General features: G+C 34.2%; 19 protein-coding genes and 2 long non-coding RNA genes across 39 annotated transcripts; 8 read left to right on the forward strand and 13 right to left on the reverse strand.

The window, feature by feature from the left end:
* The first annotated feature begins 434 nt into the window (after positions 1–434).
* LOC139992576 (protein FAM117B) lies at positions 435–8,617 on the forward strand. The gene is made up of 9 exons (XM_072013527.1): positions 435–1,668; positions 2,588–2,748; positions 2,898–2,995; positions 3,137–3,276; positions 3,358–3,524; positions 3,616–3,745; positions 4,093–4,173; positions 5,145–5,280; positions 5,550–8,617. The coding sequence occupies exons 1-9, from the start codon at positions 1,428–1,430 to the stop codon at positions 5,728–5,730; spliced, it is 1,335 nt and encodes a 444-aa protein (XP_071869628.1). The 5' UTR covers positions 435–1,427; the 3' UTR covers positions 5,731–8,617.
* An 827-nt stretch (positions 8,618–9,444) lies between these two features.
* On the reverse strand, positions 9,445–15,915 carry LOC139992533 (sorting nexin-29). 2 transcript variants are annotated; one of them, XM_072013450.1, is made up of 12 exons: positions 15,397–15,915; positions 14,558–14,820; positions 13,962–14,263; positions 13,759–13,884; positions 13,437–13,584; positions 13,238–13,367; positions 12,912–13,153; positions 12,617–12,832; positions 12,387–12,543; positions 12,177–12,317; positions 11,926–12,065; positions 9,445–11,800 (listed from the first exon to the last, which is right to left on the reverse strand). In XM_072013450.1, exons 1-12 carry the CDS (start codon positions 15,397–15,399, stop codon positions 11,716–11,718), a joined length of 1,953 nt encoding a protein of 650 aa, XP_071869551.1. In that variant the 5' UTR covers positions 15,400–15,915; the 3' UTR covers positions 9,445–11,715. The 2 variants fall into 2 exon arrangements, with proteins under 2 accessions (XP_071869551.1, XP_071869550.1); XM_072013449.1 differs by having other exon boundaries at positions 13,437–13,686; positions 15,397–15,913.
* Positions 15,916–16,630: 715 nt separating this feature from the next.
* Positions 16,631–271,617, reverse strand: LOC139992527 (pikachurin). Of its 2 annotated transcripts, none has more exons than XM_072013437.1 (15): positions 271,461–271,617; positions 269,720–269,888; positions 204,399–204,515; positions 166,280–166,524; positions 162,645–162,927; positions 88,964–89,165; positions 77,588–77,732; positions 54,995–55,181; positions 41,732–41,871; positions 34,349–34,572; positions 27,894–28,143; positions 24,395–24,678; positions 23,583–23,828; positions 23,359–23,462; positions 16,631–22,065 (listed from the first exon to the last, which is right to left on the reverse strand). In XM_072013437.1, exons 2-15 carry the CDS (start codon positions 269,832–269,834, stop codon positions 21,917–21,919), a joined length of 2,691 nt encoding a protein of 896 aa, XP_071869538.1. In that variant the 5' UTR covers positions 269,835–269,888; positions 271,461–271,617; the 3' UTR covers positions 16,631–21,916. The 2 variants fall into 2 exon arrangements, with proteins under 2 accessions (XP_071869538.1, XP_071869537.1); XM_072013436.1 differs by having other exon boundaries at positions 269,720–269,964; positions 271,461–271,613.
* Positions 262,784–263,732, reverse strand: LOC139992582 (uncharacterized). The gene is made up of 3 exons (XR_011801152.1): positions 263,571–263,732; positions 263,049–263,180; positions 262,784–262,970 (listed from the first exon to the last, which is right to left on the reverse strand). It is a non-coding gene; the product is annotated as an uncharacterized lncRNA (long non-coding RNA).
* A 1,583-nt stretch (positions 271,618–273,200) lies between the features above and the next one.
* On the reverse strand, positions 273,201–296,055 carry LOC139992536 (putative ferric-chelate reductase 1 homolog). 2 transcript variants are annotated; one of them, XM_072013455.1, is made up of 13 exons: positions 295,475–296,055; positions 292,813–293,039; positions 286,622–286,944; positions 285,565–285,656; positions 281,400–281,559; positions 278,203–278,400; positions 277,848–277,943; positions 277,240–277,396; positions 276,397–276,623; positions 275,327–275,567; positions 275,117–275,229; positions 274,316–274,429; positions 273,201–274,229 (listed from the first exon to the last, which is right to left on the reverse strand). In XM_072013455.1, the coding sequence occupies exons 3-13, from the start codon at positions 286,940–286,942 to the stop codon at positions 274,089–274,091; spliced, it is 1,860 nt and encodes a 619-aa protein (XP_071869556.1). In that variant the 5' UTR covers positions 286,943–286,944; positions 292,813–293,039; positions 295,475–296,055; the 3' UTR covers positions 273,201–274,088. The 2 variants fall into 2 exon arrangements, with proteins under 2 accessions (XP_071869556.1, XP_071869555.1); XM_072013454.1 differs by lacking the exon at positions 292,813–293,039 and having other exon boundaries at positions 295,475–296,054.
* A 1,859-nt stretch (positions 296,056–297,914) lies between these two features.
* LOC139992116 (ADP-ribosylarginine hydrolase CG3568) lies at positions 297,915–304,977 on the forward strand. Of its 5 annotated transcripts, XM_072012677.1 has the most exons (12): positions 298,933–299,611; positions 300,503–300,767; positions 300,998–301,254; positions 301,800–302,072; positions 302,407–302,670; positions 302,814–302,983; positions 303,094–303,165; positions 303,584–303,870; positions 303,992–304,153; positions 304,224–304,334; positions 304,492–304,676; positions 304,774–304,977. In XM_072012677.1, the coding sequence occupies exons 4-11, from the start codon at positions 301,812–301,814 to the stop codon at positions 304,674–304,676; spliced, it is 1,512 nt and encodes a 503-aa protein (XP_071868778.1). In that variant the 5' UTR covers positions 298,933–299,611; positions 300,503–300,767; positions 300,998–301,254; positions 301,800–301,811; the 3' UTR covers positions 304,774–304,977. The 5 variants fall into 5 exon arrangements, with proteins under 5 accessions (XP_071868781.1, XP_071868780.1, XP_071868778.1 ...); XM_072012679.1 differs by lacking the exon at positions 300,998–301,254 and having other exon boundaries at positions 298,931–299,611; XM_072012678.1 differs by lacking the exon at positions 300,503–300,767.
* Positions 304,691–308,071, forward strand: LOC139992318 (uncharacterized). Its single transcript, XM_072013056.1, has 5 exons — positions 304,691–304,699; positions 304,774–305,285; positions 305,682–305,983; positions 306,386–306,642; positions 306,713–308,071. Exons 1-5 carry the CDS (start codon positions 304,691–304,693, stop codon positions 307,415–307,417), a joined length of 1,785 nt encoding a protein of 594 aa, XP_071869157.1. The 3' UTR covers positions 307,418–308,071.
* Hlh3b (Helix loop helix protein 3B) lies at positions 307,618–311,695 on the reverse strand. 4 transcript variants are annotated; one of them, XM_072012691.1, is made up of 4 exons: positions 311,572–311,695; positions 310,307–310,534; positions 309,501–309,712; positions 307,618–309,116 (listed from the first exon to the last, which is right to left on the reverse strand). In XM_072012691.1, exons 2-4 carry the CDS (start codon positions 310,529–310,531, stop codon positions 308,396–308,398), a joined length of 1,158 nt encoding a protein of 385 aa, XP_071868792.1. In that variant the 5' UTR covers positions 310,532–310,534; positions 311,572–311,695; the 3' UTR covers positions 307,618–308,395. The 4 variants fall into 4 exon arrangements, with proteins under 4 accessions (XP_071868792.1, XP_071868790.1, XP_071868791.1 ...); XM_072012689.1 differs by lacking the exon at positions 311,572–311,695 and adding an exon at positions 311,362–311,549; XM_072012690.1 differs by lacking the exon at positions 311,572–311,695 and adding an exon at positions 311,265–311,549.
* Positions 311,696–316,794: 5,099 nt separating this feature from the next.
* LOC139992115 (uncharacterized) lies at positions 316,795–324,167 on the reverse strand. Its single transcript, XM_072012675.1, has 7 exons — positions 324,020–324,167; positions 321,407–321,624; positions 321,114–321,295; positions 320,873–321,020; positions 320,018–320,797; positions 318,677–318,906; positions 316,795–317,703 (listed from the first exon to the last, which is right to left on the reverse strand). Exons 1-7 carry the CDS (start codon positions 324,051–324,053, stop codon positions 317,376–317,378), a joined length of 1,920 nt encoding a protein of 639 aa, XP_071868776.1. The 5' UTR covers positions 324,054–324,167; the 3' UTR covers positions 316,795–317,375.
* Positions 324,168–324,214: 47 nt separating this feature from the next.
* Positions 324,215–327,263, reverse strand: LOC139992117 (spliceosome-associated protein CWC27 homolog). The gene is made up of 7 exons (XM_072012681.1): positions 326,976–327,263; positions 326,587–326,796; positions 326,305–326,505; positions 326,094–326,233; positions 325,779–326,033; positions 325,511–325,666; positions 324,215–325,431 (listed from the first exon to the last, which is right to left on the reverse strand). Exons 1-7 carry the CDS (start codon positions 327,015–327,017, stop codon positions 324,909–324,911), a joined length of 1,527 nt encoding a protein of 508 aa, XP_071868782.1. The 5' UTR covers positions 327,018–327,263; the 3' UTR covers positions 324,215–324,908.
* A 358-nt stretch (positions 327,264–327,621) lies between these two features.
* LOC139992111 (dynein axonemal heavy chain 7) lies at positions 327,622–339,518 on the forward strand. Of its 2 annotated transcripts, none has more exons than XM_072012657.1 (2): positions 327,622–334,569; positions 334,690–339,518. In XM_072012657.1, the coding sequence occupies exons 1-2, from the start codon at positions 327,825–327,827 to the stop codon at positions 339,468–339,470; spliced, it is 11,526 nt and encodes a 3,841-aa protein (XP_071868758.1). In that variant the 5' UTR covers positions 327,622–327,824; the 3' UTR covers positions 339,471–339,518. The 2 variants fall into 2 exon arrangements, with proteins under 2 accessions (XP_071868758.1, XP_071868759.1); XM_072012658.1 differs by having other exon boundaries at positions 327,623–336,965; positions 337,542–339,518.
* A 147-nt stretch (positions 339,519–339,665) lies between these two features.
* LOC139992122 (NSFL1 cofactor p47) lies at positions 339,666–341,996 on the forward strand. Its single transcript, XM_072012692.1, has 5 exons — positions 339,666–339,958; positions 340,421–340,847; positions 340,924–341,212; positions 341,291–341,494; positions 341,576–341,996. The coding sequence occupies exons 1-5, from the start codon at positions 339,857–339,859 to the stop codon at positions 341,703–341,705; spliced, it is 1,152 nt and encodes a 383-aa protein (XP_071868793.1). The 5' UTR covers positions 339,666–339,856; the 3' UTR covers positions 341,706–341,996.
* A 154-nt stretch (positions 341,997–342,150) lies between these two features.
* Positions 342,151–344,119, reverse strand: LOC139992119 (uncharacterized). Its single transcript, XM_072012685.1, has 2 exons — positions 343,893–344,119; positions 342,151–343,820 (listed from the first exon to the last, which is right to left on the reverse strand). The coding sequence occupies exon 2, from the start codon at positions 343,713–343,715 to the stop codon at positions 342,405–342,407; it is 1,311 nt and encodes a 436-aa protein (XP_071868786.1). The 5' UTR covers positions 343,716–343,820; positions 343,893–344,119; the 3' UTR covers positions 342,151–342,404.
* A 149-nt stretch (positions 344,120–344,268) lies between these two features.
* Positions 344,269–347,915, reverse strand: Cpsf2 (cleavage and polyadenylation specificity factor subunit 2). 2 transcript variants are annotated; one of them, XM_072012673.1, is made up of 11 exons: positions 347,789–347,915; positions 347,047–347,247; positions 346,807–346,966; positions 346,361–346,712; positions 345,976–346,286; positions 345,642–345,901; positions 345,379–345,564; positions 344,937–345,306; positions 344,680–344,874; positions 344,479–344,616; positions 344,269–344,402 (listed from the first exon to the last, which is right to left on the reverse strand). In XM_072012673.1, exons 2-11 carry the CDS (start codon positions 347,193–347,195, stop codon positions 344,310–344,312), a joined length of 2,214 nt encoding a protein of 737 aa, XP_071868774.1. In that variant the 5' UTR covers positions 347,196–347,247; positions 347,789–347,915; the 3' UTR covers positions 344,269–344,309. The 2 variants fall into 2 exon arrangements, with proteins under 2 accessions (XP_071868774.1, XP_071868773.1); XM_072012672.1 differs by lacking the exon at positions 347,789–347,915 and adding an exon at positions 347,404–347,547.
* A 224-nt stretch (positions 347,916–348,139) lies between these two features.
* On the forward strand, positions 348,140–351,613 carry Atg14 (autophagy related protein 14). 2 transcript variants are annotated; one of them, XM_072012682.1, is made up of 9 exons: positions 348,140–348,339; positions 348,585–348,690; positions 348,783–348,864; positions 348,932–349,169; positions 349,345–349,526; positions 349,578–349,749; positions 349,896–350,072; positions 350,146–350,275; positions 350,363–351,613. In XM_072012682.1, exons 1-9 carry the CDS (start codon positions 348,140–348,142, stop codon positions 350,525–350,527), a joined length of 1,452 nt encoding a protein of 483 aa, XP_071868783.1. In that variant the 3' UTR covers positions 350,528–351,613. The 2 variants fall into 2 exon arrangements, with proteins under 2 accessions (XP_071868783.1, XP_071868785.1); XM_072012684.1 differs by having other exon boundaries at positions 349,593–349,749.
* Positions 351,614–352,488: 875 nt separating this feature from the next.
* LOC139992123 (protein phosphatase 1B) lies at positions 352,489–362,883 on the reverse strand. 4 transcript variants are annotated; one of them, XM_072012697.1, is made up of 6 exons: positions 362,715–362,882; positions 361,208–362,133; positions 360,585–360,702; positions 358,337–358,448; positions 358,035–358,089; positions 352,489–352,866 (listed from the first exon to the last, which is right to left on the reverse strand). In XM_072012697.1, the coding sequence occupies exons 2-6, from the start codon at positions 362,018–362,020 to the stop codon at positions 352,849–352,851; spliced, it is 1,116 nt and encodes a 371-aa protein (XP_071868798.1). In that variant the 5' UTR covers positions 362,021–362,133; positions 362,715–362,882; the 3' UTR covers positions 352,489–352,848. The 4 variants fall into 4 exon arrangements, with proteins under 4 accessions (XP_071868798.1, XP_071868795.1, XP_071868796.1 ...); XM_072012694.1 differs by lacking the exon at positions 352,489–352,866 and having other exon boundaries at positions 355,043–358,089; positions 362,715–362,883; XM_072012695.1 differs by lacking the exon at positions 352,489–352,866 and having other exon boundaries at positions 355,043–358,089; positions 362,688–362,883.
* A 1,323-nt stretch (positions 362,884–364,206) lies between these two features.
* Positions 364,207–366,226, reverse strand: Trprs (Tryptophanyl-tRNA synthetase). The gene is made up of 3 exons (XM_072012686.1): positions 365,784–366,226; positions 364,634–365,571; positions 364,207–364,531 (listed from the first exon to the last, which is right to left on the reverse strand). The coding sequence occupies exons 1-3, from the start codon at positions 365,908–365,910 to the stop codon at positions 364,364–364,366; spliced, it is 1,233 nt and encodes a 410-aa protein (XP_071868787.1). The 5' UTR covers positions 365,911–366,226; the 3' UTR covers positions 364,207–364,363.
* LOC139992124 (uncharacterized) lies at positions 365,940–371,966 on the forward strand. Its single transcript, XR_011801022.1, has 3 exons — positions 365,940–366,070; positions 366,858–371,628; positions 371,704–371,966. It is a non-coding gene; the product is annotated as an uncharacterized lncRNA (long non-coding RNA).
* Positions 369,207–479,102, reverse strand: LOC139992113 (uncharacterized). Of its 3 annotated transcripts, XM_072012669.1 has the most exons (7): positions 478,835–479,102; positions 431,913–431,958; positions 380,344–380,616; positions 378,981–379,431; positions 377,446–377,747; positions 374,910–375,165; positions 369,207–372,001 (listed from the first exon to the last, which is right to left on the reverse strand). In XM_072012669.1, the coding sequence occupies exons 4-7, from the start codon at positions 379,239–379,241 to the stop codon at positions 369,635–369,637; spliced, it is 3,186 nt and encodes a 1,061-aa protein (XP_071868770.1). In that variant the 5' UTR covers positions 379,242–379,431; positions 380,344–380,616; positions 431,913–431,958; positions 478,835–479,102; the 3' UTR covers positions 369,207–369,634. The 3 variants fall into 3 exon arrangements, with proteins under 3 accessions (XP_071868770.1, XP_071868771.1, XP_071868772.1); XM_072012670.1 differs by lacking the exon at positions 431,913–431,958; XM_072012671.1 differs by lacking the exons at positions 380,344–380,616; positions 431,913–431,958; positions 478,835–479,102 and having other exon boundaries at positions 378,981–379,671.
* On the forward strand, positions 411,315–415,556 carry LOC139992125 (uncharacterized). Its single transcript, XM_072012698.1, has 3 exons — positions 411,315–411,777; positions 413,300–413,972; positions 414,504–415,556. The coding sequence occupies exons 1-3, from the start codon at positions 411,543–411,545 to the stop codon at positions 414,934–414,936; spliced, it is 1,341 nt and encodes a 446-aa protein (XP_071868799.1). The 5' UTR covers positions 411,315–411,542; the 3' UTR covers positions 414,937–415,556.
* A 5,688-nt stretch (positions 479,103–484,790) lies between the features above and the next one.
* Positions 484,791–489,411, reverse strand: LOC139992160 (uncharacterized). The gene is made up of 4 exons (XM_072012761.1): positions 489,165–489,411; positions 487,663–487,956; positions 486,070–486,430; positions 484,791–485,353 (listed from the first exon to the last, which is right to left on the reverse strand). The coding sequence occupies exons 1-4, from the start codon at positions 489,211–489,213 to the stop codon at positions 485,110–485,112; spliced, it is 948 nt and encodes a 315-aa protein (XP_071868862.1). The 5' UTR covers positions 489,214–489,411; the 3' UTR covers positions 484,791–485,109.
* Positions 489,412–505,406: the final 15,995 nt, after the last annotated feature.

The following is a 505,406-nucleotide window of genomic DNA, read 5'->3' on the forward strand; positions in this document are numbered from 1 at the left end:
ATGTTTAAAAGTTTTGGATATTATTTAATCTAGTCATATGTTATCAATAGTAACACTTAAAAAAACAATGTAATGAAACTGCATAGTATAATGTATAATATATTGTAAATAAATATACGAGCTTAATTCATAAGAAATATAATTTTTTAAACCCAACTGTTATAAATGAAGAATAATTTTAATATCTTCTATCTCACTAATTTTGATAAAAAATTGTATAGAAAGTACAGAATCATTCAACAGGAAAAGTATCTCGTTTGCCCTCGAAAATTTTGTACAAAAGACATTATAAAAGTAACTGAAATAAGATTTCTGTAGCCAAAGATATCATAAAAATTTGGTATTATCAATAACATTGAAATCAAGCTCGCGCGTAAATATCAGTTCGATAGTAACGAATTGAAACGATTATATCTCGAGATTTCTCCTAGCGAGAGTATCGAATGAACGTAGCGTGCACGCGCCGTAGCTGAAAAACGTAAGCTTGGATACTACGCCTGTGCTAGTACGTGCTCCGTACACGAAAGTTATTCACACACGCTATTCATCGGCTTGTGCTCCTCCATTACGTACATAACGTGAAACGTAAAACGCTACATACTAGTCTGTACGTGTGTCGTGCAGGTGTATATAAGCAGAGTTGCGCACGTCGTACATGAACACCAAAACATCATTTTGATTCAGAGGTGATTTCTTGGTAAAATAGGCGAATATAAAACGATTAGTGTCTATTTCTTGGTGGATTGGTAGGGTAATCGACGTTAGTTAAAAGACAAGTGATTCGTGGATATCGAGAACAACCGGTAAATAAGATTTTGGACGAGAGATCAAAGCAATCGAGGAAAGGGCGAATTTGAGTGCCACTGCACAAGCGCGAATAAGACAGAGAGACTCAAAGAAGGTTAGAGTGAGATAGCGATAGGACGCTAGGTACGGTGCTACGGTGGTAGTGAATGGAACGCGGCCCCCACGGGTGAGCGTAGTACGACGCTCCACGGGCTAGCGTTGCACCAATGACCAGCCGGGACGGGCGATCACGTGACGTGCGTGCCGAGGCAGCAGCAGAACATTGCAAATGACAAGACGCGTAGGGCATTGTCGTCGCGCCGCCGCTACCACCGCTCCTGTCGTAGTTGCTAGTGAATTCGTCGCGCCATTGTCGTCGTTGCTGCTACTATCGTTGATGAGATCTCGCCCGCCACCGATTAGCCGAAGATTGTAAAACGATCCTGAAAATCTGTCTTCGGTATTGTCGGCACTACCGCTGCTGTCGCCGCGTGTGCGCGACAAAGTCGCGGGTGCTCGGAGGCCTCGTGCCCTGAATGGTGCCCGCGGCGCCCCGTCCTTAGCAGAACATATTCGAAATACAGTGTACCACCAGATATACCAGCATCGACGGCCTGAGTGCCAGCTGCCTATATGACAAAATGTCGGGATCACAGCGAATGCGAAAGTCCTCGCCATGCTCGACATCAAAGCAAGGTCCAATGCGCGCGACTCTACCCGTAAGCTCGCTGCTACGACAAGGCCGGCAAGGCAGCAGTCTCAGGAAGAGCAACAGCAACAGTCCCACTGTATCGCCAACAAACGCGAGTGCGTGGCGGGCCCGCATCTCGCCGGAGACTTCTTCCTCGGGACAACGAAGCCCCGGTTCCCTCTCTTACAAAGGTATTTACGCTCACTGCTCCACATCCTCACGTACTTACTATACACTGTTATCTCTCGCTACACTTTGTTGTGTCTGTCATTTTATGTTTTCCATACCCTCCCAACTATATATTCCCCCTCAATTAAACCAATACTTTTTATTTCTTGTTTCCTTTTATTTCAATGTTACAACACGGCCGATTATAAATGTTTATTGTGTCATTGTACCATGCATCAATTTTTCATCGATCGTCTATTTGCAAGTGTATCGTTCTGTTTTTCTTGATTGCAACAATTTTTAATGTTATTTTTACGAGATTCGGTACAATTTGTTCGTGTCAAGTACGTGTCATACGTACAATCGGTTGTAAATATTGTAATTGTGACGAAGAAATTTAAACGTTTTCTAAATTACACATTCGTTAATTATAATTTAGCACATTTAATTTTATATTGATTTACAGTTATAAAACAATGTAATATATTTGTAAATGTAAATTGTGCATTATGATTTTAATTGTGTCTAATGAGTAATGATATGTATCGATGGACTGAGCAATGATGAATGTTTTGTTATATATATACAAATATGGTATATTAAGTTATATGTACAATACAGTCATTAACATGTGATAACGATTAAAAAGCAAATTAATCTTCCTTTTTTTTTATCATAGATTTATAATTCTTCAAATTGATCGATTCGGTAACCGAATACATAGCTTTAGATCGGTTCCACAATAAACAGTTAAAAAACTCATTCCTCCTTTACCCTATTATTGCATTATTTAAATTTTGCTTTTATTTTTGTTTATTTTATCCAGCAACCGAATACACTATTGATAGTCCGGTTCTGGTTTGTGTTTACACAACAGTGATATACCTTTGATTTCTTCTAACTGCAAAAGTTATGATTATCTAACATCTTTTTTATAAACAGCAAAATCAAAAACATTAAGTGGAAGATGCAGCGAAAGTTTAAGTGGAAACCAAAATATTCGAAGGACAGCATCACTAGATACAATTTATTTGAAAGGACAATGGCCTCGTGATTCGTATTACATTCATTCTAGTCTTCTATTGGTTGATAAATCTACACAGGTAAAGTTTATTGTATTTTAAGTATGTGTATTTGTATGTTTGATTGTTTTAGTTTTATAAATATTTTACAATATATTGTACAATGTAATAACATTCTGTGTGTTTCATGCCAGCATAATTTACAAACTAATAAAATTATGTTTTTATAGACAGAAGAATGGTCCAATGAACCAAGAAAATTACACACCCGTCATCCTACAGAACAAACTACTACAGATGAGAAACTAGAAAAGTATTTCAGGCATCGGTATGTATAGAAATTATTCTATTTTTATCTTCTAAATAATAATGACAAATTTTAGAACAATGATAAGTTTTAAATGTCATATTGTAATTTGCATACAACATACTACTATGACATTTACCTATGTGTTCTAACATAACATAGGTTGCAACGTTCAGGTAAGGAAGGTACCAGCAGTAGAGAACGAACAGCAGCATTTGGACTTATAATGCCAGGTGGACCACCACCAGCTTTTCCTGCAGATCACACAGTTTTACCCAGTATTGCTTCACAAACGTCTATACGTAAGTTCATTTAAGAATAAATTTCCACATAAAAAATCTCTTTGTTTCTAGAATTGATTGACATTTTATTATTATATCTAGACAATCAATTTGGTTTGAGTACAAAGGCAAGTCCTATGAATATCCCTGTGAAACCAATGAGGCCTCCAATGCGTTCTTCTATTGAAGGATTAAATCAGGAAATTGAAGGATTGGTTCTCAAATCTGCAGCTAACCCTAGTGACCCTGATCATCCAGTGGAAGATAAAGCACGTGTTTATTTATATTTATGATGATGTATAAACATAATTCCTTATGACAATATATAACTTATTTACAATAATTTAATTATTCTTGTAGTATGCACGGTATCGTGAACAAATTACACCGGAAGGTCATCGTGCGCCATTAGCAGACCTACTGAGGGCTACTCGTAGTGTGAACACACAAACGCCAGCTACTGACCTTCCCTCCAGTTCTTATTCTTCAGGTAAGTTTATGTTTTGTTTTATATTATTTAATAGTGTTTAGATATATGAAGTAGTTGTCAATGTTTTTAGAAAATATATATGAATTTTATAAGTTTTATGTTGAAAATTATGGGAACCTAATCCGAACGTTAACTTTAACACCACCAGATTAATAATTATATGCGATGTTTGTTATTAGTATTCATAATACTAGTAGTGTTTTTTCGTAATTTAAAAGATATAAAAAGAATTACATGTTTTTGTTTTTTAAATGAGAGTATATACATATATGTATGTGTGAAGTATTTCTGGTTACTGGTAACACTATAAATAACAGACTAACTATGGTGTGTGCCTGTTGAGACAGGCCCTCCATCTAGGAATTCTGAGTCTCCGCTGATTCCTGGTCTTATGGATGCGTCCCGTCCGCCTAGCGATCTCTTACAAGGTTGGCGCATATTTGCGGAAACATTCTTTTTATTTTTCATGAAATCCCTTTTAATCAAATATGTTTGTTCTTTTTTCTTTTTTTTCTTTTCTTTTTTTTTGAATGCCCTTGTTCAAATAGTTACTGACATTTTATACGTCTATCTATACATTTTTTACTATTTCGTAAATATGTATACATATACATATATATGTACACACAATATTTTAAGTCTGAAGTATATGCATGAGTTATATATATTTTATAGGATGCCAAAATCAGTTACCATTAATATTACACCTGGAATTATTTTCTGATTTTACACAATTAATTAATGTTTTGTACTGATCAAAAATTTGATGTGTTTTCATAGAATAATAATGCCAAATTAAATGTTCACAATACATTATGACATTATATGGTAAACGAATCTATCTTTAATAAAATATATTTCTTATTATTGCATTGATGCTTGCATGTAGTATTTTGTTTTATATAGGATTATATATATATTTTTTAAATTAATATTTTTTTAACTGTTCTTGTTTAAAAATAATTATTAAAGCACTATGATATCATTTGAAATATGTTATTGCATGAAAATTGATCATATATGTAATTTTTAGATTTATTAAGTTATGTATTAATTTTGTAGCGATTATGTTTAATACATAATTTCCACACAGAGACTATTGTATCTTAAATCTTAACATTATATATACACAAGTATCATATAAAATATCTATACAACTTTCGCAAATCTATCTAGATATGTCACTGTTAATAAAATGGAATGAAGTTTAGTTTTAGTGTATAAAGCTATTACACATTTTTTATTTTTTATATGAATGGATTTATAAATATATGAATTATATAATTTAGTTATTAAGAGCATGGATTAAAGATATTTACTTTTCAATTGATATATACAATATTGTTTGCTTACTATTTTTATATGGTTATTAATTCTGATGTTCTAATTTGTCTTTAAGGTGGAAGTCGTGGCTCAACCCCCGAACAAGATAGAGAAGGGCGTCTTGGCACCTCTCCTCACATTAATAGGTTCCTTGCAAGAGAACCACCCGATGGCTGTGAGAAAGTCAATCTCAAATTTGTAGAGGATGCCAGGTAATTGTCATGCACGTTTTTTTTTTAAATTAGGATAATTTGTAGAAAATCTATAATATATATATATATTTATAGAAAATAATTAATTTGTAACTCCTATCATATATTATGTCTTACATCAAATTAAATATGTATAATATTCGTATTGCCCGTAAAAAAAACTTAAGTTCACTAAGGTTGAAGTTCAGTTAGTTGAAATTAACATCCCTTCTCTATTTAAGGATATTAATATATTAGCATTATTGAAACAATTATATTTGTATGTATAGGCGACCCATGATAGACTTGAGCAAACTAGACTATTGCCCAAAGCCGTGTGTAGCATTCCAGTTAAAACCTAGCTTGGGATCAGCGTTCCTGCCATTACAACAGCCAGCCAGTCCAACAATGGTTGCCAGTGCATCACCCTCTTCGCATACAACACCAACTACACCTCCTCCAAACCCATAGTCCTGCTCTTTACCTTACAGAATAATGTTCACAAACCCAATTGGTATATATATATTTTTTTTGAATGACCTCATGGGTAGAAAGTGGTTTACTTTGATATGAAAGCATATACCAACAAAGAAAAGTTACCGAAAAAGCAGCCTGTTTTCAGTGCGACCCAACGTTCGGGCATCGTGAATGTGTAATTAAAAAGTTATAATTGCATTGATACAAAATATTGAAAGCATCTGAGCTCCGTTAATGTTTCAAACCATAATAAATACGAGGAACAATAATTTGTGATAACTAAAAAAACGACATTTAGGAATGAACATTGTGTTCTACAGGGAGAAAGACTAATAAAAATTGTGTATTCTAAATTTAGTGCTAAAATGTGCTAAACAACTTTAGTTTTGTATACAGGGATAAATATTCAAATGTCAGAGTATTAAATTTGATTGTTGGAAAAAGCAAAATTATACAGATACAAAATGGGTACATGTGCCTGGATATGTACATCGGTACCCCTTTATAAATTTTTCATTAGATCTTTCACTGAAATTATTCAATTGCATACTGGAACGAAACACTTGTTAGAATTGTGTATTGTTTTGTATTATTACCTATATGCTGAAAATATTGAAATTATTATTATCTGAGGAGCTCGAAAATAGTGTGTCCCTATGGTACATTATTTTTTAGAATTATATTCTCTTAGAATTATTCACGTACATTCTTTAATCCTTTTTTTTAAGGTCGCGTATGTAAGATAAAGGCGTAAATTAATTGTCATGATAGTTTATTTTGTATTACGTGTACAAATGTGCACTTTTGCATAGCTTCTTTTTATAGTAATGTCTCTTAGACGTTAAGTTTTTATTTTGAAAGTAAAACAAGCACTTTGTTCAAGTATAGTGTTCAGTGTCATAAAGCAACTTATGGAAGTTCAGTTAATTGCAAGAGTATATTCTGTTGTTTAATAACTAAATTACCATAGGGCTGCAAAATTTTTGGTTTAATTTGTGTTATGTTAGTTTACTATCTGAATATGTACAACCAATACAGCATGCAATGACAGGTTGATGGATGTATGATAGAATGAACCTAATGATATAAGGTGGAAATATAATGAATAAAAATATGGCGAGTGGTAAAATTAAACATTGATTAAAGTAACAAATAACGACATGTGCTTTAGCCAGTATGGTATCAGATGTGCATACACCTGGCTCCCTAACTTGGCACAGTATGGGTGTGCGTGTAGGGTTTTGTATAAACGTGGATCATAGTAAAGAAATTTATAATCTGCGTTCTATACAAATAACAGTATGCATGTGTTGTAATATCAGAATCCTGATTAAGCCATCCACGAATAACACTAAGGCTTATGGTATTATCGAAGTACGTATTGTATGAATATTATAAGTATTTGGAGTACTCTGAAATTTAATTATTTAAATTTGTAGTAGTATTTGTGTGTGTGTATACTTTAAATATATTTTTAATAATTAGCAGTTATTCGTTTCTCTATTAAATGTTTTTACAATAAGAATAATCAAGGGAATATCAAATATTGTTAAAAATATCTTTATATAACAAACTATTCACTCTATATAAAGAAAAAATTTTGTAAGAGTTATTCGTGTGATGGCTTAACTTATTATTTAGTATATGCAGACATAGCCACTCAAGAAGTTCAATTTATTTTTTGCTTTCTAATACAGAACGTTTTGCAAACGATTTTATAGTTATGGTCTGAGGAATAAGGATCTTAATAAAATGTAAGATCAAGAGCAGGGAAGAACAGTTTTTTAAATACAATAGTAATATACTTTCTAATATTATATTGTATCTAGCTACAACAGTGAAAAATGTTAACACATAAAGTACCTGGCACACTGGTCTATGCTCTCTTTTATCCAGCTCACTAGAAAGTTCATGCCTTAGAATGTGTGGCAAAGTGTGCTAAATAGACAGGAAGGTTAATGAGAGAGTCAGGATATATACAAGATGCACTGGCTAGTTAACAAGTATACAATACAAAACTAATCTGCTATCTACTAGCTTAAGAAGATTTTCTTTTATTTATTTTCGCTATGGACCTAAATGACATCTATCCCATTGCTGTAAGAATACATGAATGTGAACGTTAAGTTTGCAGGCGCTATAAAAAAAGGAGACAAAATTTATCGACCGCGTATTTCATCTGTTGGTATTTTCACTTAAACGGGGCAGAAGAAAAAATGTTTTAATATAAACACATTGTATTAATCATAGTGAATAAAAAGTTTCATACTTTTACTAATAAGCAGAAAAAGAAATTACTTTAGAGAGAAGCTAGCCTTATTATTTTTGACTACACTCATGAGGCTCCACTTTTTAACCTTCATGTACTTGCATAATGTGTTATCATTATTGTTAGCTTTTGTTGTCAATTTCATAAACAAAAGAATGTGTGTAAAGACTGCTAAACTAAAGATTACTTGTTATTTGGATATACCTAAATTTAAAGTTAAATAAAATTAGGCTCAAATTTCTCCGGTTACCTATGAAACAATATAGGTACTCTTTAATTCGTTAACTAAACGATCCTTATGTGACTACTGTTCGGTACATTCTCTTTACATATCTAAATCTGAGCAGGCTTCAGAATGGCAAAATGATTATGTCAATTACGAATTTATTTATCCCTAGGACTGCCCAGGACGTATCGTTGTAGTATTTCGTACAATAAAAAAGAACACAGAGATTGTTAAACATGATTGTAATTTGTAAGATGCTCAGAATTGTGTAAATTTTTTAACGCGTAAAACTTGTAAAAAGATATGTACTTCGAGAATTTTATATATTTGGTAAAGTTAAATGCAGCTTTTATTCATTGTTTTTTAAATAAATACGTAGAATATTATTTATCGTTTTTTATTGAAAGCAGAGAAATATGAAACCTTCTTTATGTAATGTTTTCTTGTAAGAGTATATTTTCGTACATACAACTTTATAAATGTTTACGAGATTATTTAGAAAATTGTTATAAATTTTATATTTTAAAAAATTAAATTATTTTACATTTTAAAATGTATAATTTTTTTTATAAAGATTCGTTATAAACATAGCTTCTTCTTTAAGCTCAGTTACACAATGTTTCTTAGTGAATGGAGTTATAAAATAAAGTTATATATTGTGTAAAGAGTATCTTACAGTGCAAGGCTATAAACATCTTATTAGTAGTTCACAACGGTACATCGAAAATTAATAATTTATACATAAGGATCTATCCACCTTCTAGTCTGTCCTAGGGCTAAATCAAAATTAGTCAGCGAAGAGAGCTAGTGAATGTAAATAATAATTTAAAGCCGTTTACGATGAAATCTTTGTACGGAACGTAGTGACTAAGGCCAACGAATTCTATACTTTTCGTGCGTCTCGCGAAAGTTCGTTGAACGAAAAAAACTTGTGGAACAATGCGAACTTTAAAAAAATATGTGTATAAAAGAAATTACCATAATACGAGCTGTCCATAGTCAACAGAGATTAGACTCCTTTTCCGAACGGCACAATGCAATTGTCAAAATCATAGTAAATATTAATTTTATATATATAATATAAAATTAATATATATATATATATATATTAATTTTACATTTTTTTAATTATATTTCGAAAATTTCGAATTTATTAATTTTATTTGAAATTTTATGTGTTTCAACATCTTGTTTTCTATTAAACACACATGCAACACATATTTTACATTTTATTATCATTTTGTTCTTTATTTGCTTGAAATGTCATTTATCTCGACAATATATTCTCTAATTTAAACGATAGATAGTCACACGCATCTCTATGAATCGTAAATTTAACGAGTACTGTTAATCATTTTTCAAATAAGTACCGCGTATCAGTATTGTAAAGTATGTTAATTTCTCGTGATCGAGATTTATTTTTTCTTTAATCTTGATAAATCTTCATGAAACGTTATATGTATAAATAAACTTATATTTTCTACGGAATAAAATACTCTTTAAGAGATAAGTTATTATACACTGTATTTTTCGTGCAGTATCAAATTTCAAAATATAAAAGCAAATTAAAGTATAAGATTTAGTGCATAAAAAAATATATATTACCTTATTTTTGAATATTTTATCATAATAATGCATTATTTATATTTGATATTGAAAGTTTTAATGATTCATATGTTTACGAATACTTTAATTGCTTTCAACAGTAATCTTTGTTTTTCCTTTCTTTTTTTATATTTCTGTTAAAGAATTGTATTTGTCCATTAAATTTAAGTATCGAATTTATATTCTTATCGAAACGTTAAGAACTTATTTAACGAATATATTCGATTATTTTTTCTCTCCCTATTGCAAGTCAGAATATTATTATAATATATGATATCGACTTGAAATGAATGTGTCTGATTTGTAATCGATTTTATAAGTAATGTAATCATGTACCATTATGTTACGAAACTTACTATGATTATGATGCTATGATTGCGATGCGCTATAAATATAGATTCCATAGATTCGTTTGAAGCGTATGTAATTGCAATTAATACATTGACTGCCATGCAACAATGTCTTACTTTTCGATACATTTCGTATCGAATTAAATGTAAGCGGCTTCGATCTTTAAAGCAGCAAATGTCGATTTATCGAGATTTGTCATTTATATTGTTGCTTGCTCGAGCTACAATATAAAGCTCTTGCCGCAACGTCATCGAATGTATTATAATATATAACAATAATATACAGGTGTATCGTTGGTTCCTCTGTAACGAAAAAATACATTATGGTTCCACAATCGGCAGTCAAGGTATTAATGATGATTATATTAATGATTCGATAAACTTTGCTATTACAAGAAACTTTTATATCTCAATATGGAAAGGTAAAAACAATTCACTGTCTGTGTCGCTCCGTATAAATACTAATTCACATTACGATTCAAATTTCATTGTTATAATGTGTATTTATTATTTGATAAGAGTCACGTTCGAGGGACAAAAAATTACGCCCGAATAGGTTCTTGGATGATTGGTTCGTTGTAAAAATTCTCTTATCTTACCTCTCCATAGTGAGACTCCTATGCAACTTGTTAAACCTGTGAATCTTATATGCGATTAGTTGTATTATTTACCAGCATAATACTGTATGTACTTGTTCCAATAACAATATGCACTTTTATTTTTATCATAAAGTATAAATGGAAAAAGTGTACCTTTTTATATTACTGTTAAGGCGCCTTACATGAATAAAATTTTTAGAAAACGAGATTAAACACGCTATTATATAATTTAATTATAAGAACAACGTATAATGCTTTATTTTACGTATTCTGTGCACTGTCCTAGCTCTTTGATCTAAATTTGTTTGTTAATTCATTAAATAATATCTTTTATATACATTTTAATGATCATATTTCTTTTTATCATATAACATATTTCAAATAATATTTTTTAATACGTTTATTAATTTTTAATCTTTTTAATTTTATTTATTCTAAAATACAAGATATATAAAAAATTTTGTATAATATATAAGAAATATATTTTTTTATCTGATTCAAAGATTAAAAATAGGATTAGAATTTCTCTTGAAATATGAATTAGAGTTTCAAATAATATTGCACATAAATTTGTGTAAAAAAATAATACATACTTTTGTGTAGAAAAAGAATTAACTTTTAATTAGTTTTACTACATATTACTTTTATACATACATCGTCTATAAACAGCATATGTGTGAATGTATATTAATTATAATTGTATACATACAGACATATGCTCGTATCTTCAATTGTCAACAATATATATATGTGTGTATATATATGTTGTCAACACACACACACACACACACACACACACACACACACACACACACACACACACACACACACACACACACACACACACACACACACACACACAAAAGTATTTTATACATTAAATTAAAAAGGCTTCATGTATGTACAAATTGTCTATAAAAACGTTAATAATTATAAACCCATGTATTGAGGGGAAGAAGAAAACGTGTTTCTTGTAGAGTTATTTTTCCTCGAATCCTCAGTATTAGGGTTATCACTAAAAAAGGTAATATTTAATAAGATCAAGATATTAAAAATACTTTTCTATAGATTTTTGAAGTTTTAGAATCGCTTGTCTATCATATTATATTAATATTAAATTAGTATTGTGAGATAAATTACCCAAAGAAAGGTATTAGGGATATAAGCGTTTGTCTACTTGGTCTAGAAGCAAATGCTGGAGAGCATTGCGCCAATCTTCCAACAATTCGTCTTAACCATTGTTGCAATTTTTGTCGTCGTTCTTCTACAAATTTAGCATCCTATATAAAAATGAATAAAAATGAACTTCGGATATTTCCTGTAATATTGTATACTATTCTTTCGTAAGATATTTTCTATAGTATATTCTTTAGTATACTTCTGTAATGTACCTTATTTCCTATTGTCTTCTTTGGCGGAAATTCAAAAGTAGTAACAATTGCATCATGTTTCTTTAATTCTCTATAAAGTGCATGAAATTGCGCATATCGTCTGTATATATTCCATTCGGTATCCCTAATACGTACGTATATCTGTAATAATTAATAAACTTAGATATATTTAACAATAATTTTATTGTAATTTATATCTATTTTAGATACCTGATAAACATGATGTATATCAGAAGACTGTCCAGTAAGGAACGCAGATGGAATCCATATATGTATGAGACATGGTGGTTCTAATGGTAAGTCGTCTTCATTTATAGGGCCACGAAGGCACTCTAATTCAGCTTGTAACAACTTAACTAATCTCTCCCTGGAAATTTTCCGAACATTAATATAAAATATAGATATCGTTACTGTCAAATATAGATATGTGATACTTTTACCTGTCATTTAATTGTAAAGTTAATCTAGCATTAAATTCCATTAATTCCGCATGCATGTCTGCAACTTGAATTAATTTTTCTTCATATTGTTGAGCTTCATAATGATAATCTAATGATGGATCTTCTTCGGAAACTGTAGTAGAATCTGAATCTCTTCTCAACATTTGTACTGCTGTTACATATTTACGTAATTGTTGTCTTAATAATTCATTTTCTCTATTAAATCATAATTATATTAAAGTATAAGTTATTTCTATGCCTTATAAGATAAGGTGAATTATATTGCGAATTTTACCTATTTAATGCTTGTATTTGTAATTCGTGTCTTTCAAGGTAATTTTGATGTTGTCTTTGTAAACGAGCAAGCTGTAATCTACTAGTCATAGCATCTTCTTTAGCTTGCTCTAACATTTCAGTCATAGCTAATAGTCTTACTCGTAACACTTCAATGTCTGCACTATCAGCATCTGTATGAATATCTAAATCTGCAAATGGTTCTGTAGCTTCTACTGCAGGTTCTGCTACTTCAGATGAATCCTAAATAACAAGAAAATATAAAGTGGATGAAAAACATTAAATTAAAAGATATAAAAATATGGAAGAGATGCATTTTATACATACTTCCAAGTAGCTTGGTAACGCTATCAACATGTCGTCTAACGTTTGATCTAAAGGAGATACAGGAACTAGCCCACCCATACTTCCGGAATTTGTAACTGATGTTAATACTTTTTCTTCTTTAAAGTTTTCACTAAAAATATTCAAAAATTTTATTATTTAAAGTGTCAATATTAAAATGTGAAATAGCAGATGCATTTACCTGTTGTCCCAGTCAGAAAATTTTTTATTGGCTATTGTAGTAACATTGTGTGTTTCTGGTTGAGATTGTGAAATTGTCGAACTAGGTGATGTAGAAGCTTTTGTTGATGTTACTGTAGGAGAATTGAGACAAGTTGGAGGTGCACTAACTGAAATGGAAGCGTCTGTACTTTCTTGTTCATCATTTTCGTTATCGAAAGAAATTATATGGGTTGGCACTTTTTTCCTTTGTCTCTGTTTTGAAGTAGGTCCTAATCGCGATATTAATTATATTCGTATAAAATTATATGTAATCTTATGCACTTGAAATGAAAAGCAATTACCTGGTATAGTAGATGATATAATGGGTTCAGATAATGAAATCTTTTGTTTTTCCATTTCTTTGCTTTTTGAATTATTATCTAATTCTTCATTATCTATCCTAATTGCAAATAAGATACTACCAAGTCCTAATAGTTAAAATGATATTTAATTATCTTATATAATTAAGTTAATATGATACAAAATTGAATTAATGTTGTTATACCTGCTGCTACATCTGGTAATACAGCACTTCGTTCCTGGTCGAGTAAAAATGCCCAGTCTTCATAAAACGAAGATAGTATCGAGGGGTCAAGTATAGCATGTAAATGACGCTCTAAAGAACGTTCGTTTAAAACAGCTCTGAGCCATGCTCTACCTCTACCATAATCAGTGTGAACTTTTTTCAGTACACTAAAACGTTCTTGTTCATGCCATGTTAATTGTTCCTTTATACATGGCCAAAAAGCCATATCTGATGTACTGCATGATTTTGTGTTACCACCAGATACTATGTCTGAGACATGCCTATAAAGATATAAATAACATAAATTAATGTACAGAATATATCTTTAGTTATTACTCATCACATAGCATTATCTTATAAACATACATCCGTGTAGTCATATTTGAGGTGATAAGAAGTATAAAAAAGAAAAAGTAGATGACTATATGCATAATATCAATATATATCAATCTTATCTTGAACAGACAAGGTAAACAAATGTCATTGTTTCTGTAGAAGTTTCCATAATATATATCTTATAAGAAATACTGATGAAATAAATGATTTATATATGCAAGTATTATTTAGTTTATTACCTTAAAGCTGAATTAATTTTTTCAATGCAATTTGTACGTAATCCATGACTAAAAATTGATTCAAATATGTGACATAACTGTGTAACACATATATCTGATTCAGTTGCTAATTCAGTACGCCCACCAAATCTAACATGACACTTTTTTGCAGCAGCTAATAAATTTTCCAATAGTTTCTGTCTCTCTGTTGCATGGTCATAACTTTGATTAGAATCAATTACATTATGTGTGCTTGGCACTATTGCTGACATCATACGTAAAGCCTAAAACATATAAGCCCAAGATATATGAAACACAGATATAAAACATAAGCACATGCATTATTATTTATTTAAAACCTAATGCTACATGAAATTATGTAAGAAATTTATTTACTATCGTAAAAAAGCGCAAAAGAAAAACATAGAAATTTTTGTTCATTAATACATTTTCTAAATTTTTAAAGATTTTGCAAAGTTAAAATACAATAACTAAAGTATTTTTTGATATTTTTGTCCTTGTATCGGATACATGATGATAACATGAATTACGTATTATATAAATTAAAGGAATAAATTTATAATAAATGTATAACTCATTTTTCATTTAAATACACGCATTCATTTAAATATACTATTTAAGTAGAATATGCTACAGATATAAGCGCAATTTCTATTGTTCATTCCAGTACACAAAAGAAAGTTTACAGGTGTTTTCAGCAAGTAGTACAATGTTTAATCGTTAATTATGTTAATTGAAAGCATGTGTCGTATCACGAGATGCTTATTAATTTGTGAAAACAATGTTGACAGTATATAATTCAAGGATAATTCGATTATGTATAAAAAATAAATACATACCATGAGTATCAATCACTAAAGATCACGTTAATTTCCTTTCAAATTGTAATTCGTTATTAAAAAGAGTTGTACAAAAAGTGTACATAAATATACAATCACTTCTAGAATTGTTATATACAGGACTTGTCAAAGAGTATATTACTACGACGTAACTATCTCATGACGATAAACAGAAGATTTAATTTTTCTAGTGAGTAATATATAAATTTATGTGGCAGGAAAACTGCAGGGGCGGAAACAGTCCCCTCATCTTTGCTCTTTTTCCTTGAACACAGCTGTGTCATGTGAATTAGGTGGTATATATAAAATAGGCATAGAAAAAGTGACTACGTTTGTCGAGCATTTTAGTATAGTACGTTGATCTCCTATACCCAGAGTATAATAGTTCTATAGTATTCTTGTCAGTTATAATCTTGACACATTTAAGAACGCTTCTGTTATTTACACAATGATTGGCATAGTAGTTGCAATTTCGTAGTTGTAATGTTTAAAAGTATATAAAATGTCATTAATTTGTTCGACGTAAAACTATAGTAGCAAATATAACGATTATTTAGTGTCCTGTATCTTGGTAATAATGAATATTATTTTAAATTGATGAGCATAGAGATTGTTTTCTTTTTAACTTGGTACCACTGATTTCTTTATGTATCCCATAGTACATATTTTAGATATGTACGAGCATTACTATCTTAGATATAAGTCATGGTCAAAGTAAGTCTGATACGTAATTAATAGGATTCTCGTCTCGATGTAAACATAATCTATGAATGATTGTAAATATAACTTGGTCAACTCTTTACAGAGTTTGCGCGATTTATAAGATGTTAGTTATGCGGTCATAGTAAGAGGTACTAAACAAGTGTATAAACAATAGTGAAACAATTACAGCGCAATAGATTGTATAATAATATATTGTCAACAATTTAGATAAGAACGTTTATAAATAATTTCAAAATTCATGATTTTTGAAATTGAATTTGCGGCTATTTTAGCGCGCTTAGATTCTGCGCAGTGTGAATTAAAGAAGGCGCTAAATTTAACATTAATTAAAAAGAGTTTTAAATGTATGTTGCACATGTAAGTAAAAAATTCATAATTATGTACTTTATTAATTGTTAATACTTGAGAAGAAAGAAATAAGTATAAAATTAACTAAATACTTAAATAATTAGTTTGATATTTTATATTTTAAGGAAAAGAGAAGGATTTTAAGAGGGAAATGAACCTCTGATTTATAAAATCTCTTTTTTATTGATGCTTCGACAACATGGGCTGAGACACACACATTTGCTCATATGAATTTATACCACTGCGTGTTCCAACATATACATACACAATTCGTTAAATTATTGCATCGCGCTGCACTAGATGTAATAAGTAAATTAACTTAGAATCGTGTGTTTCATATTGTTTGATAATTATTTAAGAAATTGTATAGAAGACTTTTACGATCCGATAATTTAAGTTAACAAGTTAAGCGATAATTTGCAAATTTTTGATAAAACTATCGCATTTTTATTTATATCTCATCTTAATAAAAAAATATTATTTTTACACCAAAGAAAAAGAAATGTTTTCATAATAAAGGCAATAATTTAGATTTTTATGATAAAATCTATTTTAGAGGAAATTTGTCTGTTTTTCTAGTAGACAAATTTAAACAATATGAATCATTATAAGTTAACCATAAAAGATATGTTTTGGCGATAATTTGTACGATTCAATAATAAGACAAAGCAACAATTTTTTCTTGAGAAAATACAACGATGGAAAAAGGTCGTAATAAATCTAAGTATACAAGTGTTACGATAGCACGATTCTAATGAAGTGTTCCTCTGTGCATAACTGCGTGATACCTTCAGATTCGATAAGCTCCTTCGCACCATTTATCATCATTGAACTTGATCTACACGAATAGTAATTTTATCCAAAGTGAGAGAGCGAGAGAATTGTTTCGTTTTTTTTCTAATTTTCGATATCAAACGTCTCGTTCGTGATGTGTGCTCGTTTTTTCTTCTTTTTCTTTTTTGTCTTTCTTTTATTTCGTTTTGTCTCTTTTTTTTTGCAGCATCGAAATATGAAAAATTCATTTTCGATCATTCTATATGCATACATACATGCATACACACACTTACATATATGTATATACATATATATTTGAGGAGATCCACATGGGTCGCAAGAATAGGTTGACAGGATAGACTCTTCTAATAGACTTTGCAGACGGACATAATAGAAATATTTAATATATAGCATCATATATTAATATAATATTTAGTAATAATATAATATCTATTATATATTAATATGTATGATATTTTTTTGTTTGTTTTTAATAATAGCGTCCTTTCTCTTCTCGCTTTGTCTGAGGTGTGATATCCAGCGATTTTTTAATTTTCCTCACATTCAAATTCAGTACACGATGTAAGTACGATTTCGCTTCAGCCTTATTCGGATACTAATCCTCATTGAATTTATCAGGCATTTTGTACGACCTGTTGATTTATACAACCATTGTCTGGTCGTTTCAAAACGTATGCGTATTCTACCATAGAAACAAATATACACGATTTTTCCGAAATGCTCCTAATCGAAGATAAAAATGAACAATTTTCATGTCCGATCTTAAATAAACAGTACCTAAAGTTTACGTAACAAATTCTTATGATCAGTTTATGCATTTCTTCGATAAATTAAACGTGGGGTAGATGTTGTATGAAGGAAAAGCAGTGAATATCATAAGAAAGCATGTTTACTTACTTCTTCTTTGATTCTTCAGAAGGATCAACGAGAATCGAAGAATTCATAGGATCGAAAGACAATGATTCATAATTTCGGTAAAGTCATTTAAGAAATTTACTAACGTTGAATATATAAATATTTCGGAGAAAACACCATAAACTTTTCTGTTTCTAGTCATCAGATTGTTTCACAAAAATCGGAACAATTTAATTTAAGATTAAACAAATCCTATTTTAAAGGTAAGTGGTAAATGCGATATATTCACTGAAAGTTCACAGTTTCGTTCGTTAGAGGCGAGTTTGGGATATCAAACGTCATGAAACAATCTGATGTATCCACCCAACGTACAATAAATAGAATCGTTTAATGTGTCACAATTTATTTAATCGATATAAGTAAAATGTTCCGAGAGATTTATTTGACGAACTAAGCGATTCCCTTAATCGCCTAATTATACTAACAAAAATCAATGTCTGACGCGCACGATGCTCGCGAATGAGGAGATCTAAAATGATGATGGTGATCGTCGATAAATAAAAGATATGCACGGCTACATGTTAATAGCGAAAAATTGCCCAGGAACCTTGTTTCAAGCGCGAATACAGGAGAAAACTGAAACGAACGATATACAAATGAAACGCGGGGAACAAGTGTAATTTTTCTACGCGCGATGGAAAAGAAGCTTATTCAGTGTCGCGAGATTTTTGTACAAAAATGCTTCGCTGTTCCAGCGAAACGATCTCCACGAACAAAGTTTATACAAGCATATTATGAAGCTTAGAGAATCGTTCAGAGATTGATACACACACATACACACATTGACGTTGTTAAAAATTGTGCTGAGAAATGATAGGATGGAAAGGAATAAAGGAGGAGCGAAGGAAGGAAGGAAGGAAAGAAGGAAGAAGGAAGAAAGGAAGGAAGGAAGGAAGGAAGGAAGGAAGCAAGAAAGGGCGTAGAAAGGAAATGAAGTAAAAATATTTCTCCGAGAGATCGGAGTTTTAAAATATTTTCATCTCGTGCGTGACTTCACATCGCTAGACTTCACTCGCGAATAATCGTTTATTATTATAGTATTATACTTGCCTACGTAACTACCATTCATCTTTGATATTCTTTTTTCCCTATTCCACTTCTTCATTTATATAATTTCAAGAAAATAACATTCGTACAAAATTGACTACAGCCGATTGCTTTTACATGATGTGTACGAGTTCGATCGTTCGAAGTTTTCAAATCATTCCCGTGCAAAACGGAGAAATTAAAGTGTATATATCCATCTATTCCCCTAACCGTTGTTCATTATTATTCTTTTTCCGTATCCGCGTTCTCGTTAAGATATGACATGTATACGTATTGACCTGACCGATAAATTCCGACCGGCTCCTTTCTTTTAACCCATTCGACATTTTTACTCATTTATCGACATTTTCAAAGTATAGCTAGAAATCATCTTATCGATATACGTACAGGTAGATCTCTAAGTGAAACGTTATTACGTGTTCACGAAGATAAAGTTTAGTTTTGCGAACTGTTACACAATCTGTCAAATCGATTTGCACGAATTCGCGTAAAACAAAGTTGCAATAAAGTTTTACTGCCTTTTTGAAACTACTATGTAGTATAACGGAACATTGAATCGGTTGATAGGAATGCTTTAGAAACCAGGCTTTAGAACTTTGTTTCATATAATCTGTAAAGTTACGTAACTATCGATGAAACAACTCTTTTTCCTGAGGTTTAGTGCCGGAAAGTGCTCGTCTCTTTCGATACGCATTTATTCTAATTTCTATTCCATTCGTGAAGTTATTCTTTTTTGAATTGTTTATGGTTCTACCCATATCGTAGTCCTCGGAATACTTTCGGCTTATTTCTTTTATCATTTTAACTCTATTGTTTCCTTTCAATTTTCCATGTCGAAGGGGTTAACATGTATATCAGATCCGTTCGTTCAGGGTCGCTTGGAAAAGTCTTATCGAATTAAGAAAATATGCGGGGACATCTTCGTAATTAAGTCGCTACTTTTTTTATACAGATATTTAACCGTTAGAACGTGCAGCTCGGTGCTTCTTAAGCGGAAACGTCGAGGAGCGTACACTGCCAGCTACGGAAGTACCTTACGAAGCATTAGTGGTTCTTGTAAAACATGAGCGCGCAGATCCTCTGCACGCACGATGCCGATCCTCTTCATCTCGCGTGCATGTCGAGCGGACGCAAAAGCAACGAGAACTTTGAAAAATTGCCGGTTATACATAGGGAAAATATTTGTACGTTCCAAAATTGCGATTCCGCCGTCATATTTATTTTTCAAAGAAATATTTCGAATGGATTAATATTCCATCCATCAATAGAATTTCAGATTTAAAATATTCATCTTAAATATGTAAGATCTTATTAATTTCGAGTAAATTAACGAAGCTTGAACAATGGAAGTATTATATTTTCGTTTTTAAGAGGAAAAATAATTTCTCCATGTACAACGTTTGATCTTCCCCAGAAATTCAATTTGCTTTTGCATCGTCGTTAAAGGTGTTAATTGCTTTTGGTCCTTCTTGTACCTTTCGTAATTGATTTAACGTTCTGTTCTGCATCTAATCCTCCCTATCGAGTGTTCGAGGCGTGCTCGCTCGAACGAGAAACAAAATGATCGCTACATATCGGTTGTCGCGTGTCGTGCGGTTACCAAAGAAAAGATATCGTGAGAAATCTTAGACGATGATCTAAGAGGTGTGGCGTGAACTGGTTGGACGTATTTAAGGTGCCTCGTTACTTCGATTCGAGCGTGTTCGATTACTTGATTGATTGAAACTGACAATGCCTCGCAATTAAAAGATTTCGCGTGGCATCCGGTCGGAGAGCTTAATAAAAATTGACGCGAAGGGGTTATGCTTCTTGTTTTTCTCTTTCTCATCTTTTTCTACGTACTTTAATCTTATTAGGCCATAAAGCCGTCTTCGTGACGCGCTCTATCAAGTTCTTAATCCGGCCGGAGACAATCGTAGTTATGACTAGACGCACATTCCTTACGTAACAACTTCCGTCCAAACGCGCGATAGGAACGACGATTCGCAGGAACTCAGATCGGGGAAATTCGACAATGTTCTTTAACATCGTTCGACTCGCGTTTTGGATCCGTGTAGTTCGCACGTGCAACACAACGCATTCAAACGCAACACCATACTAAAGGTAGGACAAGTTAGAGTTTTTTATTTATTTTTTCCTTAACATCGAATATGGGAGGTCTCGATATCTTCTCGAGATCGAGTAGCCCACGAGACACGAAGATGTGTGCAGACAGGAAGTTGTCATCGAACGGAAATATATCTTGAGGCGACTGACAGATTTCCAAATATCTTTCATTAATATTTACAGTAAGCTGTCTACTTTTTCGACGGTCTCACACGACGTAGTCTTTCTCTTTCTTTCTCTACTTTATTTTCTTCCTCTTTTTATGTGTATTTTATTTTTTGCTAACCTTTCCTTTTTTTTCTTTTTCTTTTTCTTTTCTGTTACCTTATTATTCTCTTCGGGAGAATTTCGTCGTTGATGAGTCTGTACAAAAATGATGAACCGTGTGATCGGTGTGTATAAATCGTTTTCCACGTCGAAACGTGGTTCAGCGTTCAAGGCGTCTCAAGGCGGCCGCGATTCACCTCAAACGCTGTTGCAACGACGTCGATCTCTGGCTTGGCCAGCGTTATTCATCGCATTTTCATATTCTAAGCGCTGGTCCACGCGGACCTAACCATCTAACGTCGGACGGCATGGATATCTTTCAGGGGATACACGAGTGTGTATTGGTGGCTTGTCCTGGTGACGACAGCGCCACGGAGAAGTCTGAGTCGAGGACCAAGTCGCTGATGCAACCAACAATACCCTTCGTGTATTTTCCTCCCGTTGTCCTCACGATATCCGGTGCACCACCTATCAAACATTCGCAGTTTTTATATTTTTATCATATTGTATTTTCAGTAACATTAGCGCATAAAAAGTCAAATAACTTTATTACCAATGCCAAATTAACTGGAAGAAGTAGTCCACAAAAAATTATATTATTTTATTTCGTTACATTTATGTTATATACTAATTAATTTTAAATTAATCGAAATAAATGGTTTATTTTATGTAATAAATTTCTCGAACAGAAAGAAAGACATAATTTTGTCATCCTCTCTTCGAATTCCTTTTTCTTTCGTAATTAACTAAAATAAGTTTTACAATTAATAAAAAGTAAATAAAGCGCCAATAAAATAGTGCAATAATTGGATGTTAAAGGTTTGTGAAAGTCAAGTTTTATGATATACATGAGCTATGAATTTTTCAAGTTTTGACACGAAGTTTCCATGCTCCGTTGTTAATGCGATGAAAGATGGTAAACACGGTACATTCGACGAATTAAGATGCGCTCCCATAAATTTTCTGAGAGTGGAGCAATGTATCAAGCTGTTTCTTTACGAGTTCAACAGCTTAGCGGAAGTTACCGAGAATACATAACGCGCTCCCGAGGATGACCTACTTGGTAATTTCTGTAATAACTCAAAGACAGCTAAACTCGAATGTATAAGTCGTTTCTACTGGAACTTTCGAGTAGTTAATCTTCGATACTTATGATTTTCACACGGAAATATGATTCGAACCACAAAGTGCTTCTCCTCTAACTTTCCTCTACAATATTCCACTGTTTTGCAACCGCTAAGCGTTTCACAACACGAGAAACCTCTTAACCTTTTAAATGAGATCGTTACATACTTTGAATCGAGACAACTGCAATAAAAGTGGATTTAGTTTTTAAGAATTAAAAACATAGAAGAATCTCATATTTTTTATACATATATTTAAAAAGGAATAAAAGCCTGAAAAGAATCTTCGTCACTCTAATTGTTTACAAAAATACGATATATCTTTTGCAAAATTTATCGTTTACTCAAATTTTCAAAACGTAGGAATTTCAAATTCAAAAAAGTTATCGGTTCTAAATTAATCGAAAGAATTGTTTCATTGTTCAAATCTGTTAAGTTATCTTATCGAACCAATACGTTTAAAACACATGCAACATCCAAAATATACATATAATATTCTTTGTAATATTTGATGGATAAAATAAATCTCTGTCTAAACTGTATCCCTTTAGTCAACATATTCATGAGAATATAATTTTAAACTTCTGTAGTAGGGGCACTAAGTCACAATTTATTTCCATCGAAATACTTGACTTACCGACGTAAAGACCCGTGTCAGTATTCAGCTGTCTGAGCTGTCCAGGCGATGACGCGGATACTCCGGTTCCGCTATCGACGACCAGCGACGCCCACTGTTCGTTTCTGAAGAAACATCAGTCAATTTCAGAACATTGAAACTCGATTAGGAAGTTTTCGTCGTATTAAAAACTCCGTTGATACATGGTTAACGACCAGGGAAAAGGAACTTTCTAACAGCGTTACCTGACTGCCCGGACCCGGTGCCATAGATCATCGTCCAGTCTCGTTAAGTTGTATCGTAGAACAGCCTCACCGGAGCCAAGATTATAGGCTAAAGACAGATAACCATGATCCAAGCCGAGAGCAAGAAAATCGTCGTTCTCGTCCCTTTGTTCTTGCGGATCTGCTTGGCGCCCGCTCCATAGCAACAACCCACTACTGCTACTCGCTCTGAATCTCATATTAATGTCCACCCTGTAGCTTATTATCCTGCGACAAACGGATTTCTTCGATTAAGAAGGATAGAGGAGTATTTTTTTCTCTAAACGGTAAAAGGGATCGTCTATCATGAGATTGCATGGCATCTGCTTTGAGGATTGAGCAAGAGAGATTAAAATGGAGGTCGCATTGAGTTAGGAAGCTTCTTAACACGTTGAACGCGACCGGTGGTTATTGGTGACCTACGTTACTAAATATCTTAGAACAATTTAAAATGAGATCAATTTGGACTAAAAAGCTTTCAATGCTTTAGATGATATAGATAACATCATGAAAAAGAGTACGCGAATGCAATGGCTTTATTTTAATATTATATACGTGATTTATTAAAATATTACGTAATATTTTACGAGAATGAAACATTATGGCTTAGTATTATATGTATATTTTGATCTATCGTGGCGCAGTACAGATATAAATGACAGCGAGAAAGATCGTAAGAGAAATGGTTAAGGTTTAGTTTCCATTGTCGCGACCTGTTAAATGCAAGAACGTATAAGATTAATAACATTAATATCGACTAATAGTAACTTTTAAATTTCGTAATTTTTCCATACCTTTTCATCGTGTCAGCGTCATTGTAATGAAGATAGCTCTCGCTACCGGAGAAACTAGGCACGGATCTCTCGTATCGCGTGCCACTGTTTGGTTTCACCAGAGAGCTGTCCAGAATCGTGTTGTCGTCCGGTGCAGGACACGGATGCGGCATGCCAGGTCGACAACGACACGTGAATCGGTCCCGGAGCGGACGACACTCCGCATCTCCGCAGGGCCTTGCCTCGCACGCGTGTCCACAATTCCCGACGTTTACTCCGCCCAGTGCCTCGGCGAGAATTCCAATCTGTGCAACGTAATCGCTTTGTTAATAACGATTAACACACCCGCGGCACCTTGATGCGATAAATGATCGTCTGAACATGAATAAACCGTTGTCAGGCCACTTTGTTTGCGGAATTATTGACTTATACTACTCGAGGGAAAGACGAGACTGTCTTAGATCGATCTGTTAAGTTCCGTAATATAATATTGCATGTTTACAGATTTATTTGTGGCTGATTGAAATTTAATGTTAATTTTTCGTTCGTTTTCTAGATGGAGAGAGGAAGACGAATGAAAATTGCAAATTCACATTGATTGTAATTCTAGAAGTATTTTGTCTTATTTTGTATAATCGGTATATCTTTAAAAAATTAGGGAGATTTAAAAGTTTGCTAAAAAATTGCTCAAAAGTGTATTGATATATTTAAACCAAATATTTAATTCTTTACATTATACGCCAGTGTATTTTGTCTCATTTTATTCTATCCGTTTGAATAAAAAATGTTTCGATTTAAAGATTACCATTGACAAATAACCGGCAGGTATTAGCTAAAATATTTTTTACAAACGAGTTAAATCAGTCTAGATTGGGTAATGAAATTACAACGATCAAGTATCTATTTAGGACTGCTCTTAGTTTTTCAGGATAAGCTAATTTTATCTTAGAATGTTTTTATTATTCAATGCAAAAATTACTTTGAAAAGTACAAATATTTTATAGCGTCCTGCTTATTAACTTTTCAGTTTCAAGGAATTAACAAATTCTCTCTATAAATAAGAATCGCGTTGGTTGTATAGACAGACCTATACTACTTGTTCGATTGCCTCTCCATTTATTCTACTTTGCCGACAATTTCTGGCTTGCACTATGAGAATTTCTAGTTTGTGCTACTTATCTGATCAGTTAGACCATGCCACTTCGTCGCTGAATCAGCATTGACCTGGATCTCTGGCCGGTCTGGCCAAATTCCAGTTTCTCTACTTGTCCGATATAACTGACCGTACTACTTGTTCAACAATAAGCAGCATTGACGGTATTCAATTATATTTCTTAGTTATGCCGATTGTATAACCACTTAAGCATACTTCAACCGAATAATAATGTACTCTCGTGGTTCCATTTAACAGACCGCTAATTATCGATAATTATCCGCACAGAAACGACGCTCGTGATTTGATTTCAATTAGACAAAGTTCTGAAGGAAGTAGTTGCAGTTTCGTGTTTGATTCAAATCAAACACGAAACGTTGTGGCAGCTGTATCCTTGAATTTATAAGTAGACGATAATTCTTTCGTGATAAAGGCAAACGCGAGTAGACGAATGTAATAAATGAGCAGGCTGTACCAGGTTGGATTTAGTTCTCCTAAAGTCGCCGAGGGAAAGAACGAAAACATACAATGCGTGCATTCATACAGTTTAACGCCGTACTAATATCTATGACTGGTCGTTGTGCAGGATAATTCTCTATGAATGAAATCGTTAGAGACTTTAATAAATATCCGCATCCTCGTTAACTATATTTTCTTTCATATTCTCGTTTGCTTTCTTTTCTATTTCTTGTATATTTTTTTTATCCAAAATTGTCATTTTTAGAATTAATGTTCTATTATATTCCGCGTATCATAAAATTCTTTCCTTCTTTCTTTTCCCCTTCCTTTTTATTTCTACTATATTTTATATTTTGTAGTATTTTACATGTACAAGGTGTTGTACGAGCTGTTGTAAAAACTTTGTGAAATGGATTTTATGGGTAAAGGTAAAACGAGAATGTCATTAAAAAGGTGTGTCATTAAAAATAGAGACATGAAATGTGAAGGGAAGCGATAGTGAATTTATTACCAGATAGGAAAGAAGAATGAATGAACGATGTTTGCGTACCATATAACATCAACTACACCTCGATCTACATCAGAGACCGGGCCGCGTTTCGGAACCGATGGGCTGATGATAGAAATAAAGATGCGGCCGCACTCGGCGACAGTGTATGTCGGCGAGGCGAAGTGCTCAATGAACCCTCAATATCCCCCCCCCCCTCTCAATATGAACCCACAACGATCCTTTCGCCGAATATTCGAGAACGGCTAACAAACGCGTGGATAGCGGGGATATTGAGGGATGACAAAGAAAGAAACAAATCAGTTTTTAAAGGTGGAATTATAAGAGCTTCAGTCTTAAAAAGTTGCTCCTAGAGTTCGGAAGTCAAGTATAAACCAAGTGTGAAGAAATAAATTCTGTCTTTGTATTTCTTTATTTTCGTTTTTTATCTTTTATTTTACATCTTCGATTTTTCCTTCCTTTTTTTTTTTTATTATTTTACGTGACAAGCGCATGGTTGCCGCCTGGCCGCGAGTTCCAGAAACGTCGATTTCGGTCCGTTCTTTATTTTTACAAAGAAGTCGGCCTACGTGATCATCGGCGCGAGCGGTGGCGTGATGCGAGCGCGGTGGGGGTCGTCTCCCCGAGAGGACAAGGAATTTATATAAGGGCAGTTAGTCTCATTTGAAAATTCATACTGCATACATGGAGAGCTCTCAGTCTAACGAATATCGAGAAATATCAAAAGTCGAGTCGAATTTCTGTAACGTATTAACTGCATTCATCGCTAAATAATTTGTGACGCTTTTATTATTATTTAATTTATTGTTAAAAATACAAGCTATATTAACCTGTTAACACAGTGTTAAATTCATTGAACCACCCTTGTTATCTTAATCGAAACAAGGGGAACGACTATTTCGCGGCGTCGATTATACGAATCGTAGCGAGAATTTACACCTCTCGCTGACGCGTTTTCCTCGCGACCGCGTCTCTCCGCGAACGGTCGTAACACCAAGATTGAAAATTTACAGCTTTTTCCAAAGGTGATTCCTTTGAAATTTATTCTTCACAGCGCTTCGGTCTACCGTAGAAGCATAAAACATAGCCAAAGTTGAAAACTTGCAATTTTTTTTTCAAATTTGATTTTTCGAAAATGTGGCTTCTAGGAAGAGAAACGGTTTGCAGATTCGTGTCTAACTCACGAAAGTGCAAAAATCGCCTATCGAAGGTTCGAAAATTGGACACGCGTCGAACAATGAATATCTCGCTAATCACATTTATAGAGTTCGAGTTAAATCTAAACAGTTCGCTAAATTTTCCGTGAAAGTGCAATTTTCCAAATCACAGTTAATCTCTTCTTTTTGTAGATATGTCTTTCGTAGATATTTCTGAGAACGCGTACGAGCAAAGTTTCTTACCTCGCGACGATTCAGGATGACCGTTTGAATGCATCCCACGAAGCTGGCGGTCGTTTTCATCTTCGGTGAGTACATGTCAGTGGATGGCGCGCCGCCCAAGTAAAGATTTAGTGGCAACGACAGTTGCGTGAAAGCTCCTGGCGCCAGGATTTCCTGCGGAGGGTCGTCCTCGACTTCGAGCGAGGCCAAACGTCCGGTTCTTGACACTCGCACCTCCACCCATTCACCCAGACGAACTGGATTCTCGCTCCTGCAATCGCGAGTCGTTAAATCTCTATTTTCTACGATTTATGATCTTACGAGTAAGATTATTATTTAGTTTAGAATTGTTTATCGCTTACTGATGCTGATATCTTAAGAACGGGACATGATAATTGAGGTTCTTGTCAAATAATTGACAATTTGAATAAGAATTGGAGTATCATCGATATCTTCGAAAAATTTTATTAACTTTGGGTAATTTCTTCAACGTCTTTGAAAATTCCCGTTAAATTTTTTCTAATAAAAGATTCTCTCTACTCGTGATTAAGAAATTCTCAATAGAGCAAGAGGGAGGATTTTCAGTTTTGTTACTGGGGATCGAAAGAAAAATCCGACGTTTCCCACGTCACTGTAATAAAACGTCGACGTAGACTATGGGAGAATCTCTGACGAGGGAAAAACTAGTCAGTATGGAGAGTTCCGCAGCTGTAATTCCGCTCAAACACCGTGAATGCGAATGAAGTTTGCTCACGGATAATATTTCGCTGCTCGAAGTGAGTATACTGAAAATCAGTCAGAGTGGAAAAATCTCACGTATTGAACGGTCCCACTGAGCCAAATGCTGGGTAACTTTCTTCTCGAGGAGAAAGAGTCAAATGTTGCGTGGCCACTTAATAGCCAAAAGAATCGTGTACTCGTAGATATCGAGAATTGCAGAGGGCGTGGTCGATGAGTAATATGAAAGATCGACATTAGAGTGGAATTAGATTCTTGGGTAAAACTATACTTGTTATTATATATTATTTTATATTATTATTATACTAATAATTATATTCTTCATACACACGATTAATGTTATTATATCATTAATTACATGGTACATTAGTTATATAAGTTTATTATTAAATATTTATAACATTTGTAATATTTGTAATATTTTTGTAATTATAATATGAAATACATTTCTTATTTAATTTGAGTGCGATTGGGGTGTAATGTGAAACGTTTGTACTGTATAGGATTTTTGAATAAAATCATTAAGATTTATCCATTATTGATACATTATATAATATTTTAGTCATATAAGTTTTCCAATGAATGTTATATGTTTTAATTAATTCACATGTACATTGTAAATAATACAGAGAACTTCAAAAGCAACAGCAGAAACACAATTTTTGAATAAATTGTAGTAGGATGATTTCCATTGTTATTGTATTATCGTTATTTCAAAAGACATCTTTAATACTGTAATATGTATTGAATATTCGTATTTGTTAATTAATTCGGACATAGCCGGCTAGTAATGCGAAAAGCTCATCATTATATACAAATCTCGAATAAAGGTAAATTTGAGAATGGTGCTACAACGATTTGGTTTATTATTGTATTATTGGCATTTTGAATGATTCTTTTAATTCGTGATATTCTTATTAAATATATGTATTCGTTAATTAATTCGGACATAACCGACGAATACTACGAAAAGCCTATCATTAAACGTGATTTCGGATAGATCCAAATTTGACAATAATATTACAATGATTCCCATTACCACTGCATGTCACTGGTGCATATTACACGATATTCTGATTGTACAGACTTCTATGAATTAACTTTACTTGTTAAATCAATTCAGGCGTGGCCAACGAATAAAGCGAAGGTCTCGCCATAATGTACAAAGTTCTTGGATCAAGCTAATTTCGAGAATAATATTACAATGCTTTGCATATTATTGCATTACTGCCGCTTTATACGATGCATTTAATAATATTTATATTTGCTATCGAATATTTACTCTTGATAATTAATTCGATCTACCTAAACAAGTTTGTGTATATCATTAAAAGAGAAAAATTTCGCGATATATTTATAAACATCGTCGATCGCCTGCATCTCGTATAAATATTAATAAACGATATGTCTGAACTACTTTGTACAGCAGCCTTTGAGGGTGCCCGAACACTTGTAGAAACCTTTCATGAATATATCACGTGTGTCATACGCAACAGTTTGGAATTTCATTAGCTATAACGAGACCTGACGGTTACGATTATATTGATAAAGTGTGAAACATCTGAAAACGTACATGGAGGCTGCAAGATATTTAGCGTGAGATCCATCCCTCAGAGATCACAAAAGTTTTTTAATAGTCCAATACATTGTATTCAGCATATAATCCATTACTCATTACATTAAGCATATAATAATATAATGGTCCCATCGGAAATATTAACGTTTATTAATACAATCGATATTAGAAATACTATAAGTATACTAATTATAAGATGCGGTATACCAAATAATATTTTACTTTCTTCTCTTTCTTTTATTTTTCTTGACTTTCGTCAATCAATGTACATCCACGAAGGAGAAATTCACGCGTCTATGGGAATTTTCTTTCAACTCTTACGCTATTACGAAATCTTTCGTCGCCATATGCGGGTTATCGTCATATCGGTTAATATCGAGAGCGTGGATGGATTTCGATTACAGCACTCGCAAGGGTGGAAATAATGGCGGCTCGGTGGTTGGTTGACTAGCTAACACGACGAATACGAATGAAGTTTACCTACGGATATTATTTCGTCCAGACGAACTGCCGCCAGAAGATCGACACGAAATAAAAAGGCTATTTATCGAAGAGTTTCATAAAGCAGGCAAACACGGTTTCGTTTGCCTCCGTATGTAAAATAGAACCATGTTTGATTTTCGCGAAATCAATATAAAAACATGCTCGAGCCATGGCGAGTTTAAATGAATCGGGATTAATTAACGGGAAATATTTTTGCGTCGTGCGGAATCGTGTTTCCCATCGATTTGCCACCGCCATTGCGACAAGGAACATAATCAACGTCCTGTCGTTATAAATTGTAACTTAATTGTCGAAATGCCTGTGCCAATACGGTCTACTGTGTTTGTTAACGTATTATATTATCGATTCGAAGACTCATTCGGTTGGCTATTATGCGGGAAGTGACTTTTATTAGGGTAATTCAGTTGTTGAGGAGTAATTTTTAGCTTTCCCCCGTTCGTCGTTTATTGTATACGAAAATTAAAATTTTTATTTCTTTCATTTATTGTGTCAGTCCAATAATCACCAATATCGGAGTTTCTTTTCGTATGAAGTATGAGATCATTTATATCAACCTTGATTTAAGGAAATTTACTTGATACACGTGTAGAAATCTTGGAAAATATTTTAGAAAAACAACTGCAAGCTACCACTACGCGTATATCAGGAAAAAAGATAGTATCATGAAAATACAAGGTTTTTCTACATTTAAATTCTCTAGAACCCGTTTCGATATTTAAAAAAAAATATATATATATCTTTTGAAAAAAATGAAAGAATTTCTTATCCGTTTCTGTATCGAAGAAATTATTGAAAAATGAAAAGGAATATAAAAATGGTTACCCAGGTTGGATTAAAAATTACATCTACCTACCCATAGAAATTCATATCATCGTCTCGTATGGATTGTAGATTTCGAATTCTCTTAAATTTCTTACCATTTGTTATCGAACAAATTCCGTACGCTCAAAGACTCTTCATACGTATATGCACATTATCTATTGACGCGACGAAGAAACAGCAGCAAGTTGAATCAAAGAGCGGAATATTCTAAACAATTTCCCATTCAATCCCCTGATCTCGCGCGGGGATTTTCCATGAGGTAAGGGTTAATCCTCGTAACGAAAGCAGCAAAAATGGTAAGCCAACTCGGACCTGATTAGAATATCTGATCCGCGAGAGGATGCGCTCGCGCGCACTGATTTTCCATCATGAATATTCAGAGGTTTAATTCGCGATGAGGCCGATCGACATCGATACATTGTTAGTCGGCGATAGGACGGATTAAACGATCGGTTCGGTTCTTTCGACACTGACGTCGAGCTTAGTTAATCGATCGCATCGCGCATAAACTCGTTATACAGCGTTACAAGCGACGTAATCGAAGCGTCTCGTTTCTATTCGAAACAATGCGCGAATATGGAGAAAACTATCGCGAAAAAGACGCGAGATTCTTTCCCTCTTTTACGCTTTGCAGATAAAATTGTTCTTTTGCTTTTAACCCCGCTATTTTAATCGCTTTCAGCGATTCTCGACCAAATTATATCTGCTCAACGTTGGAAAATATCTTCGCATATTAGTTCGAACAAAATAGGAAAAAGGTCTCATTGTTATGCATGACTTTTCTTTTTAACTGTACGTAAAATATTTTCTGAGGACATTACGAATCCTTTTTATGCCCTAAGATGAGAGCAAGATCGAAATATATAAAAATTCAAGGATCGTTCCAGGGTTAATCGCGAATCTTCGATCCACTTTGATTAGTTGATCTCACGGAAGATTTGAAGAAGGATAAGCGGAACCTGGGAATCGAACGTCGGAGATTTTAATTGCGTTACGGTGTTTGGATTGAAATGCTTGGAAAACTAGATAGAAGATTTGTTTCAGTAAGAAATAGTGAGAACGATAATGAGATCTGTGAAAAATGGTTTCAAGAGAATTTATCTGTATTTTATGTTACTGGAGATAGGAGAAATAGAGAAAGGAACGTCGAATAGCGTAATATCTGCTTTTTTAAATAATGGAACTGTCTTTTTCGTAAGAATCCATATTGCTCTTGAATAATATTACAGTATCTTTGTTCGATTTTTGTAATTAATCATTCTCTCGATACTCGTTAACTATACCTTTAAACACCTTTAAACACAACGAAAGAAGAAAAGTGCCATTGAATGTATGTTAACGATAGAAACGAAGATAATATAAGGATGCGAATATGTAAACATATATATTTATTAAACAATATTTCAATATTTTTTTTCCATTTCTTTAATCATTTTGTTTGATATCTACTAAGAAACTTTTATTACTGCAAATAAAGAAAAATATTATCGAACGTACGTTACCAGTTGAAAAGGTAGATCGTGCCTACAAAAACCTGAGTGTCTTTCATAGAAACGTACATATATTCTTCTTAAATAACGCTACGTGTACCTCGTTAAATTTTCTTAAATTAATTAATCTTCTCGATATCTTTGATAATACCTTTCAACTAATTTTAACATTTGCAGGGAAAAAAAATATCGAACATATGTAAATGGCAGGAAAAAAGAAGATAAGACAAAGGTCTGAATTTACTAGCTCGAAAGCCTATCAAGCTGCCTATGCAAGCCTACGTCAACCACAAATCAAGTCACTGCCTTCAACAAATTAAAACACGTTTCCCCATCCAATCAAGCGGGAACGAGGCATCCATAACTGGCCGACCCACTTCCCTTTTTTTTCACCTCGTACGCTAGTTCCCGATAAAATTACGATATCCGTTCATCCGTTGATCGTTTGTTCGATGGAGAGTCAGCATGCAAACGACTCAATTAGACACGGTTCGAATTGAAAGGAGTTACGGAGGAAATTGAAAGGAACAGGATGGTCCGAGGTAGTTTTACGCGCGTACATTTATGCTCGTCCACGTGCGCAAGTCCTTGCTAATAGATTTTCTCGTAGTAACAACAAGCTCGGCAATAATCTGTTAATCCATTAATCCGTTTAAATAACAATTTCCTTACTTGGAGATTCTGTATGTTTTTACATCTAGTTTCATTTTTGTTACAAATGAATCGACTCAAGTAAATCCGATTTGTCTTTACTATTAGTTCTTTTTCGTAATTGTAAAATCGTAAAATTGTAAAATCATAGTTTGTGATCTATAATCCGTAATTTGACAATTTATTAATATCATCGGTGGGTAATGTCAATTTGATGATAATAATTCAATAATAAATTTGTAAATTCAATAATATTATCGGTTCACAATGTCAACTTGTCAATTATAATAACTAACATTATTATTGACTAATGTAAATTTGTTAATTAGCTAAACTAATATTGTTAGTTAGTAAATTATTATGCAAGTTGGTCCAGATAATAGAATCACGAACCAGACAGTGTATCAGGATTATGAAATCCTAAATCGGCGCGAACAAGAAATTTTGATAAAAACTTACGAGGACCGTATCAAATAATAGGAGTTCACGTTCACGTAAATAGATTTAATCGACACAGGAGTTCAATTAATTTACTAAAATTTCATATTGACTAAATTTTCGTACATTTCCACCTTATACTGCTGCATCTAAAATGTCATTTGATCAAAGGAACTCCACGTAAACGAAGTTCTATTATAACGTACACTTGTGTCGGATGACGATTTCATCGTTCGTGAATGGAAGAATCGACTCACCTCAAACTGGCTGGTCCTGTTCCCAGGTCAAAGGTAAACTGAACATGCCCCGACGACAAGTACAGCGCGATGAAGTCGCCAGTGGCGTCGCTGTGGTGGCCATTGTAAAGTATAACTCCGTCTGCGGCAGTCGGTTTCAACGTGACAGCCAATTCCAGCCAGGATAGAGACGTGTCGGCCAATCCCGGGTAACGCAGATAAGAGGAGCCGTTGAACGACGGTACCTGCGCTCAGACAATTCATTCGAAACGGTTATTCCACGGACTCTCGGCCCTCTTTTACTCGGACATCCTTCCCCAGGAATCTGATCCTTTCTTGTAACAGACAGAATCGTTGATCTTGTCGTAAATGAACGAGAAAGGGGTATGAATGGTCAAGAACATGACCTCGTGACGCTTTCGTTCTACGTTTATTAGATTTAAACCGCGTTTCAGTGTTCTAATTTGTTAATGTGCAACGAGTAATATTACGTAGGCATGAAGATAATGGATAGCGAGAACGTTGAGGAAACCGGCGAGATAAAAAACATGGCAGATGTAGCGGCTCGTGAAAGTATTTGAGCAGTTGTAGAAACCTTTTACGGATATATTATGTGTGTTACATGAAATATTTAAAAATTGTATTAGAACCGCAATCAGAAGTTATCATAATTATGTCGATAATGTTTGAGACAAGTCTGAAAATGTATATAGAAGCTGCAATATATTTGATACAAATATGTATATATTTCAGAAATCATCAAAGTATTTAAAGGCTTAATTGATTGTTTGTTACATTAATAAGCCTCGATATTCGGCGAAACCATCTTTTAACGCTTATTATATATTTGTGATAGCTATTCACGCCATATATATTAATTTTTACTAAATACATGTTTGCGATAAATATTCCGTGAACTCTCTAAACTTCCTCGCACCATTACCATCTCCGCAAGAAGCCCCAAAAGACCTATCAAACACCTTCCTGAAAAAGTCACTTCCGTATTGAAGTGACTTTCAGGAACATCGCTCAGCCACGCGAGATATTAAGCGCTATCGCTTTCTCACGCAGGACCGACAGGGAAGAGAAAAGCGACGTGTAAATCGCGGCGATGTTTCATCGGCGAAGGCGAAAAATCGAGGGTGCTAGGTCACCGGTTTTCTAACGTCTTCTACCGTGTTTCGAAGTCTTCTGACAACGACGTTATTTCCCGGCGGTCCGGGCCCCGTTATTTCTCCCGTTATCTTCACCCGCGTCAATTTTCGAAATGACGTAGTTACCGAACAGAAAGATGCTCCGACCGTGTACAGCCAGTAAATTAAACGCAGTTGCCCGCCCGTTATATCTCCGCGTAAATCCCATCGGCGCTGCTGCTCGCGTTTTGTTACACGAACTCGAAGAAATGTACAGTGTACAGTGGTCTCGATGAACGCTGCTATAACGAGACCAGGGAACACGAGAGCGGCGATGTAACGTACTTCATGAAATTTACGTTCTTCGGGGAAGGAGGAGCTGGCGAAAAGAAAAATTCACCCTGTATATAAAGTGGCTGGAAAAAAATTTGCTCATACACTTATTTTTTAATGAGGCGTCTTATCGGATTTTACAGTTTTTCATTATCATTTACAATTCATTTTTATTAGTATTATCAGTTTCGCTTAATATGAAAGCGCTACTATTACGAAATGGAAGTTAATACGAGATTCGATATACTTGGACCTAGTTAGTATGTAAATGATAATAACTATATATATGTAATATAATTATATATATGATATAACTATAATAAATACAATAATGTGCAAGTAGGTATTTTTTGTAGCTACTGTATTATTGGCATCGAGAGTGGTATCGAGATGATGAATTCTTTCTCGAGCTCAATTTTGTTTGTTTTGTTGATCGTGGGGTAAACGAGCTTCTTAGAAAGCTGATTAAATCCACTTTTTGTCAATAGCTTAATTTCATTACGTAAGTAATACGATCACACTGTTCAATTGTCAAGAAATGAATAATTTATCTTCATAAATTTATTCGTTGCAAGAAGATATTGTGGAGAATAGTGAATTCTAAGATAAATTTAAAAAATAATATTTGCAACATCATCACTTTTTTCTGCTTTTTAACTTATAATGTTGATCAATGTAGCTTTTGAACAATTCGAATGACCCTTTATTTCCGGTTTCCCCCTGCTGAAATTTTTAACTGCTTTGAAAAATGATATATCTACATCATCTGGTTTTTTCTGCGTTTCTACGATTCAAGTAACAACATTGTCAGAGCCAGAAGCTTCCATATCTTTCTTAACTGAAGAAGCTACGCTTGTTAAAAATGAGCATAAAAGTGACAATAAGTGTAAGCGGAATTTTTATGATTTATGATGGTTACTACGAGTGAAACAGTGGAAAACTGCGGAATAAAATAAGTGGAATAAAAAATCGAGGCTTTTAAGAGAACACTTCCGAAATAAGATGCCAGATAAAGCGAAGCAGAATGAAAAGCGTATTCTCTTATATTCTCGAGAGAAGTTAAAATTGAACAACGAAGAAGAAAAGAGATGAAAAAACAAACAACGAATGATTTTACAGATTTAAATCAGCACCAACTTAATCTTTTAAAAATGGTATAACCCGAGTCAAATAAACCAAGCGTCTGCTCTCATAATCAATTCATTTCCATCGCTTTTCTTCCTGTTTTCACGTTTCTTCTACAACTTTCAATTTTACAGATCACTTTTGCTTCCATTAGAAATTAACCGTTTCCTATCCACTTAACTATCTTAAATTTCGAATGAACCAGAGTTGAAGTGAAATGAGTAGTCATGCATCACTAGACTGTGCATGTTTGTGCAGTAAGCGTGACTGAAAATTATAAATCGAGCAGTTAATCATCGATTAAATTGATTCAAGCGCTTGAATTAAATAATATCGCAAATTTCTTGTTCAGTTTAAACGAGTTCTGTTTAAACATCGAGATAGACAAGATAAATTCTATATTTCCCACTACGCACTTATACCATCTTACATACATTGGAACAATCATAAAAATAAACTGCCGTCACGGAAAATAAAAAACAAGTAGCTGAAAATATTTCTCGGAGATAATTGAAGAGCGTTTAATCCCTATGGAATACGTTTTCGAGCACAAGCAATGAGAAACTCGTCCAGCCAGTGGAATCATGTAAAATACGAGGAACGATTATGTAAAACGAAAGAACGTTTAAAGAGACCGTGGAAATTGCGTTGATATCGCCGATGATGTTAAATCGTGTGCAAAGTATCACGCTTAATTACATCCTGCGCGGAATGCCGTGCATCGAAGCATTGAAACAAGCGACTGGTCGATTTTCGAGCGGATTAAAACGCGACTGAACTCGAGATATTTTGTATCGAATTAACCAGTGACGTGTTTTTTGTGGACCTTTTTCGTGTTTCGTGAGATCGAAATTTTCCATAGCAAATTTTTCTTCTCCTTTCTATTGTCTCTTTTTCATTTTCTTCCTATTCTACACGGTTATCGTTTTGATGGTGTAAAGTTGGAACGAGTGTCGAGTATAATTAGCGATGGGACCTGAAACATTTCAACCCTCTTCGAATTTGTGTCGTGTATGTGGCGATAAATTCACTTCGAAGTTAATCTTATTATTAAATATTTTGTTTAATATTTTATGCGCAGACTACAGATTTGTATGCGTAGACTACGGATTTTTATGCGTTTTTGCGAAATTGAAAGATACAAAGTTGACGTATAAAAATATATAAAATGTCGAAGACAGAGTATTTATTACAATATTTGGCAGATGAAACAAATTTCTATTTAAATTCCATTTCTTTAGATACGTTCATAACAATATGAAAATGCATAAAAGCCCACAATCAATTTATGTCAATCGTATCGTTTGGACACAGTTGAATCAAAATGCTTGGAAAATATCGAATACTCATCATCGTAGACGCTAGATATTTACGCAAATTCTATGAATACGATTTTCTATGAATACGATTACAAAATAGGAATTTCAATAAAAATATTGTTTCCCTATTGAATATTAAAAAAGAGTATCGTTCTTTGGATATTTTGAATATATTATTGTATATCACGCGCATTCTGTGCATTTTCACATCTTCAAATTTTCCATAAACACAGAAAAATCCCCAGTCTACTCGTTAAGTTTTTAAAACCTATCTAAATTTTCAAGACTTTCAAAATTGTCTTGATAGATATTTGACAGTTTTTACTTTTAAATCATGCGTTCTGAGCGATTCGAATTTTTTGTCAGATACATATACACAGTCATCACCAAGTATTATATATTTGTTCTCTCGTTCGCAGATGCCACTTCGTCTATACGCACAAAACATATAAAGGATTATACGCAAGCCACATATATATATATATATATATATATATATATATATACCATGTATTGATTATAACAGTGGCGGAAACATTAAAGCGAGCCTCGTGAACGCGTGGAGCTGCATCTGATAAAATTACTATCGGCTTGTCAGTCGATATTACTTCCGGGGTACTCGAGCAGTTTCACTGCCACTACGTATGCACGGGGAAAATTGATCCTCCTTCTCCGATGTTTTGTCGCGTCTGCTTTATGGAATATCTTTTTGTCTTCTGTTTTTGATCTTCTTTTCTATTGTTCGTATGCGATCTGGTTGATGCAATCTGTATATAATAACGTTGCACCAATTGCCGAATGATCTCGTGAGAGTAATGAATTGAGGCGAGAAGGTGAGTATCGAGTGATTAATTCGCTTTTTGTTCGAGATATTGCGTTTTTACAAGACGTCGAAGCGCGTGAAGCGTGGATTATGGACGTTTATGTAAATTTATATTTTTATGAATACGGATTAGGAAGATGGCATTAAAGCAAATTATAACGGAGGCAGTCTATATTTGTACAAGAAGAAATTCAATTCTTAAACTTTAATTTCGATTCTAATTTGTAAAAGGGTAGATTATCGAGTATAAGTCATGTATAATATAAAGCTTCAGTGCTTTGCTCCAAGTAGAGTAATAAGGTAATAAACAATGTCCACAAACGTTTACGAAAAAGATCATGAGAAAAGCAAATAGTTAATATCAAATGCAAACTATCAAACCGAATGATTAAAAATACAGAGTATTCCTGCCAGAGAACGAGTTTCTTTAATAAATATTTCCAATACGAAACCTAAAAAAAGAACATAATTCCTGCTCTCACAATTTCATCTTATTTCCCCTCTATAAATCTACCGCCACAACTACCAATACCATTTAGATTCCCCGCTTCCACTCTCCGTGTATACCTTAAGCTCGTTTTAATTCGTTAAAACAAAAAAGAAGAAGATATTTCCACAAAATCGCATCGATCGCGACAAGTTATAGGGGAACGAGTTAAATCCGAAGCTCGGTTGGTAAATAAGCAGGATGAATCAGAATCAGCAAACACTCGAAATTCAAACTCACTCTCTCGATCGTTTTCTCTTTAACTCCGCGCAGGTTCAATGGAATTTTTTCGCGAAAATGTTATCAGCGGCGACTTCAAAAGCACGCGCAATTCGCGACCACAGGTTCGCGTCACGATAAAGGATTAAACGTAAAGTTTACGGAGAAATGGAAGCTTGGTCAAGATTTAATTAATCGTCCGAGTGTTTCGGGCGTATTTCAAATCATGGCAGCCATAATAGTTAATCGTTCGTGACTTCGACATTCGAAATCGATTCGCGAAAACAAGTTTCCATTGAAATTTACGACATTGTAATTTCAGCCAATGGTACTATTACACCTTCCGCGTTCGATAACTTCCGACACCGTATTAGACGCTCTTGAAGGTTGGAAGTTAATACGATTAAATAATTTCTGAATTCCGCTTTGGATCTGAATTCATTGATTTTGGAAATTTTGAAATTAAAGGAAGCTAAATTTATTATTACTGTCTCGGAAGAAAATTGTGTGAAATAAAAATAAGTAAGATTTTTAGAACCAGAGAAAGAATTGAAGATAAAGATAAACTCTGGTAGAAACGTCTTCTGTAGATTCTCAGAAATTGAAATTTCAACCTCGAAAACTATCTTCAGAACTGTCTTGGAAATTACCTTTGAGAATTATTTTTTTCCTTCGCAGTAAGTATTTTATATATCGTCTCTTGTTTTTATTATTTTTTTTTTCGAGGAAAAATTCACTTGCTATTTTTTTATTGAGCTCTTTATTTATGAAGCGAAATTTATGTCATGATACACTTGTATATTTTCGCGGATTTTCACTCAAAATTTACTGGTATGCTCTAAAATAATAGCTAGAAATAACACTGAGGTATCATAACAAAAAGGCCATAAATATTTTATTAAAAAAATATAACAAAAATGTGAAACGTGAAGAATAAAAAGCTTACGATATATATATGTACATGTACAGATATGTATTTGAAGCGAGCAATGAAAATGTGTCCTGATGTATCTCTAAGAATACACTTTAACATTTTTCTAAGAATATACCTTCGACGAGTTTGAGTTTTGTTATCGGTTTCCTAGACGTTCTGACATTAAAAATGATAGTCCACAGTAATCGAATGTGTACGAACGTTTTAGATTGAGAATCTTCGTGTCATTGTACGTGACTATTGATCTAACTCCTTTTTATAAGTATAATTTTAATGTGTTTATTTGTTGTAAACCAATTTTGAGTTTGATCTCAATACTGATTACTTTGAAGTTTGCTAAAGTCGCATATCTTTGTGCAGCAATTTCAACAATACTTAATATAACATAAAATTAATGGATGTTTTTCAAATACTTGACATTTTTTCATAACTTACATTTTTACCAATGATCATTCCTATATATATACCGATTGGCTTGATTAGTATAATAGAACGATTTATAATAGTAGCCGTCCTCTAATTATTTTTTACTTAGATAGCTAGAGAACTTTTCCATCGAATACATTTTTACTTATGTAATTCAAAATCAGCAAATCAATATACGTATACGAAGACCGCAGTTGAAAGACGTGACAAGTATATTATTATCGATTTTCTGATTTCAATATTGTTTTACAATTAAACGAATAAAGAAGAATATTAATATAATATAACTGATAATGGAAACAACCTGCTAAATTAAAAAATGCCAAGTTTTTAAAAATACTTGAGAAATGAATCATGTTTCCTAGAAGTTACAGTTATAATTACTAAGACAAACGATATTTTAATATCTTAGGATAGGATGAAAGAGACAAATGTGTAATTTCAAAATCAAATGAAATTGATACAATTGTGACAATTGCGATAACGTGATATCGATCGACGATATACCGAGTTTCGAAATTGATTGCCTTTAGAAAATAAGAAATATGACATATCATGTTCTTTTCCTATAGTTCTCGTACAATATGTACTCCGAGAAAATTTACCTGAAGATCCACTCTGGTCTCGCAAAGATCGCCGGTGTATCCGAGGGGGCAGAGACATACAGCTGTGTCGCCTCCAGTAGTCAGGCACTTACCGCCATGGGAACAGGGCACCTTGCTGCATCTGTCCGCCGTGCACTCCTCTGCAACGACAATAAATCAAACGGATCAATGGATCGAGTACGTCAACAACGTATGCAGCACAAGAAATCTTCGATAAAATCGACGTGAATAGCGGGGTTCTGTCTGTATATTACGCGGTCGGAAAATATCGACCAGTTCAATCTTTTGGCTTTTCGTGTGTACGCGTCGATAGTATCGCCGGTGTAAATATTTGACGAAAATACTCCTTTACTACTATCCTTTTCTGCCGATCGTTCGATCTCGTTCTATCTCGTTTTCTATCTATTCTGACGACGGTAGGAAACGGAAACTGGTGAGATGTCTGCGAAATTATCTTCCGCCGCGCTCGTTCGTCGACTCTATCGGAAATTTCAGACGAATGAAAGAGGAGCTTTCTTTCCCGTCTTTCTCCCCCTTTCTTTTTTCTTTTTTTGTTCTATCCGGGAGCCGGGTTGCGGCTGGGACTAAACCCGAGGACTCTTGGAAAATCGATGCTACGCTTGTCGATTTTTCGATCGACGAAACGAGGAAATATTGATGATGTTCTGCACGCTCGTGACAGGATTTCAATCGCGTTGGGTTTGTTGCATTTCGGTTTCTTAAACTCGCATGACGTAATTTAGCAATGAATATGTAAACAGCGAATAAGTTGTGGAAAGTTCTAAGAGTATTTCACACTGAGGTAAAAATAATTTGGCGAATCTTATAAATGATGATCGTATAAAATTCTCTAAAATACTTTGAAGATTAAAAAATACAATGTGTAGCAGACTTCTCTTTAATCAATCCATATGGATTTTCTAACTGTGCCATAATTATAATATACCAAATATCATTTATTGTTTGTAAAAGCTGTATACATATATACAACGCATATTGATTACGTACAAAATTGCAAATATATATTACGAATATTACAATACAATTACTATGCAATTAACGCATAATACAATTATATACATGCAAAATAATAATAATAATAATAATAATTTATTTCATTTTTCCTTCGTGGCCAAGAAATTCGACTTCGTTGCAATTTTTCTAATCATGCACTTTCTCATCCGATCTTCTCACTCGTCCTTCCATGTTTTATTTTTATGCTATCCTTAACCTAGATACCACATACTAAGAGTCTATGCTGGAAATTCTTCCTATCCTGAAACTATTATTTTCGCCAGTCGTACTACTAACTGTCTGCTTATTGCACATTTTAATCTTTGGTATTTCTTCCACCATTTCTTTCCTTACCTTTTTCCTCTCTTATTCTTTCTATCATTTCTTAACCATTCCACCACCTGCTCCAATCTTTTATCCCTTGGAATCTTTTCCAGACCTGTGTTTATTCTTTCTGCTTCTATGCAGTCTTCTACCAAACGTTCTAACGTCTTAATATTTCTTTCACAGATTTAACGTATTCTTTCCTGTTCCGCCTACCTGTTCCTTTTTTCTACGGTTCCACACCTCGTCTTAGCTACAATACTTTGGCTCCCCGCTGCTCCTTTCTCCTCTAAATAGCGCGACATCCTGACATCTTATACGTATTTTATATAATCCGTATATTTTGAATGTCTGATCCTATTATACATATATTTATATATTGAATTTTCCTGAAATTATTCTTCCAACGTTTACATCCAATACAGCGGAATAAAGTTCCGTATAAAAACAGATTTGACCAGGTGGAGATCAAAGAAATAACTACAGAAGATAACAAAAAAGTGGAACCGTAGAAGGTATAAGCGTTCCAAAGGGCCAGCGTAATCGATATCGAAATTACGATACCCAACAGGAACGATCGTTTTCAAAGCTAAAAATTTCGAAGTCGCCGTGTAATTTGCAAGTTAAAAGAGTCGAAGCTTTCTGGGAAAAGTCGGTACATATTTGATTCGTTTCCGGGTATTCGAGAAGTTGAAGCGGACGCAACGACGTGGAAAAGATTACTTTCGAAATAACTTGATTTCCTGGAAATTAAAGTTAAGTTTCTGGTTTTAAAGTAACGTTCTATGTGTTGAGTAGCTATTTCTTCGATTCGTTCCTCCTTAAGACAGCGATCAATATGAACGAATGCAAGGCTTGCCGTGTTGGAGGCGCCATTGGAAAGACACTTTCGGTTCGGTTCTTCACCTGATTCAGTTACACACGCAGCAGCATCCACGTGAACCTGGTTAAATTGGGATCGATCGAAAATTCTCCAACAGCTCCTCCGGATTACTTTTTCCTCGTCCCCGGAAAATTCCTTTTGTCTCCGCGATTTCGCTTACTAACGGGAACTAACAACTTCCGCGACTAATTTCCTTTCTCAAGTTCGCTGGTTCGAAATTGCTGGTTTCAAGTTCGAATGCACGGTTGTTCGTGACTATCGATAACGGTAGTGGATTTTATTCTAGTTCTATGTCCTTTTTTCTTCCGATATATATACACTTACTGACAAAAATCAAGAAATATAATAATCACTTGAAAATTAATGTATATTTTCTATATTCTCGGATACATTGGCTGGAATTAAAAATACCACAAAGAGGTAACAGTCCATACATGAACATGCAATCAATTTTAATGTTAGCTACCTAAAACGAACAATGAAATTTGACGGTGATAACGTAATAACGTGGAATTGTTTCTCACGTAATGATTCTGGTACGCTAATACAAATGAAAGAAACTATGGATGGATTTGAGTATTGCAATATTCTATCTCGCATGTTGTCATTTACAAACGAGAAAATGCCACAGTGGTCATTTCGACGCGATAGTGACCCGAAACGTCCCACTGAATTAATTAAGACGTTTCTTCTGGAACAAAATGTTAATATGATTAAGCGACGAAGTCAATCTCCTGACTTGAACCGAATTGAACATTTATGGGATCACGTTAGACGTTCATTGGGAGCTCAATCATCTACAAATAAAGGAGAGTTATTGCATAAAATTACAAAAATATGATGTGAAATATGGATGGCGTTTTGTGTTCGATTAGTTGAATCCATGGCGTGCAAATGCCATGTACTCATCGAATTTAAGGATTGTAAAGTTATTTAACGTCTTGTTGTTATTCAACATCTTATTAGGTTATCTTTTATTTAGCTTTTCTTAACTTTCGTCACAAATTTTTATTTTGTTCATATGATTCAATATTAATTGTAGATTTTACACGAGTATAATCGAAAGAAAACATATATTGTCATCTCATGTATAGACTGTTATTTCCTTATACTATTTTTAATTTTATTCAATGTATCTCAGAAAATAAAATATATATAGTAATTTCCAAGCGATCGTAATGTCCCTTAATTCTTCCCTTGTTTTGGTAATTTTCTGTTTTTGGTAATCTTTATTTACTTCATTAGTGCACCTCTTTTTTAGCTATCCTATACTAGTTTCTTCCTGTGATTCTATTTTTTCGAATCTTCATACTGTGCTTTCTGTTTGTTTCTCGCAGTCCCTTTTCGAATATCTATTTTGTTGTATCAAACTCTCATAACTGCCCTTTTTTAGTATTGCAATTTTTCCTTCTTCCATGTGTACTCTTTTATTGTTGTAATCTTTATTTCTTTAAGCATTTTTCTTCCTTAGAAATATTTCGGAGATTCGTACAGCTAACAGTACATTTCCTATCATTGTTTTCTGTGATGGACATTATTGCCTACAAGAATAGTTGGAACGAATACGTTTCCAGAAAAAAAGCTCACGGTAGTCAAGTAATAGTCGTCGGAATCAATTTTGGGAAAAGTGACCACTTTCGACTGATCATTTTAGGTAACGTAGGGTGAAGGACGTCGTCCATGGCAGACACTATGTTGAGAGGCAGTTGATAACGTTACTTTGAAGTCGTTGAACCATCTTCGACTCTTTGATGCTCGGTAAAAATCGAAGACGTAGAAATGGATTCGAACCCTCGTGAAAAGTGCCAGTGTGACTACTCACTGCTTCCGTGAAGCTCGGCAAGTGATTTTTAACATGGAATAACGCCTGGTTATCCTCAAGTGCTCCGTGGTATCTTCACACTCAAGTCAATTCACTACTCTTTGATAAGGTACATAAGCTCCATGTACCATGTATCTGACTATATCGCGCCAATTCCTTATGTGGTAGTATACCTTTGATTATTTATTTTTAATATTGTTTGCGATTATTATGTTATTGCGATTGTTAATAAACTGTGTGTATGAGTGCATTTTTATGCAATTTATTTTTATCATTTTTGTTATAAAAATTTCTTACTGTATACTTATAGTTTAAATATATTAAATAATTGATTGTAGATAAAATTTTGTTGTTTTAAATTATCTACTTCATTTTATTGTATTTTATTAACGAATAAACTGACTTAGCAGCATTAGCATTTAAATTGTAAATGTATATAGATAGCGACACGAAAAGGGGTAAAGATTCATATCTAGGAAAACACGAGATCGAGACAGGTTGCAACAAAATTTCTGAGTTTTATTATGAAATACCTATTTTCTTCCTACATTCCAGTCATTTATCCCTTTTCTTATTATCTCTCATGCAAAGTAGATACCATACAGGCACGGCAGTTCTTGCCATTCAGTCATCTAATCAGATATCTAGGAAGATTTGAGTTATTCTTCTTTCCCCGGCAAATCTTTTATCTTTCTGGTATAACTTTGCTTAATAATGTCTCGGAACTTTCACAGTCGTGGAATTTTCCGAAGCATGCCAGAAGAAAAAGGGGAAAAGAGAAATTGTTCGGAGAATCTTCTCAAACTTGGTGTTTCGAGATCAATGATGCGATATGGATGGAAATAATAAAAGGTATACATTCGAAAAATTGTAGGTGGAGGAAAAGTTCCTTTGTCGAGGGAACGGAGCCGAGTTGCTAGATGAATATACAACGGTACGACGTTTCGGGCGAAATTCTCCGAATAAATATCTCGCCTATATTAATTTATCTTTTGCGCAAATTTTTCAGATTCCATTTTATCAAACTATCAACGATGAAAAATCTTTTGTTAAAGAATTATCTTCTTTGAATTTTATTTTCTCATTTATACTTATTAGATGCAGAAAATTCTTTCCGTATTAAAATCGGAAGAAATTACAGCGAATTGCGATCTTCAAAGACGATTAGATTTTCGTTAATCTAATTATGAATTAATGAATATTTATTAAATTACGGATTTATAAGTTTATACTAAATTTAAATATACGCAAGATTAGATATGAATGAGTATAAACGCAAAAATGTATCAAATATAAAAGATAAAATACACGTCACAGTATCTAAGAAATAAGACATACTTTTATTCAAGTTTCACTTTTTTACAAGTATCTATAAAAATTAGAATTATTATACATTTACCCAGTTTACAAATTGTAAATTCCTAGATTTTTGTTACTAAAAATATAAGTTCCTTCAAAAGATAAATTTTTTCTAGTACGTTTCACTGTAATTTTTATTTTCGCACGCATTCCACATCAATATACTACGTCGACTTAATTTTTTCCAAATTACGACCAATTACCACTTTTCGAATTACAAACGAAGCAAAACAACATAGTGTACACAACAGACAAAGCCTGTTTTCTCGCGCTGATCCGTTTTTCAAGTGTTTTATTCGAGCGAATAAATCGAAGCTGGTTGCAGACCAGGGAAGCAAAAGTTTCAGAACGAAAAATGCGAGGTACTTCTGCCGCTTCCATCTGTTTAAAATTTCACGCGTGTTTCAGCCACTCCCATCGATAACGTATCGCGTCTACGCTCCAAACTCCTCAAGTCTACTTCATTCGTCTATACTTACTAATGCAAAGAAAATTTCGTTTCCTCAAGGATAAACGCGAGAAAAAGGAACACGTCGAGAGAGGAAAGAAAAAAATAGTATGGCGAATAGCGCGTCTGATAAATCGAGAAACTTCGATTTGCGCGATTTCTATTGCCCTGGTTCGAACAATTACGATTCTTCGCCTTCGAACAGGTTCCTGCTAAAAATCGTTTAACTCATCCATTATGGTGTAATTCGCACCAGTCATGTTTCCACTGCTTTCCTTTTACTACTGCCATTTCTCTGTTTAAATTATATTTCGCTCATATATATATCGGACGAAAAGGGTAATTCGACTAACTGCTCTCGAAACGAGTTTATTTCACGAAAACTTTTGCTTTATCGAACGCCCCTTTCACGAGTTTGTACTACACTTCTTGTATTTTACAATTTTATCATTCCTTTGGCGACGAATCTCTTTGAAATTTTTATAAATTTCCCTTCGAGAACTCGATTTTTCTAGTTTAATTGAAATGTCGTTTGTGAAGATCGTTTTACCTTCGTTTTTGTGAAATTTCTTCTTTGAGGAATTCTGTATCGTATTTATACTATGATCTTGGATTTAAATTTGCATAGAAAACGATGAATATTTTTAAATTCGTATCTGAATTTTGATATTACGTTATAATGATTTTATTAATACTATGTTGTAATTCTTATTCAAGGTTTAATGTTGTATTGAGAGCGAGAGAGCGTAACACGATACAAGGGATTTTGAATCTCTGTCCGATTGGAAGCAATGATAAACGCTATGAAAAATTGATTACGATTCAAATTGTCTTTTCATACAGTATATTTTAAGACATACTCAATAGAATATAACCCAACTATCTATAATCGCACTGAACTGTTGAAAGGTTAATGAACCCCGTTTCTCTAGAAATAGAGTCGAAATAAAGCTAACAGCTAAAAGAAGAAACTCCTGTCTTGATTAATCTTCTTCCATTATCCAATTTGATTCATTTTAAAATATACATTCCCTAAATGTTATAAGCGTATATATATTTGGTCTATTTGTAGTAATTATTTTCGTCACGTTCTTATTACATATTGATTAACAGACGATACGAAGCAATTTTTCAACCAATGATAAATTTGACCCTTCCATAAAAATCTGTAACTTAGCGATGATGATAGCAAAGGATAAAATCGTTTCAAATAACTCGTTTATAAACAACGTTAGATATAATTAAATTCTACAAAATATATTGTATACCACATCGATAGATATTATACCAAATTTATTTATTTACTAATTTGTTAGAAAATTACTTTTATTGCAAAATTTATTTACTGAATATACTAAATATTCAAACTAAATTATATCAAGTACGTACAATGTGAAATAAACAAATTTTACTATGTAACGAAAATCAAATTAAGCAAGGAGTCGCTATCTCTGACGAGCGTACGATAATTATCATCTAATTACTCTCCCGCGATGATGGACCCTCATAGCGTAGGTTAATTTCATATGTAATAAAAACGGTGGCGTGATGACAAGCCATTCGTTGTCAAAGAAATCTCGATACCACGCGAAACGATCACAGGGATAATTGATCAACACTTGATAATTAACGCTAGCCCTCGATTCACAACATGACGTCATCGTACGCTCTCTTGTCTTGGCTTTGATCATTAACTAATTAGCCGACACCGTAAATGCACACGGGAGATACCGTGCAGAATTTCGTTTAACGAATTCTCAGCCGATGTGACGGTCGCTGGTGTTGCGTTATCTAATGGCTATAAAAGGACGAAGGAATTTGGTCATTCGTACGTTCGGTGATTATCGCGTTTCAGGGCAACCTTGTATTTTTTAGCCTCCCCGAAATCGAAAGTACGATGTTTGTCTTACATTAATCTATAATTTGTGAGAAGAGAAAAATGTGTAAAGTACAATAATGGAGGATTATAGTGACTTTGGATATTCGTATGGAAAATAATAAAATCATTTCGGCAGCGTATAGTTATGTACGATATATGTACATAGGATTACAGATATCGAATATTGATACAGTTAATTCCAGAATGGAAGAACTCGATACCAAATATTGGATTTTTATTTACAAATTCAATATACAATTCAATATAGAATTCAATACTATAATTCAATATCTTAGGGGATTTAGTTAATTTCGAGACTGTGGAATTTGATATTTCAGAATCCGTCATTTGTCACATTCATCCGTTAACGTTAAATCAGTTAGGCTCGAGATTACACTGAGTTTCGCTATTCCAGATTACTCGTATCGAAGTAATTAAGCGTGGTTAATCAGTAGATTGCTGGAACTCGAACATTGTCATATTTTCTTTTCGAAAATAAATTATGATTTATCAAAATATATTTCGTAGTTTTTGAAATTCAATTAGTACCGATATTTCATTAAGTACAGAGGAAAAACTGGAACAACTGGAAGAAGATATTTCCTGGCAAATCGGGAGATCGTATACAGCGAACGTTGGAGGATTTTCTAACTAAATTCATGTGACACCTGTTGTATGTTCGCCGACATAGGAGCTAATTCGAGCAGCCGATATCGTGCGGCTTCCTACAGCCAAACAAAATGTAGCTTCGGTACGCCTAATTATGGGCCGCATTGTTTTATCGTCGCGATTATTGCTCGCTTGGAATTACGAATCACCACAAGTTAATCCGTTAAAGTAGTTTCACATTGTGGCATTTATATCGTTATTTCGCTTGGATTTATCGATACCAGATCGTATATTTTATTCTATATATTAAGTTGATCGAAAAATTTTGCTAGTCTATTTCTAAAAAAAAGCAATCAATAGATAATATTAACCATGTAAGATTTTATAAAAAACATCGATCTATAGATATGAATCTTCTTCTGAGAAACGGAAAACATATATGGAATATTGTTTGGAAATGTAAAAAGAAATTTTTGTTCCTTTATATCAACAGAATTGATCCTAAAATTTATGTTGAGCATTTTGATGAATCGTTTTAATTAAACTGGTCGTCCATCGATTTTTTAAAGCAGAAATTAATATAAAAGAAACCATAGCAATTCTTTAACGATTTCCATAATTCTTCGTTTAGCTGGTACAAATTTCACAAAATTTAATTTCAAGTTTTACTTTTGAAAAAAGCTACATTTCATACGTACCAACCAAAACGTAAATTCTTCAAAAAGGAAAGCAAGGAGAAAGGTCGTTATAATAGAAATTTCCAGTATAAAACCACCTACAATGCAGCAATTCCCAACTGATGCTCTCAAAACGTACGAAAACAAAAGGTCAAAATAGCTCCCTTTTCCGAAGGTACAAGGAAATATTTTACCAGCAAGTACTCGCGAAACGAATGGAGATGTCCGAACGATTTGCTTTGATATCATCCAAGGAATCCTCTCTCTTTGATCCGCTTTCCGGTGAAGCCGCATGTTTTAGAATTCACGAAGGACCTAAACTAGTGGACAGTCGAGCACCAAAAAATGTACCGATTCTCAGGGAATTTGATCCTTTGATGCTTTCTGTATTCTGTCCGAGAATAGAGACGTGCACGACGAAGCAGTAGTACGTATATCGTTCGTACAGAAATCCAGAATCGCTCTTAAAAGCTATCTTTGGAGAGGTTACGCTTCAAGAGATTACACGTATTTCCTTCGAACAGGTTCAATGGAGATTTGACAGCCGATAGAACGGTCTCGATCTCCGTGGTTTCAGATAAGAAAACGCAGCAACTTTAATCGACACTTCGTTCTGATCGACTGCTTTGCGTGTTAGAAGTCGTATACGCGCGTGTGGAAGGATCGGACTGTGAAAAATTGATCCTTCAGGGAGCAAATAATCGGAGAAGTTTAGTATCACGTTTTAGTGATGATTTTATGTTTTTTCTTACAGTGAAAGAGACTTTAGGAATAAACAGACTTTAAACAAATGCAGGAACTTACTACAATTAGTTTATTTAAAATGGATTATACAGGTGTTGGTTAAACAGGAAACGATGGTTGTTTAATGTGAACTAAATACAATAACGCACTATAATTAAGATAACTAAATAGATAATTTGCAACTCTCGTCACCACGGTTCCAACGCTCTCTCACACGCGGACCACACTCTCTCGACAACGCAATTCGCATTCTCTGACTTCTCGATTCACACTGGCTGTTAATTCGCCTTTCTCCCTTAGCATCCCTTTGTCTTTTCTCTTAGCCCTACCACGCACGTGTTCTGCAACCGCTCGTGGCCAGGGTCTCGCAGGCCTTTTCCGCGTGACACGGACTTGGTTTGCTACGCCGACGATACCTTGGTGCTAGCCGGGGGACGGTGGTGGAGCGAGACCGTGATTCTCACGGAAGACGCTGTGGCGTGCGCGGTGCACGCTATTCAGCGACTGGGATTGAGCGTGTCGCCGGCCAAGTCGGAGGCCCTGTGGTTCTTCGACCACCGCCGCAGGGGATCCCCTCCCGATGGTTTGTTCGTGGCCATAAATGACGAAGCGGTGCCGGTGAAGTGTCGTATGAGGTACCTGGGCCTCACCATCGACAGTCGGTGGACGTTCGGATCACATTTCGAGCTCCTGGTCCCGAGGGTGACGGCCGCAGCCAACGCCTTGTGCGGCCTTCTTCCGAATATAGGCGGAGCAGGGTCGGGAGTCCGCCGACTCTACGAGGGAGTGATCCGGCCCCGGGTCCTCTATGGGGCACCGGTGTGGGCCCGGGACCTGATGGCCAACCGTCGTAGTCGTACCCTGCTGAGGAGACTGCAGAGGACGACCGCTATCCGAATAGTCAGAGGATATCGAACAATATCCTACGAGTCGGCGACAGTGCTGGCGGCATCGCCCCCGTTTGAGCTGCGGGCCCTCGAGCTCTGTCGGGTGTATGAACACCTGAGGACACCGCCTTCGACGACGACGCTGCCGCCAGACGGCCCCTCGGCCTCGAACGTCCGGGAAGAGGCAAAGCTGGAGATCTGGGAGCGGTGGCGCTCCCAGCTGACGGAGGAGGACGCCAGGCGGCCACACCGAGCCGTTCGCGCCGTGCTTCCCAATTGGGAGGCTTGGAGAGATCAAGGCGGGGTTCCGCTCACCTTCAGGACGACACAGATGCTCACCGGACACGAGGTCTTCGGTGAGTACCTGCTGAAGATCGGGCGGGAGGTGACGTCCATCTGTCACCACTGCGGGGAAGAGGAGGACACGGCGCAGCACACGCTAGAGTTTTGTGCAGCGTGGGCGGAACCGCGGCGCGTCCTGCAGCTCGACATCGGCGAGAGGTTGGCTCCGGAAGCGGTCGTTGAGGCCATACTGCGAGGAGGTTATGCAGAGAAAGGAGCGGGCAGAAAGGGAGAGAAGAGCCGATCCCAGTAGATCGTCGCATCAACACCGTAGAGGCTCCGTACGACGCAGGGGCGCGGCGCCACCGTCGCTGCCCCGGGTGCGTCAGACTAGGGAACGTGGCGCTAGGGGGAGTGGTTCCCTTTAGCTTTTCAACTTAAGCCGGGACGCCTCCCTAGACAACAACAACGACAGGGAGATAGACGACGAAGTTGCACTCGGTAGTGATTCGCAAGAGACCCCGGGTGCACCTCTGAACGTCGGGATGACCACCGTGGGGTTTTAGTCGGTAAGAGTCCGACACTACACGGTCGTTGCTACGCAGCGCCGAGTGTCCATGAGGATTTCCCCACGATAAAAAAAAAAAAAAGGCCTTTTCCGCTTTTATTCGATTGAAATTATTCGATTGAAAAGTCGACGGTACATTGATGGGATTATCGGCACTTAGGCTTTCTCGCGACATTGTTTGTAGTTCGTCCGATATCTCCTAGGCCTTTCGTCCACGATACTACACAAATTTGGTCCAAAGCTAATTTGTTAATTTTCTTATACTTTCAAAAAAGCTGGAGAAATTCTGGGATACTTATAGATGTTTCTATCGTATCATATTAACAATATTTAAATAAAATCACCACAATTAAAGTTAACTAACTAATATTAGTTAACATTAAGTTAAATATTGGAAACTTGTACAGTGAATGGAATAAATTAGATTAAATTGTTAATTTGTTGTGGACAAATTTAGTTTAAATCTATATTTTTTAATCGTTTCAGCTTTTTGAAAACCCTGAGAAAGTTCTAGAGCATCTCTTCTACATTATACAATTGTTCATTAGCTAAAACAATTGAAACTTTTGCAGTCAAAGAGTTACGTTAAATAAATAGATGATCGATAGTAGGTTCCAGTTAAAAAACAATATTCGCTTCAACGAAAACCTTGATCTTAAAATTTGTCTTTCATTACTACAGTCATCGAGCGATATTCAATTTAAAAATTCAAACTTACTACAATATCAAACATATTATACTGTTACGTCGGCCGACTCTCTACCTGGACCAGGCGTCGCATCGCGAGCGGGATGGCAACCATATGTCTGCACATCCTTATTGCGTACTCTAAAGAACCTCAAGGACCGACCATAAATCTTAGAAAATTTGAACTAAAGACTATCAGGTCGAACAAGGATCTTTTCTATGAAAGTATTTTCTAAGATCTCTGGTTTGTGTCCGGAAAACACTTAAAAATTAGTTATTTTCACACGTGCGATGCTTCCCACCACAAACCTTCTATCGAGGGCGGCTAAGACCCCTCCTAGTCCACCAACAACCGTAATGGCCAATAGAAACAATGTCTAGTACCCCCACTTTCCTGGCCAAAAAACTGTCATCTACGAATCCGATGATCCCGTGCGTTAGACACACCCTTTCCTAGCTCTCCTCTGACACAGCATCGTCACTCTCAGGGTAGTCTATTTACGTCGTCCGAACAGTCAGTAAGTCTACCACGGTTCTACCTAACCCCAATCAATTCGTTTGCAAAGTCCAACTATCTCATCGAGAGATATCGTCAAATCGGGTCACATTTTCTGTAACGCATAAGCTGTACTCATCGTCAAATACTTGTGACGCTCATAAGATTGTATAATCCATTGTTGAATATATCTATCATATTAACCTGTTAACACAGTGTTAATTTCAATTAACCACCCCTGTTATCCTAACCGAAACACGGGGAACGACTATTTCGCGGCGTCGATTAGCCGAATCGTAGCGAGAATTTACGCCTCTCGCTGGCGCGTTTTCCTCGCGACCGCGTCTCTCCGCGAACGGTCGTAACATATACGATAGCGACATAATAAAATAAATTTCGTTTCTCTTCTTAAAATCGAGCGCAAAACATTTCTAGCTGCCTGCTCGAAAACATCCGAAAAATATTCGCCACGAAGCTAATCTCGGACACGAATATTTGCAGATTCGAAGAGCAGGTGCGTATGAAAGAACAGGTTGTTACTCGGAGAGAGTAGAAGGTTCGTTTAATTAGTAAGTTGTACTTACCAACATCGAAACCATTCGCCGCGTCTCCCTGCGGCGCAAGGGGGAAACGATAGCGGTGTTCATTGGCTTCCAGATGCCGGACGCAACCCTTAAATCCGGTCCTCACCGGAAGTCGCTCGAGGCCGGTTGTGTTTCCGGGGCCGCCGACAAACAACGGCTCGCGGAACGTAATCCTCGCAAACAAGCCCTGCAATCAAATACAGAACAGCCTGGTTCACGCAGCTGTAGAAAGCCGTTGTATAATTCGCGTTCTTCCACTAGACGATTTATCCGCGACTGCCTGGTTTGTGTGTTCGTTACGAGTTTCGAGTGCCGGCCCTCCCCCTTTCTCTTTTTCCCCTCGTGCAATTCTACTGTCGCTTTCGGCCGATTTTCGCCGACAAAATTTTTTTCCTGTTTGAGATTGGATTGGCCTCTGACGAAGACTATTTTATCGGAAATTTTATTTATTGGAAAGGATTCTGGTTTGATGGTTCGAGGATTTGTAAATGGGGGAATGCAGATATTTTTGTCAGACTACGCTGGGAGGAAGGTATCGTGTTTGGCCTTAATGTACGTATGTATGTATGTTAGTTTGTTTGTGCTTCTAACTTAACCGATTTTGACTTAATAGTTCTCAATCGATTCGCGTCCGTCACAGTAGTGTTGTACGCTATGTAGAATATTGAAAGAAACGAAATGGCGGCAGATACAAACTGTAAAAAAAGTTCATGTATCTAGATCGCTAAATTCAAGAAGGGGATGTGCCTATTTTTTTTTTATTATAGGGCCAAAAAGGATTGAACAAATATTTTAAAAATGTTACCCCATTACGTAAAACTGAAAAAATAGAAAAGTAGGATGTATGTGTTTCACTAAAAAATATGAGATGCACGTCAGATATTATTAAGTAATAGTTGCCGAATTTACAGATAAACAGATTTAAAAATGTCATAATCGGACAACCGCACTGATTAAATGTTGGTAATAACTAACACTCCTACTTGAAGTTTCGATGTTGTTGCATTCGACATAATATTAATTCGTACACTTTAAAGTATCGTCAAAATGTACAAAACACCTATTGCAAATTGTATATGGTTACAATAACGATTAAATTTCGTAAGTATTGTGGCTCCTGACTTTTTTAAACGGTACTTATCTGCAAATTCAGTAATTACACCAGTTATTTAAAATTATTTAAATGTGTACCTCACATTCTTCAGCAAAACACGTACATCTAACTTTTTCATTTTTTTTTTTTTTTTTAGTTTTTCCACTCTGTTGTTCTTTTTGGGTCTACGTGATCCGAAGTAGATGTTATGTTCCAATACATATTATTAAAAAATAGGTTGTTTCTAAATATTTGGTTTTAATATTCAATATAATTCTATTATCCTTTGTGTATGGTATTGTGTAAAATAAATACGACCGGATTTAATATTACCAAAAAATAACAATGTTATTTAACATTTGGTATCAACAGAATTTTGTTTAATTTTTCGTACACATATTTGACGATTTTGTCAACGAAAATGTATATTACATTCCCAGAGGTTTCAACTTCTAGGGATCGTATACTTGTTCTGTGGCAAGGAAATTATTTCCAGGACATGTAATTACGAAGGAATTTGGTTCGTGTTCCGTGAGACACGTGTTAATATCGATGGGGAGAAGCATTCGACTTTGTGATAATTCGGCGAGTTTCACAGTTACACTTCACACAATTAAATTCATCTTCGGTGCAGACTACATATTTCTGGTAAATCGAGCGTGTCTGATGTGGCGAACGAAATTGATTTGACACGCTTCTCGCGCACCCCAGTGTATGAAATTATTGCTCCTTATACTCGATTCTTTAAAACCTTTTGCATTTGCTCCTTATACTCGATTCTTTAAAACCTTCTGCATTTCTAAATGAAATATAGTTTCACGAAGATTAAGAAATTATGTATGGAATATAAGATTTATATTTCCACCTTTTAAAAGATACAGTTTTATTAAAACTAAGACATTTGATATAGTATATAAAATTCACTCAGTTCGTGGATATAAAAAGATTAGAATCGATTTTAGTTTCTAAAATAATTGAAATTTTAAAACAAAATTTATCTAGAACTATCAGCGCTATTTTTTTTTAAATAATTTCTTTTCCATAAAACATTCATTCTTTCGTTTTTCTTATTAAAAATCTTGATCCCTTTAATAAACAGACCTGAAAATATCATAAAAATAGTATAGAAGATTTGACAAAGTATACGGATTGGACGAACAAGTCTCTTAAAACATTCTGCATAAAAAAACACTAATTTCTAAAAATATTTTCTCTAAATAGAGAATGTCTTTTTTTCAAACTCTTGGGATTCTCCAGCTTTAATATCTCCTCAACGTCTTCAAATCTCAAACCCTGAATACACAAACTCCCCTTATTCGGGCGTCTTAACTTACCCTTGGCACTTGAAAGTCACACAATCGACCAATTCGTATTCATAAATTTCCACTTTGCGAGCTCGATTTTCGTTCAAAATGACTCTATCACGGTGTCGTAGAAAATCGACTAAAATGTACACATATTTATGAGTGACAGTGTACTGTACATACGTATCAAACACGGTGTATAAAAAGGACTGAGGGTTGACTTGTACGTACGCGCGAATCCTGGCTTGCAGCCTTCGAGTTAATGCACTTACAAAAGTCTCGAAAGTTTCAGCGTGAGCTGTACGGACCAGTTTGCCCGGGAATCATCTAGTTCCAGCTTCGTCTAAAAGGTTTCTCTGTTAGTTCGAAACTCGCGACAAAGAAACTATCGACCTGCGTTGATCGGAACGAAAAATAATTTTGATCGGACTTCTTTTCGGATGAGGAAAGTTTTCTAGTTATCCCGAGGAAATTTACAAATTAGGGCGCTTGGATTTTTGCCGAATTAGTCTAGATGCATTCTCATTTAGATATAATGTTGAATTAATTTAAAGTGTTTTAGTGTTTCTTTGTCCTTATATTTTGCTACGTTGCAGAACTTGCAGAAAAACTAAACTGTTCTATTATTAATTCGTAAATTAGAAATTACCAACGCGTATACAGATTTTACTAGAAACTCGCCGCCTATGTATTAAAACGATACCAACAATGAATTGATCAAACTTCTGTTTTAAACAAGTTTCCATTAGTTATTGCAATTAATTCACAGGCCAAACTATTTTACTTGTAAGCTAAAAAAGCTCGTTAATGGAAAATCAATAAGGATCAAACGATTTATTAAAAACTTTTATCTAATTAATCCATCTCCGTAATTTACTAAAATTCACGTGGCCTGAATTTCTGCTTTCCTCCGTTTTCAGCAACGTATCGAATTCAATTAATTATAAAATTATAAAGCAAGCAGGGATAAATTTCTTAGCGTGTTAAATCTGCGCTGATTATAGTGTCATATCTCGCTGTAAAGGGTATCGTTTAGGTTAATCCCTCTTTCTACTCGGATTCTGTATCGTGTTCTGTTAGCTTCTCGTTAAACAAAAGAGACAGATCGCATTCAACGTTACGCAAGGAATATTTCGTGTGGATGAGAAGGAAAAAGAGAATCGTTTCGCAAATGATTCCGTTTCCAATTAAAATACGCGCGCAGATCGTGCTCGACGAGTGGCGGGATTGTTTCGACGTCAAACTAAACGAATCCTTGGACTTTTCTTGGAGATTGCTCGCCGTGCAATGATAATTTGTAATTGACTTTCGAGTTTTAATTTCATTCAATTCCTGTTCTACCATGAAAACTTTTTGTTAATCAATTCCGGAACTGAACTCAACGGATCGTTTTTTCCCCATTGAAAACCAGGACTATCGTCGTTAAAAGGATAAAAGCTTTCACGACTGAATTATATTTATTTAGATATCTTGGAAATTGGAATGTCGACCTTTTAATTAACTGAAATCTCGTATCTTGACTTAGGAAAAGTGGATCGAATAAATTGCGACATGCGTGATGATGCGAGATGAGAATGAAGAGAAAGACTCTTGCGCGGGAAACATAAAATGATTCACGAAGCTCGTTATTCGTTGAATTAAATTAAATATACAAGATTAATAACAACATAAAAGACGCAGATACTTTAAAAAATGTCAAAGTATGGTAAAAGGATCTAATGAAAGCGTTAAATAATACAAAAAGGATATAAAGTACATGAAATTTACGTAGGAAGTAAAATATAAAAATTCAAAGACCAGAGTCAAAATTTCCTCCAATTTGCCTTCCAGTTTGGATCCAGCCTCTACTTCAATTTCTATAACAAGCTTTCTCCATTAAACGCGACAAAACGTAAACTAAGATCGTGACTTTCGAATTTTCTGTATTTTCAAATTTCCTGTAAAAAGGTGAAAGGGTAGAATTTATGAAACAGTTTCTATTTTTTAACAATTTCCATTCGAACGCATTTTCTAGATAACATATTCTAGCATCCGCACAGTTTCTCTCACATGTTCTTGTATAACCAAAGTGTAAATCGTATCAGAAATTTTAGTTCTAATTTTTTTTTTTAACTATTATCTACACTTGTATTAGAAACTACAATGATTCTTAAAGGACCTCGTTCGTTTCATGTTTGTAAAATGAACAAAAATTTCGTAAAATAATTCAACTATTTCACTGAAGAATACACGTATATATAAAATATATATATGTAATATATTTACTCTAAACGTAGAGGCCCTTTTTTCAAAAAGCTATTTAATCACATCGACTGGCCAAAACTAATTGTCGATAAATGTCCAAAAAGGAAATAAATTTTTCCTGGGGTATTTAGGTACTCACGAAGAAAGAGAAAAAAATCTTTTGATATGGTATATTTATGATATATTTTTCGATTGCTCGCGGAGGTTGCACTCCGCCATAACGAAAATACTAGTCGCGAGAAATCTCGCAGCTCGTGTATTGACGTGCAACGAAAGTGAAGCGGGCCACGATTAACAACGAGTCGTGAGAAATGATACATGTATCAGCCTAAATGAGATTTTACAGCAACGATGAAAGGATACGCTCTTTTAGAAATGCAAGTTAGCCCAATTTCCCTTTGATGTTGCCTCACCGAAAATCCGGTGGGTCGTGTGCGGCAAGATTCATTTTCGAAACGCGTGATTCCTCTTTGCGCCGCGGTGGCCTGTTAAAAAAGGTGCACCATGCGGCAAATCCGAAATACGCTTCTCTCGTCGCTTTTATTAACTCTGACTGTTCATTGTCGGACCAAGAATTCCGTTTTTGAAATCCGACGAATATTCTGTACGTTCTTTTCTCTTTTATACGATATGAAGTTTAATATTATATTTTGAGGCGTCAAAATTTGAAATTTTTCTAGCCAATATATCTAGCCAAATATAGATCCATATTACAGTTCTATACAGTCTATACAGTGTCGTCGATGCTAGTTTTAATTAGATAATATTAGAAATAACCTAGTATTTGTCCAGCGTAATAATCTGATATTTTGGAAACATTCAAAGCATAGTACTTGTTACGATATTTAGTACATAAAACAAATTTCTGTCTAGGTTTTGTTATTTAAATTATTTTGCGCACTGTGATTACAACCAACGTATAATTTTGTTTACTCTCAACTCCTCCGGTACCTTTGATTTCTATTTTTATCACGTGCCGTACAAAATCCTTTCCATCTTGTCTACAGGCGAATCACCATCTTAGACCGATCATTCGTACCCATCCTCATCGCGCGGAATTCTTTCATTCGAGATTTCAAGCAAGGTTCCCCACGGGGGACAGCGTACAATTTATTTCTCTTTGCTCGATCCCTGTCGCTCGACCCATTTTTCACGCGAAAATTGCGAGTGTGTTCGCGAGTTGAAACCTCGCGGGGGACAGCCACGGGGTCGTTTGAAAATGGAGAATGTGGATAATCCGTCGTTTTCAAGCGAATTCGCGAGACGACGCGATACAATCCGATTTCTCGTCGTTCGTTTCAGTTTCTTTCTGGCAAAACCGACAGGGAACAGTCGGCTATCGTTACGATGAGTCGTCAGATGTGTTTAATTTGACGTTACTTCCCAACGAAAGACTGATTTTCTACGACTCAGAAGATCTTATTGAAGGGATGTGAAAGATGGGGACAAGAAACATACTTTTTAACTAACCCCATTAATTCCACGGTGGAATACCAGATATACCAAGCTCTGTGCATTTTCCTTGCTTTTTAATGCTATCTTTCTTTCTTTAGAATTGCTTTCCTCGTCATTGAGGATTAAAGACGTCTCTTCTAGTTAGAATGAAGCGAAGGAATGGCATGTCTTGCGTACCGCGCGACCCAGTCGTTACACACTCGTCCATTTCTTCATCCACAACAACCTTTCGAAAACAGCCGTTTCTAACTTTCTAAAGATGCCATATACCTTTCCCAGTTTTTTCTCTGCCTAAACTTTCCTTAACATATTCTCCGAGCCAGTAATAATCCCCAAGTAGCCGTTATTGCCGCGTCGAAAATTAATCTTTATTATCACTGATTCCATTTGCCCGCCATAAGGTTTAATGTTTGCCGTTGAGTCCTTTGTTTTTACGATGCACTTTTTAAGTCGAGGCGTTGCTTAATTTTATTAACGGCAACGGTTAAACGTTGAGACACGCGAGATTTCAGTTTGAGGGTGATCAGTTCTCATTTTTCCTATCAGTTTTTCCAACCAATTAGCAGCAATGACCGTTGCCCTTATTTCCTCACCGAAAATTGTAATTGGCGAATCAGCCTGTTCCATGTTCTAGGTACGCCCATCTCAAGTTTTCATCTTTTCCACATGTATCACCGATACTTCACTTGCACTCAGCTCTCCGTACAAGACACGCAGTAAAACTACATTATTCCGCGTACACTTAACGTTCATCCGCACATTCAGTCTTTGAAGGTGTTCTTTGTGAAATATACAGTTATATTTAAACTTTAAAACCCTGTGTCAGATTCTGTTTAAATATCTCTATCATCGTAATCGAGATAGGGAATAGGCTGATTCGTGGTGTCTAATAATTGAGACGAGAATTTATGACTGTTGACGAGTCACATCGCAGACGCGTCTTCCCGCGAGCATAGTCGAACAGCGTGGAACGCAACGGTGAAATGGCGTTGCGTTTGTGAATTCGCTTGCAGAAAATGTTTTTGATATCTTCAATTTGATGTCTGTATTTCGAGGAAATTCTCTTTGATACTGTTTGAGGATGATATCTTTCTTTGAGATTAGATATCGATCTCTGAAAATTAGATAGTGCCGACAACGTGTATTTGGCTGTTTCAAAAATCATGTGGATCGTAGCTGATTTAGTGACCTTTGAAATATTTTCGAGAAATGCCAAATTACGAGAACGAATAACGTGAAACATGAAAATAAAGTGCACTTCGTTGAATTTCAACTGTGCTACTTTTATTCGCTGCTATATGTTTCAGATATAATACGGGTTTATCATCGAATAGATCGAAATGGATAAAACAGACATAGCGTAATGAATGAGAACAACGAAAGAGGTAGCAATCGAATAAACGTTTATGAGTTGATAAAAAAAGAACAAAGATCAACGTCACAATTGAACGAAAGGAAATATATTTTTCCGACACGTGACAAATGAAATATTAAATTACTGTTGTGATATCAAATATTTAGTCGCGGTCACGTGGAAACCACTCATCTAACGGACTCTTTTACAAGCTCGTCCCGTTTTGCTTCCTTTCGTGCCACGTCGTCATTGTCTAGTTAGAAAAAAGAAAGAAAAAAAAAGGAGGGGGGACAAATTAAAGTAGCTGCAACGAGTACTAGTTATTCCGCGACCCGTTACAAAGTAGAGAAAATTAGATACCCAAGAAACGTGTTTTGTGTTTCAAGCAGATTACGTTCATATTATTCAGTCAACAGCGAAAAATAAAGGTATCATTCGAGTCTCGAGCTTCGCCAATGGAATGCTGGAAAATATAATTATCGGGAGAGTTACTTCCACCGTTTTGTCAATTATTTTATTATAAAATAGCTTAATATGTATTAAAATGAACAACGGATCAATGTTGAATTTCAGTGAATTTTAAGCATAGATGATAATTTAATCTTCAACTTAATAGTTTTAATTAATAAAAATCACTAAATCGTTAAAACATTAGCAGAATTTTCGAAAAAGTCACAGCGGCTATAAGAAATTGCAATACGTAATTCTCAAAAGAGTTACATTAATTAATTATAAGCAATTACAATATACGATTCTTAAAAAAATTATACTATATGTAAAAGAACAGACAACCTATCGTTAGTATGAAAAATAATAATTAAAAAGTTTGAACGTTATAAAAGTAGACCAGAAAATTACCAGCAATAATTAGCAAACGACTTTAATTCCAAAAATTCCAACATTCTTTTACAATGATCAAAATGTATTAAATCCGTAAAACCGTATTTTAATTAATCCTGGAAGAGGCAAACTGGGTGGTTGATTCATGAATTTCACAAAGACCCAACTATTTATCAAAAATCCTCTCGCGATGTGAATTCCCGGCATTTCCACGAATGAACCGCAAACAAATGTCAAAGGATAAGTGCTAAACTATTCGAAATAAAAGGTGAAAAGGTAAAAGAAGAGACTCGTCAATCTCGTGTGGCAATATCTGTGTTGTTGCTCCTTTGTTTTGAGACGCGCGACGATTTTGTTGCGACTCATCGAAAAAGAATAGGATGAAACAGAAAGTCAAGAAGGGTCGTGCGAAAGGCGAGAAAAAAAGCAAATGTAGAGACGAAAAAAGAATATGCGGAATGGTCAGAGGTCGGCTCCTCTAATTACGATGCTGTCGTTAGGATACCGGTGCTTAGTGGCACTTCGGGATAAAGCGAGTGTCACACACTCAAGGAATCATCTGATTAGTAAATAAATAGACCGAACACTCTAAAGTCCACACCCGTTGAAACAATGGATTAACGAGACCCCCTCCAAAGGGACTAGATCCTCGGTAGAGCGACCTTCCAAAACGAGCGTAAATACAGTCTATTGTGATACTTCGAATCTATATATTGTAACCGTTACTCAGTTGGATTTTCTATAATAAATTTGATCTTTGCGTATCAAATTCTATTTTCTTCACCCTATTTGTGAAAGAATCGTTTCATTCGTGCCGCGGCGCGAGGATATCATTTGCGATTTGTTAATTTCGCGATCTTTTGTGCCTCCGACGTGACAAATTGGCGATCCTGCCACGATCCATTCATCGCATCAAGGGGAAACTTCAAAGGGAAGTCTACGGATTCTACAGCGAAGGACCACGGTCACCTCTTTGATCAAAAGAAGGATCTACGAATCTCGGTAAGCTGGTTTTCGAATATTATCGAAATCCTAAACCCAAAATACGTTCTGAAGATAGTGACTCTTCCGAAAATATCGCGTCTATCGAGATGAATCCAACTGACATGAGTACGGTAAAGCAGAGCGAAATTGCGACTGTGATCGAACAACTTCAAATTCTTACTCACGAGTTCAGAAACCTTAAAAGTGATACTGATCAAAGTATTAAGAATATAATAGAATTCGTGGAAACTTGTGATAGAAATCAGGCCAAAGAAATACGAGGCCTTGCAAAGGCTATGAAACTAAGGTACAACATCGAAACTGACCAAGTGCTCACGAGCACGGCTTTAGCAATCGGTGTTGACCAAAGGAGCTCAGAAATTCAAAGTATCGAAACGAAAACAGTCCCTGTATCATCTGACGATTCAATGGAAGTAGACAATGAAAATTTATTCAGTACAGTTCCCGAGGAAATGGATCCTTTAGCATGTACTGACGATGATACATTTAAAAAATTAAACGATAACGAGCAGAGTGATATCTCTACTCCAAAAATAGGCTTACGGGTTAAACCCGTATCTGAACTTGTTTATGATGGATGGAAACTGGATTCCACTGAATCACCAAGAGTATCCCATAAGCGACGTAATAGTTCTCATGAATCAAATTCTGAAGATATAATTGCAAAACAAAATGATGAAGAAATAATAGGAGGTAAAAGAATAAAATTACGTGCGAAACGAATACCTGATAAGCAATTGCGAAAATCTGTGGAGGAAAATCGCGTTGTAACAATAAGTTCAGAAGACGAGGCTGTAAAATGTAGTCCTGAAAAGTCAGAAGATCAAGAAGTTAAGGATGTCAGCGATGACCAAAGTACTACTCATTCGGTTGCAATTGGAAGGAAAACAAGAGGACGTCCTAGAGGAAAACGAAGGCGTTATAGAGGAAGTGGACGTTCAGCTCGACCAAAACATTCTGAATTTCAGAGTATTCAAACTTCTGAGGTATCATCTGAGATCCATCTTGATGAAACACCAAGCAATAACGATTCTTTAAATATGACACCAATTTCACAGAAAAAACGAAAGCAAAGAAAAATGGTGTTGGGCCTAGAGGTAGGTAGAGATATTGTTCCTGAAACACAAACAGGATTAACTCAAGATGAAACACCTGTAAGGCAGTCTAGAAGAATAGCACAATTAAAAATTAAAGAAGAAGCAGATAGACGAAGGATTGAAGAAGAGACTACAATCATGTCGTACAATGTGTCTAAGCCCAAAATTATACATAGTTTTACATTGGATGCCTCAATCAATAATCCTTCCAGCTGGCAGAAAAACAATGAAAATGTGATATCTGAAGTTGATTTATCAGATTTACAAGAAGATGATTTATCAAATTCTAATACTGATATGATTATTGAATTTACAAAATATAATTTTCAAAGTAAAAATACAGAAAAATCTTTCCATCACAATTACGTGAATATTAATGTACATTCTGAAGATACCATTTCTAGAAGTACTGTACATAATGAAATGCAGAAACAAGACTCAGAACAAAAAATTCAGAAAAAGAGTGATGTAATTGCTGATACTCTGATAACTATCTCAAATAATGTTCAAAATAGCACAGATGTTTCCATTCTAGAAGAATTGAATTCTCATCTCACAGAATATATGAAAGATTCTAATACATTTTGTGATGAATTATGTTCAAATGACGAGGAAATATTATTGAAACAGGCATTTATTTGGAAAAATTTTGAAATCAAATTATTAAATAATGTAATGGAAGTAATGAAAGAATCTATACAAAAGTTCATATATCAGAAATACGTTGAAATGCTCAAAGTATTTTATAGAGTACAAAAGAAAGCTCTCTTATGTGTTTATCCAGAAATACGAAATGACGATGAAGTAAATGACACTTATTTATATTTTAGAACTTCTGTAGATGAAAATGTATTAGAACTATATAAAGAAATAGAAAATTTCAAAAGTCCCCATCGAAAATGTAGCAAAAATTTTAATGCATATTTTCCATATCCTGTTGAATTAGATTCATATATGCCAAATCTTATGATCTCCAACACAGACAGAGAAGATTATCTCAATGCATTACGATATTTATATTCAAATCCTTATCCTGGGGAACATTTATTGCAAATAGCTAGTTTTGTGACATTCATTGATGAGCCTAAAAGGTACAATTTAATACAAAAATTAAAAAGTTTAAACAACTCTACAGTTAATGAATTGTTAACAGTAATACAAAGTGAATTATCTAAGAAGGAATCAAATAAAAAGGAAAGAAAGAAGCGGAAGAAACCAAAGCTTGAAAGCGAAGAGGAAATAGTAATAAAAGAAATAGAAAAAGAAAAGAAGTCTAAAAAGAAACGTAGAAAAAGGAAAAGGAAGAAAATGTCTGCTAAATTTAATGAAGCAAATCCATGGCAGAGTTCTTCAGGTTCTAGTAGTGATGATGAAAATGAGAATGATGAAGAAGAGGATGAAGAAGAAGAAATAGAAAGCGAAGGATCTATACTTTTTAAAAGCGATCATGAGTTTTCGTCCGAAAGTGATCTTGAAAAAGATCAAGAATCAGAGCCATTAAGAAGGGCAAGGACTGCGCAAAAGGCTCAAAGTGATGTTGAAGAAGCAGATAATGAGTATGCTTGTCAAAAATGTGGTAAGGCAGATCATCCAGAATGGATACTTTTATGTGATTCTTGTGATAAAGGGTGGCACTGTTCTTGCTTGAGACCTGCTCTCATGTTAATACCAGAGGGTGATTGGTTCTGTCCTCCATGTCAGCACAACTTACTAGTGATTAAATTAAGAGACAGCTTAAAAATGTACGATCAATTGACGAAAAGACATGAAAATGAAGTTTTAAGAAAGAAGAGACTAGCATTTGTTGGTATAAGTCTAGATAATGTTCTTCACAAAAATGAATCACAACGTCATCAGAAAGGATCAAAAGCCTCTAGCCAAGAGTCTGATAATGAATCTTCATCAGCATCATCTTCGACAAGTACAGAAACATCTAGTAGTGAAGAAAGTGAACCTGTATATCAGTTACGTGAAAGACGATCCGCTAACAAATATAAATTTAATGACTATGATGCCATGATCAATGCTGCAATCCAAGACGAAGTAGAAGCAGTTCAGGGAGCTGGAAATCAAGGAAGAGGAAAGGACATTGCAACTATAGTGAATGCGGAAAAAGAAGAAGCGCAGCTGCATTTTAAGAATGAAGTATCAAACATTGAAGAAGCTCCAGAAGGTAAAGATGACATTGACAAAAAATCAGAAAAAGAGAGCGATGAAGAGTATAAGATGGAATGTGAGGATGGTATTGATAAGGAAGAAGAAGAACAACACAAAGGAGCAGTAAAGAAATTCTTGTCGCGTAAGAAATATCGTAAGCTGAATAGTCTCGATATAAGCAGCGAAGATGATCCTGAAAGTGACGAAGATTTTAAAGGTACGAGTTCCGAAGAAGAAGAATATTTTGATGACCATATAACATCTTCTGATGAAAGCACTTTTGCTGACGTAAAACGACGTAGTAGAAAAGGAGATTCGCGGTCTGTACGACGAAGCACTAGAGCCAGAACTACGCGTTACGAAGACTTTATAAATGACGATGGTGAAGAAAGCGATAGACAAAGAAAAAAGAAGAAAAAAAAAAAGAAAAGAGAGAGAAAAAAAAAAAAAAAAAAAAATCTCGGTCTACATGGGATTCAGATAACGAAGATAGCGATAATTCATGGCGACAAAAAAAAAAAAAAAAAAAAAAATCAAAAAAATATTTCAATTTTTATTTTAATTTCAATTGAGAATGTACTAATTATTTTATCGAATTGTTCAAAACTCTATTTTACAATACAGATCAAGGAAAAAGGTTATTTAAAATAAAAGAAACATTGAAGATATTTGAACTCTCTGAAAGTAATAATTTCTTGTTTAATCGCGCCTAGTTCCACCTTAGTATTCTTAAAAGAAACCATAGAATTACGTATAATTTAGTTGTATTACATTAAATATTGCATGTCTATGTATATATTTATACCATTGATACATATATGTGGTATACATGATTGTCATATCATAAATCAAATGTTACTAAACATTACTGTATGAAAAAAAAAAAAAAAAAAAAAAAAAAAAAAAAAAAAAAAAAAAAAAAAACAGAATAGAATGCTAATTATTCTATTATTCATTTCTGCAATTAATCAATGAACTGTACAAAACAAAATCAATGATTTAAATAAACGTATTTAGACGTAGACATAAACGTACAAAATTAGAACAAATTATATTAAAGTGAAATAATAGTCAATTCTTGATTGTTGAGGCGGCGAGGTTTCGTTTCTATACAATGTGCGCGAGAAATTGAAATACCAAACCGCACTTATCAAACGCATGGTAGACGACACCGAAACAGATCAACTCGTAAACCTTGTCAACAATATACACAAGATTGAAAACCACAATGAATGTAAAATAACTAAAATTTATCCGATACCTTTCAAACAAATCTCTGTATTCTCTGTAATTCTGTATAATGGAAACTGACTTGATATTAACCAACTCAGAACAATACATCTTAGCCGATAGTCACTACCTAGACAAATATTGTAAACGAACAGCAATCATCCACATTTCTAAAAGAATTCAACCGAACGCAATAAAATTCACCAGAATGCGGGTCAAAATTAATTAATAATCAACAGACAGTCAAAACTTGCCCAACTGCTGTCTTCAAATTGGAAGGATTGATGTTCGTGCCTTTGCAGACAGGAAACCATTATATTATCATTCCTACCAAAAATGTACAAATGTAAACTTTTCGAATGTCTACACCGATCACTTCCCAAAAATGTATGTATCAGAATACTCTGTCCTACCGCTCGAGTAAACAGGATCGATCAAACATCAGCACCAAGGACGGTCACTTACCAAATCATCGCAGATGATGAAAATAGCGGGGTCATCCAAATCAGACGACCCACCAGAACCATACGCTTCCACGGAGTAAAGCGAATCTAAGAAGGGGGGAGTGTCACACACTCAAGGAATCATCTGATTAGTAAATAAATAGACCGAACACTCTAAAGTCCACACCCGTTGAAACAATGGATTAACGAGACCCCCTCCAAAGGGACTAGATCCTCGGTAGAGCGACCTTCCAAAACGAGCGTAAATACAGTCTATTGTGATACTTCGAATCTATATATTGTAACCGTTACTCAGTTGGATTTTCTATAATAAATTTGATCTTTGCGTATCAAATTCTATTTTCTTCACCCTATTTGTGAAAGAATCGTTTCATTCGTGCCGCGGCGCGAGGATATCATTTGCGATTTGTTAATTTCGCGATCTTTTGTGCCTCCGACGTGACACGAGCTTGGTTCGCGGACCCATTTGCCAGCGATGTCCGCTGATTTTAAAGGTAATTAAACTCACCTCCAGGGAAAATAGACGGTCCGTCTTCGAATCGCGCGGCCAATCCTTGAGACCGCACATCGATTATCGTTTTTTTCGATCCCAGATAAAATTTTTGCGAAAACATTGGATTGGAACGTCCATAAATATCAAACCTTTGTTTCCTCATTTTTATTTTGGATTAAAGGTTGATAATGATTAATCGCCTTTTTAAGTTAAGAATAGTTTTTGAAGTTGATCGAATGGAAACGTAAAGGAATTCTGATTCTTTATCGTTTTAGTCTCGTGGAAGATAATTAACGTTCGTAAAATTAATTATTTGCCTTGACATACTCTTTTTGTTAATTTTTTTGTCGTGAAAACATTTTAATATCGCACATGTGTAAATATAGGGTTGATTAAAATAATTCATTTTCACTACTGTGCATCGCTACTGTGATACGAATTTTTGTTGTTCTGTCTGACTACTCAGTGACCTATTCTACTTCGTCGATAGTTCAATACTTCACTTTCTTTCTTTTATACCACGTATGTACACGACGAATATACTTAATTTGTTTAATATAAACAAATATTAACGAATTTGTTTTGGAGGTTAGTTTTGCATACATATTATACCATCTAATGAATTGATAATATACATAATCTTTCCTACCCGGCTGATTACACACGTGACTTGTTCTACTATTCTAATCTTGCGTGGGATATGTTCAAGCAATCTAATCATATGCTCAACCTGTCCTTCACGTCTGTTATGCAAAGCTCTATTCTAGTCGCCTGATCGTATCCGCACCTATTCTACTAGTTCGGTCGCGTGCGACTTCTTATTCTACTTATTCGGCCATGTGTCTAGTATGCTTGACTTATCAAGAGTTTTAACAGTTTACATAACAATCGCGAATTAATGCAAATTTCATATAAGAGATCAGATAATTTATAAAACGATAAATGTAGAAAATATAATATTGGTCATTTTTTGAAATAATATTACTTTGTTCTTTGAATTTCTGGGACAAAATAAGAAGATTCCGAATAAAAGCAGCATCGATACAAAAATAAAAATCACACGATCTCCAATTGCACAGCGTAAATAACGTTATGTAGATAAAATGTATAAATAGTATAATTAGAAATTATTGCGTTAGTCGCCTTATTCCTTATTCACATTTTCATTTCTTTCGATCACTATAAGATGCTATAAAAGGTAAGAAATTTAATACAATGAAGAACTTCAAAGCAGTAAGAGAATACTTTGCGTCAAAATTTTAACAATATTTCAAGAGAGAAATTGAAAAATTGCCGAAAAGTTGAAACATAGAAGAAAAGATAGTTAATATACCATTCATTTATAAATAAGATATTCGTATTTCATAAACATTTAATCATTTAACAAAGTTACATACGTATATGTATAGTGACTTCCATAACTGTCACAACAACCTTTGTAAGTGGATAACTTTTTTAAAATTGGGTCAAACGAATTGCGCTTTTTTTAGAACTTAGAAGGATTAGTTTACTAGATGACGTATAAAAAAAGTGGCAAAGAACAAAGTAAATGTCGTAAAGATATTTTTTAATTCTTTTACCTGGCCTTGTAATGGAGATGTAAATGATACAGTTTGAACATTTATATGAGTTATGTACATGCTAAAAATTTCATCGAAATCAGTTAACTTTGCTACGAGTTGCAAACGGTTAAAAATGGCGAAAATCAAGGTTTTCACGACTTCCGGTATAAAATCTACATTTTTTGATGACTGTCGTTTGTTTCCGCATCGACCGATTTCGATAAAATTTTCAGCATATATATAACTGACATAAATGTTTAAAACGCGTTGTTTACATTTTCATTACAAGCTTAGATAAGGAAGTTGAAAAATACTTTTACGACATTTGCTCTTCTTCTCCTCCCGATTCCAACCAATTGCAATTTCTTCAGAATTTTTTTACTTCGTCATCTAGTAAATTAATCCTCCAAATTTCTACAAAAAAAAAACCCAAGTCATTTGGTCCCATTTTAAACTATTTATTCAGTTTCAAAGGGTGTTGCAATAGGTTTGGAAAGCACTGTATGAACACGATACTATTGGAGTTAATAATAATAGCGCAGCGAGAAAGGTAAAAAGATAGATAATGATATTTTTTGACTTGTAATGAACTTCTTTAAAAAACGACAGTGTTCTTCGCGAGGATAAAGCACAATTATCACTTAATAAGAGGCCCTCCATCGTCGCGCGGGAAGAGCTGTGATTTCTTGCTCGTTGATTTAAGATTTCTTTTCGCCCTGGTGAGCCGCGATGGTCGACAATATTCTTCGATTGTTTCGCGGAACTTGGCCGTAGACGAACTTGGCTCTGTTTTTAAAGGAGCACTCGAAACCACTCTTCCCCTGGCCGAGGAAAGTAGCGGGTCTTTCTCTTCCCGCGAACGCGGCGTACTAACTTATTACGAAACAATTTGCAAGTCTTATGAGAATGGCTGAGAGGGAAAGCTAGAACGAGGGGAAAGAAGAAGAACGACCGAGACTAGAGAGGAAATAAAAAGAGACACCGAGGGACGGAGGCTTAGAAAGTAGGTAGCTTTTAAAGACTTTTAATTCGAGAGCGAAATACCGGCTAGCCCCATCGCGTAATTTAAAGAAAATGCTGCTGCGAGATGTAGTAAAACGCTGTTTTCTAGTTATTTAAATGTTTTGAAAGAAAAATAACTATATAATAATAATAATTATAAAGAGAATATAAATAATAATAATAATAAACTTGATAGATAGTTTAATGATTAGAAATAATAAGCGCATATAATAAAATGCATAATAATAAAATGCATTTCGCAGGATGTTTGAAAAAGTTGAAGTCAAACTTCAAAAATATATAGCAATTGAAAGAAAAAAATGTCTTAATAAATGTCAAATATCATTAGACGTTTCCAATCATGAGCTAAAAACGATGGGAATTCACATATATTGTTAAGAATTATTTCCTTGCCTTGATGGATACTTCATGCTCCAGCCTCTGATTTTTTTAAACACTCTTAAAGAAGAGGAAATCCATATTTTTAAGAAATTATTAGCTTTTCACATCGTTTAAACGAAAATTCTAAACATTAGAGGATGATCAAAGTTTCATTTTCACCAACTATTGTTAACTCCGTATTCCAATCCCCAATTAAATATTAATGAATCATAAATAAGCACAATAGTCTAGTTTGGTCTAACGTTAGCGCGCTAAATTAACAACGTTCTTTAACATGTAAAGTATAGAGTATTAAATAAAATTAATTGTAATTTATTAAATTTATTAAATAAAATTCATGAGCCTAATCCAAAATAACCAACTATTATACACGTACATAATAAGATTTAATTCATCTGGAGCGAGAAACTGGTATTTATTACGCCGAAATACCGAAACACTGAAATCTTACATTTTATTGGCGAAAACGGCGCAATGTTAGCTTTCGAGGATTTAATTAAGTAAAATCGCAGCTTCCGTTGCTGCTATACCACAAAAGGATTATAACAATTTTCATAAAAACCATGCACACACGAGAAATATCGTACACCGTCCCAGTTTCATTATACCGGCGTACGTGAATTAGGGTAAAATTAGCCTTCTCTTAGAATAGGGTGAACAAGAAAATCGATAAACGCCGATGATACGTGACATCGCGGTTGAATTTCCTTAATCGAGCAAACTATGAGTAAGTTTTACAGGTAAAGCTGCATTTTACTGATTACACAGTGTGGCGTAGTCCGTTTCATGGGCGTGGTTCGATTATTCATCGTTCACAAGACCGGTCATCTGTCTTTATATGTCTGACCGTGGGCCATAAACACGAAGGGGAGTTGAAAATACATCAACCTTTTCACGTGAACGTATTATGTTGCACGATACGCGATCTGCAGAGATTTCGTGCCGTGTAAGATGATAATTTCGCGTTATAGTACATGGATGAAAAATAGAGAAAAATAACAGACATTAGTCTGGTTTCGTTACTGACCAGCGGAATTATTTTTCAAGGCTTGAATGTTATAACGTTACCTTAATTTGCATAAGTCTTTTCTTCTCCGTTATTTTTCTAGATTGTATATCCGTTTCCACGTGCTGTATAATTATCACCAATTTACAATATTAATTCGCATATACTGTGTTCTCTTGACATAAACCATCATCAGATTCTCTAATTACATCGTATCCATGTTGTTTCTATAACTTAATTGCACACGTGTGTATATACACGTTATCTACCACGCCAGACTGCAATCAAATTCAGATAGAATATTTCTGCTCTAAGACGGGTGGATATCGTTCTGAGAAGAGAAACTTGAAGAGAAACATTCTAACGTTTTGACAGAGAGACTCGTTATTAACCTATGAGAATGATATATTTTAATCTGATGTGTTGTAACGTCCACGTGATACGTACCATTCATCAAACAATAAAATTGCTTAAGTACTCTATACTCGTTAATATTTGTGTACCCTTGCTATAATATTAAAATTGTCAAAACTTTGATAGATGTGACTTTGTATAATTTATATGCATAATAATAATTCTCACATCCTAATTTATCTCAAGAAAAATGCCAAGTTTCACAGAACTTATAAAACGGTCCATTAATTAAAAACCATCGATTAATCACTCTGTCTATACTGTATAGTTTTACTCTTTGCTCTGACGCATCGTGATATTAAAACGGCTCGAAAATCTGGGGACAGAGGGATGGGCTTCTTCATAATTCCTGGGATTGTCGAAGCGTTAAACGCGGTCATTAATTGGCAGCCGATCAAACGGCTCGGGACACTTGCGAAAGAGATGAATTCTCATACGAGTATCAGGCGAAAGTCTGTGGGCTCGATTCGTTTTCACGCTCCATTTGGCCGCGTAATTTGCGGGCTGTCGTTTTCAAACGAGTCGAAAGTAATATTCCAACCCTGTGTCGACCCTGTTCCGACGCAAACACCGGAAAATCTTTGACGTGCCATCCCTGTGAATGTCTTTCGCACGCCGTAGCACAGTCTTTTCTCTTTTTTTTTCCGCCTCCCTAACAAACGCATACACGGCACCGTCCATTATTCGGCTACAGTGCCCCGTTTTAATCATGCTCCGGCACTTACTTGTCTCGGTTTTATTCTACGAGTTCTCGCGACTGCACCGGGGTCAACGTATATTTTTGTCCCTCTCTACTCTCTTTTCACTCGGTTTTTTCTTTCGCTTTTCTTTTACTTTGTCCTGTTTCTTCGTCTGCCTCTATCCGTCCTTTTCGTTTTTTCTTTCAAGGTTCGTTTTGTTTCTTCTCTTCTTGTATTCTACAAATGAGACACAACGACGATGCTGGTCTTTTATCCACGGAGAAAAGTCTAACGTAAGTCAATTTCACTGCCAACGCGATCGACTATTTTTGTCTACTCCATTCCGCTGACTCTTTGATCTCTTCTCGATGCCTTTTGCACCGCTGCAAAGAATACTTTGTTTCGGTGATCGCATGTGTCGAGATACATGCAGTTTTTTTGTCAGTTTCACGGGAGTTGTAATTAGCTTACTTTTTCTGGATCGATTTACAGTTATTTGACCCCCTTTGGAGGATTACCGAGAATTGTTGTGTCTCCTTTGTAGATCACTGTTGACCTAATTCTTTTCTTCGTCAGTCGCCTGCCTTCTGAGATACCTACTCCACCTATCGAACGTTTGCAGCCTTATTTGAATATCGTATATTTTATTTCCAATATGTATTTGTCCCCCTGGCCATTCTGTATGTGAATATCGTTGAATAATTTGAAATTGTTTTCGTACTTTTTTTATCAGAATTATATGTAGAGATATCATGAAGAAACATTTCGAAATATTAATTTCACGGAAACTGAGGCTTCGAAATCGAGAAGCAATTTATCAATTCGTCGAACAAATTATCGTAGCAATTACTAGTCGATCAGCTATCGGAATGAGACAAGGATATACAGAGTCATCAGAAAAAAAAGTATCTCCTTCCGCTCAACAATTTTTATATTTTCCTTATAATTCTAAACTAATCAACACTTGTTCGCTCAAAATACAACGAAGGTTTTCCAACTGAATAAAAAATGCACGAACGAAAATAAGTCTAAAAGAAGAAAATGGTAATTGTCTCCTCCAATTCATCTGCATACTATTTTCAGTTTTTCTATTATTTTTATACTTTCCAAGCAAACAAAGCAGTCCCCTCAAAACACGGAGCATATATCTGCCTATTAAAGTAAAGAAAAGAAGAAATAAAAGTAAACATACCGCGATAAACCATAAAACAAGAAAGTAGAATATTATGTAACGTGGAAAGAAAAATTAACACTGTTATAACATTCTTCGAATTTGTTTCCATGATTTTATCAAATTTGATATTATTCTCATATTTTCGCCAATCGATAATAACCTTCAAAACACAGACCATCGTAATATGAGGAAACGAAGAAACGAGTATAAGGCAAACGATCAAGAAAATACGGAATTAAAGTATTAAGAGTTAAGGTACAATATATCATATAAACGAAATGCTAATTGACACAATAAAATTCTCGTCGAGTCAAACTGGAGGAATAATCGAAAATTGCATGGTGGTCGTTAGACGGACGATTTCCTTGGAAAATAACATTTTCGTCGGGAAACGTGTATCGTGGATGGAATTGCATGCAGATGAATAACGATGACGTCGGCGTGCACTGAGGCAAGAATACATGGTGAGTCGTGAAAAGATTTGCTCGCCCCTCTACCAAAGACGTCAGCCAGTCCGGGATTTTAAAGGGAAACGTCTAAGCGAGTGCCGCCTTTTAACTGGCGGAAAATTACGCCGAGGAAAACGTATTTATATACGAGATGTCGTTGTGCAACAATCCGGCACAACTCGATTATATCTGTCTATGGAAATTTGTCGTGAGATCCTTGCTGTACGATCGATCGTGAATTTTTATTGAAACGAGAAATGCCGATCTACGTTACGCTTCCTTTTAGTCTGTAATTGTAATCTCATTAGGGATAGCTTGTTAAAGTTTACTTATCTTATAACTTTTATCCTCTGAGATTTCGAAGTGCAGTTTTCGAGATTTAATTAATAAACTATAATAGATTTAATCAGTAAATAAATCTTTAATTAATGATCTTTGAAATTTGAAACGTTACATAAAGTTGCTTCATGTGATAATATACTATAATTTAAAATAATTTAAAATATAATTTATAATTTAAAATATATTTAAAATATAATTAAAAATCGTTTGCAGAATTTTACTCATAGATTTTCTGAGATTTTGAAGTGTAATTAACATATGAAGATTTGTAATAGACTCATGAAATTTGTTCAATGAATAAATTTGCAACAAATAATCTTTAGAACTTGAGGTTTATGTTATATTCGTAAAATAAGTATAGTCCCAATTTTACTTATGAAGCTGCTTTCTGCGATATTACAATTTATCAAATTTAACACTACATCATTTTCAAAATAACATCTGATAATTTTTCGGATAATTAAAAAAATTGTCTTAAGAAATTATTTTTTGGAAAGTAATTTTCTCTTTCTTTTTCGTTTCAGCGCTACTTCAGCTAATCCTCTAACAATTATTCTTCTTTTGAAATCATCGTCGAAACGTCGAGTTTCCAAAAGTCATTGGCGCGTTTGTATACTCGTGAGACTATTCATCGTGTCTTTTGGAAGTAATCATCAATTTCAATTCTGATTTCTATAAATGCTGACAATCCTAATTCCAACATGAGATCGCGATTAAGTATTTGCGTGTCACGTTGACAAATCTGTCCCCGTTTTATCAACAATCGATCGTTCCCTTTTTAACCAACACGTAACGCCTCGTTGAAAACTATTGAACTTATTCTTACCTTCGATCTTCCCTCGACACGTTTCTCTTGATTCAACTGAATCCAAGCGTCCCATCGATGTCTGTAGACGGTCAGGGTGTTCCATTCGTTCAGCCTCACTGTTTGCGTGCTTCTAACGGTGCCGACTCCGCTCCCACAATCGAACCTTCGAACAAATATCAATATCTCGTCACTTTTGCTTATTGCAATGAAATAATAAATTTCCGTCAAACTTATGCGTAAAGCTTATTTGAGTAAGAATATTTGATTCAATAAATGTCTCGTAAAATATCAGCTTATTTTTCTGATATTTATGTAATAAATTTTTCCGTGATTCATGCATAATATGTACTTTGTTTTAATGTAAAACGTCTCGTAGAATTGCAGCTTACTTTTTTGGTATCTGTGTCGTAAATTTTTCTGTGATATTTGTATAATAATTTGATTTAAGCTTATTTTCCCGGCATTTGTATCATAATTTCTTTTATGATCTATATATAATTATATAATGTAGATTGAGAGAAAAGTTAAAACTCGAGATCGTAAGATTATGTATGACATTTTAGCACATTTTATACATTATTACACACATATTAAATTTTATGGCAGAATATTAAGCTTTCCAATCGGAAGTGTTTTATAGGTTTGGCATTAAATACGAATAAAGCATTTATTCCCTTTTGTTCCCGTGAATATGGATAGGACGATATATTTTTAATATAGAATCATGAAATAGTAAGAATTTTATTCGATTGTCAAAAAGATTGCAATTCTTATCCTATTATTGCCTTCGATTTTTCTTCTGTGTCAACGTTTCACTTCAATTTTTCCAATTACATATCCCTCATTGTTCGAGTAACGCCATTTATCTACCAGCAGGAACTGTGGTTTCCCGCGAAACAGAGAAACGTATGAAGTCGGTCGAGTATCTCAAACACGGATCTGTAAGGTTTCATTGGTGCAAAAATCGTTCGTAGACTGTTAGAAAAACTTATTTCCGGTATAATGGATCGCGTGGTATGTGAATCTGAAACATGTTTTTTTATCGTGAAAAATAGTCTTTCGAGCGCTTTGAACTTTTTCAGTCGAAGCATCGGATGATTAAAGATGAAATTAAAGTGAAATTCTAATTATGAAATTATAATTTATGAAAATATACATTTTCGAATACTTTGATAGATTCTTAATACACAGCTGAAGATCTTTTAAACAAGTAAGGTATTGATTTGTATAATGCAAGTTTGTATCCTCACCCATAAGACGATTAAATACCACGAATGGATACAAAAAATAAAATATTTGTGGCTATGAATAGGAAGCTGAATTTTACAGAATTTTATATTATACAAAATATTTTTGTACTTCCAACAGATTCGAACGTCAAAATACATTTCTATACATACTCATAATAAATCGAGACATTTAGAAATCCATTTATGCACTTGGAACTGCACCATCACGCAATTACTATTTTTATCGTTTCAAAAACTTCCCCAATTCAAAACGGGACACGGAACAATATTTAAAAATCATTGAGCGATTTCCGATTGCCATAATCGATCGATTATTTTCAATTTGAACGTTTCAATGTATAAACTAGCTAATCCCACGTTTCAATCTCGCGATATTCTTAAACAACGATCTGCTGAGTCGATAATACAGAATTTACGCGCGTGAATCGATGCGAGAATGAAAGAGCATTATATCTATTAACTATTCCATAACAGCGACGTCAATCAGAGGTTGGAAGCACGAGATTAACAGTCATGACGAGCAAGCCTTCGCACGAGGCGAGTTCTCGCTAATATCCTCGAAATTTTTGCCGATGAGAAGAGAGGAAGGATTTGTTGAAACGAAACGATGCGATCCGACGCTGCAATTACTCGTTTGCGGCGTGCTGTGCAACGCATAGATTGTATAAATAGAATGCCGTATGTCCGTCATTGTCTTCACCGATCCTTTCGCTCCTTTTGATACGACGATAATGTCCGATGTCATGGAAACGGTCCAAGAATATTAGCGCCGCGACCAGAAATTGGATGTTAAACCGATTACGATGCTAACTACACCCGAAACGATTTCTTGAATTGTTAGGATTTTATTATACTTTTCTGATTGAATGTGTATAGTGGAGTGGAACGAAATATTTGATATTATTTCTTTAATTAGATACAGTTCTAACAGTCTTCTATTGTACTATACGAAAGAAATAAAAAGAAAGATACGTGAAAAAATTATGATCTAATGAAAACAAGACGTATACCGGATAAAAAATTATTTAAATTCTAAAAAGAATGCATTGCAGTAAATCTATAAAATTTCTATGCAGAAATTACGAATTGGTCATTTTTATCAGTATGGTAATTTTGGTATTAATCCTGAAATACTACAGTAAAATATTATTCATTATTCAATTATTTTATTTTAATTGCTTTGAGAAAGTAATCTATGAGAGATTTCGTTATATTTTTGGTAACTTTCCAGTAGAAAAGAGGAATAGGTGTGTATTAGTTTGAAGTGGTTGTTATGTTCATAAAGTCGTGTTACGTTCTACCATCTAAACCGTATTTTCACAGTTGCGACATTCACATATTCGCGTGATTTAAATTTTCCCCAGTATAGCGTTAATGGAGTTCTGTAAAGCGCAGAATTAGAAGGGTCACCATTGTATTTGTTAGGGTATACTTCCAGGGTTTAGTTTTGCCTTCGAGGCAAAAAGTTTACGAACTATTCGAGTAATTGGTAATTTGATCGTATATGTCTCCTCGTGGTATGAATTTTAATTAAACGTTTTTCCATAGGAATGATATCGTAAAGAGAATGTATACATATTCTAATAGATAAAACACTTTGGATAGCATTTTAAGCACACAATCATATTCGTTATTAATTTATCAGTTTTTTTATTTAACTTTAATTTTAATTCCTGACTATTATTACGATAACTTGGATTATTTCAAACATTATAAAAATCTTTAATAATTATAAATTAGGTTGAGCTTTATAATTCTAACTTCGACAATTAGCTTAAGTTTATAGTGTCAGTAATTATCTTAATTTCAGATCTAAATTTTGTAACATTATTATTACTATATATATCGGATCGTTCGAATGTAAATGAGGTTAAAAGTTAGAAGTATGAGACACTTATTATTATATATATATAATTATGGTAGATGTATCTCCATATCATAGCAATTAAGATTAAAAGTGTCTCATACTTCTAACCTTTAACCTCATTTACATTTGAACGATCCGAGAATAATTAATTATGAGATAATTATGCATACAAAATTGTATGTCTCTATTAATCTATCGCTGCAATAATATTATTTAATACTTCAGTTTATTTTTCGAAACGATTCTGCACGAGTACAACGAAGGACAGAAAGGAGCGTGCTTAGTCACGGTGGCAAGGGGTTGAGTTCTAAGTTGTGGTAATTATCACTGTCGGAGGGTAAACGACATGGTAATGAGAAATTTTAACGAGTTACGCTGACTGCAGCGTTAATCCCACGTAGTCGAAGCACGTAATTAATAATACGCTGCTTACCGCACGCGTCCGCTACTTGTAAGTTTTAAGGCTCACCACAAGTACCTCGCCAATTTCGATTTTAATCTAACGAGAATAAGGCCTATATCGTTTTATAGGTATAACAATTCCCTATATTTCTAATAATTATACCGATCAACTTCATAAATTGAAAAATAAACAGCGTAACAGTGACACAGTCTTTAAAATGTATCTTGGAATTTATAATTAATTATATTATCTTTTCGGGATGAATATTAACTATTAATATCGTAGATTCTCATTTGGTAGTCAATAAATTTTATCTTATTTATTGAATAGCATTTTGTAAATTTGCGCTTCCACTTGTGAGAAACAGATAATAAGAATGGAAAAAGTAAAAAGACGAAGAGTCACTAGTAAAAAAATATTAAACTCTCTATTATACTTAATTTCGTATTACGATGATGTAAAATCAGATAACTGTAAGTGCAGTGTATTTTTATTTACAAATTCTTATTCGTAACGACCTATAGCGGAAGCTTAGCACAACAGAATTTCTTCCCTTGCAATATACATATATCTCAAAGCTTTTTATTTTTTACATTCCATACAAAGTGGCATTTAAAAAAATATATCCGTGACAACGGGTCGTCGTTATTACTATCACGAATACGTGGTCCGAAATGGTTTAAATTAAATAGCGACGCAAGCTACACTATGCACTCTGCATTCGTAGCGATCGTGAGAAAAGCCGATTAGCGAGCCAGAGGATACTCGAAGTCGAAACGAAAAGGCGGAAATTCAATCCCGGCCATTGTTGCGAGATAATATCTGGGAGAATCTAGTGTCTCTTAAAGTACGAAAATAAAAGCAGAAGCAGCGGAGGAAATGGCGATTTTTATCGTTCGAAAAGTCGTTCACGTTGGCCTTGTTGGTAGTTTTCAGAAATGTGTGCGAAATAATTAAAAATTCCTTCGGTGGCGAAGATCGCAAGGGGTCGTGACCCTGACCTTGTTTGAGTGAATGCTTCCTCGCTATATGGTGACCCCGGTATGCAAGATGCACTTGACATTTTCGCGACGCTCGCGTCATTGCACAGAAGTCACGTACTTGTGGCTACATGCCTCGCATGAGCGGTGAATCACGATTGCTGACGTAGTAATTAATTTATGATCGATTAAGTATTTTTGGAATTTCGTAGATATTATTGTAATTTTGGTTAGGAGTTCGATAACTTTGGTAAAGAGTAAGGAGTTAAGATAATTTTCTTACATTTCTCGTTTTTCTATTTTTCATATTAGTGGTGATACTAGATAGATAGATGTGTTCTTTATTTCTGCATCACAGCCAAGAAATTTGATACAGGTATGGTATTATATTTATAGCTTTTTCTTATTTCTTTTTGTTTTATGGCATTATGCTAATTTGATAATAATTTGCGCTATCTATATACATATGATAAAATAGAAGTTGTATCTGCACATTAAATAATAATAATAATAATAATAAAAACAGCCATGCACGAGTAGCTCAGAAACTATGGAATTAAAAAAATTAATTTTTGGAATTTTCCTCGGCTGTTTGCTTGTCCGTTTATACTCGCATCACGTAAGAACTACTGAACATATTTTGATGAGGTTTTGTCTATCGTGTAGCCTAGTGTCTAGGAAAGAAAATAGGATATGTTTCATCTTGATCCGTTTTGTAGAAGTTGAGAAATAACCTGGCATCTGAGTTGTATGCGCTCCCAGGTCAAGAACCTTTTTACAACAATATTTTTTACTACGCAGGATACCTGTTAGTATAAACGATACGTAGGTGTTTCATTCATAAAAATTTATCTGCTTAAAAATTGTTTCGTACATTAGTAGTCCAACGAACGACGTCGTGGGCAAGAACTACGATAGATGGAAATATTTTTACTATTGAATTTCTTTTCGACGTCCTTTCCATTGTTTGTTCTTCATAACTGGGATTATTTATCGATGGATCGATTGAATATGTTTTATCGGTGAATTTTTTTTCTGACGTTATTCAGCTGACCTTTGTCACCTTTGAATTTCCTTTTTAATGTCCCCTAACTGCTATTTGTTCTGTGTGTTCTACTTTCTCTCCTGTATCTTTCTAATTCATTTTTTAGTTGCATTACTGCTCTATTCTTTTTATTCAAAAATTATCTTTTCCGTGCATTATTTTATGTTGCATTGTTTCCTTTCATTTAAACGATGACATAGTTTAAACGATGATTTTCCCCTAGCGTCTGCTTTTTTGTGCTTGAAATTTTCTTTTATATGTCCTTATTTATTACTGGAAATTTTCTTCCGATAGGGCAGATTTTTTATAGTTATGGAAACATTGTTTTCGTTCCCACAGTGCGAAATCTCTGCAACCACACGAAGGTACTACTGAATGATACAAAATTATATATAGAGTATGTAGACGTAATAATAAACGCTCTGATATACAAATAATACCTTTTGTAGCCACTGTATACCTTAGCAAGTCAAGTGTTAAATAGTTTCATTCGCTCCCAACACATATTTCACGCGACCTGGCGAGAAGAAAAGAGAACAGCAGCACACGGTTTCTTTAACAGAATCTTTTGGACACTGTCCAGGACCCAATTTCTATTTTCGTCCGATCCTCGGCTCACGCGATATTACTTCCGTTTCGAGCACGCTCGTCGTTCGGCCGTGCATGTAACCGTAATGCGGACATCCGTGTACGTGAAAGTGATTCTTTGAGCTTTCGACGAGAGAGAATCCTCCTCTGACTAACCCCATCCTCCCTTCATCCTGGTCGAAAGACACAGCCTCGCAGCGACGGGATACGTGCACGCGGCTTAACCGAAGAAAAGACCACTCAGATTGGATAGGTAAGCCGGAAAACTCGGGCGGCGAGATTTTGTTCCAACGTTGAAAGCGAACGGTAACTACATGGCCGCATATAGGATCACGCGGATGCTTCTTTCAGGCTTGGCTGGCTTGCGAGAAGATTTCATTTCGTCTGAAAGCGACGCCTGCTCAAATCATCGCCGTTTCTACTCAGGAAGGTACTTTATACCGCTGATGTATTGTGAACGAATTGAACTGTGTGCGCGAGTGTGATTAATAACAGGTTGACTGAAAATTTTTGTGGGTGGGAACCTTTAGTGTTTCTGATTAATCAGTGAAGAATTTTTCGAATAGAAGATTTTTCGATATTTCGGAAAATGAAATTCAAGTAATTGGAATTTTTTAAACATATTTGCTTGGGCGTGTATCGCTAATGGAAGAATATTGAATCTTGAAGATATAGAAATTTTTACTGTAAGTGACAGGTTGGTTTGTACATTAAGATTTTTAATGGTTCCGATTTATTGATTAAGAATGTTTGATGCAGGAAATGTAATTAATCGGTAAGGAATTTTTGGAATGGAAAATAACAAATATTCTAGTAAACGAGATTTAAGAAATTGGAATTTTTAGAAATGCTTGATTTGTTATCAGCGAGTTTCTAGTGATGAAATATTGAATCTTACAGATATCGCATGGATTGGTATATTTCACTGCCAATGATAAAACGGATCGTGATATGAAACTTAAATTTTGCGATTTTGGAGGAATTGATAATGGTCGACTATGAAACGTAAAGCTGGTACTTTAGCGATTGAGATGGAGTAAGTTTGATTTAGCTTTTCATCTGGCATTCAGATGAGTTTTGACAATTCTTCGATTGATTAATGCATTCGACGTTCTGCATTGATATATGTTCAGCAGGATGATAAATTCAACGATCAATTGTTTGATACACGGTTAATGAATTATGGAAACGAAACCGACGAACAATGAATGATTATCACGGCAACGTTGAATAAATTACGCTCTTTATTTGAGCGAAATATCTGTAGAGACTGTGTTTCGATACTTTCGACGCGGTTATTTTGATAATTAACTAGAAACTTTTTTAAATTTATTTTTAAATTTATTTAATATTTAACGAAGCAATGTGTGTACGTCACACTAAAATATTTTTGCCAATTATACAGACATTTTTAAGAGGATTAAATTTACGTTATAATTAAACACTGTGTATGTTCAAAAGGGAAATTCTGGTAAGGGAGTTTCTCAAAGCCCACAATTTCTAAATTCAGCAATCGTTTCAAATCTACAAGAATTGTTCTAGTTTGGACAAAAATATACGTTAAATCGGGATAGAATATTTATAATTTGTATATTTTTACGGCTGCAGATTTTAAATTAAAACGTTTTAAAACGAATTTTCAGTAAACTTTCAAATCTCTAAAGTAACAAATTTTTGAAGAAATAAAACGTCGTACAGCGAAAAGAAAAACTTTTGTAGTAGACTTTCCAATGTTCGAAGTCCTTAAAGCCTAAAATTGCAGGTTTCCGAATGATCGTGCTACGCCTTCAAAGAATATTTTTCCTAATTAATAATTTTAAATTAAAGGGACACACGCTATTCTCCAGAGAGAAATTCTTACAACAAAATTTACAAAGCATGAAAGAACGTTACATTACACTGGGAAGAAAATATTTTTCCTAACTCTGTGGGTATTTTCAAAGACGTAGAGTTTAAATTAAAATGTAACACCCTGTATTGTAGTGAAAAACTCTCGCAACAGAGTTTGCAAAGCGCTTCGTAAGCCGTAGCCAATGAAAACTTCGACTGGGACGGTAAACGACAACGCTAACGCTAGGAAATACGGTCAGCACGTCGACGTAGCGAACTTCCGGGCGAGACTCGAATCTCCGAATTCATAAATCGGCCCCCGGCCACAGCTACCACTCACGAGTTATTAGTTGTGCACGAAAAATTAGCTTACGACCGGAATTCTTAATTAACGACCGCGTCAAACGACGCATTCAAACGACGACACCGACGTTACAGTCGCCGGTAAGCGTATGCCGTGAACAGCTCCGGAAAAGTTCTTCACTTTCTCACGTTTCCTTCCTTTACCGTTAGGGAAATATACTGCTGGCGAAGTTTATCAACGCGATGCTTTAACAAGGTCTTAAGGCTAGTTTTCACGTGACGAGAAGTGAAATTCATTCAGATAATGGCTATCGTGAGAAGGTAAGACTATTTTAAGTTCTGTCAGCGGGATGCGAGAGCATGGATCGTTTTTCATGAGAATTTTCGTTCAGGAAATTGTTTTACCGATGGATGAGCTTATATGAACGATTTTTCAAGTTATTTAGCGCGACTGATCTATAATTGAAATTTGGAAGTTCAACCGTTAATAACTGTCAGTTAATGTGCGTGTTTGATTAAGTTTTTTAATTATTTTGTATGTTTGTTTCTAGCTGACACATTAAAATTGTTTCTATTTGCGATATGAATTATTAAAGCGAGTTGAAATCGTTTGCGATATATTGCAGTCGTTGCTCGTTTCTCGTAGGAATCTCCCTCGTTCGATTGGAATACAAGGATTTAATTATTAATAAGTTGCATTTATTTCATCTATTTTTTGTCGTTTAATTTATTAATTTATTTTAGTATTTGTTCAATTTATATTATCATTTAATTCATTAAATTTAAATTGTTCCGCTGTTTGGGATATAAATTGCATTCGAGTTGGAAATTGTGAAAATATAGTATCTTGCATATTACGAAATTTGTAATTTGTAATTTATATTCATGTGCTTTTTGTAGATTTTTATGCACGCGTATGCTCATTGTTGGCATGTTTTCTGTATATATTTATATGTATAATATACAGATTTCTTTTTTTATATTTTTTATATGTTCTCTGGCTTGTTATTTTATTTTATATTATATAATACACTACTAAATTAACATTTTTCGAGATACAGTTGCGTTTGAATTTTATTTCGCTGTGTAACATCATTTGAGAAGATCCAATCATTTTTTCCGATTGCACCTGTTCCAATCTCACTTTCTCTATTCTCAGCTCTCTTGTTCCGTACTTCAAAGCTCCGGTCGCCACGAACCTCTCTGACTTCCTTGTAATCATTACGAATAATAAGTCTATTCTCGCTACTTCACTATTTCCAGTGCTTGTTGCAGGACCACGAAATAAACGAGAACGAAAATTTCCAAAACGAAATCCACACACGAACAACCCACGAATAATTAAAAATCCTTTTAGAAGCAGACTGCAAACGCAGCAAAGTACACGCTACGATAAATAGGAACTAAAGTTTCGCAGCAGACTCAGATATAACTGAATTAAAAAGCAGTAACTTCCAAAATTATTACTCCTAAAATTTTTTATTGAAATGAAGAAAATTAATTATGAAGAGAGATTTTAGATAAATTATTCTCTGATCGTGTTCCATACCTGAAGCACCACTCGAATTAAAATTTTGTACGTTCATTTATGATCTCATGTATTTTATATTTTATATATTTTCGAAATTTTAACTTAATTTAACTTAATTTTAACTTAATTAGTAATTAATTTCATAATATTTTACAACATCCATTCAATAATTTTATAATAGTCGATCAATATATTATCTATCTTAAACATTCCTAAAATTTCAAATTCATTTCGTAATATTCAATTTTACGATAATTACAAAGTCGATACAGCTATTGAATACGTTCCTAATAATATATTTCGCAATATTTCCAAGTATCCAATTAATAATTTGATAATATCTAATCAATATGTTAATTCTACATATCCCTAAAATTTCAAATCGGCGTAATAAGACAAATGTAAAGAAAGGAAGTCCTTTGAGTCGCCTAAACGTAGATCAAGTAGCCGTATGCACGCGACAGTAACATGCGAGTATCCTGCTGGCATTCCAACGATGGAAAATTAATTCTTCGAGAGTAGACGAGCGCGTCTTCGCGACAAGTTTCATCGAACTTTATCGATCACACTCTGGCCCCGATAGAGTAAATGTGTCTCGCAGTAAATTGAAGCAAATCGTGGTTTCGCGCTATTCCTTTGATGTCCTACCGTTAATGGGGCAGTGAGGTTCCCAGGGAAACTTCCGTTATATCGGAGGAAGTTGCGGAAAGTTGGCATAATACAATGATACATAGCATCAACGAGGTTGTGCAGTTTGCGGCAAACAAGCAACTCGTTATGCTGTTCCGATCGATCGAGTTCCATCGATGCGCTTGTTCATCGGCCACGGACTTCGATTTCCGTTTCCTCTTTTTCATTGGTTTTCGCGATCTTCATCGAATCAATTATTTAGCGGACTGCAAATGTTAGCACGGTTTATTGACATTATCGATGGTACTAACGGCAACCGAATAATTTTAGGTATCTGAATTGTTGCGTATTTAGATGTTTGTCAGTTTGCGTGGAATACATTACTTTCGAAATTAAATTGGAATTTTATAAGAACTAGTTGGAGAACTGATAACGATTAGATTGTGTGGATACGTATGGAAATTTATGCTTCTATAATTTAATTTATACGATATAACTTAATCGAACGATATATAGGTTAATGTAAATTTAGATATGTTTGTCAGTTTCAGTAGAATTTAAGAGCAAGAATATATTCTCGAATTGAATTTGTAGTTTTACGTTAATTGTATGGAGCAGGAAAATTTAAAGTTCTAAATTTCTGAACTAATATTTTTACCTGTAAAAACTACGAAGAAACTTTAAAATTTCCAAACTTTTAAACTGAAATTCTACGAAAAGACTCAGACTATGAACTCGCAACGCTATAAAAAAAGACAGGAAGTTCGTAAATTTCCAATTATCATTCGACTTAAACAACTTGTTTCAGCTCCCTTTTCGTTTCAACCCCGATTACATTGGGAACCACGCTGAAACTCTGATCGATCTCGGACTCTACACTCCGCCTAAACTATTTACATTTACCGCAGCACTTTGCAACGCCGCTTCGACGATGGTGAACCCGCGATTAACGAAGTAATATCGTTACCTGAACTCGATGAAGCCGTGATGCAGAATCAAGGCCATGAAGTCACCCTGAAGATCGTCCCTCTCGCCGGCTAGCAGCAGTATACCGTCCCAAGCCTCGGGCCGGAATTCCAGTTCTAATTGGACGTGCTTGTAAGCAGCCTTTAAAGCGGGGAACGCCAGCCAACCAGAGCCGGTAAACCGTGGTGATCTCACCTCGGCCTCTGCAAAGCAAAAATTACCATCGTTAGCCAACTCTCGTTATTATTATTATTACGCATCAGTCGCGACACGCGTTGACGCGCTTAATGCGCTTGACAAATTGTATCATTCGTCCTGGATTATTCACGACCGTCCTGTTCTTCGTACAACGATTTTATCAACTTGTCGACACTTATATCGCTATTTGCAACGACTATTCGCACGATGCTTGTGAGTCGTTGGCGTTAGCGTAATGATTAGCGCTGCTATATGTTTTAGTTGTAACGAAGTTACAGTGGCTGATGAAAGTATTTGGATGCTTGTCATTAGATTGCAGATTTTGATACAAATTCATATTTTTCAGAAAATGATTAAAAAATATAGAATCTCGGTAGAAAATTGTAGTACAGGTAGTACAGAAAGTACTATACTTTAGATATTTGTGTGCTTTTTCATAATTTTATACTTCCAAATTTCCTATATATGTATAGAAATACGCAGTCAACTTATCATGAAAAACTTCACGTACTTATATAATCGGTGTAAGAAGTATTCGTAGAGTACTTAATTTTAATAAAATTTAATAATTTAAGAAAATTTTAAGATATAAAAAGTATATACATATTCTTACAAGTACTCAGAATAATTTTCAAACGAAGAAAAAAGCGATATCTACTTCCTTTATGAAGATATCAATAAATATGTAGATAATGGTAATAATATATGCGTAACGAGTGTTACCTCTTCATAGAATAAAATGTATAAAAACATTTTAATAAATATTTTAAGCGCAGAAAAAATGGGTTTGAAAGATAATTTCATCCTGATGCAAGATAACGAACCGAAGCACAATGCTATTAATACGGAAGCGTGGATTCTTATAATGTTCGAAAACACCTAAAAACACCTTCACAATCCCTAGATATAAACATTATTGAAGACATATTAGATCGCCTGAAACGAAAAATACTGTCACCATATTTCAATAAGAAATGATTTAATTAAAGAGAACTCTGTTAGAAGAGCGGAAAAATATTTTAAGTAAATCCATCAATTTAATAAATTCAAGATCACGACGCCATTCAAGCCATAATAAGATGAAAAAGAAACCCTCCTAAGTATTAAAATAATTAAACTTATATGATAATGTGATTTCTTCTCCTAAATATTAGATAAGCCTTATTAATTTTTCCCATTAAACTATAACTGTACGAATACTTATCACGCACATATTTTTGTCACTTTTCTGATATTTGTTAATATTTTCGCAAAGTATATAGATATCTCATATTTTTATAAACTTTTCTGCAGACATGTAAAACATGTACATATTTTTTATTTGTTAGAATTTCGTTAATTAAAGGTTGTTCTATAATATTTTTGCTGAAATTAATTACTGTACGAATACTCTTTATACTGACTGTATGTATATTACTAACACTGTAATAACTGCTCATCTATGTTCTGTGTTGTATTCTGAATGTATATATTTCTTTTATGACAGTAAAAATCTGTAATTAGGCACGAAAAGTGCAAATATTTTTGCAAAAATGAGATGCCGGTATTGAGTTTGTAAGTAATTGAATATTCTATACAGAAAAACGGGGATTTCAAATTCTATCTAGAAATGACTATAACTGCATTTTTATATGCTAATATCAAAATCTTGCATTAAATAAAGCTTTTGGTGTTTTTTGTTGAGGTTATTAGATGTATGTGAACAAAGGAACGCGTGGATAAATTGTAAGGTAGAAAATATATTTTAATACAGAAGTGTAAATACAAGTCGGAATATAATTTGAGCTGGTCCAGATCCGCATGCTAGCAGTGTTACCCTATGACTGAAAGCCCTGAAGCATCGTCACCTGTCTACTGTTTATGATCTGCTTTCGTCCCAGTCTTTTGTTTATACGCTGTCGATGGCTTCAGTGCTTGAGAAAACTAAAAAAACCAGATGTAGAGTTTTCTTAGAAGTGATGACCACTTCAAGATTTTTAATAAAAAATGCCAAAGTCAACTTAAAAAATACAAATAGCATAAGAATTAATTCTCTCTTTTTTGTATTAGAAATGAAATTCGAATCAGAAGTAGCTTTCGTGTCAGAAATTATTTAGACATGATTTTTTTTACATAACTTCAGATGCTAATATCGTAACTTTATAAATACTGGTAGTGATATACTCTCTGCACAAGCTAGAAAAATATTATATGCAATACATCTAATATACAAACGTTAATACAAGATAGAAGCTACAAGAGAAGATCATTACCTTTCTAATCTGCTGCATTTTTGATGTCATATATTTTTCTTACAAACAACAATTTTCTAAATATTACAAGTTATAGATCAATAAAAAAAAAAAAAAAAATTATCAATTCAGCGCGTCGCAGACCCGTAAAACCCACCCGGCGTGGACAGAATATCGTAAAAAGATCGATCTGTCGAGAACATACGAAACAAGAGCGATATTTCATAATAAAACTAGGGATCCTATCCCGGATCAGGGTTTATATCGAACGAGGATACAACGTTTGAATAAAATAGACCTCGATACATTGCAAACACAGTTGAAGGGTTGTTTCGCGCCACAGCCCCATATTTCGTTATCCACTTATCTCGTTCAAATTAATTGCACCATATATCGATAAACCTTGGATTGCCAGACCAATGCTTCTCCGTCTTCGTTCCTTTTCCCTTCTAGTTATTCGGGGGAACGAAGAAATATGGTTGGAGTCGAGGCTGGCAGAAACGGGATAGACAGAAAGCTGGGAATCGAGAATTCCAGGGACGTGTGAGGCTTAAGGAACGTCCTTCACCCTGGCCAATCTGGATCCGACTATCAGGTTGCACAGTTCTGTACATGGAAGAAGCTGGGCCCGTGCCACTTATTGTATACAAGAAAGTATAGGGTGGCTATAAATCAAGCAGACACCAGAAATGGAAAAACTTGCGCCCGTAAGACTGGAAAATGGAATAACACCTCTTGATCTTCCGGTCGGCTGGCATAACAAACCGTTATTCGACAAACTGTATCGCAAGACGCGAATAGGGGCGGAGTTTTCAAGTTGCTGACTGGAATTCTCCGTCTTTCTATCGGATCTTCATTCGACTACTTTTATTTTGTTTCGTCCAGCTCCCATTTGTTGGTGCTTCGAGAGGTTTTTATTGCTACACTTCGTGTTTTCGGATGAACAGGGTTTAAAACAAGCAAAAGCAAAGCAAAATTTGGATGATGTTTAATAGTATTCTTTCTAGATTCCTTAATGATAGTCTTATCTATTTTATGGTTATTAAACTGCGAATGTTTATGCATTTTTGGAGCAATTCAAGGATGCACAAATGTACAGAATATATATAATGTATAATGTATAAAAATGAAGTATAATGTAATATTCAAAGTAGAGTATCTATTGTTCAATTTCTCTAGTTATATTGATACAAGTATGAAAATACATAAGCGTTTCTAGTCTAATGATTATTAATAGTATAGATTGTTTATTAAGATTGTTAGTATATATTCATATTTTATTAGTGTATTGGCATATTTTAGGGGAAAATTGGCGCCAGTAGCAAACTTGTTCGTTTGTTTTATCATCAAAGTTGGTCATTTGCTTTATTACCAAACTTGTTAACATTCTGCAAGACTATTTATTGATGCTGATAACTTACATTTGTCGCTTGTAAAATTTTGCTAATAATGTTAGTTGAATTATGAAAGACAGTCCTGGAACTTCGTATAACGCGTTAAATTTCAATGAATGGAGCCAGAGAGAACATATTACGTCGTCTGCAGAGCAGCAACGATGTAAATGTACACGTAGTTTGATACACGAGTCCTCGAGAACGAGAGCGAGTTAAGTCAATTTAATCTCGCGGTTTTATCTCAGGTAAGTCAATATCCGCACAGAGAAATAAGAATACGAGGTTAACTCGATTTCCCGGTTTAATTGGCTGCTGCCGCAACCATCCTGGATTTAACAGTTGTTCATTCTAATTAGTTCGTTGCGACTGGGATATAAATTAAAGATCAAATCAAGCCGACTTACAATACAACTTACTATTGCAGTGATTTCATTAATCGCGCGCCTCTTTTCAATCGTTCTATCAATAAAATTCTCAAGTGCTTTCCTTCTTTCAATGGGATCGAAACGATAGATTCGAAAGAGAAATATGTAGAGAGCGAGAATATTAAATTAATTTGATCACGGAAATAAAACTCCATCTGCATTTAGATTTTCAAAAATTGTATTTCTCTTCTATGTTATTAAAATGTAAGATAATTCGGCTAATTATTTTTTTCTCTTTTCCTCTGCGTATTTCATAATATTCTCTATTGAAATAAATTAACGTATTATTATACGGTTCCATACGAAGAGGCTGGAAGTTAAGTTACATTTTCCACTTTTTACCGGAGAGCAGTTTTAAAATTCTTTACGTCGTTATTATATCGTTATTTATACGTCTAATATCATTTTACTAAAATTAGTTTTCTTTTTAGTTTTGAAAAATCGAAGAATTAGTTTGAAAATGAAATTACTGTAATTCTTTATACGTTTCAGTAAACCCTCTTTTCGAGTTTAAATCCGTCCTTGAAATAACATTGTACGTCTGATTTGGGATTATGATTATATACGATTACAACAAATGCATTCGTTGTTGATACGATTTCCTCGTTTTATTTGAATTATATCATTATTCACGGCGCATAAGCCGCTTAGTTTGATCGTTTATAGCCACCGATTAAATTGTTCACCTATTTGTTGCTATTTATCGCAGCTAGTCCGTTTGTTACTGGTATCGTTGAATGATTTTATCGGCTTCGTTCTGAGAAAACATCATGTTGCTTTTTTAACGTTGGGAAATTGAACGAAAAACTGATATTTTATTATAATTATTCAGGAAATTCGGTTATGTTTAATAGATTGATAATTACTTCCTATGCTTAATAAACTCGATATCAATATTTTAATAATAAATTATAATACAATATTTCTTCTGATATTAATTCTCAATTTTTAATTTCAATATAAAATATTTATAAAAGAAAAACACGATGAAATAGACAGAAATATTTTTAATCATCAAAGAGGACAGTGTATTTTATGATATGTTACACGAAAATATATATTATATCTTATAAAGCACATAGTATCTACTCATCTTCGTTTTCACTTCTTTATTATAATGAAATTTAATTATTTTCATTAGCAAACAGAAGAAAATTTTGTGCGTTAAGGAGGTAACGTTATACTATTTTATACAGTAGTTTAACTTCCTTGATGAAATTTGACAAATCATAAGTTTATTTTTGTTCATGCAAAGTATAGATTGTGAAGATTAATAATGAACACGATAAACTATAACACCGGTGGTAATGAATATAAACAAGGGTAAAGCCACGCTTCTAGTTGCTTGTATATCTGGTGATTTGTATTTCTGGTCAGGAAAGTTCCGATGAATCTATTCTTGTTCGTTCCGAAGAGCTGCACTGATGAAATTTTCATGTCTTGATTGTCCGTTGCGTTGTTTATCATGGACTAAGTGGCTTCAATATTCGTGTAAGCCCCAGAGGAACCACTTAGCCTGGTAAAAAGCTTTCACGCGAAAGTTCTAGCTTTTTTAAATTATCAAGAATTTACCAACTCGTCGTAAAATTGTCCTGCGCGCATACTAAATGGTTTATACGCTCAAAAGGGCAATGGAATATTAAGATGATGAAATTGAAGGAAATTAAGTCGTACAATACTTATATGATGGTTGAAGGCAATTAGTATGCGCTAGGTTTGGGATTTGTAATTCGTCGCTTATTCACGAACGGTTTGAAACCAAAATGAAATAGACGAAATTTTAAGAAATTATAATTTAGCTCCATATTTGCAGAAGGTAATTGCAATGATATAGATTTACAATTTTATTAAAATTAATCTATTTTTTACTTGCGAATAATTGAATGTAGATTACGGAGAAAGTTATAAATATGGAATCGTTGCAATATTAGATTTTACAAAATTGTTGATTCGAAGAAATTTATTCGAGTGCGTAACAGTGTCGTGATTCTGAAACAAATTTGTGTAATTATAGCAGAGTTGGACGCTATTCCGGTGAATTCTGCAGGCTGTTTGCGTTTACTTTAAAGCTTTTCAAGTTATATGTAACTAGAATATTGTTGTTGGAATGAGCAATCTGCAGGAAGGCAGCTATGAATAAAATATCAGAGGTTTGTTAAGCATCTTAGAAAATTACAATTTAATTTAATTCGAAGCAAGAAATTATTCAAACATACCAAGATATCTCATGTTTCAAATAATAAATAAAATTACACGTATTATTAAATTACAGTAAAATCTCTTAATTCAACTTAAACTATGCATTTTAAATACTTATGTAATCTCTGTGAAACATAGATATACTCGTACTTGTACCAAATACCATTTAATTTATACAATAGTACATCTTCAAATTTGTTTTTAATTTACCAATAATTAGACTTTGGATTTTTATGCTATTTCATATTTTTACCAACGTAATTAACTTACATAAAGATTTATTCCCGCCATTAAATCTTATAACAACTATTTCGCCTTGAATATCTTTTGTATTTTTGCATCTTTGAGTTTTCTATTAATGCATAAAAATCCATAGTCCACTCATAACGGTGTTAATGAAATTTCAAAATGTTTCATACATAATTATTTATATACATAACTATCAGTATGTATTTCGCACGTAATATATTCGTAACAGGTGTCCAGAAGTGCTTAAATACTTTCGTGAGCTGTGTATTTTCACGAATTTTTATCGGCAATTCATCAAGCGTCGTATAATAACGCGTGGACGTAGCGTAGATCGCGTAATTTTTCGGAAAGCAATTTCTACATGAATCGTAACTAAAATTAAACGTCGCTAAAACGAAAACGGTCAGTCGATCGCTGATGGCAACAATTTCACTGGCGGAAATTATTCACAGCTTTCCGAAAATTCGATTTTAATGACACGACGCTGTTGTAGTAATTCATCGAATTTTCCACGAATAGATTTTTGTAAATAATTTCCTGAACTCGACCATGCTTCCAAATGGATTTAAGTGGCGTTCAGGCTCATTTAAATGATTCGTACATATTATTTAGTAGTTTGTTCGAAATATTGTACTTAAAAATTGGAATAACCGGTATGTATACAAAAATAATTTTTAATTTGTCTTCTATTAAATACATTTCTTTATAATGGTGAAAGTTTAATTTCTGTTGGAATTGGAAGCTATTGCAATGGAATTACTCCGTTGAATTATTTCTCTGATCTAATTCTCTGAATTTGTACGTCAATTTATATCCTATTTCAAATTCTTCGTCATTTTATTACATTCTGAAATGGTTAAAAACAAGAATCGTAATATGTTTAAGCGTTTTAATTTAAAGAAAGATTCGAAACTCTTTAAAAGTCACGAGGATCGAAATAAAATGACGAAATGGTTTAGTACGATCGATCTAAAGATAATAAGATCTTGGCGAAACGTTCGTGTAACAAATAAAAAGAAAAGAAAAGAATGGAAGATGGTATGATCGGTGAAATTATCGAGTCGTCAGGATCAGTAACCTCCGCTTTTCTGTTCCACGTGTACGATCAGTCACTTTGGCTCGTTGCCAAAACCAGTTCCTCACCGGAGCCTCAATTAACCACTTCACTTGCTCCAGACCATGGGGCGCGATTTATCGCACGCGGAGATTTGCAAGCTATGCCAAACAGTAGAGCGTCGCGATCGAGCTTCCACGCGATTCTCTAATATTGTGGTCCGTCGAATCTGTTTCAAGAGTTCTATGGAACTGCTACGGCGTACAAAATTTCGTAAAATTCCGTAAGATGTAAAGGTATTCTTTTTATACATTCTTAGACGCAAGTTTTGAAATTACTTTGCGCAATTTGTATTTAGTAAAGTCCTTAATTGAAGACTTCTTGTAGGTAACACCGTAAACATCAGATTTTCTGGGAGCAAGGAAGAACTTCGAGTAAGAATCGTTACTGTTAAAAAAAGTATTATTGTTTATTTGTTCCAGTATGTCTACTTCCTAATGGTAATTACATTGCTCTATACAGAGACAATATGGACGTACTGATGGTATACCTTTTAACGCTGTTAGTAATTATTTACAAGCGGAAATTGCTCTTAAATTCTATACTACAGGTACCATTGGCATATAGGAATGGCAATAGGATGAAAAGTTATTTTTTCATTTTTGTACCTACAATATTGCCTACAATATTGCCAATATTGTACCTACAAATAAGGAAAAAGAATTTTGAACTATTTGATTTAGGTTATAGAGCATAGATAAGTGATGGAAAATGACACGGTTATCAAGATAACTAAATCAGTGCCACAGTATATGATCTTTGTTTCAAGATCTAAGACATTACCTACATAATTCGTAGCTTATACATAAACTTGATTTAGAATCCAAAAAGAAAGAACGATTAAAAAGATTGTGATTACTCCAGAAAGATCTAATCCAACTACATTACCGTATATTCTATTTGTACAAAATATTCGATAAACTAAGTGCATTCTTAAAACACGTCAAAACCCACTTCAAATCTTAATTTATTAAAAACTATCCTCGAGTACCATTCCTTTCCTCGCCATATTCCTGACAGCTTTTTAACGATCTCCCACAATCTCGTTAGAATATTCAACTCATAATACACATAATATATCTAATTTCACTTTGAATTCTCAACCTTCGCGCGAAAAAGGAACAGAAGGAAAAGGAGAGGGATGAAAATAGGAATAAAAGGTCAAGAGAAAAAGGGAATTCTATTCAAAGTTAGCAATGTGCATGTGCAATATGTGCGTACGCGTATACAGCGGGATACACCGCGAGGCATATTTGCATGCAAACAGCTGGCTATTACGCGGCAAAGCGCGCAAAAGCGGAAGCTCTAACCGGCTAATATGATTCTCGACGCGAAAGTGCGGTCAATTTAAGATTCACCGAGGCGTGCAAGAGCTTCGCGCCGGTGTAGATTGCGGTCGATCAGAACGAACTAAGGAGATTCACGAGCTTCTAGACGGTGATCCCCTTTCCTCCGCCATCGTCGTCGACGTCTAAGGTCGACGTCGAAAGGATGACAATGGTTGTTCCTCTCATGCCGACTTGATTGATCGTTTCGCCGGCTCTGGGACGTGCCTTTATGCAAATTACCGGGATCAAGAGGCCCCCGCGAAGCAGACTAGACAGTCGCTACGTTACGCTCATGACGTCGTACGATAAGAATATTAATAAGGTCGTGTGTTTTACTTCCTTTTCTTACTTTTCCATTTTCGTTACCAGTGGACGCAGCAACTCTGTTAATTTCTTTCCTTAATTGCACAATTCCTTCTGGTTTCATCGCCGTTTCTCTGTTTTTTGTTTTTCAAGTTCTTTCTCTGCAAGCGTTTCGTTTTTGCTCCTTACGCTTCTCCACGACATTCCCTTCTTCTGGTTTGCGATATTTCCACTCATTCTTTTCCATCCTATCGATCGTTGCTTCGTCTTAGTCGTTTTTGGACGATTTTATACTAGTTTGAGCGTAGGTCTTTGCACTTCTTTCATTCTGTGTATAAGATATTGTTTAGTGCTACTGCTACGTTTCCTCGTTTGAATTTATTTTTGTAATTTTATTTTGGGTTACTAATTAGTAGTTATTCGTGAGTGAAAAGCTACAATATGATTCTGTAGGAACGTTAAATTAGATCTAGACAGAGATATTTTTAATTCGACAAATATAAAAAGAAATTTACCCTTTCAACATTCTACTAACTTCTATCGCTGATTCTCCGTAAGGTTTCAATTTTATTTCTTAACTGAGACACGTATGAATTTTTCGCAATTATCTAGCGCCAAAAATTCTTGGTAGTCTCGATATCTCGTCGTACTTATCAAACAGAAGGGGATTTGAACGATCTTTTTGCACGACAGCGTTTCACGCGAGAATTTTCAAAGTTTCCTGAACAATTGCTCGACAATCTCGTTCCGAGAAAAATATCTACACGACGCGTAAGTAGCCCTGCGTCGCTTTCGGAACGCTTTCGAGTCGAGAACGTATAGCGTGTAATTTAGCCACCCTCTTATTTCACCATGAGACATTGGTCAAACGCAACCGACCTGCTACTTGTCTCTGTTTTCCCAGGAAAACAATGACCATCACAATAATCGTGGCCCATCTCACCGGAAGCATATCTTCGTCCATTCGTGCGTTGTATAAATCGAGAATAATTTTAGTCGAGGTAAAGAGGATCGACGAAATAAACGTAAAATTCGCTGTTACCGAAAGTTTTCGGAAGTTTTCGTCCTGGTAAGCTGACTGATCCCGATAAATTCGTCTATCTCGCGCCAATCGATCTTCGTAAAATCGTCCGACGTACGAAGTCTCTGGTCGTTTTATCGAGAAAGATAATACTTCTATAAGTGGATATTTTCTTCGGGATGTTACGATATTTGTTTTAAGACCTTTGATTCTATTTCTCCTCCTTTTCTTTCTTTACCTTTCCACTATTTCCCTTTTCTACAATCCGAGAAAAGTTCTTAGGTGATTATGTTGTCTTTGATAAGTTCAAAATCAAGGTAACAGTAGCTTTGAAGATTATGTGTATACGTAGGTAATAAAATACGGTTTTCTTGATTATACTGTCTTTTATAAATGAAAATTAACCCAGATATAAGGTCGCTTTTGTGGGGTGTTTTTAAAGATATTATTTTCTTTCAGATTGGTATTTGAATCGGATGTAATTAAATTCGTGTATCACTGTTTATTGTTTATTTATAAAACAGAAAAATAACATTAAATATCTAAACAAATTGCAAAAATTAAAAAAGGTACAAAAATTATCTTGTAGTTATTGTTCCGAAAGAAGACTGAAATATTGGTGTTGAATAACAACGGTGAATGTGTGCGTTGGAAAGGAAATACCAAAACACATTTCTTGATTACTTTTCTTTCGATGAAAGTTAAGTAATTACGGTGTCTTTGATGCGTATAAATGAGATCAAAAGTAGCTGTAGGAGTTTTATATAGATATGTATGTTGAAAAGAAAACAGCAATTTAACGTACCGTATAATTATGCAAAAGTTTAGGCAGAGGGGCCGAGTTTTTCTCGTTTCGATCGGATCTACGCGCGTCAAATTGGCCGGTTTATCGAAAATTGCAGCATGTACGCTGCGATTACCAAATGCCTACGTGGACATGCGTTAGTGTGCCTTTGCTTCGAAACGAATCAGGAAGGAACGCTGAATTTAATACGACCAACGTAGCAACATTTTAATAATAAAAAAAAAAAAAAAAAAAAAAACAGGAAATACTTCGTTGGATTATGAATATCTATGCAAATCTAAATTTTTTTTGTAAATTTTACTAACAATGGAATTTTTCATTCCTAAAATGTTACAATCAGTTTTCATACGAAGCTTTATTTCTGAATAAATTGTTGTTAAAAATTCGTGTAGCATGCATACACCTACGCGCGAGAACTCTTCGGTCTACATTTTTCACTGTTGTCCAAAAATTTATTACATTAGGTAGTACAGGGATGAACGATAAAATAAAAGCATCCTTTGCTTAAGAATTTTTAGCATAAATGTAAAAGTTGTTAGAAATGTACTCTCATTTCTGTATACGTGTATAATAGTGTCCTTTATATTACTCTTTTATGAACGTTTTTCAAAATATTTTTTCATCTCAAGAGCGTGGAAAAATGTTTACAATGTATCGTGAAATGCACACCTACTTGAAGTTTCAACATCGATATATTCAGAAATGAAGTTTCATACAGAAAGAAAGAGTTATTCTAAATTGTTAATCTACTCTTTCACGTAAATTCATCCTCTTCCAGATAATAGGTTTTTGATGTAAAAACACCGATTATTACATTATTTTCACACATTATATACACCATTGAATTTGCTATAAACGTATAAACATCCGCAATCTATACATCGGCGTTGCGAATAACGATTATTTCCAAACGAAGAAGAAATGTGTTCGCCATTTAAACAAGTTTAATTGACAAAATGAGATACGAAATTTAAATTGAATTTAAGCTGCAATCGCAAGCTCGATTATTTTCGAAACAAAATCGTGTATAGCGGTATTTGCCGAGTCATTCTCGGTGCGATATATATTAATATATATGACAAATACAAGCATTCGCAGTTTACCTATGAAAATTAATTTCCATGATTAAAATCAAACAGAGGTCGACTGTTTTCGATTGTGTCGTACGACGATATTAAAATGCTCGCGATTATTCGGTATTATTCGACGTTCTGTTCATCATTCTTCGTGTACAAGCCTTGGAGAGAGAAAGATTCTTGAAATGCGATTAATGGAAAGCGTATTAACCGCGTCGCTTGTAAGAAGGGAAAGTAAAAGGGATGTACAAGCGGAAAACCCGGTGAAATTAATTATAAGAAGAGGATAGAGGGGTCGGGACGTGAAATGGTGAAATAAGAAGAGGACTCGGTATAGAGAAAAACCGTGTGGAATAAATGGCACTGGTTCCCAAAAGTATAGTAGTAAATAAAGTCAATTTCTTTCTCTTATTCGAGGATTCCGTATTCACGACAGCCACGTTTTGCTCGATTTAATTTAAACAATGTGTCTGTCGTTTTTACGCGCGCCACCCTACCTAATCCGGATTATGTCGTCTTCCTTTTAACCCTATCGTTTCCTTCTCAGGCAATACCGCTGTACACGCTAAAACTCCTCGAAGCGTGCAATTGCTGAATAATTGGCGTACCGTGGAAATTTAACGAGCTTCGAAAAAGTTTCGTACAAATCTCTTCCGGTAAGTTTTTCAAGTATATTTTGGAATCGTAAATTAGAGAGAAATACTTATCTAAGAGGGAATATGTCATAGACCGCAGATGTTTATGCATATTTGAAGAATTTAAGATTCCAAAAATCTACAGAGTTGATATAATACACAGAAATATCTATAATATTCAAAGCAGAGCGATTACTATGATATTTAGTAGACGAAACAAATTTCTATTTAAATTCCATTTGTTTAATTACGTTCATAAAAATATAAAATTGCGTAAACAGTCAATTGCATAGTCATAACGTTAAATGGTTAAGTTAGTTAATGTAACTTCATAATTATTAGTAGATTGCCAACGTTTATGTACTTATACGTAAATGTGGATAGATAGATATGAATGAATAAATAAGAATAATCATACTCATTCAAAGTAAATTTAATTAAAATTAAATTATCTTTGAGATAAATTAAATAAATTGCATATCAAACATATTCTAAAATTCTACAGTTTTATACTATAAAATTCCCTCAAAAACATTTTATATTCTATTAAGAAAATAACGTAACATATAGACACCTATAGTTATATCTAAATATCTAAGAAAAATCCTACAAAAAGATAATTTTATCAAAATTAAGTTACTTCTCAGGCAAATGAAACAAAATTGCATCAAGAATATCCTAAAATTTCCAATTTCGCCTCTTAAACTAAATTCCCTTCAGTCACTCTTAGAAACATTCTCTTTTCTACTAAAAAAAAATGCGGAGTCCTGCACATAACAGGGAAATAACTACGAAACAAAGGAGGAACGTTTATCGGTCATCGGTGATGCATCGACGCGTGTCTCCAATCATGGTGACGTTGAGACAACGTTACGAAAGGGTCGGTAACGAGAGGAGAACTATGAAATTCAATGATAGAACACGCACGGTAGACTTAGCAATTGATTCGACACGCCGAAAGGGGCGAGAAACAAAGAGGGAGAAACGCGAGTTTCCTGTCTGCGACCGAGGTCCGCAAGAGGGTAAATGGCCGCGTGCTGCATGTGTATACGTGTGTCGCGAGAGTGTAGTAAAAAATGCAGGTGGCGGAAAAGGAGCGTCGGATATATTTTCAGGCGGTGAAGGGCCGCCGCGAGCCTCCATTAATGCCACCCCTAGCGTGATCTGGCTAGGGGATAATGGTTTTGAACACGTTCGCGCTCCGTTCGACTCCGTTCGAAAGTGCACTTCTGCGCCACGAATGGGACGCCCTTTGCCGGTTTAACCTCCCGTGGACCTTTGTTTCTGGGATCGATGCTGGGTCACGAACAGAGAAATGGGGTGAGAATGACATTGTATCGAGTTGAATTTCGTTTTCAGTGAAGGGAAGGTGTCGCGATGTAAAGGGAACGAGCAGCAGTGCTATGTGGATGTCGAACGATGTATACGCAATAAAGCACAGACAATTGCAGACAGAGAATTCTGAATCTCACGAATGGGAATCGTTTGAGATAAGGATGCGAGTGCAGGCGTTTAGAGCCATCCAAGAATTTTAGGAGAACGCGACAGTAAATCTCGTCGGAAAGTAGGCGCAAGGTTGGAATGATAATGAGTTAGGAAGGATAAAGACAGAGCACGTTAGGTAGTAGATGATAAGTCGGAGAAAATGTAGTGTTGGTTGGAATATAGAATGAGTTTCGGGAGCCGAGGTTAGAGTTCGTGAGTGCTATGGCGAATTGCGAGTTAACGAGTTTATTATGGAGCGGATACCGCGTTCCTCGAAAAAAGACATTTTCTCCTTTTTATTCGAATAATTTTAATTTAGTCATACATACATCTATTAATACAATATTTTCGATATTATAACTTATACTAATCTTGTAGTTGTATCTACTGGTGAAAATTTTTACATAAACATTTTTCTATAATAAGAGTTGTTAGCTTGGGAATTGTCGTAGAAATTCTAATCGATATTCCTAAAAATAGCAAATCTGCAGTAATCTATCGTATAAGGAAAATTTTATTTATTTTTCGATTTTTGAATTTCTAAGGATGATTGAGGTTATGCAAAGGCTTTATGACAATATTCTGCGGAATTATCTGTGGATCGTACGGTATGCAACAGGAATGAGGCGAAAGCGTAAATAAGGAATGGTGTCCGATCGATGGATCGAAGACGGTTGCCTCATCCATGAAAATTGGAATTTCTATGGAAGATTCCTTGCGTTATTTCGGTGAACAAAAGAATCTCTATTGAAAATTTGCAACGATTTTTTACATTTGACATATCGTACATCAGCATTGTACATCTGCTGACATTATTTTTATTTTTTAAATATACCATTCTTGTGTCTCACTGATTTCATTAAATTACGTGCAAAATCTTTCTGTTTTGTAAACATAATAAGAATACGCTTCTTTAAAAATCGTTATCCTTATAAATTCAAATATAGGTAATATTAAAAAGCGACTTTTTACTCGAACAGGTCTATAATTCTGCTCCAAACGTCTGAAGCAATTTTAAATTGACCAGAAACAAATGGAGTTTCTTCTGGCTGTTCGCCAAACGTCCTCCGTGTCGAATTATTGATCGTCTTCGATTTATAAATCGTTCTTCCATTCACCGATTCGTTCGACCTACGAACGCGCTATACCACCATTCTGCCCTATTCACTAGACGGTTTTAATCATTTTTAATGTTGACATTGGGGAGTAGATAGGTGGACTCTAATACGTGTCAAGTTTTACGACGTGAATTAGGTTTATAGTAAGGGGCAGGACTTCGTCGCGCCATTTTCGAAAATTAAACTCGGTCCCCTACATAGTTTCGACTTTATCCGTAACCCTTTGGGGACATCTTGGTTACGATCTTAAAAGACACAAGTTTTCTTTACTATGGATCCTTTTTAGACTCTGGTTCGAAACTTTCTATAAGGTGAACTTTCGAGGGATTCAAATTTTATAACATAGTGAGATAGGGTTTTAGAATTTTATCGGAGTAATATTGGCAGACTTCTATATAAAGTTCGATGAATTAATTTTTCGTTACATTAAAAACGTGATATAAAATTGGTCTAAGAATCGTACGATAATTATCAATGGACAACATCTTAGTTGCTATATACTTGCCATAAAATGTCTATACATTATGGAACATAAATTCGTTGTATCATACATATAAATTATTATCGATAGACACTGAATATTCTCGTAAAAATTAAATCGTGTCTTTATCTCTGAAAAATTGTTAAACGTCGGAATCCCCCTGCAATATTTTCGGTACAAAAATAAAGTTCTAGCAACTTATTATTATGCTCGTAATAAATTTCTAATACATACTGTGATATATCGTTACAAAAATTCAATCCTGTATTTCAATTACTTTGCATTTTTCAATTACATATCTTTGAAATATATCTATCTGCCTTATAACAAATATCAATCCCTAGGTCAATATTTACCACCCCTTCCGATGGAAAATAAATTCCCACCGATAGAATATAAATTCCTAATAATAAAAAATAAAATTTCCAATTTTGTGTCGAAGGAAAACGGACAACCAATCTAGATTTTAATCCGAAGATTTCACACACGGGACAAGCGTTACGATCATTATGCACGCATACACGCGACCGTGAATGCTTCATAATTAGTTCCACCCACGTCTGACTATTAACAGGCTGGTTGGAGGCGGTTCGTGACACGGACACCGCCAATAATCATAGGGCAAATCGATGGTCCATTAGAAACACATGCCATCCCTTTTCTACGGAAAATTAACGCTGGGAATTAGCGGACTCCCATTATATTGATTAATATTACCATCTCGCGTACGAATATTATTCCAACCTTGAGCATGGAAAAACGACATCGTTAATTGATTTCAATTTGAGATGATCTCCATCGTTGTTGCGATCGAGTTTCTTATCTTGAATATTGGATACGAGGGTAGGATTGGCTTAAATTGGATCATGCAGCGTTTGTAGGTTTGCTAGCATTACAATGCTTTGCTGCATTCGAGGAAAATTGGAGAGGATAGGACATCGTGAGAATCGTGCCAAATGCACAAACTGCTATCGGTTTGATTTGATTTTCAAGTCGATTATTGATGCCCGCATTAGGGCTCGATTTGACTTTTATGACGCAGCGGCAGATTTTGTTGGAGTGCACTGATATTATTCGATTTGCAGGTTCAATTGGCGTGTCAAAGCAGAAGGGTAGAAATGGGAACAGTTACAACCAGAATGTGTCAATTGAATTAAACGCATCACGTTTATCCGGGTCATCTATTTCGTTTATTTCGTGTATTCTCTTTAGCTACGCAGAATGTTAGTTTAATCTCATTCAGTTAATTGATCTTGTTTAATTGCGTATTAACTTATCTTTTGACGAATGGTTTGTTAATAAATAAAGAATTAAATTCTGCACGTGGAATTGTAACAGTTTGGCATGAAATTAATTAGATGCTCAGTGTTTCAACAATTTAGTAGGCAAATTTACTGTTACATTTTCGAGAAGTATCTAACACTGGTAATCAAAAATGGTATTATCACTATCGGGGAAGAAATATCAGAAGATTTTTATCTGAGAAATTTTATCAGCTAAATGTTTACTGTAGAAATTTACAGGCCACCTCGGTAACATTTATAGACCGACTTTCTGCAGGGAAAGCGCGAACAAATAAAAGGACAATTCAGAAAGCAAATTTAGCGCGGCGAAAGTAACGCGATTAAAAAAGTTAAACAAAGTATCTAAATCAAACGCACATCAATCTTGCAGCTTCCTAAACCGAATATCTCTCTTCATTTCCCTCACCTCGAGTCTAATTAGCTCACAAACCACACGTACCTACCTATTCCTTAATTACACCCACACCGCACCTGGAGCACAATAAATCACCCTCATTAGCAACGGAACCTCTCAAATTAAAAAAGAAGACAAACACAACCGGGTGCACTCAACGAAATATAAATTCGTTGTATGAAATGTGACGGACGAAAAAAAAAGAAGAAAAGAAAATACACCATAAAAGTACGAGGTAGGAAAACATCGATGAAATTTTCTTCTCAGGCACAGCAAGGGGAAGAAATTTAATTAACAAAGAAAGAATTTAAGGGATGTCTGATGAATCACCATTAAAGCAGAATCAGCGGCATATGGCTGATGCCTTGGAATCGTTCCGACGTGAATCATTGGAGAGGAAAACGACGAAACACCTTGGATCGTCGCGTGTCGCGTGTTATCGATTTTACAATCAAGGGAAGAGAAAGCTGTGAGTTTTCTGCTAGCCGCGTTTTACCATCTCGTCCAGAACACGTTTTCGACTTTCCGTGGAGTATGTGTCATGGCACCCACGTGACTCGTTTCGTTTAATTCATCGGTTTGAAAGGAATCTTCAAATTGAACATATGATTCCTTTGTAGGTAATACCTACAGTTTTACATAGTATGTAAATCCTAGTTAGTTAGAGCCATAAAGTATAGGGGCACGTTCATCATCTACTAATTTATGTAATTTTCTACAGGAGTATCTGATTACTTAATTGTAAATATATTATACGTAATATGTAACTTTTTCGCTATGAGGTGGAAATTTGATATCGTGATGTAGTATAACGAGAAAAGTGGCGTAATATGATATAACGTTACATAGTACAATTAATATAATATGACGTAATATAATGCGAACGAGAATATATTGATTAACGTTCGATTAAAGTTATGATATAAAATTTACTTATTCCTATGAAGCTAGATATATTTGTAAAGTATGTCGTTACGACTTTTGATAAATATTTAAATAAATTCTTCTATTCTAGTTCTACACACCAATGTTACAATTATAATTTAACTTATATGGAGGTCAAATGAGAAATTAACTACTTCCATTATTAGACAGAATATTCAAATCTAGGTGGCAAATAATGCACATATAATTAGCAATATTTTTAATGGACTTATAAAACGTTAGTATCGCTTTAAATTAGTCATGTTTATAAAAATCACCAGTAATCAACAAATCAAAATTAAATTTCCCTTTTCGTTTCTTATTGTTGATATAGCTTCTAGGGTGAAATTTTAGAGATAATTTGCTAAGAATTCGTAATAAAATTTTTAACTTCCGGGAATAGCAAGAAAATCTTTATGCAATATGTTTAAAGAATTAAATTTAAGAAGGAAAGCAAAAAATACTTGGAAACTTCTCTTTTTTAAACTTCTAACACTGAATTCCAATAATTGCAAGAAATTCTCCGCTACAAATATTGGAAAATATAGTTTATGCATACGAGTGTATCTTATAATTGTGTACATATTCTCGCATATACCAGATTTTCTAAGAGATTGAAAAAGTATGTGCGATCGTTGGCGAGTTGGACCAAAAGAATTTTAATTATGCCACCTCTGCTACTTGCAGGACGTGCCTTTTCCTCTTCTCGCATCTTTTATTTCTCGTACTTCTTGTGTTTTACACGTTCTCTAACGACACATCGAGACACGATGCGAAAGAGTGTTAATTAAAAAATGGAATTCCTTTCCGATGTCTGTCGGGTGCACCGAGTTAGTAATTTGATGGATTACTCGTTCTTAGGAAGTGGCGAAGAGTCGTCCCAAGTGCTTTTCCTATAGACTGTTAATGATGTAGCAACATTCTAGAAGTCAAGTCGTCTGTGTTTTAAATTTCCACAAACTTCCGGACATTGTAATTTTAAAATCCCATTAATAACTATTTTATTAATAACTATTACATTTGATAATACGAGTTACAATACGTTATATAGTAATATGATGATATAATATAAAAGTGGTAGCAATTAATATATCAAAAAGACAAACAAAGCATTCTATCAACTTGTAAATTATCATAATATAACAACACGAAAAAGGGTTAATCAAAATAAACAGCATTATGTAAGATTAACTTAAACAACTTAAAAGAAAGTGATTCGATGATTATATGCCTTCTGACACCAAAAATTCAATTGAAGGAAAAATAGTACAGAACCAACAAATATTTCAATACTCTAGAAATACATAAACATTTGCGGTTCGGCTATAACAATCTCCATATCCAAAATTCTTCGCGATGCTCATCATTGCCCTCTTAACGACGACAGTAAAATAACCAAAAAGAATATGAAAAAAATCCCAAGAGCCACGTGGCAGCGTGCCAAAGATCACCCAGGAGAATTAGCCTGCATTTCGTCACATCGTACGTATTCGAAAGATCCTAGGATGGAACGTTGCAACCGGTGCCAACTTCGTCCCATTCCAGATAGGTAGCCATAAATCTGACCAACAACGATCGGGAGAAATTTGCGAATACCCGCCGATAAAACTTCCGCGACCAAAGCGAAAACGCTAATTTCACCCCTCGTGGTCGTGCGTACACTCTTTACATACTGGAATCGCTCGTTCCTAGTTTTTGTTCTGGCCAAGAAATTGCACCAGTTGCTTTTGAACGATGCACCACGCGAAAAGTTAGCGTGGCGGGCGAAAAATGCCGGCAGTTCGAAGTTTTCCTCGTATTTTCACCCCTTCTGGGGATTCGTTCCGCTTAACGAGAAAAAACAACGCGATCAACTCGCTGCCTCTCGGTTCAAGAGCGAAAATTGAGAGGGCGAGACCGGTTCGTCTGGGCAACGAATTTTTTGCGCTCTGGACACGTTGTATTTTTTTTTTTTTTTTTTTGTTTGCACGAGGAACATGATAGGTTTGTTGTGTATGGCGTCGGGAATTTTATGAAGTTTCAGCTGGATCGAGATTTTGGCTTGCTTGGTAAAGAAGCCTCTATGAAACTGAGGCTTTTAAGCACGTAGCGAGGCAAGAGGTTCCTAACGTTGGTTAATTTTTCATAATTTTAGAATTTTTCGTCGAGGTTTTCATATAGTTTCTTTTCTGAATTTTGTTTAATTGCAGTTTGGAAGTGAATTCACGACCACAGTATATTTTATATTGTTTGATTTCGTTTATATCTGTATACGTATTGTTATATTATACAATGTGACACATACTTGTATGAAGCCATAAACCAGTTTGAATACAAAATTATTTAGTATCTGGCAAACGAAAACCTTTGGTTTATATTTCCATTAGGGTTCTTTGTTTTTTTTCTGATTTTTTCTCATACTCTTTAATTTCTTGCCAATTTCACGTTTTGTATCCACACATTTCGTTAAATTTTGTTACCATCACCTACCCCGATTTTTGATTTCCTTTCTTCTGTTTTCCACAGCTGAAACACGAGAATTTAGTTTGTAACATGGAATTACATAGGTACATGTATCAATATGCCGCGTTATATTTGAAAATATCTAACATCTTGTAACATCAAAACATATCTATGTATATACGATATATGATATATATAATAAATATACCATTTATGTTAAAATGTAGTAGCCTGGAACTCGAATTATGTTAGATCAAGTATAATCACTCCATTTTAATCAATAAACAGCTCACCAGTTATTCATTTCTCGCAAGATTTTTCAATAATTGATAAGATCGTTCAATATAGGAGAGGCGACGTCATGACCAATTATCGAGTACGCTATTTATTTCTGTCTCATTTTATAGAAATTTTATTTTGTCTTGTAAATATACAAATTATATGTAATTACTGAAACTACTCAGCTACTGAGAACAGTCTTGTCAGAATAGGATTTTCTTCAACATGTTAAATTATATGAGATATAAATTATAACGAAATATATAAACTGTAAAAGAAAATAGTCGTATATATAACATTAGATTGATCGATGTACATCTGTTTCGTAAAGAACCTATCGTGAACGCCTCCGCGACATCATCAATAACCTCTATCCACCACCTATCATCCAACCATCAACCCACCTGCCCTGCTCCCCTATCCGTTCGACCAATCAATTAAAAGAAATCGATCCTACGCGACAGCTTACACCTCGTATTTACCCCAATTGAAAGCCTACTCTACCCCAAAGCTGGGTGTCGCATGAAAAAAGGGGAGACGTCGTTGCAAATTGAAAACGTCCCTCGTTTGCCATACATTCACTGACCAAAGAACATTCTCAACCTGTGTGAAAGATCTCAATTGCCTATATGCCTTTTTATCTATACTTACTGTACTAATTAGTCGGACTGTAGTTAAGACAATGTGCGTTGCGTAGTTATAAAAATATATAATTATATAATTATAATAAAAGTAGATACCAGAATTATTTTATAATTATCCTTCTAGTAGCACAATAGCCGCATCTGGTTTAATCTCATAAACTTCCAATGTTCTACTTTACAATGTCTTGAGTATTAAGCAGCTGCGAATGCGTTAAAGTGATACGATTGTTACGACTTGACTAATTATAGCTAAAAAAAATACGGTTATAAAAATAATTTTACACTTGTAAATATATAATTACGAAAAAATATATGCAAGATATTGAGATAAAATATAACAAAGATTTAATAATGTTGAAGTGGTCACCACTTCTAAGAAAACTCCACATCTGATCTTTCAGTTTTCTTAAGCACTGAAGCCATCGACAGCGTATAGACAAAAGACTGGGACAAAGACAGACCATAAACAGTACACAGGCAACGTTGGCTTCAGGGTTTTTCAGTCATAGGGTAACACTGCTAGCGTGCGGATCTGGACCAACTCAATTATATTCTGCTTGTATTTACACTTCAGTTTTCTACCTTACAATTTATCCACGCGTTCCTTTGTTCACATACACCTAATAACTTCAAAAAATAATAAAGACAATAAAATGCAATAATTAAAATAAAATAAAATAAATACGAGAATTGCTTCTCAATAGCCGCGTCTGTCCTAATCCCTCTGCCACTTCAGATTGTTCTGAAAATTAACATCTGTGAACACCAATCGTATGGAATGTGATAAGGTTTAATTGAGAACAAGACGTCAAGTCGTTAGGCATTGAAGTTACGGGGCACTGTAGACGATGTCGGGACGGGCGTAATCCTGGGTCGGATGTGCTGCACATGCACCTGTGGCGCACCCTGCATCATGTATCTAATCGATTGACTATCCGCTGTGACGCGACAAATTGTGTTTGCACGAGCCTGCTGCATTATGCTCGACCACAATAGCCTAGGACACGTTTGTGTCATGTGTGTCTCTGTTATCCTTTGCACTTCTCCGCTTCCCCATCTAGGACGAACCCTTTTTTCTTTTTATTCTTTCGATGCTTTTCGTCGAGGAAGAGCATGAATTCACGCAAGCCAACGAACCGGCTCGGCTCTTTTGCCTGGAGGGTTCAGGGAAACACGATGTTGGTAATGTAAAAAAAGGGGCTGTGTGTCGTTTGTGATACGACGCGTGGAAGATTTTTTTTTTGACTCGCCAGCATGTATGGATTTTGTCAGCGATGTTGGCTTGGTTGAGACGAATTACCCGGATGGATGTATGTAAATATCACATGAATGTTGCAAGCGGTGATCAGAGACGAGGGAAATGTGTGAAATAGTGGAGAGATATATTTTATATTTTCTACTTCGTTGTCATAATAATTGTATATCATATAGTATACTGATTGTAGATGATGTGATGCATTGCGTTCATTTGTTTTTATTGTTTGCAGTATGAACAAATAATATAAATACAGAATTTATACATAAATATTTGTAGAGTTAATAAATGTTATAAATTTATAAGTTTCTGTGAGATAAGATCTATAGTAATGAATTTTTAAACTTAGTTTCACGCTGTCCAAATTTAAAAATGTCTGTTTATGTAATACAGTGAACATTTAAGAGATAAGAATTACTTTTAAATATGGCAGATTCGTAGTTTGTTCGATTCGTAAAAATTCTAGGACCTGCCGTTATTAGTAACAAAATACATATTGTGATTTTTCCATCTCGAGCGTCAGTTATTTATACTACTCGTTTATTTATTTAACGACACGTGGTTACTCATGAAAAAAACAATAAATCATACGATTTGTATAATTCACAGTAGAAACGTGTTGCTGTCTGCAATTTAATGTTCTTTCAGTTCTTCGCACAAGAAAAATTCCATTCATCCTGGTAGTAGATACACTTGCAAATATGTTAATAGGCACATTAAATCCTCAGACAAATAGATTTCCACTCTAAAAGGTAAAATTCATTAAAAAATTCCACTCCACTGCCGATCCAATGTCAAAAGAATTTACAGACGTCTGAATAAAGAGAACTGCCGTAATTAAAAAAAAAAGTTCGATTTACATTTCCTTTTTAACATGTTGACTTCCGCGTCACCCATATTCGGGTGACAGCAAAGTATTCGAGCCGCGTCATCCGTATTCGGACTACTTGCGAAGGTTCGTCGTAGGTATTTGAAAAAATATTCCACAAGAAGTAATAAAACTATTGAATTATTATAAAAGTAATACGAAAATGGTTTATTAAGAAAATTATTTAGAATGTAAGACTTTGAAGCATTCTATACAAAGCTGAGTTTGGTCGAGACAATTTGGACAATAAGTTGTTGTTTTCTTTAAATTCTCCCGTGCTTTTGATCGGTTCGTTCGACGTCTTTTATATGCATAACATAGTTTGCATACGCGTCTAATGCTTCTTCCGGAATCATTTTTCCGAACGGCGATATTATGCTGATTTCATCGAAGACAAGGATTTTTTGTATTTTTAGACAACCCCAGACAAATAATTTGCAGCTAATAATTCTCTAAATCTTCTAATATTTTTCATGCTTTCTTGTTGTAATTTCTGAGTAAAGTAATTAACAAGTAAGTTTATTATTTCGTCATCAACGGACAGCTATTGTGCTTAGTGACTCACTAAGAAATAAGTTTTCCATTCTTTTTTCGACATTGTAACGAATTAGGGCAGAGATTTTAAGTTATCTAAAATATAGGTGGGAGTACTTAGCAGAGTACGCTTGGTACAGCGGTACTCGTGGCCTGAAGGAGATTTTATTGAAAACACGCGCGGCAGTCAACGTGTTAATCAGAAGCGAATATCGACAAACTCAAACAAACCTTTTAAAATCTGTTCGTATCTTCCAATCGGCGAGACGAACCGCGCAGCAAACTCTAGTCCCAATTCTCGACAGGCCCTCATGAAAGAAGACAGACATGCAACTACGCACAGGCATAAATATTCAACGAGTCTCCGCAATTATTTCCCGCCTCACCGCGAACTTTCGTGCCGGGCTCGAATCAAGGACTCGAGCCTCGTCCCCGTAATTTATCGGAGAAACGGCCGTCCGAATAATTCGGGGCGTTCCACATGGAACGAGCGGAATCAACCACGGAGCTCTGCATATCGGCGAAATTAAGTGCGTCGTCGTGACGCTTCGCCCGACGCTGGCCCATCCTGATATTTACAACTTCCTTCGAGTGTCCTGCTTCTAAGTCTACAGAGGCATTCTGTAGCAGCGCTCTGTTCAAGAATGACACAGGGAAGCTTGGTTGTCGAATTGAGAAAGACGATTTACTAGACGATTTGATGAAATGTGGAATCTTAACTCTTATTATTATTCTCTTAGTATTATTGTTTAGGGTAGAAATTTGATTTACAAAGGAATTCAGAGGAATTTATTTAATATTTATTTATTTATTTGGTAGGAGAAAATCAAGAAAGAAGATCGAGTGGAAAATATACATAGTATGTGAGCAATAATAAAGTCCTACTCATGGTTAATAGGGTTAAGTTGAGGAAAGATAAATGATTATTGTAGGTACAGAATTCCCGATTGATCATTTTCATGTATCTGGTATGTTAATTTTATAATAACTCAGTAAAATAATTTTTTAATAAAAGTACTATTATCGTTTATATAAAGTCATTCCGAGAATTTTCCAAATACGGTATATATATCGATCCTTTTGAAACGTGTACACACATTAAACGTGTGCGCGTATGTTATGCGTGATAATCGTTTCGTCGATACCCTTTCCGAAGCGGTCGAGTCACGCGACTTCCGAGAACCCTCCATTTGCCTCGGCAATTTGCTGTGTTTTTCCCTCTTTTCTTTTCTCGTTAATGATAGACCCGGTAACATAGTATACTTCGCTTAATTTGTTTTTTAAGGTACATAAACAATGACTAAATATGTATTTATGCACGGAGTAAAAAATTGCACAGGGGTGAAAGATATTTTAATTACAATTAATTATTCATATTCGATATTGCTTCTGTTATTAAAGCGGTTGTTTCGGTTAAAAATCGCTGGCAAGATCTAATGCGAAGTTGCGAGAAAATTTATGATAAGTAAGTGTTTTTTTTACAAACAATATTATAAAATATTTTTAATAAAAATGTATGATATATGAACTCTCACAAATAGCACCAACTCGCCTAAACAATAAGACAAAAAGTGCAGACTTGGTATCTTATCGAATTATCCAGTGCACTTTCCAAACATATCTAGTTCGGTTCAACAATCATCCTGCCTCGCAAAATAAAAGAAATCATTACAACACGAATTTTTTACGCAAAAAATCCCTGTAAACGAAATATCTGGAAAACAAAGTTTCATGACAGATTTCTATAAAATGACTTTCTAGGTACAAAGCACTTTCATTAAAAAGATTTCTACAATTCTCTGTGAAATAAGCTGCTACAAAGCAAATTTTTATGAAAAGAACTGCCCTTAAAAAGTAAATTTCCCCGAATAAAATCTCCGGATAACAAATTTTTATTAAATGAATAAAAGCTGGAACCCTTCTGGGTTCTAAATGTGTAAATGCCTTTGACGCAAATCCCTGCGAAACAAATCTGTGCTGGTTTCGAATGATTTTCCACATTTCGGAGAAACAAGAGGAGGATGGTACGCAGGAATGCGCGGTGTTCACGTCAAGAGCAATTTCATCGTCAGCCTAGCGAGGGTCGAATGGCAACGAAAACGCCGCAGGGTGCTCTTTTCAACTGCATTAGGCCGAAAGTGGCGCGCGTCCCCCAATCTTCCTGCCATTATTCCCTTCCACGAGGCTCGTCCATGGTGGAAGGTTGGTACGACTAACGGCACTGGTGTTCGCGTTTCTTTAAATTGAGTTAGCGCTGGTAACCGGGCCTGAAGCGCCACTTAATATCGTTTTTCTTAGCTTTAGTCACGTTTCTGGTAAATTGAGTTTCCCTAGGGCTCTCGTTCGCTCACCATGGTGTGTATAAATAATAGAACTGACGCCTGTTTCTTGTCGAATTAATGGGTCGATCGCGTTCTCTTTTTTTTCTTTGTTTTATTTAGAAGTACAGTTTTATCCCTTATCTAGCGTGGTCGCGCTAGAGCACTTATTTTTAAAGAGGTTTATTTTCAAAATTTTATACGTGACACGATAAAAATCTTCAACGATACTTTTTACGTTTACAATATCAAATGAAATGTATGTATAAAGGTTAAATCCGCAGACGAACAATTGCGTACAGTAGCTTACAAAAGTAGGGGTGCCAGTTTATATGTACGTGATAAATTTTATTTAATACCACAGAGATTGCTTGCGATAATATTGAAATATTTCTTTAAATCTCAGTATTGTTACAGATTTAATACCACGAAATACTTGTTCGTGTCATAATGCATGATATAAAAGATGTAATTTAACACATTTCATTAATTATCTTTTTCGCTTGGAACAAACTGTAATTTTCTCATGCCCCAGAAACAAGTGCAACGAGTAATTAACTTGCTACCGGCTTATAAAGATACTTTTCAAATTTGTAATCGAACGCATCGCATAAGAAAGTACAACTGAATCTTCTAAAAATGTATACACTTTATTTGATATAGCGCACGCAACTGTCCGTTATACCGGCAGTGAGTTAAAGAATAGCCGAAATTTTTAGTGCATACCACGATTTTCACGGTTTGAGTTGGGTTTGAGTTAGATCTAATGTCACTTATAAATTTATACGGTCTATCAGATATAGTCTAAACCACTGAATACCTTATTAGAAGTAAGAGATCAAGAGCTGTAAAATTTTCACCGCACGGCGCGATTCCACGATTCGAGTTACATTTGGATTAGATTTGCATTTGATATACTTCAGAAATCCATACACTGCGTTGGATATACTGTAAATGACTGAATATCCTATCAGAACTATTAGGAGTAAGAGTTTAATAATAACGGCGGAATTTTCAGCGTGCGATGCGATTTTCGTGGTAGTCTGTCGCGTTAATGGCTGACCAATTCTACTTTGCGCGCTCCAACGTTTCCCTTGTCGTGTTAAAAATTTCCTGCGAACAATATTACTACATCGTGCCCTCTAGAGTCGTGGAAAAAAATTTCGTTGTTAGCCTTTGTGGTAGAAATACCACGAAAAAAAAAAGAAAAAAAAAAGAAGAAGAGAAGCCAGAGAACGAATAGAACGAAGAGAAAAATTTTAAATTATTCCCACGTTATTACGGTCACGTTGGGAAAGTTCGTTTCGTACCGGTTCTTTCAGCATCATTCCGGGTGTCGAACCTGAAATAGTTAAGTGTCAGTGGTTGGACGTTGTACAACGTATACAACGGATAGGATTAACGAATGGCGGCCAGCTTGCACCGCGAAACGTCGATTTTAACTTTAACGAACCGAGTATTTCGTCTATGTCAAATTTCTCGCCACGGTCAGCAACTTCTTTTCATCGAAAGATCGATGTGTTATTCTCTCTCTCTCTCTCTTTCTCTTTCTCTTTCTCTCTCTATGATTAGCTTCAAAGTAATAGTCTAGATTGAAAATCATATTAAAGGAGAATTTATAAGAATAGGTGACGCGAAATTACGTGTCGAATAGTTTCGATGGGTGAGCTGTAAGCGATAGAAATCGAACAGCTAATATAGAATTGTAATTTCGTGATTATAATTTCTAATTCAACAAATTTCCTATGTAGGATTTTTTACATTTATTTCACCTTGATATCGAAGTGACCGCATGATTTATTTTAACGGGAAATTAGATTTGGAAACTTTTACGTCACATTTTGAAGATTTGCGACGATTCTTAAACGTTCACTGATTAACAGATGACAATTCAACGATAATTTGCAAGAAATGAGAATCTAAAAATTACTTCATCTCTACGCTAATATGCTTCATTTAACGAGAAATATAGTTTTGGTAAGAAACGAGGGGCATTTAGAAGTCACATGAATAATGAACGAGATTTGTGAAATAACAACGACACGGAAAGAAACAATATACACATTTCACGTGATGCCGGATCAAATTAATTCTGAACGAGATTACGGCATTGGCGGGTTTATCGGTAGCGCAGAAATATATGGGCTAAATTTCGTGGCTTGGCCGGTCGAAAGAGTTCTTATCTTACCGCACGTGTACTCATATATCACTTTCCGCTCACGGTAGTACTCGTAATTCGCGTTTTGCATTGCGAAACAAGCTTAACAAAATCCATACACGCTGTTCCAATATATCAACAAAACTGTTCGCGTACGAAAGAATGAAATCCGTGCATGTTGAAAGATGTTACTAATGAATTACTGTTACATCTTTATGTTACGTTAAAATCTTTGTAGCTTAGTACTTTATCGATTTTATTTCTAATTCTCATACGCGTAACTGTCTACGATTTAATTAAAAATATTTTTATGCGTTATAGGACGATAGTCTTTATTTTGACTTTCCGTGCAATGAATGCTTCTATTAGTAAATTATTTAACAACTTCAAATATTTGCCCGTAATTTGTATTTCCGTTATACGGTAAAAATAAGCGATTCCTGTATAAACACTTTGACGTTCACGAACGTTTAAGTATCGGCCATTTGACAAAAAACGGTTCACGAAGAAAAATCAAGGATGCTGATGAAATGACACTTGCATTAAGAAGAAATATTTCCTTTTTTATTGTATTTACTCAACTGAATTGAGTTGTAAACCATTACTACTTTTTCCAATTGTTAATCTTCCAACCTTTACAAGCAAACTGAATTGGATATGAATCAAGTGATATTTCACTCTTGAGTTCCTTTAAGAAGAGCGTTTATCTTTACCGAAAAAAGTTTTGATTGAGCATCTGATTTAACGAATAATAGTATAATGTAACAGACATTAATAAGCATTCGCGAATCTTTTCACACTTTTTAAGAGGGTAGAAGAATAAAAAGATTAAGCTCGAATATAAACGACTGAATTTATCTATGAAGTGTGAAAAAATATATCTGCCAAGCATCGAACTACCATTAATTATTAAATGACTCAGCATACATTCAATCGACACGTTTTGGTTCGAATGACATTTTTCGAGAACTTAGCCAGGTTGTTATTCACTTTTCTTTTCCCTTTTTGTTATTCCCCCATTAACCAGCTTACGTTCTCTGGTCTTTTTATGTCCCGAGGCCACATTCATTTCAACGTGCCGTTCGTTTCATCGGTGACCAACTTTCATCGTGGAGTTGCGGGGAGAGTTATAATAACGCTTGGGCAATAAACCATGTTTATTACTGCCCTTATTATGACGCACGCACACAGGAAAGTGCGGCGGACAATAGGTTGCACAGCACGGAAATACGGTTTCCAGTGGCCAACACCGTGGTTCGCCTTCCAGAAGAAATGCTTCTGCTGGCTGGAACTTAGCATAAGAAGATATTGCACCCTTGTGCAGAATGCTTGGAAATGAAACAAAGAAATAAGCAAGATTTTAATAAAGAGTTATCACTTTGTGGTATGATACTTTTGCAAATAATAATAGAGAAGCTGTACGTATAATTAAATTCACAGAATCACCGCGAAAAGTCGCTTGGAAAAGATAGAAGAAATATTAAATGGAGAATTTTTTGAAATTTTATAGATAGATCTTCAACATGTCAAAGCGAGCAGACACAATTTTTTCGATTACGACTCATTCTCTATTTATGAAATTTAAAAATGGATTGTTATTGTAGTTATACCGTACCTACTTAAACCTCTGCAATGCTCATTTAAAAGAGATACGTATAAGAATTATTAGGCAGAGAATTTATGGAAATTTTAAAGACAGATCTTCGATACGTCAAAGTGGAGAGACATGGAAATTTTCTTCATTAAAAAAATTATTTTCTTATTCAATTTAAACTTAAACCGTCATTATGATTGACTTTGCGAGATTATTATTTTGAAAAGGAGTAATAGTAAATGAAAGATTTTAAAAGTTCTTCGATATATCCTAAACTGTCAGAGTAGAAGACAAATTTTCTCAGCTTACTTCCTATAACATTTTAGCCTTTGTATCGTCAACTCCCACTTCACTCGCAATAATATAGTTTTTGCACTTTACGCTACTACTTTACACTATTTCATGAAATCCATAAGGAATCTGGCAAACAAATGCTAAACAATCTTTTCAGCTAAAGAATAATTTAGCAAACCTATCTTCTTAAAGGAGGAAGAATTTTCTTAAATTTTTTATCCAAATACTTCACCTTCGAATAACTATGAAATATTCAACGATGAAGAATTCTTGGCGCAATTTTCTCCAAGACGGTGCGCGCCGAGACAATCTCGGCTCCGAACCAACGAAATTTTAAGCTCTGTCAAAGTCAGCATCTTCAAACGTCGCTTTTATTTCCTAACCTCTCGAACGTACCCACGCTTGGTCGTTGGTCGTGGGTCAATCGTTTCCACCGCAAAAAGAAACATCCTTGAAGTTGTCCAATCGAACGAAAACTAGATCGCGTCTATTCTGGAAAACAGGTATACCATGACCTTTTTCGACTTCTGAAGGACTATCTGGACCAAGACTGACCGGCGTTGCTTGGCGAATGGCCAAAATACCGATCTTACATGCTAGATTAAGCGGATTAACCGCATTCTCTCTTTTGATATGGTGGTATAAAGCTATATATCATGGCACAATGGAATTCCATTTATCTGAACTTGTCGGAGGACAAACAGTTCATATAATTGAGTTCATACAAGTTCATGTAATAGGGACTCGCCAATTGTCCCCACTACCTACTGCTTTCATATAATAAGGGCTCAGTTGCAAATAAATAAATTCAACCAGTAAATGTTTAATTAATCGGGCATTAACTAAAATTTCATTTAGATAAATGGTGTTTTTATAAATGTAGCTTTACTGTATTTTAATTCGTTCAGAATAAGCAAATTTGATCGACATTTTATTGACAGGATATTTTCGTCACGAATAGCGACTGTTGAAATTGTACCTTTTAGATCAATTTATTGGAATACTGACCTTTTCATATTATACGTTCTAGTGTATACTACCTTGTGTCAAGTAAAATTGCTATTTATTGGCATTAGTAGTCGGTAAAATTTTTTTCGATATAATAAAAACGTATTCAGTTCAGAATGCGTTAAATTTTGGAATAAAAGTAATTCATCTTTTCTGGATTATTGCGGTATTGTGAGAATCACTTTAAAAATTCAATACAAATTTCGAACAAACGTAGATTTTAATTAATTTTAATAAGAGAGAACAATCTTATAGGCGATCAATTAAAACTTCACATATATAATAGAAACATAGAGGACATATTGGTTTCGTGTTGGTGGTAGCGTTTCCTGTTTCTGACATGATTCTAGTGTCAGAGGGAGAACACGTGCGAGTGAAGGCAATATGTTGGCGACAACATCGTCTGTTCGCCGATCGTGTGGAAAGTGAAACATTGTTGCGAATATGTTTCCTTTAAGGTTCGAACAGATTATTCTGTCTCCTGATTGATTATTGAATGGTATTCTTATTAGCATACACATAAGAAAAGATACAGAAACTTTTAAAGTTTAACCTATATGATTTCGAACGATCGATGTTTTCTTATTTATAGATCATTGATTATCTTGAAATCTCAAAAATCCTGATTTCAACAAAAAAGTTTTCCTTTCTCTTCGTAACAAACTTTGTTTATATTTTTGTATCATTAGGTCACGCGAAGAAACTTTCAAATTCATATTCATTCTTTTCATTCCCATTTATCCAATAAGCACATATACACAATGAGTAGGCTGCGGAGGTTCACATAAATTTATGTTCTTCTGAATACAAACTAGGAGGATGGAATCAGAATGAAATCTGAATACGTTTATTTTTGCACATCTTCCACATATGCGTACAACATGCACAATCTAACGATCACTTTCCCTTTCTCAACCAGTCCATCTCAAACCCTCCCCTCAACGAATCTATTTCAAACCTCTTTCTCAACCAGTTTGTTTTAAATCCCTTTTTAAACCCCTCTCAAACCACATCTATACAAATGTATTTTTTCATTCACAATCAATTTCTAAAGCTCGAACGTCCTCAAACATCGACCCACAATTGTGTAAGTACGTCTATTCGGCGGATTATAATGGACTTTTCATTGGCGATCCAATATCGCAAGACAACCTACAATCCGACAATATCCCAGCAATTATCCCCGACATCGTGCCAGACATCGAAGCCCGGAAACTGTTCTCTCCTCTTGTCCGAGGAAACCACAAATTGGTCGACACGGCGAAATCTGATAAACGGCAGCGGCGCGATTAAAATCGAACAAGCTTCACCGTCTAGCCCGCCTTTTAACGAGAAACTCGCGTTGCGCCACGCTTCTCCGCTTCTCTCGTCAACTTTAAATGTTAGTAATTGCTGCTCGTTTGTCGATAAATCCAATCCTGTCGGCGACTTAATTGGTCATCGCGAGTCTGCCGCGCGTCGTTCGCCGTTCACAACGTCTAGTAATGACCGAGTGGACGCCAAACGACGTTTTTCCATTATTCCCTCGTTCTCCGCAACGCCTCTTTCAATGAGTCCAACCCTCCTCGTTCTTCGACTTTGTCCATCCGTTTCCTAGCTCGATTCTCCTTTCTCTTTACTTTTCTTTTTCCCTGACGTTGTCGTACGTTGACGTACTTTGAAAACGCTCAGCCAACGGTTCCACCCTGTGCACCACGCCGTGCAGAAAACTACGAACGAACTGCAACAGGCTACTTGTGATCTATAAATGTAATATCCAAGTCATTCATTTTCGCATGTCAAACGCACTCGCGAAACTGTCGTTTCCGACCCAAAAATTCGAGGCGAGCTTTTAGCGAGTAACGAAGAAAATGCGCGGTTTTTTTATTTGAAACTAGCTTCATAATAAGGATATGCGAGTTTGTGATGAATAGAATGCGTGACATGAACGTGGGATGCGTTTGTGTAAATTCATATTTTTATGAACACTTTCTCATCGGAGAATGGTATCTATTGATATCGATTAGGAAGTTATATTGAACATGTTATTCTTGGAAAAGCGTCTATTTAATATATATTTAAAAATGTGTCGTAAGAATCTTGAAAGTTCTTCCGTTCTAAAGTAGAACAAGACATTCGATTACACGAAACAGATGTAACGGAAAAAGTATCGAATCGTAATAAAATTTGTCTATCAGATAAAAGTCAATTGTAAAAATATCACGTTCAAACCGTGGAGTATTATGCAGGATTGAGAACTTTTACGAAGTTCTTTGCGCCGAGGATTGTTCTATCTTCCATTGCCACGTTGTGTTCACAAATGTTTTTCTTACGTCGTACATATAACGCTAGCTTCGCAACAATAGTTTTTTATGATATTTCCGGGAAAAAATTGTATATTACTAGGTTAGGTGAAAGAGGAAAGTTATCGCAAAATGTAAAATCATACTTCTTCTTTACGATGAAGAAAAGAGCGCTGGTATATTAACGTGTGGTGTGAGGAAATTTGATTTCGCAAAGAAACAATGCGATTGTTCCTCCTATAGTTATTTTATCGTCAAACGGACAGATTTTTTCAAATTATCACGTCACCGTAGTTGTCAGTTACTCGAACACGATCCTTTCGAGTGGTCGTCTATATTGAATTGTTTTAAAGTATTTAATCCGTGACAAAAATTGAGTTGGAACAAAAAATGCAACAAAATACGCTGTCAAAGTGTCCCTGGTGAAAGACTTTACGACAGAGTCACGCTTTGTTATAACAAACTTTGGAAAGTTTCTTATTTCTCTCCTGGCGTTGCGAACCTACTATACGAGAAAGTAAAAGAACAGGGAAAGAAAAGTAATTAGTTACATCAGTTTAGAATGTTTTAATAGTTAGAAAGTAAGAAGTTCGGGTTAAGTATAAGCCGTTTACGGTTAAATGTCTGGATTGAGTTATGGCAAAACAGATTTATAGTCGGGTAATGGAAGATACAAAAATTGCAAAAGGCATTATTCCCGTACTGCTCCTAATTGCATTCCTTCGTTTTTCTTTCCTTCTTCCACCCTTCTTTCTTCCTCTTGGTTTATATTTTCTTACCTTACTTTTTCCCTCTCTCCTTCTTTTTCTCTCTTCTTACTTTCTTCTCGATTTTTCCCTTCTGTTTTATCTTTATTCACATTCTTATTTTCTTCTTTGCATTCTTTTGTTCCTTTTGATCTATCTTCGTTCTGTTTCTATCTACTTGCTTGCCTTCTTTCTTCCTTCTGCCTTGCTTTTTTCTTTTTGTTTTATTCTCCTTTTTCCTCTTCTTGCCTTTAATTTTCTCTTCTTTCTTTTAATTCACCATGATCTCGAATAGCAATTAAATGCTTAAAAAAAGAGTTAAACTGTGTTGAAATTTTTTGTCTAAAAGTACTTACACGGGTATAATAGCCTATAGTTTTGCACTGTCGCAAGTCAGACGCTGATGGAGAACGGAATGTAATGGCTGGAACATGCAAGAAACTTTAACACAATGTCCTAGGCATTGCATATATTCATGTGCGTATGTATATACGTATATGGCTTGCATATTGAACATTGTTTCGCTCCTTAAGTGCATGCTCTAAGGGGAGATGTATATAGGCATTACTTGACTGTTGTATTATCGGCTCATAGAGTTATTATCATCAACTCGTATCATTTTAATATCTTTGAAATACACATTGATAGTTCTGCATAATAATTTCACGATATGCTTTATCGTTCTATCACCTAGGTATAGTCACACGTCTGATGGATATTTCAATTTGTTGGTCCATTAAACTTACGCTTCAATCAAGAAGTTAATAGAAATTAATTTCGATAGAGAAACTGTGTATATCTATGAGAAGTTTCCAGTAACAGTTCTCTGTGCAATTGAGTATATTTCAATATGCAGGATATATAAAACAATAAATTTTACACACAAAATTAAGTTCTGAAGATTAAATGTTACATCGCATCTTTATTTCGCATCAAGGAATTAATAATAATGCGATCATTCTCATAATTTTTTAAGCCGAATCCTATTCAAAATCTTCAGATGAATTAAACGAGAAATTCCAAACAAACTGAGAGAATTTAGAGAAGTTGTTCACCGCTTGTATCGAGTCTAGTAATAACAAGATAATCGTATGAACGTAAAAATTGATCGATAAGGTAATAGAAAGATACTGAAGAAAATCAATTCCATTACTTTATTATATATTGGTATTAAATACATTCTTCGTAACAAAATTTTATACCAGATAAAAATTTCAATAATTTTTAAAACTTCTAATAATTTCCTAATAATTTTTCAGACCACTTAAATCTTCTTACGTGTCCAAATACTCATAAACAGCAGTGTACTTTTCCCCACTAAAACTCATATAAAATCATTATTAGCCCACTCACATTTTCAATGCAAATTTACGAAGAGGGTTTGCTTTAAAGCGTCCCCTCGATCCGAGTAAATTCGCAGGACGTTCGGAAGGAACCGTGTCGCCTAATCATCATAACTTCCCCTAATGGTCGCGTGTTCGTGTCGCGCGAACCGTGACCTGCCCTTCTTGCGCGGAGGAATTCGAGGGTGTCGTCATTGCTCCCGTGCTGTTGAACGGCTGCTGATATTCCGACGATGCGAGAAACGTGGTTCGTTAGGTCAGTGGATAATTAGTGCCGGCATTTTGCTTGCGGCGGTGCGGTTTTCTTGCGCCACGACACGATTGCGACACGGTGCCAGCCGCATACAAAGATCCGCGTCGTTCCTGCAGCTTGGATTTGACAACTTTTTGCTCGCTACGCCTGAAAGAAACGTCTCCTATCTTCTACGGAAACCTCTCTAATTTTCAGTTCAAGCTGAGCGGAAATGGCGCGTGGCGCAGCAAACGCGCAGCGAATTTCTTTTACACAAAGGCGAAAGGAATTCTCCGAATGTAATTTTAAATTAGACGACGGAACTTCGCAATTGCACAGCGTTATCTACAGTCTGTGATACGTTGTTTTTCTTTTTTTTTTTTTTTTAATTGGAAGCAGAAGATTGCAAGAATTACTCGTTGTGCCGTATGAGAATGATACTACGGAATAGAATATTTGAAAGTTTTGAGTGCATATTCGCTTTCTTTGTTTTTGATATTCTGATATCGTGTTACTTTAGCTTTATGGAAGTAGACGAATTTGTAGCGATATTAGAAAAGGATTATGAGAATAGCGCTTCTGGAAATTTAAAACCAGAAGCTGAATATTTGGTTTCTTCATCTTCTTCTTAATATTCTAATATTGTGTTTCTTTAATCTTATAAAAAATGTAATCTTAGAGAACAATTATTTCATATACAGATCCATCTCATTGACTGGAAAATGCTACATCTTTTTTGCCTGTTATTAACATTTCAAAATGCAAACTGCATTTCAAATTTCGTGCCATCAATTCCAAACTAATAAATTGCCCTCAAAATCTGGCCATAATTCAACCATATTTTCCTACTGCCGTAACCAATAACATATTTACATCTCAATACTTTCATTAAATGAAGTCATGGCACAAAAGAGTATTCATACGAGAAAACCAAGAAAGAATCAAACAAATTTTAATATTTACTCCATCTGCATGTGGAGGTAGCTAATATAATCTGTTGCTCATCCAGCAGAATATTCCTCCAAATACATAACAAAATATTTCCACGCAGTGGACAAAAAGGTTTCCACTTTTGAATTCTCACTGCTAAAAATACTATGTCATGCACACTAAATTAGATAAAAAATACTCAGCTGCCCTGAAACAATTCTACGCATTTCGTTATAGATTCCTTGACACAATGGATCGCGAACAATCACGAAACGAATAACGTTCACGGCTTAACCAACCTTCTACGTGCTCATTTGTCAAATAACACTCGAAACGAGATTCTGGAAAATGTGGCATACAGTACAATGCCACGAACTCCATTGTATCTAGCTCGAAATAATCCATGCAATCCGGAGGCTTGACCATAATATCGGGTCGTAATGGTACCCAGCTCGTTCGATCTGTCGTATGGACGTTCGTAATTGTCCGTTTGGTGTTGCTGGGATTCCGTGAGAGACGAGTTCTCGCGACCGGAAATGACAAGAGGTCGTTGATCTCGCTGTCCTCTCGGCCGTTCTTCCCTTGGAGAATCTTTTCTCTTCCCAGCGACGAAAGAATCGCCCCTGGCCCACCTCCGCTTCACTCTCGTCCCTAGAGCCGTCTAGACGCATCGAGAGTCGTGATGGAGCTCACCAAGAGGCTAGGAAATAGCTTGTGATGTGGATGAAACGTGTATGTATCTTTGTAATAATCGTTACATTATTTTCTAGATTTTGAACTTCCACGACGATTAGATGGTATATTTATGATTCTTTATACAAACACGAAATAAGCAGACCCGGGACAGGTCACTCTAAAGTTACACATTCGCATCTTATAAAAAAAGCAGAATTCCGAACTCTGAGAATATTGCAATACCAACATCATCGAACGTCTACTTTGCTATAGCACCAAATTCGAAGATACACAGGCCGTAATGAAAAAATATCGAACAATATGCGATCGTTTTTAACTAATAGAACACAATGTAAAGGAGGCTCCAAGTTTTCTAAAAGAATTAGATCTTTCGTACCGCCTATAGAAATATACAAAATTGTATTAATTCAACTAACTAATAACCAATTAATTATTAATTATTTAATTGAAAGCAGTGATTAACGTAATTCCATCAATTGTAGTCACTAATATTTTACTAGAGAATGTAACGAAAAACAATGAATAAAGGAGAAATGGTGTTATTAACACGTTGCGCTTTGTTCCGACGTTTCTTGAATGTTTCAGTTCAATTGACGCATAAAGATGTACATCATTACACTTTTGCGGCTTAGGTGACATAAGTGAGGATTGTTGGAAGAAATTTTTTATATAGATTCATGAGATATAAAATTTAAAAAGCAACAAAGACGATAAGACGAATAAACTAGATTCTAGACTATCCACGTTTCATCTATTGACCTCATATTTACATCTCACGGTACGCTAATAATTTTCGAAAGAAGTTATCGAGGATTGCCGGGCTTCGAGCATTTTACATTCTCTTCACGACCAGCAATATGTTTGAGAAGTTTGAGAAGTATGGTCGACAATTTTCGAAGATTTCACAGGGAAAGAGACGTCGTCTGCACGATGACGAGAAAATATCGCGATAATTTCACCGGGTGGGACGAAAACGCGAGGGAAATAAACAGTTTTCCGACGCAATCCGCTCTTCCTCGCCGTTTGCCAGCGAAAAATGAAATAATCCTTTTACGGAGTGTCTTTTAAGTTCCTTCGCTCTCCCTTCTGAATTATGATCTACGCTCGAGGAGACGCACTAAAGCACTGGTTTGTTATCCAGACTGCTTGAACTTCGAGTTTTCGCGTAAAGCGATACGAACAAGAGCAGGAGAGGGGGCTAAGACTGAAAATTCCACGGAGCAGACGGTGGACGTGACGCGGAACTGCGCGTTGTTTACGCGAATCTACATATTCAATGCGAGAACAGCTCGGAGAACGAATGAAAGTGGTGGCATAAATAGAGACATATTCCAGTAGAAGTTGCAGCCCGATGAAAGCAATCGAAGTTCCTCGTCGTGAGGAATTGAAATCTCACAAAATGAAATTTCACCGCATCGCGGCGAATATCGTTGAAAATTACTAGCCGTGATCCTTATGGTTCTACCGATTTCCCGGACCGAGAATCGTGTTACGAATGAAATACCTGCTTGTTTCGGAAGTATCTCTTCCTATGTTTGCTTGAAAGTGTTCTTGTTTCGTGGAAATGAAATTCCGTGCGAAGTTAATCCGTCTTCTTTAACGAAGCTAATATTTGGAGCTTTTCATTGATTTGCTTCAAATGAGATTAGTTTGTTCTAATTTGCCTACTCTTAAACAGGTAAGAGATCTTAATTCATATATTTAACCGTTTCGTATTCTTGGCCAGAAAATTGACTAGAAAAGTACGAGAAAGCTAGTAATTGTCACTAATTTTAATCTATACAGTACAATCACCTTCGATATTGACTGTTTCGCTGCAGCTCTATTTGTTATTAAAACATGTTCTTCTCCACCAAATAATATAAAACTTTCTCATGTGGTTTTCAAATAATACAACGTACGAGGTACATCGCTTTTCATATTTGTCTCAACGTGTCCGATCGATACAAGTAATGGACTTAGATAATATCGTGCCAGCAGGTGAACAAATTCGAAAATTCTACGTTACAAAATTACGATTTACGGACGATCCACGGAATATCTTCCATTGCAGCTTTTATCCATTTAACGAAGCAACGCGTTACGAAATTATCTTTATGTCGTGACGGCAGGAAATCTAATAAATTTAGACGAAGGTTCGTCCGTGATGCTCTGCGAAGGGAAAGACGAAGCCGTTCACCTCTCGGTAACAACGTCGCCGTTCTTATTCCTTACGTCGAAACAACGTGCTCTTTTTGCGACCAGCGAGAGTGGGAAGCGGCGTACCAGCAATTTCCTTCGGTCTCGTACGCCCCGTACAAGCAGAACGAGCTTTTCGCGAACCTCGATATATTCTTGGAGCTTACACGCGTGGACGTGTGCGGCGAAACGTTCTTCTTGTCTGCAGTTCTACGTGGCCGTATTGTTTTCCTCGGCTAAAGGGCCAAACTTTGGGCCGACGTCGCGCGGCCATTGTTGCACCTTGATTTCCCAGTCAGGACGTTTTCGTCGCCATTGTTGCGGGCAAGTAAATTTTCGTGTTCCCCATGGAATAATTTCTGCGGCTATTTTCGTTATATAACTCGTGTAAAATGACGGTTGCATCAAGAAACTTCGAGTCTTCGAATTTCTTTGATTATTCGCTGATTTATGCGGTGAATTTTTGAGCATTTATCGATAGGAGAATAAAATTTCTCTTGCTTCTGATGAAGATATTTGTTCTCTTCCATGATAATGATTTGTTTGGCTTCTAGGAGCTCGCTGTTGTGACAATTTAACCATTTCAGCACCGTCTTATGTTATATGCACGACTATAGTTGCTCTATTTATTTTCTAAGATAGTTTGCAAATATGTTGTAGAGTAAACGAAATTTTACGTAGAATATTCCTAAAAATAGAACTGATTAGGTAATTTAACATAATGTATACAATAAGTAGTACAATCAGTGTAATTACAAGTTACCACGATTATAAGTGATTACATATAATGAACACGATTAATCACGCAAACATCTGTTCAAGAAAACGATAAATTTCCTTTTCTTAGTTTTTCAGTTTCTCAACCGTTACTTCATAACACGCTCCTAGCCTTGTAAATCTGAATTTACCTGGCCTTTAGAGGCACCATGTGCGACATCGAGTCCCGAGCGAGTCTCCGTTAGTCTCTGAAACACGACAGGAAGAAGGGTGACGAAGGTTCAGAGTCATCAGAGCCATCGACTCTTCACAGCGGTTGATTCTTCGCTCCATAACAATGCGAAGGTATTGTCTTTTCGTTGAAAAAACCAGACACGATAACCGGAGCGTTCAAGGGATGGCATTGTGACTACCTCCGGTATCTTTTCCGTGTCGCCTTATACCACTTACCTGTTATTCTCCGCGGAGCCCTCGATTATTTTCTATTCAAAGCTGCCGGTTCGTCAAGCGTCGCGTATCGTTCCACGGCGTTCGACTTCCTTTCTTTTCAAACGTCTTCCCGTCTCTTCATCTTTCTTCTTTTTCACTTTGCTATGCCTCTTTCTTTTGTATACGCGGATCCAATGATCTTACACGTTGCATCAGTCTCGTTTGAATATCTCTCGAACGTGTAAAACGAATTTCCCTCCGCCTTTTCCCTGCTTTCTTTTATTTCCACCCTCCTTTTTTCTCCGTTCGCTTGTACCGCTGACCCACATAACACGGGATACTGAATTGAAACCGAAAATTCCTGTGGAGGGTTTTCTCTTCCATTGTACCGTGAATTTCCTCAGGTATCGTTGCTATTCACGTGTCTGTCGAAAGTGATACAGCCGATCTATCTTGCTGTTCAGCGCTCTTGTTTTCCTTTTGCGGTGAAAGCTGTGGTTTGTACGTTGAGTGATTTTTTTCAGACTACGTATTTATAATCTATGAGACTGTTAGTTGTAGACTTTAAAACTGCGTTAGTCATTGACGTCACGTTTTATAAATAAGTCATTTTCCAACAAAATACTCTAATTTTAGGATTTAATCGATATTTCTAAAGATAAGAAGTTTGGTCAATTATTAACGTTCCACTTCACACAATGATCTATTTATCGTTTCTTTAATAGTTAACACAATGAGTAAGAGAGCACCATCGTCGTCCGTTGGATAACGTACAATTCTTAAGTTTTTAACTAAGTTAAAAAGGCAAACACACGAGAGCACAAAACCCATTGAAATTTTACAGACATTGCGACTACAGTTTAGGGATGAAACATCATCAAGAACCCAAACGTTTGCGTGGCGTAAATTGTTTTTCAGTAAGCGTCAAAACATTCAAAACGCATCGCAACCGCAACGCCTCAAGACAAGCGTAAAGCCAGGAAACATTGAAAAGCTGTTGGAAAAATAATCGACGCGAAACAATAAACGAAATTTGTTCGAAAGTTAATATTAGTAATGGAAATGTGTAAAATTCCTCAAAATCATGATTACTTAAATAGTCGTTAGGAAGACAACGCCTCAACAACAACAAAAGAGTAGAGCAATTCCTGTGCAATTGGCTTCTGACCTAGCGCTCTCTGGGTTTCTCAGCTTCACGTAACTGAAATGAAAAAATTACCAATTCGGTGGCAAAGTGTACAGAGACAAACGGAACATACATAAAATAGTAACTCGATTGCTCTTTTTGAAACAGTTTATTGAAATGCATAGTTACAAAGTAGTTTAAAAAATTCTTGTTTCGTTCGTACGTTCGCTGATTTTTTCGAGTATGAATTTATTAGGACAACAAAATAATTATTTTTTTCTTTTTCTCAGAGTGTATACTCGTGGAACGAATTTGTAATAATATTCATTCTGTTTTTGTCTTCCTATTTGAATTGAAAAAGAACTACATCTTCGTGAATGTAACACTAACATCTCTCGAGACATAATTCTGAATATTCTCCAACAAGTATATCCAAAACTTGAACGAAACAAACAGCTCCAAGAAATAACATACATCACATTAAAAACTCAAATTCCGTCTATGTATGCTGCTCCATAAATCACTCTTCGGAATAAAACAACGAACGCCTCTCAAACAACACTTTTCTTCAAAACTAACCTATATCACTATAAATCAATTTTCAATATTTCGTTATAAATCAATTTTAATCCATATTATCTCCAAAGTGACGAAAAATCCGCAGAATTATAGACGAATGAAAAAAAAATATATATATATATGTCGGAGATGAAAGGACAATGGGGTCACCCGTTGGAATTACTTGGAAAAAAAACCTCAATAGCATTCACAAAATAACCCAGACACAGTCATTCAAAACTTGAGACAATGAGCTTAGGCTCGAGGCGACAACCGGTCGCCGAGCGTAGTCACGGTCACGGGATGAACGTTCCACCTAACAGAAAAGTACCAATATTATGAGACACACGTTGTGTTAACAATCAAACCCCGGGCAAGAGCAATGTCGCAGCTACGCGGGTCTGCCTAGCAACGGTGGCTGCAGTTTTGTTGGTATCCCGGGCCAACGTTCAACAAAGCTAACGCAATCGTAAGGAGAGGAAAGTTTCCATCAGTCAATTATTCTTGCGATCTCCTTGGTGAGTGACACATCGTCTAGAGAGCAATATACCGAGCGTCATAGCGAACGTTACTTTTGTGCATAGAATTCTATTCTGAGTTTAACAAAGAGTGAGCCCGTGGACCGTGGATTCGCTATATCGAACCTAAGGTCATTGCCATTAGCGTCTAGTTACCGCGGTCACTGGTCGATCTTATTTCATCTGTATCCGTGATAATAAACGCCATCTTGATTGTGCAACAACAATGAACAACCCAGGCGAAGATTCTTTACACGCCCATAACCCAAGCCCCAACAACTCAAACCCGACATATATATATAAACAAATGAACAAAGATTAAAAATAATTAAAAAAAAAACAAATACTTTCTACATAATCCTCATAAGATTAACTCAATTCACTTCGTTGCCTTTTTTATTACATAAAAATTTTCGAATGAAAAGTAAATAAAAAAGGACATTTCCATGGTCACCTAACGATAAACCTACGACCGCCAAAGTCCAGAGGAACAAGGCTTAAACTCTCCTCTTTAATCCCATACTCTCAACAAAAATTCAGTGACACTTAATTCCGTGACATTATACCACACGAAAGGACTAACAACTTCTGGCCGGTGTGTCCGCGTAGTTAACCACAGTTATTCCTGCGGCGGGATTATAAACTATCCAAAGGCTTGGCCAAAAACTTGCAAGCAAGCTGTTACCCGGAGGACATTACATAACTTGGTAGAGAAGGGATACGCTCGACGGGCCTCGTTCTCACTAGGTCGAAAACGAGACCTGCTCCGAGGGTTGGAAAAACGGTGTCGCGCAATTACAACGGTCCCCGTGCACGGCTGCCAACTTATTCGGTAAATTACCCTCGCATCGGCGGTCGTCCACGAGTTTGTCGAGCGAAACGAGCGCGAGGACTGCTCCTCTACCTTCGAACTTGCCTGCTCGTTAGGCACGCGCGCGTTTCGCCACGAAGTTACGTCGTTACAACGACATGGGATAAAAAGCACCGATACGCAGTCTGTCGAAAAGGGTTTCGAGAAACAGATTCTTTCGGTTTGATGAACTTTCGGAGCGTGTGGAATTTCTGAGTTCGTCTATCCGTTTCAATATTTTCGAGACCGTACACGGTCAATAATATTGTCAATATCGTCAAGTATCGATAGTAATTATATTATTATTACTGTTATTATTTACTTTATTTAAAGCATCAACTATTACTGTTATTAGCGATTATTTTTATATTCGTGTAGGATCTTATACTACAATTAATTTATTTACAATGAATGAATTAAACAGATGTTGATTAAACAGGAAACGATAGTTGTTTAACGTGAACTAAATACAGAGGAGTATTAGTAAACAGAAAAGAACGGAAGGTGTAATATTACAATAAATACTACATACATTGCATAAATTTTATATACATAGAGCTTTCAAAATAATAATCTCCACGCTGTAAAACAAAGATTTTTGCACTCTACTCATAAAAAATTATCACGTTTTATTTAAAACAAGGTATAAATTCGGTATATGCCGAAAAGAAGTTCTGGTTTTTCGTTTGAAAAGCGTTCGCTGGCTGGAACGTAGGGGATTTAGTCGAGTGTGATTCTCGACGGAACGATCGGGTCTTGGAGGAACATTGATTCGATGGAATTGTATGTAAATTCGGGAGGGTAGATGTATCGGTTGCCGAGCCTTGGGAGAGTTTAGGATTGAGGTTATGCATTGTTTGGTGGTTGAATTTCCAGCTGAGTTTTCTTTAGGGGTTGTGATAAGAGGGAGTTGAATCGAGTAGGTATTCGTGGTTTTGCAGTAAATAGAAATAAGTGAACTTCTAGAGATAACTTCCATTTTATTGTGTCTATACTAAAATTATATATATACTTTTATATACATTTTTTTGGTACAAATTTTATATATGAATAATTTGGGGGATAGTTTTAACCGTTTGAGTCCCAAGCGGCGCTATCGCGTTGTTTAGATTTTGTGTCGAAAAATCCCAGTACATTTGAACGCTACGGACGACTAACGGTATTTTGTATTTCATTGTTATCTTCTCAATAATTTTTATTGCACAAAACTTGAAATATTTATAAACTAATAGTATGCATATATAATAATATAGATTTATTTCATAAAATAACAAATATGACGAGCGCTATTGCGTCACTTGTTTCTCTTCGCAATCGATTAAGACAAGCGCTATCGCGCTGTTCGGGATTTTTCGACCCTGTTTTTTCAAAGACCCTTGGGATTCAAACGGTTAATATCGAGATCGGCGTTACTTGGTAATTGGTTTTCAAGTTTGATTTTTCTCGTAAAATTAATTGATATTGATTTATTATTTGCTGTGTATGCGTAATACCCATTATGTCCATTATCTTGTGTAAAACTTGGCATCGTAACTGTAAGCCTCGTCGCTGTAGGAGCATTTCATACCTTGCGGAAATCTCCAGAAGCTGAATTAGAAAATGTCAGGAAAGATTCACCGCCAACTCGGAGAGTACATACAGACACCACCACTGAAGTCTTCGAAAATACGGTTTCCAACGCTCAATATTAACCGATCCTTCATATACGGTAACCACTTCGACCATCATGCTCATTTTTGATAGCCCAGATTCAGCCAACTGCTAATAATACGTTTCCTTCCGTTTGAAACTTACACATATCAGTTTTCTCAGAATATTACTTTATCAGAATGTATTTTATACTCTCATAATATAATAAACGATAAAATCATTGTATTTCTATATTATAATTTTTTAATATTACAAATGGTAGCACATACCTTTTCCTAATCTCTTCAGGGACATATTTGTTGAAACAAGGGAAAGACAAATACTTTCTACTGTTCTGCGAGAAATAATAAATCATAATTCCACTAAAGAGAACGATACAGAAACTACCATAATGTTACGAAACGAAATAGTATTTCACAGTTTTGTGATACTTATTGATACATATGTACATACGTGAGGATTACTAACTTCTCTATTGAATGTCTTATCATATTGGTTAGTATCTATCAAAATTCATTTATTATATTAATATCCATTAATAGACATTTAATTAAATCTATATCTATCGATATCTATTCAGTAAGACTAATGAACAGATACGATCTGTAATATTAATTAAAGTGATAGTTTCGTATAATAGGTTGAATGGATAAGTTACAAATTCTCGCGTATCTACACAAATATTAATTTTTTATTTTTCCTCTGCCACGATATACATTCCTGAAAACTTAATTTTACATTTCATAAAAATCTCGATTCGCGGCCTACGAAAAAGCATGCCGATAGCGGCGTTGAAATTAATCGCGCGGCTTGAAAGAGTGTTAAGAAGTGCAGGCGCGCGAAGAGTGAGCGGCGCTGGTCCTTTCAATTTTCCGCTCAGAAGGTCTAGATGTATCTGGTGCCCCTGGCAAGTCGAGCCACTTTCATCGCGCGAAACGTCGTGGAAAAAGCATGGTCCCGCGGCGTGTTTTACAGCGCCGCATGCCAGAACGTACAGCCACGTTGTTTCCTCTCTTTCCGCTCCCTCTTCGTCAGAAAACGTACAAAGTCTGGGCTAAGTATCGGATCCACGGAAGAAGGGTCGCCATCCCTCTCATTCCTCCCATGCTACCCTCGTCGTCTCGCGTGTAACTCACGCTCCCCTGTATTTTTTCACGGCGAGACGTTTACGAGCGGCTCGTGATAACGAACAACTTTCGTCGTTCCTTCTGCTGTTCGTCGTTCCTTCTGCTGTTCGTCGATCTCTCTTTCAGTCATTTTTATAAGTTACAAAGTTCCCCCTGTGAAATGGAGCCATAAAACATCGTTTTCCTGCGTTCGCCTTTTTTCTTTTCCCCTTTCTCCTTTTTTTTTTTTTTTTTGTTCAGGGGAGAAGATTTTTTTTGGTAAAATCGGTAGCGAAGCCGCGGCAGACGTTCGAAAGAACGTTCAAGTGGAATGAGAAGGTACATGGTCGGATCATGAGGCTTCAGCGCGTTTACATTACCGCTTTCGCGCTATAAATCGTTCCCGTTTTCATAATATCCGCCAGATGCAGGATAATTCAAGATACATCCATTACAATATAGTTCCTTAACTATATATATAACTAGATATATCCCACTTAATCCACTTTAATGTAAACGAAAAACGAAACGAATTGCAAGTAGCTAATATTGTTCTCATCGGGTTTATGTTAACTGCTTTTACTATGTCGAGTCACGATTCTGATACGAATTGCGGTTACGATCTAATATAGTCGCGTGTTTGTAGCAAATGTATTTTTCGATTTTAGCCTGGATTTTTCAGCGAGGATCGTTGAACACAAATTACGCATACCAGGAAAACATCCTGTATCCGATAGAAAATGAGTATCTGATACAATTATGTAATTAATAGAGGATTGTAAGGCGTTAATATCCATAGCAACTCTTTCACACTCGCTATCGGAATAATGCATATCGAAAATACAATTCTACGGCAACTCTGCTATAAATAAATGTGTGGTTTGGGTTAGAAATTAAGTAATTCAGTAAGCATCATAGAATAGGAATAATAATAATAAAGAAATACTTCATTAGAAAATAAAGTTACGCAAATATGTTTTAGAGTTACTCTTCTCATTCACATCAGCTCTTTCTTCAGAAATTTTCTTAATTACAACGGCGCTACTGTCACTATCAAATTCTCTATATTTAACCAAACCCCCTAAAACAAAATTTATTACCCAATTTGCAATCCATGGTGTTTAACAGTATTATGAGGTCCACTCACTCTTTCATCCAGCCAGTCCTACAGACCGATTTTAAACTTTTACGTTTATCGATTCCCCAAGGTGATTTTTCGCGTCTCTCGACCTTCTCTATACGCGAATACAAACACGTGCACGCAAGAAAAAACGAGGGGGACGCAAGCAAAAAATTGCCAATGGCTTTCCGAGCTACGATGATCCCGCGAACGATGTACCATAATGGTTCCGTGAACGTTTCACGAGGCTCTTTCGACCCGCGTCGTCTCTATAAAGGCGCCATTTCAAAGGTGGATGGAATTACGTGCATGGAATTACGCCGGTCGAAAAAAAAACGGTGGGAAGGCGGTGAGAGTAGAGGGTGCGGATCGAAGGGTCGCGGATTCCGTGACTAAAGGGATTTCACGAGTTTGCGTGTCCAACGCGGCGCTCTATTGCCCTGACGCCGGCAATGTCTGACTCGGGTCAGCTTATTACCATTTTCATTGAAACCCGCGATACGGCACGCACCGAGATCCAAACTTCTCTCTAACTGCGCTTGGTTTATCGACAATTTCGTTGTTATCACGAAAACTTCTGAGAGAGAAAGTGGGAGAGAGGGGGGGGGGGGATTTCTTCCCAAATTGCTACTCTCTTTGATTTTTCTTCGCGTTTTATCGGCACGTGTTTTAATTTTCATCGCGACTTCTTTTATTTCGTCCGAAGATCTTTCTTGGAAGATTTGTTCCTTTTTATGAAATATATTAATTAAGGGGAGTAGATGAAATAATAAGAAAATTAAGAAGAATAAAGTACTAATAGAAACGCGATAAAATACGAAGTGCTGAGAAATATGAACGTGTAGTGGTAATAACAGAGAACTAGAAGAAGTAGGAAAGGCAACAATGGATACTGATGATTCTATAAAATCTACTAAAATAAATTATCGCGACCCTGGCGGTCCTTAGGATTGGCGTCTTACTGCATTGACTTCGTCAGCCGTTTTTGATTATTCACGTCAGCTAAACAGAAACCAAAAGCTTAAGTGCAGCCTCATCCATTAGCCAGACTCTTACTCTTCACCTTACACGATGACCAAGGGACGATGAAAGGCATTCCTCGCGTTATACCATAATCTCTTTTGGCCTTTGACTCCTGTTCTACGAGCAATTTTGTTACCTAAGCACTTATAGTAAACACGAGTGGAGTGATATTTGTTGGAATCCTATACTTACAGATAAGTATCAAATAAATTGATTTTTGAATACGTAAAATATAATAGAACGGTAAGAATGATAAAATGTTAAATACAATAAATTATAAAGAATTAGAAATTGTAAAAGCCCCGAAGATTTTATAAATTTCATTAATCAAGTAATCTAGATAATTTAGTAATTTTTGATCATTGGATTTTTCGACTAATTACACTCTGATACTTTAGCTCTTTATAATTTTTAAGAAATAAGTAGTTATTTAATTTGTAAATAAGGTTCGGTAGAATCGTGGTGCAATTAATCACATTTAAGAACGTCTAATACCAAGGTTATTTCCACATTTTACTTTGAGCTCTAGGTATCTCTTGAAACGCATTTCCTGTGTTCTCCGCAACTGTTCTCCAAACTGGTTGGCTAAAGATTTACAGCTTTCCGCGGGGATAAATATACTACACTTGATTAAAAGTACACGTTGCAGCGAGCACATGTTTGTGCATTACACGTGAGATTCAATTTTACCTCTCCCTTCCTTCGGATTTTCCGAAATCAACCAGTGATATCTGAAAGATTAAAGAATCGTAGGAGGATGTACCTACTACGAGAATCCCATTTTATGGTATTTTCCCATCGTAAAATTGATCTCTGGTAGAACAAACACCAAACGAAACAACGAACTGTGTAGATAAGTGTACACAACATGTAACTAACTGTGTACATAACTTGTTATGTACGTATAATATCTAATATTTTGTTATGTTCACATCTAAATTTTTTCTGTACGATTATTTTATTAATTAACCAAACTAATAATTAATTTGACCTCCAAACTAATAATTACATTAATTTGCCAACTAATATGTAATTAAATCACAAAATTCCTTTCTTTCATCTGTAAGATACGAACGCTTAAAAGATAACTCTGAAGATAACTCCTTCGAGGCGTTTATCTGCACCTTCAAGGATGATTTCTAGTTTCCAGAATTTTCAAGCATGAAATTGAAATCTTTTTACGTTGCCTCAATAGATTCATTATAACATGTTGTATATAAAATAGAAAGAAAGATGCGCTAGCATATGGCAGATAAAAATCTTTGTTTATCAATCATTTTATATATTTAATACACAGCATTTTATTTTGAATTAACATACATACTTTTCCAGATCCTATTTTGAACGATTGGATTGTCACCCAGTCGCCATTCTTATGAATAAACAGTGACGATAAAATTAATTGAAACATTTAAATTAAATAAACAGTCATATATCTGTAAAATTTTCAATTCCTTCAACGTTTGCAATATCGACATTCAGCGAATAAAAGTATAAAAACAAAATGATCTCTGTCTTACGAGTAGCAGATTTTCTCTCGAAGCAGAACATTTGCATTGTGCTTGCACGTGTGTATGCCACTTGCGCACGATCGGTTATGGTAATCACGGACCTAAGTTTGTCTCGGCCTAATTCTGCTAATTTATCATTGTGACCGGGTTTACGATCCCGCACATCGCGTGCATCTTCACGGGATACACGTTTTGTCGCGGAAAATACGATAATAACTCAACTTCACCCGGTTGTTCTCTAAGCAACAGTAATGAAACTGTAACTTCAACCGTGTCATTTTTTCCCGCCGTCACACTCTCAATGTGAACAATTATTTACTCGCTGCGTGGTGGCTAATGCGAGCCACGCTCGAACCTCGTTTTTAGGGGGGATTACAAATCGAGTTCGAGTCAGAAACACGCTACGCGCGATCTTGTTTCGACCAGTGGTCATTTTTATGGACACCATGATGACGATGATCGCCTTTGTTAAGTCGAATGAAACCTAAATCACTTGGAGTTAGGGTTTCTTATGCTGCCAGATTTATGCGCGAGTATGTCATTAATTAGTGAAAAAATAGGTTAGTTAACCAATTAATAGACTATAGCCCATTTTTTACGCACTTTTATATTTTTACGAGCGTAATTAAAGAAATAGAATCGAAGTAAAATATATTCTATGTATAAATACTGTTACGCCACGAGGCTCAGCATAGATCGTATTTCCAACCGTCGCTCGCGGACCTCCAGCGTCGCAGACATATCCTTTTATCTGCCCGACGAAAAACATTGTATCGACGAGCGTGTAACATCAACTACACCTCGATCTACATCAGAGACCGGGCCGCGCTTCGTAACCGATGGGCTGATGATAGAAATAAAGATGCGGCCGCACTCGGCGACAGTGTATGTCGGCGAGGCGAAGTGCTCAATGAACCTTCAATATCCCAACGGTCCTTTCGCCGAATATTCGAGAACGACTAACAAACGCGTGGATAGTGGGGATATTGAGGGATGACAAAGAAAGAAACAAATCAGTTTTTAAAGGTGGAATTGTAAGAGCGTCAGTCTTAAAAAGTCGCTCCTAGAGTTCGGAAGTCAAGTGTAAACCAAGTGTGAAGAAATAAATTCTGTCTTTGTATTTCTTTATTTTCGTTTTTTATCTTTTATTTTACGTCTTCGATTTTTCCTTCCTTTTTTTTTTTTTTTATTTTACGTGACAAGCGCATAGTTGTCACCAGGCAGCGAGTTCTGGAACCGTCGATTTCGGACCGTTACTTCATTCTCACAAAGACGACCTACGTGATTATCGGCGCGAGCGATGGCGTGATCCGAGCGGAGGGGGGGGGGGTCGTCTCCCCGAAAGACAAAGAATCGGTCTAAGGGCGTCAGTCTCATTCGAATACTCTAACCGATGAGTCTCATTCGAACACTCTAACTGATCAGTCTCATTCGAAACCTTTAACCGATCAGTCGCATTCGAAATCTATAACCGATGAGTCTCACTCGAAAACTGTAACTGCACAGTCGCATCTGAAAAGTCTCCTTTAAAAATTCATACGGCACGCATCGAGAGCTCTGACGAACAAAGTCGCTTAGAATATCGAGAAATAAGAAAAATCGAGTCGAATTTCTGAAACGCCTTAACTGTATTCATCGCCAAATAATTTGTGACGCTTTTATTGTTATTACGATTTGTTGCTGAATATACACGCTATATTAACCTGTTAACACAGTGTTAAATTCATTCAACCACCCCTGTTATCTTAACCGAAACAAGGGGAACGACTACTTCGCGGCGTCGATTATCGAATCGTAGCGAGAATTTACGCCTCTCGTTGACGCGTTTTCCTCGCGACCGCGTCTCTCCGCGAACGGTCGTAACAAATACTGAGAGTCGACTTGCCGAATGAAACACGTGCAGTGAGACGTCGGTCAAGCAATTCACTTAACTAACTATCGTAGTTTCGAACTCACGCAACAGGGCATCGAAGTTTCCAAACGTTTCCCTTCCTCCCTCATTTCCATCTTTATTGAAAATTTCACCTGGCTCCCCGGGACATCGTCCATCTCTGGCGAATCTTCTACACAGCCGAAAGAATGCGAAAGAAGTCCCTTTTTAGGAGAAAACATAATTACAAGGATCTACAATAACGTCCATTATGATTCAACGATCAAGAGTATCAAACTGAGACGTGTAAGGAATCATTTCAACGATTCAAAAATTCTAGTAAAAATGTGCAAAAAGATAAAATAAGAAATAAAATTAGAATGAAATACGAATACAATTTTCTTTTGTTTGAATTTAAAACTGGTTTCTATTGATTAGTTAGTCTCTTTCTTTTAAGTTTCTGATGTTTGAATATTACAATAGTCATAGTCTAAATCCCAAATTCGTAATCCATTATTAATTCTACAAACCTAAATTTTATTAAACAAATGGAATGGTTTATTATATTATTTATATATCACCATGCATAGCCTAATCCACTACCCAAAGATATTAATCTATCAATCTAAATATACATGTAAATCCATCAATCTAACTAAAGCGCCAAATCATCATTGTCGCATCAATCATACGGCTAACAAATACCTATATGAGGCTCCGCAACATAACCATAACCATAACCATAATAACCATAATACTAAGTTAATTTAATGATTATGGATGCGCATGCAAACGTATGTTCTCATAAAGACAATTAGCTAAAAGAGCCTAACTAGGGATTTCTTTCATCATATAAGTGATATAACGAGTGTCTTTAAATATTTTATACATTCATGCGTGTTATGTACATTCTATACAATTTCGAACATTTCTGAACTTCTCATAAATGAGAGCGTTTCTCCTGTCTATAATATCAAAATCATATAAACTATCAAATATCAGCGCTATCTAATATCAAAAGAGAAGGAACATCATTAATATTAATTACAGTAGCCTAAATCTTCGCCGCTACCCCAGACATATATATTCTCGGGAAGTTCTATTTCTTAAATTACTGCGTTATCAAAATAAATAACCTCTTCGGTTAATCGCACATTCTAGTTGAAGTAAATTGAAAATGTTTCAACGTTGGGGTCATTAAAATTCACCATTAGACCACGATACCAAAATAAAAATTCAAAATCCTCTCTAAACCGAACGATTCATAATCAATCGTTAACAAAACTCTCATCCGAGTTCCTGCTTCATTCTAGAACCAGCATCATTTAAGGTGTCATAAAGTCACTTGAGCAAACTGCTCGCCATACTTCTCGGAGACAAGATCGAATTTCCTCGATCCGATTTCCGTCACGTTAGTCGAATTTCTTTGACTCGTAGCAGGAGACGTTGGTTTTCCGCGTGCAACCGCGTGGGAGCAAGACTTGCTAGGACTTCATGCATCCATTACCCTTTCACGAGTCCATTTACCTCGAGGGAAAACGTTACGGAAGCTTCGGGGATGGTACACAGTCGATTCTGACGACCGATGAATCGTCAACGAGCACACGGTCGCTCGTTTAGCCTCTCCATCTGCCGCGTCTTTGCGGTAGCACGATTTTCAGACCGACTTTTCCATAAATTAGAGGCCTGTAATCTCGTGTGTGCGCTTCGTGCTTACGTTTGTATATGAAACAGGGTACGAGGTTTGGTGTTCTTGAAACGAACGCACGGCTCGTTTGAAATTCGACAGGAGGGATGCAATCGATAAATGTGGCAACGTTATCTTGCTGGTATTAATGTTGATCCTCGATGTTTGCTAATTTACTGGGAAACCTATAGTCGCGTGCAACGCTTGTAATTGCGTGAATGTCGATCGAGCGATGTGATGGTCGCTTGGAAATGGCCGACGTCTGTCTGGCCAAGGATTACTTGCTTCCCTTTCTTTCCTTCTTCTATTTTATTTTATTTTTTTTTTTTTTATACTTGAAAAACCTTATTTCGAAGTGGTTTTAGTTTTAGATTGGATTGATTAATAAGTTTGAAATTACCTTGTTCGAGGGAGAGCTTCCGAAGTTTCATTGAACAGGAAAAAATGTAGATAGAAGATTGAAAAAATGCAGGATTTTAAATATATATATATAACTCAAATACCTTAGAATAAGGATTTTAATAAGTTTAATATAATAATACCTTAAATATCTAGAATGTGGAACTTTAAATAAATATTTATTTTGTTTAAATATCTATGTATGTATCAGTGCACACATGTGAACATGTGTCCCTACATTTTAAATCGAGACGATTTTAAAGGTTGATATTGCTTATTTGTGGTTTTTATTCTTTTTCTATTGGATAGTACGAAACATATATGATGAGGAATGATAATCGTAACAGACTGTGTAAAAGCCTCAACCTATTTCGCAGCGTTACATCAGACGTGGCGTAAATCACAGCAGAGCCAGCGCAACATCAGTTTTATAAAAGTGAACAACTCAACTCTTCCTAAGTTATGAGTGAGCTGCATTCTGTAGAATTGGAGCTAGCCGTACATTATATCATCGTTACGACATAATGCGTTTAACGGATATTAAAACACGTTTGCGGCAATTTGCTGTGTGCGTGTTGCCACCAATTTAACGATAGTATCTATCAGACAACGACGCATCTTCATGCAGTTACGAGAGCGATACGCAACTTATGAATTCATGTGAACCCTATATCTTTAGAAACATTCACTTTGTGATTGTATTTTTAAGAAGATTTATATTTTAAAGTATTTGGTAGAGTTTGAGAATTTTTTTGGAAGTCATTAAAGAATGTTCAGTACAGACATTTTTGGTTAATATTAATATAACTTTCAGCTCTATTTTCTAATTCTTTGAAAAGAAAATTATACGATACGTTATATTCCAACTCTTTTCTATTGTAACATAGCTGATCGCCATTCACAAGCGAGAACCGAAACGTTTAAAATAAAAAATTCTTTTTGATTCATAAACTGTGATCCATAATCTTCAATGCAACGTAGGATTTTAAGAAATTTTTAATGATTGTAAAAATGTAGTACTTCGAACAAGGGGAAACCTTCCATCAAGAAATAAGCTTAAATTGTAGTTCAATCTTTTGTGTCCTTTACGAAGAATAGAATCAAATATCAGTGTTCCATAATTTGTAAAATAATGTAAAAGTAAAGAAATTTGCTTGGATAAAAAGTGAAGCTATATATTGGTGCTAGAATATTGGCTACCTGTGAAGAGCGACTCGAAGAATGCAGGCGAAAATTTGGCATATACAGAGCTATGTGGAGATTTGACTACACGTGGCAAGAATGTTTGTTGTACGTGTGAAATTTTAAAAAGCGCGTGCATAATTGAGAATCGTAACGGAGGCTTGCTCGTAAATTGTCATATAGTCGACCTGAAATAACTTTACAACAAGAAAAAAAATTTTCGCTAAATTGCATCGTCGCTAAATTGCTGTCACGTCACTGTTATTTTAATAATTGAAACTTTTTATCGAAAAATGCTTGCGGCGTTCTCCGATGTTAAAATTTTTCCTGAGACTAAAATAAAGAAAGTTTGCTCGATGTTATTTTAGAAGAGAAAGAAATTTGTCACTAGCGAATGTTTCTTGTACTATATTGTGTACAAAGAATAAAGTTTGCACAAGCTCATGAAGTGTATATCTTGACTATTCCGTTTCTAGTCGCTTCATCTTTCTCTTATCTAACTTACCGTGTAGCGACGCAGAAAAAGCGAGGGAGTAAATAACAACAAACAAAGTGAAGAAGAAAGTCATAGGTCTAAAGTAGCATGATTCGAGATCAGATAACAAACAGTGACAAAACTTTTTGCTTCAACTATAGAAAAGAAATCTAACAAATCTCAATTGTATAGGAAATGGGAATATCCTATAGATTTGTTTTCCTTGACACTGGACTCTATATCTCGTGTGGATCATATGTCTTTCGCGTGACACAATGCACTTTAGTAATCACAGACGAGATTCACAACCAGATGGAAGATCAAGAGAAATGACTCTTGCTCGTTTTACGAAAATTAAACTGCAGATAAAAATTTTTATCGGTGTTGCACAATTTCTAGAAGAAAAATTAAAAATGTTGGGTAAAGTTGTATTCTTTAGTTTTCTTGTGAAAGAGACGAACATGTAAGAACATATATGAAAAATTATTCAATTACAATGGAACAATGAGACAGTAGGCCTAACCAATAAAATGTATCATAACACAATAATTCCACATACATAATTCTATATAACAAGAAAAATCTTCCATAGAAACTACCACACTTCCACCTACTCTCACAATATCCTATCAAAAGCTTTCCTACTGCATTCCCCTTATACTAACAAGGTTAGCACTACAAACCTGATTCATCAAAGTAATTCATTTCGTCTAACTACATCCCGTAACGTTAACAATACGAAGTTCATACACGAACACGTAAAAATAATTCGCTATTTTCGTATCTTCCCTAGATTTTAAAACAACTAAAAACCAACATAGAGGCGAAACAGTCGCGGACGTAGATGTGTTTCGCGCTGCTTTATTCGCCGAGTTCTGCGATGGGATTATACTCTGTAAAACTCGGTTCCTTCTCGGCGAAATGGGTGTTAGGTCCGGGTGCCGTGGCCAACTTTCGTTCTTTCGACACCTCCGACTGTTTGTGCGACGCGCAGGGCCACTCTTATCGGGATCGCGTGAAGGAGACTCGGGAATTCAACGTGGATGAAACTCGTTACTAAAGTTTCACCACGATCCCACAGCATAGAGACTGTTACGACCGCGCTCTGTGTACGTGTGTCTCTATATTTTGGTCGAAGTTCTGGCTGCGGCACTTGAATGAGGGACCAAAATCAAAATTCCTGGCCCACGTTCGCACATTTACAGACCACGTTTTACAGTGCCACATCTGAATGAGAAGTCACGACAGAGATAAAAAGATGCATCTTTTTCCTGAAACTTGATATCAGGGCGACGTGAGTAAAACTTTGTTTGTAAACTCTTTGACTCAGTTGAAACATCTTGAATATTTATTTCTTTCTCTAACTGCATACGCTGACATTTAAATAAATAGCGCCGACGTGAAGAACAATCTTCCCGTCTTTTCGCAAGTGTCACACAGAAATCATTTATCCTACCTTGGATTTCTCGTCGGGCATTGACATCTAGTGAAGAACGGAGATTTTGTGCAACTTCTAAAATTTTTGTCGAAGAAGCGTAGTCAGAAATTCACTCTTCAATCAAGTCATGATTAGGAATGAATTTCACCAAAAAGGATAAAGAACATCCAGCGTAATAGTTTGTAATGGAGAAATATTATATACAATTATTGAAGTAATTACTTCTAGGAAAATTTTATATCTCTTTCTTTTATATACCCGTGACCTGGACACGGCTGTTATGAAGGAAATAGAATTTAGTGAAGCAAAAAAATGGAAAAAGGGGAGAGGTCCATATTATTGTGTCGTTGAATATGAACATTGTTTTTGTGTTACAAGAAACAAACGATCTATAAGTAGATTTTTATTGCTATTCCTTGTAACTTTCAGCTAGAGTTACACACTGAGGTTAATTTTTTAGTAATGTCCTTTGCTATAAATGTATCAACGTGCTTCCTATCATATTCCTATTGTAATGTAACACTGCTAGAGTGAGGATTTGGATCAGCATACACTATACCTGTACTTATACTTACTTCAATATATATTTCTATTACAAATTCATCCACGCGTTCCTCTGTCAGATAATCTCAACAATAACATAATATGATATCTTTTTAACACAGAACAATTAGGATTACAGGATGGTTTGAACAGTCTTCTTCGATCGTTCTTTAACGAAAGAAAGAAATTTTTAAATTATAAATTAAAATTACACAGATCTTTGTTCAAATTCTTCACATTTAAGTCATAACAAACATTATTCGATAAGATTTGACAAACAAGATTGTGTAATGAATGAGTTTCAAGTGATTACATTTTGATGGATAAATAATTTTTGCTAATTCTCTATCGACTTTGTTGGAGAATTATCGTATACATTTATGCTACTTACAATCTGATGATATCATCGTATAATAAGATCGAAATCGAACCCCACTGTGACCAGTTAGAAAAAGAGCAAACGCCGGAGACTTCCAATTTGAGAAACTTCTCTTTAATATTTGTCTTTGTTGAATTCTGTGTTTTTAGTTACTTCGGATTTTTGAGAAAGATTGTTACGAGCAGATTCTGTAAACTTTTACCAGTGTAGTAAGTTGTTACGATCATTCCATTTGGTCATATTTCACGTGAATATTTTATCTCTTATAATTATATGCAATGTATTCATTTATATAATTATATACATATAAGCATTTATATTGCAGGTTTTGCACCTTTATATATATTATATTATTTAATAATTATTTTTGTGTATATATTAATTTATTAATTGTGTATATTATATATAAAATACTGTAAAATTTGATCAACTTTATCGATTGTATCGAATGTAACAATACAGAAATAACATACTTAAAAATCATTGAAAAATGGTAGCTGTCGGACCACGATTAACAGATAGTAAACGGTCAACTCATTGATCCGTTCATATTTACTACTTTATTACGTAATGGATTCGCTTAGACGAGTAAAGAGATGCTCAGGTAAGAAGTTCCTGGGCGTATTATAGCACGAAGAAACTTCCCGCCCCGATCTCGAAATCCTCTTAAGATCTTTTTCGGTTGTACACTTTGTTCTACTTTGCCGTTCTCAACCGGCCAGAGATCTTGGCACGACTGAAAGTCGTACCTCGTCTAAAACCCTCTTCGACATTACGATGATACGGGAAAAAAAGAACGATAAATAAAAAGGATATTCATTCCCGTGGAAATAAAACGGGCTGCCTTTGCAAGTCATTGGGCCTGATCAACAAAAATCACAGAACCTGTCGATTCGAGCATTTCTTTCATTTGCATTTTTTTTTTTTTGCACTTTTTACACTTTTCTTACACTTTTTATACGAGTATGTATATACGCATATGCACATATAAAACATATTTGATATGAAAGAATACGATATCTGAACAGCAAATTTTTCATAAAAATACGTACATTTGAAGGCACAGATTATCATCGATTGTATAATACGTACGCGTAATACCAGCCACGGTGGCAATGAATAAGTTGTGTATCTCTGTACATTATTGTAAATATAACTAAACACATGGAATCTAACTGACGATTTGTTCTACTTAATAAACACTATACTTCATCGTAGGTATTATATATATTTTTGAAAATTAAGTGTAGTTTATACATTCCTATTTTTTTTAAACTTCTCACAAATATAGCTTAATTACAAGAAATAAATCCGTTGCACCTCGATTTGGGTATGATTTAATAATTAAACTACATTTTGTCAAGGTCAAGTAAATATTTAGAGAATTCTGAACAATGTGTGAATTATTCTTAACATATGAAGCGTACCTTTATAGAATACCCAGATCAAAATCTACCGCGTCTAGAAGTCTCTTCAACAGACTCCTACAACGACGCGGATAAGGACAGTAAGCGAAAGAAAAAGGAAGAATCAAATAAGAACGATACCAGTTGCCATGAAAATAAGACAGAATACCCTTGCGAGTCGTCATACAAAAAAAAAAAAAAAAAAAGAATACGACAAAACCTGTCAGTTCGATCGCGGACAGTTCGGCACTCTTTGTTCGTATTGTCCAAAACGTAGTAACATCGAGAAATGAACGTTCTAATTGTTATCGATATCCGACAAGATCCTTCGAGTTTCCCAATCTTCTACCCAGCTCCCAATAGAACGAGAATAGAACGAGACGTGGAAACGATTTGTGAAGCGGTTAAAAGATCGTGCAGCGTCGTCATCTATCGAACCGCTAATCGAAAGTCGGTCGTTACACGCTCGTGGAACTTTGAATCGAGTTCATCAGATTGTTTCGACCCTTAGGGGCACAAACCGCTCTGCATAGCCGCTCTCGTTCGTTGAATTAGACTTATTAGAGAGAAAGAGGAAGGTCGAGAATTGGTCACGGATCATTTATGGTCGGGGACATGCTTCAGAAGTTGTTCGCCCGATGAAAGGACAATTAAAGGAAGTTCTGGTCCCGCCAGTGGCTGGCCCAAGACATGCCGGATTCGGAGAGCGACGAAGTTTTCACGGATTTAAGTTCGAAACGCTCCAGGGACCTCTGAAACTCTCCACAAACCGACCCGTGTATCTCCGAAAGTGGAACATCTTCGAAAGTTTAGATCAAGGGTGATACGGAATTTCGAGTGGCATTATGCTTTTCTGGTAGTTTTCACGAAATTCTTATGTCTCGAGGAATTTTAGTGAACCTGCGACTTCCAGGAATATCGAGAAATTTAATCGTTACGAATTTCTTTTGTAAGATTGAACCTAAAATTTCAGATTCAAAGAGTTAGCAATTGAGAATTTCAAGAAATATACATAATTTGTAGATGTTGAGGATTTCGAAATTTTCGGTAATTATATATTTGTCCTTTTTTTAAGTTCTGCAAATTCTAACGATTAAAAAAGAACTAAAAATTACCAATGCCATTAAGAAAGAAGTTTCTCGAGGTATTTAAAGTATTTGAAAATTTATGTTTCGTCAACTTTATCGAAGCGATAAAAAGTACGGAGAATTTCAATTAGACAATTGTCTGAACCGTAAGGACTTAAAAATCTTGATATATTCATCTCGATAACTTTTTGAAATTCTGAAAACTCTAAGCATCATAGGAATTCGGAGTATCTCAAAAATTCTAACGATTCTGAGAATCATAATGCTCTTGATACGGAGATTCTCTAGAGATCCTCAAGAGTTTGTTCTAGAATTTTACATAGACCTCGTAATAGAGTTACTGACACGATAAAAATATTTGAAACATAATAAATAATAATTTGTATATCAAAGAGAGTAATGGAAACTCATAAAAAGGTTTTAAGCTTTAAAATTAAATGGAGCTGGCGAAGGTCTGACATACGACCGCAAATCAAGCAACCACGAGTGGTATCAGTGACTGCCCTTTCGGCAGTTTGAACACTAATGGAACCGATTTTTCAGGGGTAGGTACGATAGCTGCTGGCACTACTTCGCCCCACTCATAGTCAAGGATTCTGCTGCTCACACACGCCATTATGACTCTGCCAATTTTCTTGTCCATTCCAGCATTTCTTTTCCGCAGCAAAGATTTCATAAAGGCATTCTAACCTCTTAATATGAAATTCAACCGATTCACGAAATTTCACGTCCAAATGACTTCAGACGACCCGTATTATATTGTGCACATTAAATGTCAGTTCTTTTGAGTTTTAATCTTACTATGAATTTGATTCTTTACATTAAGAAAAAAGAAAGTTGTTATAAGATGTGTACATTGAGAGATAGAAAAGTTTACAGTACGAATATTAAAATATTATTAACTTCCACAAATAATTAAAATATCTGTGTGATTCTTTTGTACGAATATAAGGAGATATAATATGATACATAAATATGAAATATATGAGGAAAAATGATATAAAAATTACAGAAAACGCAAATTAAATGTTTATATGATATCTATTTATATCTAATGTATAAATACAAAAACGCGTTAGAGAACTGTGAATGATACAACCTTTAAATCAACCAACCCCGTACACGCTAAAGTCTTTGATATTATCCATTTTTCCGCATATTTCAAAGAACGTAGGAATTATACATTTCACAGTAGGAAGAACGAGAAATATACGGCAGAAATTGCAAGAAACCTTTTGTCACAGGTAAGTCTTCAAACGGAGCCAATTAGCATAGTTGATTTAAGAAACCATTACGAAACGAATCTAAAAGAACCCCATTCGCGACTTTCGTGAGATCATTGGTAGCCAGACGACTGCGAGGAAAGTTTCCAGAGAAGACAATTAAAGCGACGAATTTCACCGTGGTTGATCATAATCGGAACAATGCGGTTGTTTGATAATTTCCAAAGTTATAGCGAGAACACTGAAGAACTTTCGTCCACTTGTGATTTCTATATTTTTATCTTTGGCCTATTTTTGCTGGTGAGCAATTCTTTTTACGTAATAAAAAGGGAAGGGAAGAATGGAAGATGGTTATTGTTAGCAAGGTTCGTTTGCTCTGTTTCTTCGGTCGATACTTTTCTTCTTCACTGAAAAAGGAAAAGTTTAATTTCTTTGAAGAACCGAGAAACGTCTAGTTCGAGGAAAAATAGGAACTCTACAAGATGATGGCAAATGGTGAAAAATTGTGTGTTATGTTAGTTCGTTCAATAATTTCCCCTTTTGAGAATGAATTTTTTGAAGTGGGCATGAACTTTTAAGTGTAAATTTCTTCCTAAGTTACTCGTCGAAGGTACATATTACATGCTTTTTCGTTTCGTGTTTTCATTTTCTGGACGGTCGGTTTTTGAAAATATAGATTAATTCCGAAGAGTTGATTGTTTGCTAAAAATACATGTTATGATATGATCTGATATGATGATATTATCATATGATACGACATGAGTGATACGATCACTCGTTCGATAGTTTCGTCTTTTATAATATGGATTAGTTCTTATATATGTCGGAGTTGAGTTGTTTGAGCTTTGATTATGGGCGTGTAAAGAATCTTCGCTTGAGTTGTTCATTGTTGTTTCACAATCAAGATAACGTTTATTAACACAAATACAGAAGAAATAAGTTTGAACAGTAACTGCGGTAACTAGACGCTGATGGCAATGACCTTAGATTCGATATAGCGAATCCACGGTCCACGGGCTCACTCTTTATTAAACTCAAAATAGAATTTCTATGCACAAAAGTATCGCTCGCTATGACGCTCTTTATATTGCTCTCTAGACGATGTGTCACTTACCAAGGAGATCACAAGAATAACTGAGTAATGGAAACTTTCTTCTCCTTACGGTTGCGTTAGCTTTGTTTAACGTTGGCCTGGGATACCAACAAACTGCTACCGTTGCTAGGCAGATTCACATAACTGCGACATTGCTCTTGCCCAGGGTATGATTGTTAATACAACGTGTGTCTCATAATATTGATACTTTTCTGTTAGGTGAAACGTTCATCCCGTGACCGCGGCTACGCTCGGCGACCGGTTGTCGCCTCGAGCCTAAGCTCATTGTGTCAAGTTTCGAATGATTGTGTCTGGGTTATTTCGTGAATGCTATTGAGGCTTTTCCAAGCAATTCCAACGGGTGACCCCGTTGTCCTTTCATCTCCGACATATATAAGGTCATGTTTATTGAAAATACATGTTACGTATCTATTTGTCTCATGTTGCAAAGAAACCCGGAACTGTAAGAAACGTAAGAGTAATTGCTTGTTCGAATCCTTCGAAAGACTCTATGAGATATAATTTATAAAAGCAAAAAAAGAAAAAAACAAGAAACGTTTCCCAACTTTCATTGCAATTATTAGTAACATTTCGCTGCACTTTCCTTCGTTCTATGTTGTTTTAACGGTTGAAAAGAAGGTTTCCTTATTCGCCAATCAAACAATTCCCCAAACTTCGTTCAAACTAATTTTACCTAGTTCACGAATCAACACATTCTTTTCCCGACAGCTTGTAATTTTACCTCTTTCTCTCAGAATTCGAGAATGAGTTGAGAATGAGACGAGAATCTAAGGTGGAACAGACTTGTGCGATTAAAACGAGGTCGAGAACATTTCTGAAGGGAGGGCGTTCCAATATTTTGCCTTAGAATCTTCTACAAGCTTCGAAAACTTGCTTGCGACGCTGGGTAAAAAGTTGAACTGTGAGATTTCATTCAGTTTCCAAAAGCCATCGACTGTGCAGCTAAACTTTCTTCCTCTCTCGGTCATTCCGCTGGTTTCTGACTGTGTTTTTGTCACATCGGGACAAAACTCGACGGTATTGTCCTCGAAGCTGCATGACACGCGGGAAAGATTAATTACTGTCAGCCGTGTCCTCGTGGAACCGTTCGTTTTTCAGGGACACGCGTGGAAAATCCAATTTTCCAGACACGTCCTGCGGTACCAATTAGAGGCTCCATGGGACGTTTGAAGTTGCGAATCATATAGTCGAGGAATTTTATTTGTCCATCGGCCGTTTTGATGAAAAGGCGCGCGACAATTTTTCATCGAAAATTAAATGTAGATAAATTTTTGAGATATAGTTGTCGAACGTATATCGACACAAAACTACAATTTGATAATACGTGATTTGATAATGATAAATGTCAATGAGACGTAAAATTGTACCTGAATCATGTTCCAGAATTGTTTAACATACTGTAGTTTTCATTTTCATTCGACGATTATCTGACCATATATCGTTTTGTCTACTTGCTTTACCTTTAATACTTGAAACTCACTATCAATTATTTGTCACAAGCATTTGTACCAAATTCTTTTTCACATAATAGACTAACGAAAACTTTAAATTTATGACATGAACGAAATATAAATGTTAAACTTTATAACGACGTGTTATCAATTCCCAATTAATTCAGCCAACATACATTCTCCTCGTTAAAAAAAAAAAGAGACTAAAAAAGAACTCCATCATCTCCGTGAACGCTCGTCCGGACAATGCACGCTCATTATGGATTGTAGATCGATAAACGACAATCGTTCCGTGGTCAAACAATCGGTGAAAATTAAACAAACGGCTATCAGTAATCGAAAAGAATTATAAAAAGCAAGGGGATTTGTTTCCGCGCGTTTCTCCTAAGTGATCGAGTAAAAGTGACTGCAACTACATAAGGGTTTGTCCGCCCAATTCGAGTAAGCGCAATTACGTGACCTCTCGAGGTAGTCAGCGAATTTCCACGAGGGAAGTATCGATAAAACCTGAGAACAAGTACAAACCATCGAGAAGCCTGACATTCGAGGAAAAAAGCCGACGTGTATACCGAACAGCGATGAAAAGGGGTGGAAAGAAAGTGGTTTCCAGGACCGGGAAGGACGTCGAGATTGCGTAGCTCGACGATCGGCTAACTTCTCGTTGAGAACGGAACAAAAGAGGAGGAAAGTTGCGCCGAGGCGATCTTTTTTAATCTTTGTCTCCAACTCCCCTCTGTTCGAAGGCCGAGCTAAGCTTCTCCCTTCCCTTCTTCCGAAATCACCTGCCACACGAACTGTGCGCCGTGTACATAGTACAGATTAATTGCCACAGATAGTCCACGGTCCTCACCTTAGCCGCTTCTCTGTTGTCTCCGGGATGAATACGTGCTTTGCTGGTATTTATGAAGAGCCGAGGAAGTCGGATAGATTGTGGTTGATTTTTGAAACGAGAACCACTGCTAGACTTGGCTCAACTCAGTTATGCTTGCTGGATTTCTAAGTTGATAAGAAGCGACAATAAGGAAGATTGGGAAGTTGGTCAGTTTTCTGATTAGAATCTTAAGAAACAATCTTTTCGAGGATTGTATTGCAATAAGCGTGTTTGATAGGATTTTATATTCGTTACGACGTGTGCTTTCGTAAGATTAGGGAGAATGGTGTGATGAGTTTGGCATAGTTTAGGTGAGTTTGTTAGAGCTTGTAATTTATCTGTACTTTTTGAGGAATTTTGCGATGATTTGAAGTACGAAAGGTGAGGAATAATGGCAAGCATTTCGAACAGCGTTAATTACATTTATATACAAATAACAAATGAAGGTCTCCAATACGGAGAAAGTATCTTTACTACTTAATTTGTTAATTGTATCGTTCGTCAATTAGAAATTTTTATAATCAGGAAATTAAGAGATAATAAAGACAAGAATTTTAGTTAGATCGGTTTTAATTTTTTGAGATATAGATATAATCTATTTTTAACAGCAAAATGAGGTATGGAGAAAATTGTTATGTCCAAGAGATTAACAATTCGAGTAACGAGTTAGCTCATGTTCCTCGGTTAACGGATTAAAAATTACATCCGATACAATACAAGAAGTAGCATAAAGCAAAAAGCATATCCCTTGAAAAGTCTACAAATTCGATCGAAAGAACCAGTTCCCATGAACAATAGTAAACAATCGTTCAACGAACAAATCTCCCATCGTCAAGCTGCTCTGTTCCAAACAACATTTATCTCCCCCATCAATAAAACATTGTTCTTCCCATCCGCGGTCCACCCCCTTTTACGTTCAACAATTCTAAAATTGAAAAACTTAACCCAGTAGCAGAGGCTATCGACAGTTGGCGACGTAAATTGCAGTTTCAAGCTGTCAGCTACGAAGTTTCAGAAACCAGAATCGATCTGTTCGACGTGGTTTGATTAATATCTAGCTGTGGAATCGGATGGTCGAGGCCGCGAATTCGTGAAACCGGATAGCGATAAAGGCCAAATCATGGAAGCTGCCGCTTTCACGTAATCCCCGAAGGAACGACGATCTGTCGTCGCTCGACTATTCGCGATCCAAACGTCTCATGCATCAAGCTTACGCCAGCTCGTGTGCAGTAAAAAGCTGTTTCGTCAACCAAGACGCTGAGCCTCTGTTAATTTCGAGATATCGCGTTTTAAGGCGAACGATACAATTCGTTCTGAGATTATGCACGAGACGATATCTGCCTCGTGGTACAGCGTGATTCGACGATATTTCGGTTATGATGCTGCGTGTCCCTTGATGTGTTTGTCAGGTCGTTATGATTTTGTTGTTGTTGGTAAGACGACGATATGCTGTGATTGATAGCGACTGCAGTGTGTATGGAGAAATTAGATGCATCGAAGAGGTTGGTTAAAAAGTTATTTGCAATAATGATTTCTAAATATATATTTCAAATAATATTAGTTATTATATGATATATAATGTATTTCAGGTGATGTTATGTTCTTTATTTTATCCATCAAAGAAATTTAAAGCTAAGCGTGAGAATAATAAATGGAAAAACAGATTACGGGAGGAAATAATAATGATTATTTATTAAATGAAAATTAGTTTTTGAAATAGCATTTTAAAAAGGCATTGAACTTTAATTGAAAGAAACAAATAAACCAAAAAATAATAAATAATTTATTTGATGGAATGAAATGAATCGTTTAATTTCAAATGTCTGTAATTAATAGTAAATGAAAATCACGTGAGTGATAATAAAATGATAGATATCCTTTAATTTGGTACTTCGTATGATTCAGAAAGTAACTGATATATAAAATGCTAACTAAATTTAAAGTTTTATTAAAACCGTACATACAATTTAAAAATTATACCAAATATTGCGATTTTATTAAAAATAAAAGATGTCCCATAATTTTTGTGCATCAATCTACACATATATCGTAAATTTTGATACTCCAATAAGGATATTTTTTTTACTAGAGCTCGACATTAAAATTGATCGTCTCAAAATTTAAATCGATTCGAGTGAAATCAAACTGGAGTAAAGAAGAGCGAAACAATTCAAGCGCAGCAACTGGAAGCTTCTGTGACACTAGCTATAGATAGATTTTCAGTAAATTCCACTTTATCCAGCTAGATTTTCGACAGCAATATCTATAACAAAGCGTTATAGATTTACGAGAAGATTTAAATTCCAATAAAAACTATATTTTTATTCCGATGTTGCATATGTTTCTATCCTCGTATACTCGTCGAACAGCAATAAAGTGGGAGAATCTATTAGAACAACGTTTGATTCTCTAAACCAAAGTCAGGCTGTGAAAGTTCGACTAATGTTTGTCAAATATTTGCCTGACAGGTTGTATAGTCATTGCAATAGTTTAGTGCAAATAAATTGTAGTTTCATTAAATCCTATACTAACTCTATCAGCCCGGGGCTCCAACGAATTTTGCCACGAGCAATTCTAGGATCGCCAAGGGATCCGAATGGCCTTGTTCCGTGATTTCGAACCTCTAGGTAAACGTGCGCTAGCCCGATGCTCGAAATAAGCCAATAAAGGCCAATAAACTCAGTTCCACTCGTTAATATTAGCTGACGCTGATTGAAACCAGATTATTCATCGTACATGTACAAGTACTTCTTTGGGAAATTTATCAGTTACGTCAACTTTTCTTAATTATAGGAAAATGTGATTGATTTCTAGGGATGAATCGGTGTGAAATATTTGGATTATTTACGAAATATAAATATCGTTTTATGTATTTAGTACTGTTATTGGAATATCGATTTTATATTTAGTAAGAGAATAAATTAGCTACTTTGAAAATAGAGAGAATTGTGGAAGAGTTTATATGGTGTAGGGAGTTGGCTTAATGGTTACAAAAAAAAAAAAGAACGAGTCACATTCATTTACTTAGTTATTTAATGTGATGAAGGCGCCCGAAGTCTCGGATCTGGGCCTTTTGTCATTTGCTCACCGATTGACTAAAACCGATCATCAACGAACGGTTCGATGGTGAGCATGTTAAGATTGTCAGCGCTCGGTCCGCCGCGAACACCGATGACTGAAAGGGGTCCTCCATAGAGGTTACACGTTTTATCGCCTACAATGGAATTATTGCAATGTTTCGCGAAATTGTTTCTTAAACACTTGATGGTAGTTATTCTATTTTTTGTTCAAGCAACCGGAGTCTAAAGAAAAATTTTCGCTACAATTTTTACTGATTGGTTTTTGTTAATTATTCAGTTTTATTAAACTACCCATCATCATAAAATCAAAACATAAAAATTCGCAATAAATCTTTCATGTATTTTAGCACAATCAACGACAAACTTTTCCCAATTACCGTTGCCAGACTATCTTCAAATTTGCAATGTTACGAAAAATTCTAGCAAAGTAGAATACGCAATTGTCTTACGTACAAAATCAACAAACAAAAATCATCAACAAATCAACAAACGATCGTAGATCGCAAAAATCAGCAAAGGCATTGAATCGATATGAACGGCACAAGAACGTACAAATCTTTGTGTCTCCATGATAGCGGTTAGTTCGTCAGCTGAGAAATTCTTCTCCTGACGTTTCTACAAAATCGTTAAATAAATCTCGTTCGACGTGATTCACCGTGACCATCAAGACTATTCGTTTACGCAATCCATCCGAATATTCTTTTTTCCTTCTCTCTGTCTCTCTGTTCTATTTCCTTAATCGTTCAAAAAATACCACGAAAACTAAGTACATCGATAGATATTGGATCGTGGTGTTTATTTATTTATTCGAGTAATAGAGGAAAACAGGAATTGGAGGATTCAAGGGATCTTATGTCTGCTTGTGTTCGCGGTGGGTTTTAGGTCAGAGGAAATGGCAAGAATTCGCTCTACCTTCTCGTCGATTATCGTGCTTTCAAGCTTTATCCGGCTTTTCGTTCGACTTCGCCGATACGTTTCCCGGCGGTTATCTCGCAGTTTCGCGATAAACACCGCGGAAAATAAATAAATGATAAGCAAACTAGGATTCACCGGCTCGTGGGAAATTCAACCACCGATTCGTTTCACTTCTGTGCCAGATAAATTGTTCACCAGCTATTATGCCAGGCATCTCCGAATTCTGACGAATTGAGACCAGATCTGTTGAATTAAAGCTTTCGATTTTCTTTTTTTATTTTTATTTGTACCCTGGTAGTTTAACGAGATTTGGTTTGAACAGAATTGATAGAGGAAATTGGGGTACGTATAACATTCGTATCTATCCAGGGAATTTTGCTCTAAAAAGATATTTATAGAATTGATGGAGCTTATTAGTGTCCTGTGAAATATTTTTAATTGTTTATATATTTAACATTTTTATCGAAATCTTAATCTTTCGTTTCTTTCCTGCTCTCTCTTCTTTTTTTTTCTTTTTTTTTTTATTTCTAGCGGAGGTTTATAGAGTATCCGCCGATGAAACTTTGCATTTGCTCGAAGCATTTGTTTCGAATTTGATCAACTTGAATAACTACGCTATATCTAGTATCCTTTTTCTCCATGCGCTTAAAAATTTTCCATGGGAATGTATAATTTATATGTTACGATCTACAATTTCATTCCCGAATCTACATTTCCCTTTATTTGTATCATTCTGTAGTAAAATAAAAGTGTATATTGTATAGAATGACGATATTCGGTGAAATAAAACTGGTTATCACCGCATCGATACGATGGTAGAACGCAACCGACGGTATACTAACAGACCGTTCACCGGAACCGCGCTAACAAAAATGTCGCATCGTGGGAAACAAAAATGCTTGCTGTGGTATCAGCATTTCCCGTGAAACAAAGATCATCGATCATCGATGGTGCAGAAATGTCTTAACAATAAAATGAAAACGGTTTTAACAAATTCATCTTGTGCATTTTATAAACTGGACCAATTAAATAATACCATGTTCGACCATATTCGTAAATTTCACCGAATAATTATCATTAAAAAGCACTCTACTCAATTACATTATCTCATTATTCAGTATCATTACATTATTCAATTTCTACTAACCTCTAATAATTTTCAGGAAACTATCAACGATTTAATACACATCATCACATTCTATTCTGTTATCTTCATCAAGGGGTTAAAGTTAAAATAAAAAATTCGATAAAAACACCGGCAAACCCTCACGATGTAACCTTCAATGAAACATCGCGCAATTCTAAAGCGGGTGAAATTTCAAATTTCCAGAGGATGTGGGACGCGCTCATTTAGAAAATCGTTTTTAACGATCATTTCACAGCACGGCATGGTACGTTAGAACAAAGTTAAACGTCGAGCGCATATAATTGCGTTAGCATGGTGAAACTCTAATTGCACGATGGTCTCGCGTTGAATTGAATTGTGTCACCCGCTGCAGTTAAGCGATACCGTGGAGTAATGGTTCTAAGATCAAAGTGTTGTAACCCGGACGAACCCTAGTGGCCTGGTGAACGGAATTTGCAATTCGCAGACGCGTGTGTCGGCGCAAAATCACGTGGCACCATACCGCAAACTAGAGCGGCAACATGGTTCCCTGTTCTGATGAGTTGTCTTCTAAATCTGTCTGTGTACCGATCAACGGCTTCTTAACGCTTCGCTTATTCGCGAAATTGAAGCAATTTGGTTGGGCAATGGACAATTATGTTGTTAACATAATTTTATTGAAGTTTATCTTTAATTTTATATCTTTATTATAGCAGCCCCTAGATATTAAACGAGGACCATATGCAGAAATTTCAATTTCCCAATTGCAACATATCATAACACACATACTTATTGAGATATGTATAATTTTGTGTGCTAGACTACATTGGTCGCGAAGTAGTGACACACATATGTGAATATGAGTGTGTGGAAGTAGTGTGTTCGGCGTCTCGAAGACAGATGAATATAACTGTTTTGTTGGCAGAGTGGTATGGAAGATGGCGAGATAAAGAGAGTGCTGAGACGCGTGCAAATGTATATCGACGAAGATCCTGGAAATCGTTTATTAAATAAATGTAAAACTATTTTAATATGAATTTTAAGTGTAACCTTAGTGTTCCTTTACTTTTATTTCGGCAATTAAGATCCGCAATTCTCGACAATACTATATTAGACAAATGGCAAATTATCCTTTGTTATTACTGTATCATTATTTCTAGATATATGGATATTTCTATAGATATAATTATGACTACATACGTTGACGACAGATTATGTAATAATTATACGTAGAAATTATTATTTAGTTAATTCATTACTTAATCATATATAAGGATATCCTTTAAAACGCTATGAAGGTCTTTTAGTCAAATATAAAGTACTGTCTAAATGTGCCTTTCATATGGCAAATATAATCCTTTCTTATCTAAAAATCGTTATAGACTGTCACGATTTTGTTACAATAGATTGGTCTACTTGCAGAAGTAAGAATGATTGATTGTTTCCGTCGTTTAAATTCTGTATAGTAGAATAGCACCACATGCTACAGTATCCGTTCCAGTATTCTGAACTTCGAACCCCTTTTCAACCCTACCGAAAGGTCCAGTTGGATAATTAAATGTGCTCCCCTGTGAAATCCCCAGGCGATCGATTTCTCGAGTGTCACACGCTGATGAATTCTCGCTCAAGTCGAGCACTGGCTCTCGTCCAAGAGCCCTATGCACTCTCGATGTCAACGAACTTCTCCACGAAATACTTTCGACCCCGTATTCGATCATACGTATATAGTATCAAATAGTGAAACGCAAAAGGGAGGACGCGAACCATGCTTGTAAAAACAGTGGTGACGAAAGGTATCTGTACAAACCCTTATCTTTCAGTGAAACACTTTTTAATTAGGTTTTACGTATTATTTACATAATAACAATTTTCTGTAATTTTTGCAAAAATTGTAAACTTTTTGAAAGTACTACCAAATAATAGGAAATTTATTACAGTTGGATTTAATTAACCAGTATGTACAGTAGCGGACAACGCAAAATTGAGATATAAATGGTAGGAAAAATAGCATAATTTTACAGAACAGAATAATATTTGACAAGAGCGGCGAATAAACGGAATATATATTTCGAAATAAATGAATCAGCAACACGATGAAAGATATCTGATACAGCAGTTGCTAATACATGCATATACACAAACAAGTTCTTTTAAATAGCAACTGTGCAATTTTAAACTTTGCCAAACTTGAACTCCTTAAACTCGAGCAACTTTAGACTTTCTTTTTCCTATTGTACTATAAGTACAATAATAAATGCAATAATATACGAAGATGTATATAATATACGTAGAGGTACAAAGATTTCTTGTAGCCACTATATATTAGACGTACGAGTGTATTCAAATTGAAAAATATCACTCACCGAGTTGACATCGATCTCCACCTCTGCCAAGGGGGCATTGACACCGTTGCCTGAACGATCCTTGCTTCCGTCTCGGTGCCACGTCGTTTCCTTCGAGATCCATGGCCATCGAGGCATCGTCGTCTGCGTCGTCTGCGTCATCGTCGTCGATTAGGTCGACGTCGTCCCCGTGGTTCTGTTCAATATAGCAGTTTCCGGCTGGGCCACAATCTAGCGAACATGCTGGTTCCGTGCTCACTATACTCTCCATCGTGGATGGTAGCTTCTGTTCCAAATTCGGACCCTGAATAGACAATGCATTGTTCCTCGATGAATTAACATGCATCTATATTTGGTTTAGATTTGTAAGAAATTATGTTATTTATTTTCTTTTCTCGGGTGGAATAGTTTTGCGAGACATTGAAGAAATATCGGTATTTTTATCGATTAACCTAAATGGAAGCGGAGAGAAAGATAAAAGCTTTTGCTTTTAATGTAGATTTCCATTAGGCTAAGTAAAAAAGAGAATTGTCTGGTATTATCCTATATATCTTTGAAAAAAAGTAAAGAAAGGAGTCGTTTTCTAAATGTTAACTTTACAGGAATGTAGGAAAGAAGATGATTTTTCTATGATTTCAAATATAACTTTAAAAATACATATGTAGAGAAGTGGCTTGTTTTCCTCGTTTCAGTAATAAATTTGAAGGAAAATGGAGAATTATTAAAACGAGTGAATAAATGGATAAATTTTCGAAGTAAGTATATGGTGATTTTATATAAATAAATAAGGGCAGAGATATAACGAAGAAAATTATCCTTCGCCTATTAATGTACACTATAGGATTGGAAAGAAGTAAAGGCAGACATAATCTTTTGGTGTTAACATAGCTTTGAATATAAGTAAAGATTCTTCTTTGCTCGTTCTTTTGATGCTAACGTAGATTTGAAAGGAAGTAGAGAAAGAGAGTTGTTTCTTTAATGTTAGCGTAGATTTGGAGGGAAACAGAAATGATTAGAGATGGCAGAAACGAAACAGAGATGGTGCACGGAGAACCTGTTGCACACGTCGCGACATTTTTAGCCGGAAGACCGGGTGAACGAGGTCGAAGGAAGTCCGGGTTGTGTGGAAACGAGCGGGGCTTTTTAAAACAGCCGTGTTTCCACTCTTCTTTTTCTGTTTTTCATAGGGAAATGAGATTAGGCACGGATAAGGAGTGTAGTTTTCAGAGACTTTGAAATTTTATTGAGGATTAATTGAAATGAGGGAAGGGAAGCCTTATGAAACGCGTTTTATCTCTTTTTACCTTTCGAAAAGTCATGTTATATTTTAACTTCCTATTTCTCTTTGAATTTCCGTATCCATAATTAATGTATTATGATCAACATTGCTATCGACCGTTTGCGATGCACAGAAAAGTAAAGCTTATGAAATGTTTTACTCTGCTTTAACGATGTATTACCTAACTTTAAATAAATAAAATTTCCAAATGGCAATCGCGAACGATAAATAATCAATAAGTTCGTAACTTCGTTCAAATACACCTTATAGTTTTTGACATTTCGGGTGCTGAAATTGAAAATAATTCATCGGGTGTTCCAATTTCGCGAGCGAGAAAACCAAACCTGTCGATTCGACTAACCATACGTAACTGATATGTTTGGCGTAATGTCAATATTCCAGTAGAGAAGTTTTCCTGGTATATAACTTAGTATCTGTTTCGAACTCGAGTATATTCATCTTATTAAGCTTCTATTAAATATATAAAATAATGGAATATAAGAACACTGTTCTCAAATAAAATTCGTACGTCTGATGTGAACAAGTCTGCATATATACAACGGTTATAGAAAGCATTGATACATGTCCTTATTTTCCAACGATGCATTTTTCTATCTCGTTCTACGTTTGATTTTGAGAGTATTAGACTTTTGCAGTCATACGAAAGTATATTACTACATAATACTGTAGGATCTTTACTACAATTAGTTTATTTACAATAAATGGATTAAACAGATATTGGTTAAACAGGAAACGATGACTATTTAACATGAACTAATCACAATAACGTATTATAATTAAGACAACTAGATAGCTAATTTGCAATTCTCGTCACCAACGCTCTCGCGACGACGCAATTCACACTCTCTGACTTCTCAACTCACACTAACTGTTAATTCGTCTTTGGCCCTTAGCAACCCCTTGTCTTTTGCCTTAGCCTCACGTCTTTTGTCTTAGCCCCACCACGCACATGTTCTGCAACAGTTTGTTTATAATTCGCCCGATATCTCTTACGCCTTTCGTCCACGATACTACAATACGAAATTCAATATACCTGAATCTAATTAATTACCATGCAAATGCTATAATAAATAATATAAATGTTCTAATTAATATACATAAATTATATAAATATAATAATAAATGATGTATCAATGCTTGTTACGGCCACTGTATATCAAATATTACAATCAAAATTTCCATGACGAGTAACAACCAGTGGATAGGGTTTTTAGTGATCCAAAAGTTCAAGTGGATCGTAGAAAAACCATCGAGAATGGATACATACGGATTCGTTTCGCTATTATAGAGCTGAACTCCAGACTGCAGCTATATATCTAGCGAATAGCTGCACCAATTTTCCAAATATCCTAATTACTTTTGAACCGCGCGATATTCTACGTTTACGTTTTGGAGTTAATAATAAAATAATAAAGAAAGGAAGGAAAAAATAAAAAATACGAAAAAAAGAGGGAAACACGTGGAATGAATACGACGAACCGACGAGGAATGATAATAAACAACGGATCGCAAAATTGCGTTCGAACGCTTCCGGACAAATCCCGTTCGGATAACTGCGCATCGACGACTGTTAGATCGATCATTCAAAGTTACAAGGAACGAGATCGCAGCAGAATAAAACAAAAAAAAAAAAAAAAAAAAAATGAAAACGAAAAAAGAGGATAAAACAGGATTTGTCATTTCGAGGCGGAAACAATTTTTTCTATCTCGAGACTTATGATTCGTAACGCAAAATTCAAAAAATAGAAATTTTATTCGCAAAACTCTATTTGTATAGGGATGTTTGAAAAGTTTATAGTGAAAGGGAAATATTCGAAGATATTACATGTTTATAAAAAAGTCTTTCTTTCTTTATGAAAAACGATACACTTTCTATTGATCAATACCACAGATTTTTTCTTTAATCGCTACGTTTGATGTAAAACTTAAAGCAGCAATTAGGAAAGTTTATGCAAAAATGCATAATAAATGTACGAAATATAATAAAATACATCGACTGATCAAGAATACCAATTTAACATTTGAAATAACACAATATTTTTAAAAATATATAAAACGTGGTTAAATACCATACTGAACTTCTGTGAATATTTTGTGATAGTTAACTGATAAAATCAGGTAGTAAAGCAAATTCTAATTCGATAATGTTAATCTAGCCACAGATAATATTTTGAATCGAATAAGGGATGTTTTTATTAATTTAACAGATAATATAATATCAATATTATTGCTTATTAATTAATCGATTTATAACAATCAGTTTGTTGCATAAGCCAATTTATGAATATCCGAAACAATTTCAAGCTTCATTGTGTTGTATCGTATTATACGCCTCTGAGAAAAGTTTATCGCTAACCTGAGACGTGGCTCGTAGCTCGACTCGATCGAGAGGAGCGCCAGTTTCCTCGCTGATCTTCGTGGAATTTGTAGTTGAATTTTCTGGCGGTGGGTCCAGGTGTATCGTGAATGACGCGCCACGCATGTAAAGGATATCCTCGACAGCATCTTCATCGTCATCTGTGTCCTTGGTTAATTCGTCGTTCTCGACGTCTTCGACTAATTCACCCAGTTCGCCTGTCGACGGAGACGTCGAATTTAACTCTGGAACAAAATAAATTTCTAAAGAAGACTGTTCTGTCAAACGTAATTTTCTATAAGAAACAATTAATACAATACGTTATACACTGAATGATTTAAGACTGAAAAATTTAAATATCTCTCAAAATTTCTTCTTCGCTGTTGCTAACTTCAACTTACGAGGGCTAGATTGAAAAGTTTCCAGAATGACAATGACAATAACAAATATTCCTTTCAAATAGTTTAATTAAATGTCTATAACAATTTCCTTTATATACATCGTGAACAATTGTAAAATAATTCCTTACTCTGCCAATCTTTCTTTGGATTTGTGGCGCATTCAGCAGTCTATAAAGGTCAAGAATCTCAATGAACGAGAAACTAAATCGTTAGTAAGGCTGAAGAGAAAGAAGAAAAAACTCGCAAGATATTTTGAGACTTGGTCTTTCTCAGGCAAAGAAGCAAATATTTTATTACTTTAATGGTAAATTAACTGTTGTTGATATTAAAGGTTGATTTATCTTCTTGATTCCTAAACAACCTTCAACAACCCAATTCGTTCGTAACTTCGACGCTGCGTCGGTGCAAAATGCAAAGTGGCGAACTTCCGGCCTCGACAACTCACAAGTTCGTGGCCGACTTCGAATCGCTGTAAACGTTGAATCTTAGCATGTTTGGATGATCAAGTTTTCGTTAATTGCCACGAAAGGAGATAGGAAAACTCGCGCAAAACACAATCCGATTCTTATCGAGATACTTATTATAGAAATATAAAAATTTTAACGAATTGGTGACGTGATGTGTGTTGACGTTAATATCAGGCCTGTAAGTATGAAACCGGAATTTGCCTATAGATGGCCCTAGCTGATAATGTAGTTATCACTAAACTGCGTCATTGATGCCAAAAGTCTTTGTTGACATCTCACAAACATTTTCGACTCAGAACAATACAAGTTTCATACAACAGCATAGTTTGTAATAACGTTGAACATGTCGAATTTTGTGCCTGGAAACTACGATTTGCGGACAGCATTAATTTTCTGTTACCATTTGAAGAAAACTGCTGCAGAATCGCATCGAATGCTTGTCGAAGCTTACGGTGAGCATGCTCTTGGTAAATCACAGTGCTTTGAGTAGTTTAAAAAATTCAGAAGTGGCAATTTTGACGTGAGGAACGAAGAACGTGGAAGACCACCGAAAAAGTTTCAAGATAGAGAATTGCAAGCATTGTTGGATGAGGATGACGCTCAAACGCAACAACAACTCGCTGATCAACTAAACGTGACACGAGAAGCCGTCTCCATACGTTTGAAAGCCATGGGAAAGATCCAAAAGGTGGGAAAATGGGTTCCACATGAACTGAATGAAAGACAGCAGGAAAACCGAAAAACCACTTGCGAAATGATACTCGCCAGATACAAAAGAAAGTCATTTCTCCACCGAATTGTGACTGGCGATGAAAAGTGGATATATTTTGAGAATCTTAAGCGTAAAAGATTATGGGTAGTTCCAGGCGAACCACCGACATCGACTACAAGACCAAATCGCTATGGACGGAAGACAATGCTCTGTGTTTGGTGGGATCAGAAGGGTATGATCTATTATGAGCCGTTAAAACCTGGCGAAACCGTTAATACTGAACGCTACCGACAACAAATGATCGATTTAAATCAAGCTTTGCGTGAAAAACGACCAGAATATCAAAAAAGGCAACACAAAGTAATTTTGCTTCATGATAATGCACCATCACATACAGCAAAACCGGTCAAGGAAACGATTGAAGCGTTCAGTTGGGAAATACTTTCGCACGCGGCTTACTCACCAGTCTTGGCTCCGTCCGATTACTATTTATTTGCATCGATGGGACACGCACTATCTGACCAGCACTTCACTTCTTACGAAAATGTACAAAAATGGCTCGATGACTGGTTTGCCTCAAAAGAGTGACAGTTTTTTGGCGTGGCATCCACCAATTGCCAGACAGGTGGGAAAAATGTATAGCTAGCGATGGGCAATACTTCGATTAAAATATTTTTAATCATTTTCATACAATAAACGTGTATTTTCTATACAACAATTCCGGTTTCATATTTACATACCTGGCATCATGCCTTTAATATATATAAACTATTTTTATTAGCACAGTTATTATATTATATTATATTATATTATATTATATTATATTATATTATATTATATTTTATTATATTATATTTTATTATATTTTATTATATTTTATTATATTATATTTTATTATATTATATTATATTATATTATATTATTCGGCATCTGCGCGTTTGTCGTTCGATGCGCGGTAAGGCGTCGTCCGCTTGTTGTCAAATCCGTGTAGATGTTGCACGAAGTCTTCGATGTGGAGGTGGATACCTGCCTGTCGGTACGGTGCGTGGCGTTTTGCGTACAGTCGTGGTTCTTCTTTGGTATGACATGCAAAGGTAATGCCCATGGACTTTGCATTGACTGCATCACTCCTGGCTCGGTCATCGTCTCGTGTCCTGTCACCTGCTTTGCGTCGATCGCAGCTAAGGCGTCGAGGTTTGCTGAAGATGGAAGGGCCGTTCCGTGTTTGTCGTAGCGGTAGGTCCAGTTTCCACAGTCGTAGGTTCGCGTGCTTGAAGTCTCGGTAGCGCTATCACGGTCACACCTCTCTTTTCGCTGTCGATTAGATCGGGGTCACCAATTTGAGGTGTTTTTGTGGGTGATAGTGCTACTGCTGGTCTAGATGTCGCAGCTGGGGTATACTGCTGCTTTTCTTCTCATTTTTGTATCGTAGAAGAAAAATCGGACTCTGGTCGCCGGGATTTAAACCCGAGTCCCGAACGTTCGTAACATAAGGCGCTAACCACTGCGCGGCCGTCGTCCAACAGTAGTTGCTGTCGAGTGCCGCTACATGTATTATTATCATTATCAGAATGATATATTTTAAAATAAGAAAAATCATGGAATATTTGAAAAACATTGAATTTTTGCAAAAATCGCGAATCGATCATTTGTTGAATCTATTATCATCTCAGATGTACCTATTATTTTATCGAAGGAATGACTGCTAGATAATTCGTGTATTCATCTTTCAAATTTTTACAACATTCATTCATTTGCACGCACAATTGGACCGATAAATGAATAATAAATGATACAAAATTAGTTGAAAGATTCAATTGAAATTTTAAATAGAGGAAAAATCATTTTCGAAAGCCAACGAAAGCTAATCTAATTAGAAATATCTGAAAAGTTCCTCGTCCTCGAAATTATCTCGGGACACGTTAATTCTATATTCAATCAGCCTCTTGTCTCGAAGCAATAATTAAACCGTAGCTTAAATTCAGAATGTCCTCGGCCGTCCTCGAGAACAGGAATTAAAACGATGAGTCGCCATCTCCACCGCAAAATTATTTCACTGAAACCGAACGTTGCAACCGACGACACAGGGCTTATTAAATTTTCAGTGGTCGGATTAACGGCGTGTCTTCTCCTGTTCCGTTCCTTCGGACAAGATCGTATAGCCGTCTATATTGTGCATGATAAATTGAAGGAAAACCAGCTGCCTTGTTTGAAGAGCAAGGAAATGGTTCAAGGACTATCCTAGCCACCGTTTTCAGTGGCCTCGAAGCAGCGGCAATTAAGCACTAATTGCTACAATCGTCCTGCTTCAACATCTCGAAAAGAATCAATCTAAGGGCCACTCTCCACTGCGTCGAAATCGCGGACGATCGTCGATCGGCTCGCGATCGAACCGAGTCGAGTGGTTTGATATAGTGTAGTAGAAGAGAGTAGGAAGGAATTAATTTTGACTGTATCTTGGAACAATTGAAACCTTTTCTTGGTTGTACATACAAATTCACGATGGATGTTGAGAGGAACGTATTAGTGGCGCGAGTTATTAAAAAATAAGAAAATCTAATCTGACATTTATCTTGATATTGCCTATAGTACTTGACAGAACAAATCGTATTGAGCTATTTTAAAGAAGCAAAATGTAAAAGTGTGGTTTAAAATGAAAGAAAATGGTATGGACTTCTTATTAAAAAGTAGGAAAATTAATCAGATTTTGCTGATGAATTTGTCTCGGCGTTATCTGTAATATGGTATAGGAAGAATTGTATGATGCTATTTTAACAAAACGAGAATGACTGAATTTTTATTAAATAAAAATTTGGTGGCAATTTTTCGTCAGAGCAGCTTTTTGCCAGGTTATTAAAAATGTATGAACATCATGTAAATTGTTTTCAATTGCAGTGATATGTTACAGTGTTTTTCTTTTTTGGACGAAGTTTAAATTTTCTTTCTTTCTGTTCCAAAAAGAAACTATTCAAGAATTTTCATTTTGCGGCATCAGTATTCAGTTAATAATTAAAATTTCATTGAATATATATTCATGGAAATATTAAAATACTCTCGACTATGAAATTATGAATAATAAAAGGCAGATATCGATCCGAAACTAAATCTAGATTCGACCCACTTCTTTCAACACTTAAAAAAGATAGGTTGTGTATTGATTAGCCTGAAACGATTTTTAGGTTTCGGATTTTTATATTAGATAACAAGATCAAGATACACCAATATATTTGAAGTTCTAGATAAATGACTCAAATGTATGAAACAAAAGAAGTATTATAAAATAGAACCTATGAAAATACAAAAGTCAATGTGTTTGTAAAAAACTTCTCATCGTTTTCATGTCTAAAATCAATCCTATATTTTGTGACACCGTATTTATATTCCTCATACTTCAAAGTTCCAAACGAAATAATAATTTCAGAGTTTTCAATAAGTTCTGAATACGTTCTTTCGTTTATTTGGTTTTCGTAGGTGTTCTAATATTTATGAGAGCGATTATACGAAAGAGTCATAAAAGTAAGAATAAAAATACCAAGTATATTTAGAAGCCAATTTCCTCTGCCTGAGATCTCTCAAAACCATAAATCCAGACTTGTAACATTCCACCTGTATGCCGCAGGAATTTTTAAAACGTGCAGTACTTGATCTTTCAATCAGAGGCACTGACCTCTTTTCCTTTTCCTTTTCCGTGAGCCGAAAATTTCAGTGATTAATATATGTGTACGACGAGATGAGAACAGTTGAAAATCACTGATCTAGTTCTTGGAAATTGCAACTTGAATTACATTCCCGTCCATACGTTATCTGACACTTGCCTTTGGACAAAATAATTGCTAAAACGTATACGCGTATCTTTCGCAATATGTAATTTCAACATTTAAAGTAAATTCTAATTGATACTTTATTAATTCACGTAGATAATGCTTTAGACCATAATATAGGTTATTTTATAGTATAGTCTTGCGTATTGTAATTCCACTCGATATAGTAAAACCCCACAACTCCAAAACTTATATGAACTTTTTGGGCAACAAATAATTCGTATGTATTCGAATTCGTATAATAGGAGTGCACTGATTCGTGATTAATTTAGTAGTTCACGTTTAAAAGATCGACTTCAACACGGAAGAATTCACTTAATCGGATGCTCGAATAGATAGAATTTATATAAATGGAGTTTTACTTATAGACGAACGAAATCAATCTAGAAAGTCGTATTCACATTCTAAAAAACCATTTTGTCCAAAAAATAAATAAGTGTCGGTTAATTTATTGATCTCGAACGGGAGCGTACCTACTAATGCAATTTGAAGATTTACGTCCACAAGTGCTTTACGATTAGTTCACCAATTCAAAACAGCCAAATACCAATGGCAAACCGTTCCCATCGAACGACTGAAACCATCTCGAATTCGATCTTGATTCGCTCCATAGCGTGGATGAAATGAATTCCAGGGTGCATTCGCAGCCAGCTAGAAAATGACGGACCGTGAATTCTCGATATTTAATGAAAGCCACGTTTTTAATTTCAACAAATAAAGCGGGAATCGCGGGCGGAGCGACGGCGTAGTGCCCGTTGAATTAATGAGAACGCATGGACACGTTAATTAAAGCAAATGGTCATTTTTCAATTTGTAACGGCCGCGTTTATTCCGATAGGAACGAATTTATTTGTTCTATTATCGTTTCTTGGTTTGCTCGATGACCATTTGACGAATAAAAAGGAGAAAGAAGAATAAAAGGATTAAAAAGAGAAAATCATCAAAAAAAGAAAATTAGAGATACGTCGACGAATCGAGTGTGAAACTTTTATCGTCGTGTGCTTTCAATCTGTTCGCCGGTGAACGAGAATCGATTTCACCAGTGCATTCGATGACTGCACGCGTACTACCCTTTATTGCTCTAATGAAGGGTTCTTCATAATAATTTTGCGCTCGCAACTTTGTATTGTATAATTGGCACCAGTGAATTATTCTTTTACGATCATTAGACTATGGATGTTTGCGCAAGTTCATGCTTTAATGAGTACAATTAAAGAAACAGAAGAACCTAAGCAGAGGTTTGTTTCATCCTGTAAATATTATAACTTATACTATACTTTGGATATCTTCTATAATTGTTAGTAGCGCGTGCATTTTGTGCATTTTTGTATCTCTAAATCTCTTATAAAAGCATAAACATTCAACGACAAAGATTCAAATTTTATATCTTAAATATCATCATATGGAAGAAAATTTAAACGCAACAGAAAATTTGTGAATATTATATAGAGCAGATGTGTGACGTACACGTGGCGAATGAACATCAGAATTCTGAAAAATATTGCTTTTCCAATTTATTCAGTGCTGTAGATTATTGATATCATCAGGTCTGCATACATAAATGTGCACGCGCAATATACTTATACAATTGTGCATGCTTGCAATGAATGTCAGAGCGACGAGTATCTCTTTATATATTCCCCTTTTGGATCAATTTTACGTCGTAAAACCGGCTGGAAACATTTTAACGAAGCGCGCGATGAAATTAATTGTTCGAAAGTTTGTCTCGTGTAAAGGGTAAGACTAACAAGCGTCTCGTTTCAATCTCCTCGATTTATTTACGCGAACGCTTAATTCTCGATTCGATAATGATCGTTCTACAAAGAAACGAATGAAGATTTCAGTGAATGACGCGAATGATCTGGACAGAATTAACACGTTCACTACAGATCCGATGTTCATCTCCTGCGATGCTATATGCTAATGAAAAAGCAAAAAGTCATTGTTCGATACTTTTCGTTATATCGTGAAACTTTAAATACGCGTTTAATTGTACCAATTATTATGAAATACTTTTTCCGAATTTCAGGATTCTTAATTTACGCGCCACATTTATGACACTGTACATGAACTATAACTCGTAGATATATATATGCGTCGACTCGAATGCACGCCGTACGCGGTGAACGTGTTAATCCGTTTAGATGGAAAATTCGCGTAGATATTGTCGGTGGACAACAATGTCGCGTGGAGACAAAGGACAGAAACAGGTTGAGTGTAGAAAGGTGGGAAACTTGCACGGAACAAAGTTCGACAGGAGTTCAAGAACTTCTCGCAAAACGGTGTTATCGACTGCGCGGAATTAAGGATAATTCTCTTTGTCGCGAATTGCCGCCGACGTCGACTATAGTTCGGTTCACGGGATGTTCACCGGTATAAGAGCAAGTTCAAGGAGGATGAAGAGCCACGAATGTCCCACGGTACTTCTCGAGATCGTGAAACTATAGGAAGAGCTCCGTTGGAGTTAAAACTAACGCGATATAATGTATACAAGTTGTATGGGAATCGGTTTTATTGGAAACGGACTCAGAACTTCTGCTAAACGAGCTCGACAAAAATTGGATCCATTTTTATAGCTCTAATGATTGGAACAATAAAGGAAATAACCGAGGTAAGTGAAACTTCACTTCGGAATAAGTTGCTATAAGTTAGAAGTTGAAATTCGATCGTCGAAATACTAGGTCGAAATTTAATTTTTGAACTTCCCTTGAAGATCTCTAAGTGCGAACTTGAAGTTCAAAGTGTGCATAGCACCTTGACCCCGCAACCAATGATTTTTACGTGTGACATTTTAATGATCCTCCTGATCTTCTTTCGTCACGCACACACACCTCACTTCCATTCCAATTCAAGTGTTTTCTCAGACTTTCGTTTACGAATTAAACTAGACTACCAACCAATTGTGAGAGTATAAGATTATTTCGGAACGTTCAGAGAAATGTTTCAGCTTTTATAAGCTAAGTGCAATTGAAGCGCGCTTATAGGAAACAGTGTAAATGCCAAAATTGAAGAACTTCGATATTCTATTGGAAAATGTTCTACATATAAATAACAACATCGCGGTATAAAATTTACATGAAATTTCCCTTTCTAAATAGTTATTAATAATGTTAGAAGGTGGCGACATAATGTCGCCTCTATCGAGAAAAATGTAAGTGCTAATAAACATTAATTAATCGGTTCTTGGTTTTTGTCTATGCCATCTATCTAAATCAATGCAACATTGTCTTTACAGCTGAAAAGTGACACAAACAGGGTTCTCTAGAGATATATTTTTCTTTTTCATGGATTTGAACTACATTGGTACATAAGCTTTTTTTTACTCCTAAAAACTCATTTTTTGATAATTACAGTGTTTGATACAAACACTCTTTAATTATCAACATCTTGACAAAATTCCGCGATAACGGTAAAAATCAGAGTGAAAACTGGTGGGTAAAGATTGAAAAATTTAAAGGTTCGTATTTTTAAAATAATTTCGAATCCAGCAAAGTGATTTAAACCGCCCCCCCCCGAACTTTAAATAAACTACATCATATTTCACTTTGAAGAGTCTACATCATCGATTTAGCATTTAATGACTTCGTGTATCAAGCTTATATTACGTTACCAGTTATCTTTTATCATTTGTCTTCATTGTCTTCGTTACAACAATTAAAAAATTCCAATCATAATCACTATTTGAAGCACAGATAATCTCATAGAACTAACAGAACACCCACTATCGCGAATCCAATACTCTTGCAATTGATTATCGGTTATCGGTATCGACTTTCTGAGGAATATAGCAAGCAGAAATTTTCGTTCATGATCAGACGTACGTAAAGAGAAAGTCTGATCGCGTCACTCATAGGCAAATCCTAACGTAGGAGGTCTAAAAGTTTCTGATCCCAAAGTGGCGGAGCGAGAGAGTTTCGACAATAATCTTCGAGGTACTGAAGAACGCCCAGTTCAGCATATAAGCTGACGCTTATTCGAGCGTGCTGCTAATCTGGCAGGTGCATTTAGCCGGCTCGTGAAATTTGCATGAATTTTAACAGCTTCCCAGGAGAGGCGAAAGATGAAATTCTGCGACAGAATGTCTTTCGCGTCCACTTTCATCTCGTTCGTTTTCATTTCTTCGACCTTTCATTTCTACGCGTTTCAACGAGAATCTCGTCTTTTTCCACTCTGGAATCCGTTTCACTGTTTTTCCTTCCTTTTTCTCTTCGCCTCTCGATCTTCATTGTTCCACGTCCTCTTCGTAACTGTCTTCTCAACATTAATCGTAATCCATAGAAAGTAATCTTAAATTTCCTTTCGAGCACCGTCAGCCACTGCCATTCTCTCCCCATTATACCCTGCTTTATTGTATGATTTTCAAGTGAACTTTGCGCGCTGCATTATCTTCCCCCGTGAATGAAACATCGCGCGCTTTTTCGTCGCTTAAGTCGCAGATACAGTACCCGCGAAAAGCATCGTCGTAACGTATCCTTATTTTTCAACGAAGTATTTTTTTTTATTAAGCTTTCATAGTATAGTACTCATAATATCTTAGTATCAAAGTTTTGTAATCATACGAGAACGATAGGAGAGAAATACCATAAGTCTATATTCGCTGACTTTTCAACTTTAACCACGAAATATATTGATATAAAATAGTTGAAAAGTTCGAATAATCTGAGAATATATACCTATTGAAAATACTTATGATGTTCCGTAAAAACAATTAATAACATACTCTGCAGAATTAGTCATTAATATTCTTTTAATATTAAAAGAGCGACAAAGACATGTATCTACTCTGAATTTTAAAATTGCTCGTCTACGAGAGGCTGAGAGGAGAGATATCACTTACCATGGATTTCACCTGTGCCTTCATATGAAAGTAATTAATACGAAATTTAATGCAGGTTTGCAGCCATTGTGTAAGAGTCTATTCAATAAATAAGTTCAAATGATTATGTATATATGCTAAACATGCTTCGCGAATTATATTGTGCGAATATAAACCAAATCTGGTGATTTGACAGAAGTAGTGGCGTTAGTGCGTCGTGAATCAAATTTACTATTATACTAAGCCAACGACGTAATTCCATATTATAGCACTTCGAACAAGAGGCAATGAGCGCGTTGCGTTCGTTGCAAGTGTTCCGCCCTCTCCTTCCATCTCTGACATCTTTCTTCAGCACACCGGCAGGTTTAATCCTTCGAGGCTGATCCGCGTATAACACGCTCGCAAACTTTCGCGAAAGTGCGTCAACGTGCAAGTTGAGTGACGTTTTTCATCACACTTTTAGATTATGGGCGGATCATGCAAGCAGTAAAACTAGCGATAGCAATTTGCGAATTGAATTTCAGGAGGAATAACCGAAAGTTTCTTACGTTATAACAGTTACTCTGTGCTAAATTCTATGTAATAGTTCGGAGATATAATATCACGTCGTCGTATTATAAACGTATTGTTTCAAGATAAATCCTATCGATAATTATAATTTGTTTAACTAACAAAATTTCTGATCAAAGTAAGAAGCAGTTGAAGTTTCCATATAACAACGTTTTATTTTCAAAATTGAGCTTCAAAAGTATAAACGAGCAACATTACAAAGAAAATACTTAGAAATTCGATAAAGTATATTTATTTACCGTTAAAGGAATTGATTTAAAACTTCTGCACGATACATAATACAGACGATATCCTTACGACCGTGCACTTTACCTTGGTCTCGATTTCTCTATCTCTCCTGTTTAATCCAGGCAAACGTCGTAGACAATCTCAGGGAATATTGGGTCACGTTCACCCCTAACCTTAGGTGGCTATCCACTCCTTTTCACCCCTAATATCAAGCACTCAGTGCAAACATTCCTCTTTCGCATGTCCAACGTTTGAAACTCTGTCACTCATAATAAACATACACACGAAACTTCCGTCGTTAGAATAATTAGCGAGATCCATGCTGAATTAGTGAATTAGAATAAGCAAAACAGACTCGTAAAGGAATAGACAGAGATAAATACAATAGAACAGCTAATGACGCTCCAGCTGTATCATTTACTTTGTCCTTCGATATAAATAGAAAAAGATTCCAGCTTCTAGGGATTATTTTATATTAAGCATTTAGTCTTGAATGCGTCAAAGATTTCACACATCCAACATATATTTTTGTTGTGTTCATCCCTACGAATTGTTCTTCAGACGCTACTCATGAAGACGATCATTACAGCTCATTAAATCTTTATTACTTGTATGTTTAATTTATAAACTCGAATATATATCTTTCGAACATTTGTTCGCTTTAATGATTCTATAAATAATATGGATTTTCTACATCGAAGTAGCAAACATAGAAGAAAAAAGGAAAAGAAACAAAAGAAGAAACCGATTGCGCGATAACAGGTGCGCTTCATTTGAAAAGCCACAGTCACACACTCGCCGCGGACTTTCATCGTCGCATTAAATTATCGTGACCCGCATGCGCTGCCTCGATGCTTTACTTTTAATTGAAACGTTTATGAAACGGACAGTTGCGAAACGGGCGTTGAACTAAATTTTCCTGGAACAGTTGTATTTCAAAGGGGGTAAACGACGTGTCGCGGTAGATAGGCGCACTTATCTGCTAGATTTAGCGCGTCGTTTCAAAGGCAAATTTACAATTAAGCCCAGCGCACCGAGAAAATAGACGCATGCCATGCGTCAACCGTACACAAGATGTAATTTCGCGTTATCGCGCCTGCGGATGTTGTAAATCGCTGGTGTCTAAGCAGAAAAGAAGAGGATCCTCAACGAGCTTCTTAAATTACTGTCAGAAAGAACTTGCTAAGATGCAAATTACCGATGTAATCATAATTATTGTAAATACTGTAGAATCCTAACTAACCATTATGCAACCAGACTCTTAATTGGATAAACGACTTGCTGCTTAGTTAGAAAATATTAGGTTGTCCGAAAAGTTTCTTTCGTTTCATAAAGTGATAATATATGAACAACAATTTCTGTTTTATATTATTTTATTGAATTAGATATGATCCATTTCGTTCTATTTCTATTATTATGTTCGTGCATAATTCAATAAACCAATATGAAACAAAAAACATTGTGCGTCTATTATTTCCTTGTAAAACGGAAGAAACTTCGGACAACCTAATATAACCCCATTTGTAAGTATTAGAATACATCTAAAGAGTAAGATAAAATTACAAAAAGACGTATATTCTATGTTATAATGTAAAGATCTCGTCAATAATAAATAATAAATAATGCAATTAAATTTTTTCTCATTTTTTCTTATTTCTCTTTTTTTCATTAGCAATGAATTGTTTTTTTACATTTGTCTACTTACGAATAAGAATATGTATGTGTTAAAATAAAAAATATATTTAGTAGAATTTCATTTCTTTGAAGTTTTTCGTGGAATTCACACAAACATCAAAATTTCACCAATTCTCTCTTCTACCTATGATTTTTTGTTCATATAATATGAGCTTTTAGCTAAGAGGATCTGTTTAATCGGGCTAATAAAAATTTCATCCCAATAAGTGGAGCTTATAAATAGAGTTCCTCTGTATCTTTATACTTATCCACTTCACAATTAAATCTAAAGAAAGTACTTCTTCATTATACCGAAGCTTTTCTACAATAAATACAAATAATAATAGATGAGCTACGTAACATGCAATATATCAATTGTTTTGTCAAGAGTTGAAATAAAAGTAATTTAGTTATGTTTATCTATAATTTAGTTTAGTTAGAGTTTAGCATATATTAAAGTAAAAACTTAAAACGCAGTAAATGTATACAACGTGACCTTTAAGGCAATCGCATAAAATTGTAGACATTTGAAACGAAATTGTAAAAAATACGAATATTGAATTACATGATTTTACAAATATGTTTGCTGCTATTTACAATGCCACGGATAATCGACTTTACGTTCTTCTCCTCGCTATTATTAACATCAAAGGATCGTATTTCTACAACTTATAAAACATCACCGTCGTTATCAAGTTTCAAAATCCGTCCGTTAATCACTCTCGACAAGACGTTCCACTTCTTCATCCCATTAATACCCATCCTTCCTTTCAACGCGGAATTATCGTATTTCCTCGCAACGAAATCCTGCACCACATCATCCTTCTTTCACTGCAAATTTTCTTACCGACCTCTTCCTTTTTTTCCCCCCTTTCCAATATGAAACTACGTAGCTCTATTTCCGTCGAGAAGGTAATTTTCGAAGTATATCCGAGCGTTAAATAAACCGCTCGCATGGAGGGACGATCAAAAACAGTCTGGAACAATCGCAGTTAATAGGAATACGAATGTGTTCGAATTCCTTCGCTGAATGGTTCACTTGACCCGTTTCGACTTGGAACAAAATCAGATCAGGCGAGCGAGGAGATACGCTCGCTCTTTAGCTGGCATGCAAATGAATTACAAACGAAGCACGTCCATGATGGAATTCCCAATGTATTTGTGCACGAAAACAACTCGACGAATATTGTTTGAAATCCAGCTTGGTTTTAGTTAAGTAGAATAAATAAGTATACAAATAATACAAGTACTTTCGTTGACATCGGAATTGGAACGATACAACGATTTTCATGCTTTCGGCAGGATAAAAACTACTAGAATGGTAAAAAAAGTAGTGCAACAATCTTTTTCAAATGTTACTATACTATCGGCTAATTGAACCACGTAATACATTCTCGACGGAACCGCTGAATTGCAGCAGGAAGTTAGACGAAAGTTGGAAACCAAACGGTAACCCTCGTTCGCAGGAATTCCATCGGTAACGGTGTTTCAGATGAGGCCTGGCAAAGTGAAGGCGAAGTTTTATCGCGATCCAGTCGGCTCGCGATCCTACTCTACCCTTGATTTTCCGGGCAAACGGTGCGTGATTACCCACGGTTAGTTGTTCTGCCTTCAGTTTCTGGAAGTAGCGCATTCATTCGCCGTGAAGCAACTGTCGGAATGGTGGAGCGGATGAACGCAAGTATCGTTGCCTCACACCCGGCAAGTATCGATCGCTAATAAAAAATATCGCGAGCTTTAACGAGGATCGCCACGATTTTCATGGCTGTCGAGGTCGATCCCCATGAAATTGCGAAAATATTCGAAACGCGCATCGTTCGGCTCGTTAAACCGAATCTGACCGTGTGATTAAAAAGCTGGACTGCCCTCTGTTCCTGGGAGAGGAATCAAGATCGGAAAAAAAGAAAAAAAAGAAAAAACGAAAAACGAACCGCCATTGCGTGACGTGTAAACCGTGATGATTGATATTTTACGAACGACTTGCCACTTTATCGAAATTCGCTTTTGTTGAATTAATAACGAGCCGATTTAATTAAAATTCACGCGGTTACTTGTTCGCTTTATAAGTAGCGGAAGAAATATAGCCAGGTCGTAGTTCACCAGCCAATTTATGGAAAAGGTAACCACTGCGAAAATGCGTTTGGGAAGATACGACGATTGAGTATGTTTTTCTTAGATTTCTTTTTCATATTGAAATAGAAAGAAATTGCGGATGGCAGGATTTGATAAAAGCGAATGTGTGTGTGAGGGATAAATGACTCCAACAATACAATCGAACACCACAGGTGAAAGAGGCGAAGAGAAATTGTTTGATTTGGTATATTGCCAATTAATTTTACGTCAAAGCTATCTTTTCGTTTGATTTTGGGATTAGATCAGTACTTTTATCATTCTCTTAAACATTAAAAACATAGTAGCAGTAATTATGCGGACTAATATTAATTAAGTTAAATTGAGATGAGAAATTAAGCAAGAGCTGCTTTCATCATAGTTGCTTTCATCATAGTCGGACCGTAGAATTGGTTGAATGTGACAGATTATGCCTTTAAGTGTTTTAGTGAACGAAGAGAATCTGAATGAATAAGAGCCTTAATTCGCATGTTATTAATTAAGTATAGTTATCCAAAAATGTAAAACGTAATCCCACCTGTTAGTGTATTAATTAAGGTTGTTACCGAAGCAAGATATATGTCGTCCAGCAAGTATATCAGTTTATCCACGACATCTTCATAGCAAGGAGCATAGCTTTACATTAAATGAGTAGTCAATCATATATTACAATTTAATAATAAGTCTTTGTATTTTACAAATTTTCTAAATCTTTGTGTTTTATCATAAATAATTTTAGTATGGATAAAAAGAATTTGAGCAGAAAATGGAAGAAAAATTAGGAAAAATTAAGAAAAATTTTAATGCACGTATATAAATATTAATTATTAAACGAAGCATAATAAATTCCCATAAATCTTGGAGTTTCTATAGCGAATTCTTCTATCGATGGTTACATTCATAACTGTTAGGAGCTCCCTGACGTAAGCTCCTTACAAGGGTGTTCTGGCGTTTCATCAGCAATGCAAGTAATTTCATCAGGGGTTGAGTATCAGAGCGTTATCAGACACCTGATGAAGCTAACTACGGTGTTGATGTAACATGGAAAGACAAAGAGTTAAATCTATAAGCTATAGACGCTATTAGTACCATGTTACGAAAAAGCTAGAAATAAAATTAAACTGTGTAAAAATTTTAAATATTTGCAAATTAAATAAGCTGACTTCGCATTAAATATAATTGTATATAATCGAAATAAGATCTCATAGAAAGTACTTGGTCCATTACTGATTTCACATTCTCAGATAATATCTCAATATCAAATACTGTTTCATGTATATTATAATGAAAAAGTCATTGTTTTTAAAGTTATGAAAGTACGTCTCAATAGATAGCAAACTTATAACCAAATTAACGTTGTGACACTAAAAGGAAGATATTTTTAGGAGTCGAATAATACGATTAACTTAAATTCGTAAAATCTTGGCCATAATTCTTAACTTGTCATACAACATAATATAAATTAAGGAAAGGAAGAATTAATAATAAAATATAATCCAACCCTACAGAATTAAAATTCGAGATTCAGAGGCTTTCAACACTCTCGGGTAATCAAATGGAAAGCAAACACCCTCAAGCGTCTAACTCATCCCTTGTCTGCCCAGACACAAAACTAACATTCGCAAATACAACCCTCGTCCAGAAATAAGAGGAAGATCAAAGAGAAACTCTAATAAGCGACCGTACACTGTAGCCTATTAACAGGATTCACCGAAATACCGAAATTCACCCTCTCGTTTAATAATTCCCCTCTTCGAAATTCACCTCCTTTAATAATTCCCTACCTTCGATACCCAACTTCTGATCGTCTCACCCCAAACACGTAGACACTCTCAAAACATGAACACACGGGCGAATGAGACGAAATAGCCAATATTGTACCATCTTTCAGATTCGACGCAAACGAGATTCGATACTCACGTGGAAGTACGCACGAGTGGTTACACATATCAATTCAGTTATATCTATTATTAGATCTCTGGTTAATTCTATTATCCAACCGAATTCGAAACAGAAATTCGTATATTTCCGTGAACTCTTGATTAAAATGTATGCTGACCTAACATTTTACTAAATTGTTGAATTCCATAAAAATGGCTAATTCTGTTACTCATTCGAAATCAATATCGTGAAACTCCTTATATTTCTATCGATTTTTGACTTCTAAAATGTATCCTAAGCTGATGGTTTCCTAAATTCTTAAATCCTATAAAACACATATTGGTTTTATTTATACCTGCACTAAATCTCTCTCGAATTCAGTTATTTATTCACGATGGATGCCACGGAATTTCCTATATACATCCAGACACTTGTGAATAAAAAAAGATTTCCAACTAATATCCTAAATTCTTCGATTCACTAAACACATACTGAATTTAGTTATACTTGAAATAAATCTTCCCTTAAATCTATTATTTATTCAAGATACAGAATTTCCTGTATTTCAAAATATACTTGACCAAAAGATATTTGCAACCGACATCCTAAATTCTTTGATTCACTAAACACATACTGAATTCAGTTATACCTGTACTAAATCTCTGCTTAAATCTACTACTTGTTCAAGATAAATCTCAAAGAATTTCCTATATCCAGACACTCTTGAACAAAAAGAAATTCCAAGCTGACATTCTAAATTCTTCTATTCTATAAAACAGATAACGATTCCAAACTGTTCGATAACGTCACGCTCTTATTATGAAAATCCGTGAGAAAAAATCGCTAATCCACGTCGAGCCTTTCGCAGTAGCTTCGTTCGTCACGTTTTTGTGCAATGGTCTAATCGGTTCAATGGATTCGCGGTCGTGTTACGTGGTGCACGTCGTTCACCGCGAAACGAGTACGCACGTATCCGCAAATGAGTTTGACGGCCTCGCGCCTAGCTGCAGTGCGCGCGGCACGTCGCGTTACACGAATACGCGGACACTGACCGGTTGTTATATCGGCGGCGAACAACCATGGATGCGGTCGTCGTTCGACCGCTTCCTCCTGTCTCTCTTTCCTGTTCATTCAGACCCTCTGTTGGTCGATTAAATCTTCGCCGAGGAAAATTAAACGACGTCACGCCGTTCACCATGAATATTAAACGTATGAGGTTACAAAGACCGCCGTGTTTCGGTAAAATTAGTTTATTGTCGGTCGACGTCACGAACCCTGTTATTCTTGGATGGACACGTTGCATGATAGTCTTCGTAGCTATGGATAGAATTAGATATGGAATTTATCGGAAATTGTTCGGTGTTTGCGTGAAAATATGTTAAATAGATTTTCTGGTCGATGAAATAAGATGTTGCGAGTGAAAGTATAGACTAAGTCACATTTTTTTCGAACAACAATTTATAACATTGACTCGTTGCCATAAGCTGTATCAGTTATACGTATAAAGAAGATACGATTATTTAGCAGGATTCATGAAAAAGATTATTGTTTTGCAGAAGAATAAATTACGAGGATCATAATTATATTCAAATACTTGCCAAGTAATAGCAGTCAACTAACGTTGAATATATTTATAAGAACGAAGTATTTCCACCTGGTAGACGATCTAAGTGGTAGATTTCCCTGACCACGATACTGTACATGAATTACGTTAAATGTTTGAGAAATTCGTTCAAATATGAAAATGGAAAAAAATCGAAGAATAATGAAAACAAAATTAATACTGATATTAAATACCCATGACGAATGTTATAACTATTTACAGTAATAGACGTAATAATTATATTATCGATATCTTTGAAAGTTTCGCTTTAAATCTAATGAAAAACCCTCTTTCCTATATAACTGTCTAAAATACTTCTAATTTATTGCAAGAATATTGAACATTTTGGGAGAAAGATTGCCTCGTGTCTATAGCATCCTACGTTCTACGGTAACAAGGATCCACGAGGTAAATATCACTTCAGGTTGTTCCAGCCAGCGTGGTTGACTTTAGAACAACGAACACCGTTAATGCAGGAAGTTTGATTGTTCTTGACACTTTAGAGATTGACCCGGCTTGAGTGAGATTTAGTATCCTTTAGATGCAGAAGGTCGATTGGGATTTACACGTTTGTTCTGATTAATGTAGTTTCCAAATTGGATTCAAATCGAACACTTGCTTACCGACAGCATTGTATATTATAGAAATCGATCGTTCGCTAATTTTCATCTGTTTCTCATTCGTTGCAACTTCCTGTGCGTTCGACGTTGATTCGAGCCACGTAAAATTCTAATACATCACATAGATTCGCCTATTTCTCGTAATAAATTTTCCCCTAAGCAAACAGTTTAACCACCATACACGGTTTAATCAAATTCGGAATAAATGCAAATATATTTGATTCCATTGTACTGTTTCACGTTAACGTTGAATTAAAAAATACCGCGTGAAAGATATTAAAATACGCTTTCAACGAAGAATGAAAAGAGTGACTTTGTTCGCCAGCGAGCGTATGTAAAAAAAAAAAAGGAAGCCAGCGTCAAAAATGTTACGCAGCGAGCGGTGAAAAAAATACAGCGGATTAAAATTGTGGGAATTCGAACGTGTGTTGCGTGTAGCCTCTAGATGCATTGGCAACGCGTAACATGTCGGATTTGAATACGAAAGGGGGATATGGCCGTCCGCGGATCGGTGAATTCATTTGACATGGCCTGAGGGTGCAAAGATTAGAAGCGGTTCGTAAAACGCTTCGCGCGAACGAGTTTCGATAATCAGGTTTCTGGTCAGACCCGTCAACCAAATTTCAGCATCCGTAATTCAATGAAATGTCTGGAAACGATTAGGCAGCGTCGTTCTCATCGACGATTTGTTCGAACTGCCATATGTCATAAATCATACGACATTATGCAACAGATGGAATCGCTTAATTTATAATCGCCGATTTGAGGTCAGCTGCAATCAACGATTTACGAGAAACTAGATACGGATATTCGATATTGGAATTTTTGTTTTTTCTTTCTTTTTTTTTTCTAGTTCCGCAGTTTACGATGTCCAGTTAGCGGGACTTTTTTTCATGAAAAAAATGGAAGGGATAAAAAGAATTGATATTTTTTATGGAAAAAGATGGGAAAGACAAAGGATTTTAATTGATATTGTTCTACAATTATTAGAATTGAAATTTAAACTGGATACTGAATTATTTAATTTCATTTGGTGTGATTGAAATTGGTTGGATTTCATCGTAAAACCCTTTTGGATTATTTAATTTCATTAGATTTGATTAGATTTTGATTGAAATTCGATTGGATTAGAAACCAGATATGAATATTAGATATTGGAATTTTTTCAATAATTATGGTTTAAAATATCGATTTCTGTTATTTTTTTGTAAAGAAATAAACGGAAAGGAACAGAAATTCTTCGTTTTGTGATTTCAAACAATTAAATAAATATGTAATTATTGAATATTAGTAATCCTTTGTGTATCGTCAATAATGATTTGCTCGCGTTCCTCGGTAATTTACTATACGCGGTATAATTTTCCAATTACTGAACCGTTTAAGTACATCAGATTCGATTAGAATTAGAATCGAATATTACTAAATATGATTGTCTGAATTAAGTAATTTTAAATAAATCAAAGCGTGCGATTCATAGTTTAATGCATAATTTCATGTTTGCAGTGAGATATATATACGCTCTATGCAACCGCTGCACGTGTTAGCAACATAAATAACTTACGTCGTAGATAGCAAATGAGCATTATAGAACGATGCTTATTAATATCCGATAGATAGCAACCTGTATGAACGTACTGAAGGAACTACAAATTGAACGTACTGGTAACATGTTTGAAAATGAGAATTGACTAGTTCATTAACGTGATATCGTTATAACGGATGAAATTGTTTAACTGAAATAGATAGTAGCAATTCGATTCAGTTTAGCTTGGGAGATCGGTTTATTAGGAGAGTTTAGATTTCAATGTTTAATTATACAGGCTAAACACACTAAATTTTCCAGTTATTATTAAATTATATAATAATATAGCAGCATTTCTAGTTTAAATTCAAATATATCTCGTACAAGTTTTTATATGTTTGCAAATTGATGTTTCGTAAAATACCTATATTTACGTAACTTGGTGTACTTACAATTAGTTAAATAATGAAGACTGTTTTAATGATTGGATTTACATTATATATGTACGTTATATAATCTTCTTTACAACGATATCGAATTAATTTACACACCGATATAATGAATACGTACGAAACTTTAATCAATTTGCTTTATGGGCTTAAACTCGATAATTTTGTATTCGAAGCTGCACGTAATAATAATCCTGCTATATCCTTTGCATCGATTTCTACTCAACTCTGTTCCTTTATCGTTAAAAAATCTTTTCAATTTGGAAAAAATATAACGCAATATCGTCATTCTTCTTGAAATAAAGATCGAGCCACAAATATTTGTAGATTACAAACGCGTTAATTTTGTTTAGAGATGACGGTAACTTATCGTTCATTTCTTACAATTTCTGCCAGCTACACCAGCTGAAAATGAAAAGCGAAGTAAGCTTGCCAGAAAAATTGAAAAATTAAGATTCCTGAAGTGTTGTTAGTTGAAATAAACCCACGTCAGTCTATATACTTGCTGGATGGCCTGTTTCGATTTCACCAGCACGTACCAACTCTGATAAAAACTGATAAAAACATCAAACGAAGTCCGTTCATTTTGTTTCATACGTTACGACGCAATATTAAATTTCCCACCATCGGACAGTAACATTTTATTTATAGTCGAAGAGCTTCGCGCTATGGCAATAAAATACGCGACTTAATCAAAAAGGGTATTTTATTTTTCAAAATATTAAAACACACACGCAGGATCTATTAGACTGATGCGTACGAAATGTAGTTTCTTAAAAGCTTAAATATAGCGAGTTAATTCGAGATTTATAAAAATTACCAGTTCCAGGTTCCATAAATTCTTGGAACTTTGTTTAGAGCTGCTTTTAAAATAACTGATCCATTGAAAGATGAAATTTTTATTAATATTCAAGAAAAAAATTTTTCAAACATAAGAGGAATGGAATAAGTTTCATAGGCGTGATCGCAACGAATTTCTATAAATCAACGGAATAAAGGAATCCACGATTCGACGGATGTTACGCACGATATATTCGGGAAAGAGAAGCTAAACGCTAAATGTATGTTTTGAACCATTTCCATGGCAATCTATTCAAGTTTGAACTCGTTAAAATATCGCCCAAATATTTTGATTATTCACGAGTCCTATAATTTTGTTAGCTTCTGGTATTCTTCGTATATCTTGTTCTTTGATACGATCGATTGTTAACAAACTAGATGGAATATGCTTCAATCGGTAATACTGATTCAGGAAATTCGAACTTTGAAAAAACGACGTTTCGTACGCATCAATTTAAATCCTCTGCTTAATTCGAATACGTAAAGTCTCAACTTGAACGTTATATACATTTTCCAGGGTAGGAAACTAGCATGCAAATAGACGATTCAACGTTGGAAGACTCGATTCGTCATCTGCGGGACGAGTTTTCGCGGGATTCAATCCGTCGAAACACGAAATTCTTTTACCGTTTCTTTATGCATACTAACACGTGCCTCCTCGTAGCCTGTGTTAGCTCGACCGTACCACTCTGCAGAATCACTACAAGGGAAATTTCGCGTGCCTTTCAATGGGATAGAAGGAAACCTCCTTTGAATCGGCCAGGCAGAAAGCGAGGCGGGCGAGCCGCTTACTTTTCGATGCATTTCAAAAGATCCTCTTACGCGGCGAATTTACCGCGTGTAGCATCCGTCGAATCGTCGATTCCTTTATTCTGCTGATTAATAGAAATACTCCACGGAATCTCTCGTCGCGACCATGTCTATAAAATTTATTATGCAATATATATATTCTTTCCTCTTATGTTTCAGGAATATATTCTTAAATATTAATAAAAACTCCTGCAAGTTATTTACGGTTCTCGTCGCAAAAAATGCGAACTGATAATGTCTCGATTGACTAAGAGACGCGATTCATCGTTTCCAAGCTCCGAACTGTTTTATCTTCTGCAAGAAATTGTCAGAGATTCTATCGAGATTTCCACGAAAAGATCTCTTCCTTACGACATTCTTCATTAAAAAAAAAAAAAAAAAGCACAGAACTGTTACGCCTCGGTTAACCAAGAGATCGACCAGCTTCGAGATTCAATTTGTCATTCGTTACGACAAATCTCCAGAATTCCAAGTTTTATTTCATTCGTTTCGTTCAATTTATTCTTTCGCGGAGAGATTATCATATCGAAAGAATGTTTCATTACGATACCTCTCATTTAAAAAGAGACACAGAATCTCAATGTCTCAGCTGACCGAACAACACGACTGACCGGTACCAAGCTTCAATCTGGCATTTCCCGCGAGAAATCTCTATAAATTCGCTTCGCCTCTCCGTGGAGGTTGCGAAGCTTCTGCAATTTCGTCGTCACGTCGCGACGTCGACGAGAATCAGCATATGGAAGGCGTAATGGCAGAAACTCGTACCTGGACCATCGAACGCGTAGAAAAGAGACATATTTTTCAGAGCTCACGATTCGAACGGACCAGGGTATCAAACAAGTATTCAGTGTCTTGGCGAGCGAGAAACGAAGACGGAGAGAAATATACAGGCGGCTATATCGTTATTTTGAGAGGCGGACGACCTACGTGCGTGAAAACTTTCCCCATAAATTCTATGTATGTACTTGCGAAGCTACGAACGACGGACAAGGTGCAGAGCGAACACCAGGAAGGAAGAAACAATTGAGATACGGGACAAGTTCCGCGAAAGTCGCTGCATAACATCGCGTTTCAAGCAGCTGCTACGCGTTCCGTGAAAGGACTTTTTCGAATAGTAAACATCGTGCGCGTGGTGTAGAATTTGGATATACAGCGTATCTCAGTTTTTCGCGTCAAGCGTTATCAATATATTCTATAGGCCAAGGTAAGAAGAAAATGTCAGATAAATATATGTCGTTCCAAGCATGATTAAAGAGTTCTAACAACAAAACGACGTACGGTACGAGCGGTAACAAAGGTGTCTTACTACGGTACAAAGCGTGAATAGAGCAGGCATATTTACATCCAGTAGTTGTCAAAAAATATATGATAATTCTATGAATCCGACTTGAACGAGATGTTCAATTTCAACTAAACGAGAACTTCGGAGTATAATAAACTCAACTGATAGGAATGATGAACAGTTTGATATGAGCTGTAGTTGGAGTTGCGGAAGTATTATAAGTATCATATACATTCTGACTATTGCTAGATGTAAATATTTCTGGTCTATTTAAAGTTTATACCGTGATAATGCGCGTTCGTTACCGCTCATTCCGTATGTCGTTTTGTTGTCAAAAACCTTTAACGATGCTTCCAATGATATATATATATATATATGTCGGGTTAACGTTATGATTAAGGGTAGGGGCATGTAATGAATCTCCACTGGAATTGGCCATCGTTGTTATACAATCAAGGTAATGTTGATTAGCACAAGTGTGAGTATTACAGAATCGACAAGTAACCGCGGTGATCAGATGCTAATGACAATGGTCTTAGGTTCGATAACGAATCCGCGGTCAACGGGATAACAGATAAACTTTCTTCCAAAGTCTAAGTCGGATTCGTGGTTAAAAACGTGAATGTACCTCTCCGTTACGGTGATGCTGCAGAGGAAAACTATGATGGGGTGTGTCTCAGGGCACGAGATCATCGGATTCGTCGAGGACAACCCTCGTTCAGAAAGTGAGGAAAATGAACGTTGCTGTTAATTGGTTAATTTCTATGGTGGTGATTAGAGAAAGATGCTAGCCGCCCTTGAGAGAATTTTGCTAGCGGGAAGCGTCGTTCGTGAGAAAAGCAGATTTCTCGTATCTTCCCGTAGTAGGTGATAGATTTAGAGATTGTTAGGATAAAGACTGTTTGTCCGTTTGAAGGACCTTAGTTAACTAAATCCTAAGATTTATAGCGGGACCTCAGGCTAGCTGAACATGTCCTGTGGAGATGCATCGACATCTGGTAATCATCGTGCTGGAAGAATAGGGTCTGTGTTTGGCGAGCCACGGGGCAGAGACCATTGGAATGTTTACTGTCAAGTGTCGTTACAACTATTTCTTTTTAAGGAGAGCTATACAATTATTCTATACCTCTATTAGGTAAAACGTTCATCCCGTGACCGCGGTTACGTTCGGCAACTAGTTGTCGCCTCGAGCCCAAGCTCATTATCGCAAATCTCGGACAATTACAATCGGGTTAACTTATAAATATTAAAGTATTGAGGATTTTCTAAAGAATCCCACAAGAAAGGCCCGGTGTACTTTCATCTCCGACATATATATTAGTTTGATCTAGAATATACTGACAACGCTTGGCTGGGAAAAGCTGAGACATTCTTTATTTCAAATTCGTGAAAACATAAAAACCTGCTAAGTTTGTATTATCTAATGAAGAACATCGCGACCATGGAATAAATCTCGAAATATGTATATCTAGGCGTTCTTGTATAATAATGAACTAATATACTAACATTGACCGATTCTTGGAAGTATATAAATTCTCGGAAGTAATAAAGGGAAGTTAACCCATATGACTTTCTTCGTAAATATTTTTTCTTATCGAGTCTGATTATTTTGTAAAACGAATCGTGTTAAATGAAGATCAAGAAGGGTAAATTTCAAGTGTATGAAGAAAGTAAATAGCTAATGAAACGTTGAAAAGTTGAAAAACAAGAAATTCTAACAGCTTACAGTACATATGGATTATAATTTACGAGGGAGGGGGGGTGAATAAGTTAAACAGGCTTGGTACCGTAAAATAAAGCTGAAAAAGATTGAAGCAGGAAGGAAAACAGCAGAATAAAATAGAGATTTCAAAGTAATTACGGAGCACACAGCGAAAGGAAATACAAGGGGAAGAAAAAATCTTGGCAAGATCGTTAAAAACCAAGTTAAATACAATAGGAGCCAAAATGAGAAAAGAATATATGAGAAAGAGAAAACAGTGCTGAAGAAAAAATTTTCTGCGCGACGAAAGCGACAGATTAAGAATATAGAAAACGAAAAGGTATATAGAGTGATATGAAAAATAAAAAAGAGTTTTCGTCGAGGAAATGAAATGGAGAAAGAAATATCTAAGATAATTAAAAACTCAACAATATTTTATTACGATTTTGAATAAAAAAATGTATATTTCACCCCTTATTCAACTCGTTAATTCGTTGGAAAAGGAGATGCATAAATATATAGCGTACAAATACGCAGATCACTGAGCAGTTAACACGCGACGTACTTCAAATACGGCGATTGCGCGACGATTATATTCAAAAAATTTGTGAGACTTAGCGAGAACGATCCAAGTAATCGATTAGGTATGCAAGGTGCTCCGACAATTCCGATTGGAATGCAATTGCTCGGTCGATTTAGAAATGATGTCCATACTGCGCTGGATTCTCCGGCTGGTCGCAATTTCGTTATTAAAAAGGAACGCCGTCATTGGTATTTCTCATTTGGAGCTGTCTCATACATATCACACTAAATTTACTCCTTCGTAAAAAATCAAGTGAGATTTTAAAGGAATCAACGTTATTATTATCATCATCATCATCATCATCATCATCATACTTTTACTATTATTATTGTTATTGTCCTTTACAGATCATATAACGGATTCTTATTTACTAGTATTACGTGTTTTTTCACTCAGAGGATTTCTTCCTGGCTTTGATTAAATATTCAAAGCTCATACTAATGTGACTATCGTAAAAATTTTGCTATTATTGTAGTTTAGTATTACTGTTTTCAATCTATATGAATATCAATTACATCAAATATAAGAATTAGTCAATAATTACTCTACATACTGACAGAGTCACTAATTCGATTGCTGACTTGTATTAATTATCCCTTTATTCGTACAAAAAAAGAAGCAACGAAGGAATTGCTTAAGTAGAAAGGAAGAAGAACGAATTAACGACTTAAATAAAATAGGTTATTTGTAGTAATACTAATACTCAATTCACGATTAGAATAGTGTTTGAAGGAACGAAGATAATTTAATTTCGATTCTCGGTCGCCATCGTTTGCTTTTGCATAATTTATCCTGTCGTTTCATTAAGGGATGAAACTAACAGAGAGAGGAACAGAAACAGACCCTTACCGTTGCAAAGCTATGCAAATATTGCTTGGTGATTAATGCCAGCTACTGGCCGAAACACTGCCGCTTGTGCAATGGCAAATATTTATCCTTCTACCCTTCGATCTAATTGTTTAATCGATGATTGCGAACTAGGTTATACTTCCGCTCGATGGAACGCTTGATTTGAAACTCAGGAAGGACATGATCGAAAAATGAACGAAAAGGTTACGTCAATGAGACAATTTCTAAAATCATTCTTTAAATATTAGATTCTTCAGAAAGTTTACAATATTTCCGACAATTAACATAAACTCGTTCTGTGTATTTTTTTTCAGTTGCCAGTTTTTCTAATATCGTTAGATCATAGGTAATTGTAGTAATTCAAGCTCGATTACTCGATTCCAGTACTCAATTTGAATATTTATTGAAATAAAAATTTTATTATTTTTGCGAAAATAGATTGCCTTTAAATATTGTTCAAATTCCTCAACGAATTTTCCAAACAATGTAGAACTTCAAATGAAATAGTGAATCGGATTTATCAAAACTGAAATCTTTTTTGTTCCGATAGAAATTAGCTCGTACTGAAATGATATAAACAACGAAGTTTAATAAGAAGGATATCTCTGGCAAAATCTTAATTGACGTACTAATATCCTTACCTATACTAATAGCACTCCAAGAAACTTTCCGAGAAAGTCATGGGTATATCTACTTCCAAGATAACGTTCTATTCAAAATCCCAAGAAACAGTAGGACCGTGAATCAGACGGTGAATGTAATACATTACTGTGTTTTAATCCGTACAATTCATTCTCAACGATTTTATAACTAGAAGTTTAGATTGAGTTATTTGGAGACGGATAGTGAGATTCTGGGATACAGTAATCTGAGACAGATATTAGATTATCTCTGCTTGAATTCTGGTAGGAATGGTAGCAAAAATTATAATATTCTTCCGAGAGCCTCCCTCTTTTCTTTCTCTTGCTTTCTTTTCTTTCTTTCTTTTCCTCTTTCTCTCCTATTTTCTCCCTATTGCTTTCTTTATTCCCATTTCATTTCTCCCTTGTTTCTACCTATCCTTTCCTTTCCGTCGTGCACTTCAAAACTCGAAATGCGTCAACGCACGCCAACAAATATCCCAAACAACTGCACATCGTAAGACATTTGCACCTCTATAGCGGAAGAAATAGCGAAAGGACATTTTAGCCGATTGTCTTTTATGGATATCGCCCGCCCTTTAGAAAAACCAACCGTAGTATTGCCGATGCGAACCGACGATACCAAAGAGAATAAAAAATTACGTAGCCGAAATTGGATGTCTATTCCATCCCTTTATTCCCGTCGCTTTTCTTCTATTACAATATCAACCAACCCCAATGACTTTCAACGCCATTGAACCTTGTCGGGCGAAATTTTCGTCTTCGCAAAACAAACCGTGAAAACGGTTATATGCCAATAGCGCTTCTAACAAGCCGATTTTCCTCCGACTGGACTTTCAATTAAAATTTCATTGGCTCGGCGAATGCGACAAAAAACGGAGAGGGTGAAAAATTAATTACGGTGCGTGGCGTGGTCTTCGCGGACAAAGGTGCAAACAGGGACGGTGAATCGGCGCAGAAGTCGCGATATGGAAGGATTAATGAACCGCTAATCGAGTCTCAGGGCCGAGGGTCAGGGTAAATGAACGGGCATCAGACAAAATAAGAGGAACGTCGGACGAAAACACGCTCGAGAGAACGAGAAACGAGAGTTCGAACATCAAAGTCGGTGGAGGATAATGGCATTCGTTTCGGACGCTGGTGTACAAGCTGGATGAAACTTATCGCCGTTGGCATCTAGACGTCGAATACTGATTAAAGCAACGGACACGCCGATAGCTACTTTCTGTTAATTAAACAGACGATGCCGGTTTGACCTCCACCGGTGGGATTGGTTCCTTCTTGCTCTCGAAATTGTTTCGAGAACGAAAAATTTAGACGAGCGTCGAACGGTTAATAGATTGTGGCTATCCATGCGGATTCATATTTTTACAAATACGACTCGACAGATGAAATCTAATGATCTATGAGAAGATAAAGATATTTGTTAAAAGGAAGAGGGTTTGGAAAATCGTGACGACGAAATCGAACATCTCGTACATTACTATTAATGTGGTATTTTATTAACTAAGTAACTTTATCCTGGAACTAATATTAAAGGTAAAATTATACGATTCACGAGGTACAGGTTATTAACATAAATTTCCTTGCGCAATAATAATAAGCTTGGTAATAAAGCATATGAAATTGTAGAGTAGAATTCGCAAATAACGAGTCGTCCGATTATTACGTGAAATTTGACTTAAAATTGCAAGATAGTAAAGTAGATCACAACTTGCCAGTTCGTAAATTTTATTAATTAGTAAATTATGATGCAAGATGATTCTAGTATTAAAATTCTCCATTAACAGTCATGTTTCTCATCAATATGATGTGTAATTGTTCAGAGGATACGTGAAACGCGCCTAACTGATGTACCAACCTCCAGAGATGGTAATTCAACCGTTAAGCCGAGAGCCATGTTCGATTCGAGGCAGAGTCCGATCCGACCTCTTTATCACTGGCAACCCATGGGCATAATTTTGCAACAGTATCTCGGAAGCGGAAGCTACGATGCTAGAATCCAGTAATTTCGTTGGCTGTAGCTTAATCTGTATCGATTCATGTGTTCGGAACATCGTGAACCTTCCGAGCTGTTTCTACAAATGCAAGTTTCACTTAGTGATCGATAAATGCTCTTTGTCACGAATTATCGATAGAATTTATTTAACAGAATATTGTTTGTTTCTCATAAATGATAGGTTTGTGAGAAAAATGAGATAGTTACCATCTTTTTAATATGATGAGTCGAATAAAATTTTGTATTTCAGTAACCTTAATACTCTATCGTGTTTTAAATCGAATTCTATCTAAAAAAGGAAATTAACCTATTCCTATAATCTGTAATTGGTAATATATTGTCATAATCTATAACATAATTACATTACTTTGAACTATATTAAATTTTTAAAAATCTATTCAGTCCATCCTGCCGCGCATAAAAAATTGCGAGACATCGTCCTCTCCCGTTTTTCTCAAAAATGGGCTACTAACGAGAAATCAATACGGTAAGCACCCTGTATACTACTTAACGAGAACATAATGCTAATTAAAGATAATCAGGAACGTTGGATTTCGTATATTTAGTATAGAAACGCATCGTTCGTAGCTGCAGTTAAGAGGACTACCAGCAAGCAAAGGACAAAGTAAGTAGAAGGACCATTTGATGTCAGACGAGCTTCGGGTAAATCGAGAATACTATTTGTAGGTTAATTAGACTAATCGTCGACATACAGACGGTGCTTAACGAGTCTTGCCTTTCCGACATTTCCATTAAGCCAGTCAATCAGGTCTGTTTCAACGGTGAAAGAGACTCCATTCTCGCGTTATTTTGAATTTCAATAGAGACCGATGTTATCGGAGCTCTGGAAAGAGGAAATTCTGCACGGGATTCGCCGAAATTGAATTTAGGCTGCTTCGAATTCGACGAAGCAAGATGCAATAAGAGCCTCCTCGACGATGCAACTTGAAATTCTATAACTTATCGAACTAACAGGATGATAACGAATATAACTTCCAACGAGGATGAACGTTTCTTATGAAAATGGCTGTTGCGAGCTCGCGTAGCATTGAACACAAATTAAAAGGAAATCGATACTCCGTGATTTCAGATTATCGTCTAAAGTTTAATAAATCTCAATGCAACTCCAAAATCATTATAGAGAAATTGAAGTTATTAAACTATTGCGTGAATATTTTAGAGGTACAATTTTTATGAAAGAAATAGTAATATTTATGTTTGCTTTTAATTAATATATATAATTAATTAATATTATATTTTAATATTATTTAATTAATATATTGATTATTGTCCTTGAACATCTCTTTCCATCTTCCAAACGAGTTAATCTTCTCGTTCTTTGAATTAGAACACACTTTCACTCCGATATCCAATGTATATTAACTTCGATTTTATCTTTTCATATCTCAGAAAATTGAATAACTAAAATTACCATAGATTAAGATAGTTCCATCTGAAAATCTCATCGATTTTCAACAACGCAATGGTCCATTACTCAAATTGCCTCGAGCTAGAATTCTTGATCATCCCAAGTGCACAGTGTTACGTAGCACAAAAAGGGAACCTTCAGCAAAGTTTGGGCCATCACAAATGCAGATAGCATCTGGGGAATAAGCTTTCTCGTCGTTTTCTACCCTGGCACTTTCTTTACTCGCGACTCAAGGCGTGGAAGGAAAGATGCCCAAAAACGAACGCTCGTTGAGCTTCCTTCAGGATTCGATCCGATATCTCTCACGGTAGCGGCTATATCCGACGAGATTCTGTTGTTCGATTACAGTATAGATTTATTTACCGCTGGAAGCTTCTTACGCAAACAACTTGCGATGCGGAAAAGACAGAAATAGCAGCTTGTTAAGAAAAGTAAGGACGAAGTAGTCGGTATCTTTGACGCGCCTTCATGTAGAAAATGTTATTTCAATAGAATAACGTTATTTATGCGGCAACGAATACGTAACGTAAGATTTATTTATTATGATCTTCTGCAATTAAAGGGAAGAAACATCATTCGCATTTGTTAAGGCTGATGTATAATGTAGTAGAACAGATCATATCAGTTTCATCGATGTTCAATTAGAAGTCTCGAAAGTTTAGCTCAGAGTTAACTAAATCTCAAAATTGACGTTTGATGATTTATTTATTATTTTTAAAAAAGATTGGCCACGAAATTTGTGCTTCTTATGGCACATAAATTTACAATGATAGATCACTTGGTTTTCTGAAATATTCGACATTATGTACGCGGATAATAAAATATGACACTTCATAAGAGAGAGGCATGGAGCTGTGAAAATCGCAAAAATTAACTCTTCGCAATTTTACTTCAAAAAAGACTCCATCTACTCCATCCACAAACTTAATTGAACTTCCCCTTTAAATAAACTCCCAGTTACTCGATAAATTTACCACGGCCATTCTTTCGCTCACTTAATTCACTCCCATCTATGAGTTCTCTAATCTCGTAGTTTCGTAGATCGGGCGCGTAATGTGTGCGTCGGTGTCACTAAAAACACCATTGCGCCTTTCGCGTATACATTAATAACACCGTAGAGATCCGGCAGGGGCAGTAAAAAGACCAACAAGGTCATGCAGAAAGAGAAAAAGGGAGAAAAGAGGGAAATACGTGTGGACCAAACGATGCATCATGGTACATTGTACCTACGCGTTTCGACTGCTTCGCGTCGGCTACGGCGTCGAGTGGCCTCGCACGGCACTACAACAACGTCGCTGTGTCGCGTCCGGACAACGTACTCTCATTAGCAGGTGTAGCGGTTTTATTTTTCCATTTTTCCCGCTTGCTTCTTTTGGGTCGAAGTTATAAAACGATTATTTTTCGCTACCGAACTTTTGACATTTTTAAATGGTTCGATCTTACTAAATAAACAAGATTATATAAGTAGGATTGTAACATCTCGCTTTTCTCTTATCTTTCTCAAGCATCGCGATACACTATTTATTTATTTCATGCCTTCTATATTTACGATATCACAAACTAAACAAGAAAATCAAAGTACTTTTTAAGAGAAAAATGCTTAGAACTTTCATATTTCAACCTAATTTTTCCCAACGCGCGTTTCACTCTCCTGTGATATCACTTAACGAATTTTTAACACCAATTTACTCTGAAATGAAATTTCACACGGGAAAAACTTTTATGAATTTAGTTCGCATTTTCATATGAAATGGTCCCTTGAGGATCGTATCGACGATTCATCAAAAAGCCTGTAAATTCCCATCCAATCAGACAGACATGGCGGGATCACCATTGTCACCCATAAAATCGTATCTGGTTTCGCCCTCGCATAGTTATGGAACAAACGGTTTTCCGATAATCTTTCTGTGCCGCATAAGTTTCAATGGCATCCTATATCGACGTGTAAGCAGGCTGATGCACGGTTATTTCAATAGGAGCCGATACGTGGCGCGATGAACGTGCAAAATGCAGTCGACGAGGCAAAAGGACCGTTCGTTTGGTCGTGTGCACGCCTTGTCGTACATTTTCAACTGAAACGAATCCACCGCTGTCAAAGCTTGACGCGTTTTGCCCTGGCGAGTAAGACAGATTCGAATGCCTTTCCGCTGCCTTCTGCAAACGTGATCCATCTTTCCGTCTTTCCACCATCGGAGGAAATGTTCTTCGTCGCGGCACGTGCGACGAGTTTTTATATAACCGACGTTCCGGATATTCGTATATTCAAACGAAGAGTCGAATAGATCGTGGGAAGTAAAGTAAATTTCAGAAACATTCGTGCAAGCGGATGTAATATTCGTGAAAGCTGGAAACGTACCTAGTCGAGAGATACATATTTGAAATTTTCGTGGCGAGTAACGTTGAGCACCGTGGTCTATTCCTCGATTGGTGTCGAACTTGCATTGATGTTGCGAAACAAGAAGAAATCGGCGATGATGAATAAAATATAACGTGTCTGTAAACGCATTAGAACTATAGAATATCAGGCTATAATATCGGTATTGAAGGGTATTAAACGATGACTAATTCAAAGAATTCATGTGGAAATTTGTCATGCATGGTGTGACGTGACAATTTGCCTGCCTGTGACAAGAATGAGTGCTACGTGTATCCGAGCAATTGAAAAACGAAATAAGTGTCAGGGTTCAGAGCTTATAAGAGGAATCAAGTCGTATTGAGTAATATTTAAATACAGTTGAGAAAGACGTAAAATCTCTATCTGATATTTAAATATAGTCTTTACTATCTTATGTACTATCTTATTCTTGAATAAAATCTAAGATCCAAATATAAAGAAAGCATCATACAAGATCTTTCACGTGAGTTACATCTATTAAATTAAACTAAAATTTTTGTGTTTTCTATGAGATATATCGATTACAACTACCTTATAACTACCTTATAAGATTTTTCGAATTATTCTATCTGCATGAACAAAAATTTTCAATAACATTGCCATGTCCTAAAGATCGTCGCAAACGATAGCAATGCCAAGAATTCAACATCCGACACAAACCTCAGAAAAAGACGAAGACTTCTCGTTTAGCATTCAAAGTGCCCTATAATTTCAAATATTTTACTTCCAACAGCCAACAGTTTCGCCAAGATAAGGCCACATTTTTAACTATGGACCGCACCGCAAGCTTTATACAGGTCGAAAACGAAACATTTTCCAATCGCTCTGTTGGCCCTGCATGGAAACTCGGTTACTTATTTCCAAACTGTTGAACTCGTCCCGGACTTAGACGAACTTCCCTATGCGGTAGACGTTCGTTTTCGATTCGAACGAACACGAGACCTTTCTATCAAGGATCTCGCGACGACGTTCGCTCCCAGACCAGGATATAACTACTTCCGACGAATTGCGGACGGAGGTCGAAAGCGCATCGAGGCGAACCGTTCGCCATCGCGCTCACCAACCAACCCGCTGATCTCTCAACCACGCACAGAACGACCCCAATGCACAATTTACGCGCGAACAACCTTCCATCCAAGTTTGCTTCCTCCTTTGATTCCCGTTTTCTCCGGCGACCACCGCGGATATACTGTTCCGGTTCATAGAATAAAGACACGATGCTCTATCTGTTCATCGTTTCGAAACGGTTAATAGTTCCTGTATAAAAAAAAAAGGATTATGGGGCAAAGTGGTTTGATAGGTTAAACAAAAAATTTTAGAATAGATAGATAGCCTTTGAACGAAGTATTAAGTTAATAAATAGGATTTTGCGAATCTCGAAGCGTCTTTGCATAATTAAAAGGTACAAAAATGCGCATATGATATGCGAAGATGTATGAAATATCTAAAATAGAGCATTTATTATAATAATTGGTGGATGAAACATATTTCTATCGAAATTACATTTCTCTGGGTATGTCCATAAAAATGTAAAAATGCATAAAAGTTCGTAGTCCAGTAATTTTCATTTATGCAACCAAACTGACTGTAAACTTCACCGTCTATTTTTATTATAGATCTGATTCTTCTACTTAACTGTTCGTATTATAAAATTATTATCTATATAGCTGCATCAGTTATAAATTCTTAACACCACTAAACTAACTAAAACTTTGATAGACTATTAAAGTTCGCTCGCGATTTACTTTGACAAAACGGACTGCTCTTGTTTTCGCGGGCAATAAGATCGCGAAAATGCCGCGTAACGAGCCGCAACGTTTTCAAATACTACGCTGAGTTTTCGTCGGTTTATTATTAATAACAACCGAGTGACGTAACAGACGTGATTTTAGCTAGTTTCGTACCGAATTTTCTTGTTGCACCGTGACCAAAAAGGACCGCGCGACGAAACGATGAATTATTAGAGCGTTTACGGAGTACGTGCTTTCGACTGGTTTTAGTAGACGTGTAGATATTCTGTGCTTCGTCGCTACGTTGAGAGTTTTTCGTGCAACGACGGAAAGTCCTGCTTTGTACAAGAGGAATTATGAGAGGAAGTTGTTCTCTTTTATCGGACCGACTGAACAATTTCTCGCTTGTTTACGGCGAAATTTTTCCCTCTTGTGCGAAGAAATTTTGAAATCGGCGATCCCTGTTAGTCGAATGTCGTGTTACTTTTATTCGTGCTAAAATTTTAATCATTGTTATTAGGAAGCGATGAATAATTTCAGAGAATCTTCTCATTCTATACCGAGAGAAAATTTCTTTGAAGTTCTCCGATTTTAATTTATTTTAATCATACGAGAATGTAAATAGAGAAAGTCTTTGTATCAATTACAACTTAATTTAGTTCGTAATTATTATTCTAGATAAAAGTTTCGAAGTGGTTTTATATTTATAGTACTTCAAAAAAGAAATATTTTTAGTTTTCAAAAAATGAAACTTCAAGGCGCTATTCCTTGCCCGCTACAAAATATATTAACAAATTATCATTAACAAATAATCTTTATGCAGATTTTGTTTCCAAAACATTGTATATGTACCTTAGAAAAAATTATATAGAAAATCATATTTGTAGAACGTCGGTCGTATAAATGAAAGCTTCTACTTCTTCAAAAAGGAACAAAAATTAAAATTCATGATTTTCCTCGTTTAATCGATGCATGATCAATCAACACTTGAAGTCTAAATAATTTCTTTTCGATCGAATTGATTATCGACCTCTATGATGATTTACATTATCGAAAACGAGTTTATTCTTAAGCTGCAGAACATTACGATTAATGTAAGAAATTGTTTAAAAATCGAGTACACAACTCGAAAAACATGGTAACTTTGACAAGATAGTTGGATGTACGAGAAAGATTGAATTCCAACCATCAAAAACTGAGATAAATGATAAAAAATGGAACACGAACAGAGTGTGTCGAGACGACTGCAGACTCATGTCGAAATTGAACGTCGAATCGTGCGTTTATCGCACTTTAATGGACCCAACCTTAACCTAGGATCCTTTTTATCTCTGATATGCTAATTGTCCTATAGTTTAGAGTCAAGTGTATCTTGATACGAACGAACTGTACGTAAAAAACCTGCCATCTTCGAATAAAATGTCACGACATGATTCTCCTAAGGCATTTCGCGCAATATGCTACGTCTGAAATGTGTCACGTGGATACTGATTACGTGTCACTCGAAGAATTTTCCCCCTATGAATTTTCCTGATTGATGCTACTTGAAATGTTTGGATAAAAATTGATGTAGAAAGATGGTGGTCATAATATGAAATTTGAAATTGGGTTAAAACTTTATCCCTAAAATTTATTTACTGCAAATTTCATTTTACAATCGCACAAAATAATTTGTACTGTAAAACATGTATATATACGTACAGTTAACAAAATTGAATTTTACTTATTGCACGTTAACGCTAGAACTACCGATAGTTAACACGAAGCTTTTTCTACCAAATGTCAAAATGACTGGTTTTGAAAAAATACGTAAAATAGAATATTTTTATATTTATTGATTTATTACTTTCTCAAAGAAGGAATTCCATGTTATGTAGTACACTTTTAGTATTATTAATCCATCTGAGACCACGATCTCTAAACGAGGGTTGACACATTCATAAAATTGTAGAACCAGTTATTTTGGCTGGTGTGGTATTTCTAATGTCAGCATCTAGCTATCTAGTTATTGATCCAATATTACTTGATACAAAATTATTTTCAATTTGAATACATAAAAAACAAAATAAAATTCATTATATTATTCTTTTAGTTATCGTTGCGAAAGTCATTACATCATTGCGGAAAAAATATAACATGAAGTAAGAATTTTAAAATAAAATTGTAAAACCAGTTCTAGTGTAAAAGGAACAAAGTTTATTCTCTTAATTGTACATAACGTTATGATACAAAAAAAAAGTGTCCGAAAAAGTCGATACAAAACTTCTGCTGTGTGTTAATAAGGTCAAGTAGATAAAGAAAGGAAGTTTATATAAACTGATGTCCGAAATTGCTTTATCGAAGAATTATAAGCTTCCGAAGATTCCCAGGAAAGTTGTTCTTAATACTTGCTATACAAAATCGTAGACAGACAAATGCATTTACTACTATTTCTACAGCAGCGGGAATATTGAAGAAAGTTCGACGAACATTCAGTTCGACGAGTATTGTTGCAGAAGGAAGAAATTTCGAACGATTCATTATAACTACCAAAGTGATTAATGTAAATTTTTAAACTCTTACAATTCTTTGATGAAGCATTTTCGAACATTGATTTATATGAACTCTTTTTACCTACTTGACTTCATTAACACGTAGTATAAGTTTTATAGCGATTTTTTCGAACACCTGTATAATACGTGTTGATCCAGATAAACAATTTACTTTCCAAACGACCGTGGATATATTCATTTGAATACTTTTTACATAAAACAGAGAAAAAAATACGCGTGACGAAACGAACATTCTTTAAAATCAGTCTCCTATATTTCTTCCGAAATCGGAAAATCCAGGCAAGTTACGTGAAGCAATTTCCCAGAGAACTCACCAGGCAAAATTCACCGAAGTCAAGAAATCGAATAAACAGATTCGTCTACGGGGAAATCGGGGGAGACGCGTGAGGATCGCGAGGAAGGATATGCAGGGGTAAGTTTCAGGATCAACTCACCGGCGCAGCTGTATCCATTTTTATGAAGAATGTAGCCGTCCTTGCAATCGCACTCGTACATCCCATCGTGAAGTTCGTAGCAGAGCTGCTCGCACGGAGACCCGTGACCGCATCTTCCTGAAATGCAAAAAGGATTGTCATGGTGAGAGGCTTATTTGTATCCAGAATGCGAAGAAGAAACAAACGAATGATGATAAAACGTGTTCGAAGGATATTCGACGTCGCGAGTTCAAGATAGGTTCCATTTTCGACGACTTTACAAGCAAGAACATTTCACCATAAAAATGGAATTTTCTTCTGTGATTCTGTTGTAATAACATATTTTTGTTTTGACACGTGCAGTATCGATAGGGGCTAGGCTAACGACGAAGCTGTTAACCGTGTCATTTCTTAACACTTCGCGGTCTCGATATATTTAATATTTTATCACGACTGGCTTAAGTGATCACGATTAGAGGACGGATATTTATGCACGCGTAGTTTTACGAATGTTATCAAAGAAATGGAAGTTAGATAAAGATCTGTTCCACTGACCAAATATTATAAAATATATAATGAATGCTTTACTTTGGATATTTTATATATTTTGAATATATGTGCACTCTTTATGTTTCTACATAGTTGAATTTTCTATAAATGTGCAAATATCTAATTATAACGAATTATAGTTACAACATATATTGTAACGCAATGAATCGATTAATTTCTCAACGAGCTTCAGCAATAAATATCCCCTTCCATAATAGATCAACGATTTAATTATGCAACGATAAATACATAGTTTCGATAATAATATCGAAATAACATACACGTACTTGCACATTTAACGATCGACAAAGCATAAGTTACCAAACAATAAATATCACAATCCCTAACTAATAATGCACAAAGAGACACCACGAAAAGTCCACGAAAAGTCTTCGAACAATCAACGAAAACGTCCACGAAGAAAGGTCATAATAATTACATTGATCGAGCCATCTCGAATTTATTAAGTCGTAGGCTAAACGGAGGGTATTTCGCCGAGGGAAGATAAATCTCAGCGATTGCCAGCGTCGTATTTTCTCTAGCGGTGCTCGGGCCGACGAGAAAGCGCTTCATTTACCTTTGAATTATTCTGTGCCCTCATCGAAACGCTGGCTCAACGTCGTTGCTCTCGCTCTGTGCTTTAAGGATTTTCTAGCAGTTACGCGACGACTCGATGGTCGATCGACAGCGACGACCGCCAGAATAATTCACGTCTAACCGCGAACTTCCTGCAGGATTACAATTTCCTGGCATTCTCTACAGTCGTAGACAGAAACAAGTGGACAGGTAGTGAAGGCAGGTACCAATGAAGTTTCTCGAACTAGTAGCAGTGTTCTACACTTAAGCTTTATTTGCTATTGGATTGCGGGTTTTTATGCAACTTCGTATTTTTAAGAACAGAACTAAGGAAATGGAACGTACGTAATGGAATTTGTTTAGCATACGACAAATTATAACAAGCACACCAGTTTGGATGTTTTTATACTATCGTATATTATATACATCCTAGACACTTTTTCGTCTTTAAATTTATTACAAATGCATAGAAATCTTCAGTCTCTTTATTATATATCCTTATAGTACATAGGTCATTTAGAAAATTTATTGAAGTTCATATTTACGTTAGGTGTATGCAAACAAGTCTGGTAAATAACTGAAATTTATATTTACTTTTAGGTGTACCTAAACAAGTTATTTTTAACGAAATTTCATTGGTATGTATTTCTATTAGCTGTCCACTTATTTCTATCCCCGACTATATATATCCTCTTACAGTACGACCTGTTCGAACCTTATTGCCCTCGGCCTTTTCCACTGGCGATACGATGACCGCCTTTGGAAAGCCCTCGATTTTCCCTCGCGTGTACTTCGTGCACGTATGCTACGTACACCGACCGTGAATTGTAGACCCTCCCTAAATTCAATTCCAAGGAATCGTAACTGAAGAATAGGATTAACGTGAACTGGATATAGGATGGATATACAAGGGACAGTTGAAGGGGTTAGGTTGTTTTCTAAACCGGCGATTCTGCACACTTCTGGGGAAGTGATTTCTATTTTAGGAGATGATGGAAAAAGTGAGTAAACGGATTGCGAGGATGGTTTCAATTTTTTGAGAGTCTTCTTGTAGAGTTTAACCTAAATTATTTAGGAGTTAAAAATATTTGTTTGCTGATTTTGTATAAGTTATTATACGACATATAAACAGTTCGTACAAATATTTTCATATATAGAATTGTTTTTCGATACATTGACAAAATTTGTTCATTTTACTGGTAAATCGAGGGAAACTTCGTACGTTAAGGAATTAATTCTTTTGATGTAAAATCAACCTGACGCAAATTAAATCGAAAGAACTATAGACCAAAGAAAAGATAAGGATATTTCTCGACTCGTTAATCCATAATCCCCCTATAATTCCCTTTGAATCCTGGCAAAACTCTACAGCGTCAAAATAAAATTACGCATCTGAATTTCTGGTGATCTTCGTACGCATTCCGAACATCCGGCACGATTCGCAGAAATTCTGTTTACACGTCGAAAGCATTGTTTCTGCGGATCAGGAACGTTGCACGTAGCTTCTATAAGCAACGTAGCCAGGTGGATTTATTCGAAAAGTCTCAGTCACGTAAATGCACCATAAATTCGCGAAGTGAAGAAAAATGGATGATTCGCTAACTCCGCGGCGAACAAACCCTCGCCAGCCTCCTTTCTCGCACCCCTTTTGCGTTTTTATGGCTCGACGTTAGAATAACTTTTCGTGCCTCCTCCTGAGGAAAGCTGTGCCGCGCATCTTTCGCGTTGTTCGCATAATAAATAACGATAAACCCGAGCGAAACCTTCCGTCGCGTCGTCTGAAACGAATGAACGCATCGTTCCATAGTGGTCGCATCGCCTACATTATTTACGATATCCTGTGGCGTGATCGTGCAAATAGTTTAACATTTACCTACCTGCTGCGATTAAAATTAATATACACGTGCGTAGAAATTGCATTGATTGTTGATTAATGCTGCGAGCCATTTCCAAACTTACCTGATCTTAATTAAAATTCAAGCTAAACAGCGTGCTTAGGATAATTTATGAGAATTTACGAGCGATATTATAGAGAGCAAGCGGGATCATGATGTCTCGACGTGGTGCTATTTTCTGGTTTGTTTTCCAACACAAATTTAAAGATGAAAATTCATGAGAAAAATTGTGAATAATACAGGTATAATTAGACTGCGGGTGTTTACGTATTTATGAGGAAATGTATAGAACTGTCTGAAATTCGCAGAGCAAATATTTAAAGGTAACCAAAATGTAACATAATTATAATATTCAGAAGGTAAAACGAATTTTTATTTCGACTGTTTTTCATTACTCGTGTTTATAATAAAAAGAGGTTGCATAAACATGGACAACCCATCTGTGATATTCCGACAAAATGATTAACCTTCTCACAGAGAAGAAGGTTTCGCCATTTGATAAAATGATTTCTACAAATCTGAAAGAGAAATTGTGAATGCGATAGAGACTCGATTATCCGCCATGATGTCTGTATCCCATCTCGAATAATCGAAAACTCGTATAATACAGAAAGGTCTATTAGTGTTAATCAGTAAATCGCATAATAAAATCGTGGAAAACATTTTTATTACGTAATATTGTACATGTATTTAGGTTTAATTTATCCTTTAATCGGTCGAAAGTTTGATTAACTGCTCTCACAATTCCTGTCTATTTACACTTTCGTATTCTTTGTGTTAAAATTTCAAACAGAATGAAGTCGTGATAAAGTTCAAAACACCTTCGATTAAACGGGATTCGGATAACCGACACCCTACTGTTACAAGATTATACAATAATATATCGACGTTCCTCTACCATTTAATTTATTTTACGTTACTTTCTACTATCTAATTACTATAAAACTATCGCAGTTTTCATACGAGACTCTCATTTAAAAAATTCACTACAATTTTTCACATAATTAATATTAATAAGTAATTCAGAAGGAAAAGAGTTTCATAACCTTGGTGTTGTTCCCTCGTGTACGAAAAAATCTCTTTAACCATAATAGAACCATCTTAAAAGTATCAAAACGATATGCACGTTTCGCTGTTACTCATGCGTCGCTTCAAACATTTCGGCGCCGCTTTTTAATCCACCGTTCTATATTAAAATCCAGCCACGTGGGTCGCATTTTCGTGTTAAGAAGCCGTTGGCAGATAGTATAAGAGACACGAGTATATAAGCCGCATGATGGCAAAAATGATTTCGTAGCGGCGTCAGACACTTAGACAGTGCAGCCTCATTTTCCTAACAAAAAATCCAAGAAAATATGTGATTACTTTTACGCTTTCTGCCGGCTGCATTTTCAGAGATTACTCCCTTAAATTTCGGTCACCGTCGTATCACGCTATTCTTCTCCGCTCCATTGTCCCGCACATTCAAACATTTTCACCCCCGGTATCGTCGTTTCGTATCGCGTTACTCATTCCCTTGTCCCTGATCCGAATCTCTCGTTTTTCCTCTCCGCGAATACAGAAACATTCAGTATTACCGAAGACAGAACTGGGCCATGCTGTGCGCAGGAAACAAAATAATACAAAATGATCGGCTAGAACGAGACGACTTTAGAACGAACGCGACCAGAGAATCGCCGTCTGGAAGAATCTGACAGAGAAGAAAACAAGACATTGATTCCGTTTCGCGAGCGACAATTTCGTGGCGCGCGATTGCGGCGCTTCTCATTCATTAGGATAATTAACGTCAGCGGCGGCGTCACTCGTGCCAAGTGCTTCTATTATTCCCACGTGCGAGAGATTCCGTGTACGCCACGAAAGTTTCGCCCGCGTGTGCATTCGTGACCCGCATTCCACCGCGGCCTCGATTGCGCCAGCCAACACCACGCGCAGTAAATGTTTTTGTTCCGACGACGTAGGAAACGAGGAAACTAGGGAAACGCTTTAAGCAAAGACAAAAGTTGATGGTGGAATTGCAGGATGTTGTAGGATGCGACATTAGGATGTATACATGACAAGAAAAATAAACGAGGTAGTCGGAGAATTTGAATTTGGCAAATAGTGATAGGTTGCTAGGTTTAATGAAAACCTTGATAGAGGAAGGTTCGATCTTTTCGCTTGTAATAATGACTGTAACCGACATTTACAAAATTTATCTAAATAAAACGTTTGATTGTTTGTTTTTGTTGAAGTGATTCTCATTTCTAGGGAAACTCTACATCTTCTCTAATGTTTAGTTTTCTTAGTCTTCGAAGACATTGAGTATTATTTAGCTCTAAATTAATGTGAAGGGCCTTTTTTCTAGGAATATGCGTTGCACAGATGGTGCAGCGGGGTATAGACGGGCCAGTTTTCGTAATTATATAAATATCCATATGTATGTACAAAGACCCATGGCTTCGGAGTTCTATTGAAAAATAACGCTGCTAGCGTGCGGGTCTGGACTAACATACACTGTACTTATACTTATACTTACTTCAATATATTTCTATTATACATTCATCCATGCATTTCTTCTCTCTATTCCGAGATAAACTCAACAGTTTTGCGCGTTGAATTTCTGTTACGAATAATAGATATACTTAATGCGTGGTGTGTTTCATGCGTTTTTGAGACGTAGAAAAGCACTCGCGTGCTTTATGTTTATATTATAACATTTAGTTATAACATTTTACTACAACATTTAAGTACAACGTTACGTTGTAACATTTTACGTTCTAACGTTAACAGTCAACGTTTATTACGTTAATGTTTTACAGTCAAGAAACTTAATTAAAAGCTGATTTCCAGGGGTAGTACACGATCTTAAATACGAAGAATTTAGACGTCCGAAAAAGGAATGGATGGAGACAACCTCCTGGTACACATGCATCAACTTGTTGGACACCGCATAGCGTCTCGAAGCACTCGGAAGGTTTCAGAAATTCTGAGGACGTCGGTGGGTTCCAGAGTATCCGGAAGCCTGAGCAAGTTTTAGGGTGCTGAAAGACATTAAGAGGTTCCTTATGAGAACATTTGAAAGTCTTAGAAGGTTCTGAGGAATCCAAGAGGCTTTAGGGGATTCTACAGGATTCAGGCTCCTTCAATAATCTTCCTAAGATCACATCGAAAACCATCTGAATTGTTTCAGATTGACAAATACCCCTGATTTAATCTAAACTTGCAGATAATCTCAAAACATTCTAAGATATTTAGATAGTATGGAACCTATCGGAGTTTACAGATATCGTAGTATTCTCAGAGATCTTTGGAAACTATGGAGTCCTTGGATGTTATGGTATCTAGCGAAACCTTTGGAAACCACGAAACTTGCAAAGACGTCAAAGGCTTTTGATGGTACACCATTACAATGTCTGGGCACCGGACTTGATCAGATCTGCTTCTACCGCTTCTCGACCGTTGTATCAGCTATTGTTTTTCAATATTTTCAATCTGTTAACTTCTGTCACTTTTTTCCACGTTTAGGTTAAATATAACAGTTTTTATTTGTTTCGTATGCCACTGAAAAATTCAAATTGTACTAAGAAAATATTTGTGTAAACTATTTAGCCAATGAACTAGGAACAGAAATATAAAAATAATATATCAGCATTGTCTCATACAGTCAAATTCGTACCAATTCCAATTCTACGTAGCTGAAACTTATTTATTATATAGAGTTCCACTAAAAATTTATTTTCAATCAACTTCTACATATTCAAAATTCATCTACGTCAAATTGTTATAGAATAAGAATGGTTTCCATCGCGTTTCCAATCTTCACTCGCAGTCGGCAGGATTGAACAACATTATGGTCGTTTACATCGAACCCCACGGGATTGAAATTGGTCATATCGGCTATCAACAATCCGAAATCGTATGTATCGAATCTCAAAGTTTCACGTCCCACGAGTGGTGGGTCAGTTATATCTGATGCCAACCATCTAGAGCCATCGCTAGTACCGGTCTAAATTGTCCATGTCGCGCTTCACAAACCCATTCATTATTCGATCCAAGAGAGTTTGAAATCGTCAGCAATAATATGCACGAGTTCCAACCAGTGTATGGAACATGCAGGGATTTAACTGAATCAATTTCATCGAGATTATTCATATAATTTCTAAATAATTGACTCATCTATGCTTTCACAAACATGATTACATGTGACATTTGGAGCGCTTAATGCTAATAAGAATAGTTAGGGGTGCTTTTAGACAAACAATAATATTGTGAATATTTCAAGGTTCTCAACGAAAATGCAGTTTGTCAATAAATATTGACAATATTGTGTTGGCAATATATATTGATCCTTTTGGTTGAGAGCCTTGAAATATTCACAATATATATTGATCGTTTGAAGACACCTTTAGATTTAATTCTATACCAAAAAATAAATTGGGAAATACCTTTGGAAAACATTGTTAGTACCAAGAAATAACTTTTTCTGGAGAAAAAGAAAACTTACGCATTAATGTAGACTAAGTTCATAGAAAAAAAGTACATCTGTAGAGGAATCCTGTATGCGCTACCTCTTAATCGTAAAGAATTCATTTAGATAGATGTCATAGACAAAAGCTAAGAAATAATTAACTGACGTTTGTTCACATTTAAATTTTGTTTATGTCTTCTAGCATTATTCATAACTATTTAGAAATGGAAATAGCATTTAAATTCTATACTACGATACTCTCATTGATATGTAGGACGACATTTTTCAATAGAAAAGCAAAATTTTGTCATTTTGGCACCTACACTGTTTTCTACAGGCACTCTTCGATTGTATATTTGAACAAAAAAAAAAAAAAAACACGATTTAAACATAGAAAAAAGAAAACACGATCTGTGATTTTGTTTCTTGGGCACTATTCGCACAATCCAATGTTTTTTAAAGGAATGAGTATTTGTTTTTTACACTGCGTAACAGAAACACAAAATTTAATCAATGCAGTTAATTTAGACTCTAAGTAAAGAAAAGTGAAATTCTAAATTGAAAAATATCATAAAGAAGAAAGTTTAGACATAAATAAAAGGTAATCATACACATTGATATTAAAATAAAAAATTTTCAAAAAATGGAAATTGAATCATTATAGCTTCTAACCTTCTCACATACTACAATTTTCAATTCTACATATATATATCTGGAATTGAAAATTGTAGTATGTGAGAAGGTTTATATATATATATGTATATGTAACTGAATAAAATTTCTAAGTTTATGATATCATACATGTATTATAACAATTCTAAGATTAATATACTATACATAACATATAATTCTTCTAATTCTCATAAAATCGATAGCGTTTTAAAAGAAATAAATCGATCGTTTTAAATGAAAGATATCTATATAGCTATAGAGTCAGACAGTCAGTCAATCAGTCAATCAGTCAATCAGTCAATCAGTCAATCGAGAGGCGAGTTTAAATGACAGACGAGAGGGCGAACAGCCAATACCGAAGCATGGCAGGAGGTGCAATGGATGTGCTGATTAACCCACATTAGCCTAGTGACACGCGTGTAAACGCGTACAAAGCTGCTCTAGCTATGTCGCCTAACTCGTAATGAGACGTCCTAGGCAGGAATCTGATTAATAGTCTTAGCAACAAAAACACGCATACATCTTTATTACTCAACATTTCATGCCACTGATAGCAATGACGCATCGTCAAAGGCTTAATTACGTTCCATCAATTCTCTTTTGTCGACGTAAACTTGTAATTATATTTAAATGCAATTATGTAATATGTAACTTCTGAGGTTTAGTAGTTAGTTACTGTGTTGTTATGCAAATCCAAAATGTTAAATTACGATGCTACGTAAATGTTGAATATTAAGTTGTGTTCTTGTGTAAATGTAAAATAAATTTTCTTGCATCCTGAGATGTAAGAAATAACTATATGCAAAAAATCATTTTATTCCATTTGAAAGATTAATATCATAATTCGCCTCTTTTGCTGTTTTCTCACAGATTACGTAACAAGGCGTAAATACTGTAAATCGAACGATCCAAGTTAACCATAAAAAAATCGCTAATCGTTGGTAATGAAAAAAAGGTTAAAAACGAAGAAAGACGTTCCGATTGAAAATAATTGAAGTTGAAATTTAAGTAGCGAGATTGGTGATTCAAAAAGGTGGCAGCAGGAAAGAACTTTCAATCTTTTAAATGGATTAATTTCGTGACGAATCAATCCCGTGTACAACTGTATCGACGTGAATCGAGTCGACGACAAATTCTCTTGTCTATTTTCTGAAACGACCATAGAATTTATATTCCCCATAATTTTCCGCGTTCAAGTTAAATCATTGTCGCATCGTGCATCCTGGCCCATTTCGAATGTAAAAAATCAAAAACTTTAAAATACGGACCAACGATAAATTTTACGACTCTTTGGAATCATTAATTTCACAAGAAAAACACTTCAGTTCGCTTAAATCATGTGTGATTACGTTTGCAAACTAGTTTTACAAACTGGACGTTATATTGCTAATTAAGTTTAATATCCAATTATTAGATTGTTGAGAAACTTCGTAGCGTTCTTGACGATAATCAATTAAAATAAATGTAATCATAAATATTACATTATATTCATGAAATTTCCACCAAATATTTAAATATTAAATTTAGAACGATTGAGTGATTTAGAAAGTTACGAGTGAAAGATCACTGTTATATTAATATAATATTTTGAGATATAGTTTTTTTCAATAATCACGATGTAGTAGAAGAGAAAACGATTCCACGTAAAAATATAAGCCGAAAATATGGAATAATATTTGCCCATATAAGGCTTTGCTTTCAAGAAAATTAATTCTGTATATTCGTAACGTTACTCCATGTTTTTAATGTATTATAGTTCTTTATTCTTTATAGTTTGTTTCAATAATCATGACATAGTAAAAGAGAAAACGATTGTGCTTTCAATAAAATTAATTTATGTTCTCAAACAAATTAAAGATAATAATATCCTTGTAGCCTTAAAAAAATTCGCCTCTCTAATTAAAATTACTTCGGTTGCATATTTTTAATTTATTATCTGAGAAAAATTCATAATAATAATTTCCTACTAATCGCAATAAATCCGTCTCTAAGGATCTTCAAATAAATCCTATCTATCATTCGTAAATTAAAAATCCGTGAAACAAAGGAAAATAAATAAAAAAGGAGATAGTAAAGAGAGGAAAAGAAACGAAAGCGACCAAAACGAGGAAACAAACACGGGTGCCGGAAGACAGTCGACGTATGTTTGCATGTATGTACGGTAAAGTCGATCCTCTTTACGAGGGAACAAATTCGCGTCGCGACCGGGTATCCGTAAATACGGGTTCCGATTTCCATCTCCGGGGGTTTATCGCGGTACACAAAGTTGCCTCAGGGTCAAACGCCACCCTAACAATAAGTCGACGATCCGAACGAGCACGTCCCATACCCTGTCCCATCTGGATTGCCTGGCAATGGCTTCACAAGGAAATCGTCGAAGGAACTTCCTTCTCGTCGCCGTCGAATCCGATTGTTCGACAGACTTAACGCTCACTGTGTGTTATCCACCGGACAAATAAGTCGAACTTCGAGGGATGAAAAAGAGGGATCATCGTATCCCCATTACATCGTAACAGATTTTTCAGGAAGAAGATCGAGGGAACACGGGGCCGATATTTTTGAATGGATTTTACAGGAATAGACGTTCGAACCGTCTCGTCTTCCTCTTCCTTTTTCTCGTCCCGCACGCTCATGGCGGAATTGCGTCGCTCGAAGAAAATCCATGATGACGGAGGGACATTGAATTCGGGGGAACGTCTTACTGTAGCTTCCACCGGATATTTGACTAGTTCGTCCTACTTCTTACGGCTGCTCGAACATACATACGTGACTTGCACACCGCGTTCCATATCTCTCGAGTATTAAAGTTACGGACGACGGTATGTTCTGAGGTGGTTCGATCGGAGTTTGAATCTCCACGGTGGGATTACGGATCGAAAAATACCGGATTAAAAAGTCGTGGGCCCTCGTTCTATACTGGTACAATTATTCACGAATGTACATGAATAAACATTTGTACAGTTATTACATGTAGTAATCTTTTATACGTATATTATACGTATAATATAAAACGTTTTGAAATTTCATTAGTACGATAATGAGACATAAGTGTTAAAAATAGACGATTATAAAAAATTATTGAGAATAAACACTAACTATATACTTAAGACTCGCGTTGTATAAAATACCTTTGTGAAATATACATTTTGTAAAAACAAACTATCAGAATGAAAATAATTTACGACACATTTACAATTGCAATAAAATTTGTAAAACACCCAAATACCGAAGCCCACGGTGTTAAATACTTCATCGGACATTAAAACCGTTATTTCGGATGCCGTGTCCCCGATACTAATCAACCACTGGGAAACCAACGGGAGGAATAAAAACAAGCGCAGAAAATCTGATTTATCAAGATACACCGAAGGTACATTTCGAGGTTCAATGGCCTCCGCGTTAAAGCGTTACATCCGTGTACCATCGTACGATTCTCCGTGTACATCCAGTACATCTCATCCCCTGCATACACTATCTTCGACGATACATTTCAACGCTGTCGTATGGTTTCTACGAATCTTTCCACGAATCATATTGTTCGTTAAAGAAAAACAAATCCCAAGTATTTCTTCCCCCTACAATCTCTCTGCTAGGACGATACGATTTTATTTTCTTTTTCAACCTTTTTCCTTTCATTACTCCCCCTTTGTCATTTTCGACTATCGTCCAGCATTCTTCTGCTCCCTTTCATCGCTGCGTTTCCGCATTTTTACCGATCGTTTTGCGATGTCAGATTTCAGCTGGCCATGGTTCACGGGTAGTCGCCGTTTTGAGAACCCCTGACGCCCACCACCACCCACGCCACAACGAGGGAGTGGGTTTCTATAGCAACGCGCCACTCTCGGACACGTCGTCTACCACTCATACGAGTAGTATCGTCCGATTTCGAAATCGGACGAAATCCGAGAAATCCATGTTCCTTTGTGAACGCCTTCAATTAGTTGCAATTATAGATTCGACGTTTTTCTCAAGACGCGATATAGAATTAGCAAAGCTGGTGAATTCGGTCTTTTTTCTCTTTTAGCGAAACCAATCGACTGCTTTATTGGAAACGGGACATATCGATCAGTGGTTAAACAGCGAAGCCTCGCACGAAATTTCGGCTTCATTTCCCCTTCCTTCCCCTTTACCGTAATCAGCTTACGCGACGAAAGCACAAAATTTTCGAATTTAGGTCTGTACTTTCGTGCGCTTTTTATAATCAGCTTTCCATCAGGTACGTTCGTCGCGAATCGTAACTAGAACAAGGTTAGATAAATAAGTAGGTAAGTAAGAAAGCACATCGTGTGTTGTTTTTAATTGCTTTTTCAAGCTAGTGGCAAATTGTTTGTCAGACTCTCTTGTTACTTCATTCTTCGATATAGCAATCTCAAGTACAATTTTCTACTTATCGATTATTTGTTAGGTACCCAAGATTTAGAAAATGTTCTCTTTTGTCTTTTTATGGCAGGAAAGAAAGATGAACAATGGACGACGGAAAAATTATTCATCGTCGTAATCGTTAAAATAATTCCTCTGTATGCGTTTGATGCAAATTTATAATCTTATTAACACTACTACGAAATGGTAAACGAAGGTTTGTTTCAAGAAGAATTAAATATTGTAACAGGTATTTTACTCTGAAAAGTGTGAATATTTTCTATATTACAATACACTTATTTTCATATAAAATTCGGTGTATATTGCCTTTCTATTATAGAAGAAACGACAAAATTTCCTCAATGACTATACAACATTTCGCACTTCACTGTATTTTGTCAAAAATTAAGCTCGAAAAATACTATTGCGCAACGTGTACGAGAATTCTCAGAAGGGAGAATCTCGATAAAAACTCGATTCGATCCAGCAGGAAAACAAGGAAGTACGATTTTAACAATTCAAGTGGGCGAAGGAAAGCGTGGCAAACTGAATTATTGCAAGCAGATTACATCGGTCTATAATAAATAAGCCGGAAAGGAGATTTGAATTCAACTTTGAGAACAGGAATTCCGGATGGCCAGCAGGGATGACCGAGGGAAAATCCTGACGGAGAGGTTGCAAGTCAGACGCGGTTCCAATCGTCACACACATACCAACTGCTGACACAGCCACCGGTCGGAATGTTTGTTTTAGAACCTCAGATCGTTAATCTCGGATCTCCGAAGGCGTGTGGCGATTAACGGCTGGCCGGACCAAACGGATCTACTGCCAGGATTTGTTCTGAAATTTGTACAAACGGAGGATAACCGCCGTATGATCAAACGAACCCTCAAAAAATATTAATCTAACGTCGAAAATTCATTTCGAGATTCTCTTTGTGACTTCGTGTAGTTTTACGAGATAACGGTCCCGTGGATTTATGGACTTGGAACGAAATCAATAGTATTGATTTAATCTTTCGTTGTGGCGATCTTTTGTTCTATGAAATCTGTTATTGTTTGGCATCGATATAAATATAGTTAGTTACCCTAAGTTGATTATTTCATTAGTGAAATATAGTGTATAGTTCACGCGAAATTCGGGAGACTTTAACTCACCATTTACTTAGTTTCGAATTTGTTCGAGAAATATAGAATTAAGAATATATATTTGAATTTTGCTTTTTTTTGTTTGCCTCGTGAAAAATGGTATTATCTTGTCACTGTCAGACACATCAGAGTTAAGAGATTGTCCTGATTTCAAAGTATCGTAAATTGCTACAATAAACCAGATGATTCTCAATTTTTTTAAATTAAGATTAAGCTTTGAATGACAAGCTATGCTATATGTAGGAGTAGAATACATAGGAATTTTAGTTAATATACTAAAACTACAATCCATACGCGAAGAGTTAAGTTATATGTACGTCACATCATATTATATATGTCAGATCAGACAACTCGTCGCCATATTTTACGAATTTTTATAAATTTTAGTATCAGACTGTTATTGTCATATAGTTCATACGCGAGTTAGTTAGTTATAATTATTGTATACAGTGAGTTATAATTATTATTAGTCATAGAATAAAATTTCTCGAAGCAAACTATTTATATGCACAGAATCGATCAGTTTTGCTTCTGTATGGCTTGTATTATACTCGTATGTATGTACATGTATGTATGTATATTATTATTCGTAAAAAGCTTATAAGACTCTATAACTAGATAAGAATCTATTCTAAGAAACTACTAGAACAGGCAAGAATTATCTGAAACCAGCAGATACTACCACTTCCTGTTTGTGAACATAAACGTTTTGATTACGTAACAATTTATCGATCTATCAATTAGTCGGTTTGCCACCGCGTACAAAAATAACCGATTCGATCGCGAAAGCTCATTGGTCGACACGTATGCGAATTAGTCACGCAACCGCATCAACCACTACCATCACCGCCATCAATGCCTGAAAATATTTTTCTCGCTATTGTCGATCATCTGTTATTGATATTCCACTGACAAATAACGTAAATATTCTTCAAAAAACACGGTATTGCGTTAATATACATAATATTCAAATATCACAATTTCATTGCGCCTTATAAATTCATTGCTCGGAAAAATTATATAGTCTTCAGTGCAAATAATTTTTATTAACCAATATGCATACATATATGTGGTATATCGCCTCATTTATCGGTTATAATTTCTATTTAAGTTCTTGAGAGCTTCGAGGATTCCCTTGTGCACTAATGGCAATTTCTGGATGACCTTCTATTTTGAAGTTAATTAAAGCTGATGAATAATTCTATGAAACGAATTATCGTAGTATATAACAGATTTTGATGAATGAGTTGAAACACAGAATATAAATTACAATATTGAATAAAAATGAGAATACCTATAAGATCCTTATATATGACGAGGAAATCTGTCTGATGATTAATACAAATCGGTTTTCATAGTCGACGATCTATTTGTATGGATTTGGGCGAATGTCTACTTTAAGGACGCGTTTTCTTAAAGTTTCTTGAGTACCTTATTGGTTAAGAAATTTAGATATTGATGGAAGGAGGGATGTAGCCAATAGGGATTTGAGAATGTGTTGGTCACTTATACTTGCTATGCCTACAAAAATTTGACACTACGAGAATAACATATACATATATGGAAGCTGATAGAAAGAATAAAGACATGTATAGCCACTTAGCCGCTGCAACTGAACGTTTATCTTTCACGTGCTGCCTATAAAGAACTGAAAATCTGAGTGAACCAGATTTGAATTTAATTTGTTCCAAAAATTCCTATAGGGTCCTGATGAAAGATAATAAAAGCTTCGAATATGGACCACATCCTTAGTGAAAAACTATGGATACCATCCGTAATAGAAAAGAGGGGAAAGAACTATATATATTTCAAAAATACAATATCGACTGCAAGTATCATATGTCGACCAAAAGTATAGTATGTATCTTTAGCTTTTTTTTCAGTTACATTCGAGTCAAAGACTAGTCTGGAGTTCAGCCAACAACTGCCAGCGATTATTCGTCAGCCGGAATATCATTCCACGCGTTGTCCCCGATCGATTCTCATCGAGTCGCGTATCCCGCATGTGCAACGCACGCACGTGCGTGCGCAAATTTCCCGTACGATGGCATGGAACGTGGCGAAACGTTTCACGCGACGCGATCTGTCTCGTGGAAAATCCAGCCGACCGATGAAACGATGAATAGGTCGATTCCTTTTCCCTGAACGGCGAATAGACGCGACTGTCAGCTGTTGAACGTGAAAATGAGACGAATAAGGCTGTTTGCACTGAACGTGTCGTCGAGAAGCTGCACTCTCGATGAATAACGAGTGTACCTCGCACACAGAAGAAGCTTTCTGCGTAGAAAAAGTGTGAACAATCGACGAAATCATCGTTTAATCTTCGCTTAACATAAATCGATATAGGAGGTGGAGAAGGGTGGTTACAATATTTATGACTGATGAATAAATTTTTTCTCGTTACTTGCTCGTAGCGTTCCATTCGTTGGATACTTACATTTAGCAATGTTAAGACAACACGAGAAATTACTCATTTCTCCCTCTAAACTCCATTAAAATTAACTAATTAAAAGAACGTGAATTAAAAGAACTTCAGCAAATCTAATCTCCAAATTGCCTTCCTGAAATGCCATTCCCAAACCTACAAAAACAACATCAAATTATCAAACTATCATCAACATCTTAAATTATAAACATGATACTCGAAGAAAGCAGTAATTACCGAACAACTTAATCTAAATTTATTAAAAAGAAAAAAAATAATCTTTTGAAGACGAGCAGAGAAAGCATCGATCCACCGAGGTGTTGTATCAAATTCGGTTGACGAGGTTCAACAAGTGCGAGGACGATTACAGCGTAACGGGAACACGCACCGGTGACGCACAAAATGGCCTCTGCTCTTTTGACGTTCGACCAGGAGGGTAGTGAGCGGGCCGTGCTTTAAAAAGTCTAGTTAAAGCTCGTCTGGAGAAGCGAGACCTCCCGGAAGCCGGCGCGACGACTGAGTCCCGGCTTTACAAGAAGATCGCGCATGCACGCGCACGAGACGCCTTTCCGTTTGCACGGCTAATTAACCGTTTATTTTAATTATGGGTCGGGGGGAAATTGTCGACGAAGCGGACCCGCTGGCCGACGAACCGTGCAAGCATCAGGAGACCGGAAATCGTTCGCGCGGAAATATCTCAGCGAGACTGCAAAATTCGCGCGAACTTATCACGAAAAAAGGATATCGTGATAAGTAGACTGTGAACATTTGTGCACATTCGTATTTTTAACAAATAGAACCTAGATAAAGATTTGTTTTATCGTTTGAGTTTTAGTATACAGGGTCCGTTCTAGCGACATGTAAAAACGAGCACGATATGGTTGTTTGTGGAAAGATGTAGAAAAATATGTTTTCATTCTGAAATTTGTTTTTGAGGAAATCGAGTTTGCAAATTTTTCAAGTATGCTTGAACTTAGTTTGTTTCGAATATATAATCAGAACAGGGATATATAATCGAAATGGTTGAAAGTCGTTCTACGTGTAAAAGTAAGTGAAAATGTAGAATAAAATTATTCGATTTAAGGCTTTATTTTTAAGAAAATAGAGTTTGAACATGTTTGGTTAAGAATCAACCTTGAACATTCGTATGGTAAACTTTTAAATTTATTTATCTCGGAAACAAAGAGACTAGCGAAAAAATTTTATTCTACATTTTCCATTTATTTTTACACGTGCATTGACCCACTGTCGATTATTTAGTCCTGTCCAATCCAGAATGAACTGACTCAAGTACAGTTAATACATTTTCAAACTCGATTTTCTTGAAAACTATGCCGAGAATGAAAAGATTTTATTCTATATTTTTTTCTTATTTTTTCGAAAGAAATCACGTCTTGCCCGCTTTTACATGTTACGTTTTATTTTGGATATTTCGTGTATTTTCTTACGTGTATCGTATGCATTCCGTGCGCTTTCCAGCGTTTTAATTTCCTATAAATTCAGCCTAGCAATAAATAGACTGTGATATTCCCAGATATTTTTACAAGTTCAAAGTTTTAAACCATCGTCGATAGGCTTAGAGTTCTACGGGAGTAGAAAAACTATAAATTTTTGCAAGTATGAACTCAAATATATTTATGATTCTGCGAAAAGGATAATCGCAAACTGTATAATATGACTGTAGTACTATTTACGCTGCCCAATATCCTTTTATAAGGACGCTCATTTTTATGACTTGTTAAAACACAGACATAGGGCAAACATTTGCTCTCGGTTATCAATCAAATAGAAGGACCATATTTTGGCAACGGAAAAAATGATTTCGAATGTATTTGCATCGAACGATATAAATACAATACGTTCTGGATAATTTAATGTTCTCGACAATCGTATTGGGTAAATCGTTTCCAAATGAAACGAGTGGTATTGTTTAACTTGTGTCTACATGATTGTAACCATCGGATCATAAATTAACAAGAAACTAACAAATGAACGAATGTTCGAACTAACAAAAGGAAAGAATATATTATTGTATATTATATGTATATTGTAACTAGGAAAGGAAACAAAACTAGTCGCTTAACCGGATATTGATCCATCAAGGAGAACTGCGATGCTTCTGCTTCGAAAAGCGAGAACAAACATCTTCCTCTCGTTACTGTTTGCTCACATATTAATTATTTGATAAAAGAATAAGTTTATTTAATTGAGAAGGGTTTTATTAATACACTCAATAAAACGACTAAAGAGGGTTGCTCTCACTGTTTAAGTACCGTATCTTCATTTTGAATTAGGTAAAAAATTGTTTTCTTCCTTAGCGTAAAAATTTCTTTACGGTGTTTTAAGTTACTTTTATTAATTTCGAAACACTCTGCAGCTGAGAAAGTATTTCTCTTCATGAAAGAATAAGTGGGAAGTACACTCAGAAAAAAATCGAATTAGAACAAATAATTTGATTTTCTAAAAAATAAAGTTTTATTAAAACAAAAATTACATTACATTTTAACATTCAGTTTTTATTATATGTTATTATCTCTATAAATCATAAACAAACTTTCTTCAATCAATTGATTTGTAATACACAACAGTTATTTTGTAAAACGTACTAATAATATTCGTCATTTAATTTGTAGAAGCTACAGTTTGTAATTTCTAAATTCATTACCATTACTGTTTGATAAATTGTTATGCAGGAGCTATCCAGCTTGTAGAATCGATGACTGATTCATTTTATAGAATAAAGATAGCAATATGGGGATAAGAAAAGTAAGTCGATTACATTTACTCATAGCAAACCAGAATATCGAATGAATTTATGCCGCGAATAGGTAGCCAAGCAATGTTATTAAAACGAATCTGTAAAAATTGTCTAGAGTACTTTCAACATCGATGAGAAATCATTTACATGCGCGGAGTTCTCAATGAAATTAAAAAGAAAGGAAAGGGTAAAGAAAAGAAACAGAAAGAAAGGAAAGAAAGAGTCTTTGACCGAGTATCGATCCAACGACGGCCGTGTTTAAAGAAAATAAAAGAGCAAGCACGTTTTCCTTCGTTGGTTATTTCATCTTAAGTAAATTCGAAAAGCCAATTAAATTTCGAATGGAACCTTGTTACCGTTGAGATATAATTGCCTCGGAATTTTCATTCCTTTATGGCGTTCCTTTAACGATCGTAATTCTTAAACGACGCGACGTTAAAAAACTCGTCGAGCTTCTCTTGGCTTTTCGATCTAATGTGCCAAACGAAGATGATTTAAAATTCCTCCTCATTTTATATACAAATTTAGATGCTCTTCATGGGAACTTCCAGATTGTGCTGAATAAAAAATACGATTTTCTTAAATGACTGGACGTGCTTGAATTTTTCATGACGTGTCTTTTAGAAACATTTTAGATACTACCGTCGTGATATAGAACCCAGTCTTGAATGTCATCCGTTTTGTTCCTCTTTGCAGGCAAACGTCACTGTAGCGTAGTAAAAACCACAAACGGAATGACATTCTATTGCATATTTAATTACAAAAGCTCCCTTTAAAATCATTCAGTATCTCGACGTATCTGTCTTATTTTACCCTCATTCTCTTTAATTTTACAAAACGTGATGTATTATTAAACGATCCACCTCCTCAACGTGCCACAAAGTCAAATATTTTGTAGTACTCAAGTATTTCTTACAGAATTGCTATCGTATTTCCCTGGCATGTTTCTATTTCAAATCCATGCTATTCCCGCTACAACAGTTCTAATTTCATATCTAAACTAATATATCCCAACTGCATGCGAACTCAAATCTTTGGTTACTAACACTCCAAATCCAGGATATATGCGCTTTGGTCCGGCTCGTACGTACTTACATTACTCCTAATATTCAGTCTCGATTATAAATGTGTTTTACAAGTATGGCTTTACTTAAAAGATTAAAAAACTGGATCTTCAAATATTTCAACAGCTGAGGAAACACATATTTGAAGAATGAAAAAATGCTGGACAGGAAATTTTAACTACGGAGAACGTAAAGTACTGACTTTATATGGTTGCTTTGGATAAGATCAGAGACCAAAGTCAAATTAAAGAGTTTTATTTGAAATATATTTGATACATTTTCAAACTCACAAAAAATATACACGGAATCCATTTTTCGCATCTTAATCGCGAATTCACGTTGCTTTCATTACCCTCTTAACGTCTATGCCTCTCCAAGACACTTAATTGTTGAAAATACATAATCGATCAGTTTTAACACATTTCTTGTACTAGCAAACACGTTTCTGTACTTATAAAAACGCTTCTTTTCTTCCACTTCCTATCTTGTGCTTTGCATCTTATTGTACTGGAAACTTAAAATATAACGATAGAATTAGAAAAATATATACATACAGTTACTAACAAAAGTTAGAAAACGTAATGATTGCTTGAAAATTACTATATATTTTCTGTCTTCTGAGGTACATTGGTTGGAAATAAAAATACCATAGAGATAATAATCCATGCATAAATATACAAGTTTTAATGTTAAGTACCTAAAACGAACAGTGAAATTTGGCGATAACAATGTGATGTTGTTTCTCCTATTCTGCTAGTACAAATAAAAGAAACTATGGACAGATTCGTTTATCGTGATATTCTGCAAAGTCTTATGTTGCCATTTGCAAACGAAAAAATGCCAACAGAGTGGTCGTTTCGACATAATAATAGCTCGAACCGTTCCACTGAATTAATTAAGACGTTTCTTCTGGAACAAAATATTAATATAATTAAATGACCAAGTTGATTTTCTGACCTGAATTTAATTGAATATTTGTGGAATTACGCTAGACGTCAATTAGGAGGTAAATCTTTTACAAATAAAAGAAAATTGATGTAAAACATCACAGAAATATAGTATAAAATATCGACTGCGTGTTGTGGTCGAATAATTGAATCAATGACACGCAAATGTTATGCAATCATCAAATCCAAGGATTACCCAACCTCTTATTAGATCATTCTTTATGTAGTTTTTGTTAAAAGTAATTATGAAATTCAAACAAAATATGTTTCTTTTAACTTTTGTCGCAAAGTTTTATTTTGCTCAACCGATCCAATATTAATTGTAGATCTTACTCGAATATAATCGAAAAGAAACATATTGTAATTTCTCGTGTAGACTGTTATCTTTTTATACCATTTTTAATTTCACCCGGTGTATCATAGAAGATCAAAAATATACATTTTCCAAGCGATCATAATGTTTCTTTACTTTCGTCGGTAAACCTACATTGTTATATAGCCAAGAAACAATTTCGCTAAAAACAAAAATTGTGCGTTTTTGATCAGAATTAGATAAAAAAAAAAAAAGAAAGAAAGAATTGTATCAATCCCGATGTAAAAGCAGACTAGTCGCGTCGCCGCAGCGCAATCGGTGGTTGAAAATTCCACTTCCACTCCAATTATCTCGTCATAAAGTCATATCGCGTTCGCCGGCGATATTTTTCATTTAGCAAACAGTCCGCTTTCGAACGAGACAGCAATGCAGATTTCTACGTGCGACACGGACCGGTTCTCTCTCTCTCTCTCTCTCTCTCCCTCTCTCCCTCCCTCCCTCTCTCTCTCTCTCCCCGGGCACGAGCCAGAATTATCCGCGCGGCCAAGAGGAATGATTTATTGTCGCAACAAGTCACATTAGCGCGCGTTAATTGCGAAGGGTTCGTTACAGCCGCGCGTTGTCCCGCGGCAGTGAGCAACGCTGCAAGGCGCGGCTGAATATTGCACACCGATTCGGCCCTGTGACGGGTTCGGAATCGGGTCGACCGCGATTTTCGGTGGAAAATCAGTCCATCGCCATCCAACGTCACGCCCTACTTCCTCCTCTTCAGAATGTCCACAGTGCCGAACATGGCAACCAACATTACGATTATTTCTCGTCCCATGATCGTGTCGCATTTCCCGATGAACTCGCGATGATATCGACGCCGGCGACGATGGACCATTGTTTCTGCTCGTTCTTACTCTTCGAGATGCTCAGACGATGGCACGCGTGGCCTCGTCCTCGTTCTCGATCACGAGTTCGAATAATTTCGCTGAAAGCTCATTCTGGCTTTAATGCGTGATACACAGTGGCTGATCAAAGTATTGGAACGATCGTAGGTAGAGTTTTATGAATATATTACGCGCGTCGTAAGGGACATTTCGAAATTTCATTGGCATCGTTGTGAAACTTTACTGTTATAATTAAATTGGTAAAATTTGAAACAAGTCTGAAAATTACATGAACCTTCCAGTAACTCGTTACTTTACCTTTAATACACGATCAATATTCGCCCATAATTGTAATCATTAATTCCCTATACGCAGGCTCATAAAAGTATTTGAACACTTACCATATTTTATGTATTACGTAAAATGTTTCGAAATTATAATGGGTCCATAATGAGACAGAATTGAAATATATTAACTATGATGAATGACAATAGATTAAATTACCCGAAATAATAGGAAATTTTTTATAAATTAACCAACAGATATAATAATATAATAATAATAATAACAATACTTTATCATATATCAGACTTTATTTTACTTAATATATCTTTTCTTATCTGAGGAATAGTTATAATTAAAATAGATTACAAATTCAAAAGAAGTCTTATGAAGTATAAATACGATAAGAAAAATTAGTTTATTGGAGAATAAAGGAATTTTTGAAACGATTAGCTTTTTCCCGAGGCATATAGTATAACACGAGATTGTATGAATTTTCTAGTGATAACTCGAAACGCTATCACGACGAATTGCATTTACGGTAGATGAGAATTCGCGACTCTCATACAAATTAAACTGTTTAATTTTGTCAGGTGTTCTATATGTTTCAACGCAGATAATTGTTTTGACGTTCACGTTATGTATCGCGGGTGCAATAAATTGACACGTCAATCTTGATACCTAGTTACTATTGAACTACTACACGTACTTCGTCGAGAAATATCATCGAGCTACTAACTGATCGATAGAATTACGAAACCGGCTAGTGGTTGTGCGAAATCATGCTCTGCTATCACGTGTTTCGTGCAGTTCGAATTATTGAAATGCGTCCAAAAATACATTCACCATTCGATAGAAATTAAAATATAAAGTGTCCAGCAATTTAGCTAATCTTTTCATCTACGATCTTCTTTTCTAAAAAGCATATTTCTCCCTGCCAAAGGATATAAGAGGATATAATGAAACTGTTATAATTATGGTTGGAAAAAATAAACAGAAAATTCTACGATTGACCGTCCATACATCATATAATTTACAAGTCGAACACACATTCATACATCGCAATTTAATTATTTTGTTTGTTTAATACTATCTTACCTTATTTCTGCACCACTATATTAGTAATCCTATTTATATATTGTAGTTGTTGGTTCCCAGCTTCCAAATCAAAATAAAAAATAGATAATCAATTACAATTTTTATTTTAAAAGAAAATTTCAAATTTACAATTCCAGCGGTAGATAGTTAATAGTCTCCTGACGTGTAGTCAGAAGATTAATAATAGCTTAGCACAGTAACGTTATATTACAACATTTGTATACGTCATTTATCTCAATTTATCTCGTCACATAAGCTGTAGTAAGCTGTAACATTATCATTACATTAGCATACGAAGAAAAAGATTAAATACAACATAACAAATATCCAAGAAAGAGCCACTTATACAACTTATACAAATATTCACATAATTTTTCTTATTATTACTTATGGTAATTCGAGGTAGACGAGGAACCCTCCTAATTATTTGTTATTATTTCTTCTGTTACTTTTTGCTGAATATGGAAACCTTGATCTCATTTTATTACCAACTTTGTTATAATTTATAGATTATATTATATATATATATGTCATAGACAAATACAACGTACATCCTTACGTAATATACGAATATAATGTTTTGTACTATCTACAAAGGCAACTTGTAACCGCCTGTACATGCAGAAGTCTCACTGTACTGTAAAACAATAAAGGAAAACAGCGAAACAAAGAAAACAATGCTAGCGCGAGGGTGAAAACTAAAATTCGAATTTACGTAACATGAGAATACAGACGGGGATTCCCGTTCCTGGATATTTCGAGTTTCTCTTGCAGCGTGTCAAAGTTTGCTTGCGTTTGAAAAATTTCAAGCTCGTTCGAACCTGAAACTTTCCAACGTTAGAGTCCTCGACGATAAAAAAAAAGACATGTTTTTCCAAGAAGATACTCGAATATAAAAGAAAACTTTCTGCTGAATTGGAAATCTCGAAAGTCGTACGAAATTCGTCGTACAAATTTTATATGAAGTTGAACAACTTTTAATTTATGTCATAAGAAAAAATGTATGAATGAAAAGAAAAGAGAAAGTTCGCGTGCTTCAGAGCCGTAACATCGTTCGGATGATCCCCGTAAGCCATTTTCCTCCAAAAGAAATAAATTAGAAACGACTGTTCCGCGATTCGATCCTTAGATTTCTGCGTAGCACGCGTTCCCTGGCGCGTCTCTGTCGATTTATCGGCCGATAAAATTTTATCTTCGACCCACGTACATATAAACCGACGACGACTACGCTTGCCAATGCGCCAGGTTTACACGATTGGAGTCCTCACGAACTTGCATCATGCTGACTCGGTAGCTGTCGCAAAGTACCAATTTTTCTTCACGTTAGAACAGAAGACCTTAACACTTTGACGATAAAGCAATTGACGTTTCAATCAAAAATATTGTTGCAATGCGAATACATCAATTTTTAAGTGTGAATATTTTAATTTTAAAACAGTACATTGTGCATATTTCGATTTGAAAACGGAACATTGCGTGATCGTTTCAATTCTAAAATATTGGAATGTGAATATTTCAAATTCAACGCATTGTAAAGTGAATATTTAAAATTTACAAAGTTGCAATGTGGATATTTCAATTTTACGACATTCTAATGTGAGTATTCCAATTTTACAACATAGTAATGTAAATATTTGTATTTTTAGACATTTCCAAGTGAATATTAAAAATTTTCAATATTACAATCTAGACATTTCAGTTTCACGATATTCCAGTATGAACATTCCAATTTCACAATATTACAACGTGAACGTTTCAATTTAGAAATATTGCAAGGCAAATATTTCAATTCTTAAGCATCGCAAAGCGTATATTTACAATTTTCACAATTGCAATTTGAATATTTCAATTATACAATGTTCTACTTTGACTGTTGCAATTGTAGAATATCGCAATGTGAATATTTTGCATCAAATATGAATTGAATTTCCCTGATATGTAACGTAAGCTTTCAGTACGTCAATTGACGTGACCCAAACAGTGAAACGTTAATAGATGCAAAAAGAGTCACGAACATAAATCATATACTGAGATATTTTCACGACTTCAGAAACACGTCACACTATGTTAAAGTAGAGCCATATTCCAGATGGAAGATTTTACTGGTAAGTAATTTGAAAATGGAAGCAGGGAACACTAATTAATTTTACTAACGAGAGTTGTGGAAGAAGGAAGTGCAAAAAGAATAGAAGAGTACGAGATAAGAGTTTATACAAGAGGTGTGAATAGAAAGGATGACGTAGCCGATCCGGAGAGAACGTCCGCCCCAAGCTCAAATGTAATCCTTCGCTTGACTAATAGATTTTTAATTACGGGAAGAGACCAATCTGTGACTAGAAGAGTATAACACTTGTAAGATGAGGCAGAGACATTAACAAGGTGTCATACAGCGACACGGAGGACCTATATACATATATACTGTCATATATGCTATTAACGCTTTATTTCAAGTCATAAAATCTTAATGAAAGAAAAACGAAAAGTAATATTATAGATGACACTGAAACAAATTCAATGATGTTATATAAGAATGCTTATCTGTAATAATATGTTTAGAAAATCATTCCTACTGAGCTTCGTAATTATTAAAATAAGTACATTGCACAGGGACTACGAAATGTATATGCGGATTCTCTTATTATCTAATGAAACGAGTTTTTACCAGGCTTCACATTTCATTTTCATAGCATAAAATGTATGTAGTCGTACAAAAGTACTCCTAACTGAATGATATAAAATTTAATATACGAGGACTTAATTAATTAATATGCAAGTGTTATATGTAATAAAAACAATATTGTGCAAATATTTTTTGCAGTCACTGTATACATCTTAAAAACAAATCGTTGAAATATTTTGTTGGCCAATTTAACTAAATTCAAGTGGCGATACAACATGATAACAACGTTTCTGTCCGTACAGGTCGTTTGGACAGAGGCAAAAAAGAATCTAACAAATCGCTGTTCTTGCTGATGCATGCTCGTTGGTGGAGCAGTGACGATATATTTTCCCAACTTAAAAGACTTGACAACGTTTTCACAGAAAGTACCGGTCGCGTCCATAGAAGTCGAACGAACGTCAACGTGATTAATTGCACGCTGACCAACACAGGAGAAAGTAACCGCTGCTGCAGAGACTCCGAAACCAACTATCGATCCATGTTAAGCAGTCGACAGCCACTGTCGTTGCTCGCGCTGCGAGAGCCCCGACCGGCCATTAAACCCGGCAACTTTTTATCCATCGGGCTCGCTCTGTTTCGACGGGGTTTCTTTTTGCGTTTCACGCGGCAAAGTGGACTCTCAAGCTGGATGCACGTATCCGACAGAATGAACCACGTAGGATTCGTGCATTTCTGTTAACGTCCTTACTTGTGCACAACGTTGTAGCATAATTTCGTATTATTTATCCTGAGGCGAGAAAAGCGTTGAGAATTATTGTGAATTTTTATTATCTATCTCAGGAGGTTCGTGCATTTATGGGAAATTTAGAGGTGCAAAATATACACAAAAATTGCTTTCATCATGGGATTTGTTTTTGTGTGCGTGCGGGCTTGTGACACAGTTATATGTAATGATTATACGAATTCAGAAGAGTATTGAGGATTACTGTAAATTTTTATTATCTGTTTGCGAAGGTTTATCCATTTATGGGAAATTCAGAGGTACAAGAATACACAGAATTTCTTTCTCAGCGTGATTTCTTTTTATGTACGTTCTTTCAACATAATTACGCACAGGTATCGCTGCGTTCACGGAGGACGGAAATAAAAAAGTGGAAATAGCGTTAGATGGAAATTATGAATGGACAGTTTTCCTACAAGAATAAAAATTATAATTGATTGCAGTTTCTCGCGCTTATTTAAAACCTAGAAATTAACGAACGTAAAAGAAATAGTATGCTTTTGTAAATTTATTGCAATAATTTGAATAATCTTGTATTTAAGTGTACAGAAATTTCAGTGTTTTATTGTCGACGAAAAAATTGTAAATTTATACGTTAACTATATATCGTTTCGTTAAATTGATTTTTTACCATTATATCGATGCAATATCAAGGAATAAATTCAATTTAAAAATCGAGGGACAGACGAGACTTAAGTGACGAACGTGGAAGTGTCCCTCTATTTAGAATACTTTTAAGAAAATCCAAGCTGCTAGTGCAAAGCACGAGACAAAGTTTAATTCGCGTTTCTGCAGATCATCATTCCCTTGGTTGTTTACAAGCGTGGACCTACCGCATTCAGAGGATCGCGAAGCTCCTCGAGCCCGATTGAATGAGTTTAACCGGGTGTAAAGTAGTGTCTGTCGGTCGTTTTCCTTTTCATCGTGGGCGCGGTGAAACGGAAGTTGCTCGAAACTTGTTGCGTCGACAAGCCGAAGCCCTCGCTTTCCAGGAGTTGTCTGATGAAAGGAGACGAGTCGCTTTGGAAAACGAAGAACAAGAGCCTGTCCCCAAAGGAGTCTACGTTTTACGAAAAATACCTCGTCAAATTGAAAAGAAAAAGCATAGTACAATTATTATTAAGTCTCTACCGTCTAAGTCTATCATTTTTGACGAATTTTACCACCAAGTTTCGTAATTGAATAGTTGCGACGATGGAAGTTTCTCGCGAGAATCGAACAAAATTGGCGAAATTTTGAGGTTTTATATCTATCAGATAATTTCGAAACCAAAATAAAAAGATGGCTTGATCCATTGATAGTTCGAGATTATAATATGAGGATTTCTCCACGTAAAAAAAAAAAAAAAAAAGTTCGGGATTATAATAAGCATTTCCGTTTGAATATTCTTCTACGTCTTTGCATATTGTACATTTTTACACAAAATAAGTGTAAAAGAGCTGCAGTTTAATAATAGATGTGAAAACATATGTTACACAAATTTTAATTCCTCGTAATAAGTTGTGTTATTGTTTAAACGCATTTCAGTGTGAAAATTGATCATACCAACTTCAAATCCAAATCACTTCGTTTTTCCTATAAATATTACAGATATGTAATAGAACTTTCCACGGAATGTTACATTTTGGAGAATTGTATGTAATAGACGTAAGAACAAAAAGATCACTGTAAATCCATGAATCGAACAATAAAATTTAAAGCATGCGGACCGACGCGTGCAGAAGAATTTCTAGGATAAGAAAACTAATGGGTTAACCCTCTATCTTCGTATAGATAACAACGTAGTTAAAAATGGACAAAATCGAAAACATCGAGTACAATAGCGATTGATTCGTCGTAGAATGGCCTAATACCGATTAACCAACGGTCAAATCGATTAAATTCTGCGGCAGAAAGTTTCGAATCCCCTTTTTCGAATGTCAAGAATTTGGAATTTTTTCAGAGAATTAGGAAAAGAATACGAAGTGGGAAGGAGAACAGAAACGATGATTTTGTATAATAGATTCTCAGGAAACGAATATGGAAGTAATAACGCCATGAATGTTGAATACCAAATAGATGACGTGAAAGCGAAACCTTTGGTCTATCGAATATCGATGCTGAACTACTTTATTGTAATACATTTTCAATGGTAGGTTAACCCGTTACGCGATTCATATAGCTTGTGATCGATTAAGAACGTACGCAAGATATGTCATTACTTTCTAGAAACTCTTTCAAAATAGGTGAAAAACTCTCTTTCTATCACTTGGTAGAATGAGCTGTAAGATAGCAATTAACCAAATGATATATGTATTTGTTTTCGAAAAGTCTCAGATTTCAGTGCGTTATGTCGATTATACGAAATCATCCAGAAAAGATGCGTTTTTTTATTAATAACGAATAAAAAATCATTTTTCTCGCTGATTAAAAAAAAATTCGATACAAGAGGGAAACTTTCCCGAATCTTTTCTTTCAATGAAATATCGGAGAAATTATAAAAAGGAGCCTGAAAATTTAATAAACCTCGTTGACCAATAAACTCCAAGTAAGAGACCCTAATAAAACTGATATGTCGTCTAAATCCATGTAATGAACGCGCAAGCTCCGATGATCCAATAAAACCGCAATTAACTCTTTTACGATACGACAGTGGAGAGAGTGTACGGTTTACAAACTCGGCCATGGAACTGCACCCTGAATCCAATACAAATTAGCCTCCTAATTACTCTCATTAATAACGATATTCAACGATCCTTTCAGGCCACCCGACGGCGTGGTACAAAAAAGCCTTGCGATCGTTCGATAAAAAGCTGCACAGACGTGGATTAAGCCTCCGGCACTGAATTCACTGGTAATGAAGCACAAGTTCGACGCCAAGTGGCGATCACTTCAGGAGCTTCCACCTCCTTTTCGTCTCGATCCATTGCATCACGTAAATATTTATCGATGGTTTATTAATCGCACAAATTATATTTTTGAAACGAAGCGCATTACGTTATGGATTTGACGGACGTGTATATACTAAAAGATGCAATTAACCACACGTATAATACAGAGATGAGAAGATGGTTAGTCAAAGGAATGCGCATGAAATTGGTTATTGGTTATTGGGTTGGACTGATAGATCCAACACGATCGCGAAGATAGATGATCATGTGAACAATAGAGAGTGCTTGCCTTAAACACTTCTCCAAATTAAAAAAATTATAAGTATATAAGAAGTAATATCTTGGTTTGAGTGATTTTCGATAGGAATAGCCATTATACAATACATTTTCTTGCTTACCTGTGACCATTATCGATGGAAATTGATGTTGGTTACAAATTACCATTATAGGTGATGAGGACATTTTTTGGTCATTGGTAACCGATATTGGTAACCGGAAATTGGTTTTGGTTACCGATAACTATTATCGATGACGCAATTTGTCGTTTTGCAACGATACGATATATACTGGTTTATATATTTACGTGATATATACTATTATGTACTTTTGCTGAGATACGAAATATACTACGATGTAGCGCGATAGTACAGAAATAAGTACGATACTATATAACAGCATTTGTTTTATTAAAATTGATTACTTTGCCACTAATTCTTTTGTCGTCGACAAAGATTAGAGACATCCGTGGCAAATTTAATTAACGTTTGAAGCACGACATGTGGATCGATCAGCGTAACGTTATACTCGTAGTTCTTTCAATAATATATTTATTACTGCTACATTGGGTGCGACTGTTCCGTCGCAGTGAAATACGTGTCGGACGTGTCCCGACTTTGAAGAGCGAGAAACAAATTGAAGCGTCAGAAAAGACCCAATACGAAGTCGGTCACGAATGAAGTTATAACAAGTCCAAAAATGAAACCGCGCACAAAGTATGTGCACATTCGTATAATTTACAATTTTACGGTAGTAACACCTTACGCGGTATATGTATAAGCTTTTCATCGTAAACATAAAATCGCATCTTCTAAATCTGAACGAATAAACCCATTTTCCTAGGAACCTTTACTCGACCATCGTGAGGTGATACTTCTCTATAAAAGTGCAAACAAAATCGCGTGCAAGTGAGCAAGGTGACAAAAGAGGAGCGATAGAATCGTGGTTGATCGAACCGTTTCCGGGTTAAAATCGCGACGATAGTCGCAAACAGAATGGAGACGATCGTGAAGAAGAAGCCGCGAATATCGCCGTTTCGCTTTATGAAAGCTTTTTGCAGACAGAAATTTGGCGCATCCTTCGGAACGTTGCTACAATATTCTCAGAATCGATGGATTTTCGGGTTTCCTGTAATGCTAATGCCCCAATAGTTGATTTTCGCCACTGTTCGACGTTCGCCGGTGGATAACAAACGAAATAAAGAAGGAGCGTGCGAAAGTCACAAGATAAACACGAATGGAGATAAAACGGATCGTGATCTTTGAGAACAACTGCAACTCGTCCGTACGGAGAACTTCTCCCTCTAAACTGCTTAGCGACGATCTTGTCGACGTTCGACTTTTGCCAAGGATTATCTTGAAGAAGCAGCGAGAACGTTATCCACGGCGCCGGCGAAACGAAGTTTGACATTGGAATTATCTCGAAGCTCCCTTTCTTAATTGTATTCTCTATTCGTCGGAATAGTGCGTATACAGCGTAAGAGAGATAAATTGCGCGAGAATAAATGTAAATGACAATTTGAAATGTTATCTGAGATCTTTGAGCAACACTCGTCAATTTTTCGAGTTACCTGTAAATAAGATTTGAATTGGAAACTCTAAATCATTATTGGATGAAAGTTACTTGGAATGAAGAAAGAAGATTGTTAAGGTTATTTGATGTATGTGGAATCAAAGAAACGCGTGGGTAAATTGTAAGGTATTGTAAGTATATATATATATATTGTGAATATTAAAGTACAAAGTGTGGAATACAATGTAAGCTGGTCCAGATCCGCACGCTAGCAATGTTACCCTGAGACTAAAAGAACCCTGAAGCCAACGTCGCACATGTACCGCTTATGGTCTGTCATCGACGCATTCTTTTGTCTATGCGCTGTCGATGGCCTCAGCGCTTGAGAAAACCGAAGACCAGATGTAGAGTTTTCTTAGAAATGGCGATCACTTCAACAAAGATGATAGATAATTTTTACTTATTCGATAATTACAAATCTTATTAAATAACGACACGAAAGATATGAAACGTCGTACCTGTTATATTTAAATCGATGAAAGTGCATAGAAATGAAATAATAGAAAGTGAAGATCTCTGAATGATGTTTGAATCGGAACTCAATATCTATTAAAGAGTTTGATACTCAAACGATGCTAATTTGCTCCTTAATTTATCCCGTCTAAGGAGAGAAATTGCCTCAAACAAAGCAAAGAACTGGCGTTAATCCAAACGGACGCATACCTAGTTTCACCAATAATTATCAATTTCCCCATGAATTTCCACGTCAAAGAAGAAACAATAAAAGGAGGATTTCCAACGCTCCATTTTCTAATAATATAATATTAAAACAATCCGTCGACCGTTAAAATAGGATGGACACTCGGCGGTTCTACGCATATCCCACCGTCTGCCATGTAATTACGCCAGCTACCTTCGAGCCAACTTCTCCATGCATACTGGTGTAAGAGCGCCGATGGCTGACTCAGAAATTAAACGTGTAATTCGATCTGTTCTATTGGGAATACTATGACCTGCATCTGTGTGCCATGAAATATATTACAGGAAGAAATAGGGAGAAGATAAGCGAGAGAATAAGATTTATCTTGTAAATCACATATTACCAAAACTTAATTTGAACGATGAGATCTCCTTGAAAAAAATTTGCTTTTTTTATCCTTATGTAATATATAATGATATATATAACAATATATAATATTCTTTTTTATTCTTAAACTTTTGAAACAAAATCTTTTGGCCTAATAAACTGTTTCTTCTTTTAGAGTGTTACATATTAAGTACACTTTTTCCAACAAAATTAAAAATTTAACAAAGCCGTATCACATATTACTTCTGCAATCTTCAATTACGAACTGGCCTGAAATCTTGCAGAAGCGATCTCTCTACGTAGAGCGGACCAGCGATCATTTACGAGGAGGTTCGATCTAGTGGAGCACCAGGCCAGATCACGCGGTTCGTCGCATCTCTATCTACTGTGCTTTCATGGTTGTTGGTCGGTCAGCGCGGGACAACCACCGAAAATTCCAATATCCGTGTCTGCGCGCAGCCCTCTGTCGTATTTTACACGGCGCACGTGAAAAAAATTGGTTCATCGATGTCGCGTCGCTGGGGAAAGATGTCCGGTATTATTTTCATCGTACTGGCAACGTGTTGCGGAAATATGCCAAATGTATCCGCGCCCGTGCCTCAGTCGACGATAACCCTTCGTTCCAATGCCATCGATATGGAAGGTGCGCCCGAATCTTTCGAAACCTTTGCTGAAATAGCATCGACAACGGCCGATAACGAATTACAAGTGTGCTTATCGTTTGCCGTATTTTATAGCTAACGCGAATTCCAAACTGGATCCTGAATACGTGACCCAGTAACGACCAGCGAGATTGCTGAAATCGAATACGATTTGTGACGAAATAATTATTATTTGTTTTAATACTGGAATCGCTGAAATCGTCGAAATAAACAATTCGGGATTTTTCAAAGAAATGTTGCAATTTCACAACAGTACATTTTTAGAGGTTTGAATGGACTTGTAAAATTTATGGAAAAGTTGCTTTTTCTGATTGTATATTTTTTTTATGTGCTTTTCACTTTGATGTTTTTTAGTACGAATTTTATATCGTGGTTGTTTGTACTAATCGTAATGTTGTCGTGGTTAAATAATATTCGTTGACAAAGGAAAATGAATTCGTATTCGTATTTGTATATGAATAAGTAAATAATCTCGATTATTTTTCCATAACGAATAACATATCTTTGATGTAACTGGAGAAGTAGAATTCTAGAAATATTAATAAATGCGCTTGCGGTGTCTGGTTCAAATTTATTCAGTCAGTTTATTCTACTCTGTTCCTAGCGATGAAGAAATCTTTTTGATACTCGAAAATACTTCGTTTTTAATTCATTTATTTATTCCTGTATATTCTCTCGGAGATTTTGTTCAGAATTATTCTTTAAACGTCGAGATCGCCACTCTACATCGGATTATTTTTATTATTTGCATCAGATTATAATTTTCTATTAAATTTAAATTCTTCCGATTATATGCTGAGTATTTTTCTTATATAACACGTTCGGTGAATTTCTAGCTAGTGTGGAGTTTGAACTGGATGCTCCAATAATAACAGATGAGATTGGAGAAATCGAATGCGATTTGTGCTGAAATAATTATACATTTTAATGTCGTAACGCTTTACCAACATTCACCAATTATGAGTTCACTAATTAATGGCAATTTGTTCGGTCACATAGCCGTACGGGACCGGCATGAGAATATATAATGAAGTCTTCAAATAGAATAGAAATTTCGAAATAACCAGTCATTTCAATAAATTCTTACGTAGATCTCAACGTTCGATGACTCTAATCCAGTACACAAAAACTCTGTACTTTGTGCGTCTATAATCATCTTCGACGTATAGCGATCGTTGAACATTGGACGACTACAGTCACCTTTAATAAAAGATTAGATTGCCGCAAGAATATTTACATATCCGTAAAATTAAAGTAAGAAAATCACAACCCTAGCAAAATTCAACACAGCGAATCAATAAACTTTAAGAAAAAAAAAGAAGTGATTTTTTGAACTTGAACATGCAAGAAGGAAACACGAATTGTTGCTTCTGATACAAACAAGAGGAGCCGATGCAGTTCAGTCCTCAAAACTTTTATAGTACAAACGATTTCGAGTTAACAAAGGTAAGTAAAGCCATACGTATCTGGCTAGCTATTCTTTTCAACTTTCCTGTAAGGGGGATCGTAACGACGTGCGCATATTTCTGTTCGAAATTGTACACAGTGCGAGAAAAGAGACACGTGCAGCAGTCTCGCGACCTGGGATTATTGCGATTGTTCTGTAGCGGCGTATAAATACGTTTTGTACGGTTTCTTTCATGCAACAAGCAAGCGTATTTCACAACCGCATGGTGATATTCATACATTTGTGTTACGAACAAGGAACTACTCTGGAACTTCGTTCTCGGTCTTCCATACAAAGTATACTCGTATTCTGTTTCGTCCTCTTTTTCTTTTTTTTTTTTCTTTTTTCATCCTCCGAACGTAATTCATATTGTGAAGGACACTAAAAGGATTCTCAACGATAAAGGACAAACACACGGTTTTAGCTCTTTCGGCGGAGATTAGAAAGAGCTTTAGAAACGCGTACGATGCGATCAACGTGAAAATCGAAACTAAACACAGCGATTAAATGATGTAATTGGAACATTAACTTGCTGATAGAATATGTATTTCGGCGAGCAACAGAAATATATAGAACGCGTATCCAATAATCAATTGAACGAATTGTCGCTATGTTCGAAGCATTGTTGCACAAGAACTGAATAGTAAATTTATGAAAATTTATATATAAATGAGAATTTTAATTGAAATATTATTGAAGAATGTAAGCAAAGTAATTTACATATTGTGTTAACGAGGTGAAAAAATGTATAGAGGCATATGAATCAACGGAAGATTTGGATCGGAGAGATTCATATTGTTGAACCTTGGAGTACCAACGTTGTTTTGGTTTGCAAGGTTCAAAGGTAAACGAACTCCGGACAAAACATTATCGCCGTTATTTGTAATCGTCTACCGGAATTACATTCGAACTTTTTATAATACCACTGGTTGATACAAATAGACGAACATGCTCTCTAGGACAGTCAGTATAGCGCGTCATTATAGCGAATCATTATAGCGAGTATTTATAGCGAATCAGACAGTCGAATAACGAGCGTACATTTGAACAGTAGCATTGAACGAGCGACGATTACGACCGGCATACACTATCTCTGTACTTGTATTTAAATTGATTTTAATATACACTGACTATTACAATTTTATCACTCGTCTCTTTAATAAACCAACGCATATAATACAATTCACTTCAAATGTATTAAAATAGTAGATACTTCACAGTCTACAAAATTTCTTTAAAGAAAAGATTGGTAAAATGGTAGGACCCAGATAATAGCGAGAAGTAGCGAAAAAAAGTATTAACTTTTTCGAGAAGGGAGTATGCAGTAATAATATCTATAGAAATAAAATTAATGTCTTGTTAAATAATCTATGCTCCGTTCCTTTTACGGTAACTTTCTAATATTTATGAGCTTCGCAATTAGAAACACCTACGTAATTTTACTAATTGCGAAAATACAAATTCTGAAAGCACCTTTCACGAACACAATGTTAAAAACACAGAACTCAGTAATATAAATTATCTGGAAGGAAATCGCGAATGAAACATTGCCTCAGTAGAACGTTTACTTTTAGTGGGTTAACTGTATCCATTCCGCAGCAGCGTAAAAACAATACACTATACACATATTGCGGTGCACCATGACGAAGTAAATCTCGTTAAAACGGCAGAGAAGAGAGTGGCTTCGCTATTATCAACGGAAAGATCAAGATTAATGAATTCCATCGGATACGGATAAGGTATCTAAGCTTAATACGAAGTCGGACTCGTATATCTTTGCAATCGGCCGCAAAGACTAGGTGCTCGAATCGATAACCAGTCGAATGGATGGCGGCGAATTGGGACCGGTTTGCATGCAACGCGAAACCGCGATCGAACAAACTTTGTGATTCATTGTAGCCCAATTAAACACTCTGTTGAACCGTGAATTTGAACCTGCACCTCTATCGTCCCTCTATTATACTTTCGCAACTATGTGTCCGTGAATCCATCGCCGCTTTTGTTTCCTCGCCGTATTGTGAAATTTTAAGAAGATTACATCGAGTCAGAAACACGGTACAAGATAGATACAAACGCTTGTTGTACAGAAGTAGGTAACGAAATAAATTTTTCGCCTTCCGCAATGCTTACTGGTCATCAACAAAATGTTAAAAAGAAAGTTTAAATCAAATTTCTATCGCGCTACCAATAATGAGTGAAATAATCTGTTTTTTTAATATTGATCGCTTCAAAATTGTTCATAATCAGATTTCAGCAATTGATACAAGGTAAATTACTTGGGTTATTAAGTTCGACTCGGAACGACAAAAAAGTATTAATTTGTAATTGTTCTGGCTACAAATAATCGCAACTTACACCACTATAGCGCATGAGTATCATATTGTCGGACACGTATCGTATACGTGTATCACAATACACGTAGCGTGGTATGAAACAGCCTTTTTATTGTAGCCGATGCAAGCCCCAACCTCGTCCCGTTTGCATTTTCCAATTTCGTTCGCATCTCTAGCCACTTCTCACTTTCACGAAAAAATCCTCACCGTTTCCCCCAATCCGAATTTCTCCATCTTCTCCTTCAACCCCTGGAATCCATCCCAGACGAGTCAACGTCTGCTCTACGTTCTCGTTTCGGCTGCCTCGTTGGAAGCAAACCGCTCCAGGCCTTGGACGTATCCCCAGTCTGTCTTACTTTTTATGCTTGCTCACCTCTCTCTTTCCCGCTTCTTTCCTTTCGTTTTCCTTTTCGTTTCAGTTCCTTCGTGTCTATCTTCTTATTCGACTCTCGGCCCAACTCGGCATTTCTAGTAGTTTCTACCTTTCCGTCGTGTCCCTCGATTCAACGTACGATACACACTGGACAAATTGTCGGAAAACACCTTTCCAATGGCAATAAATCTGTGATGGATTTTGTATCGTATATACGTATTGTGTGTATCATATGTTTTGTATTGTTATTGTATGTATACATATTATATGTATGTATGTATGTATGTATTGACATGTATTGACGATGCATAGTAACAAATTACAATACACTAATATTATTTATTATATGTAAATTATTATATGTAAGTAATTATAAGTACTATAGATTGTAGCTTAACCGTTCTTTATGGGACCGAACCCCTGGTCAGATAAACGAATGATCAATTAATCCAAAAATATGTACTAATTATTTATCGACCGATCATGGAAAAAGTGTACGCGTGTGTATATCTATAAAAAGTACATTTAATCGGAAACTAATGACCAGGGAGTGTGTCAATGATTTTTCTCCTGGTCGATCGTTTTCATCCCAACAAAAATATGATAAATCAAGAGTGGATAACCGGCAGTTTGCTGTACGTATATTAAACACCGTACAGTAATAAATTAATTGATATATACACAAGTGTTTATATTATGTTGAACAATAGATAGCCAAGAACGATTTGCTACTTATGGTATAGTGTCGCAATTCGAAAAATGAAACTTTTTTACGTGGTCTTATATCGACAACAATTATACAATCAAAGTGGAATAATGAAAATAAACGGGTATATATATAGACACCAGGTAAAGCATAATATTAATTTTCCTTGCCCCTTCCGTTCCCTCCTTGTTTTTTGTGTTCCTTCGTGTCCATTCTTTTATTCCGATTCTCGTTTCGTTCTAGCCCACAACTTGCAATCCTCCATAGTCTCTCTCCTTCCATCGTGCGATACACAGCGGGTAAACTATCGGAAAATACTTGCATCACCACGACGAGTCTCATTTGTTGGTTGTGGTGGCCCCGAGCTGTAGATAGGTGGCCACCCAACAACGCCGCGCTATAGCTTTCTGTATCCCATTATAAAGTTGCTCGGCTGTTATATCGTTAACCATGCTGCAACGTTAGCTTCGCCGACACGTCGACCTGTCTTCCTTCTCTCGTCCTTCCGGGCTAAATACCATCGCTTACCATCGCTCCAACGTTCGCGATTAATCCGTAGGCGTCTTTTTTTCTATTTTTCACGCTGGTGTAAAAGGTCGCATCGACTAATTACCCGAGAGTCAACGACCGGACCGATTTCACGCTTATGCGACAGTGAACGAGTTAACCTTTGGAGCCGCGCGTTTCGAAGGCGATTCCAAGGATGATTGCTTGAATTATTTAGCTATTATACAGGGTGAGACTCCGGAAGAAGAAGCTTCTTTTCCGCTGGTCGGATATTACTGCGACATCAAAGGTGATAATGGCTTGCTACATGGTATATTTTAGAAGTTTTGTTTTCTCTTATCTTAGTATTAGACTGTGGATTTATATGAAACTTTGTATTTTTATGAAGAAAACTGAAGAATCTACATAGTAATTCGTGTCACCTATCGAAAATTATGACTCACTTTGGATATTTTATAACTCTTTGTATATTATAGTATAGGCACCCTATACATTTTGAATCTTCAAATTCCGCAAAACTTCATACATGACGTGATCGATAATTTTCTCCTCTTCGAATCTCTAGGGAAGGCATCAGTCTGTATGTTCGTACTAGGCAAGGTACTATACTCGTTCCTTACTCGGTAAATCTAGCGACAATGTTTCTAGAATGTCTTTACAATGAGTCGTTAGCCTCCACGTTTCGCTTGGCTAGCAGCCAGACTTTGCGGTAAATATGGGAATTATGAGGCTAGTTGCACAGCAGGAAACATTATAATGAAAAAAGATATTCAAAATGTTTTATATAACTAATACGATATGGACATAAAAGTTTTCTACGGTAAATGTATATATACCCTCGTGAATTAGTGTAAATAAAAATATTCTCGTTGGTCTAATTGCATAATTTCCAAGTAGCAATTTCAAGAAGGAGAAGATAAAAGTGTTTCAATTTCAAAGTGTAGAAACTAAACGTTTGAAAAGAAAGGAAACGCATGTTACGTCTGCATCAATTTTTGCGTTATATTTTTAGGGCGATTCGAAAGATATCTAGAATTTTTGAGTAATTACACGGAAAAAGGTGTACTCATTCTTTGATCGTTAGATCAAGCGACAATGCCTCTATCTTGAGTCGTTAACCCTAATGTTTTGCTTGGTTGAGTGCCAGACTTTGCAATGAATATGGGGATAGTAGCGTTAAGTGTTCGGTAGGAAACGTTATAATGAAAACGAGAATAACAGTGGCCGGTTTTTAGAGGTGGAAAGCTGATGCAAGCCAGTACGCTGCTGTGGCTCCATATATGCATATAAATGATCTGTAATATGCAACGACGCTGAATAGAATAATAGGAGAGGCAGTATGCAGGGGATATGAATGGTGGAAAATCGTCCGGAAAGCCACGTCCCGAGTATTACGAGCGTTGTACAGTACAACTCGCTGTTTAGGGGATTTGCGTATTACTATGGTGGAATTTTGTCACAAATTCTAGATAAGATGTAAATAAGACATATGGTGGAAAAATTGAAAATAAATTCATTATTATGTATTCAGTATTATTTGACAAAAATTGATATGAACTTAAGATATTAGATTAGATACAAAATAATAACGTACGTTTCTCGTAAATTAACAATTCGTTCAATGTTTCAAAAATTGAGTCCTTTCGCGCATTTTTCTCAAACAAATATTTTAAACTACCATAAAAATTACAAAAAAAAAAAAAAAAAAAAAACGAATTCTAGACACCCTTAAAATATTGAAATCTTACGGCAGTGAAGGCAAAGTTTGCGATGTTTCTCACGTAATCGTTGAGCTAGACTTTCACCTAAAAGTCTTTCCGATAAATCCGTCAATGTTGACCGTGTCGCACGAGTAGTTTCGCTAACGTGGATTATTCGCAAGGATAACCAAGGGTACAATACAAGTTACATTTTTCATACGGATTTTTTCAACACGGCAAACTTTAAGAAAATTTTGATCTTATAAACGGTTACGTATATTATAGATGCGTACATACATATGATTCGCACAGAAGGCAAACTAATCAATCGAAATAAATCGTTTGATTTCTGAAAAGTTGAACTCCAACAGCGTAACTTTGGTATCAAAATTGAGAAACTTAGAGACCGTAGAATTAATCAATTTGTGTAATTGAAGAAACTGCTGGGAAAGTTGAAAATTGTCCTTTATCTTGAAAATACAAGTAACATGTTCATATTTATAATATTAAACTGTGAAATACAAACTTATCGAAGTAACCGTAAATCGCAAACCGGAAAATTGTGTGCTCTTGAAGAATGCTAGAAAAGTTCCGTCATTACTTAAACGATGACACAACATTTTCTTATATCCCACAGCTATTGGAAAAAATTTAATGATCAAAGTTGGCCCCTTCTCGTTCAAGATAATCGAACAATCAGACCTCTGCTTTCGGAGATTATCTTTAAATTAATCGCTCACAATATTTCTAAAGAACACAAAAGCGACGAACGTGCCATACCGAAAGACTCAATAATAATTTAAATCACTAAAGACACATTGATATAATGACAATTGTCTAAAGATATTTTTAATGCGATAAAAATCAAATTAACTGAAAAGGGGAAGTTTGACAACTTGGTAATTCAAAAAAATCTGAAGCTTTGCAAAAATGTAGTTGCCGCGATGTTAATAACGAAAAATTTTTTCTTTCCTATTGGAAATTACAGTCTCGTAAATATTTAAGAAACTATATAAAATAAAAGTTGTAATGTCCTTTGCGGTTTATATCGAGAATGTGAGAAATTGTCAAAAACAAATATTTTTTCAAAATTTATTCCACCAACCGCCGTTCCTTAAAGTTTTATTTTTTTCTTTTATACGTATATCATAGTGTCTTTGAAGAGCTCTTAACGAATATATAAATGATTTGAAACAACAAAATTTTTAAACACACAAGATCGACAGGTGTAATGCTGATCGTGGGCTTATAATATTAAATTATATATATATATAATTTCTTATATTTACAAGTACAGGCATTTGTAGCAATGTTTTTAATATTTTCTAACATCTTTTTATAAAATCTTTATTTACACATTAAACTTCCTTCGATTCAAACCGTACAAACCGTAATATTTATATGTTTGTAAAGAACTTTTCGAAGATTGTGTAATAGTACAAAATAAAACTTAGGGAAGGGTAACATGGGGTAAATTTTTAAAAATTGTTTCTCTAAATTTCTCACATTTCCGATGTAAACCATAAAGAACACCAACTTTTAATTTAACTTTTTTTTCTGTATCTCATATAGTTCCTTAAATATTTACGATAACACGAAAAGTAGAAATTTCTTTGGGGCTGTTTTCACCCTTAAGACCGTTTCCCGGCAGAAAAAGAATCGTTCCGTTACTAGCAGCCCATGTACTACATTTATGCAAAGTTTAAAATTTTTTTCGAATTTTCGAGCTGCCGAGCTTCTCTTGCGAGAAAGGAAACACAAAGGGATAAGAAACAGCTTCAAATTTCGCTAAATAACAACATCGTGTCTCGAAATACAACGCTGAAGATAAAGAAGCCCGCGAGCTGAATCCTCTTAATGAGCGGGCCAACTGACGCAGGAAGTCAGGATCGTTGCTCAATTTTGATGTTAAGTGGAGGACAAAATTAAGCGAGCTGCATTTCAGTTCGCGGGACTAATTAAAACCGTTTTCATGCGTTGGCTGCGCGATCGACTTCCGTTGAGTTTCATTAAATATCGTCTCTAATTATAACGAGAGGGTTGAATTCCCCTGGGAACACCGGGGATATACACTAAGCGACTCTACTGCCAGGATACTGCCGGGATACTGTCGGGAATTATGTCGCAATCAATTACGCTATCCGCAGAATGACGAGGACGATTGAAAATTCGCGTGATTTTCCTTCGATTCCACTGAACCGATCCATTGGACTTCTATCTTTATTTCGTTGGATACCGCTCTTTTTAATTCCGTGTATTATTAAAGATGGTGGAAAATGAAGTTCATAATTGGAATTATTTCTTCTATTTTTTATACAGTATATAAGAAAAATTAGAATTTATCTCTTTAGGAACGAATTTATTCGGGTTAGAGAGAAATAGTCATATTTTTTTACTTTTCAATAAAACAAATAATATAAAAGAGCAATATTTAAAAAAATTTTCTTAAATGTCTGTTAGAGACGAGGTTTCCATTTCTTAATTATACGTAAATTTCTAAACATTTCTGTAGTATCCTATTGATATTTCTTTGTGTTATGACAATCTTCATAAATCGACAAAAATCATAGTCTGGCTATAAACGTATCTTTTCACTTTAAACGTCCTATTGATATTGACGAATATAAAACAATGACCATAAATAAAAATGTCAACCTCGTTTGCTGATATTGATATTGAAATAAAGCTCGGCTGTTATACTGTATCAGTCCCTTCCGCTAATTATTAACGAATAAACGAACGCGAGGTCTGTTAGATTTCCCTGAAGAGGAATATCTTCGTGACGTTGAACGGTTGCAAATTTTAGTCTAATTTTTCTGAACGAAAGATAAGACGCATTTGTATAATGTCGCTCCGCTAAACCGTGGCAACGTCGCGTATAAACGCGTTTACCTGCTCGTTGTGGTGTAAACTGGAAGCCAGGCGTCTAATTACCTGACGCTAATGGCCAAGATGAGCGATCCCAGAGCCGCCGTCATAAATCGAAGTAGGTCGCGTTATAAATAAAGAAAACTCGCCTATTAAAATTCCGTTCGCGGGGAAATATTATTGTATAAAGAGCCGTGGCGCTCTTCGTTATCATTTGAATCGTTACCTTTAACCTGCACGGAAAATCAGAATAACAGGGACAGTCAGGCTAAAACGGAGAAGCTTTTGGTGATTGTTGCCAGAGATATACAAAAATATGCAAGCACTCGCCGAGTCGTAAATATTCATAGAGGGCGTCCGAATTCCTTGCGCCACCGTCCGGAGTTTCACGCCTTCGTTCTCATTTGTATTTGTCACTGATACGTGGTATTAAATGAACCGTTTATGCAACCTAGTGAAATACTACTAGGAATTACCAACTTTTAAAGTGCAACTAAATATACCACGTGAATGATTATGATTAATATTGGAATTACTGAATCGGTCAAAATGTCGAATTGACGGACGGAGATTTCTTGTCTTTGGAATTAGGTACTGAAAACATATGGGATATTATTTAGGCGAAAATATGATTATATACGTATACTCGCTAAAGTATTTAAACATTTATCATAAACTTTTATGTCATGTAAAACTTAAATGCATATTGTACTTACGTGTTTCATCAGAATCACAGGTTTAGACATAAAGTGATATTGAAATAAAAAATTAATACAAATATGCTTATTACGTTCTTCAATTATAATCATATTCCTATATGTGTATCTCGGTAAAAGACATCATTAATTTCGTTACCGTAAAGGTAAACATTTTCACGATTTCTATTTTTCTAGTGTCAAAAATGTTTTCGTTTGAACGATTAACCTCGACTGCCTACGCAATAACATTGTTGTATTTAGACGTTTCAACTCTATGAACGCCTACATCTATGAACACATACAATCTACACGTTTGAATACTCGCGGCTGTATGCAGGTTGGGGAAGGAAAGGAATTGCAGGCCAGACAGATTGATTACAAAATGGACTACATGAATTTATTGGATGCATGACTATGAAGGGACTGCACCTTCTAAATATACAGATACACACAGACCACAGCAATAGAACTTTATCATATGCCAGGTCCATTTGCTACGATCAATGAAATTTGTTAAACGTTTATAAAACGTACACAAACGTTGAAAAGCGTAGTTTCGAAAGTTACCTTTGCATTATATGTGTCTAATTTTTGTAATGAGGCTAAAATCCTAGTCTTATCTACTACGTATCTTTCTACTTTACACTGCCTACTAATAAATATATGTGAACTACGTATAATAAATGATACATAAAAAACATAGATGAAAGCAATTCCTATTGAAAGGATTAATCGAAACCTTGTTCGTGACTCCATGAATAACTACATCACTGACAAAATTATCATTTTCGATCCTCCTCTACGCGATACAGTTTCAATTAGACGATCCTCATTTCTACATCATACAGTCCGACGATAGTTCAAGCGATTAGCCCGAATTTGTACAATACATAACAGAGAATTTTCATCAAGAACACAGTATTCATTCATCGAAAATCCTCTCACTATCTCGCAACAATACGCATTATATCAAAATACATACTCATCTAATCGCTATCGACGCGATAGTTGTTCATCGTACGCATACTGCATTAATTTCGACATCATTCTCGCGCAATGCTATTTATTATCCGAGGTATATTCACAAAAAACGGATCAACCAACCAACCTCAAAATTAGTTTGTACACACGGAGTAATCCCGGTTTACGGCATCTCTAAACGCCTGGCAACCGCTGCAAACGACGTTCAAACGTGCTTCGTTCGTCCATTGCATTCGTACACGTTTCGAAACGTTTTGTCGTCCAATAATACGCGGTTTAAGCGAAATCGGGCGATATCTGACTGGTTAGATCGTGTTTCTCGCTTTAAGTTCTTTGCAAAAATGCGATTTGTGTTGAAATTATACGTTTTAATGATGGATTCGTTCTAGGCATTAAAACAATGAAAGGTTCGTGCATAAAAATTTCGTTCAATGTTTATTTTCCAGGATATAAACAATTTTATTTTATGCTAGAGATATGCATACTAGCATCAGGGAATCAGCTGAACCTTTCTGTTTATCCAATTCATGTTTCTTACTCTAAAATCCACAAACGAAAACAAATGAAACAGAATATGGATAAAGTAGTTTCAGCTGATTCATTGATATCGGTATACTTCTTATTGTAACATGAAATACAGTTGTTTATGACTTATGAAATAAGCCTTATTTCTATGCGCGAACATTTATCACTGCTTTAAAATCTATTTTATAAATATCCCTCGTGTATTTTATTGCACCTTTATATAATCTACATGCTACTAAATCGATTTATTTCTTCTAATACCTCTTTTCTCAACGAATATCTGTCTTCTCGGACATGTTCAATTATGCGAAATTTCAATTAATCTTCTCTACTTCTTGAATCACTTTAATCGTTTAATAATACTTGAAATTTCTTGAACGACCACGAACGACTACAGTCACATTTCAATTCGTCAAGTAACGTACACACTTCGAATCGTCTCATCGTCCAGTAACACGCGGTTTACACGACGGAAACCAGACAACGTCTGGCTAGTTATAGCATGTCCCCTGATTCGAATCCTTTGTTTATAATCCACTTTCGACAAGCTGCGACAAGGCAAAGGCTTTCATAGTCCCGCCACGTTACTGAGGGGTTTATTGCTTTATCCTCGGCGGAAGGGTCGAAAATTCAAGTTTCGAATCGTCTTCCAGGCGATCGTCTCGCGAGCGTTCAAACCATCGTGTCTGCTCGCCTTTACGTTCCTCGTAATTGAACTGCTCGAGAAAGTCGCGCGAGACTGCAGCCAACGTGAACTAAACGGGCAACCCTTATTCGACCCGTGACGTGATCTAGCCGACAATTTTTAGGGGTACACGTAAAGAAAACCCTGATAAACCTTTCGATCTGAAACTTTTTAATCTCGAGTTTAAACGAGACTCAGTAATTTTGAATTCTGTAGTTGGAAAAGAGCGAAAAGTATTTCTTCGATACTTAAATGTTAATAACGCCGCCAACGAGGTTCAGGGTAAAAAGTCACTGATATTTGTAGGTTACAATTAAATTTTCTGCCGGAGATTTTGGCAAGTTTTGTAGTAACGAGGGTGAGTAAAGATTCTATAGACTCGTATGTATCTAACTGGTAATGTAAATACAAGTTTCTCACTGATCCACTTAGATAGTTTTCAGTTAAACAGCTGTCCGAGGGTGTAAGTGCGGATGTTTCGAATTGGTAATTGATCCGACACTTTTAATGAAGAGCTACGGAAGGTGAAGCGAAAGTTCTGAAAAATATTCCTTCATCCCTGTCCGTTTGCATCTTAATGTGTCTTTCGGTCCCATTTGACATCTGATACAATGGTAAAAAATCTATGAAATAGAGAGATAAATCATTAATTTTGGAAATTCTTTTATTAGGGTTTTGCATTCATCGCAAGGAATAAAAAAAAGCGCGTTAAAAAGCTGCAGAAAAATTGTTCTACGAATGGCCGAATAATGTGGTCTTTTATAGGAAAAGTATGTAAAATTGATACAAGGGACGGACGAGGATTAAAAGAAAGAAGCACACTTTCGAATCAATTTTCAAATTGCTATAAATTTATAGTATTCTAACACATACCGCTTTCTCGCTGGTCTCTTCGATTATTAATCGTGTTGTAAATTGACTCTAGAAATCACCGTTTATTACCTGATATATACATAGTCGTTTAAAAAATGGCATTCTATACGCAATCAATCTCATAAAATGGATACTTGAAATGTTACAAACGGTCGATATACTTCAACTTGTTTTAAGAGGCTAATAAAGAACCGAATAGCTGTATTCAGTGTGGAAAAAAGAATCACCCTTGGGAAACGTTATTTACGCGCAATAAAAGAGCGATCGTTATTGTATGGAGCAATGCAATCGACAAGTTTTAGAACCGCGCGTAAAACACATGTGAAGTGATCGAATTGATATGTTTATTTCTTAGTTTTATTAAGAATGTTTATATATGTATCCGGACTGTTTTATACGAATGTTTCTATAATATATATAATACATCAATTTAAGTACAAAATAGTTCAAAATAAATTCCTTCGTCCTGTTGCTGAAGAAAATGAAGACCCTATAATGGTAACCTGTCATAACTATGATCATATACTAACCAGTATTAATCTTACGACTTTAGAGTACAAGAGAAAGGTATTTGATATTTCGTTTGTACGTAAAGCGTTATATGACCCAATAACCTATTCTGACATTATAGAGAAATTTAAAGTTAATGTTTCATCCAAAAACTTACGTCATTCTTAACTATTGCGAGTTGACTATCATCGTACGGTTAAAATATCATTGTACGATTATTTCAGCCGCTTCAGCCATATGATATCAAGTACTTGCCAATAGTGTACATCCACTGATTCTTTCGTGCAACCATCTCGCTTACTTAAACACACCAACAATCTATTATACCGCATCAAGTCCTTTTAGCCAAAACTAGTGTTATTTATTAAATTCCTAATAATTATAATTATCAATTGATTTCTCGCTTACTTGCCTCTCTTTGTATCTTTCCTCTTTCGTATTGCAAATTATAGATTTCCCCGTGAATATAATAAATAAGTAAATAAATAAATAATAACCTTAAAAGAGGAGTAAATAAGAAACTCTTTCTGTAATAACACTTAGGAAAGAATCGATTGTAACAATCGGAATGAAAAAGGATTTGCAATAATACCACGTCTACAGTAATTAATTAGCCCTGTCGCTCGACTGAGCCGTATTATCCGCCCAGCAAGGGGTGACTTTTTTCCAGCTCGCACTCTCTAACGCGTCCATCATCTTCTTTTTCAATTAATACCAACATCGAGAAGGTCCATCATCATACAAGCTGAGAGCCGGATCGCTAGTTTTCTTATCGTTCCCAGGAGCATCCTGTTCTCGATTCTCGTTCGACTCTCGAATTTTAAGGCCTTTCATAGGCCATATAAATCCCTCATGTTCTCGAATGCACACTGGAAACCGTCAACCCCTATCTATATAAAACAGTTTTCGTGAACATGCCACGAAGAAGATAGAGTTGAACGCCTGGACCACTTAATTCTCTCCCTTTCACGAGGAAATTTTCAACCCTCTTCTATGCTCGTTCTACGTTCTAGGTTCTACGTTTTAAGTTCTACGTTCGAAGAAACAAACCCCTCGAATTGCGTTGAGGAGTAAATCTTCGAGGAATCGATTTTTGCTCGTGAAATTTACGTGTGTTGAAAGAAATTAATTCAAAGAAATTCAATTGAGCCAGATCTCTGAAATTTTGTTTTAAATCGTGAAGGCATTTGCATTTAAAGAAATTGAAGTGAACCTTGACTCGAAAGTGGAATAATACTGAGAAAGATATAATGTGACTAAAAGAGTCATAAATGTTTGGAAATTTGTCTCTGATCATAATAGTAATCATATTTAAAGAAACTGGAATTACAATCATACTTCCTAAGTGAAATACTTAGAAAGAATGGTCACTTTTGTCCCGATTGTACATGTAAATCTCTGGTATGCCCGAAAGTACACTGGAAGCTATCGATCGCATCTACACAGAACGGTTTTCGTGAACATACCACAAAGAAGATTCAGTCGAAAGCCTGGACTATTTAATTTTCTCTTTTTCACGGGAAAATTTCCATCCAACTATCCTTCTCCATCCTCCTACGCTCGTCCACGTTTCAGAAGTTCTATGTTCGAAGAAATGAAACTCTCGAATCGCGTTAATTAGCCGGCAAAGCAATATACCAATGAAATACAGAGAAATTCGAGCAAAAGATGAACGATGAAAAAAGACAAGTTACTCGATAGATCGTGAATTTTTCATTTATTTCTTGTTGCATCCTCCTTTCTTTTTTCTTCTTCTTCTTCTTTTGTTTTTCTTGTTTGATTTTGTTTCATTAAAAGTTCGTGTTTCTATTTAAGAACAATCGCAGAAAGCCCGAATCGATCTGTCGTTTAATTCCTGTTCGCTTTGCATCGCGAATGGATCTCAAACATCGTTTCGAATTCATTCGTTAATTGATTCTTCGACGAAGGCGCAGCGTATCATGTTCGAACCGTCGGTAATGAATTTCCGCCTCTACCACGTAGGTACTGTATTACACGCGAACATCATTCTGTACAGTTGAAGATAATTTAATAATCATCACAGTCCGCTTCGTGGAACGTTCTACGGCTCTTTTAATAGGCAACGTAGCCTTGTTTTGATTAAAACTTGCTTCGAATTATTTGCACAATGTAAATTATTATGCTCCCACGGTAAAGTTTGATGAATTTCGACAATGCAACCGGATTTCCGTATTTAACGACTGTTTTTAACTCTGTTAATTCCAAATTTCCTGACTTATAGATAATGTATCTAATGTTTTATGCCTTACACGAGATTTAATTTTACCGAGGCTGCAGTGAAATTTTAGCGAAATACGTTCCATCGAAATCTATTTGCGAAAGTTGTTAGAATATCGTAAGGTTTATTATGCACGCCTATTTCTCTTTGTGTCGCTAATTAAAATTAGTATGTGAAGATGATGTGATTCTGTTTCATGCGTTTACTCCTCGTAAAAATTTTTATATGCAAAAGTTATAATATATTCCCATTAAATGCTTTGACATGGAGTAGCAAGTGATGGAAATAGTGTTTACAAGAGAATACAGCAGATAACAGTCTTATAAATAATCAAAAAAATAAAGTCTGAGACTTTTGTAAGTGTAATTGGCACTTGAAGATTACAAATAACTATATATAAATATATATAAATTATAAATAATACGATTATATGTAATAAAATATATAAATTATATAAATATAATAATTTATGTAAATTGCAAATTATTAACTGAATAAAATTTATAAATTATAAATTATACCACATATTGACCCCTAATATCTACAATAATCTACAGATTAGCAAGCAATTATTCAATTAAAGCTCTGAAATCTGTACCAAAAGTATGTGTTACGCGTTTCAACGGCAAACTGCAAACTACCCCTTTAATCCTCTTTCAATATATTTACATCAGACTCGTATATCACCGTACAACTGCTCGAAAACGATAACTCCAACCAAAACACCCCGTAATATCTAATTTCATAACTTACAAAGTGATAATTACGCAGAAACTGACACAGTCGTTGCACAGTGCCGCATGCAGTAAACAAAAATCGAAATAATCATCGCTCCATTTTCATCTTATTACTCAATGACACCATTATTCTGTAAATAGGTAATATAATTGTAAACAATAATTCGCCAAACATCTGATAAACAGACTTTTACTCCTATCATGTCGGATTCCCCGATATTAAGTTTCAGGGAAACTGCACACTGTATACATTTCTTGATCTTTATTCCGAATCGGTATTCAAATGTCACATCGTGGAACGTGAGAACGCGCGAACGTGCCTGCGAACGTGCCTGCGAACGTGCGAACGTGGACCGCGAACGTGCGAACCTGGTCTGCGATCGTGCGAACGTAGCCCGCGAATTTTTATTTTTATTCCGTACCCTTGTTACAATGCCGCATCATGCGTCGTGTCAGGAGCAACTTTACAACGTCAACGACGAAATATCCAACTAAAATATCAAACTCCTACGGTCGCAGGTTCATTACTTTCTCGAGAAAACGACGGTTCTTTATCCACGAGACGCATCGGGTTTCTATTAGTTTCGACCGATCGAGTTAGCAAAGTTGGCGCACAAAACTCGTAGTCGTTTCTTCTGCGACGCGAATGAGAAACGAAGTTGGCCTATCGATTGGCGGGTTCTCGTCATTAGTTTCTTTCGTTGATCGATGGATCCTGCGAAGAAGAAGAGAGAAAACCTCTGCCACCGCGAACGTTTCGCGAGCGGTACGGTTTCTTGTCTTCGAATTATATTTTTCCCTTGTCAACCATAGTAACTAATGGACAGGAAAACGAGCCAGCAGAAGAAACGCAATGGCAATTTCATGACACGATTTATATTTTACCAACACAACTACGGTTTCCTCGACTATTAATCGTTCGATTGAAACGATAGCAGGAAGAACGAAATGAAATTCAATATCACGTATGAAATTTCCATGGTTATCAAACAACAAAACGGTATTAACATTGAACCAGTTATTCTAACTTATTTGATAGTTCGAATGGTAATGCGGGTATATCAAATAACAATAAGGAATTTTCCTAGCATCAAACTATACTTCTCAAGAGTAAATCTGAGCTAAATGCCGTATTGTTCCTCGTAATTCTATTGGTAGAACGTACTTTCCCAGAAACTCATTGGAACAAATTTCAGAAATAGAGATTCATTCCATAGACGTAATCAAATGTTCTTTAATAAAGCCTTTATTATTTCTAAATGTTCTAGAAATAATTCCTTTATTATGGATAAACTCTTACATAAACACACCTGTAATAACAAGTATGTAACTGAATAATATGTATTACAAGAAATAACACGAGGTATCTGTGATCGAGGAATATTATCCGAAATAATAAATGAAAGGAACAACGATTCTCTCCAACATCGCAAATACTTTGCTTTCTTTATCATCTTTCCGATATACGACAAACCTTGGCGTTATGAAAAATTGAATCGAAAGAAATACGTTTGTACAAAACATAGGAAATATACATTATGCAAAAGGAATACATATGAATTCCGTATACGATGAACAACGTTTATGCTTAACCGATATCGATACATCGAAACGTCGGATTTATACAGCTGTTCGTTCCGACAGGGACGCTAATATTGGCCGACGAGAAATCTGACTGGTTCTCTTCCCTGCGACACAACGGGTGTAATATTCTATTCCAAAGTCGAAACACCATATTCCCACGAATCCGTATCGACGTTCGACGATACGCATCAACGTCTTACCACTCGAGAATCGATATTACGCCCGAAAAAGGAGCTCAATGGAATAACCTACATACGAGGGCGTTGCACCCTCGTGCATCGAATACCGAACCGCAATTAAAAAAATACAACAAAACTACCACGACGAAGTCTGCTTGTATTTTGTTTCTCTATGCTTTTTTCTTCTATTCTCTATCCTATTTTTTCTACTTTTTTTCATTTAGTTCTATAAAAATGGAAACGAAAACTGTCCGTCATATTCGTTACATATCCAGGCAATTATTCAAACAGTACGCTTTTTCTGGAAGTGGAACAGTGTCACGCGCAATTAGCAAACAAATTGAACGGGGATCATTCTTGACACACGAAATCATGGCTGGAATATTAAGATGAAGCTTTTATCGATCCCGTGGGAAAAATGGCAAGCCAATATTTCGGATTTTGTAAAATTGCATTTGTCATGTGTGAAACGTAAAACTGACATTATATTCGTTATAAAAAAAGGTGGATGAGGTTGTAGTTTAAGCCATAGTGCATTTTGGAAATCATAATCGGACCTATTTAACCTAAAATCAAATCTCTAGCGTTTTGATATGACAAATGGTTACCCGACGAATCGTGGATATATCGCACGCTGATCTTTGTAAATCCACGAAGATGAAAATTTTCTTCAAATCAACGCAAAAGTCCAAACTTTCGCTCCCGGTAGCCACGAAACAAGCTAGCAGCCGCGAAGAAGGCAAGAGTTAACGATTCACGATTCGATCCATCTTCCAGGCCCCGTTGGAATTCCTTTCTAACAAAATTGAATGCAACTCAAGCCAAGAATTAATACTAAGCTGGACGATTGATTAAGCGTTCTCTCGACTGACTGGCGTAACGTCGAAATTTAATTGGAAATACTGTTGATGCGGCGTGCAGTTGTCTATTTAATTACACGTCACGACACGGTGTTCGCATTAAACATCGACGATATTGCCCTCTTTTCAAGCGGACGCGTGGCAACCATCGGCAGAATAAGGAAACGCCGGCTGTTCGCGAAATACGTCGGACCATTTATTATCTGAAAACATCGCCGTGTCGCTGAGTCCTGTTCGTTTATTTACTTATTTGGTCTCATTTTCTCCGGTCAGCCGGTCAGAAAGTAACTGTCACCGCGGCGAAAATGAAACGACGAGAGAAGAAAGAAAGTGAGCTGAAGCGAAAAGAAGTCCGAATAACTCTGCCCACCTTCCTTTCCATCGAAGGATGAGGTTTATTACCGTGAAAACGGAATAAAGGGCAATGTCGCAAAAAGCAGGAAACGCAACGAGGATCGTCACTTTACTCTTCCACTTGGAATAAGAAGACATCTTTAAGAAGAATAGCGTCACTTTGCAACATTCGTTTAGAGGAAACGTATCAGTGACGACGATTGAAACAGAATGTTGCAAGGGAAAGCACAATTATAAAGAGGAATTAAATCTTGGGAAGATTGATTTCTATTTGTGAAATTAAATGGGTTTGGAGAAGTTGGAATTAATATGACTACTACAATGTTTAAGAAAAATCTCTGTTGATGAAAGAAATCAGGTCTTTAGAATTTTGTTCTGAATTAGAAACCTATTTATGCTTTAAGAAATTGAAGCGAAGCAAAATAGAACATTTAAGAAAGTTACGAATAAATAATAGTCATAAGTGATCGAAAACCTATCTATTACGTATGTTAACTTATTTATATTTAAAAAAATTAAAGATAATCTTTTTTCCAAAATGAAATATTTAAAAAAATAAGAAAAACACCTGAATGAAAGAGGATCAAATTCTCTGAAAATGTATCCAAAATAATACAAATCTATTTATACAATATATGTATATATCAAGAAAATTTTAATTGATCTTACATCCAAATCTTTAATATGCCTATGATCAATAATTTATGTATAAATAAACACATTTAAAAAGACAGATTTTACACATTTATATCTCCAGAGTGAAAAAATGTGTATTGTGCACATCCGTAAACTAACGCGTCTGTTATCCAAAAAAAGTCCTTAATGGTAAACATAAAAAATATCTTTCGAAGCGGATTTCGATGGATGAAAAATTCAAGAATATTAATGGACCGACAATGTTTCGATATATTTTTCGAAAGGTGTAGAGAAAACAGACGTGAATACCTCGTTGCACGTTCCATGCGGAACTCCGTCGTGCGGTATGACTGGGAGTGTTACATTTTTTACGACAGCTGTGCTTGCAATTCGTTGGTTATTTCAAAGTAAAACGATCACAGCACACGTTCACGCTGTTGCTGCAGACGAGAGTGGCAAAAATAACAAACGACCCTCCTCGCGAACTTATACCATGATAGTGACCGTAGAGAAAGGAAATTACGAACATCAATTTTTTAACTAGTATTTATTTTTCATTCGTTGACTTGATGCACAAAATCAATTGTAAAAGTGGAGAGAAACTCTCTACCAGTCATTTTCGTTAACACTCGACCAACAAACTCGGCTACTCCTTTGTTCGAACAAAACGATTTAAAACTTTTCATTTGCGCGCTCGTTTCGTATTTTCCTTTGAAATAACTCGCAAAATAAAATAAAAAAAAAAGATATATATAGTAAAATAAATGCAAAAAAGAAACGAGGGTGCGGAGTGGAAGAAATAACGCCAGTGATAACATATTTTTGCCGGGGGAAAAGGAGTAGAAGAGAAAAAAGGAGAGAATGAAATATAATTGTGAAATGTCACTCTAAGTTCCTTCTATTCTCACGAATCTCGTGACCTTTCCCTTTCACGGTTGGCGCTCGACTGACCTCTCAAATGCCAACACTCGTTCGCTTCACGAGAGCGCGCACAGCATTTTTCCACTTTGCGATTAAACAGATCCTCGGACGTAATTAAATGCTAACTATGGCTCTCCGGTAGACTAGGGCCACTCTAAAACTAAATGTTTTCGCAAAATAGCGTACTCGAGATTCCTTTCTTCTATCCTACTCGTTACGCCGGAATAAAAGACAATATCTCGAGATATTTACCCAGATATTTTACTCGTATTTTATAATATATTCACACAGAAAGCTGTCTCGAGATAATGATTCGTAATCAACTTTATTTATGACTGAACGGACGTCTCATATTGGTACTTTAAGAATTATTAACTACATATTTCGCAGAACATACACTGGTATATAATATAATAAATGAATTTTGTAACTTTTTACGAATTAATCTTACATTCTGAGTATTACTTCGCATTAAAAATACCAAAGAATCTCTTTGGTTCTATTAGATAATTAATTTGCTGCTATTTCAACCCCTTTGATATCGAGAATCTTTTGATACAATTGATCGACGATACCAGCGCTCTTTTGAAACGAAGGTTTATAAAATCGAGGACTTAAAAAAGCGCTGTAAATCTACTTATATATGTAATAGTATTCTTCCCCCGTTCCATTTTACATGGAGAGAACAAAACAATTTGTGTGTACATTTTCAATGGCGTCAAAGCAGTATTTGCAGAATATAAATAGTTAAACACAGGAAAAGGTTTTAAATCCCTTAAAATTCTAATTTTCATTTCATCAAATTAAAGTTTCACAAAAATTTCAATCTCTTTTATAAACATAGCTAAAGAAATGGAATCCGCACAGGAACTTGTTTCGCGCTCTAAATATTATAACTACAATACTTCATTTTGGATATTTTATTATGTATACATCCTGTACATTTTTACATCTTTAAATTTCTCATTATTGCGTAAACACTCGCAGTTTGCCCATGAATAAACGAATAACACGCCGCACTCGAATAAGAAGTAAACAACAGCGCAAACTGCACGCTATGAAACCAAAAATACCAGCTACAGCGTCGATTTTCTTTTTTCCTGTTTGGGTGCGAAAACCTGTGTCCCGTTTCCATTTAATATTGCAGACAACGAACAACGACATGGATCGCTTCCGGGCAAGGCAAAGGACGGTTCGACGGTGCGCAATCAATTTTGCGACGATCGAGCCGATGGTGAACGATGCCTGTTGTCGTCGAACTAATCCGCGGGGCGTTTACCCTCAGAACCTGAATAATTCGCGTTTCAAAAATATCGTTGGAAACCGCAGCCGAACGATTACGAGCCTCGATAAAAAGCACGACTTCGTCGAGCATGATAATACAGCTGGGTTGAACGCGACTATCGCGTAATAACTGTGAAATTATTCAAATTCTCGGTCTCTGCTGAAGCTGAAATTCGTCACCCGTTATACCTATGCGAGGACCAGCCGCTTTAATCCTTGATAAATACCTTCAATGAAAGTGTGTTTCATTGCATGGTTAATTCCGATACGTGCACCGCGTTCCGTCACGATTTGCAGAACGATTTCGGGAACGTCTGAACGATTAAGAGCTAAGCAATCAACCAAATGGAGATATTATAACTTAAAGTGTATTTTGTTTTTGGCTATATTCGGGATATGACTAACGATGTAATGTTTTCTTTAACGCTATTCACTGGGGTGGTATTTGAAATTTATTGCACTTCGGAAATTTATTACTATACTATGGATGTTTATACATTAATGGGAATTTAAAGATGCAAAAATGCAAAAATTTATATGCAAAAGTGTATAAAATATTCAGAACGTGGTATTCGTTATGATATACATACGTACGTATAATGGACGAGGCGAAACTCTATATAGAATAATCTACTTCTTCGTGTTAAACACTAGATAGATACTAACGTGATTTAAATTGTGGTTTGAGAGGATTAAACAGTTTGAGTATTGAACACGTAGAATATACAAGGACCAAACGTAAATATAACAAAATTTGATAGTAATAGTAACATAAGATGTACGTTTATAAGTTTGAGGCTTAATAAATGTAAATGGTAGTACTTTATGTAATGATTAAATTAGAATAAAGACTAACTCTAATATCTGCATCTAAGTCTGCTTAATATTACCTGTTTATTTATGATCTATAATTGCAGTGGTTGAGTGAAAGACGGAATTTATACAATTATATATAACTATCGAAACAGCCGATATTCTGCGAACACCAAACACAAAAGTTATAACATAGTCAAATCGTCTGGTGAAATAACGAAATCATCGCTTTCGCGCGATAAAGTAAATTCTGGCTTCTAGTCATTGACGAAAATAGATAACGGTATTGATCACAGACATCTAGATTATACGTGAATCAGCCAATCAAAAGGTATACATGCTATCTGTGCGTACACTGTATACAGTTTGCGAAACGTCAATGTATTGTATATGAGCAGCGCAAACTGTGTGTACCATTGCCTTAAGTTTGACCTACGTACCTATTTGACTCTATGCAGTCAGTAGCAATGCACGGTAATGTTGAAGTTGACCTATGCTCACGCATCGAATTGTTCACGTGACTATAGCATGAGCAAACGTTACCGTACACCTGTAAATACCGTCCAAGTATCATGTTCTACTTTAACGCGGTGCAAACTGTTGTTTGATACAATAGACAGTCCTTAGTAAGATTAATAGGTATTTCTATGTTACGATCCATAGGTGCCACAATGTATCCACGCTGCGGAGCCATTAATCAACGTTGAGTCGTAAATAGACCCAAACGAACCGAGATGATGTGTTAAATAATTGAATAGAGGCATTAATCTCGTATGCTGTTCTATCCTCCAAACCGGTAGTGGTTTATAGTAAATAATTGAAATAGATTAACCCTTGCTGTCCTGCACAAATATTTTCCTCCGAGGCAAACATTTCCTGCTACCTGTCTTGTAAATCTCTTTATGTACTTGGACTTGACGTTCGACGTTTGAGATATATCTACGATTATGCTGATTACTTTAAGATTATTCCGATAGTAGATTGCTCCAGGATCTCAGTACTTGCTCGAATATTTAAACCTGGAACTTTTAGTTTATTTGTTCCAATATCGATTATTCTACTTGATGTTCGTGTATTCTTATGGTTAAATATTTACATAAATAGTGATATACCAGAGCACTTGGATGTTCAAACACTTATTTTTATTTCCGAGTGAACGCTACAATCACTACTAGTGCGAATAAAGATGATGGAATTGTTGCTATGAATTGATGATCTCAAATCTCAGAAATAGCAATAGCATCAAGTCCATGTCGTAATCAATTATTCTTAACGGCCTTCCCATGGGGTACCTACATACATAAATATCGTAAGTGATGAACTACTTTTATATTTGAAATTCAGATCGGATCGAAGAAACGCAATATTCACCGGCGAAAAACTAGGAACATAATGATTTGTAGTTTCAGACTGCATTCCCAACAAGCATGTTAAGGTCAAATGAGTTCTCGGCTATAAGCTCGTGATGCGCCTCACAACGAACGCGAAACAGTGCCATCGGCGGAACGCAATTTAAATTTTCTTAGAACAGCCTATTCCATTATTCACTCGTCCCGTTCATAACCTGAAACGTGCATAAAGAATCGATGCAGCCGCAAACATGAACATTACCAAACATAGCTTTCGTAAGAGAAATAACGACCATCTCTCTTCGTTCTTTCTAAATCCAGTTCCTTTATTTGGTCATCAGTCGTGATGATGCGAGTGCAGTGGGGAATTTGAAGATGCAAAAATTTCGACTCTTTTTTCGGCAAACTTGCTGTCCATCACATTTCTATAACGAATTTTATTGCACGTCAAACGAAACGAAGAATAGACAACAATAAGTACAATTACAAAGCTGACACGTAACATCATCGGGAGGAATCAATTTAATTTTTCTCAAGGCAGATTTTCTCGGTAACACGATTAATAAATATCGCGTGTCATATTTCACTTCTCTTTACATTTTTATCGTTTTTAAATATTCGTACACTTCCATCGAAAAATATGGAAAATATGGATAATATAGACAGATATTCGATAGAATCGGGGCAAGTAAAATTGACGGCGATATTCGCGATTCTACGCGATTAACTCGTGCCATCATTTACAACTACACTTGCTAAAATAAAATCGGAAAATATACAACTGCGAATCGTAAAAATTACAATGGACAACCGACCTTTTACTGAAGCCTGATTGATGGAGATTAAAAATGGATTATACGCGTGTTCACTTTCTATTTTATACGTCAAAGCACAATGTCTCATTTGTAACATTTTATAATAATGCCTACATGTATGCAATTTCACAGATCGAATATCAAGAAGATATTATATATCGAATAATTTATTCCGAATAGATCTTTCACAGTCCAAAGCCAGAAGTTAGAAGTCCAAACACCATATTCCAGGTTTCAATCACCAACATCCAGCTACTAACAATAGCTGTGTAGCGGCACTAGGCCGCAAAAAACAACTCTCTTTACAACGGTTTCGTAGGTACATAGTATAACATCGCGGAAAGAATGTTTATGAAAAACCGACGAAACATAAACAAAGCCGCGATAAAGCGTAAATGCTGACAGGCCTAATGGGCCATCGATATCCATTTAGTCCTTCCGTTAAATACTCGGAAGAAAGCATATGTGACCATGATCGTGTCACGTAAAATCACAAGTCACAACTCAGATTATAAAAAAAACAAGAAGGTTGAGCTGTAACATAACTATTAACTTTCTTTTTTATTGCACTTTATTATGCACTTAATAATCACAATTGAGTATACATTGAGTTGGCACGTATAACTAACTATCAAAATGCCAAGATTTTTGGTGGGTCCTTAAGAATATTGAGGGTACGCGGCAAGGATGTGTAGACATCTGGTTGTCACCTTGTCCTCGGCGTACGGCCTGGTCTCTGATGTGGTTGACGTTACAATCGCGGACGCTTAACAAAGATTTGCGTAGTAGGATATCGAAAGATGACAAAAGGGAAGAAAGCAGATTAAGAGATGAATTGTCAGCAACAGTTGTTTGTAAGCAGTCGTCAGCACAAATCCCGAGTCGAGAGTTGTGAAGCAGCCGCTAATCGAATTAATAAACGAATTGTTAAGTAAAACGCCGAGTATTTCTTTGGCCACCCTACACATTCTATACCTCATCTGCAATTCAAAGATCATGTCCGGAAAAGCTAATTGTCAATTAATGATAAATTTTTGCGTACACCTGATCTGCTCCACAACTTTCCCTTCCTACTCCAAGTCTATAAATTCCGCACCTAGACAAATTCAAACTCGCTGCTACAATTTTCATAAAATCATCTGTAGAAGAATTAATTTTCGATCAATGTATGTTAAATTCTTCCTTGATCTATCTTTCCATGTTACAAATCTAAACGAACTCCACATCTAAACAAATCCAAACATGGTACTTCAGTTTCAACAACCATCAGTCTCAGCCCAATTACCCGCTTCCGTCAAGATCCGCCACGAAGAAGAGAACCAGCAGGTTTCCCTGCGCGTACATCCACCGAAATCGAACCTTACGGTATAAAATTTCCTGTAACCCAGCTCGCTCCACCTACGCCAGTACATTTTTATCGCGCATCTTCGATCCGGCCTCATAAGAGATTTTATCGGCAACGGCGATGGAACTCCTCTCGAGTGCATTTGCGAGCCGATGATTGCTTCTCGCTGCTATCATGTTCGACGAGAGAAACTGGCCCGCTCCCCGTTCCGACTCCTTCGTTGTCAAAGCTGGATGGGGGAGGAGGTAGAAAATAAGTAGAAAGGTAAAAAGAGTCGAGAGTACGAGGGGAATAAGATGGACGGCGTTGTCCTTTTGCTTCCCGCTGCGAGAAGGAAAACGAGAAAAGCAAGCAAAGTAAGGGAGCACGATAGAGAAACCCGAACAAACAAGAAGGCGGAACGAGCTGGAATTCGTTCGTTTCAAGGAAGGCACGTCTCGGCTTTCGTACTTGAAAATACATAATTCACCTTTGTTTACAGCTGGGACGAAATCGATCGATCGCTAATCCATTTTCTTCTTTCCCTGCCTATTGTTCCGCTCGACCAGAGAATTACGTCGCTCGAATGCACCAACTGTGTGAATTAACGCGCCCTTTCTCCTGTTGTTTTCAGCCGCCGATTTTGTTTCCCTAGGTTCAAATTCACCCGGGCAATGCCGCTTTCTCTAATCGTTAAAGTTACATCGACTACTCACCGATAACTCTTTTGTTCGCGTTTTGCGACCCCTTGCCGAAATGAACAACCTTTCCGCCCTTTTAAATGAACTCAATCGTAACTGGCTCGTTTCAGACAATGGAATAAAATAATCGTGCTGGAAACAATTTTTCCTTTCGAGCTTCATGCTGTTAATGAATTTCTCGAGATTTCTTAACAGGATTAGAATGAAATATCATTTTGGATATCGTTTAGAGAATGGTCAAAAAAGGTTGGACACACGACGAAGAAGATTCATGAGAAATTAGATACTTTAATTAATAAATTGCTCTTTAAAAGAAAAGAAATCAATTGTCTTAATTTTTTTAAGTCGTCGATAAAATTGTTATCCCTATTTTTTATTATCTCATACCTGTATGTGACGATTTTGTTGTTATAGAGTCTTTCATTTTTCTGCGTTTATGCAGCCTGATTCTCTGTATTGAACAAGTTCCATACGGATCTAAAGAAGCTATCAATCTAAAGCTATCAATCTAAAAAATACTGTGAATACTGCCACAGTTATACATTTTTCTATATAACAACTTCATACAATGCAATGCCTAAGATACACTCTATCATGTGGCGATTTACCGATAGATTTACGTTATCAGTTGATTTCTTCAACAATACTACACCATCTTGTTGTAACTTATATTTCAACGACTACGTACACTTCTTCAATTTGCTGCGATTGGAGAAAATTCCTAGGTAAATATACAAAATTGCAAACATGAACGAAATCTGATGACAGAACTTGTCGACACACTCCGACATTTAGAACCTAAACTAACTTCGAAAGGTACAATCTATTTCAAGATAAGTGTAAACGTTACTGACACGATTTCTACTCCAAAAATTACTTCACACATGTTCACCTAAATTACCCCAATGAACAAACTGGAATTTCAATATCGTAATTTGCCTTATCGTTATCTTTAGGAACAATTCCTCTGTGGCATACATAAAAGTCCCAGTTCCATTGAAATTCACGTTCGACAATGAAGTCCTGCAACGACAAATGGACTTTATATTCGTCAGTGAATTCAAAGATTCGCCAGAATTACACGAATGACGCGCGAACTGTAACATGGGAATATTTTAAGGTTCGGACCTGGCCGTTATATAACCAACTTAGTGCGCATCGGTGATGTCTAAAGGGCAGTAACTGACCGTGATATTAATTGCTTTCTGGCTATTAGCAAATGGGCCCGCAGAGATCTCGCAAAGGGAGCGCCTTCCCTGCGCGAGTTTACCATTAACATTAACGCAATCTGTCGTGTTATACGTGGCACGCTAGCATTGCAACGCGTACCAGTGCTAAAATCCCGCGCAACCAAAATCGAAAATGCAAGGAGCATTGTTACCCACGAAAGGACAACCGTGTATACGACTATGGCTAACTGAAAGTTCAACCAAACTCGAGATACGCTCTTAGGTCGCTAATCTTGTTCCCTGCTGACCTCTTCGGGCTTAATTCGTTCGAGAAGTTGAGATCGTAACGCTTGCGACGTGGATATTGGATAAGGTTATTTTTGAGAAAACGCTGACTATTAGGTTTTAATCAAGGACCAAAAATAATAGGTATGTTTTAAATATTTACGAGAAGTTACACGAACTATAATATGAATCATAAACGAGAAATCATGGATAATGAAGAGGATTGTTATAACTGTTGTATGAACTGCAGTCATGCGAATTATTTGCGTAGTTTATTGTACTTGCAGAGTTTGATCAAAGAGTTCAGTAACATGATACATAAAACGTGGTAGGGGTAAGCAATAGGATATAATATATTATATTCCATTTTATGTATTCCACTATATGTAATATTATATTATTACTACATATATGTATATAATTATATAATATGTATAATTAAATATATAATTATATGTAATTATTTAGTATCATATTTATATACTTATATATAATATATAATTAAATATATATTCCGTTATATATAATATTACATTATTATTATATATATGTATATAATTATATAATATATATAATTAAATAATATTATATATAATGGAATACATACAATGAAATATAATGGATTAATAACGATAGAAGCATTACATTACATATGATAAAATATCGAATGCTGCTCGCATTACAAAAATTTAAATCTTTCCTTTCTAATCACATCCATCTTGATAAAAATAACCACTGCTAGAACAGAATCAAAGTCATCATAGAATGATATAAATCATAGAATCAAACATATATAGCTAGAAAAATATGGCTTCATTTTGACGAAAAATACCCTGTGTAAAAGCTATAATATTTTTGTTTGGATCGAATTTCGATACGTAGGATTCCATCGAATATCGTGGAAATGTTGAAAAATCGACAACATAGATGTTACTTTTTCCTTTCGAGCGTTGCATATTTTTCCATTTCATAACAAATATGTATTAATGAACATCGTCAGGTATATCGATCGCTGAATTGATATCACATCGATAGACAACACCGTTCGAAGAAAGTATGCTCTATACCGGAGGAATGAATCCGTATGAAAATGGTCGGCAGATTCGAATCGTATATTGGGCAAACACTTTTCTCATACAAACTATTTGCATTAACTACAATATTTGCGGAGGTGGCATTTGCGTATTCAGAATAGTTTCGAAAATTTGTTAATGCATTCGAGTCGACTTTGTCAATACGGATTCATTTGCTAGCCGACAAAACCTCGTGCGCAAATATACAAACGTTAATTAAGTTTCGACTCCGACGTGCATACGCGCGGATATATGCGTTATAAAAATGCTACCGAATGGAAAGCCGCGTTGACAAATGGATCCGTAATGGCGTGATTCGCTGTTGGCTAAATTCTGAAAAGCATCGCGCTCAAATTTTCATCGCATCGATAAAAACACTCGATGAAATGTTAATGAATATCCGAGTGTAACACAAATGTATTTAATGTATCGAAACGTTTACCAGTAATATTTACTGTCATAATTACTAGCCTGTAAGCTCACTGCACATAACTGAACATATGTATTACGCATTTGCATAAAGACAATTTTCATTAATTGAAAAGTTCGTATCAAAGACAACTCTTGTCGATTTTTGTATTTTACCAAGACAACAAAATACTCTTTGATTATTATTGGATACACAACAACACGTTATTTAAACGAAGCATTTATCAGATTACATATTTGTAATTATATAGCAGCAGAGTAAGTCACAATGTTGTGTATTCCATAACTGAAACTGTTTGTCGGACAATAACTTTTTTATTGAATTAATAAAAAATGATACCTGCACTTGAACTCAATATTCCTCACGAAATAAAAAATCAAACATATAATAGAGTATTTAATATCAACATTCTTTTCTTCTTCATTGCTGTTATTAAATTGAATCATTTGGATATATGAGTCACTGCTTGAGAAAGCAGTACTCGTGATGCTATTGTACAACTGTCTCTCAACAGATTCACTGAACAATAAGATTCTCGTATTACGAGACTCACCTCTAGCTACGAAGATGTCTCATTACTTTAAAATTCGAAAAGCTTAACAAATAATCTAATAATCTCACTTCAACTGAATGTCCTTTACTAAATAAAAACATATGATAGAACCCTTAATGTCAACATCCTTTTTTTGTCCCTGTTACTATTAGATTGAACAACCTCCATATGTGAATCTTTGTTTACAAAAGAAACACGAAAACGCTTTCGTCAAAAATATCTCGCTTTCATAGAACCAGTCAATTTTCATTGAATATGTAATAAGTTTCATATATTACAAGTCACGTCTCTGATTACTAAAACATACTACTACTTTAAAATTCGAAAAATTTAACTGGAGTCATTTTCTTTACGAGCTTTTCAATTTTTATTTTCTACTTCAATTAATGCACCTCATAACCTCAACTCATTCTATTTTATGGCTGCTAACTTAACGTGATCAACTATCGACGACGACGACGACAACGACGGCCGTTAGATATAAATCGACAAAGAAACAAGAACACGAATCATAAGAATATACAATGAACACGTTCGAACTAAATCGATCGATGTATGAAAGATGTCTATACTGTCATCGAACCATCGATAAATGCAATCGATAGAACGCTTACCTTGAAAGGCAGCCTCGAAGGTGGTCTTCTCCTCGATGGGATTCTGGGCGAGCACCAAGACGACCGCCAGATGAGCAAGGATCACGAAAAATCGGCAAACACAAAGTTCAGCCATCGTCCTGCGATGTACATGCACGCGCTCGCCCCGATAATGTTCACTTTCGCATTTCTAGGAAATCAACCAACCAACTTCTTGATCGACTATCGATTATCGCGCGAGTTTCACCGTCGCGTAGAAACGCACACTAAAAATCCACGTCGGATCCGAATCGGTCACTTCCCCCGATTTTAACGACCGATTCTACAATACAAATGAGAAAAAAACGCGTATCAAAAGCACTGCATATGCAAAAACACCAAATAGCGCAGATAACACTCCTTTCGTTTTTGTACTTTTACCGTATTTTCTTTTCTCTTTCTCTCTCGTGTGGACAGTACGAAGACACTCGGTCAAGTGTCTCGAAACACGGACGTTATACGACCGAAATTCTCTGAAGGTACTACGAGGTCGTGTCAAGAAGACGTATACACCGTATCGGGTATACTGCAACGATAACACGGCCACCGGCGCAAAAAGTGGACAATTGTCCGCCTTCCACTTTCAGCGTCTGTGTAAAGCGTACACACATCGAAGCACGTCGAGCCAGCTACTATCGCGAATACACGACTATATACGCGGCACACGGTCGCATACTTTTAAGCTCGTGTCGTCCTTTCATGTACCATCTCTGTCCTCTATCGGATGAGGGGCTCTTTTCACCTCGCTTTTTAGTTTAACATTCGACTGCGCGCATAATGAGATCTCTTACCGATATTTGCCGTACTTGTTACCCGTCAGCAAATGATCGGACTCTATTCTGCCGGTAATATTCGATGCAAATTCACTTGGTTACGTATGCATATCGATATCGATATCGATATGCATATATTATAACGAGACAGTTCAAAGAAAGATACATTTTTGTCCAAAAAAAGAGAGAAAATATGAAAATCTAAAGATAAAATTTAATGAATTGGAATTTGGCTTCGAATCGAAATTATTAAAGAAGATTTAATTTTGATATTATTGAACATACTTGAAGCTTGTAACACATAATTGGAAGCTGTTATAAAAATTTTGGAATTAAAAAGAGAATAATAATAAAGCTCATTTAAACAACAAATTGTTTACTTACATTAATCACTATAAATTTTACGATAACGTGTTTGTAAAAAGCGGGTAGGAAAGACCTCGAAATCGAAAGGCGAACCCGGCGGCGGGTCGCAAGCGTTCGCGGCTACCCTCGAAAGCAAACTGAGAACTATGTATCTGAATTCAATACGGTTCTCCTTGACACTACCGAATGACTTAAGCTCAAACGTCAACTATCAACTGTGGTGAGCCTCGGTTAAACTCTCTCTACCTTCCTTAATCTTCATAAAGTTCAACGACCACAATCGAATCGCTTGAAACCATAGTTATGTCACACGAATCGAAACTATGCAAATATACGATCGACAGCGACACGAGCAAACTGCCGCTGAATTATTTCAAATCTTAGTGATATTAAACGCGTACGAATCGTGCGTATACACCATATGTCGCAATATAATTACAATTATATGATTGATTTAATCTTGAGACGATATCTCAACGAAGCGAAGAAAACGTTTCGCCGCGATAGAAAAGGAAGGCAGAGGAGAATGATGGGAAAAGAACAGAGAAAAGTAACGATCGAAAACGTTCGTTTGGTCGTCGTACCTGTCCAGAACAGTCTCACGGTTGTTGTTCGACACAAAAGAAGGAAAGATACGATGGCTAGAGAGACTTTAGCACACACGCGAACCCGAAGGTGAAAGGAGCTCCGCAACAGCCGTCGACGCCGGCCGGTGTCTCCAATCGAACTGCGGGGGTTGGTCGATGGTGGCGCCGCCGAGGGACGCTGAGCGTCGCCGTGTGGCATGCGTCATAACGCCACCGCCTTCGATCGGCCGCCATTTTTTTTTTTGAAGCGCGTTACTAACCCCTTGAAAACATTCCACCCCAAACGCTGTTTCCCGATCGGAGCTCAGGAGCGTACGATTTTCGGGTAGCAGAAAAAATCGGTTAGAAATTTAACAATTATAATTTCTTGTATGTACATTAAGAATAAATTTCTTACTAGAATATTAACAGATTGTGGATGTTTATGCAGATGTATATATTTTCGTAGTTTAGTAATAAAGTGAAACTTACATATAAAAATTAATTTTGTTTCTAGCTTCTGATTATTTTATATATTTAACATATGAAATACGTTTCATATATTTGTCCTTTAAATATACATATACAGAAGAATTAATTTTAGTCAAGCGATCGTTATCAATTTGATTTAACTATCAAATAACATAAAATAACAGTTATAAATAACATTTAAGGTATGTAATGAGTATAACTGGAAATAGGGAAAGAAATACGTATGTATATGTCAAAATGAAATATGATTTTGGAGCAAAATTTCAATTTTAAGTGTAGTTAGAATTTAAATTATAATGATGGCGTATGATTAATGAACGTCCCGTTGCTATAGTATATTTTCAATATACTTATTGTATAACCTTTACATACATTGGTGTATATCTACATACGTTTATATATTTTATCTGCATATTTTGACATATTTTAATTGCAGAAACATTCACATTCTAGACATTAACGTTACAATATGCAAGAATATTCTATGGAATATATGCACGTCAAAATCTATTAATTTCGAATGACGCAATAAATAAATATTCGTATCTCATACAAATATTTAATTAGCAATAAATAATACCCGAACTCTACCGAAGATGGAAGATTATATAACACTTGTCAAAAGCTGAATGAATAGATTCGACAGACACATGTTTATATAATACATACTAATTGTACAGTCTATTCAAACCTATTATAATGTACATAATAATAAAGCGTACTAACGAACAAATTGAAGTACACGGTTAACAATAGCATAACTTGAGCATAACGATAGTTGGGACATAGATACTAAAAATGCTAAACTCTCCGAGGATCTTTCTCTGCATATTTTCAATTTGAAAGGCAATGAGAGAGGGTTAAAACAAACGACAAAGTTTTTAATGTAAATGAAATAAATACCGGTGATATACTTGACCTGCAACTTTCACTTATCGTTTAAATTAATTCAAATTTTGTTTAAACCGACTAACAACGGCCTCTTACAGTTAACCGAGTTCAACCACCGTGTCCTCTGTAGGATCTTAACAATAAACGGATAACCTTTCCTATAGAAAACTCGAAAGAGCGAAAATCTGGTACGAGTGTAGCGAAATAAAATTGTAGCGATACGGTAAGGTTGAAAAAAAAACTTGCACATTGTGAAAAACACTGACAGTGCTTTTATCTACTCTTACGTATACGTATCTAATATCGTTTAGTACAATGAATTCAAGCCAAAAAGGTACTTTTGTTGAGTTACATTATTTCGCACACAACACACGATTCTGTATATACTTTTATTTATTAACAATCAATAACATATGAAAACATTATGATGTCAGTTAATTAAGCGCAATTCCATAATACTTCTACAAACTCTTATTTGCACTCATCTATAGAATAACACTTATCGTAGTACAAAATAAATCTAAACACGTGTAAAAATCGAAAATACATATGTTGTAAAAACTAATACTGTAAACGTTACATCATAAATATAGATAATCTGCGTATATCTTACCGATAAAGACAACTTAAATATAAAAGCACCTTACAGACAGAACTCTTTGAGAGCTTCTAACAACAATATGTGTGTTGCGAATAATCTCGCAGATATAAACAAACTAATGCCTTCTTTCATATATAGAAAAAAATAAAATATGTTTTTATATTTTATGTTTAAGTTATACTCTTATTTTGGACGGACATTTGTACGAATAATTTTCACAAATACTTATTCAATCAGTTATCAGAAGTCAGTCTACTAAGTAAAGGGAAGCGGAGATTGAAAATATGCGAAGATATTTAAGGTCGATGGGAGAATATATCGAATCAATGCACTTAGATATTCTACGTACTGCCGCTTGTAACATGATATGATATACCATTTATTATACTTCTACTATGAGAAACTTCAAACTATGTACTTTCCAACATTCGATGTATCAAATAATATAATATATATTATTATATAACTCACACTTTGGAGTTATCCCTGTAAACGATAATTTATCTCGATTCGATGCTCATTTACATATATATAAACAGTCACTCGAGGACATACTCAATGCGAAACAGTTTGTAACTTATCGCAATAATATTCCTGACACAGCAGCGTACATAATTCGTGGTCAAACGAATCTCACGTACAGTTTATCGCTACACGGCAACTTAATAATTTTTTATATTGTTCGTGAAGGTAACCCATGTGTCTTCTATAGGCGCCAGTACGGTGATTACAATGAGAGCTGCGGTGAATAGGACGATCACGACGAAATATATGCCGAAGATAAATTTCCTGATTCCAGCGTGCTATCGAACAGAATGAGAAATGAGACGGTGAAGATTTTCAGAGATTCTCGGCGCACCGCGCCGATTCTTATTAGTAAGAAACTTACAGGAGCATCCTGTCTTGCATCCGGATGGACCATTGAACCACGAGAGTGCATGTCTTTCATCGGAAATGAATTCACCCTCTGACTCGTCTGTCTGTCAGAGGCACATCCAACAAACTATAACATACATTAATTTCCTTCGTTACATAACGATCCTCTATAAATATCCGACTTAGTACCAAAGCTGATTCAGATTTAGAGATTTGCCTGTCTCGAAATCGCGCTTGTATAATTAAAGAGATTTTCAACAGTGGTCTGCATAATCAAATATGAAATATATTAGACATGATATGGAACTACTAATTGCATACGGGATCAAAGAGGACTGATCCCAGTAAAACATTAATAATCCATGGTGAATTAATTCGAAACTTTATGTCGTTAGTAACTATCTGAATATTTAAAACGACAAATTATAGCCTGTAGTGAAATAGGAATATTATACAATAATTATAATCAAGGAGAACTTATTTTTCATTTACAAATGGATATCATCGAAAGCGTAGCAACAAAATAGCACGGTATTTAACAAGTTTGCCAAGGTTAATTGGAACAATAGATAAAAGAAACCCATTAAAAAAAAGAAGTTAACCTTGAGACAGTCTTGACACATTTAATTGTTCTTTTGTAAAATTCGAACCACCATCCTCTTTCAGTGTATTTATTCGACTTCTTTCAAGATATCCATTTATAGATGAAAATAGGACATCCGCTATAGATAAAATAATGTGCATTGCCCAAACTCGTACAAATCGAATAAATGTACAACAATTTTGATTTCGAAATATCAAATATCATTCTTACCGTTAATATAAGGTGAGTCAGAATATGGAATACCACGTAAGCTGCCAGAATCCAGTCAACCCATTCCGGCAGTTTGGCCTTATTTAGTCGGACCGCGAAGAAAATTGCGATTACTGTGAAAGGAATTTCAATGCGTCAGTTAATCCATTGTTCATGGAGAAAAGAAGTACACAAAAAACACGTGCAGTATGAAAAAGATAAGAAGCTTACTGCCGCAAATCTGTGCCGCGTTTCCAACGAACCAATGCGCCCAATTAAAAAGAGGTCTTCGCGGTGCTCCTGGGTGAGGTCTCGCAGCTGCCATAAACGGTTGAATAAAGGCTAAGATCGTGGTCGCTAATCCCAAGGACGCGTGTATCACCTCCGAACTCCATTCACCCAATTCGACGAATATTATTACAAAAGCCGCTATTGTCATCGACCATGTCAGTATCATAAAGAATCTGTGCCACTTGAGTAAACAACAGAGCAAAATAACATATTCTTGTCGATAATATTCATTGTATTTCATCGATAGAATTAAATTCTCATAATGAATGACATCAAAGTGAGGAACATAAGTGACGGCGATATTATTATAATATATGAATACTCGAGCCGGATATTAAATAATCTGAAGTTAATAAGTATCCTTCAACCATCTAAGATACGTTCAATATCATCCTTGGACATCGGCCAAAGTTAAGTGTTCTTTCGGAACGTTCAGACTCTCGAGTTCAACAACGTCAAGTACAGCACGCTGTTTAAAAAATGTAGCGTGCTCTGCATACTAAAAGCCAAATTAATAAGTATTCACCGCATTACATGAAAAATATCTAATTGTCGAGCAAAATCGATACGTTTAACCAATCTCAATAGCAATTTAATTCTTGTCATTTCATTATGAACGTAACATTACGAACATATTTATTGTCGTATGGACCGTACACCATAAAGCAAACAATTCTCACGACGGTCGGTACAATTTCACCCGGTGTCTCCCAATTAAAATCTGATTACGCAAAATGATTAATGTGTTCGATTTAAATTGCAATCACGCTGTTCGTGCGTCGACTAGTAATTTTCGGAAAGAGCCACCCCCGTGACATTATCAAATTGCCCTTCCATTCGCGGTTCCTCCGATTAACCTCGATCCCCAACTCATGAATCCACAGACAAGAGCATCGCCCCGTCAAATAGGTGCCATCACACGCAACCTCGGAGTCGTTACTTCCACTGGGTCGAGATCTTACCAATAGCCCAGTTTGTGCGCGGGATTATAGGAAAAATTGGATACTTACGGCGAACCAATGGTCCTTCCCGCACAACTGTGAGCTGACCCATGTCTGCTTGTAGTATCTAGCCAGAAGAATGCCGATCGACGCTGTACCGATCCAAGACGCCAACATTAAAGCGCCGTGAACACGAATTAGAATGTTGCTCGCCGTAGTGTAACCACCAACGTCGGATAATAACTTTGCGTCACCGGTCGCGTCATACGCCGTGTCATGGAATCCGATACCATTACCTAAATGTTTTGACAAATGTTTTTTTAAACGTTTCTACGTTCTTCAATCGTTTCACTTCGCGTGATAAAGGAAATGGAGAAAAAGAAAAGTTTCAGTAGAGTTCTTGGAAAAAATCATTTCATCAGAAACATATATCTAGGTTCATTACAGAGTATTCTCAATCGCAAAGTTATTGCATTTATTCATTTTTATTTTCCTTATTTCTAAGAATAATGATATATGATTAACGTTATATTTATGCTTTCTGGTAACGTTCTAGCATAGAAAGATCAAAACCATCCGGTAATAGACCAATACTTTGTCATTGCACTAATAAAATTATGTCTTTTACTTATTTTAAAGTACTTTGGAATATTTAGTTTCCCAGAATAGCGTTAGAAAGGTTGTATAATATATAATTGTCATAAACATTAAAAGTCCTATTGATATTTGATTCAAATTGGATCCTTCTCATTACCTTTATTTTTTTATTTATTTTGTACCTCGTAACGTAAAATATTAAATAAGTCTCTTAGAGATTTTCAGTAAATATAACGTATCCTAATAAAGGTGTCCTAGTACTTATGGCCGGCAGAGTAGTTGTAGTATCGCAGGATTAAATGAAATTGAACGTACTTTTTAAACTTTTGCCAGCTGCCACGAGAAGATTGTATGGTGTACTGACGAGGTCATACTCGCGACCTTGAACAACCGTGGTCTTCTCTCTCCAAAATCTGCACGTGATTATGTCATCCTTGATCGCACTCGACTCCAATTGGACTGCTCCTTCCTGCTATAAAGGAAATCGCAAATGGATCAAGGTCACGAGAGATTTCTCGTAAACTGCGAATCGATGCAATCATTCCCACAAAGAATTGATCGGTAACAATGTTACACACAGGCGAAAGTCGGCCATCGCCGCGGGGCTCATTGAATCAAGATCGTATTAATTTCACTTGCTCGCGACTCGCGTGATCACGTAACAGTGACCTCGATATTGGTCGCAGGTAGAAGTTTCTTATTTCTTTTTAATCCTAATTTTATTCAATTCGAATCGTTGGATGTTCATTCGCCGTCGAACGATTAATAAAATAAGTTCAAAATTCGTTTTTCAAATTTGCAAATTGCGATGCAGACTCTCTGATCTTAGTAACCAGCTACAGAATAAAATTTGTTATTACTACGGCAGAATTTGGTATTCAGTTCGAATCCTGCTTTAATATGATAAATAATAGGATACGTACCATGGGCTGGCGCATATTACGTTTTCCAGAGTTCCAAGACATGTGTAATGCAATTTCTCCTCCTTCGTTCGCGCACTCAACTACACTGTCATCGCCCTGCATATATAACATACGAAGGATTAAATAATCGTTCACCGTAGAATTACGTGAATAGAATCTAATATTCTACATACTTTCTATGCCTACATTTCTCTAATCAGTATAACCATTGTTGCATAAAATTTACCACGATCTAAATTAGGTATCCGTAATTATTTAGGTAGTAAATAATTAATGTAATTTAATTTAAAATAATTTAATTTAATCGATATTTTTGGATGACTAAGGGCGATATTTTTAGTCAACAAGAAATTACCATTTTACTGTCATCGGATAAACCAACAGCGACATATTTACTATCACGTCCTTGCAATTCAAACAGATATCGCTCTCCTTGAACAAGTACAGTAACCGCAGCGATACAATTTTTGGCCTCGATGCATCCAGCTGGGGTACCAAAGCAATTCTTCGTCGAGCCACATCCGGCGTAGAAAGGATCCTCAACATCTTTCGTCTAAAGAATAACACGTTCAAATACAATAACTCGCTGTCGTCAAAGTTCTGAAGAAATTATACGTCGGTTAATACTCAAAGCGTTTGTATGATCTTAAGATTCGAGAAACGGGTACGAAGAACACAGAGATTTATACAGGACCAAACGCAAGTTCTCCAACCGAGAACAGAGTTTCCAGGCAGCTTTCCTAGTTTCTCTAGAGAAACAGAATAATCATTCGCACGGAAATAGAAATAGAAGTTCCTCGTGTCAATACACATCTCATATCTGGCAAGAACAGTATCTACGTATAATTTAATCTAATAATACGAAAGGATGAACAAACGTTAACACGCAAAGTTAAGAGTACGGTTGATCCTAGAGCCAATAGATTCTTCAACCACGTTTATCGTCTGGCATGAATCTGACGGTAAAGTTTCAAGAGATTTCCAAAAGATTTATTTTCATCCAAAATACGAAGATATTTCCGCGGCGAGAAATCCCACCGTCGATACGTGTGTGCAGAGAAGCAGCTTGCGTCGCAGCCGGTTAATGGAGTAGTTTCAGTCCGCCACTCTGGAAACTCCTCAATAAAGTTTCCAAGCGAGAAACCGGCAAGGATTCATTCGCGTGCCGCCTTTTCTCACGTCGATCTCGTTTCGAAAGTGGACCGGTAACGAGGACGGTACGCAAAGAACACGTCGACCTGTATCTTTTCATTTGTCGCGGAAGTCAATTCAGACAAAACACGCTTGCAGCTCGAAGTGAAGATGACACTCGAATCAAAATTATAACTTGAACCCCGTGCATAGCAATGCATACGCAACGCAATGTGATTAACGTTGAATGCTCGAACATCTAAAGATATCAATTCAATGATTAATTACAATACAAAGTGGTCACGAATGACAAAAGAGACGCAGATTGGTCGAAATCTCGGAGGGACGGGAAATGTGACGATCGACCTTCAACTCAGACACAGTTCGCGAAACAGAATAATTACGGACTTCGAGAGCTGATTATTACCAACTTCATGTATGTATGTACATTTTTCATTTCTATTAAGCACACCTGCGAGTTCGTTCGATTTTGTCGTAGGAAGATTTTTGTACATCACACGGAGTAATTGGACTCGTGATTGCTTTAATTGCTCGTTGAATAAAGATAAGATGAACGCGTGTCCGTATTAGCGACCGTGGGATACGCTTTTTTTCTGTTTCTTTCCATACTAATACGTTCTTACAGGCAATAAATGTTTCATATATTATTTATAGTATGTTTAATATCCTATTGCTTTCAAGTACATGAACATTTTGATTTAACTATTTGTATTAATTATACGTAAACGTTACTAATATATATGAAATAATGGAAAATCAATGATGAAAAAGAAGATTTATTATCTTCTACTAAAACTGACAGACGATATTCGAATCATTTATCTAAAAATTGATCAGTGGTAAAATTAGTCATAGTCTATCTGCCAATACGAAGAAGCATCCTAGTAAAAAGGGAAGTTAAATTAAAATATGACTCGAGTAAGCAGTTTATTGTCCCCTTTTGTTTCGCGACGTTTCACCGTTTCGCCATTGGCCCTGATTAATCCTCGAGGCCCGTTGCGCGTTGATGCGACGAAGATAAAGTCACGTAAAAATAAATGAACAATGGAGCAAAAATTACGGGACGCGGTCGGATCGGAAGATACGCGAAAGTGAACGGCGAAAGTATATAAAGTATAAAACCAAGAGCGTATCCCGTTCGATGAAAATTATGCATTTGTACGAAGCTAACCAGCGTGCAGGTGTGCGCAATTGTGCATACATAATACATGTAGTAGCATATCGTCCAACCAATATACGTCGGAATATGAACTTACTTTCAACTCGTAATTATTGTACACGCATATCCCTTATCAATGTACTCTTTGATTAATTATACCCTTCTGTTTTGTTATTAATTATACCTTCGTGTTTCTAGATACATTCATCCACATATATCGTTAATTATCGTGAAATCTATTTATCAAAAAGTTCTTTGAAAATCAACTTCAAAAGATTTCTAAAATTTCTCTCAAAATTGTAGATAACCATGGTATTGCTTTGTACTTTCTATGTTAAAACGTAATAGAAATTCTTAACTGATCCAAGTAACTTAATACGATCGATTTATTACTTCAAATAATTATTTAGTATTCTAAATTACAACTTCTTATTAGACCCATACGCAACGTGTATGTACATATGTATTAACCACATTGTTGACCTACTGCGAATATACACCTGTGTGTTTGCATATGAATTAATTTACGCAATTAACAAAGCATAAAATCATTAAAGTAAGTTTTCATTAAAACATTGTTCGCTGTATGAGTTCGCTGTAGTGTTTGTTAAATTATATGGAAATGCGGTTATTAAGAACTCAATCTTTTTATTGAAAGTACGGGTATATATCAAAATTATAGTAATAAGAGCAAAATATAGTTCATATTTCTGCGAATTTTCATACAAATTAATATTTTTCAGAATACAATAAGGAAAGTAGAACCTCAATAAAAAAAATTGTTTTACCTACGAAATATTATAGAAAGCATTATACTTTTGATATTCTGTATATTTTTCAGGCTACGTTCATTTTGTGGAATTTTTGCATTTTCAAATTTCCTATAGACCGTTACCATCGAGTATTCATAGAAATACCTTATGGTAGCCATAATTTCTCCATAAAATAACCAATCAGTAATTTTCCAAAAATATAATAACAAAAGAATCGAGTTCATATTTCTGTCATTCTGAACCAATATAGTAAGTACCATAGCGCGTTTGTTCGATCAAAGACGTTCACAATCGTAAACAGATATCAAAGAGATAGTGGTTGAATATTTCAATGTTAGGGCACGATTTCACTTCGCCAGCCCTTTCCCTGCATAGTCGATGATCAGTCGCGGCTATGATTATCGGGTGTGAAAAGCACGTTTGCCTCGTGATCAGCGGTCGGGACATAATGGGACGCAGAATACTTACCTCGTAATCGACGGTCGGACTGTAATAGGGCGGCGTGGTAGTTCTCAGTGTACTGATCGGTGTAGACGAGGTCAATACGTCGATGGATCGCTTGCGAACGTTAACTGGCGGCGATTCCACGCCGACCCAGTACGTACTGTAATCCTGCGCGAACGTGGACCTGCAACGTGGTAGAATAGGGAGAAAAAAAAAAATGAAAGAAACAATCGACGAGAGTTACGAGAAACATATATCGATCCATGGACGGTGAAAGGGAAATGGGAGCGTTTCAGCGAAGTACAAATGACTGATAGGAGGATGAAGATACCGTACTGGTATTGATTGCGGTAATTACGGTATGCTGGTTCTTTGAGAGAGTGCAATAGCCAAAGGTCCAAGGAATATCGTGTGTTTCGTTCGGAGCTATATTACCGACAATGGACACTTCGATCAATTTCAGGCAAACATATGTATGCGAATTATGGATGTGCTCGAATAAACGATGTGCTAAAATTCATAATTGACGAATTAAGACTATTCGTATTTTTCAGTATTTTCGATTTTTTTTCTTTTTTTTTTTTTTGTAAAATTGAAGGGTCTGGACGAATTCTATTGACGAAGTTTATTAATTACGATGGTGTGGTAGACGTGTTAATAATTGTGCTTCTGTGCTTTGCCTTTATTACCGTTTATTACCGTTTCATGTCCTCATTACGGTAACAAACATTTGAGACTTTTATCCTCAAATTGAATGATGTAATGAACGATGCGGATATTCTTTGATATGGTGTGATAATGGATTAAACAAATTATATGCACATGACCGTCTACGTATTTACTTATAATTAGGACATATTGTAATTAACAAAATGGAAGTATTGCGTATGATCCTAATTTGATGAAGTCAATGTTGCAGCTTTTGTCAATAGTTTTTATCGATAACATCAGAATGTTACAATAAAAGCAGATGATGCAAGTATTACCATTTATCATTTTCATTTGTGTTAAGTTATTTATACTTTTAATCGAAAGTTTATACATAGTTTAAGACGAACAAAGTTATCTTGCACACGACTGTATTTATTATAGCATTTACATACTAATTAATTACTACTTAGATTTCATATCATTTGGTAATACCTCAATATGATTGCAAAAATTATACTGAAAACGAAACGCTCTATTAGAAAATAGAGGTACATATATGTTAATACTTTGTGTAATAAAATTGTTATGTTAATTGTTGTTTCATTCGCAAATACTTTCATAGAGTACTCATAAACAAAATAGTTATTCAGATTACTGTACACATTCTCGTTTCTTCGCTGCAACTAGAAGCATTAAAGTAAATAATAATAAACATACTGGTACTCTTAATATCAACTATGTACATTTGAAAGTAGGTAACTAAGCAAATAAAAGGCATACCAAAGTTTAGAAATCTCAACATTTGCAGTTTCTTTCATTTAAAAGTTTAAACAGACAATACACGGTGCAAATGAATTTACAGGTGCAAACTTTTGAAATACCAATGAAACACCAAATGAAACTGGAAAATTTCCCTAATTATATATACAGATATTTCTTCCGAATCGAACAAACAGAAGACTGTCAGTCAAACCATCTTCGATACCAAACCATACTCCGTTTAATGATCCCACAATTACTCTAGCCGATGCATCATAATCGGTCACGAAACATAGCCAACGTTCCTCTCCGTTTCCGTAAAGAAGGAGAAAAAAAAGGGTTATAGGAACGTCAATTCGTATTCCAACATCTCGGCAGATAAGACTATAAATTACGGTCTTCCGGGTCAACGTGATGCAACCCATTACCAGTGCAGGCGTGGGAACAAAAGATAACAATGTTGAGAACGAATAACGAGTCGGAGTCTAATGTTGAAAAATCGTTTCGATAGCGTGGAGGAAGGCTTCGTATCGAACTGAGAATCAACGAATGAACAATCTAACTGGACGAGAGTGGACCAGATATTAGACTGTGTTAAAAGCAGAATTCAAACAAACCATAAATTTCTAGAGATTCGAGAAAAGTATAAAGAGATTTATTTATATGAATGAGATTTCTCGTTTTAATTACATATACGAAGATTACAGACGAAAAACATGATGAGTCATATCTTCTATGTTTAAAATCCGTTGTTGATCAATTCCCGGTAATTAAAATCTTTTTATTTCGCTTTGAAGCCAAATATGTGTTTCTTAATCCCTTTCAAAATTTTCAAAATACTACTCGTCACAGTAGTAAGATCCACAATAAAGGGTTCATTGTTGATACGGCGAGGATATTAAAATATCGTTTTAATAATTATATCTTTGGCTTCCATGAAACTTCGTCCGCTTGTCAGTTACTTTTAAGAGGTTGTTATCACATCAATCCTAACAGGTTGTTTTCATTTTCAATTACATCGTACTAAAATGCTTCTATTTAGACATAAGATGACAATGGAATTATAAAATCAATAACGATATACTTATTATTCCCTTCTGCCGTGGTAAAAAAATTAAAATAAGGATCGCTTCGATATCTAGAACGATAACCCGAATCAAAAGGAGAATGAACGAATGAACTACGTAGCATGAACTAGAGTAGACTGGTACCGGCGACATGTCAAAAGCGGAATTCGAACGAACCGAATGGTTATTTATGGCTATCGGCATAAATTTCTCGAGAAGTTTTAATGGAGCTCGCGCAGCGCTCTGTTCCCCGTATTAATTGAGCATTCAGAAATAACCGGTGGCACCGATTACCAGCGGAAAAGTTTATAACGAATGTCCCAGCCGTTTCACCATTCACCGTTAACCGTGTTATATTGTATTCCGTGCACGGGAGATGCCGAGGCGCCTCCGTGCCACGCGCGTTCGTTCGTTCGTTCGTTTCTAATCGTAATTCATACGTGCGACAGATCGCGGCATATTACGTGCGTGAGCTATATACACCGTGATCCGAAGACCGAGTTTTGTTCCAGAAATTGAATGAACGATTCATCGATACTTTGCAGATGAATTCCTGCATTAGCTTTGAATGCGATGAATCGTCAATTTCCATTCGGTTTATTGTATGATTGCAGAGTTAATTTGCTTTATGCGGACTGCTGTAATAAATTGCAATCTGACAGAAAATCGATTCTGTTCTGCTAGTTACGAGAGTTTTTGAGTATTCGAGTTGCGTTATTTGACTTAAAACTTAGTTATCTATATGTACACGAAGGTGTTTGAACACTCGGCGTAGAAAAATTTTGTATACGTATCGTACACGTTATGAAAACATTTTAAAACTTCATTAGCACTGTAATAAGGCATAACTGATACAATTGTGATGGTAAACGTTGGAACGAATCTGATGATGTATGATGTATATGTATGATGATGTATATGTATTTTCCCGTGATGTTTTATTTTATTGTTTCATCGTGTAGATAGTAAGCAATCTATTTGTATCGATTATTACAAAAATCAAGAATGAGTAGTCGATAAAAATGACCAAGCAAAATAAGCAGTGAATATAAAGTGGCGTTTTACAAACCGTGTAAAGACTTGTAATTCATTCGTTACGATGAAGAATATTCCAAATACGTCTTCATGAAAATGTTTCTTAAACATCAGGAAGAATGGAAGGTTCGAGGACGGAAGAAAATATAGAAAATTTAAATGAATTTAAAAAAGATAAAATAAATGGAAGTAGAGGAGTATGAGACAAATTCACTACTAAAAATAATTATAACGCATAATAATTCTATCGTAATTAGATGTAAATGAAAGAGTTATGCAACCTTGAAATGGCAGTATTGAAAGTACAAGATCTCTGAATGCAAAAAGTTGTGATAGAATTACGAGAGAATTAATGTGAAAGTATTGAAGTACGACAAGGTTTGATTTTCCTGATCTGATACACCTTACTTCCGCATTCTTACAAACCATACCTCTTGCACATTCAACTGCCATATCGTGGCAATACATTTATTGCAATATATTTCATTCGACCGAAGTAAAATAAATTCATTGTAAAAATAAGAAATGTGTACGATATTTAAATACATGATATCATCGAATTATCTGTGATACTTTTAGTCAGTATCAAAATTTCCTAAGGATATACGACAATTGGTAGAAATTTGTGCGAGATTACAAAATAACGTAAACCCGCGAGTGTTCTATCGAATACTCACTTGAAAACAATGGTGCCTTCGTAATTTACAGGTGCCTCCCAGTCAAACTCGAGATTGTGCTTCTTGCTGACGTTCGTGTGAGTCACCGCGTTCTTAACAAAAGGAAAAGGAAAAAGCATTTAATCGTCGTGTCGTGTAGCACTTTGCCTCTGTCCTTCGGGAGCGCACGACAACGTGATTCACGTAGCCTTCGAGAGCTCGCTAACTACGATCGAAACGATCCTATCGGGAAATACTATAAATCATCAAACTTTCTAATCATTTGAAAAGAATCGTATTGATCGCTCGAAGAACACCTTTCAAACCTTTATTCGACCAATATGCTAAATTATTTGTTACTGTATCTGACACTCGTGTCTTATTTAACATTTGTATCATATTATGTAATCAATACACTTTATTTATGTTATCTTATCTGGTACTTTTTATCTCTTATTTCGATTAAAACGTACGAAACACATTTATTTGTTATTAGCTTATCTGCTCCTGTATGTATATTATTTAAGTCGGTACACTTGTTATTCATAGCCTTATCTTACTTATTATTTAATGATTATATAATATTATCATAATTAAATATAATACCGAAAAAACGTAATAACTTTATATTTATTGATTTGCTGATGAAAGAAAGTATTTTAATACGACCTAGTTGAAATTAAAAATGACCTCTTATTACCTTCTAAAAATAGATAATGATTTCAAGAAATTTTATGTGAAACCAATAGAATAACTAATGTTGGAACAATCATATTTCGAGAAGTCGAACAAATCTAATAAATCGAATCTAAATTGAATGGAATAACATCTTAGGTAATGTGGAAGTAGCTGATAGTATGTAATATTGAATTCTAAAAGTGATTTTCTATAAAAAACAGGAAGTGTGACTTATCGTGTCTCTTTCCTGTAATCCTCAAGAATATATAGTAATTATAGAATAATATATATTATTTCAATATTTTATGAATTTATCATTTTATCTATTTTTTTATTTTAAAATTGGCAAATATCTGCAAACTTTAATAAAATTATTCATAACACAGTAACGTGTTTTTACCTTTATACCCTGTGTGCACTCGACGATTCTTGCCGAATCGGGCAAGTTGGCGAACTCTCCAACGAATTCACCGGTCTCGGAGTCATGCGCAAGTATCATAAAACCCTCGTAGGCAAGACCGTGAGGACTTCCCAGAATTAACCGGACTCTGCCTTGTCCTGCAGCTGGTAAAACTTGGTAAGGAGGAGGGTAAGTTTCCTGCTTCGTGCTTCCAGGATGACGAGGCATCAGATCTTTGCATGAATCTGGCGGTGCTCCAGTCGGCAGACCCAGCGTTCTCAACGAGAGAACGCTTAGCAAGATTACAAACGTTCCTTTCATTACTGTAACATACAAATTTTACACATTTAATCATATACGACCTTCCTTTTAAATTACGAAACTTAATAAATTAAATTGCTTAATTGAATTACTAAATAAGTACTATATATTACTTGCCTTAAATATACCTACATTTTCCTATACAAACTTTATGAATGTGATCATGATGATTTTGATGAACACGACATAATATACGACTTTTATATAACGCATACAATATATTTGAAGCCCACTGTTTAATTCGAAGTAGTGTAACAAGAATTTGCCAATATCAATTCCCCTACCTACGATTTTCCTTCCAAATGATATAAGTTTACGTTCGAACAATGTAAATTCTATCGTAACGGGGATTTAATTAATCGAGTATTAACTATAGTTCCGTTACAATTCCGAATAAATGAAGTCCAGATAAGTGGGAGTTCTGCAGACTAGTAGCTACATTAATAACATATCGAAATAAAATTAGATAAGGATTTAGTTGGATAAATTATTGAAATAATTCGCGAATTTCATATTCGCAATAATTAGACCAATATTAGACGGTCAATCTTTCTCTTCTCTCTTCACACGCTTCCAAGTATTTCAAAAAACACCAAAGGTTGCTCTTTAAACTTTCTACTTTGATTCCTGTCTTTCTTCAAATTTTTTCTTCGCTGGTCGGTCCGATGAAGATTTCATACTAATAAACGAGCGTCAGAGTCGTATCACGCTAGACAGTCCCATAAACTCATAAGACTAGTCTGTACAGAAGAACGGATACCATCGACGAACTGTCCTTATACGAAGCGGACGCGCATTATTCAATCTACTTTTTACACGTTCCAGACTATGGAATAATTGCGAAGACGATACAAGGATATCGTTCCAATTCCAAGAATATCTACGTGCGCATAATAAGACCAGCCACATTTTATAACGTTGGAAAATTCGCGGTAGTTTCTTAGTGACAGAATGTGTGTAGATACATGACTTATACGACTACTTTTCCGTATACGTCATCCGCGACTATCGAACAGTTTAACACTGTGAATGTGAAACATTAGTCACCGCTCTAAACTGACCGGAATTCCCGCTGCTCCATTTCTACACTTGCTTCGAATATATTTAGTGCCATCAACGTTGAGAACTTTCGTACCTCTTTTTCTATTAACTATTTCATAATGTATATAATTTCGTAAATTAGATAAACGATTTATGGAAAAATTAGATAAACATTTATTAATGATTTTCATAAATTAAATGCTTTTCAACGATATAGCTGTTTCTATAAATTTTTATATATGACAGAATAAAAGTAACTCGAACGAAAATGAAAATAATTTATTCAAAAGTGAAACGTAAACCATGTAGCAATTCTATGATTTTCAAAAAGTACTAAGAATTTCAAACGAACTAAATTTAAAAAAAAATCGATTACTTAGAATCGAAACGATAACTTTGATGTTGCTGTTCATACTTTACCATCGATAGGCTATATATTCTAATAAATAAAATAAAATAATACTAGAGCATACCACTTGGCGTTTTTCTCTACGTTATAATGAAACTGATGAAGCGTATTTTTGTACTACTTATTAATAAATAGAAAAAAGCTAGGGATCGAAAACGAGCAGAGAGATTAAAAAGTCAAACTTACAGTTCATACCCACCTTTTAATCAGCTTCGCTCTGTAAACTTGGAAAAATTTTGATCTATGTTATCCTCGCAAGCAGGATACACAAGCTTCCTCTCGCGAACATTTTCATAATCTTGTAGAAGAGGATGAAAAATTAAGAGAGAAATTCGGATAAGGAAAACGGAAAGATAAAAAAGATCCGTGCTTTCCTCTATTAAATCGTATAGGTTCGCGTTAGGTATTTTTCTTCATGGGTGAAAAAAGATCGAACGTCTAGTGCATCGGGCTGTTGGTTATCGTGGCGCAACTTTATGCGTTTAGCAATACCGTAACCGCAGATTCTGCTGTCCAGATGCGGCCATGATTCATACATCAATGAGAAAACAACGCAATCCGCGAAACAAGAATCTGTGGACACTTTACTTATTAGTAGACTGCGGATATTTATGCGAAGCTCATAATTTCACAAATATAATTAAAAGACTGGCACCTAAATAGCAATTTCGTTAATCCGTTAAATAACTGCTAGAACTATCTTACTATACTTTTATGTATTATGTGCATTTCGTTTGTTACTGCACTTTCAAATTCTCCATAAATACATATCTAATGCAATCTACTTACTAGGTACTTTACTTTAACAAATATTTTCCGCATTTCCAAGAAAAATAAAAGAAAAAGATAAAGAATTATCGCGTCCCTCTTTGAATCGAGTAATGCTGTTGCGCGTACCTCAATGCCGAGGGTCGAGCTATTAAAGCTATTGCCCATTACATAATATAACTGGCGCGGTGTTTCAGTGTTGTTTAGGAATGTGCAAGCAAAGAAATCTCGTGGGTCGTCCAGCAGAACTCAATAGGTGAAAGTGAGCGTCTTTCATGCGTGGGTTGCACACAACTCAGCAGTCTTTGAATCGTTGTAAATAACGAAACGGTACACTGGCAATCCACTGGCGATCGCGTTTCTGACATTTTTCTACTCGTTCAAATATTTCTGTCTGTATACACTATTGCTTCTATGTATTGAAGCACTCCCATATCGTTGCAAATAGAGTGGCTCATAAAAATATTCGAACACTTGCAGACACCTTTTATGAATGCAATTATGTGTGTCATACGAAACATTTCAAAATGTCATTAGCATTTTAATGAGACTTAAATTATTATGGAAATTATTGTTAAGATTATATCGGTAAATTTTGAAAACAATCTGAAAATCTACAATAAAATTTATTGCAAACATGTACTTACATTACAGTAAAAAATCAATACATAATATGAACAGTGTGATCTTAAATATATAATTAGTTAAATATGATCCTTCTGAATGCAGTGAGTTGAATAATTATCTGATCAAATATTTTGACGATCTCTGAGAAGTGTAAGCTTGCAATAAATATGTTGTAATTTCTGTAAATTTATGTAAATTTTCAGATGTATTTCAAATCTTACCAATATAATCGTGATAATCGTGTCTCATTAAAATGCTAATGAAATTTTCAAATGTTTCGTATAACACACATAATATATATATATATATTCGGAAGAAAGTTTTTATAAATGTTCAAATATTTGTATCACTTGGTAGGAATATTTCTGAAATCAAATTTTGTACAGATACGATCGTATTCGATGGAATCAGTGGTGTATAACTGACTTCAATTATGTGAATTGCTGGAAACTTAGATCATCCTCTACGACTTTCCTCGTTTCGAAGAAATCATGGTGTTACGCTACCATTCTATTGGAACGAGCAAATGGCCACAATGAGAAGAACAATTGTGTTTTAAGGACAATTACGAAACTTATTTTATACTTACAGCCTGAAACATTCGAGACAAGGTCGATGCTTGCCCACTTCTGTTATGGTCCATTTACGCTATTGCGACAAATCGTGGCACGTGCAAACCCGTATCCCAATATCGAGTTCGTTAGAATCGGGAAATCTAGCGAAACGTGAGCCATGACTCTATCAAGGAAAACAAAGAATTCCCAACAGACTAATATACATAGATTTAAATTCATCGGACACAGTACAGAGAACTCGCGCGCTTTTACCAAAGAAAGTTTCATATTAATTTTGAGATTTTGAAGAAAATCCTACGACTCGGTGAATCTAGGGATTTTAAAACTGTCCTGAATTATTTTAAACCTGTAAAATCCCTAAATACTTGAGGATTTTCTAAAAGTCTCGGTCGCTTCGAAATCTCTCAAACAGCCCGAAATTCCAATCATTTCCATGAATTCCTGAAATCTCAAAAACTTCCACGGATCTACAAATATTACAAAATTTCAACCTCCCATATTCTCCGAAATTCGCGAAATATTTAAAGATCCGAAATTCTTGCATCCCACTGGTTCACGGGCCTGAATTCCAGATATTTAGAGTTCTACATATAAGTCCAAGGTTTTCTGTATTATATCTCACGAACTAAATTTAAATTAAAATCTCGAAAAATGATCGACTTTATACGTGAAATGCGTATTTCTTGATTTTGCAGTTTTGAAAGCGTAACTCGAAAGCGAACAACAGCTTGTTACCACTAATACACCAACGATCCGATCTCCATAGAGTGAAAACGAAGAGAAATCTTCAAGACTGCATGCAAACATTACCTAACTGAACGTGTACGAGAATTCCAACTACAGAAGACATATTAAACAACTCGCTGTCTCGCGAATAATGTTTCAGTGTCAAAGAATTTCATTCATGATAATAGCGACGATTAGAGCGCACGTTTCTATGCATTTATGGAAAATTTAACCTTCTCGCAATCTTACAATTTTTATCTTATACTAGTTTTGTTCTTGTACCTTTGATAATTTTTATGAATGCGGGTCTTCGTATTGTCGCAAGCCTTTCTAATACTAACAACGATAAAATATTCTCTCTCTATGAAACATTCGATGCGTCGCATCGTTGCGAAAAGAGTAAGAGATATTGCAAAACGTCGTATACGTGAGTAGATACGATTTTACAATTCGCGGCATGCCTAAATCGAAATTGTGTTGCAATCTATACCTTGACCCTCTAAAACAATGAAGAACTTTTCCATCGACGTTAACACTTGCTGCTTAATTGTCAGTTTTTCAACGTCTTTAATTGCATGGAATAGCGGATGATCGATATCTTACTTGCATATTTTCCATTAGGAGATATATTTTTTATCCCACATGTACCTATTATATCCGCGTTGTGACTAGACAAAATGTAAACAGGCGCCGTAAAAACGCATAATTAGTCAGCCACAAACGTTTGAAAAAGCGAAACGCATATTATGAATACCGTACATTCAAACATGAATATAAATCATCATGCCAGAGTATTATTCGCCGAGATTAATATCTTCACAATTTCCAACAATTTATATGTATTATTGAAATAACACAGATACCATCGTGTATGATACATATCGTCGACGATATATGGCAAATTTTCGTTCAAACACACTCAGTACATACACTATCCCGCGTAAGATTCCAGGCATTTTACCCAACCTATAGCGATAGAAAGTAATGGCTAAAAGCAATATTTATCATGTTCTTGTAGAATCACCGAATAATGAACTTAATTATTTATTTAAAAATTTACCGATATTACATCGAAGCTCAATACACGATTGACATAATTAATGTATCTATTGATATTCATTAAAATTTGTTTATTGCGACAACAGTTTATTATGAGTTTAGAAGAATTGATCTGTGTATTACAAATTAGATTGTCTTCTCCAGAACGTTTTTTTATAAATTTTCATTGCATAGTTAGTCTTTTCGAAATTTGTTTACTATGCTATAATAATAAACTACTAATACAGAGTATAGTCATAAATCAACGCATCGTTTCTATTCTACTTATATAGTTCCCTAATTAAATTACATTATGTCAAAAAATAAACAAGTGTGCAGATCCTTTTGATCAGTAGCCTATTTTAAATATTACTCGTCGTGGTAAAGCGAAACATACAGGCTTGCGCACGTGTATTATGTACAATAGGCTTAAACGGGCACATTGTTCTTTTCATCGATGAAGTTCGTAACGGGGGAAGCCGGGAGGATAAAAATCCATTCATTAAAAACAACATTTGAATGACAGATGAAGAGTTAAGAAGCACGGCAATCACGCTTCGCCGGTTATTATCATGTATCATTACGGTATTGTTCGAAGCAACGAGCACAAGGCTTCCCGCGTTGCATTTTGCTGCTCGTTCCGATATTATACACGCGCGCGCACGACAACGCTGCTGCTCACCCACCGATCTATGGATCGTAGTTCGGAGAATGCACAGTGTTACATTGTGGCCGAGTTAACCCAAGGAATTGCGCTTTCGTTCGATCCCGTAGCTATCACACGAGGGGAAATTTCTAACAGCGAAATGGTACTTTCTGCGGCAAAAGAGACAATTCAATTTCCTTTCTTGCCTCTCCTTTCGTTTTTTATCGTCATTATCGTTCGATATGATTTACGATTGAAAGTGCACGTCTGAAATGAAAAACGAAGAAGCAAACTGAATGTTATTGCGTATAATGGCTAGAAAGAGTACTGAGAAAGTATTTTCTATGTTAAATATTTCTATTAGAGCTCTCGTTTCTCTGAGATTAACTCATTTCGCGGATAACAATTTTTTACATTCAGATTAAGATACTTTATGCAGATTAAAGTATAACGCTTATGTAGATTTCAGGTTACAAAAAATTTAATATATGAGTGAACTTAATCTGTGTCTGAATAAATAAGAAACAACGATGCGTAAATATCTTCCTCTACCTAACTATATGTATTTTACACCCTAGAAAATACTTCGATGTATACATCTTTTATTTCACATTTTCTTTCCTTATATATCAACTTCAGAAGCTTATAATTTATTTTTTGTTTGAATATTACATAAGAATGAAGAGCGAGGTATAAATAAGTTGATGCAGGCTTTGAATATCCTTTGAAATATCGTCATTTTCGACACGTGACGCAAAAAATTGTCCTATACGAAAATCCAAAAATAAAACTCGCACAAAGATACTACACGGTGCCTCTATCGTGTCGAATGATACGTGCTCTTATGAATTATACATAATGGAATAGCATATGAGTCAGTTGCGTGGTATCACACATTACACGTCATTTGTGCAAATAAAATATCATTACATATCATTTACCTTCCATTTGAATTCACTAATTAGTGAACTGAAAAAAATCATCAAAATTGTATAAAACATGATCAGAGAATAAAAATTAATAAAAAAATTAGTTAAATGGAAAATATTTATGATTCGATGGACATTTTACATTCGAACAATAATTTTATACATCGAAATATTCCACAATTTCCGATAGAATCGAGTAGTAAACTAAGTGTTTGGCGAACGTGTAGCCATAGTAACGTTACTTTCCTGTCCTAGAAATTCCTCTCTGAGCGATCTAGATTCCTACGTTAATATGTCAAACCATATGTTAATATAATATTTTATGCGTTTATTACTTTGTTCATGTATACCCGCGTTCGTGTCCTAGAAATTCCATGCTGAACACTGTTCGTAGATTCTTCTGTCATTAGCACGACATACGGCGAACTAATTTATTACGCGAGCAGACTTAAAAAATATTATCAACAGCTACTATTAACAAACATAAAAACATTAGCTGGAATATTATTTTAAACTTATGCTGATTTTACTATTTATGATTTAAAAAATTTAATCAACCTGTTTATTAATATAATAATTTAATTAATATAATATATTTATTTTTCTAATAAATCAAATTAGTTAGATAATATAATTAGTTAACGTCAGAATAAATTGCAATTATGCTAAAACGCTATTCGATAAATTATTATAAATTCTTTCCAACTATTAACAATTGACTTGTTCTTTTCAGTACAGATTATATCGAAGTAGTAAGTTTGCGTACCTTTATAAAATATTCAAAAATATTGCTCGCGATTCGGAAAATAATATTTTAAAGACAAAGTTAAGGTTCGGAAACATTTTTAAAAATAGATCATCGAAAAGAAGTTGGAACGATTCATTTTAATGCTATCCGTCGCACTACTTATCGATAATCGACTCAGAATCAGTTATCAAAGGGACAAAGAAAGAAAGTTCGTTGAAGCTTCCAACACAAGGTTAACTTTCTAAAACATTACCGAAGCGCTTATTTATTAATTGCATTGGGAACATTATGCGTCGAAACAAAATCGATTTCGCGTAATAATTCAACGTTTTCATTCTTTCGACGAAGCGCCTGTGCACCGTGCCACGTGCAGGAATATAAAAACGTTCTGGCTGGTGACAGGTGCACCAGAAAACTTGTTTTTTAAGCAGTTCCCATAGAATATGGAATGAACCACGACTGTATTTGTCATGGTTTTATTTTACCAAGAGGCGTCTTGAAACTAGTCACTTTTTTGTACGAGTACTCTTTCCATCAAATAAATTTCGCGTGAAATTTCATTTTTATGTCAAATGTCGTGCGACCGATGGAAATCTGTCATCTGTATGTTACGCTAGGATCGCGACTTTCGCATGCTGAATTTGGTCAATGGACCGCGTTGAATCTATCCATCAATAAACCCCATTATCGATAAAACAACCTACCATTGAAAACACCCTAAATAGAAGTCGAATGATTCTATGTTAACAAATGCAATACATCTTAGATAATTAAAAGGTGTTTCTACCAAACATTGTTAGAATGTCTTATGAATTTAAATAAGACATGAAAGTTGTATAAATATAGGTCATTTGAAGCTTCGGTAAGAAGTTGTAAATAAACGCAAATGTATATGCCAATTTGTATTTATCACAGTTTATGAAGAGAATTATTTGGTCTTTTCAATAGCATAACACATCTACAACTAACGTTTCTCTTGTTTTGTATCCTTAATTGCGAAATAACATCTCGAGATTTGTACTCACGGTGCTTCATACTTGGTGATTTTCTCTCGTCAACTTCAATCTTATGTTGTGTATTGAGTTAAATCTACAGCGTAATAAACACGCAGTCGGCAAGGCGTGAAGTCACGTGTAGCGGAACTCCGGTATACATATAGAATCCTCGTTGATCCTGGCGAGGGAACACGCGCGTCATAGATGCATCTTCCAACGCAAAAAAAAACCAATAATTCACCGAGTCATCGATCACCACAAGAAGCAACACAATATCGGCGATTCTGGTCTCGCGATCGAATCCCAAAGTGAAAAGGTTAATCTGTACAATTTACCGAATCAAACCGGTGTCATAATATTTGTAACCGAAGATCATGAACTCAATCTGTGTACGCGGTCAATCTCCGCGAATCTTTCTGCCACCTATGCGCGCCCCCTTCGAACTCTCCTTTGCACGCGTGGTTATGAGAAGAAAAAGATGCTCACTAAGTTCGGTTAGGTCAAGTGTTTCCCCGACGTAGTCTCGAGAAGCACTTGTTGATTCCGGACGAGCATAGTTCTGACCAGCACGCTGAGAACCACACCTTACGAGAGACTGTGTAGTGGATATACGGATCGAGTTGAAAGGCCCGTGAGACCACATCAGGTCCGTACCTAGCCAACGGAACCCGTGTCATGAGATCGATCCACGCTCTTTCTGATCCTTGTTTACACTCTAAACAATGAGCACACAAGATTGGTTATGCGACATACCAGCATGTTGAAAAGTGGAGAATATAAATAAATAGATATGATAATAGGAATGGTTCCCTTATGTCAAAATCATAAATATATACATTTTCAGTTTTTTAGTAAAGAATTGAGCTAAATTCTTTTCCTTTTCTTTAACTTTAATACATAGATTAAGATTATGAATGTAACAATGTAACAACGATAATTATACTGTAATTTTAATTAATATTTTCAAGAATTATCTGGTTGTAATATAATCAACCGAATCACATATTCATGATATTAATATACAAAAGACGATATAATATTGTCAATGAATAAAATTGTATACATTTCAATATCTGTAAGACAGACTACTATTAAATATAAATACAATACATTATATCCTCCCATATGCTAATTATAATTTGTTGTACATACAGATTTTTTCTTTATGTATCTGGTTCGGTCATTTTCTTACTCGCATTTGACTGAACTATTTTTCAATATACAGGAATAATTATCAACTTAATTTTAAATACCTAGAGAAAAAGGCCAAGAAAAGGTTAAAGAATGTGGCGAAGCCATACCTAGACTTCGACGTTGCTGTGTATTAATGCTGAACAACAGTTTTAGCTTTTACTCTACGGATCGGGGATAACGGAGGGAAGGCACGACATACCAAAACTCCGTGTCGTGATCCCAAGCGAAACTTAAGAAGAAACTATCAAATATCAAGGTGAAGCGTACGAGGACAAACAGCCAATGACCAACAAATTATCATGAATGATTTGAGCAATTGTAATTCCTTACCATACACAGACTTTTAATACATAATTATATTATATATTAAAATACAAATCCAGCTAATCCATTAAGTACTACATACATGTAATCTAATAATAAATGAAACATTTGCATTGTGAAGTTAATTTAATTTGCTTTTAAACATCTTTATCTCGCAACTTCAGAAATTAATTGTTTTACAATACTAAATAACTATAAAGATATCGCTTAGTTTAATAACATGATCTAGTATTGAAAATGTTTAATATAATATCCGTCGATAGTGAAACGGTATAGATAAATCGAAGGGAATATGTCCAAGAAATAAATTTGTCTAAAGACCCGTTATACCCGGCAGTGAATAATTAGTAGGCACTCAGCGTACTTGTTTAAAAAGTCATTCAAACACAGTGGTCTCGAGCCGTTCCTGAGCCGTCGTAAAGAGAGAGGGACTAACTACTTGCCTACAAAATGGGGGTTCGGCGTACCGTACGTTCACCGTATGGTCTTCACCTCAGTTTTATCGACGTTCCTCCTCGTTTTTCTCGTTCCCTCTCTTTTCCTCGTTCTAATGATGTTTGACGCTCGCTTACGCTTATACGTCCATTGCATACCTTCCTACCATCCCTCACTCGATAACCGTGTCAACACCGAATTTCTGCCATACCATGCGAATTGACTGCAGCCGACCTCCTGCACAGGATTCGGAATATATCTGAAAAATCAATTGCAAACAAATTTTCATTACGTTATAGTAGCATACATAAATCTATGATTTATTTAAGATCCACGACTTTTTTTAAAATTCTTTTTAACTCTTTCATTCCTAACGATTACTATAAATCCGCATCCATGTAATAAACTGCACATACTAGCGCCGTCTAAAGTTAACGCTCAGTAAACGGTACCGATTGCGCGACGCCTGTAGCAACCTGTAGCACAGTCGGTGCCTTATAGTAATCGTGCTAATATTGCGTTTAATTACGTATTAGTAAAACGGTGTTTACGTTTTTTCCACTCTCCCAGTGTTTGTGTAATATTAATACAACATATATTCTACAATATATATATTAATACAATAACACAGAAAAAGCAAACTCCTGCAGAAGTACGTAAAAAAAGGTTAATGTAAGATATTTTTTAAAATAAGAGAATGGCGGCATCAAAGGGACCAATTGTCTATGAACGTATATCCTCAATGTGAGAACATACTTTGCTTTCGCCGATATACCAGAATGTAAATCGTAAAACCGGTTTTAAAGTCAAACGTGTCTCGAAAATTTTAGAGAAAGAAGGAGTGTTTAACGTCTTCGGTAGTGGACCAGATTCAGTGATAAATTTCATTACATAAGCACTTAGGATTCTTAAACTATGTGACAATTAGTGAGAAATTATACCGAAAGAGCTGTCGGTATCATTGTAATTACAACGATAGTCGTTAGATGGAACTCGTGTATACCGCGCAAAACGTGTTTAATTTAAATTGTCAGTTTATAATAAATAAAGTTTAAATTCTTTATTGTGCCATCTCTTTTACAGATATTATGTTATAAAGTATTTATAGTATTATATATTGTATATAATCAACAAGATAATATACATTTTCGTTACTTTTTTTAATAAAGCTATACTACAGCATATTTTTTTTATAAAAATATTGCCTAATAATTAATAATATTTTATAAAAATATTATTATTACATTTAATTTTTCCATATTTCATATTTTGTTTTACTAGATAAATTAATTTCATAACAAATATTTTTATGACAGGTGGTTATATTATCATTAAAATATTTTGTATGAGATAATTCTTTTCATTGTAAACATTTAAACCTATCAATGTAGTGAGCAGTATCGACTTATACTGCAACACGTCAATGGTGGACCAGGAGCCTTTTCTGGTGAAAGGAGTCAAAATGCGTAGAAGTACATAAGTATTATTATTGAACCTTCTTTTACAAAATTTAAAATTTGCTTGTAATTTATGTTCTAGTATCTCTAAAATAAGGCAATTGTTTCTATAGCTGCCCTCCCGCTCTCTGAATCCGCCACTGGAACACGTTAGTTTAGCAATCATCTTCCTTAAAGTACAGGTTTTTCTCACGGAATACTCGACCGATTGTACCTTCATTAACATCTTCCAACATAATGATCATTCAAATTCCATGCGTACTATTTAAATTCCATGACAATAAGAACATACTTATCCATTCTTCGATATCAGTTCCCATCACGAACAATTTCAAAGACCAACTTTACCATTACAATATCCAAAAAGCATCCATTATACTATCGAATTTGATAAATCGATCAAACAATGAAAGATATGGTCTATAAATCAATTTACTTAAATTTCCCGGTAACCATACATAAGGTCTACCACGAGAAAATGTGCGCAAGTACGAGCTATCAGACACGCATGTGTACTTTATTACTTTGTACCTCATGCACAAGTTTCGTTTTGCGTCTCGTCTCGTCCGGACGCATCACTCGATTGATCGCGAAACTCAGCCAACGGCATTCCGTCAATTTCGAGGGAAATTTCGTGAATGAAACAGCTGTATTGCGTTCTAAGCACATTGTTATTAGTAAACACCGTACACGTTTATCTTCTGAGAAACGCTTTAAAGCAAGCGGTATGTCACTGTTCGCCTGTTGCGTACGTCAGGTGAGTTTTGTTATTCCCGCCCGTAAATTAACGCGATCGATTGAGTATACATAAGTATTCTATACAGGATAATATATATGTATACAGTGAGTCACAGCCAAAATCGTACAACTTTTCCAATCGTACAACTTTTCCAATCGTACAACTGAATAACTTTCAAAGACTTGATTTTTCTTTCTTTCCTCCTTTTCTTTTTTTTTTTTTTTTTTTTATTTGAAAAGTTAAAAAGATCAGTTTGCTAGGTGACGTGTGAAAAGCTTTAAAAATTTCATCAAAATCGGTTAACGTCGTTATGAGCTACAAACGATTAAAAATGAGAATCGCAATTTTTCACGATTTCCCGCCTATAGCTAACCGTAATAAATTTAAATATGCTTACACCTTTCGATGCCTGTTTCCCCATCAAGCGAGTTTGATATTTTTAGCGCAGATATGTATAACTAACATAAACGTGTTCTTTAAATCTCCATTATAGGCCCCGATAGAAAAGTTGTAAAAGGTGACCTTCATTATTTCTTTCGCGATTTTAACCAACTGCAAGTTTTTCAACATTTTTTTGACACGTCATTTAGTAAACTAATTCTATTAACTTCTCAAAAAAGTCAAGTCGTCTAATTCGATTTTAAAAACGTTATTCTTATATTTCTAAGGGTGCACGAGTTAGACCGTGACACACTGTATACTTATCAGGAAATTCAAATAGCATCGAATAAACATATAGAAGAGAAACATGGTGTATTGTTATACATATTGAATCGTGTGCTCTATTTCGTTTATACGCGCTTCATTGTGCGCACTTTATTCGTTTGAAGAAGTTATTATTGGAAGGAAATATTTTTCTTATGGAGATGATGAATTATTGTTAATAATAGATTTTTTCTTTTGTTTTAGAAGGAATTAGTGAAATATGGTATTAAAGAAGTATTACGTCTTATGTTATCGTATCTTATCTTATCATCTTTTGTAATATACTTTATTTTCAAAAATAATATTTTTTAAGCCATTGTGTTTAAGAATCAATAGGATAGCAAAATTAAAATAAACAATCATTGTCAATCATTGTAATCGAATCATTAGAAGAGTGTATAACAGCGGCAAATGCGCAATTATAGCAAATCTACCAATATTACGTCTCGCTGACTCCAGCATTCATCACGTACGTGCGATTTGCTTGTTTGAATCCAATCTTGTGGCTTTATTTACATAGTGACGCGTAGCGTGTACTATTGTATTTGCAAAGTTCGTTTCATTTGCAATTAACGAAAATCTTAATAAATCGCTCGTTCCTATTTTTAAACAAACTATTTTCTCGATTCTTGAAATTCTTCTAAATAATTGTTAAAAATATCTTTCCATTGACGGAAATACCTTTCTTATTCTCTCTAGATAATAAATACAAGGGGAAACGATGTATATTGGAAATTGATTGAATTCAGAGATAAAAAGAACAATGAGAACAACAGCGTTTCATTGGAATTCATCAAAGACAGGCCGCAACTGGCAGAAGTTCGAACGAGTAACAGAACAAGAAGAAATCGCTTGTTTACCAGAAAATAAAAAAAAATCGGTGCTGTGTCGATTTTTCCATGGCCGCGGGCTAGCCTTAATTCTTGCTCACCCCTGTCGCTCAGGTGGCAGAATCGGTAAACAGAAAAATGAAGTTTACTTCGCGTTGCGGGGCTGTCGGGGGCTCGGAGCTCGTTCAGCGTAACTCGCTAGGGTGAACGGTTACATTTTCCGCTACTTAACGGATTTCATGCTCAAGTATCAAAGAGATCGCGTCCTTGCTCTAATCAGCGCGCGTATTAATAGAACGCGACTTTGGTTTTGCAAATTTTCTTAGGAACCTTGCGTGTCTCTATTATTCCGCGCAACTTGTAACGCTCCAGAAGAAACTTATTTGAAATATAGTTAAAGAAAAAAAAAAAGAAAAGAAATTACAAAAATGTCGTGTCTTCCCGATTGTAAGGGAAAAGTTAAGGATGACACGCTTCTGGTCAAGGGATTCGGTCGATCAACGTACAAAGGTTTAATTATACTCGAGCCGTTCTTTTTTTAAGTCGACCACGCTCGTCAGGTTTCAGAACCGTGATTTATCGATCCGAACGAGAATTTCACTCGGCATAAATCATCATCGCGTAAATATTTTCGAAGCCGTTTGATTTTTTGATTTTACATAATTTTACAGAATCAACGACAGATGGAAGATACTCGTCAACAGGTGTTGTTGAAGGAACCACCGGAAATATCGTGGGAGAACACGCTTGGCGCCCCGGATGGCGTTCCATTCGACGATGACACCAAGGAATTACTCAGAAGATGCATCGATGTATCGACATCCACACCCACCACTCTGCCGCAAATCATTGAGCGAAGCGAGGCGTTTCCTATAAACTTTCCTATTAACACCGTAAGATGTTCCACGCTGAGAGACAGGGGAATTAGCACAAGCACCCTTGAGGTTGGACTATTAAAATTTCTTACAAACTATCAGTTATTTTATAACACTGTCGTAATATCATATTTGTTTCTTTTCAATTCTTATTACTAAACTACGGATGTTTATGCATTCATGGAAGATTAGAGATTTATGGAAAATGCAAAGAATGCACATAGTATGCAAAAATATATAAAGTCCAAATTATAGTAATTTTAATAACGTTATAGTATTTAGTAGACGAAACAAATCTCTGCTTATGCTTGCGTTCATAAAAATTTAAATTTGCATAAACATCCGCGGTCTAAATTATTACTTCCATTATGTGTAAGATTTTACGAAGCAGATTCAATTGCAGATGAACGCGAATTCGGTTTATCCTGTGATACACGAAGCAATGTTACCATTGTTAGCTCGATGGTTGAAGCATAAACGGCTGTATGGTAGTGCAATCGAGAGAGCCATGTATAAAGATATGGGCTTGGTACAATTCATTCACCGTTTGCTAGAAAAGCGAGCCGTACACTTCTATGGATCTGATGATCGATGGAAATTAATCGACGGTAAGACAGGCGTGGACGGATGGGAAAATGTTGGCACAGATCACGAGAAAGAACCACTGGTTAGTTATCTGTCTTGCTTGAACATGGTAATTTTTTAGAAGATTACCTAAACATCTTTTAGTTTCATTGAATACAAGAATTTCATTAAAAATAGCTATTATTTTGGAAATAACCATACCCATTGAAATTTTGTTACTAATAGGTGTTAACGAAATGTTTGTCATACGATGAGATCAAATTGTCTGCGATGATGGCGATGTCTTCCCACACAGAATTCATAAACGACGGCTCGCGCGAGAACAGAGGCGTCGTGAGTACCGATCCAGACTCTGTACAGCAGAGAGGAGTCATTATAGGTGTCGTGGGAACAAGGTTTTCTATGTTTATTTAACGCTCATCGTTAATAAAGCTAAATATGTAAAAATATACTTACATATTTGTACAAGCTCATATTATTTACGCTTTCTGCTGATTGTTTGCAGATTTGAACGCCCACGCTTTATGGAATACCAGGACATCCTTATTACTCCTCTGCAAAACACTGTCGAGAATGGGTGAGTTGTAAACTTTATCATGCAGAATGCACAAATAGCTAATCTGTCATCTTGATTTTAATGTGTTCGTTTTTAACGTTCCTTTTGTAAATAATTTCTTTCTCACGTTGATGTTTAACGAGTCTTGTCTATTTGAGTGTTACAGACATTTGATAAAAGTTATAGCATATCCTTAATTAAATTGATCGAGTACTAATAGTTATTTGTTTTTCGTCGTGCGAAAAAGTTTTTCCAAAAGATTGTAAAAAATCATCTTGTGCGCGGCAACAGAATTCTGCAAAAATAACTAACAAAATTGTAGTTTAAAAAACGCTGTTCCATTACGTTATGACAAATGCTTATTCTATATTTAAAATGAAAATTATTTACATAGCATTTAATAAAGAATTGTGAATACTTGGTGATATCTGTATAACAGATACGGGCCGCAAACAGCTGGAAGCTCGGAAGAGATACGTGGGCTGCGAGTTTTGTGGGCCAAATTTTATGGCGAGGAATACCATCCGCTGTACGAGGAGACGCTGAAACGAATTAAATCAAAAGAAAACAGAAGATATCTCTCGTTGATAAGTCAAACAGTCTTCGACATCGAGAATTACATGAAAAGGACACTGCTCACCGTAGAAATCATACTTCTCGAAGCAAATACACGAGCGGAGAAACAAAACACGACTGCTTTCTTACACGTTGTCGGCTTTGGCCTCGGTTAGTAAGAAAAACTTCAAAATTCAAATTCAAAGTTATTTAACTTCGTGGAATATTTGTAATTCAACGTCATAACTTTATAAGCGTTATACATTTCCGTAATAAGGAAAAATATTTTCAGGGGTATGGAGACTTACTCAAGAGCAAGAAGTATATTTTTTAAAGACGTTCGAGATCGCCCTTAGGAAAATGAACAAGAAACTGAGATACGTATCCGATATAATGTTCGCATATTTCCAACAGCGGAAGTGCGGCGATGCTGGAAACGGAGATTATCTCGGAGGTTTGCTACCAATCTCAATTCTCGATTATTTAGCAGAAACAAATAGTACAAAGGATATATCATTTTCCAGATATAAGAATTCACTTCGCTCTCAGGGAACCTCATAGCAAACTGTTCAGAGCCTCGGACGCGAATAAACTTCTCGTAGTGACGTACGCGTGGGATGGAAACGCGTTGCCAGGTTGTCGAAAAATTTCCATTAATTAAAATCATGTTTGTCATTAATAATAATAATAATAATAATAACAGCTTCGTAATTTTAAGCGTGTTTTCCATTAAAATTATCGTTAAATCTAATTACGCAGAGTGGTTGCTAAAATCAATCGCTTAACTCGTAGGAAACGAATTCTGGAGCGGGCATTTGACATCGAGTGGAGATTCAGCGGCAGCGTGTAGTACTCAGATCGCAGAATTGCATACTTTCAGAATAAATCCTCGAGCATGTGGAGCCAGCTTGCACATTGCATCTGCGCAGCATGGTATTTTGCACATATCGGATTACGCGAAGCTACACCTTGCTTAGGTGAATTATCTTTCATGTTAATCGTAATTGGTCGATAATCATCGATGATCGGTAAAGGAGTATAACAATAACGAGGATTTACAACTTCTAAATCCAGGAAAGGGCTGGCCCATTGGGCACCGGTCAGCGAAGACCATCACGATCTCCACGTAGTCAAAGAAGTCGTAGCGCAGATGTCGATTGCTTGAAGAAATATACAGAAAGACGAGTCGAGGAGAGAAGGCACACAGAGATACCGGATACGAGCAAGCTCGATCCTTCCAAATGGGTCCCACTACCGAAAAATATCACGCGAATCCAACCAGCGTTGAAGAAAGCGCAACAGTCGTTAAGAGACGAAGAGAAACGACGTTCGGTGTCGAGCGAAACCGAGGAATCCATAGCGGATAGCACAACGGACATGGGTACACCAAAGAAATTGTCTCCTACGAAAGAAGAAGAAACGACGAAGGAAGCCGAAGGAAAGAAAAACGATACGTCCTCGCCAGCCTCGTACAGACAGACGGCCGGCAGAAGTCATAGCACGGACGTCAGCCACTTAAAGAAAGAGAAACTAGTCGAAGAACGAAGGCATACGGAATGCAGCGACCCCAGAACGATCGCGACGAGGTTGACAGAGCACATTTTCCTAGTCAAAAAGAAACCAATGCCGTGAACGAATCGATTAAAGCCGCGTACACTCGTGATAAATACCGAGGTGTTGCACTAATTGTATTAATCACTAGAGGTTAACTATATTGTCATGAAAATTATATGTACATAGAATAGTAATAATTTAATGTCGGTCGTTGTGTGGATAGAAATGTATATGGCACAACACCAAAAAGAACAAAAAATAATAATGATAATGCAGCTCTCGTTTATTCGGTAAATATAATGCATACGTATAATATGTAAGAGGAATAAGATAAAAAACAAAACGTTTGATTAACTGACCATTTCTGGCGCTTAAACAAAATGTATCGAGTCTCGACACACTGGATTTCTGATACCAAATACCTTTAGGTGGCTACCGCAAATTAACACCTCAAGGTTCCGCTACGATGCATCCCCGTTCGCAAGGATCAGCAACAGCTGCGAAATCACGAAAAACGCCGCGACCAGATGGATGACGTTCGTCAAGAATCCATCCCCTTGTCCAATACCGCGAATGAACACGGAAAGAAAGCCTTCCGCGACGGAAGCGTGTCACGCGACTGATGGATCACAGCTTAAAAGTGTTAAAAGCGAATCGCCCAAGTGGGAGCCGCTGCGAAAATTCGCGCCAATGGCGTCGAAGACCAGTGCCGAGTCTAGTCCAAGACAAGGTAATCAATATAAGTACGATTCTTGCAAGAGGAACTTCAGACTCAAATTGTTCTGGAAAGGATGTTCTCTCAATTGGATACGACCCCAGGAAAAAGTTCAAAGTCTTATATATCTTATATCTAAGCGTCGTCAAGCTTTAGTCATCATTGAATAATTCGCTCCAATACTTAAACATTTGGCAATGTGTGATTTTTGTAAACTCTAAATGTAGTTTACTTATAATCGATTAGCCACCTGCATCTGAAATTACAGTTATGTTTATTTTACGTATAGACCCACCACCGCACCAAATTTTATTGAAATTGGGGGGGGGGAGAGAAGTCTGAAGCTGTTCTTGTTAGAAAAGATACGGAAAAATTTACATTGTTCCAAATATGGGAAATTAACATAATTAATTGCAGATAAATCGGACTCGAATCCAAATTCGCCAACGACAAAGCGTTCCCCTGACGCCAATGAACAATCGAAAAGGCTTACCCAACGCATGCGAGATCTTTACGACTTCAAAACAGAAAACGAGTGGCCGAAAAGGGCGATAAATGCTCGATGTGGGAATACGTGGATAAGTAAAAGCAGCAGCGAAGAGGAAAGGACTAATCTATCGGCTCGTAGAAATAGCCAAGATTTGGAGTTCAATGACAGAATGAACGTGATCAAGGTAAGCATAAACTATAGAACACATTCCAGTCCTATACATTCTTATTGCATTCTTATTGAAAATGTCGCAGCTGAAGGATACGAAGGTACAGTCTTACCACCAAGAATCCAAACGACCAAGGACTCCAAAGAAAGATGGACCACATCCAAGTACTTCCTCCGACATTTACAACAGCGAGTACGAGGAACGTTTAAGAAAGTTTAACGAGAGACTCCGATACAGCGAAGATCTAGGTTTGGCGAAGCCAAAGATCAAGGAAAGGCGAACCTACTCCGATGACTACGACGAAAAAGCTCGTCGTGCATCCACCCGATCAAATACAGGAAGCTCGGTGCGCTCGACGCGGACAGATTCGATTCGACTGACGCGTGCTGAAGGTTCGATTCGATCGGTGAGATCGACACGCTCGGAAGATTCACCAAGAAGTCGATTTCAAGCCGAGAAGAAGAGACCTTCGGATGCTAGTACCAAATCCAGGGGAAGTTATGCTGAAGTATCTCCTATAACTCCTACGAAAAAAGAGTCCCGCCCAAGCGACGCGAGTTACGTTAGCGTGGCCAACTATTCGGCTAAAAGAGCAAGCGTAGACTGCAAGAGCAGCAGACAAATGGTGGAACTTCCGCCACGAAGAGCTTTCAGTCAAACGGAAGAGAGACCAGCGACGCCTGTTCCGCCGATAGAATGGAACGACGATCGTTACGCAGCTGCTCGTCTCAAACAGACCTCCGAACGCCAGAAGAGGGACAGTACGAGATATAAAGTGTACCTGACGTAAGATGGGTGGAAAAATGGTTATTTTTGATTAACACGATGAATAAGTAGAAACTTCGTCGATGTATCGAGGACGTTTTTGAAAAAATCGATTCCTCGGTGAATTCTCTTCGACAGAACTGATTATTTGTGGGGAGTTATAGATATAAAAAATGTTGTGAGAGAGTTGATCAAAGGTAGACGAGATATAAAAAGATACGTGAGTTTGATAAATTTACGTTCAATAATTTATTTCGTCAGCCCGTGATCGTTAGTAAGACAGTTGTTCTAGTCAAATGTTACACACGTAGTCGTTGGAAGTTCACCAGCACCTGAAATTCTCCCTTTTGCCACAATTCGGTGTCAAATGTTTGAATATGTGTGCCGTACGCCGGAAATGGTGTTTTATATATGGAGGATTCTTGTAAGAGTATAATTTATGACGATATCGTCGAACGGTATGCAGCTATTCAATCATGATTTTGAAAGGAATCGATATGCTTTATGAAGTTTCAAATGAAACTGATTTTCAATAATTATTGTACGACGTTGAAAAACATTGCATTACTTCATGTACGATCGCGACAGAATGCAAAACGTAAAAGAAAAGTGTACCTAATGCCGTACAAGTAATATGTAATACGATTTAACTAATAAAATATTCTTTAAAAAAAAAAAAGATGACATCTCAATCATCTTGATTTTACACAAAGAAACATCACGATCCTTTGTATCTTAAACTCACGGTACTATCAAAACAACTTATTCTAGACTAGATTGCACTTAAAAAACGAACTTACAATTTTGTAACTTACGATCCTATCCCGAATAACAAACCCGTAAATTAAACCATAAACGAACGAGTAAATTAGGTCTAATTTATCGAAATCGAAGTTATCTCTTAAAATTACGGGATTTCAAACATATCGATCGATTACTCCTGCAAGAACAGTTTCAATTGATGAAAGAAAGTTATTTTCAAAAGTTCATACGATCTTCCATCTTATTTACGCTCGATATTTCGAAAATCGCTACGAAATCCTGCACTGGAGTCTTTAACGAACATCTTTACCCTCTTCCTTGTGGGTATCCCGTGCACGGAGGACGTCAGAGGTTTACAATCTCTGCTTTGTCCGGATAACTGTTCCTCATCCTCTTTCTCGATTTTTGGCCTCTTCTGGCCGGAATTTACCGCACTTGCAGTAATAGTGGACGCGCTACTCGTTACAGAAACACTCGGCGAACAATTTGTTAGACTACTCGAGCTAGTTACGACCTGAGCGTTTATTTGAGGCGACTTTGGAAAGGTAGAAGATCGCGAACCAGACAAAGATCGCGTCAAACTTCCGTTGGTCAACACAGTTGGCGGAAGAGGATTTTGTGCAACGACCGTTGACGGTGTCATGCTTCTTTTGCACGCAGCATTTGTTATACTGTGACCAGAAGGCGCGATCATTAACAAATTGTTTCCGTTCTTATCACACACTACGTGAGATATCGAATGCTGTAGTTGTTTTTGGCTACTGAAGCTCGTTCTGTACGCGTGGTTCTCGCTTGTATGCTTCTCCTGCTTCAAGTATGATGTCGAGGATTTTACGAGATAGCCCGTTGAATTGTGAGTGGCAAGATTAGGCTCGCATTTGATCCGGACCTCGTGTTGCGTCACTTCGTTTCGTTCTTGCGCCTTTTGCCATTCCAGAACGTTGCTTAGCAGTCGTATGTACCTAGAAAATATGGAGTTTTAGATCATGGAGTAAATATTGTTGATATTATTATAATAGTAAATATTGTTACTATTTATGAAAAATGTATGTTACTATTTATGTAGCACATAGAACGTAGAATATCAGATTGAAGCACATAGGTCTATAATAGCGAGCAATTTTCGAAATCTCTCACTTCGAACACAAAAAATAACACAATTTATGCTTGTGCTTGCACTATCTTTGACAATTAATTTGTTAGACTGTTAAGTCGCTATAAACAAAGAATAAGTTTCATTGTTCATATGTGATACTGTAAAATAGTATAAAAGGATATGTACATATATAATTGTGCACTCACAGTCCAACAATCAGCGATATAAATTATTTATTGTTAAAATTTACCGAATCGCCATTCGCAAGATCTCATTCTTAGATAGTTTCTTATCCGGTGGATGAGTAGGCACCAATTTTCGAAGCTCGGCAAAGGCTCCACTAACATTCTGCTGTCTCCAACGTTCACGGCTGTTTGTAAATAACTTTCGAACTCCCAAAGTCCCTACACGAGAAGTTGGTGAACCGAGGTGACCACTGCCTGAAGACGAAATGCCGTCTAGCTATGAAATTATTAGGAATTTTAAGGATCATCGGAACGCAATTTTTCAATCGTATACATTTATAAATAGATTATGAGTATTTATATAAATTCATATTTTTACTAGAATTTCAATAAATAAATGAAATCTACACAGAGATTTATGTCACTCAATATAATAACAAGTATTATACTTTGAATATTTTATATGTTTTTGCATATTATATGCATCTGTCAATTTTTGTGTCTATAAATTTTCCATAAATGCATAAACAATCCGCAATCTATTTATAAAAATTCTACTGTCACGCGTTTATATCGGCGATTAAGCTATTAAAGACTAAACAGTATATAAATTACCATAATTTTATGAACACTCCAATTTCTTTAAATTTCATAAAGTTACGTAGAATCTTTGGGTAGAGAAGATAACGAGGAAAAAAATATTAAATAAATCCTTGGAACGCCACAATGATGAAAAGCAGTCTTTGATACAGTAAACTGATTGAAAGAGAAACTACGTTATCACAACGTTGGCCCATAGTTTAATGAGTTAAACTATCGAGCGATTTGTCAGCGTAATTTGCAATTAAGATCAATTAGAATTTCTGCTCACGGAATTGTTGCGATCTCGCCTTTTCTTGCCTTGGTCCTCTTCCTCATCGGTGTCATGGGAATAAAATTCATCCGAGAGCGTCGCTTCCTCCTCCGTGTCTCTCGACGTGCCAGAAGAATCGCCGACTTCCTCCGCGAGTTCTCCTTCGCCGGACAATATTGACTCCGCTGGAGAACCGTTCTCCGTGTCCACCGTTCCTCCAGCGCAGCCATTGTACGTCAGCATCGACTGCAATTTATTAATTAGACGTCTCGACTTCACTCGAATCATTCGTTGCAAGTTTTAACGCTACACCTTCCAACGATCATACGGTGGCTTCTATTAAACGTTCAGGTGGATTGCTTTGACCTTTTAATGTTTTTTCGAGGCTTTTCTAGTCGCCTGACTAGAACAAACGATAGATGACAAAAGTCGCGGGAAATCTGAATGAATTATCGCTCACGAAATTAGACTATATAGGCGCCAACAGGATACTCCTATCGCGATCTCCCTCCGCGCTTTCGTCCCTGACATTCAATAGATCTACGTCCGTGCATGGATGAGTTATTCTGTTGCACGAATCAAAGAGTTTATTTATTCCGTGAGGAAGAAATAATTATTCAGTCATTTTTTACGGGCAGTTTCCATAGGTCTTCGAACACGAAGATACATTTATGTGCAAAAGTATCGGGAAATATCCATAGAATTTAGAAACTTTCGAGTACACAGAACTTTGTTTATATTAACTCATCGAGGATAGATATTTTGTATAACCGATAGGAGCCCAATAAATAGAAGTTCATGTTCAACCGACAGGTGTTCGTTTGATCAGACACTAACTACAATTTTGTTGCAATAAGTGGAGCTCGTGTAAGCGAAGATCTACTAGATCGATGTTAAATCACAATCGAAAAAGAATATATATATATGTTGACTATTGAATAGTTTGTACGATGTCCTGCGTGATTGTAACACTTACACGTGAACTTTTTAACTCGATAACACTACACTCTTGATAAAAGTTGAAAATTATTAACACGAGATATTAATAATTTTTACACCACAGTAAACCTTACCATGTCTAAAGTTTAAAATCTAACTTCATTTATTTTCATGTAGACGACTAGTTTTGTAAAATGTTGATAGAACTTTCTCTTTATAAAACGGATTATGACGAGTCGTGGACACTTTGTCGACAAATTTTGCAAGGTTACTGTCGTAGCTGATGCTAAACCGACTGACGAGTCCAGACGGGCAGAATTAACTAACAGAAAGTGCAGTACAACCCCCGAGAAAATGAATTTTAGGAAGGCGGAGCGCAGGCTTCATGGGTGGAGCTCCTCTCTGGACCGTCCCATACTGTTCCATGCGTATCCCTCCAAACACCCTTAGGTCGTTGTTAGATCCCTAGGTATCAGACGAATACGATGAAAATAAAAAATATCGATTACTCCTAGTCCAGTGTGAAAAATATTACAGTAACAAGTATTCTAAATATTTCTCTAAATATTTCTCTAAATACAATCATGATAATATAAATACAATTCAACGCGATAAAGGATTTATAACTTAATTTTAAATAGCGCAAGATATAATCATTTCTTTGTTTATGTATTATTATAAGTATTACTTATTATATCTCTTATTTTACATATGGAAAATTGTGTAATCGTATACAATTTTTGAAATTATATAAATTATGGGTTACGAGTATTTAAATATCTTACGCGTAATATTTAAGAGCCTTCTATATTCTCGTACATATCATCCAATTATTTTGATATCCGAATAGTCCGTTACCCGAACCGTTACTAGCAATTCGTTTTCGTACAAAGCGTGTATGCTTTTCTCTGTACGAGCAGATGAATCCTGATAATAACAATTTAGTATGAAACTAACAGCACACAGTTAAACAATAGTGAGTGAGTAAAAAAGATATTGATATTTAATTCTTGATATCAAAACCAAATATTATATAAAACAATTAAAAGCTGGAAAACATAGCAAAATTAGTTAAAACGCATGTGAGTGAGCTACAATTTTTAACTTACTTACATTGAAAATTTTGTATAATTTAATATCCAAAAATATAAAATCCTTAAATATTCTAAAAAAATTTGTTTTTACTTCTACTTGAATAAATGAAGTTTACTATCGGAAAATTTCATTTTTCGGACACTTACACCTTCCTTCCTAACAATATCTTTACTTTGAAAAGTTTCTACCTCCCAAGTTCCCAAACAATTAGATTCTTATTAGCCGAGCCCCACAAAGTCAACGGGGGACAGGGAGGTGTAAAAAAAAAAAGGGAGCGTTGTTTAATACACATTAGGGGTTGAGAAGCCCTAGCCGTTGTCAAGTGGCCACCAGTCACGAACTGTTTTATTGTGACACCTCCGGAGGGTGCTACAGATTTTCCAACAGGACGAATCCGGAGGGTGTCATCGTGCGATCCCGATTAAATGATTAAATCTGCAATCGTGATCATTCGAGCGCTATTACCGTCCTATCTGCGTGGGAGCTAACTGTAATTTCGCTTAGACTTATTGTCAATATGATTATGGAAAACAGTTGTTTGCAACGAAACGACTATATAATAAATTATTGAATAGAGATAGTCATTGTTAGATGGTGGATGAACATGCGAATTCTGATGCATTTAAAGGAAATTTAAAGATGCAAAAATGCATAGTACGCATATAAAAAGTACAATATTCGTTATAATAGAGTAAATATACAAAGTACATGAATATCCGCAGTCCAGCCATTACGTTATTGTGTCAAGAATGTCAGATAATTGTATAATTTAATAGAATTGATTCATTAGACGAATGTTTATTAAATGAACTGAAACACGAAGTGACGAAAGAATAATGTATCATTATTTTACGTATCTTAACGCTATTGAAAAAGAACGATAGTATTTTTAAGCTTTACAGCGTGTTTGAGTGATTCGAGGAGAAAATGAAGTTCAGTATGCGTTTGATAATGTTGGCGATTAGATAAGGCACGAGTCGATGTTATTTATCATTTAATTGTATGAGAAGCATGAGACATCTTCGAAACAGATGTTAATGGGATGAAACAGGAAGAAGGTGGAGACAGATTTAGTCACAAGTCTCTATGCACATGACGCACCGATAACGAAAGAACGATTTCATACAAAACTCTTCTTTCTTCATTGTTGTTGAATTAAACGACAGAACAAAGAACTCATTGCAACTTGCTTCTGCAATTTCTGAACTTTCATATACGCAAAATGTAAAAAGAAGAGGAAATGAAATGTTAATCGTGATTTAAACATATCTGAACTTTGTTAAATACAGAAACAATGTTATGAGAGTGATTTAAAAGCGTATATCTTTTAACGCCACTATTAGGATCCCGCTTTTTAACTGTATCGGCACCTTAATCTGAAAATAAAAGGCGTATAAGCGACACGTGCGTCACCCTTGAATGCAGTCGCGTGCCTTATTCGTAAAGTTTGAGGGGTAATTTTTTTTTCATTCTTCGTTAATCCATTATTGCGGCCGCGTATGGTCTATGATACTGTTCCAACAAAGAAGTGTGGCAAAATATGAATAAATAACGTCGATACGTATCTTTACACACGATGAATTCGTTTCTAGGAAAGTTTATTGCACGTAACATTTTATATAGGTACCCGTACACAACGAAGATGAAAAATGAAAAAATATAAATTATATTCGAGTTTCGCGTAATTTATGGCTATTGAAGGTTCATACGTCTATCGATAAATTCCCATCAAACTTATAAAAGCACCCTAAAAAAATCAGCAACTATGGTACAGTTAGAAAAAATCGTATGGGGTGAGTTTTGTAGCGGTTTCCCACAGGTTTAGCGACAATACAGCTCAATTTGTGCGTGCCAATGAATACGAATTAGGTATTAGAATTATTTCCCGTGAAATATACTCTCTGTGGCCATCGAACATCGATAAAATCGCAACCACGTATGCATGCATCAAAAAATTACTGAAAGAAAATCATAGGCTAATATTTTCCACTTGGACCTATGAACCTTTTCGATATTACGAAATGTGTTCTTAAAAATTACTATGCAACGTATTAGTTTGGTAAAGATTATTAATCCCTTAAAAATGATTAACAAATTAATATCACCGTGCAACTGTCTTTTCTTCCATTATAGAACGATGCAAAATGTAAGAACACACAGATTTATAAGTATGAAAATGCTATTGACGATCATGTTGCGAATTAGATACGAATTATTAACAGAGACCGATATCTGAAATCGGTGAACTAGCATAGAAAAACTACCCAGGAATGGTATATGGTCGAATACATAGAAGAATTATCATTGGCAGGCTGTGCCAATAGAAAAGAGGCGTGTCGCCGGGTTTGCGCAGTGTCCCATGAAACGTCAACGCGTTCAAATAGGATACCCATACCAGACTGAGCCGCAGGAGCACAACGACAAGAGTGGAAGGAGGACATGAAGGGCACGGGGATGAAATCAATTTTCGTTATCGCCGTCAACCAGTCGCCCCATATTAATTCCATTATTAGTGTTTGTTTTCCACGTGTGTATCCTACCAGACGATAATTGTAGATTCGTTCTGAAATTATCCAAATTCTTGTATACGATACAAGAACACGAAAAATTAGTCATTCGTCGCACTTTCCTACTAAAACAGGGATACGAAGTAAATAAATTTTCAATTTAACTAACTACACATTTATATATAGCGCTTTCAACGCATAGCAATTTATAGCATAGAGATATTACTACATTTTGAAAAAGTGATTTGCTTTTGATTGTAATTTTGAGGTAGCTTTTATTGACTTATTCGAGTTATTGGAAGTGCATTCTTATTGAAGCAGCTCTTTCATTTCACGTTATAAAACACGCATGATCCGAATGAATCAACAGATTTATAGTAAAGTAATTAGAATATAAAAGCAATGGAAAGCGTTCAAGTTATACTTGATATCAGGAAATGTCCGAATATGTACTTATAGTCGATAATATACACGACGCTTAACACATCATAATTAATACATGTCGTATACCGTAACTCCTTTTAATCCATTAAACAGACAACGTAAATTTATTGAAGTATACTACGAACAGTAGCAAAGTGTCATCAAATGCGATTTAGATAATTCTATCGTCCAGTCGATTTTTCATTATAGCATACGGATATATAACAAAAAACTACTTATATAGCTTTTCATAATTTGCTTAAACTTTCTGTAATTATATCTTCTAAAAACACGAAAGCCTGTTTTTTCGTTGAAGTCTCGAATCTCTGTTGTTACAAGAAAAGACAGATAAGATATCCTTTGGTAATATTCCGAGATGAGTATCGAGCAAGGACGTCCGCAATACAAGAACGACGTGTGGTGGGTGAATTCTCTTCAAAAAGTCATTGAAGCCACGGAGGCTGCGCGAAGCACGAGTGTTCGGTGCTGATAAGGGATGCTCCGCCCTCGAAACCCCTAGAATCGTCCTCTCGCTACCCTTCGGCCATGGAATAGCAGGGTCAAGTTGTCGGGACTCTCTTGCATCGACATGAAGTATTAATCTGACGGATTAGGAGGAGAGATAGGACGGAGATTAATTTTTAAGATGTTGAAAGACGTAAAGGATTACCCTGGGACGTTTAATTAGGACTGATTCGGTCACGCTATCGTCTTTTATACGAAGAAAGCAAGTTTGTTACAAAGTTTTTTACTACTTTTAATTGAGCGTGTTTTTTTAAGCGAAAGTGAATAAAAGAGTTATAGCGATCGATACAATTACTTGGATTTTTTTATTGAAAATATAAATAATCTGTATAATCTAGTCGAAATTAATATCATTGAAAGTAGGAATCATAATAAGTAGGAAAGTCGTAATAACGTTGGTTGATAAACGGATATTCGCGCGATGCAATGGAATAACGGTAATAAGTTAAAACGTATTACATTATAATAAATAAAGTCAGTGAAGCAGTGACAAACAATTTAGGATGATTTATCAACGGTAATACCCAATTTGTATGATTAACTTTACTCGACGCTCGAAGCTTGTGTATCATGATAACGTAGTATACAATGATAATTGTTCAGAAAAAAGTTCCAATACTTAAGAAAACAAGTTGATTGAAAATGAACGATATCGATCGGAATCACGTTACCAATTGAAGATAAAATATAATACAACAAAATAGTTTTGTCGACTGATAAAAGAAAAGAAAAGTAGAATATCTCACTATTCGTTGACGTAATAAATATACGATTCTAATGTATACGTACATCACATAATATATATAATCTATACTATAAAAAAAATAGTTTGCATTAGAAATATATACATACAGTTTCTTCGGAAAGTAAATTAAAGATTTTACATTTAAACTTTTAGCAGGAGCGTAAATTTACTTCCCGGGACGACTGTATATACATGTGTGTGTTTGTGAGTTTGTGTGTGTGTGTGTGTGTGTGTGTGTGTGCGCGCGCGCGTGTGTGTGTGTAGAATTGGATGTTAAAAAGCGTCTATGTTAATTGCAATTCGTATCACATGTATCTTTAACGTAAACGCATAGTCTTGATACATTAAATTATAATTAGGCTGCGGATATTTATACAGATTCACATTTTTACGAATACGAATGAAAAAATTAAATCTACGTAAACAATTTCACTTGGTATATATTACAATACTATATTTTGAGTATTTTATATATCTCTGCATAGTATGCGTACATTCTATGCATTTTTACACCTCCGAATTTCCTATAAATACTTAAAAATCTCCAGTCTAATTATGATGATTCTGAATTTTAGATTATTTATATCGCGATTTAAAAAATGTTCCATTTAGAGTTACTAACGTATAAATACATTGACTATCACAAACATAACGTCACATTCATAACCACCAGTTAAATGGTACGGTGAAAAGAGAAGAATACTGTCGCGTTATTGCCATTGTAACAAGGGTCTGTCCTCGTACTTCGGTTCGCTTTTAAACTTAAAACATATTTACAAGCGAGCATTTTCAGCGGCTGTTCTCATCGCGAGATCACAATACTGTCTTTCCGTCATATCGATTCATCGTGCTGTCAGTGAAAAGCAAATATAAGGATGAGCAAAGGCACCGCTATGATGCATAACAAGTAAATAGACGTTCTAGGTTCGCACGTGGAGACAACCACGTATTCTTCGTTCCATTGTGAGTCATTGCCACTTAATGGCAACTCTAAGACCGTCCTCTCGTTGCTGAAGATTTTGAAAGGCAACGAACACTCCGTCGTGCTATTCTTACAGGCGTGTACTGGATTCGAGATATTGTAGAAGGTCTTCAGCAGGTCGAAACGTACTCGCAAATAATTCGGCTGAATCTCGTTTTCAGAATTGAAGACAAAGAAATAATATCCGTTCGTAGGTACTCTGAAAAGTAGATTAAACGTTTGAACAATTTATTCTTATAGAGCTTACTCTTGATATGTGTTGATTAAACGTCAATAACGATAAAATTCTAACAGACAGGTAAAGATAGAATCATCCGAAATATCCGATTAGTTCCACAAAGACTTGATAATTTCATACACATTTAACAATAGCAATCGCATTCACGCGATAAAATAATCCAGACATTGTAATCCATTTGAGTCAAATAATTCCTCAGCAACGAATGTAAATTTGTCGTCACGTATGTTCATAAACATTTCTTATTGAAAATACAGTTAAAGTATAATACTGAAACGAAAACAATTCCCTCAAGATTGTTAAATAATTTATTGATATACCATTCCTTTAAGGTTTTCAAATTACTTAAACTTAGAATTTTTGCATTTCCTCAAATCTTTAAGTTTCCTAGTTTCATTTAATCACCCAATAATATCTTTATATCCTTCTTCAACGTTCCATCTATGTACTTAAAGCTCTTTTCTCTTAGGTCTTAAATCATTAAACGGAATCTAAAATCTTGGAATCTGGATTCTTAGAACTCTTTAAATAGTTTTACTATTTATTATCAAAGAGCTTCTATGCTATCTAACGTCTGTAGAGTTATGGAATATGAAATGAATATGAAATGATTTTTCTCTTTTCTATCTTCCTACTCGTGTGTTACTCATTATCGAAACGTAAAAGACTTGATAGAAATTATACTTCTATCAATATTTCTGAATTATCGATAACACGGGACGTAAACTGGTAAAAATGATCGGAATTCGTAATTTTTATATAAAAATAACCATTATTAATATAAATGATATATTTTTGCAATTGTTTTATTCTTCGAAGAGGCCTTTCTGTTGCTAAAAGAAATCGTCACGTTATCTAAATGTTTGTTTAAAACTTATTTCTGCTATCATTTTAAGTATTCATAAATATTTATAACGGTTTATACGCAATATACCTGTATGTAACCGTGTTAGCGAACGAGGCAGTCAAATGTTCGCTTTCGTGTTTCGGCATACAATATCGATGTGGTGTTAAAGGTAAGTTCAGAATCAGTCCTTTGCAATCCAAAAGCCGTTCCTCGGAGCTACTAAACGAGCTCCAAAATTCGGAATTACTTCTGTCATTCAACGTCGTCTCGTTCACGGTACCCCTGTCTTCGGCTATGCCATCTGGATGCAACATATCCTGATGTATAAACAGAAATTATACAATAAAGCAGCTTTTAAAAGAAATACTTAATCGTAACAATATTTTATCCATTGTACCTCCTATATTAATTCTATATGAAACGACTTTCACTAATTCATACCTTGCTTATAAGCAGACACCTTTTCTCTAATGCTTCCATAATCTTTAATCGTTTCTTTTTATTTGACGTAACGCGATTAAACGATACTTATCAAACAAAGATTCATCTCTCTTATCGTTCCCGAGTTGAATCCGCGATAAATATTAACATTACCTCGAAAATACCCTGATAAGAAAATTCTCGTACATTCTGTTAAATCCACGTGAATAAATTGCAAACACCGCGAATAATTATGTTGGCCTACTAATTTTTAATGAGGACAATACGAGCATCTGACCGTATCTATCTCTTCACGATAAAATGTCGATTACGATCTATTAAATTGGACCGTTATCGCCGACGTATTTAACGTTGAGTTATTTACCGAATGAAATTGACATCGTGTGATAATCATCCGATTGAATTAAATTTAATCTGAACATAAGTCAACGATTAAACATCTCGTGGTAGCAGCATCCTCCTCCACCTTAAATCTCATTTCAAAACCTTATCGCGCATAATATTGCATGCAACTGTTTTTATCGCTAGCTCGATCAAAATTTGCCGCTGTTAATTTATGTCCACGGAAAATTTTCTACAATCTTCCATCCTTCTACTTCAAGTTCTTTGGAGTTACATTTATCCTTTTAGTGATAATACCTTAAATACACACTGTCATAGATATAAGTATTTGGATACTAATTCGTTACAAGACTGTGGAGGTTTATGAAAATCCATATCTTTATGAACATGACTAAGGAAATAGAACTTTGAGATTTTATATCACCTTCTAAGTATTAAAAAGAGTACTCCACTTTGAATATTTGATATATTTTTGCACATTGTATCCATTTCTGTACTTTTTAATTTCATATAAATGCATAAATATTCGCAATCAACGATATAACTTTATTAAAGATATAATAAAAGGTATTCAGTTTGTACTAAATATCAGTAGATATATAAATACTTATGATCGACAAGGTACATAGGAAGAAGTCACTTTACCTCCTCAATAGCAGCATCGTCATCTTCATCTTCCTCCGTTAATTCCGTATGAAGAGGCGAAGACAGAATCAAGTCTCTTCGTCTTCTACGTTTCTCAACATCTGAAAGTGTCTGATCGTTCATCGTCTTGTTCACTGCCTGCCATAGAGCTTCTCCCTCAGTACCCTTCTTCTCAATTTCAACCATCAGTTTTTTCAGTATCTTTTTACCTCGATAACCCAAAGAATTGACTTTGTCCAACACATCTCGAAGCACTTCTGCGGATGAAGCTTCCGCTTTTTCGATCTTCTCTTCAGGATTTACTGTCATTTTCTCTTTGCTCGTCTGACTTTGCAGAACATTTTCACGTTGGAGTTTTCGGTGTTTTTCTATCAATCCTCCTGTATCGTTCATAACACTCACTACATTTTTCTTCTTCAAGACTTCTTCGAAAGTTTTCATTAACATATTTTCCATCTGTTTGTTTCTAGTTTTCTGCGAATTGTCATGGGGATATTGAGTAGGCGGCTTCTCGATGTTATCAGTTTCCACGAAGGTTCCTTCGTAATGGTGATGAGGATTCTCCTTCTGCTTCTTTTTCGTGTCGAGCGTTTTTGCAAATAGTTCCGTGAGTATCACTTTCATAGCTTTGGCATCCAACTCGTGACTGTTGTAATGGTGTGTCATGGTGTTCATCGTGTGCTTCGAGCTGTTCAAAGCGTTAGCATGGTCCTTGTGATGAAACTGTATACCCTGCTGCACTCTCTTCATTTTCTCTGGCTCATTGCTAGGACTTTCACTCTATGAAACGTACATGAAATTTCTTTTCGTCTTACACCCTGATAACATCGTGCTAATACAATATACGAAAATTACCTCAAGCGAACCATTCACTGTAAGGAAACCGGTCTCTTTAGCAACTTCCAGGAGTTCCTCCAATTCTTCGCTGCTATCGTCACCAATGAAGGCACATTCATGAAGATGTTTGTGACCGCGAATCATGGTTAAAGAAGCACCAGGCCATCTACCATAAAACCCATAAATTTTTACTTTTTATCGATACTTCCTCAATTCTATGCTTTACTTCAACTTCTTTTCACTTTTACATCAATACTACCTCACACAAGTGGATACAGTAACGCTACTACCACGAAGAAGATAGAAGCCCCAATATTCTTTCATGTCGTCCTCTAAAATCAAATGTCTCGTCATAGAAACGGGTAGAAACTCGTTTTCCACTTTTGGTTCGTCGTTCATCAGATAGGCATTAAACGTGGTATTAACTTTAATGACTTGACTCTGCGAAGAATTTTTTCTCGATAATCGTATTATACTTAACAATGTCGCGATGAGCCGTAGGATTAGAACATAATAAAAATATGCCTTGAGATAAAATGAGAATGTACATACTTGACACCACGTAGTAGATACTTTCGCGTCGATAAGCCTTTGGTCAGAAACGGTTAATGGATACAGTTGCTCGCAATAAACACGATATCGCAAGTATATCGGCCCAGCCACCAATACCGCAGGAAGAAACATTCCCAGTAAACATAATCGAAATAATCTCAGAGGCACCTTGTACTGAGACCTACGAGGCTGCCAGTCTCTTGGACGAACACCGTCCTCTACGAATTGTATAACTTTCATGAGAATCTTTCGGTTCAATGATTACTCAAAATTAATTATAGAAATGAATGATAATGAGTAAAATGATTAGTTACAAGAGTAATTGAAAGTTTAAATTTTATTATATCAAGCATACTTTATTTTCATTTTGCTAAAAATATTTAAAAATATATTCGATATAAATGTAATATATTTTGACTGTGAAGGATAAACATAATTAATTCGCAGAAGATGCTCGTTTATTTATTTATTACGTTACATAAATATTCACGCTAAATTACGCAACAGAATTATTTGTCGATCTTCTTTGTTGTAGATAAAATTGTGCGAGTCAGCCATGTTATTTTTGAAACTCTATACTCAAAATAAGCTACATAAATTTCATTTATGTCTGTTCGTTATTTAGAAATTTAAAATGGTGTAATGGCTTCTAGTTTTAGCAGCTCGTGATTGTGAAGATCGTGACGTAATTACGCGAAGACGCGCGGAACATTAATTAATAAAATTTTTTCTTTGTCGATCTTATGTTTCTCGTTTGGAAAAGATTAATTAAGTTTATTTTCTGAGACTTTATTGAAACAACTATAAAATATTTTATAGACTTGTCTTAACAATCATACAATTGATAATCGTAGGAATAAGTGGAAAATTTTCCTTAGAAACGAAAGTTTTTATTTTGATACGGAGTCACGAGTAACATCAATCCAGAATATTTTGAATCGCTATCTTGTTGACGCAGTCTGTAGCAACAAAGTACGTATATTTTGTATGATAAGTAATAATCAATAATGACGACATACATTCGTATCGTACAAAGCTTGTAACGTCTATGGTTGATTTTTATCGTAGAAATTATGCTTTTGATTGGTATCATTCCTTCTGAGGAGGATTTTTAAACTATTCTATTAATACTTTTTAATTAATGCTTATGAAATACGAATAAAAAATATCAAATCAATTGGAACTTATAAAACTAAAATCAAGTAAAAGTTATAACTTAGTAATTGTGATTAAATAGGTTAGGGGTTAGGTCTTATGTCTGCGATCGAATGCGCAAGGTTATCGAACTAGCAGTCTTCCGCGAACATCAAACGTATGTACATATATACGTATATATATATATATATATATATATATATATATATATATATATATATATATATATATATATATATGTTAAATTCGATAAGTGCAAGAGCAATAACTTTATCGGTTTGCTGTGAATCTAGCAAAAGTAATAACTCAAACCTATAATATTACCATGATTATTATTTTCTGAACATATGCGCTATTGATTTCTGCAATCTTATACACCTACAAATATGCATGTTTAAACAAATATATGTAAGTATAAAATGATTCTAACTCCAAAAATATAGCTGCCGATAATGCATTTTATCTCAAAATCCATTTTCTTTCATAAAATATTGTTTATAACAAAAACTATATTAACTTTATTGAGCAAAAATAACGACAATGTTTTTATCTATTCTAGAAATAGATAAATATGGAATTAAGTGTTCAAGTATTTTATTATAGCTCCTACAATATATAACGCTATTTATTTAATCAATATCAATGACATACGAATGTTGTATATTTGAGTTATCTACTGATACTTTGAAAACAAAGAAAGACACGAAATTCGATAAAATCATTATCATTTCGGTACACTGAACGATAAAAGATATCGGTGCTCTTATTTAACGACATTTAAATCAGTTTAATCACTCCAATTGTTCCCAATTTACCATGATGCATATAAATACATAAAATATATACATATAAAAACCTTTATATAGGTACGTTAAGATAAAAATTTAAAAATAAGATACTTATATCTTGCGCGAGAAGAAAGATTATTTACGGTGCTATTATGATCACTATTATGAGCTACATTAAAGAAGAATATGCACGATTAAAGAATGAATGTGTTACATTTCGTTTCAAAGGGCAATACATTTCTTGGCTACTTACAGTGGCTTAAGTAAATACTATCATTATATAATTAGTTAATTCATCTATCAATGCTAATATGATTTTGATCGTGTTTAAAGCTCTGCACTCGATTATAGTATGTATATACATATATAATACATGTATGCTTTGCAATGCACACATTTCTTAATACCACGTGGTAAATGAAAAGAATGAAAAGACAGAATATCATCGCAAAAAGATTAGTAGCTAAAACGCGCGCTTCACTTTGGCATGAATATTTTGCTCAAAAATAGTTAAGATGTATACATATGCATAATGAATTATTTATTTTAAAACAACGCAATTTATGGAATCAAAACGGGTTATGAAAAAGAAGAACGTGAATAGCGATTATCGCTTTACTATTACATCTTCGAAATGATTGATGAAATATACGAACAAAATGAAGCATACCAAGTATATCTATTTTTAATGGCGTCGTTGGCATTCTCCTAGTAGAAATGCGGCATAGACACTCAGGATTTTTTTTAGACACACTATATTCACACGTGGATAGTATTAAAAGCAATAACAGAAACAAACACACATTATATACGTTGGTGATTCATTAACAAAAAAATATAATACGTAGTTTGTAAAGAACAGCAATTCTTTTTAAATAAAAATAATCCTTTTTCTAAATTTTTAATTAATTACTACAATTAAAATGAATATTTAAATTATTTCTCTTTTTAAAAAAGTTATTCAACTTTACTTCCGCTGATATTTACAATAAATGTATAATTCATTAAATGAATACATAATTATATTTATGCAAACGGGAAATTACGTATGTAAATATACGATGTGTATCGTCCGCTGTCAACAGATCGACTGAATCAGTGAACGAATATGTTATGTTTTGTATCAGTGTCTTATCAAATTTTACTGTGCTCTGGATAAGCTACGATCTATATGTCTATTTGCACAAAATCATGGCACTATCGTTATCCATCTTTGCCATCAAAATATTGCAGTTATCTAAAGTATGGTAAACACGACCATACGGCACCAAAAGCATACATACGTACATAATTTTTTTTTTGCAGCTAATGTGAAACTACAAAATACTAAACTACCTGAGAAGTAATATCTGCACAAAGAATTAATTTTTTAATTTTAAAATATAAAGCTATCACATTTTTTCCAAAATACTACTTACTTTTTCAGTAAATATATAAATTTTGTTTAAAAGAAGTATTTAATATAACATACTCTTATACACCATTCTATACACAAAAAAGTAATACAAAAATACTATAATTACTTGTATGTGTAGGTATAACATTATTTATGATAAATATTATTTGCGACGAGAATCGGATTGCCTATTTTTATCATCATTTGATTTATGTGATCTTTCTCCTCTTCGTCGCTTATTAAGAGGATTTCGAGGATCATAAATTTCAAACCAATCATCGTCTTTTGTACTTGCATCTTTGGCAAGAACAGGTGCTTTTTCTTCACAATGTAATGCATGTATCATCCAAGACTCATCAGCTGGATCAAAATCATCCTCTTTGTTATCTTCTTTTTTTAATGGACTCAGCGATCTTTCTCTTATAGTTTCCTTAGCAGTTTGAAGTTTAGATTTAAACTTGTTTAATAACTCCATTGTAAAGTCCTCGCGACTTTTCCCCTTTTTAGGTAATTTCGACTTTGCTTCTTTATATTTCTCTTGAGTTTCTATATATTCTTTCATAATCTCCGTTTTCTTTACTTCCTTTTCCACCTGATCTTGTCTTAGTTTTTGATCTGCTTCTTTCGCTTTCTTTTCATTTTGAACATCACGTTTAAAATCCCGAATTTGTTTTCTAATTTCTTCCCTGCATAATAGTTAATTGAAAATATTTAAATATACATTAGAAATAAATATTAATAAACAAATATTAGTATAAAACATACGCTTTTCTTTTACGTTCTTCATCTCTGTCCTTCCCAAGATAATATTTATCTTCCTTTATCTCTTTATCATCTTCATCATCATCTACCTTATAATTTTCTGTTTTAGAATTTTTCTTTGTATCTCTTAATTTATTTTTTATTCTTTCTTTCATTGCTCTAAAAATACAAAACTTTTAATAAAAGATCTTACTTAATATAATACGATTATAACGTATTATATTATAATATAATATATAATAATATATAATAGTATAAATAGTAAACCAACTCCTTTTCTTTTTTTATAACTTCTAATTCCTCTTGAGTTTTTTCTTCCACATCGCTTTCCCAATCGCTACTACGGTCGTTTTTTATTTTTTTATTTGGAGGTCCAGCTGGTTCAATAGCTGGTTGTGCACTTAATTTTGGATCAGTTAGGTGATCATGTGCAGACTTGCCTTTACTACTGAACTGTTTATTAAGTATCACAGATTCTTCTTCATCTTCCTCTGCTTCCTCACCAAACGATAAAAGATTAAAATTTCTGTAACAGAATGTCTCATTATAAAGCATATTATTAATAAAACAAAATGTTCTTTCTTACTTTACTCCTGTTCTTTTAGTTTTTAAGCTATCGTTTATTTCTTCATTTTTCTTTGATACTATCCTTGGTACAATATCAGGAAATGGATTCTTCAATATTTGTGTTTTTATAATTTTTGGAGGATAAAGTGGTCTATCATCCTAAAATAAAAAAATATGCAAAAATAGTAGTTGCACTGATTTCTAATACATTCCAACAACACTAAATTTACCTCATCTACAAGCGCTTCTTCAAGTTTAAGCATGTTAAATATAGTTTCTCCAGTAACCTTACCAAAGATAGTATGTTTATTTTGCAACTCTGGTGTGGAACCAAGAGTAAAAAAGAACTGAGAACCATTGTCATCTTTTCCAGCATTAGCCATAGCAATTAAACCTCTTCGACAAAACCGTAATCTTGTGTGAAATTCATCCTAATGTATACACACACATATATAAATCCAATAATTATTCTTTAATAAAACAAATTAATTTTATGTTTCAAGTAAACCCACTTTAAATGGCTGTCCATATATGCTTTCACCACCTTCTCCTGTACCCGTTGGATCACCACCCTGTGCTATGAATCCTTTAATGATTCTATGAAATATGGTGTTATCATAATAGCCTTCCATACATAATTGTATAAAATTTCTACATGCTTTTGGAGTCTCTTTTGCCCATAACTCTAAATCAATGTCACCAACAGTAGTTTTCATCATCACCTATTTATGATAATATATTAGTTTTGGTAATATAAGATACCATTGAAATAAATCGTATTATTTAATGACATAAATTATTTAACATTTTAATATAGAAGTTCAAAAATAAATATTATATGCAGGTTATGTTTTTAAAAACAGGTATACAATCCATTAAAATATTATGAATTAATACTTACTTTTCCCTTAGTGGGTGGTTCTTGTATATAAATATTACTCATATTTGTAAATCCTCTTTAATAAAAAAGTTATATTTCAACAAATATCAACGAAAACACTTCATATTAAAATTTTAATTCGCTACAATACGTCAACCAAACAAGTGAAAATGTATTACTTAACTCCATTGACATAGACCATACATAATATATGTAAACGATATAAACAAAACTGCCGTGAATCAAACCAAAAATCACAAAGCTATTGTGAAGCTATTGTGAAATAACCTGTAATACTAAAGAAATTATGAAGTTAAGATAAATAATATTAACTAAAATGATATATAAAGATATATATATCTTTATATATGTTTATATTATCTTATATTCTTATATAAAACAAGAAATAACAGGAATAATGTTTAGGAATATATTTACGACTAAAGTCATAATTTAACTTGCATTTTTCATATGGTTATCTTAAAAATAAATTTATTTATTGTAAGTTTTTATTTAGTTAATTAATTTAATTATTTTACTGTTATTTAGTGATATTTAAGTACATTATTCATAGTTGTACATTTTAAGGTTATCAAGAAAAGATAAAAATAAATTATTTTTTTATATATGAATCTGTTACTTTTATTTTTGAAATTATTTAATCAATAATTAATATATATTTACATCTCTTAAATTGTCAAATAATTTTTAATAACGCTGGCTATTTTTATAACTACCTAATTTTATGTCTACTAAAGAAATATAGCAATGCTGACGTATTGATAAAACATTCTACATTCACAGTATAAATTTATTCTGTACTTAACTGTGCAAGCTGAAATACTTAGTACATTTTGTAAAAATTTATTTATGTGTAACATGGAAGTAAATGTAATGGATATATGCCAATCAAATAATCTAAGTACCAACTCTTTATTATCTGATGATAATTTAATATATGATGAAATGAAAATATGTTCAAATTACATTCATTTCAAAGAATTTCCCACTAATTGGGAAAAAAATATTTTGAATTTATTACCAAAGAAATATAACAGAAAATATTGTTTACTAATAAAAACAATATTAAAAGAAGTAAAAGACATATACACTAAGGATATGCAAGATTTTTTAAATAAAGTTACATTATCAAATCATAAAAAGAATGATGATTATGTTTCTAAGATAACTTATGCGAACCATAAATTCTTAGATGATCAAAATGCTTTTAATAGAAATATTTTTTTAAGACGTGGTAAATTATTAAATAAAAGATATTATCTTTATTTAGAACCAATTAAAATTATTATAAAACAAGCACAACTGAAACTTCCAGTATTTATTTGCAACTTTGAACATTATCATCGTTTTGGACTTATGTCATTAACTGATTTTCAAAATATGATTAATAATGATATTAAAAAAGGATCATTGGCACTAACAAATCAGTTTTATACTAAGGTGGCAACAGCTGTAGCAACAAATAAGATTTTAAAGAACATTAATAAGAAACGATTACCCAGTATTATGCACTGTATAACACATGTTTTTGTGCAACAAATTTTGAATGTCATGATAAAATCTATTGATCATATATTAAACATTATGAGTGATAAATACTGCTGTCCTCAAATTAAATTTCAACTTATTATGCAAAATGACCAATTATGTCTTAGTCCTACTGTTGAAGAAGTATATTCTTTATATCACGATATCATTGAAAAAATTAGAATAATTGCCCAAGATTTAATACCATTGGAAGAATGGCTTAATATAAAAGTATATTATAAATATATTAAAGTAGAATTACCAAATTGTTATGTTAAAGAGTCTCATAACAAGTTGCAACTTACTCTGGATAACTTATTTCAATCTTTAAATGAACATGTAAAACATATCATTGAAGAATTTTATCTTATCTGTACACCTAATTTAAGAGAAAAAATATTATCATTAACATCTGAAAAAATAAACTTTGATTTATACATCCAACATGTACAGGAATACAGTACCTATTTAATAAAATCAAATACAATGATATTGAATACATATCATGCAGTAGGAAAATTAGAACAACATGGAGCTAAAGAATTTTTGAAAAGGGAATCCTTTGATATTATAAATATTTTTTTAAACAAACTCATTAAATACCATCAAGAATTCAATGAATCTATTTGTTCAGATTTTGAAAATTTGAAAACAAAGATATTAAATGTTCCAAAAAATTCACAATCCTTAATTGAATTAACTGAATATATCTCCTATGCATCACAAGTGTTAATAAAAGAATTAGAATGTAAAATTCAGAATTCAATACACATGTTAAGCATATTATCAGAGATAACAGTTTTATCAGATGATCACATTCAATTAAATAAAAAGACTATTAATTGGTTATATGAAATTGAAACAATATTTAAACAAAGTAATATATTATGTGAGGCAATGAAAAGTGAATTAGAAGATGACATGCAGAAAAGGATAAATAACTTAAACATTAATGTAGATAACATCATTCCTCAACTTAGTGTGTTAGATAATATGGATAATATAAATAGAATTGAAGAATATGTTGAATATTATAAAGGTCTTCTAAAACAAATAAATCAAATTAAACAGGAAATGCAAAAAATTAACGAAGAAGAAATGTTATTTAAATTTCCTGAAACTGAGTTTTCAAATGTAATTGAATTATATGAAATAATCATATCATTTCATGATCTCATTTATGTCATTTATCAATGGCAAAGAGATAATTCTGTATGGTTAGATGGTCCCTTTGAATGTTTGGATGCTGTCATTATAGAAAACAAAACGTTGAATTATTTTGAAAAAGTTACTGAAATGAGCAAAATGTTTAGAACAAAGATTAAGATGGATGTAACACTGAACAAATGTTTCAAATTTTCTGGACTTGCAGATGATCCAGATCCAATGCAACAACCTGCACCATTAAAGTTATGTTGGCAAGCACTTAATTCTATAAACAATTTTAAGCAATATTTACCATTAGTAACATGTATGTGTAATTCAGCTCTACAAAAACGACATTGGATAGAAATGTCTGCAATATGTAAGTTTAATCTTACACCTAATGCTGGGACTAGTTTAAGAAAAATTATTTCATATAATTTAATGGGTGATATTGAGAAATATAAAACTATCAGTATAAGTGCTAATAGGGAATTAAAGATGCAACAGAAATTATTGAAAATGATCAAAGAATGGGATAAAATTTCTTTTGAAATAAGTCTTGATAAACAAACTGAAATGAATGTATTTTCTAATATGGATGATATAGAATTATTACTTGAAGATCACCTTATAATTATTGAAGAAATGAAAACTTCAAATTTTGTTAAAGAAATAACTTCCTTAATGACAGATTTTTTAATGTCTCTCACTAGAATTCAAGAAATTATTAGTCAATGGAATTACATACAAATATTAGTTCTTTCCTTAAACTCTACTTTTTGTCATCCAAGCGTAAAAGTACATTTAGCCAAAGAATTTCTTTTGTACAAAGAAATTAAAGAAGTCTTAAAACATATTCAAAAGAAGCTCTCAGAAACGCCTACTTTTACAGAAATTAATAATACAATAATTTCAAAATCTTTACTCAATATTGTTGGAAAGCTTGAATACATAAATGAAAAAGTTAAAAATTATATACAAACTAAGAGACAATATTTTCCAAGGTTTTATTTTCTTTCTGATAAAGAAATTGAAGAAATATTATTTAAATCTGATATATCTAAACAAAGTATATGTATACAAAAATGTTTTGAAGGTATACAAAAACTAAAAATTGATAAAGAAGGATCTATTTGTTCCATTTTTGGTGATTATGAAGAAGAATTACGTTTAGAAAAATTAATTTCACTTAATGTTCAATATAATCATGAAGAGAAATGGTTGGTATATCTTGAAAATGAAATAAATACTACAATAAAAAAAAGCATTCTCCTATCTTATCAAATATTTAGTAAAACATTTACACATAATAGCATTATAAATTTTCCAAGCATGGCAATTGTTTGTACTTTTCAACTTTGCTGGACTATCGAGGTACATAGGTGTCTTACTCCTTTTAATTTTAAAGCTCTGAGTTCTTTATATTCAAGATATATTAATTATGTAATTAGCTTAACTAGTGAATTGAAAAATTATTCGATAAAAAGATTGAGACATTTGTTAATGTCTTTAATTACTATATTAATTCAACAAAAAGACATTATTCAGTTATTATTAGACAAAAATATTACCAGATCTACAGACTTCGAATGGGTTGCACAATTACAATATTATTTAGTAGAAGATTGCATAGAAGTATCTATTTTTAATACAACTATAAAATATGGGTATGAATATAGTTATTACAAACAACATATAATAAATACTCCTTTAACAGATAGATGTTTTCGTACTCTTATGCAAGCATATGAGTATCATTTATATGGTGCTATTACAGGACCATCTGCTACAGGAAAATCAGAAACTCTCAAAAGTTTAGCTAAAACTATTGCAATACAATTTCGTTCTTTTAACTGTACTAATACATTATCTTATAATTTTCTATCTCAAGTATTTAAGGGATTTATTTCTTGTGGAGTGTGGCTTTGTTTTAAAAACTTTGATACATTAAAAATTGATCTCCTATCAAGACTTGCGCAAACTCTTACTTCTATTTTTCAAATTATAGCAACAAATTTAAAAATCACAATGTTTGAAGGTTCCTCATTAAGAGTAAGTAGAATTGGACATATTTGCATCATTACAAAACTGGATCTATTTCAATATTCTAATTTACCGGATAATTTAAGAATATTATTTAGAACAGTATCTATGGTAGTACCAGATATGAATAAAATTATAGAAGTTGAATTTTTCGCTGGTGGTATATCTAATTCAAAGCTATTAACTTCAAAATTAGTTACAGTATATAAAATACTATCTGAGCAATTATGGTGTCAATCATGTAACATTTTTAATTTGTATTCTATGAAGACAATTGTCAAAACTACAATTTTTTTAAAGAGAAGTTTTCCAGATGAAAATGAAACTATGCTACTTTTACGTTCATTAATTAATGTTAATCTTCCAAAACTTTGTAATATAGATACACACATTTTTAGGAATATAGTTCATTACATGTTTCCAGATCTTACCTTGTTGCCTCCTAATTATGCAGTATTTTTAGAAACTCTTGAAACAGTATGTACATCTAAATCTATCCATATTCATGATGTTTTCAAACTTAAAATTATACAAATATTTGAATTAATGCATATTCATCAATGTTTAATGATTGTTGGTAACCCTTTTGTTGGGAAAACAGAAATATTAAATATCCTTCAAGTTGTTTTATTGTCTTTATATGAGCAAGGCAGTGAATTTGGTGTTAATATAAAATTAGAGACAATAGTTCCAAGTACAATTGATGTTAATCACCTTTTTGGTCATTTTGATGAAAAATCTAAAATTTGGAAAGATGGAATATGTTCCAAAATGATTCAGCCTTTCTCAGAGAATGATTCCTTTGACAGAAGATGGATAATATTTGATGGACTTCTAAATAATGTATGGATTGAAAATTTATATGCAGTTCTTGATATAAATAGGATGTTATATTTATCATCAGATGAAAAAATTAATATGACAAATTTTGTATCCATTATCTTTGAAACAATAAATATGGAAGATATTTCTCCTGCTATTTTATCAACTTGTGGTATAATTTATATTGAGTCAAATTCTATCGATTGGAGACCCTATGTTAAAACCTATTTTTCCAAACACAATATTTATGACGAATATAAAAAAATATTATATCCATTGTTTGATTGGATAATAGAGCCTTGTTTACAATTTATACAAAAGAATTGTACTGTAACTTTAAATGTTGGTCAGTTACATTTTGTAATGTCAACATTAAATTTGTTTGAAATGTATTTAAGGGATGCTTTGACAGAAAATACTGAAGAAAAAGGGAAAATATCCCATTTTTTAATATGGGCTCAGGTTGCGCTTATATTATCTATAATATGGGGTTTAGGAGGAAATTTAGATATAGATTCTCATACTAAATTTAATTCTTTCTGTACATCACTTTGGACTGGTGCAATTAAAGAATATCCAAAACCAGAAATAATAAAGGGTTTTGACATAACACTACCTCATGAAGGCTTAATACAAGATAATTTTTATATCTTCAAAGGTATTGGAAGTTGGAAGTATTGGGGAAGTACTGATATATTAAAGAGTGAACAAATATTAGAAAACTCTGGTAGTAATGAAATTTTTGTACCAACAATTAATACAATAAAATATAATCACATGATTCTTAAACATATAAAATACAGAAAACCTTTCATTATTTGTGGAGATGAATCTATTGGAAAAAGCTATCTTATAAAAACTTTATTGAAAAATAAATTACCTGAAGGAATATATTCCAATTTACTTAATTTTATTTCTCTGAATACAGTTGCTAAAACACAACAATTATTACTTTCAAAATTAAATAAAATAAGAGAAAGACACTATGGACCACCGAAAGATCAGTTTTGTATTAATTTTATAGATGATCTTAATATGCAAAGATATGAATGCCAATCAGAAATAAATGATATCTTAGATCTTATTCGACAATATCATAGTTATGGTTACTTGTATGATATTAATAACTCTGAAAAAATTTGTATTAGTGACATTATGTTATCACTTTCAATTGTAACTAATACCAAAATTAAGATATGTCCTAGATTCTTAAGGCACTTTAATTTATACACTATGTATGCCCCTGCTACAGATACTATATTCAGAATATTTTCAAATGTGCTTTTCAGTAATTTAAAAAATAATTCTTTTACTGCGGATATATTCAGTACTGTAACCAGTATAACTAATGCTACAATTGATATATATAATTCTATAATTAAAATTTTACTACCAATACCTACTAAGTTTCAGTATCAATTTAGTATAAGAGATATAAGCAGAGTTATTAATGGATGTAGTCTTCTTCAAAAAGAATCGGTAGAAACTAAAGTTACCTTCATGCGGCTTTGGGCTCATGAAGTATGGCGTGTTTTTGGTGATCGAATATTGGATAATAATGACAAAGAATGGCTTTTTTCACAGATTAAAATAACTTGCAAACATCATTTCAAAGATTCATTTGAAACAGCTTTTGATTATCTGCCAAAATTTGATAATAATGAAATTATGAAGGATAGTTTTTGTAATTTAATATTCTGCACTTTTATGTGTACAGAAAAATATGAAAATAAAAGATATGAAGAAATAAATTCTATTGAGAAATTACAAACTAAAGTTATTTTTTATATAAATGAATATAATAATATTAATGTGAAAAAACGGATTGATATTGTAGTATCACAGTATATTTTAGAATGTTTGATAAAAGTTTCAAGAATTTTAGCTATACCAGGAAGCAATTTATTAATAATTTCTAGTATAGGATTTGGTAGAAAGTCCTTAGCAAGTCTAGCTGCTTATATGCAACAACAAGAATTATATGAACCTTCTGTGCAATCTTATTGTGACTTCAACATGTGGAGAAAAGATATAAAACTGGTTTTACAAAAGTGTGGTGAGTTAAAACAGAATTTTATTCTCTTTTTAAAAGATAAACAAATAAAGAATAATTTTCTCCATGATATTTGTTGCCTATTGTCTACTGGTGAAATATCTGATTTATTTTCTATTGAAGAAAGGTGTGATATCATTGAAATGATACGTTTGCATGCTCAAGGTGGTAATAAAAATGAAGAAATCAGTAATCGTGCAGTAATGAATTTTTTTCTGGAACAATGTAGAAGAAAATTACATATTATATTTTGTTTTACTGAAACAAACAAAAGTATAAGATCATATTTATATAAATATCCAGAATTAATAAAATATTGTACAGTAAACTGGTATGAAATGTGGCCAACAGATACACTTTTACAAGTAGGTTTGAAATACATTCAAGACATTAATATTGAAGAAGACATAAAAGCAAATGTAATAAAAGTTTGCATACAATTATATAACTATGTACAAGAAATAAGCAAAGAATACTACAAAGAAACTGGAATGAAAATTCATGTTACATCAGTTACATATTTGCACATGTTAAAATTATATGTTCACTTGATATGTAAAAAACAGGAAGATATTGTTACATTGAAAAATAAATACCTAACAGGTTTAGAAAAATTAGAATTAGCAGCTCAACAAGTAGAAAAGATGAAAGCCACATTGACAATATTGAAACCACAGTTAGAGTTATCTGCCCAAAAAACGATAATTACAATGAAAGAAGTGGAGAATGAAAATATTACTATAGAAAAAGCAACTGCTGTTGTACAACAAGAAGAAGAAATAGCAAATAAGAAAACAGAAATTGCTGGGAAATTAAAATTGGAATGCGAAGCTGATCTAGCTGTAGCAATTCCAATTTTAGAAGATGCTATTGTTGCATTAAATACACTAAAACCTACAGACATTACATTGGTTAAAGCTATGAAAAATCCTCCTGATACTATTAAGCTAGTAATGGCAGCAATATGTGTAATGCTTGATGTTCCTCCAGATAGAGCAATTGATTCAGTTACTGGCAAAAAATATACAGATTATTGGGGTCCAAGCAAACGCATTTTAAGTGATATGAACTTTTTACAAATTTTAAAAGACTATGATAAGGATAACATTCCATCTAATATTATACAAACTATTAAGAAGACATACATAATAGATAGCAATTTTAAACCACATATCGTTGCCAAAGCATCAAGTGCTGCTGAAGGCCTCTGTAAATGGGTACGTGCGATGGTATCTTATGATGAAGTTGCAAAGGCAGTTGCTCCTAAAAAAGAAAAATTGCTTATTGCACAAAAAGAATGTAATGAAGCTGAAGCATTTTTAAATGAAAAACGGAAAACTCTGTTGACATTAAATGTTAAACTTGCTGCCTTGAATGACAGTCTTCAAGAAACCCTACAACAAAAAATAAAACTAAAGCAAGAAGTAGAAGACTGTACTATCAAACTCCAGAAAGCAAAAAATTTAATGGCAAGTTTAGGAGGGGAAAAAAATCGTTGGATGCAGATTGCAGAAAATCTTAAAAGAAATTATGATAATCTCGTGGGTGACATGATATTGACATGTGCAATTATAAATTATGCAGCATCATATAATATTGTATTTCGTAAAAAAATTTTAGAGCAGTGGAAACAATATATGGAAGTTCTGAAAATATCATATAGTAAAAACTATAATTTAATAAATATACTTGGAGAAGAAAATGATATAAACCATTGGTATTTTTCTGGTTTACCTAAAAATAGCTTTTCAGTTGAAAATGCAATTATTATGACTAATTCCAAATTATGGTCCTTATTTATTGATTCACAAAATCAAGCAAATGAGTGGATTAAAAAAATTGAGAAAAAGAATAACTTAAAAATTATTAAGCTCACTGACTCCAATTATTTGTCAATTATTCAATATAATGTTGAAAATGGTATCCCCACATTAATTGAAAATGTAGGAGAAGAATTAGAAATATCATTGGATCCTTTTCTTCTAAAAAGAATTTACAACGATGAAAAATCTTCATACCTAGATATTGGTCATGATATAATAAAATATTCATTCGATTTCCGATTATATATTACAACACGATTACTTAATCCTCAATTTTCGTGCGAGATGTTTAGCAAACTTACAATAATTAATTTTTCCATTCCCAATGAAGCTCTTCAAGATAAACTTCTTGATTTTATTATTTACAAAGAAAAGCCAGAACTTCAAGAAAAGTTTAAAATTTTACTTATGGAAGATGCTAACAATAAAAAAATATTAAAGCAACAAGAAGATATAATATTAAATATCTTATCTTCAACAACAACAAATATTCTTGAAGATGAGACTGCTATAAAAAGTTTAGATTCTTCAAAAAATTTTTCTTTGAACATTATCAAGAAACAAGAAATGACAAAGGTAACATCACAAGAGATAAATAAATTTCGAAATGCTTATGTAAATTTTGTTAAATACTGTACAGATTTATTCAATACATTAAATGTTTTGCCATATTTAAATCATATGTATCGTTTCTCTTTTTCTTGGTTTATACAATTATATAGAAGATCAATTGAAATTTCAAGTAAAAGTATTATTCTTGAAAAACGATTAAAATATTTAAAATTTTCATTTACACAAAGTCTTTATTCAAGCATTTGCAGATCTTTATCAGAAAAACATAAAATACTGTATTCTTTTCTATTATGTTCAAAAATTCTATTGAATGATCAACAAACAACTGAAGAAGAAATTAAATATTTTATGACATCAAACATAAATCATAGTAATACAGTTCCAAATTATAAATTTGATTGGCTTCCACAAAGTATTTGGATAAATATTTATAATCTCAGTAAAATACTTCCTTCCTTCTATGATCTTGCAGATGATTTTTGTTCTAATGATAAGGCTTGGAAACAATATTATGCTTCCGAATCATTTGAAGATCATCTGATGCCAGAACCTTGGATTAATAAGTTATCTTTGTTTCAGAAACTCATTCTTGTAAAAATTTTACGTCCTGATCAAATTATAATACAGATTATGAAAATGATAGAAAATATGTTGGGAAATACACAAAACTACTCCCCTAAAATTAAAATATCTCAATCATATGCGGAATCCAGTTATTTAACTCCACTTTTATTTATTTTACCTGCTTCTTTAACACCATTATCTATTATTTCTACATATGCAAATACTAAAGGTTACTTATCCAAATTTGTCTCTTTATCTATGAGTAAAGGTGAAGAAAAGAAAGCTGAATTTCTTATAAAGAGAGCTCAGAAGGAAGGAGGTTGGGTGTTTCTGCAAAATTGTCATCTAGTAACTCATTGGTTGGCCAATCTTGAAAAAATTTGTGATAATTGTAACATTTCTAATTCATCTTTAGATTATCGCTTATGGTTATCCAGTTGTTCTATCAATGAATTTCCAATTAGTATATTGCAAAATAGTATAAAAATCATGCACGATTATCCTTTAAATATTAAAGAAACATTGTTGAATATTTATCAGTCAGAACCTATAATAAATAAAGAATTTTTTGAAGGCTGTCCTGGGAAAGATAAAATTTTCTTAAAACTTCTTTTTGCAATATGTCTTTTTCATGTAATTATACAAGAGAGAGAACACTTTGGGTTTCAAGGATGGAATATACCATATAAATTTGATCATACTGATCTTAAAATATCCATTATGCAATTACAAAATTTCCTAAATAATGCAGATCATGTACCCTTTGATATTTTTCTATATCTTATTGGAGAATGCAATTATGGGGGCAAAATTCAAGACGAATTCGACAGTAGATATTTAAAACATCTTTTAAATGATTATTGCAATCCTAACATAATTGAAAATGGACAGTATGTACATGCAAATGACATACAAGAATTAATACCACAAAGATGTGAATATTATCATGTAATTGATCATATTAGGAAAATTCCATCAGACTTATCATTTCAAATATTTGGGTTTAATAGAAATGGTGTTATTATTCGAAATACTATGATAGCTACCGAATTGATATCATCTCTTTCATATATGAGCTCTCCAATTTCTTTATTAGATGAAGATTTACAGAAAGATCAAGTATTAATTTTAATTAATGATATTAATGATAAATTATGTGATGCAATTAAAATTAATGAAATTCAAGAACAATGTACTTCTATGCTTAAAGAACCTTTGCAAAGAGTTCTTTTTTGTGAAATCAAATCATTAAAACATATTTTAGACATTATAACAGAGGCATTAACCAATTTAAAATTAGCATTGGATGGTTATCTTCTTTTTACGGATTCACTGAAAAAATTAGCAAAAGAAATATGTGAAAATAAAATTCCACATACTTGGAAGATGATACAAATTAATATTCTTACTGAAAACTTAACAGACTACATCGATAATTTATTAAAACGTGTTAAGTTTATTCAAAATTGGATTAATCAAGGACGTCCAAAAATTATTTGGTTTGATACATTATTTCATTACAAAATGTTCTTTTCTGCAATATTATTGACATTTTCTAAAAGGTATGATATATCTATTGAAGATATCACTTTCGATTTTGAAATAGATACAAGAAAAGAAATTGACAAAGAAAATGATGATGCATATTTAATTTGTGGGCTGCATTTATGTGGTGCTCGATGGGATTTGGAAAAAGGAATGTTAGTTGAAAATTTTACAAATGAAATCTGGCAAAATATGCCACCCATACATCTTAAATGTTCACGGAATAAAAAAAGTGCAGATAAAATCTATGAATGCCCTGTCTATATAACTGCTGCTAAAAATATTGACAAAGATATCAAATTTTCTTTAAAGAATTATATAATTAGTATACCTTTGAAAACTGATACCCCTGTAACTCATTGGATAAAGTGCGGTACAGCTTTATTTTGTCATATGTAAGTTATATAAGTTAAGTAAAAAATATTAAAATAAAAACAATTTTCATATGACATTTGTATATTTTTTACAATAATATCTACTAATATGTTTAACATACAATACTTAAAGTAAATGTATGTGTGGAATCATATCAATGTGATACAATTATAGAAATTATCAAGAAGTTAAAACTAAATCAAAATGTTTATTCAAACATTTCGCGGATTCTTTCATTGTGTATATATCCGGTTCAGTTCCATATAAATGGAAGGAATGACAGGTAAATTGAAGAAATTGACGTAAAGTTGAATTACCGAACAAAGGAAATTATTATACGGGAAATTTTTTAAGCTATAATTACAAGCATAAGTTGCGATACATTGCGAGTGGTGTAATATTTGCTTTCAATGGCGAACCATGATGAGTTGGTTTCGCAATTTATAGATACAACTGGGGTTGAACCTGAAGAAGCACGATTTTATCTTGAGTTATTTAATTGGCAGCTCGAGGTGAGGCAGCATATTTATTACATCTTTTGTAAACTTTAATGTAAAACGTTATAATTTTGTATTATTATAACTAATTTTTTTATCAATCTTCAATGTCAACTTTGTAACCTTAAATTTATTACATTTTTCTATTTTTATCACGCTTCATTGCGCGATTTTATAATGTTTTGAAGCAGACTATTGCTTTTGTTACTATATTAAGAGCTTCTTTTAACCAAAAAATGTTTGACAACGTTACATACATAGTATTAATGCCGCAATATCGTGATTAAAGTTATTAGATGTTATATTTGAGGAATATTGCCATTGAAATTATACCTAAAATAAGATTAGTCATCATAAAGAAAATTCCTTTACACATTGTGACTTCTTAATAATAAAGTTTATTGATTACACGATTTATTCTTAAGTGTGTCATTATCAATATCCAAGTATATTTATCAATTATATAAAACATTTTAGGTTGCTCTTGACACATTTTACTATCCTCCTGCTTTGCCTTCATTGCCTAATGAACCTACTGAAGGTGCAACATCAGAAGAGGAACATACTGATAAAAGCACAGGAAGCTTAAAATCATCAGAAATGGAAGGGAAATCATCGAAAGATAAAGTAAAACCAAAGCCTAAGTTTGCAATGCTTAGTGATCTTAAAGATAGAAAAAGTAGCCCTGAAGATGAAGAAGGACAAGCATTTTATGCTGGTGGTTCTGAACATACTGGACAACAAATTTTAGGACCAGGAAAGAAAAAGGATATTGTTAGTGATATGTTTAAATCATGTCAGAGACAATCAATTGCTGTAGAACCAAAACCGAGTGGGCAACAAAGACCAAATACCTTTAGTGGTACTGGATATAAATTAGGTCAGACTAGTTCAGATACTGAAAGTAAGTTATCAGAATTATTAAAATTTACTCTATCTCCTATAACAAGTTATTATATTGAAATAAATATTTTTCATAGTCGTTACTGCTACATCATCTAATCATCAACAATCAAATTCTGGACTAATTACTTTAAAGTTATGGAAAGATGGATTTACTATAAATGATTCGGAACTTCGTTTATATAGTGATCCAGAAAATAGAGAATTTCTGGAGACTATAAAGAGGGGTGAAATACCAGCAGAGATACGTCAAGAGATACAAGGTACTGAAGCACGCCTTGATATGGAAGATCATCATCATGAAATGTATGTCCCTCCAAAAGTAAAAGTGAAAGCTTTCAGTGGTAAAGGACATATGCTAGGGAGGTATATAATTCATATCTATACTTACAAAAATTATTTTTTAAATACACTTTAGGTATTTTTAATAATATTTTTGTTCAGTCCTTCTCCAGCTACAGTTGGCATGACAATACCAGCAGATCTTGCAGATCAAGCAGCTAATGAATCTCAGGCAAAACAAAAATTAAATTTAGATGAATCAAAACCAGTTACAACAATACAAATTCGCCTTGCTGATGGAACTAATGTAAAAGCTCAATTTAATTTAACTCATACCATTAATGACTTGAGGCAATATATAATAACGTATCCTTTCTTAATTAATACTGTTATTACAAAGATAGACTAATTTATTATGTGCAAATATATTCCTTAATTACTTCTTAGTATGAGACCTCAATATGCTATAAGAGAATTTAGTTTATTAACAATGTATCCTACTAAGGAGATTACAGAAGATAAAACTATTGAAGAAGCTGGCTTGCAAAATACAACAATAATTCAACGACTGAAATAAATTTTGTCTTTCTAGATCCTTAGTTATGGGAGTTTAAGTGATGTATTGATTAGACGATTCATAAATATACATTGAAACACTTAAAAATAACATTTCAACACATTTGAGTAATTGAATGGCACTTTAATATTGTTTATTTTAATTTTAAGTATGGTTTTTGTTGTATAATATTTTTGCTAATGCGAGAAATATTTTATTGAAGATAAATCTAACATTAAAACCTTAATTAACATGGAATAAAATTACAAAACCTTTGTAAAATTTGCAATAAAATCATTCGATTTATATGTATTTATTATACACAACTTTTATACGTGGATAACTAGCAATTATAATATAACAAAAAAGATATAAAAATTTCTTTTAAACATAGTGCTAAACAACTTATGAAAATGTTTTTATACTATTTCTTTTGATAAATAAAGTATTCAAAATAACAAATGTATTAACATGTGAAGAAAATTTAATATAAAAGATAATATTGGGAAGTTGAAATATTTATACATAAATTATGGAATTCTATATACTAAAATCTAAATCATTCTGCTTTGTAACAAATTTTTATATACATGTTATATACACGTTATACAATATTGTATTCTTATATTTATATCTTACGATACATATAAAAATGAATTACTTTTTCCTAATCATAACTTTCAGACTAAAATTATCTTATAGATACATTAAATCTAAATATCATTTGTGATTATTTGATAGAAATTTATTCTCTGTTATAAATTTTCGAAATATTTGTGAATTCTGTACGTCTTCAGTGAATCTTAAAATTGAAGTATCTTTAGTACCTGTTTCCAGATTTGATTTTCCAGGACAATACTGATAACGATTTAATGTAACTAAATCTTTTCCAATATCTCGTGTATACATATTATTTTTGTTTAATGCTTCATGTGTATTATAAATATAAATTGGTTGATTATCAGGGATACTTGAGTCATAATGTAGCTTTTTAAATATTATAAATGTTACATTCCTATTGGTTGTATCATCAATTTGTTGTGTACAAAATGTTAATGTCTTTAATTTGTAACGATCTGCTTTCATTCTAGACTTTTTAAAATCTGTCATTAAATCTATAAGGGAATGATGATATCTTAAAATTATATACTCTTCCCAAGATAATGTAGTAATATACCTAACTTTATTATATGTACGATACAAACAATCTGCTTGTATCAAGTCTTTTATTATAGTAGGGTGAGTAGCAGGAAAAGGAAAATTCCATGGCACTACTGTGTATGTAAATTTCCAATATGGATTTTGAGATTTAAATAGTTCTTTAAAGTTGTTATTATATTGATTTGGAATACCAAAATCATACACTATAAAATTATTCACACCGATTATGTCATGAAACTGTATAAAGCCAATCATTTGTAGTGACTGTATTGGTTTTTTTAATGGTGGTGCTATACATACTCCAGTATTAACATAATTTAAATTATGAGGTTGGCTTTTTATTGGTAATATAGGTATATTGTGAGTATCTAAATTAGATTTTGTAAGAAACATTACTCCTACTGGTATTTTATTTGTTTTGTATGCACAATAGAAATGATATCCTCCATAATTAACATTTTTGTCAGTACTATTTAAATTATTACCAATTGAAAGATAACTAAAACTTCCTAAAACTAGTTCAATTTCATTTTCAAATAATATTTGACATTGCATATCCTTAATGTTATTTGATGAACCAAAACCTATTACTTGAATTTCTTTGTCACGTATATTATATGCAGAATATACATATAGATCATCATCTAATCTTTGCCAAGCAGAGAGTGGTTCTTCAAATTTCATATCAAATTTAGTAAACATTGGCACATTATTTGTGCAGTTTATTTCACTTCTCTGATTTGGTTTACCAAAGTAATTAAAAACTTCTAAAACATATCTTAATTTGTTATATTCATGTCTATAAAATAATAAGGATATTAGACTCACTACAGCAATTATTACAAGTGCAGCCTGGTAGTATTTTCGCATGTTTCAAGATTTAACGTAATAAATAATAATATAGCAATTTTATCAATTAAAACATATGGCAATGTATAATTTGTGAATTGGATTATCTCAGGTATAAATAGAATTCTGAAACAAAAATTTTATTTAAGAAATTAGATATTATTGTTATACGAGTTTTATAAATTTTTATTTACATACACCTTGAAAATAACGTATTTAAAAGTTTTACTTTGAGGTACGTATGATATGTTGACATTTTCTTGAAATATCCCATTTACTGTTTAATCCAACTGTTGAACTTATTGTTCACTAAATTTCCATTTCTTGCACTGTATTATTATTGAAGATCAATTTAAATGCTTGCAACCTATATTTGTTGAAGATTAATTCAAGTGTTTGATAACCAAATAAAAACTGTTAGGTTAGTAATCTTTCGCGCCAATTTTTTAAATGATCATGTACATATATAGATATAAAATATTTATTGCATTTTGTTATTATTTTTCCTTACGTAACGTATAAAAAGATTTTTTGGAAATTATTTTTAAGGTTTGCACAATAAAAAAACAATAAGTAGTTTTGTATTAAATTTAAATTTATTAGTATAAAGTTGATTTATACAATTGCGTATTGTTCGTATAACAATTCACGTACTTTATAATAATCTTCTGAAATGCAACCTTCTAATATTACTTTTCCAGCCTCATGCTAAAAAGATGGTATTAAACTATAAAATATTTTTATTTTATCAGATTATTATATTTTAATGACATTAAATACAAACCCTCCTAACGGCGATAGTATTATTGCAACACCATAAAACACCTCCACTAAATTCAGAAGGAATATTACTTTTGTTCAAAATCTGTTTAAAATCAGATAGTTTTAATTCGTTTATAAATGTTGTTTGGTGGCCGGGTACCTATAATTTATAAATACATTTATATTGTAGAAACTAAAACTTCATTTTTGTATGAATACATACCTCATTTAATGGTAATGGTTCCAATGTAAGTATTTTGTCACTTTGATCTATTACATCATCTGACTCGGTACCTGCAACAGCATCTCGGCATATCTGATCACGAGCAGTTATCATTGCATCAACCCATGCTACCTCAGAATCACCTTTTCCCTTTGAAAAGTTTAAGCCACTAACAAGCGCATCTGTCAAACGAACCTGAACAAAACGCAACATTTTAATTTATACACATTGGTTTACAAAAATTAATTAAATATTACTTGGTATATGTGCGTTTCTGTTGTAGCATCTAATGTTTCTCCCCTCCCAGGAATAAACACTCGTGCACCTGCACTTTGTGCTTGTTGAGCCAGGATTTCAGTGTCCTTTTGTAATCCTCTAACTAGTACAACTCTTCGTGGTCTTAATTGTGCTAAAATTTTCTGTAGTGATTCTCCGTCGGATCTACCTTCAAAATCTATATATGTGACAGATGCATTAACTGTCATTGTACGTGTAACTTGGATACATTTTGTTGGGATATCAGTGGGTATTTCTGGATGATGAGTAGTATCTTCTTGTTTTGTTTCCAGATTTTCTTTATTATCATCCACTTCTGGCATAGTTTCTGCTATTTTATAATCTTCTGGTCTACGATATATACAAATCAATATAAATATTTAAAACTTATTATACATAGCTATTATTAATTTAATAAAATACCTTATAATTTCTCCATATTCGTCGATTTTAATTTTTTCTTCTACAAATGGGAACATAGGGTGTTGTTTTTTACTTTGTTTAAAAAATCCTGGTTTACTTTCTTGTTTTACTAATAAATCGTGTTTTCCCCTTCCTCCACCAACTTCTATTTCATCTTCTGATTCAGAACTTACATCAGCAGTCTCCCTAAAAGGTAAAAAAGTATTCAAGGAATAAGAGATATTTTAAGAATAAGTCAATTTTTATATTATGCAACCACATACATTTGTTCTTGTTTCAATTGCTCTTGCTTTAATTTTTCTTTTCTTTGATATTCTTCTAATTCAAGTCCTTCTAACTTAATTCTCCTTTTCACCTCCAATGTAATATTTCTGTTACCGCCTTTTTCAACCAAATCTCTAGCAAGTGTTCCTGGTGATGTCCTGCTAGTTAATATAATACTGTTTTGGGGATTACCACACCATTGCAAAAACAATTCTCTTGAAAAACCACATTCCATATCTGGAGTGCTTGCAAGTACAACCTAGAGTATTTGTATATAAATGTATTTTCAATTATAATGTTTATAAATTATAATTTTATTAAAGATATTCTAACCTTTGGACTGGGAACTTGATTTAATTCTGCCATACTGTGACATAGTTGTAAATGCTTAAATTGAAATGGATTGTTTCTAGCACCTTCAAAACTCCTCATTAATTTATCACTCATCCATTCTATTTGTGACTTAGCAAACTCAACGACATTGTAACTAACATTGTTCAAAAGAGCCAAAGAATATGCAAGTAAACCAGATTCTTTATTACGCCATAATTGGTCCAACATATGAGCCAATTCTAATACACGACCAGCTGTATCTACACTGACCAAGACATTTCCACCTCCACGTAATGTTTGTAAAATATTTGCTGTAAATTATTATTGCATATAAAGTACTATAAAAATTTATTGCTGGAATTATCATAAGCATTTATTTTCATACTCATTAATTTTTCATCTCTTGTTCTACGTCTTGCTTGCTGATAAGTAGCATTGAAAGCATCTGTTATTAACAAAGATGGTCTCTGTAGTCTTTCTAATTCACAACCATTTAAATGTCGTTCCTTTTTGTGATTAAAATCAACAGCATATATTATGTCTTCTTCACCAACTTTTACAATTTTCCAGATAGTTCCCCCAATCATGTGACCAGCTGGTAAAGGTGTTAAAGTAACTCCATATCCTTTTCCTTTCATTGAAATGCTTTGATTATATTTTAACTGAACTATTTTGTCAAATGCTGCATCAACATCATCAAGTGTAAAAAGATCAAAGTCTTCCATATTATGACGGGACTATAATAAATAAGCATAAATGTCCTTTGTATGTATATGATTCTTTCTTATGTTATCATAAAAAAATAATTGAAATTCTTTTTATCAAAAATACCTGATACATATCATACATAAACATTTGTCCCATCTTATATACAGGAATAGTAGCATATATTGGACAATTTAATCCACATTTTCCAACTAGATATGGTAAAGCACCCAAATGCAATGGATCTGGATATGATAAGAGTACTGCATCTATTTGATGAACATGTCTGAAATAATATTGTATTGTTTAGTTTAAATTTTCTATTGAATTTATAATTACCTAAATAATATATAATAATTTATCAACCGTTTTAATTCTTTTATAAATTCTTGATCAAAATTTTCATCCCATCCACAATCAAGTAATATTCTTAATTCATCAACTTGCAATATATAACAAGGAGGAGATTCATCCATAGCCCCAGAAATAGCATGAAGTTTTATTATTGATGTCATTGTCTTTGTTCTTTTTTCACCTATTAAAATATATACAAATAATAGATAATACCTAAAAATTCATTTATCATATGCTATTATTTCTTAATTATTATAGAACTCATTATGTATACTTTCAACGTAACCTAACATAAAGGTGTGATTAATTATAAATAGATTCATAACTTTAAAAGAATGCCAAAATATTAAAAAGAATAACATTGATTACCGTCTAATATTAATTTAATTATTTCTAAATGTATGGAAATGTCTGAAAACAAAACATTTCAAAATATTTTTTTAAGCTTAGAAAGCAATCAACAAACGGTGCAATTGACTTTTCGCTAAAGTCCCGGTATTTCATAGTAAGAAAAATGAATAATTTCGTCAATGTTACATAAATTACAATGAATATTTCATAAGTATATAATTATAAATGTAAATTAAAGAAAAAGTACAGCAAAATGTAATTAACAACTATAAACCAATGTAAAATGTATAACTTAAATAAAATCATAAATGAAATATAAACGAGTAATTTTCTAATAATTTTTATACATCTCAAAGAAGAAAAGTCATAATATTACTCAGATTGGTATCTATGTGTGTTTTACCATAACTGTGTTTACAAATACATTCTAAGATTTATGTATACATTCTTTGTCTCTCTCTTTATCTCGTAGCATAACGGGACTTTTTTCAAGACGATTGCTGTCACGGTGCAGCTATGAGATACGTAAGTTGAGATTTAAGTTTGTTTTTTCCATAATTCAACGATTACTTGTCGAATTATATGGAAATTTTGTGTGAAATTAGATCGCGTGTATGTAGTATGGATAAGAATAAAAGTGAACATACACGATAAAAATATCATGTAACGGAGTGGCGGGAGATTGCAAGTAAATAGCAGATCAGCTGATGAGTGACAACAGACAAACGAAAGCTTATTGTTCTTGGTCTTGGTTATGGCGACAAGCAGTTCCGATGGCTCTTGTACAGCACCTGCAGATTTTCAGCTTTCGTCAGAGTTGGAAGACGTTTCGAATCGTTTAAGCGTGAATTTATTAAAGTGCCCACTGTGCCATAATAGTCGCCGAATTTTTCATTGTCGGCAGTGTATTCAAAATGGAGATTTTATACATTCAACTTCTGTTTATTCTGAACGGTGAATATATACTTATAATTTACGTATTTACTGGCCATTTATTTTTATGTATTAAAGCTTTGTTTAGCACCAAACATTCTTTAAATATTTCTAATAACGTTGAATGCAGAAATAAATTTTTATTCTCACTAAATTACAAAAAAGATTCGTTATGAAGTTTCGATATATCAGTTTCCAAACTTTTAATTTATATGAGTAATAATTATATACGTTCAAATATTTTATTCTGATCGGTATCTGAACAGGTTTGCAGATAAACAATTGCGACTTTTACGGTTGAAAGCTGCCAGAGCTCAATTGGAAGAAAAATGTGTAAAAGCTCTTGAAAAACATAAACAAAGGGATAAATTGGTATTTTATATTTAATATTTTAAAGTCAATAATAAAAAAAATATGAATTTTTGTATACTATCATTGTATTTAATTATTCTTTGGGTTTGTAGATATGTGATATAAATACTTGTAAAGAAAGAGTTAGACTACTCCAGTCATTAGTGAATGAAACTAGGCAAAGTATGAACAGAGGTATATATACCATAATTATATAATATTTAGAAAAGTGCTAGACTAAATGAAGTTTAATAATATGCAGGAAATCAACGTTTAAATGTTCTCAAAGATGTAAACTCTCAGTTAGCACTTAGATTACCTAGACATGAAGAACGAGTAGAAAAATTACATCGTTATGTTACTGGTTTGAGAGCAAAACAAGAAAAACAAAAAGAAGTGATAGATAGGAAAAGACAGCAGTTGAAAAAAGTCATCAGAACTGCTGCTAAACAATTAATTCAGTATATTTTTCCATTATCTAAAGTGCAACCTAGTAGAAGGTAATAATATCCATTAACTATCTAAAAAATTATTAGAAATTGTGAAATTTATGATCAAATATTTGATCATATTGATGATCAAAATTTATTTATTAAACATTTTTCTACTTGTTTTTATAGAAGAAGTAATTTTTTAATCAATAAAAATTGATAAGAAAATATTAACTATTTTTAGTCTGTGTAGTAGCGAGGAAGATGCTAGTTCAGATGTAACTTGTGCATTGGCAGATGCATCTGGAACATCATATGTTAGAGGCAGATGGATAAATGATACAGAAAATGCTCTAGAAGTCCAACATCGTATAGTTGCCCCAACTTTACCAGGAAGTGGAGATTATAGTGCTTATTCTTTATGGGGTACATATGCCATTTAGCTTGAACTTTTTAAATAAATTTTATAAATATCAGACACATCTGTTTTAGTGGCAGCAAATAAAGATGGAGTACCAGGTGCAAATAAAGAGACTGCAATGCACAATCCAGCATATAATATCAGTGCTGCTTTAACTTATGCTACACAGTTGGTTAATATTATTGCTTATTATGTTAATGTAAGGCTACCATATAAACTTGCTTATGGGTATGTCAAAAATATTCCATTTTTTATATACAATATTTTTTGTATGAATCATTGAAATAGAGATAGGATTACATGTAATATTTTTTATACCAATCATTGCAATAAAAATAGGATGTTCTTAAAATTTGCTTCTTAAATATTTTCAGAGAATTTTGTGGAAATGAGATGTCAGATCAAAAATTTGCCAAGAAAGTAGCAAGGCTCAATAGCAATGTATTACATTTATGTTTTACACAAAATACCAACACTGCAGTTTTACATCCAATGCATACTCTACAAAATCTAATGCACTTGCTCAATACTGAAATTAGTGATCTTGGAAGGTATATATTTATTATATTTATTTATTGTTATTATATATTAATATATTATTTAATGATTTGTGTATTATGACAGAATTGGTCCAATGGAGGTTGATTCAAATATTGTAGCACAATTGTACAGTCAATTAGTTCCCGATTTAGAAAATAGCGACGATTCAGCTTCTGACGAAGAGGAAGATACTTTTAATTGGGATTGGGAAGCTGTAAGTTTGCTTTGATTAATTTACTAATGGCTGATGTGTCATTTAATAATGTCTCGTGTATATTATATAAATATTTCATTTTTATAGGTACCAAATGTTGCTTGTCCTGAAATGGCAGTTCCCATTCCTGGTACAATGATTAGTCAACAATCATCTAGTATGCAAGTGAATCAAAGTGTTGCTGGAGGCTTAGTTACAAGTGCTGCAGCTAGTATAGCCTCTATTTGGCGTGGTTGGACAACAAACAAATAGACTGTTCTATTTAATTAATAAATCTCTTTTTATACAAATCACAACTACATATGTAAGAACATATGTAACAAAAGACACAAAATTGACAATGCTCCACAAAATGTGAAATACTGAAGAATGAATGTTTAAAAGTATAATGTACTGTAAATACATGTATGAATTTATTACTTCATATATGGTACGTGAAATAGTTTAATTCCGTGATAACAAATTTTGTAAGATCTGACGATTAGTTTATTTTGAACTATTTATATAACATACTGATTTGTGCTATTATTTGTAATATAATTCCAAATACTTTCAGTATGCTGATGATAGATCGTAATTCTGTGGTACAAATTTTGTAAGTGTACAAGCAAGCGTTTGAACACTATATTACATTTTCAATAATTCTTTACTTATAAATATGATTCATTAATAAGATGTGAGTTTAATACGACTGCCTTTTTTATGCTCACTGCACTTTGTGTAATTATGTATCTGTTAACATATACATAAAATATTTCCTCGCATTAAAGGTGTCATTACTATCATGAAATTATTCGTGTACTTCTAAGTTATTACAACATGGTTTTAACATAATGTTTTAAGGTCTATGGTATTTCAGTTTTCTACAAATATATACAATCGGACAAATCAGGTAACAAGTTTGTTACTTACAACTACTTAATGTGTTTTATAAGCGATTTAATGTCTCTGATAGGAAAACCATATCTTAGAAATGTTATCATTTTTATGTAGATATGATCATATCATATATATTTCACACATATTTTTGATCATATCATATCAAAAAAGATATGACCTGTTAAACACTTCATACCTGACAATATACTATACATAATATGGATATAAGCAAGGTTGTATTAGATTAATGACCTTTCATTAAATTAAGTTAAAATTAAGAATAACATATATGATATCAAAGTAAATTTTGTATTTGAGGTGTTGTTGAAGATATATTATGTAGATTTAGTAAAAATCAAAAGTGATTTATATATTATTACTACTAGAGCACAAATTTACCAATGTAGCATAGTTGCACCATTACATTATCCTTAAAATATATGTAATTCTTGTAGTAAATTACGTTTTCCTAATTAAATGTTTCAGTAAAATAACAATTCAAATTATTTAATATCTACAATTATACATAAGAATAGGAAATGAAATGTTCTTCATTTTACCTATTATATATGTATTTTAATTTTAATATATATGTTATGAAGGAATTATAATTATATAGGAGAAAAGTGAATACCTATATGTGAAGTAAATATATATATATATGTAATTGGTATTAATTGTAATATCAATTTACTAATAATTGTAATAATAATAATTTTTTTTATAGAATATCATTAAAAAATAGAACCAATTATCTCTTATAATTGTTAAATTTAAAATACAACATAATATAAAATTATCTATTACACGAATAAGTAATATTATGCATAGTTACATTTGATTAAATAATTTTATACGTGTTCGTTTTTTCGAAAATTATAGCGTTTTATAAACTACAAGGATAAAATTATTTTATGGAATTATAATTGAATACTAATACAAAATGTTATATGTAAACTGAAATTTGTAAACAAACTAGCACAAATTTATAAATGTTATTTGATAAGTACTTTAAGAAATTTAATAGCACATCATAGTTCATGTGCTTTAATTAAAATAAAAATGTAAATCTAGTTCTTATCAAGATATTCTTGATAAAATTAAAAAAATATTTTGGATTAGTTTGATAAGTAATGTAAATATAATGATATACAGTTTATATATTATATAAAATGGCTATGTTTTACCTACAAAGTTTCATTGTGATATTACAAATAAATTAGAGTTTGTTTTTTATCAATTTTATTGTATTTTTTAATTCAGTAATATTATGGGGGTCTTAAGTATAAATTTGCATACTTTTGGATTATATAAATAACAAAAAATCAATAAAATATAATTGATAAATATTTATTGAGTAGAGAAGGATAATAATATACAACATTAACTATATGTTCAAAGTAAAAACCTATAGTATATTGCTATAGAGAACTTGATCAGATTTTTATCTTTACTTAAAAATTAAAATGCTTTGTACAATAAATTTTGTAACTGAATTTAGTATTACAATGCAACTCCCAAAATTATTTAACCAGAAATTAAATATGCCTGCATCATTCGATTACAATCCCACAGTCTCTCTTCTTGTAGCACTCCTTAGTAATTCTTGTTGCTTGGTATCTCATTTTCATGACTTGTTGATTCACCAGTTTATTGTATATCACATGTATCAAATTGTATACATATTGAGTACACTAACTGGCTTGAGAATTCTGTAAGCATATCATCATATAGTATTTTAATTTCTATGTACATACATTTTATCTTACACTTAGTGTAAAATTCTTATTCTTAACAATTAAAAAAAGAAAAAAAAATTTTTTCTTCGTATTTCTCTATAAAGATAGAATATTATTTGTTTTGCATCACAATTTCAAAAAATATAAAATTATAGACTATATATATTTTTTAATCCTATAATAAATTAAATTATATTAAGCATTATATCCATAAGATATTCATTAGTGACTAATCTAAATAATATATTTCAATATTAAGGTTGAGAATAACTATTTTTATGACATCAATTAAAGATATAAAATACATTACATACTTACACTAGTGAAATATTAAATGTTATCAAGATGATTATCTTGAAATATTAGAAAATATGGCAAATATTGAAACAAATTATATTAAGGAATATTCTTTTATTTTTTAGGTTTAATTTGTATTTTAAAAACTAATTAAATATATCTTAAAATGTGTCTATAAATCACATTTTTCTATACCTTTCTTATTAGTAAATTGTAAATTTATGTTTGAAATATATTGTTTATATGTATTTTATATTATTTGTTGTTCATTCAAGTTTTTGTTTAAGATTGTGGAAATGTTTTATATTATTTAAATTGGTATACTAATTTTTAAAAATTATAATAGATAAAAAATATCCATTCGAAAACTAGAAAAAGATTTCTGTTGCTACTCATAAATTAAAACTTCCTATTATTAGTTTGCAGTGGAAAAAAATGAAGGGATAATAATTAAAATACAGCAATATACAATTTAAAATAACAATATTATTTAGACTAATATGTTTAGTGCAATCCAATGGCTACTAAAATTTCCAAACAAAATCCTTTTGACTTCAAAAAAGCATTCTAAAATATACGTGACATATAGAAACAAAGAAAATCTTTTAAATATCAAAAGCTGCAGTATACAAGTTGTGTAATAGAGTGTGTTAATTATTTAAAAAATTTAAAAAAAAATTTTGCAAGATAATAAAAGTCAACATTCACAAAACACACACACTTATGAAAATAACAATTATACTCATTACATATGGGTTTAATTATGTATATTATATACAATAATGTAGATAAATAATAGGATATCAGTAAATCTATGTATGGTGGTATTATACATACAGTTGTATTTTTTCTTATACTGAATTCAAAATATCAGGATTTTCAGTATAAAAATATAAAAATAAACACACATACACACACGTGCGCACGCACGCACATACACACACATCCCAAGATCTTAATTGCTGATTGCACTAATTATAGGATGCATATTATTTACATATATATGTTGATACATTCTCATAGATAATTATGTAAATGTATGTATAATGTTAAATAAATAATAAAATAATGATAATATTCTAATCACAAATAAAATAATATTACCATGATGTAATAACTTAATAAATTCAACAATTAAGATCTTGACACATTTGCAGTTAAAATAGATAATTTTACACAATATCAAGCATGTCACATTCCAAAATTATTTTATGATGCATTAAGTACTACACTGTAAAAATTAAGAAGAAATTTTATTAGTAGAGAAAATGAGGGAAGGATTGTCTTTATTTACATATACATAATATACGTGAACAGTAAAAGAATTTCCCCTTAAGAAAAGAAAAAATTATATAAAATGTAGAAATTTTATATTTTCAAGTGTATTATTAATTTACACAAACATTATTAGCATACGTTGGAATTAAAATACAGAAAGCAAATATTATTTTATATTAATATTTCTCTAGATATAATTTTGAAATAATAGGATCTTTTATCTGTATCAATTGTATTTTTAATCTTGTAAATTAAATTATGTAGTATGTGTAATTATATTGAAATACTAACAACAATTATGATTGAGATCAGTAATCGGAGAATTCAACTTGAACTGCAGGAAAGGACTTGAATATTGTTGAAACGTAATCTGAAGAATGAAAATGGGATGTGAGAGGATTATGCAACAAAATAATCAATTTGATAAAAATGTTTAGAGAAATTATTCTTTTGTTTTAATTGAAAATTTAAAAATTAGACATAGGGTAATAGGCATTGTGTAATTTAGGATATTAATATGCAAATTAAGAAATTTACAATTACTTGAAAAGAAAACATAATTCAGGTACACACATTGAAGAAACTTTGTTTTTGTTTATTTTGTACACCATGTAATATTTATGAAATAATTTTTTTTAAAAAGTAAATAATGTATAGAAATTACTATGTCATTGTAAAATTATTATGCAAGCATATTCAATGATATTCTTTGAAAATAAAAGTTAAGAGACACACAAAAGAAAAATTACAATAAGTATATACAAAACAAAAAATAAAGAGCTACTACTTTTTAAATCTTATAAATGCATATATTTTTTATCATTTCTGTTAACTAATAGCCCCATTCCGGATAGTACTGATATCTACAATATTTTAAGTACAAAATGCAAAATGCAAGTATTATTTAAGAATGAATAAATAATTATTAGCATTGTTGTCTAAATCTTATGAAGTTACGAAATTAATAAAGATCATGCCCAAAATAGAAATTACAGAATAGGACTACTAGTAAAAAGTAGAAGAAACACATGTTAAAAATGTATTTTGGATTTATTTTCATAACCATTGTTATCATTATCGCGAGTATACTATTACTTTTGTTATTACTAATACTCGAGTATATTCAATAAAAGAGTAATAATAAATTTATACTTGCATATATCAAAACGAATAAAGTATTTTACTTTTTAATTAAAAGTACACAGGAATTTTGAAAGTTTCTGCGTTTTAATTTTTACTTTTAGTTATAAACATATTTTAGTAGTATGAATATGTAATATCTAAGGCAAGATAGTTTAATTAAATGTTATTTAACTACCTTGTAAGTTTTATTTTGAATTATTTATAGACGAATAATGTTGTATGTTTTCAATATTTCGTCATAAGTTCACAACGAATAATTAACATTTTCAAAAATATGTAAAATGAAAATTATTATATGAGCAAACTCTATAAAGTAAATGATTTAAGATATCAGTAAAACATATTACTAGCTTTATACACTCCATACTTCATTATTAGTAAAAATAGAGGAGATAACTCTATGCAGGGAATTTGTTATTTATTTTAATATATTACTTTAAAACGATAATAGACTGTTAACGTTAGTTAATTTCAGGACCTTTTTTAACCAGGAACGGTAATATATACTTTGGTATATGTATGCTAGATTTATATACTTGAGGAGGGCCTTGACAGATAGTTTCTGTTACATATATTTTTGGAGATACAAAATTAATCACATAACAAGATAAAAGAATAAATATATGATTACCTGATATATGTGGTTTGATTAACCAGTTAAGTCTCTGTGTACAAATACATTTAATGTCTTCAGAAATCAATAATGTGCTATTCTGGTAATATATCTTAAGTACTATACTTACTTGTCCTTCATTATGTTTATATGATGAATATTGAAACCTGTATCTTAATTGATTTTTATATTTTCTCTTTACTTATAAATTACTTATGAAATATTGATTTTTTATAATTAAAATTATTTTTTTATTCAATCATAGAATTTTAGTTGTGATAAAATCAAATAATGAAATAATTTAAGATAAAATCGATTATTTAAATTTAGATACAAATAATGTAATTTCGAATGTAATTTTCGTCTTAAGAAACTAAAATCAAGGCCTCCTTACTACATTCCTACTGCTCGATTTTTAGAACGATTTAAATAAAATATTGATACACAAATTCCTGAACATAATTTTTATGTATATACATAGTATTGATATTTCTAAAACTAAACGATCAGTTTTTCTACTCTTCTAGCGCGTGACAAAGTTTGAGACATCTTCAAATATAGAATGAACAGCTATATAAATATACTTAGAATTTATTAAGGAAGAGCATGAAAAACTGACCTAAGAAGTAATTGTTCTGAGCGTAAGTTCTCTAGAGCTACAAAAATATATAATCGTTTATAGTAATATTATGCAGCAACATAGCAAGAGGATATGATATAAATATTCTACCCAGGATTAATTTTAATGGAAAACTAGATTTGTGAAATAATTTAAATCTACGAAAAGAAAATTATTATTCAAAAATATTGAAAAATATACATTTTTTTTTATTCTTGTAAATTGTTTAATACAGAAGTTGATTAATTTAAAATATATTAAAATAAAGTAAGTGATTTATAAATATTATTGTAGAAACATTACTCACAGTAATTTTCACATTATCTAGTTTTTCATAGAATATAGGCATATTTGTATATATTCTTGGTAGAATATTTTTAAATCCTCTGCTTATAACTGTAATATAAACATTTTTTACTCCTTGGATGAAGGATTTATAAAATCCAACAATAGATAGTGATAATTATGAAAACCACTAATACCAATATTAATTAGAATCAGCTGTAGGATGTACTTTGAGTTCACTTTCCGCGTTTTTCCAAGTTCCATAGTGAAATATATCAAGAGATATTTCTTAATGTTTAAATGTTGTATAATATCAACATTTTTTAATTAATTTACAATCCACAATATCTTTTTGCAAAAGGATGGTAATATAAAACAAATTTCTTTACCTTTTCATATTATTAGTTAATTTCATATTACTTGAATTGCAAACTAAACGTTTTAACTGATAAATAATTCTAATAAATAATTCCAAAAGCAAAATTAATATTTCTCATCATCATTGGATATCTAAAGTTATTTAGAAATTTAAAAAATGAATTGTGTATTTATCTTTTTGAATGGGTGAATGTATAATAGTTCAGGATTTTTAAATGTAGTTTTAAACTCTAATTTATTTTTACCAACAATAACGCATTGCAAGAATGTAAGATCTGCACATGTTTAGTAGCAGACTTAATTTAAGATTTACTTTATAATATACCAGTATACTTTTCTTGCAAATTAAAAATGAATCTCTTTTTACATTAGATGAGATCAGTAAAATAAAGATATTTCCGATAGCATCTGCATCGTTATATGATTATGGGACATGATTGATGATGTCTAATGATTACAGTTGTACATTTGATGCAGTATACAAAAAAAGGTTAGTTATATCGAAAGGAAATCGTATCCAAGACTTACACTATCTGCTCGGTTGGGACAAACTTCTCGAAACACTTGTTCAATAAAAGGTTGTCTAAAAAGAAAGAAATTTTTATATTACAATTTTATCTTGTTTTTTTTATTTTATTTAATCAGCATTAAATTTCAAAACAATAAACATTAAAAGAGGAGAATTCAAATTTTGGAGCTAAGCCAAATATAACATTTCTATGTTCCTTTTAATTTCAGAAACTATAACCTTAATACAATTTTGTATTTAACTTATCAAATAATAGAAAATATGATGAAATAAAAACTTAATAATTCATAAATATACATACTTAGCGGAAAGTCCACCACCAGGAGGAAGATTAGGAAATTCTTGGTCCACAAGAAGTTGTAATAGTTGCAAAAAATCAAATTCATTTTTGTCCTTTTGCACAGCAACGATTTCTATAAATATAACAACAAAATTAAATTGTTTTTATTAAGGATGCTTATATCTTAAATATTATCTCTACTATTATTAGAGTGCACTGTGCATGTACTATTAGATTTGTGCAAGAAACATTTGATCAATATCATTTAAAAAATCAGATGCATCTTGTAGTATCTGATAAATATTTTTAAAAATTTTATTTGTTTATTGTGTTACTTTAGTGTTATGGAACATTATTATTGAAACAAAAAGATAAACACAACAAAATAACTATGCATGCTATGCACTAAAATTCATGCATCTACTTAGGACTGGAAAACTTAGTGCTTTGGTACATTTCTTATGGAAATTCTGGATACAAAGTCCGGTCTTAAGTAGACACATTAGTATCTATATTTATGTATAAATAAACATGGTTTTAACAACCTTTTTAAATTTATCCACCTTTGGAATTGTATAATCTTATGTAATACACATTCATATATATACATACATACATACATACATACATACATACATACATACATATATATACACACTCATATATATATACATACATATATATACACACAGATATATATGTCTGTTGTAATGTTCCTCCATAAGAAATGCATTATTAAAAAATAAAATTTCAATAGGTAAAGTATTTCTAAACTTTCAGAAGGAAATGTTCACCTACCTGTGATATCACTTAAATATATTTGAAAAGAGGAACAAACAACTTTTGAATACAAATTTTACTTACAAAAAAGTTTAAAAGAATACCAACTCCAAGGGTGGAATGCATTTTTAAGTAAAATTAATAATTGATGTTAAAAGAGTTTAATCAAAGGAGAAACAATTAATACAATTTGACAGCACACACAGAGAGAGAAAACTAACATTATATATAAACAACAATCAATGTATCTTGCTATCTGTTTAACAGTTGAAGCAAGAAACGCAATATCTTTAGTACTCTAATATAATACTCTATTACTGTATTATAATACATACTCTATTTGCTTTGACAATATTTCAATAAACGTTAAAACGAAAGTTATATTAAATGTTTTTTGTGTTTACAAATATTCTAGATATTTTGAATTTACAAAAAACATTTCACTAATCTATTCTACACAAACATTTCTAATTGCAACAAATGGTTGATTTCTATCATGTGTTGTCATAAATATAACGAAATACAATTTGCATAAATCACTAAATGAATATTAAGAAAATTCGAATTTACATTAGATGAGAAATATTTGTAAAACATGGACTTTAACTATGTCTATTTAACAACAGAAATAAATTTCTGTAGGTGTAAATTTCGACCTTCTATCTGGATATTACTTATTCTTTTTTCAGAAGTCTTTTATATTATACAAATATAATTAATCATAAAGTATCAATAATTAAAATTTGTCCAATTATTTTAGTGGTATTGCACACAATTTATAAAATTACTAATGTTACATTTTTGTAATAACTTTACATGCTAAATTATATATTCAATGATTATGAATATTAAATTTCTAGAGAATAATGTTATATACAACATGAAAATACATCCATAAGAATAAATTTTCAACATTTCTTAATGGAAATATATAAGTATATATATATGCATATATCTCTCTCAAGAAAATTAGAGATAGATATATGACAAAATACATGATATTTACTAGAAATATATTTTCATTAACATATATATGAATAGTATATATGAAATAAATAATTAATTCATTAAAATATTATTGCATTATAGTAAATGGTAATTTATCAAAAAAGTAAAAATTCTGGTAATGCATCAGATATTGACATCTATAGAAATATTTGCTTATATAATATATTCTGATTTTAAGTTAATATATTTTAGGTATCAAATAAGATATTTCTATATTTTTAAGGAAAAAGGAAAATCCAAATTTGATTTCCAAACTTGTAAGAAATACGAATTTGATATAAATTCGTACTTGTAAATGTTATACCACTATAATGATTGTATTTTGAATTGTACTAAAATTTGATTATTAAATAATGGTATTAAGTGTTGCTCTCCATTTGAGAGTTACCAGAATGTCAAGTATGTGTGTGATATTGTGATTTTGTATTAATGCAACAGCAGAGAGAATATAATTGATTGGAATATGGAAATGTTAATGAACCTTTGATTCTCCTTTCAATGTCCATTTCAAGCTCAGCTTCTTTTTTCTGTGCTTCTGGATTTGGTTTTGGAGCAGCAGGAAATGTCACCAAAACTATGCTCATATTATCTCTGCTACCCTGCAACAAAGAAAGCACTTGTAACAAATAAAATTGAAAAAATACATTTGACTGCTTAATAAAAATATAAAAAAACATTAAATTTGATAAATATTTTTTTGTAAATTTGTTCTTTATTAAACATGAAATGTTAATAAAACATATGTTTTTAATGTATGAAAACATATTAGTAATCACATATATATTTGCAGTTATTCAATAAGTATATAAAAGAAATATAAACAAAATTAGTAACACAAAAAATAAAAATATAAGAAATAATAGAAATAGAATGTATCTAAAGCTTAAAAGTTATAACATATTATTATTAATTAATATTTAATACCATTAAGTATCATAGATTGAAAATTATAGATTGAGTTTTGAAATAAATAAAAGAATATAAAAATGTCTATATTTTAAAATGTATTAGTACCTTTAATATTAAAAATAATTTATATTGACACACCTTTAGTAGCAAGAAATGCATTATAAAATATACACGAAAAGTTTTAGACATCATTACCTTATACAGACAGGTGTCTATAACCTGGTTCGTAACTGCTTCTAAATCATCTGTAAGCAGCAGCCTTGAATGTATAAAATTACACAGATCTGTGTTGTTCATTACATCCCAAATACCATCACATGCTAAAACTAGAAATTCATCGTGTTCATCATCTCGATCTCGAACAAATATTTCTGGTTCTGGAGACACTAACTGTTCACATGGCCCTCGATCTTTCAAATTTTTGTACTCATAATCTCCCAATGCGCGGGATACAGCCAAAGCTCCATTGACTCTTTGAATCATTACACTACCACCAGCATTTTGAATTCTTTCTTTCTCAGCAGGTAAACCTGGTTTGTGATCTCGTGTTGAGAAAACTGGATCTCCTGCTCGGCAAAGTACAGCTCTAGAATCGCCACAATTGGCAATGTATATGTTTCTGGGAGATATAAATGCACAAACAGCTGTAGAACCAGATTTTTCAGTGCCAGAACTCATTTCTGGTAATTCTCTCATTTCATCGTCAAGTCGAAGAAAACCAGAATGAATTCCTTTGGTTACATTTTCTGCTTTAAATTCTTCTGTTTGCATGATACACTCTAACAAGTGCTCTGCACTATGAGCTGATACTAATGCACCAGCATGACCATCAAATACTGCAAAGTAACTCCAATCCGAGAGACCACCTTTTAAACCAGTTATTGCTCTATGAGCATCTTCCATCTCCATTCTCCAACCCTGCATGCTGGCAACACCATAATGTAATCCATTGCCAGAGCCATGTTCATTATATTTATCTGTTTTTGGAGTATCCAAAAGTGCCCCCATAGTATTTATTTAGTAATTGCTATGTCAGCTCGATTAATTTATTTTTCTCTTTAAATATTATTTGATCAGCATCTTTTAACTGATCATTCAAATAACACTTTTCTGAGTTTTACCTAAAATTATAAAAATAGAAAAGGTAGAAAAATCTTAATTTTTAATACAAAATTGAAATCAAATATAATGATATAAAAATATTGCTTTTAAATTCGAATTTAAATCGAAATCTGAATAACAATATCACATTTAGCTTATATATATATATGTATTTATTTATGTGTATGTACTACGCTATTACTTAGAATTTTGTCTCAATTATCGTTTTGTAACAGAAGTTTATTACGATACTATTTCGTTTTATGGCTATAATTTTAATTTAAAAGGAGAAAAAAGGGCAATTAAAACACAACATTGTTGTAATACCGAACGTAACGTACAAGATAATCTCGACATGCAAATATTTCAAACGAAACACGATAACGTTTTACGTAAATGGAAACATTCGAATTACGTGCAATTACGTTCACTATATAATTATTACGGCAGCCTCGTCAATAATAAATAAATTATTTGAATACAGGAATGGAAAATCTCGGAAGCGTAAGCTGTATCAGATTCTAATAAGAAACTATTTGGCAGTGCCAAATTTCGCGACTAAAATAGTTTATACCTCAGTCTGCATGTTCGCGAAACTTACGTAGGGAGATCGTGACCAAATATCATCGTTACTTTGCGAAAGTATATATGTGTAGACCGTGGTATTGCTAATAGACTTGTTTCATATCACTATCACCATGTTCTTTTGCTAGGCTCAACACACAGAACCAACGAAATCGACTTGCATGAATGACGGATATACACTAGGTAATTTTCTGCGCATGCGTCGGTTATTAATAGCATGTTTCATGGCGTCATAATCCGCCAATCAAAAGCCCACGATTTCCGCTCAAGCCTGGGCAATCATACAGGATCCTGAAGTAAAATTAACTCGCGCGCGATACTGGCATTAACTCTCACTAACAAGTATATAAACAACAACATCAAGTTCTTGTCGATGATAAATTGTACTGTCATTGATTACTGCGTTTATCAAAATTGTTATAGTCAGTAAGCGCAGTTCGTTTAAATTTCGAAATTTTGTGAGTAACATATAGTACTTTATTATGTTATTAAATACATTTTGACGAACTTTTGTTAATTACATTATAATATGAATTATTTAATGCATAAAAAGTTGTTTTGTAATAATATTCATAATTTTATTAATAGATATATAACGCTATTTTCTTATATGCAAATTCTGTTTTTCCTACGATTGCTTTTTTGATGAATTTTTTGTATAATTATTGTTTCTCCACATATATTAATTACTTGAACTTGTTCGTTTTCTTTGTTATTTGTAAACAGCATATTAAATGCTATATACACAAAGTGTTACGAGATACGATCTTGTAATTCGCGCAATAAAAATGGCGGGCAATAGAAATATTTTAATCTAGTCTTATTACATAAAAAAATTGACAAATTAGGAAATAGTGTAAAAAAATATTGTATTATGGTCATAATTATATATTTTAATCATTTCGAATAAATTCTTTTTCTTAAACATTTTAATATACTTTAAAAAATTATTATAAGCATTATACTGAACATACATAGTATATATACATATCTATATCTAATAACAAGAATATTAGTAAATATGAACCATTTTCGTGGCAGATATAAACTAATTTAAACGTATAATATATAATATACATTTAAATTCATTCTTTCTATATTTAAATTTGTTTTTTATACTGTTCTTTTTACGCATATCCTAATATATAGGATGTTTCCCTCGCTAGAGGCCTCAAAAGGAAATGTCGTCATTGGCCTGATCACTGTATGTTTGCATACATGAGAATTGGAAATAAGAATGTGAAAATAAGAACGATTTCAAATGAAACATATATACACAACACAGATGATATCGGTTTTCGATGTCGCAATAATATCAGGTCGACGGTTTCTGCTTTGGGATTTCTAGTGAAACTCATCTTGCATAATCATTATGCAAATAGTATCTAAATATTTAAAAATATAATGAAATATATTTTTTACATATTTATAATTCATACTTATATATAACATATATATAATTCTTACTTATATGTAAGTAAGGACTGTAAATGCAAATACAAAGTACGTATTTTTATAAAAGCAATTTAATCCATTACCATCATGACATAAAAAATAATTTTCTTAAAGAAAAAATTATTTGTGCTCCTAAAATAAATAAAATTAAATAAACTTATGAAAGTATTCCTATGTGTTTTATATACATAATAAGCAGTTTGCATCTAACTATTTTATATTTGCCACAAAACCAAGATCCCTAGGAATCATATATTGTTTTACTATTTCATCTGTTAATTTATTCCTAGCTTCCTGATGTGCAGCTACTAAAGGCTGTAACACTTCAATTAATTCTTTTTTAAGTTCTCCTGTTAAAATTTCTCCACTAGTATAACCCTGAAAGTTTATATATTATTATTATATACATATATAAATATATATATATATTCTTATATTTATTAATACTAAGGAATACATTTTAATTTTTACTAAACTTACTTTTCTAAGTTGTTCTAATTTTTCATCATCCTCTAGGAAGAATCGTAACCACTGATATGATATATCAATATCACAATTGCCTCCTAATTGTCTGTGTTCTTCAATAGTAGCTTGTCCTCCTGAGAATGCATGCTTGTTAATTTTATTCTTTATTTGTTTAGCAGTGTCTGTCAAAAATATTGCAGTATTGTTATCACTAGCTGACATTTTTGTTTTAGAGCCTTGTAAAGCTGGAAAGAACATAGAATGTAACAGGGCTGGTTTTGGATAGCCAATTTTTGGTGCAACATCTCTTGTCATTCTAAAGTAGGGGTCTTGATCTATAGCACATGGTATTAAACAATTAACTTTTGCATCCTTAAAAATAAAAGGAAAAGTTCCAGAAATTGCTGGAGCAGCTTGAGTTGGCGGAAATGAGATTTTTCCAATAGGATCACTGTCTCCAAATCCAAAAATGCCTTTCACTTGATTAAATGTAACACTTCTTTGTATTCTGATCATATTCTGATAAAATGCAGGATTATTTCCAATATGTTCTAAATTAGAAAAAATAAATGTATTTTCTGGTTTAAATCCAAGAGCAATAATGTCTTTTGCATTATTATAGGCCAATTTAATCGCATCTTCTATTTTTATGTTCTTCCATATTGCTTTCTCATCATCAGTTAGTTGTATGACTAATGGAACACGAAATACTTCTTGAAGCCATTTACAAAACATAAATGGTATAAGATGTCCTAAGTGTATAGAATCTGAACTGGGTCCTCTACCAGTATAAAGGTAAAAAGGTTTTCCTTGTTCATAAAGATTTAAGATAGTATTCATATCTCGATGAGAGAAGAATATTCCTCTTCTAAGAAAATGATGTGGTTTCTGTCCTGTGATTTTCTCAAATCTCGCTAATAGTTCTCCATCAATTTTGGAACTTCCAAATCTTTCTATAATAACAGAGAGAAATCTTTTGAAAAAGTGAAATTATAAGCTAATGTGTATATTCACATATGCATGTTATCTTTGTCCTCTTTCAAAAAATGGGAAGTCTTTATAATCTATGAAATGGAGATAATAAAGCAACAGTATATTATTTTATTTTATATGACAAAAATACTTTTCAAAGATTTTTATGAAAGATATTTTCTATGGAACTCACTAATAAGCTTATCATAATCAATTCCAGTCTCGTTTTTAGTTGCAACATTCCAAGGTGTCACAATATCCTCCTCATCCGCTTTCCCATTTAACGTTGACGTGTCAATTTCAATTTCTTTCGCTGTCATTTTTCTTTATATTTAATTATTTTCCGACTTTTAAGTACGATCGTGCAAAGATTCCTAGGAGAAAGATATATCATATGCAACGCAGAGTTGGTTACAAATCAACAGGGTTATGTCAGTCTCCGCATGCTATGTTTCCTGCGCACGCATTTGTACATTCAAGGTAAGAAATTTCAGTAATTTTTTCTGCAGTTGCATCATATACAGTTGATTATAAGTATTATATTTATTAATTTTTATTAGAATATATTTAAATTTAATTATAATTGTTTTTGTGAGGTTTGAATTATCTAACAAATTATCTGTCAATATAGTAAGTTTGATATTGTATTTTGAACTATGTATTTGAAATACTAACGTCATCTCACGGTGATAAATTCAAATAAATAATGATCTCCTTTATTATTAAATCATTTAATGTATTAATGTTTTCTATTGAAATTAGCTATTAGTTATAATCTACATAAAAACTTTGATTTTACAATTATTTTATTATTTCAATATACAATTAAACTGTAGGATAACTTATTACATCTAGTGAGTCTTGTCTAGTTAATGTATTATATCTTTTGGGTATATACAAAAACATATGTATTATGTTATATTGCGAATTATAATGAATCTAAAACAAATTATAGCGTTAGCTTTTGTAATTTTTCTGTTTAAAATTATCTGAAAATTAATTTTGTTCTAAAATATGTAAATATAAATAATAATTTGACGATAATGTGTTACAGATGTTTATGGATAAAATGAATGTTATAGGATTTGTTGTTAACAACTGGACAATATAGTAACGTATATTCTTTTCATCAGTTTCATGTAAATTTGCAATTTGTGATTCTGTTTTTTATTTGAATATTTCGGTATTTACAAAGAACGATAAAATGTTTTTTCATAAAAATATATCAGTGCCTCTCATTTTGACAAATGTTCTTTTATTTGTACAGAACTTCCAGTATGTATTATAGAGCGATATTAATCTATAACTTAAAATCAAGCATACAAGAATGAACCAAGATTTTCATTCGTTTGTTCCTCCATGATTTATACAAATGGAAGACACTTCATAGAACGAATCGTCGTTAAGGAACTAAAACTATGAAATCTGTTTTTACTACTGTACGTATAATTAAAAACTTGATTGTACATCGTTTGCAGTCGTTAACACAGTGAAGCGTTACCGTTTACTTTTAGAGATTTCTTTGCATTGTACTAAAAAGAAAATCTGAATTCAGACATCCGCGAGACAGGTAGTAAATCATATTTTATAACTTTCCATATAATATGATGTGAAATTTGTTGAGAATGTAATAAATTCAGCTATACAGGACACTTAAAAATATGCCGATGAGCATAGAATGCAAATAGAATTCGTAGAAACGAAATACGAAGAATTTATGAATCATAAAATCATGTTTTTTTATAAAATTATTAGCCTGTTCCTATCTATTTTACAAATATATATTACTCAAAACAATTAGAGCATTGCGTTTTTATAATATCTTTAGTCATATTTTTATCGAATGTCTAATGTATACGCTATTGAATTTTTGTTTTAAAAAACAAGTATCATTAAATAGTAAAATAATTTCACGAGGTAATTCCTTAATTGTTTTGAGTTATTATAAGCTACTGAAAATAGTGAACATTTATACAAAATACGTAATTTTCAAAATTCACTTCTATCAACGATCTCTTCCAAGTTTTCTAGGATGTCCTCATGAAGTTAAACTCATACTGTTGAATTAGTTTCCGTTTGAGAAATATCTTCACTATTACATACATCTGTATTATTCATTGAACTGAAAAATAGGGTGTTTCGCTTTCTATATGATCAATAGTATGTATAAGTAATATTTGCGCGCACATACACTCAAGCGAGTAGGGTAGGGGAGAATCTGTTTTAAAAAATATCGCAGATGTATGACAAAAATAACTTTGTCTCACGAAGAATCTTCTTGTGAACTTATATGTATATAAAAGTAGTTTCAATATTTCATTGGCATTGTGAATAGTTGAGAGGACGATGTAAGTCCCGAGATAATTTCCTTCTTTTCTTTTTTAGGAATCCGAACTAGTGAAGCGACTTTTTATAGCGACGCGATATAAAAATTAGATTTTGATAGATACTCATAAATCAATTCAAATGTCAGACTACCAGACTATGTGATTAACACGAGACATTATAAAAGGAAAGAATCGATTATGTAGATGATGTCTTATTGTATAATTACAAGCTACTAAGTCGAGAGCTGACGACATCCATATTAGAGTTCGTATATTGAAAATTTTTGGTCCTTACGTTCTCTCTACTGTACAATACTCTTAAATAAATTACATTGGATCTAAGATGATTCTTGCTTTCTGCTTTATCTTTTCTCGCGTAAACAGCGAAACAACGATTTTTTCACGTTACTTTTTCTTTACTAAAATGCTAAAATATCTACATTCTCTGAGCATTGTTACAGAGGATCATTTTATCGTGTATTTGCCTCTAAAATGCCGATAATCAGGTTGCTTAGAATTTTGTGAGGATCGGAACGAGGTTGATTTAAATTTTATATAATACATAACAGTATGTTTCATCATCTTGAACTGTTAATCATGTGCGTTAAATTAATTAAAATTGGATATGATTAAGTAACTAGTCGAAAGAGAAAATGGAAGTATGAAGTGGAATTTAAATATGGCATAAGTGAGACAGATCTTATTGGCTGTGCAAAAAAAAACGTTATCCATCGATATTTCGTCAGAAAAACTTTTGTTCGCTTGCAAATTTTTAATCAGGTACATACATAAACGGTAATTGTAGTTCACTGTCTTCATTTACTTGTTCTAGGAAAAAGGAAAGGTTTGTAAATCTTGCGCAATCCGCTTGGCACAGTGTTTCGGGTAACGTTTGAATAACGCTGAAATACGTTTAAGTATTGGCCAAGTCAACCGCCATTAGCGAGGCAAAATCTGATAAATATAATCAATATGACGTACGTTTTAAAGGGTATCTATAAATACAAATCGAACCATCGTTGCTTTTCCAATAGCGATCTCGCTATCATCAGATATTATCAGTAGATGATTAATTTAATCAATTATACATTATTCATCAATGTTCCTCCTTTGACATTTTACGCTTTGAATTTTTTTTATTTATATTAACATAAGTATGTCAATGTGAATCATGTAATATATTACAAATTTATATAACGAATTTAATCCTAGGACTCCTTAGATTAAAGTCAGATAAAATTATTCGGAGCAGTTCCTTAATAAATTAATAAGTTTTCGTTTCCTTGAAGCATTCTGTCCAAACGATTATTGTAACTATTCTTAGGAGTTGAAGGATTAATTATCGTCAAACAATTATAGAATTTCCTCTCTCACGTGATCGTTCTATGATCTCGCTAAAGACACGTCGTACTATCACAGTCCAGCTTGAAAGTTCGATTCCATTATTTCACGATAACCTACGTCTCAGTATGTCTCGTTAGAATAAGATAGACAGAATAATTTCTCCATGCAGGCATCAGGCTATTATAAAAATACAGACGTGTAATCGTATCATTATCCAACATGGTATGTATACTGTAAAAATCCCAATTCGACGAGCAGAACATCGCGATCGAAAAACAATTCTAAGCAAAGGTTTCTTGTTTTATTTCACCATGTTTGTCTGAACAAACGATTAATTCTATTCACCAACTGCTTCGAAGCATCCACAATAAATCTATACTCTGACACCGACACCACTGTCACCTTTTATTTCCGAAACGAGCTCAATGGTAGGAGTGCAGATTTCTGTAGGTGTCGGTGAGGCGAGCGGGGCCAAATGTGAATTCTTAATAGACATATCCTTTAGGATATAGTCCACTCCTGGTTTGACGCGCAATCTATTTCGATGTAAAGAGGGCTCTAATCTCAAAATCGCACACGATTTCGTCGATAGACAACCGTTTCGAAACATAGACTCCATGGACTTGCTTTGGAGATCGTTCTCGATCGCTGGCTTTTTCAAATTGATCGTCGATCTGGAATTATAAGGAGACAGATTGTGTTCGGAATCAGGCGTGAATTCTTCATTTTCTTCGAACGATGTGAAGATTTCTGAATCAGGTACGGATGGAGCGCTAAAGAACGACTCGCGTAACGACGATGTCAAGGCGTCCGGACACATAAATGGATCGAGGGACGTCAGATCGTTGAGATCGCTGCCACTGTTACAGACCTGAAAATTGTTCACCGAGTAGGACGAAGGGAACGCCTGATGTTCGGTGACTACGTTGGACAGGATCTCTTGGCTTCTCGACGACTCTGACCACTTCGAGTCCGAGGGTCTTCTCGAGCTGAATCTCGTCGAATCGTGCTCAGCGAAGATCGGGTCTGGTAATCTTCCTTCTCGACATCTTTCTGTGTTTTTCAACAAGGCTTCGAATAGATCGATGGGTTCTATCGGTGCTATTTGACCCGACGATACCATATTATTTGAGGAACTATCGTGACTAGATTTGTTATTAATTGATTCGCGGTCTTCGCTATAATCTTCAATATTCAACAAGACGGATGGTATCACAGGGTCTGAGTGTCTAACTGGACTCCTCCTATTACCCATCGGAGATTTTAAGCAATCGATACTAATGGAAGGCTTCGATGTTTCAGAGTTCTTCGTGTCTTCTTCTTGTAGAGAAGCAAGAGGAAGTGGATCTATGGGACTCGGTGGTTCCGAGTGTATTGTCGGTACTGCCAGACTCTCCATGACTCTGTAAGGCTCTAACAATCTTACGTGCGTCATCGGTTCGATGGTATTGATCGATTCGGAATGTTTCAGTATTTCCATGTTCCTTCGCATTTGTAATACTTTGGAAGCTGGATCTGTTCTGGGCTCCAAGTACCTCGGAGTATTATCCACATGAACAAGATTGGCTAATTTGTTAGAAGTAATTGTTATGTGCTTCGGAGACGTCTTCTGCCTTGGGCTATCCAACAAGCTCGACCTCGTACTATCCGGGGTGGATGGCGGCGTGTAATTGTTCTGAAGTCTGAGGTTTAGATTCGGACTGTTCCGATCGAAGGGACTATTAATCTTCAACCGCGGTCGTGGATAAATTTGAAGTCGCTTCTGATTCTCCAATTGTCGAGATAGCATAACGTGTTTAGCCAATCCACCCTCATACTTATTATTGTGATCCAAATTCTGTACAGAGTATCTATGAGCTTCGGTGGTATTTCCACCGGTAGGAAGTCGAAGATTCACCTCTGAAGAGATTGCGGTCGCCGATTTGATATTAGGATCAGACATCGAACAAAGATTCGAATTTCTTCTTTTGCAATTGATAGGACTGTGGAAATATTTCGTTTGCACTATGGGACTGTTAGCGCTTAGCACGGGATCCGACATAGTATTCATTTGCAATACTTTGCGATTCAACGTTACGTCGCTCTTTAAATTCTGATAGGAGATGAACTTCGGTTCCGACGCCTTCGAAAAATTCTTACTAGTGAGCCTCTTGTGATTCAATCTTCTCAGGTGTCTAATTTTATTGAACGTTGGATCCAGAAGATACTTCAGATTTTTGATCTTGTCGATATTGTGATTTGAGTCGATCATGTGATTCCGATCGATGATGTACTTTAGATCAAGCATTTTCGTGAGATCGTGGATATTCTCCTCGACGATATCTGCTTGTCTACTCTCAGAAGACGTATGATCCATGTTCCTTTCTGGTGAGATGTCTGTGTGCTTTCCTGACACTTCCAGGCCTCGCCTGCTTGTGTATAAAGTTTTGTTTTGTTTTGTAGCGAAACAATCTTCCACAGGATGCCTTCTACCATCGTTGCTGTTGTTCACCTCGGCTAATTCCATATTCGTATTGGAACCACGTCTCATTGGTGAGCAACCGTAACGGTTGGGTGTCATTCCGAACAAAGCAACCAGCCCCTCGGTAATCTTACCCGCTGCAACCCTCATTTCGCCGTGATGGAAAGCGTAAATCCATGGATTCACGCCACTGTGCGCCATAATGGGCAGTCCAAGCCATACGACCGCCCATTTGGTAAGAATGTTGGTACCGCAAAAAATATCCAGCAGCATGCAGGTCTGTAAAGCAAATTTACCTTATGTTAAGAAGGTAATTTCGGTCTGCTTCGGTCTTTGTTATTTGATCTTATGGGAGGGTTCTGATCTATGTCGTGTGAAAGGATCAACGAGGAAATGGGAAGTAGTTAAAGCAGTTTATGTTAAATTTTCTTTCAATTGATGTTCTTTATAATTTATACGATAAAGTTTCTCCAATATTTCTCAAATTTAAGATGATGTATAATATAAGAGAGGAGAATATATTGAGGCAAAATGTAAGATTAAAAAACATTGGCCAAACTTCAGAAGATTTTGTCATTATCTTCATAGATGTATGTTCCTCCTGTTCACTTGATCTATATAGATTACGTTAATGTATTTATAACATTCAAAGCTTGAATAATACGCTTGAGCTACATCGTTATAAATGTGTCCATGTAATACGTGAACTAAAATGGGAATTATTTCTCTTGATCTTTGTTAATGAAAGTTAGTAGATTGTGTATGAAACTAAAATCTATATGTATTTGAATTTTGGTGAATTTTATCTTTACATAGGATTTGAAGAAGTTATATAGGACATTATTAGTATGTCGTTCCAGATACATGATTGAAAAAAGACGCATAATTTTTTCCGATGGCAAAGTCTTTATTTAGCCTGATTCTACTTATATAAATACTAATAACACTATTAATGTGTTACGTATCTACTAATCTCGAGGATCTAAAAAATTCTGTAACAATTATCACATTACTTCTGCATTAATTGTTATTAAATCATTAACAATTATTTTTTTATTATATGATTGTATTGGTCATTTTGACTTTAAGATTAAATGCATATAAATAGTTACCGACAAAGATCTTTTTTATTGATACATATTTTAACAAATAAGTTGCAGTTGACAATTCTTTGAAAAGTTTAAATTTTTTTTATTGAGGTGGGGATATATAAAAGATTTTCCTATATTTGTAAACGCTTTGTAGCTTTTTATAAATGAATGACGCTTCTACCACTGGAGTGACAAATTGAACGATAAATTAAAAATTCGTAAAATTGTCTTGAACAAAGTTTATTCGATTAATTTATCGCGACGTATTTTCACAGAACTAAGAGGAAAAATCGCTAAAATCGCTTTACTCGTATGTATTAGTTTTGTCATCCAATGAAATTGTTTATAATTAGTGTCCTCTTAAGAGCTGTTCTTTTAACGATAAAAAAGTAGTAGGTTATTTAGAACACTTTTCCAAGAGCTTTCCTCGAGCTCAACTTCTTTTTCTTCACAGTTAGAAGACGCCCATTTCCGCAGCTTTTTCGTTACCACAATTTCGGAAGTTGTGTCGTTTTTCAACACCCTTCTTCGTGAAACTTTTCCTCGTGGAATGGAGATTGACAGGTTACGGAAACCTCATTACCACGTCAATTCATGCAACATCAATCGATTACCAATGACACAAGGACGGAATTTACTATCAGCTAACTTTATTTTATTTTTGCTTTTATATATAAAAAAATGAAATATCAATTACTTAATTAAATTACAATTTACACACATAAAATGAAATATTTTTTTGAAAAAATAATTTTGTTCTTGGCCTAGGAGTACACATTCTTTTTTTGTTATAATCTGGGTTGAGCCAAGTTACAGTTTAAGTATTGGTTTTCGGATGCGGTAAAATTGCAAACAAATTGTGCCTCAAAGGTTTCATTTTGCAAATATAAAACGAAAAATTTGGTTTGCAAGCTGATGGTTCATGCACAGATGCAAATTTATTTCAGAGATTATATTTAACGTTAGAAAATACAACGAGTATCTTAGTATATTTGTTTTGTTATTAACATTATTGTTCTGTTTATTATGACTTATGATTTATTATGTAGCAAAATCTACCTAGCTCATGTTAGGTTCATGTTACGCTAAGTTGTCACGTCGTTTGCTTCTTATTATATTAGTTAAAAACTGGTGATCTAATTTCGAAACTTTTTCTCTTTCATATTTGGCTTCGTAGAGTGCTTATTAAATTTTTTACATCATTCGCGTTATACGTATTTTCCTGGGCTATGGTTTACAAGTAATACTATATTGCAACTTTTACGACAAGTAAACTACCCATTATGCGTTTTAATTGGAAATTAACGTTTTTTTTCTCAAGTAATTAAAACCCAGTAACTAATAAGGGTGTAATGAAGGCAAACAAAAATATTCAGCATAAAGTTATGCAACTAGGCAAATGCTGTATTCTAAACAAAATTTTCAATTAATTTTAAATTACAGTTTCAAATATAACTTCCTTGAGATACATGCATCTTATAAATATAAAGCCATAATTATACCATACACTAATCGCACCTATGGAATTTTCAATTCTTATGCAGGTACAAAGTGCAAAAAGATACAAAAACCTGATTAGGGGATTACACAAAATCTGATTGAAAGAATGCAAAATTGAATGGTTAAACTATTGTCTTCATCAACATAGGGGACATACACTAATTTGAATTTTGCTTGAGATACAATCAGAGGACAAAATTGGACTGGGAAACATCATTTGATGTAATTTTATATATTTGCAATAATTTAAAAATGTCTAAATACTTACAAATTTGGTGTAACGCGCAGTGTAGAAATATAAAATACAAAGAAACATAATCTAAGGAGAAGTACGTATTTAACATGCACACCATGACGTTCTTAAATTTTACATCAGTGTTACGTTACGAGCATGCATGCCAAGTAAAGTAGAAATGATGTTGCGTAACTCTGATGTGCAAGTAGTACGAGAGTAATAATAGCGAAACAACGCACGTTGGCATTGCGCGTCGAAAGGAATGCTAATTTATAAGAATTTACGCGCATAGGGTGGTTCGATTACAAATGGAGATCTATCTGGTGACCGTGTGCGGTCGCATCGGAGACCATCTACTCACTTGAAAGGGAAGCCAGAAGATGAGAAACGCGCCGACCGTGACTGCTAGTGTTTGACCGTAACGCGGTAATGCCAGGGTCTGCGTCTGGTGTCTGAACGATAGTTCTACCGTGTAAATCGCACGTGCGTGTGCACGTGCCACCAGATACACGTACATGTAGCAACCGAGGAGAACGAGAGCACTGGGTGCCCATACTGCCACTACCAGGAACACCCTTACTGGAGGGAGCACCGCTGCACCGAACCTGCAGTTGCCACTGTGACAGAAAGCAAATTAATTTCACTCGTTAGTTCATCGATCGAGTTATATAATTGCGTCGATTCGAATATTAGATGCTGCACGCGCCTGTTAATTTTCGTTACACGTGTGCCAGGTGCTTCGGTAAGGTTAAGGCCTGCTTTTCAATTCCGCGAAATTTTTTTGGAAAGTGTTTTATGATTAATTTCAATGATTTGCTTTGCTGATTTGCAATTTTAGGTTGTTTATTAAAGATTCGAAGAAATGTGAATTATTCAAAGTACTGATACAGCTATCCTGTTTAATATACAGTGATGTCTTAATGATTGATTTTATCTACTTGGTATTTTGATTTTCAATGCTATGAATAGTTTTAAGAAATCATAAATTACTTAATATAAATTCGAGAAGAATGTGGATTATTTGAAGTGTTGATACTGCTGTATTTTAAGATAGTAGCGCGCTAATGATTGAGTTTAACCATTTGGTATAGATCGTTCTGGAATTCTATGATTTAAGAGTTTAGGTCGATGATCGCTATTTCTTTAAAACGTTTGTTTATTCAACTATTAGATCGGAAGATAATTCTTTCTTCGACTACGTTTCATAATTATTTACCTTTACTTGAAAAAATTAACGGGGTTATGTAAACTTTGTAGATGTAATCTATCGTTTGATGTTTAATGGATACAAGGAGATTAGATTGCGTTTATTATAGTAACGCAAACACGACACGTGGCGCGGTTAAAATATCATTACTCTATATTGGTTGGATAACCATGCAATTCATGCTTCAATCCGTGACTTTTACTATAAATCATGCATATGTTTCCTGCATACTGCATCGTAATCCTATTATGGCACGGTTGTAATTCAGGGACCAATTGTCGATCCCAATAAAGCATCGCGTAAAAAAAGGAGAGTGATAAATCTTAATTCAATTGATAATTTATTATAGAATTGATTGTGTACATATATTTAATTTGTGTACATTTCATTTTTATATTCGAAAGAATCTTTCTATTCTATTTTATATTATGTTACAGTAGAGCTACAAAATTGTAACACGTAAAATGAAGACAGAATAGGAAATCAAAGCACGCATGCATCCTTAATGAACTTTACATTTTGTTACGTTTCGACGAAGTATGCAAAAAGAAAAAAAAAAAAAAAATGAAGTAGAAAATTAACTACGTTTGTTTACAGGAACAGAAATTGGCCTTGCTATTTTTTTGCACTGTCGGTGCAAAATGTGAAAAAGGCGCAGGCTCGATTGGAACACATGATTGTATTTCCTAGTTTTATACTACTGTTCGTTCGTTCCATCGGTTGTTTGAGGAACGTGACTAGTGAGCAATCTGATTTTAGCAATTTTCGAAATGTTTGTTCAATAGGATTCAACTGCTGTGCAGAATTAGCAAAAGTTTCTACCGCGTGAATTTTAATTTATAACAATACCCACAGGAAATTCTGATTCTCGGAAGACTTAGTTAAGTTAATTAGATAAAATAAAAGAAATTTAGTTACAAATTCCGCGTTTTTATTTAATTAAACTTATTCTACGCGCTTTCAGAGTAAGCTTTTCGTTGACAAAAAATAACTATTAAGACATTAAAATTTTTCAAAATTTTTGTACCAATTTTTCAACATTTTTAATTCAATTATTTAGTAATTTGTATTCTAAAAATTTTTCATCACTTTTAACACACATTTATTTATTCGCTGACCTTTATACTTTCACTCTTCGAATGAACATATTCTTTATGTTATAAACAATGCAATTTACAATCTTTTCCAACATAAGAAAATCCTATAACATTTGAATTTAATTAAAAAAAGAGAATTCAAAATGGTAAGAGATAGAATGTCAGAAATGAAGATTTTCAATAAAAACAATAAATCTATTTGTTTTCTTCACCACGTATATAATCTACCACTTGACCGGTATTGATTTTCAGCATTCATCATCTTTACAGAATTACCTAAAGAATAAATTAATGTTTATAATTATTAATTATTACAAATTAATGTTAATAACATTTATTTCCATTATTTAAATTTATTGTATTTATTTTTATATTAGGCTTTCATCTTTTGTAAACAATCTAATTAGCTCATAAACAGACCTACAGATAGACCTACATGCTCAAATAACTTATTCTATCACTTACAACATTTCCACATGGAATTTATATCCGTTTGACCATTTCTACTAAAAAATGTTTTTGCCATTTACATTGTTTACTATATCGGTTCATTAATGAAACTAAAACTAAAAGAAGATTGAAGCGGCTCTCACCTGTGTGGTTGAGTTTCTCCTGCTATTTTGGCGTAGATCAAAGGCGAAAGGCCGACAACGATCGCGTAGATCCAGAACACAGCGATGTACTTCTCGATGCTGCTGTGAGTGATGATGTTCTTGTACCTGAGGGGCTGTGCAAGCGACGTCAACCGGTCTACAGCGATTGCCACAGTCACCAGCACGCTCACGCTGCACAGTGCAATCATGATGCAGTATGGTACGATGCACGACGTGGAAACGCCATTTTCCGGCAGCCCAGATAACTCTAGCTGCATCCCAAAGGGCATGAACACACCGACCTGCGTGCAAGTAATATCCGATTTGCATATGCTGGATGATTAGGCAATGATGACATTGGCCAAAATTAAAGTTTTATAATAAACGTACGTATGTTTCAAAGCGTTCCTTAACGTTTACGTTTGCAGTTCGTGTAGAACGTAAAATTAAACAGAGTTCAAAGCCATTTTCAGTAGTAATATTGCAAACATTCTCTAAAGAGGAATTATTCAGAAGGGTGAGTTACTGTATATTGAGGTATTATAACGGAGTGTGCTTTAGGTTATTAGCAGCAGGTGACAACGTATACGTGGTCCGTTTCTAGGTTGAACTGTTCAAGACAAACTATTTCGATGTAGGATCAGATTGTAAGATCACCTCTGTTTTCATATAGTCTATGATCAAGTATAAGAAAAGGTGCCGTATCGATAAACGTTTATTATGTTGAGCCAGAGTGATTTGAATTTTTTTATGAACCACCCATGATAACGTTTAATTATCACGATTTACGTTTATGTTGTCTGTGTTCGATTATATCATATAAATTATATAAATTATTTGTATTTATCGTATACATAAAATATAAAGGAGTTTAATTGATTAATTTTGGGTAGCCCTGTATACTAAAAGTGAAACGTGTCAACATCAATCGCAGCGGAAGAACTATCGTACGAGTTGCAACGGGGATAGAATCTCGCCTCGTCCCGTTTTCTGATTGATTAGCTGACTAATTAAAATATCCCGTTAGACGATCAATCTCGAGAAACAATGGGGCACTTCAATGTTGATATCTCCTTTGAAATGGATTCTAATAAAAGCCCAGTGTTGACGATATTGCTCTATAATTCTTTATTTTCCATTTTTAACTTGATTAAGTCATTTAATTTAATTAATTTATTATTGAACAACATTATTTTATCGACAATATTTGAATACTACAGGCGAAGAACATGATAAGTCAAATTTCCTGTTTTTTGTCAAAATTCAATATATCGTCAATAAATTCTACATCGAAGCTATTTTCTATTTAATTTGGAAATTAGATGTGCTTTTTTGTTACCATTCTGAACACTAAAAAAATACCAAGGATATTAATTGTATAAATTAATCTCTTTTAAGATATTGTGAATTTATCACTTATTTTCAAAAGAGTTAATATTTGTTTTCAGCCAATAAGTGACATAAAAGTAAAGAAAACACATCGATGTCGATCGCGTCTCAATGGTTGCTATAGTTAAAATTACTTGATGGCTTACCCCAAAGTCGCTGACGGCCAAAGAGACTAGTAGATAATTGGATGCAGTCCGTAACCTTTTGTACTTATAGAAGGCGACCAGGATAATGGAGTTCCCGACGATGGTGATCGGTGATAAAATGAAGACTATCGACACCGCCAAAACCATCGAAACGGGATTGACGTCCAACCGTGTATCGATCTTGGTAACCGTCGGTATAAGAGCGGTCGTCAATTCCCCGGAAACGGTGGACAGCAGCGGGTCCGTAGCGGGCGTTGACATTGTAATTTAGAAGCTTTCCGCGCGTTTCCCTTCGGCTCTGCGTCTTCAAGTGAGATTCCGCTCGTAAACGTGTCCCTCGTAGGACGACATGACGCAATTACCAGATCACGTCGATGAAAATTTCGTGAAAATCTTTAATTGCCCGATAATAAACTCGTACTTCCGGCGTATTGCCCGATGCGGAAGTCTTCTAAAAATTTTATCGAATATTATTTTATCGAAGAGTTCTTTTCTACCCCGAGGGTCATCGACATTTAAATTCAGAACACACTCGGCGCAAAAAGTCAGGACATTTTTTAATTTCTAACAAAATGTAACCTAATGATCAGACTGCGGTTAGTTTTGCACCTTCAAATTTTCTATGAATGCATAAAAATTCACAGTTTGCTAATGGCAAAGTTATTCATGTTTCGCTTCCACATACTAACTTGTTAGTATGTTATTATGTTATCTATAAATCTATTAAGTTTATAATTAAAAGTCTAAAATTCGTAATTTAAAAAGACAATTGTAATTAAAGACTAAAACCAAGAGGAAGAAATTCTTCTATTTGAGCCACATTGAAACCAAACTGGTCAACTATTTATCTATCTTTCTCAGAAGTTAAACACTAATTACGTATTCTAGAAGTAAGATAATAAATGTTTCAGAAAGTGATGTTGATAGGTTTGGTTAAGCTTCTAAGTAGGATATTTATATTCTCTTAAAAAACTCTCATTTCTATATTATTGTTGAAATATGTATAATTTTCTGTGCTGGACTGGGTTAAATGCGTAGTAGAGATACTTGTATGTGAATATCAGTATGTGTGCGTGCGCAGCGTCTCGAAAACAACGGAATGTAAACTGTTCACTCGAGGAACAGTCGGGTATGGAAAAAAGTGCTGAGACGCGTGCAAGTGTGTATCGATAAATATATGAGGAATCGTCCATGAAATAAATATATTATTATTTTAATATTAATCCTCAAAATAAATTTAGTGTTCCTATAACATTATTTCGGCTTCAAAGATCCACAATTTTCAACAATTATAAACGCGATATTTTACACTTGGAAGCTGTTTCGTTCTCGAGATAAAAGAGTAACGATCAATTTTACTAACCTTTTGTGCTTTTACAGGAATCTTCTGGAGCCATGGTAAAAGTTTGACATCCGCCACTAAAGAAGAAACGTCGTTATTTCAAATCGTGTGATTTAGGGTCCTGGCGATAAATTCCTCGTGAAATCAGCATCGGTTTGGAACTACGTTTCCCATCGGAAATGAAGGCCGGAAATCGCTCGATTTGGGTAATGTACAACCTTGGCCCGTTTTCTTTTCACACCGTTTGGCTTCGACTTTTACGACTTGCGCGACATCACCTATGCCTCGAACTTCCTGAAGACAAACATCCGCATTCTGTCACACGATTGCCTTATATTACCGAATGTTTTCTTTACGGTCCGTGAAACGTCGTTTGTTTGATAAGTATCAGGTACGTACGGTTACATGCAACAATTATAGATACAGTACGTATATTTATCGTGCTTTTAGAACACGTTACATATATGAAAAGGATTACTTGGTAGAATGTTTTGTAGCCACTGTATAATATCATGTGTAATGACTAGTCCGCGGATGTTTATGTATATTTGGAAAATTCAAGAATGGCGAAACCTACAGAATGTATAAAATATGCAAAAGTATATAAAATATTCAAAGTAGAGAACTTATTATAATATTGTATTTGGTACATGGACTAAATTTTTATCTAGGTTCAATTTCTTTAGTTATGTTTATACAAACATAAAAATGCATAAACATCCGTAGTCTAGTATTGGCTGTTGAAGAAAGAGAAAACGATAATAAAACTGAGAAAGAAAAAAGTATTTTCCGTATTCCTCCAATACTTGATTATAGTAAAATGTGTAACACAAAACTTATAGAAATAGAGGTAAACAGCAATTTTCATTGTATTCGAAGAATAAAATTGGCTTGTTGGGTACATTAAATCGAGCTTGGAAGAAGCTCTAGCAAATACGAGCACCATCGAACAATCGGAAAATTCTTTTATTTGATTCTCGGTTCTTTAACGTTACAGATAACTTGGAAACTTTTATCCGCTCACGTTTTGCATATTCATTAGACGTTTTATCAATCGATTATATTTTATATCTCGGTCCTCGGATAATGGTAATAAATGTTTAGTCCTTTTGTTACGCCACAAGGCTTACCATAGACCGTTTCTCTAACCGTCGCTCGTATTACTACAGTGTCGCAGACAGATCGTCTTATAGGATTGGCGAAATATATACAATGTAGCGACAAGCGCATAGTTGTCATCAAGCATCGAGTTCTAGAAACGTTGATTTCGACCCGTTATTTTATCCACACAAAGAAGGTGGCATACGTGATCATAGGCGTGAACGGTGGCGTGACCCGAGCGTACTTGGGGGTCGTCTCCCAGAGAAGACAAAGAAAAGATCGAAGGGCAATCAGTCTCATTTGAAGATTCTAACGACATACATCGAGTGGTTCTGACGAATAAAATTAAAGTCGCTAAGTCTAACGAATATATTGAGAGATATCATAAAGTCAGGTCGAATTTCTGTAACACATTAATTGTATTCATCGCTATATAATTTGTGACGTTTTTATTATAATATTGAATATTGTTAAATATACAAGTTTATATTAACCCTGTTCATTCAGTGTTAAATTCATTTCAACTACCTCTGTTATCTTAACCGAAACAGGGGAACGACTAATTCGCGGCGTCGATTATACGAATCGTAACGAGAATTTACGCCTCTCGCTGATGCGTTTTCCTTGCGATCGCGTCTCTCCGCGAACGGTCGTAACACCTTTAGAATCATTGAGTTCAAAACACGAAAACCGTGATTTTTCACCTCGTTGAAAGGAAATACGCGATCATGAATAAATTGTTTTCGATGAATAAAATTATCGTTACACTGACCTAAATTTCATTATTCGGTCTCGATGGACAAATGGACGGAAGCACTTTCACAGCTCTGATATTTCCGCACATATACACTATTGATTGCTTATAAGTAGTATTATTAAATATTAAATTGCATTGCTTATAAATATCGGGATACTCCCGTTGATTTGAAAGAAAAGAAATGGGTTGTGTGTCAGTTCGCTTAGAATAATTAAATTAATTAAAATAATAATGAGTAAAAGTTATTATTTATAATATTTTTTATAAAAAAGTGACAAACTATAAATTGAAATTACTTATTGAAGAACTTAAATATCATTGTCCCAATAATTATCGCAGTCTTCCTGTCTATCTGAAAGAAGTTTCTTTATCTGACATAGAACATACCACATTTTAGAAATTAAATTATCCGGACGTAGAAAGCTTTCAAAAATATCAAAATAGTTCTACAATTTTTAAATATGACTATAATATTTTATTTCAGATGCAAATTATATTATTTTCTAAAGCTTAATTTTTTATCACATGGTAATATTCTGCCATACATAGCTGTAGCAATAATAAATAATAAAATCAATACAAGTTCTTTCATCCGTAATTTTTTAATTAAATTACACCGTATTGAACGTGAGAGAGTATCTACATTCTTTTTATAAAAGTTAAATAGAGGTTTCCTGCTATTGTTAACACATACGATTTTTTATTATGACAATATACATTGTTTATTTATCAAACCAATGTACACTGTTCGTTAAAAATCATAAGTGTATTAAATTCTAATATCCGTCGACTTTTGAAGTCCTTGGAACAATTATGTGCGATAGCATACATACATATACAAACGAAAATTGTTTTAGCCAGCTTTTGAACATCAAACGTACTCTATTGAGTTATAATCATACTATTGCTTAAAAATTATGTGTCTTGAATTTAAATTATTCAAACAATAGTAGTGTACGTATTCAGACGAAAAATATATTTAGGTAGTACCTGAACATGAAGCATACACTGTTAGGTGCGGATGATACGAATGGAACAAATCCTGTCCAGCGTTGAAGAAAGGCGAACCTCATGTACACGGGCCGGAGTAGATTATATTCGACCGCACGTTTTCCATTATTTGAAATTTGAAATTCGGATATGGATGGTGTTAACGCTTTCAGAGATAACTGACCAGCGACGGGTTAACCGCTCGAACCTCGAGCGGGAGAAGAACTTTTTGAGCTCATCAAAATTACCGTATAAGAGCGATTCAACGCGTTTCTCCTCGCGCACAGCCATTTCTTTCCCTGTGTCCGCGACGATGGAAATGTTTAATGAATTCGGCAGAGCGAAATCGTATTTTCAGATGGGGCTGTTGTCCATTAGTGACATTTTCTCGGCGCTAGGACATTGTAATTATGTCGAGCATGATGTTCTTGAATGCTTTAATGCGATTTTATGGCTATAGCGTGCTATTTAATTGATCGAGTACTCACTTGGGAATATAATGCGTTTGTCAAGGGATCGCTGATTTCGCAATCGTCATGCCTATGTACGATATAATGATAAATGAAACGTAAATGAATTATGGGTGTGAATTTCAGAGATAGATGGTATTTAGGAAAATCAATAGAGCAGAGATTTTACAGCTGACCTTATACAATCAATCGACAAATATGATCAATGCGAGAGTTAGATTAATTTTAATTTCTGTAAATATAAATGTAACATAATTCATACCTACAGTACGTGTCGTAATATTTAGTAGATAAAACGAATCTCTATTAGATTTTATTTTTTTAACCCTTTCATATCCGAAATTCTTCTAATGATACTATGTTTATAAAATTATCAATTCATCAAAATTTCATTCAAAAATTCATCACATACGAATTTGCACAAATATCCGCAGTCTAATAATTAAATTCATGGTAAATGACAATTAAATTTTAACTGTAAAATCTATTTCATTATAACGCTTTTCATCACATTTTATTTTAATCAAGTCTTAATTCATTTTATCCTATAATTCTGATATGTATTATGTAATATTGTCATGCTAAATATGTTTAGTAAATAAAAAAGAAAAAAAAAAACAATATAACAATCGGTACAACTTTTGCGGGATTTGTAGGTCATGAATACATATTTATCGAAACTTCTACTTCGTAAATCGTCGGTAGTTGGTTATTCGTTTCGGTTTTAGCTCAATTTCAACCCTTCTCTAGCTCGACCACTTGCAATTTAAAGCCTTTCACTTTGATGTTTAGTCGAGAAGTTGAAATTACTTTTCCAGAACTTGTTAAGCCAACATTGACGTTCTTTAATATTCAACATGTTTCTGTAAACTTTGCTTGTTCTCTAACGGGACATCTTCTTTTATTTGTCTAATAGCGTAATTATTATTTTGTATAAAATATTAATTTGTATAATAGCGTAACTATTGTATAAAAAACTATTAGTTATATCTATACTTATTTATTCAAAACGTCAATTGTTTCAAAATTCGTGGAAAAATTTCCCCAAATGCAACCTAATATAACTTCTTCTGATATAGATACTATACATATAACTAATCATCTGGAGATGATAAGGGTAGTACACGAATGACAAGTTACTCATCTACTTCGATCGTATATACCGTGTTTTCTCTCTTGGCTTTCTAAATTATTTTTTCATGCACCGTAAGGCAGCTTCAGTGGGCGTTACATGGAAGGTTCGAGGTCGTTTAATCATTGGAACAGCTCTTCGTCGAACAAGATGGATTTTGATGCTCGGATCGTTTGCTTATCGATCTTGCATGAAAATGGAAAATTTCATAAAACGAAGAATTGATTGAACTCCTTTGGTTTCCACCTTAAAGATTCTGGCTTTTTAATCCATTTTAATGAAACTATTGATGAAATTATCCTTCTAAGGAAATTTAATTGGTCATATCTTTAGTACTTTAAATTCACTTCGAGCAGGGTAAGTAACATAATCTTGCACAAAGATATTTCGAGTCAGGCTACTTTGGAAGATTATTGTTGTTGCTGCACAATTGTAATCGTTTTATTCGATAATAATTGTTAATTAGGTATTAATATTAGCATTAGTACCAAAGAGAAATTAAACTGAAAGATATATGGAAAACCCAGATTTTGTCAAAATATTTTACAAAATATTATTCAGATAGTAAAAAATGTACCGTGATAGACATATAAAATTCCCATGAAAAATTGTGGATTAGTTATTTCAATCACTCTGACAGTTGTAATAAAGTGTATATGATGATAAAAGAATAATCGTCACATTGATGTTGTATATCTAGGTATATGCTACTTCAGATAAATATTTTACCAAGTATGGCTGACAACAATAAAGGATGATTTACCAATTTTTACAATGCTATCAGTACTGTACTACTAGTATATCTATAACAATTACAATTTCGATTTCTTCCTCTTATCTTCATTTTTTTTTTTTAATTTTTGAGGTAATTTTGACGCATTCAATAATTATCCGATATAGAAATGAATGATATTTTAATGCATAAATCTTGCAGATCGGCTTGTTGCAGTAAATTTTCAATTAAAATGATGTCATTATCAGATTCATTTTACTAAAATAATTGACAATAAGACATAGATTTCTATTATTTATAACCTGACATTATTCCAGACTAAAATACTTATTCTCCACTCACTAGTTATTCCTCGACATATATAATACGAAATTCTTCAATAATTGTGAAACCAAATATATTTCTCTTATCACGTAAAGTATTTAGGTTTCAGCTTATTATGCAATACTTTTAAAACTCGTGCGGATACATATTATATAAAATATAAATTCACAGGAGGAAGAGACATCATCATTATAAATACTCACTTACAAAGGAAAACTAATTCTGAAAACACTAACAATTTCCGGGAAAATCCATTATATCTTAACGTCGTGTAGACTGATATCTTTGAGACTGATGACTTTTTAATATCGTCCTAACGTCACGATTATCCTTCATAAGAATATCAAAGGAAATCTACGCTTCGGCGGCCACGTTAATGCGTTCTGTCACGTCGTTCGGTTTTGTAGCTTTCTCTCATCGTAGACGAGAGAATTTGATATTTTTCAGTGTCATATCAACGACGCGCTTCCTCTTTCTACTTTGTAAAAGACGCGCAAATTTTTGTCCATCTTATAGAGCTCTATTCGTGTTCCATGACACGAAAATCTCAATGATAGAGATTGATTTTGTGTTTCTTCCGTTTTCGTTGGTCAGTACGATGGACGCAGCCGATTATTAAATCGAGCGAACTATGCAACTTGAGCATAAATAAAATAAATATGATAATATAATAATATAATAATAAATAAATATGCTTTTTTCATTGAGGACAAGTGTTTGTTAGTCAGAGCTTCATTTAAAGTGGAAAATTTCTGTCAGTCATGATACTAAGGAATAAGTATTATATATAAAATATATTTTATATAAAATATTATATATAAAATAAAGGGAATCAGTTACTTTAAGAGCCCTAATACTTAAGGATATATTGTGTGTATTATATAAAACATTTTGAAATTTCATTAGCACTGTTATAAAATACGACTACTGTGAGTACTCTGGTATAATTTGAAACTAATGTGAAAATGCATGTGGAAGTTACAAAACATTTGTTGCAAACATATATGTAGTAAAAATCTAGTATATGTAACATAAACATCTGTTTTAAACATATAATAAGTGTTAAAAATGAGAATAATAGAACAGTCTAGATATTACAGATTGCTTCATCATTGCGTATTTTCTTGCCCATTGTCATCGCAATTTTCGTTCTTTTTTCAGCTTGATCGCCTTTTATGCGTTATTAAAGCGTCGGCCGGATTCAATCATCGGAATAAAAAACGAATTTCTTCGCTGAGAATGACTAATAGTACAAGAGAATCGGTGTGGATATCGTTTTCTCTTATCTGAATTTTTGATTCACAGCCAAGAAATCGTTTCGATTTCCAATATAACTGACTCTTGATGGGGAACGTTCGATAGTCAACTTTGTGATTGAACATCCAATTCAGTTACTAGCTGATCCTAACGAGGATCGTTTTCTTTTTCTCTCCTTTTTATTGCCAGCGCCTTTTCCTTCTTTACGGCGTGGTTACGGCCCAGAGAATTCTGTAAACGAGATTACCGCAAAGCGTTGCAGAGTAGCATTATATCGATTACTTTTTTCCCCTCGAATTTCGTCTCTGTTATATATTAAACGCAGAAATTAATTTTTCGTTGAAAGTTATATGTGTTTGTTTTATATGATGATTTAAGTCCTTATATAAACTGTTCTTTAGTAGAATTGTTTCCTAGTTATTTAATATAGTATATAATAAGAATAAGAGTAAAAGAAAATTTAGGAGACAGCCCTTACAAAAAAGGAACATAATTTTAGGAAAGGGAATTGTAATTGACAAGGGCAATGAATAGGTATTATATATAAAACTCAGAATGGAAAATTGTTACATGGTAAAAAATATTTAGTATGGTAGTTACTAATACACTTACCAGGCATGTAAATATGAAACCGGAATTTTTGTATAGAAAATACACGTTTATTGTATGAAAATGATTAAAAATATTTTATTCGAAGTATTACCCATCGCTAGCTATACATTTTTCCCATCTGTCTGGCAATTGGTGGATGCCACGCCAAAAAAACTGTCGCTCTTTTGAGGCAAACCAGTCATCGAGCCATTTTTGTACATTTTCGTAAGAAGTGAAGTGCTGGTTAGAAAGTGCATGTCTCATCGATGCAAATAAATAGTAATCGGACGGAGCCAAGTCTGGTGAGTAAGTCGTGTGCGTAAGTATTTCCTAACTGAACGCTTCAATCGTTTCCTTGACCGGTTTTGCTGTATGTAATGGTGCATTATCATGAAGCAAAATTACTTTGTGTTGCTTCTTTTGATATTCTGGTCGTTTTTCACGCAAAGCTTGATTCAAATCGATCATTTGTTGTCGATAGCGCTCAGTATTAACGGTTTCGCCAGGTTTTAACAGCTCATAATAGATCATACCCTTCTGATCCCACCAAATACAGAGCATTGTCTTCCGTCCATAGCGATTTGGTCTTGTAGTCGATGTCGGTGGTTCGCCTGGAGCTACCCATGATCTTTTACGCTTAGGATTCTCAAAATATATCCACTTTACATCGCCAGTCACAATTCGGTGGAGAAATGACTTTCTTTTGTATCTGGCGAGCAGCATTTCGCAAGTGGTTTTTCGGTTTTCCTGCTGTCTTTCATTCAGTTCACGTGGAACCCATTTTCCCACCTTCTGGATCTTTCCCATGGCTTTCAAACGTATGGAAACGGTTTCTCGTGTCACGTTTAGTTGATCAGCGAGTTGTTGTTGCGTTTGAGCGTCATCCTCATCCAACAATGCTTGCAATTCTCTGTCTTGAAACTTTTTCGGTGGTCTTCCACGTTCTTCGTTCCTCACGTCAAAATTGCCACTTCTGAATTTTTTAAACTAGTCAAAGCACTGTGATTTACCAAGAGCATGCTCACCGTAAGCTTCGACAAGCATTCGATGCGATTCTGCAGCAATTTTCTTCAAATGGTAACAGAAAATCAATGCTGTCCGCAAATCGTAGTTTCCAGGCACAAAATTCGACATGTTCAACACTATTACAAACTATGCTGTTGTATGAAACTTGTATTGTTCTGAGTCGAAAATGTTTGTGAGATGTCAACAAAGACTTTTGGCATCAATGACGCAGTTTAGTGATAATTACATTATCAGCTAGGGCCATCTATAGGTAAATTCCGGTTTCATACTTACAGACCTGATATACACAGGTATCAATCTTACAATTTTTCTCAATATATTTTTTTGTAACTACATTATATCCGACATTTTTGGCATAACGAAGTAGAAAGTGTAATGTAAGAAATAAAAGAACACAATCCTTTTCATGTGAAAAATGTATTTTTTAATAAATATAAAAGTTTTAAAAGTTTACTTACGTATTAAATAAACTTTAAAAAGCATGAGACAATATATATATAATTCAATATTATACTGTTTACAATAAAATCTTTCTTCATATCTCTATTTCATATTGATTGTTAGACAATTAGCTGGAAATACTGACGTTGAATTTCTCTTTCGAAATTATTATTATTGTTTTATTAATATGTATAACGAGAAATATATAAAATTCAAGGTGCAGATCTATCATCATAAAATGTTATATGTGTTGGTGTAAAAGTATATAAATTGTTGTTTACGTTTACTAATTAATTAAAATTTATTTTAAATTTAAATTATATTAATAAAATTTATTTATACGCCACGCGTTTCTTCTTTACATAGAAACCCATCGTAAGCAGAATTTATATGGTTCTCTTTAGCCTTCTCTTTCTCTTTGTCAAATAAATGTGTTGATCAATTATCTCTTGGTGATTCCATTATGAGTCTCCAAGTTTGCTTCAGCGATAACTTTGTCTTAATTTCCAGAAGTATCGTTCATCGCTATGATTCTTTCGTATCTTCGAGTAATAATTCGCGTAGAGTGCAAGTTATTCATTTTGTAATCAAAAGCAAAGAAACCTTCACAGTGTATAAATACTCAGAGATATTCCCCCGAAAACTGCATCCTTACGCTCTTGCATTATTAGCTCACAGTTGACATCACTGATATTGGTGTTCGCGTTAGAAATTCAAATTCTCTTCTATCTTCTCTGTTATTTGTAGTGGAATCGTGTATTGAGATATACATTTTCATTGTAACGATTTTTTATTCGTTTTCTCGAATTCCACAAATATTATTCGTAATTAAATTCATTAAGGGAAATTTGTATTATTTTCGTTTATAAACGAGGCTATCGTCGATCATACCATCCTCTAAATCCGGTCGTTCGAATTAATTTTCCCTGTATTTCCAATGCAGCTGTCGTTATTCTAAAGTTTAAAGGGAAGCATACAATTTCAATTACAAAGGTCCGAAGTATCGGTTTGGACTGAAACGAGCCCATAAAAACAGCACGTCTATTAAATTTCAAGAGAAACGACTGACATGTAACCGGGACTCGATTAACCGATGAAAGCAATTCCGCTTTGTGTTAGGGAGTACGAATTGGTGAAATGGCAGCGTCGTATGACGATATTGCACAATTACGTAAACGTAGTTGTGATGTGAGTTCGTGATGGTGCATATTATACATGTAATTTATCCTGAGAGGAGAATACGAGGTGAATCAGATATACATCGAAGATGTCACTGATCGAAAACTTGTATGCCTAAGTCTACGAATGAATTGTATTCTGACGAATGTTGTTCTGACGAACATGACAGAGCAATCAAATACATAACAGAGCAAAATAATGTATATGGGATGTTAGGAAACATGAATGAGCTAATTTATTAAGTTGTGCCATTATTAGTGTATTTCTAATGCCAAATTAAATTTTTTCTAACTTGAGAAATAAATCTCAAATGACACTTTTGTATATACAAAAGTATTATGAGATCTCTCATTGTCATAATGTCCAGAATCACATATTATAAATACCGCCCATTTTCTTTTTTAATACTCTGTACAGATTCTTGTCCGTCTGGTGGCAATATGTGTTTTGATGAATTATCGCTGTGAAGTGAAATGACATGTCGCGAGACTTAAAACAAATGAATCCTTACAAAACTAGATATATTGTAAATCATCAACAAAATTATAATAAATGTGGTCGGTGGAAATAGAATAGACGAGGAAAAATAAATTTCTTTGATGTATAAAAATAGATAAGTATTCGTGGAATTTAAAAGAGAAGATATGTCACAGTCAAAACAGTTACAATTTGTGCACGAGATAACGATGGACCCAATGACTTTAAATTTAATAAAAGCAAGGAATTCAGTGTAGTAATTTATATGAACCAAACACACCAATTAGGAGTGAAATAAGCTGAAATTCATTTGAGAGTCGAACAAGCTCTGAAGGTTGTTTAATTTCGTACCAACGAGATTTATTCGTAAATGAACAGCGGCGAACGAAAACGTACCGTGTTCGGTTAATTCAATATTGCGCGAATCGAATGCGCTTGCGGAGGTTGTACTTATTATTGAATCGCGATGCTATGTCAAGACTTTAGGAAATACTCGCTTCCTAGATATTTTTATCGGTATCCAATTTTAGTCGGTACATTCGATTCTTTTATATGAAACTGTGGTTAATTGTAGCTGTACAGTGTTTTACTAAAAATTACGTATTTCATATTCAAATATGCTAATTTTATTTTCGAATTTCTGTATCCCAATCTTGCTTGTATTTTAATGAAAAAAACGAAGTTTCAAAAAAAATCTGAATTAAAACTTCAATTAAAATTGAAATGAAAAGTCACGTATCTCAGTAACGATTCTTCCATATTTGTCTCTTTAAGAAATTGTTTACGATAGAAAAATACGATTGAATCGGAACTGTTCTGAAAAACGTAGCAGTCTTGCATCACTCTTTACTATCTTCTATGAATTTGTAATTGTTATATTGATGATTGCGATTTAAGTCGCACCAGCCTTGATGGCGTTTGATATATGCTGATGAAGAACCACTCTCATTTGAGGGAGAGAAGACACTGTATGTGGTTAATTATTTAATAGAACCATTTACAGAATATTTGGAGCTGTCCAGTAATCTTGCCTAATGTTGCGCGCAACTATTCTGTGTAAACTATCTTGTGCAAGTGTTCTAACAGTTTGATTTACGGGTGATTTTAATCTACCAAAGTTCAACCGTTCAATTCGTCCTGACTGCTTCGAATGTTCGACAGGGTCTAAAGACGAAGAGGCGATAAAAATGCGCTTTAGCTTTGACTCCTCCCTTCTACAGCCAATTTCAGGGGGCTGGGAGTCGGGAGCAAGCCATGTTGTATTTGGTGGACGGCGTTGGCAACGTTGGGGAATTTTCACGGTTCCGTTTGCTCGTAGTCACCGAGCACCGTTACATGTACATTTGGAACAGGAAAAACCGTTGACCACGAGAACTGAGTTACAGTTCTCGGAGACCCGATGGCCAAAGGTCGCCAGTCTAGTACACAATAAAAAATCTTGACTTAACTTTGCCGATTTTTACCTACAGGTCATGCTTCTGTAATAGTAATAAATATGCATTAATTGTTTGGACATAACAATACAATTCTTCCTTGTCTAATGTAAATAAATAAGTTAGTAAAATCATTACTAAATGTATCGTGGTAAATTTATAAAATTTCTCTAAAACGTCATGAATTGGTCATCTATTGATATTTTCAACGTTAAGCAATAAATGCAGAACCATATTAGTATTTCGATAACATGAGTAAAATTAAACAGAAAGTTCGATCCGCTAAATTTAGATATTCTTATTGTACGTACACATGTGCATGATACCAAAATAGAGGATCGTACCTATATCCGACGCGTATGATTCCATCTTCTGTTCCATTTATGGCTGACATGCATATTCAGTTTCAGTTTTAACATATCACTAATCAACTTGTCCTTGCAGCGGGAATATATAGCTGAGGAATTTCCAATTCATTTTATGCAAGTACCAATTATCCCCCTCTTTTCAATGCGATGATCGGATCACGCTCGTAACGTGTCCGAAACAAATTATATTAAGTACGTTAATAGTTCTGTCTCCCGTTTGCCGTTATACTAATATGAAATTACACAGGTATTCCTTTTGCCGGGAGAACACACGGAAATTCGACGAGCCTACCAATGCATTCACGACGATATAGAATAATGTTAAAAACGAGTGGTAAACGGAAAACAGTATGTAGCGGCCAATCTGTGTCTGTTAGTTTGATAAAGTTTTATAAGAAATCAGAAAAGGAGATTAGGATTTCGCTTGCAGCGATCGGTGATAGCTTTCAGTGAACTCTAAGTAGTGTAGGGACATCACTGGCCAGACGCCGCGTGATATATGATGTATAATGGCTATAAAAAGTATTTTAAACAGCATTATATTTATTATAGCACCTACGTATTAATTAATTGAATCAAAATATACCATATTTCGTATTATTCAGTAATATTTTCATATGATTACCAAAATTTGATACTGTGAATGTGAAATGTAGGTGTAGCGGCACATGAGCGAATCGAGAGTGACTCATGTTGTTGTTTTGCCTCGGCATATCAACGCCGTTTCGATGTACGAGATTTAAAAGTAAACTAATTCCGGACAAAATAATATCGCCGCTACGTGTAATCGTCAACCGGAATCGAATTCAAACTTTCCGGTACCCCCCTGACCAGTCTAAATAGATGAACATGCTCTCTAGGAGAATTATTAACCAGTATCATTATAGCGAGTGGCATTGAGCGAGCGATGATTACGACGTAATATACTAACTCTGTATTCTGTACTTAAAGCGATTTTTAATATATCTGACTATCACAAGTATTCACTCATCTTGTCATTAAATAAATCAACACGTTTGATATCCACCACATAGGTTAAACATTCGAAAGGATTCAAAGAACATGCTTTTGGGAAATTTAAAGGTGCAAAAATATATAATATACCCAATGTAAATATTCAATAGATAAAAGTTACTAGAATATATAGAATTTTCTTTTTAAATTGTGATATAACTGATGTATAGCTTCTGTATGAACATATGATTTATGATCCATAAAATGCAGTAGGAGTACAAAATTACGCATCTGCGTACAGTGATGTAAGTAGCCTTAAAGTTATAAATGTAGGTATGTAGGTGTTTTCAGGTTCAATGAACTTCAGAGGTTGACGGAAGTTCGTTGGATGGTTTAGAGTGGTTTTGAAGGTTTTAAAGGTTTTACATGAACCTTCAAGGACCTTTCAGTCATCAATCTCTCTTTCCAGATTTTTAAACTTCCATTTCATTCATTATTCTTTTTCCCTTCCTGTTTTTATTAATGACGTTTATCTTCTTTTAGTACTAGAAGATCTTTCATTTTTTAAATTACAGAATGCACGCAAGTGCTTTTAGCAAAAATGTTGACTCTTATCATACACTTATTTATTTTCATTGCATTACTCCAATTACAATTATATTTGTTTATATAGTTTATTATAGGTTGTTAGCTTTAGTGCTAAATATAAAATGTTAAATGTTACGTCTCAAGTTATCTGGAGTAGGAAACATGTCTAGAAAAATTACTTTATTATCGTATTGGAGCTGCTAGGAGTTGTTTCCAAATGACGATATTGTTTATACGACTGGTTGCACTGTCACACTGAAATGCAATTGCGGGAAATCAATAGAGTCACAGTTTGAATTCAACTTCCGGTGTTAACATACGCTATCGAAACACAAAACTTACGTGCAGGAATGCAGCATCGCACGGTTCTAACTGACAATTCTGGGATCTGTATAAAACGAAGAAAAAAATGTGCATAATCAATATTGCACACAATAGAAAATTCAGAACACAGTTTAACCGATAATATTTTGTATTACTTCGTATAATGTTGTAAAGAACGAACGTAAACGAAACCTTAGCCTTATAACGTATAATGAGATTTGAAGAATAAAATTGTCTTTGAAGGATTATAAACTAGACGTTATTCTGTCTGATATAACTATATGATATAACTAATACTTTCATATTTAATTTCCTTCTTTTGTAACTTTGCATATAATTTTATTTACACGAGAAATTCATATGAAATACTTCTCAAATATATCTTTATCAAACAATAAATGTTTATTTATTTTTTCTCATCCACACGTTTGTTTATATATTTGGTTTATCGGCTTGCATTTCTGATGTAAACTTTCAATAAAAGATTTCCAAAACCAGTCTTATAAAAATCTTCCAGAGGATCGTTCAATTTTTGTCTATTTCCATTTTCGTTTACATTTCTAATGTGAAATTTCATTCATCCACAAAAGATATCGAACTATTTCTAAAAATTTTCTATCTTTTAGTCATCTACAAAGGCTTTAAATTTAACAACCTAACAAAACGTTAAACGACTCTTGTATTTTATTTACTTACACCTACGTAGTTTCTTTATTCAAATTCTTGATTTATTTCCTGCATGTTTTGCATGTTAGTCTACATGTCCAACAAAAACTTTTAATCGCGTCTGAACAATTTCAAACTATGATTAATATAAAGCTTCCAAGTAATTATATTTTGCCCAATTTCATCTTCTTTGTTTCCTTGTTTGCATTTCTGATTTATTCTTACATTTCTTGAACAGTGATCTACATCCCCAAGGAAAGCTTTTAATCGTCTATGAACGATTTCAAAATATATAAAATATATAAAATATCGATTTCAAAATATATAAAATTCACGAAATCTCGTTGGATTCTGCAGGTGATTTGAATTCCACGGTAGAGTTAATCGGAGGGGTGTTATTAACGTTAGCTTGATCGAAGTTTGGAGCGTCCAAGGCTGAGCTTATGCCAACTATCTCGTATGAATATAGATGTATTCATAAGATGACTTCCGCTCGAGAAAACTTATCGATGTTGAGAACCAAAAAATCGCGTTTGCTATGGTTTTAAGCCACATTTCGACCACGATGGTCCTTCGACGCGGCTCGAAGTTTCAAGCAGACCCTTTAATATATTACAGAGAAACAGAAACAGCTTGCTTTAATGGATGGTATCCAGGTGTTTCAAGACGAGATCTTAGTTAATTTTGAACGAAGTTTAAGTTAAGCTAGGCTCGAGCTTCGGATTGTTCCGATGTTAGTTCATATTTGACAGTGAGTTGTTGACGTTGAGTTTGTAACCGTTAGTCAGTATGAATATTAGGCCGAAGGAATTCGCCTATTGACCTGGATAGCTCAATTGATTAAGCAGCGTGGCGAATAAAGGTATTCCTTGTTTAGACATGAAATTATCCAAATTGTACAGTTTACGTAACTAATTATAAAAATCATCTAATTGTGAATATTCAGTACAAATACACGTTCTTTTCGGATAAAATGATATAATCATTTAAATATAAAGTTATAATCTTAATAATACAAATTAAAATTAACAACTGTCATGTCGTGTGTGCTAAAGAAAGCTAAAGAACGGTTTCAACCACAAAAGATCATTTAAATTACGTTAAGCCGCATTACGAGAACAGCTTCTGTTAATCCCCGCTTTGAATCTACTTTCAACCCCTTCTATAATTTTATGATGGCTATTAACTTCTTGAAAAGTCGAAATCCAACTACTAGAATCGTTTCTTGGAACACGATATTATACACGTATGTACAGTACATAATACTAGAAAAGTAATACAAGTATACTTATTCTAATAAAAGTTCACATTAATTTTGATAAAGCAACGTAAAAGCCACGTACTCTTGATAATCGCAAAGAAGAGAGAATGACCTGGAACCCCTAATTTGGTAAAATTTGGTAATTCTCATGTTAAAACTATTTTACCCGATTTTCTTTTTTTTTTTTTCATAATATTTGTCATGCTCAAAGGACTTATGATTCAATTGGTTACCCTTATATTATTCCTGAACAACGAATCAATAGCAGTTCCCTTCTGCATGACGCGAGTTATGCCTTCGACCGCGTACACATAGGTGCGTAGTGTGCATAAATTTGCATACGTTACGTTTGCACTGTATGCGTAACGCGCACCGCTTGCGAAATTGACGTGGAATGTTGGCCGATACTTATTTGCTGTACTTAAGAGTTTACTTATTCATGACGGCTAGATGCGATCTGATCCTCTGTCTATTACGGCAGAGAAAGTTTTTTCGCAATCCGCTTTTGTACTTTCACGCATAAAGAGAGAAAGTAAAAGAGATAAAGAGAGCATCTGACAAATCTTGAATAATGAAAAATTGCGGATAAAGCTTTTTAGACCGGTAACATCATCGTGTTGTGCTTTTTCCTCTCTTTGTGCATTGCTTTTGCAGCCCAGATGAAAAAGGGAATTGTCCCAAAGCAGAGAGAAATTGTCTTTTCACGCTTGGGTATTTGTAAATGCGAAAAAAATGAATTTAAAATGACTCGAATTTCAGACTATATGGAAACGTGTTTCTGTTGCTTACGCAAACAAATTAGGTCGATCCATTGGAGTAATTCGCGAAGAACATTAAAAATATTTGAGATTTCAAGGAATTTTATTTCTTCATCCAGTTATTCTTCGGTTGGATTACGTAACTGTTATTGGAGAAACATTCCTGAATGAAATTTAGTTAGATAATTGCAATAGATGATTTTAATTAATGGAATGTCTTTAATTAATGTCTTAATTAATTCTATTAGATCATTCTATTTTTTTTTTTTTTTTCATGTGAGTTTCAAATGATAAACTGTACATTACAGACTTCTCGTATACAAACAGTTCTTATAGTTTTACATTAAATAATACAATTAATCAGTTTGTAATTTTTCAAACACTTTATTACCACATTACACGTTACACGTTTTATTACCAAACTTGTTCCATCTATGCAAGAAAATTTATTACGATTTAAATTTATTACAGTAACATGTAATTTAAAATGTTGTAATAATAAATTGTAAAATAACTTATAAAATTTCGGTACTAATAGTTTAGATGTTCAAGAAATTTTAGAATAAATACGATATTTAAACTGAAACATTTAGAAATGTATCTATCTTTTTATTCACTTTCTATTTCAAACGTCCTTGGTCAGTCTATGATATAGGATCAAAAGCAATTCTCGTACCTCCATGTATCTCAACATCCACATCTTAGAGTGTATCACACTTAATCGAACTTTCAAACCGACTTAATCTTCGAGCCCCGTTTCATATTGTACCCTAGCAAAAGATGGAGGTATATATATGTATAATCGAAATATATTTTTATCGTCTCGGCAGAATTCATTCCTTTCGCCCGTACCACAATATCGTTTTCGAATATATCCATTAAAAGCGAGCAAACCACGTGTTCCAATAAAATCATTCCTTCGGCCAACAAACGACAGTTAGAATTTTTGCTTGTCCGCGGAGGACTTCGGGCGTTCATTCGAAGAAGTCATCGATCAGTCGGATATCTGTTCACCCATAAATTTTACTTTCTCGTTGGCCGACTAATTGCTCACGAGGGTTCGATTTCAGCAGCAAAAAACCTTTATCGTGATAAGACGAAAGGAAAATCGTATAATTGGAGTGATACCTGTACGATACTGATATTAACCTTGAGGAATTTGTGAAACGCGTGTTACGAAAGTATTATTATATTATATATTATATGTTACTATATATGTTACTATATATATAATATATATTATTATTATTATTATTATTATTATAAAAGTATTACGTTGGAAAGTATCGACCGTTCCAAATCCTTTTATAATATTTTGGGCTAGAGTCGATAAAAATCAAAATTTGAAAAATGACTGCAGCACAAATGGAATTTAATAAAAGGAAGGATATCAATTTTGTGAAATTCAATAATAAGAATTGATAATTTGCAAAAGCAAAATTGTTATACTTTGTGAGAAACGGAAAACTGTCGTTTAATACTGATTAATTATAATTAGTAGATTTTTCGGTCTAAATGATTAACAATGTTAGGAGAAAGACATTTAGATGTTAGAATACACACAAATACATACAAATTTGATTTTTGTATATATCACGAGTAAAATGATTAGTATTTTGTTGGTCTGTACATTCGACGTGTACCATGCAGTCTTCACATTCGTCGTTTTTGGAATATTGAAACCTTAGCGGCCTGTCTCTGGATTATTTTATTTTCGAGAAACAGCTTCAAAGCCTTTTTTGCTTTGGAGTTTTAAACGTTTCTTTACGTGAAAGGGTAGAGAATGGTTGAATGAACATCTCCAAATTTAATTTCAATTGATTGAACTTACAGATAAAAAAGATGTATACGATGGCTGATTGGTTAGTATCTGATGACAGTTAGATGGTCGGTACTGGGTGACAAACACGTGGGAACATTTTAGATTATAATGCAGATACATAATATATAAAGGAAATTGCGAAACTACAACTAGTAAATAGACCTAATAGACTAGATATAGTATACATAATAGAAAAAAATCTGAAAATTTACTTACCCGAGAAACGAAATATGTAATTTTTAACACTCGAAGTACCAACGCATATGTTATAGTGTTGGAACAGCGAAAATAATGGGATAAACAGTATGACTCCGAAATATGTTGCACAGAATTGTTATATTCATAATAGTGGAACTAATATCTGATGGAAAAATTACAAATAATTTTTTAGTTATCGTATGCTGGTCGATACTGAACTAACTCTCCTCTATATATATTCTATAAAACATATTAGAATTTAATTAGTAGTAATGAAGTTTTAAAATGTTTCATATAACAAATATAATATATCTATAAAGAATCTTCTCTTGCGCTATTCAGTTCTTCGTCTCTGTCTAGCGTATGATTTCATTTGAATTCCGTTGTTTCCGATACTTAATTTCAGAAGCTTCACAAAGCTCGATCGATGCAGTTCTTGGAAACTCATCCTGTTCGTTGATTTGAACGATTATTTCGATCAGCCACAACGATCGATGCCTTCCTAATTGGCGACTCGATGAGAGCAATCCGTATAGTTGCGGTGCTTAAGCCGTTTAACGTATTTTTTGAATGTAACTACGGTGTAATCGTTTGCTATGTAAATGAGATCAATTTTGTTTTAATCTGGAAGATGATTGATTAAATACGAGATTGCGTTTAAATTAACGCTGGATTAATTCCTGATAAAATAGCGCGTTATATAATGTTCCTTAGATCGATGAAAAAAATTGGATTTTCCAGCAGATTTAGAACAAAAGCTTCTCTTTTATGTAATTTTATTATCATTCTTCGTTCCTTATTTTTTTTTCCAATGTATAATGTTTACATCAATAATAAAAGCGCAAGTGGAAATAAAGCACAACACGCGACAATGGGTATAAAATATACAATTTTTGTTAAACTCAGTATCATTTTGATTTCTCCGTTCAGAATGTAGACTGATATTAATTTCGATCATGTTATTTTCATTCATATAAACCATGACACAGTGTTTATGAAAAGTCTGCGTTGGATATTTATGGAGAATCTAACGCGTGTCAGAGTTCATTTTACACAATACGTGATTTTTCCTACCGTATATAACCGAATATTTTTTGTTTCACGTTGGTAGTCAGGTGCGCATAAAACCGTAAACTGTGTGTTTTAATGGACATCCTCTAAAATGTAAATGGATAAACCAGAACGAAAATCCCCTTAAAAATTGATCACGAATTACGATCAAAATAGTGAAACTCCTGTATTATACGCAATTTCTGGCGTTCCTCGTTGAACAGATCAGTATAACGATTTGTAATATTTCCAAAAATTTTGAAGCACGAGATTAAACCGTTTTACACGTATATTCCATATTCTATAATATAATTTTTTTTTTGTAGAGATCAATTCTTATACATATGATCTTGATGATTTAATGATAAAAAATATTCAAATAGCATATAGTAGTATATTGACAGAAGTTGCAAGTTATAGATTACAGACTTCTCTTTCGTAGCTTTATAACTTTTTGTCAAATAAAGTAACTAAATGTATCATGATTTTTTACATTTATTTGAAAAATTTTATTTGTGTTGTTATCAAACTCTTTACTATTATGTAAGTTTATTCATATTGATAATCTGTAACTTGTAAAATTTTACTGATACCTAATATTAGTTCAATTATGCAAGAGGGTCCAGGTATCCTTAAAGAAATTCAACTAATTCATAACCCTGGTATTTGACCGTGGACAAGATCGTTGCCGACGAGAACAAAATGACCGCCTCTGGTCGAGAACTTAATTAATCCGTGGTCAGCCATCTATTTGGCCGGAATTCAACGCATTCCCCCTATCCCTTGATGTACAGTGTTCATGTCGGCGTTTCGAATTTGCCACATGTCTCGACCGCCGCCGATATCCTCAACGATCGGATCAATTTCACGATATAGAACGTATTTCCCCAGCGTATCGAATACATTGTTACCAACCGGAACTTGCTCCCCTCTTCTCAGTCTCATCATCATTCTACGTTAATATTTCCGCTCCAATTCGATGTTGTTTGGACACTCTGATTTTTCGTTCTAGTTTTTCACTGGAATCCAGTCTAGTCGATTGCTAAAGCGTCAACAATAGATAATTTTTGGTGGCTCTATGATGCGGTCACGACATCCCTGCTTTTTTTGAGTTTTAAACTTTTACATGCATTTTTACCATACTCGTTTCAGTTTCGCACATAGCCGGGAAAGCTTCTGATTTTCTAGGATTAATGAAGAATTCGAAGTTTCCTCTTGCATCGATAGCATCGATAGATATTAGTGGTTTGGACATATTAGTGATGTATCCAATTAAGTGAATTCAATTAGCAAAAATTCAGTTAATCGAAAATTGACTAAAATTTCGTTTCCATAAATGTAGTTCTACTGCGTCTTAAAAGTAGCGAATATCGAAATACTCGTGTGAAGATTCGCAACATTGGTGATATCGATCTGGTATAAGCTCAACACTAGACGCATTAAACACCGCTAATGGACGGCGATTTCGTTGATGAAATTTCGAATTAGCGCGCCATTAAGTCGAGCGTTATAGCGCGAAAAGGAAATCCGGGCGTGTTCTACATGGATGGTTAGTGGAAGAGGACGAAACAATTCATATACAAGGATGAAGATTCGTCAAATAGAAATCTATTAATGCCTAGCTGAATGCGTATACCAAATATTCGAGTCACGAGTAACTCGCAGTTTATATGTGCGACTTCGGTACATGTGATTCGTGTGGGAATATATTTATCACACCCTACCCGCTGACAAATTGAAATGGGAGACAATGGGGGTCAATACGAAATGAAATTCAACTTGTTTCCATCCACGGACAGATATTTCGTGACGAGACGTGCATAACACACTGTGGTTTTACGTAAGAGGAAAATTAGAAATATATAGTTGTAATTAATATCTGAAATAGATATTAGACATAGTTGATCGAATTAGTTAAAATTTCGGCTGTTTTAATTGTTAGAAATTTGTAAAATAGTTGGATGGTCATTTACAGTTAAAAGTTTTAATTGAGAGTAACGAAGAGATAGACTATAAGAATTCTATCAGGTGGATCATTTCTATTTGGATTTTGAAACTAATACCATTCTTCTTCCTCGTTCCTCTCCTTCACTTTCTACTACCTACTTTCTATCTTGTTTCTTACTTATCTTCTTTGACTTTCATCTATCCTCCTAGGTTTTCCATTTTTTCTTGCGAATTTATTTATATGTACCACTATATCTCTCAGGAAGATTTATATATTTGATCCTAATTAATTAGTAAATTCTACAATAAGAAATGCTATAATAATACTTAATAATAATAATACTTCTTTCCATAGCTACTGTATATTACATATCATACCTAACCAAGTTCCTCAACGTTTCAATCAAATTATCAAACTGCATTACTTTTAAATCAGATCTACGGAATCCTGTTGCATGAGCGAGATTTCACCATGCATTTCGATTGCACATGATCTAGCCAAGGGCAGGCCACAACTTGCACCAAGGTCTGGATTGAAATGAATATCGAAGGTTACAGCCAGCTGGGGGTGAATTAACCGAAGGATGTTTGAATAATGTATCACGAGTGTTCTAGTAACCGACGTCGAAAAAGCGAAGAGATGAATTTACTATTTGCCTTTTAGGGTCTTTCGCGATTCGTACGGTAAAGGTTGTTTGCCCGGAGATTCAATTTGACCAAACAGTGTTTTAAACGCGTGTCGGAAGTGAGGAAAATTGAATGGTAAATAATCAAGTGTTAACTTCTTGCGGCAGGGCCGACGTAATTTCCTTTCGGATCGACAGCGGAAATAACGTGTAACTAAAAATTAAACGGATCCATGATACGGTAGTACACGCTTCTGCCAGGGAATTCGAGACTCCTTTTCCCTCTATGGGATTTTAACGACGTTGCGTAATGAAATTTTCGTCACGCGGGAATGCGACTCATGTCCAACGCCGTTTAAAAGAGTCGCCCTTAATTAGATTTGCTGCGACAAGCGAAATGATAGGGGCTGAAAAGTAGGGAAATCGGATTTTTAGATTATAAAGGCTGGATTAATCGGAGCTTTGGATTACGGTAAAAGCGATGTCGAAATGTGATAATGACTCTGCGATATTGGTTTTTTTTTTTTTTTAAAAACATGCACTTTCATCGTGAGGCTTTTATCGTAAATTTAACACCACTTTCAAAAAGGTGAAAAAAATACAGGAAAAAGGGAGATAAAAAACAGAGAGAGAGAGAGAGAGAGAGAGAGAGAGAGAAAGAGAATAACTATGGACTCATAGGTATAAGCCATTTTTTGGTATACGAAAAGTCTGTATTGATGGGGTTGATGCACTCTGATGGAATTCGACGATATGTCACGTACAGTTTCATAGTTACTTGCGTACAGTGGTTCACAAAAGTATTTGAATGCAAACCATAGAAAGCCATGCATATGTATATATTATGCGTTATATAAAAAATATTGAAACTTCATTCGCACTATAATGAGGAACGATTTTCATGGCTATATCGGTAATATTCGCAACTAACCTGAAAATGTATAGAAATTACAAAATATTTATTGAAAACATATATATAGTAAAAAATTAGTGCATACATAGACAATGTTAAACATATAACAAATGTTAAAGATGTTTGAATAGCGAGGCCTATTAATATAACAAATAGTTAACTGTTTAAATGCTTTTATGATCTAAGTAAAATATACACTTACTCTGTCTTTTAGGTTCTATGCAAATTTCCAGATTTGTTTCAAATTTTACCAATACAATCACGATTTAATCAGCTTCATTGCAGTACCAATGAAATTTTTAAATGTTTCATATAACACATATAATATATTCAAATGTTTCTACGCATGTACAAATACTTTTGTGAGCTACTGTACACCATGACAATGTTTGTCCACTAGACTCTCTATTCAGATTGTGGCTTGTTGAATCTCTGAATGGCATTGTAGATAGCACCGACGCTGATACGCCTACGTCACAAGCGTCGTGGCGCCACGGAACACCTACGATACACACAGCGATTTCGTCTGCGCACGGTCTATGAATATTAACACGGCTCACGAATAATCGTCGTCAGGCTAGCTGAAAATTGCCGCTACAATCATCGACCTTGATGAGGGGACGATTGGTCATTGTAAACTCGTACGCACCGCAATCTGCGGGTCACTCGTTCATTCACGCTATTTAAAAATTTATACAACAGCGGTTGTGATCACGACGAACGAGCAATGCTGCGGTTAAATTCTGCCTTGCAATTTTATACCCGAATGAATAAATCTAAACCTGAATTTTGCACACGTATTCGTGTTGAAAGTTATCATTTATTGTTTGGGACTCATACATTTTTAAAGTTAAAAAGATTATTCTATTAGCTTCCTGGAATTTATTTATTGCGAAATTTTCACGTAGAATTTGTGGTGTGTTATTTAGTATATTTAGTCTCTTATTTAGTACGGAAATATTTTTTGTATTTTGTTTAGTAAAAATAAATTCTCTTAGAGTTTAGAAAAATTCGATCCTGAAAGGACGAGGTATACCATAATAACTGAGAAAAATCGTAAAGCAAATGATTAAATCTTGTTTTCGATGAACTATCGATATTTGAGCCCTTGAAAATACCTTAAAAGAACAAACAACGTCGTGATCACCTCATTGATCGTCTCATCAGTTGCTCGGAAATCAGTTACCGGAAACAAAAGGAAGATGAACGTCGCTTGTCCGCCTCCGTGAGAACTTTTAATTACTCCGCTTGTTGCGCGGCGAACTTTCATGCATCGTCACTTCAGATACCGCCTTATCGCGACATCGTAATCGATTTCTAATTTAATATACCGTCACACAAACGTAGGATTGCAATTTCTTCCCACTCGATCATTGAAATAAAAGTAGAATAAGAAAAAGAAAGAAAGACAAAGAAAGACGTTAACTTTTTACGCAAAGCGTGTCTATAATTGCACACAAGGTGTTTTTTTCTGCATGACAATCTTTTTATTCGAATCCTCATGGGCATAATCACGAATGTGTGCCATGTTACCATGCACCTGCAGATCGATGGGAATCACCCGTATTGATATCACCTTGATGGCCACCAAGGTCCTTTCAACGATCGTTGAACCTTCTCGACATGCAAAACGTCGATTTTCTACGTCGCCAGTTTACCATTAACTTTCCAGCTTTCTTCTAGCCGATTGCTCCTCAGATAATAGTGATCATCAAGTTTGTTTTATTTCTTTTATTTCTGAGACACGACACGATATCGTATCTATAATACTATTATTTTATTTACTTTCCTTTTCGGTTTACATTCATGGTCTACTTTTCAACCATCAAGCTTAATATCTCTTAACATTTAGTCTTACAACCTATACCTAAACTTGACCTTAGAATATACCTTTTATGTTCCTTATTCTCTCTGCTTTTATTACTCATATTCTCGCAGCGTCCGAACTTATAACAAAACACACATCTAAACAGAAACATAAAACGTGAAACTTTAACAATTCTATCTATAATGCTTGGCTACATGTTTGGCTCGTGCAGTTTCATGATGATATTGATTATATCATACTATTCCTGTACAGTGATATCTTTACTTCTTTTATTTTTGTCCTTTTCAGAGGAAAAGGAGGAATGTTTTAAATATAGATGTTAATCCTCATTTGAATGCGAGAGGTACGAGAAAGGACTGATCCAGGCAAGGAGGTCAGAGCGGAATTTCCTCGCCCGCTCTTTCGCAGCAGTTTTTTAAATTTGAATAATCCGTTCAAGTTTATGCACTAACGTGTTACCCTGAATCGCTATACGTGACACGTGTATTCGTATCGATCTGTAGGAAACTCATAGTTTCGCTGCTTTTTATTTACATTATGCTATCATATGAAGCCAAGTGGCTGAAATGATTAATTCCACTTTTTACAGGCTAAAGTGGTTAATCTTATTTTTCGAAATTTTCGAAATGTTAATATCAAAACACTGAATCGATATCTTATATAATTTTATCAATTATCTCTACCTTTTGTGAAGTTAATTGATCTGACAAATAAGCGTCCCGTACATTTTACTGCTCATCTACCAAATAATAGTAAATTTGTTCGTGATAGCTATTCTGTTCGTGAATGAAAAATTCAATTTCATCGAGTTAGTGAATACAGATCCATTCAGTTCTTTTTATCATATCGTCACGGAATAGAAGAGACTTGGACACGACCCGATGGATCGCCATTCAAGAAGCTCGAGACGAACTTGAGCGCCCGTGTGGAGACAGAATGACGCCTGGCGTCTGCGTCGGCGTCCTTGAACCCTCGATACCCGCGGATGTGTTTCCTTCGTCGGTGTTTTCTAGATTTCCCAGAAGGCCGCGGTCACTATCGCCCGGTTTGCTTCGATTATTATCGATCTTGTCGTGAAGAGGTGTACAGAAATGTCTGTTGAACGAACCGGGCATTAATTATTCGCTCGTGCTAATCTCGAGGACGCGTGTTTAATGCGATTACCGGGCCGTCGTTTGTTGCGCTCCATTGTAGAGAAAGATTTGTACGATTAACGCAGCTACTATGATACTTCCTGATGATAGCTGCCTCTTTTCTGACTCCTCCATTTTTTTTGTTCGTCGTGTACTATACGTACAAGATTGAACATTTTTTGGACGATGATTATTTAAATCATCTATGAAGACTACAGGAAAAGAATAGGATAAGTGAGACTTTTACTACTTTTTTTTTACGGACAAGTTAATTTTCTCAACTCACTATTTGAAATGTTGCTTCAAATTTTCATGCTAAATAAGATTTTTGCAAATTTCTTTGAAATTTCATCTCATACATAATACGAATATCTTAAAACGAAGTAAAAGGTTGTAATAATAGAAAAATATAATAATAAATAAATTTCTTTATATTATTCGTGGAATCAATTTATACGTCTCGACTTATCAACAAATGTGTGAAATCGTGTAACAGATAAAACGTACTGAATTTTACATCAAAATACTAGCAGGAATGGAAAAAGTATATCATGCTTGACTACCGCGTTATTTCTGAACTTTTTAAATTTTCCTTGAATTTCTGAGTGCCACTGCGAATTACCGGTTATCTCCTCGGGGCGTTGTATGGAGAAACTTGTAAATTTCAATCTCTTCAGGGGGAGAAGGTTTAGGGTTTATAGATTTTCCTTAAAAAGTGATCACGATCTTCGAAGCTTGCTGCATTTTCAGGAACTTTTCAAAATTTTCATTTTGATGTAATCTACAATTTTTAATGAAACGCGAATAAAATATTCTACGAAACTAATTTTAATTTAAAGTATTTCTTTGATAGTAATTCACAGTTAAATCAACAATAACCATAGTTCAATTGGTAATTTATCATTATTTTGTGATTTAGAAATTGTTATGTGTTCTGGAGAACTAGAAATAGAATTCTGGCCTATGTAGAGATTTTAAATTGCCCTTTAGACCCTCTTTCTGCATCCCTCGTCCACCATGTTTGGACAAAAATGAAAGTTTTTATTGAAAGAAATATTGGGAGAAGGGCGTGTCTGCGATGGCTAGGACAGATAACTCGGTGATCTCACTGAATTGACTGACTCGATATTTTTGGAGCAGCTATAAAAGGGGCGAACTTTTACAGCTCGATACAGTCTACAGACCGAATGTATGATAAACCAAGGGAAAAGGTAATCACGTTCAATTCACGCTCCTGAACAATCATCATACGAGCCGTTAAAATTAAATATACTGATATATTTCATAAATTGAAAAGTACAAAACAGCGATAATTACGAATATTATTCCTTTAAATTCAAGTTGAAATTTCTGATTATTTATGTTATAGTTTCACACAACAAACAAAATTAAGAAACTAAGTTATCTATTTCATTTTTAAATTAACATAACGATGTCAATGCAAAATGAGTATCACCTGTATAAAATATATCCATTTGTAAAAAGAATATCTAATTTGCTCGAAGAGTTGACCAACTCGTGCCACACCTGAAGCTTCTAAGCGTGCAGCATCTCGACGAGGAAGAGAAATCGTATATGCAGTAGCGCAGAAACGCCAGCAAAGAATCTTGCAAACTCCCGAAGAACTTTTGCTCGAACTGCCGTGGATCAATACCTCACAGCTTGAGGAACGTACTTCTCGAACTTGTAGCCACTTTACGTGTTTGATGCTAGAGTAACCCGCACCTCTCCGCTTGGTTAACATGATGATCAAACCTTTGAATGTGTCAATCTTGCATCTTCGTGTACTTCTCACGTACTTCCAGAAAAAAAATAGCGAACAATTAGAAAAAGCTCCAGATTTGAACTAAACCAAAGGGAATGGTTGGTTCATTATTACACGAAACGATAAATCACGTTGTCTCGTTCAGATCCAACAAGTTTCTTTAGTTCTGAAAATTGGAAACTTCTTGATTGGTTACATTATTTATTCAAAAATATACGAGTGTTATTTACTTTATTTACTTGAAATACACTTTCAAATTTCAAGCGAAGTTGAGGTTCTTCTGAATTCTGATTACATTATTATAGGGGGATGTTAGGATCATCAAGCGATGTTTAGAAGTCTAGGTCTGTTAAAGTTCGTTAAGGAAGCTGTATCCAATAAGAATGAGGACGTAGAAAAAAATTATCGATACCTATGTGTACACTTGTAAACTGGCAAACACAATATTATGTACAGAGCAAGTCAGTAAAAAGTACCATCTGGAATAACTCGTTATCTATTGATTTTATCAGAAAATGTTTGGAGTGAAATTTGTTGTATTTAAGGAGCCTGATCAGATAAAAATATTTTAATTTTTTAATACCTTACATTTTTTTAAGTACTAAGGTGAATTGTGAGATTTGTAAATGGCACCGCATATGTTTTATAATATTACCCAATTTTATAATATACCCAATAACATTCAGTGCAATATTATTTATACTGAAGAACAATTATTTTAGCAGATATTTTATTTTAAGTTTGCCAAATTTAATGGTCGAAAGATAAGAAAATACGCAAAGAGGTATTGTCTCTGTCTTTCCTGTTATACGTTAAATTTAATAAATTAAGTTAAAAGCTAAACTAACAGTTTTTTGGTGTAAATAAGTTCATACTTTTTTGCAGAGAATATCCAGCTAGATTGATTAATATTATAAAAAACGTATGGCACTGTTTAAAAAATTAAAGGTTTTCTTAATATTTTATAAAATATGATATTAAAAAATCAAAATGTCCTCATCTGTCCAAGCCATTTAAATATAATAGATTTCACCTCAAACATTTTTTCGATAAACTCGATAAATAATGACTTTTTCAGGTGGTAGTTTTTTCTTGCTCACCTTACATATATCTACTGAATCACTTGATGTTAAACGTTTCATGGGCGGAGTTTGACTTCCAGCTTTGAAATGGTTTTCGAGTTGGATCGCGATCGAACAGACAATTTTTCAACGCTTTGAACAGACCAGGAAGTCGACAGTTACGTTGCATGGTTGGCAGGTTGCCCACAGCACTTGACCTTGCACTTGCACCCGGGATCGTGCAAATTCTGCAACATTCTCGGGGTCACGGACGATTCTCATTTTAAACGGAGTTCGACGTTTATGCCGTTGGTTCACATTCGACACGTGCAGCTATTTCGCGCCTCTCACGGAATTGCACGCGTGCACGCGATACAGCCGCAGACTTAAATGGATGCTATTCCGAAGCGGTATGTCGAAAAACAAATGGTACGGATAGCTACATGTAACTATGGTGACTTTTTTTCTGATATTTTGCCGCTGATTGCTCGAGTTGAAACATATTAACAATTCATTACATAAATTACATAAATTACTTAAGGAAAAGTGTTTTAATATAATAAAAATTGATAAAGAGAAACCGAGATACAGATATCGATTAATTAATAATATCTTTAATTAAGAATGTGTATTTGTTATTAGATGTAAGGAAGAATTATGCATGTTTTTCAATAAAACATAAATAAAATGATTTCAATTGTCCGAATATTCTGTAGTGGTCTAAGATATTTTTATTCTCTTTATTTTTCTTTCCTTTATTTGTCAAATTCTCGATTCTAGTTTTCGAAGTTTCCCAGCCACTGTTACGTGACTGCTTTTTAAAATCGAAATCTTCCTTGAAATATCTTTGATATCCGCTTTCACGTACAGTATTTACATGTTACGGTATAGTTATCGCCGAATTTAAGCTTGAACGAACCGTAGTATCGAATATACACTTCCTTCGCCATTATACTCGTTATCATTTTCTAATATCAGAAATAAAATGTTAAAGAATCGAATGTCAGAGTTAAAAAGATTTCAAAGAATGCTAAACTACTTCGATTTAAAATGCTATCGTAGGCTGTAGAACTAAAATCTCAGAATACTCTGTTGTATTTAATATCTTTGACCAATCGAGTCAGAATAATCGATATATTCCATTTTATATCAAACAACCCGTTGCGTAAGGTACTTCAGAGACAAAATCTTCGAAAGCGTAATATCACGTCGCTGAAATTTCTATGAAATTCCTGCCAGATCGTAAAAATCCTTGCTCTGATTTATTAAATTTTAACACCAACCTTCAACCACTCTCATTTTCCAATTTTCTTCCGCAATTTCCTAACTGAACACCGGCCATTTCTCATGATTTCAGTGACAGCGAACGAACGTATCACGCGAAACGAAAATCTACAACCTCCAATAACCAAGAGAATACACTTTTGAAACAATTTGCATCAATTTCATAATCGAAACTTCGAACAACGACAAGGTCGTCTTCAGATAAAATCTCTTCCCATATATACCTCTACGCGCTCACATCGTTTCTCATTTTCAAGTTATCCCTCTAGTCTTGCTTCCATCAAAAAGATGTAAAGAACAGTCCTTCATGTATATCGGTCTAGTGTATGTCACGTTGATAGCAAGTGCTATCTCAGCCGTGCAGGGCAAATATCGGTTCTTTCAGGCGAGAAATTTCACTAACGTTGAAGCCATCGTTTCCTGCACGAGCTTGACGGCGAAGCGTTTGTTCAATCCCGAGAGACGAATCGATGTGCTGTACGTCGCGCCTGCCACCTATCTCGAGGACGCGATCTCGAAAGTCTGCGTGGAAAACGCGCCAACTCTGGTCGTCGATCGTGTTGCGTTAGTAAAAAATGAACGCATACAAGGTTATATCGTGATCGAACACGGTAAATTTATTAATTCGCGCAGAATATTTCTGTATGGAAAAAAGAATCTACGCACGCTACAATATCTGTTCGTTACGAGGAGCGTGAAGGAAGAGGTGTATTTATTCGCGAGAGATTTGTTGAACGCCGGCTATCGGGACGTGGCATTTCTGATGTTCGATGACACGGCCACAGGTACGATTATTCGTGCAAGCGCAACGGGAGACGAGATTACATCGAGATCCGTAGGATCCTGTACGTCGGTCACGAACGATGTGGATCAGATTCCGGCGTTCGCCGCGGATTCCCGTCGATTTTGCCCGCTCGGTGGCTGCATCATGAAATACGCGATCGTCACGGATGCGACAGTGAGCTTCTGGCGTAGAGAGGACACGCTCAAACTGAAACGTGAGCAAACTGTGTTTGCTAGTCTGGACACGCACGCTAGGGACAGTGTTTGGAGAGTTCAATGGAATATGGGTTTTACTTGGGCACGGGGGAGCGTGAGAGATGTAGAAGTAACTATCGCACAGCGTGGATATTTTTGCAGCAGTTGAGAGGAAAATAAATTCTGTTGAGTTTCAGATTTGTCAAGTCATTTGAACTAAAGCTGCTATTTTTAGTTTGTGTTTGAAATGATGCTTGGTGGAATGTTTGCTATAATGAGAGAAATTGTTAGAAATGTTGAGAAATGATATTAAGAAGACAGTTATTTTAGAAAAGGGAATGAAATGTTGGAAATAGTGGTCTCAATGCATTTGAGATTTTGTTAAAAGAATTAACTGTAGAAGGTAAAGAATAATATAAAAATCATCTTAGAAATTGGAAATCATCGTGGGAACCACTTCGCTTTTAATACATGTTTTAAATATACAAACAAAAATTGAAGTAACAATAATATTGCTATTTTATACATTACACGGTAATAATTATTATAATAATTCATATAAACTGCGCAGTAATCTCCGCACTAAAAATATAAACTGCAATCAATAGCCTTGGGAATATTAAAATATTAAAATTCACTTATCGCTGTCTTTCTCTCTCATCGTCAAGGAAGCGTTAATCAATGTAATTAATTCGCCGCGAGAAGAATACCGTCAAGTCACTGCAATAAATATTTAATAGTTCGGTATTTTGTGAAATAATTGACGTATTTCGCTCCGAGTTCCTCGAGCATCGTGATAAATCACTTAAACGAGTATATGCTTCGTTGTTGCTAGCTCGCAACAAAGCTGTTGGTTTCATTGCCAAGGGAGCGACCTTGCAGCGATCGTTTTTCAATCACATACGCTTTCAACATCCATCACACTCGTGTCCAATGAAATGGAAGAATAGAGAACAGAAAATTTATAGGAAAATTTCGAAAATTTGTAGAGAAAAAGGTAGACGTAAAACATCATTAAAACGAAATCTTTTATTTCGCAGTGATACTGATTGACAATTCATGGCTTCGGTAGCCACATTTCGTCAGATTAACGAACCTTTTAATTAAATCTTTATTGATAGGAACGTGTCACATGTTGGAAAGCGATGTAATATCAGATTAGCGTCGTTCAGATTAGCACAATTAATTGTTACCTGAATTACCTGAATATTAATTGAATTTGGGAACTGCTTGATAATATTGGTCTTATAAATGAAGCCAACCTTCTCTGAGTATTCTGTTCAATCATGCTTCTTTTACCTGTTATTAGCTTACAGATATGTTTATGCAAATTCTTTTTCCCTGAACAGTGAAAGAAATATGATCTAAATAGAAATTTATTTCACGCTCTAAATATTATGAGTATTTTGCTTTGAATATTTTAGATATTTTTGTATATCATAAGTATTTTATATACTTTGGCATATTTAAATATTCTATAAATGTCTATTTATCGCTTTCCATTACAATTATAAATAATATATCACTAAATCGCCACAACAGGTAACGAAACACTGCAAGCAGTAGGCGCGCTCCTCATCGAAGACTTCGGGAAATACTACAACCTGACCGTCGACTCCAGCACAGAAATAAACATACCTTGGCCCGATGCCTTCGAAAAGCTTATGAACCGTGACATAGACATGATAGCAGGGCCGAAACCCGAAGATCTACAAATCTTAGACAACGTCGAAGTCATCTGCTGGTATATGTTCCGTGATATGGTGCTCGCCAGTTTGGTTCACATTAGAACCATAGAGAATGACATTTTAAAGCTAGTAATGCCGTTTCATTATTTCGTCTGGATCAGCGTGTTTTTTGTATTCATTGTTTACACTCTTCTATTAATCATGCTGAGAAAATTGTCGAGCATGGGTTTGATCAAAGAACAGGTAAAATTTGCACATATTTGGGCGATCTCATTGTCTCAAAGCATCACGTTGCCAAGAAACCTTGGTTTGCGTCTGGTGCTGCTTTTGTGGATGATCTTCTCCCTTTATTTGAGCATCACTTATAATAGCACGTTTACCAGCTCGCTGGCTCAAGTCGATACTGAGGATCTGCTGCAGAATCTCGAGCAAGTACGTGACTCTGGTCAACCACTCAGCGGACCAGGCGTCGTACACTCCTATTTCAACAATTCCGACGATCAGTTCATCATAGATTTGTATAAAAGGTAATCTTACCGGTCACGGTAAATTTCCAATTCCTCTCTCTATTTCGTTCTAGTCAATTCTCGTGGAAGCTCTTCGATTCGAAGTGCGTTTCAACTGGATTCCTCTTTTATTGCGTGTCTGGTACAGCGAATACTGGGAATTGGATGATGGATACTATTCGTGAAACGAGATTCTCGGCTCTACAACTGATTTATTGTCGCGTAAAAGACTTTTGAGAGTTTCATTCATTTATCGAGCGAATTTTGCAATTTCCGATATCGCTTGACTTGATTTTATTTGATTCCTTTAGTAGGTGAATAATATCTTTTTTATATTTTGTAGACGAATGGATTGAAGAGTTATGTAGGTGCAAGATTTTATTGTTTTAGGTTGTTCTACTCGCTCTAATAGATATTTTTCTAAGCTTTTGGAAAATTTAAATAATTTTTGGGATATTACCAATGTTTCTAGCATGTTGAATAAAAAGCAATTTTTAATGTTTTGCGTTTCGTGTCATACCAATAAACATACTAAAAATATTTTCGTAACAGATACGAAGTACTTGGACCCGAAGAAGCACTTGATAGTATATTCAAGAAGAATGGATTCGCCGTGTTGCAACATTTCACCGTTGACAGGATGAACTGGGATTACAGGAATAACAGAAGTCTTCGGATGTACACACTACCAAAACCAGTTTTCAGATTTCCTGTTTTCTTCTTTGCAAGAAGAGGATACATGTATCGAAGGCCTCTTCGACGACTCATTACAAAGTATCGAGAAACAGGGATGATAAAGAAACTAAGTAGTCGATTGATGATCGAGGAAGACCAGCAAATCGTTTTTAATCAAGATTCGGATGAAATTTTGACTATGAAGCATCTCCGTCCGATTTTTGAGATATTCTTCGTGTGTCAGGGTATTGGTTGTTTAATATTCCTCATCGAATTATTAGTGGCTCGTATTCTGAGAGATTCGTTATAGTATTCATTGCTCGATTTTTAATTTTATTAGTTGAATCTTTGATTAATTATATTGATGAAAGATCGGTCATTTGATATCAATATAGTTAACATAATTATTTCTATTATTATATTCGATGTTAAGTATGAATAAGTGGCGCAGAAATGAGCGTGATAAACTACTTTATGATATATATAGAAGCGAAACAAGTCCGAAGCAGGAAGTACAAATATGTCTGTTTGCGTAAGAACACGACAAATCCTTGTTTTACTTCTTTGAGAATGTTTGGTTTCCTGTTATTGCACCCGCTCTTTTCATTAAGTATGACGTAAAACGTGACGCTATATATTTTGAAGGATTTCGTGAAATATTCCATCGGTTTGCATATATCAAATTGTCCTTGAAACAAGTTTTTGAAGGTTCACAGAATGTTGCGTCATTTCTTCGTTCCCGGGGAACAATAATTCTTCGATATTACACAATCTGTAAGATGCATTATCATAAAATGCATTTCATTGAGTTTAGCATTTGTGCTCGGTTGTGAGGCAAGGTTGCGGGACAAATTTATCGAACGAAAGGGAAAACATCGCGCATGTTTTCGACGAACACCATTCACCAATAAATCTGATTTTCCAAATTGCTCTGTGCACCGTTGCACGACGAATCGTTCAACATCGTTGTTTAGGAGTATTTTCTCAACTCGCTCGTACGGAGCTGATTCGTTTTGTTTCTTTGCCAAGACGGTCCATTTATTTTGCAACACGTGCACACGAAACTCAACGCAACGGAACCTATGTTTTCCTCTACAAAAATACCTTGATTCGTGAAATTTTCTGCCATGTTGCATTGTATTTTTCATTGATTTATTAGCAATTGAAATGTATACTAAATTGATTAATAAAAAGCAGGTAGTATAGAACTTAAACATTGTGGGAGTAAGATGAAATTTTCTAGAGACAGTGGTAAAGTAAATATAACTAGAAACATATCTCATTTTTAAGAAAAGCAAGGTCAATCTTTTCTTTGTATGTTGTTATACTGTATTTTTTACCAATTGATTGGTAATTGGTAATCTATTTGACCATCAGAAGTTTTTAGAATTCTTTAAAGACTGTCTAGAGTTGAATTGATAAAATCTTTTTATTCTTAAGAAAAGTAAGGTGAATCTTTCATTCTGATTTACTGTTAATGTTAATTCTTCGCAAAATACAAAGTCTTTCCTTAAGATTCTTTTCTTTTCCTTTCATCTTTCTTTTCTTCAGGCTCAAATCAGCTCGATATTTCTCTTTGTTTAGAGATAATACTCCTTTGAAATCACGATGCATCGCCGTAAAAATGGCCCGAGATTATGAAATTCTTTATTTCATTGGAATATATGAAGTCGGTTAATATGTCTATCTTTTTAAAAATAAGATTTTCACTAATAATAAACATTTTTTTTTTTGAAATATTAATGTATCTTTACAAGAGATGTAATTTAAAGTTCAAAAGTTATAAGAAAAGTATAATATTTATAATATAAATTTCAATTTGCCACCCTATATGTATATGTTTTTATGACCTAGAATAAAATTATAAAGGATAGTAAAATAGTAACAATGCTGTAGATTCTGTAGTGTTGATGTTATGATCAACCGATATTTGATAAAGTCTCAAAGATAGAATCTTTAATTTAAGGAAAGTAGCTGAAGTTAAATTCTGATACAGAAATCTACATATCACAATCTTAAAAGTCCCTAGATACGGATCTTATCTTGTACTTATCTAGTTTTAAAAAAGCGCACTTATACCGCAATTTCATTAAGTTTTTCATTTATAATAAACTACAGACAAATTGTGATAACAGAGTAATTTTAGTTCCTCGTGTTGATATTCGGTTCTCTTGCTACTACTGAAATACTCTGAAACTATCGAAAACTTTTTAAAATTTTAAATTTTCCTAATTATTCAAAACCAGTGGGATTATTCTTTGATCTTTTAAATGCATTAATATTTTTCGACATTTTCTTTTGAAACCTTTAAACTCTTTTCGACCCTCCGAACTCTTTGAAATTTTAAATATTCCTGAATTCTTTGCAGCTTTCAGTGCTTTTCAATATCCTCAATCCTCTCGAAGTCCTCGAATATCATCGAATTCTCGAATCTACGGTATTCTTTAACCTTCGAAATCTCTAAAATCTTTTGATCACCCCAGATTTTCCGAATTCTCCGCGATGTTAACATTCCACGGAATCCTTCGTATCTTCCATAATCCTTAGATTTACTTGTCCGTCTAATCAGCCACAACTTTCCTAAGCTCTCTTAATTCTTATCTAAGGTACTCACTCACATCAAATCATTCCACTGCGAGCTAACTGGAATATATTTTTTCCACATTTGTCTTCGAATATTTATCGAGCCGATTCGACTCGCGTCACAAGCTACCAGATGGATCTTCTTTCATCCTTCTTTATCGATCGTAAAAGTACATCTAGAAGTCCAAGGAAGACCTCAGCACCTAATGCATGGTAAGGAATTAATTGCAATCTATCGTGGCGGGACCTTGAGCTTGGTTGTTGCACAGAAAGCTCGTCGAAGAGCGGAGAAATTCACTTAATCAACAAAGTCAACACGGTTCACGAGGGATCGACGAAACGATTAGCGTGGCCGTTGCGAGAAGAACGAGTGTTAACAAGAACTCGTGTTTTCTATCGCAATGATCTCTCCCTCGGTACCGTTCACGCAATGTCGATTCTCCGATAACAAAACACCAGCGTTTTTTCCCCTTTCCGCGTAATTATCGTTAGCTGGTATGTTTGCAACGGCGAACACTAGGCGAGCATGACCTCCTCCACGTATGTATAGTTCGCTCGTTTTTCTCCTTTGCTATCCGTAGAAATTTACTAGTCACTTTAACCGGTGTTTAATAATCGGTGTTTTATTTCACTGTTGCTTCACTGTGTTACCGGTGGTAAAAAATTTCAAATTTGTAAATTTTACGTAAAGAATCGGCTTGCTCGTAACTTCAATGTATGATGTCACCGGACACTGACATCTGGTCTGCACTTAACAACACGTTAGTGGCATCAAACTTGAAAGTGTTAACCTTTCTTTTTATCTCTTCGACTGTTGGATAGATACTCGTTCAGAGATATTAGGACATTTAAAGAATGTAAGGAAAGTTAAAAACAATTAGACCTGAATTGTTAAATTGTTAAAACCTTTAACGATTTTTATTTGGTTCTAATTCATACAAAACAATTTCCACGGATTTTACATTAGCGGATGATTTTGTTTGCAGAAACAAAAAATGATTTCGTTGTTGATATCACGTGGACAACATTTTAAAGTTACATGAATTCGCGTTCGTTCGAATAAAATTCCGGCGTCATGTTTGATAGACTTCGAGAAGCCAGTCGAGGAAACTTGTTTACGAGGCAGCAAAAGGATTATTCAATCCACCCCCGCACGATTCACGAAGAAGAATATCAATCGACCATGACTCCTCGGTTAGATCTGTCCAGCAATAGATTCTTTTGGAGAGCCGGACAGTCTAACGAATCTTTTTCGAGGTTGAAACGAAAATACGAAGGGAGAAAAGGCGATAATTGATCGTTCATACGCTTCCTTACCTTCGTTCTTACAACTGGATTCGCTCATCAATTTTCCACCTGTCCATTCGTTGTGTTTTTTCAAAGAAAAAGAAACGAAAGAGGAACTTGGAAGATTTGTAAGAAATATCTCGGACGAAGAATTCGTTACTGAGAAGAAGTTACACACTTGATAATAAGTATTAGGATATTTCCTGATTTAATACAAGATATATTTATTATCGAATATGTATATGAATTGGCATTAAATCAATGGATATTAAAAATATAATGCTAATAGAAATTGATATTAAAAATTTATATTATTAAGAAAACGATTAACCCATCACAATTTTACATTCATAAGTGATAAGGATGCAAATATTTGTAGAAATTATTTATAAATTTCAAGAACAATAAGATAAATTAAGAAAATAGCAAAGCAAACACTCTTTCGAAGAAATCTGTATATTATCCTGAATATTTACGAAATCGTATAAAATATTAGAAAAGGGTTTAATTCAAAAGGATACGTTTTTTAAATAATTTTATTTCATTTCGGTCCTACGGCATGGTAGTAAAGAATTTTCGAGAAATATTATTCTTTTTCATGTTTTCTTGGTATTTCCTAATTCTTTGAAATGGTAAAGATAAGTTCATAAGATTCCTTCATATGAGTTCCTATAATATTTTGGTTGTTTGATTGGGTTCATCGATCCAAAACGCGCTTTAATGCAATTTATTTGACGCCAATATACGCTTACGCATGATAATGGAATGACGTGATTATTTTTTTTCTTTGAATAATTAGAAGATACTCAAGAAATATTCAAAGATTACACGAATATCCGTTTTAGATAGAAGCGAGGGCAAAGGTGTAACTTATGACAGAAAAGTTCCTGGAAAGTTTATTAGATAGCCTGGTGGGATAACAAATTTTGTAACGGATTATGCTGTGTTATAAAGATTAGTTTTAAATTGAAGGTTAAAAAAGAAAGATATTAAAAATTATCAGCTATAAAACACGAGAATGTTAACACTTTAATTAATGGTAAGGTGGTATCACCTTAAAATTACGTTCCTATGTTTTTTCCTGTTAGCGAGACGGTCAGGACAAAAAAAAAAAAAGAAATTTCTTTCGTTAATTATCTATGTACTACGTTTAACGAGATAGATATTTTATTAAATTATATGGAAGATCATGCCTTACTCTCCAGGGATACAATTTCGTTTAACCTCGATATTCAGTACTGAATCCTTGGAATTCCGTGCACGTTGTTCAATACAGGCTATGAATCAGGCTCCAATAAATTAGAATTTAACATAAACACAAGCAAGCTTAGTTACACGAGACTGTACCTATATCAGCTGTTTATTATTAGTGCGTTATTTATCATCGATCCATTTCAAGTTGCTTTTGGATCAATACTCATAAATAATGGAACGGGGAAGGCTTCGTTATTTATCACGTCGTCGATCAAAAATTTACCGGTCAAAAATACAGGTTATTTGACAGAGTTAATTATCGAGAAGTGTATAAAAAATTCGCAGCGAAAGTGAAAAGTTTAGTTGAAATTAGACCTTCTTTTCTTCAAAAGTTCTCTATTCTTTTTTTTCTGTATAATATCTTCTGTATAAGTTTTTTACAGACCGTAATGAATAATAATGACACCATATTCAAAATTCAAGATAAAAATTCATATACACGTTCATATATATGTATAATATTATTATTTAATTATATATTATTTATTATATATTATTTAATAATATAATTATTTGTTAGACGTTCACATACACGTTCATATATACAGTAATTTCATTATTTGGTAAAAGTTCATTAATTTCATATGTGTTACTTTGGTGTAATAGGGAGAGTCCGTAATAACAATTTATCTCTCACGTAGCGTGTTGTCAGTCCATGATACCACAGTATCTAAAAATGGTGGCACGATAACAATGTCGTGACATCACGCTAAAAGGTGCTACTCATTGACTCCGTAAGCTGCCAAAAATATACTCTTCGTCAGGTAATTTGTAATTTTAAATACATACTTCTAATCTTCTATTGTTGTTCGCGTTTGGAATTTTAAACAATGCATTTTTTAAATCATATTTTAGGATTACTTATAAATTATAAATCCTCAATTTTTCTGAATCGATAAGCTTCCTCTTTAGTAACGGTGTATTTTTCATATGCATTATTCATCAATATGTTCACTTTCTACTTTAAATTTTAAATTTATACAAATCTTACTCATTCGATGGTAATGGCAACGAGTTTCTAATAAAAGGAGCTTCCACCCATGAAATTTATCCACTAAAAATTCCTGTTCTTCAAATGTTGGCAGGAAAAGTATCGAATATATCCATTATCGTTTCGTTCGTTCTGGAAAAACGTCGACTTGTTAAGAGATATTTCATTCGGAAGCTTTTTAATTGAGTTCTGATTCTATGATATTATGGAATGAAATGTAATTTCAAGAATCGATCTAATACCTTCTTTTTTCGCCTAGATTTTATAATTGTATAAAGTTCTCCTCCATTTGCTTACGTAGAAAATTTCAGAAAACTGGAAAAAGATTCTTACAATAGTATTTTCAAGTAGAAGTACCAGGGACAGGAACGAGTACATTTAACGCGACAGTTGACGTTAACATAACTGCTTAACTGTACTCGACGTACATGTTATGACGAGTCGATCGATGATGATAATCAAGCCCGTATCGTGGTGTCCTCCGCCTAATTGCGGATCACCGATCCCCGTGTAGGCGAACACGGATCCCGGCCACGTTGTCACGTGGCTGGTTGTTCAATTTTCGGGGCTTTCCTAATCGTTCGAACACGTCTCGTGATAATTGCGTCAGCTTCCCGTGCGATGGGTTTGATCGACAGACTGCCTCGTTGAAATTAATTCTTGATATATTCACGGGACCGATAGATGCATACAGGGATTATACCTCGTAAATTGATTACGTTCCTTCTATCTCAACTTGGACTGTATTTGGCTAAAAACTGGGATATTCCAATGAATATTTTGCATCGAAAGGAAAATAATTTGCTTCGAATGAAGCTGAAAGAGGTGCCGGAGAGTTTTGAATCAAAAATAACGTTGAGACGTTTTTGGTTGAATTCGCCGATATTTATGTTTCTATTACGTAAGCTGACCTATTTTAATATGTAGATGGTCTTGGTTATTGTAGAGATACAGTTATCAGAATTTCTCTCTCTCTCTCTCTCTCTCTCTCTCTTTTTCTCGTGGACTGCTATCGATTGGTGAATCAATCATGCTTTCTACTATAGACTTATTATTTTTATCTATGCCCACATTTTAATGGAAGAATAATATCTTAAAGTTAACATTAAGAGTACTTAACTATTAACTAATTTTTTATGTATCGGTTTCACTTTAGTTCCAATTGAGGAAAAGATTTTTAAGTGTTTTAATAAAATTCTAGCATACAATTGAAACGAGAAATGACACATATCACGCAATAACGATTTAAAAATAATCCAAAAGACAGCAGGGTTAATAGTGTTTTAAATTTTGATATTATTAATGATATTTTAAAGTTGATTGATAGTGAAATTATTTATAAGTAATTAAAGTTAAGCAAAGATAAATTTGAAATCCAGAGCCGGATGAAACATCTAAATATATTTGAATGTTTCGATGTAGATTGCCGTTGAATTCATCTCATTGTATTCTTCTGTATACGTTGCAGAATGATCAATATCTCGGTACGCCAAATTCTATAGAAATTCCTACCACAAATTACCTCAACTCCTGCATGTTTGACTTTTTCAATTTAATCGACTTTCTGAGGTAAACCCATTTATAGATTTAAATAGGTCATCATCCACGTAACTGGGTTGTTCAATTACGATATAACAACGAGATACCATTCTAATTGTGTGTGCGTATCTATATGGATCAGAGATTTCTACGTCACTCCTGTAGTAAACAGTTGTGATTAGTGATATTCAGGATTAGGAAGAAAACTATTACAGTATCAAAGTGGCTCAATTAGGATTCCTTCGCCGATAAATGAAATCTTCCCATGAAAGATCATTATTAGACCGTGGATGTTTATATAAATTTATAATATTATCATGAATACAGTTAAAGCTGGAAAATATCATAAAAAGTATTATACTTCGAATATTTTATACATATACGTATTCCACGTATTATGTGTACTTTTTCATGTTTAACTTTTCCATTGATGTATAAACTTTCACAGTCTACTTATCAATATTAAATTAATTTTGTAAGTAAAATTTTGAGATATATTTTCAAAGAATCACTTTTCTCATAGATTTCTTGTCAATGTAAAATTATTACTAATACAGAAGATTCACGAGTTTTTTAATTTTTTGGAAATTCTAGTTTCAAATACACAGTGTTTATTTACAAATTTTTTCAATTGCTTGAAATATAGTTTCAATATAATCTTCACGTTAAATGATTTTTCTGTAATATCACACGCAGTAAACGGAGATATGTTTTATTCATTCAACGTTCAAAAATGTTCCAGGCAATCTCGAGTATAGTAAATCTTTCCTCTATTAATAAATCGGCTAGGCTATCCTTATCTACCGTGTCTAATTTCTTTATGAAAAAGTTTGCGCGCATTGAAGCAGCGCTGTGAACTCTACCGAACTGAGATTAAGGGTGGCAGCGACTAGTAAACAAAATGACGTACACATAAGTATAAGATAGGGAGTTCCGCCTACGCAGGAAGACTCGATTTCAATAGAAGATGACCTTCGTATTATGGTGTTCTGATATTTGTTCCAATCCGATATTTGTTCCAATGTAAGCAATATGATGTGACTTCTTCTGTTATTCCAGGAAACTAAGATTTTCATTATTCAGATATTTAATATATACTCACATTCTTCTTAATTAAATAACCAGGATCGTTTGTACAGATTAATCAATATTATTAATAAAATTTTGTCAAAATAACTGACAATTAGTCACTTTACTAATTTTATTATATGACAAATTATTGTGCTAATAGTGTAACAATTGCACGATATACTTTATCAAAAATCATCTAAATCTCTCCAAAATGCATAATTGCAAATTTTTCAAAATTACTATAAAAAATTACAAATTAGAATTATGGAATTATCATCAATATCTTGAAAAACAAATATTAGATCCTATAATGAAGTATTTTTATAAAAAAAGTGACGTAATCTATTACTGTTTAAAGTTTCAACAAACTCGATAACTCGAAAACCTTCATTGAAACATGTGATTGATTTCGATTGAAAAATGTAGAGATTGCAAATTAAATGTCTACGCGTATTTTTCACGAATATAACATGATTTCGTCTGACATTTACTTAGAACACCAACGATTACGATCATGTCATATCAATTTTGTCAATTTATCACAGTGATTAAAGTAGACTTTCCAATGACATCAGAATTAGAAACCTGAATGAATTGAAGTACGAACAAAACGTTGATCGACGAGCTCTCTACTAAAGGTTTCGGGTGGTGGATCATGACGGAAATATTGGAGACACGATACGGAAATTCAATACGTCCATCGGATAATTAAGTTTCAATATAAGAGCCTTGACATTTGCACAGAGCGAGACGATATCCGAAGATAAACGAGTGAAAGAAGGGAAAACTCCGGAATAGGAAGAACGTTCTTATTTCAAACAGTTTTTGGATTGATACCAATAAGCCTGACTCGTGATAATATCGATCGACCCTTCGTTTCTAATACCGTCTCCTCTTTCCCTGGTAGACTTAACGTCTTAATGAAGATTGATACCGTCTAATTGCCAGTAAGAAGAGCGGGAAGACTAAAATAACACGATCTAATTCCTTGGGTTAAATAAAAATACCACAAATTTGTCAAACGATACTCATCTTTTTTTAATTTTTACTTAAGTTTAATACCTTTGAATGATTTAATATTGCATTACGTGAAATTTTTCTGACCTAGCGAAAGACTTCTTAAAAAAAAAAAAACGAAATGTTCCCAAAAAGTAACTTCTCGAAAAGTGAAAGATTCTGAAGAATATAAATTTGCATAAAGATCCGCAGCCTGTTCGTAATATACAAGTTCGGTTATTCTATGCAAAGTTCAAGATTGACTTTTAAGATATTGTAACTTAGGTGGCCCAAATAATCTTACCTTGCTATGTCGGTTAAACTTTGGTATTTATAGATTCAATTGAAGTATTAAAAAAAAATCTTGCGATATATCGAGTAACGCATTATCGCTGCATTAAAATCATAATATATTAGTATTTGTCGGTGAAAATCGATTCCCTAAAAGAAACAGTATTTTGGTACAATATTACTAATGGTTCTTAGATGAAGCAAAGAATAGATATCGAGGAAGGGTCGCTATTATCGATCGTTTGCAGGCTGCTCGGCACATTTTCATACTTCGAAAACGAACTTTTCATTATAGAGAGAAAGGGAGAGAGAACGTGTGGGCAGTTGAATAATTCGGCACCTGCACGGACGTATTTCTTGCATGAATGTGTTACTTGTGCCACTTGTTCTGCTAGCTATCGTTGTGTAAGGAACATCACAGATTTGGCACTGTTCCAAATCGCCTCTACCATCTGGCAGGATCTCTCTTCCGAACAGTATCCCTATTTTTCATCCTGCTTCTGATGGACGGTGATCACCAACGAAACTTTTCCCTTTTATATAACAATGCGCCCCTTTTCTATGGTGTTTTATATAGCTGCGCCTCTAATAAATTTATCAAAAAAGTAAGTTGTCTTCAAAAGAAAGTCTTTAAATTTCTTAGATTTCCTTGATTTTCTAATCGCATATTTCTTCGAATTTGAGTTCGAAAGTAACTCTTAAAGAGTAGAATGTAATGTTTTAATATTAATATTACTTATTTGTTTTTTTAATAATATTATTTCTTCCATAGTAGTTTTATGTAGTTCTTAGTAAATTTGTAATAAAAAAGTAAGTTAATTTAATAAGTGATTTCCTGCTTTCAAATAGCATACATTTCTTTCTTTTTTATTAGGAAAATTTTTTTAATCACGAGCTTCCCAGAATTTCAGAAAAATTTTTAAAACGAAGAACGTATAAAGAGTGTTTATTTAATTGAAACGTATTTCTATTCTAGATTCTGGATTTACATTATTTTAGATCGAGGAAATATTATGCGTAATAAATAAGTTCAGTGTGTGATTGCTCAATGCTCTGTGTTTGGTGGGATCAGAAGGGTATGATCTATTATGAGCTGTTAAAACCTGGCGAAACCGTTAATACTGAGCGCTACCGACAACAAATGATCGATTTGAATCAAGCTTTGCGTGAAAAACGACCAGAATATCAAAAAAGGCAACAGAAAGTAATTTTGTTTCATGATAATGCACCATCACATACAGCAAAACCGGTCAAGGAAACGATTGAAGCGTTCAGTTGGGAAATATTTTCGCACGCGGCTTACTCACCAGACTTGGCTTCGTCCGATTACTATTTATTTGCATCGATGGGACACGCACTTTCTGACCAGCACTTCACTTCTTACGAAAATGTACGAAAATGGCTCGATGACTGGTTTGCCTCAAAAGAGCGACAGTTTTTTTGGCGTGGCATCCACCAATTGCCAGACAGGTGGGAAAAATGTATAGTTAGCGATGGGCAATACTTCGAATAAAATATTTTTAATCATTTTCATACAATAAACGTGTATTTTCTATACAAAAATTCCGGTTTCATATTTACATATCTGGTGAAATATTGTTTGGCATCGATGATACTACGTTTCAATCCATATGCTACAGTTTACAGGCAGTGAAATGCATTATGCATATTCAGTGAAGTAACATTATCGCCTTTGATCCTTGATGCGACGGTCTTTTATGATTTCTTGCCTTATTAAAATTGACTAAACTGTGTTCCTCTAAGCAGTGCAGAATTTCCACTTGGAAATATTTTTCTATTAAAAAAATAATGCATTTTTTTTATTGCTTTCGTTATATTCTTATTCCATTCAGTGCAACAAAATATTCAACAGTTCTTTATATCCCGATGGAATAATATTTTTGTTCACCGCTTTATTCGCAACTTTATTTCAAACATCAGCATGTTACGTCGAACTTTTTCCTTCCTATTTATTTTCCCTTCTGTTCAGCCATCGTGTCGTTTATTTGAAAAATATCTCAGTAATTAATGTTTTACGAACACATACACCATGACAAATATTTGCATAATGTTCGATACTATTTCGAATCGCAGGGTAAAATTATGTTTAAAAGACAAAAGCAGACAAAGTATTGCACTAAACAACTGATTAGTGCAATATGTCAAGTGTGATATTATAACAGTTTAATTGGAGATTTAAAGAGAATGGGTTAGCACGTTCATAAACATCGAGGTATTTACGGAGATTGGAGAAATTTAAAAACTCGTTTTATCAATTTTACTTATAGATAGTTTAGCTTCTTAATTTTATTATTAATTCAAAATTTATGCTACAGATATCGATAATAATTTACTGTATCTTGATGGATTTTTGACGACCTCTAAGATAACAAATTTTATCTTTGACTGTCCTTTAAGTTTGATTCCAGACGTTTGACTGGTAATATGTTTACGCCGACAGCATCTTACATCGTATTATATCTGACAGCGACTGGCTAAACGTATTCCCGTGACGATGATACAATTTGTCGTGCGATCGATAGCCTTGACCGCGGTTTATCAAGTTTTTTGCGGCTGCTTCCTGATCGGATCGAAACGTCCTTAACGTACGTAGTCCGGCATCGCGCCGTGCCGCGTTATGTTATCAGCAATAACGAGACGCAAATGAGGGAAACAGAAGTCCTTGTATAAATACGATTAACTGCGAAACTCTGTTGCGGAATATAGTCCATGGTCATGGCGAAAGTCGGGTTAGTTTGCATCGAAATCCGAGAATAGATGCGATCTACGGGGAAAATCGGTTTTTGATATAGTCGCTACGACCAACGAGATTCAAAGAATGAGACTGAAAATAGAAAATTCCTGCTGTTAAAGTGATAGAATTTATGTGAACCCAGACAAGAGTGTATAAATCAGATTTATATACGGTATGCCACGAAAGTATTTGAACGCTTATCATAGAAAACTTTTGTGGACGCTCGCGTTCACAAATATTAGGACACTTTTTAGTTTCGTATAAGATGTGATTATTTGTTTAAATCATCATGCACATGATTAACTAATTATAATTTCATCTTTGTGGGAACGACGTTTGAAACGACGCATAGGTTTCTAAGATCTACATATTTGTAAGAGTCACAGAAAGAACGCGATGGATTAAAAATTATAGATGGTGTGTGCACAATATCTTATCGGAAAAGTTTTGTATGAGTTTGTGATAACATATTGCTAAACGCCTCTCTTGTCAAAAAAACTTAAATTTACCTAATATTTTATACGATCGTGGTATCCTTGAAATAAACTTTTGATCTTTGTTGAGTGAACTCTTGAATCGTATCAGATTATGTTTTCGATGAAACACGCCGTTATCGCTATAGATACGCTTCATTAATAGAAGATTTTATGAAATCCCGAGGACAAAGTGAAAGCCGCGAAAATCGAGTTTTGTCGTTTGAAGCGAAACAACCGAGTCCACGGCTTATCGTTTCGCCCATGAACTACATTTTCCCAACATTTGCGTAAACGGTGCACCCCCCTACAATCTTGATCGATTATTCATCGATTCTACGTACTTCTTCATTTCTATACCCATAACGATGCTAATTAAGCTTCAAAATATTTCGTATAAACCACATAATACATTCATGAAAGATTTCTACGGATACAGCCGTTCAAGTAGCTTTGCGAGCCTGTGTATGCAAACTAAGAGAAATAAATCAATAACTAAACCATGGATTTTTATGCATTTATAGGAAATTACAAACTGGATAAATATATAGAATACGCATAAAGATATATAAACTATTCAAACAAATATACAAATTATTAAACTATTCAATTACAAAACTGTTCTGATGTTTAGTAGGTAGATAAACCAATTCTCTAATTAGATTCCATTTTTTTAAATTATATTTACAAGAATATAAATTTGCACGAATATCCATAGTCTAGCAGTCGTTACATTTAAATTACATAAAAATTTAAGAATTTTTTCAACAATTTTGAAATGTGTAAATCCATTTAAGAGATGGTGTATTTTCTCGTGAGATATTTTTCATAAGTAACAAAATAAACTTCGAAAGTTTTAAATGGAATTATTACTCGTGGAAATTTAACTGGGAGGAAAGCAGATAATGTAGCCCCTTGTGAGAACGTATGCGGATATTAGTCACAAACTTAATTGTCCGGAGAGGATTTACGGAGTTCATGAAAGGCTGTTCGTGGAAGCTGACTCCGAGCGTTTCGAGTGACTCGCCCTGTTTGTAGCGACTCTCTACTCGACGTTGCACATTATAGCGGGATAATCTTGCAGAAAGCGGATTTGTATCTGTATCAGTCAATTGTCAAAACGATGAACGCAATCCTGGGTAATTAATTGGGAAAGAAACTGCAATCGTGCAAGTTTGTTTTAATGAATCGTTCTAAGGAATTATGTAATGGTGATAAGCACCGTTCCTCGATCACTACTCTTCGTCGTCTTTTATCTAGATTTAAGAACAAAATTCAATTCGACTTTAGAAATTCGCTTTCCCGGTGGACAATAATTTCTTTCTTTTTATCAAACGTTTCTCCGCAGTAACTAACTATTGGAGATAGGAACCTCTCGCAATACTGGATGTAGATAAAAATGAATGAGAGTATACAAGGTATCTTATGTTTCTTGTAGTCAAAACGTTTTTAGTGTATTGTGATATATTTTAGGAAAAAAATGTTCTTATAAACATGTAGGAAGTGGACGAGAAAGTTTGAAAGGTAAAAAACACGAAATATCCCGCAATTTTAGAAATTGGAATTACATTTGACGGTATGATCGAAAATTTTTAATACAGAAGTGACTAATATTTCTCAATATAAATAATAATTTCTCACTTTCTATTGTTTTCTATCGCATGCTCTTTGAAGTTCTATTAAAGGGTTGTAAAAACCATACGAAATACAGAGTGTCTTGGCCTACAAGATCATCAGGAAGGTTTTCATATTGCTAGATACTTTTCAACTTTGCAAGAAAAGATGTATTATAAGTATGTATATGTTTTGTTATATTCATATAATTACATTATTAATACTTAGCGCGATGTATATATAAATATGATCATTTATATCAAAGTAATAAGGATCGAATTCAAGATATTAATTGTATGATAAAATTGTATTTATCGATGAGAAATAATAATTTTATTTATTACACCTACTTACAAACGCAATGCTGTTATGCGAAAAGGAGGTCTAAATTTATGTAGCCCAGATTTAGAGTTTGAAGCGATGAGTTCTCAACGAGAGATAGCTTGCTCACAAGTGCCCTGTAACCTTGGAGAAATTTCGAGAAGATCTATTTGGTTTCAAGGAAACTAAATTCGCTTTTACGAGAGCCGAAGGTGTTTAGGGAGAGGGGTGAATGGCATGTACCTCACACGAAAGAGAAATTGAGAAGATGGAGCCGATATAATGGTTGAAGATATAATACATCTACACGTAATCGATACTAATTTTTAATGATCCATTCTGTATATAGGACATTTGTTTCTATCGTTTCGTAAAGTCTGCTATCACATTTTTCTTTCACTTTTATGAATCTGTAAGTAATCACGTTTTTTTTTTATTCATATTATCGGATGGATATTCAAGAAATTTTATTAGAGTTGATATGAAATCTTGTGATAGTAATAAACGAAGATATTGGCGCAGATCAGATTCTTTGTAAAATCCTGCGTAAATTTCTGAGAAATACGATATTTTATTTGACCATGCTATGTAATATAACTTTTTATCTCAAATATTTCGAACTAATATCAATAATCTTTGAATTTACGTTTACCGAAAGTAGAAGTTGGAAATTGTAATGATGTCGATTTTACTTTAACAGTTGCGTATATAGAACTTTTATTTTGAATAACTGTTATAGAGAATCGAAGTTTCTATGTCCATTTTAGTTACGGTCACTATCAGTTCTCGACCCACTATCCTTTTTATTTTATAACAGTTTCAAAGCAGTTCTATATCGAATCGATTCTTATGTCAATTTTACATTTTCGCGATGAAAATTTCTTGTTTCATCAGAAGCGTCCATTATGTATCTCTTGTTATTTATTTTTACTACACAGATGGCCAATGATAACGAATATTTCTGTATTTAAACTTCGAACTCTGTCGCGTAACTTATGCATTTATATTCTACAAATAACTGAAATAAAAGAATTCTACAACAAAATTTACACAAGATTCACAAAATATATACGATATACTATAAAACGAATAAAAGATAAAATAAAACATTTTGCATAATCAAATTCATGACAATATTCTTGTTCGTTGCAGTACACACGAAGAATCACTCTCGTCAATTCGAGCCATTCAGTCGAGAAAGAATATCTTCGATCAATGAAAATCACCGATGATTGCCTGCAGTGGTCTTAATCATTTTCCATCCAAATCCAAACGAACGAGTGTCTGTTGAATTGCTCGAAGTTCATGAGCGTTGTTGATAATGGAGATAAAAAAATAAAAAAAGAAGGAATCGCTCGAGAAAGAGAGGATTGACAGGTTTCGATGGAGCTCGATCATATTATCGCTCGCAATTTAATGCAGGGGAGAATGCATCCCACTTTAAATGGAATCGAAGTGCAAACGGCTTTGACGTGGCGATCTCGAAATTGCGATCTTGAAAACTGGGTCACTTTCGCTTTGAATAGGCTTGACCGATTACGACAAGAGACTGAAGCAAGTGTCGAGCATCAAAATCTGTCGTTGAATAGTGGCTGCGACGTTTACTGTTTAGATCGAATCGATGTCTATAGGGGCATGGTAGATCGACCGGAAAAGGAAATTGTAGCTAGCGTTCTCTATTGGTACATGATTTGCCAGTGAAACTATTGAAGAATTGATCAGACAATATCAATGCGTTTCTACGTTGAAGAGTGTAAGAAAATCTTCATGATATTTCACGATGAATGAATTATGCACGTGTAATCGGAGAGGATACGATTCCTCATAGATATAAAAATAAGTCAAAAATATAGAATAATAGATTCTTTCTTACGACGTTTCTTTTTCGAAAAAATAGAATTTGAGCATGGTTGGTTGAGGATTGCTACTTGACAGGTTTTCAAATTCATAAAGAAGTCATATTCTACATTTTCGACTTATTTTCACATATAGAATAAGCTCCTGCCAATTGAGAAAATCTTCCTCTAATCAAGAGATAGTCAAATACGTAATACAATTGACAAGTTTACAAAAATCATGAATTTATGCACAGATATTATTGATGTACGTACCCTTTGATTCAATTATTTAGGTAATTATTCGACGTGTTCCTTTTTTCTGAAAAAGAGAAGAGAGCAACGTGTTATGATAAGGTGATTAAAATTTCAATTTTTGGAATAACAAATTACATAGGTGCCAAAATACAGATTGTAAAATCTGTGGAAGCGGAACTTTTTTGCGGTGCACAGGATCGACCTTAATTAAAGCGGCTCGCAACAAGTCACCCTTGAAACAGCCTATTCTGAAGTTCTATCCGCTCGAATATCCAAAAAATATTGTATTCCATTATCGTAACGCGTTTTATTTATTGTCGCATTTATTATTTATTCCGTGATCATAGTACACTATGTGACTATATTGGATTGAAAAGTGATTTATTGAGTTTCCCATTTTTTACAATTGTATTATTATTTTATAATATTTCAATCTTTTTTCATTTTATTTTCATTTGAGAACAAACCTAATGTGACATAATGTGTCCACAATTATGTGGATTCACTTTGAAGGTTGAAGAAGAAAAAAATTGTTGAAAAAGAGAAGAAATTAGAAGAAAAATCTCCTTAACAACCAGAAGCATTGAATAATCAAGTATTCTGCGATATTCCATCACAATCTAACAAATGAAGATTACAGAGGCAAAATATGGCAAGTACAATTTTGTTGATTTTCTGATTATGGTGTTACTTAATGATTAAAGACGATATAAATAAATACGATATAAATAAAAGATACGAGTCTCTGGGAATAGATAAATCTCAATAAGATAAGTCTTTTTGTTTAGTAGAATAAAAGGAAGATATAGGGATATACAAATTGTAAAGTCTTAGGAATCTTAGAACACGAGAGATTAAGATATTTGTTCTAAAAGAACACCGTTTATATTCTCAATCATATAACTGTACGAGGAGTCATAAAAGGCTCAAATCCCTGATAAACTGACCTCGTTATTAATATCAATATTGTAATCACCCATTTTATCGTAATCACTATTTTCTTTGTATATTGAATCGATCACATGAACGAGAGCTCTATGCAGTTGCAGCATGTGACTAACAAAGCGGAAAAAGCAGGGTCAGATTAAAAGCGTGATCACGTGCGTCATTCGCTGCACATACCTTGAAAATTTGCATGCACTACTCTCGTACGCGTGACCAAAATTTTTCTTAAAATATTAAAGGTCTCTCTGTTTAGTGAAATAAGAGAAAGTTTAGAATATACGAATTCTAAAATCATAACACGGTTAAAAAGCGTGAGATGAAAGTGCCAAATCTTTGATAAAGTAACCTCGTTATTGATGTCAACCTCGTAATCGCTTCTTTCATTGCATTCACTATTTTGCCTGTATACTGCATCGACCGGATGAACGCGAGCTCTACGCAGTTGCAGCTTGTATCTAACAAACCGAAAAGCAGCAGGATCGGATTAAAAGCGTGACCATGTGTGTCATCCGCTGCACGTACACTGAAAATCCGCACATCCCATCCTCGTACGCGTGATTTAACCCTGACATACATGGTACACGCAAAAGACACGCATATTAGACGCTGGGGAAGTCTTGACATGAAACATCAACGCCGCGAGTGCCCATGCCTCGTCCTGGCTACTTGTTTAATTGACCTCGATGCGCAAGTTCAAACAATACCTGTTACACGCTAAAACTGGAACGTTTATTTTCGCGGTCGATCCCGCCTTGTCTTTCCTCGTCATTGACGTTCAGCGCGCCTCCTCCCAAGCGTTATGGAAACACGGTGGTGATCCCTGCTCTCTGATTATTGAAACGTCGATCAACGGGTCACGGCATGGTTGGATGTTTGTTGAACTTTTGTTATTCGCCAGGTAAAAGATTACTCTCGATTAGACAAGAATATCGCGAGAACGTTTACGTCACAGAATGTGAAGCTTCGGGAGCTTTGGTCAGTCGCGCAGTTTAGTGTTATAATTGGCGGAGACAGTGGCTATGAGAAGTATATATACGTCATTATACTTATCATAGCACTTACATAAGTATTAATCAATTAGATTCAAGTGTATTAAGATTAAGTAATATATACATATATTCAATTTATTCATATAAAACGTGATGTATCATTTGCTGAAAAGCGATTTACTGGAAATTAGGGCTATTAGAAATTAAAATTGTATTGGATAGGAGCAAAGATTGATAAGTTTCAATCGAGAATCGAAATAAATAACAATGTAATAAATAATTTGAGAGATTTTGAAGGGTATAAATATGTACAATATTAATTTGTAATTATTTCTTTCTTAATTGGGTGGAGGTTTGTTTGGAGGTTTGGCTAGTGGTTTAGCCGGAAATTTTTACTTAAAACTATTTAAAATCATGGCATCATTTGTATTATCAACAATAAGCTATTTCTTGGTTCATAGTAAATTAATTTCGTACTTAGTCTCAAAATTACATGTATAATCTAATTTTTGAATTATAGATGGATGTTAAGAAGTTAAAAGATAGTTAATAGATTACAGAGACTGGGTTTATGATACGGAATTAGAATACAGTGGATTGACAGTTTCGAGGAATGGAGTTAATAAATCATACGAGTTTACATTTGATAATGAGCCTGGAAGGTTGGTAGTTGATTTATAGTTAAACATACTGTCGGCTGTGTATACTTGGGATATTCTGTTCGTTCACCCTAGTTATATATTCACATATCATAGTACCAGGGGAGCGGTGCTTGCAATTAATGGTTCTAATGGATGCGAAACCCTTGGGTATGAGGTCTGGGCCTTTATGAAAAGCAAAACCGCAAATCGTATGTGACAAGGTGAACCGAAGCGGAGTTATGACATGGAAGCGTCTTTAATGGAAATTTCGGTCACTGGTTTACTTCATTTAATAATTCACTAGTTATTATACGAATTGATTTAATTATTAAAATTAGGAACTTGCTGGAAAATAACTGTTGGCAGGAAAATTGGCAGTAAATTATTGCTGTGTAATTTATTAAAATATTACCTTTAATAGATGTAACGTAAAAATTCTAATATAATAAATATTATAATATTTTGCTACTCATGTTTATTTGCAATTTTCTTGCGTTTTTCATTTATGCATTATTACGTTTTTCACTTTCTCAAAAATATGGAAATAGATTGAAATAAAAGTCCTGATCTAAATGTTGAAAGAGAGAAAGAAATAAAACAGAGAAGAAAATTGAACGAATAATAACGGGAGTGATAGAAACATAGTGCAAACAAGCAAGCTTAAAATATCCTCAACCACACGTTTAAAAAAACCATTGATGTAATGTTTCTTAAATTTTTAAATTATATATTTTCTATCTAGTATTCTATAAAGTATTCTATACATTTTTAAAAGAATTTTAAATATGTATTTTTCTGTGTGATAAATAATTTGTGACTGTGAAATGTCACAATTCTCAATATCAAAGCGATCTTAAGAATAAATTTCCAATCCACACTTCATAGAGATCGAAGATCCATAAATAAATTATCTCAAATTATCACAGTTTATTTGCAAATTTCATTTGAAAAGGGGTTAATTTTATGGGACAATAAGCATTAGTTTCAGGGTCGTATTTATATCGCAATGATAACTGAAACCTTTCTTGGGCAATAATGATGTCCGAACGATTAACACAGTTCGGATTTGCAATTTACTCGTCGATATAAGTGTAATTGTTGATGATAAACACATACCGTTCAACGCCTTAGGCGACTTCCTGACCCCGGAATGTTGGCGGAGCTTGCGTCACTTCAGAGCACTTCGTCCTACAAATTCAGTCAAGAACTCCAAGAAAGTTCGTTCGCTATCGCAACGCTTCAAAAATTTGCAATTTTCCGCCACAGTGCATTCAAAACGCGACGCAAATGCTTCTGGTTCCTCGTTCCTGCATATGATCACGGTGATTCCAGAGAAAATCAACAAATAATCGAGCCTTGAACGTTCTACGCTTGAAATTCGCCATATTTATTCACTACCACGATTCTTTGGAATTTTTATTTTCAATTTAAAGATCTTTTAATGTTCGTAAAAAACTTCGAGCATTCTTTTTAAATTCCATTAGCGTTGAAACAAAAAATTCGATTAAAAACGAGTAATAGAATTTTTGTGGCCAAGGAAAGAACAAATCCAGGATATGGATTAAGCAGTATATTTCTCTGCAAATGAATTTTTGTTTCGATTCCTGTTTTCATTAGTTTTTATACCGTTGCAGTGACTTACGAGGTTCGAAGAGCTTGAGGGGTAGAATTGTTAGCGGGAGCTAGAGGATGTAATAAAAAAAAGAAATTAACCTTGCAAGGTATTTTGAGAAAGTGTTTGACATACTTTATGCACAAACATTTGACGAGGTAAATTTCATGCTTTGAATAGTTTGCTGTTAGGAAACAAATTTGATCGCCGGTAAAAGTTGGTATTAATGGAGAGCGGAGTGTTTGCACGCTTCGATACAAGACTATCAAATTGGAATTTTATGTGTCAACATGTCAAATATAGTAGAATCAAATTTGTTGAATTTTAAAATAATTTGTTTGGCTTCCCATACGATCATTTGATAGAACTATAGATGTGTGCGATCAATGATTCTGAATTTCATATAATATTTAACAAACGAAATCAAACACGTGCCTAATTCGTGTAATTAGAACAGAATTTCCATGTTAATTAAAAAATTTCGCAAACGTATGACAATGGAGTACTGTACCTTTTCGTGTAATTATTCGAGAAATTAAAAACTTCTAACTCTATATATTCTTAACACTAGAATTACCGACGAGGCTAGAGTGTTGCATTAGAAATTCATATACAAGAAATCAATCAAATTAAGAAATCAAAATGGAAGGTACATGAAAAATTACATCACGCAAGAGGAAAATAAGCAAAAAGAAATTAAATCCTTTTATATCTATAAAATTACTACGAAAAACTATGAATAATTGATAATTCTATTCATTTTTACTACTCCAGTAGCTCTACTGTTAAGTTTTTACCTAGAATATATTTTCATGTATAAAGTTTACAACGAGAATTTGCAACTTACAATTTACAATAATATTATGAAATGAAGCAAAGATCGTCTGCTGTATCATTCCCCTAAGATTATATTAAATCAATTGGATATGTCAACAATAAAAAATTTCAGAAAAGAAATGTTTTAAAAGTTCATCTTACAGTATAGTATACTCTATTTGTTTACTTTGTTGCTTCTCTCGTACCTTCGTAGGATGTTTTTCGACGAATCGTTGTTCAGTAAAAATCACTCACCTCTTCTTTGCAGAACAAATCACCCAGACAACCTTCAGCGTTAAGCTGCTTTTCGAGCGACCAGCTAAATTGCTTGTCCCTAAATAGGCCGAAGCATTAAAAGTTTCGGGGAGCTCCACGCGACATTCTCTTCCTCATGAAGCTCAACGATCTGTGTCAAGGTTGGAGAATCTTATGGTCTCTAGGCTGAGAAGATAACCCTCGACGCAAGTTCAGACGAAACAAAGAGCAAGATCGCCCGTTGCATCAAGGCAACCCCAGCTTTAAGAGGAAACATCACGAAAATGTCAGATGTCCCGAACTTATTCCCAATTTTTCTATTTATTTTGACATTGCGTAGTACCAGCATTTCCTCTGGTATAACGATACTATTATAGAAGTAGATTTATTTAATGATCAACGACAATGCTCGGAGAAATATAATTTTTCTGGTAGATAAGATCCTTCATGTAGAAAATTCTTATTTAAAGAATTTAAAAATGAAACTATTATAAGATAGAGTTATAAAATAATCGTAAGAAATTTAAAGAAGACAAAGGTATATATTCTTCCTTTGTACGGAACAAATCATATAATGTGATAATGAGTTGATTGAAATTTGTTTGGTCCTGGATTTTACACTTTTTAGCCAATGCCATTACATCTTTTGTATACGTGTTTCTAAATAGATTTTCACGGTCACTTTTAATTTTGTTATATACAACCTTGTAGTTTTTTGTATGTCAGCTAACAGGTGTGAGAGATATTTATGATACAACAGTTACGAAACATAATACGATGTATGTGCCTTTTATATATTCAATAAAGTGATAAAAACATTTAAACACAAACGCAGGCTTAAAGTAATGCTGTACGAGCTGAATTACATCCAGCGACCTAATTTTTCTGAAAATTAAAGTAGATTAAAAAAGAAGCTGTACCAGAATATTCCAATGAAGCTTTTAATTGGAACAATTACTAACAAATTTACGTATTTATTTTGTTCAACATTTACAGGTACATAACAGTTTGAAATAAGTTCCAGTAGAGACCTTGCATGTTATTCAGCTTGTACAAAATCACTCTTCACTTCAACATTTTTATCTTCGTATCATTCTATTAGATAAAAAATATTTTTTATCAAGCACGTTGAATTTGTTACAAGGTCTATTGTCTGATAGACAAAATGAACTGTAAAGTTATACATATATGCATAACAAGAATTGAAGGTAATCTTTAAAATTTATTTAAAATAATAAGCATAAGCTTCTTCATCTCGTAAATAATAATATTTACTGTGAATTAATTAAGCTTCTATATTTTCTAGGACGAGCTAATTAGAACGAGCTGAAATCGCTGTACATTGAGAAATAATTTCATAATTTGGTATTCTATCTGGTTTTCTTTTCGAACAACAACGCGCAAGTAGTTCCTCCTTCTCTCTCTTTTCTCTCATTCTTCTTCTAAGGGAGAATCCAACCGAAGAGCATCGTAAATCAAATCGTAAGGATTCGCAGCCTTTCAAAGGGTCCTCGAGCTTTCTCCGAGGCAGCGCTGTCATCGTGGCACAAAAGCATTTTCTCGGCGGCGAGCTAAAAATCCATTTAGCTTCATTGCAGTTTTGAGAATGGAATCAGGGAAAGAGAGAAAGATAGAAAATGGTAGAAGACTGAATTCGCAATAAACGCGAACAGAATGAAAGGCAGAGAAAGAACGAACTTTCGCAGGACGAACAGTTCGATGTCGTTTTTCAGTATTATTTGTACTATTGACCGGATTCTGATTTCCAATCTGTCCAATGTCGATTTTCGCAGGAAATCGAATTCGATTTTGAAGCAGCGTGTCTGTTGCTTTTTTATTTACCAATGCATTAGGGATGAGTAATTTAATAAAAATATGAAAGTAGAAAATTGCGTGTCTTTGTAATTAAGGAAATAATAAGAAATCGGGGAATTTGCTTTCAGATATCAATGGATGGAATATTAATAATAAATTACCATTGATTCAAATAACTATAAGAAATTCTTCTTTCTTTAGAGTCATTAATAATTGGTCTACGTTCTGCCTTCTTTGCCTTTTTTCTTTTACTTCTTTCACTTCTTGTTATTTTAATATGATAATTCTGTTAGCACGGAATTACTACAGTAACTGGAAAGAAACAAGAAGCAGCAGTTGACTTAATGTACCTATTTAAATGTTTCAGTAGCCTCTTATGACTGCTGGGAATCCTTGGAAAAGTTCTCCCTAGGGCATCGAGGAAAAGCATGCTTTATTTCTTTCGAGATGAAGTTGATCACACGTTCGTTTTAATCTAAGGTACACTATTTTCCACAAGTATTTGGACACTGATGATAATTAGATTATTGATTCATTGATGATTAACTTTATCAAAGTGTGCAAATTAAGGGCTGGATGTAGCACTATCCTGTTAGGAAATTGACAAAATATAAACTTAAATTACGTTTAATTTACATGTATTGAGACACTTAACAGAAAAGCTTTATATGTATATTGTATTGCTTAACTTATTATATTGATGTTACTAATCTTTCTATTAATTTAGAAGAATTTTCTTCGACTGATACATAGCGTAAAAATAAAACATCCTGAAGATAAATTTTAAATTTTAAACAATAAACCATCTTCACTTTGTTTGACAATAACAATTATCAATTTTATTACTGCGCACGAAATTTTAATATTGTTGCAATATCTTATTATATGCAGTTGCGATAATAATAAAGAATAAAATTATTACAGGTTTCCTATCTGTAATTTGGTTATTAAATTTTCATCGTAAAATCTAGCTTTTTTAGAACTGTAACCAAATTGTAATTAAATTTCTATCGCACGGCCTAATACTCTTCAAAATCATTCCAATTTCGTCATTAATATAACCTATCAGTATATAAAGCCCACGGTTTAAAAATATACCTCTTCGATACTATATTTGATACTTCTTCAATAGTACCATTTATAAAACCATCGCCACTCTTTTCCCCTAATCCCACTCAATATTCCAATAAATTCAAGTCACTTTAAACTTTCCACTCACCACGTTACACTATCGTACGCTTCGAGTTCAGTAACTCCTTTTCTGTCTAGTATCTTCATCTACGATTAAACACATCATGTCAGGTTCTTGCCAACGTGAACCAGATGAGACAATTATTCGATTTTGCATCATGTCGTCGTAAATCCTCACGAGCCGGATTCCACGATTTGAACAAGCCTAGTGCACGTTATCGATGGTGCACGATTCCGTATTATTTCAGGATATTCGGATACGCGTACAGGCTAACGGTTCAATCAACGTAAACGGGACGAGAGGTGGAATGTTTTAATCGAACGCACATGGAACGACTGTGCTACTAGTGAACGCAGCCGAGCTTCTGATGCAATTAAACGCGAATTATTATTGCTCCAATTTCAATTAATCCTGGCAAAGGACCTCTCATGCGCCACCGCAGGTCATCGAGCTCTCACTTCAGGTCGACGATATCGGCGCGTCCTGTAGCCGAGAATACGGGTCACGCTATTCGGGTCAACGGGAAACGTCCTTCGTTCCTTGATTCCCTTTATACACTTCCATGGTGTTCATGGTTATTTCTGTACACGAGGCTGCAACTGCACATGCTCAACGGCTCTCCAACGTCGAGCAGCGTCTAATTCGTCGGACGATCTTCCTCCCTCGCACCCGCCTGTTCCGCATTTATTTTTAAAGGCATCCATAGACGTCATACGGGGACTTCTTGATTTGATGATCGTCTCGCGTAATGAAAAGCGCCGTTCGAGTGACTCGTCCTTGCTGTCCCTTCTGCTTCTGGCTGCTTCACTCTGTGTTATCTAGAAACTCTCTTCCTCCATGTCGATAATTGGCAAGGACTTCAGAATTCGTTATAGTGAATGAGAAATGAGGATTTCACGCGATTGCCGGTAGTACATATCGAGTGTTTAGGATTATTTCTATTTTCGAGTCGTTCTAATGAGGGAGATGAATATGTGGTTTAATTCTCCATAGGTAAATATTCTAGAGAAATACTTTTGAATTTCTTCGAATATATTTTTCTTCTTATTTTTTTAAATGGGGCGGGCTGTAATCATTTGATAGGGTAGATGATCGTAGAATATAGTAGAGACATTGATAAGTATTCCAGAATCTTTTCCAGGTATTTTAAGACTCCTCAGTAGTAACAATATTAGGCTTGGACATAAGCAATCTAGTTTTTCTATTAACAATGAATGTAAAAAATCATATTTATTCAGGAAGAATTAAAAAATAAAATTTACATTGATTATAAAAATATATTATACATTAATTTCGTAGCTAGATAGTTTTTAGTTAATCTAATTTATAAATAAAGGGGAGTAATTGATCCATCCTACGTTTTCTATTACGAAATCATTCCTTCTTCTTCTTACAATATTTCATCTGAGCCGGGCCATTTCAAAGTTCTTAAAATTGCTTGTTAAATCAAGAATATATACAACGAGGCCGCTGAAATTTCCTGGATTCTCCCAAGCAATTACCAGCGCAGGTGGGATAAAATTGCATGAAGCTGTGTCATCACTTAAAGATCGTATATTACGTGTTTATTTTATCCGATGGGATAAAGATCGTGAGTACGTTCCCCAATTCCATGGATTGAATTTCAGTTTTGCGTCATCTCCATTTTTACATTAGTTCAGGCAACGAAGGGATAGCCAACAATTTATGGTTTGTATAAAATCAACCGGGCAAACGATGAAAGTATAAACGGTTGTTGATGCAAACGACGATATGACACATGGACCTGTGCAGTTTTGAAATTTACAGCGGTAACGCTGTGGGAAACGAGCTGAATGAATGCCAAGATCTACATGTCGAAATAACGATGCGGATAAGAATATTCTTGTTAAGAGGGCAAGTTACGCGCGTGCTGGAAACCACACTTGTCGCAATCCCAATGAAAGTTAAGAGCTCGTTGAGACACTGTCGCGATCATCCACTACTTGTCCACGTCAAATTGTATATGTCTTTCTTGTCTTTTCTTACATTGTCATCAGACGTAAACATAATTCGAATATGTTCTATTCGTTCTCTTATGTATAAATAACTTCGCTGTCTTTTTAATTTACTTTCTAGGTACTCTAAATGGACGGAACATTGATTTATATATCGTTATATATATATACATATATTTTCATGAAAGTTAAGAATATTTAATATTACGTTATGTAAATAATTTGTTGAGTCAAATGTTTGAAATATCTCTTAGTCTTCATAATACATTTACAGTGAATACAGCATATGTTCTTGTTCTATGATATAACTTTATGATATAACCTTGAAACATCCTCTTTGTTGCAGAGATTATATTGTTTTAAACGTACACCAATGCATTTCTGATTAGCATATTTCGTTTGTTAAATTCGTAAATTTAAGCAGTTGAATATTTTCATGACCTGCAATACGTATTTGAAATCATTATAAACGACAATACGCAGCTGAAACAGTATCTCTCTGTTTCATTAAGTTATCTAAATTAAACCATGGCACACAGAAATAATTAGTGTCGCTATCTGCATTTATTTTTTTTTTCTATCTACGCCACGTGTTCGATTTTTACATGCGCAATGGCTATATCAAAGTTATTTAATGAGAAATTGTTAGCAAAAGAAAATTAAATATTTATTAGACAAAGAAAGCATGTTGTTTTATATTTATGCGATTTATCTCACAATAAAATGATATTCTAGCGTTCACTCGGAAATTTCACACAGCTAGCTGTATTTTCACAAAGTATCGCGAGAGTTATCCTCTGGTTTATTCAAAACTTATAATGGATGTCAACACACGTATTTTGACAAACATGATGTTTGACTTCGTTCCAAAGCGACGTGATTTTTGCATATTTTTCACTTTCACAGATTTTCCATGAGCGACGAATATTCATTTTGCAATCAATGTCGAATTATATTATATACTACGTTGGAAAATCGCTTCTGACAAATGAATGAAATGCCACTTGAAAACCATCCATTACCGTTTCAAATTCGCATAAAATCGCGAATTTTTGAAGCGTGCTTTTGCTGAATTGAAAATTCTGTTGTATTACGTATTAATTGAAAAATTTTATACTACACTATGTATCAATCGAAAGTTGTATCGCATTAAAATGTTCTTCGTGAAATATTTATGCTGACGTTCGATACGTTGATACAAAATCCATTTCGTCCCCTTTATTCCTTTGTTCGATATTAAAAGTACTTATTAATAACACATACGAGTGGAAAATCTAGAAATTTTTACAAAAATACCTTGTGTTAATTGTAAAGTGATTAAAAATAAAATGAAAGTTATGAATTTGAACTGCTATAGAACGAACACTTTTAGTCAAACTAAAAACTTGATGTATTTGCTGGGATTTCGCGTGTTGTATGTTAAAAAATGTAGAATGTAATTGCTTTAGCAATACCGTAAAATTGATGAAGTAAATACGCTCGAATTCTATAAACAAAATAATTCGTGATTGTTGAATAGTTTACGATCTTGAAACGGAAATTAATTATAAAACGTAAATTAATATTACTGTGATAATTTATTTATATCGTTAATTAAATCAGAATTTACTACAAGCGTATTCAAATTATTATATATTCAATGATCTTTAAATAAATCCCTGTATAAAAGAAAGACAAATAATAAGCAATATGTTAATTTTGCTTTCAATTGTTCAAATTTCAATTCTGCTAAAATATCGGCTTGCATAGTATTTTGTGAGCCTTGCATTGTCGCATTATACATATACGTACGTACAGTAATGTATGTGTAAGGTAAGAAGCCGCGGCCTAATGCTACGGGCAGAGGGCTTGGTAATTACACAGTTAACTAGGAGATGTAGATTATCTTGAATGTTTTACGATGACATACGCCTATTGACCTTAACTAAGTACATACTTTCATTCTACCACCGAAGCAAATGCAACATTCCTCTTTGTATTCTCTCCTTTTTAACCACGAACAGGGTAGCTTGTAAAAAATTGTTGAGAAACCCGTATTTAATTCTCATTTGGTACGGTACAAATGATAATGATAAATAAGTAACAAAACGTGTTACTTAATAAAAATATATTTACTAATTTATTTTATAAAAAATTTATTTAACAATTTATTTAATAAATATTTATTTAATAAAATTTATTTCATGAGGAGTTAATGATTTAATAAAGAGCTCGGTTAACAACTGTCCTTGCATTATAAGGATATAAAAGTTAGTGAGAAACGTAATACTCTGGTTAGAGAATTGTAAATCGCGTGGAAGAAAACGTGAAAGCATCGCATTTTACTGTGAATACATACAGGAATTTCGCTATTGCTCCTACTGTGGCTATTCCGTATTGTTGGTCTCTGAGAATATTTGAAGCTTGAAAGATAAGAAATTACATATAAAATATACATTCCAATTTTGTATACGTTTAATATTGCAAATAGGAAGTTATCTGAAAAATATTACTTTATACGCGTTTACATAAAATAAAATGTTTCTGGAAAATACTTATAAACCCACTCGGTCAAGTTCCGATTATATTTGAACTTGAAAGTACTCTTTTCTCAATGTACATATAAAGATCTACAATTTATCTCATTTAAGAATTTATTGAAAAGTATAGCTTTTCTTTACTATCTCTTTTTACAGATATTTATGAGAATTTACCTCTACCTTAAAGATCATTAAAAGGTATAGCCTTTTGTTTCTTTTTTCCAAGTATTCCCGAGATGTTCGAACCTATTTACAATACACTTGATTCCACTGCTAAATTAATATTGTAGTGTCCCCGTCAACGAACACGAAAGACCGTTATATTTTTTTCAAGCAACGATCACGTGATCTCGACCGAAGATCATAACTTTCATCTCTTCCCAGTGAATGTTTTACGAGCTTCATGCATCAAGGTTTAGCGTTTAACGGGATATCCGGGAGTCGTTGAAAGATTCAGATTACCTGGCTCACGGTGTGTATTATGTAGTTAAATGGGACGACCTGTTTTAATCTGTGTCTAGAGAAATTTTTGCAATTTCACACAATTTCAAATATCATGACTCTTTGTTACTTGACGAGATATAACATTTTGAAAACTCGAAGTATCTTTAATCAGAAATCATTTTAATACTTTGTAACTCGCGTTACGTGATAGACGCTTGTTAACATTTTTCCTTTTTGTCTAAGCTTTAAGATTTATTCGCTATACACTGTAAATATAAATATACATATACATCTAGTATTCTAAGATTACAGTCTCCGAGAGACGACAAGGCACGATTGCACAGGTACATTTGGTTTGGTGATTAAGGCAATCATATTCAGGATTAGTTGCAACTTCGGTACCAGAAGTTGTAGAACTAATTTCGTCCTTTGAGTATGGAACAAAGAGCATTGTCATACGATAGCGATAGCTACATACGTGTACATGAGCACTTCAGGTCGTTAATTATGCGAACTCGAGCGACATATGTAACAAGATACATTTGTTAAAATTGTATTTACTTACAAGTACTCTCTTCTCGTTGTTAAGTTTTAAAGTTAAAAATGCTTAATCTTTGATTACAAAGTTAAATATTCGAAGATCCAAGTTAGATCAATAAATGTTGAAAAGGCTAGAAATAAATAACACGAAAAATAGTTACAGAAAGTTTCACAGTATAGAAAAGTCATTCGATTGGATTACCAAGCATAGGTTCGAATTTTGTTTGTAAGACATATGTTACTAGAAATTGAATTATTCAGACCATGGGTGTATTCTTTCTTCCGAATTCAATATTTGTCCTAATATCTGATGCAGTTATTATTTACCAGATAGTCTCTGTATTTTTCTTTTTCTTTTATTTGCCAATTTGCTCTTTTCTTTTTCTTTTCCGTGTTCAAAACATATTCAACTTTCTTAAAAAAGGTAGACGGTAATATCTATATAGACATAAAAAATGGCCTTTCCGTTACAATAGAACTTCTTTTACATGCAGTGACTACAGAAAGTATTTGCACATGTCATCATTTTCTAATAAAGCGTTTTTTACCAGGTTCTACATTTCATTTCCATGATATTACGTTTTTATAGTCATACGAAGATACAGGTTCGTATAAATATAGTTCTATCATATTAATATTCTCAATCCATATTCTCCGCGATTGACATAAAGTAACAAGTACTCGTGCTTATAAAAAGCTTTAATCAACTTCATCAAGCTGACAATATTTATCCATCGTAAAATATCGTGCCTTTCTAGGAGATATCTAAGTCGAGTGGAAGTTACGTTTGTGTAAAAGTCATCCGATTTTTCCTTGCTTCGTTTAATGAGTTTCAGCTCTTTAAATACACGTTTTACCGTGCTATTTATTTAAGACTAAAACTCTGGAAATTACGAAATTATTCACGGACCTACCGTTTTTACAGTTTTCCTGTCGATTTGATTAAACGTATTAACTTCATCCACCCTGCTCCTTTTCATTTCATATGCATAATAATATCGCGTTAAATCTTTAATATATATGCAAATCATTATTGTTTTTCTGCTAAGTTACAAATTTCTTCTTCAACTTATTCCATGTATCAATCTCTTTATAATAATTCAAATTAGTACTATAATTATTTTGTGACTGACAAGTTAGAACGGTAAACTCTCTTATTTATTAACTAAATCCAAATGTTGTGAGATTCTTTCATGTTACAAAAGACAATATAGTGTATTATTTAAGAAACTGACAATATGTTCATACGAAGACAGGGACAAAGCTTACTAAATAAATTCACCTAGTTGAAATTAACGAAAGATTGGTACAGAAATCGTAAAAACTTTCGTATCTCTTAATAGTTATCTTGCGTACTATGGAAGATTCGCTCAGAAAGTTTGTGGAACATTAATTAAATAAAATCACAGAGATTTTGACACCCACATCGTTTACTATTACAACTCCCTCATAGTACGATATTAAATTTCGTGCAACATAATTTCCAAAGTCCTGGAACAACCTCGAACTGTTCCCGTGGCATCAAGATTCGTGAAAATCTGTTACGCGTAATGTATTAACGCCTCACCCGCGTTGCCTATACTCGTTGAACAGCCAAACTCGCTCGATAGTAGTAAAGCTCCTCCTATTAGGTTTCGAATTAATCATCTTCTTCTGTGAACTTCTGCGAACGTTATCGTTTCATGTATCGATATCAACGTGTATTGCCATGGATGTTACTAAACTTGCCGTATCGAAACTCAAGGATAATGCAGTGGCAATTTTCTTTATATCGGATTTTCCAGCTGCATCCTCTGACGCCATCGCCCTTTCTAGCTAGCTTAGTCCGGAGTTATAATCATCCAGAAGTCTATTCCATGCAAATTAGCTATATGATGCGAACATGTCGCGCCCAGATAACGTAGCAGTGTTTCTGTGGCCCAGCTTAGGATACTCTGTCCAAGACAGATGTTCCTTGATGACACTATGTATAAATTGTCCGCAATATTCTCCTGGAGTGAATTTCATACCGGTTAGAGGTGTTTTAACAACATTACAGCTCGTTCCATTCTAACCGACCAAAGGAGCAAGCATAGAAGTTGCATAAATGCGGTGTTATTAACGCGTAGACAGCCACACTAAATTTATATTGGTTCACAAAGGTGTTTGAACGTTTATCGTAGAGGAAAAAATAGCAAGAACGGAAGAAAAAGATATTGAATAAATCCTTGAATCGCTTTTCATAACCGCATTGTTAAGGAAATAGAATTCGATAATGTAAATTGATTGGAAAGGTATCGCGATTGAAATACAGCATTAATGCAATGTTGGTAGTGGATTAGTGCTCTATGTAAACAAGCGTGAAAATCACATAAAGAAATGAATTTTGATCCTGTTTGATGTGTTATTGCCTTATCGTATTATTCGCATCAGAATGTCTATTTAATGTATAAATTATCGAGCATGTGATCTCAATCATCAGTAGCAGCTAATGTATAATATGGATTTCTCGGCAATTAACGATATCTCAGCTGCGTGCGTCCATATCTGTGAATTGCGGCCCACGTGTTGAGGTCATTGGTTTCATATACAAAGTTATAATAGCGGGAAAATTGCTATTCCTAATTGATACAGTTATAGTCTGTTCAGTTTGGCTGTAAACTTCTTTCACATTAATAAAAATATCATGAATAAACGTAATCTAGCTTCCCCCCCCAAAAAAAATACTAAAAATTTGTGAAATATGAAAATCAGATACTCTGTATCATTTAATATTTGTTAAATACTAATATTAAAAAATATATGTAATATTTATCATAAACATATATTATTGTGCTATACATTGGTATACTTCCGTGTTATTATTTTTTTATTAACTACCGTAAATGATTCACAAAGATAAATAAACGAATCCTACGCCTTTTATGAATATTTAACATACAGTTGGGTTACTCGAACATAGCGTAAGGTTTGAATAATTTCATCATTCTCGGTACATGTCCGTGTTTCTTATCTGATAATGAAAATATGCGAGAAGGACAGAGTGAAGGAAATTCTATTCTCTTAATTCCGCTTGGTATACATTCATAAACATCAACCAGGGCAACCTTTCCTGTTACATTAGCGATAACAGAAAATGTGTCAGATAAAAGTTGAAGGTGGAAGGTTGAAGATAGCCTCACTGAGGATGGAGGATTTCCGGACGTTTCAAGGTACCAGTTATTTCCTTTAACGGGACACTATATTTCTACCTTTTTATTTCTGTTTCCCTCTTATATATAACTTGTAATTTTAAGAAAATGAAATTGCAATGCTTATGTTAACTAACGATTATGTTATTAATAAATCTACTTTGTCTTCTATTTTATTATTTTATTAAAGAAGGAAAAATGATAACAAATATTGTAAACTGTATGTATAATTAACGTATAACATCTGAAATATTTAGTTAAATTTGGTTCATATATGAACATTAAAATTAACTGGCTGCAATAATTTAAATTTCAGCGTGCTTCGTGATAAATGTAGATGAAACAGATTGATATTTTCGGCTCCCTCTCCATTCTCCACATTTCTCTCTTTCTCTCTCACTCCCCCCCCCCCCCCATCTCTCTCTCTGTCCCTCTACTAAGAGTATTTTAAATTCATGACGTGAGGATTCGTTCAGAGAATTGCTTTCCTTTGCATTTTTATCCATTTCATTGTCATTACGGGATTCTTCGTTAAAAATTTACATTTCTGATAAACATTTTGCAACATAAGACTCCAAAATGCCAAAAAAAGGTCGCAAATTTCTAATACGTCTTCAAATTAACAGAAATCTATGTCTCTAATAAATAAGAAATTAAAATAATTTCGGAAAATGACAAATTTTTAATACGATTCCAAAGTAACAGAGATTTATTTTCAACAATATCAGAAAATATCGCAAACTTTCACTATGAATTTAAATTGACAGAGGTTCATGTTCAACGACCCAAATACTAATCAGAAGGAATCATAGGTTTCCGATACGGTTCCAAACGAACACACAGGGAACTTCATTTTTCGAGCTATAACCATCAGAGAAATTATCCGATCGCTTGTCCGAAACCGCACGAAACTCCAATCCTTTCCTTGGTGATCGACTCTCTTCATCCGGAATCTTCGTTCCGAAATGTCAAACGCAAACAAACCGTACCGAGCTTACGGCGCCCCTTTGCACCCTTGGCGGCACTCATGGCTTTACCACGACGATTAAATTTATTTCCCCTGTCTGGTAAAACGGATCGAAACGGTGTTGAATTATTGAGCGGGTCAGACCGCGGCTATATTCGTGTTTGATCGGATGTACACGTAACTCTGTCGCATCCTGTCCTACGAGTAATTAGTCAATTTCAATCGGGTATAGGCACTGGGTCGTATTTTAATTGTATCCAGTAGATCAATTTGGAGATTCGAATTGCTAAGGGGAGTCCAGTTATAGAAAAAAAGTTGGGTTTGGTTGATTTGAATTTTGTTGATATAATGCGTTCTTGGATTTATTGAGAGACAATGTTGTAAATATTTTATTTGTTAATTGTGTATATATACTATTTTAAGTGATGTAATATGTAATATAATAATACAACTTCTTATTGTTAAATCATAGAGAAATACAGAAATTTGGGTTAGATTTGAGGTATGTTACTGGCTTTCCATTTTTATTCCATGTTTTATTCAATAAATAGCAATAATAATGTTATGTATAATTTAAAAAATTAAAGTAGCTTATTAGTTTATTTAAAGGTAATATTGCCACAGAATGGACAAATAATTGCCAGAAAACATTCATTTATGAATTGAGTAATTTCATTCAAACAATTGTGGGTCTCGTCCATTCTAAATTTTAAGCGGCCATATCTATCTTCTAACGGGTGGACCTCTCCTTCCATAATTTAATCTCCAGTAACTTTATCCTTGCATTTCTAATACTCGAAACTCAGTGACTTATAGTTAATATAGTTCCCTATAAATATTCATACAAAAATTCTAATTCTCACAGTAAATATATGCCTGCAGCTATTATTAGAATTTTCTGACCAAATTGTCATTTCTATATCTTGGTAGAAGTGACAAAAGTACAATAAAATGAAATGTTGAATTGAATTCAGAATTCGTTAGTTGCAAATTTTGGTAGTTATATCTTTTTAGTAGTTATATTTTTTAACAAGATAACGTTAAGTCTTGTGTATTAACGAAGAGTAGGCAAAAAATGTAGAATATTAACTAGAATATACAATTGCATTCATTAGATAAGAGTAACAGAGTCACGTTATCATTTATTCTTAAAGTGGTTTTAATTACAAGAAATTAGACACTTTAAGAATTTGAAGAAACATTGTTAAACAGAATGAAAAGTTGTTTAAAGAAGAACTTGTCAGGTTACTTCAATAGGCAAAAAAGATATATTATTTAACAAAATGTTAAATTTTTCTTAAATTACAATCTAATATATCCATGTAATACATACATACGTATATACATGTAACTGTAGAAATTGTGTAACAGGCCTTTATTTGGAAAAACCCTTTCATGTCGACACCACAATAAAATTACAATTTGAATGTCACTGTATCCTTTGGGGTGAATATAGAATTAGCTGATGTAGATAACTCGATAAATATTTATATCTCGAGTATGACATCAGGTGTAGAATTGTAAAACAAAGTTGGGACTGTGTGAGGCTGATGTTATCTTTAAGTTTTGTAAGCTTTGTAGTGGAGAGTGAAATTGTGGTATGATTTATCCGACAGAGGGAAGATTATATTGAAGATTGTAGTTACTGGATAAAACTTTCGAGTGGAAATTCAACTTCTCTGAAGTGTCTCGATAATTAACGTACTTGAAATATTTTCTCTGTGATTTTTGCAATACTATCATATTATTATTAACTAAAATTTAATTCGTTGTAATTTTGTAAGCAAATATAAAAATCGTTAAAACTTCACACTAGAGAATAACATTTTCTTATTTATGTTGAGCAAAAATGTAAGAAAAAGGAATGATTTACCATTTTTACATTATTTTTCTCCCGTCTCCTTTATTAAGATCATTAAAATTGTTTTTCGAAGTAATATAAAACTCTTTTGGAGTATATAGCAAATATAGTTGTAGGGTCGTTCCTTGTTAAGTCGTTAATATCGAAGCTTATTTTTTTCAAATAATTACTAAAGTCTTGATTGTAAAGAAACGTTGCTTTCTTTTGAATTCATAATATGCGTAAATAAAACATGAAATGTTTAACTTTGATATTCTTTCCTTATTTTCATTTGTCACAATTATATGTCAGTAAAGAAATAAAATTCTTTAAATATATTTTCTAAAAATGAAAAAGTACAATTTCTTATTACTAATCCTTGTCTTTAATATCATTTATCTATATCAGGATGTTATAGTAGACCTATCTTTCATTTCAACATTCCCTTTCCAAGTAATATAAATATAAGAGCATAACAGATCCCATTAAAGATCACTATTAATTTATCGAGAAGAAAGAATAGAGACTATCTCCGAGTTTCTCCACAGTGTCATTATCCAATCCTTTAACATTCAACATTGCATAATTTATTGCAAACAGCTCTTTTTTGAATGAATGAAATTTGTATTTTCCTAGGATAAAAATGAATAAAATCATTATATATTTATCGCGTGCGAAATAAAAGAAATATGTCCTGAATTCTTTGCCATTTGATATTGGATAAGTTATACAAATACTGAAGAAGATTCATCATTCATATGATCAATCTATCTTTTCTTGTATCTATTGAAAATAGGATAAATTAATAAATTAATATGATAAAAGTTTTTATATCTGATTTCTTTGCAAGATTATAATTTTTATTTTTAATCTTTAGAAGCATAAAAATCTCTGTTAATTTATATCGTTTTTCCTTTGAATTAATTATTTATATAGAAGCTTTCTTTCTTCTTCCATCTTTTTTATTGGTAGAAATAAAATAAAATAACAATTTTCACATTTTAATGTTGCTGTACTGGCATCACTCGATTATAAACAGTTAATTAATTTAAATAAAAATTAAATTTACTATCAATATAGTGTTGTGTTATTGACATGTTTTACTTGCAAACATAACGAAAACTCATTTCTCTCGGTTCTGTTACATTATATATTTATCGATATTTCGATAAACTATTATAGACATTAATTAACTTTTTTGATAAATTATTCTTTAATGATTTCGATCCATATTTCATTACGAAGTGGGGATAGAAAATTTATTGAAAGCATGCGAGAACGAATAGACTTCTAGACCATGTTATTGACAACCTTTGAATGGTATATAGATACGTTGGAACTCGCACAGATTCCTGGAACTCATTCGCGACATGATCAGATCGGTGAAATCGAATGATTGCGGACCTCGAGGGACTCGACCTAGTCGACCACAGACCGATTGTATACTAACAGAGGCTATTCGTAATTCATAGAATCTGTTGCAAGTAACCATGATCCTGTTAGAACTCGATATAATAATTATGATCATGAAGGGCGCGAAGCGATTCAGAATTAACGAAATATTGTTTCGTGATATAACAAAATCGCTGAGGTTTTAAGATCTTTAGAAGATGTAAGAAGACCACTGAAAATTACTTTAATCGCGTAAAGATTATTCTAAATCTTTAATCTATTCTAAATCTAAATTTGTTAAAATCGTCGAAATTTCGTATTAATTATTTTAAGTCACGTAAAATTTTCCAATGTCACTGAAATCAAGAATAATTTAAAAGTTACTGTGGTCACTTAGAACCCGATGTGTGAATCGTCACGAATTCTTAAGTTTTGATATAGACTATTTTGGATTCCTAGGATTCAATATAGACTGCTATACATATGTTACATATATGTTGATATAGGTAACTCTCAATCTTACGGAATTTATTAAAATATACTACGGATCCATTGGAATGCTATGAATGGCATGTTGTGGATTGGTTGGAACGTAAATAGATTCAATTCCATGGGTAAACAATTTGGAATCAGTAAGATGAAGTGCAGAGTTCTGTAGTAGTATCTTCCGAGTTTTAGTATTGTATTTACAATGATTACGAACGTTACTAGACACATCTATCGGAATTTATGTAAATCTATTTAATAATTTGACCTCAGGATCTCATATCCCAGACTTTATCTGGACTTTGATATCTATCTTGGATTCAATTCTGACTTTATGACGCATCTATTTAGTTCATAGAGTTTATCTGGAGTGAGTTTTAGATCTATACATTTCTTAGAACCCATTCAACCATTCGACTATAATATTTATTGTGATAATTCAGCTTTTAATTCTCTGTTACATTTGATATATTAATCTATTAAACGAATCATTAATCAGACGCTTAACTCAAGATTTTAAAACCTCTCACGTACAAGATTAAAATTTAATAAAAATAAATCGTCGGTTGAAATACTAGATAGAAACGAAACAAACAAGGGAATTTTGTCAAACATAGCGGGTTCATAGATAAAGAAATTATTACAAAAAAAATTGAGTAACGTGTTAATTTATCTTCTACAGTTAACAGGACACTAATTTGGAAGTAATTTCAAATTTATAAAAACCAATAAAAGCTTTGGAACAATTAGAGAAATTTTGGAACGTAACAAGTAAAATATAATAAACGTCGGATTTCATGGATTACAGAACACTCGATATTTTCAATATCATTGCTATCAAATATCACGTAACTTGTGGGTCATGCTATAAATACATACGTTTATTTTTAATACCTTATGTTTACTTTAACGATTGTATAAAATATCCGTCATAGGTACGAACTCAAATTACCCTGATCTATATTTTCCTGCCTTCCAGCAGCAATACTAATGTTTTCCACCGAAAATTCTATATCTGCACGTTATAATGAATTTAGCCAATGTTTGGGTAATGGTTTCGCTCGAAACAAGCCTGCTTAATGAACGTATTCCCAGTCAAACCAATACGGCTATATACACGTGGTAACGGTAAAACGTAATTATCGGATTTCTGTTATCGTATCTAAATTTCTGTTTGTTCATCGCCACGCGATCACCTGCATCTGTGCATCCACGGACACGTAAAACTAAATATTTAACGATGTCAACGGAATAACGATGACAGCGCTAAATAGTTGCACGATCTCCATCAGTGAAAAATATCGTTAAAAGAAAGGATTCTGCTTTGTAGAACGAGTGATTTATTTCTTAGTAAAAAGTCCCGACCTTTTATCTACATGTGTTTGATATAGTTCGATCGATAGGATACCACACACAGTCTCTTAATTAACTCCTAATTACCATGTAGATACTTCGTGTCCAGTAATTAAACTATCTTTCTGAAAGGAGTGCTTTTCCTTGTCGAGTTACAACCGCAATTTCTTTTCGAGCATTTAACTTTGAAACTTCTGATCATTATTTTTGGTTTGTAGCGAGAGTAACTTATCTAAACAATTGTCAATTTTGAGATATTTGAAAGAATTCAAAGAAGAACATAATAATTCGAATGCTGTTGTAATTTCTCGAAGAATAGATAAAAATAAGTAAGAATAAATAAAATATGGATACTTATGCCAATTCATACATTCATAATCTAAACGGAAATTTGTTTCATCTACTAAGTATATACTAGATAGTATTCTGATCAGTATCATCCATTGTATTTCAAATATATTAACCAGGAATAAACGCTGTGTGATTTATAGATAGCAGAAAAAAATTTCCATCGTTAAATGGATGGCTTCAAACCGATTTCCTGATAAATGTATTTTTTCCAATGCTGTCACTCTTCGATGAGAACGACTACATTATATTGGAATGTCACGTTTCAAGTTTCATACAAAACTGAATCGATTAACATTTATATCGTAGGGTCCAGTAAAAATCCCTGACGACACCATATGTCATTCATCATAGTTCACAATACGCGTTCTATTTCTGCGATATTTTTGTTTCCCGTAATACAGACACACGTCGGTGTTTCATATTTCGTCGCTTTCGTCCAACAATGAATATATTCGCAGAATATTGAGGTCGAAGATTGGATTAGGCAATTTGTTCGTGACAGGCCAGCAGTTATTTTTGCGCCACGTAAATCATTTCGATGAAAAAAAGCTTTCTCATTGTACGCATACACACACGCGAATAGAGACTTATTTTCTTTTGTCGGCGAGCAATTGAGATAAAATCGACACCGGCGAATAAATCTTAGTCCTTTGAAGCCAAGAAAGACCCTCGAGTTATTAATTATACTTGTAGCGCGACAATTAACTATTCAATTTTTATTGTCGAAAATATCGAAACTGTTGTGAAAGAATACAGTCGCTCACGAGAGAATTTGAGCATTTATCATAGAAAATTTCCATATTCGTATTGTATGGATTGTATGAAACATTTTGATGTTCCATTAGTTCCGTAATAAGACGCCATTATAATAATTATAATAATAATTGTATTGATAAATTTTCGAGTCGAGTTTAATTGTAGTGCCAATGAAATTTCTAAATATTTTGTATAACGCGCATGATATATACATAAAATGTTTTTATGTACAAGTGTACAGGGTATTCACGAGCTACTGTACGTTAAATAATAGGGAACTTCGTCTATTGAGTTATAAATAGACGTCGACTGATAAATGAAACTGATGTTTAAAAGTTACACAATCTCACGAGTTTGCTCTAATTACACGTACTGGAAAGAATCAAAACAAATCTAACGGCATTCCGATCTTTGCAAGCAGTGTGAATGCTATTTCGATTTTCCTTGTTCCGGGCACATAAATACTCACGAAAAACCGTGCCAAACATTTAATCAGCAACGGTCTGTACATCACGGTGCTTATTTACTAGTCTAACAAGCGTATTGCGTATAATCGTAATATTTCGTTTTGGCAAATATTTCGCGTACGCGTATTTCAAACTCGTTGAAAGCTAAATTAATATCCGTGGAAAATATGGAACGTTGGATAATCACAAAAAAGGAAAGGATATGTCGTTTCATCCTTAAACGTAGAAAAATCATCGCAGAAATTTTTGCGAACGTCATTTTAATGAGATTTTAAAACGTAAAGTAAGAATTTATTCACTTCGTTTCCATTAGAGAATCCTATCTCTTCGAATCTCCACTGAGCCCGCAATGAAACATTAGCGGATCGTTAAATTTGCTCGTCCCTATTCCAATTTTAAATCTTTCGACTATTTCAACACTTACCCTTCTCTATCTCCTTCGTATAATTTCCGATTATACAATTATAAGGTTATGAAATCGAACTTTTCTAAAGAATCGAATTAAACCGGCGTCCTTTTCCCACTGATCTATGTCCTTTTCTACTTATCTCGGATCCGTTTCTTTCCTCGAGGTTTCTTTTTCCTCGAATGTCGCTTGTTTTCTATAGGGAACAAAAAGGAATGGCGGCGCAACAGGGACGGGGAGAGGGTCGACGAAGAGATGAAAAGAAAGGGAAGCCAAGAAGAAAGGTGCACCCCTATTCCAATGACTGCTTGCTGCCCCATTACGTAATCGACGTGCTTTCCTTCGTTCCTGCCTTTTTCGCTTCGGCAACAGAGATTATGAAATTTTTTCCTTAACAAATCTTCCGTAACATAGTACAGTGGATCATCAAAGTATCTCGACACTCTTTGAAATTTTCTATGCGTAGGATTTTAAAATGTAGCACCGTAACGAGACACGACTTTCGTGATTATATTGAGAAATTTTGAAACACACCTGAAAATTTATATAGAAGTTACAAGATATTTATTGAAAGCTTACACTTAGCAAAGCTCACCAAGCTGTTTGAACAGTTAATTATTCGCTATGGTATTAATAAGCCATAATATTTAGTGAAATTATAGCACTAATTGTATGTTTAGGACTACTATTCATGATGTATACTAATTTTTCGCAATAAGTGTCTTGTCACTTCTATGTACATTTTCGGATTAATTTCAAATTTTATTATTATAATTACGACAGTCATTCTCGTGACAGTGCTGACGAAATTTGAGAAAGTTTCGTATAATTCATATAATACATTCGTAAAAACTTTTTGTGATAAGTGTTTGAACAATCTCGTGATCCATTATAAGAACGGTAATAGCAAATCCGAGAATGACGCCTGATTTTTCCTACCGTCGCTTCTCCCCTTTCCATCTCTCCCTTTCCCCTATGTTCTCTCCTTTGAAACGACGAGACGTTACGGCAGACCCGATTTCCGAGAATTGTACGCGTTGCAAATAACCGGGTGTAAATAGCACGAGAGTAAGTCTATTAATTAGAGGGAGAGACGTAGAGAGACAAGTAGGGAGAAACTCGTTTATTGCTTTCGATCGGGCGGCTCTCTTTAATAATTTCGAACGCCTGCACAAGTTCGAATTATTATTAGTCTACCGATTATTTAATCGCAATTTATGTGTTTCGCGTTTTGTTTCTAGATTTTGTAATTTCGAACCTCGAAATCTCCCTTATTCGATGGTTAAAAATTAACAGAAACGCGAACTCCTTAGTACCCTGATTTTTAAAATGATTAAATTTCATCTTCGATTTATTTTGTCGTAATTAACGAGATTTCTATCTTTCGGTATTGTGTTCGGGTGAATTGGCCGATTCTGTAAGTGAAATTTTAGAAGGGTAGATAAGTTTAAATTATTAGAAATGTTCGATAATATTATTATTAAATTTATTATACTATTTATTTCGAGATATACTGTAAGATTTTTATGCATCCATAGGTAATTTGAAGGTATAAAAATGATTAAAATGATCACATAATTTATAAAAATACGACAAATTTCTCAAATATACTTATATTTAGTACGTAAAATAATTTTCTACTTTTCATTTTTCTAATTTTATTCATTAAAATACAAATTTGCATAAATATCCGCACTGTAGATCTGCTCTTTTAATTAAGCTGCAAGAATTATTTTGTATAGTTAATATATATACATGATATTTATTTCCATAAATTGTTTGATATTAATTTTTATATTAATTTATTTCCAAATATATGAAATTTTAAAACCGCAGTAAGAAGAAACAATTAGTCCCATTATTGCTAGATAATGCTATTATTGCATTATTGCAATATTGTTAGACTAGCAATTGTATTATTGCTAGATGGATACATTTTTCGATTACTGAAGGAAAGTGTCATTTATTACTTCACTGCATAGTATAATTAAATTATATGTTCTCTTTTATGAGTCGACTGCGATTCTTTTAGCTGTTATCTTGAATTGAAGCAGTAAAGTAGGAATGGAACGGAATAATGAGTCATTTTAATTAAAACAGTACGTCTGAGATAAGTGGAAAGAGCTTGTCTTTTCTAAAGTATCGAGGAACTTCACGTCGCTTTCGAATATATTCGCTGAATAATTTAATTGAGGTGGGAAAAAATTACATTATACTTCGTTGAACCTCTTCAAATAAATTGCTTCGTCAGTCATACGTTACAATCTACTACAATACACAAATAAAATTTTGTTTCTGACATTCAACACGGCATTTGTACTAAATATCACCAAGATAAATCCTATTATTTATATACATATGGTCATGTATATATGTATATATATATACTCTTCAAAAATGAAATAATTGTTTATTGAAACTAATTTCCATTACGTTTATTAGGCCATAATACTTTCCATGTCTTTTATATTTTCTTATTTTATTACAAGCTAGCTTTCCGTCCGCGCAGTATTTGAATATATGTTTCTTACCTTCTGTCTGAACAGACTTTGGGAGTTGACTTTCGAAAAACGCTGAAATACGTGTTTGTTTATTTTTAATGACGTGTTTATATGCCGAATTGTACATGCCCAACTTTAACAATTTGTAAGATATGTGTATCCTCTAAAAAAAATATGGGTATCTTTTATCTCTATTTTATTTATGTTCAGGCTGGGCGTTGATGAGTATATCAGTTACTTTCGCATTATATATTATCATATTTATCTATCTCTTCTATCTATCTATCTATCTATCTATCTATCTATCTATCTATCTATCTATCTATCTATCTATCTATCTATCTATCTATCTATCTATCTATCTATCTATATATATATATATATATATATATATATATATATATATATATATATATATATATATACATATCTATTATTCTTTTACACTATGCATGTCTTAAAATGTAAGATATCAAATAAAGTAAAATGTATCCCAATAAATATAACAAGTAGGTGTTCTAACACCTAAATAGTTAAAGTGTTAAGTAACGCTTATCTCGCGATCAAGAATCTCCATTCAGAATACATCTCTCGTTATAACAAACTCCAATCGTCATTCTTTTCAGTTCCAGCATCAGGGAGAATAAGAAAAGGAATGAAGAAAAAAGAAAAAGGAGAAGAACGAAAGAGAAAATCTACGCGAGAGAAACGAAGATCGTTACAGTCCATTAACGCCTGCAAGAAGTTCAATGATCCATCGCAAATGGGACTCTGGTTGGCATTTTCAGCGTAAATATCACGTCAGAGGAAATCCAGTCTGTGATAAATTATTTGGAATAAAAGACAAGGTAAGGATGGCGCATAGGTCTGTCCATTTCGACGATATTTTAATTATCGACTAATTGCGTTGAACGGCCATTCCTTGCGTCGATCTCGTCGCGTTACGTGACTTTTCGTGATCCGAATCGCCAGACCAAATTTATAATTAGCAACGAACTCCCTCAGGCACGTATGGTTTCATTTACGGATCGGCCTGAATGTAGTCCAGATGAGCTGTTATGCTCCATCGCTACGCCAACACAGATTCTGTCCGGATAAACAACGAGCGACGTGATCATTTCTGTCGAAGTATCGTGACATGAATTCGCGGCCATTATCGTGGGATTTCCGTGATTCCACAAAATGTTCTGGGACCTTGTGATTGATCCTCGTTTGGAAAGTTAGAAAGGATTTCCTTCAAATTTTGATTTATTTATCATAGATGTGTAAGACAATATTCTACATCGCATTACATTATATTATATCATTGTAATACTCACTGGTAATAAACATCGTTTATTATATGCATAAATAAGTTATATAAGTTTTCGCAGTTCAGCGATATCTTTCAGCGTATCGATTGTGTGGGATTAGGATTACAGTAAAAGATTTTGAGTGGCTTATTAGGATTATAATACGTCTTCAATTCCTCTTGTGTGCTTTGAAAGAGTAGACTATTGTGTGGAAATGATACGAGATATATGCTCTTAGTTTCCTTTAAGGTTCTTTTTTAAATATTCGGTTTCTTTACATAAACTATCTCTGGTAACGCCATGCAACATTTTCACGTCGGTAAGGTAAGTACACTTCACCTAAAGATGTTATTCACATGTTTCTAGTATATCTTCTATTTTTATACGAGTATATATCTTAGAACCGGTCTAATATATTTTAATATTGTATTATAATCTGGTTTATCTTACTTTTTCTTCAGTCTTGACTTAGTAGAAATTTTTTTTTGTTCGTATTTTGTATTTTGGAAACTTATCGTTTTTAGTCGTCCAGCATTTTTTTTTTTTTTTTGTTACTGTAGTTTCTTTTTTTGATAGTTTCATGTTGTTTCTTACTATTAAACTCTACTGCATTTCTTCATTACTTTTTTCATTGTTGGAATTCCTTTTTCATTGTATTTGCGACGTTTTATCATTGCTGGAATTTTCTCTTTGACGTTTCCTTGCCTTTTAATTTCTGAAATTTCGTTTTTTGGTACTCCCATGTTATTCACTATTGCCTTTTTTGCACAATTCATTAGAAAATCGAAGACTTCTCACTCTAGAATCCCCATAATACCCCTATAGTAGAAGCATTGTCTTCCAAATATCGAAATCTTTCAACATACCAATTTTTAACTATGTTATTACAGCGTTCATGAAGATTGCTGAAAAAATTTCCAGAATAATTTGGTAGGTGTCAGAAACAATTTTTAAGAAAATCTATATGCAAGAATATATAAGATATTGAAGGTATAGTACAAAGTAAAGCAATCTTTTACTTAAGCTGAGTTTTTCAACGTTATTTATAAAAATGTGACATTGTGCAAATATTTACAATCCAGTAATTATGTAATTTTTTATTAATTTTAATCTTCAAATCTTCATCAAGGGCGCGAGAAGGGCTTGAGAAGAATAATAAAAAAAAAATATTTCTTATTCGACGAAGGATGACATGAATAGGATCGATAATATCTGAACGAGATGTTTGTGCTCCATTCCCTGGTTCAATATTTTGGAAAAGGGCGAAGGTAAATGGATTCCGCGTGATCCGAATCCTCGAGTAATCGTGATCGATCGGCTGCTCGCAGCAATGTTAACATCGAATGACAATTCATGCACGTTGCAAGAATTCGATTCCCTTATGCCTCTTCATGTTTTAATTACATCATCTGATAGCTTCTGCTATGAAATTAGTCAAATTAGTGAAAAAACTTGACTCCGCTTGAAAAGACAACGTGGAGATAAACCATCGAAAGAAAATCACTCAAGGAACTTTTTTCTCGACGTCTCTAGCATCTCTTGTTTCCTTTGAAATCTTTTAAATTCATCTGTATAATCCAGTATATGAAGACTTTGTGCCGATTTTAGATTTTAAATTTTACCGTATACAAGTGTAATAATTATTTAAGAAAATAAGTTCATTGTTCATTCGAATTGCCAGTCCATTTCTTGGCCAGAATAACTTCTTTATTTTGGGACTAGTGATATACTGTGAAGCTTCTTGGTAAATTGTGTCAACTACTCCCTTCGATCCAGATAGATTCGTTTATATCAGTCACCTCTTACCAATTTTTTCACCTTCATTTTGTCTGTCCTGAGCTAAAAAACTGTCTACCCTTGAATAACCATGAAAACCTGTCTAAAACACGGGCGCCGATGAAATATGGATCATTCAACCTGTGTGCGACACTTCCCAAGAGTATCGAGCATCTCGAAATATATTTCTATTTGGATCCAAGATGAAGCGTGAAGGGCGCAATCTAGGAATGAAATATCGTATAGACTTCTTCTGGAAGATTTCATCGAAATTTTCTGTTTCGTGTAACTTTTCCCAAATTCCATGAAATTTTATACTTTACATTACTCTGTATATATACTGTACTTTACAATTACATTACTCTTTAATAAATTTCGAACAAAATAATAATCTTATCGTAACTTAAAACAGAATTTTCATATGAGTTTCACTTGTGCCACTTCCCCGCTGATATATTTTATCCTTCTCTCGTATATTTTAATAATTGGCTATCAATTTCAGGATATTTTGCTAAATTAGGACAATGTTTGTAGGTTTATTTGAACGAATGGAAGCCTGCATTATGATAATAATTTATCAATGAAGTTTCTATTAAACGATCTGGATCCTTTGATGCATCGCGTACACGCGCACAATTTTCTTCGGTAATAGTTTATTTTATTTCTAGCCACACAGTACACGACGCTGTGGTTTAATTGAACAGGGAAAACAAATTTGGTTTCACTGTAAATATTTGTATTGTAGTTTGAAGTCTGTATTTTTATCAAAATAATGTCATGCGGAGATGTTGCCGCAACGTTTATTTAAACTTCATCATTTACTCAGGGGTGAAGATACTCTAAACGGTTATTTTTAGCGACGATATTTTCTTTTCGCCTACGTTAGACATTGAACACATATTTTCTTCAAGTACAAGGGTTTCAATCGCGCAATCCTTAGCTACAAAAATAACCAAGACGCAAATAAACTGCTCTAATTATAATGTTTACCCCCCCCCCACTATATGTCTAATGATTAGAAAGAAAAAAGGAAACACATTTCTCCGTGATGTTTTAATGTTTCGTGTAAATCGATCTTTTCTTGTTTCACTTTGTTAATCAAAACTTTTTACTATATGATCTTGTTCCTTTCATGTTTCTTTTATTCGTATATATTCATATACTAATAATTTCTCGATGAATTAACCTAAATAGTGTCTCAATATTGAGACAATTTCTTCGCGTTTTATTTCAATAAAGTCAAAACAATGGAGCAGTGTTTTAAAAAGAACGACGACACGCTGCGATCGAACATCTACCGAAATGCTTTTATGATAATGTGGCGATGTTTAATCACGGGATCATAGGATGGTAAGTTAAACCGCGAATATCGTCTAAGCTTCGTGCACACCAGAAATAGAATCTGGGTTTACAGTAGAGGCAATAGCCTCTTTCAGAATTGAGCGCAGACTGTCAACCCTACCGTGGCTTCGATAGTCTCTTTCTGCTTTCTTCCATTCAGATCGTCTGGTTTCCCAGGACGTTGTAATCGAAAGATAAAAAGAGAGACAGAGTCCGAAATTAAACCCTGCTCGTGAAATATATTTAAATTCCGCCTTTCGTTTGAATAAATATCCACAGCGATCAAGCAAGTGATAAAAAGTTTAATGAATGCGCGATCGTCGGGCTCAGACGGCATTACTTGAAAGTTTCACGCAAAAGATTTCAATTTATCGAGAAAAGGAAGGGATTTTCAATGCATAATTATCAGCGATTATCCAAGGTTATCGAGTATGAAGCGATTGTGAGTAATGAGTACGTAATTAGCCATGGATAGGGCAGAGTGGAATTTAAAGAGTGCAAGTTATTGCACTCAATATCACTAAGTTGTGTAAAATGATTTCTTGATAGCAAACAAAATTCAGTTTTAGTACACGTTGTTCTAGTTCAAGAAAACGATTATAGACAGACTTCATCGAATATCCTATTCACAAAAGTAAAATTACTTTATTTAGAGCTGTTTGAATTCGAGTAATCTGACGTTAAGTGGACAGTTAATAGAAAGTAGAAATTATTTTATCTGGCATTTATCGTTCCTTTCATATCAAAAAAACTCAAGTTTACTTGAGAGGAAGGATATTTTAAGACAAGTAAAGTAGTAGCTTTACATTGATACAATTTCAAGCTGTTTTAAATAATTTCGAATTCACATAACTGGGCTAGCTTTAACCTAACGCATAATACCTACTCGTCAGACCGACAAAATTAACATATCGGGATTACTTTCTACAACAAAGGAACGATATCTTCTTTCACGTCCACTAAACTAACACTTGGAACTCGGCCCATTTCCCAGAACAACGAGCGCGGGAGGAAAGAAAATTAATTTTTTATTCGCGTATAAAGAAATCCTCGCACACTCGTTAGGAACGGCTCGATTTTCGAGGCAAAATATTGTCCCCACAGCAATCCCTTGAACAAAGTTCAAAGCGTACTGCCGCTGCAAATTAGTGAACACGAAAGTTTCGTGGCTTTGTATATTCACTCACTGGTGGCGGTGTTCTTGTTTTCCTCGAGAGACGTTGAAAAGCGTCTAACGCGTGACTCGTTCGCAGGACGAAAACGCGGTTTCACTTCCGGCCAGTCCTAATTAACGCCGCTTTTCGAATGCCACTCTAAAGTCCACAGGGTTAATTAAATCCTGCGCGTCGATTGTATTTGTCTGCCGGTTCATTCACTCGTTCGACATGTAACGGTTTGAAGAAAATGAATTTATCGCGAGATCACCTCTTGCTGCGTCGACCCACGACTATAAGGTTGTCTCGAAGCCTGTTCTCGTAATTGCTAAGATAATAAACGGAAGGAATTATGGGCGACGTGGCTCAGAGAGCACAACGCCTTTGCTTTTCACCCATTCGTTCTCGAATATCTTTAATTTAACGAGGGTTCAACAACCAGACAGGTTGACGCCGAGGATTAAACATACCTTTATTCGCGATCAGATATACGATTCTTTCCCTCTTTGAAATCCTCTGATAATCATATCGAATGGAAAAAAAAGTTATTCCAGTATGAAAAATTGTTTGTGTCCTGATCCCCTTTATGCAGCTAATAAATTTGACATACGTATTATAACGGTTGTAGCGTATCTTTCTTTGACTGTTTTATTTTGTCAGACTTTTCTTTGGAAGTATTGTTTCGTCTATCATAAAGGGACTAATGTTTTTACGCACTTAGATGAGTTTCTCTTCTTTTATATTAACGTTTAATATATTGTAATTATAATTAGATAGAATTGAGAAACGATGAGAACGTGTTATGAGTTACACATTTCGCTTGTCGTACAGAAAGTGATATTTTATGGGAGTCTCCGTGACGACTGCAATTTATGAGACCGATGTACGATCGTAATGAATCGACTCGTATTTTCTGAATACGTTTCATATTTCATACAAAATGAGGGGAATAAAGAATTCTGGTATCAGACTAGGAATATCTTGATCTGATTTTCTCATTGAAACCAGAGACTTTGTATCTATTCTTATTATTTAGCAATAAGTCGCACGATCAATTCGTAATTATTAGAATAGAATAGAAATTTTATTAGTTTACAATGGCGTATTTTCTTGAATTAGGTATTTATCTCTCTTATTGGTATCTCTCACTTAGAAAATTATCACATTATAACGGACACGTAGCACTTGAAAGAATAGTCAACTTTAACAATTATGATACAATAATAGCAAATAATAGTAAGGAATGGGGTTGACAAAATAGGAATTTGTTCAATCACAATCGAATTATTGAGAATCAATCTACTAATCAGTTAATTCATAAGAACAAACCATTGTAATTTTTAATACCTTTTATATTAAAATTGACCTATCGAAAAATCCTTATAGTATAGAGATATATATCCCTATGTATGTCCCCAATAAAATATATCTCTGATAAAAATTTACTGAAATATTGACACATATAAAAATAACATAAATCAAATATAACCTCTCTTCACAATCTTCAATTTTCTCGAAAAATTTTTTCAATCACGAAAAGCTCTATTAATAGTTCAAAAATGAAACATTAAAAATCCGGATTCCCTTTGATTTGCATCTTCTTTGCTTATTTCTATTTTTCACCCTACAGGTAAATTTCCTCGACCGCGCCGTTCAATAACCCAGTAGGTTGACGACCGGGGTTAAATTCCGTTTAGTTTACAATCGGGAATACGACGCTTCCCGCGTGGTTGCGTTCTCATAACCTTCATTAAATGCGAGGATATATTCGCGACAGATCGTCTTACTGCGGTAAGCTCGCAACGAGGGTTAGACGTCTCCCCTTGCCTACGTCGTTTATGCCATGCTACCCCTTCATCTCTCGAGTAACTTGTTAAAAAGTGTAAAAAATGTTTGTTTTTCTCCGTCACCGCCGAAGTCAGTCGTCAAGTAAAAAAAAAAAAAAAAAAAAAATCGGCGAACTCTTCAATCGCGTTTCGTTATGAAATTATCCTGGACAACGTTGTCGCTGCTTAAAGATTAAAGTAGAAAATGATGGGAAAACTGTAAGCTTATTGAATTTATAGGCAACGTTGAAGCGAGGGAGCATCTGGTATTTTAACTATGCTTTTAATATTCGACGTTAATTTACGTAATATCGTAATTACTTAGCTCTAAGTATTTTATTTTTACATTTTGGCATTTTGCGAATAGTTACTCTTTGACATTTTGGATTAATACGTTTTGTATATCGTTTTACTACTTATAGCACTTTTGTATATCGTATTAAATATTTTACATTCTTTATTATGAATATGAGGGATTTTTTTCAATAATCAAATATTTATTGATTTATTATTTTTTAAAATAATCGAGTGTTGTGCAAATAATTCTTTTTGGGGACTTTTAAGAATTTTTAGAGAAATCGTGATATAGGTTGTTCAGAAAATTAAAATATTATTGCACGTGTAACTGCATATACTATTTTGTAAGATTTCTAAAGAATCTATTAATGTGTATAAAAGTGACATCCAGATAGTTGACGAAGATTTATTTCTTAAACATTAGTTTCTTTTCGCAGCTAGCGAATTGTATATCTTGTATATCTTTAAAGCAGACATTGTCATGGAACAAGTACCTACATTTTTCTAACCGTAGAGGATCGAGTTTGAAGATTAAAAGTGTTCTTCAAAGTGTCGACTCTCACGACTTGCAAACTATTATAGGCAGAAAAAAAACTTTACGGACAGAACTTTTTTGCTCAATATTCTCCCCAAGGATTTAGAGAGAAGAAATTGATATTATGATAATATTTCGTAATATATATCCTTTAAACATTTCTCTTTTTATTAATAGTAATTTAAGAAACAAGCAATATTTATATTTATAAATTAATTTGTGAAATAAATAATACGTATTTCACGTGAGTTATAAAAACGAAATGTTCTTATTTATATGCCTGTCGATGTGCTTAGGTTTACGGGCGTTTCTTATATACCTATCTCTACGAGCACCCGTCAAATTGACGGGTAAACGAAAATACGCCTTTTCTTTAAAAAATCGATTTTTCAAATTAAGTCTGAATTAAACAATATTAAGTTTCACGTTTGAATAAATTATTAATAAGTAAAGTCTTTTTTTAAAATTATTACGGAAATGATAACAATAATATTAACGGTATAGGGTAATCATATTTATTGAGCACATTTTTTACAAATATGCTGAATTTTGTTTGTGCATTTTCCGCATACAATCTTTTTGCAATATATACAACAATTATTGCTTCTATTTTTTTGCAGTAGGCCACTTGGCAACTTTTTCGCACTTCTGACGTTGAAGGTGACAGAAATGAAGTGTCTGATCTTTGACAAAATATGAACTCCTTCCTGGATATTTTCGATCCGGTGCACTCTTTACATAATTTCCACGTGTTTATCGCTGCCAAATCTAAAATATTGAAAAATACTTGAAGGGGCCATCGGAAACTCCCTGCTTTCACACTATATTTGCGTGCCATCTAGTCAACGACGTCCACACCAAACTTTGTTTTATTATAAAAAGCAATGGTTTCTGGAACACATTTATAATTGTCTTCTACTTGTATACCTGTATGTTTGGTGCTTAGAAGGAGGACTTTTACGTTAGGTTTACTTTTATACACAGTAAGCGTGCAGTTTTCTGATTTATATAAATTTGAGGAAAACAAAGTCATCTTGTCCTTTTTTCCGTTGAGCATCGAGTTTCATCTTTCGCCATATAAGGGAAACCATTCAAAATATATTTTTTTTGGACGTCAATTGCTAACCAAAACATAATGCCAAATTTATGAGGCTTATTCGGTATATATTGCGTAAACCTGCATGGGGCTTTCGTTGGAAATAATTGTTCATTTATTAAGATATTTTCATATGGCGTATAACAAGCCTGGCTATTACTTATAAATCTGTTCCATATTTCGGATATCAGCGCATATTTATCTGTTTGTAATCTTTCGGAGGCTTTCAATGATCTCGCTTCATATGCGTCCCGAGCATATCGAATTCCTAGAAAACTATGCAACTCAGTGATCTTAGCATAGCCAGTAGGCTCTACGATATCCTTGAATATCATACGAACGGGCGTCCTACTCCTAGATCCGCCTGCTTTCAGTTTTATGCACTGTGTCTCGTCAATTGCAATTTCAATTTCACCTCTTACATTTTGGGATGTGCTTGGAATGCTCGTCTTTCCATCCTCGGAGTCAGAACTAAAAAGAATACGCATCCTTTTCTTGTTACGACGCACTTTCAACAAGTGTTCCTCTTCACTATCCGAAGATCCCTCTATCTCTCCACTTTCAATGTATTCAGAACTTTCACTGTCAGCTTCGCTTTGGCCTAATTCATACTGATTTTCTTCGGGGGTATCCTTAGAACAATCTTCATTGATGTTGACAATTTTGTTCAATATCTTATTATATCTCCTGGATTTACTCATGATTGCTAGAAAAGGGGGATTGGTCAAAACAGGAAAATACTATGCCCAAATTCAATTATCCTATCGTAAATACTTACAATAAGCGGAGATAATAATAGGAAATGTCTACAATAACGAACTTTTGCACACTGTCTTTGAAAAACGGATTGTTTATGAAATCAGCTAGCCCGTCAATTTGATGGATTTCGTAGAAACAGGTATACTACATACAGATTTCAAAAATTAGAAAGCCTAGGAAAAAATAATGGTGTGTATAAATTCTTTAGATGAAATGATTAATTTACGATGTAAAATGGTTAAAATTAATGCTATGGTTTTTGGGATATTTCATTTCGATGTTTGAAATCCGTCAAATTGACGGGTCTCGCAAACCTAGTGTTAAGAATATTGGTCCGCTATCTTTATAAGCTTCCACTTTAACGAGATAAAATCAGCATGAAGAATTACGAAGAAGATTGAAAGGAAGCACGTAAATGAAACAATTTACGTTGAAAGATCCATGATCGTCGATTGAATGATAAAATTAGAATTTCCTCTTGCGTCTTGCTTCTTCTGGTTCCGCTTATCTTAACCGTTGAAAAGATCACTTTGGCAGCCTCTTTCTCGAGCCGTTCGAGCATTCGCGTTTCCGCGAGCCTTCTTATACCTCGGGAGAGGGGCTGTTTACTCGGCCGCGAAACCTAGCAGACAAAGCTATCGATTACTGGTCGACTACGTGTCGTTAAATACGACACACCGGGTTTGGCTCGAGCTTGATAAGCTGACAACTCCTTGTCAAAGGCGGTGACGGAGCGCGATGAGGGCTCCCTTTGAGTCTAGGATGCAGATACATGTATCTGTGTCCTGTGTATATCGGAGGAAAATACGGTGTTTAAGGTGGGTGCACATTGCACATGTGCAACGTCTTCAGCGAGGTTCAGCGATTCTTTTGTGTTCATTATGTTCTGTTCTGTTCATTGTGATATCAGATTTTAGGTCACAATGCGGAATTTCAAATTACAATTGTATATCTTCTAGATATAAATGTTGCTTTTTGGTTTCTTGAATTGGATGATTTTTGTATTTGGAATGTTAGGATGCCCTTAGACGATCAATAATATTGTCAATATAATATCGTCAACGATATTCTCACCGAAAATACGGTTAGTTAATAAATATTGACAATCTTCTATTGACAATATATATTGATCCTTTTAGTTCAGAACCTTCAAATATTGACAAATGTCGTATTATATATATATTTATATTATTAATATATATAATTTAAAGATTGATAGTCTGAGTGTACTCTTAGAATTCTGATCTTGAAGTTTTGCATTACTATCGTATATCGGATTTGAAGTTTATATTTAACGATAGTTAATATTTTACGTTTATATTTAATACTTCTGAATTTTGCTATCTCAAGCTCTGTATTCATTATTTATAAGTCATTCGTTATTTATTATTTATCTTCGAAATGTGCTCCTCTGAGTTTGATGATTCCATCAAGTAATACAGTAATTAAAGATGGGCAATTTTATCGTTATTTTAATCTGGTTTGCTAATGATTTCAAAAGCTAATTTATATAATCACGAAGATGTAAACCCCACGTCTCAAAGATTGAACAAAAAACACAATCAGTGGAAATGTCAACCCACCGAAAGTTCCCTCAACTCTGCCCCAATCAAACGCAGATTGCAATATAAGGATTAGTTAAAAATTGTGGTTTCTGAGAACCACCGCGACAGACTTTGGCTCGCGTATTATGTACACGTGCAGCTGTGACCTGATTTATAAACTTCTTATGATCACATTTGTTTCATGCACGGAAACAGAATTTCGTTTCTTTTCATAGTTTTATTCCATTTGCTGTTATGCTTGTTGTCCAAGCGCGTAGTAGAAACATGTGCTAGATATTTTCAGCAGCGTTGAAACCAGCCTGAAACAAGCTTTGACCTGTCTCGATATCACTAATATTCTCGTAATATAGCCGAACATAACTTTCAGATCGGAAGTTCGACGAAGTTAACGGCAGAACGACCTACCGTGAACTTTACATCGTTTCACCCGAGTTATCCGACTGTCTCAGGTTTCTGTCAACCAACTTCCATTGAATTTTCACAAACTGTCCTCTATTTTACCTTGTATTGGTTGTTCTTTGGGTGATTTTGCCACAATGATTTATTCTTCTTTTGACTAGTCGCTTTGTAATTGCTGGATTTGTGTCTAACTGAAGAAATCACATGTGTTTTTGTTCTCATGTGTCGTTCTTGTATAAAGTGTAAGAAGAGGTAATGTGCATATTTTTACAACTGAGTCGCTGAGAAGCCATAATTCGTTCCATAAATTAAAATGCATAGCGAGATTTTAATTACAATCATCGTTCTGTGTAATTCTTTTTGGAATTGATGTCTATTTGTTGCTACTTTTTTATAAGAAATTTATGAAAATAAGATCTCTTCTTTGAGATGTTGAATATTAATTACGTCTTCGGATAACATAAAATTAATAATTCTATGAAAAATGAAACTGATCAATTTGGGCCTCGACAGGATTTAAAATTGTAATTTAGCTTCTGAATATAATGTCAATCTTTTTAGTCATCAATAAAATGTATAATATAAGATAGATATAAAACTTTATTTTTTGTAAATCTTCCAATTTCACAATTTAGATACATGATTAGTAAAATTCATAATTTAGATAGATGTTCAATTTACAAAGGGTAAATGATTTGTTTTTATCTTTATTTCATTTTTTGGAAAAAGATGGTACAAATATTAGTAAGGTCCAAAATGAAGTAAATTTGTAAAAACAATATGTACTTGCTAATTACAGTTTTCTTTATATTCCACGAAACCTTATATAATTTTCTGCTTTCCACGAAATCTTCTCAATTTTACATTCTACTTCGCTGATCCTCTTTATCCTTACAGAACAAAATCATTATCGTGCTCGGGACAAAATCTCTTAGCTAAATTCTCAAGAATTTTCATGCTCTAAATGTTAAGTCCAGGGCAAAAACATATCGAGCAGTCTGTATAGCCATTCGTCTTATAGATTTCTCGAAAGTCAGTGGAGAATAAAGAAGGGAAACGTGTCCCTCCTGTAGGGGAAACACGAGTAGAATCGAGTTTGCGTTACACGGCTGTGTATATAGAAGGATACACGAGGTCTTCACGGGGCTCGCGATTGAAAATCCTCGACCACTACGGAAACGATTTTTCTCTGTTTCTTTACGACCCTATTCTTAGGGTGAACAATTTACCAGGGTTTTATCACTTCCTTTATTTTCCTTAATATCTCTTTCGTTCGGTCATTTTCTAACAATAAAGGAATATGGAAAGAATAAAAGATTTTCATTTATAGTTATGACTTTGCAATAATTATCGTAGTTGAATTTTGTTAGTACGCTGAGAGAAGTAATTTTCCGAATCTCTGGGTCTTTATTTAATACTTCTTAATTGTTTTTTCTTTTTAATGATGTTTTTAAAACGAAGGAATATTAAAAGAAAATTTCTTATAATCAAACATCACTTCTTCCTCAATAAATTTATGAAATAGATTATCTATCAGGGCTTTATCTCGTAACTATACATTTTCATCGATGCGATAGAATCTGAGACGTTGAAACATTTAACGAATGACTGTACAGAGATAAATTGTGGGAAGAATCAAAGTATACATAGCATGAAAACGTTAGTAGAGGCAATATGCAAAAAGATGTACGCTCTTGATATAAGTTATTACTGCAGATATCGAGATTTTTTTTCTAATTAAATAAGTCAGCTAATTATTTAATATATAATTAGATAATTTTGGAAGGGGAAGTTCTACAGGAACTATCTTTTTTTCTCAATTTCTTTTATGAAGTTAAAGTATTACACAACTACTTCTCCCTCGAGATGTAAGAGAGCAATGAAATAATTCTCTTTGTCTTTACATGTTTACAAAAAAGATCATGTAGAATTACAATTCCCTCATTTTCTTATTTCTGTTTAGTTACTTCTTATCGTTATTACTGTTTAGTTACTTTTTATCGTTATTATTGGTATGGCCAAGATTTGTTTCGCAGCGATCAAGCAGCTATCGAATAACGTTATGTAGTCACAGTTGTACGACTGATAAGGAGAGTACCGGTCATTTTTGACGACCAACCTTATTACTTCCTTCCAAAGAGTCGGTGGTTGAATGCAGCTTTCTCTATTCAAAGTTTCCCATGGGTGATGCAATATCGTATAGAATGAAGCGTGTGCACAGTTAAAACGATTGCGACCGCACGTGCAATTTCCGTGCTTTCTTCACCGTATTTTTATAGACCTCGCGGATGGTTTCGCGACACGTGTTCGCCCTCCTTACGACACGCAAGCTGGAACAAACACGCGTTGAACTGCTCGAGTAACGGAGAAAAATTGACGTCGTCCCGGCGATCCCTTTGGCCATCGCCTTGGACGTAAATTACATTCATTGAAATAGACGTTTGGTCGCGTGTATTTGGTGAGCACGTGCAATGTTATCTGGTTCTTTTTTTCTTTTTTTTTTTTTTGAACTTTAGCATGAAACGAGTTGTCATTCGTTCCTAAATTAAGTTTGTTAATTACATTTCAGATCTTGTAAAATACCTTTTGCTGATTAAAATTGATACTGCCGTTGATTTAAATATTAAAAACACTAGTGTTTTTAGAACTTTTTGTAGAAGTTTGTCGTGCAGTTTTTGACTAATTTATATATAAAAAATTATATAAAAAATTATATAAAAAATTATATATAAAAAATTCGTTCGTTTAATATTTCCTTATCCATAATTATTATTATAATATTTTTTATATGTCTTGGTCAAGAAATTTAAGACCATTTGCGAGTAATTCAAGTATGTGTAAGGTTTTCGACGGAATATTTTGCACAACACAGATTACTATTTATTGAGAAAACGACTCATTCAATCCTAGCTTTCGTTTAATAATGAGTTTGCTCAACTCTATTCGCTTATCGGGCGGAATTAATCATTCTTATAGTGGTGTACGTGTTTCGAATACGTTTTCATAGTTGAAGCTGAGTAAACACCATCGATACAGTTGGAGAACAGAACTCGCGTATATATGCTTAGCTATGTTAGTAGATTTTAACGGAGTTATTAAAAATGGACGAATGAAACTCGAATAAAATATATATACGTACTATTGTATAATAGTGTACGTGAAATGTGTAACATTCAAAATATGGAATTTATTGCGATAATATATAGTAACAATTTGTTGCTATATTAAAGCAATATACATTTCAGAAAATTTTTCACACGAAATTATAGTTAAATTTATTTGAATGCTCTAACATGAGTAACTTATGGTACTTATATATTTGCACAAAAGCAATTAATTTATGGTAATAAATTTGAAAGATAAATTCTGGCTATTAATCTCGAATTTTTTCCTGAATTTCAATGTTATAGACATAAGGTGCTAGGAAGGTAAAGTTGCTATACTTTGAGCAGCTAAAGAATCAAATATTTTTTCTACTTTATTCATTAACTGTATTTTAGCAAACAGAGATTGTCTTCTATATTTTATGTACAAAATACATCCTAATTTACAAACCCTAATCCTAAAAAGAAAAATTATTTCTCTTCAATACTATTACAAATTTTACTAGTCAACGTATGATCCTTAAAATAAAGTCAAATGAATGATTCATCCATTTTTACCTCCGATCCTCTATGTATATATATATATAAATGGAAACTTACTTTCGATATCGATATATAACATATTTTGAGAAGATATGGTTCGTGAAATAAAGAAGAGTCGACCGATAAACAAATTTTATTTCTGATTAATCTTTACCCAGAGATGCGATGAATATTAGCGTCTCAAACACATTTCCATCGCTTAAATACTATTTTCTCTCGACTTGTAACAACACGTCGACGACCAATACCATTTAAAAGTAATACCATTTAAAATCCATTTTTCCGTAAAGATATGTAAGTGGTAGGTGGCACGCTATAAGACAGAGACGAGCGGAAGATAAAATTTAATGTTACGATAAAGAGAAGACGGGTGGTATTGTCGTGCATGCATCTAATCGCCAGGCAACTTTCGGCCTAGATTAACAATCCATTATGCACATTTCCTCTTTTTGACAGTTTCTCCGCGGCAACTAACTCGCTTGACAAATTGCAGCGCGTGCGAACCCTCAACGAGATTCATTTCGAATAGCTTTTATCTCTTGCGATTGAACGAGAGTTCGACGATTTAACAGGGAGATTACGGGCACTACCTACTACTTCTACCAACCAGAGCAGATAAGATTCAACGAATTTGAATTCTCAATGGATTTTCTCCCTTTAACTTGAGGTAAATTCGTTTCGCCCTGTTTTAGAGAATCCGAGCGTTTTTAAACAATAAATTATGACGGATCCTAGGAGTACTCCGTGAAAATTAAATTTAGGCGTGGAGTGAAGTTGGAGCAAGTAGGTTTATGTAGCTTTTGCACGTTCAGTAAAATTGGAGGTGTAATTCGCTTTCATTTATTAGTTGGTTTATTAGGAAGTTAAATATACAAAAACGTTGATTCGTGAACTTTTTAGGTAATTGAGTGATTGTGCAAATTCTTTAGAAAATAGATTTAAAATAAAAAATTTGAAGTAGAAAATTGTTAATCATTCGACCATTTATCAATGAAAAAATGTTTTCTCTTTCATGTGGGTGATCGAAGTTTTAGATTTGAAATGTCTAGAATAAAATATTGCTTGCGTGTATTGTTTACTGCTAAGAAGTTGATAAAAACAGCATTACTTGTTAAATAATATATTATTGTTCGGTAGAATTATACTGATAAATAACTCATTTTTATACTTAACTTTTTTAGATTTTTAAATATATTGCTCTTCTAACAAACCGACCGTATAATTTATATTTAGTAGGTAACCTTTTGTTCGGAGAAGTAAAATTGAAGTTGGAGTTTGAACTAAACTTCGTCACAAGTACAATTTGCCTTTATTGAATCGGTACTACATGTAATCCATGCCATAGTACGAAGTTACAGCACAAAGGATTAAAATTATCGTAGGAGTAAAACGCGCAGGAAATTGTAAACACAGAGATTGCGTAGTCAATGATTCTCTTTAAATCAAAGTTATTTGAAGAAGAAGAAGAAAAAAGAATTAATATTGGCATAAAGTTACCAATACCAATGATATTATATTAATTCAACTGATCCGTAAAAAAATTGCAAACAACATTATGGTAACATTTATATAAAACACGGAACACCATAAAATCAACGAAAAAGGTAATCTCGAAAAAATCTTGGCAGTGTCAAAATCGATTTACGATATTCGGGGCGATTTATTAGATCCTCGATTCTAAGCTTGTCGTAGAATTGACAGATGCGCATAAATATTAACGGACGTCCAAGGGGATGGGAACGACGAATTGCGCGGTGACGTAATACAGAGGGGGATTTCGAGGGTCAGACTGAAGGGAGGACTTTCGTTGAATATTTTAACTGTCTTCCGTAGGATCGCTTAATTAGTAAACACGATAGACTGAGGAAAAAGGAGAATAAGGTACGATCGATGTAGAGATACATCGAGTACGTTAAAATCTTATCAACTAGAATAACAAGAGAAAAGTTATAAAAAGAAATCGAAAGAAAGTGCTAGAATATACTCTGAAACTGGAGATTTTCGAAGAATATCTCCTAAGAATGGATCTTCGACTCGATACTATTCATTTGTCAGGAGGATGTCGATAAAATTGCATAGAAGTCACCAATTTGCGGAAGAAACACCGACGGAATTATTGATTTCTATTTCATCGAACGCTACACGTTAGAAACCGTAGGAAAAAACGTGGTTTCAACGCCTTCTGTGCGAAATTTCTTCTATTTCGATGAGAAATTTGTCGCCATTGTTTTGGAAGATGTCGAGAACCTAAGCTCGAATTTATCAGAGCAAGAAGGGAGAGAGAAATAAATTAAGAGAAAAAATGAAGGAATAGGTATACAACTAGAGGAAGAAAATTGAGTGCAAAATGAGAAGTCGCGGTTGGTCGAGATACAGCGGTGAACAGTTTTGGATGTTAGATTACTGAAAAAGTTGAGCAACTTTCAAACAAAATTGAGAATATTTTAATAAGACTGTCTTCATTTTGATCTTCTGAGAGTTTTCAACTTCAAGTATTCGTATCTTACTTAATTAATCGGTACATCCCTTGTCTTAGATTAAATAATAGTAAAATGGCGCAAGATAGAAAGTTTGACGAGTATTTCAACAATGTGCTTCGAGTCTAGTTCGTCCTTCATTTTTTCTATGGTATTCTCCCTTTTTTTTTATTAATACTGTGAGCGACCACGTGAACGAGAATCGATCGTGTTGCTTCCGCTAATTTAAATAACAATTAGACGAATGCGCGAATTGATTGGAGTTCTTCTTCCCTTAAGTTTCTTCCCGTAATTGGGTGAGTCACGATCGATACAGTTTTTTTTTCTTTTGACAGCCTTGTCAACAATTACACGAATGTGTATCAGCAGGAACGATTTCCGTTGATTTCATTGTCGTATCGTTACACAAACGCGTCGCGATTATTGCAAACCACGTTTGGGTAATTCCCGTACATAATTACACAAAACGCTCTGATGTAATAGAACGTCACGATAATTGATAGCGTTAAACGTCGCATTAGATTTAAGATACCGTAAACATACAATAGGGAGATTTATCGAATTCGAGTTCATCCACGGCAACAAATGTTAATACGTGTAACGATATATTGAATCACAAGGTGTTTTAATGTGGATCGAAATGATTGTCGTAAATGTCGTGGAATTTATAGTTAAAAATGTTGCACAAGATAATTGTACGCTGTTGTGCACTTGTCTACGCTTGTGTTAAAGTGTAGAGTCAGTTAATATTGTGCATATAACTGACTCTACACTTTAACATATGCACAATATTAAGATTGGCAATATATAATCTTATTAACAATCTAAGTAACGATATATTAGTTGACAAAGTGTTCTAATGTATCTTTATACTATTGTCATAAATGTTACACAAAATAATTAATTTCATATCAAACCATACTACACTTATTTCAAGATTCAGAATCAGTTACACATACAAAGAAATTAATTTTGAAATTGACGCGAAAAATGTAATAGTCACTTACGGACAATTTCTGTATTTACTTATTCAGATCAAAATAAATTTCTAATTTTATCTTCACGAACACGAACATTTGTAAAACTTGTACCCAACAATTTACAAAAAAGCCCTAATATTTGTTATCCGCCTTCTTTACTCTGTCATTACATTCACCTCACAATTACCTTCTATTATTTCCTCATAGAAATATTACCTATTTGACATACCACTTGATCAGATCTAAAAATAACTAATCTTTCTATTTGAAACTCCTCGTTAAATGACGAATTACATCTCTTAAAAAAAAAAAAAAAAAAAAAAAAAAAAAAAAAAGGAGAAAGAGTAAACACTTAAAACTCACCATTGGTCGAGGGCCGCAATACGGACGTTCACGGTCGCTCGTTGTTCGAAGTTCAAGGAACGTCCGCGGTAGTTTGTGGCAACAAACAAAAGAGAAGAAGTCGTTTATCAATCACATACACAACTTTCGTGATCGCAGATCTCACCCCGAATGTTGTTGTTTATGTTGCGGTTACACAGTCGAGCGATGGGATTCGACACACATATGGGACCGTTGTTTCGCGGTTGGACGAAACGCGTACGATGGAGTGCGTCGCGACGCCGCGTGCTGACTGAAGCCGTCGTTTTTCCTTCTGGGACCACAGAATCGCGAGGAGGGGGTCGGATGCGTCTACCGGCGCTGGACGCCAACCACCCCTCCCCCCACCTCCATGTTTTCCGACCCCTTTATCCGAGCTAGGCGCAGTCTACCCCTACTATGCCACCCCTACTGGCGCGAATTCAGATCCACGTGGTGCGCAATCGTCGACCGGTCGACGCTCGTAACTCGTCGAAACGTACTGTCTGCTTTACTTTTCTCTTTCAGTAGAGGATTCTACTTTCCTTAGTTAAGAAATAGTATCGATGGATTATAGATAACTATAATACAGTAGAACCTCTGTTATCCGAATTAATTGGGGATCAACAGTGTTCGGATAAGAAAATTTTCGGATAATAGGGAAGGTCCCTGATGTGCATCTTCACGTATGAATTTTAGAAAAGAAACATAAATATTAATAACAATACAAGTAATGGAATTAAATATGATTCGATTAAAGATTTATGAGTGATAAATCTCTTCAGCTGCTAAATCACACGACTTTTTCAGCAGATCCAATTCGCTACAGTTACAAAACTTTTGTTCCTCTTACCATCTTAACTCTATTTTAAAGGTTTCAAATACTTCAAAATGTCGAGGAATATCATTACTGCTATTATATCCATGTCTCAATTTATTATTCGAAGCACACATAAAATTAGTATCATGATCAATTGAAGGAGATTTATTACATTGAAACCACTCTACCGCGTCGATATTATCACAGTCATCGAATCCTGGTATTGTATTCAATGCAGAAAGAGTCTCTTCTACATCGTAATATTAACTTATATTTCTTCCTGTATGGTGTCTTCAATGTATTTCGCTAGCTTTTTTCACGCTCTTTTTAGTGTTACACATTTAAAGCCCACTCAAACATATGCCACCACATAACAAGAATTATTTAAATCTAATCGGTGATAAAACTATTTCCTCTTTTCGCTAGTAATATCGTTGATCGTTAATTCGGATAATAGAGAGTTCGAATAATAGGGATTCGTATAATCGAGGTTTTACTGTGTTAGTTTATGTCAGATTATTAAAATTTAGGGTATTTACTTTGATTTTGTATTTTGTATCTTGCGTTCTTCGTGATAGGAATCAGTAGTAAAATTAAATTACTAATTATGATTCCTGATTGCTTTCATTGAAGTTAGGTGTTAAAATGTCTGATTTAGCATTTTTGTCATTTTTCAAAGGTTTATATTGAAATATCTGAAGTTCTCCATATTTTTTACTTATCGTTCAGAGGCCATGCTAATGAATAAAATAATATAAATCTTAATTCATAGAGAACTAAAAATTACAGAATTATTTTTTAAAATTTATCTCGGAATTTACAAAAATTTATGCTGTTTCCTTGCAACATATAAAATGGAAATAAGACTTTTGTTTAAGATGTTGAGATATTGTTTTTCTTTTTGATTATGTTATATTAAAATGAACCCTTTTTAAATTTATCCTAAAATATATCTATTGAATAACGCCAAAGCCAGAAAATCAATAAAATTGTATTTATCAGAGTTTTCCCTTTAACTTTCATATATAATATTTCAAACTGAATGTAGAAAAACAAGACAAAGGTAAAAAAAAAAAAAAAAAAAATAAAACTTTTAGTATTCTGTGATGTTGCAAAGATGGAGTTTATGTTTGTTATATATGAATGTGTGATAGAAATGAAAAGGAATAAAGTTTCTGGAGGAATGTAGGTATGAATGTTAATGTGCAAGGAAGAGAGATTTTAGGAGTAAATAGAGACTTCAGGGTGAAAGTTTAATGAAATAGTCTTCGAAGAGCTATCTATTGTGAGACGCTTTAAGGCAAAAGATGAACACTGTAATTATTATGTTCATATATTATTACATATCGTTAGGATATACATATTATGTTTCGGAGGAACGTAAATTGTTTCGTGGATGAGAGCAGTGGTGACGACATATCTCTCCTTTTACGTTAATTCTTTAGAATATCATTATTTCGTTTTACTAGTCAGAACCTTGTTTAACACCAAACATTGCAAGGATGAATTAAATTAAAACATACAAGCCACCATTCAATGATGTCAAAAGATCCACTCGAACAACAACCCTTTAATTCTATGCCTTTAATCCACAAATTCGAAACTTCACAATAACATTACACCAATCAACAAACAATTCTACAAATATACAAGCCGTCTCTCAATAAAATCAAGTGTGTCACCCAAAAAGCAACCCTGTAATTCTACGAATTTTCTTGATCAAACAAATTCTAAACTGCACATGATATAATATGAGTTAAAAAACAAACAGAAAAGAAAAAAGATCCAAACTGAGATTAAAAAATCAAACCGAGAGGCATAAGCCACCCTCAAACTTCCGAAACCACCCTCAAACCATGAAAAGGAAAAGAAGAAAGAAACCTAACCTAAAGGAACTAAATTAAGACACACAAGTCACCCTCGACGACGCAGAGCGTGTTATTCTCTGCTACATCAGCTGTTTTTTGCGAAACCGCGGAACACCGTTTCAGACTTTCGTTACGGGGATAGGTTGAAAAGCTGTGGCTCTTGTCGCATTGTGCGCCGTCGAAGCGGGAAACGTTGCGCCCTTCGTCGACCATGCAACCGACGACGATCGATCGGTGCACCGTAGTCTATGTGCAACGAGGATAACGCTTTGCTACGACATCGTCGAACGAACGAGGATGGTAGAATACGCGCCTCGAAGAGGGCGAGGAAACCAGCGAGCGGAATACCGCTCGTAAATATCGGTGCTGAGTTCACGGGCTGTGACGGAGGTCAAGTGCTTGGCCATGGCTGCAGTCATTGGATAGTTTGAGGGCCACTGGACCACCGTACTCCCTTGTTCACCAGGAAATCGCACACGCTCTTCCTGCAATTTCGTGAGTGCGTCGCTCCGCCCAGCTGGGTTATTTGTATGTACTACATACGCGCTGATAAATTCACGGAGAATTTTTGACCGGAAACATCGCGCGACCAACTTGCTGCGGTAGATTGTCGAAACTGGAATTGAGGGTCATAGGGAGAAGAATGCGATCGCTTTTCTGGGTTTATTCCGCAGCGGTTGTAAACGCCGAGCATTGAACTTCGGCTAACGGATGGTTGGATTGGGGCTTCGGGTTTACTTTGATTTCACTGTTTGTGTTCCTTGGATTTTACGAAATGGGAACTTTTATGCTATTTTTGTGGTCTTTTCGGGTGTGTTGATAAATATTAATACTGCTTTGTTTTAATTTTATTTGGTATCATCTGCGGAAATGATTGTATTGTATTTTGTGTTGTATTTTAATAGTAAAACTATCAGAGTGGTTAAAATGAACAATTTCTATGCTTTTGTGAAAATTTCATACATTTATAGGAACACATTTTTGCGAACTCGAATGATTTTTTTGTAAAGTACTGAAGTTACTAGAATGGTTACGATGATCAATTCGTACTTTTTTTTTTTTAGTAGAAATTTTGTAGATTTGCAACACGGTTCATGTTTAAAGATTTTAATAAGTTTTTGGAAAGTATATAAATAAATACTCGTCTTTTTCCTTTCATTGATTCCTTTGATACGAATTCTAGACTATAGTGAATTATAGTGCTGTTACTTTTTTTTGATGTACACTGTTGCCTTTATCTTATTCCAAGAAAATTAATTGGTTTTTATAATGATACAGTTGCTTCTATATCATTATTCATCCACAAGATGTATTAATAGCTTTTGTTGTTAGACCTGTGAAAATTTATGTTCGCCGTACAAATGTGTTGATTGAACTAAGTGCAACAGATCTTCAGAAAAAGTTTTAGATTTACGAACGTATCGTGCAGTCGGGAATTAAATAAAACGTGGGAAGAAAATTAGATTGGATCGAATGTACATCAGCGCACCTTTCCGATAATTAATTAAGCTTCGTATTCTTTTGGTAGATAAAAACAAAATGTTTGATACTCGAATATAATCAAAATTAACATGGGTATGTTTAAAATATGCGTGTAGTTGAAATTTGAGAATATTTATTTTAATATGTCCATAATTATAATATGTATATCATTAGAACCTTGACAGGATTAACATTTTTCCTCAAAGAAATTGATGATGATGGAATAAAGTAATCATTACCAAATTTTCAATTACACAGAAATATCATTTCATTGAATCATACCTCAAGTTACATACATACGATTGACGAGCTTCTATTTCGATTCTGAAGCGTTGCAACTAAAATCTTTAATCAAACATGAGATATTATTGCATAATAATACAACCCCTAATATAACTCCTACAACCCTTTGTAGTTGGTTGTTACAGAAATCCTACATCTATGTACCTATTCTTTCGAAACCTTATTTTATTTTCTTCTCACTGCGGTAGTATAATTTATCTATATATTGCAACTATTGCTTTTTAGTTTTTAAATCAAAGTAAAAATTATAATCAATTACAATTCTTCCAAAAATTGTTCTAAATACAAAATAAATATTCACCGTACAAAAAAGAAACGGAATTACTCTCAAGAAACTTCACGGTTAGAAAAATTCAAGTAAATTCAGCGGTCAAATTCCACACCCTATATGCACCCTGTATTCTATTCTCTCGCGTACACAATAGTCAAATAACAAGTCAGGATAACGGAGGAAAGCTCGTAAAAGCCCATCGAAACAAAACGCGGAACTTTTTGCCTTCGTTCTTCAAGGGATATGTTTTCGCTTCCTGTTGGAAGCGTATTTTCTATCCAATTATGGTTTACGAGATAGCTCTTTCGAAGTAGCTTTTGGGATACTATTTCTACATATGAAACGAAACTCACGATCAATTCTTGATTTAATCTGGATCATCGACCCAAAAATTCTTTCGTAATTTTGCAAGAAATATTGAAGAAGATAGAGACAACTGTGGTGGAAGTGTTCTAGGTCCTTCTGCATAATAATTTATTTAATAATAATACTAATGAAATCAACAAATAACGAATGTAAGTTATAGATTTTTGTTGTACAATTTTATTATTTTACATGGAATAAAATAATCAACTGCCTTGGAATTTATAAAATTGACTCATAGAATATCATTTCTAATTATTTTCCTGCCAAATTGAATACTATTACGTAAGGAAGTTTATTAGCACTGGTAGTTTGGTATCTGTGATTTGTAAAATCATGCTAATGAGTTTAATTGTGCAAGAAAACCTACGCCTAGGCCGACTAATGGTCAATTTCCTTTGGGCTATAACTCGCTGTCGTTTGTTACTACTACCAATGAAGTACTTAGGCGATGGGACTATAGGTAGTCTCTGTGTTTACCCGATCTTCCCTTCAGGAGGGGCTTTTAATAATTCTATCAGAGGTCGTTTACTTGTTTGGAACGAAGGTGAACGCTCCCATAGGAAAGGGACGCGTGGTTCGCAAGAGGTTTGGAGATTCACAATAGTAGAGGTACAGTCGATTAGTTGGCAGAAGAGGAAAATTAGGCTGCCGCTTTATGATGGACTGAATTTATGTGGTTGTATTAAAGGTACTTAGTGGGAATGTTTTATAACTGTACTTTTTGACGTAAATATCGTTCAGATTAATAAAATTGCTTGTATTTAAGTGACTCAAGCTTAAGTTTGAAATAAGTTGAATTCAAGTTTCTATCCATATAAGTTGAATTATTAAAATAAATCAAACCCTATCTTTTTAAAGAAAATGGGTAAAATTAATTTCCACTATGGCGATATGGAGTGGAATAAATCTAATTATATATTTCACGATATTATTGTTTTATTGTCAAAAAATGTAAACGTGAACCTATTACTCATGACTACACTTGTATGAATCACCACGACCATAAATAAGTATTCTACATAATTGTCAATTGAAAGAAGAATTCCTATAAAAAAATATTACCACGGGACATTTCATCTTTTTTATATGAATAAACAATTTCATTTGACATCATAATCTCAAGGTATGAGTTTGACACAACACGATCAATTTGTCGATGTATCCACGTTTACGATTTTGTTGTATCTTCTCTCTTTTTTCCTTCCTCGTCGTCACTTTCGTCCTCGTCGATGGATAGATCCGAACCATCGTCCTCTGCCTTCTCTGCTTTTTTTTCACCATCAGACTGATTTAGACGTTCGTTTTTCTCGCTTCCGTTCGCGTTATCCGGACTCTTCCTTTTATCTCCCTGTTTCTCGAAGTCGTAATCATCGTCGTTCTCGATCTCTACCACTTCTTCCTCGGCACCAGATCTAAAACGAATTCGTTCGGTTTAATTACTTAGAACGGCGGCCCTGGCAACGACACCAGGATCAAGTTAATAGTACTAATTCTATTATGACTGTCCTTCGGGATGGTTCTATGAAGTTAAATTTCTAAGAAGAAGAGTGTTCTGGGAAGCTACACATCACGTTTCTGATGTAAAACTTTGATGTGAAATTAATAATCAGATTATTAGACTGTAAATGAATTATTACATTGGAAATATTGGAATGCTATTATCGATAAATTATGGATGTTTTTATATTTGCGGAAGCAAAAATATACGGGACATATGCTGTTAGCAATAAATATAGTAACATATACTAATTACATTTATTGGGAAATTCTACCTCTTGCTTTATTTAATGTTTTACGATATGAAACGCATATGATGCGAATGAAGCAATAAATAAACCGAAAATAATTGGAATAAACAGATCTTCTTTAAAAATACAACGTTCGAAATCCTTTCATTCAATTGTTGACCGTGTCATTTCCTCTTTTAAGAAGGTTGGCGTTTCCAAAAGGCTAATTCTATAGAGTATTCAATTTTGTTTTATTGAGCTTAGATTATTATACGTTGAATATTCAATTTGCGCTTCAAACTTTCAAAATACTCGTGATTGAAAGAGTTTCTATGGGCATTTCTCGTACATACGAACTTTATTTCGGGAAGGTAAAAGAAAAAAGAACTCAGTAGAATTACTCTTCACGTCTCCTGCCGTGTCTTCTTCGTGATCTCCTTCGCGATCTCCTCCGCCTTCTTCTGGATCCACTCCTGGATCTCCTTCGTCTTGAACTTCTTCTCCTCCTGCTTCTACGTCGTCGCCCCCTGGCGTCCTGCACCTCGTAGTCCTCGAATCTAATCGGCGTTCGACAAGGCCTTCCGTCCTCAACTTGTGAAACCGTGCTGTCTGACTTTCTATCCTTACTTTCGTAATTGTCTTCGTTCATGAGATCCGAAGATACACGGAGAACTTTGTACGCCGCGTCTTTCGGGATCAGATAACCAGATTCTACGCCGAAATCGATTGCCTTCTGGATGTATCTTTTCATTTTTCTTATTCCTATAGAGAAATAGGATTTTATAATATATTTGATAAATATAATATATGCTCTAAATATAGAATTTTTAAGAATACGTACAATTTTGAGCAATGTTTTGCGTGTATTTGGTATTCAAAAATTATTTTCAAAATTATTATGCTGTACTGAATAGTGGATAGAAAAAATAATGCATTGAAAAAACTCATAAATGATTTGTATATAAAACTTGTTGTATTAATCAAATGATGGTGATTGAGTGATACTGGTTTATCGAAAGAAAACGTGACGTGGCACGTGGAAGTTATTAATTTCGGCTAAATGGTAAGTTGTATGTAGAAAAAAGGGAACGTTTTATTTCTATTAAGCAATAAGTTACATATGGGGTGCAGTATGTCGGATTATCATTTAATTGCCTTCAATAATAATAATGCACTGTTGTGTTAATTAATCATTTTATTGCCTTTATATAACGGTGGAATAAAAGATAACAATACCCATTGCTCGACTTTCGCGCTCATTAAGCAATTGCAATTATCCTCAGATCATATTAAATATTACTCGACCTACGATTATAGTTAAGTTAATTAGTGAGTAACAAATAATGATATTTAGATAGGTGTTATTCATTATATAATTTCAGTACGTCATTAAATTAACCTAGATATTATGCCGATATCACAAATGTAACTGTCTTAAGTATAGCTATAGAAAGTGTAAAACATAATTATTGAATAATACAAGAAAGATCTCGAATATAATAATGATAGTTTATTTTTTCTGTCTCTTAACTATGAAAAGGGACGGGGTTTACAATTGTTATTTTTATTCGCCTTGAACTCTCGACCATACATCCTTCTGATACATATATCTCACACTCTTCTCACCACACTATTTAACTATTAACCTAGCTATCGATATAGAGTATTATACGCAAAAAGCGTAAAAAGAGATCTCTACTATAAAGGAATATAAAAAGGTTTAAAAGTTATACATAGAAAGTATTTATAAAAACAATTCTCATTAAACACCACTCTAATGTAAACAAAGTATCAAAGTATATCCATCATCCATAAGACAAGAAACTCATAATAACTTGTAAAAAGAAAATATATAATAAAGCTTGAAAAACCTATAGTATCGATCTAGAAAGTTTATACAACAGCAGATTAAACGCAGATAATCTGCTAATCTGTTTTGAACAGTGTATCGTCTAGAATATAGAAACAATTTCCATGACTTTCATTGTACTAACCTTCTCCTCCATTGCCCCTATACATGCATGACGAGAGGGTGTGGTCCTTGGAGGTTTGGCGTCGTTTCACCCGGTGAATGTTGGAATTCCTTGCCGAACCTTTCCGTTTGTTGGCCATGTTACCGCCAGGTCGAGAATCTAGGCAATCCAAAACTTCTTCACGGCGTTTCTGCCGCTTGCAGTACCGACACCTCGTACTGTAATTTCGCAACGCTTCACAAGCTTCCTCTTTGCTCCCGCCAAGGCGCAGGAATTTGTACACCAGCTCCGAGATATTTGGTTTACGACGTAACTCTGAAACGCGATAAACTAGTCGCCGCGCAGATTCCAGCTATACTCAGACAAGGGTTTTCTTTCCCAAAGCTTGGACTTTACGTGTAATTCTTTCGCAAGTTCAGGTAGAATCACGTGGGAAATGCAAGAGAATTTGAGACGACTGCTAAGTGAAAATTCTGACGCATTGCACGTTGTTTGATATTGAATGTAACTTTTTTTTTTTGAAGAATTTTATAAGATTTAGAGATTTATTGGTATTCTTAAAGAGCTGTGATAGGATATGAGAATTCTATGAAATTCGACCGAAAGCTTCTGTTCTTGAAAGTTCAAGGATGGAAACTGGGATGTGTCTATTCTAAACTTTGGAAAAAGGTATTTCAACTTTAAATATTTCACTATTTGTGGATCGTCAAACAATTTCAATATTATAGAGAAGTTCTAACTCAGGAAAGTTACAAAAAATTAATCCGAGTGATCTTAAGTTTAAATGTAAAATTTCTAATTTTTTAAATCGAATACATATTTTAGAAACTCTCGTAAAACGTAGAGTCGATTATTTTTAGGCTGAGAATACAATGTAAGAATATACTGAATTTTTCTCCAAATCAAAAATATTGATATCGGAAGTTACGAAATTTCCAATTTAGAATACGATCTGTAGGCTAGGTAAAAGAAATTGGCAGTTGTTTCAATTGGTCAATTCAGTTTGAATAATGAAAACGCTTGGAAGATACCTTGATATTCGCGGGAGATATTTTTAATGATGTTCCACGAAGCTTGTTGCAAATATCGAACGAAGCTTGGCGTTTCAGTTCAAAGAAACCAATTGAAAAACGACGGAAGAATTACAAAGTACTAGACGTGGGTGTCGTTACGAAATGTAATAAACAAAATAGAATATATGTTCAAGCGATGAATGGCTTCTTTTGTGGCCATTACTGACAATCAAAGAAGTAGGTCAATAAAATCTGCTAGGCGATAACGTATCTTTATTTTGAAAAACATGTGTATTTTAGTCTCGATAATTTTCTAAATTAATATTCTAATGCAATTCCATTTCACCTCTTTCATCGTGAAAAACAAAAAAGTGTCGAAGAATATAAAAAGTCGTCACTTCTAAAGTATATAGAGAATACGCTACGTTATTATTCCAATGAATTTCTCGTAGAAATAAAACAAGAATGTTGTCATTTTTTGCTCAAATCTTTTCCAAGATCATCACTCACTCATCTTGTGATGGCTTCGCGCATGAGGACGTCTCTTTATGTGGGCCATTTTGTGCTTACTGATGGATGTGAAACTCCTCTGGACGTCCGTACTTGTTCCTCAGCCACCGTTGTTTCCGAAGGATTTCGATAGTCCAGCCAAATTTTTTCTAGGATTTTGATCGGTCGTGGCGCCGAATTTTGTCTAGGAATTTTCAGGACATTGATGAAAAGAAGAGAGGCACGACCGACGGTGCCAATCCATCGGTTCCTTTCGCCTATTCTTTTTTTTCACGGAACAACGAAATCTCGTCTCGTCGACTACATTCACACGATTGCTGTTCTCTTTACGCGTTTCATAAAGCAGGCGTTGCCTTTTGCCTACTTTCTCATTCATTTATTTTCTATTTAACACTCGAAGTTGCCGAAGAATCATTTTCTTTGTCATTTTTTCAAAACTTGGTTGTATTAAATACTCTACTTTCGATTTCTATTTAATTTCAAATAAAGGAAGATCATGAAATATATTGAGAAAGATAATAAAAAATGATTAATTAAATTGCTATTACACAATATTATGTACCGATTACTGTACCGGTTGTAGTAAAGCTCATAATTAAATTAAGCTTGTAATTACAGAAAATGAAATTAAATTAGATCTATGCACAGAAGAATTTCAGGTTCATTATCTTTTATATCTAACAGGACAAGCAAATACTCCACAGTTTCTCATTTAGTTTCCTATTTATACAACTTTCGATGTTATTACACTATTACTTACACCAATATTATTACTTCTCCCATTTCGCATTAAGTTCTTGGCCTGTCCCATTATAAGCCAGTCCTTTGACATTGCAATATCCAAACTATTTTCCGTCTGTTGACTTTTCTGTTTATTTTTCTTGTGTGCACATTGACGGAATTATGGCGACAACTTCCGATTCGTGGAACCCGATCAACCAACCACGATCACGGTATTGTATAGCTGGCGAAGGGTGATGAGGTCAAACTCCGCGACCCGAGATCGTCGACATCGTCATAAATGCCGACTTGCTTGGTAGAGAAAATCTTGTTATTGACTTTGAGAGTTCAGTCAATCGATACGAAGAGTTTCAAATATAAAATTAGTTACTTATAATTAGTATAAATCTAGAATCGTATTTGACACGTTTTGTGATGAAAAGTTTGTCGTTGCTTGCACTGTAATACAAATTTTAAGACAAATATATTTTTTATTGTAAATTTATGGTGAACGTTGTTGAAATTTTCAATGAACGTAAAATTATACTAGATGGTACAGTTGGTTCTTACACGATCACGCCGATGTCCTGCGGCAAATTTATACAATTCCAAACATATACTAAACTGCTATAGTTCTAAGAAATACATACTACAGATGGTCCTGTTTCACTAGAATTACTAGAAAATCGTCAGAATAGCTGATATTACATATACGATCCAAAATTAATTTTATTTGAAATTTATATAATTACAAAAGAAATTAAAATTGTATACATGCTAATAATACACTCCTAGTTAAAAGATATCCAATAAATCTCTATAAAAATCTTTTAAATTTAATATTTCAAAATTGTGTAGAAATCTTTTACAACATTTTCTTCACTTTTTTGTAAGTAAATTATACAATAAATAGTTAATCCAAATTCTCAATTGTATCGTTCTCGTTATTTTCTTCATAGGGGGCATCCAATTTTTCTTCGACGATTTTCCCTGGATTTTCGGATGATCCGCTGCTATTTCGCAAAGCATCCTCTCGACTGGTCGTCGATTTCTGTCGTACTATTGCCATTCTTTCGTTGATTTCTTCGTTTTCGCTCAATTCCGCGTTGTATTCATCCTCGTTGCTCGAGTCTGGTTTATTCTCTTTCGAATTCTCATTATCTTCTTTTTTTGAACGGGAAGACTTAGCCCTGCGATTTCTGTGATCCTCTTTTCCCTTGTCCACATCGTATTTGTACAAGTTTCGCGTACTTCCTATTTTCTTCTGAGTCTCGTCGATTTTGTTGCTCGGGCTCTTGGACAACGTTGATATTATTAACTTATCTCTGAAACAGAACTTTAAATTATTCTTCAAGCATTTCATCGTTTTGTTCATGAATACCCAATGCACCGTTTTGCTCATAGTAGGTGAAATTTATAGATATTTTGCTCTTTTGTTTGTAAACATCCACTTGTTTATTTTGCTATCCATGGACCATAATATTAGAACACTTTGTCGTTTTGTTTGTGAATGTCCGTAGTTTTCTTGTTATGTAATGAATTATTTTATCGACGAATAAGACTGTAATAAATATTTTAAATAAAATGAATCGCTTTTCAGTAATTATGATATTAGAGGGATAATTTAGAAATTACGATTACATGGAAATATTAACATTGTTAGAGTTTACAAATCTCTATGTTCGAATCTCAATTTTGTTTCAACAAACCGGAAGATATTAGCTATTTTAAGAAAAACTTTAGTACAAAATTGAAATAAGACATCATTTCTAAAAATCAAGATATTTTTTAACAATATAAAAATATAATTAGTACGATAGTGATCTGGAAAACGTAGTAAGGTTTAAATAAGCATTACTACACTGCGGGTGTTTATACAATTAGAATTATGTAGGTTTACAATATAATTATAAAGTTGCAAATATTATAATTGTATAAAATGGATATGTAATATGCAAAAATATAGAAAATAACAAAAATATGAGAGTGTATAAAAACCAGCAATCTAACCATTAAAACAGAATTCTAACGATTTTAGTATTGGAAAAAGATTTTAGTCAGTATTCGATTAATTAAACCTTCATCAATTATTCAAACTTGACAAAACATCATTAATGGCAGAAAAAATTAAACAGCAATGAGCAAACAAGGTCTCATAAAAATTAACTAATGGTCCGTGACAAAAAGTGCAAGCGTACCCAAAGATATTTGCCCTTAATTTCCTAAGTTCTCGTAAATCCACAAAAAGCAAAGAATAACATAAGAAGCACATTACAGCGTTTAGATTACTAACTTTTTTCCTTTCCTAGTTCTCCTTCTTCTGCTCTCCCGTGGAGCACGTTCCTTGGTTTTCTTCCTGGGACTCCTCTTCGCCTGAATCGAACTTTTCGAAGTCTTCCTTCTTTTTCGAGGCGGAGTTTCCGGTTTTGGTGTACTTTCACGGCGTGTGATGTTCTTCGTGTCCCAAGGAGGGGTCAATCGACGCCGTTTCTGGACATCGGCCATCGGGTCTTCTTCACCTCTTCTGGCCCTCCTTCGTCTTTTCCGTGATTCTATGTCACTCTTCTTCGATTCTATCAACGTTGGAGATACTCGTATCACTTGTCCTTGTGGACCAGCAGGAATTAGGTAACCGGATTTCACGCCGAAGGAAAGTGCCTTGCGGATGTACTTCTTCGCTTGCCGTTTTCCTAAGGATTAGGTAAAAAGTTTGTCGCGCTATAGAAACTTTATAAAGATTAATAGAATCTGAAATGAATGATGAAATTCTGTAGATTTAAAAAACTAACTATAATCGAGTTACATTGATATATTAGACGTGTAAATTGATTCGGTGCCTTTAGATTTATCCGTTTCTAATTTAAATTCACGTTCTTCCCCATCGTATGTAAGTTTTGAATCGCGTCATCTTCGTTTATGTTCTAAACGTTATATTTTGATGACTAAATTTATATTACGTGATCGTCAGGTTGATAAAATTTCTTCTTACGATGTTAGATACAATTAAAAGAATAAAGTTAAAGAATGCAAAGAAATAGAATAGAATAGAATAAGTTAAAAAAATACAAAGAATATTAAAAAATTCCATTTTTATAGACGTAGTTAATTTTTTATAATAATTATCAAAACTAAAGAAAACTTAAAAGAAAACTTGTACAAAATTTGTGTATAGTAGTCTTTCTACTTTCTTCGAAAGTAACCCTGACAAAAAATTAATACCAACGAACGAGGCCTCGAACTTCTAGCAAATACCGGGATTAGAGAGCATCCAAGCGATACCTTCCTCTATTCCGGCCTTGATGTAATTGTTGATGACCTGAACGAAAGATTTTTTCTTCAGTAAGGCTCTAGTGTTATCGATCGTCTTCGCGAGAGCAATCGGTTCCACGGAAGCATTCGAAACGCTGCTGTTGCCAGAGCTGCTGGCCACTGAGCTATTAGTGGCCTCCATCACCCTCGACAAGTTCTCCACGGACGTTGCCACGGATTTTGTGTACTCTGAGTCCTGAATGGACGGCGAGCTATCGCGATGGGGCGAACTATCGTACGAGGACTCCCGTGTATTTTGATATTTCCGCATGCTTCCGTGGATTCTGCCGCTTCCAGGGACTCTTTGCTTTTTTCCTGAAAGAGGTTTATAATTGTTATTGATGTTCTACGTGTTCGAAAGCTGTAATATCGTGTGAAATATTCCTTTTCTTCACAACGCTCTTGTCAGAGCAGTCTAGAAGAGTGGTGAATGTTCTATCGAATGGAAATAATTACATTTTTTGCGTTTCAAGTTTTGCTCTATTTTTTCTATTGTATTTATACTATTCAAAGATTAATTTGTATTATCGCAAAATTTAGTACTAGACATCGATAAAAAGAAACTTCTGAGGAAGAAAGAAATTAAATCTTTTTCTTTATACGCAGCCCTTTTATTTTTATTTCTAATAATGTTTATCTCAATTGTTTTAATTGAAATGTATTATATTTTCTTCGAGACTATAAGAAAAATAATATTATCGACGAGACTCGTTATGACAATTCATTATGCATAATATAGCACCTTGGTTATGTTTGCTGTTGAGCAACCTGTACACCATTTCTCGTACAGTCGTGGGTTGATAAAGAGTCTGTACTCGACGTGGAATGTTTTGTCGCTTAAGACGTTGTTGATAGCTATAACGTGGCCCTATTATTTGTTTCTTCCAGAGTCGGCCTTTTGATTTCCTCTTTGGCGGTGCCATTATTCAGTAATGGTACTTTTTTTCTTCGTCCGTGGATTGCTTCTCGCTGAAACAGCGAAGTTGTTGTCGCCGTTGAAAAACACTCGTTTCCTTCGGTTCATCGATTAGCAGCTACGTCATGTTGTATAAAAAGATGTCACATGTTTGCGTTTTCGCTTAGTGCCAAACTTTTGTCGAGTTTACTAATTCATTCTTAAAATACGATTATTTCGAAAATAATAATAAAATACTGGAAATCTAATATTTCTATGCAAAACAAATTATAAATATTGTACTATACATATAGTACTATATTTAGTATATTACTATTGTACTACTTTTATTACTATCAGTATTATACTATATATATAGTACAATAGTACAATGTGTGCGTGCGTGTGCGCGCGCGCGTGTGTGTTTGTGTGTGAATATATGTGTATGAAAGTACTGAAATTTGTTTGATGTTATTTGGACATTGACATTTTAAGTTATTTCAATTTTGGAAAGCCTTTGTGCAATGGTCTTTGATACTTAGGGTCATTTGAATATCATGAAAGGTTATATAAATCGCATGGGTACTTAGGGTGATTTGAAGATCACAAGGTTCATCGAGATCGTGTCGTAGGCAGTTAGGCCAGAGTTAGTACGTAACATTGAAAATTTGGTACTGAAGATTATTTAAAGGTCATGAAGGTTCATCGAGTATTAATCATTAGCATTTCATGCAACTAGGAAGTGCCATATAAATCATGGCGAGAATTTTCTGGATACAGGCTACTTGGAAAATATATTTAGGCAATAACTTACTCGTAGTATGAGTTCTCTGAGTAATTCACAGGAAGATCTGTCATGGTCCAGCATCCACAAATCCTGATCATCCTTATCTAATCCCAATTCGAAATAGCTTTTACAAGTTCAGTATATATATCACAGATTTATCACTCTTACTGCGGGCAAATTTCACAATCGTGAAGACGTCAACCTTGGCTTGCTCAACTTAATACACGTTGGATCTAAGTGTAGCGAGTCTCGAATCGTTTCGATAAGGTTTCCTTATTGCGGAATTAAGGATGTCCTGTTTTGTAATTTCGTGACTCTAACTGTCGTATTTTACAACGTGCACATCGTTTTTAATTTCAGTGTATCCAATTTTCGTCATCATCATCTGAGGATTTCACAATTATAAAATGAATCAAGCAACATTATGTTGCCATCGGCGATATTAGCAATAGCGCACTATCGTTCTTGTCAAATATCCAAGTTACTCCAGAGTTTCATAAAATTTTACAAATCCAAAATCCATCTCACTTATCCTTGACATAAACGTTGTCGAATCTTGCAACAAGAGGTTCTGCCAACCTCGCTATCGCCTCGAGGTCGTCGTTATCACCGTACAAGCTATCTTCATTCTACCTTAGCACTTAGTGTGCATTATAACACTCATCTTATAATGTTTCCTCCGTTGCACATAGTATTGAAAGTTAATTCGACAACAATTTTCCTATCAGACTTTCTCAAAGAATCTCCCCTTGCAGATGATCGTCGAATTTTAAGCTTTATACAAGTTATCTAAAATTTTGATATATAAGATCTGTGATCTATACATCTGGTTGTAACAATCTGATCACTAGAATGCGGATATTTATGCAGTCATATTTTGGTAAATGCAAGTAAAAGAATGGAACTTAGGTAGAAAATAGTTTTATTCTATTTTGGATATTTTTAATGTTTTCTGCGTATTATCTGTATTTTCTACATTTTTATTTTTAACATTATTTAAAACAACTTTTTGATCTTTATTTGAAACTATCTTCAAGTTTCCCATAAATGCATAAAATTGACAATATTCCTAATCACTTAAAAATTATTACATGTATTATACATGAGAGCGTTTTTCTTGCAGAATCACTGCTCGATTGATTGTACTTTAATCGTAGTTCGAGCAGTTAGCTCGTTTGGTACTTTTGGCTAGTCTGTGTATCGATCAACTGTCACGTGGACGAAAAACTTTCGAGCTTTGTCCTTGACTATGCGAAGCCACCCAGCGCCCCTCGCGAATTTAACGTTCTTCGCGCTCGACTGGCTACAGGGGAGGGTGTCACGGCTCTGTGAATGCCTCGCTGTTGGGATTGTGGCCGATTTCTGTCTCGTTCGAACACGAGTCAAGAACGCTTGATGAAACTCGTCCGTATTAAAAGACGATACATTTGCTTTAATTCGCTCTTCGCGGAAACGTCGCTCGATTGAACAATGAATTATAGTTGAAAAGTTTCTTGATAGGTCGATGATCAGTACGGTGTTAGGATGAAAACATTCTAGTTCGATGATGTCAGATAGAGAGAATGTAAAAGAGATGGGAAAGTAATGGATCGAACGAGCAGAGTTCAAAGGGAATGGAGGTTTATTATAGTGTTAGGAAGTCGAAGATTTATTGCAAAATAAAATTTCTATTGCTAGGTTAAGTATTGGTATATAAGGGCAACTGACTTTAAGGGATGATTAAAAGGATTCTTTGAGAAATGAGCCAACGTTCTACGATTTGAATCGTTTCTCTCAAAACGAAAAGTATATTTTTTGCATATTATTAGTTTTTTCTATAGTCCCAGGAAATTTAAAAATTGTTGTAGAACGTATCAGAGAGAGAGGTTATTCCATTCTTTTTCTATCACATGTTAGATACTATGAAATCTGTGAATAAATAAATATAAATATATATCGGTAAGCAATTAAATCATAAGATGTGTCAAATTAATTGTACTATAATATAGTACATAATGTCAAGTACTATATAATTTTAATCGTCCACTATAAAATTACTTTTACAAAGAAACGCATCGTTATTTTCATTTCTTCTGCGAGCTCGTAGAATATCAAAATGTGTCTCTCAGGAGCAGTTCTTTTTGTACCTTTCCTGAGAAACTAGTACGTATTCCATTTCTATATCGTGGAAGGCCAATAACGCTCGAAGGGTTAAGAAACATTACCAAATATAGAGAAATGGCTCCAGTTACGTTTTTACATACGTATATTGCAATAACTATTCCAAAAGGAAAGAAGGAAATGTCAAGTAAAATTGAGGCGTTCAAACGAGGGCCAAATTTAAGAACAGCGGATTTCCTTTGATGTATCGACATTATCTTAAATGTTCGTAAATATTAGCAATCCTTAGTTATTGTTCGTCATTCGTGTCTCCGCCAAAGAAAATTCACATTAGCGGACATTAGCGAATATTAGGCAACATTTTGAAGAGCGAGTATGTAAACAATTAAAAAGGATAGCGAGCTTTTGAAGTAGTGTTGACACATTAAAGACAATGGTAGTTTATTTGTGTTTTTGCACGTTCGGTGAAGATAAATGGCTATTCACCATTTCTACGGATCGACGGTAAATGCTTAGGTACACGTTTTCATTCACAATCATTTATCTGACACGGATATTCAACAATAATGAAAATTTTCATAAACTTTTATGAATGTTTATGAACGTTTGTTAAAAGCACACGTTTGATGGTTATCGGACATTTAACATTTTTACGAAATTATGTTAAACAATTGCAAATACAATTATTCGTAAATATTCGAAAATGTTTGTAAAAATGGTTATTCAAATTTTAATATATCCACATAATATACCTAACTTCAAACATTCGCAAATGCAATTATTTACGAATGTCTGCAAATATTTGTCAGAAGCATGTTAAAACACTTATAAATACTACAATGGTACACAATTATATAATATAGTTCGCACACACTTCGTGTTTTCATCGATACAAATACATACTAGCGAACATAGGCAAACATTTTCAAACATCTTGCACGAATATTCAGCTCTATATTCTCCGTTGTAGAAGCTGAGTGATTCTATGTACGCTTTCTTTTCGACATAAAATACGTTTTGAAGGACGTGTAGCAATACACGAACGAAAGAAGTTCGCCGTGATAGCGAAAGCAATGTCCCGTGGAAATGTCTTACTTTCCTCTTAGAAGGACATCGTAAACTAGCGGCTGCAGGTGAACAACGAAGAAAGGAGGGAAAGACACGACGTAAGAATCCTCCTGGGAGGCTTTTCTTCTCCTTAAGCCGAGACATTAAAGGGAGTCTCGCGTTGCTTCTCACCCTTACGGTCGATGTAACGTTTGCCGGTTTGCAAGCTTGTGAAAATAGGTCAAGCATCGAACGATTGTCCGATCTGACGTCTCGCGTCGTTAATGGCTTGATGCAAACGTCTTCATGTCTTGTTTGTGAATGGAGTGTATATATGGTTGGATTCGGATGACTATGGCAGTGAAAATGAATTCGCGAGTCGGGGATGGATAAGAGGTTCTGAAGCTTACAAATATAAGACGTGTTAATTTGTTGGAAATGTTAAATGCGAAATTTAAGGAAAATTTAATTTAGAAAATTACATAGGTGATGTAACAAACACGATGACGTTTGACAAACATTTCTAAACATTGTGTTTCCATACGAATAATTTATCATTGACCATTTACGATCTTTTGAAAAATTTTTTATTCATTCGCAAACCACAAGATTGGAAAATTTTAACATAGCAAACATATCAGGCCAATGTTCATAGTAAATAATTTTTCTCCAATTCCGTTAAATACAACCGAAAATACATCATCTATCATAAAACAAACTTTCTGAGCAAACTAATATGTGAGAAGAGATTTCTTGTGATTGTGAAAAAGGAGGTGATATCTATCTCCATGCTTTCTGTAAGGACAGGATCGATAGAATATAATTATACTGATTCTTATGGAGGGAAGTTTAGCAACTTTGGTGGGAATTGGGTTTGTGTAGTCTTCTGTGTGTGAAGATACTAAGGCGAACATTTAGGATCTTCGACAGGAATTGAATTTAGGTAGTCTTCTGTGTATGACGGTACTAAGGCGAACGTCTAAGACTAGGATTTTTGATAGAAATTAAGTTTCAGTAGCTTCCTTTGTGTGTGAAAATATTTAAATGAAGATTAATGGTAATTGCTATATTGATTGGACTTTTTTTGTATTAGAGAAGGGTGAACAATTCTTTAAATTAAAGACCGTATAACAGGCGTGTGACAAATTCAAATTAAAAAATTACATTTTTTAAGAAAATTATATACGCAGGAACACATCTCAATATCTGATTCATAAAGTAAATAAAAATGTCTCACGTTCAGTGGTAACTATGGTTTGTATTTTCTTAAATCTTCTAATAGACCAACTTTCTTAGTGTTAAACGAAAAAACAATTTCTGGTATACATAATTTAAATTCTTTAAATTCTACTAAATTACAATATTACTACACTATTACCGTATTTTATATCACGTAGGTATAATTCCAATCACAAGAAGTCTGTAATGATCTAATTTGATTTTTGGCCTGATTTTTTCAGTCTCTTTTAGTCATAGGTCTCATGCATCTGGTATGTGAAACACGCAACGATATTGAATTATTCTCAACGAATCTCAGCCAGCTCGGTACGCTACTTATTCTTTCGTCTGACCAACAAAGCTATCAGTTCGTGCACGTCTCCTTGACTATGGTCGTTCAGGTGGATTGAAGAGTAATTGAACTTGACTCTTCATCTATGTGTCGAGATCTATCCTTGAATCTTATGGCAAGTTCGTGGCACAGGCGCGCAATAAATCACTGTGACTTGATAGACTACAGCCACGTCGTGAATTAATCACGAGAGCCTCAGTTCCCCTTGCATTTCACAGCGAAAGAGCTTTTGCCTATCGAACGAGCGTCGCCTGCCAAGAGAATCTGATCGTTCAATGAAAGTTCAAAGTCGATCGTAGTAGTGATTGCGTGATCTTCATGGACGTGTGACAAATTCACTGGGGATGGTTTTTGAATTGTATAAGAATCGTTTGTTAACATTAAAACTATTTACGAGTTTAATACCTACAAATTATAATAGTTGTACCAAAAAATTTAAATGACATATGGAAAAATATATAATTTTTAGAGTCGTTTTATTTATATACTTTACATAAAATTATTTGAACCGCCTAAAATGCATCATTGTCGACAATGGTTCAAAACATGGAATATATTTTCTTATCATTTATATTATTTTATCTAGAAAGAGAAGATATTTCTATATTTGTGTTTAAATCAAACGATTAATTCGACAAATTTGAAGAATCAATCTAGATAAACTATCAATTAGTAGGAAATCCTGATATGATAATAAATTTGCATTTCTGCCATTTACCGAATTTAAATTGCAGTAGAATACCAAAACGACATGTACAATACTCGAATACTCGAAATACGTAACGTAATATCATTATCTCAAAATAATCATAATTTCACGTATAATAACATCCTAAAATTATGTTACAACCATTGAAATTCAAATTATAACAGCGTATCAAAAACTAACGAATTTGTTCTCTGGCTTCACATACACCTACCTTCGTTCAATAAAGCTCCATTAACAAACTAAACAGTCTACAAACGCAAAATAATCTGTTAAATGACATAAAGTACAATCTATTAAATAATAATTTATTAAATTGTGATCTATTACATTATTTCGTTCAATACGAGTAAAGGATTACGTGTGATATTACATTGGAGCGTTTCTAAATGAAACTAAATAATCGCCCACAAAACAATGGTCACGAACGTAACACGAAACGAAGAAACAAGCACGATATTTTCGACGTGGTGTAATAAAACTCGGCGAAGTTTGAACGTGCTAGGTCGTGGAAAAGTGAGCGTAATGACAGGAACGCGACGCGGGAATGTCGTTAACCGCCGATTGCAATTACAGTTTCCCATTTAATTACATAGAGGATGTCTGCAAGTGTCGCGAACCCGCGGCATTTTGTCTCATTACGGTCCACCCAGGAATAGGACCGTAAACTGATGCCCAAATTACATACCCGTCTACGACTGTTGTACCTTGCTATTTCTTCATTATCCAAATTTATTTTGACAAATAATTTAACTATAATATAATGGATATATCTCTTGAGTCGCGGGGTAGATTTTTCACTTGTGAAATGTTAAATAAAATAGAATAGAATAATGATACAGTGAATACGACTACAAGAAATATTTACGCACTATTTATTTACTTATTTATTTATTTATTTATTATAACATTTACATACTATTTAAGTAATTCACCATATTTTCCATTTCTCTAGAGATAACAGGATAAAAATTCCTATGGAAATATATTTAATAATACATTACTAATAGCAACAACAATTTCCGATGCATTCAATGATGTTCACTCAATATTCTTACTCTCGATTCCCTTATTTAAAATAATAATAAAAACTCTCGTCTCATTCAAAAACAATATGCCTGTCGTATTCGTACACGATGATATTAAACATTCTAACATCAAATCTCATATGTTAATTATTATTCCTAAGCCTATCTTTCAAAATTATTGTTGTTCTTTCCCAATCTTTACGCCAATTACCATTTCAAAATCTATCTTCCAAAATTATTATTCCTTATTTCCAAGGATATCTCCCCGATCCAAATAGCCCTCACTCGTGTCTATTTTCTATAACAATAATGATTGATATTCTGTAACAATAACGGTGCGATATTTTGGAGCCAGGCCACATGATACAGGAAATACCAATGGATAGAATTTATTTGAATAATTTTTCAATAACACATAGGAAGATCAGTGGGCGTTTAAGCTCGACGTACATATATTGCGTACAAGGATCGGTGAAACGTAAAATCTCGTTTACCCGGTTCAGTTGGGCGTGAGAAGCGCCGAATTTTCGATAATAAACGCGTAGTTGTTTTCGTTCAGAATTTCACAAATCTGGAAATTCCATCGGTTTATAAATTTTTTAAATTTTCATCGTCGTCATTTTATTTAATATCTTGGTCAAAGGAGATGGAAATTTCATTGTGAAAATTAATCTCCGGATTAGTTGTACATTGTTCCAAATTTATTTTTGAGAAGATCCTCTTTTAACCATAATACGATTCTCGAATTTATATAGTAGATTACTCGTTACAATTTTTAATAGATAAAACAAATCTCTGACTATATTCCACTGATTTAGTCGTCCTCATAAAAATATGAATTTGCATTAAAACCTACAATCTATCGATAGGTAACAAAAACTTGATATAATCGAAATAAAAAATGGATAAATTTTCCGTTTCTATAATGGCATAAGATACGTAGAGCACACAAGAGAAATCCATCCCAGACATCATTTTAACGTGCCAAATTGTCGACACACGGAAGTCGCCGAGTTTAGTTCATTTCTCATTGCCGCGGATATATCAAGGCATCAATGTCAAGCTTTTATACGGTGCAAAAAAAGTGTGGCTGGTTCCGGTAAATGCACTCTCAGTTCCCTCTTTTTTCGATGAAGGGAAAAACGAAGATACACGACGGAAAATTTATGCGGGCGACAAGAGACCCAAGCACGTCAATGACATGCAAATGAGCTTTTTCGCTTAGGCCCGTTCCATATACTTATTTTTTCAGACACGTCAATTTGTCATCTCGCGTTTTCGCAATTATTTTTGCGTCACATTGTCTCTTTTGAACCGCAAACGTCGATTTACAATTAGAGAGCTGTTGTACGATACGCTATCAATAAAATATCATAAAGTGAAAAAAGAGAATTATATTTTTCTATACTGTCTAGTATCTGCTATATGACAGTGGCAAAATTTTGCCATGAATGGGCCCATATATCAGAACCATATCGTGGTATCTTTTATTAAAAAGATGTTTATATAACTATGAAATCTCCCCTCTAGGTTTGCTATAGTTATTATATAAATATATCAATATTTTTCTTATATATATTGACTTCAATAATAATTCAATAATAATTGACTAAGTAACGACTTCAAAGTTATTTACAAAAGTTTTGAATACTCCATAGCAAGGAAGATAAATCGTAGTTATCAGTTTGATATTGCGATACCGATTGTTCGCTATACTAAAAGGTCATGACAGGAAGAGATTCCTACGAATGATGACTCATCTTATACTTTGATCCTATCCCTACATTATTATATATTTTATCCCTCAATTTTCCACGAGATGATCGAATATTGAGACTACAAAATAGTTTAAAGAGGGATCTATGTTCCAATAAAGAAAAACGGGTCGTTGACAATGGCTATGTTAATAAAAGAAGGGCCTCCAAAGGATGTATTCTGTATAGGATCATAATCATATTCCCCGTTGATATATTTAAAGTTGTGATTGCTTCTGAAGTAAGTAAGAAACATAATTGTTGAAAATAACTTAATTAAATTCATTCACAATATTATCGAATAGAATTCTGATGCTCCTCCTTACTACTTACTACTATGATAAATACATTCGGCCGAAGCCTGAAGTAAATAGATGTAGTTCACTTAGTCGGACACTAGCTGAAACTAGCTTTTTATATTATTATTATATATTACTTTTCTAAATTACTTTTAGGCACATCTAATAGGCACATCTATCAGATTGTCATGTTTATAATCTCCAAAGCTTAAAGTCGAAATAATTTAAATATGAAAATATGAAAATCTTTTAATTCAACTATCTAAACTACTTGGAAGCATAAAATTGAATAATTTGAATTCTAAAATATCGAAATATTCGAATTCATCCATTAATAGGTCACGCTCTCTAAGTCAGCTTCGATTACAATTTGAGTTTCCAAAGTGTTCGAGTATCGCGATGCTCGAATACAACGCCACGGTTTAAAAGTGAGCTGTTATATCAACGTTTGTCGAATTCGATGCAAACAAAGCAACGGCAGATATTATTAGTTCTCAAGTTTTGCCAGAAGCGATTTCAGTTATTGTCGCATCGTATCGTCACGTTTCTCCTCGTCATTTCAGTCCATTTGTTGAAATGATAAAAAGAGAAGCTAGCATGTTCTTGAAGTCGTGCCACTCGTCAGTCCCTACTCGAACACTTCGCCTCCCTTTTCGTGGTCCTTTACGGAAGAGATATCTCTTCACGATCATTTATTTGCCACTTTTCTTATATCGTTTCCCAGTAGAATGTTTCTTTTTCCTCGATAGCAGCTGCATTATTCGTTGCAGATCTTATTAAATTTTTGATTTAACAGCCTGTTGAATGGCAACGATGTCTCGACTCTTTTTCACATTGAACCTTTACGATTCGTTCCTTCAAGCTTCACCTTTTCTGATCGAAAAGCACGTTGTCCTTGTCGATGAACGATATGATATTCGCGAATGTGAATTTTTAAATTAGACGTGAAATGTTTAGCATAATGTACGACTATGAAGGACTGTGAATATGCAGCAAATATTACATACAATTGAAATAAATTGTTTTGATCATTGAATTGTATTTTTTTGGTTCAATTACTCGCAGATCAGTTACTTCATAACTGGCATGATTACTCATTTAAAAAATTATTTCTCTTATAAAATACCAATATATGTATAATGTATCTCTGTTGTATAACGTACTACGTTAGTTTTATGATGTAAATACTATTATTTACAACCATATAAAAAAGCCACTTTATGCAAAAATCATCTCATGCTATCGTTTATACGTATAGTTGAACATATATTTGTAGTAAAAATCGATAAAATTTACCAAAAGTTTCTGTATTTCTATCAATTAATCGGTTATCGATTTCCCTAAAGTTAGACTTCTCCATTAACCAGCCAATATTGAACTTTAATCAGCACTTTGTACAAATGACCAAGACCAATATATAAAATTATTTTTTACCTCTCACGTAAAAGGAATAAAAAATAAGAAAAGGAAAAAATGTATCGTATAATTTTTTCTATTAACAAGAAAAATAGAAAACAATAAGGAAAGGAGAATTCACGTAACCCTTTCATTCTCCGTTCCATGAAGTATTCTGAGCTATCGCGTTCAAGGCGAATTTCTGCGCACGATCGAAGAAGAGTGCAATTTTCTTGACAAACAGGCGATACCTTTAACGATCGACGAAACGTACGGTAATTTTCTTGCTATTTCACCTTGTAGCAGCCCCGTGTGGCGTTCATTATTAGCGATATAGCGAGAACGTTCGTTATCCGCCCGTTCCTGCAAACAAGATCACTCGTCTGGGGTGGTATCTGCATCCAAATAGTCTAACAATCGAGCTCAAAGCATTGTTTTGTACGAATGTCTTCGATTAACATGCTCCCTGTGGAGATCAGCGGACAATTTTCCTGGAAAAGTGTCCGTGGGAGACAAGACGAGTTGGCGTTGTTTTCTGAGAGCAACAGTTACAACTTTTGACCGATGAATTAGGGTTACATGCAAATATTTCATCTTTCTAAATATAATAGTGTATTACAAATTGCATATTA

The sequence above is a fragment of the Bombus fervidus genome, chromosome 11 (assembly GCF_041682495.2).
Source record: "Bombus fervidus isolate BK054 chromosome 11, iyBomFerv1, whole genome shotgun sequence".
Taxonomy (NCBI): Eukaryota; Metazoa; Arthropoda; class Insecta; order Hymenoptera; family Apidae; genus Bombus; species Bombus fervidus.

Excerpts from the sequence above, each read along its gene's own strand:
- LOC139992318 (XM_072013056.1), top strand. Across the intron at positions 305,286-305,681 it reads CCCAGAACGATCGCGACGAG|GTGGCTACCGCAAATTAACA; the intron begins GTTGACAGAGCA and ends AAATACCTTTAG. Across the intron at positions 305,984-306,385 it reads CGAGTCTAGTCCAAGACAAG|ATAAATCGGACTCGAATCCA; the intron begins GTAATCAATATA and ends AATTAATTGCAG.
- Atg14 (XM_072012682.1), top strand. The coding sequence starts at position 348,140 with ATGGCGACAAGCAGTTCCGATGGCTCTTGTACAGCACCTGCAGATTTT. Across the intron at positions 348,340-348,584 it reads ACTTCTGTTTATTCTGAACG|GTTTGCAGATAAACAATTGC; the intron begins GTGAATATATAC and ends GTATCTGAACAG. Across the intron at positions 348,865-348,931 it reads TAGGCAAAGTATGAACAGAG|GAAATCAACGTTTAAATGTT; the intron begins GTATATATACCA and ends AATAATATGCAG.
- LOC139992123 (XM_072012694.1), bottom strand. The coding sequence starts at position 362,020 with ATGGGGGCACTTTTGGATACTCCAAAAACAGATAAATATAATGAACAT. Across the intron at positions 358,449-360,584 it reads CATTGAAAGGAGAATCAAAG|AAATCGTTGCTGTGCAAAAG; the intron begins GTTCATTAACAT and ends TTATATTTATAG. Across the intron at positions 358,090-358,336 it reads GGTGGTGGACTTTCCGCTAA|ACAACCTTTTATTGAACAAG; the intron begins GTATGTATATTT and ends CTTTCTTTTTAG.
- LOC139992113 (XM_072012670.1), bottom strand. The coding sequence starts at position 379,241 with ATGTCAACGCCCGCTACGGACCCGCTGCTGTCCACCGTTTCCGGGGAA. Across the intron at positions 377,748-378,980 it reads TGGCCGTCAGCGACTTTGGG|GTCGGTGTGTTCATGCCCTT; the intron begins GTAAGCCATCAA and ends ACTTGCACGCAG. Across the intron at positions 372,002-374,909 it reads TCTTCTGGCTTCCCTTTCAA|ACCTGCATGCTGCTGGATAT; the intron begins GTGAGTAGATGG and ends TTTGCTTTACAG.
- LOC139992527 (XM_072013437.1), bottom strand. The coding sequence starts at position 269,834 with ATGGCTGAACTTTGTGTTTGCCGATTTTTCGTGATCCTTGCTCATCTG. Across the intron at positions 204,516-269,719 it reads CTTCGAGGCTGCCTTTCAAG|GAAGATGCGGTCACGGGTCT; the intron begins GTAAGCGTTCTA and ends TTTGCATTTCAG. Across the intron at positions 22,066-23,358 it reads TGACACGGGTCTTTACGTCG|GTGGTGCACCGGATATCGTG; the intron begins GTAAGTCAAGTA and ends AATGTTTGATAG.
- LOC139992125 (XM_072012698.1), top strand. The coding sequence starts at position 411,543 with ATGTTCGATGACACGGCCACAGGTACGATTATTCGTGCAAGCGCAACG. Across the intron at positions 411,778-413,299 it reads GGACACGCTCAAACTGAAAC|GTAACGAAACACTGCAAGCA; the intron begins GTGAGCAAACTG and ends TCGCCACAACAG. Across the intron at positions 413,973-414,503 it reads ATCATAGATTTGTATAAAAG|ATACGAAGTACTTGGACCCG; the intron begins GTAATCTTACCG and ends TTTTCGTAACAG.
- LOC139992536 (XM_072013454.1), bottom strand. Across the intron at positions 285,657-286,621 it reads AGTGCACACAGGGTATAAAG|AACGCGGTGACTCACACGAA; the intron begins GTAAAAACACGT and ends CCTTTTGTTAAG. Across the intron at positions 281,560-285,564 it reads GAAGGCACCATTGTTTTCAA|GTCCACGTTCGCGCAGGATT; the intron begins GTGAGTATTCGA and ends ACCACGTTGCAG.
- Trprs (XM_072012686.1), bottom strand. The coding sequence starts at position 365,910 with ATGACAGCGAAAGAAATTGAAATTGACACGTCAACGTTAAATGGGAAA. Across the intron at positions 365,572-365,783 it reads TGATTATGATAAGCTTATTA|AAAGATTTGGAAGTTCCAAA; the intron begins GTGAGTTCCATA and ends CTGTTATTATAG. Across the intron at positions 364,532-364,633 it reads AATTAGAACAACTTAGAAAA|GGTTATACTAGTGGAGAAAT; the intron begins GTAAGTTTAGTA and ends ATAAACTTTCAG.
- LOC139992116 (XM_072012676.1), top strand. The coding sequence starts at position 299,261 with ATGAAAGATATGGTCTATAAATCAATTTACTTAAATTTCCCGGTAACC. Across the intron at positions 302,073-302,406 it reads TTAGCACAAGCACCCTTGAG|ATGAACGCGAATTCGGTTTA; the intron begins GTTGGACTATTA and ends ATTCAATTGCAG. Across the intron at positions 304,154-304,223 it reads AAACGGAGATTATCTCGGAG|ATATAAGAATTCACTTCGCT; the intron begins GTTTGCTACCAA and ends ATCATTTTCCAG.
- LOC139992576 (XM_072013527.1), top strand. The coding sequence starts at position 1,428 with ATGTCGGGATCACAGCGAATGCGAAAGTCCTCGCCATGCTCGACATCA. Across the intron at positions 1,669-2,587 it reads CGGTTCCCTCTCTTACAAAG|CAAAATCAAAAACATTAAGT; the intron begins GTATTTACGCTC and ends TTTTATAAACAG. Across the intron at positions 2,996-3,136 it reads GAAAAGTATTTCAGGCATCG|GTTGCAACGTTCAGGTAAGG; the intron begins GTATGTATAGAA and ends AACATAACATAG.
- LOC139992115 (XM_072012675.1), bottom strand. The coding sequence starts at position 324,053 with ATGCCAACGACGCCATTAAAAATAGATATACTTG. Across the intron at positions 321,296-321,406 it reads TATCTACTACGTGGTGTCAA|AGTCAAGTCATTAAAGTTAA; the intron begins GTATGTACATTC and ends AATTCTTCGCAG. Across the intron at positions 320,798-320,872 it reads CAGTGAATGGTTCGCTTGAG|AGTGAAAGTCCTAGCAATGA; the intron begins GTAATTTTCGTA and ends TACGTTTCATAG.
- LOC139992111 (XM_072012657.1), top strand. The coding sequence starts at position 327,825 with ATGTGTAACATGGAAGTAAATGTAATGGATATATGCCAATCAAATAAT. Across the intron at positions 334,570-334,689 it reads ACTGGTTTTACAAAAGTGTG|AAAGGTGTGATATCATTGAA; the intron begins GTGAGTTAAAAC and ends TTTCTATTGAAG.
- Cpsf2 (XM_072012673.1), bottom strand. The coding sequence starts at position 347,195 with ATGACATCAATAATAAAACTTCATGCTATTTCTGGGGCTATGGATGAA. Across the intron at positions 345,902-345,975 it reads ATCAAGTTCCCAGTCCAAAG|GTTGTACTTGCAAGCACTCC; the intron begins GTTAGAATATCT and ends CAAATACTCTAG. Across the intron at positions 344,403-344,478 it reads ATACTATCGCCGTTAGGAGG|CATGAGGCTGGAAAAGTAAT; the intron begins GTTTGTATTTAA and ends CCATCTTTTTAG.
- LOC139992533 (XM_072013449.1), bottom strand. Across the intron at positions 13,885-13,961 it reads ATTACCAGATGTAGCAGCAG|GACTTGGTAGTATCTTATTT; the intron begins GTATAACAACAT and ends TTTAACTATTAG. Across the intron at positions 13,154-13,237 it reads CGTTACCAAGCTACTTGGAA|GATTCATCTGAAGTAGCAGA; the intron begins GTATGTATAAAA and ends CTTGTTATTTAG.
- Hlh3b (XM_072012688.1), bottom strand. The coding sequence starts at position 310,576 with ATGATTCGAGTGAAGTCGAGACGTCTAATTAATAAATTGCAGTCGATG. Across the intron at positions 309,713-310,306 it reads GGCGAGATCGCAACAATTCC|CTAGACGGCATTTCGTCTTC; the intron begins GTGAGCAGAAAT and ends ATAATTTCATAG. Across the intron at positions 309,117-309,500 it reads ATCTTGCGAATGGCGATTCG|GTACATACGACTGCTAAGCA; the intron begins GTAAATTTTAAC and ends CATATTTTCTAG.
- LOC139992117 (XM_072012681.1), bottom strand. The coding sequence starts at position 327,017 with ATGAGTAATATTTATATACAAGAACCACCCACTAAGGGAAAA. Across the intron at positions 326,234-326,304 it reads AAGAAGCGCTTGTAGATGAG|GATGATAGACCACTTTATCC; the intron begins GTAAATTTAGTG and ends TTTTTATTTTAG. Across the intron at positions 325,432-325,510 it reads GAAGAACGTAAAAGAAAAGC|GGAAGAAATTAGAAAACAAA; the intron begins GTATGTTTTATA and ends ACTATTATGCAG.
- LOC139992119 (XM_072012685.1), bottom strand. The coding sequence starts at position 343,715 with ATGCGAAAATACTACCAGGCTGCACTTGTAATAATTGCTGTAGTGAGT.
- LOC139992160 (XM_072012761.1), bottom strand. The coding sequence starts at position 489,213 with ATGGCCCACATAAAGAGACGTCCTCATGCGCGAAGCCATCACAAGATG. Across the intron at positions 486,431-487,662 it reads TAGGGGCAATGGAGGAGAAG|GAATAAGAAAAATGAAAAGA; the intron begins GTTAGTACAATG and ends ATTTCTCTATAG. Across the intron at positions 485,354-486,069 it reads CACGGCAGGAGACGTGAAGA|ATCTGGTGCCGAGGAAGAAG; the intron begins GTAATTCTACTG and ends AATTCGTTTTAG.
- LOC139992122 (XM_072012692.1), top strand. The coding sequence starts at position 339,857 with ATGGCGAACCATGATGAGTTGGTTTCGCAATTTATAGATACAACTGGG. Across the intron at positions 340,848-340,923 it reads GACTAGTTCAGATACTGAAA|TCGTTACTGCTACATCATCT; the intron begins GTAAGTTATCAG and ends TATTTTTCATAG. Across the intron at positions 341,495-341,575 it reads TTGAGGCAATATATAATAAC|TATGAGACCTCAATATGCTA; the intron begins GTATCCTTTCTT and ends ATTACTTCTTAG.